Source organism: Sorex araneus, chromosome 3 (genome assembly GCF_027595985.1).
Source record: "Sorex araneus isolate mSorAra2 chromosome 3, mSorAra2.pri, whole genome shotgun sequence".
Classification (NCBI taxonomy): domain Eukaryota; kingdom Metazoa; phylum Chordata; class Mammalia; order Eulipotyphla; family Soricidae; genus Sorex; species Sorex araneus.
The window spans coordinates 189,420,465-189,896,590 of NC_073304.1; the positions used below are offsets into that span (position 1 = coordinate 189,420,465).

The 476,126-nt window shown below is 46.1% G+C and overlaps 7 protein-coding genes and 2 non-coding genes across 11 annotated transcripts; 6 read left to right on the plus strand and 3 right to left on the minus strand.

Moving 5' to 3' along the window:
• The first annotated feature begins 3,785 nt into the window (after positions 1-3,785).
• UBE2G1 (ubiquitin conjugating enzyme E2 G1) lies at positions 3,786-101,943 on the plus strand. Of its 3 annotated transcripts, XR_008629340.1 has the most exons (7): positions 3,786-4,173; positions 72,458-72,560; positions 82,889-82,986; positions 84,848-85,026; positions 91,322-91,444; positions 93,407-93,446; positions 98,639-101,943. XR_008629340.1 is itself a non-coding variant. In XM_055133094.1 (6 exons), the coding sequence occupies exons 1-5, from the start codon at positions 4,128-4,130 to the stop codon at positions 91,406-91,408; spliced, it is 513 nt and encodes a 170-aa protein (XP_054989069.1). In that variant the 5' UTR covers positions 3,788-4,127; the 3' UTR covers positions 91,409-91,444; positions 98,639-101,943. The 3 variants fall into 3 exon arrangements, 2 of the variants coding, with proteins under 2 accessions (XP_054989069.1, XP_054989070.1); XM_055133094.1 differs by lacking the exon at positions 93,407-93,446 and having other exon boundaries at positions 3,788-4,173; XM_055133095.1 differs by lacking the exons at positions 3,786-4,173; positions 93,407-93,446 and having other exon boundaries at positions 82,894-82,986.
• Positions 18,937-19,070, minus strand: LOC129404033 (small nucleolar RNA SNORA51). The gene has a single exon (XR_008629643.1). It is a non-coding gene; the product is annotated as a small nucleolar RNA SNORA51 (small nucleolar RNA).
• Positions 101,944-107,884: 5,941 nt separating the features above from the next.
• Positions 107,885-191,773, plus strand: ANKFY1 (ankyrin repeat and FYVE domain containing 1). Its single transcript, XM_055132071.1, has 25 exons — positions 107,885-107,910; positions 130,688-130,880; positions 134,230-134,348; positions 137,590-137,725; positions 144,291-144,414; positions 144,955-145,104; positions 146,644-146,809; positions 150,686-150,890; positions 155,061-155,129; positions 156,038-156,237; positions 159,370-159,467; positions 164,395-164,623; positions 167,886-167,984; positions 168,251-168,404; positions 171,642-171,810; positions 172,967-173,085; positions 173,728-173,884; positions 175,636-175,836; positions 177,538-177,714; positions 180,770-180,917; positions 181,472-181,562; positions 182,339-182,463; positions 184,570-184,716; positions 186,819-186,909; positions 187,570-191,773. The coding sequence occupies exons 1-25, from the start codon at positions 107,901-107,903 to the stop codon at positions 187,700-187,702; spliced, it is 3,510 nt and encodes a 1,169-aa protein (XP_054988046.1). The 5' UTR covers positions 107,885-107,900; the 3' UTR covers positions 187,703-191,773.
• Positions 191,774-197,794: 6,021 nt separating this feature from the next.
• LOC101553935 (neuferricin) lies at positions 197,795-211,133 on the minus strand. The gene is made up of 4 exons (XM_004605236.2): positions 210,609-211,133; positions 207,227-207,367; positions 201,810-201,996; positions 197,795-198,476 (listed from the first exon to the last, which is right to left on the minus strand). Exons 1-4 carry the CDS (start codon positions 210,856-210,858, stop codon positions 198,260-198,262), a joined length of 795 nt encoding a protein of 264 aa, XP_004605293.1. The 5' UTR covers positions 210,859-211,133; the 3' UTR covers positions 197,795-198,259.
• A 194-nt stretch (positions 211,134-211,327) lies between these two features.
• Positions 211,328-346,670, plus strand: ZZEF1 (zinc finger ZZ-type and EF-hand domain containing 1). The gene is made up of 55 exons (XM_055132070.1): positions 211,328-211,812; positions 237,029-237,173; positions 240,952-241,146; positions 245,321-245,492; positions 248,524-248,723; positions 250,442-250,652; positions 253,166-253,282; positions 254,456-254,634; positions 259,592-259,690; positions 262,184-262,275; positions 263,302-263,450; positions 268,806-268,917; positions 270,053-270,268; positions 270,980-271,080; positions 271,773-271,945; positions 272,944-273,077; positions 276,411-276,481; positions 278,000-278,114; positions 279,190-279,349; positions 280,733-280,854; positions 280,956-281,078; positions 282,304-282,470; positions 282,550-282,631; positions 283,916-284,117; positions 285,613-285,761; positions 287,463-287,703; positions 291,164-291,243; positions 294,538-294,634; positions 296,125-296,590; positions 299,825-299,989; positions 301,491-301,610; positions 302,545-302,706; positions 303,010-303,139; positions 304,978-305,116; positions 305,816-305,981; positions 307,840-308,102; positions 309,402-309,568; positions 311,405-311,543; positions 313,183-313,322; positions 316,017-316,294; positions 317,104-317,278; positions 318,099-318,231; positions 322,091-322,287; positions 324,145-324,264; positions 328,082-328,273; positions 330,083-330,183; positions 333,023-333,158; positions 333,262-333,621; positions 334,589-334,732; positions 336,065-336,233; positions 337,351-337,449; positions 337,867-338,032; positions 342,023-342,176; positions 342,652-342,723; positions 344,230-346,670. Exons 1-55 carry the CDS (start codon positions 211,459-211,461, stop codon positions 344,308-344,310), a joined length of 8,892 nt encoding a protein of 2,963 aa, XP_054988045.1. The 5' UTR covers positions 211,328-211,458; the 3' UTR covers positions 344,311-346,670.
• Positions 346,671-384,989: 38,319 nt separating this feature from the next.
• Positions 384,990-416,399, plus strand: ATP2A3 (ATPase sarcoplasmic/endoplasmic reticulum Ca2+ transporting 3). Its single transcript, XM_055131375.1, has 21 exons — positions 384,990-385,244; positions 394,022-394,039; positions 394,150-394,232; positions 395,546-395,650; positions 395,750-395,888; positions 396,170-396,250; positions 396,343-396,428; positions 399,393-399,857; positions 401,367-401,455; positions 401,594-401,696; positions 402,687-402,818; positions 403,131-403,256; positions 403,820-404,038; positions 404,139-404,474; positions 406,731-406,951; positions 407,650-407,852; positions 408,404-408,489; positions 411,189-411,322; positions 412,090-412,207; positions 412,680-412,797; positions 415,149-416,399. The coding sequence occupies exons 1-21, from the start codon at positions 385,127-385,129 to the stop codon at positions 415,166-415,168; spliced, it is 3,000 nt and encodes a 999-aa protein (XP_054987350.1). The 5' UTR covers positions 384,990-385,126; the 3' UTR covers positions 415,169-416,399.
• On the minus strand, positions 390,085-390,158 carry TRNAI-AAU (transfer RNA isoleucine (anticodon AAU)). The gene has a single exon. It is a non-coding gene; the product is annotated as a tRNA-Ile (tRNA).
• Positions 416,400-421,953: 5,554 nt separating the features above from the next.
• On the plus strand, positions 421,954-436,735 carry P2RX1 (purinergic receptor P2X 1). The gene is made up of 12 exons (XM_004604956.2): positions 421,954-422,090; positions 429,648-429,795; positions 430,027-430,098; positions 430,418-430,487; positions 430,668-430,764; positions 430,988-431,068; positions 431,269-431,410; positions 433,902-434,029; positions 434,357-434,447; positions 435,652-435,717; positions 436,392-436,493; positions 436,579-436,735. The coding sequence occupies exons 1-12, from the start codon at positions 421,954-421,956 to the stop codon at positions 436,642-436,644; spliced, it is 1,200 nt and encodes a 399-aa protein (XP_004605013.2). The 3' UTR covers positions 436,645-436,735.
• Positions 436,736-441,680: 4,945 nt separating this feature from the next.
• Positions 441,681-466,816, plus strand: CAMKK1 (calcium/calmodulin dependent protein kinase kinase 1). The gene is made up of 16 exons (XM_055131446.1): positions 441,681-441,842; positions 448,726-449,126; positions 449,878-449,925; positions 450,274-450,327; positions 451,201-451,252; positions 451,458-451,591; positions 451,938-451,974; positions 452,700-452,721; positions 453,871-453,959; positions 455,343-455,542; positions 458,795-458,848; positions 459,554-459,627; positions 461,481-461,568; positions 461,794-461,922; positions 462,231-462,334; positions 464,797-466,816. Exons 2-16 carry the CDS (start codon positions 448,767-448,769, stop codon positions 464,867-464,869), a joined length of 1,518 nt encoding a protein of 505 aa, XP_054987421.1. The 5' UTR covers positions 441,681-441,842; positions 448,726-448,766; the 3' UTR covers positions 464,870-466,816.
• Positions 466,817-476,126: the final 9,310 nt, after the last annotated feature.

Below are 476,126 nucleotides of genomic sequence, written 5' to 3' on the forward strand. Positions count from 1 at the left end.
GATAAGATTTCGGTGTTTATGTCTTGCATTGTGGCTAATCTGGGTTTGAGCCAGGAGTAATGCCTGAAGTAAGAGAGAACAGGAGTAAACCTTGAGCATTGATGACCACCACAAAAGAAAGGAACAGAAATGCCACTGCTTGGATATAAATTATTCATGCATAAAATATTATTTACAGATAAATGATTTTTTGTTTTTTTTTGTTGTTAGATTAACATACAAAAATCATTTACTTCTTTTTAAAAAATTATTAAACATTTTTTTTTCAGACAGAGAAGGGCTCATCACTATCACAATAATAGTTTGGAAATGATTACTCTAGACAAGAACTGAGTGCTGAAAGGAGATAGTGATTTGCATAATAACCTTTCACAACAGTATTGCAAACAGCAGTGCTTAAAAGGAAAATGAGAGGAGGAGAAGGAGAAGGAGAAGGAGGAGGAGAAGGAGAAGGAGAAGGAGAAGGAGGAGGAGGAGAAGGAGGAGGAGGAGAAGGAGAAGGAGGAGGAGGAGAAGGAGAAGAAGAAGGAGAAGGAGGAGGAGGAGAAGGAGAAGGAGAAGGAGAAGGAGGAGGAGGAGAAGGAGAAGGAGAAGAAGAAGGAGAAGGAGGAGGAGGAGGAGGAGAAGGAGAAGGAGAAGGAGGAGGAGGAGAAGGAGAAGGAGAAGGAGAAGGAGAAGAAGAAGAAGAAAAAGGAGAAGAAGAAAAAGGAGAAGGAGAAGGAGAAGAAGAAGAAGAAGAAAAAGGAGAAGGAGAAGGAGAAGAAGGAAGAGGAGGAGGAGAAGAAGATGATGAAGAAGAAAGAGATAGAAAGGAAAAGAGAGAAAGAAAGAAAGAAAGAAAGAAAAGAAAAATGAAGGAAGGAAGGAGAAAGGAAAAGAAAGGAAGATGAAACATTACCAACTGGGGAATTGGCTCAGTGGTAGAGCCTCATATGTGTGATGTCCTATGTTAGATTCTGACAGTGCAAAATACAATATAGACTTTTTTTTTCGTTGTTGTCATTGCTCAGGGGCTTCTCCCAGTATGACTACACGTTGCCAGGGATGGAACCCAGAGCTACCACATGCAAAGCACCAGTCCTTTGAGTCATTTTCCAGCTCTAACCAAATATTTTTCATTTTATGTTTTTTTTTTGTTTTGGGGCCCCACACAGAAATGTTGCTCAGGGGGCTTAATGCTCAGGGTTTTGTCCAGGTGGTACTCATGGGATCACATACTGTTGGGGGTTGAACTCAGGGCTCCCGCATGAGCTTAGCCCTTTGAGCTCTCTGGTCCCTGGGGGCTGTTTCTTAAAGCCGATGCCTTGACAAACTACAGCAGATCCTCAGGCATTGGCTCTCTCACTTGAGCAATATTTTGGCCCTATATTATCTTTCTTTGCTTTTATCTGGGGGGTGGTTCCCAAGTGATGTTCAGGAGGCTTTGAGGGTCCTCCCAGTGATTCTTGGCAAGTAGATCAGTAATTCAATGTGAGGGGCTCATTATGTCCTGCTGCTCAGGCCCTGCAGGGCTGGGGATTACCTGGGCCACACCTGGTGGTGCTCAGGGGTCTCTAGGGCTGATCCCAATGATCTTTGGAGGACCATGTATGCCAGGGCTCAAATGTCTTCCATGCACTTTAATCCCTGTGCTAACCTCCTGGCCCCTTAGTTCATTTTTTTGGCATTGTGCTTGAAGTGAAGTTTGGGGGCATTTTTAGAGGGGGGTTAGGGAGAGGAGCTTGGGCCACACCTGGCAGTGCTTAGGGACCATTCCTGGCTCAATGCGTAGGATTGACTCCTGGCAATGCTCAAGAGCAATATGCAACGCTGGGATTGTACCAACGTCAGCCAGAAGCAGCTGCATGCGAGGCAAGTGCCTTCCCTCTTGTACTGTCCCTTCAACCCTATCACAGGGAGTTTTATAATATAGGAATGTTTATATATATACAGATATCTGCACTTCCCTGATATTTTTTTAGTGTATGTATGTGGTGTTGAGAATCAAACACAGGGCTTCACAAGATGCACAAGGCCTGTACTTTACTACTGAGTCACATCCCAAGGGCTGAAAAAGTATTTTTTTAAAAAAAATTAATTGAATCATTGTGAGATACTCTAGTTACAAAATTATTCATGATTGAGCTTCAGACATACAATGTTCTAACAATCATCTCTTCACCAGTGCACATTTCCTGCTACCAGTGTCCCTAGTTTCCCTCCCACCCCCAGCCTGCCTGTATATTTTCTTCTTCCTCTTCTTCCTCTTTCTTCTTCTTCTTCTTCCTTCTTCTTCTTCTTCTTCTTCTTCTTTTCTTCTTCTTCTTCTTTTCTTCTTCTTCTTCTTCTTCTTCTTCTTCTTCTTCTTCTTCTTCTTCTTCTTCTTCTTCTTCTTTTCTTCTTCTTTCTTCTTCTTCTTCTTCTTCTTCTTCTTCTTCTTCTTCTTCTTCTTCTTCTTTCTTCTTCTTCTTCTTCTTCTTCTTCTTCTTTCTTTTCTTCCTTCACCTCCTCCTCCTCCTCCTCTTCTTATTCTTCTGAAGGTGCTCAGGGAATTGAACCTGTTCAGTCATGTGCAAGCCAAACGCCCTATCTGCTGTACTCTCTCTCCAGTCCCAACTGGGTGTGGTCCCCCAATATAGGTTTAAAAAATAAATGCATTTTGTTGTGGCAGAGATTAAATTTAAGACCTCATTCATGCAAAGCAAGTGCTCTGCCTCTAAACTACACCTCTGGCTCCAGTTTTAAATATTTGTTCAAGAGACAGATAGATTTCAGTGTCATTAGATACTACAATTTCTTCCACCCCATCTCTTTATCGAGTCTGTTATGCAAGATAGAAAGCTGGGAGAATAACAGAGGCAGTAGAACGCAGTAAAGTTGCTTCCTAGTTTCTTAAATCCAACACTAGATTCGTTTTTAATTGCATGTATTATTTTGTAAATCTCAACTTACTCATAGTGATGATTATTGTTTATTTAAAAAACTTTTGGACCACACCCAACTGTACTCAGGGCTTACCCCTGCCTCTGGGCTCAGGGATCACTCCTGGCTGTGTTTCGGGGACCCATATAGGTGTCAGGGATGGAACCTAGGTGGGACACATTCAAGGCAAGCACCCTACCTGCTGCAACATCACTGGGCTCAAGGCCTGTCTTTTTTTTTTTTTTGGCTTTTTTTTGTCACACTCCGGCGACGTTTAGGGTCTACTCCGGGCTCCAGGTTCTGCATTTTGGAATCACTCGCGAAAGTGCTCGGGGGACCAGATGGGATGCCTGAGATGGAACTCAGGTAGACAGCATGCAAGGCAAACCCCCTACCCGCTATACTATCGATCTGGCCCCTGCTTAAATATTTTATCCCATGCGATGCAGAACATTTTATTTGGGGAATCTGTGCAGTCTTTCTGTAAAGTGTATTATTAGCATATATATGTATATATATGTATATATATATGTTTATTTGAGGGGGTTCGCTTAAAATGGGGCACGGCAGGACTAAATTTGATTTTTAAGAATAACTAACTCGTGTAGCTGTTGGGTGCTCACCAACAACGAGATATTTACAACTTTTGACTCCTGTTCTCCCTAACCACCTGCTTCAAACCGGAGGCGGCAAAGGTTTGACCCTCCACGACCTCTTTGTCATGGCGTCCGCTGGGCGTCACCAGCTGAGGCTTTGGCCGCCAGCCAGGAGTCGACCTTCCTAAGATGGCGGCGACGGGGACAGCTGCGCGCAAGGGGCGGGGTCCTGCCGCCGGGGGCGGGGCAGGGAGGAGCGGGTCGGGTAAGCGGGCGGGCCACTTCAGAAGTAGACGGCCCCAGCGCGCCTGCGCGGAGCGGCCCTGCGCGCAGTGAGGCAGTGGCGAGGGAAGGCACCGGTGGGGCAGGCGAGCGAAGTCCCAGTGCGCGCCGCGGCGGCCGGGGTACCCTCCCCTTCCGGGCGTGAGGCGCTGCGAGGAGAGCCGAGCCGAGCGGACTCGCACCGGCAGTGAGGCACCGCTTGCGTCTCCTCAGCCCGGCCTCTCCAGGGCTTCGGCGCTCCCGTCGCGGGGGCCCGTGTTCCTCAGCACACCCAGCGCCAGCAGCCCCCGGAGCCTGTCCTCAGCCCTTCGGAAGCCCCGGCGCCAGCCCGGGCCCTTGGCGTGGAGGATGACGGAGCTGCAGTCGGCGCTGCTACTGCGAAGACAGCTGGCAGGTGAGCGGGCGGGCGGGCCGGGCCGCGGTCGCGGCGAGCCGCTGCCCGCTGCTTCATCCCGGGCCCTCCCGGGCCGGCCGCCCGACGGCCGCGGGGAGCGGACGCCGCGGGCGGGCCGAGTGCGGGCCTGTGAGGAGCGGAGCCCGAGGCGCCGGTCCCGGCCGGCGTTGCACTCGGTCCGCGGCTTTCCGAGGGTGTTGGGGGCGGGGACGCGCCCCCGCCTCGGCGCTCGGACGGGGCCTGGCGTCCCGGGCCAGGAAGGGAGGTGACCCCCTCCCCCACTGGTCGGAGGGACGCCGCGGGGGAGGGGCCGTGGGTTCCGGCCCCGGGCGACCCTCGGTGGAGGGGCGGATCCCGGGCTCAGGTGCGGCGGGGCAGCCGGCGCCTGGGGGCCGCGGAAGGAGCGTCTCGGCCCGGCCGGCCGCGGCTGTCGGGCGCCGGCGTCTGAGCCGCGCGGGGCGGGCGGCGAGCGAGGGCGAAGGGAGCTGGCATCGGGCCGGCGAGGTGAGGCGCGCACAAACTTCTGCCCGGGCAGCGTCGGAGTTGCGGCGGACAACAAAAGCGCCGGCCTCCGCGGCCTGGCGGCGGGCGCGCGGGGTCCGGGAGCCTGGCGGGGGTGCGGGACGCCGCCTCGCCCTGCCTCCGCCTGGCACGGACTCCGGCTGCGCCGCCCGGCTTGGGGGGAGGGTGGCTGCGGGCAGCAGCGGGAGAGCCGGTGGCTGGCCGGCTCGGGGGCTTTGTGCTCGGAGCGATTCCGGCCCCTGCGCCAGGCCCGCAGGAGCCCGGGACCGGAGCCCGCCGTCTCGGGCGTCAGGCGGCGGCCCGGACTGCCTCCCCCGAGGTGCCTGCGTCCCCCTCCCCCATTGTCCCGGCATCGGGCCGTTTGCGGCTTCCAGGTTGACTTTTTAGGGGGTTGGCTCCTACTCTGCTAGGACTGTGTGAGCGGAGCATGCGCGAAGGAGACGGACGTGTGCGGAGTGTAAGGGGGGAGGCGGGTTGGTGGCTTCACAATGCCGCCCCACGTGCTGCCAGATTTAAAGAGAAATGAACCAGCAGTCACCCCTGCTGTCCAACGCCTGGCGTGTGTCCTCAGTTCTGCCGGATCTTCACCTTCCCGTTTTTACAGCCAGCAGCCCTTAGCCCTCGGCCGAAGCCAAAAGCTGAAATGAAGAAATCTATTTTTAAATAGATATGCTAAGAGTTTGAGGTGTTAGTTAAATCACCTTTATGGCTTCTTAAGGAAAAGGTTGTCAGTGGCTGTTACAGATTGTATAATTAGGTTTATTATTAGACCATGAGCAAGCAGGTTTGGACAAGTATTAAAAGTTCTAGATGCTTAGAGGGAGGGACTTGAAATGAGTGGAGGAGTTCTAATCTTGCCTGTATCCATCACGAACAATGTACACAATTGGAAATGATAATGTAGGAATGACCTAGTACCTCTCATCTTTGCAGCTCCTTAATATTCTGTAACTTCTTGTTTTGTTTTGGAGGAAGGAGTTAACACTTCTGTCTCCCTAGAAATTCTTTAATCAGTAAGTTTATTAAGTGAATTATTAAACAATATTAAAGTACTACGTGTTAATAGTATTTAGTTCTTACATAATAGGAGAGATGTATATTTATTCATTTGTATTTAAAATTATTTTGCGGTGCCAGGGATTGAACCCAGGGCCCCACGCAAGCATGGCACGTGTTCTACTCCTTCCTCCACCCTTATACCCCTTTTTTTTTAAGTCAGGGTTGCCCCAGGAGCATTAGACGCTCAAGGTGGGTATTGTTTTCCTCTACTGAGGCTTTAACTTAGATCCTCACACCTTCTAGGCAAGTGCTGTACCACTAAGCTACATCATTGACCCAAGATGTATGTTTTTAAAGGTATAAGAAAATTTTCAATTACTAATAAAATAAAATATGACTAATAAGAGTGTTAGCAGTAGCAATACTTAAAATGTGTTTTTCTACTCTTATGAATCAGCTTGAAATTTTGATGGCCACTCCATTCAGTTTCATGTTCATTTTGGGGGATATAATTTATAAAATGTTACCAGATCTCTATTAATGATTGATTTTGATAAAGCATACTAAAATGGAGGTGATTTAGTTGGTAGTTTTTCTAGCCTTCATAAAGTTTACTGCCGATTTATTTTCTTGGCTTCTTGGTTAAAAGTAATGGACTATTCTTAATATTTTCTTCTTGGTTTTTGGGCCACATTAGAGATGCTCAGGGCTTACTCCTGGCCCTGTGCTCAGGGATCAATCCTGGCAATACTGGATGGGGATGGGCATTACGGAGTGCCTAGATCAACACCGGGTTGGTGGATACAAGGCAAGCACTCTGCCCACTGTACACTCTTTCTGGTCCCAGTTCTTAATATATTTTTTTAACATTTTATTTTATTTATTTTTAGTTTTGGGGCCACATCGAATGGTGCACAGGGCTTACTCCTGGCTCTGAGCTCAGGATCACTCCTTGTGGGGCTTGGACCAAATGGGGTGCTGGGGATTGAACCCAGGTTGTCCATGTGCAGGGCAAGCAAGTACCCTACCTGCTGCACTATCCATCTGGTCCCAGTATTTTCTTAAAATTTTAACCACAGTGGTCAAAATATACAAGTTTATAGGAAAGACTTTTTTTTCAAGTGATTCACCGTGAATTACCAAATTACAAAGTTATTCGTTATTGAGTTTCAGATGTACAATGATCCAGCAGCGATCCCTTCACCTCCTTCCCTCCAGTGTCCCTTGTTTCTTGTCCCGCCTCCCATACTACCTTTATGGCAGGCACTTTTCCCTTTTTCTCATTGGAAAAACTTTTTGACCACATTAATCTTTTGGGAGTTTTGGAAAGTTAAAATAAATGGTATAAAAATCCTAAAGTTTTGAGTTGACTGGGAGTGATAGCACAGCGGTTGGGCTTTCGCCTTTCACGCGGCCAACCCATGTTCGATTCCTCCACCCCTCTCGGAGAGCCCGGCAAGCTACCAAGAGTATGGAGCCCGCACGGCAGAGCCTGGCAAGCTACCCTGGCAAGCTACCCGTGTGTATTGGATATGCCAAAAACAGTAACAATAAGTCTCTCAATGAGAGACGTTACTGGTGCCCGCTCGAACAAATCGATGAGCAACAGGATGACAGTGACACAAAACTTATAAGTGGTTCTAGCAGCTAAGATTTTAGGAACTTAATTGTAGGTAAAATGGTTATATTGAGTTTCTACTCTGTTAGTTTTTAACTTAATAGTTTATAGGTTTTGGGTCACACCTGGTAGGGGCTACTCACCATTTGTTGCTGGGGATCAAATCCTGGCCTCCTGTATGCAAAGCATGTGCTTCAGCCTATGTGCTCTCTTTGGCACCAGCCAGTCTTTTAGGATTTTACTTCATTATCCAGAGGAGAGTTTTTGTGTGTTCTTTTGTTTGGTAAATCATGAAGAATTTGATACTTTCAGAATTAATTCTGTGGTTTATAGAATTTCCCAGCCTTGTGATAACTGACATTTGGTCCTCCTATTTTGGGTCGCTTGTATTGTGCGTTATAGTAGTATTCTGACCTCTCTCGACCAGTTAATAATCAAACATGTCTTTGACAAACATTCTGGGGTGCAAAACCATCTCAGATTGAAAAACCACTCGTTTAAGGAGTTAAAGAGTTATTATGGCTATTGTGAAGTCAGTAAGAACACCTAGCAGCTTTATGAAATCAGATAGGTTGTCTGTTTGTGGGTATTATTAGACTATGACTTACTCCTTTGCTGATTTAGCAGTGACAACTCAACTTTGCAGTACATTAAGTTACACATTGAGAAATCCCATAGCAGAAATTGAAAATGCCTTTGAAAAGGTATTATAAGCCCTAGTTAATATGGAAAACAGAAAAATGTAATTGTTCATCTGACCCCAAGTTATTTTCTTGGGAGCAATCTTTATTGACAATTTCTCAGCTCTTTTTAAAGAGCTAATGGGTTTATGGTTTGTTGAGGACTGAGTACCACACACTAGGCTAAAGTACTTTACATACTTAATTTATTTATTTATTTATTTATTTATTTATTTATTTTTATTGGTTTGCTTTTGGGTCATAGCTAGTGTTGCTCAGGACTTACTTCTGGCTTTGTGCTTAGTTATCACTCCTTGGGATGGATCTGGAGAGTCTGGAGAACCTTAAGTCATTCCAGGGGTCAAACCTGGGTCAGCTGCATGCAAGGCAAACACCCACTATATTGTTTCTCCAACCCTATGTAATCTTATTCTCCCTTTAAAGAAATAGTAGAGAGGTTAAGTAACTTGTCCAAGGCCACATAGGTAGTAAGTAGCACTGCTAGATTAAAATTCAAGACCTCCTCTTTTGTACATTTGTTTATTTATTTTTTTGCTTTAGGGTCAACATGGTGATGCTCAGGAATTATTCCTGAGGTTGCTCAGGGGACCATTGGGATGTCGGATTGAACCCAGGTTAGCTGCATACAAGGCCTGCCTGCTGTACTATCTCTTTGGCCCCTATCCAGGGTAAATCTTAGCATAACAAGCATTTATAAAAAATAAAGGAAGCTTTTTTTGGGGGGATACACCTAGCTTTAGTGTCACTCCCAATGGCACTTGTGGTACCATGCAGTGGCTGGGATCAAACCTGGGTCCTTGGAGCTATTTCTGTAGCCCCCCAGTTGTTTGTTTTGATTTTGTGCTATGGCTAGTCTCAGGGATAGAGCTCAGAGGTGGTTTCTGAAGGTGCTTGGGTGGACCATGTGGTGACAGGAATTAAATCTGGACATCCTCGATGAAAAGCATGTGCCCAGGCCAGTAGTTAGTCTTCATTATTTTAGTTTTATTTTGTTTGGGGGCTATACCTGGCTCTCTGCTTAGTGCTTGCCTCTAGCTCTGCTTGGCTCCTGGCAGTGAATGCTTAGGGGACCATATGTCATGCCAGCGATCCAACATGTGCAAGGCAAGCATCTTAACCCCCCCCACTATCTCTGGCCCAGTAGTTAGAGGTTGTTGTTTGTAATTTTTTTTTTTTTAGTTGTGTGTATGCTGGGTGTGTGTGGGCCACAACAGGCGGTGCTCAGGGGCTACTGCTGACTCTGCTCAGGAATCACTCTTGGCAGTGCCTGTGCATTGAAACCAGGTCAACCATGTGCAAGGTGAGCACTCACACCTGCTGTTCACTCACTCTTTCCCAGAGTCTTACAGGCATTTGTCATTCCAGAATTAAAAATAATTTCTTTATTCAATAATTAGTATTTTCTGAAGACCTTCCAAATAGGTATTTATGTGTTTTAGTTCACATCTGGTGGTGCAGCATGAGGTGTGAGGGTTTGAATCTGTGATTCCACTATAAAAGTTTATTCTCCTTTGAGCTATTTAGTTGTGGCTATTTATTTATTTATTTATTTTAGGGAGTGCACACCTGGTGGTGCTCAGGGAACAATGTGATATAAGGGATTGAACCTGTACATTTTACATGAAGAGCATATGCTCTAGCCTGTTGAGTTTTATCTCCATCTCCAGTCCCCTGAGAATCCAGATCTTCCTTCCTTCCTTCCTTCCTTCCTTCCTTCCTTCCTTCCTTCCTTCCTTCCTTCCTTCCTTCCTTCCTTCCTTCCTTCCTTCCTTCCTTCCTTCCTTCCTTCCTTTCTCTCTCTCTTTCTTTTTGGACCACCCCTATTAGTGTTCAGGGATCATTCAGTGATAATCCCTGGTGAGCCATCACCCTGGTGGAAACTTAAGTGTTCCTCACCTATCCCCTCCCTTTGCTAGTACCTTAACCCCTGTAGTAGCTCTCTTGCCCATGAAAATCCAGCTGCACTTTTGAGCCATCCTACAATATCCTTTTTTCTTTTCATGACCTGCAGAGAGCCTTGTTCTGAACTTTCATATGGTGTTACATTTCATTAACATAGGGTACTCAAAAGACTTAGAAAATTTTAATGTTTATTAGCTTTTCTAGAATATATTGACACTGACATAGAAATGATTATTGACAGGGCCACCTTAGTGCAGAATCTGGGTGATAATTTTGTTTTTTGGTTTTGAACTGCACATAGTTCAGATCTTATTACTGCCTCTGTGCTCTGGAATCACTTCTAGTGGGGCTTTGGAGAGTCATGCTTGGTGCCAGAGATTGAATCTGGGTCTTTTGCATGTGGGGGGTGAGGCAGGTGGTTTTTCTGCCTCACCAGCAGTGCCCAGGGTCTGCTCCTGGGTCTGTCCTCAGAGGTGCTTAGGGATTACTTCTGACTGCACTCGGGATTCATCTCTGGTGGGCTCTGGGAACCATTTGAGATGCTCGGGGTCTAACCCAGGTTGGCCACATGCAAGGCCAAGTGCCTTACCCACTGTACTATGTCTTTGGCCCAAGAATTTTGTGTTTTTTAATTAGAAATATTTTTGTTAGAATTTAAAATTAAAAGTCTGTTTAATGTTTGAGTTGTTTGTAGGAAATAACTTTATTTTTATTTGTTTTCTGTTTTGGGGCCACATCCAGCAGTATTTGGGACTTTTAGTTAGGGGGTTTCTACTGGTGGTGCTCAGGGGACTGTGTTGCGAGGGATTGAACAGGGGTGGCTGCATGCAGAACTATTGCCTAAATTCTCTTTAGCTTAGGAAATAACTTTTCTAAGAAGAAAATACCTTTCATTCATATGGAAACAGTAAGTAAGGTAAGGAAGCATTGTGAAGTGTATGTGGTTGACCCGGCATTTCAAGAACAGAAAAGTACAAAAGAGGGGGAAAAATTTCCAGAATTTAGTATTAAACATGAGATTGAACCTGGATCTTTTGCATGTTGGGCATGAGGAGGGAAAATATTATAGTTTTAATGCTGTAGCTGTAGAGATACATATCTCTTCATGAAGTGTTAATCTAGAAAATTGTGTAAAGCTTATAAGAATTATTTTGTCATTTAATTTGACAAAAGAATTATTTTGTCAAATAAAAGAATTATTTCGCCTTTTGCTTTATATCAGTGACTAATGATAGAAGGTAGTACTACTGCTCTATCTCTGTTTTACTTTTCTTGTCTACATCTGCATTAGCTAGGAATCTGTTAAAAACATAAATAACATAGACTAGGGATGTGGTTCAGTTGTGGACCACATGCCTGGCATGTCTACAAAAAAAGTACAGACAATAAAGAACTTATTTAAAATTTTACCTGGCAGCTATTGCTGCTTTAATTTGCAAAGTAAAAATTTCTTTTAAGGATCAGTTTATAAAATAGGTACTTATAAGAAAGTCTGTAAGTTAGTAGATAGTGGTTTGGTTTGCTTTAGAATGTGCTAAAACTTTCTTTGTGTTATTTTCATATGTAATATATTTATTAGGGTTTCTAATTTAAAATTGACAGTACTTGGGGAAGAGTTTATAGGCATGCTGCCAAAACATGATCCATAAAAGGAAACAGGCTCACTGGACATCAAAGTTAAGACTTTTTTGTTTGTTTTGGGGCCACACCTGGCAGTGCTCAGGGCTTACTTCTAGCTCTGTGCTCAGGGATCACTCCTGATGGGGCTCAGGGGACTATATGTGGTACTGGGAATAGAACCCAGGTCAGCTGCATGCAAGGCAAATAAATGCTCTACTCACTGTTCTATTGATCTGGCCGAAATTGGAATCTTTCGTTCTGTGAAATCCCCTTGAGGGCTACAAAAAGATAAATTACAATATAAGAACATATTTGAAAAAACTAGATATCTGGCAAAGAATTGATTTATGGGCCAGAGAACAGTATAGTGGGTATGGTACTTGCTTTGCTTGCAGCTCACCCAGGCTTTAACCCTGAGTCAGGTGCTCAAACCCAAACCAAACCAAACTAAACCTCAAACCCAAACTAAACTAAACCAAAACATAAGAACTGAAAGGTGTTTAGAACTTTGAGAATTCTAAGTTAAAAAGTCTAGGAAATGGGCAAAAGACATGAACATTTTACAAAGCTGGTCAAAGTGATGGTAAATAAGCAAATGATGAAAAGATGTTTATTCTCAGTTTTTGGACATTTGGGAATGCAGTTAAAACTATACACAGTAAGATATTGCCACATACCTCTGTTTTGCTAAAATCAAAAATGAAATTTAGTGATAACACTAAATGTGGCATGTCATTGTATCGCTGTCATCCCGTTGATCGATATGCAGAAAAATTTCATCTCAATGCTGGTGGGAATATAAAATTAGAGCCTCATAGAAATATTTTTTGGTTTCTCATATAATTAAACATTCACTTATCATACAACCCATTAAGGGTACATTGGGTATTTATGTATAGTCTTCCTGAATTACGGTGATTTGACTCAGTTTTTCTTTTTCTTTTTTAAAATTTTTTAATTTTTATTTTTTTGCTTTTTGGATCACACCCGGCGATGCACAGGGCTCACTCGTGGCTCTGCACTCAGGAATTACCCATGGCGGCCCTCGGGGGACCTTATGGGGATGCTGGGAATCGAACCCGGGTTGACCACGTGCAAGGCAACTGCCCTACCCACTGTGCTACCGCTCTAGCCCCCAATTTGACTCAGTTTTTCAATTTTACAATGGAACAAAACATGAATTTATTAGAAACCATACTTAGCATTTTGATATTTTTCCAGGCTGGCCATATGCAGTATATTTTATATGTTGAACATTGGCAGCTATCTGTAGTTCCTAGTCTTATCATGAGGATAAACAGTTGATTTTTTTTTTTTTGCTTTTTGTGTCACACCTGGCGATGCACAGGGGTTACTCCTGGCTCTGCATTCAGGAATCATCCCTGGCGGTGCTCAGGGGACCATCTGGGATGCTGGGAATCGAACCCGGGTCTGCATGTGCAAGGCAGATGCCCTACCTGCTTAAATAGCTGATATTTTACATTGTACAGTTTTCAGTAAGTTCTGTGAGATAGGTAGTATTGAATGTTGGATTATAAAATAGCTTCTGGGGTCGGAGCAGTAGCACAGCAGGGAGGGAGTTTGCCTTGCATGGGGCCAATTGAGTTCAATCCCTGGCATATCATATGGTTCCCCAGCACCTCCAGGAGTAACCCCTGAGTTGTGACCACAACCCCTCCCCCACAAAAAAGCAAAAAAATAGATAGCTTCTTAGGTGATTTAGCCAACAGCAGATTGATTACAAGTGTAAGCTTAGTAATGAAGGACAAACTGTTCTAAAGTGTTCTTCCTTAGGTTAGTTGTATTAAATGCATTTTTAGTTTATGTTGCTTTCAACTTACAGTGGTTATTTTTGGGCAATTCCAATTCCATTTATCAGTTGAGGAAGACAGTATTTTAGAAAAACGAAAATTCTCTTTTGTGGAGCCAGAGAAGATAGTACAGGAGTTAAGGTTCTTGCTTGAGACTGACTTTGGTTCTATTTCTCACTGGTAGGTATGGTCCCAGCCTCCCACTCCCTTCACTTTCTTTATGCTAACAAAGAAGTGCATTTGTTTGTAGTGCTCACTGGAGCTTGCATGGGTAAGTTTTGCTGCTCATAAGTGCTTACTGGGGACTTGCACTCCTGACCATGATGCTCCCACATCTTTCTTTTGTTTTTGGAGGTCCATATCCAGAAGCACTCAGGGATAATTTCTGTCTCTGTGTTCAAGAATCTCTCCTGATGGGGCTCAGGCAACCATATATGATTCTGGGGATATTGAACCCTAGTTGGCTAGATGTAAGTCAAGCATCTTATCCATTATACACTCTGGACCAGCCACATCTTTTTATTCTTTTTTTTTCCGTTTCAGTGCTTTCTGGGGATCCCACTCGTTAGTTGTAGCATTCACACACATCTGGCTGTGATGCTGCCAGAAATTGTAGCCCGGGGGAATCACAGAAAGCAGAACTCTCAGCAGCATGCTTGGCTCAAATGTGGCGGCACTAGGGATGAACTCTCAGTCTTACAGTTCCAAGGCAGGTGGTTTACCCATTGGACTATCTCTTGGCCCCAAACTACTACATTTGGCGCACTGTTGTTTACATATAGCAGACTTTGTGACTTTTGGAAGGGGAACTAGGATTGCTCACACCCTCATTTCTTTTATTTTTTGGCTAGGGCTAGGCTATTTTATTTTTAGGGCTGCTTAGGGACTAGCCTCTGTACTGTCCCAGGGACTGAACCAAGACATCCCCTGTGCAAAGCAGCATTTAGTCTTTTGAGCTATCTCTCCAGCCAACATACATATGCGTGTGGCGGGGGAGGGGGGTACTCTCACTTCTGTGTTCCTGAGGCATACCTGGTTGTGTTTGGGAAAACGGTGCAGTGGTGGGGAGTTGAAATATGAACGCAGGGTTCCCACATGCAAAGGATGTGCTTCAGCTCTTTGACCCATGTCTCTGATCCTCAACTCATGTTTTGAATTTTTCTGTTTCTCATCTACATTGTAGGATTCTAAAATTAAAATACCTATTCCAGGGGATGGAGTGATTGTGAAATGTGTAGGGTGCCTGCCTTGCACATGGCCAGCTCAGGTTTGATCCTTGGCTCCACATATGTCCCCCCTGAGCCCTGCCATGAGTGATCCTTGAGCACAGAGCTAGGAGTAAGCCTAAGCATTGTTAGGTGTAACCCACCACTTGCTCCCCCCCAATCTATTTCAAGGGTTATGTAGAAAAAGAGGCTTTCTTTTCTTTTTGATCTCCCCCTCCCTTACTTTATTTAAACAACTGGTTTATCAAGTTGTTTTTTATGATTATTATAGACATTTCAATATTCCATTACCAATCCCACCACCACTGTTACCTTCCCTTCACCGTTGTTTCCATTTTCCCAACCACCCCTCAAACCTGACCCAATGGCAGGTCCACAATAATTTATTTTATATTGCTTGTTACCACTAAATGGCTAACGTGAATGATCAAAAAATATTTCCGTAGAATGCCCACTTCTAGTTCAACCTTTGGGGAAAACAATAGAGACATTCCTCAGCAAAGTAGAAATTGAGCTTCCGTACAACCCAGAAATCCTAGAGGCCCAAAAACAATGCAGAAAATTCATATGCAACTGTGTTCATTGCAGCACTGTTCACAATAGGCAGAATTAAAAACAACCTGAGTGCCCAGAACAGATGGCTAGATAAGAAACTATGGTATATCTACACAGAGGAATACTATGTAGCTGCCACGAAAAAAGAAGTCATGAAATTTGCTTATACATTGGTGGACATGGAGAGTATTCTGCTGAATGAGTCAGAGGGAGAGGGATAGACACAGACTGATTTTACTCATTTCTGGGGTATTTAAAAAACAACAACAGTATGAGACTAAGACCCCAGGGTAGTTAAAACAAGGGCCAGGATGACTGGTCCATGGTTGGCCACTTGCCACAAATGGGAGGTGGGGCAAGGGCATTTAGGACAAAGATGAGACCACTATCACAATGATAGTTGGATGATCACTCTGTACAAGAACTGTTGGGTGATAGTTGGATGATCACTCTACAAGAACAATTGATCACTCTGTACAAGAAATGAGTTCTGGAATGAGGTGAAGAAATACACATAAACTTTTAATACCTGCATTGCAAATCATAATGTCCAAAAGAGGTAAGGGAGGGAGGGAAAGAAAAGTGTCTGCTGTAGAGGCAGGCTGGGGGTAGGGGTGGTGGGAGGGAAATTGGCAGTGAGAAATGTATACTGGTGAAGGAATGGGTGTTGGAACATTGTATGACTGAAACCCAATCTTGAACATCGGGTAGGGAGTTTGCCTTGCGTGCAGCCGACCCAGGTTCGATTCCTCCGCCCCTCAGAGAGCCTGGCAAGCTACCTATGGTGTATTCGATATGCCAAAAATAGTAACAACAAGTCTCACAAAGGAGACGTTACTGGTGCCTGCACGAGCAAATCGATGAGCGGCGGAGTGACAGTGACAGTGATATTTCTGTAGGAGAAAATTTGTGAAAATTGTATCTCATCATGGGATCATAAGTCCTAGTCTAAGGGTTTACTAAACTCCTGTTGCAAGTTAAATCTTCTGTGTTAATGTTTCTGTTAGTTGAGATTGGTTGGTGTCTATGTTATATACCATCCAACCTAGTGTGCTACTTCTGGGATGTGTCAGTGTTGTAGAGTTTGGATATGGTGTGTTGTCTCGAATGCACTTCCATACTCCAGATAACCCAGAATATTGAATTGGACAGTCCCGCAGTCACATGGGATGTGGGTCTTGCTTCTGGAACTTCAAGAAGTACCAGGAGGTAGTGGGAGGCCCCCCATCCCAATTTGGAGAAGGCCTGGAGTTTTCAAGAGGTTTTTTTTTTTTTTTTTTTTTTTGTGTGTGTGTGTGGTGGGGTGCTTATCTGGTTGTGCTCAGGACTTACTCCTGGTTCTGTGCTGAAACATCACTCCTAGTCTCGCGCAGGGGACCATATGGGATACTGAGGATCAAACCATGGTCGGCTGCCCATATGCAAGGCAAGTGCCCTACTCTCTATCTATCGTATTACCACTCCCTTTCTAAAAGAGGCCTTTCTTAAGACTTTTTGTTTTTTCATAGTTGTCATTTATACAGTGGTTTATATTGTCTGGAAGAGATAGTGTGGCAGGTAAGGTGTTGACCTTGCATGCAGCAGACTTGGGTTTGATCCCTGACATCTTGTATAGTCTCCTGAGCACCATAGGAGTGATTCCCTTAGTGCAGAGCCAAGAGTGACTCGTTGGCATTGCCGGGTGTGACCCATAAACAATCAAAAAAGACCCCCAAAACCAAACAGCCAAAAACCATCCCCAAAACGAACGAAACACCAACCTCCCTTTTCCCCACCTCCAGTGGTTTATATTGTCATCATTAGATGTCTCGGACTTTAAACTGTGCTAATAGTTTTTCAGATTACTGTGAACATATATGGTAGTATGCTGGTTCCTTTGGGAAATACTGTTATTTTCGATGTCGTCTCTGGTTGTTTCTACATCCTTCCCTTAGGATTAAACCTTTGTTGCTTCTTCTACCTTTAACATTTGCCTGGTGGAAACAATAAAACTGTCACTATCCGATTTAGTTTATATTGAACTTTTGCAGGTGCGGCAGTGATACAGGTGAGGGTACTGTGCTGCTTGCTGCCCTTTTCAGTCTAAGGCATATGGTGAAGCAACATTGATGTGATAGATTTTATAAGACTTAAATTTTAGAACAACCTATCTTTCTTTCCCTCCCTCCCTCCTTCCCTCCCTTCCTTCCTTCCTTCCTTCCTTCCTTCCTTCCTTCCTTCCTTCCTTCCTTCCTTCCTTCCTTCCTCCCTCCCTCCCTCCCTCCCTCCCTCCCTCCCTTTCTTTCTCTCTTTCTTTCTTTCTTTCTTTCTTTCTTTCTTTCTTTCTTTCTTTCTTTCTTTCTTTCTTTCTTTCTTTCTTTCTTTCTTTCTTTCTTTCTTTCTTTCTTTCTTTCTTTCTTTCTTTCTTTCTTTCTTTCTTTCTTTCTTTCTTTCTTTCTTTCTTTCTTTCTTTCTTTCTTTCTTTCTCTCTCTCTCTCTCTCTCTCTCTCTCTCTTCTTTCTTTCTTTCTTTCTTTCTTTCTTTCTTTCTTTCTTCTTTTCTTCTTCCTCTTTTTGGTCATATCCAGTGATGCTCACGGGTTACTCCTGTCTCTGCAAGCAGGAGTTACTCGTGGCGGTGCTCAGGGGATCATATGGGATGTCTGGGATCAAACCCGGGTCAGCCTTGTGCAAGGCAAATGCCCTACCGCTATACTATGGCTCCAACCCCAGAACAATTTTATATTTACAGAGAAATTATTTTTAAAAAACTGGGGCAGGGTTTGCAATGCTGCTCAGTCTTCAAGTACTTACATATGTGAATCCTTGGGTTTGAGTTCTGGTACCTCATGAGTAATTGGCAGTGAGCCAGGAGTGGTATCACCTGAGTACCACTGGGTGTGACCTTAAAACCTTAAAGGCTTCCAGCCTCTCACAAAAATGACCTGTAAAGATTGTCTATAGAGTTCTTTTTTTGTTCTTGTTTTTGGGCCACACTTAGTGGCCACACTTGGTAATCCCTAAATAGGGATTACTCCTGAATCTGCATTCAGGAATTATTCCCTGTGGGCTCAGAGGACCAAACATGATGCCGGAGATCGAGCCTAGATTGTTAGCGTGGAAGGCAAGTGCCTTACCCACCATACTGTCACTCTGGTACAGATAGTCCAGTGTTTATATACAGCACTGTTGTCCCGTTGTTCATCGATTTGCTCGAGCAGGCACCAGTAACGTCTCCATTGTGAGATTTGTTACCTTTTTTTGGCATATCGAATGTGTCACAAGTAGCTTGCCAGACTTTGCCGTGTGGGCGGGATACTCTCGGTAGCTTGCCAGGCTCTTTGAGAGGGACAGAGGAATCGAACCCGGGTCAGCTGTGTGCAAGGCAAACACCCTACCCTCTGTGCTATCGCTCCAGTAGATACGGGTAATTACAAGATAATTCTACACCTCCACCCTTACAGCGCCAACCTCAAGCTCTTTAAAACACTGCCAGGTGGGGGGGGGATGGAGGGAGCGATAGCACAGTGGGTGGGGTGTTTGCCTTGCACGCAGCTGACCCGGGTTCGATTCCCAGCATCCCATATGGTCCCCTGAGCACTGCCAATAGTAATTCCTGAGTGCAGAGCCAGGAGTAACCCTTGAGCATCACTGGGTGTGAGATATATATAAATATATATATGTATACACACATGTTGCGCACATACATATATGTACATATGTGTACATATGTGTATATATACATGTACATATATAATACACACATACATACATATACATACATACATACATATATATATGGTTTCTCCCATTACTAACACATCCCCACCCCTTTGGTCCCTGCATTCACAATACAGACCGAGCAAAGGGCCTGGACTGAGGCATATGTGGGGTGGGTTTACTGTGCCTCCTCTTTCCCTACAGTTGGTATAAAGAACTGAACTTTTGGTAAGCACCAAATTACCTTTGTATGTTTGTCATAGTTAACAAACCAGTATTGGGGCTGGAGAGATAGCACAGTGGGTAGGGCGTTTGCCTTGCACGCAGCCGACCCGGGTTCAAATCCCAGCATCCCATATGGTCCCCTGAGCACGGCCAGGGGTAATTCCTGAGTGCAGAGCCAGGAGTAACCCCTGTGCATCGCCAGGTGTGACCCAAAAAAGCAAAAAAAAACAAACCAAAAAAAAACCAAACAAACCAGTATTGATATGTTAAACTAATATCAATATTGATATTCACAGTTACCTGATGTCTATTTTTCTTTTTTTGGGATCCTATCCAGGACACACGTTGCATTTACTTGTCATGTGTTAGCTTCTGCTTTGTGAGAATTTCTTAGTTCTCTTTTAAATTTTGAGTAATATTGCTCAGATATTTTGTAGAATATCAGATAGGGTTTAATATTTTCTGTCATCATAGACTGAATTAAGGGTTTTTAGAATATCAGCAAGATAGTGCTCTCCATATCTCTCCACATACTTATCATTCACAAAGGCACGGGTGATGTGAACCTTGTTTATATGGTTGAGCTAGTGTTTTTGATCAGGGGCTAGAGAGATAGCTTCAAAGGCTGAGTGCATGATTTGCATATGGGAAATTCAGGTTCCTTCTCTTGTGTTGCATAATCTTCCTAAGCACTGCCAAGAGTAATGCCCCCCTTACCCTTTTACCCATTCACACCCCCCCACCCCCCTATGGATACAGAGATGGAAGGAATAGCCCTTGTGAAGCCCCTGTTTTTTTGTGTTTTGTTTTGTTTTTCTGGGCGGTTACATCCGGCTGTACTCAGGGCTTACTCCTGACTTTGTGCTTAGGGTTTACTCCTGGCAGTGCTTCGGGGAACCATACAGAGTGCTATGGATCAGACTTGATCAAACTCCTTATTACTTGTACTTTCTCTTTGGCCTCAGTCCCCGTTTAATTAGATTATCCAGTATGGACTCATATACATGATTATATACTTTGGCTTAAAATCTGTATTTAGAGGCTGGAGAAATAGCAAGGGCCCAGGTTTTATTCTTGGCACTGCATGGTCCTCTGAGCACAGTGTCAAGGGAATAGTACTTGAACACTGCTGGGTAATGCCCCAAAAAACAAAACTAAAATGTGTTTAAGGGCTCCTTTTAGTTCTGGAGCACTGCCAGGTGTGACCCAAAACCAAAACTAAATAAACCAGTGAGCCCAGAGTACCTTTGAACACCTCACGGTGTGGCCCCCTCAAACCACTGGGGAATTAAAGCCTTCAGTTGATTCAATTAGGCCCACTCACCCACTTTTAAAAAAAATTTAATTTAATTAATTGATTTATTTTGCTTTTTGGGTCACAGCTGGTGATGCTCAGGGGTTACTCCTGGCTCATGCACTCAGGAATTACTCCTGGCGGTGCTCGGGGTGCTGGGAATTGAACCCGGGTCTGCCACATGCAAGGCAAATGCCCTACCCTCTACTATTGCTTACATTTTGTAGGGTTAATTTGCTTTACTTAATACTGATTTAAGTATTAAGTCACATCTAACGAACACATTCACAGAAATATCTGGGTACTGTGGTCTAGCTGAGTTTGATAAAATTATTATAAAGGCAGTCATTGCATTAAATTTTCTTTGGGGGGAAACATTGGTGGTGCTAAGGTGCTAGGAGAACAAATACTAGATGATTTCACACACAGATATAAATATTGGACAATGACAAGAACCCTTGGCTTTGGATTATAAAATTTATTAAAAGTGGAAGGGGAGGGAAGGAGGAGAATGAAGATCAGATTGGGGTGACTTAAGGATAGCGGTGGTGATATTATAGGCACTTCGGTAATGATGGTATGCAGTAACTTTGTACATCAATACTAAACACTAAACTCTATTATTTAAACCTAAACACTATTAGAACCCCATTGTCCTGAACTATCATAAAAAGAAATACAAAGGTATATTTTAAAAGTAGCCATAATATCTAAACTATAATAAAATGACAGTAAATATGAGCATAGTTTTCCTTTTCTTTTCTTCTCCCTTTCCTTTCTGGGTCACACTTGGTGATGCTCAGGGGTTAATCCTGACTCCACACTTAGGAATCATTTCTGTGGTGCTCAGAGGACCATAAGGGATGCCAGGGATGGAACCTGGGTTGGTCCTGTGCAAGGCAAATGCTCTACCTGTTGTACTATCACTCCGGCCCTCAAAAGCACAGTTTCCAAGTTGGTTAGGCTAGTTCCTCTCTCCCCAATCTCTTCAGTGACCTTATGTCATACATTTCTTACACTGTAATCTAATTGATAATAGTCTGTCTTTCATCATTGTTGTAATCAAATTATGGGAAAGATCAGTTTATTATTTTAAATTAAAAAAATTTTGCATATATTGTTTATTTTTTGAGATACACATTTCTCTGAACTTTGACGAAAACATAGTCATGTTTTCACCATTGCAGCAACATACAGAATGATTTTATCCTCCTAAAATTCCCACTAGTGTGTCCCCATTGCTATTGACCATTCCTTTCTGCCATTTCAAGGCAACCGATGATTGGTTTTCTGTCATTATTGTTTGCCTTTTCTACCTAAAACAGGCAACTTCTTTCACTTATTAAAATTCACTTAAAAAGTATCCATGTTTGGGCCTGAGAGATAGTGCAAGGGTCCTGCACTTTATATGTGGTTGACCCTGGTTTGATTCTCCACACCACATATGGATTCCCGAAGTTCGCCAGGAGTAATCCTTGAGCATTGCAGTATGTGGCCCCAAAATAAACCAGTATCTTGTCGCATGAATTCTTTTTATCACAGAGTTGTTTATTCCATTGTACTCTAGTTTGCTGGTTCATTCCCATGTTGAAGGATATCTTGTTTTTTCCCCAGTATTTAGTGATTATGAATAAAGCCTCTAAACATTTTGTGCAACAGTTTTTTTTTTCGGTGGTGGGGGGGGGAATGTAAGTTTTTAATTCACTTGGATAAATACCCAGGAATGAGCTGGCGGGAGAGCTGGAATCCTTGCTTTGTATGTAGGAGGCCTGGATTTGTTCCTTGCCTTTGAATAGTTTTCTGAGGACTTCTAAAAGTGATTCCCGAGCTCCAAGCTGAGAGTGATTCCTGAGCATTATAGGTGTGACTTAAGTGTTGTTTTTCTTTTCTGTTTTGTTTTAGATTTTTGGACCACACTTGGCGACATGTAGGGGGTTACTCCTGGCTCTGTATTCAGGAATATATTTCTGGCTGTATTTGGGGAACTATGTGGGGTGTCTGGGATGGAACCTGGACCCTGAATGTGCAAGACACAAGTGCCCTACCCTTTTTACTATCTACTCACTCTGTAATCTAGTTTCCCTATCTTTAAAAAAAAAAGCAACCCCAAACTAACAAGGCCTAAGGAGTATTATTGCTATTTATAAGGTAATGACCACCTTTCTATTTTGCAAAAAGAACCTTTTAATTTATACTATGGCTATCATTTTTTATTTATAGTGCCATGGATTGAACCTGGTACCTAACACATGCAAAGGAAGTGCTCTTCCCTTTGAGCTTCACCTCTGGTTCCTTTAATTATTTAATGCCTCTTATTTTATTTCTTTAGGCAACTTCTTGGGGATGAGGGGAGTAGGCTATGGCTGGTGGCCTGTTGGTTTCAGGGGTTATCCCTGACTCTGCTCAGGATTTGTTCCCAGAGGTACTCAAGATGCCCTGGCTTGAACCCTGGCCTTTCCAGTGCTCCCTAGCCCTTAGAATTATTTAAAAAAAAATGGGGTTGGGGAAGCTTTTTATAAAGTGAATAAATTGTACAGGTAATCTGAATATTATTTTGTTGAAATCAGTACTTTAACATCCTATAAGTAATCTTAACATAAAACTAACTTACACAAAGTGCAATCTTTGTAATCAAATTATGGGAAACAGCCATTTTATTATTCTAAATAGAACCATAGGCTATTTTCTTAAATAGAGCAGGCCTGCTGTGTTCTTCCTCCCCCTTTTCAATTGGAGTCTTTGGAATCTATTCTATTTTTACTTGTGGAGCTACATATCGAAGCTGTCTCTGATTTCATCCTCAGAAGATCAACAAGAGATCATCTCTTCTTGTAAGATGAGAATTGTGTAATAGGTGACATTATTATAAGTGTAAACAAGTTTTAGTGGGTAGACATTGCGTCTTCTCCACCTTCTACCCCCCCATAAAAGCAGTGATATGCCTCATATCTCATGGTACTATGATTATAAAAAATTAATAACAAATTAGTAGCAGGCAATTGATGGAAGTGATTTTGGTAGTGGTCTTGATTTATTTTATGTTTAATTTTTTTATTTTCAAAGAAATGAAAGTAATACATATTTACACTATTTTGAAAACTAGGGATGATTTAGAAGGATCTTGCAAAGTAAATTATCTTCATTATAAAATGAAAGGATTATTAGCATGCTAGAGTCCTTGGATTTAATCCCTTGCCCTGCCTGGTCCCCTTAGCACTACAGAGATCATCAACCCCTTGAGCATCACCAGCTGTGAACCAAAAACAAAAAGAAAAAATTAAATTGACATTCTTTTCAAAGTGATAGAATTTGGTTGGGGTTAAGGTTGAAAGATTATTTTGAGGCTGGAGCGATAGCACAGAGGGTAGGGCATTTGCCTTGCACGCGGCTGACCCTGGTTCGATTCCCAGCATCCCATATGGTTCCCTGAGCACCGCCAGGAATAATTCCTGAGTGCAGAGCCAGAAGTAACCCTAGTGCATTGCCAAAAAGCAAAAAAGAAAAGAAAGATTATTTTGTTTGGTGTTGTTCCTCCCCCCCCCCCCCGGAGGAATTTACATGTAGTGGTGCTCAGGGATCACTCTTGGTGGATTACAGAAGTTTATGTCGTACTAGGATTGAATTGTATTGGCTGTGTGTAAGGCAAGTGCCATATCCACTGTACTCTCTCTCTGACTCCTGATAGGTTTTACTATTTGTCAAGTTGCCTTTGCTAAACAGTGCAGAAAAGACATAGTCAAGCCTTTAAAAATTTTAATTAATTTTGTTGGGGGAGCCACTCTTGGCTATGTGCTCAGCGGACTACTCCTGGTTCTGTTGGGGGGTCACTCATGCTGGTGCTCAGTGGACCAATGTATGTGGTGCCAGGAATCAAATGGGTCAGCCATGTGCAGGGTAGAAACCTTATCCCTGCACACTCTCTTCTGCCACTCCTTATGTTTTTGCAGCGATGATATGCTGACGCTTCAGATAAAGTGGTGTGCATTAGGTTGAATGTTGTTAATGATACTAGGACTTTGTTTATTTTTTTTTTAATTGTAGAGGCTATTCCTGGTGCTACTCAAGCTCCATCAGTTTTTACGAAATAAAAAGGGCCACACTCAGTCAACTGTGTGGTCTTGGGATAGAATTCTGGGCCTCACACATGCAAGTTATATGGTCTGCTATCTTTGTGTGTGTGTTTTAATTCCTCCTCTTTCAGCTCCAGTGTTGTTGATGTGGTAGACAATGTGATGACCCAGGTTGTGCGCATACACCCCTCATACCTGCATTGGGTTGTGATGCTTGCACAGTTGATCATGCTGTTCACCAAGGTTTGTACTCCTATAGTTATTTTTGTTTGTTTTTAGGCCACATCTGGCAATGCTCACTCCTGGCTCCGCACTCAGGAATTACTCCTGGTGGTGCTCAGGGAACCATATGGGATGCTGGGGATTGAACCTGAGTTCACCGTGTGCAAGGCAAATGCCCTATCCACTATAGTATTGCTCTGTCCCCTTCTGTAGTTATGTTTGCACCTGGCTTTTCTTAAGATTGTGCTTGTGATTTGTGACCACCTTTTGGTGGTGTTTACACACTTGACTCTGGTGTGACTGGAAATCATCTTGTGATGCCAGAGAATACAGACAGCAAAGAAACCAGGATCTAATTGCAATGTGCTCTGCTACTTAAACCACATCCCTCACCCCTTAGTTGTATTTCTTATTGACTATTATGTCATTCTGTTTGTTCTTTTAAGATCTCTGGTTTAATATAATCTGGTACCAGGTCTTAATTAGGAATTAATTTATTTTGCAAAGCTGACTTAAAGATTTTCAGATAATTATGTTTTCTACTTTTTGTACTGTTTTTGGACCATAGTTGGCTATGCTCAATAGTTATTCCAACTCTGTGCTTAGGAATACTTCTGGTGGTGCTTGGAGGGGGTACCATATGGGATACTGGGGATCAAATCCTAGGTTGACTGTGTGCAAGGGAAGCATCTTACCTGCTGTACGCCCTGATAACTATTTTCTGGGTGAATTATAACTTTTATTTTTCAAACATATGAATGCATACAACAAAGGAGTTTCACTTTTGAATTTTGGGAAATTTCTAAAAGACACTTAAATATTCACTTTCACTTTAAATTCTGGCTTGTTTACATATTCATCACTTTCACTTTAAAATCTAGTTTGTTCACATATTTGTAGGTTCTTGGAGAGCCTCTTGGAGAGCCTGGCAAGCTACCGAGAGTATCTCGTCTGCATAGCAGAGCCTGGCAAGCTACCGGTGGTGTATTGGATATGCCAAAAACAGTAACAACAAGTCTCACAATGGAGACTGGTGCCCGCTCGAGCAAATAGATGAGCAATGGGATGACAGTGATACAGTTTCTCCCCCACTTTTTGGTGATTTTAGTGATGGAACCTGAGGCCGCCATATGTGAGGCAGGTTCTCTGTGACACTGCTGATCCAAAGTTTATTTTACCTGATATGGACAGTTTTATTTTTTTATTATTTTATTTTAGGGTTTTTTTTGTGTGTATGGTATTTCCGCCTCCAAATTCCTAGTTTTGTTTGTTCCTCACTTCCTCTTCCCCCATAAATGGTTTTAGATTTGGATGTATAGGAAACTTTATTAGGTAGATAGACAATTAGGTGAAATTTATATTGATACTAAAGTAATAAAGAGGAAGGGACAGGGTATGTCAGGAGCCTGGGTCATAGGATGTGATGACAAATATTGCTATCTCCCACTTTAAGGAGAAATGCCTGATATATCTGGAATCGGAGTTGTTTAGAACAGTGGGCTGACAACTTCATCATTGGACAGGAGTCCCATTGGACTAATTGCTCACTGGGATAATTGAAGAAAAAGTGATAATTATGGATTAAAGCACATCACCTAGGGCTCAGGAGATAGCTTAAAGCAGTGGTTGATCTTCAGTCGCCAGTCCACAGACCAGTGCTAGTGCACAGAGGTAAAGAGGCTGAAAACCACAGAGCTATCATTTGGTTATTACTACTAATCCATGTACAATATGCAGATCAGGTACCAATCTGCAGGTATAAAAAGACTGAAAAACACTGACTTAAAGGGCAATGAAGTGGCTGGAGTGATAGTGATAGCATAGCGGGTAGGGCGTTTGCCTTGCACATTGCCGACCCGGGTTCAAATCCCAGCATCCCATATGGTCCCCTAAGCACCGCCAGGAGTAATTCCTGAGTGCAGAGCCAGAAGTAACCCCTGTGCATCGCTAGGTGTGACCCAAAAACCAAAAAAAAAAAAAAAAAAGGGCAATGAATACTTCAAAATCCTGAGTTTATTTTTGGCACAGTGGTCTACATCCACGTGTGTTGGATGTGGTCCTGGAGGCTAATTGCTTCTGAGGTACCCTGGTGGTTCACAGTGCCACTGGGCCCTGGCAGCATGACATTGTAGGATCCAAGCACTGGACCACCTGACCTGCATAGGTAGACTGGGTATCACTGGGAGTGACCCCTATATTCTCTATACACTATTTGGTAGGCCCGAAACAAAACACAGGTCAACAGATCAAGTATGTTAAGATTCATGACTTTATAATACTAAAACTAATGACAACAGCAGCAACAATAACAATATTCTTTTATTGTTTTGGGTGCTCAAGGCTTACTCCTGCCTTTGCTCAGGGATCACTTCTGGCAGGGCTTGAGGGACCATATGGGATCTTCAGATCCACAGGAGGTCTAACTCAGCTTGGTTGCATGCAAGGCAAGTACCCTATCTGCTGTAGTATCTTCTCATTTTTTTCAGTCCCCAAAATTCCTTTTTAGTCACCTTTGGGAAATTATGGATTCAACATATTAAGAGGAGTGGACTCAATTTATCCTGACTTGTGGAATCAAATTATTCTCCGGGTGAGAGAGTAGAAAAAAAAAAACATTAGTCTTTCAAGATTAATGGGTAATTAGATAGCTGATTTAGCAAAGTTTTTGTATATAATAATAATCTAGCTTAAAAATAAGAGAATTAAAATGCCATCGTTTTACAACCTATAATGAAACTGATCTAGGCAGTGATCTTTAAATACTTGCTACTAAAGCCAGTAAGTGAAAATACTAGTACCTGAACCCACAGATAATAAAAGGAGGTACCAACAAGAAATGTGCATCTTGAGTGATCCCAATGACACCACCTTGAAGTTTATTTGAAAAAAATTTAATTTTTTTTTTTTTTGCTTTTTGGGTCACACCCAGCGATGGCGCAGGAGTCACTTCTGGCTCTGTATATAGGAATTATCCCTGGCCGTGCTCAGGGGACCATATGGGATGCAGGGAATCGAACCCGGGTCGGCCGCATGCAAGGCAAACGCCCTACCCACTGTGCTGTCACTCCAGCCCCCAAAAAATTTAAATCTTATCAAGTCTTTCTATATCTATGAATATTTAAGAAATTCAGAGTATAGGGGCCGGAGCGATAGCACAGCGGGTAGGGCGTTTGCCTTGCACGCGGCCGACCCGGGTTCAATCCCCGGCATCCCATATGGTCCCCCAAGCACCGCCAGGAGTAATTCCTGAGTGCAAAGCCAGGAGTAACCCCTGAGCATCGCTGGGTGTGACCCAAAAAGCAAAAAAAAAAAAAAAAAAGAAATTCAGAGTATAAAAGAACATATTCAAATATCATCAATAAACTATTTTTTTTTTAATTTTAAAAAATTTTTGGGTCACGCCCAGCAATGCACAGGAGTTACTCCTGGCTCTGCACTCAGGAATTACTCCTGTCAGTGCGCAGGGGACCATATGGGATGCTGGGAATTGAACCAGGGTTGGCCATGTGCAAGGCAAACACCCTACCCGCTGTACTATTGCTCCAGTCTCGTCAATAAACTTTAAAAGGGATTTTGGGGCAGGAGTTTGAGCCACACCTGATGTGGTCAGGAATTATTGGGGCTTGGGGGACAACCATATCAGATACTAGGGATCGAACCTGGGTTGACTGTGTGCAAGGCACGTGCCCTACTATATCTCTGGCTCCTGAAAGGATATTTTAGTGACGCCTTGGTTTCTTTAAGAAGTAATTTACAAGGAAAGAAAAAGTCTCAAAAATCTAAAAAGATCTGTTAACTAATACAGAAATAATGTTAAGATGAGTCCTGATTCTGAACAACTAATTATTAAAATAGTGTTATGAAGTAAAGGTAAAATTCAAGTACCAGAAATGTTGTACTAACAATTGTCATTTTTTTTTATATGCTGGTAAATGATTATACTTTATTTATTTTGTAGTTTTGGGCTATACTTGGCAGTGTTTGGGGGCTATTCTGGTGGTAGCTAGTTCTCAGGGGGACCACACGTTGCTAGAGATTGAACTCACACTTTCCACATGCAAAGCGTGAGCTTTCTCTACAACCGTTGTGGCTGTGTTTTAGAATTTATACTAAAATGTTTACAGAGCTGTTATCTGGAATTTATTTTAAATCTGTATTGAGAACTGGGGAAGTAGTTCAGTTTCAAGGCCCAGGATTCAATCCTTGTAACCATATGACCACCACCTTCAACCCCCCACACCTCTTAATGAGGCCCTGCTGGCCAAAGCACAAGTAGGCATGAGTTGTTGAGAGTATCTTCAGCACCCCTTGCCCAATCTAAACTTTTAATTAGTTTTGAGTCACACCAGGAGGTGATCAGGGGCTCTGTATTGCAGTGGGATAAGGAACTATGTTGCAGGGGATTGGGACTGTGGTGTTAGAGATCAAACCTGTGCCTTCTCCACTTAAAGCATGAACTCAACCCTTTGAGCCACATTTGTCCTCACCCTTCCTGATCCCCTCCCCAAATAATCTAGAATGATGACTGGAAATGTGGCTAAGTGGTAGAGCACGTACTTTTGTGAAGCCCTGGGTTTGATACCCGATACAACATAATTAATACAAAAATCTAGGGTAAGAATATGAATAGGTATATATATATATAAATAAGATTGATCATATTGATCATTGAATCTGGCTGGTCATTTTTCTGTTTCCTACTGAAAAATTAGCAAATGAAAATAAGGTCACATATCTTGATGTGGTCTTTGGCCTTACCAAATTGCATACCATTTAGATAGTTTTTATGTAGGAGATAAATGTTCTTAATTATTAAATTTTTTATTCAGCTTGTACTCAGACTAAGACCTTTTTTTTGTTTGTTTTGTTTTGTTTTGGGCCACACCTCTGGTACTCAGGGCTTACTCTAGACTCCAAGCACAGACATCACTTCTGGTGGACTGGGGGATCATTTGTGTACTGGGGATTGAACCCGGTCAGCTGTATAATAAGCAAATGCCCTACCCACTGTGCTATCTCTCTGGCCCCTTATAGTTTCACTTAGCTGTAAAACTTAACTTTGATTTTATTTTTATTTGATTTTAAATACATTTAAAAAGCATAGAATTACAGTAAATTATTAATTGATTACTGTAACTTATTAGTTAATTGTTGTAACTTATTATTAATTCAAGTTTATCTAACATTTTACATCCAAAGCTTGCTTTGAGTGTAGAATAAATATCCTGAAGTACAAATTTACTTTGAAAATCAAAGAAAAACCACATATATTTAGTTAATCGTTGACATGGAATTAAAATGAAATATTTGCCTTAAATTTTAGGAAGATGGCATTATCTGTTGATACTTAGGGGCTACTTCCAGCTTAGTGCCTGATTTGTTCATAGTGGTGCCCTTGCATAACTCTAGCCTTTTGAGTTCTCTTCCCGCATCTTTCTTAATTTTTAAAACTAGTGATATTTGATAATCGAACTTCTTGTGCTAAAAACCTACAAAAAAAAATTTTTTTCCCCCCATGGATTGGGGCTGCATCCAATAGTGATGTATGTGTGTGTGTTTTGTGAGTGTATGTGTTTTTTCTCTGACCCTTGAACTAAGGACTTTTTTAAAACATCATAGGAATAGGATTTTTAATTTTTATTTATTTTTTATCTTTTTTTAAAGTCAGGTTTGAAAACAAACCATAATAAAACTAAAATAACTTTTGGAACCCATTTCTTTTAATTTGCTTTTGCCTATATATGCTAGGGAAAACTATTTGATAACTTAAAAAAAAGTTTAAAAATTTTGAAAAATTCTTGTTATATTGATTTATAATACCATTAATGATAGGGTTTCATGCATACAATGTTCCAACACCACTCCCTCCCAATGTTAGCCCATTCCCCTCACCATGATAAACTCAGTTCTGTAGACCAGTTTCTAGGTTCTGTTGCCTTTGGCCATTTTTTTTTTCTTTTTGGGTCACACCTGGCGATGCACAGGGGTCACTCCTGGCTCATGCACTCAGGAATCATCCCTGGCGGTGCTCAGGGGACCATATGGGATGCTGGGATTCGAACCCGGGTTGGCCGCTTGCAAGGCAAACGCCCTACCCGCTGTGCTATCACTCCAGCCCCACCTTTGGCCATTTATTGCTCTCACTATGCTTCATTATATCCCACAAATGATAAGTCACTTTTTTACATGTCCCTCTCCTTCTGATTAATTTTACTCAGCATGATGTGCTTCATATCCGTCCATTCAGACTACCAAATTGCATGGTTTCATCTTATTCCATTGTGTATATATACCATAGTTTCTTTATCCAGTCAGCATTTCATGTGTACTTGAGTTATTTCCTTATTTTGGCTATTGTTAATAGTGCTGAACACAGGAGTTCAAATTGAATCATATGGAAGCTCAATTTTTAGTTTTTTAAGTTACCATGTTGTTTTCCAAAAAGATTTACCCAGTCGACATTACCACCAGCAATAAATGAAGGTTTCTTTCTCCTGCATCCATGCCAGCACTGGTTGTTTTTGATCTTTAAAATACTAATAGGTTTCTCAGTTGTAAGATTTTTGAGATACATATTCTGTTCTCAGTGTTTTAGCAATAGCTAGCTTTTTTTTTTTTTTATATTGCTTGTCTTCTCTGCATTCCTCATACTAATTTGACTCACTGTTAAAGAGAACTTTGATTCTACCTACAATAAATGAAGGAGCTTATGCTGTTTTAGAAAATGCTTGTTGTACTGGTGTATTTGTTTACCTCATTTTTCCTTTTGGCTAATAGTCATTGCTATTTTTTTCCAGAGACATCTCCAGAGCTTTTGTCTCTAGAGTTTATATCTGTTGCAACTGAAGAGAAGTTTACCACTAATATATTTTTTCCTCTTCTGGAAAAACTATTTGGATAAGACTATAGTAAATCCCTTGTTCTCATATAATGAGAAAAGGGTTGACCTTGTTGTAAAGTTTTTAAGCCTTAGGATCATGTAAAAATTATCCTGTATAGTATCTTCAGCTCATAATCGTGCTTTTTTAAAATTTATTTTTAAGGTTTTATTATTTAATCACTGTGCAGTAGACCTTTACAAGGCTGTTCATAATTAAGTTTCAGTCATACAGTGTTCCAACAACCATCCCTCAGTTAATAATTGTTAAAACATCACATTTAATCTTCAAATTTGAATTCTGTAGTCATTTAGCAACTATTTGAATGCCTACTTTCTAAGTATATTTAAAGAACTGAATACTAACATTTATTGGCACAGTTTCCACTTAGAGAATGGGAAGAATGATACTTAACCAGTAAGTTAAAATGCGGTATCTCGGGGCTTCTTGAACTTTTTTTTTATTCAAAACCTTTTTGCCCAAGAAATGTTTTTGCAGCTATATAAAACAGATATTTAAATCAAACAGTTGCTGTTAATAAGTCTTAAATACATTTAAAAACATTTTTCATTTTCATTATGTAATTCCATCTGGGATTATGACCCAAACAGTTTAAGAAGCTAGGTTAATATGTGCCCTGTAGAGAAAATAAAATGTGTGTTGGGGGCAAGGGCATGAGGCAAGTACTAGTTAGTAAGACAGAAGGAAGTACTAGTAACAAGACACAGATTGGGGTGGGGATTCTATTTTGTCAGGAGCAGTAAGCAAGATGTAGTCTTTATAAGTAAGTTTAATTTGACATAAGAGTGACACTATTTACATTTTAATAGGCTCACTCTTGGCTTTTGCTGCTGAGTGTGTGACAGTAAGGAGACCAGGGCAGAAACAGGTTAGTTTTTTTTTTTTTTTTTTGCTTTTTTTTGGGTCACACCCGGCGATGCACAGGGGTCACTCCTGGCTCAAGCACTCAGGAATCACCCCTGGCGGTGCTCAGGGGACCATATGGGATGCTGGGATTTGAACCCGGGTCGGCCGCGTGCAAGGCAAACGCCCTACCCGCTGTGCTATCGCTCCAGCCCCCAAGGTTAGTTATTTGACGTTAGCAATAAATCAGATACGATATTATTAACTTGAAAAAGATGGTGGCAATAGAAATAATGGTTGGCTTCTTAGATATAACTTCTTTTTTTTTTTCTTTTCCTCTGGTTGTTGTTATTATTGTTGTAATTTGTTTGTTTTGGAGCCACATTCAGTCATGCTCAGGGGTTACTCCTGGCTATGCATTCAGGAATTAACTGCTGGAGGTGCTTGGGGTATCTTATTGGACGCTAGGATCAAATCTGGGTCAGCAAGTACCATACCTACTATATGATCTCTTCAGCCCCATCTTGGATATATTTTCTAAGTATGCTACTGGATTAGATTTGTTTTTGGGCCACTACAAGTGGTGCTTGTGGGGGACCATGAGGTGGTAGAATTGAATCTGGAGATTCCACATGTAAGGCATATACTTCAGACCTTTGAACTTTGATCAAAATCAGATTCTTTTGTTTGGTTTTGTGTTTTTTTTTGGCCACATCCAGGAGTGCTTGGGCGCTGCTCCTGGCTTGGTGCTCAGGGAATCATATAGTACCTGGGCCTCCTGCATGCACACTCTAGGTCTTAGAGCTACTTCCCCATCTCCAGTTGTTTTTTTTATGGAATTATATCTGTTAGAGAAATGTGTCCAGGTATTTTGCCTGAGTAGTTTAAAGAATGGCCTAAGCTGGGATAAAGACTTGAGGGGTCTGGGAGAAAAGACAAGGGTGAGGTGCTTTCCTTATATGCTGCTGAATACTTTGATTATTCACCTTTCACGGTCCCCCAAGCACTGCAAAGGATTACTCCTTAGCACAGAGCCAGGAGTAGCCCCTCTACTGGTGTGTGTGGCCTTAAGGCCTTTTCTGCCCCTCTTTGAAAGGAAGGGGAAGGAAAGGAAAAAGAAAACACACACAAACACACACACACAAACACACACAAGACTACAGATTGATGTTCCTCTTTTTTGGGGTGGGGGGCTGTTTGTGTCTTACCTGGCGATGCTCAGGGGTTACACATGGCACTACACTTAGGAGTTAACTCCTGGCAGTGCTTGGGGCCCACATGGGATGCAAACACCCTACCTGCTGTACTGTTGCTCCGGCCCCCCAGTATAATTTGCCTTTAAATTTATTTTTTTGTACTGATTTGAAATGCTTTTGAATCATTATTTGTATTATTATTATTTGGTTTTTGGACCACACTTGGTGATACTCAGTACCTACTCTTGGCTCTGCAATCAGGGATTATTCCTGGCAGAGCAATCAAATAGGGTTGACTGCATGCAAGATGGGTTCTCTCTCTACCCTCTATACTATCTCTCTGGCCCCTGAGTCTTTATTATATGCCACTTTTTTGTGTACATTTTGGCTCACTATTGTACTCTTTGTTCTCTAGCTATAGGTCTGTTCTTAGGCTAGATTATACATATATATACACACATATATTTAATTATAATTTAAGACAAAAAAGTTTGCACATTGTTTTAAATCAATTATATATAAATAGATTTTTTAAAAGTATTCTGGTGAGGACTGGAGATTGAGTTCAGTAGGCTGTAGTACATTTTTTTCGTGCAGGAGGCCAAGAGTTGATCCCTTGAGTAAAAAAATGTAAGAGAGTACAGGGATTATGGCACTTGACATGCATGTGAGCTATGATTCTAGTTGGAATACCCAGCACCACACATGGTCTTCTGAGTGTCAGTGCTTATTACTATTAAAGCCAAAAGTTGCCCCTGAGCACTGTTGGGTGTGGCCATAAAACAACAGAACAAAAATGTCCAGAACAACCTTTTTTTTTTTTTGGCTTTTTGGTCAACCCTGGTAAAGCACAGGGGTTACTCTTGGCTCTGCAGTCAGGAATTACTCTTTGCGGTACTCAGGGGACCATACGGGATGCTGGGAATCGAACCTGGGTCGGCTGTGTGCAAGGCAAACGCCCTACCTGCTGAACAAACTTTTAACTGTACTGTTGTCCTTTCTTATTTGGGAGATCTAGTATCAATTTTGAAAAAAAAAATTTTTCATTTGGAGTGTTTGGGATATATTGAATGGTGCTCAGGAGGCTTCTCCTGACTCTGTGTTCAGGAGTCAACCTTGATGGTGTTTGGGGAACTCTATGTGATGCTGGGTATTCAAACCGGGGTCACAGCTACATGCAAGGCAAGTCCCTTACCCTTTGTAGTTTGTTTTATCTCCTGAGATTTTGTTGGGGGGCGGGGGGGGGGGAACATGTGTTAGTGCTCAAGGCTGGTTCTCTTGTGGATTGAACTGTGTTTAGCCACAAACAGTGTCCCCTGTGCTATCTCTCTTAGTCCCTGCACTGTCTCTGTTGTCTATTGTCATTATTTTATTTTTTAATTTGATTTTTATAAAGTAGTTCACAATATTTGATTACATTTAATATTCGAATATCAGTCCCACCACCATTATACCTTCCCACCACCACATTTCAAATATTTCCATCCCAAACCCCAACCTCTACCCTAAAGCAGAACCAGAATAATTTATTTTGTATTGTTTCTTATGAATAAAGCGCTGAAAATGCTTTAAAAAGTTTCCTTAGAGGAAAGTGTGTGAACATTGTTATATTTCACCTAGGGGCCATTAAGCCCTTCTATAAGAGATCACTAACATATTATTAAAGATTGAGCCTTGTGTGCTTATATATCTATAAAAATATGTTTCCCTCTAAGATTGGTTGCCTTCTACTTTAAACCCTATCAAATGTGGTGCGCTACTACTCTTGGAATATGAGTGGGGCTGGAGCGATAGCACAGAGGGTAGGGCATTTGCCTTGCACGCGGCCGACCCCGGTTTGATTCCCAGCATCCCATATGGTTCCCCCAAGCACTGCCAGGAATAATACCTGAGTGTAGAGCCAGGAGTAACTCCTGTGCATCGCCAGGTATCACTGTATCACTGTCATCCTGTTGTTTATCGATTTACTCGAGCGGGCACCGGTAATGTCTCTATTACACTCATCCTTGAGATTTTAGCAGCCTCTCCTTACTCGTCTTTCCCAACAATTGGAGGCTCTTTCAGGGTCAGGGGAATGAGACCTACCGTTACTGTTTTTGGCATACTGAATATGCCTCGGGGAGCTCGCCAGGCTCTGCCGTGTGGGCGGATTAATCTGGGTTGCTTGCTGGGCTCTCCAAGAGGTATGTATATATCTTTTACTGTATTTGGGATATGAATAAGCCATGGGGAGCTTACAAGGCTTTCCCATGGGCAATAGACTCTTGGTAGCTTGTCAGGTTCTCTAAGAGGGAAAACAAGGCTATTAGGTGTCGAGTGGCTGCAAAGCTTCTGGGAGCTTGGTTTTATAGTCTCTGGCCATTGGCCGTTGGTGGGATTACACGGCACTGGGGGCAGTTTGTGGGTGTGGTTGCCAAGCTACTGGAAAATGGGGGTCTGGGTGGAGAAGGCCCAGTCCCAATTCGAAAAGGCATGGAGATCTCAGCCCTGGGTCCCGCACACCTGGGTTCCTCTGCCAGTCCCTTCATGCGTGAGGCCCGTCCGAACCTGTGGAGAGTGGCCTTGAGCATGGCTGTGGCTGGGTTCCGGAGGTCTTCAACTGTCAAGGCTCTGCTTGGGGCGGGGAGGGAAAGGCAACCCGTCCCCTCCGAAGGGCCCCAATAAAATTATAAAATTATGAAATAAATAAAATTATAAAAAAATGATAATTATTCAAAAGGTCATAATAATAAGGTCTAGAGCTTAGAGTCCTCTCTCTCTTTTTTTTCTTTTTGGGTCACACCCGGCAATGCACAGGGGTTACTCCTGGCTCTGCACTCAGGAATTATTTGTGGCGGTGCTCAGGGGACCATATAGGATGCTGGGAATCGAACCCACGGTGGCCGCATGCAAGGCAAATGCCTTACCCGGTGTGCTATTGGTCTATCCCCTGACTTTTTAAAAAAGGTGACCAGGGCTCAGGTGCTTAGGAAATTATTTCTGGCAGTATTGGGGAAGCAGAAGATGCCAGGGATCAAATTGCACCTCTAGCATGCAAAGCATGTGCTCCAAGAAGGTTATTTTCATTCTAAACCAGGACTTTTACTTTGTTTTTTAGAAATTGTTTTGTTTTGGGGCCTCACGTAGCAGTACTTGAAAACTACTCTCAGTTTTTTACTTGGGCATTGCTCCTGGCAGTACTCATGATAGTAAGTGTTTAGCTAGTTAAATTAACCCTTCAGCTCCTGGACTGTCACTTTTTTAGGGGAGGTGGGGCAGTTGGACCAACAGTCAGTGGCTATTCTTGGCTCTGTTCTCAGGACCGACCCTCATGGTGTTCAGGGGTGTCTGTATAGGGGAATCAAACCAGGGTCATGGCCACCACAACCACATGCAAGTGTGAGGCAAGTGCCTTAGCTTCTGTACTGTATCTCTCTGGCCCCTTCGGCTTTCACTTTAAATGACAGAGACCAGGAATGTAAATCATTGGTAGAGAATTGCATGTGCATATGTGAGCCATTGATTTTATCAGTACAACAACCACACAAAATAATAAGTTGATATTGGATTATTTTAATAATTATTTAGCAAGATGTCCAATATTGTAACTAGCCTGATTCTACTATGTTAGAATCTGTATCATAGTTTGTCTTTATAATTTAAATTCCTGCAATTTAGGGTTCCAAAGTGTTGTGCTTGATGGTCAGTAATGTGGCTTCTTTATAAGATGATATATATATTTAAACCAGTCCATGAACTTTAACGTATACTTATTGAGAACTGTTGTGTCCCAGACTATGGTGTTGGAACCAAATAAGTAAACAGATAAAAATCGATACGATACTCTTTTGGAACTTGATTTCTAGTAGGGATGGAGCACTGTACTGTAGCACTGTTGTCCCTTTGTTCATCGAGTTTTCTTGAGCGGGCACCAGTAAGGTCTCCATTGTGAGACTTGTTACTGTTTTTGGCATATCGAGTATGCCACGGGTAACTTGCCAGGCTCTGTTGTGTAGGCGGGATACTCTCGGTAGCTTGCCGGGCTTTCCGAGAGGGACGGAGGAATCGAACCCGGATTGGCTGCTGCAAGGCAAAAACACCCTACCTGCTGTGCTATCGCTCCGTCCAGGGGATGGAGGAGCAAAATTAATAAAATGTTGTAGAGTTGTTTGGGGGGTGGTAAAATTGAAAGGAGACAAAATTGTGGTTAAGAGTGAGGGGGTAGGCCAGGAACAATTCAAGAGAATTAGTGTGGATACATTGCTTGTGGGGGGATGTTGATCTTGTCCTTAGTAACACCTGGAGTGACCCTGTCAGTCCTGAGCATCAAGCTGGAAGTAGCCACTGAATAACACTACGTGTGACCAGCCCTACCTCACCCATCCTAAAAAGAGTGTGGTTGTTATGGTTTAAAATAGAGTCAAAAAACATGAAGGAATTCTGCAGAGGGTATAGCAAGCACGAAAGCCCTGAATTCATGCATTGTTGGAGGATGATGGGGCAGACAAAACAGTTATTCAAGTCAGTGAGATAACAAGTAGAAGATTGAAATCTCTGGTTAGTTCCAAAGGACCCTTAGACCATCAGATGAGAACAGGATTTTCAGGATCGCTGACTGATGTGTAAATAACACAATTATATACTTTATTGGGGCGGGAGCAATAGTACATAGGGTAGGGCATTTGCCTTTGATGTGACTAACCTGGGATCGATCCTCAATCCCTGGCATTTTAGGCATTTTACATGTACTTCCAGGCACCTCCAAGGAGTAATCCCTAAACATTTCTGGGTGTGGCTCAAAAACAAACAAAAATTGGGGTGGGTAGGAAGAAACTTTATTTAGGACTAGAGCTGTATCCACTGATGAGGGGCTTGCCTTGCATGCATGCATGCGGCCTATCATAGCTTTGATTCTTGGCAACCCTGAGCCAGAGCCAGGAGTAAGCCCTGAACACTGCCCAGTGTGCACCCCACCAAAAAATAATTAAAAAAAAAAACTGAAAAAGAAAGATACTTCATTTATAACTAAAATCAAAGTGTCAATTTTAATATCTTAAATTTTTAATTTTATTAAGAAAAATGCTGCTTTTGTTCCTCAGAATCTCTTTCATTACTGCACAACTTACAGTTGAAACACTCTGCTACATGAAAAAGTGCCTTTTTTATTGTGGGAAAGTAAAACATTCTTAAACATTATTAAAATAAGAGTAATGAAAATAAAAACTTTAAAATCTATGTACACCGTTGGGTTTTTTTGTTCTTGGTTTGAGACCATGCTCAACTGCTCAGGGTTTAAATGTGGCTTTATACTTAGGGATTACTCACTCTTGGTGGGACTCGGGACCATAAAAGGTGCTTGGTGGGATTCAGGGGATCATATAGGGGATTGAACCTGGATCAGCTTGCACTGTGCAAGGCAAGTGCCCTACCTGCTGCACTATCTCTCCAGCTCCGGTACCCTTAATTTTAAGAAATTGAGTATTCTAGGCCAGAGATAGTATAGGGGTTAAGATGCATATGTTGCATGCAACCACATTTTGATTCCTGATACTGCATGACACCCAGAACATTGTCAGGTACATTCTTAGAAGCCCCTAGCACCACCATGGTGGTCTGAGAAATATCTGCATCACAGGGCCCAAACAGCATTGCTGGGCTGGTGCCATAGTACTGTGGATAAGGCTGACCTGGGTTCAATCTTCAGCATCCCATATGATACCCTGACACCATTAGGGGAAATACCTCAGTGCAAAGCCAGGAGTAAGCCTGAATGTTGGGTATGGCCCCCAAACAAACAAACAAACAAACAAACAATATAAACCAAGCAGCATCACATACTAGGACTCTTATTTTGAACTGCTGGCCAGTTGGTTGAGAATTGCTTGGAGGGACCATGGCCTCATGAGCACCACTTTGGAGCACTGTTGTTCTCCCCCCCCACCCCCCCAAAAAAGGGAAAGAAATAAAGGAAGCAAGCAAAACACAACCAAATATATCAAGTAATTATTTTGCAAAAAAACTAATTAACAGCTCCCTCCCCCCTCCCCGAGAAAATGATTGAGATTTTCAGTTTAAGTATCCTGGGACTTCATGTTTCTAAATAACATGCTTATAGTGTTTATTTTTTGGTTTATCAACTTTAGACATTCTCTGTTGACTTCTTGCTATGACAGCTGTTTTCAGTCCCACTTCTCACTACTGACCTTCCTCGTACGACGGTCACTGAACTGACGCCTCTCTGGGGTTCTGCCCAGAAGATTAGGCTTCCTTCTTCGCTGCTGCCCCCTCTGTGAGTATTCTGCTCTTCTGCTCCCTCCATTCTGCTTAATTGGTTCATGTTTTTCCATCTGTTTTTCATCTTTCAGAACCATGGGCAATCTACCTTGTGTTTAAAAAGTTTTTTTTTTTTTTGATAAAGAAAAAGTTACTTTAAAATTTCATGAGAAAAAAATTTAACTTATTAGGAGGAAGAACAAATAGTGTAAGCTCATTCTGACATCTGAACTGGAAGATAGATTGCAGATTTAGGATGCAGAGCTTTTAAAAATAAAGTTGTTTATTGAGTTAGATGAATTTACAGTATTTCATCTTTCAAAAGTTGTAACTGTCCCATATTATCAAAACTTTGAAAGTATTAAAAACTGTCTGCTTGCCGCAATATTTGAAGCCACCATGTAAGGATTATTATTGCTCAGTTAATAGAAGCATTTTCAGCTTTTTTTTTTCCCTTTCAGTTTTATTGACAACATAATTGTAGGTATACGGTATAATGAGTTGGTGTATATATATTGCAAGTGATCATGAGTTTTGCTATCATCTGTAACCTTGTATAACTTACAAAAAGAAGAAAACATTCTTCCCTATAGCAAGAACTTACTTGGTTTTACTCTCTTAGCAGTCTAGTAACATACATATGTCAGTGTTAATTAATGTAGTCTTCACTTACTATGTACATCCTCTGGATTTACCTTATCAGTTCTTAAATTTAAGAATTTTTGGGAGGAGATAACTGAGAACCAAACTTAGGTCCACCACATGCAAGGTATACAAGCTCTACCAGCTGAGCTGCATCTTCAGTTTGACCATATGCATTTGAAGTATGTACTCTACCACTGAAGTAAACAGCCTGACAGTTTAGAATTTCATTTTTTGGAGAAGTGGGTAGAGTACATGAAAGGTACTACTCTGAGTATTGCTGGGAACTAGGGTCCTATACAGGAATCCCGAGTCACTTTTTTGAGGGTGGGGGCAGGGGTTGGAGAGTTTGGACCATATGTGACACTACTCTGGGATTTAATTTGAGCTGGTTGCATGCACGAAAAATGCCTTAGCCCCTGTATTGTCTCTCTGGCCAGAGTCCTCAGTTTTATTCCTGCATGGTCTTTTGGAGCACTGTTAGTAGGGCTCTTACTTAAATATTTTCTAATCATTTGTGTGTTACTCTAATATAACAACACTCCATTTTTGTTATGCTTCTGTTGCTATTGTCTTTATCTTTTTTTCTTTTTGGAGTTTTTTGTCCACATCCAGCAGTGCTCAGGGGCTACTGTTGGCTCTATGCTCTTGACTGAACCCTGGAAGTGTTCAGAAAACCATTTGCCATAGCAGGGATCAAATTAGGGCCATGGGCAAAATGGCCACATATAGGACAAGTGCCTTACCTCCTGTACTATCTTTTGATTCCTTATTGTAATTTTTAATGTATGAGAGCCCATCAGTTAGGGACCATAACTCATAATTTCTCATTTAAATTAATTTCTAAGTTAATTCTTAAAGATCTTAAAATTTTGTTTAATTTGCATTTGAATAAAATGAAAACTTTTACTGGATGTTAGACTTCCTTTATTCATTTGAACAAATACAGAAATTTAGAGTTGTCTCATAGGTTTTTTTTTTTTCACCTGAAGCAAATTATTTTGAAGCAGGAGGAGAGGACAGTAGGTATTGAGATAAAGGAATTAAATAGGAAAGAACCAAAGAAACAAACTGGACAGCATCTTTCAGTTCCCCCACCCCCCAACCCCCACCCTTTGGTAGTCAGAGCACAGAGTAGTGAATTCTGACCAAAATCTTAGGCTTTATTGCTTCTCTTGTTAATAAAAATACTTACTGACATTAACTCTGTCCATTAAATTAGCCAATATAGGGAAGCTGGGGGCTGGAGTGATAGCACAGCGGGTAGGGCGTTTGCCTTGCACGCGGCCAACCCGGGTTCGAATCCCAGCATCCCATATGGTCCCCTGAGCACCGCCAGGGGTAATTCCTGAGTGCAGAGCCAGGAGTAACCCCTGTGCATCGCCAGGTGTGACCCAAAAAGAAAAAAAAAAAATATAGGGAAGCACTTTGTGGTATGCATAAAGTCCTAACATTCATTTGCTTTAATAAAAACAAAAAAACAAACACCTTAGTATGCCAGGGCTGGGGAGGTACCTTAGAGGGCTGGAACATATGTTTTGCTTGAAGGAGTTTCTGAACTAATCCTCTGAACCTCATGGGTCCTGAGAATCCTGCTTGGAGTAACCCCTGATTAAGCCCCCAAACAAATTTGTGGGGCCAAGAATGTGGCTCAGTGGTAGACACATACTTTGCCTATTCACAGTGCTGAGTTTGGAACTGCAGGCTTCCCCAAAGTACTATCCAGTTGCCCCTGAGCATGGTTGGGGGTGTATGCGGCTCGGCTGTAGAGTGCATAGCATTGCACTTATGAGGCTCTGGGTTTCATCCTCTGTACCAACAAGATGTTTGTTTGTTTGTTTGTTTACTTTTTGGGTCACACCTGATGGTGCTCAGGGGTTACTCCTGGCTCTGCACTCAGGAATTACACCTGGCATTGTTATGGGTATGGGATGCCGGGATCAAACCCAGGTTGGCTGTGTGCAAGGCAAACCCTTTACCTGCTGTACTATCACTCCAGCCCCACAAGATATTTTTTTCCTGGAAAATGTTTCTAGCTTTTTTTGTTGTTGTTGCTTTTTTTTTTTCCTTTTTGGGTTACACCCGGCGATGCACAGGGGTTACTCCTAGCTCATACACTAAGGAATTACTCCTGGAGGTGTTCGGGGGACCATATAGGATGCTGGGAATTGAACCCGGGTCTGCCGTGTGCAAGGCAAACTCCCTGCCCGCTGTGCTATCACTCCAGCACCTTGCGTTGCTTTTTAAAAACAAGATTTATCAAGTGTTCTGGCCGTTAGCTAGGAGAACAAGAATAATCATTTTTCTAGTCTAGGTTCTGAGGTTCCCACTCTAAAAATGATGGAATTTTATAATCCTTTCATAAGTCTGATGATCCAGTTGGATAGGTTTTTACTTTGTTTTTTAACATTGAGAATGAGAGTATTGGCTTACTTGTACCTTCCTTTGATTGAAATGGGTGTTTGTCTAGGAGGAGCTCTATAGCAAACAGTCAGATTGCTACATAGGGAGAGCAGAGCAGATTTCTTTTCAAAGGTCACTTATATTAGGTCAGAGATGACAAATGTCTCATATTTGTTTGGCTTCAGTGGCTGCTGAGTACTGTGTTGAGAAATTTTGAGTTCCATGGTCAGTTATTAATTATGTCTTCTCTGGTTGTGGGCCACATCAAGAGCTTAAGTAAAACTAAAAGCACTTCAAGTATTTTCAGCCCTGATATGTGTATTCATAAAACGAATAAGAAGCCCTCGGCTCTCTTTCGCCACCTGTGTTTGTTTGGTGGTCTCAGACTACTTCCCAAACTTGGACGCCAATGCCAAGGGTGAATGAAGGAGGAAACAAGGGCCAGGCTGGTTGGTATAGATTGCAGTTTATTCCAATTTCGTCTTCATTCTCCTGACTCTCCTTCCCCGAATCTCTTTTCCTTCTCCGGGATTCTTTTTCTGTCCCCCTTGCTAGTCTCTCTGTGGTCAGACTCACTCACAATCCTGGTCTCTCTGGTCTCTTCACAAGTCACCATCTTGGTAGTAGCAACCAAACCTAGATGGGTAGCACAATCAACATATGGAAAGCCTTTCCTGATCTCCTGCAGCCAGGAGATCCTGTAGCCAGGAGATCCCCTCAAGGGTGAAATACCACCTAGGGTTTTTTCTCCTTTCCTTAGTCCAATAACCATTTAAATATTCATCTGAATTCTACTTAATATTAGTCATTTTGTGTGGACACAATAAGAGATACATTAAGCTTGTAGAGTGGCTCTCCTAGGGACATCTCACTATAGATCACAGACTACAGTGCTCAGGCCAGATTAATTTTTCCTAACCCTAACAGGGTCCTAATCTAATTGTTTCTTTTTGGATCATGATAGAATTTGTCCATGACCATACTCTTAACTTATAGTTAAGTATATGGCATTTGGCCTGGCCCATTTCAATGCCAGAGTAGCTCACAGCTTGCCCTGGGTTCATCCAGTCCCATGTCAGGACCCTGCTTTTGGGGTGCTAGGAACTAAGGGCAATTGAGGTTTAACTTGAGAACAGATGTCCAGGAGTGAATATTATTTGGAGTCAATTTAACTTCCCAAGTTACAAAAGCATAGCTTTAACTGTCTTCCTGTGTCTATACAAAAAAGACATTGCTCTGAATTAATTACGCTAAGGACAGAAGGAGAAGAGAAAAGCAATATTTATAAGTTAACAGAATCTGATTAAGAGATAAAGTGATTGCTTGGAGAAGCTGAGCACAAAGAAAGAGGTTACAGATAAACACAGGATTGGGTGTGCCTAGGGAGCACTGTGATGGGAGTAACCCAATAAACCTAAGCTCCCTGTGGCAAGGCAGAAAGGACAAACCAATGTTATCCTACACTGATAGAGTTTAATACATTCAGCATATTACTTTGCGTGCACGAGGCCTGTGTTTGATCCCTGGCACCTCATGATTCCTGTAGCATGACTGGGAATAGAACTAGAGCACCACTGGATGTGACCCCAAACACCCAAAAAGAAGCAAAAGAGTATCAGCATGCTTCCCCAAAACACATCTGGAAATAGATGCGTGGCTTCTATTTTACATGTCCCACAATTACCTAATTTGTGTTTTAAACTTGTTAGACACATAATATAAAACTTACCTTTATATAATTTTCAATGTATATTAAGTACATTAATCTTATTTTGCAATCATATTATCTCTTTCTAAAACTTTTATCATCCCAAGCTGAAAAACTATACCCATTAAGCAATTATTTTCCATTTTTCTTCTAAACAACCCTTGTAAATACTTCTCTCTGCACTCCCTATTTGAATTTGACTGCTCATATTACTTCATAAGAATCAAATAGGGCCAGAGAATTAAGTCTTTTTTTTTTTGCTTTTTGGGTCACACATGGCGATGCACAGGAGTCACTCCTGGCTCATGCACTCAGGAATCACCCCTGGCGGTGCTCAGGGGACCATATGGGATGCTGGGATTTGAACCCGGCTCGGTCGCGTGCAAGGCAAACGCCCTACCCGCTGTGCTATCGCTCCAGGCCCCAAGTAATTTTTTTTTTTTTATTGGGGGTTAGGGTGCACCCAGCAATGCTCAGGGCTTACTTGTGGGTCTGCACTCAAGAACTACTCCTGATGGTGCTTGGGAGACCACATGGAATGCTGGGAATTGAACCGGTTCTGCTATGGGCAAACAAAGAGCCCTGCCCACTGTACTATTGTTCTTAGTCCTAGCTGGAGAGTTGTGGAGTGCATGCTGGATTCCCTGTTTGCGTTCTAGCACCTCATGCCTCCCTGAACACCATCAGGAGTGACATCCCTCCCTCCAAGCACCAGTAAGCTGTAATCTCTGTGTACTATTAGGTGTGACCCCAAAACAAAACAGCAAATGCAATCATGCAGATTTGCCCTTTGTGTCTGACTTGCTTCACTTTGTATGTTTTTAAGGTTCAATAATCAATATGTTAGAGACTGAATCAGAAGGGTTTTTTGTGTGTGTGTGGTGGGGCATACCTGGTGTTCAGGAGGACCCTGTTGTGCTGGGCATCAAACCTTTACTTTCCACATTCTTTGATAGTGCTCCATATATTTGATCTATCTCCCTGACCCCTAGAATTGTTATTATTATTATTAGTGAATCATTGTGAAGGTACAGTTACAGATTTACATATTTTCGTGCTTGTCTTTCAGTCATACAGTGCTCTAGTAACCATCCTTCCACCAGTGCCCATTCTCCACCACCGATGATCCCAGTATCCCTCCCCCCCACTTCCCCATTCCCTTTTGTTCTCTCTCTCCTTTGGGTGCTGTGGTTTGCAATAGAGGTATTGAGAGGCCATCAGTTATCAATTTATAGTCCACTTTCAGCAAGCATCTCCCATCCTGAGCGTGACCCCTAAAATTGAAAAAAAAATTGAATAGCATTCTGTTGTGCGTGTATGTGTACATTTACATTTATATACACATTCAACTGCCAGTGAATATTGGGTAGTTATTACCTCTTCACCAGTGATTAATGCTGTTTTAATTTACACAATGCATTTCTGTCAGAAAATAGCCATGTGACTCAGCATGTGCTAAGAAGACTATTAGATATTATTAGCTTCAGGTGTTTCCCTGGTAGTGTAACTAGAATAGGAAATCTTCAGTGCCCATCCTTGGAAATGAAGGCACTGCTCTCCAGACCAGTTAGAATCTAAATGTGCTCTTTCCAGGTTTTAGCGGACAAGCAGTTTATTTATTTATTTATTTTTGCTTTTTGGGCCACACCCAGCAATGCTTTGGGGTTACTCCTAGCTTTGCACTCTGGAATCACTCCTGGTGGTGCTCAGGGGACCATATGGGATGCTGGGAATTGAACCTGGTTTGGCCGCGTGCAAGGCAAATGCCCTACCCGCTGTGCTATCACTCCAGCCCCTGGACAAGCAGTATTATGAATAACATAACTAGCACTGCTTATTAAATCTGAGTTCTGATGTGAGAATTGAAACTGTTTTGGGTAGGGCGTTTGCCTTGCACGTGGCCGACCTGGGTTTGATTCCCAGCATCCCATATGGTCCCCTGAGCACCGCCAGGGGTAATTTCTGAGTGCAGAGCCAGGAGTAACCCCTGTGCATCGCCAGGTGTGACCCAAAAAGCCAAAAAAAAAAAAAAAAGAATTGAAACTATTTTGAAACCTACAGTAAATTGTTGTGGACCACACCTGGCATTGCTCAGTACTGCTCTCAACTTGGTACTGGTCCCTCCCCGTGGTGCCCAGGGATCAGATGGGGCTCACACATATAAATCATGTGCTCCATCCTTTTGAATGATCTCCCCAGCCCTTAGTGAATATTCTTTTAAATCACAGTGCTATATATAATAAATTTTTAGCATGTTTCTTTAGTTTTGGGGGGAATGGGAGTCAGTGTTAATGTTTATTCCTGGCTTTGTGCTCAGAGATAACCCTTGGCACCAGGGACTGAGCTGTATTGACTGCATACAAGGCAAGCACCTTAACCCCTGTATTATCATTTCAACACCATGGTATTTATTTAAAAGGCTTAGGGAGATAGCTCCAAGGGCTAATTAGTGAGCATGCTTTGTATGCTGGAGACCCAGGTTTGATCTTGAGCACTGTATAGTCTTCCAGCCATCACTGTGAAAGACTCATGAACACAACCTGCTGTGGTATGAAAACAAACAGAAAGTATAAAGTATAGGGTTTATACTTAACTTTTTATATGTTGTAGTCAGTGAGCTTTTAAATCTCCCATCCCCAAATAAGTGACTCCCAATAGCTATCTAGAATGAGTTGGAAGGACATAATAACTTACATAGTCAGAATGTTAATTTGGCAGTATAAAGTGACCTGGAGCACAGGTGTTATAGTGAATTTTTATCCCTGACTCGAGAAGGTTTTTAAGGATTTGACATTTAAGATTTGGTTGGTTTTCAGAAAGTGGAGGTAAAGGACTAACTGAAATAAGAATGCTGTTTGAGGACAGAAGATTGACCTGAGTAAATAGAGTGTAGTATAGTAGTTGTCAGTGTGAAAACCACTGTTCGTGTGTGTTCAAGAGTAGAGAGGACGTAAGAGACATATTTTGGAAAGACTTATTTTGAAATCAGATTAGAGAGGACCATAACTACTGTGTTAATGACTAAAATGTCTAATAAGGATAAGTCTGTTATTAGTTTGTTGACTTAATTGTGGGAGGAAACGTTTGGATTAGGAGTATCTATTAGTAGGGTAGTTGAATATAAGAAGTGAGGAAGAGAGGGAGCTTAGTAAAAATGAGATTGCTAAATTTTGGGTAACTTCAGGGGAATAAAGGTACAATGGAAGTACAGGTGGGGATGGAGAATGAAAGTTTTTTTTGGGGGGAGGAGGAAGTGAGGGGGCCCTTTGACAAGGCAAGCACTTTAACCAGTATACTATATGGCCTTGGTGTTTGTTTTGTCTTGGGGATGAGTTTAGATTGAAGTCCTGGTAATAGATCAGCTGTTGGGGAGGGAGACGGATTCTGAAAATCATGAGAAGTAAATTTGGTAGTCCATCCTGTAAAGAAGACAGAATTTGAGAGCCTTTGATTTGAACAAGTGCGGTAGATCGAGTGTTGAGCAAATAGAAGGCAAATGATAAAATATTTTTGGAAGTCTGCTTGAAGGGCAGATGGAAGGGAAGTGACACATTAAAACTGAGAAGTGGTATTCAGAGAGGTGGAAGAAAACTAAGAGTTTAAGGAGTTTTACCCAGAGTACGAGGAAGAAATGTATGAAGGGGTAAGATAATTCATAAAACCTGATTGAATTTGGAGTGTCAGTGATCTAGAGGGAAGTAAAAGATGAGACTTGTGATTGTGATTTGAGCTATATTTAACTGGAAGAATTTGGCTAAAAAATTTGGTTTTATACCATAAGAGAGTAAGGAATTAGAAAGCCTTATTAAAAGTTGTGGTACAGTAGTCATAAAATCTATCATTTTGACCATTTTGAAATATAGGTGTTTTAGTGGCATAAGAACATCCACATTTTGTATAGACATCATCATTCAGATAGATGTTTCAATAGGGAAAATGATGTGGAATAATGTGTTGTTTAATATCCTCTTTTTTGTTCTTGATGAGCTGTTATATGATTGGTTTCCCCCTACCTTAATAAGTGGTTTGTGATGACTTGGAATACCTTAATGTCTATATTCACTAGAAGGTTTTATAAACTAGCAATTACCATACATTCTACATCTTTTTTTTTGGGGGGGGGGTCACACTCGGCGATTCGCAGGGGTTACTCCTGGCTCTGCACTCAGGAAGTACCCTGGCGGTGCTCAGGGGACCATATGGGATGCTAGAATCAACCTGGGTCAGCCGTGTGCAAGGCAAATGCGCTATTTGCTGTGCTATTGCTCCAGCCCCACATTCTACATCTTTATCCTTCTCTCTCTTCCCAAAGTAGGTCAAGTTTTCACCAAGATAAAGACCTTTGGTTTTCAGTGGTAGCTTTTTTGTGGGGGATGAGAGACATTAAACTCAGGGCTTTATACATGCAAACATGTGCTCTACATTTGACTTATGCTTCCTGCCCCAGGTATTAATATTTTTATTAGTTTTCTGCCATTTACTGGGGAAAAGTTATTGTAGCCTATGAATTTATGCATGTTGCACAGTTTTTAAACCAAATTTTTTGGTTTTAATACTTGCTTTACAGTAAAACTCTAATACTGAATCCACTTTTTTTTCTATTTTCATCTTTGAAGATAGAAAATTCTATTTATTATTTCCATACAATGCTTAGTGGCTATATTGATAGTGGTTATAAATCTTTTGTACAAAGTATTTCCTTGATTTTCAGAAAAATGTATGTTTTGCCTATACCATCACTGTTTACCATCATGTTTATTCAAGTCTCACAACGGAGACATTACTGGTGCCCACTTGAGCAAATCGGTGAACAGTGGGACGACAGTGCTACAACAGTGCAGTGCTATATAGAAACAAAAGTCTTCTATTTTGTAGAGGATGTGATCAGTGAAGCTTTTGGCTTTTAGTTTTTTTCTCTTAGTAACTTTGACCACTTCCAGTTTTTTTCTTTCTTTCTTTGCTTTTCTTGTCCCTTTACTCAGGCTCACTTGTATTTTTATTGGACATTTCATCTTCTTGGAAGCTGTTTTTACTTAATGTGTAGAATATTGCTGTAACACACACTACCTTTTTCTAAATAAAGGTTATATTGCAGGTAGGCAGTGGAGTTCTCTGCTTTTAGTAGCACTGTCGTCTTGTTCATCGATTTGCTCAAGCGGGCACCAGTAACATCTCCATTGTGAGACTTGATGTTACTGTTTTTGGCATGTCGAATACACCACAGTAGCTTGCCAGGCTCTTTGTGAGGGACGGAGGAATTGAACCCGGGTCGGCTGCTGTGCTATTGCTCCAGTCTGCTTTTAGTAATGTGTTAAATTCCCAAATAGCTTGGTTTTGTCTAGCATGCTTCATCGATCTATTCTGGTACTTAATTGATTTTAATTATTTAAGTGCAAAAATTGTAAAGCCTTCTTTCAAAATTTTGTTTTGGGGTTTTTGAGCCACATGGTACTATGCAATACTGGGGATTGGATTCTGGCCACTGTTATGCAAAGAATTGAGTTGAGCTCTTTGGCCTAAGCTTTCTTCTTTAATGTTGAGTTAGTTATAACCCTGATAGCAAAATCTGAGAGCAAAGAAAAAGTCTGGACCAGTATTATTTATTATAGATGCTAACATCTTTAGTAAAATCTTAATAAGCAGAATAGTAAAAGAACAGTGGAATTGGCAGAGAGATACTGCTCAGAGAGCTGAAGTAGGTAAGGTTAATGAAGGAGACTCAGTTGACCCCTGCCACAACATGGTCTCCAAGAGAAAAAAAGAATACCAGAACTCTGCTTTAGATTGTTTAAAGTGTACTCCTGTTATAACTAGCACCATGCATTAATACATGAAAGAAGAAGCAGTTTCATGATTTTAGGTCATTACTAATAAAAATCTCAAAAAGGCATTTGAAAGAATTCCTTAAAATTAAGATTAGCTCTATGCATCTTTTGTGCGTAGGTGCCAAAACCTCCATAATTAAAAAAGGGGGGAAAAGAACTCTTTCCCATATGTGGGATTAAAAAAAAAAAAGAAACATAGAAAGCAAATGATCAAAGTCATCAGAACTAAAAATTTTGTCTATAGACCTGAGCTTACATAGTAGATGGTAATGGGAAGGGCCCGTTTGTAAACTGATGGAGATAAGCAAGTTTTCTGGTGATGGATGTGATACTGGAATGATGTATGAATGGAAAAATATGATTAGCGGTATTTGTAAATCGAGGTACGTCAGTAAAAATTCTTAAGAGGCTGGAGAAATAGGATAGTGACCTGGGTTCGATACCTCAAACCCCTGATGGTTGCCCTGCCTGGAGTGGTCCCTCAGTGCAAGCTGGGAGCACCACCAGTATGGCCTGGAGGGGGAAAAAGTGGTTAAAGAAAAAATTCCTTAAACTATACAATCCTGTACTGGAGGTGTGGCTCAGTACTAGAACACTTAGATTGCAGGTGTGAGACCTTGATTTCAGTCCTTTCCTCTGCACCAACCAGCTCCCAAGATTAAATCTGAAAACAGGGTGAAAAAAAATTTTTTTATAAAGATACTTATTTATTTTGCTTTTTGGGGCACACCTGGTGGTACACAGGTTTATTCCTGGCTCTGCACTCAGGAATTACTTCTGGCGGTGCTCAGGGGACCATATGGGATGCTGGGAATCGAACCCGGGTTGGCCGTGTGCAAGGCAAACGCCTTACCTGCTGTGCTATTGCTTCAGCTCGGATGAAAATGTTTTAATGTATAAATAAAAGCTGTTGGAAATTAGTAGTAGTTATATGTATATTTTAACATCAAAAACAATAAAAGAATGTATATTGCTACTTTTTTGTTTCTCCAGCCACACCTGGTGTGCTCAGTACTTCTTCTTCTTCTTTTTTTTTTTTTTTTTGCTTTTTGGGGTCACACCCAGCGATGCTCAGGGGTTACTCCTGGTTTTGCACTCAGGAATTACTCCTGTCAGTGCTTGGGGGACCATATGGGATGCCGGGGATCGAACCCGGGTCGGCCGCGTGCAAGGCAAACGTCCTACCCGCTGTGCTATCGCTCCGGCCCCTCAGTACTTACTTCTGACTCTACACTCAGGGATCACTCCTGGCAGCACTCGGGGGCCACGTGGGGTGCTGGGGATTAAACCCAAATAAGCCTCATGCAAGACAAGGGCTTTACCTTCTGTATTGTCTCACTGGCCCCCATCACTACAATTCATATCTTCTTATAATGGTTTACCCAGTTCATGAAACAAATTTACCTCAGTATTGTAAACAAAGAAACCATGTAAGTTCACCATATTTTATCTACTTAAAAGTTCCAGGAGAATTGGGGCTGGAGTGATAGATACTATTAAGTGGGTTGGGCACTTACTTGTCTTGCCTATAGCTGACCGGGGTTTGATCCCTGACACCGCATATGGTCCCTAGAGCATTGCCAGCAGTAATCCCTGAGCATAGAACCAGGAGAGAGTCCTGAGCACTGTTGGCTGTGACCCCTGAAAAAAGAACTCCACCCAAATTCCAGGAGAATCAAGAGATATATTAAGTATCTGAATATAGTGTTTGAAAAATGGTAGTTTAGTTAATAAAAAAGATGGAATTCTTTCAAATGCAGTAACAAGAATGTAATATTATTTAATTATAAATAGTATACAAGTTCACGTCACTACAGTAAATTGTGTTCTTTCCAACTAGATTAGAGGATGAAATACTATTTTGTGCTATGGTGAATTAAATACGTAGGTAGGGACTAAAAATGTGGCTAAGTGGTAGAAGCACATGCCTTGAATATGTGAAGCTCTGGCTTCGATTGCAAAATTACAGCAAACAGTCCTAAACAAGGAAATTTACTCAATAAAATTTATAGCAGGAGTAACTGAGCATCACGGGTGTGACCCAGTAAGCAAATAAATAAATAAAAGAAACTTTAGTGTATGTCTACACTTAATAAATAAAATTTAGACTTTCTGTGTAAACAGTGATCTGTTCACTTCTTTTTTCTGTTCTTTTTTTTTTTTTGGCTTTTTTTCCCCCTGGCGATGTACAGGGGTTACTTCTGGCTTTGCACTCAGAAATTACTCCTGACAATGCTCAGGGAACCATATGGGATGCTGGGATCGAACCCAGATCGGCCGAGTGCAAGGCAAACACCCTATACTATTGCACAGCCCTCTCTGTTCCTCTCTTTCCCCTTTCTGGTGGTGGCTATTGAACCCAGTTCTTGTACATGCAGAGCATTTAATTGCTCTCCCATTAAGCCACATCCCTAGCAAGTTCTTTTATGAAACGATGAGAGAACATCTTGCTTTGAATATGAGCAGACACAGATTGGATATGAATGTCTTGTATGGGATTTATTTAGTATTTTTTGCTAGTTGTTGGAAAGGTTTATACCTAGCAGTGCTTTGGGGCCCCCAGGACCACTCTAGGCAGTACTTCAGGTGCCATTCTGTATTGGGAATTGAACAGTCAAGACCTTGCACTTTAAAATCATACCCTGTTTGAGTCATATCCCCAGTTCTGAATGCTTTAAATCACATTTTACTAATCAGATTATTCAGGTTGACAGTACAGTAATACATAGCATATCTAGATGAGATAATGACATAGCAAAAACAATTTTTTTCTTTTGCTTGCCAGTGCTTTCTTAACACAACATAATAATTGGTTCTACTGGGGCCAGAGCTATAGCAGCTAGGGCACTTGCCAGCCTAAGTTCAATCCCCTACATTCCATATGGTCCCCTGAGCACTGCCAGGTGTGTCCCAGAAACTGAATAATAGGTTTTATATATGGTGAATGAGAGCTAGATAAATTACCTCTATGTGTACATGAATTATAAAAGGATTGTGAGTATTATTTACAATACTAGTGCTAGGATAGACTCTGAACATACTTGAATTCCTCAAGAAGCAGACCATGTGAAGTACACACTGATGTCCTTTTTTTAGATTAGGGATATCACTTATATCACTTGTGACAAGTGAAGTGATAGGGATATAACCAACTATTGATTCAGACAATAGTTGAAATAAAGCAAAAGTAAAATAACTGGGAGAAAACAATCAAAAATAGTTTAGGTTGGAGAGAAAGCTCAACAAAATGAAGCACATGTTTTGTATGCAGAAATCCATCTTTGATCCCCAGGTTTCCCTGAGCATCGAGTCAGGAGTAGTCCCTGAGCACTGCAGGGTGTGACACCAAAACCTGAAACCAAAGCAAAATCTTGGGGCTGGAGAGGTATGGAGGTCAGTGGGAAGGATAGGAACAGAGAATATGAGAATGATGTCTCTCATATGTAGGACTTAAAAATACACAGCAAGGCAGCAATAGCAGGCAGCAACAAAATCTAAAGGCAACGAATGGGAGAACCGATCCATACAGCTCAGAGGAAGATTTGAGAGGGAGGGGTGTTGAGGTCCTTGGAAGAGGGAATTGGGTACACGGTCACGGGTGTGGTGTTGGAATTATGAACATGAAAAACCACTACTAATAGTATTATAAACTACAGAATCTCAAAAATTTAAGAAGTCAGTTCATGTTAAAAGTATTGCATTGTAAGGCATATAAAATATCAGTGATAGGAATGGGATCATACCCAGTATTAATGAGATTGTAGAGAAATAGGAATCTATAGTGTTTTGGGGAATGTAAACTAAAATAAGCTTTTCATGGATATGTTCCTTGACTTATAATTTAACTCATAAGAGTTTAGATTCTAGATGTATGTTTTTAAATTTACAAGGACAGTTCAAAGATGTTTATAATTGGGAAAGAAGATGAGAAGGAGGAACCAAGGATCAACATTTACACTAAATTAACCATAAGATTATAGAATCCATTTGTGTACTATATGGTCTATACTCCAATTCTATTCTATCTAATTTAATTTAATAGAACAGTGCTACAGTGCTGTTTTTGGGGTCACACCTGGCGATGCACAGGGGTTACTCTTGGCTCATGCACTCACGAATTACTTCTGGTGGTGCTCGGGGGACCATATGGAATGCTGGGAATTGAACCCTGGTCAGCTGTGTGCAAGGCAAACGCCCTGCCCGCTGCTATTGCTCCAGCCCTATACTCCAATTTTAGAGGAATATAGCACTGTCCTCCCGTTGTTCATCAGTTTGCTCAAGCAGGTGCCGGTAACGTCTCCATTGTGAGACTTGTTGTTACTGTTTTTGGCATGTCGAATACACTATGGGTAGCTTGCCATGCTTTGCCGTGTGGGCGGGATACTCTCGTAGCTTGCCAGGCTCTCCGAGAGGGATGGAGGAATCAAACCCGGGTCAGCTGCGTGCAAGGCATACACCCTACCCTCTGTGCTATCGCTCAGTGAATAAATGTTTTGTAGTATTTTATTTTTTATTTATTTTGTTTTTTGGGCCACACCTAGCAGTGCTTAGGGCTCCTCCTGAATCTTGTGTTCAAAGATCACTCCTGGTAGGACCTGGGTTCCATGTTTGGTGCTGGTAATCAAATCCGGGTCCCTATATGCAAGGCAAATGCCCTATCTGCTATACCCTGGACCCTAGTGCTTGATTTTTTGTTTTAAGTGTATGTGTGGGTTCCAGTGCCACACCAATGTATAAAAGACTATTTCTGATTTTGCTCAAGAGTGACCCCTGGCACTGTGCTTGTAGTATTGCTAGGAATTGAACTAGGTTAAGGCAAGTGCTTTAACCTTTCTACTGTCTTGCCTGTTGCCCGCCCAGCAGTGCCTATTTTTGGAGAATATGATGGCAAAGTGATCGTTTAAATTTTTCCATGTTATTTTTTAGTGAATATGAAGAGAAAAATTTCCTTCATGATGAGAAAAGTCCATATATGAAAAAAATCTGAAAATAAACACCCCCCCAAATTAGTCATAGCCATTACTTGTATTTGATTAGCATCAACCTAGATACTTTCAGTACATTTATGAGGAAATAAAGTACTTAAAATTGAAAGAAGAAAAATTATAAAACCTTTAAATGCTTTTTTTTTTCTTTTTTTTTCTTCCCCTTTTGGGTCAGACCTGGCAATGCACAGGGGTCACTCCACTCAGGAATTACCCCTGGCAGTGCTCAGGGGACCATTTGGGATACTGGGATTCAAACCCAGGTCGGCCAAGTGCAAGGCAAACACTCTACCCACAGTGCTATCACTCCAGCCCCAAACTTTAAATACTTTTGGCTTATTCTTGGCAGAACTCATTGACTTCCTGGAAATCAGGGTGAGAAAATAAATCTATTCTGTCATCCTGTTGTTCATCGATTTGCTCGAGCGGGCACCAGTAACATCTCCATTGTGAGACTTGTTACTGTTTTTGGCATATTGAATACGCCATGGGGAGCTTGCCAGGCTCTGCCATGCCGGTGGGATACTCTCTGTAGCTTGCCAGGCTCTCCCTAGAGGGACGGAGGAATCAAGAACCCTGCTCGGCTGCGTGCAAGGCAAACACCCTACCCACTGTGCTATACATTTATTTCTTTTTCCTCCTCTTAGTCTTCTGGCAAGATGTGTTTGTTTTTGTTGAGTCCTAGTTCCATAGATTCAGGATTTATATATTAAGTAATACAAACATTTTTATAACCATGGTCTTTTAATTTTAGTTACGTAGTTTAATGAATGGTAACTATATCCTCTCACTTTATTTTTCTATTAGAAAATTGTTCTCATTTATAAAAAAAATTACAGCTGGAGTGATAGCATAGCAGGTAAGGCATTTGCCTTGCACGCAGCCGACCCGGGTTTGATTCCTCCGCCCCTCTTGGAAATTCTGGCAAGCTACCCATGGCATATTCGATATGCCAAAAACAGTAACAACAAGTCTCACGATGGAGATGTTACTGGTGCCCGCTCAAGCAAATTGATGAACAATGGGATGACAGTGACAGTGACCTTTGTTGCTATCACTGTGATTTTGGTAACCAGGGGTTACATTTGTTTGTGGTGCTTACTTACACACTTGGCTGAAGTGCTTATTTGGGGTCATATTTCAGTTGTGGTGCTTACACACATGCTTGCTGAGGGCATACCCCTGGGCCACAGTCTGAGCACATCTGTTTACTTGCAGTGCTTAAACTCTCCTGGCTGTACACTAAAGGTTCTATTCTATATTGTAGTATCTAGTGTCCTCAGACAGAAATGGTGCCCACACCTCATTCAATGCATATGGGTTGCCCTGGAGACCAAACTCGTGATCTCATGCCATCAGTGCGCTGCAAACATTTATTTAAAATTTTTTCCAGCAGTTACTTAAAATGTGCTACTTAAAAGATTTTTTTCATTTTTGTTTGTTTTAACTTATTAAGAACCTCTCAAGAAATGCTCAGGGAGCCTAAATGTCCCTCCCTGTGATTCTAATTCAACTACACTGGCATTTCAGTGCAAGGGTCTGAGGATGTTACAGTGCCAGTGCTGAGGGATGCTCTTGGCAATGTTTGGAGGACCATGTGGCTCTCAGGTTTGGCTGCATACAAAGCCTGGTACTCTTTCTCTCTCTCTGGCCAAGAAGTGCCAGTTTTTTTTTTTTTTTAATTTTTTTCTTTTTGGGTCACACCCTGCAATGCACAGGGATTATTCGTGGCTCTGCACTCAGGAATCACCCCTGGCGGTGCTCAGGGGACCATATGAGATGCTAGGAATCGAACCCCGGTTGGCCGAGTGCAAGGCAAACACCCTACCCGCTGTGCTATTGCTCCAGCCCCAGGAAGTGCCAGGTTTTTTTTTTCTTTTTGGGTCACACCCAGCGATGCTCAGGGGTCACTCCTGGCTCTGCACTCAGGAATTACCCCTGGCCATGCTCAGGGGACCATATGGGATGCTGGGAATGAAACCCGGGTCGGCCGTGAGCCTACCCACTGTGCTATCACTCTAGCCCCGGAAGTGCCAGTTTTTAAGTTTTAGATTCGCATAAGTATTTGTGAATGTTTACTTATTGTATTTTTCACAGTCTTTGTGTTCTGTATTTCCTAAGAATTTTGTAGTTATTCATGTCACTGCTATGTACAAAATCTTAACCTAATTTGAATCTCCCACCCATCTTTATTTGACTTTCTTTTTTGCATGAATGTTTATGGTATTTAAAAAGTCATTATCTCTAGGCCAGAGTGATAGTACAGTGGGTAATACAGTGGGTAGGATGTGTTTGCCTTGTATGTGGCCAACCCAGGTTTGATCCCTGGTATCCCAAATGGTCCACTATGGACTGCCAGAAGTAATTCCTCAGTGCAGAGCCCAGGAGTCAGCCCTTAGCATTGCTGGGTGTGGCCCCAAAACAAATTAATTTTTTTTCTTTTTGGGTCACACCCGGCAATGATCTGGGGTTACTCCTGGCTCATGCACTCAGGAATTACTCCTGGCGGTGCTCGGGGGACCATATGGGATGCTGGGAATCGAACCCAGGTTGGCTGCATGCAAGGCAAACACCCTACCTGCTATGCTATTGCTCCAGCCCCAAAAAAGCAGCGCCTTATCCGCTGTTCTATCTCTCCAGCCTAACTTAAGGTAAATTTTAGTAGAGTTTCAAGAACCTCATCATCACAGTTGGGAAATTTTTATTTGATGCTGTCAGTGGCTGTTAAGAGATATTAACAGTTTGAGGTTGCTTAAACCCATGGATATACATAAATACAAAATAAAATAAAGCAAATTCAGTATATTAATATTTGAATAAGTTAGCTTCATTATGCAAAAAGGAAGTAGAGCTGTATAGTGTATGTGAAAGGAAATTGGGTTTTGAAAGTATTTCTGAGATCTAAAATAAAATGTTTTTGTTTTTATGCTGCACCCAGTGGTGCTCAGAGCTTACACCTGGCTCTACCCTCTGGAATCACTCCTGGCAGCTCAGTGGAACATATGGAATGCTGGGAATCGAACCTGGGTAAGCCATGTGTGAGACAAGCACCCGACCCACTGTACTTTTTGGCCCCATTAAAATTAAATTTGAGAAGTACTGAAGTTGGGATGAAGTAAAGTAATTATTCTTACCCTCAGTTGATAACAGTAGATATAGATATTCCCATTTACTTGCCTTGGGGGTTGAACATACCCTGCCCTCCCTACTGTGAAAACCATCTGTTTCTGATATGTGTCATGGTTGATGGTGAAGGAATTTGAGAATCATTGTTATACAATAGCACTGTAGCACTGTAGTCTCGTTGTTCATCGATTTGCTCGAGTGGGTGTGTAAAAACAGTAACCGAAAGGTTGGTGGTTCGTGCCCACCCAGGGACGCCAGTTGTGTAAAAACACAAAAAAGAAAAAGAGGGGAAGGGGCGAGGAGGAGAGCACCTCACCGCACTGGGCACTCGGCACAGGGCACAGGGCACAGGTGCTGTCTCTCCCCCCTCGCGTTCGGTAGTCTCCAGCCGCTTCCCCCACCCTGGGGAGGCTGATGGCGATGATGATGCAGGCGAAGGAAGGAACGGAGGCAAGCCGGTTGGTCTCAATCGCAGTTTATTCCAGTCTCCTCTCTATACACTCCCGTCTCTCTCTCTCTGCTTCTTTTCCCCCAAATCCCCTCATACCGCCACCTTAAATCCCCCGCATCAGGGATCAGGGCTTACACATAGGTGTGGTCACAATCAATAGGGCAATAGGGGGTAAAGTTCTATCCCTTAGGGGATGCTCCTACTAGGACAGATACTCTTTCAGCAGGACACCCGCCCAAGAGCGGAATCCCATGGTTGTGTTTCTCTCCTTGTCCAACTAACATATAAGTATTCATATTATAAATCATTTTGTATGGACATAGCAAGAGATGCATTAAGCTTATAGAATTGCTCTCCTGGAGTCACCTCGATCTCAGACTACAGTGCTCAGGCCAGATTGGTCTTTCCTAGCCCTAGCAGGGTCCTAGTCTCGTCGTTGCTTTTGGATCATGACATGACATGTCCATGACCAAGCTCTTAACATATAGTTAAGCATTATGCGCTTTGGCCAGGCCCATCTCGATGCCAGGGTAGCACATAACTCACCGCTTGCCCTAGGTTCGTCCCGTCCCTCGTCGGGACCCTACTTTTTGGGGGTGCTAGGAAGTAAGGGCAGCTGAGGCTTAAGTCGAGAAAGCAGATGCCCGGGAGTGAATAATATTTGAAGCCAATTAAGTCCCATGTTACCAAAGCATATTAACAACTGTCTTTCTTTCTCCATACAAAAAGGATATTGCTTTAAAATAAACTATTCAAAAGACATAAGGAGTGGAGAAAGGCAATATTAACTTACAATACAAGTACACTGTCCTAGCAAGGTCTGACCTTACAAATTAACAGAGTCTGATTAGGGGAAGAGCTGAATGACTAGTTGGAGAAGGGAGCATAGAAGTGATTACGGATAAACAGAGGAATGGGAGTGACTCAGGAGCACTTTGATGGGTGTGACTGATATACCTAAGCTCCTAGTGGCAAGGGGAGCAGGACATACCAATGTAGTCTAGAATAGTTTAGAGATTATTACCAGATAAGCCCAAACTCTGTGGCAAGGGAGAAAGGACAAACCAATGATATCCTACATCTGGGCACCAGTAACCTCTCCATTGTGAAACTTATTGTTACTGTTTTTGGCATATCGAACATGCCACGGGTAGCTTACCAGGCTCTGTTGTGAGGGCGGGATACTCGGTTAGCTTGCCGGGCTTTCCGAGAGGGACGGAGGAATGGAACCCAGGTCTGCCGTGTGCAAGGCAAATGTCCTACCTGCTGTGCTACTGCGCCAGTCCTGTTATACAATATTAGTGAGAAAAGTAACTAGAGACCAATATGACATAAGCTTAAAAATAGGACATTAAATGGAGAAAAAGGTACCCTGAGTTGGAAATACAGGATTGAGCTAGAGTAAGTTCATATAAAAAAGGAAATAATTTAACTGTAAACCAAATGTATGATAAAGTTAAAGTGGCTCCAGGTGTGAGAAAGTAGAATTTCCATAAGACCCTTTTTCCTTTGGCTTTGCAAAGCATTCACTCAGCTTGTTGAGCTCTCTGGACCCTAATTTGATGATATTATTATTACTTATTATTACTACTGTTACTTTTATTTTGGTTTTGGGACCATACCCAGCAGCATTGCTCATGACTTATTTCTGACGCTCTACTCTAAATGGAGAAAAAGTTAACTTTAGTTGGAAATAACAGGAATTGAACTAAAGTTTATACAAAAAAGGAAATAATTTTGGCTTCAGGTGTGAGAAAGTATAATTTCATTAAGATCCCTTTTCCTTTGGCTTTGCAAAGCATTTGCTCAGCTTGTTGAGCTCTCTGGACCTTAATTTGATGATACTACTATTATTACTTATTATTTCTTCTTCTTATTACTACTACTACTATTATTTTTGTTTTGGAACCATACCCAGCTCTTGGCTTATTCCTTACACTGTTTCGATCACATCTTGCAGTGTTCAGGTGATCATATATGGTGATCAAACCTGGATCAGCAGCATGCAAAGCAAGCACTTTAATTCACTGTTCTGTCTCTCCAGCCCATTATTTTTATTCTTTCATCATTATTATCATTATTATTATTATTTTGCTGTTTATATTTGCAGGGGATTGAACCACACCTCACAATGTTATTCCTGGCTCTTCTGTGCTCAGAGATCACTCCTGGCAGTGCTCTTGGAATCAGTCATAAACAGTGCTGTCATATGAACCAGGCTTGGTTGCATGCAAGGCAAAGTAATTTAAGGCCTATACTTTCTTTTTTTTTGGAGGGGAGGGGGCACACCCAGCATTGCTAAACAGTCATTCCTGGCTATTTTGATTTCAAGCAAACCTGTTTATTTATTTATTTTTGGTTTGGGGGCCAGTGATGCTCAGGGGTTGGTTACTCCTCGGTCTGCACTCAGGAATCACTCCTGGCAATGCTTGGGGGACCATATGGGACGCCAGGGATCAAACCTGAGTGGATTGCACTCAAGGCAAGCACCCTAGCCCCTAAGCAAACTTTTAAAGTTTGTCATAAATCTTAAGTAATCATAAAATTTGTAGCAGAAACAGAAATAAAACTTCTTGTTGATTACTTTTTTGAGTTTTTATTACTGGAAGGTTAGATAAAGGAATATTTTCTCAATTAAGTTTAGTATATTAAATTTAGAATATTTTCTCAGTTAAGATTAGTATTTGATAATAGCAGTGCGTAGTATCTTTATTTTTTGTTGTTTTTTGTTGTTGACTTTTGGGCTACATCTGGCTTTGCTCAGGGCTTTACTCATAACTGTGCTTAGGGAGCTCTCCTGGCTCTGTTAGGGGGGCTATAGCTGGTGCCAGGGATTGAATCTGGGTCAGCTGTGTGTGCAAGACTTACCTGCTGTACTATTTCTCTGGCCTATTTTTGTATTTTAAAAGTGATATGGAATTTTAAATATTACAAATACTAATAAGGTTGTTTTTTTTTTTTTACAGAGCACCTCAATATGTATTTATTTGTTTGTTTGTTTATTTATTTATTTAGGGTCACACCCGGTGATGCACAGTGGTTACTCCTGGCTCTGCTCTCAGGAATTACTCCTGGCAGTGCTCAGGGGACCATATGGGATGCTGGGAATCGAACTCAGGTTGGCTGCGTGTAAGGCAAACACCCTACCCGCTGTGCTATCACTCCAGCCCCGAACACCTCAATATTTAGGATAAGTAGTAATCAGTATATAGTTTCTCTCTATGATTTCAAATCTTCATAATGAAGCCAATATAGAGGGTCACTTTGGGCCAGAGAACTAGTATAGCACATAAGATGCTTGCCTTGCTCTCCTCCATTTCAGGTTTGAGCCCTGGCACTTCATATGGTTGGTTCATGAGACCTCAGGAGTTATCCCTGAGAATAGCTGGGTATGATCCACAACCAAAACAAAATAAAAGTTAAAAATACACACCTTATACACAGCTGTACGTATATAAATAAACTCCACAGGAATGTGCATTTCCCAGAACAACCAAGTTACCTAGCCACAAAATCAGTGCAAGACTATATAATTTTTTTTCTCTTTTTTGGGTCACACCCAGCGATGCACAGGGGTTACTCCTGGTTCATGCACTCAGGAATTACTCCTGGCGGTGCTTGGGGGACCATATGGGAAGCTGGGAATCGAACCTGGATCGACCATGTGCAAGGCAAATGCCCCCTACCCGTTGTGCTATCGCTCCAGCCCCAATGTATAAGACTATATAATATCAGTTTATATTTAGTTTGTATTTTTAAGCTTTAAAATACCCAGATTGAGGTTCTGTGATTTACAAGGTTTTTTTTTTGTTCATTTGTTTTTGGACAACACTCAGTGGTGCTCAGGGATAACTCCTGACTTTGTGCTCAGGGCTCAACTCATGGCAATGCCTTGGGGACTGTGGGGTGCTGGGGATCGAACCTGGGTTGGCCACATGCAAGGCAAATTACTATTGCTGTGGCCTCCGTGGTTCACAGTATTGTTAATGTTGGTTTTCTGTGTACATAATTTCAAAACCATACCCATCACCTATGTAGCACCTCCTTCCCCCAAGAATCCTATTGTAACTCTCTTTTAAACCCCCTACCGCCCCTAAAAACCCCACTTCTGTTTTATAGATCAGTTTTCTCCTTGTGTTACCCTTACCCTTTGTTGCTACCTTTGTATGTGTCTTAAATTCTACATATGAGTGAGATCATTCTGTGTCTATATCCGTTTCCTTCTGACTGATTTCACTTACCACGTGATGTCCATGTGGTGGCAAAAATTGTTCTAAGAGCTGCATAGTATTCCATTATGTATAGGAAAAGAGGGCTACATTTTTGTCTTTTGGGTCACACCCATTAGTGCTCAAGGGATATTCCTGGCTCTTGTTTGGAGGTCACTCCTTGATGTTCGGGGGACTGTGAACTGGTGATTGAATCCAGGCCTCCTGCATTCAATATGTGTGCTCCAGCCTTTTGAGTTATCTCTCTAACTGCCCCTCTTTCACTTTTTTAAAATTGTATTTTAAAATAAAATGGTTTTATAGCATCCTGTAACGGGGACCATTTATTCTGTTTAATGTCATTATTATAAACTCATGGATTAAAACTTGTATTTTAATATTTTGTTTCTTTATTGGTAGATTGTCTCATAGAAAAATTTAAATCCAACACACAAAGTGTAATATTAAATACAGTATACTATTACCAAAACCCTAGAAGTACCTTACTTAGCGTGCCTTCTTTCTGACCAGCTACTTATTTTTCTTTCCTAAGGCAAAGGTTGCTCTGATTTCTAATACTGTTTAGTTTGCCTGCTTTAGAACTTAAAAAGAATTTTTTTAATATCTATGTGTTTTGAGAAAGAGATCTAGCTCTTTGCACTCTTCTTCTGAATTGCAATTAGTATGCATCTTTACCATATTCAAAACTTTAAAAAATGCCCGCCTTCTCTTTCCTTCCCTATTCCTCCTGATCATAGTGGTTGACCAGGATTGAACACCCCGCTGCATTGTTCACACACACACTCAGCAATGGTCCTTGAGGTTTGCACTTCTATAGTAATGTGCTTGTGCCCATGTTCACCAGAAGCTGTGTTCTTTAATTCAGACATGCTGATTATGGTTGTAGTGCTTGCTGGGATTTGCTGCAGTGCTTGTGCACATAAAGTTGGCATTTCCTCACAATGGTACTAACATCTTATTTTTGTTTTTTGTTTGGAAGCCATACCCAGTCATGCTCAGGAAACCACCCCTGGCTCAGTCTGCTCAGGGGCCACACCTGACATGCTCATGGAACCATTTGTGGTACCAGGATTTGAATCAGTGTCACCACCATATCCTATCTAGGCAAGCAATGTAAACTTTAATTATCTCACCAGTCAGGCACTTAACATCATTTGAGTTGGGATACAGACTGAGGGTGTATTCCTATGTTGGGATTGAAGGCAGTATAACATAATATAATTCAAAGAGCAGAGCTACCAGGATCACACTCATCACATGTGATGACCCTGAGGGTCTGAAAATAAGACCATTAACTGGCAAGGCAGGTGTTCTAAGTTAATTTTTTTATACCCATATTCAAAACTTTGAATATATCTTGGAAATAGAAATAAAAACCCAGACATGGTTGGTCGTGTTTTTTATTTAAAATTTGTCCTTACCAGGGCTGAGTGCTGAAAGGAGGTAAAGTGACATGCATGATACCCTACCAATAACAGTATTTTATTTTATTATTATTTTTTGGCGGGTTTTTGGGTCACACCTGGTGATGCACAGGGGTTACTCCTGGCTCTACACTTAGAAATCACCCCTGGCGGTGCTCAGGGGACCATATGGGATGCTGGGAATCGAACCCGGGTCGGCCGCGTGCAAGGCAAACGCCCTACCCACTGTGCTATTGCTCCAGCCCATAACAGTATTTTATTTTTATTTATTTATTTATTTTTATTAGTTTATTTTTAATTAGAGAGTCATCGTGAGGGTACAGGTACAGATCCATACATCTTTGTGCTCATCATAACAGTATTTTAAATCACTGTCACTGTATCACTGTCATACTGTTGTTCATCGATTTACTGGAGCGGGCACCAGTAACGTCTCCATTGTGAGACTTGTTACTGTTTTGTCATATTGAATATGCCACGGGCTCTCCAAGCGGGCGAGATACTCTCGGTAGCTTGCCGTGCTCTCCAAGAGGGGCGGAGGAATCGAACCTGGGTAAGGTAAACCCGTGCAAGGCAAATGCCCTACCCCCTGTGCCCGCTGTGCTATCGCTCCAGGCCATTGTAAATCACAGTTTACAATTAAAGGAAAAAGAAAAAGAAAAAAGTGCCTGCCATAGAGGCAAGCTGATATAGGTAGGGGCAGGAAACTGGGGGCACTGGTGAAGGAATTGGTGTTAGAACACCTGAAACCCAATCATGAATAACATTTTAATTCATGGTGATTAAGTTGGTTTTTTTTTAATGTTCTAAATGAGCTATGATTTTTGGGTTTGTTAGCTATTTCTATTCCTCCACTATTGTATTTGTATGGTTTGCAGTCTCCCCCCCCCCCACACACACACATTTAAAAAAAAAAAAAGAAACTGTATATAGGATATACTAGACTTGTACCTGTAATGCTGCAAATACTCTCTCCCACTCTGTCCTTTATATTTAAGCTTTATTTCTGTGTTGTGTTTAATATATTTTGTTTGGTAGCATCTGACATGTTTGTTATCTATTTAGGAATGCCATTTTCACCCAATGTTGTATAAAATTTGTAAAATTCCAAGGAGCATGAGCCGGGGGAGGCGGGGAGGGCAGGTGTGAATAAATGTAGTTTGATGGGATCCTATCAACATTTATTTAATTTTTAATTTATGTCTTTGATTCCTTTTATTCAAAGACATGAGCATATTCTCTGCAACAACCCTTCTTTTTTCTGAATCTTGGTATAATACATTAAAGGCATAGATAAGAAATTCCAGATTTCTTATTGCTTCTTGCAGAAAAATTATCACTGCAAAATGTACCATAATGGTATCATAAGTTGCTATTTTTATTTGGGATCATCTTTCCCCATTCTGTAGTTTATATTTGGGCCACATACTGTCAGAATTGGAAAGATTAATAAGATGCTTCCCTGTTCGTCTGTTTACTTGGAAACTCTTTCAGTGTTTTGTTTTGAAGCCACACCTTGCTGTGTTTAGGGCTTAATCCTGACTCTAGGCTCAGGGATCACTCCTGGTAGGACTCTGTGGACCATAAGAGGTACTGGGAATCACACCTGGAACAGCATGCAAGAGCAGCAACCTATCCACTGTACTATTGCTATAAGCCCTACTCATACAGTGTTTGTATATGAATGCCCTAAAGGAATCTTAGCTGAATTTTCCATTTTTTTTGGTCTCTAGTAGCATCAGTGTCCTCCATGGTGAATTTTCACTAAGTTACCTTTGTGCTGGAGATTTTTCTCTTATAATTTCTTTATTTTTCTCTTGACTGACACACCACAAGTCAAAGGTGGGAGAAGTGGCTCTCACCAAAAGAGGTGAGTTCCCCAGGTGACCAGGTGAATTACTATGACTCTTTAACATTTTCATCAATAAATATTGCGGGTCACTTGGGTTATTTTTAAAAATTTTTTTTCCACTTGGGTTACTTTAGAGACTCATCATAGAATCCAAAATGAAATGTTTACAAAGGTCCTTTGCTGTATAGTATCTGACTAAAATTTGTAGCACCTTCCCCCACTTAATTTCTTTTTCTCGTTAGATGTCTCAGAAGTCTTTTTGTCTCTTCATTATTGTAACGTGCCCCCCTTTTCGTGTACTGGATTTAATGAATCAGTTGTAGCATCTATCGCTCAATATATTTAGTAAAAGTACAGCCTAAACATATAATTATGAGGAATTTAGGAGTCCAAAGATGATTGTTTAGTAAATTATTTAGTAAAGACTTGGAGGAATATGTACTTGGACTGGTCTTCAAGAGAATGTTTATGAAAGTATGTTACATATCTGTCATGATAAACATACTGAATTTATTACTTAGGATCTAGACCCTAAGAATATCTGTGCTAGGAACAGAAACTGACAGAAGTGAGATAATGGACATTTTTAATTGGTTTTGCCTTGCTTGAAACAAGGGGTGGATACACTTGGTACTGTAGAAGAAAAGCCTGGAAAGCACATGCAAAAGATTTTTAACAGCCTATAATGTTTTGGCTATAAAAGTGAGAAACAGTGGGTATCATTTGTGGAAGTGTAAGGAATTTTTAAAGGTTAATTTTTACCATATTTGGGGGGTGGAAGATGGCTTAGTAACTAAGTGCCTGCCTTGCAGTCCCCAGTGTAGTCTGATCTTGGCAGCTTCACTCTTTGTGATCTCCTGTACCACAGTAATTTTGGACTGCAGGATAGCTTGGTGTGTGAATACAACTAAAAAGGGTGTCAGGGGCTGGAGCTATAGCACAGCAGGTAAGGCAGTTGCCTTGCACTCAGCCGACCTAGGTTCGATTCCCAGCATCCCATAAGGTCCCCTGAGCACTGCCAGGGGTAATTCCTAAGTGCAGAGCCAGGAGTAACCCCTGTGCATCGCAGGGTGTGACCCCCAAAGCAAAAATAATAATAAAAAATTAAAAGGATGTCACCTGAGCAAACATTAAAATATAAAAAACATGTTTGAGCACTACAGCCAGTAGTTTGATACCTCACACCCCTAGCACATGAGAACTACAAGAGAATATGTACAAGCACCACAATTGAAGAGTGTGGCTGTCCGACAAGCACAGTATCTTATACACATTTGATCTAGTGATTGCAGTAATATTAACAGAGAGAAAGGAAGAGGATTTTTTATTTATTTTTTATTTTTTTTATTTTTTTGCTTTTTGGGTCACACCCAGCAATGCTCAGGGGTTACTCCTGGCTTTTGCACTCAGGAATTACTCCTGGCGGTGCTTGGGGGACCATATGGGATGCCGGGGATCGAACCCGGGTCGGCCGCGTGCAAGGCAAACGCCCTACCCGCTGTGCTATCGCTCCGGCCCCCAGGAAGAGGATTTTTTAAAACCATATCTACTAATTTCAGTGGTTACCTATCTACATTTAAGAATTCTGGGCTGACGCGGTGAGAGCCACCCTCTAAGACCCCTCCACCAGGAGGTAGGACTTTCTTTAGTGACGTAGCCTGTAGGTGGTCCTGGGAGGGGGGGCGTTCCCGGCACGCCTTCCGCCCAGAGATGAACCGAGAGCCGCGGCACGAGAAGCAGAGCCTCCGCGCCTATTGACTGTGATCCTGAGGTCTCCTAACCCATTTTGGCACCAGAGCAGATTCTTGCAGCCATCCATTTTGACTGTGATCTGAGCTAAAATATTAGAAACCCAAAACCGCGCGGCCGGTTTTGGGTTTTCAAAGTCTTCACTCTTACCAGTGAAGAGAAATTATTAGATGATGCCTATTCAGCAGGCCTGATTGTTGGGGAAAATTTCCAATCAATAATAGTGAGTTCTGTATGGAAATATGACATGTACTCAATATATATAGGGAATAATGGGAATATCATTAGCTACTTAGATGGGGGGTGGGGTGGGAGGGGGGTGTATTGGGGTTCTTGGTGGTGGAACGGGTGCACTGGTGAAGGGATGGTGGTTTAATCAGTATTTGACTGTGACTTAAACCTGAAAGCTTTGTATTTTTTTTTGTTTTCACGGTGGTTCAATAAAATATTTCTTTAAGAAAAAAAAAAAAGAATTCTGGGCTGGCCAGAGGAGCAAAAAAGTATAGTCGAAATGACATCTGCACTTATTTGTTCATCGCAGCACTGTTTACAATAGCCAGAATCTGGAAAAAACCTGAGTGCCCTAGAACAGATGACTGGCTGAAGAAACTTTGGTACATCTATACAATGGAATACTATGCAGCTGTTAGAAAAAATGAGGTCATGAAGTTTGCATGTAAGTGGATCAGCATGGAAAGTATCATGCTAAGTGAAATGAGTCAGAAAGAGAGAGACAGACATAGAAAGATTGCACTCATCTGTGGAATATAGAATAATAGACTAGGAGTCTAACACCCAAGAATAGTAGAAATAAGTACCAGGAGGCTGTCTCCATGGCTTGGAGGCTTGTCTCCCATTCTGGGCAACTCAGAGAAGGGAACACCAAGTAAAATGTGGCCGGAGGTCATACGGGGGAAGGGTGACGCGTGCCGAATGTAGACTAGAGACTGAACACAATGGCCAATCAATACCTTTATTGCAAACCACAACACCTAATCAGAGAGAGAGAGAACAAAAGGGAATACCCTGCCATAGTGGCAGTGTGGGGTGGCGGGGAGACAGGACTGGGGAGGGTGGGAGGGATGCTGGGTTTACTGGTGGTGGAGAATGGGCACTGGTGAAGGGATGGGATCTCGAACTTTGTATGGGGGAAACATGAGCACAAAAATGTATAAATCTGTAACTGTACCCTCACAGTGATTCACTAATAAAAAATAACTAAATAAAAAAAAAAGAATTCTGGGCTGGAGAGATAGCACAGCGAGTAGGGCATTTGCCTTGCACATGGCCAACCTGGGTTTGATTCCCAGCATCCCATATGGTCCTCTGAGCATCACCAGGAGTAACCCCTGAGCATTGCCAGGTGTGACCCAAAAAGCAAAAGAAAAAAGAAAAAAAAAAGAATTCTACTGCATTTATGATAGAAATGTACTAGATTATTTCTAGATAAGTTATAGAATCACAAGCCTTTTGTGTTCAGTGTTGCCAGAAATGATCTGAAGACTATAGTATTTCTTGTATAGGAAGAGGTTGGAAATGAGGTAATTTACTGTAGAAAATAAATGCCTATATAGCTATAGTCTATATTTTATCCTTTTCTCAATTGAAAATAAAAATGGGACTCAGCAGTAAGCCTGAGTAGCACTACTTAGTGTGCTACCCCACTCCAAATAAAGATACCAATATATCTGCAACACAGCTAACATTCAGTAAATGCATTAACAAAAAATATGATTAAAATGAAATTCCTGGGGCTGGAACAACAGCACAGTGGGTAGGGCGTTTGCCTTGCTTGCAACCGACCCGGGTTCGATTCTCAGCATCTCATATGGTCCCCTGAGCACGGCCAGGAGTAATTCCTGAGTGCAGAGCCAGGAGTAACCCCTGTGTACTGCCAGGTATGACCCAAAAAGCAAAAAAAAAAAAAAGAAAAGAAAGAAAGAAAAAAAAGAAATTCCTATCTTAGTGTCTTTTCATTTCTAGTGTTTTTTTTTTTATAATATATGTATGTGTTTTAGGACAGCTATTTAAAAGTAATTTGGCATAGCCAGAGAGATAGTACAGTGGGTAAGGTGCTTGCCTTGCATTTGGCCGACATGGGTTTGATCCTTGGCATCCCATATGGTCTTCTGAGCACCACCAGGAGTGATTCCTGAGTGTAGAGCCAGGTGTAAGCCCTGAGTGTCACCAAGTGTGGCCCAAGACAAAAATAAAGTAAACTGGTGTTTTTATTTTTTGGGTGTTGAAAGAAAGTACTGATTTTAAGCTCTACAAGTCTTGCAGCTGGAGATGGTGCCAAAAATCTGTTGTTTGGGGGGGGAGGGGGGCACACACCCAGTAGTATTCAGGGCTTAACTTCTGACTCTGCACTTAAGGATCACTCCTGGCCAGGTTCAGGGGACCATCTGAGATGCCAGGGATTGAACCTGGGTCACCTGCTTGCAAGGTGAGCAGCACCCTGTTCATTGTACTGTTACTCCGGCCCATGGTTAGTCTTTTATAGCACTCTGGGGTGTATTACATGTAAATAACTTTTTAAAATTCTGTTAAATTACCTTGTTTTACAAAGTTATTCATAGTTAAATTTTAGACATACAGTGTTCCAGCACTGAACCACCACTAGTATCAGCTTCTTCCACTAGTGTTCCCAGGTTCTCTCTCCCCAAGCTCCAAGCCTCCCCACCCACCCCCCACCCGCCGAATCTCTTCAGGCCCTTTTAAAGTTTGGTTGTTGAAGTTTGGATTTCTTGTTTTCAGCGTTGTTGACTCTGTGGTCTGGCTGTTGAGCTATACCAGTCCATTACACCACTGAGGTACCTGAATCCCCTTGACCCTTGCTCCCCATACACTTTTTTTGTGGGGACAAAGTGCTGATAATGGAACCCATGGCATCACAAGATGCAAGGCAGGTGCTTTATACCACTGTGCTGCATTCTAGCCCCACCTTGCTTTTTTTTTTTTTTTTTTTTTAAATAAGCTATAGCTATTGGTGCTCTGGGGAATTAGGACTATTCTCAGCAGTGGGAGATAGGGGTCGGGATGGGGAAAGGAAATCAGATGACCCTTGCATATGCTTGGCTTGTGCTTTACCTTTCCCTCAATGACATTATTAGAATGAGGTCTTCAAGTATGAGACCAGAAATCATATGAGACTTATAAACCTTTTATTACAAACAGGTGTTTTGGCAATTCTGAGAATTAGAAACCCAGTAAATTCTTTATGAGCTGCTTTTCTATATGTGATTCTTACCCCCCTCTCCCACTTTCTAATTTGAACAGTTGTACTCAATTCTTAGTTAGTGACATATATATCTTTGTACTGTTATGATTGTGTTTATGGCTTCACAGATAATGCACCTATTAATACCGTAAAAACTATGTCATTAAAATATGTGCAGTTCATAGAATGTCTATTATACCTTATTAAAACTTGAAAAAATTCTGGGGCTGAAGCAATAGTACAGTGGGTAGGGCACTTACCTTGCAAGTGGCCTACCTGGGTTTGATCCATAGCAACCTATATAGTCCTACTAGCCCTATCAGAAGTGATCCCTGAGCTCAGAGCCAGGAGTAAACTCTGAGCACTGCCTGGTGTGACCCCAAAATAAAACCAAAAACTCTTGAAAAAAATTTTATAATTCACCCATCATCACTGGGTAATTATTTCAGCAAACCCTTAGTCTTTAGAAACTGGAGGTTTGTTTTTTGTTTTTATTTTTAGGCCACATCCAGCAGTGTTCAGGAATCACTCCTGACAAGCTCTAGGGACCACATGTGGTATCTGAGATTGAACCCAGGTCAGCCTCAGGCAAGGCAAATTCCCTGCCTATTGTGCTGTCTCTCAGGCCCCAGAAAATGCATGTTTATACTTCTTTTCTGTTACCTAAAGTCGCCTGGCATGTGTCCCTTCACTTCTCTAATCTTTTGCTTGTATTCTCATTTCGTCTTAAATACTCCAACTGTGCCAGAGTATTCTCTCTATAGAGAAGTAAGGTCTAAGAAAATTTGAGAGCACTACTTGAACTTCTCAATAATTTGCTTTCCACCTCACTTCCTTGTGTTGTAGAAATTGAAGAGGTTTTGAACTGTAGACAATATTTTACTACCTGATTCATTTTGCTAGTAGATCCATTTAGTGGTTTAGATTTATAACACATATAACTAAGTTTTGTAATTTAGCTGTTGGGTGAAAATAAAGTGTTTAAATGTTCTAATCAAATTTTTCTTTTTTTCACAGAACTCAACAAAAATCCAGTGGAAGGCTTTTCGGCAGGTTTAATAGATGACAATGATCTTTACCGATGGGAAGTCCTTATCATTGGACCTCCAGATACACTTTAGTAAGTATAACAGAAATTACTCAAGCAGAACTTCTTAAATTAATTGAGGTTTTACCTATTTTGACAACTATTTGTTAAATATTTTGAAGTGAAACAATTTTGAAAAGAGGTGAAAAGTTTTGTTTTATATCATTAGCATTAAATGATTTTGTATCGGCCTGTTGTGTTCTTAAAAGAATTCTAGCATTTAGATGAAACTTGTTGCTTTCTTGAAACTTCTTAAATTTATTTCTCTCTTCAGATTTAATAGTCTTATTAAAAATAGTATCACATATAGGACACTTTAATTCATTCAAGACTTTAACACATCACTGTCTTCCACAGACTAGGAGAAACTTTAAAGGTTGTCAGTTTAAAGAATCACCAATTGGATATCCATAAAATACTGGTCAAAAACAGTGTGTTCTGATTTTAAAATAAAGTAATGGTTGCTCCTTTTTCTCATTTTATAAAAGTATTAACATGTATGTAGCTGGAGCAAGAGCAGAGTGGGTAGGGCATTTGACTTGCACGCTGCTGGCCTGGGTTCGATTCCTCCGCCCCTCTTGGAGAGCCCGGCAAGCTACTGAGATTATCTCACCCATACGGCAGAGCCTGGCAAGCTACCTGTGGCATATTCGATATCCCAAAAACAGTAAAAGGAGACGCTTGAGCAAATCGATAAGCAGTGGAATGACAGTGATTAACATGTGAAATAATTATCAGCTAAGCTGATGATGTATAGCTAGATAACAGGATATCGTATCCTGTAGAGCACTAGAAGGCAGTAGATTTTCTTCTATTTTCTGTTTGTTGTTGTTGGTGGTGCTGGTTTGTTTTGCTTTTTGGGTCACACCCAGGGATGCACAGGAGTTACTCCCGGCTCATGCACTCAGGAATTACTCCTGGAGGTACACAGGGGACCATATGGGATGCTGGGAATTGAACTTGGGTCGGCTGGGTGCAAAGCAAACACCCTATCCGCTGTGCTATCGCTCCAGCCCCGTTTCTTCTATTTTGTTCTCTTTTCCTTTCCAATTCTCTCCAGTGTTGGGAGATCACACTGAGCAATGGTGGCTGGAACTAGGGCTTGAGCCTAGGCGCTCATACATGCAACACCTATGCTCTGCTACTGAGTCATATCCTTAGGCTTGAAATGTAGAATTTTTTTATGTGTCATATAATCCACTTTTAGATTCCAAGAGATAAGTGTGTAGTAAAACAGTATGTAAGTGTTTAAGGAAAAGTGAAAGAAAGGAAAAAATTATACACCCCCAAGATGGGATGCAGTTGGAATAAAAATGGACTAGTACTCAAGTGTTTGTGAACCAACTTATTTATTTCTGTTTAATGTTGTAAGATGGATTATGATTTCTGATGTGTAATTGAAAAATTTTTCATAATTTTTATAAAAGTTGAGTGGGCAGGGAGAATGCAGAGATCATTCAAACAACTGGGGGATAGCAGGAACAGATGATACAGATTGGTGTTCTGTAGAATATTAAAATAAATTATTCTGTTGTGATCCGTGGTGGGGGGGAGGGTTGGGCCACACCCGGCTGTGCTCAGGGGTTATTTCTGGCCTTGCACTTCGGAATTAACTCCTGACAGTGCTCGGGGGACCATGTAGGATGCCAGGGATTGAACCCAGGTCAGCCACATGCAAGGCAAATGCCCTGCCTGCTGTGTTATCACTCTGGCTTCCCATTTAGGTGTTTTTTTGTTTGTTTTGTTTTGTTTTTTGTTTGTTTAGTAACTTCTTTCCTCCACATAAACAGCTGATAGAAAATAAAATTCAGAGCAGCTTTTGAACCAAGCATATGGGTATATGGCCTACCCAGTTCATTATGGTCTGGAAAAAATTCTGTTTTACCACAACTATTGCCAGTCAAAGCTTTTTGCAAATCCTGTTGATATATTTGCATTAATAATAGTTGAAAACTGAGATTGGTGAGGTAGTACATGGATAAAGCACCTTCCTCACACATGTCCAATCTAGGTTTGATACCCAATATCCTATATGATCCTCTGAGCCCTGCCAGGAATAAGCCCTGAGTACTACTGGGTGTGACCTAAAGACTTGGAGTGGGGATGGGAAGGGGGCTAAGGGATTATTGAAAAATAAACTCACTTTAACCATTTCATAATGTGGGGGCTGGAGTGATAGTACAGTGGGTAGGGCTACAACTTGCCTTGCATGTGGCTGGCCCGGGTTTGATCCCTAGCATTCCATATGGTCCCCCATGCATTATCAGGAGTAATTCCTGGGTGCAAAGCCAGGAGTAACCCCTGAGCTTTGTTGGGTGTAACCCCCCTTCAAAAAATTATTTTGGAACCATTTCATAATGTTAATTTGGCTGATTGAAAACATTTTTAGAACTTACCTGATGATTATTTCATGTTGTTATTAGGTCCTAACTATTAAATTACCCCTGTGCATAAGAGTTCCAAGGATGGAGTTTAATATATCCACTAATTGTCCATTGATGATCACTGTTCGTTCATCTATTCATAGAAACTGTACAAGTGGTCCTTAAAGGCTTGTTAACATATAGATCTAGTGACTGCAAGACAGATGTTAGGCCACTGAATAGCCTACTTTTTGCTTCTTATTTTTTATGGAGAAGGTGCTTCATTTTGTTCACTATGTTGCCTCAGAAACTAAAAGGAACAGAGCTGGCTGTTTAAGTATATTGCTTGCAGATGCAGAGTACAGTTTGGTATGGGAAGATGGAGTCTAACTCTGTCATGTGTGGTGGTGATTTGACGTTCCTGCTGACTTCATTTGTACCCCATTAGTAATTCAGCTCTTTAAGCAAACTTTGTGAAGTCCAGCTTTACAAGGCTCGGGGTGTGAGAAAAGATATGCACATTCTTATGCTAGTGGTGGATCTGTTGCTGCTCTGTTTATCAAATAGAACTGTATCATGTAACTAACCATTACATGAATCATACAAGTTCAGGTTGCAACTATTACACATTTGCGGTGATTATGCAGTGAAATATGGTAATTTTGTACTTATTAATCTTAAAGCCATTCTTTCTGCCAGTAAAAGCTTCCTTCTGGTTCTTGTTATACAGTAATTGGCTGTCAGTCTGAGAGGTGGGGTGTGTACTTGCTGATGAAACAATGGTGATCACTTCCACAATTTTTCCTTTCGAGTGAGTGTACCATTGACACCTTCCTATAGTGTTTTTTAATTTTTTATTTTTTGGAAGGGGAAGGGGCACATTCAGCAGTGCTCAGAGCTTCCTCCTGGCTCTGTGCTCAGGGATCACCCCTGGCAGGCTCAGGGGACCATATGGGTGCCAGGAATTGAATCCAGGGTTGGTCCTGTGCAAGGCAAACTCACTGCCCATTGTACAGGCCCTATTGCAGAGTTTGTAAAAGGGAAACAAAGTAAGACTTTTACACAGCACAAAAATATATAAAAGAAGTTATAAGAAGTAGCTACTTGGTTTCTCTTCTGTAGACATCCCTTCCTCTAGGAATCACCCACTGTCATTTTCAAAATCTGCCATATTCCCAGGAAGTTACCTGGGAGTCTAACAAGTTTACCTCCATTCACAGATGTGACCAAGGTATAATGATTAGAAAATGAGGGGGGTTTGTGTGTGTGGAGGGGGGGTTGCCAAATAAAGTAAAGCATAGCAGTGTCAGCTCATTCAAGGTCATTTTCCCATCATCTAGTATAAAAGTGCTTAAAATAGAGTATTATTCTTTTTTGAATGGTACTGGGGGATTAAACCCTGGGCCTCAAAAGTATTTTGAGGGCCAGAGCAGTAATACAAATGAGTAGAGTGTTTGCCTTGATAATACAACTCAGGCCAACCTGAGTTTGATCCCCAGCATCCCACACAGTCCCCCAGGCACTGCCAAGAGTGATTTCTGAGTGCAGATCCACCAGTAACCCCACTAGATGTGGCCCAAGACAGATATATACTTGCTTCCACAGTAATTCTAGTAGGAAATTGCCAAAAACTAAGAGTCAGTAAATCTTTAAAAAACAAATCTTAAGCCTGTTTTTTCAGTTTAAAGTTTCACAGGCTCTTCAGAATGTACATTAAACTCCAGCAAGGTCTGGGGCCCAAACCAAAAGAAATTCTCTGGTAATCTCTACCTCTGTCTTCTTTGTCAGAATTAACTCAGTTATCTTTTCCTTAGCAAACTGGGAATATCAGTGAGATGCTCCCCAACCCCCCATCCCGGCCCTTCCCACCTCTGCATTCAGTTATCATTCCTGGAGAGGATCAGGGAAACTTACAGGGTACAGGGATTGAATTGGCTTGGCCTCATATAAGGCAGGTGCCCTGTCTAGTATACTATCTTTCCAGCCACATACTTGTTTTAAATGAAATATTCTGGGAAGGAAGGAATTTTTAAAAGAATTTTTATGTTTGCCATTGTGATTTAAGTTCTGTTAATGGTAGGGTTTCAGTGGACCATAACAATAGTACAGTGGATAGTATATTTGCATTGAATGCAGCCCACCTGTGTTCAATCCCTGGCATTCCATATGGTCCCCTGAGCACCACCAGGAGTGATTCCTGTGAGTGCAGTCGGGAGTAACTCCTGAGTACTGCTGGGTGTGACCCAAATACAAAAAAAGGGGAGAGTTTTTTCCTAAAACATTGCACAACCATACCCTCCACCAGAGTGTCTGTTTGATGGAAGAGATTTTGACCAGCTAGTATAAAAATTAAACTAGAGAGATACCCTGGCAATAGACATCAGTGGTGAGGGTAAAGGATGAGAACATGGGAATAGCAACTGAGTAAAGTATGAAAAATTTTAAAGGTATGAAATTAAGTAGGGAGTTGAGGGCTAGTAAATAAAGTTTATAAATGCTGTCAAAGAATTTCTCTTTTGGACTGGGGTATATTACAAAGATTAGGGCACATACTTGGCATGCATGGGGTTAGTTACACCCGTCCTCCCCCAGCATGCCTAGGTGTAACCCTGGAAGTCTGAGCACTGTTGGGTGTGGCCCTTGTGACATTGCATGGGAGCCACCCCTACCTGTGGACCCCCTCCCCCAAAGAATTTACCTTTTAACCTGGAAACAAAGCATAGCCATTAATAAATTTCGTGTCAGTTATTTCATTTTTTGAATTGAATAGGGTGTTGTGCCCATCCCTCCATCAGTGCCCATTTTCCACCACCAGTGGTCCCAGCATTCCTCCCACCACCCCATCCCCATCCTCCCCCACCCCACCCCCATCCTCCCCCACCCCACCCTGCCTCTGTGGCAAGGCATTCCCTTTTGCTCTCTCTCCTTTTGGGTGTTGAGGTTTGCAGTAGAGGTGTGAAGTAGCCATCATGTTCGGTCTATAGTCTACTTTCAGTCCGCATCTCCCATCCTGAACGGGCCCTCCTACTACCCTTTACTTGGTGGTCCCTTCTCTATCTGAGCTGCCTTTCCCCCCAGCTTGGTAGGCCAGCTTCTAAGCTGTGGAGTAATCCTCCTGGCACTTCTCTCTACTGTTCTTGGGTGTTAGTCTCCCATTTTGTTACTTTATATTCCACAGATGAGTGCAGTCTTTCTATGTCTATCCCTCTCTTTTTCTGACTCTTTTCATTTAACATGATACTTTCCATGTTGATCCACCTATATGCAAATTTCATGACTTCATCTTTTCTAACAGCTGCATAGTATTTATTCCATTGTGTTTCTTTAACCAGACATCTGTTCTCAGGCACTTGGGTTTTTTCTAGATTCTGGCTATTGTAAACAGTGCTGCAATGAACATATAAGTGCAGATGTCATTTCTACTATACTTTTTTTGCATCTTTGGGATATATTCCCAGAAGTGGTATTGCTGGGTCAAATGGGAGCTCAATTTCTTATTTTTTGATAAGCGTCCATACTGTTTTCCAAAGGGCTGAATCAGTCGGCATTCCCACCAGCAGTGAAGGAGAATCCCTTTCTCCCCACATCCGTGCCAACACTGGTTGCTTTTGTTCTTTCGGATGTGGGCCAGTCTCTGGTATGAGATGATATTTCATTGTTTTGATTTGCATCTTCCTGATGATTAGTGATGAGCATTTTTTCATGTGTCTTTTGGCCATTCGATTTCCTTTTTGAGAAAGTTTCTGTTCATTTCATTGCCCCATTTTTTGATGGGGTTGGATGTTTTCTTTTTGTGGAGTTCAACCAATTGAATAGGGTTTTTTTTTTTGACCTTTAAGTTTTTTAGATTAACAAGTCTCACAATGGAGATGTTACTGGTGCCCGCTCGAGCAAATCGATGAACAACAGTGCTACAGTGCAGTGCTAAGTTTTTATTTTAGATAGCACCAAATAATAAAGTATCATATAGAATTTTCTGAATTGTTTTTGCTTCAGTTTACTTGTCATATTTTATTATTTTATCATAAATATATTTCTACAATAAGAATATGTTTCAAACAGTGTTCTTTTGAGCATGGGTTATAGTTACTGTAGAGGCCCAGGTTCATCTCTCAGTACTGGATAGTCCCCTGAATACTGCCTTACGTGACATCCCATCAACCCCCCACAAACACACAGAGTCACACCCCTGAGCACTGCCCTATATGGCCCCAAACCAAACTAAACCAAACTTTTCTTCTCTCTAGTATTTAAAATAGGCAGGGAATTGAGGATTTATCACAGCCTCTTGGATTAGAGAGATAATTATATTTGTTCCAGAAATAAATAGTAAATTACTGAGAACAGGACTGTGAGAAAAGTAAGGGAAATTAGTGGTAGAGTACTTAACCTACCATGTCTGAAGATCTTGGGTTTGATTGCCAATACCACCAAAAAGGTACTTAAAATGCTCTTAGGTTAACAGCAAGGAAATTACTGATGTTCTTGTTATTTCAGTGGTGTGAAGACAGTAGAGGTTATTTGGTAGTTGTTTGAAAAGGCATGCTATTAGGAATTAATAGAGTTCAAAGAGCTTTTTTTTTTTTTACCATTTTTATTAAGGTACCCTGATGTACAATATTGTCAGTTACAGTTTTTATGCACATATGACTAAACACTGCACCCATATCAGAGTACCCTCCCCCTCTCTCTTTCTCTCTCCATCTCTCTCTCTCTCCCTCTCTCTCTCTCTCCCTCTCTCTCTCTCTCTCTCTCTCCACACACAGATACACAGATAAACTCAGTTTTGTAGACAAAATCATTAGTTCTGATATTTTTTGGATGTCTGCTTTTCCCTTAGTATGCTTTTTTATTTTCCACATACGAGAGATTTTTGTTTGGGGGAGTGTTTGGAGGTGGTAACACCTGTACATATAGATGAGTAAAGGTAAACTGAAATTTCACAAAATTGTAAATTGATAAGTTGATGTTTTAGTTTTTTTTTTTTTTTTCCCAAAAACTGTATCTTGGGGTCAGAGGGATATACAATAGGTAGGATGTTTGCCTTACATGTGGCTAACCTGGCTTCGATCCCCAGGATCCCATTTGGTCCCCTGAGCACCGCCAGGAGTAATTCCTGAGTGCAAAGTCAGGAGTAATCTCTCAGTACTGATGGGTGTGGCACCAAAACAAAAACACCAAAAACTATCCTTTTTGATAATATAAATTTAAATAAGTATACTAGTATACATAGTATATAAATTTTAAATACTATGAATAAGTCTGTGCTGCTGCTTCATTTTAAAACTTAGTGAAATAGAAAAATCCTACAATTTATTTCAAAAATACAATTTAGTAAGAGTAAGAAGAGCAGCTTTTTTTTTTTTTTTTCCTTTTTGGGTCACACCTGGTGATTCACAGGGCTTACTCCTGGCTCTGCACTCAAGAATTACTCCTGGCAGTGCTCAGGGACCATATGGGATGCTGGGAATCGAACCTGGGTCACCCATGTGCAAGGCAAACGCCGTACACGCTGTGCTATTGCTCCAGCCCCAAGAGCAGAATTTTTTTAAAAAAGGAAAGTGGAATAGGTCTACGAAAGTATAAAAATGTATTAGAACCTTTTGAAGGTGATAGATTCAATGGGGAGAGGGGGCATATACGATTGGAAGTTTGAAGCAAGTTAGTATGGGCTTGGGTGGTACCCAAACCTAATGATTATTTCACCACTTAATAAATTGTGTAATAATAATAAAAATATTAAAGTTATTAAAGTGTTAAAGTTCTTTAAAAGCTATTTTGGCTGCTTCTTTATTATTATTATTGGTATATTTTAACATGTGTCTAGGTTTTCATTTTATCACTAGAGGGCACTCCACACTTTTTTAGTTTGTTTCAGCGATAATTGATAAACCTAAGCTTCACATTATTTGAGACTGGTAGTTGCTGTATATTAATCATTATTCTCATCTTCACATAATTTTTTATTGCTGCGCTATCCTTTAATTTTTCTAGTGCTGTTTAGAAAAGTTTGGGGGCAGGGGGCTGGAGTGATATTTGAGTGGGTAGGGTGCTTGCCTGGCATGTGATCAACCCAGGTTTGATGCCTGATATCCTGTATGGCCCCCTGGGCCCTACTAGGAGTGATTTACTGAGTGCAGAGCCAGGCATAACCCCGGAGCACAGCCTGGAGAGAGAGCACAGTGGGTAATTACCTTGCATGTGGCCAGCCTGGATTTGATCCACAGCACTGCATATGATCTCCCAAGACCGACCAGCAGTGATCCCTGAAGCACAGAGCCAGGAGTAAGTCCTGGTCTTTTGTTGTTTTTTTATTTTTTTTTTCTAGTAGATTTTTGACTGTCTTTCTATGAAAGAAATTTCTAAAATTGGTATGATTTACATAGTACTTTCAAACTGATTAGTAAGTAGCTTAGATAGCTACCCTATTGATTTAATTTTTTTTTAGATAGTAATAGTAATTAGTTTTATTTGTATTTTGGGTTGGTGCCCACTAGTGTTCAGGTTTTATTCCTGGCTCTGTGCTCAATGGTCACTCCTGGCACTGCCCAGGGGGACCTCCTCCCCCCACTGCCCAACCCCCTTGTGGTGCTCAGTGTTTAATCCTAGCTCTGCACTCAGAGATTATCCTGGTGTTCCTCACGGGATTTTATGGGGTGCCAGGGATTAGACCCAGATCAGCTACATGCAAGCTCCCTAAACACTGTACTATACTATTACTCCAGCCTTACCCTCTGTACTTTCACTCAAGTCCCTCTTTCTTTCTTCCTCTCCCTCTCAGTAACTTGGTGACCAGAGAGATAATAGCTCAGTGGACTGGGGGCATGCTTTGCATGTGATTCAATACATGGCACAGCATGTCCCAGATCCCACTGGGACCATGTCCCAGATCCCTAAGCACAGAGTTAGTGGTAGATTCTGAACACTGCCATTGTCACCCAAACCAGAACAAAAAATTTGGCAGCTTGACCACTTTCCACAGACAGTATTAAGTTTTCAATTTTTTTTATTTTAGGTTTTTTGTTTGTTTGTTTGTTTGTGGGCCATACCAGGGACTACTTCTGGCTCTGTACTCAGGAATCACTCCTGGCAGTACGTGGGAGACAAAATGGGATGCTGGAGATTGAACTGAGTCAGCGTTGGCAAACAAGGCAATTCAAGGCAAATTCAAGGCAAACAACAGATTCGCTATACTATACTGGACCCCTAAACTTTGTTTTAAACTTGGAAAGTTTTATAATTGGAAGTGATTGAGAGGTTTATAACAGCAATAATATCTGATTCTTGAATACCTTTTTTGTGAGGAGGGGTGGAACCATATTTGGTGGTTCTTGGGTCTGGCTTTCTACTCAGGGATCATTTCTGGCAGGGCTCAGGGGGTCGTATGAGTTGCCAGGGATTGAACCTGGGTTGGCCTTGTGCATGGCAAGCAATTTACATGCTATACTATCAGGACCATCTTTTATGTCTTCCTTTTTTTCTTTTTTTGCAGAGTTGTGTGGGACTTGGACCCAGTGGTACTTGTGAGGGTGGGGATCTTTTCCCAACAGGACTGTGCATCAAACCCAGGACAATTTCAAGCAGTCTGTCCTCCATCCCTTTGATTTCCTTGACCCTGGATGAGTTTTAAAAGCTAATCATTTCATTTTACTAGCGTTTTTGAAAAGAAATTTTGGCCATACCTGACAGTGCTCAGGACTTACTCCTGGTCCTGTACTCTGGGATTATTCTTGGTGGGCTTAGGAGATCATATATGGGGTCAGATATGAAGCTTGGGTTGGCATCATTCAAGACAAGTGCACTAAATGCTCAAGTATTATTCCAGCCCCAGCTAGCTTTTAAAACAAGATTTACGGTAAGTATGATAGTTTCTGAAACTGGGTGTTTGGATAAATAGTTTGAAATCCATATATTCATTTACTTCTTTTATAACATTAGCATTATCACACCTGTTTTCTATAGCAGAAACATAGAGACAAAAACTTTTTTTTTTTCTAGTGAAGGTGGTGTTTTTAAGGCTCATCTCACTTTTCCAAAAGATTATCCCCTTCGACCTCCTAAAATGAAATTCATTACAGAAATCTGGCACCCAAATGGTAAGTTTATTGTTTTATTTTTACAAACATATGACTTGTTATTAAAATGTAAGAGTTAAACAAGAAAGATCAGTTCTGAATAAAACTGCTTTGAATTTTGTACTAAGCTGCTTGTGCTCATTGCGCACATGATCTTTGTGTTATTCTTGAGAATGAGAATCTGATCACATTGTGAATATTAGTGTTTAATTGTTTTTGAGATCCACCCCAAAAGCATTTTAGAAAAGTTATAAACTAGATTTTGCCTGTGAAATTTAACAATAATCAATAAAGAAAAATCTTAGTTCTGAGGGAAGTGACAGTGGAAACTGTTTCTGATGACTATATTGGATATGAAAATGGATATAGTCCTTGTAAAATGTTACTTAGATACAGGTATAAAACTTTCCTATTTGTATATTTAACTGTTCTTGAAATAACAAGGTTGAAAATGAAAAATGCTAGCTTATGATAACTATTTATTTAAAAAAAGGGGGGATCTTTTTTGGTAAGAAAAAATTTATTGTTTTGGGGACACACCTGGCAGTGCTCAGGTTTGCTCCTGGCTCTGTGCTTATAGGTCACTCCTGGTGGACTCGGGGAGACCGTAAGGGCTGCCAGATTCCACCTTGGTTGGCCGTGTGCAAGGCAAATACCCTATCGCTGTACTATCTCTCTGGCCTCAAATGAAATGTTTTTTAAATTGACTTTCTGGAATACTTATGTACAAACACGTATTACCATATTCTCGAGGAAAATGTATTTTTTAAAAAGAAGTCTTTATAATAAAAAGCGTCTTGGTAATGCTGTATATATATATTTCAGTGTTGAACCTGGGCATGTATTTGAAGCCCTAGACACACAGACATAGACAGATGCATGCACGCGCATGTGCAAGCTCTCTCTTACTGACTGCTGCTGTTATGGCTCAGTGGTAGGGCGACTTTTCTGTGTTGGGTCTCGATTTCAATCCCAGAGGCATTCACATTATGATTCCTGATACCACAACAAAGTGTAGAAAAAAAGGGGTGGGGGTGAGTGAGGAGGAAAGAAGCTTTGATAATACTGTTCTTGCCTTTTGATGTTTTCCATTTTAGTTAATAGATTTACTAGGAGGTGAGGGTGGTATAATTATTTAAAAGCTCACACACAGTATGCTTGGTACTGTATATATTCATGAAGTATTTGTTGTAGAGCATCAATACATAAAAAGTAAGATTTTATTATATAAAGATATATAAGATCTGTATAAAGATACAGATTTTATTACAATGTAGTACAGAGCCAAGAGTAAACTGACCACTGCTGGGTGTGACCCCCAAAAAACTAATAACAAAAAGTTATGAAAGAAACTAAGAAATCTTGTAACTCTGGTATTTAAGCAATAATATGTTTTCTTTAAGTGAAGAAAATTCAGTAGCTCATTTGTCTTTTATATGTAAATACTTGATGCCTTCTATATGCTAATAAGTATCTGTAGAGTTGGTGGTCCTATATTTGCCTTCTATGCAACTGACCCTGGTTCCATCCCTGGCATCCCACATGGTCCCGGAAGCACCTCCCAGAATAATTCCTGAGTGCAGAGCCAGGAGTAACACTCCCCCACCCCCCACCCTGCCCTTTGTCAGCATCATCTCCTCTCCCAACACCCCTCCCCCCACCAGGCAAGTAAAAGATAAAGATTGCTTGCATTCTCTCTCTTTTTTTTAACTGCTGCTCTCTTACCTTGCATTCTTAAAGGGCTAACAGGTTTCAACTTGAAAATTAATTTCTGGATATATTTAATATTTTATATGGGTACTTCGGACTATAATGGATATTTCAAATATAGCCAAATTATTTTAGATATTCTAAAGAACAGAATTTTTCTCTGATTTTACAGTTGATAAAAATGGTGATGTGTGCATTTCTATTCTTCATGAGCCTGGGGAAGATAAGTATGGTTATGAAAAGCCGGAGGAACGCTGGCTTCCCATCCACACTGTGGAAACCATCATGATTAGTGTCATTTCTATGCTGGCAGACCCTAATGGAGACTCACCTGCTAATGTTGATGCAGCGGTAAGAAGTTTACCTGCATACACTCCTCTCCCCATTATTTAAGCTTAACTGGAATTACAGGTTTTTTCATATGTACATATATGTGTTTGGATATATGTGTTTCAGTCTTTATATCTGCTTTTATCCATTTCTCTTCTGAATCTATATAAAAATAAGTTACAGACATAATTGTTTTGTTTCTTAGTACTTAAGATGCATCTTTTAAAAATAACAGCAGTATCTTTATAATTATAATACGATTTTCATACCTGATATTTCAGGTTCATGTTGTTACTCCAAGCTTTTACTTTCTAAACTATTATATCTATTGTTAAAGAAACTTTGGTACATCTATACAATGGAATGCTATGCAGCTGTTAGAAAAAAATGAAGTCATGAACTTTGCATATAAGTGGATCAACATGGAACGTATCATACTAAGTGAAATGAGTCAGAAAGAGGGAGACAGACATAGAAAGATTGCACTCACCTGTGGAATATAAAATAACAGAGTAGGAGACTAATACCCAAGAATATTAGAAATAAGTACCAGGAGGTTGACTCTGGCTTGGAAGCTGGTCTCACATGCTGGGGAAAAAGGCAGCTCAGATAGAGAAGGGAACACCAAGTAAAATGTGGTTGGTGACCACTCGAGGGAAAGGAGATGCGTGCTGAAAGTAGACTAGAGACAGAACACAATGGCCACTCAATACCCCTATTGCAAACCACAACACCCAATTGGAGAGAGAGAACAAAAGGGAATACCCTGCCACAGAGGCAGGGTGGGGTGGGGGGGTGAGAGGGATACTGGGTTTTTTGGTGGTGGAGAATGGGCACTGGTGGAGGGATGGGTTCTTGAACATTGTATGAGGGAAACATAAGCACGAAAATGTATAAATCTGTAACTGTACCCTCACGGTGATTCACTAATTAAAAAATAAATTAATTAAAAAAAACCTATTATATCTATGAAGTTCTTGGATTGGTTAAGTATGCATTCCTTAACCGTGTACCAGTTGTGGAGATTTTATAAAATTGTTTGTTGCTGAACTGCATGAGACTATTTGTAAATATTCTAAATCTAAACTTAAGGTAGAAGTCTGTCACTGGTAGAATACTAGCTTTTCTCCAGCATTGCTGCTACCTTTTTAACTTTTTTTTGTAATCTAGGCTCTAGGAACACACTTATTTTGTTTTTGAATTTTTTCAGTTTCTTTAAACTTAATTAATTCCTAACTCTTGTTCTAATTATTATGGAACCTTTGTTTAGTATGTATTTGAGCCACAAGATCAGACTCATCCTTTGTGGACATAAGTGGGGGTTATTTAATACTTATAAGAGTGGACATGATCTAAAATGTTTAAAAAAAAATCATAGATGACTATGGCTTTGAAATTTTGAAATAAAAAGCAGAAAACTGGCCCAAATTAATTTGTTATTTAATTGGCCCAAGTAATAGAAGAGGTAATATAGAAGAAGTAATAACAGATTTTTTTTTTCACGTGATTGGGAATGTGGTTCAAGTAGTAAAGCGCATGTATGTGTGAGTCCTTGGGCTTAATACTTAATGACTCTACATAAACCACATCTACCCACCTTACTACTGTCATCACCGGGTGGCCCCCAAGCATCTCTGGCATGGACCAGGCATTGCAGGGTGTACCTCTCCAAGAAAACTTCCTGTGGAGCCATATTGAGAGGGAACAGATGATGGTTTCATTTGATTTATGCATAACCATCAGGTCTTTAAAAAAAGATTGATAAATTGGGTTTTAATCTTTATGAAGGGTAAATTCAGAGAAAATGAGAGAATATGAATATGTGATATGTAACTCTTTATTTTTATTTATTTATTTTTGCTTTTTTGGGTCATACCTGGTATTGCACAGGGGTTACTCATGGCTCATGCACTCAGGAATTACTCCTGGCAGTGCTCGGGGGACCACATGGGATGCTGGGAATTGAACCTGGGTCAACCGTGTGCAAGGCAAACGCCCTACCTGCTGTACTATCACTTCAGCCCCCAAGTAACTCTTTAATATAGCTTGAATCCTCAAACAAAACGGTCATTCTCAGAACTTCCCAAGGCTTTTTTTTTTTTGCGCATTTTGGGTCACACCTGGCAATGCTCTGCGGATGCTGGGAATCGAACCCAGGTCGGCCGAGAGCAAGGCAAATGCCCTGCCTGCTGTGTTATTGCTCCAACCCCTCCTAAGATATTTTTAGAAAACCATAATATGAAATTGAAATATGCGAGCAAAATATCTAATCTTAAATATCACAGATTATGCAAAATTTACTCCATTCTTAAAGCCCACTTGTTCTTTTTCTGATTTAAGCAGTTATCTCATAGTTTTAAATATTATTTGCCCATCCCTCTTGCATTATATAACCTGGGTCTTTTTGTTTTGTGTTTTTGGTTTTTACCTGGCGGTACTCAGGGCTTACTCATGGCTCTGTGTGAAGAGATCATTCCTGGCAAGCTCAGGAACCATATGTGATGCCAGGGATAGAGTGGGGGTCGGCAGTGTACAACGCAGACCCCCTACTTGCTGAACTGTATCTTTGACTTATAATAAATGTCAATGTATTTCTTGTTTTTGTAACATCTTAAATCACCGAGGTATAGTCCATGAAAGTCTTGTATTAAGATCTCCTTTGACCACAAATTGAACTGACGCAGCCTTCTATTCAGCAGCTTTTCTTGGATTTTTCTTTCATTGCTCTTCTGAATTGGATCTTTTGTTTTCCAGATCATTTTTCTTCATCTTTCTTTTATTCTTGGTTGAATTCTCCCTTTTGCTGTATATCATTCTAGAATACTTGTTTCGAAAGAGAATTATGTGGGAATCCTTACATATCATTAAATTCTGAATCCTTACATATCAAAAATCTCTTAATAATACTTTGGTTATAGAATTCTAGGAAAGAAGATTAAATTTTCTGGGTTTTTTTTTTTTTTTTTTCATTTTTGGTCACACCCGGCGATGCACAGGGGTTACTCCTGGCGGTGCTCAGGGGACCATATGGAATGCTGGGAATCAAACCTGGGTCGGCCAGGTGCAAGGCAAACTCCCTACCCGCTGTGCTATCACTCCAGCCCCCTTTCTGGTTTTTTTTTTTATCATTTATTGTTGCTATGGAGAATGTTGATTCTAGATTGATTGTATTTGTAGGTGTTTCCCTCTCTTTCCTCCTCATTCCTATAGGTCTTTTTGGTTTGGGGACCACCTTGTGGTATAGGGTGGGACTACTCCTGACTCAGTGTTTGGCTCAGATATGTTCTGGGGAGACAAAACTCAGCTCTAGGACTTGGAGCAGTAGTACAGTGGGTAGGGCACTTGACTTGCATGAGGCATACCGGGTTAGATCACCTGCATCCCATGTCGTTCCCTGAGTGATTTCTGAGTGTAGAACCAGGAGTAAGCCCTCAGCATTGTTGGTTAAGACCCCTGAACAAAACACAACAAAAACTCAGAGTTAAGCATGCTATAGCCCATTCACCCATTCCATTTCCGTGGGTCTAGGTCCTGCTTTTTTGACTTTGAACCTTCTAAAAGTTTGCAATTTTTTCTGTGAATTTAAAATGTTGCCATCTCTGTAATTGATATATACTTGAGTTTAAAGACTTTAGCACTGGGAAAATTGTCCTTTAATTTTGAGAACTTTTTTATGTGTGCTCTTCTATCCTTCTGGTACTTGTAGCTTCTTGGAGGGGAGGGGCACATCAGTGGTGCTTTAGTGCTGCTCTCTTCCCAACTTCCAGGAGTTGAACCTTAAGCTCTCACATACAAGACAGGCCTCTCCAGCCCTTTGCACTTTATTCTAGACTCTGAACTAGTGGCTTTTATCCAGATTGATGCCTTGTTTTGTCCTTTCCATCTTAAAAATAGTGCAGATATGTACAGGAGTTGATCTGTGTGATCAACCTTGGTTTCATCTTCACCGACAAGCACCATAAGAGAAATATTATTTTAATACCAAAATAAAGATGTAATATTACTAATACTCATACCAGCATCTCTGATTCTAGTGTTCATCAGTATACTTACAAAATATGTCATTAGTAAGAAAATGTCATTATTAATTTAGTAAGAAACTGTAAGATTCTTATATAGGTGGGAGGGAAATTGTGGTTCTATTTACCCTCTATTTTCAACCCAACTTCTGTTATTCTCAGATCTGCTAAATGCTGGCTTTTGCTACTTACTACTTTGTGTGTTTGGAGGGGGTTAGCTGTAACAGTTTTTATTGGGGAGCAGACAGTGGAGATAATTTCCATTGAGACCTCTAGGCTGCTATTTGATCTTCTCTGTTGGATCTTTCATTTTTTTCTATCAGCTCTTAAGCTTTCAACAAAAAATTTCCTTTCCTTATTAGATGACCTTTATGCTAGTTTCTGAGATACTGAGGATTTATACCTTTAAGAAAGTTAAAGTATGAGGGGCTGGAGCAATAGCACAGCGGGTAGGGTGTCTGCCTTGCAGGTGGCCGACCCGGTTCGATTCCCAGTATCCCAGATGGTGCCCTGAGCACAGCCAGGGGTAATTCCAGAGTGCAGAGCCAGGAGTGACCCTGTGCATCGCCAAGTGTGATGCAAAAAAAAGAAAATGGAAAGAAAGGAAGTTAAAGTATGATTATTTTAATAGGCTCTCCGGAGAAGAGAGATACAAACATATATGCTATTCTGTTAAGTTCTTGTGTGCTGTTCCGTTCCATTAAATTTTTGGGTTTTTATATATAAGATGCAGGTGATCATATCTATATCATCATCCTAAGAGCATAGAATAGTGATTCAACAATAAGTAGCTTTGTTTGGTACATTGTTACCATCGTCTTCCAATCTGTCTTTTTCTTGGAAATCAGTCTTGCCCAAACTTGTTCCAGTCCCCAAAGAATGTCACTCATACTCTAAGTTTTTCTAAACTCATATCCACTTACCTGCCACTGACTTGAGTCCTTTTGTCTTCTTACCTACATTGTTGGTTGCTTCTTGTTTTTTTTTTTGTTTTTTTTTTAGTGAAGCAAAATAGTTTTATTGAAAATATTTAGAGAAATGTGAGTGGAAATATATATCTGTTCCAAGTAAATATATTTGTGTATTTATAATATGTACAACTATATATTTATAAATGATATATAATTTATTATATAATTTATATAAACACATATATAATTTATATTGTGTATATACATATATGTGTGCATATATCATATAGTAGAGGGAGGAAAAAGAGCATATCTTGCATCCATCAAACCTGGGTTTGATCCCCAGCACCACTAGGAGTAAACCTTGAGCACTGCAAGATGTGGCATTAAAACACACCAAAACATACTACTTTTGATTGTATTTGTGATGCTGGGGATTGAACAAGGCTATCTGCTCTTAAGGTTTCTATCTGATCTTAAGCTTTCAACAAAAAAATTTTTTTTTTGGATGACTTTCATGTGATACTGAGGATTTATACCTTTAAGAAAGTGAAAGTTATATTGATACACACACATTTGTTTTAGTCTTACCCTTCAGATTTTGTTTCAGGGCTACACGCAGAGGTTCTTTGGGGCTACTCCTGGCTCAGTTCTTAGGAGACCACATGTAGTGCCAGGGATTGAACCTGGATTAGGCCACATTGCAAGATCTTAACTCTGTTAGCTATCTGCCTTCACACCCTGCTTCAGATAACTTATTTTGTAAGTTGTAGGTTTCTTATCAGTATATTAGAAAACTATTATAGTTGTTTATAGCCTTTTCCTACTTTTAAGAGAAACTTGCTGGTGGAAGTTGTTTGCATGAGAGATTGTCTATCAGTAAGAGTGTCTTACAAAATTATTTTTGAATACACCATATCAGCTTTAGCTTTTTAAAAGTGTACATTTTAAAACGAGATACTTGGGGACTACTCTCAGCTCTGCTTCATGATAACTCCCAGGGGTACTCAGGGGACCATGCCATACTACTTAAGCACTTGTCTCCTCCCCACCCCCGGCTCCCAGTCTCTCCAATCTCTCTAGTTCCCTTATTGTGCACTTAATGGACTACCCGAAAAGCAATACATTCTCAATTACTATTAGAGGGACTGGCACAATAGTACAGTGGGTAGGACACTTAGCTTGCATGCAGCCAACCCAGGTTCCAAACCTCCCCACCCCCCTGGCCCTTATGGTCCCCTAAACCCTACCAGGAGTGATTGCTTAGTACAGAGCCAGAAGTAAGCCCTGACACTGCGAGTGTGACCCAGAAACACAATAGCGATTTTAAGAGGAGTTTGTGTAGAATTACTTGGTACTACTAATCTTTTTTTTCCTTATCTACAGAAAGAATGGAGGGAAGACAGAAATGGGGAATTCAAAAGGAAAGTTGCCCGCTGTGTAAGAAAAAGCCAAGAGACTGCTTTTGAGTGACATTTATTCAATAGCTATAACTTCACTTATTTCAGGGTAAGTTTATTTTTTAAATCATTTTACTCTTTATAAATGTATGTCATTCTACTCTATATAAATTAATGTGACTTGGTCATTTGAATTTCATGTTTTTATTTAATTCATGATTTCAGCTGCTAGCATCCACTAGTCTATTGCTCCTCAAAGCTACAGTTACACCTGCTTGATTTTTTTTTTTTAAATGGGGTAAATCATCCTTAGAGCTCTAGTGAAAGTAGACAGAGAGCATGATTTAGTGAAAGGTTAGAACAAGAGGTCATGAATAAAGCTGCTGTGAGATTAGAGATGAAGGTTCCATCTTGGTCGGGTGAGTAGGACTGAAGACGTTTTGCACAATTTTTATTTTGAAGATATGACAGGGATTGGGAAGATAGCTCAAAGGACTGGTGCACATGCTTTGCATGTGGGAGTCCTAGGTTAAGTCCCTAGCACTGCATTGCATTGTCCCCTGAGCACTGCTAAGTGTGCCTCCCACCCCAAAAAAAGAGAAACAGGGAAAATGGGGCCAAACATATGAGCTTATTCATCAAAAAGAGCAGAGCTTTAACTAAACTATTACAGACCTCAGGAAGGAATTAGGTCTTGTTGTTCACCAATGCAGTGACACAGGAATAAGTTCATTTGGGAGATGGAGCAACAAACATGGATTTTTGATAAAGTTAATGTTGTCTAGTAGTACTATTTGACAATGTAAGAGGTATTAGAAATTTTAGAAGCATCACTTTGAAATGTTATATTCAAAGAGATGAAAAATGGAAAATACCTTGTTACTCACATAGCTTATGGATTACTTTTAATGGTTGAGATTGGAGGGAAAAAATTATTGAAAAAATTTACTCTTGAGTGAGGAATTGGGTTTTATTTTGTTTGGTTTTTGTAGTTTTGGTGATTGAACCCAGAGGCTTATATTTGTAAACTAATTGCTCTAACACTCAGTTATATCCCTGGATTTGGTTTTGGTTTTGTTGTTGTTATTATTGTTGGAGGAGGTGGGAAGAAAGGAGATTAGGCTACACCTAGCAGTGCACAAGGGCCACTCCCTGCTTGGTGAATGATGCGCTGGGAATCAAATCCAGACCTCTTTTTCATGCAAGAGCATGTGCACCAACCCATTGAGTTATCTCTCTATCCTGCTACTTTATTGTAGCAGGTAATTGCCTGTGGTATTGGGGGAAGGGAAAATGGTGCCAGGGATCAAATCCAGGGGACTTGTACATATAAGGTGTGTGCTTGATCACTTTGACAACATCCCTGACATACTAAGAAAAAGGTGTTTTGGGTTTTTTGTTTTTTTTCCCAAATTACTTTTAACAACATCATGTAACATGTGTGCTTGACCACTTGAACAACATCCCTGGCATATCAACAAAAAAGGTGTTTCTGTTTTGTTTCTTTTTAATTGTTGTTTCTTATTTTGTGATGCAAGTAACAATCTGGAACCTCACATGGGTTACTTTTGTTGTTGTTGTTGTTTTTAAAGTAGATTTTGGGGCCACAGTGGAGTAGGGTATTTGCCTTGCACACAGTTGACCCAGGTTTGATCCTTGACATCCCATATAGTCCCCAGAGCATCTCCAGGAGTAATTCCTGAGTACCAAGCCAGAAGTAACCCTTGTGCTAGGGGTTACTCTGGATGTGGCCCCAAAACCAAAATAAAAAAATCACAAATCTAAAAAGTGTTTTTTATGGGGTGGGAATATGACTATGATAAGGCACATGGCTCATTTGTGTGAAGCCCTGTTCAGTCCCCAGAATCACAAACACAGTCAAAATTGGGGTTTTTATTTGGTATGTTTTAATGCCACATCTGACAGTGCTCAAGGTTTACCTCTGGTGGTGCTGGGGATCAAACCCAGTTTTGATGCATGCAAGATATGCTCCTTACCCTCTCTTTACTATGTCTCTGGTCCAAAAGTGGTTTTTATTTGGAAACATACTTGTCTGTTTTATATATTTTAGGTATTTTAAATCACTAACTTTTCAGCATCTTTCTTAGCAGGTATGTAAATCATATGTGAGTATGTGAGGACCAAACTGTTTAGGGCTTTTTTTTTTTTGGAGGGGGCATTTGGGGACACACCTGTGGTCTTTAAAGGCTACTCCCATATCTGTGTTCAGGGGCTACTCCTGGTAACTTTCAGGGAATAGTGCAGTGCCAGGGAATAAAGTAGCATTGACTGCATGCAAGCGCCTCTAGCCTACAAAAATGGTTTAATTTTCCTAGAGTGGTATTCTGCTTAAACACTTAAAATCCCTAACATTTGGTACGAATTTTAATGAATGAGTCTAAGAATTAGGATAATCTGTATTTGTTTATATCATAATGGATAATTTTTTAATGTAGTTTAGTTTTTATTAGCTCTTTTTGATGAGTATTGGTATTTGGGGATGGGTGGGAACCTTCTAAGCTGTGTTGTTCAAGGAGTAGGAACATTTTCCAGCAGTAACTGCAGGGTGTTGGAGACCAATGCCAGAGAGCCATATATAGCAGTACTCAAGGCTTCCAAGTATACATCCTGCAGTGCTTGGGAAGCCATGTGGTACAGGGATTGAACCTAAACCAGGCACATGCTAATGTGTGCCCTAACCATTGTGTACTATCCTTTATTATTATTAAATTGTATGTGATCAGGGAGAGTGTTCAAAGGACTGAGTACATGTTTTGCATATGGGAGGCCTGGGCTTGATCTTTGGCATGGAGCACAGAACTACGAGTAATCTTAGAGCACTGCCAAATGTGTTCCCAAAACTCTCCCAAAAATAATTTTAAAGATAAAAATTGTCTTTCTTAAAAAGGGTGAGGGGATGGGGGCAGCTAGATAGTACAAGAGGCAGGGCTCTTGCTTGGACCTGGTGAACCTAAGGTTTGATTCTAGTATCCCATATAGGCTTCCGAGCACCGCCAGGAGTAATTCCTGAGTGCAGTGCCAGGAGGAACCCCTGAACATCGCCAGGTGTGGCCCTAAAACAAAAGACAACAACAACAACAAAAACTTAAAAACAAAACTAAGTCTTGTCATCACATAGAAAATTAATGATTGATTCAATTCTATTTTTAGAAATATATTGAAGGGGCCGCAGTAATAATACAGCGTGGAGGGCATTTGCCTTGCATGTGGCTGACTCAGGTTCAATCCCTGGCATCCCGTAGGGTCCCTCAATTACCTCCAGGAGTAGTTCCTGAGTGCAGAGCCAGGAGTAACCTCTGTGCATCACTTGCTGTGACCCAAAAGTCAAAAAAGAAATATTAAAAAAAGTACTTAAGTATTTCAGAGGTGAACCATATCCATATTTGTAGTTTAAACAAAAGTGGGAGTCTAGGCGATGTCTCACAGTGCTAGGACACATACACGTTTTGCATGTGCTAGGCCTCAAGTTCAATCTTTTGCACTGCCAGACCCCAGATAGTGCTAGGGTAGCCCTAATGGCCCCTAGCATCAAATCAGAAAGTCCATCTAGCTAGGCAGAGTAATATTACTGGGAATGGTCCAGGGGCCTCGTGAGCACTGCTTGGGAGGCTCTCAAAAAAAAAAATTAGAGTCAGAACGTTAGGGCAGTGGGTAGGGCATTTATCTTGCATGCAGCCAACCTGGGTTCGTTTCCCAGCATCCCGTATGGTCCCCTAAGCACCGCCAGGAGTGATTGAGAGCCAGGAGTAACTCCTGAGCATTGCTGAGTGTGGCCCCTAAAACAAAAAAATCACAGAGGGAGTCAAGTAGATAGCTCTAAGAATTGGGGCCATTTGAGTTACATGCCTGGCATGTGTGAGACCCTGAATTCAGTTCGTGTTACACTACTGCAAGACATGTCTCTTCCCCAGTACCTCCAGGTATAACCTTGATGATGTTCAGGCAAGACCAGGCCAGGTCTCTGAACCTTCAGGCCCGCACTGCCAATTGAACATCATTCAAGAATGACTCTTGACCCTGCCTCTTTCCAGTACTGCTGGGGGAATGGCCTGATAGAGAGATCAGATCTTGCATAGATGATATTTCAGCATAGAGCCAGGAGGAAGCCCCAGAGCATTGCTGGTTGTGGCCCCAAGACAAAAAAACAAAACAAAAAACAAATAAACCCCAATATTTTATATTTAGTTTGGGTCTGTACCTGGTGGTACTTGGCACCATATGTAGTGCTGGGATCAAACAAAGCACTTTACCCCCTCTGTATTGTATTATTTCTCTGACCCTCACATTAATTATTTTTGGCATGACTAAGAAACTTTTTCTTTTTCTCTGTTAGAATACATTTTATTCAAAAGGTAAAATTAAAGTTTAATTCCTACTGAATAAATTAATGTTATTTAAATCTGGGTAATCACTATTAAAAGGCTGGATTGTCAGATTGGGATTTAGCTAAGTGGTAGAGCATTTTCTTAAATCTGAGGGTTCTGGGTTACATCCCCAGCCAGCACCACGAAAACAAGCTGTATTTGATTGGTTTTAATTGTTTAATGGCTTACAGCTTTCAAGCATCTTTTTTTTTTTTTTAATTTTGTTTTGTTTTGGGCCCATATTTACTCTTGGCTCCGCACACAGGGATCTCTCCTGGCGGGATAGGGTACTATGTATGGTTCCAGGTATTGAATCTGGGTTGGACATGTACAAACAAATGGCATACTATCTCTTCAGCCCAGCATTCAGTCTTTTCTGGGGGGTGGTGCGGAAGTGGGGGTGGTGTGTGTTGGAGTTTCTCACAAATATAATTTTTGAATAGTTTTTTGGGCATTTTTTTTTTTTGGTAGTGGTGGGGTGGGCACAAGTAGATAGGGCTTGCTTCTGCAAGACAAATGCCCTTCCCCCTTCTGCCATGAAATTTTTTGTTTTTTCACATTATAGGGGAATAACTACTAAATACCCAGTTCTATACATAGCTCTGTATATTGACCCCAGGAGTTTCAGCATATGTGTATAAATTTATCTAATGAAATACATACACATGGTTATATCTATGTGCTGATGGTAGGACCCAAGTCTGATAAAGGTGACTTACTCACATTTGGTGCATGGAAGGCTTTTCTAGGGACATTAATTTGTATACTCCTTTTGGGGGAGAAAGTCACAGTAGCTAATTACAATTAACTACAAATAACAATAGTTCTGCCTCTCCCGGGTTGTCTGATAGAAACATGGGGAACCTAGGGAAATAGGCGCAAGGAGGGCTATGTGGTGGTCCTCAGTTTTCTTTCTACTCACAACATGATTTTGTTATGCTTGACTCTGATTGTAAGATTGGTAAATTCTGGTAAATCCTGGTTCTATTCCTGGCATTGTATATAGTCCCCCAAGCACTACCAGGAGTGGACAAACCCAGGTGTGGCCAGTAAGCACAACTGGATGTGGCCCTCACCCAGAAAAATCATATCTTTTTAATTTTCTATCATATGCTGTTTGACATCTTTGTGTCCTTCATTTCTGTTCAGCAGATGATGAAAGCTTTTGAGTTTCTGAACATGTGACTCAATAAAGTTGTGATAAATAAAGTACATTAATATGATTCCAAAAATAAAGAACTTGAATTTAGTGTTTTTCGCACTTATAACAGTAAGCTCTTCTTTTTATTTATTTTTAATTTTTTGTTTTTTGGCTTTTTGGGTCACACCCAGTGATGCACAGGGGTTACTCCTGGCTCATGCACTCAGGAATTATTCCTGAGTGTGCTCGGGGGACCTTATGGGATTCTGGGAATTGAACCCAGGTCAGCTGTGTGCAAGGCAAATGCCCTACCCGCTTTGCTATCACTCCAGCCCCTAAACTCCTTTCTAGCTATAGATCTTGCTACCAATTTCCTATAAAAAAAGCAAAACTCCTTCATGATTATGAGCACTATGTGAGACAGGTTGGTAGAGTTATCATACTGATTGGCCAGTAATAAGAATGAGATAAGAGGGTTTTTGTTTTTTCCTTCTTGAGCCTCACTAGCGCATTGCTGGGGGCCACTCCCAGCAGAACCCGGTGGTGTGGAATAGTGGACTCAGGGCTCCCAGATTTTAAGCAAACCCTCCAGTCCTTCAGAGCTATTTCTCCAGTCAGTATTTTATTTCTGGTCAGGTTTTTTAGTTATTTAAATGTGGTCCTTGACTTCCAGGCTAATTGAGTATATGAGACAACTGAAAGTAGCAATTAAAAATGGTAATTGGGATACAGGATCCATTGCTGGAGAAGAGGGTTTGGTGCATGCATTTCTGGGATGGGTAAAATTTAACAAGTTGATAAGTATGTTGCAATCTTAAAGTGGTTTCTCCCAGTTGTTCATCGATTTGCTCGAGCAGGCACCAGTAATGTCTCCATTGTGAGACTTGTTGTTACTATTTTGGGCATATTGAATACGCCACGGGTAGCTTGCCAGGCTCTGCCATGCGAGTGGGATATTCTCGGTAGCTTGCCGGGCTCTCCGAGAGGGATGGAGAAATGGAACCTGGGTCGACCTCGTGCAAGGCAAACGCCCTACCCGATGTGCTATCACTCCAGTCCGAGTATTCTCAAATATATGTGTGTGTGTGTGTTTTTTTTTTTTTTTGCTTTTGGGTCACACCTGGCAATGCACAGGGCTTACTCCTGGCTCTGCACTCAGGAATTATTCCTGGTGGTGCTCAGGGGACCATGTGGGATGCTGGGAATCGGAACCCAGATTGGCCTCGTGCAAGGCGAACACCCTACCCGCTGTGCTATCATTCCAGCCCCTCCTCAAATATTTGTAAATTTCCAAATCACTTGTTTTCAAGTGCTCATTTTATTATTCTAGTACAATGAAAACTAAAAGACATTTGGAATTTTAAAAATCTAAATGTACAAAGAATTTTGTGAAAGATGGAACATTCTGTATTTTTGCTGACCTCTCTAGTAGCCAGGGCATATCAAGCACTTAAAATGTGGCCAGTGGACTGGGGACTCACTTTAAAGTTTCATTTACTGTATTTAAATTTAAAATGAAATAGCCGTATGTGCCTAGCATATTGGTTAATAGCAAAGTGAGACTAAAATGTTTCCAACAAAATAGAGCATGTGGCTTGCCCTGATTTGAATTCCTAGTTCCACATATGGTCCCTCAACACCACCAGGAGTGATCTCTGAGCACAGAGCCAGGAGTAAATCCTGAGCATAGCCAGGTATGGACCCCAAACAAAAAGTTAAATATTTCTGACTAACCCCTTCATGTATTCATCATATAATCCTGTTTCTGTTATTGCAGGTCTCCAATTGAGAAATGTGGCACTGTTTTTCCTGCACTCTACCCACCTATTGCTGGACTTCTGTTGTAACAAGTTGGCAAACACTGGCTGGAACTGGGCTGCAATAAAACATGCCAGTATCAATGCTGACAAGAGCCTAACAAGTGCCAACTTACAGATGATTACGCATTTTGAATTCTAATGAACTGTTTTAACCTTCAGGAAGAATTGTAAAGACCTGTACATAGCACAACATGATCCGGATAATATATATACTGTTCATGTACATCCACAAATACATCTTGTACCAAATAATGCTTTCTTGTAGTAGAATAAGAATCGTGTAAATTCTAAAAGATTTTAGCAGGGTTTCTTTACCTATTCATTGTTTCTTATCAGTTTTAAAAGACTCCTTTAAAGCATGTCAGATGAAAAGCAATTAGGATTAAAAGTTTCCATTTAATTTCCTTTAAACCATTGAGATTTCATTAAAATCTTTTCACTTACTAAACTTTTGTATCTTCTTTGTTTTGACACACTCCCCTTTGCTTTTCTCTCTTCTATCTGCCAGAATGTTTTCCAATCATTTAGTTCAAATATTGAAATACTTAATAAGCAACTACTTGATTTTTAATGATGACCTCAGTGTGGTCATCACTAGGTGCTTTGTCCTTTTTGTATTCTAGCGCAACCTGTGTCTTGGATTGGATGTAGCAATAATATTTTTTGGCTAATAAGAGCTCTTGAACTCAGTGATTACTTCCAAGAACTTAAAACGCTGATCCTGAATTCAGGTTATTGAAAAATTTCCCAAACAGTGCAAGATTCTATCTGATTTGTTTCATTTTTTTGCCCGATTTTGCAGTTACCTACTGTTAAGGTTGGATGCTAAAGCATGCACAGATACAGGCTTTTTATTTCTGGGTTTGCTATTAAAAGTGCTGTTTATCCTCATATCCTTTTCCTTTGTCCTTTATATTTCTTTGCCTTTATTCCTTCTACTGCAGATTTTTCTCACCTATTGTACAAAGAGATTGCGATGTATATTTTCATGTAATTTGATTTTGGAATTCTGTCACCTTATGTAGTGAGTTCTTCCAAAATACAATTTTTTTTCCAATAATTGTCAAGTTGTTGGCTTTTATTGTATCAAATGAAGGTTATGTTATTGAATGCTAGAGAAGTGCAGTTGAGAAAAATCTCAGGTTGATTCCTTATGCAAACTTAATACTTGAAAAATCACATGGCCATGGCAGTGTATGATAGATTTTTTTCAATGACTTTCAAAGGAATTACAGAGGTATAATAAATGTCTTGCTATTTGACATACAGATTCTGATGCTAATGTAGTAGGTATATTTGAACGTAAGTATATTTCATATCATGCAGTTTTATGAAACAACTTCAAAATATGGTGAAATGAGCATGTGCAGAGTTAAGTCAGATCCAGGTTCTGTTTGGTGTGAGGCTGAAATTAGGATGTAATCTATGATACATGAGGGATAGAAGCCATAGACAGTACTAGATGGGACATGATGTTTAATTATGAGAATTGGTACATCTCTGCCCTGTGGGAGTTGGAGAAATGCTTTGGCAGAAGAATTCTGCCATAACCCAGTCCTCTACAAATAATTGCATGTTCTTTTTTTTTTTTTGCTTTTTTTGGGTCACACCTGGCGATGCACAGGGGTCACTCCTGGCTCTGTACTCAGGAATTACCCCTGGCTGTGCTCAGGGGACCATATGGGATGCTGGGATTTGAACCCGGGTCAGCTGCGTGCAAGGCAAACGCCCTACCCGCTGTGCTATCTCTCCAGCCCCCAGCATGTTCTTTTTTTTAATCAAAAGTAAAATGCTTGAAGATGTAGTAATGGTAGATTGGTTTTTGTAAATGCCAGTTTGTTCTGTAGTGTAAAGTATTACAAAAAGCCATAACTGTGTGATGACTCATGAAAATGTTTTGTTTTAATTGAAGCCCAATTTTCTTCAAGAACTTTAAAACTTTTTTCCTGATACTAAAATTTTTGCATCAAAATGCCAGTCCTGCACTCTTACCTGGAACTTTGAATACAATCCCTTTTACATAAGAAATTGTTCATACAGTGGTTACTTGTGGCAAACTGGAGTCAGAATTTGGCTCTCCTTATGACATAACTCTGCTGTGCAAACTGTTAATTAAATCCTGGGATTTGACTTTTCAGGGAATAGCAAAGGACCTTGTAGCTCAGGGTCAACTGTTTGAACTCTTAAGTGCCACTTTTATGCAGTTATTTTGGGATAACTATGGGTTATTTCTTAGAGCTAGATCTACAAGAAAGGAGAAGAGTGAGTATACTTATTTTCACACTTTTTTTCCACCTAGTGCCCTGATGTGCTACAGAATCACCCGCCTAGGTAGTGAACTTCTTTTTCTGTCAGAGGTATCATCTGTGCCTTTAAATGTTCATCTGACAGTTTCAGTGCCTTTACATTTAAGATAAAACCCACATTCAGGTGACACCAATCCAGGTGGCTTTTATCTGACCAGTGCTTCATTAGAGTGAGGCAAGTCCTCTGCTTTAGGAAAATATCCCTCCAACCCCATCCCCCCCAAGCTTGTGCCAATTATGAACTTAGGAATTGTGGAAGTGTTGACTGTTTCCTAAATTGATTCCAAGTTCTTGTAAAGACTTAGAGATTTCAATTTGCCCATAAGAAGGTGCAAAATCTCAAAAATCTCAGTGGCTTTTTTTGGGGGGGTCACACCCAGTGATGCTCAGGGGTTACTCCTGGCTCTGCACTCAGGAATTACTCCTAGCAGTGCTCAGGGGACCACATAGGATGCTGGAATCGAGCCCAGGTTGGCTGCATCAAGGCAAACGCCTTACCTGCTGTGCTATGGTTATGGCCCTTCTCAGTGGCTTTCTGGCCTCTTTGTGATTTTAAAATCCATATGAAGTTGGTTTCCTTGTCATTATATCTTTGTGATATTATTTCACTAATCACTTGGGTGTTACAGTATCTTTAATGGCCTTCATTCTCAGTTGTGAATATTATTTTATATGCTCATTCATCCTCTACAAATCTGCCCATTTGGGATTCTGGTGCCTGTGTATCTTTGCCTGTCTGGTCTCCAGTTGGTGGAATTACCTTTTTGTACTGCCACTTCTCAGCATCTTTGAAATTTGACATATTGTTGCTTCATTCCAGTTTTTTTTTTTTAGTTCTGTAATTTGTTGATTGTATTTAACTATGTTGAGTTTTGTTGTGATGTTTACTGTATTGTAAAGCACCTTGATCATGTGGTGGGTGCTCTATAAATCAATAAATGATGACTTAGAGGCTGTATTATGAGCTATTTTGGTTTTAGGATGCAGGTCTCAAAAGCAGTTGTGAAATTCTTTTATGTAAATAAATAGCACATGGTGGCAAAGGGTCTGCAAGGGAAATTTAGTAGTGGAATTTTTAAAAATTGTATTTAAAGAAGGAACCAGAGAATGAGATGTATCTTCCATCTTGATACAATGCTCAAAATTTCTAGTCAGGACCATGCACCATTCTTAATGTTTTTGTGCATGCTAATTTAAAATCTTAAATAGAAAACAAGCACATTTGGAGCACTGGGAAGTCCTCCCTCACCCCACTCCCCTTTTTTGGGTTTAAACTGGCTGTAGGTTAAAAAGTAATTCAAACATGAAGTTGAAAAGCTCCCCGGGGCACCATCTTAATCACTTAAACAGATGCTAAATAACTGAGCACACGGGTCAAATACCTGCTTCTGGATCACTTGATAAGTTAGTGGGAAAAGAGGCAAGGCTAAAAATGCTGTTCCCCACCCCTTTTTAAAATAAAGAGAAAGCAGTCTGAGATAACAGGAGATAAGGCTCTTACCTTGTATACTACTGACCCTGGTTCAGATCCCTAAGCACTGCTGAATATGGCTCCTCCCCCTCCCCCTAGAAAAGAAAAGTATGTCAGTATCCATCCTTTCAATTAGTTCCCTCCTTTTTTGTTTTATTTTTGCGCCATTTCTGATGGTGCTAGGACTATAGTTAGTCCCAGGAGTTGAACCTGGGCCTCTTACGTGCAAAGTATGCACTGCAGTTTATTGTTTTATCTCTCTGGTCCTCATTCCTGCATCTTTACAAATAGTTTATAGGAATTTACATTCTTGGATATCTAAAGTTCACCTAGATTTAAAAAAAAAAATAGCAGTGACCCTTTTTGTCTATTCTTTTTTTTTTTTTTTTTTTTTTTGCTTTTTCGGTCACACTGGCGATGCACAGGGGTCACTCCTGGCTCATGCACTCAGGAATCACCCCTGGCGGTGCTCAGGGGACCATATGGGATGCTGGGATTGGAACCCGGGTCGGCCGAGTGCAAGGCAAACGCCCTACCCACTGTGCTATCACTCCAGCCCCCCTTTTTGTCTATTCTTACAGTCTCAAATCATGGAACCAAACTTCTTCAGGGCTGAACTAGGAACAAAATCTTCCTTGAGGGCAGTTTTGGGGAAGATTAGGGATTATTTTCAGAGTTTAATTTCCTTGATACATATGTTTTAAAATAAGTTCTAAAATTTGCTGTGTCAGATGCAAGTGAACAGATTTTTGTGTTTACTGTGTGCCAGACAGAACTACCAGTTGATTTTCTTCCTTTATAAAGATAGCAATCACTATTGTTTAATAGTGACTAAACAGTAGCTAGCCTTGTTCCTTCACCACAACACCAGAACAAGGTTCTGGAATGCCTGGTGGGTTCCCACACCTCTGCTGAGCTCTCAATCTGTGGACTCTTCTTTCTTTTTAGCTGTTTCTACCTTTCAGTTCTTTACTATATGCATTGGACTGCTTGCTATATTTTTAACCAAGTAAATGGAAATTTAGTGCATGAAAAAAAATATAATTTTCTAGACAACTGCAAATCTCAAAAGGATTTGGTTTGCAAAGTAAGTCATTTCCATATAAAATATTTTTGGCGAAGTGTTTTTGCGGTTTCAGAGGTGTGTAACCTCACTGCCAAGGTGTAGGTAGGATTCAATTTGTTTTGTTTTGTTTTGATTTTTGGGTCACACCGATGATGTACAGGGGTCACTACTGGCTCTGCACTCAGGAATTACCCCTGGCCGTGCTCGGGACCATATGGGATGCGGGAATCAAACCTGGGTTGGTCTCGTGCAAGGCAAACGCCCTACCCGATGTGCTATTGCTCCAGCCCAGGATTCAATTTTTGGATAGTTGCATCTGCAAGCAACACTGAGAACTTTGAATTTTGAATCCTTTTTACATAGAAGGAATGAGCTGAATTGGAAAGAAAGACTTTCATAAAAAGCACATCTTAAACATTGGAGCTGTAAGGAAGTATAAGCAAGGTACTTAAGTTATCTTCCTTTCCTAGAAAATCTATTATAGTACTTTTTCACAGTGACATCTCATTCCTTATGTGCAGTAGGAAGTTCCTATTTATTGAATTTCTATTTTGTGGGGTTTTTGCTAAGTGTGTTTCATAAAGAATGTAGTCAAGAGTCTTCAAAACAATTTCTCATGAGGGAACAGTTACAGATTAATCTGTCAGGATTGTGAAGTTAAGGTTTGCAGCTGGGTACGAGCTTGTCAAAATACTGTGCAGTGTTGCCCTTATTTATAGATAAAATCAGGAACTTTTTCCAGGGGCTGGTATTTTAACCCTTTTAGTTGAACTACCTGATCAGTGATTCTCCCTACTTCCAATAGGTCTTGCTGTGTATTTGTTTGGGTTTTGTTCTTAGCATAACACCTAGCATTGCTTAGATGATATGCTTGCGGAGAGGAGAAAAACGTGTTTGGGGGTTATTATGGGAGGGGAAATGTCAGTCCCAGTGGTGTTAAGAACCACTCAGTGCCCAGGGATCTAATATGAACTTTGTATATGCAAAAGAGTCCGTTGAGGGCTCATTCTCTGCACCCTCCACCCCTTCTATTGCTTGATTTTTTTAATGTCTAATATTTAGATCATTTCTGATATAATTGCCTAAGCTTGTGGGTGTTGTAGTTAGCAAGTACTACAAATGGCTTATTCAATATTTAATAAATCCTCTAGGGAATTAAAATCAGCAAGAGAAGACAAGTCTAGAGATAGGATTATATTAAAAGCATAATAAATGGGGTTTTTTTTTGGGGGGGAGGGCGCATACCTGGTGTTGCTCAGGGATTACTCCTGGCTCTGCACTCAGGGATCACTCCTGGGGGGACCCTGTGCAGTGAGGTCAGCCGAGTGCAAGGCTAGCATCCTACCTGCTGTCCTATCACTCCCACCCTAAGTGTTTTTAGATCTCTAACCAAAGGGCTTCTTTCTTGAAGATAGTGATGCGTTTGATCTATACAAACTGAGATGAAAAAAATTTGGTTTTCCTGCACATGTGTTGCTTTAGTAGGGTCTCTAATTTTCATTAGATACTCAGAATACTGAGTCTCCAAATCATTATGAACCATGGATTCATCTTGCTCTTGAAACTGATGGAGAATCTGAGATGCAACAAAAATCTTTCAGAGACCAGGTTGTGATGAACAGCAGCTCATTTCTAAGGCCAAACTTGAACTCAGTTCTTCTGACTCCGGTATAGCTCACAGCGATAATTTATCAAATGTTTTGAGCACCTATTATGTGCCAGAGTCTAGGCTGGTGCTGCTGAGGAACAATATTCAAAAGCAGATATCAGCTGTGATTACTTCCCAATCACTTTTCATCTATATGTTCTAAAAGAAAGATGTTTTTCAGGTACTCTTAATTGGTTTGGTTTGGTTTTGGTGCCACACCCAGTGGTATTCAGGGGTTACTCCTGGCTCTCCTGGTGGGGCTTGGGGAGCCATAGGGCTGCCAGGGATTAAACCCTGGTCAGCCACATGCAAGGTGAGTGCCCTATCTGCTGTCCTATCTCTCCAGCACCTGTCAGGTACTCATAACATTAGAAGATGTGGCTGTTTTCTAGCCAGAGGAGACAGTTGCTGGCCACCCCCAAAAGACCCTAAGGGCTCACTATTTGGCACATCTGTAAACCATTTTATATAACCGAAGAAGCTATTGAGCAAAAGCACCTTGAACCTGGCAAGTATCTCCTGCTTTTCTTTTTGCAAGTGCTGCTTGCTAGATGATACTTCCTTAAGCACTTTATTGCCTATACCTCTTGCATTGTTTGTCTCCCTTCGGTAACCCCATCTGAAACATCATTTCCCTGAGTACACTAGTTTATTTACAACTAGATGGAAGGTCTCCCCTTCTGTCTCCCAGTAGCCTGTCAATCAGGATTCCTCTTTTCTCAAAATTCTGACTTTTTGATTTTATGCATACAGTGCTACAGTGCTATGCTTACTAACCTCTAAATTTCTTCTGTAGTCCACTACCTGTGCTATGCTTACTAACGTCTAAATTCCTTCTCAGTCCACTACCTTGGTTTAAATCCTTCCCTTTTCTGTTTTGATGCTTTCATCCTGTTCTCAGAATTTCCTTTAATCTTGCTCGTCTGCTATGCAAGGTATCTTTCCCTGCAATCATTAACTAGGAATAGGCTTCTAGGAGTGAACACTGTAGCACTGTTGTTGTTCATCGATTTGCTAGAGCGGGCACCAGTAACGTCTCCATTGTGAGACTTGTTATTGTTTTTGGCGTATCCAATATGCCACGGGTAGCTTGCTAGGTTCTGTCGTGCGGGCAAGATACTCTCGGTAGCTTGCCGGGCTCTCCGAGAGGGGTGGAGGAATTGAACCTGGGTTGGCCGCATGCAAGGCAAACACCCTACCTGCTGTGCTGTCGCTCCAGTCCAGGAATGGACACAATCAGTAGAATTCTGCATTCTTCGGACTTTGCATTGAGTAAAAACTCTGAAAGGTCTTATGCTTTCCTCCTTATTTCTTTGCTCCTTTTGATAGCAATCATCTCACCTAAAGATTTTAACTTCTCCCTTGTAGTCTTCTGTTTTCATGATCTCTAATGTTGGATACCTAATTTTCCAGGGATCTCCATTCCATGTAAGCTGCACACATTTCCACTTAAGCTACTTGATTCCATGATCTTGTGTGTATCTTGTCCTGTCATACTGCTATTTAGAACTTAATTTGGGGACTTTGACCACAGTGATTGGGAGTCCCACAATCTTCTTTGATATTAAGAGACCTACAGTTTCAGGACTCCCTGTATCAGCTTTTACTGCACCAGAACTATAGTGTTATCTCTTCTCCCCCCACTCCACCCCCCAATATATCTCGAGCAAAAACTACTCTTTGCTTCTGCAGCCAAGTGGCTGAATTCTGCTAAAAAAAAAAAAAAAAAAGAAAGAAAAAAAAGAAAAGCACCCATCCTTCTAGGAGACACCTGAAACTAGGGCTTTAGACCACAGCTTCCTCTCCCAATTGTTTCAATTTTATTCTTTTCCATTTGCCCATGATCTTCAACCATAACGTTAATGTCATTAAGTGATCTTCATATCACCTTCCCTTTTAACATTGTTTATATGCATGTTTTTATTATAGTAGAACAACAGATGATCTGCCTCAAATTAATCCCTTCTGAAGAATTAATCCCTTCTGAATTCCTTTTGCATTTGCTTGCAGGGCACCCTGACTGCTGTTGAAGGACCTTAAATAATTTCCGTTTCCTTCACTGGCTGGCTCTTTCAGATTTTTACGTTTTGAGGTAGGGCAACCCTTCCCTGCTGCTTATTCTTGTTAGTGATTGGGGACCATGCAGTACCAATACCGGGGATCCAACCCTGTTAAACTTCTCAAGCCCAAATCATTTGCGCTGAGGCGGGGGTTCGGGGGAGGGGGTGGAGGCAAGAAAAGAGGGAATCTGGGCGGTACTTGTCAGAACTCAGGCTACTTTTGGTTCTGTGTTCGGGTCATTCTTGGCGGTGCCCGGGAACCATAAGGTGCCGGAACCTCAGGTGAGCCGCTCATCAGGACTTTAACTCCTGAAATGTATCTGGCGCCCCAACCTTTCACATTTTTACAAACCTAAACTTATAAAACCCACTCTTTGGGCTGAGCTTTTCCAAAGAGTAGTCTACATTAGGTGTGTTCACCTTTTTCAGTACCCTCCCACAGGCATAGAATGTTGGCGCTCGCTCGGTTCTTGATAAATACCGAGACGTGTAAATTCTAGGTACAGACATGCCCAATTACTTCTCCTTTCATTCACCTCTCCGTTCCCGTCTTAGCTCCGCCCATTGCCTGACCTACCATAATTCTCGCGAGACTTGGACTCCAGTTACACGCCAGGCCAGCTGAGTGGCGCACTTCTCGCGAGACTGCAGGCAGGGCTGGGCCCGACATGGCGGAAGGTAGGGATTTTGTGGAGCCGCGCGGGAAGGCGCGGAGCTGTGGGGGCGCTGCTGGCCGGGAGTAGCTACCCTGAGAGGGAACGCCGGGCTTGGTCGCATGGGGCACATCGGGTCTCGCGAGCCTTCCTCCCCAGTCTCTCCCGGGAGCAACGGCCGGGGTCTGGAGTGCTATTCCTATGGCAACGCCCCTCCGGCAGAGCCCAGCCCCGCGGGACCACGCGCCGGTGCAGGACCTGGTTGGGAGGTTCCGGGCCGGGACTAAATGCAGCTGTGGGGATGCCGTGGCGACTGGGGAGGCTCCCTGGGTGTTCGGCGGTGCTCGGACGGCTGGGGAAGTAGCCCTTCTTCTTGGGAAATCGAAACTGCTCTCCTGGCCGGTCCCGCATCCGGAAGGGGGTTCATTCCGAGCCGGCGGAAGAGCTGGACGCTCTTCCCGGGGAGCCTGGCTGGCCCCGGATGACCAGACTGCGTGCGCGGTGGGCTCCCGGCTGCCCACCGGCCCGGGATTCTTCCCCGAGGCTTCTAGGACGTGGACGGGAGGAGGGGGGTTACTTGGTCGGGGAATTGGCTGTAGACACACTGCTCGGAAGAGATGTGCTACCCTAGATCTCTGATCCTGTCACCTCTTACTCTCTTCTTGTGCCCTCTTTATGACACTCAAGTGAAGGCAGTTTGCCCGCCCCCAGGCTTTTCATCCCCTTACTTAGCAGTATTGGAACCCTTCATTGTCAGAGCCAAAAGGTGTGGGCCAAGAGATGGGCTGCAGCTTGTTACCTGCCAAGGAGCCCATGGTGACAGTGTCGAATCTGGCAGTAATCCTGTCCTTTTCTCCCTATTGATGTAGGAAAATAGGTCTTTTTTTAAAAAAACAAAACAAAAATCAACTTAGTATTTGTTGAGGGGCTCCAGTTTGCTAATCATGCCCTTTTATGTTTTCGGCTAAGCTTTGTTTGAATCCATCTTTACTTGGATCTCTATTTGGGTGGTACCTGACACCTTTTTGGGAGAGGGGAGGCACAGCTGGCTTTGCTCAGTGCTTACTACTGGCTCTACTACCCTCAGGAATCACTCCTGTGAGCTGCTAGGGCTAGAACCCCGGTTGACTGTGTTCAAAGCAAATGTCCTGGCTGCTGTATTATCTCACAGGCTTGCAGCACATGACACTTTCTATAGGATTTTTTTCTGGATTAGACTTGGAATGACCTTGTGAAGGAACCTGGAATGTGTGTGATTTGCACCTTAGAGATAAAGGAAATCTAGGTCAGAGTTAACAGGGATGACTGGGATTGATACCCTGGTTTTTTTTTTTTTTTCATTCTTTCTCTTTCCTGGAGTAGATGAATAGGTTATGAAAGTAAAGGAGTAGAAGGAACAGAAAGTTATCCCCCTAAAGGTGGCTTCAGAATAAATCAAAGCCGGCAGCTTGTCACTCAGAGCAATGAGGTCGTGGAGAAAGGTTCAGAAATGGCATAGGTAAAGAGTAGCCCTGCGGTTTTACACTAAGAAGACATATGGAGTGTTTGCAAAATAAATTATCTAGGTCAAAATTGTGAAGAGCAATTATCTGGAGCCTATGCAGCTGGGGTCAATACATACAGAAAGTCTTGCTATGTTTGTGAAGTCTTAAGAGGCATCTTCCCAGAGGGGTTTGCATCTAACTAAAGCATCCTTTTCACTATTCAGTTGACAAGGAAAGAGAGAGATGTAAACATACCAGTGCCTTCTGACTTGACAGTTTTTCTTTTTCCTGTTTGTGTTCCAGTTTCCTGGCTTGTGTTCTCATTTAAACCTTTAGGAAATAATGTTGCAGATTTTAATAGGAAGAACTAAGTGGTACTTTTTTAGTTCCCCTAGATCTTTAAAACTGTGAAGATATGCAAAGTGAAGAAAGATTAGATAGAAAATGTTTTGTTGTTTTGTGCAGGGTGTTACTTGTTTTAATGTTGCTTGGATTTAAATTAGAACTTGTCAGTCAACTGCACATATCCTGAGATACTCATTTAAATAAAAGCAAATGGAAATCTGTCATGTAAAACTTGAATTATCTGTAAGCATTATCCTTTATTTTTTTTAAAATGGTGGTTTGGTTTCTGTTTTTTCAGGCCACACTGAGTGTTTTCTGGTTGAGGAGGCTAGAGTGGCCTTAACTCTTGCCTTGGCATTTGAGGATCATGCTGGGATTCCCAACTATGCTGGGGTTGGTCTGGGATCCCACCCTGGGCTTCTGACATTAGAAGCATACCCTCACTCTTTTGAACTCTCACCTCAGCTTTGCAGGCATGCTTTATGGGAACACCCAGAGAGTGGTTTTTTTGCTTATTGACGGTATATGTATGTGGAAATAATGCCTAGGAATAGTAAATTGTACCTAGAGAAACTTAAGTGTACAGCTGTTTCTTAATGTTACTCATTTAGAAGCCAACCTGCTTTCTTTCATCTATACATGTCTATCAGCTTTACCATATATATTTAAAGTCTGACCCCAAATCATTTTCCATGTCTGCTCTACTTCAGCTTTCCTACTTATCTAAAATTCACTTTTTGGGTTACACCCAGCAATGCGCAGGGATTACTCCTGGCTCTGCACTCAGGAATTACCCTTGGTGGTGCTCAGGGGACCATATGGGATGCTGGGATTCAAACCTGGGTTGGCTGTATGCAAGGCAAACGCCCTGCAGGCTGTGCTATCTCTCCAGCCCCACTTATCTAAAATTCTTCTATCACGTAAAGTTCCTTCTTACTAATACCAAAAGAGTTTCTGCTATGTAGTCTTCTTGCTTTTACTTTGTCTTCTTGATTTTTTGTTTTCTTGTAGCCAGTTTTTGAGGGTGTTCCAGTGACCCTTTAAAAACGTGAATAATACATTTTTTTCTTTTGGGGGTGGTCACACCGGCGATGCACAGGGGTTACTCCTGGCTCTACACTCAGGAATCACTCCTGGTGGTGTTCAGGGTACCATATGGGATGCTGGGAATAGAACCCGAGTCGGCCACATGCAAGACAAACGCCCTACCCGCTGTGCTATCACTCCAGCCCCCGTGAATAATATTTTTGAAATGCAACCCCTCTAGACCCCCACCCCATCGTCCTCCAAGATAATGTAGTATATACCAGAGCCCCCAGTCTCAGCAGATTCCCGTCCCTGCTTAATATTTTTAACACGCCCCCTTACTGGACGGGGTTGTGGCGGGTGGGGCACATTTAGCAATCTTCAGGACCACACCTGGCTCTGCTCAGGGATCACTCCTGGTGATTCTCAGGATCATAGACCATATGTAATGCTAGGAATTAAGCCTGGTCAGGTGCAAGGCAAGCACCTTAATCCCTATTCTGTTTCCAGCCTGAAACTTGGATTTCTATAAACAATATAGAGATATTGCTCTACCCATTCAACAAAAACCCTAAGCTTTCTGGCGACCTCTTAAGTTCCACTTCATTATTCATTTTTCTACTCTCCCTTTTATTTCTGTCACTGTCAGCTTTTCCCTTGAGTTTTTTTTTTTTTAACTGTAGCTGGATGTGTGTGAAAGCATTAGCTGCTTAATTGTGTTGAGTGAAATATGCAGGGTACTAAGACTGGCATAGCAGATTGCTTTAGTTAAGAAGTTATGATATATATAGTTCCTGTCCAACAAAATGAAAATGAAAAATTGCTCTCTCCCAGTGTCTCTTGCTAAATTCAAGTTTTTTTTTTTTTTTTTTTTTTTTTTTTGTAGGGAGGTCACACCCAGCAATGCTCAGGGGTTACTACTCGTGGTTCAGCACTCAGGAATTACTCCTGGCACTGCTCAGCAGTCTATGTGGGATTCTGGGGATCAGACCCGGGTGGGCCGCACACAAGGCAAACGCTTTACCTGCTGTGCTCTCCATTCCCTGAATTGGAGGAATCTTGAGTAGACCAAGTACCTACAGTATTTATTGAATTCTGCCAAACATTAGACACTGTAGGGAGAACAAATATTAATGAGTTGTGGGGGACTTTTTAGTTCTGTTAAATTTTTAAGCTGAAGGTACTGGTATGCAAAGGAAAGGAAGATTAGATAGAAAATGTTTTGTGAGGTTGTTACTTTTGTAATGCTTCTTAAACTTAAATCTGAATTTGTTAGTCGACCACACATATTCTGAGATATTCACTTAAATATAAGCAAATAGCAAAAATCTGTTGTAACTTTGAATTATCTGTAAACATCTAAAAAAACAAAAAAGAAAAACTCTATAAACAAAAACCAGTTTAGTTTGTGATTTGGGGATCACATGTGGTTGTTAGAACCACTTTGCTTCTTCCAGGTCTGCTGGGGATTGCCCCTGGTTGGTGCAAGGAACCATTTCCTGGGTTGGCGCCCAAGCCTACTGCATGCAAAGCATGTGCCATTTGAGCTATTTGGTCCAGCATCAGTTTTCTCTTTAGCTTTGTGTGTGTGGGGGAGGGGAGTATTCAGGGGAGTTGGCTCCAAAGTGGTGCTAGCAGGGTGTGGTGGGGAAGCTGAGGGGCTCCCAAGTGGTGCTGAGAAGGTCTGGAGGCTCCACCAGTAGTTCTTTGCCAGTTGGGCTGTGGATTCAGAGCAGGAGCCCAAGGATGTGATGCTGCTGGGGACATCCCTGGCCATCTCTACACTGTGAAGGCTCCAGGGCCACACCCTGTGGTGCTTGGGGGCCTCCAGGGTTGAACGTGGTGGTGCTCTGGGGACCATGTGGTTCTGGGTATCAACCCAAAATGGATGGCATACCTGCCACATGCCCTAACCACTGTATCCTATTATCTTCCATGAACTGCGGGAAATTTTATAAAGAATTTATTTATTTATTTATTTATTTGTTTGTTTGTTTGTTTGTTTATTTTACTCACCCTCCGGTCTCGAGAAATTTATTTTTAAAAATAAGTTCGTCTCGGGGCTAGAGTGATAGCACAGCGGGTAGGGCATTTGCCTTGCACGAGGCCGACCCAGGTTCTAATCCCAGCATCCCATATGGTCCCCTGAACATCGCCAGGGGTAATTCCTGAGTGAAGAGCCAGGAATAACCCCTGTGCATTGCCGGGTGTGACCCAAAAAACAAAAATAAATAAATAAATAAATAAATAAATAAGTTCATCTCGCCCAATTGAATCCCAAAATGGATTAGTGCCCTACAGAAATGTCTCTGGAACCCAACCATTTATAATCTAGGATTTCAGAACCATGTGGCTGCAGCACCCATGATACTCAAAATGAGCAATGGACAGTATCTATTGTCTAGCATAAATGATCTAGCATCTGCCCCTGGCAGGCAGGCTTGAATGGTAGTGGGGAAATTCGAGCAAAACATAATGCCCAAAAGTAGAGAGAGAGAGTATTGGGGAAATTGCCTGCCATGGAGGCAAGATGAGGACTGGGATGGGTACTCGGGACTCTGGTGGTGTAAAGTGTGTACTGGTAGAGGGATGGGTGTTCGATCATTATACGACTGAATCTCAAACATGAAAACTTTGTAATTGTATCTCATGGTGATTCAATTAAAAAAAATAAAGTCATCTTTCCTCGTTAAGTTCTAGGTAGCGTGTTTTATATGTGATTACAGTAAAATGATTTTTGGTTTTGGGCCACTCCCAGGGGAGCTCAAGGCTAACTGCTGGTGGGACTCGGCGTCATCTGTGGTGCTGGGAATCAAAAATGGCTTGGTTGCATACAAGGCAAGTGCCAATCTGCTGTAGTAGCTTTTTTTTTATTTTGTTTTTTGCTTCTTGGGTCACACCTGGCGATGCACAGGGGTTACTCCTGGCTCTGCACTCAGGAATTACCCCTGCGGTGCTCAGGGGACTATTATAAGATGGTGGGAATCGAACCTGGGTTGGCCGCATAAAAGCAAACGCCCTACCTGCTGTGCTATTGCTCCAGCCTTGTAGTAGCTCTCTGGCCTAAAATATTTTTTTAAAAAAACTTTGGCTAAATAATGACTTTTGACATTTGTTAGATCATTTCATTTGTTCAGGTTAGTCAAATGTTAGATTTTTTAAAAGGACATACAATAAAAATAGGAAATTTCTTATACCATCATATTTTTAATAATGTTGAAATTTAATTTTTCTTGGTGTGTGTTGAAACTGTAGTGTCTTCCAGATGATACTGATCTCTTCCTTTCTTTACCTCCTATACATGTAAACTTATATGATGTAAACTTAAAAACTTGATTCAGCACTAGTTATAGTCACTGATTACTTACTCTCTGTTAAACATTTTTCCCATATTTAGTATTCCTGCTTAATGAATATTCAATAACTATTCAATAATGAAGTTCAAAGAAAGCTCCATTTGTGCTAATAAATGTTTAGAAAAGTAATAATTGTGGTTTGGGCCTGAATAATAGCACAACACGTTTACCTTGTACATGGTTGTAGTTTGATATTAATAGTTGTAGTTTGGGCCTGAGTACTGCACATTGACCTTGCTCTTGGTTGACCTGCGTTCAATACCTGGTTTATTCCATGTGGCCCACTGTGCTCTGCCAGAAGTGATCTCTGAGCACAGAGCTAGGAATAAACCCTGAACACCCCCAGGTATGACCTACCCTCACCCCCACCCCAAAAAAACAATAATAGTTGTTAGTTGTAGTTAACTCATCACTAATGAGGATCTTACCTACTGCCAACAAGGAAGATATTTCCTGGGAAGATATTTTATGTTTGGTGATTCTTTGTATACAGTGCTTATATTTATTTACATATGTATATGTCTGAAGCATAGTATTCTTGTACTTTTCAAAGTAGATTGTTATGGAAGCTTTCACAGTCATTTTTTTGTTTTTGGCCACAATGGATACTCAGGGGCTACTCCGTATGTGCTTGGGAATCACAACCAGAGGTGCTGCGGGACAGGGTTCAGTCATGCCCAAAGCATGCGCACTTACTCCTTTGAGAAAGCATGGTTGAATGCGTGACATCTATTTTTCTTAACCTATTAAATCTTATTTTGATCTCCTGCAAATTATGTAATTTTAGGCTGTACACTTAATCTGAAGGAATTCCATTTATTTAGCATTCCATTACTTTGAGTATGTTGGTCACCATTTACGACAATAAAAAATTTAACTTCTATGGGAGACTTTAATTATCTTTTTCTCATTTATTGCTAAATAGTGCAAGAAATTGTACATTGCATTCTGTTTTAAAAAAATTCACATGTGTGATATATATCAGCAGTGCTGGGATTCACTTCTGTAGCACAGATTGGGAAGTAGCCACCCACCCCCAGCACTACCAGGTGCGATCAAACCAACCACTCCTCCAAAAGTTTTTTAGTTCTCCTTGATAGTCCCATTCCCCTGGCTTCTGGCAGCCACTCTTTGTCACTGTCAATTGCCTTCTCTACAGTTTATAGGAATTATTACAGTGTGTAGTCTTCTGTGTCTGACTTTTTCCATTTCACATATTTTGGTGGGAGGCATACCCAGTGATACTCAGGAATCACTCCTGGCCATGCTTGTGACCCAAAAATCACACACACACAAAAAAATTAAATTAAAAAAACCAACCCTAATTCTTTGAAAATCACTTTCAGTAGGGGTTGTGAGACTTGATTTTGTATAGTCCTTGAATTAAGAAAGTGTGTGTGTATGTATGAGGGGGGTGGGGATTGAAAAGTCAAAGGAAAATTATATACTGGCATGTAAAAATGACATAAAATTTAATTTTCACTCTTCATAAATTTTGGAGGGACGGAAGCCTTGCTCTTTAAGCTGTGTTGAGTAGTTGCCACAGAGACTGAATGATCCACAGTGGTCTGAAATATTTGCCTTTTAATAGGAAAAGTTTGCTAATGACTGCCTTTGAAGTGTTCTCTAAGGGTCATCATTGCTTCCTTTTTCTTTGTTTTTTGGGCCACACCTAGCAGTGTTTGGAGGCTACTCCTGGCTCTGTGCCCAGATCTCAGTCCCAGCAGTGCTCAGGGAACTGTGTGGTGCTAGGGCCCCGTCTCCACAAACAAAGCATGGATTCAGTTTGTTGCATTATCTCTCCAGTTCTCTTTTTCTTATTCTCATTGTGGTGCCCAAGGTCCCGCTGGTGCTGATAGATAGAGAAACGGTAATAGTGTCAAACCTAGAATTTCACACTTTAAATGCAGGTATTCTACCATTTGATGAGATCAGGTGCATTCAGGGTGGTATGGCCGTAAACTTGTTCTGGCTATTTGAGCCACGTTTCTAACCCCTCAAGTCAAGACTGATAAATTTTCAGAAAGACTGTACATCACATATGACTTCACACTACATTGTTGAAGAGCAAATGGGCATTATTGAGAGAAATAATGCAGCTACTGGGATTCTTCATTGATAGTATAACTTTTGGGGAAATTGTAGATCTTATGTGTTAAGTTTCTTGGCTTATTTTCAAAAGGAAAGTTGGGAGAAGAGAAAAAAACAAAGCTATGAAGTAGTCACTTAAAGTAACAGTAGAGGCTGGAGATAGTATAGCAGGCAGGGCTCTTGCCTTGAACACCTTGGACCCAGATTTGATCCTTTTCACCACGTATGTTCACTGAGTTCCACCCCGTAAGGACTAATCCCTGAGCACAGAAGCAGGAGTAAACCCTGAGCACTGCCAGTTGTGGTCCAAAACCAAAAAAATAACAGTAGAGTCCATAGTGATGCAGGAGATCCAGGTTTGAGCCCCAGCACTGCAGAATAGTAAAAGGAGGTGAGGCGTGAGGAGGGACAACAGTTGGGGAGTATAGTTCAACAGGCTTTTCCTTGAGCCAAAGGTGTGATCTCTGGCACTTCATGGCCCTCTGAGCACTAAGCGTGGAATAGAACCCCCTTTCCTAGTTCCTTAATTCCAACCTGTCAGTAAAGCTCTGGACTATTTTTTAAATCACCCTGTAGTTGTTGCTATGACTGGGGACACATACCCGGTTGCAATGCTCCCACACCTGGTTGTAATGCTTTCCATGCATCACACACTTAGTTGTGGTGCTTGCTGGGATTTCCATTTTGTGTGTGTGCATGGAAGGGAGGTGCTTGTGCCACACCCACGGATGCTCAGGGGCCATTTCTTGTTTTGTGCTCAGGGGACCATTTGGAGATCAAGCCAGTGTTGCTACATGCAAGGCAAATGCCTTGCTATACTATACTGTTGCCTTTTTAAGAATTAAAATAACATTTATTGACTGCAATAATTTTTTAAAATTTATTTGTTAGTGAGTCACAGTGAGGGTACAGTTACAGATTTATACATTTTTGTGCTCATGTTTCCCTCATACAAAGTTCAAGAACCCATCCCTTCACCAGTGCCCATTCTCCACCACAAATAAACCCAGCATCCCTCCCACCCCCCAATCCCATCTCCCCCACCCCCCCTGCCACTGTGGCAGGGTATTCCCTTTTGACTGCAAGAATTTATTTTTGGTCATTATTATATGTATTAGTACATTTAATGTTTATGGCGTAACTTACAGGTGAGGAGAATGAGGCATGTGTTACAGTATCAACAACTCAACATGGTGAGGCCAGCATTGGCCCCAGTCACTCTTGACTCCATATCCTTTCCCCACTGCACTGCTGTAGAATCTCTGCTATTGCTCAGAAAGATAATCAGGGGCTGGAGCAATAGCACAGCGGGTAGGGTGTTTGCCTTGCACGCAGCCGGCCCGGGTTCAATTCCCAGCATCCCATATGGTCCCCTAAGTACTGCCAGGGGTGATTCCTGAGTTCAGAGCCAGGAGTAACCCCTGTGCATTGCCAGGTGTGACCCAAAAAAAGCAAAAAAAAAAAAAAATGGACTAGAACAGTAGTACAGCAGGTAAGGTTTTTGCCTTGCAGGAGATCAACCTGGTTTCGATCCCCAGCACTCCATATGGTCACCCAGGCACTGTCAGGAGTGATTTCTGAACACATAGCCAAAATAAGCCCTGAGAACTGCTGGGTGTGGCCCCAAAACCAAAAAAAAAAGAAGGAAAGATAATTATATTTTTTCCAGTAACTCTTTAGCCTGATGTCATTTCAAGAGCATATTTGCATTGTTGATTGCAAGTGCACATTATTCTCCATAGAATAACTTCTTAATCTTAGGTGCACTCTTCATTATATTATGAAATGTATAATGTAAGTGATTGTAGAAATGTGGCAATTCCACAGTCACTGATAGGTGCTTATAAAGTGCTTTTGTGACCCAGATTTCCCCTTAGAAAAGATTATAAGATTATGGTCAAAGAAGCGTCTGTGACTTTTATGAGACCCAAATCATCCTCAAGCCCTGTTTTTATCTTTCTCCTCTCTGACCGTAATCTCTGTAATTTACGTTTATGTCAGTGTCCAGGATGCAACTAGAAATTTATGTCAGGAATTCTGGAGAGTGGGGCTTTTGCTCTAGATTTTTTAATTACATGTTTGTAACAAGGACATCTCCAGGGATTGCTTGAGAAGATGCTTGAAACAGCTTGTGGAATCACCTCGGGGTTTAATGATTAAGTAAAGGAATCAGCAACTTTTCACTTTTGAAAGAAAATGTCCTCATAATTTTTTTAAGATAAATTTGAATCTCAAAACATGGGCTCTTTACTGTGCTGGCACAAATCCTAGCCTACCAGATCAGATTCACCTTAAATGTTCTAATAATTTTCCCCCACCAGAAATCAGTATCCAGACTCTTTGTGACTATTAGTTTTGTTTGCAAATTACCCACCCCTACCTCCCTGTTTGTGAGATCCTTGGAAATACTACTTTGAGGACTGCATTGTTAAGAAACCGTACAAGTTAGATTGCCACTCCCCTTTTCTTCTTGGATCACAATGGTGCCCAGTGACTGTTCCTGGTGCTGTTTTGGGGATCATATACCAGGGAACAAACCCCAGCCACCTGCAATGCAAGGTATGTGCTCCAGAGGAAGTAATTCCTAATCTACCATAATGCATAGTGCATAGTAGGTGATTCAGAAGTATGGATAAGTTTACCTGTATATGTGATATAAAGAACCAAAACAGTTGACTATTTTATTAACAATGAATTAAAAACCCATAAATTAATAAATTAAAAAATAAAAATAAAATAAAAATTAACTCGTGGGCCAGAGATATGTATGGCCAGAAGGAGAACAAATGCCTCTTATTTGTGGGACCTTGGATTTGATCTCAAGCATTGGCAAAAAAGAAAAGCAAGACAAAACAAAGAAAACAGTGGACACGGTGAAGAGTCTGATGGGTGGTGGTGGGAACAAAATAAAACAAAAACAAAAACATCTGGAGCTGCAGAAATAGTGCAATGGATAGGGCACTTGCCTTGCATGACGCTCGCCCAGGTTCCATCCGCAGCACCCCATTCAATCCTCCGAGTGATTCCAGAGCCAGCAGTAAGCCCTGAGCACTGCCGAGCATGTCCCAACCTCTTCCTTTTCCCCCAACCTCCCTTGCCCCCCAAGAAGAAAAGGGAAAGAAAAGAAACTCCCACCAGTGCAGCTGATTGCTAAATCTCTTGTTTTCTGGAGGTTTCCATGTTAGATTATTTAAGAGGGTCATTAGAATGTAATGTCCGAGAATAGCTGTTTCTTGTTTTTCTTGCTGGATGAAGTCTCTCTTGGTTTGGGTCGGGGGAGTCACAGACTTCTTAGGACTTCACTCCTGGCAGTGCAACAGGGCCATATGTGGAGCATGGGAGTGAACCAGGTCAGCCACTCTTGTACAAAGCAAACACCTTACCTGCTATGCTCTCTCTCTGACCCCTGAATGAACATTCTTAAGTAATTTCTGCTTATCCAGTTTAAGTCAGATCCTTCAAACACTAAAAGTCTTTTGAAACTGATGAAACTGAAATCACAAGCAGCGGTACCCTGGAGGAAATAGGCATAGATCCAGAGAGAGCTCAATAGGCTAAGCATAAGCTTTGCGTGCAGAAGGCCCTGATTCTATCCCTGACACTGCAGTGACCTTTTCTTTAATTTTTAAGAAATCTGTTGTAGTTGAAGTGACATGGTAATAGCGGTGTTAATGTTTATACAGGGGTCACTCCTGGCTCTGCACTCAGGAATTACTCCTGGCAGTGCTCAGGGGACCATATGGGATGCTGGGAATCGAACCCGGGTCAGCCGCTTGCGAGGCAGACGCCCTACCTACTGTGCTATCACTCCAGCCCCTTTGTCAGTGGACAAAGTTTTTGCAACTCATAAACACCTCGATGCCCAAAGACCCTTTCCACTAAGCTATGTCGCTCCTAGTCCACTGTTTAAAATGTCTATTTTAGAATGATAGATTTTGGGCATACTTTTAAGATAGTATAGCGGTAACCATATATAATGGTATCTGCCATACCCACTTTCCAATGTCACTGACATCTCACACTAGTTTGACACCTCTATTATCATTATAAACCAATATTGAAATGTAGGTATAGTTTACATAAGAACAGTGCTTCATTCAGATTTTCTTCATTTTAACTTATAATTTTTCTTTTCCCTATTTAAAAAATTATGCCATACCTATTGATATTCAGGGGTTACTCCTGGCTCTGGACTCAGGAATTACTCTTGGCAGAACTCAGGAAACCATATGGGATGCTGGAGATTGAGCCTGAGTTGGCTGCTTGCAAGGCAAGCACCCTACTCACTATGCTGTCTCTCGAGCCCTTTTTTCTCCTTGTTTAAAGCCTTTTTTTTTTTTTTTTTAATTTTGAAACATTTATTCTCTATCTTATAACTCTAATATAAAGACAAGAGTTAGAGATATAATATTGCAGTTTATCAATATAGAGAATACAATTAAATAATCGATTGAGATGACAGTGTTTAGAATATAGAAAGGTGCTGAGCCCAGGTACATATTAAAAATGATAATATTTGATGGTCAGCCAGAGGAGGAAATTCTAGCTGATGATACTAAAGACCAGTAACTAGGGAGATAAGAGGAAAGACAGCAGAGTGGAGTATTTACATTTCTGTGTTCATATTACTGGAGCGATAACACAGCAGATAGGGCATTTGCCTTGCATGTGGCCGACCCAGGTTCGATTCCTCCGTCCCTCCTGGAGAGCCCGGCAAGCTACTGACAGTATCCTGTCCACTCAGCAGAGCCTGGCAGGCTCCCCATGGTGTATTCGATATGCCAAAAACAGTAACAAGTCTCACAAGGGAGACGTTACTGGTGCCTGCTCAAGCAAACCGATGAACAACGGTAGGACACTGGACAGTGCTACCATGTTCATATCAGCTTTACTCATAATAACCAAAACTTGGAGTCTACATAAATATGCATTAACAGATAACTGGCTAAAGAAGCTGTAGTATATTTTGTCAAAGGGATACTACTATGTTATTAGAACAATAAAATTGTACCACCTGGGATTCAATGAATGGAACTTTATGAGATTTTATACTAAGTAAAAAGGGCAGTAAGAGAATAATTTTTTTTTTTTTTTTACAGTTACAGATTTATACACTTTTGTGCTTATACTTCCCTCATACAAAGTTTGGAACCCATCCCTTCACCAGTGCCCATTCTCCACCACCCGTAAACCCAGTGTCCCTCCCACCCTCCTCAATCCCATTTCCCCCCCACCCCACCCTGCCACTGTGGCAAGGCATTCCCTTCTGTTTTCTCTCTCTAATTAGCTGTTGTGGTTTGCAATAAAGGTGTTGAGTGGCCGCTGTGCTCAGTCTCTAGCCCTCATTCAGCCCGCAACTCCCTTCCCCCACATGGCCTTCGACTACAATGTAGTTGGTGATCGCTTCTCTGAGTTGACCTTTCCCCGGAACGTGAGGCCAGCCTCGAAGCCATGGAGTCAACCTCCTGGTACTTATTTCTACAGTTCTTGGGTGTTAGTCTCCCACTCTGTTATTCTATATACCATAGATGAGTGCAATCTTTCTATGTCTGTCTCTCTCTTTCTGACTCATTTCACTCAGCATGAAACTTTTCATGCCCATCCACTTGACTACAAAATTCTTGACCTCCTTTTTTCTAACAGCTGCATAGTATTCCATTGTATAGATGTACCAAAGTTTGCTCAACCAGTCATCCGTTCTGGGGCATTCGGGTTTTTTCCAGATTCTGGCTATTGTAAACAGTGCTGCGATGAACATACATGTGCAGATGTTGTTTCGATTGTACTTTTTTGCCTCTCTGGGATATATTCCCAGCAGTGGTATTGCTGGGTCAAATGGGAATTCAATATCTAATTTTTTGAGAGTCGTCCAAATTGTTTTCCAGAAGGGCTGAACCAGTCGGCATTCCCACCAGCAGTGAAGAAGGGTCCCTTTCTCCCCACATCCTCTCCAACAGCGGTTGCTTTTGTTCTTTTGGATGTGTGCTAGTCTCTGTGGTGTGAGGTGGTATCTCAAAGTTGTTTTGATCTGCATCTCTCTGATGATTAGTGATGCAGAGCACTTTTTCATGTGCCTTTTGGCCATTCGTATTTCTTCCTTGGTAAAGTTTCTGTTCATTTCTTCGCCCCATTTTTTGATGGGGTTGGATGTTTTCTTCTTGTAGAGTTCAACCAGTGGTTTAAAGCCTTTTGTTTTCCAATTTTTATTGTGGCACCATGATTTATATTACTAATGATAGAATTTCATTCATACAATGCTATAATGCCATATCTAGTACTAGAATATCAGCATTCTTCCATCAAATAAATTGCTTTTAAAAAAAAAAGAAAGGAATAGATAGAATAGGGGTTAAGGCATTTGCCTTGTGCATGGCCAACCTTGGTTCAATCCCTGGCACCACATATAGTCCCCTGAGCACTTCCAAGAGTGGTCCCTGAGTACTGCCTGGTGTCACTGTTACTGTCACTGCCATCCCGTTGCTCATTGATTTGCTCGAGCAGGCACCAGTAACGTCTCCATTGTGAGACTTCTTGTTACTGTTTTTGGCATATCAAATACGCCATGGGTAGCTTGCCGGGCTCTCCAAGAGGGGCAGGGGAATCGTACCCGGGTTGGCTGCATGCATGGCGAACGCCCTACCCGCTGCGCTATCACTCCAGCCCACTGCCTGGTGTGGCCCCCAGAAGCAACAAAAGAGGAATAGGATATGATTTATACTAGTATTTCCCAAAGTGCATGATGGGTAGATAGGGGTGTAGTAGCCTTAGGTACAATTAGGATCTCTTTTTTCTTCCTTCCTTCCTTCCTTCCTTCCTTCCTTCCTTCCTTCCTTCCTTCCTTCCTTCCTTCCTTCCTTCCTTCCTTCCTTCCTTCCTTCCTTCCTTCCTTCCTTCCTTCCTTCCTTCCTTCCATTTTTTTATTAGTGAATCACCATGAGATACAGTTACAGACTTACTAACTTTCATGCTTGTGTTTCAGTCATACAATGATCGAGTACCCATCCCTCCACCATGTGCCCATTTTCCACCACCAATGGTCCCAGCATCCCTCCCACCACCCCCACCCTGTCCCCTCCACCCTACCCTGCCTCTGTGGCAGGGCATTCCCTTTTGCGCTCTCTCTCTTTGTGTGTTGTAGTTTGCTATAGAGGTATTAAATAGGCATCATGTTTAGTCTATAGTCTGTTTTCAGCCCACATCTCCCATCCCTAGCGGGCCCACCTAGCACCCTTTGCTTGGTGGTCCCTTCTCTATCTGAGCTGCTTTTTCCCCCAGCATGTGAGGCCAGCTTCCAAGCTGTGAAGTAATCCTCTTGGTATTTATCTCTACTATTCTTGGGTGTTAGTCTCCCATTCTGTTACTTTATATTCCACAAATGAGTGCAATCTTACTATGTCTGTCCCTCTCTGACTCATTTCACTTAACATGATACTTTCCATGTTGATCCACCTATATGCAAATTTCCTGACTTCATCTTTTCTAACAGCTGCATAGTATTCCATTGTGTAGATATACCAAGTTTCTTTAACCGGTTATCTGTTCTCGGGCACTCGGATTTTTTTTCCAGATTCTGGTTATTGTAAACAGTGCTGCAATTAACATATAGGTACAGATGTCACTTTTACTATGTATTTTTTGCATCTCCAGAATATATTCCCAGAAGTGGTATTGCTGGGTCAAATGGGAGCTCAATTTCTAATTTTTTCTTTTTCTTTTTTTTTTGGGGGGGGGGTCACACCCGGCGATGCACAGGGGTCACTCCTGGCTCATGCACTCAGGAATCACCCCTGGCGGTGCTCAGGGGACCATATGGGATGCTGGGATTTGAACCCGGGTCGGCCGCGTGCAAGGCAAACGCCCTACCCGCTGTGCTATCACTCCAGCCCCATCAATTTCTAATTTTTTGAGAAGCGTCCATACTGTTTTCCAAAAGGGCTGAACCAGTCGGCATTCCCACCAGCAGTGAAGGAAAATCCCTTTCTCTTTATTTGTTAATTTAAAGAAGGTAGATTTGCAGGGAGGTTGCTGAGTATCTCTCTCCCCCCACACACGCACACTATCACCCCTCTCCCTCCCTCCCCCAACACACACTTGAAAAGGGCGTTTTAGGCCAAATAGGAACCTGAGTTAAAGGTTCAGTTTGCTTTGTAGAAGAAAAAGCTACACCTGTCAAAACTTGGAGCAGTTTTTTTGGCATTTGGGATGTGAAGATTCAGCTTGTCAGATGAGGTATTTCATGTTTTGTTTGATTTAGGTAGAGGCAGATGAATGGCAAGGCTTTTGTCAGCAAACTTTTGGGAGGATTAGACTATGATTGATTTTCAAATTATCTCAGAGCTAAGAACTATGGTTCCAAGTAGAGTTCATAAACCTATTGTTTGATAATTAGTTTTAAAGGAGAATCTGAGGCCAGAGAGATAGTTCGATAGTTCAGGGGTTAAAGTGCATGTCTTGTATGCAGCCCACCTCATTTTGATCTCCAGAGTTGATAGTCCTCCAAGTAGGCTCCTGCACCGAGTACTACCAGAATGCCCAGTAACCTCCATCACCCTTTCTTGAAATCATTACCAGTTGACAGTGAATTGCTGGAAGGGATCCCTGGACCTCCTGAACACTGCTTGGGAGCACATTTTTCCTCCCCACAAATAATAGAATCTCACCAGTTAAAGAATGAAACATTTTTGAGTTTGTGGGTTTATTATGCTACAAACACAGACTTTATGTATGTATTTTTAAGAAGGGCTAGAGAGATATTACAAAAGCTAACTAATATGTTTCTAGGACCACCATTACCCTTGTTCAAATTGCAGCAGCACTTTAGATTCCCTAAGCACTGCCAGGAATAGGACCGGTGCACTACTAAATGTGACCCCTGGATGTATGTGGGCTGCACAAGTAGCTTATTTCATGATCTGTTTGTATCGCATCTAGAGAGTGTCAGATTTTACTGATTTGTCTTCTTCATTACCCAATAATGTAAGAATATGTGCCAAAATGAATGATTTTTTTACTCTTGTATTGTAGAGGTGAATAATAAAATTATAATGAAGGACTAGGTAATGCAATTGTCTTTTTTTTTTCCTTTTCCTTTTTTTTTTAAGTTCTAGACATTAAACCCAGCACCTCAAATGTGCAAAGCATGAACTCTGCAGCCTTCCTTTCCCCTCTTCTCTGCCTTTCTGCCGCTTTTCTCCCTCTGCTCTTTCTTCCTAAGGGATCTTTGGGGTGGAGAGGATTTGGGCCACATCTTCGGATGCTCAGGGGTTACTCCTGATGCTGTGCTCAGGGGTCACTTCTGGACTGCTCTGGGATCATATGCAGTGTAGGACTGAAACTGGATCTGGGGGCAGCAAGCAACTTAAGCACCTTAACCTCTATACAATCTCTCTGATCCAGATATATCTCATTCACATGGCACTAGCCCTACCCTAATATAAAAAGTATTGACTTTCCTAACTGAAACCTTTCTACTTCTTGTCTTCTGTATCTCCCTTTCCACTATGACTTTATTTCAAATCATTGCATATGATCCCTATTGTGAAAATTCACACCTACATTTTAGAACCTGTCAAGGATCTGACACAGATACTCCCGAGTAGCTGATAAATCAAGTTTAAAAAGTAAAATCCAGTTTTATAAAATAAGGGACTTTTCTTCTCTTCAACTTTGTGTCCCTATCTGCTTCCCAGTAGCTGATGATTTTCTACAAAAATGAAAATTTGAAAGAATATAAGAAACACAGAAATGATTAGATAATCTAAGAGGTACATGAGTGCCAGGAATTGAATCTAGTCTTCATGTACCCAAAGCATGCATTCAGCTGTGGCCTCTTGAGGTTTGTCTCTCACCCTACAATCAATGTTTTTCTTTTCTTTTTTCTTTATTCCACATCTGGTGGTATGCAGGAGCTACACCCTCTCGCTCAGGGTTTGCTCCAGCGGTGCCTGTAGGGGTCTGTTGTGTCAGGGATTAAACGTGGCTTTCAGATGACAAAACTGGCAGTCAGCCCCTTTAATTCTTAGGCACCTACAACTCTTTTTTTTTTTTTTAATGGGAACCTCCCCAGCTGTGCTCAGGGACCATCAGGATTACTGCTAGTGCGTATGAGCCATATACGCACATATAAGCTATAAAACACCTGAGGCTTGTCGTTTGGGTAGTGTGTGTTGACCTCCCTGGGAGAAGCTGCCTTGTTACATTCTTTTGTATTTGGTTGTGAGACAAGATAGAGCCATATGGTTGCTGGAAATTAAATTTAGGGTTCCACCATTTGCGCTATCTCCCCAGCCCTGAGTGTGCAATTTTTTTTTTTAATTTGTTTTTAAAGTTTTGGGTCACACCTGGGCGGTGCTCAGGGCCTATTCCTGGCTCTGTGCTCAGTGATTACTCCTGGTGGGGTAGGGGGACCATATGAGGTGCTGAGGATTAAATACGGATTGGCCATGTGCAAGGCAAACACCCCACTGTACTATTGCTCTCGCCCCTTGATTTTGTAATTCTTTTTTTTTTTTTTTCTATTTTTTTGTATGGGCTGGAGCAACAGCACAGTGGAGTGCCTCCGCCCCTCTCAGAGAGCCCAGGAAGCTATTGAGAGTATCTCGCCTGCACAGCAGAGCCTGGCAAGCTACCCGTGGCATATTCAGTATGCCAAAAGCAGTAACAAGTCTCAAAACGGAGATGTTACTGGTGCCCACTCGAGTAAATCGATGAGCAACGGGATGACAGTGACAGTAACAGTGATTTTTTTGTTTCTCTTTTTTGGGTCAAACCCGGCAATGGTCAGGGGTTACTCCTGGCTTTGCACTCAGGAATTACTCCTGGCAGTGCTTGGGGGACCATATGGGATGCTGGGGATCAAACCCAGGTTAGGCACATGCAAGGCAATGCCCTAGCCGCTGTACTATTCATAAAAGTTTACTTTTTCCAGTAACTAAAAGCTCTGAGAAGGATAGGACTAATCTTGCTTACAGTTGTGCTGTTTGGCATCTTGAAATACTGAATTTAATGAATCAGATACACAAATGATTCTTATAATTGAAGAACCAAAACTATATGAGCTTTTTCTCCTTTTTCCCTCAAAATGTAGAAGGATTTTCTGAAATTAAAGCTGATCCAGGTTTGATCCACATATGATCACCTGAGCACCATCAGGTGTGGTGCATGCTCCCCACCCCCACCACAGTAACACACCAAGTATGTGACTCAGCAGTAGAACACATGCCTTGCATGTTTACAGTCCTGAGTTTGAGTCCCAGCACTGCCCCATCCCCCCCAACTCCCCTCCCCACATATACACAATAAAGAAAGCTGTAAAACACCTGAGGCTTGTCTTTGGGTGGTGTGTTGACCTTTCCCTGGGAGAAGCTGCCTTGTTACATTCTTTTGGATTTGGTTGGGAGACAAGACAGAGCATTAAGATTTTTTTTGTGCTGGTAAAACCCTGGGCACTACAGCTGGACAATACTCATCAGTAGTGACTGCACAATGGCCCCCTGGTCTACATCCACCTTTTTTCTCGTGATCATACTGAAAACCACACCAACTAATGAAGTTTCTCGACCATTTTCCTATGCATGTGATGCTTGTCCATTGCATGTGTATTCCTCAGTCATGCATGACCACAGTTCCCTTAACAAATATGCTTGAATTTTCCTGGAAAACCATTAAATATGTATAAACCATGACATCACCCTCACCTGACATCACTACCAGATATAAAGCTAGAACCCTATTCTTTTTGCATGTGTACACTCCTGGGTTTGAGACTGTGCTGATTAGACATTTCCAACTTAAAATGTTTCTTTACTAATACTCCCTCCACTTTTTTATTTATTTATTTTTTTTTGTGGGTGGGAGGTGTGCATTTGTCTCAGGGCATACTCCTGACTGCATTCAGGGTTCATCCTCGGGAGACAGTATGTGGTGCCAGGAATCTAATAAGGGTTGGCGACATGCAAGACATGCCCCTAAATCCCTGTACTATCTTTTTTATTTTTCTTTTTGGGTGGACTGGAGCAATAGCACAGCAGGTAGGGTATTTGCCTTGCATGCGGCTGACCCGGGTTCAATTCCTCCGTCCCTCTTGGAGAACCCAGAAAACTACTGAGAATATCTTGCCTGCACAGCTTGCCTACACAAGCTACTCTTGTATTGGATATGCCAAAAACAGTAACAAGTCTCACAATGGAGACGTTACTGGTGCCCGCTCGAGTAAATTGATGAATAACAGGACGACAGTGCTACAGTGCTTTTGGGGTCATACCCGGCGATGTTCAGGGGCTACTCTTGTCATGCACTCAGGAATTACTCCTAGCGGTGTTCAGGGGACCATATGGGATACTGGGAATCAAACCCAGGTCAGCCATGTGCAAGGCAAATGCCCTACCCGCTGTGGTATCACTCCAGCCCCTCTGTACTATATTTTTTGCTCTGGGCCCCCTCTTTTCTGTTCAGTTTTTCTTTTGGAGACCACCTTCTCAACCTTTTAAATCTGCTCTACCATACCTGTGGATTGTGCTTGCTTCCATCTGAACTCTGACTACCCAGGCCCATTCCTGAAACAGGGCAGGTGTGAAGTGTTAATTGATAACACTGGCTTTGGAAATAAGAATACCTAGAACAGGGCTTAAGGCATGTGCTCCTCATCCTGGTTCAATTTCTGGCACTTCAAATCATTCCCCAAGCCCTACCAGGGTCCCTGAGCACAAAGCCAGGAGTATGCAGCCAAAAGGCCAAGGGGGAGAAAAAAAGAATGCCTGACTCGTACACTAAATCAGCCTTCTACCATCTGTATGAGTCTGTTGGCAAATGCTTCATCTCTCTGTTACAGTGTTAGGATTCTCTTGTTTTGGGGCCATATCTGGAGGTGCACAGAGGTTACGTGCAGCTTAGTAGTTGGCGGTCACTCCTGGCAATGCTTAAGAGACCATGTGGTGCCAAGAATTGAGTTGGGACTCCAGCATGCTCTTGGACCTTTGAACTATCTCCCTGGCCCAGACTTTATAAAAGTTTTTCTACTCACAAATCCTTGCTCAAGAAATTTTTACATGACTGAATATATTGGTATGTAGTAGACTAGGTATACAAATAAAATATTTACTGATAACTCATTTTAAGGCATTATTGTTATTATTATTATTTTATTGGGTTTGAGGCCACAACTGGTATTGCTCAGGCTATCCTAGCTTCTACTTGAAGTAATTTGTCTCATGGTATCAAACTTGGGCTCCTGCATGCAGACCACATATGTACACTAACCCTTTGAGCGGGGCCCCTTGAAACAAATTACTTATTTAGTATTTTGGCTTTTGGTCCACTCCCAGCTATGCTCAGGGGTTTACTCTTGGCTCTGCGCACAGAGATAACGCCTGACAGGGCTTGGGGAACTATATGTGGTTCTGGAGATCAAAGCCAGATCAGCCGAGTGCTAGACAAGCACAAAGGTCCGAGCACATGCTTTGCGTGCACTGACAGCTGTGGTCCAGTCCCTTCTACCTCCTCCTCTCCCCGACTCCCCCTACACCCCAAACAAAAAACCTAGGCTCTGATGTCTTCCTCTTTAAGATGTTGTTAGTATTAGTAGCTACTTTATGGTGGTGACTGCATGAGAGAATTTTTGAGAATACTTTAAGAACAACATATGACATGTAAGCTTACTAGTGATATGGTTATGGTCATCTTGTTTACATTAAAAGATTTGCTGGGGGGCTGGAGCGATAGCACAGTGAGGAGGGCGTTTGCCTTGCACACGGCCGACCCGGGTTCAATTCCCAGCATCCCATGTGGTCCCCTGAGCACCACCAGGAGTAATTCCTGAATGCAGAGCCAGGAGTAACCCCTGTGCATTGCCGGGTGTGACCAAAAATAAATAAATAAAAGATTTGCTGGACAGGTTCCTGTGAGCTTCTTATGTCTATCTGTTCATCGTCACTCATATCCATGAGGGTGAGTATTCACCCTCATGGAAACTGAAATCTTTGGACAGTGTTGGTCCTTTTGGCCTCGTGACCCAACATCAGAGTAATCCTTGGTTTGGTATAGAAGATAAATAACTCCAAGGAGCTGTAACTCTTTCCTAATTATCTGTAGTAACCTGGAAAAAAATCCCATATCTAAAAAAACAGTATTGGTCCATGGGGCTGGAGTGATAGCACAGCGGGTAGGGCGTTTGCCTTGCACGCGGCCGACCCGGGTTTGAATCCCAGCATCCCATATGGTCCCCTGAGCACCGCCAGGGAAAATTCCTGAGTGCATGAGCCAGGAGTGACCCCTGTGCATTGCCGGGTGTGACCCCCCCCAAAAAAAAAAGAAAGAAAAAAAAGAAAATAAAAAAATAATATTGGTACAATGTGTAAATAAATAGTCTTCCCTGACATTAAAAAAAGAGAGAGAGTAGAAGTGTCTTGTGGCTAATCATTTTGGCTGCCATTCTATCTGTGCATGGGGAGATAATGCTTTACACTTGCTGTAGTAAAAACTTGATTCTTTGCTTCCTTTGCAGAAGAGGTGGCCAAGTTGGAGAAGCACTTGATGCTTCTTCGACAAGAGTATGTCAAGCTGCAGAAGAAATTGGCTGAGACAGAGAAGAGATGTAGTCTCTTGGCCGCACAAGCAAACAAGGAAAACAGCAATGAGTCTTTCATCAGCCGTCTGCTGACGATTGTGGCTGATCTCTATGAACAGGAGCAGTACAGGTGAGCTTCTGAAGCAGCCTGTATGGGAAGCAAACTATTTTCCTCTATCCCGAGGCCACTTGGAAATCTTTTTGCTTTCTTTCCAAATTTATTTCTGCGTAATCCAGATATTATAAACCTTTAGTCTCTAAGCTCTTGGAGATATGATTGTCTCTTTTGTTTCTTGCTTATTTTTAGCACAGAATGTAGGAGTCATGGTGTTAGTATAGCTCTTAAAGACAGGAATTAGTTTACAGGAATTCAAAGGAAAGAGATCGCTTTTTCTTGGTTTGGTCAGAGGAATCTTGGAGCTAGTAGGAGGTAGAGTTGGTGGTTGAAATAGACTCTGGAGCCGTACAGCCTGTATTTGCAGGGCACTGGCTACTTCCTGGCTATATAACCTAGGTACTATGGGTTGAGTCTGGTTTCTAATCTGTAAAATGGCGATAATAGTTACTACTACTTTGGGTCAGTTGTTTTAAGCATATAGAACAGAGACTGGCAGTTCTTAGCTATTGTTATTAAGTGAATTTTGAAGGGTAAACATTGGATAAGATTTAATAGATAAAAGGTAGTGATATGTGCTGGGGAAGAGGCATCTGGGAAAGAGAAGGGACCACTAAGTAAATGATGGTTGGAGGGCTTGATCGGGATGGGAGATGCATGTTGAAAGTAGACTATGGCCCAAACATGATGACTGCTTAGTACCTGTATTGCAAACCATGACACCCCAAAGAAGAGAGAAAGAGGGAATGTGCCTGCCACAGAGGCTGGGGGGGTGGGGAGGAGGGGGGTGGCGAGAGGGATACTGGGAACATTGGTGGTGGAGAATGGGCACTGGTGAAGGGATGGGTACTTGAACATTATATGACTGAAATGTAATCACAAAAGTTTGTAATCTGTAACTATCTCACGGTGATTCATTAATATAATTTAAGAAGAAAAAAGAAAAAGTAGTGATATTACTAATAGGGGAAATCACTGAGGAACAGCTCAAACCTGGTACCATGTAGAGGATTTAGGGTTTAGCGAAGGTACCAATTTAGGTCACATGCCATGATCAGTGGGCAAGGTAGAGAGCGTGGACTTGATGCACTCGGGAGTGTAGGCCAGAGTGTCTTTGTGTTGTAGGATTCTCATTAGCAAGGTGGTATTTTCGGAAGATTAACTGGTAACATTGTATAAATAAACTTAAGAGATATAAGAGGCAGTGATGTTTTAGTAGATCATCCAAGCCAGAAGTGACAAGGATGAAATTGGTATAATGGTTATAGAATATGGAAAAGAAACATGGAAGGGAATATTCATCGAAGAGAATAGTTGACTTCTAGAGAGAAAAGTTTCAAAATAATTAGGACTTAAGGATCATTCCTGGTGGGGCTTGAGGGACCTTATGGGGTGCTAGGGATCTAACCCTTGTAAGACCCTTACAAAGCAAGTGTGTTACCCACTATACTATCTCTCCTGCCCTGGAAGCTTCCTCTGTATGAGAGCTAGAATTCTTGATACACTTCTGTAATTATGACATACATTCTAAACAATATTTTTGTTTTGGGTTTTTAGTTATACCCAGTGGTGCCCAGGGCTTATGCCTGGCACTCGGGGATCATTCCTGGTGGACTCAGGAGACTGTATGGAGTACTTGGAATCAAACCTGGGTCAGCTGTATGCAAGACAATAGCCCTATCCCCTGTACTATTTATTATTTTGGTCCTCTACATAATATTTTTTTTAGGCTAAAATCTTGTAGCCTACTTCTCCCTCTGGGAGAAACTGGCAAGCTTCTGAGAGTTTCCTGCCCACATGGGACAGCCTTGCAAGCTTCCCATGGTGTATTCATATGCTAAATCCAGTAACAAGCTGGATCTCATTCCCCTGACCCTGAAAGAGCCTCCAGTGTGACATCTTTGGGAGGGCCGAGTCAAGAGAGACTTCTAAGATCTCAGGGAAAGGACGAATGGAGAGGTTACTGAGCCTGCTCGAGAAATCCATGATTAACGGGATTTCGTGATTCGTGATTCGTGGCTAAAATATATCTACATCAAGCATTAGAGGGAAACTATTCATATATCCTTTAAGTCAGTGAGTCAGTTTTAAAACTTTCTTTTTTTCTTTTTGGGTCACACCAGCAATGCTCAAGGATTACTCCTGGCTCTGCACTCAGGAATTACTCCTAGTGGTGCTTGGGGGACCATATGGGATGCCGGGAATTGAACCCGGGTCGGCTTCGTGCAAGACAAACGCCCTACCCACTATACTATTGTTTTGGCCCCTGCTTTAAAATTTTTAATACTTAAAAATTAGTATTTGTGGGTCTGTCCTTTCCAGTATGGTTCTTTAGGGCATTGTATGGTACTGAAGCTTCCCATTGCAAGACCTGTGCTCGAGCTATTGGAGTTATACTTCTGGCCCCATTTAGTAAGCTTTCTTTCTTTTTTTTTTCCTTTTTTTGATTCCCCTCTAATAGTTTTTGCACGTTTAGTTTATAGAGACATTCTGACCTGATAACACTATTATTTTTTTTTAATGGTATAAGAAGTTTTTGCTCTTCTGTTTTGTTTTTGGATCACACCTGACAGTTTTCAAGGATTACTCCTGCATCAGTGCTCAGGGATCTTAGTGGATCCTAGGAAGCCATGCAGTGCTGAAGAGTAAAATTCCAAATCATGCACAGGCCCCTATATTTAGATGTTTATATGTTTTGTTGGGGGTTTTTGTTTTGTGTGTGTGTGTGCGTATTTGGGAGGGTGGTATTAGGGCATACCAGTTGTGCTAAGGGACTATTCCTGACTGTGTGCTCAGGAATGACCCTTGGTGGTGCTCTGGTGGCCATATGCAGTGCTGGGGATTGAGCTGGGTTTGGCCACATGCAATGAAAGTATTTTACCTCCTGTACTATATCTTTGGCCCATTTTTAGATTTTTAAAAATCTTTTTACACCTGTCTGGGCCAAAATGACAGCTCAGTGGACTGAACCCAGGCTTAGTAAACTGAGATCTGGATTTGGTTTTGGCACTACATGGTTCCCCTGTCCCCAATAGGAGCAAACTCAGAGCACCATGCTAGCTTAGTGCTCTCCTTAGAGATACTTCTATGAAGGGATATTTCTGAATGCATTACATCCCATCTGAACTGAAGCTAGAAATTAGGAATAGAAAACAAGCCTGCCAATAGGTTATAAGCAAAAAAAAAAAAAAAAGCATGTTCCATCAGAAAGAATTCAGTGCTAGCGCAGAGGAAGAAATTTGTATGTTTTTTTCTTTGGCCATATGCGTTGTTCATCCCCTACCTACTTATCAGGTATATAGAAATGTAAGTGAAATACATTTAATTAGTTTCCTTTTTATATTTGAATCTTTTTCTTCATTAGTGATCTGAAGATAAAGGTTGGAAGCAGACACATCAGTGCCCACAAGTTTGTCCTGGCAGCCCGCAGTGATAGTTGGAGTCTGGCCAATTTATCTTCCACTGAGGAGCTGGACCTGTCAGGTAAGTCTCCCACTGGTCAAGGACTCAAAGCTGCCAACATAGGGGCTCTGAGGAAGGTCATGGTGTAATTTGAAATATCAGTTGAGGGTGACTGAACTAGTTGATAAGTGAATTACTGACTTATATTTTGGAATATTTCTGTTTAAAACCTACCTACTACATTATAAGTATTTAAATATCTGCAATAATTTATAAAATTCAGTACCTCTCCAGAAATTCTTCTTGTTATAAATGTGAAGTAACGTATAGAAATTTTCTTCTATCCCTGAAAATAAGTCTGCAGTTTGTTTGCTTAAAATTTAATTGTAGCTGGGACTGAAGAGCTAGTACAGTGAGTAGTGTGCTTGCCTTACATCATCACCATATGTCATCCCTGGAGCTGAATTCAGAAGCAGCAATTATTCTAAAGAGGCTTCTTAACCTTTTTCCTCTCTCAACTGCATTTTGCCCGAGAAACCCAGCATAGGTAAGCCCAGCTAGAATTAACTCTGGTTCATTACCTTTTTGATTTTGAAATAAGTTTTGGTTGTGAATTCAGAAATCTTTTACTGTTGCCAAATTTTTACAGCTCCACATTTAGTTAAGTGATTTCATATGGGGTTGCAACCCACAGTTGAAGAAGAAGAATATCTATTTTTTTCTCTTTATGTTTTTATTTTTACATTATTTTAGGCTCTGTGATTTATGATACTGTTAATGATAAGAGTCTCACGCATATGACATTAAAACACCACTCCCTCCACCAGAATGTCTGCTTCTCTCCACCGTAGTCTCAGTTCTCTCCCTATGCCCCCTGCATGGTAAGCTCCTTTCTGGAGACCAGCTCTCAAGTTCTGTTGCCTTTGGCCATTTGTTATTTGCTAACTACGTTTCTTTTTATCCCACATATGAGAGATCATTCTGTGTTTGTCCCTCTCCTTTCAACTAACTTTACTCATTATTATTATTATTAATTATTATTATTATTATTATTATTATTACTATTTTGGTTTTTGTCCACACCTAGCAGTGCTCAGGACTTATTCCTGGTTTTGTGCTCAAGGGTCACTTCTGGCAGTATTTGGGGAGGATCATATAGGATGCTGGGCCTTGAACCTGGGTGTATTCTGTACAGCTCTACCCAGCATAATACTCTTTTCACTCATCATCTTCTCTCACAACTTAATAAGAATACCCATGCTTTAACGTTAAAGAATGATCATTAGTGTTCAGAATTTGTTGTTTTGGGAGGTTTTTGTTTATTTGCTTTTTAGGACCGCACCATCAGTGCTCAAGGCTTAGTCCTAGCTCTGGGCTCTTAGATCTTTCCTGACAGTGTGATGTGACAGAAGTCTTTTAGGTGCCTATGGAGCCTTTCACAGTAACTGCACCACTTCAGAAAGATGGCAGCAATTTTTCTGGAATGTCAACAGTTTGCAGCAAATGGCCTTATTCTCACAGCTTACTTGATAAAGACCAGTCCGTGTATTTTCAGCCTGCTGTTTTAACTTGCTAGGTAGATTGATCTATAGATTTTTTTTCAAATTTAATTTAAGAAAGTTACTTAAGAACTGTGAGGGGAGAGAAAGAGAGATACATGTGAAGAGAGAATACAGGCATCTCCAGAGAAAGCTGAGTACACATCTCGGTTTGAGACGCAGACCAGGCTCCAGGATGGAGAATGAGCCTGCCTCCTTTACATGCAGTGGTTTTCTAGTAGACTTTTCTCTTCTCAACTACACCTGCCTGGATAAGAGTCTGTTGCTAGGGTGTGCATTGTCAGGGAGAAGAACCTCAGACTCTTTATGGTCTCCTTCATAGTTTTTTTTTTTTTTCATACAATGCATGTATACATCTTAAATGTGGCTTCATCTAAATCACGAGAAATTATTATGGTTTTGCATATAAGTGAAAGTATCTTTTTGTTGTTGTTTTTTGGGTCTTACCCAGTGATGCTTAGGAGTTACTCCTAGCTCTGCACTCAGGAATTCCCTCTGGTGATGTTGGGATGTGCCATCACCCCCAGCGCTCTATGTGTCTTGTATAAATTCTTCCATAAGGAATCTTTGTCATATTCTTATCATGATCTTTAGATTCTGTTGAAGCTTAACTGCTGTATATTTTATGTTGAAGAAAGTTTTAAGTAATTTTAACTGATGCAAAAGCATCATTCTGTACAGATACTTTAGTGAAAAATTTGGGTGTTCTTAAAATTGTTTGTTTGCATTTTTGGCCTCTTCACCAGTACATGGGGTCCCCAGGCCCCTGGCAATGCTTGGGTCCAGCAGTATAGAACCACCAGGTCTGTATCTGGTGGTGTTGAGGATCAAACTCAGCTCCTACACTCAAGGCATCTTTCCACCTTTTTGAGTTGTCTTCTCTGCCCCTGAGTTCTTGAGATCTTTACTCATTTTTCATTATTAAAAATAATTCTGTGACCACCCCCTTCCCCTCAGCACTGCAGGAGTAACCCCTGAACAAAAGCCAGGAAGGAATAAGATCTGAGCACTGTCTGGTCCCTCCCCTAAATTGAGTTACACTCTGGCTTGTTTTTCAAGCCCATGTTCTCCCTTGAAAACATACTTCCTCTCTTTCTCTCCCCTCACATCTTTCTAAGTAAGTTTCAATAAAAACTATCTTGCTTCACCAAAAAACAAACAAAAAAACCAAAATGAAACAATTCTTTGCTAAATCTGAGACAAAAAAAAAATCTGTAGCTTAAATTTTTATTTAGCTACTGGTAAGGTTAACTATTTATTTTTTTGAATTGTTTTATTACATCTATTGTCCCTTTTTCCTTCAGATTCCATCTAGTTTAGAATATTTTTTCCTGATTTATTCAAAATATCTGCTGTAGATTTGTTTCCCAGCCACCACCCCTTGCAGAACCTTTAATACTTTCTGGTATTTCAGGATTCAAATCACCTTTTTTTGGTAAGATTGTGTCTGGCGTTTCCTCCCAGTGATTCCCAGCCAGGCAGGCCAGAGATTCAGGGGCCCAAGGATACCCTGCTGCAGTGCCAGGAGGTACCCTGGCCACCCTGGTGGTGCACGGGGGCCTCCAGGACTGTTCCCTGTGATGCTTAGGGACCGTGGGGTGCTGGGCATCAAACTGGGGTCAGTTTCATACAAGGTGGCCATTTTTAATGATTGCAGTATTTCATTGAATTATGTGTACCATTATTTACTTTATTAACCTCAAGCTTTAGGGCTCCTTGAGAAGTCCTAAGTCACCCTAAGTTTCTCTACGTTCTTTCCTCAGATGCAAACCCTGAAGTGACAATGACAATGCTTCGCTGGATCTACACAGATGAGTTGGAGTTTCGAGAAGATGATGTGTTCCTGACTGAGTTGATGAAACTAGCTAATCGTTTTCAGCTACAGCTCCTTAGGGAGAGGCAAGTCACAGCAGATACAGTCAAGCACCTCAGATGGTGGTGGCTGAGCTTTAATTATTCCAAGCTCTGGGAAAACAGCTGCTTCTGCTAATGTAAATAATTTTTGCAAGGTGTTCTTTTTAAGGTGATAGTAAGGAGAGAGTTTTGCCTTCCTTGTTTTGTTTTATCTTGTAAGCTTCATTTTGCCAAGGCTTTACGGTGTTTTCTTTCACTGGTGTATGACCGGAGCTTTTATTGACTTTCTCTGTTGCTCTCCCAGGTTATACAGAAAACAAAATGCTCACCAAATGCTGCGAAGCAAATACCCTTTAGCTTCTGTTGGTGATGTAGCCTCTGAAAGCTTTGTTGCAGAATGCCTTTTTATATTATTTTGTATTCTGCATGTTTGAGGAAGAGGCTTCTGCTGAGTGGGTGAAGGGGTGTGTTCAGCTGTCAAGAGCCACTCCCCCTGTTGTGTTGTCCTCAGAGTTGAGGGAGCTGGAACTTCGTAGAGCTACTTTCTGTTTTCATTGTGCAGTTGATATTTCCCATTTGTTGTCAGTCCATTATAATTGTCCCTGCTGAGTTGACACAGTTAATCTTATTTATTTATTTATTTATTTTTCTGTTTTGGGACCACACCTGATAGTGCTCAGGCCTTACTCCTGGCAATGTGTGGGGTACCATATGGGGTGCTGGGGATCAACCTAGGTTGGCTGCTTGCAAGCCAAGCACTCTACCTGCTGTACTATGGGCTAGAGTACATTTTTACTCTAAGTCCAGTAAATCAAAACACAAGTGAACAAAAGTTTGAAATTTCTAGGTACATGTATATAGATTTAGGGTTACTGAAACTAACTTCACTGTTGAAGTCTTGCTCTTCATTTGGGTGAGTTGGACTGAGTGATTTAGTCTCTTTCCCATTTTTCTGATTGTCTCATCTTTCTTTTGACTTTGTCAGAGTTGCTTGTAGTTTAAATTGCTTTGATAAAAATGCAGGTCGGAATAGTTTAGGTAATTGCAATCTTTGTAGTCCCTGTAACTGTCACTGTCATCCCGTTGCTCATCGATTTGCTCCAGCGGGCACCAGTAACATCTCCATTTTGAGACTTGTTACTGTTTTTGGCATATCGAATACGCCACGGGTAGCTTGCCAGGCTCTGCCGTGCGGGCGGGATGCTCTCGGTCGCTTGCCGGGCTCTCCCGAGAAGGACGGAAGAATCGAACCTGGGTCAGCCGTTTGCAAGGCAAACACCCTACCCACTGTGTTATCACTCCAGCCCAATATATGTAGTAGGTTCTTTAATTAAAATGTTGTTTGTTGACTGATTAAGCTTCCTAATTTTCAGCATTACTAAATGCTCAGTCTTCAGTTGTTCAATGTTAACTTTTCCTTGTTTTCTGTAGCTGCTTTGTTTTATTAGCTGGGATGAAAGATATCTGGGAGTAGATTAAAATACTGGATTTTACAGGGTTACACAGGGCTGGAGAAGCAGTACAGGAAGCAAGGCCTAACACCACATATGGTCCTCCAAGCATTGCCAGGAGTCTTCATGGAAAAGCTTCTTGGCATTGCTGGCTATGGCCAGCCCCTCCCCTCACAAATAGGAAAGAAAAAGGTTGCAGGATACCTATAGAAGAAATTACAGATACAAATATATTTGAGCAAATAGATGAAAGGGCTCTGACACAAATGTTCAAAGTTCAATATAAAGTAGGTTTTGTTTACCTGTGTAACTCAGGGATCCTGGTAGTTTAGGGAATGTTATCAATCAATTTGATAAACTGAATTTCTTTGATACTACCAGGAAACTACTTTTTTAAATTTTATATAATTAATAATGACATAATAGTAGAATAATAACATGAATATGTCATTAACATTGATGATTGTATAGAGGCCAGAAAGATAGTACAACAGGTAGGTCACTTGACTTGTATATGAATGATTCCTGAGCACAGTGCCTGGAGTAAGCCCTGAGCACTGTCAAGTGAGGTCCAGAACTCCATAAAAACAAAAATTGATAATGTATAATTTTTTCCTGATTATAAAATATATGTTCAATGTGTACTATTTAAAATATATAGGATGATATGAACTTAAAAAATACTTAAGTCACTGAATCATCTGTAATTCAACCATTATTAACCTTTTGTGTTTATCCTGTCAGTGAATTTTTTTGTTTGTTTATGGGGATCAAACCCAGGTCTCATGCTTGATAGGCATGCACTTCTCCATAGAGCTGTATCTTGGCCCTCCTTTCAATATTTTTTTCTCTGTCTCTCATTCATATGCATGAGATTAAAACCAGACAGGAGTTTGTGGGATGAGTTTGTGGGATTCTGATTTTGTGTTTTAAAAATTAGGATTGTGAAAAAATAAAAATATGTGGCGCCAGAGAGAGTACAGCGGGTAGGGTGTTTGCCTTGCACACAGTGGACCCTGGTTTAACCCCCAGAATCCCATATGGTCCTCAACTACCACCAGGTGTGATATCTGAGTGCAAAGCCAAGAGTAACCGCTAAGCATTGCTGGGTGTGGCCCCAAAAGCAAATAATAATGATAAAATTAGGGTTGTTATTTTTGTGCATTTGTAATCTAAGATCAAAAACATGTTAACAACAAAATAATTGTCTCCAGAAGAAAGTTTGTCTAGCTATTCTTCATGGGAAGGTGAATAGGGACTCTTTGGCTGTGAGGGGTGTGGGTGGGGTAATATCCAGTAGTGTTCTTGGTCCACTTCCTGCGTGGTGCTTGAGGTGCTTGAGGTGAGAGGGCCAGGGCCACCAGACCTGGGCTTCCCTCCAGCGTGCAAAGCATGTACTTAGCTTGTTGAGCTATTTCTCTGCCCCAGTGATGGGAAAATCTTTATTTTTAAGCAAAACGTCATGTTTTTCCGTTGTAATCATGTTGATTACTTGTTAGAAGTTATCAACATGGTAAATGGCACTAGTTATTCTGAAATTTAATGAAAATTGAAAAGTTGACAATAGTAACAAAACCAAAGCAGTAATCTCATGGTGCAGCATCATGTGGCTTTAGAAAGGAGAGTGCAGTTTTTAAACTCTCAGCATTTGTCTATAAAAATGCTTTGCAGTATCTTCTACAAATATGCTCCTGAGAGGCTGGAGTAATAATACAGTGGGGAGGGAGTTTGCCTTGCACATGGCTGACCTGGGTTCGATCCCCGGCATCCCCTATGTTCCCTGCATGCACATCCAGGAGTAATTCCTGAGTGCAGAGCCAGGAGTAATCCCTGAGCAATTGCCAAGTATGACCCAAAAAAGCCAAAATAAATAAATAGATATGCTCCTGAGATCATATTGTGTGTTAGTATGTTAGTATGCTGTGTGTTAGTGGAAAGCCCAGTGACAATTGTCATTGTAAACATGGTAAAATTTCATGTATATGTAAAGAAGACTTTTTTCCTGGAATTTTCTGACTTCGTGTGTAAAGTCAGAATGACCTGGTCAGACATTGATGTTTTCTGGTTTGAATTAGAAAAACTAGTGATACAGACTGCAGAGGCTGTTAACATTAATACCTTAGTTGTTAAAAATGCTACTGTTTTATTTTATTATTTTGTTTTCATGGTTTTAGGTCACACCTGGCAGTGCTTAGAAGTCACTGCTGGCTCTGCACTGAGGAATTACTCCTGGCAGTGCTCGGGGGACCATATGGGATGCTGGGGATCGAACCCCAGTGGACTGTGTGCAAGAACTCTACCCACTGTATTATCACTCCAACCTGTTGCTATTTTAGTTACTTAGGTATTGTTGCAGTTAATTTAAAGTTTTGAATTGAGAGCCAGAACAATAGTATAAGGCAAGGCGTTTACCTTGTGCATGGTAAGCCCAAGTTTGATGCCCGGCACCCCAAATGGTCCTTCAAGCCCACTAAGAGTGAGTGATCCCTGATCACACAGTCAGGAGTATGCCCTGTGCACCACCAGGTATGGCCCCAAAAGCAAAAAAAAAAAAAAAAAAAGATAATAAAAATTAAAAAGTGTTGATTTTTTTTTTTTAAGGATCTGGGGGAGATGATTCTTCACAGCATTAGAACTGTGTCGCTTAAAAATGAAGTACTTGTCACCAGGAAGGTAACTCATAGGCTAGGAGCACACTGGAGGAGCTAGATATAGCCCATGAGCCCTGCTGGATGTGGCCCAAGAACAAACAGAGAAGTACATCAGCATAGGTCTAGGAATATTATAAGGTGCCTGTATTGACCACTAGATGGAGAAATAACTCCATGATTCTTGCACCTGGCCTAAGACGGTCTTTATAAAGTTTTTGAGATTTGTTCCTCATTCTTTCCAGATATTTGTTAGGTTTATCCTTTCTTGAACCATATCCCCCTCCCTGTTACCTCAAGTGATATATTGGTTAAAAGCGGGATTCATTCACTAGGCATTTGTTTTTTTTTTTTTTCTTTTTACGTCACACCCAGCGATGCTCAGGGGTTACTCATGGCTCTGCATTCAGGAATTACTCCTGGCATATGGGATGCTGGGAATCAAACCTGGGTCGACTGTGTGCAAAGCAAAGGCCCTACCCACTGTGCTATCGCTCCAGCCCCCCTAGGCATTTCTTCTTCTTCTTTTTTTTTTTTTTTGGATTTTGGTTTTTGAGTCACACCCGATGATGCACAGAGGTTACTCCTGGCTCATGCACTCAGGAATTACTCCTGGCTGTGCTTGGGGGACCACATGGGATGCTGGGAATCGAACCCAGGTCAGCCGCGTGCAAGGCAAATGCTCTACCCGCTGTGCTATTGCTCCAGCCCCATAGGCATTTATTCTTAATAATAATTCTAAACCCCATTTGGGCTCTCTTCACCCTAGAGAAGCCAGTGTTCTTTCTTAAACGTTATCTTTCCCATTCTTATTTATTCCTTCCTCCTCATCTCTAAATAAAACTATTTTTCTTCAGTAAACAAAACTCGAGACTGGAGAGATAGTACAGCTGGGAAGACTATACACTATCTCCTATAGTGTTCCATCTCCGGTACCTTTTATGGTTCCCCAGAGTCCCACCAGGAGTGATCCCCGGACACAGCCAGCAGTAAGCCCTGAGCACTAGATCAAAAACCAAACAAACCAGCCATTTATATTAACTCTTCTTTCATGCTAATTTCTTTTATCATGTAGAATTAAAAAAAAATTTTTTTTCCCCATTTTTCCCTAGTAAAGGAATTTCAGGCCCTAGAGAAATGGAAGGATAGGAGAAGAACCTCAAAGTAAGGGCATACCCTATTATGTAGTCCTTCTTTGTTGTAGTAGTTTGTTGGGGGGCCACATTTAGCAGGGCTCAGGTATTACTCCTGTTTCTATGCTGAAGAATCATTCTTGGAGGTATTCAGGGGATCATAGGCAGTGCTGGGGTTCAAATCCTGGCTGGCCACTACCAAGGCAAGCTTCTACCCAGTGTGTACAACCTCTCTGGTCCCTCTAGGTGACATTTAAAGTGGGCTTTTAAAAATAATCTTAGGGCCAGAGAGATAGTACAGCAGACCTTGCATGCAGCCGGTATGGGTTTGATTCCTGATACCTAAATGGTCCTTACACACTGCCAGAAGAGATCCCTGAGACCAGAACTAGGGGTAAGCCCTGAGCACCACAGGTTTACCCTGTCCGCCCTCTCAGAAAAATTACCAAAATAATTAAGGACTGTGGATGTGGATCAGATGTTAGAGCACATACCTTGCACGTTTGAGGCCTTGGGTTAAAGACCTATTAATCATGTCAGGGAGATAGCTCAGAGGGCTGGTGTGCTGCCTTGCATGCTGGAAGCCTGGGTTTAGTCCCTCACCACATGGGTCCCCTGAGCACTGCCAGAAGTAGCTCTTGCGCACCACTGGGTATGATCGCAAAACCAAAATCAATAAAGGACCACTTTATTGAGTTATAGAATTATATGTACCATATAATATATATTCCATATGGTTCACCTTTTGGAAGAACATTGAAGGCGATGGTAATTTAATGAGGCATGCCTAGAGCTGTTAGTTCTAAGCTATACCCATTACATAAGAGTTGTACTTAGTAGGAACTGTTAATCATTTCTCATACAAATAAATAGTAAAGCACTAAACTTTTCTCATAAAATTGTGTATTGATCGAGTTTCTTTTGAATAGTTTAAAGTCAGTTGAGGGCCTATACTTTATATGCTTATTATCACATTTGGAATCTGATCAGGGCAATATAATGAAATACGAGTTAATACTTTTAAAATATGGCAGTTCAGCTAAAATTTATTCAGGGGCTGGAGAGATAGCACAGCGGGTAGGGCGTTTGCCTTGCACGCGGCCGACCCGGGTTCAAATCCCAGCATCCCATATGGTCCCCTGAGCACGGCCAGGGGTGATTCCTGGGTGCAGAGCCAGGAATAACCCCTGTGCATTGCCGGGTGTGACCCAAAAAGAAAAAAAAATAAAATAAAATAAAATTTATTCATAACTATTTGGATTACCTTTAGTATGATAAGTTATACTGTATATACCAGTCAGTATACAGACTTTTGGGATAGTTTATTTACTAATATATTTATCCTAATATTATTTATCATTGATATTCTTTTTTTTAGATGTGAGAAGGGTGTTATGTCCTTGGTAAATGTCAGGAACTGTATTCGCTTCTATCAAACTGCAGAGGAGTTGAGTGCCAGTACTCTGATGAACTACTGTGCAGAAATTATTGCCAGTCATTGGGTGAGTGAGAGACTTAGGGTGTGAACAAAGCTTCTCCCTGGAAGTCAGCAGACCTGGTTCCACCGAAATAGGAGAAATAGAGATCTGCAATAGCAGAGGCCGGCTGTGACTCAGTGTTGTGAATTGAGGAAGTTATGATTACTTTATTTGCCATCTTGGAAGGTTGAAGTGAGCAAAAAATTCTGCTCTCATGTTGGAGGGCTCCTAATGACTTTGTTTTTTACTGTTTATCAGTACTGTTTATGCTTAACTGTCTCACTGAGAAACACAGTAATATGTGGTCAAGAGTATAGGTTTGGGAAGTAGAACTCTTAGTACTAGATCCCAATTTGACTTTATTAACAGTGTGATCTTGGGCAAGTTATTTAACCTCTTACTTTTTGTGTTTCTGTGCCTGCCTCATGGGGGCTTTGTAGGGATTAAGTGAATTGGAAAATGTTAAGACCTTTAAAGTTGAGACTGGCACATTTTCAGTGCCTACTAAATGTCAGCTGTTTGACATCCAATCTGTTTGCTTTTCACTCTTATTTTAATCTTTAGGATGACTTACGGAAGGAGGACTTCAGCAGCATGAGTGCTCAGTTGTTATACAAAATGATCAAATCCAAGACTGAGTACCCCTTACATAAAGCTATCAAAGTGGAAAGAGAAGATGTAGTCTTCCTTTATCTAATTGAAATGGACTCACAGGTACCACAACTGCTTTTCCATTTTTCATACCTTTCCCCAAAAGTAAACTTTTCTCATTTTTTTCTCTTTAATGCACCTTGCCCTCTTCTGAACTATTATTGGCACTGTCTTTAAAATTACACTTTTTCAATAATAGTGGGCTTTTCCTGTCTTACTCCTCTGATTTTTTTCCTACTCCCACCTATTGTCCAATTCTAAAACCACATCTACATTTTAAATTGTTACAGTAATTTTAAATTGTTAGCAGTAATTAATTTCCAGGATCAGAAAATCTGTTTTAGTATTGTTCTGCTGCTGTTAGTAATTGCGGCAAACCTAAAGGTGTTAGACAAAAACATCTTGCTAGGTGTTTTTGGCTTTTGTTTGTTTGGGGACCACACTTCGCTATGCTCAAGGCTTGTTCCTGACTCTGCTCATGGATCACTCTTGGTGGAGCTTGGGGAATCATAAGAGGTGCTGGGAATCAAACCTGGCTCAGCCACATGCAAAGCATAAAATGTTATAAAATATATAACATTTTATATATTTATAAATAATATATATGAGGATACATGCTTTTTTTTTTTTAAGACATTTTGGATTGGGGATAGGTGGGGTGGGGGCTGATACTTACCCTGTCACATGGCCCTGGGAGAAATATAGTTGCTTTTAACAGAGTGTGCAAGATGGAGGTATAGTATGTTACATCCTTGGTGTCAGTGTGTGGGAAAGACATTGAACTGTTAGGAGATTAGCAAGTTCTAAGTCTCTTAAAGACATTAGCTGTTTCCCATCAGGCTCTATGAACGTCTACCTTGATGTTCTAATAGCACATGTGTTTGCATTTGCTCTTCGGTTCTTTTTGTTGTTGTTTTCTGGGGGAGATTTGGGGGCTTCTCAGTGGTGTTGGGTCCTCCAGGGCTATACTGAGTAGTGAGCAGGGAGGTTGCACCTGCCCAGCTTGTGCTCCAGCCCTTAGAGCTGTTTCTCCAGTGTTACGTCTTGGTTCTTGTCTTCGCTGGTGTTTGTGTCTGCTCTGTGCTATCTGTTAATTCTGTGCTTTCTCAAAGGATACATGTCCTGAAGAAGTGTTTTAGTTCAGTTAAATTTGGGGATAAAGTATTGTTATAGCCCCAAGACTGGACATTTGTGTGAGATGACACTTAATGGAGGCTTGATCTCTGGCACTGCATATGGTTCCTCATTCCTGAGCATAGTCATGAATAGCACCTGAGCACTGCTGTTATGGTCCAAAACCCCCACCCTGCACAAAAAGAGAGATGACACCTAAGTGGTTAAAGTGAGAAAACTGGGGCAGGAGCAGTACAGTGTGTAGGGCCCTTGTCTTGCACATGGGTGGCCTGGGTTCAATCCCTGGCATCCCCAGCAGTCCCCGAGCCTGCTAGTAGTGATCCCTGAGCACAAGAGCTAAGAGTAAGTCCTGAGCACCACTGGGTGAGAACCCAAAAAGCAAAAAAAAAATTAAAAATATAGTGAGAAAACTGAAAATCAGTTCTATTTTCTCCTGAGTGCTCATTTACTAGTTTTTCTTTTGTGTAGCTCCCAGGGAAACTGAATGAAGTGGATCATAATGGAGATCTTGCCTTAGATCTAGCTCTTTCACGAAAACTAGAGAGCATTGCCTCCACACTGGTTAGTCACAAGGCTGATGTGGACATGGTGGACAAGAATGGCTGGAGCTTGTTACATAAAGGAATCCAAAGAGGTAAGACATTTGTTTTTATGCTTTCCTCTGCTATATTTATATTTTTGTCTAAGTAATGTTTTTTGTGGGTGGAGCTGGGGGCCACACCTGGCTATGTTCAGGGTTCTCTTGGCTGTGTGCCCGGGAATCACTTCTGGTGTTCCAGAGACTATATGTGGTGCCAAGGACTGAACACAGATCAGACAAGATCTGCAAGGAAAGCACTTCACCTGAAGTACTATCTTTTGGCCTTGTCTAAGTAATTTTTTTAAGATTCTCTGGCACTATTCAGGATTTTCTTAAGACTTTTGGAATTTGTATTCACAGTCTGTATAAATGAGAATTTGTGATCAGTGTGTCAGAGGAGGGACTAAAGAGTTACTACCTCTGTGGCTCATGAGATAGTACAGTGGGTAGGGTGCTTGCCTTGTATGAGGCCGACCTGGGTTTGATCCCCAGCATCCCCTATGATTCCCTGAGCACCACCAGCAGTAATTGCTGAGTACAGATCCAGAGTAACCCCTGAGCACAGCTGGGTATGGCCTCAAAACAAACAAACAAACAAAAAAACCAGAAACAAAATTCATTGCTTCTGCCTTATTTCTAAGTTGTCCGTAGTGTCAACAGGGCCTTCCAATTAGACATTATTATACATGCTATTATCTTGCTGCAGTTTTGAATTGCAGTTGGAATTCAGAAGTTGCTCCTTCTTTGGAGAATATAGTTCCTTCAAACACTGCAGATTTGCCCAGCCTTTCTGGGAAAGGTTTGAATATAAATATCCTTCCAACCCGTGTGTTAAACTGTTAAGCTTGTTGGCTGATGAAGAGGAAAATTTTATTCATCATTGGGAAGGAAGTCCTTAGAGTATATTGGTGTCAAGAGCAGATACATTTTTTCCCAAGCACCATTCTCCACTGTGCAAAGCCACTGGGTTCTTAGCACTGGGTACGTGTTCATGTAGGGAAAGTTTCCACCACATAGAGAATTATTCTTTCCCATACTATTAGTGTCTGTGATGTTTATTTTGGAAACAATTACTTGTTACTAAAAAACAACCTCAGGATTATATTTCTTTCCTCTTAGGGAGTTGAATTCTTATGTTTGATGAACAAACATCTTTGACAATTTATTAAATATTTTGGTGATTGCTTAGTTACAGGAATTGCCAAGAATTGGTGAGGCATTTTTGATGATTGTTTTCAGACACTTAAATCTTTGACTTTGAATTAATCAGATTTGCCTGCAAGCCTATGAATTAGTGTGGGTGTGATTAACTTGAATGATGCTAATTTGGGAGATTATAGCCTTGTGGAATGCACGAAGCACTGGCATTGAAATTCAGTTAAACTAAGTATTTTGTTCTACTAAATCCTGGTGCTCCAAATACGTTGTGGCCTTGAATCGGTCAGTCATGCTGCCTCTCCTTTTCCTCATCTATAAAGATGACCTCATTTTTTCACTGTTAAGAGAATCAGAGTATTCCTAGTAGCATACCTAATATGGTGAGTACCAGCCATTTGGTAGGATCAAGCCCTCGTCTCCTACCAGGCCCCGGAGTTGGAATGCCATCACCAATTCCAGTTCTTCTCAACATTGTTTTGACAGTTCCATCTCAAACTTGAGCTTTAGTCTGTTAGACCTCCCCAAATGGTTTAATGAGTAATATACTAGGATTTAGCTGTTAACCTTATTTTAATGATAGAATATTTAATGAAGATCTTTATTAAGATATTTTGCTCTTAATAAAGACATGTGTTAGAATAAACTAATGGTGAATGGACATCCTAATACCAAGTATAAATTAAATAGCCAGAGGGATACCATCTTCTCTGACTAAGTGGATCAGAGCAGTAAGATATATACTTGTTTATATTTTTTTAAGTTTTGGTTTTTTTTTTTGGCTTAATAAAATTAGCCTCATTTATTTCTTAAATATGAGATTCCTTTATAACATTTTCTAATGTTTGTGTATGCCATCACTGATAGGAACAGCATGAAGTTTCTGTTTATATTATCTTATATTCTGTTTATAATGGGCAATGAAAAAGAATAACTTATGTTAAAAAGTTTCACTAGGGGGCTGGAGTGATAGCATAGCAGGTAGCCTTGCACGCAGCCGACTTGGGTTCAGTTCCCAGCATCCCATATGGTCCCCCAAGCACCGCCAGGAGTAATCCCTGAGTGCAGAGCCAGGAGTAACCCCTGTTCATTGCCAAGTGTGACCCAAAAGCAAAAAAAAAAAAAAAAAGTTTCACTAAAAATTATAAGTGGATTTTCTAAAGATCTCAGTTGTTACATTAGGAGTACTTTTAATGTGAATGAGTCATTACAGTAATGCCTCATTTTCCTGCCAGTGTCAATGAATGGAGTAGGTGAAACTTTTGGGGTTTTGAGTTTGTTTTTTTTTCTGGAGGCTACATTAGATACCCTGGGGTGTAAGGGCTTTCCCTGGCCTGGTGTTTGGGGGTCACTTCCAGCAGTGCTTAGAGACTCATAAAGTGCAGGAGATCAGACTTGGAGCTTTAACATGTGTCCTTCGAGCATAGCACTGTGATCTTCCCAGCCCTAGATGAAACTTTCTGCATGCAGGGTGGGTGGAGGGTAGGCAGGGGGTTGGGCTCTACCCAGCCATGGTAGGGGGCTACTTCTAGCAATGATTGGGGGATCAACTGTTGCTGGGGCTCAAAACTAAATTGACATATGCAAGACAAGCACTTTAATCCCTGTGCTGTCTCTCAGGCCTTTAGATGGAACTTATAAGTATTGTATTTTATTATTTATTTTTTTGAAATCCCATTTTTTTTTAATTTCTTTTATTTATTTATGTTTTAATGGAGCCGGGAATCAAGTCCAGGCCTCACGCGTGCGAAATCCCATTTTTTTTTAATTTATTTATTAGTGAGTCACAGTGAGGGTACAGTTACAGATTTATACATTTTCGTGCTCATGTTTCCCTCATACAAAGTTCGAGAACCCATCCCTTCACCAGTGCCCATTCTCCACCACCAATAAACCCAGCATCCCTCCCACCCCCCATTGAAATCCCATTTTTATTGAAAATTACTTAGAGGGATGCATGGGGAGAGAAAGGGAGGAAATTCGAGTTCAGGAGAGAACACGGGCTTCTCTAGAGTTGAAGAATCAAAGAGATAGAGACCAGCAAGTGAGATACGTGTTCTAGGGAGAGTATGGGCTTGAAGAACAGGCCATATTTTGTCTTGTTTTGAGATGATAGAGATCAAACACACAAAGCAGGCCACTGAGTTATATCCCACATACTTCCCTTCTTTCTCACCTCTCACATCATTCTCAGAAAGTGGATTTTTTCCCCCCCATCATACCTAGTGATGCTCGGGGGTTGTTCCTGGCTTTACATTTGCTTGGGGAACTATATGGAATATTAGGATCAAACTCCAGATGGCTGCATGCAAGACAAGTGCTCTTACATGCCTTACTGTTGCTCCGGCTCCTCTCAGCAAGTTTTCTTCAATAACAACAACTAAAATTTGTGTAATAAATTAGATATGGCCTAACTCTAATAGGAACCTGTACACAAGTACAACAGATTAAGACTGAAATCCATGTGTTTGGTAGGAATCTTAGAAACCTTTTTAAGAACTGCTTGCTAGGAGAGGACTTTGAAGAGAGAAGCTTGGTATTCTTGGCGATTGAGGTAAGGGGGCAGGGTGGATAATGTTAGGTAATGAGAAGTTAAAGGTCTTTTGAACTAGAGTAAGTTACTTCATGATCTGGATGATGAGTTTCTACTTAAAAATATCCGTCTCTTGGTTGTCCCTCTTTATTTGTAGTTCTAGTGCTTTTTTTAGAAAACATTGGTCAGAATTGTTTGTCCTGAATGCTGTCACATGTGACCATTTCTTGTTTCTTTCAAAGGAGATCTCTTCACTGCCACTTTCCTTATTAAGAATGGGGCCCTTGTCAATGCTGCTACATTGGGTGCCCAGGAGACACCATTGCACCTTGTAGCATTATACAGCTCAAAGAAACATTCAGCCGATGTGATGTCTGACATGGCACAGATTGCGGAAGCTCTGTTGCAGGCTGGTGCCAACCCCAACATGCAGGACAGCAAGGGCAGGTAAGTTGGGAAGTAGATAGCTCTTAACACTATTCTCAGTTTGGGGGATTTATTTTAGGCCAGGGGAGGAAAGTCCCCTGGGGGAGAGTTGACCCATATGATGCTGGCTCGTCCAGCAATTTGACTTGGTGGTTCATGACAAGGGCCCTAGGGTCCATTGCGGCACTGCTTGGGTCCTAAGGTGCTGGAGATAAGTCACTCTGACAGAGCTGCACCTGGTCATGCTTGGGAGACCATATGGGTGCGAGGACTAGGACTGGGATCAGCAGCATGCAAGGCTTGTGCCTTATCTCATCTACTATGTGCTCCTTTGTTCTCAAGGGTTATTATGGGGCCAGAGAGTATAGAGGTTATAGCATTGGCCTTGCACCCCAGTGACCCTGATCCAGTCCACAGCTCTATATATAGTCTCCCCAGCATCACATACAGTAAAGATCTTCCTGGCACCACATATGTCCCTGTCCCACCAGTACCCCCATACAAGCAGCACTGATTCCTTGGTTCAGTTGAACAAGTATCATCACAAGTGGCTGATGGCGTCCCCTGAATACTTCTAAATACCTCTAGGGCTCATTCCTGAGCATGGACCCAGGAACAGTGCCTGAATTATGCCATGTGTGGCCTCCCTGTCTCATTTGTTCTTCCCAACCCCCACCCCAAAGGTGATTTTATGGAACACACAAACTGGCAGACTTGAACTTCATGTTCTTTTTGTTTTTGTTTTGGGACCATACCCAGATGTGCTCAGGACTTATTCCTGACTCTGCACTCAGACATTACTCCTGGCGGTGCTCAGGGGACCATTTTGAAAACCAGGATTGGCTGTGTGTAAAGCAAGCACCCTGCCTGCTGTTATATCTCTTTGGCCCCATACTTCATGTTCTTTAATTCAACATTATTTGGTTTATTTATTTTATGTTAACATTTATGGTTTTGATGTACAGTTACCACCTCACCACCACTGGAGTGCCCAAGATCCTCTGCCAGTGCCCTTAATGTTACTTTTAGTCCGCCTCATCATTCTTTTTTGTTTTTATGCACTGCCTCCCAAATGGTGATCAGGGCATCCAGGGCCACTCCCTGTGATTCTCAGCCAGCTGAGCCAGTAGTTTGGTCCTGGGGACTGAAGAAGCAAGGCTGCTTGGCCTCACAGTGCCAGGGACTAAACCTGCATCTGGGACATACCTTGTTTGCCCCTGTATTATTTTGCTAGCCTTCAGTTATAAAAATTGGCACAGAGCTATGATAATAGTGGGTAGAGTATTTGTCTTGCACACAGCTGACCTGGGTTTTTTTTTTTTTTTAAAGGTTTTTTATTTTGTTTTGTTTTGTTGTTTTTTTTTTTTTGCTCTTTGGGTCACACCCGGCAATGCACAGAGGTTACTCCTGGCTCATGCACTCAGGAATCACTCCTGGCAGTGCTCGGGGGGCCATATGGGATGCTGGGAATCGAACCCGGGTCAGCCACGTGCAAGGCAAATGCCCTACCCGCTGTGTTATTGTTCCAGCCCCTGACCTGGGGTTTGATCCCCAATACCCCATATAGTTCCCTGAGCCAGCCAAGAGTGATCCCTGAGCACCACTAAATGTGGCTCCCTAAACAAAAAACAAAATAAATTTGGAGAGGACCAAGAAATAGTATAGTGTGTGGGGCACTTGCCTTGCACACAACTGACCCAGGTTTGATCCCTAGCATCTCATATGGTCCCCCAGCCCACAGGAGTAATTCCTGAGCACAGGGCCAGGAGTAAGCCCTGAGCTCCACTGGGGGTGGGAGTGGCCCAAAAAAACTTTTTTGATTGGAGTATTTGAGTTTGTTTTGTTGGGGAGTGGTCCTTGGGTGCTTGGGGATCTCCATCTGGAGGACCGTGCCATGCTAAGATCAGTATCACTGTTACTATCACTGTCATCCCGTTGCTTATCGATTTGTTCAAGCGGGCACCAGTAACATTTCTCATTGAGAGACTTATTGTTATTGTTTGTGGCATATCCAATACGCACGGGTAGCTTGCCAGGTTCTGCCGCGCAGGCTCGATACTCTCGGTAGCTTGCCGGGCTCACCGAGAGGGGCGGAGGAATCGAACTCGGCTTGGCTGCGTGAAAGGCGAACGCCCAACTGCTGTGCTATCGCTCCAGCCCAAGATCAGTATAAGCACTTATATTGAGCTGTCTGTCCTTCAATTAAAGCTTTATTTATTTAGACTTTTAGGCCTCTCCTGGCAGTGCTCAGGGGTTGCTCCTAACTCTATGCTCAGGGATCAGTCCTGGTTGTTCTCTTGGAGCCATAAGTGGTTCCAGGGATTGAGCCCAGGCTGACCACATGTAAGACAAGTATCCTAAAGACTGTACTATGTCTTGGGTCCTCCATTTAATTTTTATTCATATCACAAACATTGTACTAATGATAATTCAGTGAACTGATAGACCTGGCGGTGCTCAGGGGACCATATGGGATGCTGGAATCGAACCTGGGTAGGCTGCGTGCAAGGCAAATGCCCTACCCGCTATGCTATTGCTCCAGCCCCCATCATTGTAATTCTTTTTGTTTTGTTTTGTTTTTGGTTTGGGGCTATAACCACTGGTGCTCAGGACTTGCTCCTGACTCTGTGTTTAGGGATCATTCCTGCTGGTTCATGGGGGATCATAACAGGGTACCAGGGATCAAATCTGGGTGAGCCACTTGCAAGGCAAGCACCCTACCTGCTGAACTGTTCTGGCCCCTGTGATTTATTTTTATACTCTTGCAAATCCTCTAAAAAATTATATTTCTATGTAACTTCAAACACTGACAAGAAAACTGAGGTGGGGTAATGGGAAGCAAACATGGAGTAAATGGGAAAGGAAACATTAACATTATTTGTTGTAAACATGTTAGCTCGGTCTAGAAGAATAAAGGAAAATATATTTCTGTAAAGCTATACTGTCAGTATTGGGAAGTAGATTTGCATGATAATAATAAGCAATTTAATAAGATAGCTGTTTATGACTCTCAGTAACATGAAATTAGGGGCTGGAGGGATAGCACAGCGGGTAGGGCATTTGCCTTGCACGCGGCCGACCCGAGTTCGATTCCCAGCATCCCATATGGTCCCCTGAGCACCACCAGGAGTAATTCCTGAGAGGAGAGCCAGGAGTAACCCCTGAGCATCGTCGGGTGTGACCCAAAAAAGAAAAAAAAAAAACCATGAAATTACCTTATCCCCCCTTGGAAAAAAATCGTGTCCTTTTTTTTTTTTCTTTTGTTGATTTTTTTAATTTTACAGCAGTGTAGTACAGCCTGGCGGTGTGGTCACCTGGGAGAGCAGTAGCTTTGGGGGTCTCTGGGCTCTGTAGTGGCAGTCTGCTCCAGGGTGCTATAAGGCTGAATGAAAAAAAGAAGAGCATTAAATGACATTTTAATCTGCTCCTACTTGTTACCACTCGAATGTATTAGAGTAAAACAGAAAATTATGGGAAGGAAAAAAATAGTTCTGTGTGGTGTTAGGGATTAAACCTGGGTTTAACATACACAAAGCACATGTTCTGCTCAGCTATAAGCCCTAAGAAAAATTATTTTTAGGGACCAGAGCAATAATACAGGGGCTGAGAAGCTTGCCTTGCTTGCTGCTGGCCCATGTTTAATCCTGGACACCTCATTTGATACACCAAATATGGATGTGTCCCCCAAAAGCCCTAAAAATTCTTTTCAGGATTCTACAGGACAGTTACAAGAATTGCATGTCTGTGGTAGACGTTTTATTTTATTTTAAATTTTGGGCCACACCCAGCAGTGCTCAGAGGTTACTCCTAGCTCTGCATTCAGGAATTACTCCTGGCAGGGCTCAGGGGACCATTTGGGATACCGGTGATCAAATCCAGGTTGGCTGCATGCAAGGCAAACATCCTACCTGCTACACTATTGCTCTCGTCTCAAAAGTGCTTTTGGAGAGCTTTTTATGTTTATTGATTTTTGTCCTTTTTGCCACTGAATAAATGGTAATGTACTAGTAATTCAATTTACTTGGGTTTTTTGGAGTTTTTTGAGGTTTGATCAGGGCCTTTTCTGTTTGCCAGGGCACTTGCAGTAGAGTGAAATTTCTTAAGAGTGTATTGTTATTCTGCCTGGGTGTTGAGTTTGCTTTCTGCTAGGAGTGGTGCTCAATTGGACATGTCTTCTTTTTTATTCTGCAGGACTCCCTTACACTTGTCTATCATGGCCAGAAATGAATATGTCTTCAATCAATTGCTGCAATGTAAACAGTACGTAGAAAGATGAGAGTTGCAAAAAACAGTTGTGAGGGTGGTTTTGTGAGTGAAAAAAATAATGTGTTTTAAATTCTTGTATTAAAAATTTTAATACCTAAAAGTGAAATTACAAACTTTGATGGGGTCAAGCAATAGTACAGAAGACAAGGAGCTTGCCTTGCATGCTACCAATCGGGATTTGATCTCCGTCATCCCATATGTTCTCCCAAACCTGCCAGGAGTGATCCCTGAGTGCTGAGCCAGGAGTTAGCCCGAGCACTTCTGGGTGTGGCCCTGAAGCCAAGAATAAAAACAAAAGAACTTCCTCACGGATCAGGTAGACGCCCAAAGAGCTGGGGAAGGTGCTTTACATGCAGATTCAGGTTCAGGCCACAATACTGCCTGGTCCTCTGAGCATCTCACCAGGATTGGTCTGCACACTGTGAGTTATAGCAAAACAACAACAACAACAACCAAAAAAACACAAAGGTTTTTTGGGGGAGGGGTCACACCCGGTTACTCCTGGCTCTGCACTCAGGAATTACCCCTGGTGGTGCCCGGGGGACCATATGGGATGCTGGGAATCAAACCCGGGTCAGCCGCATGGAAGGCAAACGCCCTACCCGCTGTGCTATCGCTCCAGCCCCACAAAGGTTTTTTTGTCTTTCATGTCCTGGGAAATAGCTCAAGAGTTCAAGCACACGCTCAGCCTATGCAGGGACCTGAGTTTGATCATGAGCAGTACATGACTGCTCCACTGCTGGGAGCCCGTAGTGGCCCCTGAGCTTTGCCAGGTGTGGCCCCTGTTGAAGAAAGGAAGGGAAAATAGTCTTTCAGAAAGAGTGAAGAGGAAGAAGTAAGGCTGTTGGCGGTATGGAGTGTCTGAGATTGTGTTTGCTGTTCACACTGCTTCCTAATTTCAGGTTAGATTTAGAGCTGAAAGACCACGAGGGCAGCACAGCTCTGTGGCTCGCTGTGCAGTATATCACTGTGTCTTCTGACCAGTCTGTGAACCCCTTTGAAGACCTGCCTGTGGTCAATGGAACTTCATTCGATGAAAACAGCTTTGCAGCCAGACTTATTCAGCGTGGCAGCAACACGAATGCACCCGATACAATGACAGGTAAAGTACATACCCCTAAGAGATGATATGTAGGGTCTGGAAGCCCATGAAATAGTCCATCACCGTTTTACTCAGGATTGGAAACTGAATGCCTTTATTATGAAAATTATTTTGCATATACTTTTAACTACAGTGAAAATTTGAATTGCCTTTTTTTTTTTTTTTTTATCTTTTTGCTTTAGAAAATTTGCCCAGACTCATAATCCTTTAAGTTAGAACAAACCTATCTGGGGCCAGGGATGTGCTTAGTAGTAGAGTGCATGCTTGCATACATGAGACCCCACCATAAAATCAGTCAGCCACTTTTATTTACTTACTTCATTTCACATATTTAGGACTTAAAGCTCTTTTCACCTTCTTAAAAATTATATTCCCAGGGGGACCAGAGCAATAGTATAGCAGGTACGCAGTTTGACCTAGGTTTGATTGCTGGCATCTGGTCCCCTGAGCCCCACCAGGAGTAATTCCTGAGCCCAGAGCCAGGAGGAACCCCTGAGCATCGCCTCATGTGGCCCAAGATCCACTCCCTTACCCCCACCCCCCCAAAAAAAAGAAAGGTTATATCTCAGAGCCAAAGAAATAGTACCGGACGAAAGGCACTTGCCTTGCAATGCAGCCAACCTTGGTTTGTTCCTCAGCACCACTTAAAGTTTCCAAAGAACTGCCAAGGGTTATTCCTAAGGACAGAACAAGGAGTAGCCTTTGAGCACTGCTGGGTGTAGCCCAGAAACAAAAAATTATATCCTAAAAAGCTTTTGTTTGGGTAGATTATATCTTGAATATAAACAGAAGCGTTAAAGATGCATTAAATCAGGGGAGGAGGCAAAAACTGTTTTAGTTCAGAAATCGCAAATCATTATATGTTAACATAGTTTGGGGGGAGGATGGGGCACCCTGGCAGTGCTTAGGGCTTACTGGTCTATGCACAGTGGCACTGTAGGGTCCCTGTGGTTCCATCGATCAGCTGCACTGCCCTCATCTAAGCACACACCTTAAGTCCTCTGCTGTCTCTGGGAGCCACACCTACTCCTAGCTCTGTGCCAGGGGATCATATATGGAGTGCCAAGATTGAACTGGGCTGGCCTCATGCAAGGCGAGCACCCTGCCTGCTGTTTCATCTCCCTGGCTCTGTACTTTGAGTTTTAATACAAGTTCAGGATTGTTATTTTCTTGTTTCATTTTTTATCATATGTGTGGTAATTTTAACCCACTGTTTTTCAATATTTTAATGTCTTAGTAGTCACAGATTATCTTTGTTCTATAGGGAGTTATGTAATTTTATATATGCCAGAAAGACTACCTGAATAAAAAATTGTATTATCAGGAGAAAATTATCAAGAGAAAATAACTAGGGATAGAATCACATTCTCTGAGAGAAAAGGGGGAAAGTGGTTTGAATGTAAAGGAACACTTAGACCTATCTTGCTACCTTGTTTTTATTTCTGGTGGGTTTTTTCGTGTTTTTTTTTTCCTTTTTTTGCCTTGAGGGGGTGGGTTTTTGGCCCACACTTAACTTGTACTCAGTTCATGGAACCCTCTGGGGGTTCCAGGATCAAACCCAGGTTGGTGTGTGCAAGGCAAGCACCCTACCTTCTGTGTTCTTTCCTAATTCAACTTGAGCTTTCAAATAGTATAGTGGGAGGACATGTGATTTTTTATTTCCACAAAAAAAGGAAATGGAAATTTTTGGCATGGGAGGGGTGCAGGCAGGGAGGCCCTGCCAGTAGTGCTTGGGAAATACAAGATCAGTGCTCAGATGTCAGTCTTAGTAGTACTTGGGGGACCATCAGAAGTGCCTGAAGTCACACTCAGGGCTTCTGCTTGTGCTCCAGACCATGAGCTATCTCTCTGGTCCCTGAAATGTCTTCTGTTTGTTAGTTTGGTTAGTTTTAGACCCATGCCCAACTGTACTCAGGGTTTACTCCTGGGTCTGTGCTCATTGATCACTCCTGGTGGGAATCTGGGGACCATGTCTGGTGCCAGGGATCCAACCACAATTGACTGCATGCAAAGCAAGTACCCTACTCACTGTACTATCTCTGTAGCCCTGGGAAATAAATTTTAATAGAATGATGTTTGTTCCAGAATTAAAACAATTGTGAGAGGAAATGAAAAAAAGTGTATTTTTTTTGCTTTCTATGATTTTTATTTTGAAAAGATAGTGTTAAGCCAAACATTTCCAAGCAAAGAATATATTTAAGAGCTTAGAATTAAAACTTAAAAGTGCAGAGAGAACATAGTGGTAAGGTACTTGCCTTGCACACAGCTGTCCCAGGTTTAATCCCTGGCACTGCATATGGTCTGTGAGCACTGCTGAGTCCTGTGGATAGAGCTGGTAGTAAATCCTGAACACAGCTCATTGTAGCCCAAAACTCAAAAATAAATAAAACAGGCATTTAAAATAATCTGTTTCTGGAAAAACTATAAGGTCAGTGATTTCAAAATGTTCGTGTTGCCTAGTGGTTTTCAGGCAGGGACAGAAGTGCCCCCCACTTGCATCCACCAAGAATATTTAGACAGTTTTATTTATTTATTTATTTATTTATTTATTTATTTATTTATTTTTCAAGAACACAATCTCTTTATTTCTGATATAGAAATACACTTTGGATAATGAGCAGTGATCCAAGTAGGCAATTCTTTGGTTTTCAAAATAAGGTTGGGGATTCTATTGGCATCTAGTGTACAGAAGCCAGGGATACTGCTATGTGTTAAGTGACATGTGGTCTGCTCCTCACCACAGAAAATCTGGGCTGCAATGTCAGTAGCACTAGACAACTTGTTCTAACTCACCCTCAATAGACGTAATTCACCTCTGGTCCTGGGCAGTGACACTGGAAAACCTCTGTGTCCACATGCAGAGTACTTATGTGAACTTAGATGGTTGTGGGGTACTGGAATGAGAATACAGCCTTTTGACCCCCAGCACTTCATCTGGTCCCTTGAGCACTTCCAGAAGTGATCCCTGAGCACAGCTGGGAGTGGCTCAAGAACCAGAAAGAGGGGGAAAAATGATTTCTGATTCTGTCGTGGGTTTGACAGTCAGGAAGGATGGTAGAAGGACAGGTTAGCCGCTCATGGGAGTTGATGCCTTTTTTCATGCACATTGGGAATATATCCTTTTTCTTTTAGAAAATTGCTTACTACAGCGAGCTGCTGGAGCAGGAAATGAGGCAGCAGCTCTTTTCTTGGCAACCAATGGTGCCCACGTCAACCACAGAAACAAATGGGTAAGTGTGATAGGACAGCCACAGGAGGTGGTTTTCGTCTATGGAAACAATGTCTAGAATTGTTTCCAGGTTGTTGTTGTTGTCATTGTTATCTTTGGCGGGGATGGGGGTTGGCAGCACATCTGGTGGTGTTCAGGATTCTACCATATTGGTGCTTGAGTGGTACTCAGTTCTGTGTGGTGCTGGAGATTAAACCCAGGGCTCCTACTTGCAAAGCATGCACTCCAGCCCTCAGAGCCATCTCCCTGATCCTTTTCTTTTTTTTTTTTTTTTTTTTGCTTTTTGGGTCACACCCAGCGATGCTCAGGGGTTACTCCTGGTTCTGTACTCAGGAATTACTCCTGGCAGTGCTTGGGGGACCATATGGGATGCCGGGGACTGAACCCGGGTCGGCCGTGTGCAAGGCAAACTCCCTACCCGCTGTGCTATCGCTCCGGCCCCCTGATCCTTTTCTTTTTTTCTTTTCTTTTTGTTTTAGTTTTTGTCTAAATAATACATGCAAGCGGTTAAAAACAACAGTGAATCAGATTCTTTTGTCCTCATACACTGAGGTTATTTCATTTAGCAATCATGATTTGTTGTATGTTAGATCCTAAACAAGATCATCTGGAATTCAAACTCAAATATGTTTACAAAAACCTACCAGAGTAGTCTTAGGGGTTTTGTTGGATTTTTCTGGGGCTCAGGTCTTACTCCTGGCTCTAAGCCACTCCTGCCTGGCCTTGGGGGACCGGAACCAGGTTCTGCTATGTGTGTGAGGCAAGTATTTCTCTTCTGTACTCTCTCGCTGGTGCTGGGCACATAGCCTTTGTTGTGGGAGCTACCTGGATCCACTGACTTTTCTCATTTTCTACCTCTCTATGTAGGCTTAAGCCAGTTACTTAATCTTTCTTTGTTATTGGGCCACATCCAGCTGTGTACAGGGCTAAACCCTGGTTGACCGTGTACAAATGCCCTGGAGAGCCTGGCAAGCTACCGAGAGTATTCCGCCCACACGGCAGAGCCTGCCAAGCTGCTCCTGGCGTATTTGATACGCCAAAAACAGTAACAAGTCTCATAATGGAGACGGTACTGATGCCCACTCGAGCAAATTGGTGAACAACAGAATGACAGTGCTACAGTGGTCTTGGGATCACACCCAACATCATGCTCAGGGGCTACTCCTGCCTCTGCACTCAGGAATTACTCATGGTGGTTCTCAGAGAACCATATGGGGTACCGGGGATCCAACCCAGGTTGGCTACATGCAGGGCAAACGCCCTACCTGCTGCATCTCTCCAGCCCCTAAACTAGGACCTTAAGGGTGTCCTCCCCTACCCCACCCCCTGTTTCTTTTGTTTTTTTGGTTTCTTTTTGTTTGTTTGGGGCTGGAGCAATAGCACAGAGGTTGGGCGTTCACCTTTCACGCAGCCAACCCGTGTTCGATTCCTCCACCCCTCTCAGAGAGCCTGGCAAGCTACTGAGAGTATGGAGCCTGCACGGCAGAGCCTGGCAAGCTACCCGTGTGTATTGGATATGCCAAAAATAGTAACAATTAGTCTCTCAATTTTGAGACATTACTGGTGCCCACTTGAACAAATCGATGAGCAATGGGATGACAGTGTGTAACAGTTTTGTTTGTTTGTTTTTGGGGCCACCTGGAAATGTTCAGGAGTCACTCCTGGCTCTGCATTCAGGAATTAAGGCCTGGTGGTGCTCACGGTACAATATGTGGTACTGGTGTTCAAACCCCAGTTGACTGCGTGTAATGCAAGCACCCTACTAGCCGTGTTGCTCTGGCACCTGTTTTCCCTCTTAATTCTCACATTTTAGCATCTTGTGTTGAAGAAATATCTTCTATAATTCCTTCAGTTCCAGGGTAAAACACCTTGAGGTTGATTAATTGACTCATAAATAATAAAGCATTCTCATATCAGAATGTTTCTTTTTCTAGATTCTGCATTTCCTCTCTGCATTTCTTACCTTCTCCATGCCTTTGTTTCTACCATCATGTCTTTGCTCTTTATATCATGTTTGCCCACTGTTCATTATAATCTCATCCGTCATGCTTTACTACCTTCCAGCTTTTAAAAAAAAATCCTCCAGGGCATCGCCAGGTGTGACCCAAAAAGCAAAAAAAAAAAAAAAAAAAAAAAAAATCCTCCAAATGCTAATGTTTGTAAAATGAATAATGTTCCATTAAATAACATTGGATCAAAGAGAAAAATCAAAGAATATAAAGATTCTGTAATATGAGTAACAGTGAGTGAAGACACAGCTCTCAGAACCTGTGGAAGACAGCAAAAGCTGTACTAAGAGGATTTCATAGCAATACAGGCTTATACAGGAAATGGGATAAGCTTAAAAAAAAAAAAAAGCCTAACCTTGATAAACTAGAATAAGAAAACCAACAGAATCCCAAAGCAAGTAGTAGGCAGGAAATAAAAATTAATATAATTAAATCTTGAAGAAAGAAATACTCATTGATTGGAGCTGGAGCTATAGCACAGCAGGTAAGGTGTTTGCCTTGTACGCAGCTGACCTGATTTCGATTCCCAGCATCCCATATGGTCCCCTGAGCACCGCCAGGAGTAATTCCTGAATGTAGGAGCCAGGAGTAACCCCTGTGTAACATCAGGTGTGACCCAGAAAACAAAAAACAAAAAGAAATACTCATTGAGATTTGCTTGCTATCCACTTACCAAAATTTTAATTCTGAGAGCATCATTTCTTCTCTCTCTCTCTCTCTCTCTTCTCTTTTTTTTTTTTCAATCTGTGAATCATCTTTTATCCTTTTCCTATACTAGGAACCCGTATGTCTACTCCAGATTTTTTCTTTTTAGGAAAATTGAAAACTTGTTAGTTTTCTCTCAATTGCTCAAACTTCTAACCTCTATTCTTTAAAAACTGTTTTTATTGTTGTAGTTAAAGTAACATGTTTTTTTCTTTTTCTTTATTATTTTTTTACCGAAACTTTATTTATAGTAAACAACTGTAAGCCACAGTACCTAAATAAAAATTTAAAAAAATAATTAAAATTTAGAAAATCCTCCCTTGAATACGTTTTCTATCAGTGATTCTTTCTCTAGTAATCATAGCAAGACTAGGTGAAATCTAGGATGTGTCTAGGTCAGCACAGCATTTGAGACCTGGCTTAAAAGCGAGGTGACAGTGAGAGAGACCTGCAGAAAAGCCTGGAATGCTCCTGTCAGGCCTTTAGACTTTATCCCATGGGGAGAGTGGACCCACAGGTGGGCTTTGAGGCATCAAGCACTAGGACTATTTTAGAATTGAGACTGTTGCCTGGAAGAGCTGTTAAAGTGTGTGTACCATTTTCAGGCTGGAGCGGGGTGAGAGTCGTCCTCCTGACTTCTGATACCATGTTTGAATCCAAAGGGCCCAGTTACAGAGGAAGAGCAGAATTACAGTTAGTGGGATATATCTGCATCTTCCTTTCAGATGCATTTTTGTATCAGGTCATTCTTATTCTGTGATGCCAGACATCAGACCCACGGCCTCACACACACATCAAGGCAAGGCCTCTGTGCAGTTACATCTCAACTCCTAATACCAAGTTTTCTTAATAAAGAATTAGTAAATAACTTCTGTCTGAGTAAAGGAATCAAGCCAATATTTATCCTTTCATCTCTTATCTTCAGAAACAAAGCTTCTCTTCCATGGTGAGGAGGAGGACTCTTGGGGTGAGGCAGATTTGTGTCAGCAGAAAAGTATTTTTGCTTGTTGCTAGAAGTTACCTATAACTCAGAAATGTAAAAATAGCTTTCAAAGACTCAAAGCAGTTCACATGGAGATAGGTACTGTAAACAATGCAGGGTGTTTTGAAGGTCTTTATTGTGGCAGGGGGCTATTGTTCACCTCACTCCTGGCTGTGCTGGGCCTGGGAAATATATGTGGTGTTGGGCATCAAGCCGGCCTGGCCACATGTATGGCAAGAACCTTCATCTCTGTAGCCCCTGATAGTGTAGTTTGACGTGAAGCTGAGCTTGCTTTTTCTTGATTCATTTTTTTTCCCCTGTTGACCCCCAACTTGTATGTAGTATGAAAGTCCTTGAGAAATAGGAAAATAATCTCTCTGAGTTAGTGTTTTAATAGGTGTTTTATGTAATGCCGATTAAAAACATGTAAAGTAGAGGAAGGAGGATCTCGACCAAAGTTCAAAATGAGGGTGTAAGCTGGTCAGAGAAACCAAACGTGGGGTGTGCCAGTAGGGCCAGGAGGAGAAATGGTCAAACCAGCAGCACCGTTTTATCTCTGAGGTGTAACTATGAGGCTCTTCCCTTAAAAGATGTTTATTTGGGGGGACCAGAGTGATAGTATAGCATGTAGTGTACTTGTGTTGCATGTGGCTGACCTGGTTCTGTCGCCACTGCTGTATACATACAGTCCTCTAAGTCCCACCAGGAGTAATCCCTGAGCATACCCAGCTATGGTCTAAACTCAAAAACAAACAACCAAAGAATGTTGTTATTTTATATAGAGAGAGTACAGGTATTAAGGCACTTGTTCTGCATCCCTCTGACCCTGGCTCAAATCCCCAGCGCCAAATACTGTCCCCTGAGCACAGAGCCAGGAATAGCCCTGGAGTATTGCTGCTTGTGGACCAAACCCCCCAAAATATGTTTCAGTGACACATGGGAGTTTAATCATATTTTTAAATAGCTAGCAAAATAATTATTAAATGAATTGAAGGGTACTTAAGGCCAGTGGATGAAGTGGGTGATCGGTGGATGCTTGGGACGCATTTTCCAGTGTCTTTGTTTCTCCAGACACAGATGATGGCACAGGGGAGGGGAAGGAGAGAAGACGGAGATAGTTTGGCAGTAGCCATGGTGGTCAGCAGAATTTCAGCACCTAGGCTCAGTATTCCTTTGAGAGGGGAATCCATATCTTATTAAGTACTTCAGTTGGGGTGTTTGTTTCTGCGTAGGGAGAAACCCCGTTGCACACAGCCTGCCGGCATGGCCTGGCAAACCTCACCGCAGAGCTCTTGCAGCAGGGTGCCAACCCAAACCTGCAGACAGCAGAAGCTCTGCCCTTGCCCAAGGAGGCTGCAGCCCTGCCCAGCTCGGGGGATGGCATCTATCTGCAAACACCACTGCATATGGCAATTGCCTACAATCATCCAGATGTGGTGTCTGTCATCCTTGAGCAGAAAGGTAAGTGTGGGAATTACTGCCTCTCCCTTTGATTTGTAGACAGTGGGGTTTGACTTGTTCATTACAAAGGTGTTTTTTTTTTCCCTTTTATGCTTTGGTTTTCTGTGCCTCTAAATCATCTTAAGTCAAACTAGATCACATATAGTCTGGTTCGAAGCTCTTTTTTCCCTTATATACATTTGCTGGGTGTGCCTGGTTATTCCTCTTGTTAAGATATAGCCATCACTAATTTTAAAATTAGGATTGCCTTGGCTTGGGCTCTGTTACTTAGAGTTGCTGTGGCAGCTTCTGCATGTGGCAGTCAGTCCTCTCCTGCCTCTGAGCTTCCCTGGCAGGTGATCCAGGAGCTGGGAGCCAGAAAGAGACCAGGGAAAGCCCTCTGGTTGGGGGAGTCCATGATCCTCAGCAAACTCTCTTCAGGCCAGAAGTGCTCACCAGACTGAGCATGTGTCTTGCATGTAGGAGGCCCTGCCACTGCATGATTCCCCTGGGCACCACCGGGAACAGCACAGCACTAGGAGTAGTCCTTGAGCACCACCGAGTATGATTCAGAAAGAAACCAAAAAAAGAAGAAAACCATCTTTAGGTTTCCTTGTTTCTGTTCTGAAATTTGTTTTACTCTTTCCTGCAACTTTGTTAAGGCCATCTCTGTTAAATTTGTGCTGCTGTGCTTGTGGTATGAAGAGAAGGTATTTTAGGCAGAATCTCAATCTCTCTCTCTCTCTCTCTCTCTCTCTCAATCTCTCTCTCTCTCTCTCTTTCTCCCCCTCGCTGTCCCCCCTCCTCTCTCACTCTCCCCCCCCCCCACTTTTGCCTTTTTTGAACCCTATCCAGCTTTCCTCAGTGGCTCAGGAGGAGTATATGGAGTACTGGGGTCAGACCTAGGCCAGGCAAGCCCCTTACCTGTTGTACTATCTCTCCAGCCCCCACTTTCTCACAAAAATTTTACAATGGGGCTAGAGTGATAGTATGGTGGGTAGGACTCTTGCCTTGAATGTGGCTGACCCAGGTTAGATCCTGAGCATCCCATATGGTCCCCCAACCCCCTCCATGAGCACTCTCAGGAGTAGGTAGGACAAATTTCACTTGGGCATTATTATCTTTAAATTTTTCAGCAATTAAGTGGTTGTTGTTTCCATAGTAGAACATATTTTCCTTTTTTTTTTTTTTTGTTTGTTTTTGGGCCTTACCTGGTGGTGCTTAGGGCTTACTCCTGCCTCTGTGCTCAAGGATCATTCTTGGTGGGCTCAGGGACCATATCAGATATGAGGAGTCCCAATTTGAATCAGCCACATGCAAGACAAATTCCCTACCTGTTGTATTAATCACTCTGGCCCCTATTTTCCTTTTGTGATGATTCCGTGCATTAAACTTTAAAGAAATTTGTTTTTTTGGGGTCTAGTGATGTGACTCAAGTATAGACTGCCTGCCTACCTTGTTGCAAGCATGAAGCTAAGTATATGATCTGTGACACACCCCATCCAGTGTGTTAAGCAGCACAGTTGCACAGGTGCAAACTACAGTGAGTTTTGTGACCAGATGTGTCACTCACATCATCACAACAGCAACAGAGGGAAGAAAGTAGGGGGAAAGTTCATTTTCCCCATCAGTTTTTTCCAAAGTATCAGCCCCAAATGGGCCTTACTCCCCACAAGAAGATATATCAGTTCTCTTTGTATAGAAATGATTATACTATGGGGCTGAAGTGATAGTACAGTGGGTAGGGTGCTTATCTTGCATATGATAGGCCTAGGTTTGTCCCATGGCATCCCATTTGGTCCTCTGAGTACCACCAGGAGTAATTCCGAGTGCAAAGACAGGTATGGCCCAAAACCAAAAAAAAAAGATTGTATTATAGCCTGTCAGTTTGAAATTTGAGTCTTGTTCCTATCATCTTTTTCTTTTTTTGGAAATTTATTTATTTATTTATTCATTTATTTTTTAATTGAGTTACCGTGAGAACAGTTACAGGGGTTTTAGGATCGAGTCTCAGTCATACTATGCTCAAATACCCATCCTTTCACCAGTGCATATGTTCTACCACCAATAACCCCAGCATACCCCCCCCCTACTCCCCTCTGCTGTGTGGCAGATGATTTTCACTTTACTCTTTTCTTACTTTGATTACATTCAATTTTCGACAGGAAACTCACTATCATTATTTGGAGTTTTTCCCCCAACAGCCAGACTTGTCGGAATGGCATCATTAGATTGTATGTTTTCTATTGTTGGTAGTGAAGAGCATATGATGTTGCGTGGTCTCGAAAGCAGCCACCCAATTTTGGAATTCTGGTATTAAGTCCAGAGGTATTTCTGCCAGCAGCCGCTGCATTTCGAGATTGGTTTTTGTGGCGCTGGGATCATGGCCGTTCAGGAGCAGAGGAGCTGTTCATGGGTGACCGCTCAGGATCTCATTTGGGAAGGAGGCAGGGCCGGTTCTGCCTCCCCCATCGCAAGATTCCCCATGTATCCCATCCCATCACTGCAAACTCTTACCTCTCTGTCCAGTTTGGCAGTCGCCATGCTGTCCAGGGGGGAAAAGGCCAAGGGACAGAAACCCTTCCCCTCCCGGGGCTGCATGGGGCCTTAGCTTAGTTCAGAGTTCAGGAGTATATCTGCCAGCAGCCACTGCATACTGAGACTGGTTTATGTGCCTCTGGGATAATGGACGCTCAGGGGTGGCAGAGCCATTCCTGAGCATCTATTTTGTATATCAGGAAAGGTTGTGCGGCCGCATAAGTGGCCATGTGGTTTGGAGATGTCCCAGTCCCGCATACTGGAGCCGTGTTAGTAGAAGCTCAGTGTCGCTGGGGCTCCATCTGGAGAAGGCTTGCTGGCTGTACCTTCTCCGTTTGGCACCCTAGTGTTGTTGGCCCAGTCTGGGGTCCGGAGCAATCTCTGGCTTGCAGTGCTGCCAGAACGGCCCGGATTCTTCACTGCTGATTGTGGCAAGATGGCGCCGAGGGAGGGTTGAGGGCGTGACTTTTGACTGCCGGGGTGAATTAGAAACTGGGCTGGTGCCGCCCCGTTCCAGTGCCCCCCGTGGTTTGGAGATGTCCCAGTCCTGCATACCGGAGCCCTGTTAGTAGAAGCTTAGTGTCTCTGGGGCTCCATCTGGAGAACGCGTGCTGGCTGTACCTTCTCCGTCTGGCACCCCGGTGTTGTTGGCCCAGTCTGGGGTCCGGAGCAAATTGTTCCTATTGTCTTTAAATATTACCTTGGGATGATAAAACAAATGTTCTTGTCCTTTTAAAATTTTCAGCTAATGCTCTTCACGCCACCAACAACTTACAAATCATTCCAGACTTCAGTCTCAAAGATTCCCGAGACCAGACTGTTCTGGGCCTGGCATTGTGGACTGGTAAGGCTATGCCAGGGGCTTTTGTTCTATAGGCATCTGATGGGTGGGTATGAGACAGGGTATGAAAAAGGTAGTTGGGGGGGGGGTGGGGATCGTAGCTAATAATTTAGTTGTAAAATATCTTTCTGTTGGAGTGAATCCTTTAACATCCAGGAGAAAACTGCTTACTTTTTGAAGCTGCAAGGGTTTCTCTGTTGTGGTCAGATGTTGAGAAGGTGGGAAAAACTGAATGTATATTCATCAGGGATGTGTTTTTTTTTTTCCAGGCATGCACACAATCGCAGCCCAGTTGCTGGGCTCAGGGGCTTGCATTAATGACACCATGTCTGACGGGCAGACCCTGCTGCACATGGCCATGCAGCGTCAGGACAGCAAGAGCGCTCTATTCCTGCTGGAGCACCAGGCCGACATCAATGTCAGGTAGGCTGGGCGGCACTGCCAGGGCACTTCATCACCTCATGGTTCCAAAAAGCCTTTCACGTGTGACCATGTTTTTAGTTTGGTTTTTGGCTTGGGGCCCTCCCCAGAGGTTCACAGAGATGACTCCTGCACATTGCTCAGAGCTGGGGATCGAACCCAGGGCTCCCAAATCCAAAGCAACACACTCCAACCCTTTGAGCTATCTCCTCAGTCCCCTGAAAATATTTTTTGTCTCTTGTAAAATAAAGCAAACAATATCTTTGTAAAAGTTCAAGTGCAATGTTACCATTAAACATAATTGGAAATTGCAAAAGGGAATTCTGCTTGCTGTCACTTGGACCTCTCAGGACTGCACAGAATTGAACAGTCCCATTATCAAGGGCTGTGGAGATTATTGCAAAGCCTGGAACACAGGCTTCGAATGTGGAAATCCCAGGTTGGTCCCCAGGACTGACCTCAAGCACTATGCCAGGACTAGTCCCTTAGCAGTGTCAAGTGTAATCCCAAAACAACAAAAAATAGACCGAAATTCTTTAAAAAAAAAAAAATTTTTTTTTTAATTTGCAGTGAAATTTATCTACAGTGTAAGATGAGTCTTAATGATTAGGTGAAAGAAGTTGGAAGTTAGGGTGGCCTTTGTAAGGGAGCTTTCTCTTCGTGGGGAGGAGTGACGTCTCCCAAGCAGTTCTGGGTGTCATCAGAGCCACCATGATGGTGCTTGGCTGAACAACTTGCAGTGCCAGGAATCAAATTGGTGTCTTCGCATGCCAACCTTGCACTCCAGTGCTTTGTGCTATCTCCCCTGGCCCCTATTTAGTATGCCTTTAAAATCAGTTGTATGATCGTGCCCCAGAAAATCAGGTACCTCGGAATCAGCTTAACCAAGGAAGTAAAAGACCTTTACAAAGAAAACTACATAACGCTACTCCATGAAATCAAAGAGGACATGAGGAAATGGAAACATATACCCTGCTCGTGGATAGGGAGAATCAATGTTGTCAAAATGGCAATACTCCCTAAAGCATTATACAGATTCAATGCGATCCCTATAAATATACCCATGACATTCTTCAAAGAAATGGATCAAGCAATCCTAAAATTCATATGGAATAACAAACGTCCAAGGATAGCTAAAACAATTCTTGGGAAAAAGATGATGGGAGGCATCACCATCCCCAACCTCAAACTTTACTACAAAGCAGTAACAATTAAAACAGCATGGTACTGGAACAAAGGCAGAGCCATAGACCAATGGAACAGGGTGGAATATCCCTACACACAACCCCAAATGTATGACCATCTAATCTTTGATAAGGGAGCAAGAGATGTGAAGTGAAGCAAGGAAAGCCTCTTTAACAAATGGTGCTGGCACAACTGGACAACCACATGCAAAAAAATGGGTTTAGACCTTGACCTGACACCATGCACAAAAGTCAGATCAAAATGGATTAAAGACCTCAACATTAGACCACAAACCATAAGGTACATTGAAGACAAGGTCGGCGAAACCCTCCACGATATTGAAGATAAAGGTATCTTCAAAGGTGACACGGAACTAAGCAATCTAGTAAAAACAGAGATCAACAAATGGGACTACATTAAACTAAAAAGCTTCTGCACCGCAAGAGATACAGTGACCAGAATACAAAGACTATCCACAGAATGGGAAAGGATATTTACACAATACCCATCAGATAAGGGGTTGATATCAATGGTATATAAAGCACTGGTTGAGCTCTACAAGAAGAAAACATCCAACCCCATCAAAAAATGGGGCAAAGAAATGAACAGAAACTTTACCAAGGAAGAAATACGAATGGCCAAAAGGCACATGAAAAAGTGCTCTGCATCACTAATCATCAGAGAGATGCAGATCAAAACAACCATGAGATACCACCTCACACCACAGAGACTAGCACACATCCAAAAGAACAAAAGCAACCGCTGTTGGAGAGGATGTGGGGAGAAAGGGACCCTTCTTCACTGCTGGTGGGAATGCCGACTGGTTCAGCCCTTCTGGAAAACAATTTGGACGACTCTCAAAAAATTAGATATTGAATTCCCATTTGACCCAGCAATACCACTGCTGGGAATATATCCCAGAGAGGCAAAAAAGTACAATCGAAACAACATCTGCACATGTATGTTCATCGCAGCACTGTTTACAATAGCCAGAATCTGGAAAAAACCCGAATGCCCCAGAACGGATGACTGGTTGAGCAAACTTTGGTACATCTATACAATGGAATACTATGCAGCTGTTAGAAAAAAGGAGGTCAAGAATTTTGTAGTCAAGTGGATGGGCATGAAAAGTTTCATGCTGAGTGAAATGAGTCAGAAAGAGAGAGACAGACATAGAAAGATTGCACTCATCTATGGTATATAGAATAACAGAGTGGGAGACTAACACCCAAGAACTGTAGAAATAAGTACCAGGAGGTTGACTCCATGGCTTCGAGGCTGGCCTCACGTTCCGGGGAAAGGTCAACTCAGAGAAGCGATCACCAACTACATTGTAGTCGAAGGCCATGTGGGGGAAGGGAGTTGCGGGCTGAATGAGGGCTAGAGACTGAGCACAGCGGCCACTCAACACCTTTATTGCAAACCACAACAGCTAATTAGAGAGAGAAAACAGAAGGGAATGCCTTGCCACAGTGGCAGGGTGGGGTGGCGGGGAGATGGGATTGGGGAGGGTGGGAGGGACACTGGGTTTACGGGTGGTGGAGAATGGGCACTGGTGAAGGGATGGGTTCCCAAACTTTGTATGAGGGAAGTATAAGCACAAAAGTGTATAAATCTGTAACTGTACCCTCACGGTGATTCTCTAATTAAAAATAAATAAATTTAAAAAAAAATAAATAAAATCAGTTGTATGCCCCAAACCAATAAGTCAACAGTCTTTGTGGGGCAGAGAGCTAGTATAGAGGGTAATGCACCAGCCCTTGTACTCGGCCAGCCCATCAACCGTCTTTGACTCCTGGCATCACATGGACCCACACCCCACCAGGAATGAGCCCTAAGTACCACTGCATGCGACCCAAAAAGCAAAAAAGAAGCGTGGCTGCTGTTTTCAGAATATGGCAATACCAAATGCTATTGACAGGTTAAATTCTCCCCAAAGAATATTAAAAAATGTGAGTGAAATTTAAATAATACAGTGAATTCTGGCCTCTGAAATGTTTCTTTATTATTTGGCTCCAGTTCTGAATGTTGGTTTTGGTGTGTTTTTCCTGACAGGACTCAAGATGGGGAGACAGCCTTGCAGCTGGCCATCAGAAATGAGCTTCCACTTGTCGTGGATGCCATATGCACCCGAGGAGCTGATATGTCTGTACCGGACGAGAAAGGGAACCCCCCACTGTGGCTTGCACTGACCAATAATCTGGAGGATATTGCATCGACTCTGGTGAGAGGAGCTTCAGCCTCTTTATACATAAGTGGGGATGTTTTGCATCAGTGAAGCGATGTCTGCATAGCAGTCAAAAGGAGCAAGAGATCTGCTGTGTAGCAAATTAAGACGAGCAGTCCAGGGTCGCTTAGACTTGTAGTTTGTGGGGTTGGCTCAGTAGTACAGCGGGACAGGGCACTTGGCTGACCTAGGTTTGATCCCTGGCACCGCCTATAGGTACCCCAAGACCTGCAAGGTCTTGAGTGCAGAACTAGGAGTCAGCCCAAAAAGGACAGACAGTGTTGCCCAAAGATGAAAATACAAGGGGACAGGGTAGCGGAGGGAGGGAAAGAGCGTCAGTCAGTGCTTCTGTCTTTAGGTCTTTATATTTGCAAAAAGTACCCAAAAGCCACAGAGCTCAAGAGTCTTCTCCTGTCATGGGTTAATTTGATGGACTGCCCATACTGTCAACAACAGTGATGAATTCTAAATCCCATGGTTGTCTCCTGTTTTCAAAGGCAGACACACCCACCCACTGACACCCCCACCCCCGGCCCCGGCCCACGTAGATGTAGATGGGAAGTTCTCTTTCAGCTTCCTGGAGGGCCTAAAATGAGACATTAAGACATTTTGCACCTGTGAGTTTTAACCATTTATTATTGCAATTAACTATTAATTACAGGCGTTACTGAGGGTTTATGAATGCTTGTGTATGCACACGCTTTTTGCGTTTTCTGTGTCTTTCATTTCTGCCTTCCCATATGGTGTTGTGTGTGTGTTTGTGCTCTACTGCTGAACTACATGCCCAGCCCTCACAGAACAGATTTAACTAGTGTTAAAAAACCAGTATGGACTGGAGCGATTAGCACAGCAGGTAGGGCGTTTGCCTTGCACTCGGCCCACCCAGGTTCAATTCCCAGCAACCCATATGATCCCCCGAGCACTGCCAGAAGTAATTTCTGAGTGCATGAGCCAGGAGTAACCCCTGTACATCGCCAGGTGTGACCCAAAACAAAACAAAACAAAAAACAGTAGTAGGTGGAACAGATTGTCATTGTCAATCTCATTGTCAGCTGATCCTGCCAGAAAAATAGATATAATGATGTGTATAGTGTAAAGAGATAATGAAAACTTGTACCTTGCTAGTCTGAGAGTAACTTATATTTCTCTGCAGGTCCGACATGGTTGTGATGCCACCTGCTGGGGTACAGGACCCAGTGGGTGCCTTCAGACACTCCTGCACAGAGCCATCGACGAAAACAATGAGTCTACTGCCTGCTTTCTCATTCGTAGGTGCGAGGATCCAAAATTACTCTTTAAATCTTAATTAGCGATTTGCAAACTTGCTCTTCTTATTTTAGTCTACATATAGTCTTTCCATACCTGTAGCTGGCTTGACTTCCATTATCTAGGCAGCCAGGGGATCTTTGTTCTGCTAGGTCAGGCCTACTGGGAAAGAGACTCTTGGACCCAGATCCAATAATCTGCTAAGTCAGATTATTGGGGGCCTTCTGGGCTCTTTTTGTCATATAGACCAGTTCACACTCTGTAGCCAGAAAGCTGTCCTGGAAGATGCTGGGTGACTGATGTAGCACTGCCAGATACGTGGGCAAACCCAGTGTGTATGCCGGGTGGGAGGCAAGCCTCATCAAGTACAGTAGTTCTGAGACTTTAAAGGCTACACAACCCTTGAGGAACTTTAAAAATTTCCGTTGTCCCCCAAAGCAATTGCCTCCAAAAGCAATTACAGAAGACTCTATGGAGTGGGCCCCCGACACACCAGTATTTGAGGCCAAAGACCCAAGCACAGAGCAGTCCTTGGCAGCAGGAGCTTTTTTGCCGATTGGGTCAGAGTGCTGCTCTGTGTTTATGAGCACGCCTTTGGCTAGGTGGAAGCATTGCTATTAAAGCCTTCCTTTTACATCTTCCTCGCAGTGGCTGTGATGTGAATAGTCCCAGAAAACCAGGTCCTAATGGAGAAGGAGAGGAAGAGGCCAGAGATGGGCAGACCCCCTTGCATTTGGCAGCCTCCTGGGGACTGGAGGAGACCGTGCAGTGTCTTTTGGAGTTTGGGGCCAATGTCAATGCACAGGTATGGAGAATTTCTCTTTCCTGGGAAGTAGATGATAACTCAAGAACTGGGAATCTTGTGGCAATGGACCTTCAGCCTCTTTTACTGTTGAATGGGGTGCGGCACAGACAGATGAAGTGGCTTTCTCTGTGTTAAATGGACTGCCAGGAAGTTTAATTACTTCAAATTAGGACTTTTCTTCTTTGGGGGCCTTGGAGCACAGGAGTTAAAGTGCTTGCCTTGCACACACTGACCCTGGTTCCATCCCCAGCACCACATTTCATGCTCTGTCCCCATCTCCACCCCCCACTCTCTGAACCACCAGGATAAGCCATCAGCACTGCTAGGTGTGGACCCCTCTTCCCTCCACAAGAAAAGATGTTTCTCTTTTGTGCCTTGGTCCTGTTGATAGCATGAGAAGATTGGTTCTTCCTTACCTTCTATTCCTATTAGTTACATTTTTTCATTGGTGGTTTTATCTAGTTTCAAGCTGCATTAATGTTCAGGAAAATGTTCCATTAACTCAGTTGAGACCCTGCGTTATCTTCTTCCTTTCTTCCTTTCAGCATTCTAGCCTGTGAAGGTGAGAACACACTATCCGCAACAGGGTCAGGAATGGTCTAACTTAGAGAGAGGGAGGGTGAGTGCAGACCTCCTGACCAGGCTTGTTTGTGTGGGGCCTGCTGCTGCCCCTGAGTCATTGCCTCTCATTTCCTGGAGGGTGGTGTGACACGAGTGGCTTTCAGTCATTTTTGTATCTATTGTCTTTGAAAAAAGCCAATTTCAAACACAGAGTGGTAGTATTGAATTTTAGAACTAAAAAAAGAAATTTAAGTTATTCTCCTTCAGGTACAATGAAAAGGAGGCCTTCACTTAGTATGGTGGGACTGTGAACTACTTCTCTGTCTAAGGAAAATAGTCTGGGCACTTCTCAAAGACTTGGGAAATAGAACTACCAAATTGCACTCCTTGGCATCTGTCCCAAGAACAGAAAAATGCCAATTTGAAAAGATACAAACAATTCAAGTGCCCAAGTACATATGAGTGGATAAATAAAATGGTGTATATAAAACAGTAGAATAGGGGCTGGAGAGATAGCACAGCGGGTAGGGCGTTTGCCTTGCACGCGGCCGACCCGGGTTCGAATCCCAGCATCCCATATGGTCCCCCTGAGCGCCGCCAGGGGTAATTCCTGAGTGCATGAGCCAGGAATGACCCCTGTGCATTGCCAGGTGTGACCCAAAAAGCAATAAATAAATAAATAAATAAATAAATAAATAAATAAATAAATAAATAAATAAAACAGTAGAATACTGAATTATAAGTTAAGTGAAAAAAAATCAGAAAGACAAACACTGGATAATCTCACTCATGTGGTACTTAAGTAAAGCAGGAAAGTAGATAGTGGTCAGTAAAAACAAATCAGACTCAGACAGCAGAACTGAAGTCACTGAGGTCGGGGAGGATGAAAAGGGACCCCAGAACCATGATGCTGAGTGAAGAACGTTAATATGGTACTCTTACATCAGGGGCTGGGGGAGAGCTCAGTGGGCTGAGCCTCCTTCGCATGCAGGAGGCTTCGTATGTGGCTTTGGTTCCTGGCACCAGCCCCCGAAAAGAAAGCCAGCTGTTCCCCTCCTTGTACTCCATATACACATTGAGTATGTAAACCAGATTCCCTCGATATTAAAACTAAATAACTTTTCCCCCTTTATAGTTTCCTGAGTTTTTTCTCTTACTTGGACATTGAAGTCTTTGCTTTGTCCCCGTAGGATGCAGAAGGAAGAACACCTGTCCATGTGGCCATCAGCAACCAGCACAGTGTCATCATTCAGTTGTTGATTTCACATCCCGATATCCTCCTGAACGTACGAGACCGACAAGGACTGACCCCTTTCGCCTGTGCCATGACTTACAAGAACAACAAGGCAGCCGAAGCGATCCTCAAACGAGAGTCAGGGGCTGCTGAGCAAGTGAGTGGCCTCGTGGGTGTGTCCTTCCCCAGCAGCGCTGGGCCGCACCACACTGGACATTGGTTTGAAATTTAACTCCCCTTTCTTGAGAGGCTATTCCAATGTTTTGGCAGTGTTGTTTGAGATTTGATTGGTTTGCTCTGTCATCAGTCACCCCATGGTGCCCCGTGAAAAGAGAGCAGAAGATGGCCCAGCCTCTAATAGGGATTCTATGGCATGGACGGCTGGGCTCCTTCTTTTCCTTTGTTTCTTTCTTTTGTTTTTGTTTTCAGGCCATGCCTGGCAGTACTCAGGAGCTACCAGACTTGATGCTCAAAGGTCATTTATGACAGTTCTCAGAGGATCAAATCCTCTGTGCTCCAGACTTCTCTGTTGGCTCCAGTTGAGCTTACTCATTCTTCTTGCTTGCTTGTTTGCTTACTTTAGTAATTTAATGTCTCCAAAAGATTTAAATTAAATTTTAAAAATTAATTGAAATGAGGGCCAAAGCATAATTGGCTGGTATATTCTTTGCCTGCTGGAACTCAGGTCCGGCCCCCTGTATCCCCTGGTCCCCCAAGCACAGAGCTGAGAGCAACCCCGAACACCACTGTTTGTGACCCCAAAACAAAACAAAAAATTGTTAAAGTGTGACTGTTAACTATATCCTTGCTCGGGTAGTTTAAAATGATCCTGAGAGAGATACTTACCTCACATTGCTTTTTTTCCTAGTACAAAGCTGCTGTGTGTGCTTTACATGCATTAGGCCCAGGGACAGTGACCACATGGCCCCTGCGCCCTGCCCAGGAGTAGCTCCTTGGCACTGTGTGTTGACTGTTGGTCTCTTCCTCACATGCAAACTCATGAAAACTTTTGGGTTTTTGGGGGGGCTGAGGAAGGGGGCCATACTCAGTGAGGCTTAAGGTTGCCTTCTGACTCTGTGCTCAGGAATTATGCCTGGTGATGCTTGGGGGCCCATATGGGATGCCAGGGATCAAACCTGGGTCAGCTGCATACAGGTTAAGCACCACAGCTACTGTCGCCCCAGCCGTCATGACAACTTTTGTAACTATAAGATCCTCCCTGGTTCGATTTGAGTGAACTTTTTCATCTTTATGACACTGGACCAAGGTCTTCAACATGTTGTTGCTGCTTCCCATCGTGTATTATTATCCACTAACTTGTGAAAGAGGAAGTTTTCTAGAGGTTTTTGGTTTGGGGGCCTGACTTGGCAGTGCTCAAGAGCTACTCCTGGCTTGGGGGTCACTTTCCAACAGTGCTGGGGATATTACTGTGCCGGGGATCGAATCCAAGACTTGTCCTGCTCTCAGAGCATTTGCTGCAATCCTTTGAGCCATCTCCCCAGTCCCTCTGAAAATATCGTGATAGCTCAGAGACCAGACTGGCGTTGAAACTATGGTGTCAGGGAGCTGGATGCCTGTTCTGCTTTAGCCAAAGCTGGAGGCTCCCGGGCTGCTTTCCTCTTTTGCCTTCCCTGTCACCACTGGCTCCCTTTCCCTGATGATGCAAAGGTGACGGCATGTATGGTTATGTGCACAAATAGACGCAGTGGCTCTGAGGAGCAGTGAGGGTTGTATTTACTGAGTGTTCTTGGAAGGGAGGTTCTGGGATCCAGGGAACAACAGCACTTTGAGCCGTCCAGGCTAATGGCAGGTGCTCAGGAGAGCCTGCTAATATTCTGATTCCTGCTTACTCCCTTAGGTGGATAACAAGGGCCGGAATTTTCTTCACGTGGCAGTTCAGAACTCTGATATTGAAAGTGTCCTGTTCCTGATCAGTGTTCAGGCAAATGTGAATTCCAGAGTTCAGGATGCTTCCAAGTTGACCCCTTTGCATCTTGCTGTCCAGGCAGGCTCAGAGATTATTGTCCGCAACTTGGTAAGTGTCGCTGAAACATTGCCTGTAACATGGACAAAGCATGGTGCAGTGTGTAGATTTTCTCATCACAGATACTTTACCAGACGTGTGAAAAAAATGATGTGCATTTGAGGGGGACAGAGCCAGTAGAGTTGAGAAAGCCTGTGTGTCCAGGTACAGACTGTCCTGAGTGCCCAGAGGCTCCCTGGGCAGGCAGATGCTGAGGAAAGCAGAATCCAAGGGCAGAGGCAGCTTGAGGCAGTGTGAGAATGGAGTTCCCTTTCAGAATCTGTCTACTCCAAGTAAGCATAGGAGAGGCAAGAGTTTGTATGTGCACTCCCTCTTAATTCTCAACACCAGAGTGGGTATAGGAAACGTTTTTTACATGTCACAAAGAGAAAACCAGCTCAGAAGGAATGCCCTCAAGATTATCACTAATCTATAACCAGATTATAACCGTTATAACCGTTCCTGTTTGATTCTTAAGTTTGACTTCCCCAGGATAAAATTATGCCAGTTGGGCAGGGAAATGTTTTTTGTGGATGGGGCTGGTGGGGATGAGTGTGGTGGTTAAGCCACACCCAGAAATGCTCTGGTGCTATGCTCCAGTCTGCTTGGGGGCACTCCCAGAGGTGCCCAGGGACACTATGGTACCATCTGCATGCAGGGCAAGTGCCTTAACTCCTGTACTCTCTCTTTCTCTGACTCAGGGACATGGTTCTTATCAAAGATGTGAAGACTGGAAAGTGCATGGGGTGTGGAGGAAAAACATTTGGTTGAAATTTTAGTAGCATGTAGAAGGAAGTATGATCAGTGAGGCATGAGACACAGATTGTGTGGTGTCATATTGCAAACCAGTCAGTGGGAGCAGCCTGCATGCTTCCCGAAGTGGAGAAGGACCTATGTGAGTGACCAGGACTCCATCCACATCACCTGCTTGGGCCCCTACAAGTTGGCAGTTACAGGTGCCACCCATTGGCTCAGGCACACACTGCCCCAGGGCCCAGTGGAGCACTTAACCGGTCTTGGGTAACTTGGCGTCTGTATTTCGGGAGAATTCATTCTGGGGAACATAATCTTGTGACTTGATGAATATTAAAACTAAGAAAGCATTTTCCCGGAAGGGGTGGGGTGGACAGACTTGGGGGTAGGGTCACCAACGAAGAGGTCTCGGGGAGACATGGTAACGTGACAGACTATAGGTTGCAGAGGGTATGGGTTTTGTTGGTCAGTTTCCTAGGGGTTTTTGTTGTTGCTTTTGAGACAAATAGTAGAGTAAAACAATTTCAGTCCTTTGAACCATCTCCCAGGCCCTCTCAAAAAATTGGGGAGCAAAGCAGCGCAGGGGTGAGTTCAGTCCCGGGCACTGCAGCGCCTCCTGAGCCGTGCTGCTGTAGCCCTCTGGCCCTTCGCTGGAAAGCGGGAGCGTACCGTGTTCAAGAGAGAACACAGGCTTCTCCAGAGGTGGAGGGCCAGGTTTTGTTTTTTTGTTTCTGTTATTTTTTTCCCCCCTTGGGGGCTCACACTCAGCAGTTGCTGGGGTGTGGGTACTCCCAGTGTAGTGCTCAGGGCACCATGCAAGGTCAGGGAGCAAACACAAGATGTACAGCATGCAAAACCTGTGTTCCAGCCCTCTGAGCCATCTCCCAGAAAGTGCAGAAGTTTTGGGAGAAGAGGTAATGCCAGCACAAACTAGGTATTTGTGGAGAGCAACTAAGAAGCAGATGTGGCCTCCGTGAAATAGGAATATTCCTATTCATCAGCTAGCCTGTCACCCAACGAGCTAGAGCACTTTGAGAGCGAAGACCCCTTCACCAAGGCCAGGCCCCACCTTGCTGAGGAATGAGCCCTGAGCACAGTGGATTGTGGCTCCAAAATTGATGATGATGATGATATCAGAGAGTCAAGGGTTAGGGCTCTTTTCTTGCATACAGCCGACACTGGGCAGAGTGAGAAAATAAATATATAAATAGTATATATTCTCTGTGGAAAAACTTTAAGACATATAAAGATAAAACTGAACTAGTTGCCTTTTATTTCCACCTTGCATCCAAGTTTGGCATCTTCAAAGTTTGTATATTTTTATTTGTATTTTAGTTCAGACATTTCTGTCTTTCTCCAAGAAGAATCCAACAAACTTTTCTTTCTTTCTTCCCCTCCCCTCCCCTCCTCTCCTCTCCCCTCCCCTCCCCCCCTCTCCCCTCCCCTCCCCTCCCCTCCCCCCCTCCCCTCCCCTCCCCTCCCCTCCCCTCCCCTCCCCTCCCCTTCCCTTCCCCTTCCCCTTCCCCTTCCCCTTCCCCTTTTCCTCCCCTTTCCCATTATCCCATTCCTTCCCTCTCCCTCTCCCTCCCTCCCTCCCTCCCTCCCTTCCTTCCTTCCTTCCTTCCTTCCTTCTCCCCTTCTCCCCCCATACCCAGTGGTGTTCAGGGCTTACTCCAGGTCTGTGGTCAGGGATCACTCCTGGTGGGAACCATATGGGGTACTGAGGAATGACCTCCAGTTAGATGCATGCAAAGCAAACACACTACTTACTGTACTATGCCTGTCTCCCTAACTTGTGTTTTCAAAAGACCTCTTTCCAGGCTAAACCATAGTGTTTTCAGTCATCATAATGGCTACCTGTCCTATTTATTTACATTATGATCTTTACAACCAAATCCTTATAGCATTAAGGTTTTCCTGTAATTACAGTGGATATCTGGGTGGCAGAGATAGTATAGCGGGGAAGGCATTTACATTGCATATGGTAACGTGGGTTTCAATCCCTGGCACCACATATGGTCCCCCAAGCCCCGCTAGGAGTGATAAAGTTACAGTTTCCAAGAATCTGTCATCTTGTTAAGTGAGGACTTACTATGCTAAAGTCTTAGAAAAATTAGTGTCTCCATAACATTTTGGTGATTGCTGATTGTCTCTCGGGAGGTTTTACCTCATCCATAGCTAAATGAGGCCCTTAGGCTTCTAACTTTGCCTGAAGGACAGGCTTTGTTGCTGTCAAAAGAAAAGCAGGCTTGTCCCCCTAAGAGGGACCCTGGTTGGTTGTGATAGAGACTGCTCATATAATCAACTTCAACAGCTTCTTGCAGGAGCTAAAGTGAACGAATTGACCAAGCATCGCCAGACCGCCCTCCATCTCGCAGCGCAGCAGGACCTGCCCACCATCTGCTCCGTCCTCTTAGAGAATGGGGTGGACTTTGCCGCTGTGGATGAGAATGGAAATAATGGTAATTGCCAGTTATTCCTCTGTATCCTATGCCGAGTGCCTTTAGCAACACCTGCATTCTGGAGGGTGAAGGTGCATTGTACTCTTGAAACAGCTTCCTTTAGAAGAGTACACTGGCGGGAAATGCTCTGTGCTTGACAGCTAGCCTGTACTGACCACGCCCCGTGCAGCCCCTCAGTCTGAGTGATAAGTCCCAGAACTCCTAGATCACTTCTTAGGAAACTTTGAACGCTCATCTTTAGATAATTGCAAAAGCAAAAAACAAAGGCTTTTATGGGGCTGATTATAACTCGTTCTTGGGAGAGGATGGCTCTGTGATTCAGCCATTGGCTGTTCAAGCTGATTCCATTGAAAGCTTGAAGGAATAGAGCACATGTTTTACATGCAGGAAGCCGAAGCACCTCACATAGTTCCCAAGCACCAAGCCAACTGAGCACTGCCAGGTGTGACTCAAGAGAAACAACAAAAAAGGTTAAAAGTGGAGGTTTGTGAGGAGGAGTTGGTGTATTCCGCATATGACTCTAGGCTTGTGTAGTAAGAATATTTACTCCACAGCTCTTCATCTTGCTGTTATGCATGGCCGGCTTAACAACATCCGGGTCCTGCTGACGGAGTGCACTGTGGATGCTGAGGCCTTCAATCTGAGGTGAGTGAGTATGGCCCAGAGCTGAGGCCAGCACTGCCCCTCAGGTGCCTGCCCCAGGCGCACACTACAGAACTGGGTGGGCCGAAGCAATAGTACAGCAGGTAGGGCACTTGCCTAGCACATGGCCGACCCGGGTTCAATTCCTAGCATCCCATATGGTTCCCCAAGCACTGCCAGGGAGTAATTCCTGAGTACAGAGCCAGGAGTAACCCCTGAGCATTGCCAGCTGTGACCTAAAAAGGCAAAAAAAAAAAAAGAAAAGAAAAATACACTGTAGAAAAACTTTTATGACCTCTTGAGAGTATCATAGCCAGTTTTGTGTGTAATTCCAGTCTTCACAACAGCATCATCATCCACAGAGCAGCAGAGAGAAAGGGGAGGAAGGGCGAAAATTAAAATACAAGAACAAATTTTTTTTTTTTTGCTTTTTTGGGTCACACCCAGCGATGCACAGGTGTCACTCCTGGCTCATGCACTCAGGAATTACTCCTGGCGGTGCTCGGGGGACCATATGGGATGCTGGGATTCGAACCCGGGTCGGCCGCGTGCAAGGCAAACGCCCTACCCGCTGTGCTATCACTCCAGCCCCAAGAACAAATTTTTTAAATGTATGACTTATTTGGTATCCTTTGTGTGTTTATTTATTTATTTATTTATTTATTTATTTATTTATGGTGTCCTTTACATTTATTCAGCCTCACAAAATCAGAGAATTTTGTTTTATGTATTATGGTTGTGGCAAATATATACCTAACTTTTCCCATCTGTTTTCTCAGAGGCCAGTCACCACTACATATTTTGGGGCAGTATGGCAAGGAGAATGCAGCGGCTATCTTTGACCTCTTCTTAGAGTGTATGCCTGAGTATCCCCGAGATAAGCCTGACACAGAAGGAAACACAGGTACCTAATAAGGCGTCTGTCTGTCCTGTCTCACGCTCCCTGCTCCATGGAAACTAAGAACCAGGTCCTCATTTAGCCCGTGCATTTCATCTGGGCGCTCTAAGCATCTCTCACAGATTCCTGACGGAGTTTGGTAGTACCTGAATCTAGCACATCTGAAATGTATTTAATGCTCCAAAAACATACCCGAGTCCAAACAGGTCTGTCTGCTATTTTCTTTGGTTTTGGTTTTAGTTTTAGGGCCATACATGGTGGTGCTCAGGTGGTACTCCTGGCTCTGTGCTCACTGTATCATATGTAGTACTAGGGATTGAATGAGCTCTGCCATGTGCAAGTCCAGAACCTTAACCCCTGTAGTATCTCTCCTGCCACAGTTTGGGTTTTGGGGCCACAGTGGTGCTCAGGGGCTATACCTGTGCTCAGGAATGACTACTGGCAATGCCTGGGAGACCATATATTGTGCTAGCAATTTTAATGGGATGGCAGGAGCCTTACTTCCTATACTCTTATCTCAATGTGGCCCTGTTTTTATTGTTTTCATCTACCTCTAATCCAGATGTGTCAGCTGTGGTCCTGCTCAAATTGCCAGTGGTAGGAGAAAGGAAGTATAATCATCTGAGGGCCAGGGGAGTTGAATCAAGTGTTAGAACCATGTGTGGTATATGTGAGGCTTCCAGACGGCTCCCTGAACACCAGCAGCTATAACTGGGGGCCCCCAAAGCACTGTCTGTTGTGACCCTAGTGATTCCCTATCAGGCCTGCACCACTGGACCAGATGCTGCCAAGAGTGACCACCCACACTGCTGACTATGACAATGCTGTAAAACCACCTAATACTAGAGGGGTTACAGACATGTGCACGAGGCTGTGGCTACAGCAATCTTTTGGATCCTGGTACTGCCAAGTACTACCAAGTGTGGCCCCAAAAACAACTAAAAAAAAGACCAAAAACGAAAACACCTAACATGCTACAGATGGAAAAATGTATTATGGTGTGAATTGACATACTTTGAGAAAGTAACAAGTTTTGTGCAAATATAAGAGGTTACTAAATCAGCCTCTGCCCATGTGCTCTGTGAAGTGTGTGCATGGTCACTGTTCTTTGAAACTCAAGTCTCTTCCCAGTCCGGGGCTGTCTGAGTACTTTGCTGCTTCCTTATTCCCATTCTTCATGCCTGATAGTCTCTGTGTCCTTTGGTAGAAATACACTCACTAGAGGATGTCTTGAACTTTATTGCACAACCATAATTTATATCATCTATTCTTGGCCTCTGGAAGAGATTTTGCCCTTAATAGCTAAACATGTATAGCAGTAATGAGGCTTGAACTTCAAAGGAATCAGGCCCAAGGAGTAAGCTGCTGGACCTAACACACTCCAGTGAGCACCAATACCCCCGAGCAGCTAAATAGCGGGTAGATGCTTCATAGTCAGGCTTCTAAAAGATAGGCATCTGCTTTTCAGCATCTAGAGTATAGGGCAAAGGATGTAGCTTAGTGGTAGAGCACTGGCCTTGTGTATATAAGGTTCTGGTCTGGTTCCTGGCACCACCAGGGGGAGGGGGGAGGAATATCTAGATTATAGCAGGGTGACTCTTAAATTTGGTAATCTTATAAATGCCAATTTCCTCTCTTGGTACAGTAACTCGTAGCCATCTGTTCACACAGAGAATTAACTCAAGTGTCTAGTTGAACAGAGCTGCTTTCGTTCACTGTGGTTAGTGGACAGAGGCCAGACCCCGGGAGGACTGGACCAGGCCCTGACTTTCTGGGTCTGTGCCCCAATAGAAGAGAGGGTTAGTGGGGTGAAAGACCTTTCTGGAACATGTCCCCAAGCTGAATTTTTTTTCCTTCATCTGTATATAACTTAATATCTTTAGACTTAGTTTATTATGTGAAGAGTTTTGTCCTTTGGGATAAACCCGCGTTGGATGCCAGAGGAAGACAAGTGAGACAGTGGGATACTTTCCCTTTAGAGTCTGACCCCTCCCCAGTCCCAGGCTGGGAAGGAAAGGCTGAGCAGGAAAGGCTATTCCGGGGCCTGTGAGACGGTGGGGCCTGCTCGGGGCTGTCTGCAGGGAAGCTGCTGCAGCTCTGCTTCTTTTCCAGCACTGCTCTTAGCCTACATGAAGGGGAATGCCAACTTATGCCGCGCCATCGTCCGCTCTGGGGCTCGCCTAGGAGTGAATAATAATCAAGGAGTCAACATTTTCAACTACCAGGTTGCCACCAAGCAGCTTCTGTTTAGACTGTTGGGTGAGTAGCTTACTTTCTCGTTCCTTTCATTGTAAGCAGTTTGAGAGTTGATTATCTAGATATTTTCTTCTCTAAACCTCAGATAACCTTGCTCTAAGATTGGGACCAATAGTTTTCCAGGCCGTTTTCTTCTCGTTCATGGAAGGGCCTTCGAGCCCTTTTGGGAAAGTCACCATAAAGTCTTTTCAGAGCACTCTTATCCCCTGGTCCAGACAGAAGTCTGAGCTCCAAGCAGGTCACCATTATAGTGGCTCCTGGCTGTTGTCTGTGCACGCTTCCTTTTTCACTCGATTTTCTGCAGCCTTTAACATTGCCTTCTGCTTCAGCCCAGGCCGACTCTTCTCTGTGTCCCTTGTGTAGGGAAGAGAGCTTCATTCTTATTTTCAATTTTTTTTAAGTGGGGGGTCACACCCGGTGGTGTTCAGGTGTCACTTCTGACTCTACACTCAGGAATTACTCCTGATGGTTTTCAGGGACCATATGGGATATCTGGACTCAAACTTGGTCCAGCACATGCAAGGCAAGTGCCTTACCCACTGCACTATCTTTCCACCAACCACCCTTCTTTTGACCTTCGGTGTTTTGTGGGGAGAGCTTCATTCTTGAGCATTTCCTATTTGTCCGTTTCTGCTGCTCCTTGTTGGGATGGCAGAGTCAGAATGCCTCTGGACCCACCTTGTCACTCTACTGTCTTCACTCACAGTGGAGAGAGAATAGGGTTGGTTCCATGTAATATGGACACATACAAGTGCAGAAATACCAATGACTGATCCTGATGCCACTAATTTATCCATTGCCACAAAACTGGGTTGCAGCCAGCACCGAGCACGGTGTTTCTAGTTTACTCTAGGATAAGGGTAATATATTTGGTTGACCTTTTGAAAACTTCTAAAAGGAGTCCTTCATGGGGCCGGATAGGGCATTTGCTTTGCACATGGCCAACCCGGGTTCAGTCTTTGGCACCCCATATGTTCCCCCAAGCACTATCAGGAGTAATTCCTGAGTGCAGAACCAGGAGTAACCCCTGAGTGTCGCTGGGTGTGACCCAAAAAGGAAAAAAAAATGGAGTCCTTTGGAGTCCTGTCAGGTCAAAGATGCCAGGAATGACTGGTTCATGTGCTGGACCCTCCTGGTAAACTTAGCCTAGAGGACAGAGCACTCAGAACAGTCCCTAGTTCCTAGCCTGTGGGAGTCCAGATAGCACATACCATTATCTACACTACAGCCATGCCCAGGGGCGCAGTAGTAGCCTAAATGCAATTAGGGGGCAGGTTTTCTTGATTCAGTTTTAAAACATAGCTACCGGGGCTGGAGAGATAGTATAGTAGATAAGGTGCTTGCCTTGTCTGCACCCAACCTGGATAAAATCCCCAGCATCCCATATGGATCCCCCAACACCACCAGGAGCAATTCCTTCAGCATCGTCGAGTGTGACTCCCCCGAATAAAATTTTAAATTAAAAAAAAATAAGAAATATTTTTAGATTTCGGGGGAGGGGTGGTGCTGAATTATTTGTTTTTCTTTCCTGAAAATGGCAGGCATTGGGCCAAATAAGGTTGGGAACCTTTGCTCTATCCTGATAACTCCCAACCCAAATGCCCATGGCTTCTGCAGTCTCAAAACTGAACTCCAAGCTTCCTTTGGTTCTTCTCTTGTGTCTCCTCTTATTGGTGGTTCCACCACCAACTTAGTCCATCCAGACTCCTGAGAGAGTCACCTCTAACTCCTTTCTGTTTCTGCCTCCCTCTCACAGGTTCACTTTTTCTCTTGTCTTCGTCCCCCGCTCCGTGTCCCTTTCTTAGCTGCCAGTCCCTGACCGCAACTGCCCACTTCACATTCCACCACACACTTGCCTGGCTTGCCCGCAGCGTGCTGGGCCGATAGCTACTACCTTAAGCATCATTTCCTTTTCTCCCGCCAGCTGATTCTCTGTATTCTCCTCTGTGAAACTTAGCATCTGACTTAGAATATATGCCCCTACATCCTTCATGTCACCCTGTCATGTGGTGTTTTATTCCCTATGTCCTTTGCTGCTCCCTCTGAGTACCGTCTTGCCTAGGACTCACGCCATCACAGGCCTGAGCGTTCTGCCTGTGTTACAGATATGCTGTCCAAGGAACCGCCATGGTGTGACGGCTCCAACTGCTACGAGTGCACTGCCAAGTTTGGAGTCACAACTCGCAAACATCACTGGTAAGACACACCACACCCCCCACTGGAGGCATGATGGGGCTTCTGTGATGCTCTTGCTTCTTTTTTCCATGATAAGCCATGACCTTGCCAGGATCCTGCACTATTCCCGGTAAAACGTGGCCTCTTGGAGAGAGACGGCACAGCCCAGCTTTAAACCGAGAAATGCTGGTGGAAGGTGGAAAGATTTGGCTGCTACTTGCAAAGCAGCCGGTGGGGCTGCTGTCATGAGGAAGTGTGCTTCTACTCGGATGAGGTGCTCTCTTGGGTACTGAGAGCTGTTCCCCTGAAAACAGTTCATTGAGACCATCCTTTTGCTAATGCTGAGCTGAAGTTTTTCATTTTGTTTTGGGTTTTTGTGGAGATTGTGTTTGTGGGATTGGGGGTCGAACCCAGGTCTCAGGCATTGAAGCACTTTACCAAGGATCCGATTCCTGGCCCTTGAAACACTCTTGCTTATCTGGGAGCCTTAACTATGGACTGGAATTCTGTTTCCACGGACTGCTCATTGTGCGCGCATTGTCCTTCTGTCTGGCCTGGAGCTGAGCTGACCCTAGAATGTTGGTCATGGGTTTGCCTTGCCATAGGGGGTGCAGCTGTTCTCTAGTACCTTTCTCACATATTTGCTTTTTTTTTTTTTTTTTTTTTTTTTTGCTTCCCTAGTCGCCACTGCGGACGTCTTCTTTGCCATAAATGCTCAACCAAGGAGATTCCTATTATAAAATTTGATCTGAACAAGCCTGTGCGAGTCTGCAACATTTGCTTTGATGTCCTGACTCTGGGAGGGGTCTCCTAGTGAGCTCCAGAAGTCCAGTTCACTTCCCCAGTCACCACCTCAGCAGCAGCTCTGCTCACCAGCCTGACCCCACCCAGAGCAGGAGCTGGCGGCGTCTTCCTATGGCAACAGACTGGAGCAGTTAAGGACCATGGTGTGCTAGATCCCCTGGAAACGATTCTGTATGATTGTCAGTGTGTCCGTCCGTTGATTGAGTTCACTAGAAGTCACGAATTGGACCAGACCTCATTGAAAGCTATGTACTAAATGTGATAGGAGTTAGACCCCATTCTGCTAGCAACATGCAAGGACACTTCAAATTCCATTTTCCCTCCCGGTAGCTCAGTGTCATCTTAGCATTCACGAAGTCTTCCTGTCTGGGCTGACTCCCTAGGCAGAGTGTCACAGTAGGAAGCTGGCGTCTGGCTGCTGACGAGAGCTGGCTTTACTCTAGGGTAAGTGGCTGTGGACTTTTTTGCACAGTGTCTTCATTCAAGATCATAGAATCCTCTCGCTCTGAAATTTTTGTCTTCTTATGTTGCTGTTGGAAGCTCAGCTATATTTTTAGTGAGCTGCCCTTTTGGAAACAAAAAAGTGAAATCTTTCTAAACAGGGTTCAAAGATGAGAGCTGAAAAATCGTGGCCTTAACAACTGAAAGCTTTACCAGTATTCATGCAACTCAGGTGTCATGGGTGCAGTCCGGCAGCTTGACACCTCCTAGCCGCTGTCTTGTTTGCTCGTCTTGCCATGTCCTGTCTGTGGAGTCGGTCACTCTGCTGCCAGGGATGGTGGAAGAAATGCACTTTTCATTGTGCTGCACTTTTTTTTAGGGCTGCATTATTAGTGATTCTAATTTTAAATCCATATTCAAAAATCACATGCCCATGCATCAGTAATTCTAACGATCAATTCCTGGCTGGACCTCAGCTTATACTAAGTCTTGAAGGAAAAACTCCCGCAGCGCGATTCATTGGGAGCAAGAGTCGCACGAGCCACGTGAGGAGAGGGAATCGTCAGCCGCACGTTGACGGAGCCTGTCTCCTTGACATGAGGCTTCTTGCGGAAACCTGCCCCAGTATACTGTGAATGCTGCTGGTCCTCTAGCTCAGTTCTGCCCGGCTGCAGAACCAACCACTGGAGGCCCTGACCGAGAGTGTGTCCCTATTTTGGAAGACTTCGGCTTTTGTGCTGAATAAGACCCCCAGAACTCGTTGGGCCTTAGTAGCTGCTAGTATGAATATTAACCCTGAGGTGTTAAATGTCCTTTCTTTAGAAAGTCTGGCCAGTTTTTTAAAGTGCACATTTAAAGAGAAACTTCTGTTTTAAAAAATAAAACAAAAAAATCTGAGATGAACAATGTGTGTTGTACAGTTATACTCAAAGATTAATAATCTCATTTGAAAAAAAAAATAATCTCATTCCTACTTATTTTTTCAGACATTTAATAACCACTACATTTTTTTCTTGCATTAATGAAGTATGTATGGATCTAAGTGTAAAAGGGACTAATTTTTTGTTTGTTTTCAACAATCTGTTTTTTGTTTGTTTTAGATAGTGGTATGTCCTCTCTGTTGCTGTAGAATTACACATTCTGTTGCCTAAATGTGTGTGTAAAAGGAGTTGATAAAACCAGAGTGCTACTTTTTTTTAAAAGAAATTTCTGTGATTTATAAGATATATATATGTATACATATATATGCTTCTATGTTAATATGAGCTTGTGCACAATGTTCAAAGCAAAAATTAGAAGGGTTCCCCTGCCCCCTAAAGTCTGTGAAATATTTCATAAAGAATTTTTATAGAAAAATTGGTTTTGGCAAACACTTGCCCACGTGAGGCATGGGGCTCAATTCCTTTTCTGTTGCCTGCACAGGGCCATGAGGTAGGACTTAGTTCAGTGGCTTGATTCTCTTGGAATCATACTTGGAAAGTATGATAATTATGCTTCTAATATGAAACAAGGTGGTCGGTACTTTCATACTTGTTCTTTTCATGTTTGTGCTGAAGAGAGGACGGGCATTCAGTCAGGGAGAAGGCTGCTTGTCCTTTCTTGCCCCGTCATACCAATGCCTCTGATTAAACTTAAAAATCAGGTTGAAAATACACCAAGGCAAGCTTCTGTTACTTCAGAGACTGCCTTGATACTGTTTGAATTTTCATTGGCTCCAGATTGCATTTCATTCGCGCTAATAAAAGCCCCTTCCCACATGCTCAGGCACTCTCCCTGCCATGCTTATGTTCACTGGGCAGCATACCCCACGTTCCATGAGTGGGGACTATCCTGGTGGGCCCCCCACACTGCCCTGGCTGGGACTGGACATGCTTTCAGTCCCCTTTTGTGCTCTCCAGGCCGTCAAGACTTGACTAAAGACCTGCCTGGCTGTTCTTACTACCTTTTAACACATAACTTAAAATACATAGCAAAATCCTAGTTTTATTAATTTAGAACGTTCTAGAAAGTGAATGAGTAGACCAGAAAGAGTAATTGTCACTGAAATTCATTTTGCTCATTGGTCAACCTTGTTATGCTGAATTGGTGTTTTAACTGCCTTTTACTTATCAGGCTTATTATACAATGTATTCTTAATGTTAAATTGGGGGCGGGGGGCGGGCCACACCTGGCATTCAGGGGTTGCTCCCAGCCTGGTGCTTGGGGACCCAGGCAGTGCCTGGAAGTGCTGCAGCCCTTTGTGCCATCTCCAGGGCCCTTAACAGTCTTTTTTTTTTTTTTCCCCTTAAAGAGAAGGTACAAACCATGTGCTCTATATAAATTGAATGGCTGAAACTAACTTGTATGATCTTTTAACACAGGAATTTCCCAAAAACTTAAAGTGCCTACAGTTAGGACTTTTAAATTATTAGTTCTCATTTTGGTGGTGTCACACTGAATGATGTTCTAGAACATGTGTTCCTTTTGGAGTTCATTGCCTGTGCACTGTCAGCCCCACTTACCAGTTTAGTAGAGGCTGCGTTCAACTGCTCAGTTCACCTGCCAGAGTCTCTCCAGGAGTAGGGTCCATGCGACCTTGTTCAGTCCTCTACCTCAGAGCCCTGAATCATTTCTGACCTCCCTGTTCAGCTTCCTGGGTCTTAGTCCTGAGTGGGGTCCCTGTGTGGCTCAGCTTGCTGTGGGTTCACTCCTACCCAGTCACGCCCCCTCAGCTGTGACTTTGAGCAGCCTCATGCTAATTCTGCCCACAGGCATGGAGTGGAGGGAAAGTCTAGAGTTGGGGGACAGCCTTGATCACCATCTCGGTTTCTTTTATCTGGAGAAAAAGAGCACCACTGAACTATCTAACTCTTATACCTGAAAGGCAAACTCCTCAGGTGATGGCATTATGAACAAGGAAAAGTGATACTTCCACTGAGGTTTGTACCTTGAAAGAACTCCTGAAACAAGCTTTCTTCCAGGACCTGGACTCACTTCTTCCTGGAAGAATTGGGTAGGGACTGACAAGCCCAGCTCCATATCTGAAGCTCCAAAGCTCCCCACCCCCAGCCAAGAAGGAGGACTCGGAGGGCCAGAATTTTCTGAAGGGGTTTGGAAGCCACATTCTCTTTTGTGAAAATTACTTAGTGAAGAGCTGGTTGTTGAACAAGATTTAAAGCAAAGTAATTAAATTCCAAGAAGTTGAAATAGATGCCTTAAAGACTTTCTTTGGAAGATTATTGCCTGTACAGTTCCTTTTATTGTGTGGCATAGTAATATACCATACAGTAAGTATGCCACACCTGTTACAACTGGCAGCATTGGTTTTTCCATAGCTAGAGAGTCTTGAGTTGACAGGCTGCTGACCTGAATGGCTTGTCCTTTTTTTGACAGATATGTGGAGTGGCTGTTACCACAACCTGTGTGAAACCAAGGGGAAGGGCAGTAGCTGGGCAGAGACCACAGGCACATATTTGGGGAGATCATGGGACTTCCCAGCTGGTTGGGTTGTTGCTCAGTGTGGGGTGATGACATCAGATAGGACCATGGCGCTTATCAGCATTGTTTCTTTGAAATACATGTAATGGAATGTATTTTTCAAATATTGATATTTGCATTTTCTGTAACAATTCCTTATAATAAAATGACGTAAAATTGTGCATTTAAGGCAGCTGTTTGTGGTCACTTTTAATGCAGAAGTACCAGTAAGTATTGAAATCGAACACATTTTGTTTGAGGGAGGAATGGGAGGTTTGGGTTTTGGGGCCACATTGGGCGATGCTCAGGAATCGCTCCTACCAGGCTCAGGCAACAACATGGGGTGCCAGGGATTGAACCTGAGTTGGCCAAGTGCAAACCAAATGCCCTACCTGCAGTACTATCACTCCAGCCCCAACAAACACATTTCTGATTTATAAATTTCTTTAACAGCTTCCATCTAGGAAAGTTTGAATGTCCAACATTTTTCAGAAACACACTGTGGACAGCAGTCAAAAGAAGCTGTTTCCAGTAGAAGACTAGCTGTGAGGACTTACTGTACTTCCGGTCTGTTCTTCGCTTGTGGTGTTATATGTGATCTCAGCTACAATATCAGTCCTGAGACTCCATTGAATCTCTCAACCTTTTCCCACCAGGGACCCTCCGACCTCGTTTCCTTCTTAGAGCCCTCCTATTCTACTGGTTAACCCCCAAATCTTTTGTTATGGCCACCCCCATTTACCTAATTTTACCAAATCCTGGCCACTGGCTAGGAGGAACTGCTCTAAAGGATCCAAGAAATTCCCACTCTAATTATAGTGATCTACACAGCCAGAGATCTACCGTGGTGGAAGTCTGAACTACTAGCACTGTGGGTTTCCGAGAATGCCAGGGTGGGCTCAGGGACTTGCAAATTAAAATCTAGCGATCCATAAAGCCCCTTGTTAAGTTGTACAAAGTCAGTAGCTCAAGGGGCCTTCACTGACGCCCTTCTCTGTCTGTTGTCTAATTTGTTTCCGCCTGGTTGAGGCCAGCTGTGGTGATTCAGTCCCTCCTCTGGTAGCTTTTCTCTCACAGTGAAGAGGCTCTGTTAAGTGCTTCCACATAGAAATTCCAGATGTACTCTGGTCACGGTAGGTGAGTACACATAAGAACTGTGTAAAGGGACCTGGATAGTACAGCGAGTAGAGTGCTTCAGCGGAATTCATATGGTCCCCTGAGCCTGCCAAAGTGAGCCCTGAGTTCAGAGCTGGGGGTAAGCCTGGGGTGTGAGCACCTTATGGTGCAGCCCAAAAAACAAAAACCATGCAGACACCAGCTCGCACCCATTATTGCCTGGTCAGGGAGGAGCCCTGACTTTCAGTTTAGCTTTGTCATGTTAAGGTGGAAGTACTGTGCAACTTTTATCCTTCCTGTATCCATAAAATGGACATGATAGTGGTTCTTCAAGCACACAGCGTTACCTGTTCTTCCTCAGTAGAAGAGAAATTCTTCCTCTCAGGCTTTGGTGTTCACATTAAATCCTTCAAAGAGGGCAGTGGAAGCAATATGTAGGGACCCAAAAAAAAAGTAAAAAGAAAGGAAAGCAAATATCTAAAGCATCTGGCAGTTGGAATTGCTCTCAAGAATGAGGGTTCCAGAGCTGGACAGTACGGCCAGTTAGATGCTTTCCTTGCATGCAGCTGACCCAGGCTTGAGCCCCCTGCCACCCCACCCCTCAAGAAAAGGGGTTTTCTTCCTCATAGGGGCATCACAGATTCTGGAAAAGACCCAACCCTGACAAGTCGATCACAACTTGTCCTAGAGCAAGCAGGGATGAGGCAATAATAACTTTGATAAGGCAAACCACTCCTTTACCCTTTTTTTGTTTTGGGCCACACTCATAGGTATTCAGGGATTATTCTTGATTTGATGCTCAGGGGTCACTCCTGGCAGTGTTTGGGAGCCCATATGTGGTGCCAGGGATTGAACCAGGGTCTGCTGCGTGCAAGGCAAGCACCTTACCCACTGTATTATCCAGCCCCTAATAGAGACATTTTCCCACCAGAAAGCACTGAGTGGGAAAACACTCAACTCACAGCTGAGTCCTTTGGAACACTAAAATGAAACCCATCTGAATTCTTGGAGAGTTTAGCCACTGGGTGCATTTTTCCACCTTAGAGATTCACCCACCTTCTCAATCTGAGAGTGTACTTTCACCCCATGTCTTTCTTCCTAGTTCTCTAAGATTTTAAAAAGAAGAAAAAATGCTAAGATTGCTTCACTTGGGGTGCCAGAGAGATAGTACAGGGGTTAAGAAACTTGCCTTGCATCCTGCTGGCCCTGGTTCAAATCCCTGGGCACCACCGGGATACTCCTAAGCACAGAGCCAGGAGTAGACCCTGAGCATCACCAGGTATGGCCCAACACCCCCCCACCCCCCAAATTACAAGAGTATTTCATTTTGAGTGGTCAGATAGATAGTACCAGAGGTAAGGCTCTTACCTCACCTCTCTGTGGCTGACCCTGGTTCCATCTCCAGTACCATCTAAAGAACCCTGACCATCACTGCATATGGCCCAAACCCCTATTCCATCTCCCCACCAAAAAAAAGTGCTTCACAGTGGGTAGGGTAGGGCATCGACCTGGGTTCGATTCCTCCGTCCCTCTTGGAGACCTCGGCAAGCTACCGAGAGTATCTTGCCCACACAGGAGAGCCTGGCAAGCTCCCCGTGGTGTATTCGATATGTCAAAAACAGTAAGTCTCACAATGGAGACGTTGCTGGTGCCTGCTGGAGCAAATCAATGAGCAACGGGATGACAGTGATACATTTTGTTTTCACTTTTCTGAACATCACTGGATGTAATCTGCACACTCTCCCCTGCTTTCCACCCCAAGAATGGTGTTCATCATACTGAAGTCCCAAGCCTTTCCTTCCTCCCATTCCCTGACTTGGCACTAGGTCCATGTTTGTTGAATGACTAAGGAGGAAAGGATGGGAGCAGTAGTGGTGACTAGTTCCCAGTTAGCCTTAGACTCATGCTGCCAGCTGTGTAGAAAAGGAGAGCCCTCATTGCAGCTCTGCTGTCTGCCTGCTTTCGCCCCAGGGATGACAGACACTGAACTCCAGAGGAGTGGGTGCTCATGAAGCAAGACCACACTGGAGGGACAGAGGAAACTACAGGAGATCAAGAGGCTTGCACTGCATTCTGTTGATCCTGGTCTGAATCCCAGGTACCACATATGGTCCCCAAGCACCATCAGGGGTGGTCCTTGAACACAGAGTCAGTAGTATCCCTACTTATCATCTGCTGTGACCCACACCCCACCCTACCCTCCATCCCCATCAGAGAGTACAGTGGGTAAGATACTTGCCTGGTTTTATCCCCAGCACCACATATGGTTCCCTGATACAGGAATGATCCCTGTGAGTTTAAAAAGCATGTATGTGATGTGTGTGTTCGGTGGCCAAGAACCACCTCCCCAGGCTGGTCAAAGGCACAGGTGATCAGAGGGGTGGGAGGAGTGGAGGAACAGGGACCCCAGACTGGTTGGTAATCAGGGAACATTTATTTTGTCTTTTCTCCCCTCCCTACTTTTCTCACAGCATAGTTCTTTCTCCTTTCTCCTTCCTACTCCCTTACGGTATATTTATATAGAGATGGTGAAGAGTTGGGGTACACATAGGTGGGGCTGAACATTACCATACAATAAACATGTAAAGCCCCTCTAGGGGAAGTTCTAGGATATTAACTCAGGGACAAAATCTCATCTGGGAGTTCTGCAATCTAGATTACTAGGAGATCCACTCAAGGGTGGGATCCCATTGAGGGTGTATTGCTTTTTCCTTTTCTTAACTAATAAACAATCACGTTCTGATGAGCCTTACGCATGAAGGGACCGGCAGAGGAACCCAGTTGTGTGTGCGGGACCCGGGGCTGAGATCTCCAAGCCTGCTTGGATTGGGACTGGACCTTCTCCACCCAGACTCCCCATTTTTAAGTAGCTTGGCAGCCACATCCACAGACTGCCCCTGGCGCCGTGTAATCCCACCAACGGCCAACATCCAGAGACTATAAGACCAAGCTCCCGGAAGAGAGTGAAGCAAAGTCTCTTGCCCCCTGCGCCTGGCTGTCTTCACCAGGGCCACTCGGAGGGGACGGGTTGCCTTTCCCTCCCAGCCCCAAGCAGAGCCTTGACAGAACTCCGGAACCCAGCCACAGCCATGCTCAAGGCCACTCTCCACATGTTCGGATGAGCTTCACACATAAAGGGACCGGCAAAGCGGCCGTGGGATATCTAATAGCCTTGTTCTCCCTCTTGGAGAACCTGACAAGCTACCAAAAGTCTATTGCCCTCAAGGGAGAGCCTTGCAAGCTCCCCATGGTATATCTATATCCCAAATACAGTAAAAGATATATGCATACCTCTCGGAGAGCCCGGCAAGCTACCAAGAGTATCCCGCCTGCACGGCAGAGCCTGGCAAGCTACCCATGGTGTATTCGATATGCCAAAAACAGTAACAACAGGTCTCATTTCCCTGACCCCGAAAGAGCCTCCAATTGTTGGGAAAGATGAGTAAAGGAGAGGCTGCTAAAATCTCAGGGCTGAGTGTAATAGAGACATTACTGGTGCCCGCTCGAGTAAATCGACAAACAAGGGGATGACAGCTAATAAACAATCATAGTATATTTATTTCTTACTAATGCTTCTAGTCATTTTGTATGAACACAGAGATATATTAAGCTTAAAGGTTGGCTCTTCCTGGGGACATCTTGCTATATATCCCAGACTACAGTTCTCAGCCTTTCCTAACCCCATCAGGGTCCTTATTCAGTTACTTCTTTTTGGATCATGACAGTTTGTTCCATGACCATACTCTTACCATTATATTTCTTATGGTCCTTAGCTTGTCCCTTTTCGATGCCAGGGTAGCTTATAGTTTGCCCAGGGGCCCATCCTTGTCCCTTGCTGGGACCTGCTTTGGTGGAGGGTGGGGCGGGAGGCATGTTAGGAAGGGCAACAGAGGCTTAAGTCAATATAATGGATGCCCAGGAGTAAATATTCGGAGTCGATTTTAACCCCCATATCACAAAAGCATAGCATCAACTGTCTTCCTATTTCTATATAAAAAGGACATAGCTAAACCATGCAAAGGACAAAAAGAGAAATCAATACAGGATTATTAGTGCCTAATGGAATTGGGTATGCCTCGGGAGCACTGTGTGGTAGTCCCTGAGGAAGGAGCAAGGACAAACCTATGTTATCCAACAATCCCAGAGCACAGAACCAGGCGTAAGCCCTGAGCACAGCCACATGCAGCCTGAAACAAAACAAACCAAAAACCAGTACAGTCTAAGTGTAAAGAAGAGCTATGGCCATAGAGACACAGCCAAGACCGCTAGCAAGGAGAGGCGGCCTCCACTGGCAGCCAGTGACCCTGAAAGCTGCTTAGAGAGATGAACGGTTAAAAAAAAAAAAAGGAAGAGAGTTAAAATTTTAAGGGGATTAGGGAAAGGAGAAGAGGTGGACTACAAGAATACCTCTTTGGAGGCTGGAGTGATAGTACAGTGGGTAGGGCCTTGCACATGACCCACATAGGTTCAAGCTCCAGCACCCCCAAGTCCACAAGGAGTGATCCCTAAGTGCAGAGCCAGGAGAAAGCCCTGAGCACCACTGGGTGTGGCTCCAAAACTAAAAAAAATAATAAAACATGTCTTGATTTTGTCTGTGAAGCAGGAAACTTTCCTTGCTGTAAGTAGATGGGGAGGTGATTAGGGGTGTGGTGGGAAGGGGGCGCCCTCTGCAATCAGAGGTGTAGGAGGTTACACATAACCATGGACATACAGCCCACTAGGATAGTTGAAGGCTCAGTCACTGCTAAGTTGAAGCTATTTGTGTTGGGATTTGCCTGCCTGCCCAAACCTTGGTGCTGTGCCCGCTGATCACCTTGTTAGAGTTGTAGAAGTACCTTCACCAAAAGTAGACGTCAAACTTCTTCTGAAAATACTCCACATCATTTTTGGGTTTTGGTTTTTTGACCACACCTGGTAGTGCTCGGGGATGCCAAGGATAGAACCCAGATGCCTGGGTTGGCCGTGTACAAGTCAGGTGCCCTACCCACTTGCACTATCACTCCGGCTCCCTCCACACCAGATTTTAAGTGTTTAAAAGAAACAGCATACCAGCTGTGCAGCCCCCAAGCAAAACAAAAAGAACGCCCCAAAACATAATAGGTGACACTTTATTGAACTGTTTTTGTTTTTTAAGATGTTCCTGCTTGTTTGAGTCCTAAGGGAAGGAGAACCCCTTTCTGCCAATACCCCTGGTGCCTGGGCGGGCCTTGGAGTTACAGGCAGGACTCAGGCTTTAGCTATCTGGGCAGGCTGGAGTCCATGGGAAGGAAACAGAGCTTCTGCTTGTTTTGAGTAAGTCATATTTGTGCCCGTTGATATCTGAGGCCTCTGGAGATGAATAGCAGGAGGATCTAGGGGAAAGAGTAACAAAAACTGTTGACCAGGAGATTGCCAAGTTCTGGCCTGTCAACAGAAGGGCAGGAAACTGAAGTCATATTTGCAGAGTATCATCAGAATCTTTCTGAACTGCCTTGTTTCATGTCAGGAGCCGGTGCAGGCTCAATTCAAGGGCCTTTTAGCATTCTAGGCAGCGTTCGGCTCAGAGAGCACCAGCTCAGAGCGGTAAGAAGCATGTATCAGCCCTGGGTGGGCAGCCGGTGTATTCCCTCAAGTTGGGGTGGTCCAGGTCGCCACGATTACTGTGTTTAGGGTTGTTTGGATCCCAGTCAGTAGGGGGTCCGTGTGTTCTCACACACACACAGTGGGACTCTGTGAAGCCTGGCTTGTACATCTTCCTGGGGACGCCGGTCCAGTCTCTTTTCACACCTCCACTAAAAACAGAAGGAAAAAGAGGCTTCATGAACTCATCAATCTCCTTGGAAAGAGAACACGGAAGCAGTGAGCCAGGCTTTGAGAAAAACAGAAGCTACCCCACTCTCGTCATGGGGAGTGGTGGTGATGATAGGTACTGCTCAGCCCCTGAACCCCTGGGCTCTTACTGCAGCATCCTGCAGGGGCAGCCTCTCTTCTCTGTGCTCCCCAGCCCCATCTTGTGCGTGCCTGCAGGCAGCATACTGCGCTGGTAGCACTCTGAAAGGATTTCTCCAACTGGCCTGCACGCTGCTCTAAAGCAGGCTCTGATCTCATAAGCAGGGGCTGGGTCTTCCTTCCCTTCCAGAGCTACTTGTGTAGCATCCCTTGTGTGTGGATGTGTGTAGCGGGGGAGGTCTTTTATGTACTTATTCAGTTTTTGGCCACACTGATGATGCTCAAGGCTTGCTCATGGCTCTGCAGTCAGGAAACATCCCTGATAGTGCTCGGGGGACCTTGGGATGCCAGGGATTGAACCCAGGTTGGTCTCGTGCAAGGCAAGCACCTTCCCCCTGCCCCAGGGGTCTTTTAATCTGGGCCTCTTGGGTGGGACGAACAGGTGCCAGAACAATGGGAGGCCCTATGCCTTCTCCTCTGGGAAAGCCATGGCGTAGGCTGTATGCTGCCAGGTGTCCTGTCTCAGCACAGGTCTAGAGTTGTTGCTGCCCGGTTCAGGTGGAGGATCAAACTCCAGCCCGACAAAGTTTGCAGCAACCTCTTCTTGACAAGGCCTTCCTCTAAGGATACTTGTTCAACTTTCTGCGGATTCACAAATCTTGAAAAAGGAGAATGAAGTTCTTAGAACACCCCATACATGCAGGACTTAGTACCGCTTAAACGGTATATTCTAGTACCTAAGACAATATTAGAAACCAAGTCACTTGTAGCTTTCCTGGCGAAAAGGCTGGTAGGGTGCTGGGCAGCTGCACCTTAGTCAGCCTGTGTCAGCCTCACCCCTCACCTGTTCCCCAGCTTGCCTGCAGCACTCCTTTCTCCCCCAGCAGAAAACAATGGGTTTTACCTTAAGGATAGGGATAGGACTAAATTCCTTAGCGTTAGGAAAGAAAAGTCTTCTGTAGTCCTGGAGGCAATTCAAAGGTGAGGGCTCTGTGGGAGGGAGAGACAGCCCTCTGTGGAGCTACGTTATGGCACCTGAAGGTGCAGGAGCCTCTGGTATTCCTAGGGTCCACAGGTGGCTTCTGAGACCACCTGCTTTCAAGTGTGTGTCCCAGCTGGAAGTGGACCAGCAGATTTGCAGAGTCCTGCAGCCAGAAACTTGATGGCACTGGAGAAACTCCGCACCCTCTACCCACTACACTTCCCCTCGCGCAGACTGGGGAAAACTGTGTGTGACAAAAACAGTGGCTGGGCCTGGAGAAGGCTGAGGTTTGGCTGTTGGCTTTGGTCAACACAAGGAATAAGTCTCAAGGAGAGGGACAAAGAATGGCTCAGGGCCCTGAAAGGCAAGTTCACTCCCCTTTGCCCCTAGGGAAGTCTTCCCTTAGCTCAGGCAGGATCCCCTGCCCTCTTCAATGAGAGGGAGCAGGACTACTGGTTTGAGACTTGAGGCCCTTGAGGCTCATGGGGTGTGGAGGGGAACAGGTTTGCCTACTTTCTGCCTTCCCCAGACTTAGAGACCTGAGGGACTCAAGTTGCACCTTGGCCCGGACTGGCCTGGTAATGAAAACAGGAACAAAAATCTTGTTTGGCTTTTGTGTTTGGGGCAGTAACCAGCAGTGTGTGTGTGTGTGTGTGTGTGTGTGTGTGTGTTGGCGGGGGCAGGGGGCACCCCTGTGGAGCTGGCGATCAAACTGGGGTCTCCTGCATGTAAATCATGGACACTAGCTCTCTTCAGGACCTTTATTTTGGGGCACACACCCAGCAGTGCTTGGGCTAATTCCAGCTTAGTGCTAGGGACCACATGGCGGCAGGGCCTGAATCTGCTGAACTATCTATCCAGCTTGAGGAGTCGGGGGAAATGGTTCTCTAGAGCTTCTCCAAAACAATCTGGAAGAATACCTGTGGCATCTTTTCTAATCTGGCTCCCTTCCCTTTAGTTTTTCAGGGATGGATTTCCCTATTTAGTCCATGCTTCTGGAATTATTCAGACTTTTCGATGTTTTGAAGACAGTAACTGGTCATTGCCGCCAATGTGCCTCCTCCCTTCTCCTAAGGGCTGGCCAAGGGAGAAAGTGAGGCCATTGGATAGAACAGGCCACAGAGAGGAAGAACTAGGATTTGTCTCTTTTTTCCCTGGTCAGGGTTTATTCAGCATCTCTGGGAAATTAAAAATAAAGTAAGGAGGGGCTGGAGCAATAGCACAGCGGGGAGGGCGTTTGCCTTGCCTGTGGCCGACCCAGGTTCGATTCCCAGCATCCCATATGGTCCCCTGAGCACCGCCAGGGGTAATTCCTGAGTGCAGAGCCAGGAGTAACCCCTGTGCATCGCCAGGTGTGATCCAAAAAGCAAAAAATAAAATAAAATAAAATAAGGAGACAGAAGATAGTAGGGATTAGGGCATATAACTTGTATGTAGCACCACAGCCTTCCTCGGGTCAAAACTCTAAATAAAGGTTAGTGCTGATTTTCCTTTTCCTGCAAGAGAAATTCTTTCTCTCCTGAACCACAGTTCCTTAAGAAATCCTCGGGTGGTGGGGATAAATTTCTGTGCCATATACAGAGATCAGGTGGGTCTCAGGTGCAGCTTAACTGTCTTGTGGAGTTGATGAGACAAGGTCTATGCCACATAGGTGCTCAGAGCAAACTTTCATCAGTCCGAAACTCCTGGGGCATTTCAGCGGTGACCAAGGAGAGTAATGATGAAGGTGGGAGATCACCCACTGGAGCCTGCCCCCTGAAGGTGGGAGATCACCCACTGGAGCCTGCCCCCTCTCTCCTCCCCACTTCACATAAGCCATTTGCAAGAAGCCCTCCCATTGAACTGCTGGTCTCGTTGTTGAGAAATGCTGGCGGGGCCCCTGTGTTTCTGGGGAGGTTTCCCCACACCCATAAAAAGAGGGAAAATCAAGAAAGAATTAACAGGATACCTAAGTCTGGACCCTCATATTCTCACCTAGTTTTATGGCGTAAGCCGCTAACGAGTGATTTTTAAGGCTTTCTAAAAGGTTCTAACAGATGGCCAAGGTTTAGACCCCACTATCCCAGTGCATGTGTCTGTTGGAAACATTCCCCTGAGTTAAGAGTAAATTGACAGTTTTACCAAATTAGACAGACAGGATGACCGAGGAGACTGCTTTGGGAGGCAGGAAGGAATGAAATGGAAGTCTGGTTACCTTTCTGGGGAGCACCAGAACCGACTGCCCTTGGCTGAGCTCCACTCACTATTGCAGGGCGGAAATGTCTTCCTTTCTCTCTGCTGCTGTTTATCAGCGTCCTGGCCTCTGGTGATCATGGCTTCTACCTTGATCAGTTCTGAGGTAGGGAGCCCATCCTCGCCATAGTATCTTCCTATCAACCTTCCTGTGGTGACAGGAAAGCTGGTGTCAGAGGAACAATGGAGAGAGGCATGCACAGGTGGCACTGAAACAGCCGAGCAAAGCCAGGAGTGCTGAACTCAGGGCTCGATGGAAAGTCGCCTGCTGGGTACCTGTGTATGTGTGGATGTACGTTTGATGTATGTATGTGGAGTGACGTGGTGTCTTCTGGCTCAACATCTTACAATACTCAGTAGAAGCATCCCTCTCCTAGCTAGCTATAGCTCCTCTAGTATAGAGATGATAAAATCTCTCACGTCCAGATACTAGTTTCCTGAAAGTAGAATCATATGTAGAATCCATAATGATCAAATCTCTCACTTCCAGACATGAGAGTCCTTAAAGTAGAATCCATAGAGGCTGGAGTAATAGCACAGCGGTAAGGTGTTTGCCTTGCACGCAGCCAACCTGGGTTTGATTCCCAGCATCCCATATGGTCCCCTGAGCACTGCCAGGAGTAATTCCTGAGTGTAGAGCCAGGAGTAACCCCTGTGCATCACCGGGTGTGACCCAAAAAGAAAAAAAAAAAAAAGAAAAGAAAAAAAAAGTAGAATCCATAGGGCTTGGGGACATACAGTGGGTATTTAATAAATATCTGATAGGTGAATGGCTCCCCAAGTAATATTCTTCCTCAAGTTATGATTCCTCAAGTTACTTTGTCTATGTTTATACATATTTTAGTGCTTACTCTGTAGTAGGCATGATATTAATACTTTGCCAATACCCTATTAATCCTCTTGACAGTTCTGAGAGAGGAATCAGTGATCCCTTATTCCTGGGAGATTAGAAGAATGAACACCTCAGAGAAATCTGGGAAACCGGTGAATCCAGCCCAATCTCATACTCTCCCAGCCATCATTCTCTTTTCGCTCAGTCCTGTACAGCAGCTGTTTCTCAAGCTTTTTTGAACTGTGTCCCACTTCTAGTCACCTTTCCTTCCTACGGCCCCTAACCTATTGGACTTATGATGTGGTCCCCATTTACACTCTATTAACCTGGGACCCCCCTTGAAATATCCCAGGAGCCCATTGGACATTGGCTGAGAAATGCTGTTTTAGAGGACATAGTAAGTGGAAACTTGAGTTAAAATCTCTCTCTAAACTTCTAAGGGCCTGGGGCTGGAGCCATAACACAGCGGGTAGAGCGTTTGCCTTGCACAAGGCCAACCCGGGTTCGATTTCCAGCATCCCATATGGTCCCCCAAGCACTGCCAGGAGTAATCCCTGAGTACATGAGCCAGGAGTAACCCCTGTGCATTGCCAGGTATGACCCAAAAAGGAAAAAAAAAATAAACAAATAAACTTCTAAGGGCCTATTTCCAGGTTTAATGGCCTGCGAATCTTTAGGGCAGAATTAGAAAAGCATCAATTTTCCTTAGGCTCATGCACTTCCATGCCCATCTCCTGTAAAAGGACTTCAAAGATAGCACCTTCACCAGGCAAGAGAAAGAGCAGAAGGCCCTTCTAGGTTTGACCTCGTAGGAGGGTTTATCTCCGTGTCTCAGCTAGTGAGTCTAACTCTTCAATCCCTGTGACCTCACTTAGATTTGTATGTGTGACCTAACTTAGACTTGTATGTCCGAGAATCAGTGTATCTTCTCAAGTCCAACTCTTTTTACAGACTTTTTCAATTCTATTTTTCACTTTTGTTGTTGTCTTGGACTACATCCGGCAATGCATAGGGCTTATTCCTGGCTCTGCACTTAGGAATCACTCCTGGCAGGGCTCAGGGAACCACATGGGATATGGGGAATCAAACCCAGGTTGTCTCTGTGCAAGGGAAGTGCCCTCCCCATTGTACTATCGCTCTGGCCCCTTCTATTTGTCAGTTTTAGTCTCTGTTATCTGGTTCAGGAGGTTTAGATCTCTTACTCCTCCTCTTTGCATCTAAATGTTCATTGCCCTTCATTCATATCATCAGCAAAACTTGTCAGTCAATCTTCAAAAAACACCCTGTGCTTAGAACATAGCTCAAGTGTTTCGAAAAGCCAATCCGTGAGGTCCTTAGTTCAGGTTTCTGTTTGGGCCACCCAGAGGTGCTCATGTGCTATTGCTGGCTCTGTGCTCAGAAGTGATACCAGATGGTGTTTGGGGAATGTATGTGGTGCCAGGGATCAAATTCCATCAAGCAAGGCAAGCTCCTTACCTCCTATACTATCTCTCCAGTACCTTTTCTTCTTTTTTTTTTTTTTTGGTTTTTGAATCACACTTGGCAGTACTCAGGCATTACTCCTGATGGTGCTCAGGGGACCACATGGTGCTGGAGATCAAACCTGACCTCTTGCATACCAAGTATGTGCATTGAGCTTTCTCCAGCAAGACCCTTAGTTTTATGCCCAGTACCGAAGGAGTTTCCCAACCCCATTCCTTACCACACACAGAATGCAGCACCACTGGGTATGGCCTCTGTAAAAACACAAAGCAACAAACACTTTACCCTGCCTCCCATATGTCCATTCCTTCCCATTTCCACCTCTGCTATCCTAATCCAAATGAAAGGCACAACAGAAGCCTACCAACTAGTCTCTCTACTTCAGTCCTGTCTTTCAAAAGTTTTCTCCCAGTAGGCAACTAGGGTGATCTTTTATTTATTTATTTATGTATTTATTTATTTATTTTGCTTTTGGGTCACACCCGGCGATGCTCAGGGGTTACTCCTGGCTCTGCACTCAGGAGTTAATCAGGGGACCATATGAGATGCTGGGGATTGAACCTGGGCCGGCCAGGTGCAAGGCAAATGCCCTCCCCACTGGACTATTGCTCCAGCCCCTGGGGTGATCTTCTAATATCCTGAATCATGGGGCTAAAGAGATAGTACAGGGGGTAAGGTGTCTGCTTTGCATATAGCTAACAGGACTAAATCTCCAGCACTACATTTTGTTCCCTGAGCACCTCTGTAAGGAATGACCCCCATACAAAGCCAGGAATAGTCGCTGGGTATGGCTTAAATGCACTCCATCCACACTAAAAACAAAGGTTGGAGTATATGACTGGCATGTGCTAGACCTGAAATTTTGTTGTTTGGGGCCACACCAGTGGTAATTTTCATTTCTGTATATATTATAAACTTGTGTCCTCTATGTCCTGATGTGTTCTGATTCCCTGAAAGAGTCTCACACAGACCCCCTTTCCTCAGAATGAGCTGTTGAGAGTTCAAGAACTTCAACGAACTCATCCTTAGTCCATGAGGAGTAGAACTATAATTTACCCATAATTCACGTTCAGGTAGTGCAGAGATTAAGACACTTACACTGCTTGTAGTTATTGTCTAGCATATCTTTTTTGTTTTGGGTCACACCTGGCAAGCTCAGGGGTTACTCCTGGCTCTGCATTTAGGAATTACTCCTGGCGGTGCTTAAGGGACCTAATGGGATGCCGAGGATCCGAACCCAGGTATGCAAAACAAACACCCTACAGATACGGTCTCTCCAGTCCCTTGTCTAATATTTATTTATTTATTTTCAGTGTCTTCCCACTTAAATGATGAACACCCTAGTAAATTACCATTAGCAAATGGAGTGCCCTCTGTAACTGGTTTTTAACAAATGTTTGATTAGTATAAATTCCACTTGGGAGAAGCCCTGATATATTCAGGATAAATATAGCCAGTGTTTTTCTCCTTAGAAGATAAAAGGGGCTTGGGGTCAGAGAGAAAGTACAGGAGTTAAAATGCCTGCCTTGCACCCAACACAGTTTTGATTCCTAGCACTACATATGGTCCCCAAGCATCACCAAGAGTGATCCCTGAGGGGCTGGAGTGATAGCACAGAGGGTAGGGCATTCGACTTGCACGCGGCCAATCCAGGTTTGATTCCCGATTTCCAGCATCCCATATGGTCCCCTGAGCACCGCCAGGGGTAGTTCCTGAGTGCAGAGCCAGGAGTGACCCCTGTGCATCGCCGGGTGTGACCCAAAAAGCAAAAAAAAAAAAAGCGATCCCTGAGAACAGAGCCAGGAGTAAGCCCTGAGCACTACTGGGTGTGGTCCCAATACAAAACCAAAAATGAAGAAAAAAGGAGGAGGAAGGAGGGGATAAGTGGACAGAGACTATGAGGAGGTGGGAGAGGAAGAGGAGAATCCTATTTCAACCATCACTTCATATCCTCCTCCCCCTCAATTATAATTCTTTTAAAAACTGTGAGTGCCAGGCGATAATACCGTGGGTAGGGTGCTTTTCTTACACAGGGCTGAATTGGATTCAATCCCTAACACCACATATGATCCCTTAAGTCCTGCCATGAATGATCCTTGAGTGCAAAGCCAGGATTAAGCCCTGAGTACCACAAGATATGGCCCAAATCCTTTAACCTCAAACACACACACACACACACACACACACACACACACACACACACACACACACGCATGCATGAACACACGCACATGCAAAATAAAATAATATACTCGGGGCTGGAGCGATAGTACAGCGGGTAGGGCATTTGCCTTGCACACGGCCGACCCAGGTTCAATTCCCAGCATTCCATATGGTCCCCCGAGCACTGCCAGGAGTAGTTCCTGAGTGCAGAGCCAGGAGTAACCCCTGTGCATTGCCAGGTGTGACCCAAAAAAGCAGAATAATAATAATAACAACAAGAACAAAACAACAACAACAATAATAATAATATACTGCAGGACTGGACCGCTAGCACAGTGGGTAGGGCGTTTGCCTTGCACACAGCCGACCAGGATTCGATTCCTCTGTCCCTCTTGGAAAGCCCGGCAAATTACCGAGAGTATCCCACCCACACAGCAGAGCCTGGCAAGCTACCCGTGGCATATTCGATATGCCAAAAACAGTAACAACAAGTCTCACAATGGAGACGTTACTGGTGCACACTCCAGCAAATCCATGAACAATGGGACAACAGTGCTACAATATACTGCAGGAGGGCTAGAAATAATAAGATGTTTAAGGTGCCTGTCTTGCATGCGGCCCACCCATTCTGATCTTCAGCACCACACATGGTAGGTCCCTGAGCACCACCAGTGGTGATCACTTAACACAGAGCCAGGAGTAAGCCCTGAATACAGCCAGGTGTGCCCCAATACAACAACAACAAACCAAAATGCAGTAAAGGGCTTGGAGAGTGCTCAACTTGCAGGAAAGTGCATGGAACCCTGTGCAGCCTCCGAACTGCCAGGTGTGGCCGAAAAAAGAAAAAAAAATCACAGGGAAAATATAATGAAATCTAAAAATAGGATCTCTGAAATACCTACCAACAAACTCATATTTCTTCTCATAAAATGAAAGCCAATTTTGAAGTGTCAGCATTTCAGCAAGTGATAGGTCAGAAACATCATCCACGAGGCCTGTTTCTGAGTAGTCCCCAGTCACGAATGCTCTGGACGCATCTCGGCCTGTCAGAGAAACATAGATAACCTTGTAAACAACTTGCACTGCACCAATTCAACATTCTGTTTTCTGAGATAACATCTTTCTTTCATTCATTTTCAGCAATCCTGAATACAGCCAACCACTCTTCTTCATTTGTATGACCCTATATTCCTAGTTTTCTATTCTCTAATTTAAAAAAAAAAATTTATTTTGAGGCCACATTGGGCGGTGCTTGGGGTCACTCCTGACAGGCTCAAGGAACCATCTGGATTGTCAGGGATCGAATCCGGGTCGGCTACAAACCAGGTCAGGTCCTACCTACTGAACTATCTCTCTGACCCTCTCTTGATTTTTTTTGTTTTAGAAATATAAGTTTATTGGAAAGTAAGTACAAGAGAAACTCCCCAGCAGTGGAGGAACTTAATATAGGACAAAGCTCTCTCTTTAGATCATTTTCTATCAGCTTCAGGGATCAATTCTTGTCCAACTCCTTTCTTCCTCCACATTCTCCATCTAACAATTTCATCTCCAACTTAACAGACCTGTGACAGCATCAGTGCAAAATGTCTGCTCTGAGGCAAAAGAGATAGGACAGTGAATAATGCACTTGCCTTGCATGCTGCCAACCCAAATTTAATTCCCTCCACCGCCTACGGTCCTAAAACTGCCAGAAGTGACCCGAGTGCAGAGCCAGGAGTAAGTCCTGAGCAAAGCTGTAGTGACCCCCGCCCCCAAACCAAATGTACACACTACCAACTAATATATTTGTCTGTTTAGAGGGCCACACCTAAACTAGCAGAGCTTATTCCTGGCTCTGCATTCAGGAATCACTCATGGTGGGGCTCAAGGGACAGTATGGGGTGTTGGGGATAGAGCCGGGTATGCAGGGTAAGTGCCCTACACACTGTACTCTCTCGCCAGCCCCTAATAACATGTCCAGGGGCAGGTATATGTTAATGAGCTGGAGTGCAGGCAGGACATGCAGAGGCCTCCGCTGAGCCCAACCAGCACTGCTTCACTGGGCCTAAGCACTGACCTGTCTAACTTGCACAACTGGAGTGTGTCTCATCATGAGTGGCTCCTGTGCCTGGAAGGGCACCTCCTCCTGACAAGAAAATGCCTGCACTTACCTACATGGTCATAAGTGTCTACACCCCAGGAAACCTGAATCTATTTTAGCATTCCCAATCTCATGAAATACCAATCATTTGCTCAATTAGAAATACAGTCCTCTACACCTTCTTTATCCTTCATATCCAACCAGTTTCCAAATCCTATGACTCCCTCACCACCACTACCAATATCAGTCTCCTTTTCTTCATCTACCATGAAGCAAGCCGAGGCTATCATTTTGGGGAGTAAGGATGGGGAGAGAAGCACACCCAACCTGTGCTCAGAGATCACTCCTAGGGGGGACACAGGATCATATGTGGTGCTGGGGATCAAACCCAGGTCAGTCTCATGCAAGGCAAGGACCATACTCACTATACCATCACTCTGGCCCATGCCATCATTAATTTTTTAATTGCTAAAGCAGACCCCAGTAGGCCTTCACGTTCAACCCTTCCCTATTTTATTATTTTGTTTCTGGGCAACACCCAGCGATTGCTCAGAAGCTTCTCCTGGTTTGGTGCTAGGGATTGCTCCTGGTGGTGCTGACACCACACTATGTCTGGGCAAAACTCCAGCATGCAAAATATGCACCAATCCTTGTCACTTGTCTTAGGTTAATCCAGCATCTTCTTTTCCTTTTTTTTTTTAATTGAAGGAAGGTCATTCTTTTTTTTTGGGGGGGGGGGTCACAATCAGCAATGCTCAGGGGTTATCCCTGGCTCTGCACTCAAAAGTTACTCCTGGTGGTGCTCAGGGGACCATATGGGATGTTGGGGATTGAACCTGGGTTGGAGGCGTGCAACGCAAACACCCTATCCACTGTACTATCGCTCCAGCCCGAAGGAAGGTAGTTCTTATGAAATGGAACTTTCTTGGACAGAAGGGCAGAGAAAGAGAAGAGTATGTGATCAAGAGAGAAAATGGCTTCTTCAGAGTAGAAGCAAGCAGAGACAGGAAGACAAGCAAGCAAACCCAGGCTATCATTTTGGGGAGTAAGGGTGGGGAGAGAAGCACACCCAACCTGTGCTCAGAGATCACTCCTAGGGGGGACACAGGATCATATGTGGTTCAAGGGAGAAGATGGGCTTCAAAAGCAAGCCTCCTTTTCTTTTTAAGTGTGGGAAATGGACCTTCTCCTAGATAGGTAAGGAGACATCTATGAAAGTAATAGGCTGGTGGCCCTAGTCCAAACATCAAGCTGGACAATTTAGGGCAAATCATATACTTCAATCAAACTTCAATGCTGTAAGCTAGAAAATAAAAGCAGTGCTGCCATCTTTGAGAGTATTCTTTTTGGTGCCTTTAAAAGTGACCAGACCTCTTCTCTGTGCCCTAATGTCATAATTTGTTTTGAAGCCAAACACAGCCAACCCGGGTTCAATTCCTGTAACTCTCAGAGAGCCTGGCAAGCTACAGAGTATCCTGCTTGCACAGCAGAGCCTGGCAAGCTACCCATAGCATACTTGGTATGCCAAAAACAGTAACAAGTCTCACAATGGAGACGTTACTGGTGCCCATTTGAGCAAATCAATGAGCATCTGGACAGCAGTGCTTACAGTGCTACCCGGCTCCAGGGCCATGGGTGTGTGTTGGGTGGGGGGACAGGCCCCCCCGCCGTAGGGGTTTGAATACAGGGCCCCTGCTTGCATGCTTTCAGTCCTTTGCACTCTTTCTCCGTTTTTTATTTTCCTTTTTAAAGAAAAGCAGACAGCTGTATTTCCATTAGACGCAAGAATGACTCAAACCAAAAGTTTGTGAGGCAAACAGGATTGGGGTGACCGAAAGATTATTTTTGATGGGGCCTATTGAAGAGAAGATTGGGCTAGGTAGAACCAGGGTCTCATCTCTGCACCAGACAGGTCTGCAAGCATATCCAAGGGTGAGTACTAGGGACCAAGAGGTAGGAGAAGCGTTTCTGGCAAACTACGCAGTGCAGAACGGTGGGGAACCACGGGGGGGGGGGGGAGGTTGCCTGAGTCAGACAAGGCAGGCAAGAAGGTAACGCTGAGACCGACCCTCACGCCGATCCCACGAAGCAGGGGAGAAAAACCGGACGGATGAATAATGAAAAAAAAAAAAAAAAAAGGAACGGGCGCAGGGAAGGCGACGACCGGTGGCGGGGCAGGAAACCACGAGCCGCCTCGCCGATACCTGCGAAGCCGCTATAGTGGGCCCCAGGCTCGTAGTTCCGCCGACCCGAGGACACATCGTAGACGCGGCCGAGCAATGCCAAGTAGAGCCCCGGGTCCTTCGGGCCGCCGCGGTAGCGGGCCAGCTCCGCGGGTATGAAAAGACGAATGTCAGCGTGGGGACGCCACGAGCCGAGCAGGCGCGCTGCCAGCACCGCCGCCGCGGCCACGGCCACACCCAACAGGAGCCCACGCCCTCCGAGGCTCAGCATTTGGCCCGCCGCGCCTCCGCCACTCGTCCGAAGTTGCCGCCGCTCCGGCCACAACCAAGATGGCGGAGACGCTGGTCGTAACGTCACCGACGCGCCGCTCGCGCGCCCCGCCCCGTCGGCTCAGCGCGGAGGGGGACAGCCCAGGCCCGACGGGGAAATTCTCCGGCGGGAAAGGTCAAGCGATGACTTCGACTCCGCCTCGTACAGTTTCCGCATCGCTGTCGACAGCGAAGGGGTGCCGAGAGAGCGAGGCGGCGGAAGCCCCTCCCGGCGTGCACGTTGCCCGCCCGCTTGAAAGATGGAGGCGAAAGAGGTGGCGACGTGACGTAGACCCCGTGACAGACGCGCCCTGGTGGTGGGAACCAGGGCGCCACCGTTGAGCAGCGGTCAGCGCCTCGGTGTCGTGAGGTGGTGGAGTCCGCTTAACGGCACCTTTGCGACAGCCGTTTTCGCTTGACGGCGAGGAAGCCGGAAGTCGCCGCCGCCGTCTCCTCCCCATCCCCGCCCGCCCGGTGCCGTCGGAGGTTGACAGGTCGTGGCGGGGAGGCGGCGGCGGCGGCGGCGGCGGCGGCACAGCCCGGCGCCCGAGACGGAGACCCTATGGGGAACGCTACGAGTCACAGCAGTGAAGACGAGGCGGCAGCCGCCGGGGGCGAGGGCTGGGGCCCGCATCAAGACTGGGCTGAGGACCTGAGCGCGACCCCCGGCTCGGGCCCAGCGGCCCCGGCGTTGCCGCCCGCCGCGGCTTTACTGGAGCCTGCCCGCCTGCGCGAAGCGGCGGCCGCCCTGCGGCCCGTGCCGCCCTGCGAGTCGCTCGTGTCGAGGCACCACGGCGCTCTGCTGCGGTGGCTGGAGGAGCGGCTGGGCCGCGGCGAGGAGTCCGTCACCCTGGAGCAGTTCCGGGAAGTGCTGGAGGCTCGAGGCGCCGGCTGTTCTGGCGAGCAGTTCGAGGAGGTCAGGGCTTGGCGCACGGCCGCGGGGCGGGGGCTGGGCGGTCGCCCCCCAGCGCGGGAGGAGGGGACGGGGACGGGGGGTGCGGGGGGGCGGGGGGGGGGGGAGGTGGTCGAGGTTGGAATTCGCACTGTGCGGCTGGGTGGGAGAAGGCCCCGGACCGCAGCCCCGTCTCCGAGGGGCGCTTTCCTCGCTAACTTTCATTAGCGGTGTGGACAGCGCAGGTCAGGCCGACGTTGCGCTGAGGTAATCTTTGCAAGCTGTGGTGTAGACATTCGTGCAATTGACGGACGCCGGATCAGATCCCCGGCGCCCCGCGCCCGGGAACTTTCCCTTTCAGGCGCAGGAGCCATTTATGGCGAGGGAGGTGGGGCAGCGGTGGAAACCAGCATGTTCTACCGGGCCTCGTTTGTTTCGCAGAGCACCTTTGGGCATTCCGTGGGGGCGCCTGACAAATGTGGGATGGGAACACGTACCTGGAACATGTACACAAAAGCTCACTCTCCCCAGAAACCAGTTTGGTTATGGATCCCGGAAGAACCCGTGACTCAGACCCATTTAAACCCTTCGTAGAACTGAAAACTGCTCGTCAAATACTAGATATTTGTGATGGCATTATCATTAACATCCCTGTGCCTATTAAATTGTTAATATTATGACCACAAAATATTTCCTTTGAAGGAGTTTGAGGAATTGTACTAAACACTTCATTTTATTTATTTTGGGTTTGGGGGCCACACCCTGCAGTGCTCGGGGTTTACTCCTTGCTCTGCGCTCAGGAATCAGTCCTGAGGGGTGGCGGACGGGGGTGAGATCAGACTCAGGTTGACTGTGTGCAAGGCAAGCATCTTACCTGTTGTATTCCCTCTCCACCCTAAACACTCCATTTTGGATTTAAGAAGCAGCAGAGGGACCCAGGAGAGGAGTTCAAAGATGTGGAGAGCTTGCTAGACATTGGGTGGCCCCTAGCACTGCTGGGTGTGGCCCTGGAGATCAGCCAGTACCAGTATGAACACCAAGCTGTCAGGCCCTTGTTGTCAAATCTTGTTTCCCACACTGGTACTATGTGGTAGTACCACTGAGGAGGATCCCCAAAAATCCCCACCAGTTGGTCGAGCTGAACCAGAGTCATTGTGTGAATCTTGATAGAAGGGAGACTAGCATTAATGTTTTGATTTGGGGGTTTTCTTGTTTTCTGTTCTACTCCCTTTTGAAGGGTAGGGGTCTTATTTCTTTAATTGCACAATTTATATATTTTGGTTTTGAGGCCATACTTGGCAGTGTTCAGGGCTTACTCCTGGCTCTTCTCTGAGCGATCACTTATCTCAGGCTGTGGGAACCATATGCTAAAGTGCCTTACCTGCTGTACTATATCTCCAGCCCCTAATTCCACAATAAAGAGAAAGTGCTTGATTTGTAGAAATGAGTGAGCTATGTAGACTCTTCGGTGTGAGTAGAGGGTGAGTACAAAAAGCAGCAAACTGGCAGGTACTTAGAATACCATTGGAAAGTGATGAGCACAGCCGGGATGTAGCTCAGCAGTAGAACATTTGCCTTGGATGTGTGAGGCCCTGGATGTGATCCCCAGCATCTACAAACAAACCTCTCAGGGCCAGAAAAAATAGTACAGGAGGTAAGTCTGTTAACTCGCATGTGGCAGCAGTGGTCATGATCTTGGTTCTAGTCCTTGACACTATATATGATCCCCTGAACTGCCAGGATCATTCCTGAGGACAGAGCCAGAAATCCCCTGAGCACTCCTTGGCATGGCCCCCCAAAACAAAACAACAACAAAACCTTTATGAGGCATCCCAACCCTTGAAAACATTACTTCGTGAGTGTTTTCTTTTTGTGGGGGCTATTGGGCCATACCCTCTGGCACTCGGGTATTGCTGGCTCTGCTCAGGGATCACTCCTGGGGTGTTCAGGGGTTGGTCTTAAACCAGGATTGGCTACATGGAAGGTAAGTGCCTCAATCCTGGTATTATCTCTCTGGCCTCCGCCTTCCACTTTTAAAAATAAATTCCAAGAGTACACGTAATACTTTCTACTTTAGACCTAGGTGTGTTATAAGAAAATGGAGCAGTGCCAGAAAGAGCCATAGAGATATGTTGAAAGAGTTGGCATATTTCACAATTGTCCAAAAGGTACATTTTAGGTACATTTGTACCTAAAAGGAACAGAGCTACAGGTGGAGTTTACTAGAGGCCTCTAATGTAAGGCTGAAAAGTCCTTGAGGCATGGTACAGATATCACTCAAGGGTAAGGCATTATTCACTGAACAAATATTTTGGGGGTTGTACAGAATGCCAAGGAGTTGGATGACGGTGGACGAAGCAGATTCTTGCTCTTGAGGAATGTATAGTACTGGAAGGGACTGATACAACCTAGCAATTGTAGGTGTGATAAATATTAAGGGCTAAGAGTTAGAGCAAAAATACCAAGAGTAGGGTGGGGAGATATTCAGGGGTCAGGGTGCATGCTGAGTTCCATCTCTAGCTCCACATCCCCCTCCAACCCCATTTCCATCAGGTATAGCCTTTATGGATGGGTCATAGTTCTCAGCACAGCTGGGCCTGAGCTGCAGCACATCACTGGGCCCTGGCATTGAATTGTCCACTATGGATGGTTATGTATCACTGGGATGGTTTCCTAGCCCCTAAGCACTGCTTGTGAGGCCAGTCCCAAAAGGGTGTGTGTGTGTGTGTGTGTGTGTTGGGAAGGATGGGGAAGCAAGAGTATTTAACCTCATTTAGAGTGTCAAGTTTGTCAGAGAAGGTAAGCTTTCACAGTTGAAGGATGAGAGCGGAGAAGGAGTAGAAGGTGATAGTATTTCAGGTGGAGGAGTTGTTTGCACAAGTCTAGAGAATAGAGCATCTAGACGAATGGTATTATGTATTAGAGGTAAAACGGTGCTAGGGGCTGTTGGACCTAAGCGGTGATATAGGGGGTAAGGTGCTTGCTATACTTGTGACCAAGCTGGGTTCAATCCCCAGCACTGCGAATAGTCTCTTAAACACTGCTAAGAGTGACCCCTGAGGCCAGAGCCAGGAGTAAGCCCTGGTGTGGCTAAAAATTCACTCTTCACTCCCTGCCCCTTTCCCTGCTCCCAAATTTGTTTTTTAAAGGAAAGAGAAATTGGCTGGGGAGATTGTGCAGTGTTTTTGCTCACCGGACACCTGAGTTTGATCCACATAACCACACGGTCTGCTGGGAACAACCGCCAAGCACTGAGCTGCGAGTAACCCCCAGCACTGCTACCTCTTGCCCCAACCCTTACCCACAAACACAAAACAAAACAAAAAAATATAGGGACTGAAAATCTAGCTCTTTGTTGGTTTTTATCTGTAACAGTGCTTCTTTGGGGAGGGGATGGGAGATTCAGGATGGAGGGCCACATTTGGTGGTATTTGGATGATCATGCAATGCTGAGGATCAGACCCAAGCCTACTACCTGCAAAGTGTGTCCTGTAGCCACTGAGCTATGTTGCTGGCCCCGAAGAAGCCCCTTACGTAAAAGTCTAGGTATGTAATTTCAGGCAGTCTCAGAATCTGGGTTCATCCATCATGGGCTGTCACCCTTCTCAGTACTTACCCTAATGTTCAAATCACTCTTCAACCTGTTACTTTCCAATGTCCAACCAGCAGGAAAGGAAAAAGGGAAGGAACAGGTCTCAAACCTTCTCTTGAGGCCATGGTTCACATTCCACTGGTCCAAACCTTAACCTTCATGGTCTTGCTTAATAGCTAAAAAGACTGGTAAAAAATTCTTACTTCGGGGCCATATATTCTACTGAAAAACAGAGAAGGGATCACTAAGAAAATGACGGCTGGAGGAATCAGTCGGGATGGGAGATGTGTGCCGAAAGTAGATAATGGGCCAAACATGATGACTTCTCAGTGTATGTGATGCAAGTCATAATGCCCAAAAGTAGAGATAGAGAATGGGGAATATTATCTGCCATGGAGGCCGGGGGAGGGTGGGAAAGGGGGGTATACCGGGGATACTGGTGGTGGGGAATGTGCACTGATGGAGGGATGGGTGTTTGATCATTGTGTGATTGTAAGCCAAACATGAAAGCTTATAGCTATCTCACAGTGATTCAATAAAATTTTTTTAAAAATTTAAAATTAGGATTTGATTACTAAGAAAGAGGAGTATAGGTATTGTGGTTAAATGATCAGTCATTGATACACATGATTGGATCATAGAATTTAGGAGGAAGAGAACAAGGCTAAGAGAAACAGACAGGGACCAGATCATGAGAGTCCTTGGCAGTGTCTGTGAAATAGCAATGTGAATAATCCAGCTGGGGTTCAATTCCCTGCACCACATTATCCCCCGAGCATCTCTCAGTATAGGTCTGGAGACCCACCAAGCACTGTGGGTGTGGCCTTGAATCCCCCTAGTGTCTCTGAGGTGGCCTGGGTTTTCCTGGCAGTGCAGGGTCTGAGCACCATTGCATCCTTGGGCCCTTGCACTAAACCAGTGACCCAAATAGCTGAGAATCCGTGGTGGGGCCTTAAGACCTCTGAGCACCACATAAATAGTTTTGAGACAGCATGGTCTTTGTTTGGGGGCCATACTTGGTTGTTCTCAAAGTTTATTCCTTGCTTTGTGCTCAGGGATCATTCCTGGTGGTGTTTGCAGGATTACATGCAGTGCCAGAGGTCAAATCTGGACTTGTCCTCTACAAGGCAAGTGCCCTTTACTATCTTCCTGGCATCCGGAGCAGTTTTTTTTGGAGAATTTGTTTTTGTTTGGGGACCACACCTGGCGGTGCTCAGGGCTAACTCCTGGCTCTGCACTCAGGATCCTGGTGGGCCGTGGGGACCAGATGGGGTGCTGGGGATCAAAGCAGTAGGGTGTTTTAAAAAGTAACTTGATTTTTTTTTAAAAAGGTACCAATGGTGGCAGAGTGGCATGAGATGAACAGTTTATTTAGAGCTATTTAGAAGGTAGAGGAAGCAGTTCTTGAGACTTGTGGGTAGAGGATTAAAAGAAGGAAAAAATTAAAGATGACTCTGACGGTAGTGACTTTCTGAACAATTGAAAGATGACAGTTTTTGAGAGTGGAAATATCAGGAAAGGAAGATCTGAAGGGGGAAGATGAGTTCATTTCACACGCTAGTTGGCTGTGTTCATTTGATTATGTCGAGTGTTAGAGACAGTTAAGTGGTACAGTGGGTAGAGCATTTGCCTTGCACACAGCCGACCTGGGTTTGATTCCTCTGTCCCTCTTGGAGAGCCAGGCAAGCTATTGAGAGTATTCCGCCTGCATGGCAGAGCCTGGCAAGCTACCCATGGTGTATTCAATACACCAAAACCAGTAACAAGTCTCACAATTGAGACGTTACTGGTGCCCACTCAAGCAAATCGATGAACAATGGGATGACAGTGCCACAGTGCTACCTCTTTGATGGTAGAATCTATGAGTCTGGTGCTTAGGAGAGAAGGCTGTATGAGATACGGAATCTTTTCTTTGCTCATTGGGGTTTCATGAGAATATACCCACATTCTTACCTCTTACTTCTGAAGTCAATTTTTCTTTCACTGACCAAGAATGTTCAGGGGGGACTTAAATCCCTTTAGAGATGTTCTGTGAACTATTTAGCTAAGTTGAATTTCCAGAGGCCATTCAGCCCCTGTAAATCAATACGTGGAAAGAAAAAGCTATGAATGACTGTGGTGTCCTATTGTGAAATACAAAATCATAGTAATCATACATATGACAAAAATAAGAGCCATCATTACAGTAATAAGGATAGATGATTTGTAACATGCTGTGAGTTTTTTTGTTTTGTTTTTTGCTTTATGGGTCACACCCGGCGATGCACAGAGGTTACTCCTGGCTCTGCACTCAGGAATCACCCCTGGCGGTGCTCAGGGGACCATATGGGATGCTGGGAATCGAACAAGGCAAACCCCCTACCCGCTGTGCTATTGCTCCAGCCCCTGCTGTGAGGTTATTTTGTTTTCTATTTTGTTTGTTTCGGGGTCCCTCCCACCTATTTCCAGAGACTACTCCCAGATATGTACTTAGGGGATCAGACCATGCTGGGAATTGAGGCTGGCTCTCCTATATGTAAAGCAATCATATGGCCTTTGAGCTCTGAGCTAGGGCTTACTCTTGGCTCTGTATTCAAGGATCACTCCTTCTGGCTGGGGATAAAACCCAGGTCAGGGACTGGAGCGATAGTACAACAGATAGTGTGTTGCAGCTGACCTGGGTTTGATCGCTGGCACCCTATATGGTCCCCCAAATCTGCCAGGAGTGATCCCTGAGCACAGAGCCAGGAGTAAGCCCTGAGTACCCCTAGGTGTGGCAAAAAAAAAAAAAAAAGCCACCAAAAAAACCAATCAAACAAAAAAAGTCCCAGGTCAGCCTTGTGCAAGGCAAGAGCCCTGCCCTTTGTGCTATCTCTCCAGCCCAACCCTAGGACAATCATGAACTATGTCATAGTGCATTAGTACTCATACACAGCACTCACAGGCAGAAATGTTCTTTCACATCCATATAATGATCTTCCCTTACCTCTACAGTGTGTCCAAATACATGGTATATGATAATAGCTCAGTCATGCAGGTAGGAGGGGACAACTTCAGCCATCAAACTGAGGAGGAAGTCAGGGACTGCAGAATTCAGGGACAAAACTTAGATTAGAAATTAAGTTCTGAGACTAGTATTCAAAGTGGGTCTTCTTAGTCTATATCCTGCCTTTTTCTTTTGAGGAACTCGTTTTCTTCCTTATTGTTCATTTATCTTAAAATGAAGCATTCTTTTTTTATTTTTTCTTTTGTGGGGTCCATATCTGGAGGTACTGAGTTGGGTCTACTCCCAGCATATTGGTCGGGGATGGGACTAGGGTGACTCCCAGCAGTATTCCAGGGATCCAGGCTATGGTACCCAGATTGAATCTGGATTTCCTACATGGAGAACATGCACTCCAGCTCCTTGAAGCATTTCCCTTCCTCCTCAGATTAATTTTTTAACTTTTCCCTTCCAGGTAAGGGAGGCCTGGCATGGGTGACTCTGATCAGAGGAAAAGCATCATGCATTTGTCTTGAAGCTTGTTTATTTGATTTTGAGCCAGGGGAGTTGGGGCTGATTGGGGGACTGAGAGAGAGCTCAAAGTACTGAGTGCATGCTTTGCATGAAGGAGGCCTGAGTTTAGTCTCTTGGTGCCACATGATTCCCCAGAATAAATCCCCCAGATAAGACATATCCTTATCCCCCTTCCCCAAGAAAAGCAAAATAGATATAACAACCTGATTGGGGGCCAGGGATGTGACTTTATGTAGAATACTTGACTTGCATAAGTGAGGCTTTGGGTTCAATTCTGGACTCTAAAAAACTAAACAAACCTGATTTTGTTAATTTCAGAGTAGTGTCCTGTCTATAAGTTTATAAGAGTTATAGACTCTTATAGACTGTAGCACTGCACTGTAGCACTGTCGTCCCATTGTTCATCATTTGTTCATCAATTGCTCGAGCGGGCACCAGCAACGTTTTCATTGTGAGACTTGTTACTGTTTTTGGTTTATCGAATATGCCACGGGTAGCTTGCCAGGCTCTGCTGTGCGGGCGGGATACTCGGTAGCTTGCTGGGCTCTCCGAGAGGTACTTACAGACTGAAGAGATAATATAGCTAAAGAGATAATATAGCACGTAGGTTGCTTGCCTTGCACACGGCAGACCTGGGTTCAATTTCCAGCACCCCATTTAGTCCCTCAAGCATTACCAGGAGTAAATTCTGAATACCAGCAGATTCTCCCCACCCCCTGAAAAAAAGACTTTCCCCATAATACTTCTGGGGTGGCTGTAGTCATCCCCAGAGCACAGGGCCTGAGCAGCTCCACATCCTTGATTCCTAGCATTGAACATTGGGCCTGGTAGCCTGAGTATGGCTGGGAGTGGCACCCAAACCCCCTCAGCATTACTTAAGAGCACCCTCCAATAAAATTTTTTTTTAATTTTATACCACACCCTAAAGCTATAAACTCAGCTAATATTTGAGAAATAAGTATTAGTCATGCCTTTGATTTCATGCTTTAGAAATACGTCTTTCTGGGGGCCGGACCAATAGTATAGCAGTTACCGGGCACAGTCCCTGGCATCCCATATGATCCCCCAGGCTTGCCAGGAGTAATTCCTGAGTGCAGAGCCAGAAGTAACCTCTGAGTATCACAGGGTGTGGCCAAAAACCCTGGGGAAAAAAAAAGACTTTCTCTTGGGTCAGAGAGATAGCTCAAAGGAGTGGGTGTATTTGTTGAGCTCCACATGATTCCTCAAATGCAGGCAAGAGTGACCTTTGAGCACAGAGCTGGGATGCTTGGAGTGGCTCCTGAGCACCACTAGTATATCCTGAAAACTTAGGGGAAAAAAAACAAGTATGAGTTATTGTAAAATAAAAATAAAATATTTTTAATAGTAACTAAGACAATTCATTTTCTTTCATTTTCATGAGTGCTGGCACAATAGAGCAGGATGTTACTGATGTATATTATTTGTACAATATCAAGAGGTAACATATTTTACATGTTTGTTCATTAGTGTCCTGATTTGCATTGCTATTCATGTCCGTCCCACTGTCTTTTTTTGTGGGGGGAGGGTCAGGCATACCCAGCAGTGCCCAGGAGTTCAAGGGTTACTTGTGGTTCTGCACTCAGGAATTACTTAGAGGTGTTTAGAGGACTTTATGGGATGTCGGGGATTGAACACCAGTTGGCCATGTGCAAGGCAAGCACCCTGCCCACTGTACTGTCTTTCCAGCCGTGTCTCACTATCTTACTTCACATTTCTGTGACTTTAGTTTCTTATGGGGCTTTCCTCAAGAAGTTCCTGAAATTCAGCCAGGGACTAAAGTCTAAAACTTTATCATTTTATAGTACAATTCACCTTTTCTCGTGGAAGGTGTGGTCCATGGAGGATTCTGGTTTGATCATAGGAATCTATATTTAGATGACTCATATATAGAGGAGTATTAGAATTAAAATTCATCCTTATTTGACATTAGAGATATCACATTTGTGTTCTCAATATGATTTATCTAGAAAAACACAAAGATACGAGGGTAGAAAAAATGTGTTGAGATTAGAACTGCTAATTAAGTCAGAAGGAGGGAGAGTTTTAGATGAGATATAGGATAATAGGATGTCTGTCATATATAGGATAACAGGATGAGGGAATACAAGGTATCAAAGAAGGGGATACCTAGATTACCTTTGACCCTTGATTATAGAAATGAGAAGGGCAGGAAAGGAAATAAAGAAGAAACATTGGAGATAGTGGGGCAAGGGGTCTTGGGCAGAAGGGTGATGTAGACATGTGGTATATCTATATATGTAAACCACAGCCATCAACATGAGACCCAAACTACAACATCCAAACTTAAAAATGTGCCTGTCAAGGAGACAGACTGGGGGTGGTGGGACATTGGGGAACTTGGGGACATTGGTGGAGGGAAGCTAACACTGGTGGTGGGATTGGTGTTGGAACATTATATCCCTAAAACTCAACTATGAATAACTTTGTAAAGCATGGTGCCTTAATTAAAAATTAATAAAAAAATTTTTAAATGGGATGAACACAAGATGATGGTAGGTGAGAACTGTATTGGTCTTATTTTAACCATATTGCTGGTTTTATTTTAATCTTTTGGGGTTTTTTTTTTTTTTTTTTTTTTTGCTTTTTGGGTCACACCTAACGATGCTCAGGGGTTTCTCCTGGCTCTGCACTCAGAAATTACTCCTGGTGGTGGTTGGGGAACCATATGGGATACTGGGAATTGAACCTAGGTTGGCTATGTGCAAGGCAAACGCCCTACCAGCTGTACTATCACTACAGCCCCAGTCTTATTAAGTTTTAATAATTTGACACATTAACTTTGATAGTTTGTGAAATACGTTGTACTGTCAACTTCTAGGGAAGGAACATTTCTCTTCATTTTTTCCCCCAATTTTTCGATATAGTCCTGGTTTCTAGCCTGTGCTCAGTGTTCTCTATTCTACTTGTCTTCAGATTGATTTAACAGATTGAGTCAAGATTGATTTAATAGGTTGAGTCATTCTTGTGTTTTGCATTCAATCTAACCTATTAGGGTAAGATATTTCTTTGGAGAGGGGATTTGGACCACACCTGATGGTCTCTTGTCTTGCAAGGCAAGCACTTTAACCCCTGTTCCTGCCCAGTAAGATATTTCTTGATGTTGGAAGAAATAATAGTTTCAGTGAAATTTTTAATAGGTTCTGGGCTGGAAAAATAGCTCAGTGGGCTGAGTACATGCTTTGCATGTAGGAAGCCTATGTTCAGTCCTTGGTACTGTGTGGGAGTAAACCTCTAAGAGCAAAGCTTGGGCAATGACACCTGCCGCACTACTGTTACGTATTAGAAACCTTTAATATTTGATGACTTTTCATAGTGATGAGGCATATACAAAAGATCCTGGGTGATTTGGAAGTCATTTTGGCAGAGATAAAGAGAATTGGAGGTTATCTGGCTGTGTTCTCTCTCTCTCTCTCTCCCCCCCCCCCTCTCTCTCTCTCTCTCTCTCTCTCTCTCTCTCTCTCTCTCTCTCTCTCCCTCTGTGTTGTATGGGTGACGGTGGATTGTCATCCCTTGGAGAAATTAATTATCCAGGCATGCCATGACCTTGTTCAAGAGAAAAGTTATTTTATCTTTTCGTGATTTACAAAATACCATTTCATCATATTTTTATGTAGCTTTAGAAACTTAGCAGGCATCAAATATTAGTCTTTTATTTGCACACACATATACATATATAAACATAAATATGGTTTTTTTTTTTTTTCTGTTATGCCTAGTGGTGCTTAGGAATCACTCCTGGCTCAGAGGACCATATGGGATGCCAGGGATCAAAACCAGATCAGTCAGATGCAAGGCAACACCTTACCCACAGTACTAGCACTCGGACCCCACCCACTCTACTTTCAAGGACCACAGAGAAACATTTGACAATGACATAGAGTTTGGGAAAAGCTCAAGTTCAGCCTCAAAGGCTGGAAGCATTTGCTAAGCAAAGAATGTAATAAAGGGGTAAATAGGTGGAGATATATTGATGTGAGAGAGCATTGCAAATATTGGGAATGAGAGTCGTTTGGCTGGGACCTTAATAAACATTATATGGCATCCTGTCTCCCTTCTCTTGTAAGGGATCCTCTGTAATATGGATGGATATACTTATCGACCCAGTCCACTTTTTAAATTTTATTGGTTTTTGGTTTTTGGTTTTTTTTTTTTTTTTTTTTTGCTTTTTGGGTAACACCTGGCGATGCACAGGGGTTACTCCTGGCTCTGCACTCAGGAATTACCCCTGGCCGTGCTCAGGGGACCATATGGGATGCTGGGATTTGAACCCGGGTCGGCCGCGTGCAAGGCAAACACCCTACCCGCTGTGCTATCTCTCCAGCCCCTGTTTTTTTTTTTTAATTTTTGGGTCACACCTGGCGAAGCACAGGGGTTATTCCTGGCTCTGCACTCAGGAATCACCCCGGCCGTGCTCAGGGGACCATATGGGATGCTGGGAATCGAACCCGGGTCGGCCACATGCAAGGCAAATGCCCTACCTGCTGTGCTATCACTCCAGCCCCGTTTTTTGTTTTTGATACAACTCTAATATCCAAAAAAAATTTATTTGTTTTCTTGGATTACTTCAGGTTGACTTTGCAAGGGCTCTCTGGACTTCTCTGTTTGGGGGATGCTGCTGCAGATTTCAACAACCTTCTTGGAAAACTCAAATACACAGAGCCTTCTTGGTCACCAAATAATGGTGGGCTTCCTGTTTATACTGAGTAGGAGAGGTGTACTTAATCCCTAGCAATTTGCATGTCTTCTCAAAAATCTCTTCTGAAGTGATAGTACAGTGGCTGACCTGGGTTCGATCCCTGGCATCCCACTTGGTCTCCTGCAAGCACCACCAGAGGTAATTCCTGAGTACAGAGCCAGGAGTAACTCCTGAGCATCACCAAATGGGCCCAAAAAGCAAAAAAACACATAAAAACTACAACCTAGGATTCTGAAGGTTTTTGAGCATGTTTTTCCTCTGCTCCTTTACTCGGAGCTCATCAGCAGATTGTGCTTGTAGGTTTTGTCCTTCCAGTGTTGCTCTGTGTATTCCTCACAATTTTGGATGAGTAGTTTTTTGTTTTATTTTGGTGTTGGGGCCACATGGCACAGGGTTTATTATTCCTGACTTTGCACTCAGAGTTCACTTCTGGCAATGCTCCAGGGATCATATGTGATCCTAGGAACCAAACCCAGGTTGGCCGCGTACGAAACAAGCACCTTTACCCTCTGTACTCATCTGGCCCTCCTTTTTATGGATTTAAAAAAAAAATTGGCTTTGGGGCCACACCTGCAACGCTCAGGGGTTATTCTTGGTGCTCTGCTTAGGAGCAACCCCTGACCATGCTCATGGGACCATTTGTAGTGCTAGGGATTCAAAAGGGTTAACTGCACACAAGGCAAGGGCCTTATCTCCTTTATTAGCTCTTCACCCCCATAATGTATTTTTTTTTTTTATTTTTTGGGTCACACCCAGCAGTGCTCAGGAGTTACTTCTGGCTCTGCACTCAAGAATTACTCCTGGCGTTGCTTCGGGGACCATATGTGATGCTGGGGATTGAACACGGGTCAGACGCGTGCAAGGCAAACACCCTACCTGCTGTACTATAGCTCCAGCCCTCACCCCCATTTTTTATGTTTGGTTTCTTTTTAAATTTAGACACTGTGATTTTCATTTTGTATACAATGGATTTTCATGCATTCAGTGTTTCGATCTCCAATTTCATCACCCGCTGTCCCCATCCCTCTATCTACTGTTACTAAGACTGAACTTGAAGAATCCTGTATGTGAACAAATCCTAGTTCTGTCATTTTCAAGTCATGCGACCCTGATTAACTTAACATGACCATTCTGTTTCTCAGTTGCCTCACTTGTAATGAGCACAATAATGGTATCTACTAGGTTGGGGAGGAGGCTTCAATTGGCTGGAGTGTATGTTTCTCATGCAGGACTCTGGGTTTCACCCTCTGCATTAACATGGTCCACTGAGTACACTGTATGTAGAGAGCCCCTAAACTAGCCGTGACTCCATTCCCTAAAAAGTGTCTGCCTTCAATAGTTGGTATGATAATCAGTTAATGTAAGACCCTAAAATAGTGTTTGGTATGCCTTTAATGCTCAACAACTGTTGGTATTAATGGTTTATTTTTCAAACTCTGTTGTTCTAGCCATGTAATAGAATTAATTTCATCCTTTTGTACTTCCCTTAGATGTGGAGTATAAGATAGACAGATGAGAGCAAACTGAGGCCGTAAATGGATAGTGACTTACATTGACAACAAGTATTTGAACTTTGAATTGATCTAGATCTTTTTATTTCTGATGGAGTATGTTTCTCCCAAGTTAATGAGTAGTCTTTAGATGTATGCATGTTGTGTTACTCTCTGCTTGACTGAAGTCGTGATTCAGGTACACAGTGATTTTTTTTTTTATATATATATTCTCATGATCCTGAAAGAGCCCGCAATACGCCATCAGGCTACACTAGCACGCAACAGGGTTGAATGGAGATGTTACTGGTGCCCGCTCCAGCAAATCGATGAACAATGGGATGACAGTGATGACAGTGATGATGATAGTGGTTCTCATGTATGTACTATGGTCTTGATCCCCTCCTGTTTAAGAAGGATTGAACCAAGGACTGAATTAAGGAATGAAATAAATCTTGTCTCATGGCCCCTATAGGCCACCACAAACAGATGGAAATCCACAGTTGACTTTTCAGTCTTTTATCTACAGTAGGATCAACATTGGTTTTTAAAGCAGATTATAATAGCAGTTCTTGCAGTTTGCTGCATAGTCTTGAAATCTGTGAAACCTTGCATTCCCTCAATGAGCTATTTTAAAAGGTTCAGATGCTCAGGTTCAGTCCCATCTTCCCACATGTGAACAGTATCATCCCAGCAGCTCCTGGCACCATGAAGTAGCATATGATTTCCAGCACACTGCAACCAGGTGTGTTTGAGCATTACCACAATGCAAGCACTGCAACCAAGAATGTGCGCATACTGTGACCAGGAATGCAGCCCCCTGTGAGCAGTACAGCCAGAATGTGTGAGCACACTGTAACTGGAGTGTGACCCTCTGGTGTGTTTGTGTGCAAATACTGCAACTAAAAACCTGTGCAGTCCGTCCCCAGTTAGCGCCACACCCAGATGTGTGAGTCACACAACCAAGCAGGTGTGGGAGCCCTGGTCATCTCGACAGCAACAATAAGAACTATGGTGACAACAGCAAAGGGATTGGACTAGAAGAGTTGATACGAAGTCTTAAGAGTCTACACCTATGTTTCACAGAGAGTTTGCGATAAATCTAGTACTAACTCTAATCCAGATTTCTTAGTTTGTCTGTGTCAGAATTTCTATCTTCCCACATCCTGCTGAGCTTAGTGTTCATGCTGGGGAGCTGCTTAATTTTTAGCACCTAATATTTATTAAGGATGGCAGAGTGAGCATGGCAGCTGACAGGTAAAAGGAAGACACTGTGAGTCCAGAGAGGTAGAAGGCAAATGGGTGTTGGCTCCATGGAAATAGAGGGCACTGCTTTGTTTTTAGAGTTAAAGGTTTACTTGCTGTACTTTGCACTGTTAGACTACACCTATTTTTTTCAAGTTCAGAAATTTTATTAAAAGTGAGAGAAGAAAAACATGTTTAAAAGAAAAAGCAAGCATCTCTAGAGAGATGAAAGAACCTCTTAAAGTTAAAAAAGGGAATTATACACCCCTTGGTGGGATGTGGACAATTCCAGGGTAGAATGTGCCAAGATTATTGAGTTGAGATTTGGTCCTGGACTCTAGCACGTGGTTCTAGCACATTTGGTTCGTCCCCGGGTTCTAGCACATTTGGAGGTGGGGGGGCAGGAGTGAGAGGTTACACCCAACAATGTTCAGGGTCTACTCCTGGCTCTGTACTCAGTAATTACTTCTGGCGTGGAGACCATGTGGGATTAAACCTGGGTCAGCGCCTTGCCTGCCCACTGCACTATCGCTCTGGCCTCCTAGCATATGGAGTTTCAGACTGTTTCTTTCTTTTTTTTTTTTTTTTTTGTTTTGCTTTTTGGGCCACACCCAGCGATGCTCAGGGGTTACTCCTGACTTTGCACTCAGGAATTACTTCTGGCGGTGCTTGGGGAACCATATGGGATGCCGGGGATCGAACCCGGGTTGGCAGCGTGCAAGGCAAACGCCCTACCCGCTGTGCTATCTCTCCGGCCCCTTCAGACTGTTTCTTTAGTAGGTTGGAAAATCTAGTCAGTGTTAACGTTAAGCCTATTAAAAAGTTAAGCAGAATAGAATGGAATTGAAAATATCAGAGTGCATAGCATCTGATAAGAGCAACTATCATATTGTTCATGAAGCTTTTATATTACGTGTGTATATATATGTATATGTATGTATATGTATATATGTATATGTGTATATATATATATATCTATATATCAGGTCCTCAAAACAAAATATTTCTTAGAGTAGATTGGCCAGTAAAACTTGGGATCCAGAAGAACAACCAGAAGGGCATTGAGGCCAAAAGTGTGCCAGCAAAGAACTGTTGAAGGACTTTTTACTGATCTGTAAACTATGTTGGGGCAGAAGGAGTGAATGTTCTGAATAGTCCAAAGGGATGTAGCTTCAGAGAGAGCGATTTCCATCAACATAGAGGAAAGAAAGGTTGCTCTCAGAACTGGCCAGAAGACATGAGCAATGTTTGTTATAGAGACTTTGGAGAAGGAAGTTCAAGCAGAATGCACATAGTAAGTACACATTAGATTCACATGGCCATTCTCATAACATATAACTCATAGATTGAGAATGATCAGCCCTTTCACTGATCAAATTCTTCAGTCATCCATTGTACCCTTACTCTTAAGATCTGAACTACTCAACCTACTCCCCAGACTATATTGTTTTATTGTTGTTATTTTGGGGCTACACCTAACAATGCTAAGGGGTTATTCTTGGCTCTGTGCTCAGGAATTACTCCTGGTGGTGCTCATGGTACCATATGGGATGCCAGGGATCAAACCTGGGTTGCCCATGTGCAAGGCAAGCACCCTACCTACTATACTATCTCTTTAACCCCAGACTCTGTATTTGACATCTTTCTCTTCCCCTGCCTTCTTTCTAATCTCACCAAATGGGTTAAAGTTCCCACAATGTGTCATGTACTCTGTATCTGTGCTTAAGTGTGTCCCTTCTATTGAGGATACCTCTCCTTCCTACTCCTAGTTATTCATTAAAGCTTAAAGGTCAAGGATCCTTTTCTTAGGGCATTTTTCTCTTCCATGGCCTCTGGAGTATCTGTCTCATGGCATGGTGGTTGATACCCAGAGGTCCCCAATTATAGAAGGATTCAAATCCAAGCTCCTTTATTTACTAGTAGTAACCATGGGGCATTCAACAATATTTTATTTCTGTTACTTTTTAGAAAAAGGTAATCCCTACCTTTAGTGTCGTTGTAGAAAATGTTAATTAATCCGGATGAAGTACTTAGAATTTTGCTGCGTGAATAGCAAATGTTAATTGAAAATTTAGTTATTTATGAAGTTAATTCCACTGTTAGACCTATCAGACTGGAGTGATAGCACAGCGGGTAGGGTGTTTGCCTTGCATGCGGCCAACCCGGGTTCAATTCCTCTGTCCCTCTCAGAGAGCCCGGCAAGCTACCAAGAGTGTCCTGCCCACATGGCAGAGCCTGGCAAGCTACCCATGGCATTTGATACGACAAAAACAGTAACAACAAGGGCTGGAGTGATAGCACAGCAGGTAGGGTGTTTGCCTTGCATGCGACCAATCCGGGTTGGATTTCTCTGTCCCTTTCGGAGAGCCCGGCAAGCTACCAAGAGTTTCCAGCCAGCACAGCAGAGCCTGGCAAGCTACCCGTGGCATATTCAATATGCCAAAAACAGTAACAGCAAGTCTCACAATGGAGATGTTACTGGTGCCTGCTCGAGCAAATCGATAAACAACGGGACAACAGCGCTACAGTAACAAGTCTCAAAATGAAGACGTTACTGGTTCCCGTTCAAGCAAATTGATGAGCAACAGGATGACAGTGATACAGTGATAGAGTTAGAACTGTCATGCCTATCACATTGCTGTTGTTGGTTCACAGATCTCCTAGGCAGGGAGTTGGTTGGTGGTTTTTTGGGAGGCGGGGTGGAGGTGAGAAGTATTGAATGAGCCAGTGCTCTCAGGTTCGATTCCTAGCTCTGCCCTTGAGGTTTGCTCCTGGTGGATTTTGGGGACCTTGTTGTTTTGGAAATTAAACTTGGGCTTCCAGCATGCCTGTTAAGCTATTTTTCTGACCGAGTCATGAGGTTCTTAAAGGACAGGAACTAAAGCCTTGTTCATCTTAATATTCTCAGCCAAGCTCAGGGTATATAATGTATATAATGGTTGCTTATTGGATAGTGTTGAATAAGTACGCGAATAAAATTGGGCTTTTGTGAAATATTGAGAAATAAACCATGTTCAGTATTAGATTTTATTATTTTTATTTTTAACTTTTGATATATTTTATTTTTATAACATTGTTCACAATAGTTCATTACAGATAATATTCAAACATCAAACCCACCACTGTGCATCTTTCCACCACCGTAAGAGGAAAATGTGTGAAGATTGTGTTTCATCCTGGGGCCACTTAAGCCCTTATATAAGAGATTACAAGCATGTATGTTAAAACCAAACAGATGTGTGCTACTTTTGGTATATCAGTGGGCTAGAGTATAAGAGGCCATGCAGCCATTCTGTGTCACTCTCTTCTGGGAGCTTTATTTCATAGTTGCTGGATCTTGGCTGTTGATGAAATTATGTGGCGGGAGGGGGGAGTTTGTGGGTGTGGCTGCAAAGCTACTGGAAAACTGGGATGCTGGGGAGGAGGCCCAGTCCCATTCTGACTGAGGTTGGAGATCTCAGTCACGGGTCCCATATACCTGGGTTTTCTGCAGGTTCCCTTGTAGGTGAGGCTCATCTGAGCTTGTGGAGAGCAGTCTTGAGCATGACTGAGGTTGGGTTCTGGAGGTTTTTGGCTGCCGGGGTTCTGCTTGGGGCAGGGAGGGACACTCAACCCACCCCCCTCCGAATTGCCCCAGTGAAGACAGCCTGGTGCAGGGTCAGAACGTTCTGCCCAGTGTTAGATTTTAAAATGTGTACTTTTAAAAATTGGCTAATTATTTGTATTGTTAAGAGGGCCAGTCTTGGCAATGCGTGGGAGTCACGTGATATTGGGAATCAAATCCAGGGTCTCATATAGACTACAAAGAAGCATTCTTACCAACCAACCGAACATAAAATAGGGATGTTCAGGTGTGAGAATACTGCAACTAATTGTGTGACTCCTGGCCACTCAACAAAAGTGAACAATAAGGAAGGGGGACGGTATTTTTTTAAAATAAAGTAAATCAGGGAGGTTAATAGTTCTGTGACTTATTAAATGATATGCCTAGTGATGGAGAATAGTAGTAGGTGTTCAAATATCAATTCAGAGCTTCTCATGGCATTTGTTTTATTTTATTTTTGTTTTTTGGGCCACACCTGGCTGCTCAGGGGTCACTCTTGATAGGACTTGAGGGACCATATGGGGTTCCTGGAATTGAACATGGGTCAGCCATATGCAAGGCAAGTGCCCTACCCACTGTACTATCACTCTAGACTCCCAAAAGTAATATTTAAAAATTTATCTTTATAAAGCTGAGAGATAGTACAGAAGTTAAGGTGCTTGCCTTGCATGAAGCTGACCCTGGTTTGATCCTGGCTTTCCATATGGCCCTTGAGAACCTCCAGGAGTGACCTCTAAGCATAAGAGTAATCTGAGCATCTCTGGGTGTGGCCCAAATACTCCATTCCCACTCTTGTTCCCATTGGTTATTTTTACAAAATATGTAATGACCACTAGATGTTAATTACCACTAATAACATCTTACTATTTAATCTTTCAGAGTTTTTTGTTTGTTTTTGGTTCACCCCTGGCTCTGTGCTCTGGGGGACTGTAAAAAGTGTTGGGATTTGGACCAGGGTCATACCACAGCTGCATACTAGGCACACACCTTATTATTTTTGAATTTGATGACAAATAAACCTTATTTTTTATTTACCTGTTTTTTTTTTTGGAGCCACACCTAGTAGTGCTCAGGGGCTACTCCTAGCTCTGTGCTCAGGACTGATGATGCTATATGTAGACTATATATTGAATCAGAGACTGCAGTCAGTGTGAGTGGGATGCAAGGCCACTAACCCCTGTACTGTGTCTGCAACACAGTCTTTCAGATCTTATTTTTTTCCATTTTTTTGGGTCACACCTGGCGATGCACAGGGGTTACACCTGGATCTGCACTCAGGAATTACTCCTGGCGGTGCTCAGGGGACCATATGGGATGCTGGGAATCGAACCCGGGTCAGCTGCATGCAAGGCAAATGCCCTACTCGCTGTGCTATCCCTCCAGCCCCCTTTCAGATCTTTTTAATGCATTTATTTAATTTTATTATTATTTTGGGTTTTTTTTCAGTGCTGCTTCCAGTTATGCTTAGGGATCACTCCTAACAGTGCTCAGATGTTCATATGTAGTACTTGCGCATTGAATGTTGGTTAACCATGCCCAAAGCAAGTACTGTACCAGAAGGACTATCTCTATGTCCCCCACCATTTGAATGTTTAAGAGTGTATAAAATTTTTCTTAATAGTCTATGTTTAGTGTCTTGTTGAATTTTTCCTTTTTCGGTATTGGGGGCTCTAATACAGGTCCTCACATATGTAAGACTAGTACACTGGTGTTGAGTTACTTCCTTGGCCCTGACTAGCCTAATTTTAATAATAGTAATTTGCTCTTCTTTCATTATTGCAGTATCTTTTTTAATTAGGTTATGGTGATGGTGGTTATACAAGTCTGAGTATGCTAAAATCCCCTATATTGTTTACTTAAAAGGGTGAATTTTATAACAGGTGGATCATACCTCAATCAAACTTATAATAGTTTAAAATATTTTTATGTAAATAATAATTCTGAATATATTATCAAAATACAACCCTTTTAAAATTTTTGTCTTCTTGCATAGAATTTTCTCGAGGTTGTTTTTTTCTTCTTCACACTAAGTTTCTCCTCAGTTATCTGATGGGACTGGGCTGTCCACTAGTGTTAAAGAACCAGGGACTAAAAAGGAGGGTGCTCTTGTGTGTCCACCTTTTTGGTAAATGAGCCTTACTGTGAGAAAAGCTATTTTTGGGGGGAGGAGTTCCCAGTGCCTGCCAGAATCTGGAGATCTTTTCTCAAGAGAAGATTCTTCTAGTCTCTTGCCTGGAGGATGTAAGCTGATTGTCAGCATTCTGGGGATTCCAGGGGAAAGGAGAGTCCTTATCCCTCTGCCTAGTTTCTTTTCTAAATTAAAACTTACCCTTTTCTCCCTTGTCTTTGTTGCAGTGACTAGGAGTCATACACATGCTTGTCTCCTCAACTGTCTGCTGTGCTGGTCACCTGATTTACATATCCATTACAGTGCTCACACCCTCAGCCTGCCAGAATCTGTGTGTGTGTGTGTGTGTGTGTGTGTGTGTGTGTGTGTGTGTGTGTGTGTGTGTTGGGGGGCACACTCCACTTGTCCTTGAACACATCTTACTGTGTTCTGGAGATTGTATATTATGTTGTAGTAGCACAAGGGATTCTAAACAGCAGAACCGCTGGGATTGTGCCCTGTCCACGAGGTCAGCATCAGGAATCAAACACAAGGCCCCGTGCTTACAAGGCAGACATTATTTTGCCACTAAGCAATCCCTGGACCCTTACATTCTCTATTTAAATTTTCATATTTTCAGCTCTATTGGACCTGATAATTCCTAGTCTAGAGACTCTCTATACGACTCTCCGGAGAATTCATCTCCAGGCTGAGGGACTGGAGCCACAGTACAGCTGGTGGCTGTTTGCTTTGCACACAGCTGACCCAGATTCAATTTCCGGCACTCCATGTGGTTTCCTGAGTCCCACCAGAAGTGATCCATGAGCACAGAGCCAGTAGTGAGCCCTGAGTACCACTGGATTGACCTAAAAACCAAAACCAGAAAGCTTGGAGAAAGGATTCTGGGGTTTGAGCATTTTGTTTTTTTCTTAGTGGAAGTTAAGTTTTGGTTTTGGTTTTGAGCCAACTTGGTGCTCAGGAATTGCTGTACTTGTGGGGATCATGCAGTACCAAGGATTGAACCCAGAATGCCTGTGTGCAGAGCATGTGATCCAAACCGTTAAGCTATCCAGCCCCTATTAGAGGAAATTTTTAACCATGAGACAGTAGAGATAGGAATGTAATGAATCCTCACATTACTATTTTCAATAGTGGACAACTGAAGTTCAGTTGTATTTAATCTAAGTTCCGTTTACTTTCTCTTGCAAATGACTTTTGGGCCAGAGTGATAACTCAAAGGGTTAGAGTGCATGATTTTCATGCAGGAAAATCATTTCCTTCTCTGGCACCACATTTATCCAGTTGATTCTAACTTCTTTTTCAAAAAGTATATTTTTATAGGGGTCATTCTATGACAGTCTTGGGGGATCCTGAGACTGCTCCCTCTAATCCTTGGCCTAGCAGTGCAGGCCTGATGATTCACATGATGCTGAGCCTGGTTTTGCAGTGCGCAGTACCAGAGGAGCCCAAGGCTACCAGGACACTAGATTTGGTGGTGCTGGGGGCTGGAGTATATTATTCCAGGTATCAGAATCAGTGCCTCATACATGCTAAGCATGTACTCTACCACTGGAGCCATCTCCCTAACCCACTAACTTCATTTTGGTTTTGGGCCACAGTCAGCAGTGCTAAGGGCTTAACTCCTAGCTATGTGCTATGGGGTCACTCCTAGCCATGCTAGGATACCAGATATACTGCCAGGGAACTAACTCAGGTTGGCTGTGTAATGGCAAGTGCCTTAACCCCTGTACTATCTCTGTGGCTCCCTCACTTTTTGGGGGGATGGGGAGCCACACCTAACAGTGCTCAGGGGTTACTCCTGGCTCGGTAGTCAGGGATCACTTCTGGTGGTGCACTGAGGTGGTCCCTGGCATACGGGATGCCAGGGATCAAACCAGGGTTGACTGCGTGCAAAGCAAAAGCCCTGCCTGCTGCACTCTTTCTCTAACCCCCTTCACTAATGTCTTTTAAAAACAGATTGTCCGTGGGCTGGAGAAGTAGTGTAGGGGTTAAAGTTCCATTTACTTTCTCTTTCAAATACCTTACATGCAGCTCACCACTGGTTTGATCCCCTGCGCAGTCAGGAGCAGCTCACTGAGCACAGAGCTAGGAGTAACACTTAGACATTCCTGAGTGTGGCCCAACCTCTCTCCCCCTACCAACAAAATAGATTGTTCATGGATGGGAGATGGCTTAAAGCTCCACATGCTTTGCAAGTGGGAACCCCATATTTGATCTCTAGCCACCCAATGGTTCCTCAAGCACCATGCCAATAGAATACTATTGGGTAGCACTGTAGCACTGTCATCCCATTGTTCATCGATTTGCTCAAGCAGGCACTAATAATGTCTCCATTGTGAGACTTGTTGTTACTGTTTTTGGCATATTGAATATGCCATGGGTAGCTTGCCAGGCTCTGCCGTGCAGGCGGGATACTCTCAGTAGCTTGCCGGGCTCTCTGAGAGGGACTGGAGTGATAGCACAGTGGGTAGGGCGTTTGCCTTGCACGCGGCCAACTATTGGGTATAAACCATAAACCTTTTGCCAACATACAATAAAAACTTCACCAATTGCCTCCACTTCTTTTTTTTTCCTTTTTGGGTCATACCCGGCGATACAGTTGTTACTCCTAGCTCGTGCACTCAGGAATTACTCCTGGTGGTGCTCGGGGGACCATATGGGATGCTGGGGATTGAACCTGGGTCAGTTGCGTGCAAGGCAAATGCCCTACCCGCTGTGCACCCTTTACCCCCCCCCCCTTTTTTCATTTTTTATTGGGCCACACCTGGCAGTGCTGAGGGCTTATTCCTGGTTCTGTTCTCAGGGATGGATCACCTGTGATGGGACTGGGGTACCATATGTGGTGCTGGGAATATAACCTCGCTAGGCACATGCAACTTGCCTTATTATCACTTCATATCCAATGGTGCTTAGGAACTACTCCTGGTTTGCTGCTTGGGAATCACTTCCCCAGTGATTCTTGGGGGAGCACTGGTACTGGGGATTGAATCTAGGTCTCTAACCCTATGAGCCATCTCTCCTGTCCCCAAGTCTCTAGTTTCTTGAGTTACCTGATTCACTACTACTCATTCTTCTGCTTTCCTAGCTTCCAATATTTCAAAGCTGTATCATTGTTTCCTGTTTTCTTGACCTTTATGATTTAAAAAAATAAAAAAGTCCTTTAAAATCAGGGAGATGGTCCAAAGGGCTGAAGCATATGCTTTGCATGCAGAGGTCTGAGTTTGATCCCAAGCAGGGTACCACACCACGCTGCACCATACCATTGGGCCCAAACACTGAGCTGTCTGTTGTAGTGACAGCACTTTACCGTCTCAAGTGGCCAAGGTCCCGCTGAACACTGCTTTAGTGCACCCCCACCCTCTTTCTTTATCATTTTGTCATTGTGCACCTAAAAAGGAGATCAACGGTAAGTGAAGACAGTGTTTGAATAGTAACATGTGAATAGGGTTGGGAAGATCTCTGAAAGACTGGGGTGCTGCTTGCTGGAGGCCAGACTTGATCCCTGACACTGCAACATTGTTGGAAGTGACTCCCACCCAGCGCCCATCAACCACACCCTTTAGCACCATGTCAGGAGTACCTCCTAAACACCACTAGATATAACCCCAAATCTTGCCCCCATTAAAAAATAAATGCCACATAAACAGACCCCAGAATATGAAAACAGTAACAGTGCAGTGTTCCAGCAGTGTTCCCCTCTCTGGTGTTACTGGCCTGATTGCTTCTCATTCTCTACACTTCCTTCCTCACTTAGCATCTGCCATCCTCCCCAGATGACAGTGAGTTTAGTAATTGGCTTCTTCTTTCAGATCAAGAAGCTTAGGTCATTGAGGTAAAGCAATGAATGTGGCCACATAGTTCATTAGTGACCAAGAGCAGGATTCATACCCCATCCCCAACTGTACCTGGTTACCAAGATGGCCTTCTATGGAAAGGGAGCAGTGATTTTTGTGGTTAAAAGTTGCTGAGCAAAAGCTGTAATATAGGTAAATCAAGTTAACTTTTCTATTAAGAGTATTTAAATGAGAAAGGTCAGCTAAGCCTTTGACACTACTTGCTAAGTCAGTTCCTCCTAATTTTCCTTTGTGATACTTGCAATCATTTTTAAAAAATTGTAGGCCCAAGGTTAGCACTTGCCTTGCCTGTGGGCTCAATCCCAGACAGTAAATATGGTCCTCCAAGTACCACCAGGAGTAAGCCCTGAGCACTGCCAGGTATAGCCCCAGAACAGACTGTAGCACTGTCGTCCCGTTGTTCATCGGTATGCTGGAGCGGGCACCAATAACATCTCCATTGTGAGACTTGTTACTGTTTTTTGGCGTATTGAATACGCCACGGTAGCTTGCCAGGCTCTGCCATGCGGACGGGATACTCTCAGTATCTTGCCAGGCTTTCCAAGAGGGATGGAGGAATTGAACCCAGGCCGGCCGCATGCAAGGCAAACGCCCTACTCGCTGTGCTATTGCTCCAGTCCAGCCCCCAAAACAAAACAAACAAAAATTGTAGTGATTGCTTTCTTTTGGGATGAGGAGAAGCTGGAGGGGCTGAGGACAGCAGGCTGTGCTCAGGAGTTATTCCTAGCTCTGCTCTCAGGGGTCACTCTTGGCAAGCTTGGGGGTGCTATATTGGGTGCCAGGGATTGAACTGGGTCATATGTGTACATGGCAAGCACCTTACCCTCTGGACTATCTGCCCGGACCACATGTGTGTACATGGCAAGCACCTTACCCTCTGGACTATCTGCCTGGACCAGTGGTTTCTTAGTTTGGAAGTTTGCTTTTGAAAATGAGATGAGTTGATTGATAAAATTATATTTGAATGTAGTAAGTAATACATACATTTTGTAAAGCATAATGAATTACTCTTTTGAACTTGTTCTTTAAATTATATGTGTAAACTCTTCCCAAAACAACAATAACCAATTTTCTTGCTTGTCTTACCTTACAGGCCTTTGCTCAGTTTGATGCAGAGGGTGATGGTACAGTTGATGCTGAGAACATGTTGGAGGCTCTGAAGAATTCCAGTGGAGCAAATCTTCAGGGAGAGCTGAGCCACATCATCAGACAGCTGCAGGCCTGTTCTCTTGTTCCTGGTAAATCCCTGATATGATTGCTGATTGTGAAAGAATGCTCTCAGAGTCCAAACGAACTTTACCATGCTAAAAGTTGTAATTGGGCAAGCTTCTGTCATTAAGAAATTAATGCGCTTTTCAGGGCTGGAGCGATAGCACAGTGGGTAGGGTGTTTGCCTGGCACGAGGCCGACCCAGGTTTGATTCCCAGGGCCCTATATGGTCCCCCAAGCACCACCAGGAATAATTCCTGAGTGCAGAGCCAGGTGTGACCCAAAAAGCAAAAAAAAAAAAAGAAAGAAAGAAATTAATGCATTAATGCACTTCTCTCATCATCTTCATTATGTGAATAGTCTGCATTATCTGACTTGGTGTTTGGGATAATCATCCTTTTGCCCAGTATAAGGATGACTGAGTAGCTCTATCATTTTTTTGAACCTTGATCATAAGGCTGCTTTCCTTCATGGAACTTTTTATTTTACTTTCTTAGGAAGCTTTTCTTAGTGTCTAATCTGTTTTCTTAGATTAGATTTCTTAGAGCCTGCATTTTTTTTTCAATATACTGGTGTTGCAATTAGTTATTTATTTACTGGATTATTTGTTAAATGTCTTCAGCCTTATAATGTCAGCTCCACAAGGGCAGAAAATTATTTTATGCAAGACAGTTGCCTTAGTTCTTGTACTGTTTCTTTGACCCCCTTTTTCTTTGGGTTTTGTTTTGTTTTGTTTTGTTTTTTTCCTCTAGAAAGTTATCACTCTGGGGACTGGAGAGAGAGCGCAGTGGGCAAGGCAATTCCCTTGCACACAGCCAACCCAGGTTCGATTCCTGGCATCCCATATGGTGTCCCGAGCCCAGACAGGAGTGATTTCTATGTGCAGAGCCATGAGAAACCCCTGAGCATCATTGGGTGTAGTCCAAACCCCCTTGTCCCCCCCCAAAAAAAAAGAAAAGAGAAAGTTATCACTCTGAAATTTAAGTTAAAAATGGCTTAAAATTAAGCAATATTTCTATTTTGGAGGGCTGGGAACACCACACCTGTCAGATCCCTGGCTCTGAGCTCAGGGATCACTCCTAGTAAGGCTAGGATATCAAATAGGGTGCTGAGGATTGAACCTGTGTTGACTGAGTGCAAGGCAAGCACCCTACCCAGTGTACTATTGCTCTGACCCAGCAATATTTCTTGTATCTAGTAAATAGGAAAAAACTTAGTGGTATTATTATGAGAACTCAGAATCATGATGAGTGTATGCTTTTTCCAGTGAGAAAACAATTAAATTTGAAAGGAATCGAAACTGCATATTCAGGCCAGAAAAACAGAACAGAAAGTAAGGTTCTTGCCTTGCATACAACTAACCTCGATTCAGACTGCATCTGATCCCTTGAGCACAGAGCCAGGTTGAGTAAGTCCTGAGCACTTCCAAGTGTGGCCCAAATACTGGGAGTGGGGGGGGGGGAAACAAAAAGAAAAACTTTGTTCATTATCCTTTTTTTTTTTTGGAATGGCTGAGGGATTTGTGTCACAGCTAGCAGTTCTTCGGGCTTACTCCTGACTCTGCTCAGGTTTCACTCCTGGTGGTGTTCAGGAAATCATATGTTTGCCTAGGATCCAACTTGGGTCTGCCTCCTGCAAGGCAAACATCTTACCCATTGCACTATTTTCCTGATCCACATTAGCCATTTATTTATTCATTTATCTTTAAGTCCAGGGCCTCACACATGCAAGGCAGGTGCTCTTTCATTGAACAATATCCCCAGCCATGTTACCCTTTTTGCCTCAGTTATTTATCTTGTATTTTTTTTTCCATGAGCTGGGGTCATGGCATACCTGGCAATGCTCAAGGTTTATCCCTGGCTCTGTGCTTAGGGATTATTCTTGGTGATGCTTGAGGAGGGACCATATGTGATGCCAAAATCAAACTAGGGTTAGCCAAGTGTAAGGCAGTCTTTACTGATAAAAGTCTTTACTCATAACTGTTTACTTAAGAACTTTTCCTGATCTGTGCACTTAGTATCAAAAAACTTACTATAGAGTCTAGCTAAGGCAGCATAGATTTCATATATATGCATATGCATGTATATATGTGTGTGTGTGTAATATGAATACATGTTTTGTATATATATATGAGAGTGAGCAAGAGAGAGAGAGAGAGAACTGAAGGACCTCCACCTGCAAGATCCTATCACCTGAGTTATATTCCCAATCTTGGTTTCTTTTGTGTGTGTGGTGCTGAGGAATTAATCCTAGAACCTCACAAGTATAGGGTAAGTGTTTTGATGCTGAATCACATCCCTGGTCTTTAGTATTTTGTTTGGGAAGCTAGATTTTTGAGCCACACTGATGGTACTTAGGGCTTACACCTGTGTCTTTGATCAAGGATCCTACCAGGTTGGCCACATGCAAGGCAAGTACCTTAACCCGTATATTATCTCTCCCCTGCTCAGCATTTTTCTTTCAAGCCCAGTTTTAGAATATTACGTTAGGGCAGAGGAGCTAGCTCTGTGGTCTGGAGTTTATACTTTACCTGCGGGAACCCCAGTTTTGAGCCCCAGCACCATGAGGTTTCTTTCCACCCTGTTCTCCTCTACCCCCCCTATTAAGCTGCATGTAGCCCCCATATCCTACAGGTATGGCCTCAAAAGAAAGCAAAACCAAAATAATTATACAGTTATTTATGAGCCTCATTTTCCTCAGTTCTAAATAAGTATTCCAATACCTATGTTGTCTAGTCCCTGCTCTGCCAAACCACCTTATCATATGTGTGAAAGTACTTTATAAACTTTAAAATGCTATGTGAAATTGTGATATGTGTAATGGTCATATTATCATTGTCACTGTATGTATGCTTGTGTAAAAAAAAAAGGTAGTTATGCTTTATTTGCTAATGTAATGAACTTTTTTCTAGCCCATATTTTAAACATAGTACTTGTGTTTAAGCTTCTAGTTAGAATGTAATTGCTTGTTTTTAAAGCTTGAATTAAGGGGCTGGAGAGATAGCACAGCAGGTAAGGCGTTTGCCTTGCACGCAGCCGACCCGGGTTCAAATCCCAGCATCCCATATGGTCCCCTGAGCACGGCCAGGGGTAATTCCTGAGTGCAAAGCCAGGAGTAACCCCTGTGCATCGCCAGGTGTGACCCAAAAAGCAAAAAAAAAAATAAATAAATAAAAAATAAAAAAAAAAATAAAGCTTGAATTAAAACAAATGATCATTCTAAGCCTTCTAAAATTCTATTATTCTAAAATAAAATTAAGCATTAAGTTGAGCTTATCGTGGGTTCATTTTTTGAGTCTGTTGCTGGGGATGAAATTCAAGGTCTCATGCATTTAAAGCATGCTTTCTTTTTTGCTTTTTGGGTCACACCCAGCAATACTCAGGACTTACTTCTGGGTCTGTACTCAGGAATTTACTCCTGGCAGTGCTCGGGACCATATGAGATGCTGGGAATCAAATCCGGATCAGCCACATGCAAGGCGAATGCCCTACACACTGTGTCATCGCTCCAGTGCCCCCCAATTTTTTAATTTTGCTTTTGTTTTAGGCTACACCTAGTGATGCTCAGGGGTTACTCCTGACCCTACACTCAGGAATAACTGTGAAGCTTGCCTTCTGCCATGGAGCTACACCCCTGGCACCATTGACTCATTTCTTAAAAACTTGCTTATATTATGATTAAGCCTAAAAACTGACAGAAAAATTGTTAGTGTCTGCTTTTAATTCAGCCAGTTCAGACCAGGTAAGGGATACGGAAATGATTTTGGTTTACTTACCCAAATACCAAAAGTAGATTTTGTGTATTTAGGTTTTACAGACATATTTGCAGAGTCAAAGGAGAGTTTGGACGTACATTCATCAGTGATTCTGCGCTTCCTGCATCGAAATCGGGCCTCTGGCACGGCCATCCCTTACCCCATGCTGGACCACTGTGGCAATATGTGCACCATGAGGGCTTCTGTTCTAAAGGAGTCTTTGGATCAACTAGTACAAAAAGAAAAAGGTACACATCAATGTATTTGGGGTTGGGGGTATCGGGAAAGTGCTACCATATAATTTTCTTTTCTCCTTCTGTTTTTTCCTTTTCCCCCATCTCATGCCCTCTCTCTCCCCCTTTGCCTCTCCCTCTCTTCTGTTCACTCCTACTCTATTTCCCTTCCTTTATTAATTTTAGCATAATGAGTTTTTCATGATTAAGATCTCTTTTGAGTTGTGACTTCATGGAGGCCTTCCTTCTTTACTCTATATTCCTCCAATCCTGACAGTTTCCCACCTCTCTTCACTCTCATGTTTAAATTTATCATTATCTGATGTTGTTACACTATTTTGGGGGTGGGGGCAGGAAGTTAGAGGGGCACATCTGTCAGTGCTCAGAGCTTGCTCCTGAGTCTGTGCTTATGATCACTCCTAGTAGTACTTAGGGAATCATACATGATGGGATGTATGATCAAACCAGGGTTTTCTGTATACAGCTCAAGCACCTTACCCTGGTCTTTCTGGCCCTTTACTTGCATTTTGTCTTAGCTACATACTCAGCATCTAGAATTATGCTTGACACATAGTAGATATTTTGGTTGTGAAGTGAACTAGGGAAGCCATTATTGGCTCAGTGTTAGCAATAGAAGTTGGTAATGTGAATAAATATGTGTGTGGAACGTATACAAAATACTTATAGAAATATAGTACCTTATAATCAGCATTACAAATCTGGTTGGAAAAATAAATTAGTTAACTAAAGGGTAGGTAGATAGCTGTTTGAAGGAAAAAACAAAACTAACCATTACCCGATTTCACTCATTAAAATAAATTTTTGATAAATAAAAATTCAGTTAAAAAGAAAACTGTTCGACTGGAGAAATAGCTTCAAGGGCTGTGCAGGAAACCTGGGTTTAATCTCTGATACTGCATGATGCTGTGCGTGACAGAAGGCAGTGGCAGGAGTAACCCTCAAGTACAGAGCCAAGGCTAGCACCTGAATACTACTGGGTGTGGCTCTCAAAACAAAATGAGAACTTCTTTTTTGAGGGGGAGTTGGACTACACGTGGCTATACTCAGGACTTATTTCTGGCTCTGTGCTCAGGTATCATTTCTGGTGGACTTGGAGGACCATATGGGGTTCTGGGAATCGAACCCAGGTCAGGTGTGTGTAAAGCAAACATCCAACCTGTTGTATTATCTCTCTAGTCCCACAAAACAAAAACTATTAAGAACACTGAAATAAAGTCATTTTCTTTATATAAATTCTGATATGGAGAAGTCTTTCTCAGCAAGACATGCAACAGAGTATGAAAGAAATAATTAACAAATTAGACTATATAAAAGATTTTCTCTGATGCAAAAATACATATCTAAGTCAAGGGGCTGGAGCAATAGTATAGCGGGTAGAGCGTTTGTCTTGTACACGGCTGATCCAGGTTCGATTCCCAGCATCCCATATGGTTCCCCCAGCACCGTCAGGAGTAATTCCTGAACGCTCCTGAGCCAGGTGTAACCCCTGTGTATTGCCAGGTGTGATCCAAAAAGAAAAAAAGAATACATAGTTAAGCCAAAAGATAGGTGGGTGCCATTCTAGGAAACAGAAATATATTGTAATGTTATAATGAACTCAGTTTTTACTAATTTTGAACTTGGATAGTCACTTAACACTCTCTGCCATACTTATCTCAAAGTGAATTGATACTTAGAATTTATGAGAAGTAACTTGACTCAGTAAGTATTACATATTACAAGTATGTATATATTACACATCTCTAAGCCTGCTTGGATTAGAACTGGGCCTCTTCCACCCAGATCCCCCCTTTTCCAGTAGCTAGGCTGTCACACCCACAAACTGCCCCCGACGCTGTGTAATCCCATCAACAGCCAAGATCCCAAGACTATAAAACAAAGCTCCCAGAAGTGCATGGCCACATTTGTGACCGCACAACCTCTTATTGTCTAGTTCTCCCTCTCAGAGAACCCGGCAAGCTATCAAGAGAATCCTGCCCGCACAGCAGAGCCTGGCAAGCTCCCTGTGGTGTATTCAATATGTCAAAAACAATAACAATAATGAGGCTCATTCCCTTGACCCTGAAAGAACCTCCAATGCGGCACCGTTGGGGAGGACGAGTAAAGACAGGCTGCTAAAATCTCAGGGCTAGGGTGAATTGATACGTTATTGGCGCCCACTCAAGCAAATCAATGAGCAACCGGGATGACAGTGATACAGTGATATATTATACAGTGTACTTAAATTTATGTTGGTAGAAAACTATTGACCTACTAGGAAATGGAACAGAATAAAACTCAGGAAAAAACAAATGACTTACAAAGAAGTAATTAAATAGCTGTATAGTGCTCAGCTTATTCCTGACTTTGCACAAAGGAATTACTCCTGGTGGTACTTGGGGGACCATGTGGAATGTTGGGGTCAAACACCGTCGACCACATGAAAGACAAGCGCCCTACCCACCATATTATCACTTTTACCCCCCATAATTTTTTTTTTTTGAGGAAAATGTGTGAAGACTCTTGTATTTCTTCTTCTTTTTTATTGAATCACCGTGAGAACAGTTATAAAGCTTTCAGGATTAAGTCTGTCATACAATGATCCAACACCCATCCCTTCACCAGTGCACATGTTCCACCACCAAGAACCCCAGTATACCACCCTCCCACTCCCCATCCTGCCTGTGTGGCAGATGATTGTCACTTTACTCTCTCTTTATTTTGATTATATTTAATTTTCAACAGAAAACCCACTATTATTATTTGGAATTTTTCCCCCAACAATCAGACCTGCCAAAAAGGCATCATTAGATCATTTGTTTTCTGTTGCTGATAATGAAGAGCATATGATGTTGCATGGCTGCGAACACGGCTGCGCAGTTTTGGAATTCTGGTATTTTAGTAATTAAGTCCAGAATATTTCTGCCAGCAGCCGCTGTGTTCCAAGATTGGTTTGTGTGCCTCTTGGATCATGGCTGTTTTGAGCGGAGGAGCTGTTCATGGGCAACCAATCGGGGGTCTCATTTGGGCAGGTAGCAGGGCCAGTTCTGCCCCACCATTGCAAGATTTCCTGTGCGCCCCATCACTGCAAGCTCCTACCTCTCTGCACAATTGGCTTTGAAAGGTGGCGGTCACCGTGCTGCCACAAAGGGGAAAAGGCCGAGGGACAAAAACCCTTCCCTTCCCGGGGCTGCACGGGGCTGTAGCTTAGTTCACAGTCCAGGAGTATATCTGCCAGCAGCAGCTGCGTTCCAAGATTGGTTTGTGTGCCTCTGGGATCATGGCCGCTCAGGGGCGGAGGAGCCGTTTCTGAGTGGTTTTTTGTGTATCAGGAAAGGTGTCACTTCCAGCGTTAGAGGCTGGCTGGAGCCTCCCAGTTCCAGTGCCCCCATTCAGTTTGGAGAAATAGTCCCGGTCCTGCATACCAGAGCTGTGTTAGTAGAAGCTCAGTGTTGCCGGGATTCCATGTGGAGAAGGCAGGGACTCTGCACCTTTTCCGTCTGGGGCACCCCAGTGTTGTTGACCCGGTCTGGGGCCGGGAACATTCTTCAGCTTGCTTGCAGTGCCCGCTGGCCAGGATTCTTCACTCCCCCCATAATTTTTTAATTTAAAATCAAACCATACTTTCTTCTCTTGACTTGGTTTGTAAATTTGTTGTTGACTTAAGCACACCAATAAGCTCATGAAGCAATCCTTAAGCAATATCTTCTTTTTGTTGTTCTCTGAAGTTAGATTTTAAGGAATAGTGGTTTGATTTTTTTTTCTTTTGTTTTATTTGTTTTGAAGTGCTGGGTATTATACCCAGAGCCTTCACACAAGCAGATCAAGTGCTCTACTTCCGAGCTATATCCCCATCCTAGATTATTTTGGGGGGGGGGGGGAACAAAATCTTTTTTTAATTTATTTTTTAATTAGTGAGGGTACAGTTACAGATTTATATATTTTCTTGCTCGTGTTTCCCTCATACAATGTTCAAGAACCCATCCCTTCACCAATGCCCATTCTCCACCACCAGTAAACCCAGCATCCCTCCACCCCCCAATCCCATTTCCCCCCACCCCACCCTGCCTCTGTGGCAGGGTATTCCCTTTTGTTCTCTCTCTCCAGCCACCCTAGATTTTTATTAAATGATCTTTATTTTTCTTCTGTGAGAGAGATGTCATGTAATAAAATCTGATTTCCTCTACAGAAAGTCCTGGAGATCTAACTAGAAGCCCAGAGATGGACAAACTCAAGTCAGTAGCCAAGTGTTATGCTTATATTGAAACATCCTCCAACCCTGCAGACATTGATAAGATGACAAATGGAGAAACATCATCATACTGGCAGTCAGATGGCAGTGCTCGCTCACACTGGATTCGGTGAGTAGTATAATACCTCTTTTTGAGAAAGTGGAAGAAAAGCACCTGCTTCCTTTCATTTATCCCATTAATGTGTTAAATTTTTTAAATTTAGGAACATTTTCTGCTTAATAGCTTATTTATTTCCTTCTTTCTTCCTACCCTCTATCTCTCCCTCCATCTGTCCCTTTCTTTCTTTGGGGGGGTATAGTTGGGGGTTACATACCATAAGTACTCAGGAGCTAGTCCTGATTCTGCTCAGGAGAGGGCTGGGGTGCAGGGATGGATTACTCTTGGGGGTCCTTGGAGAACCATGTAGTGCTGGGGATGGAACCTAGGCTTCTTGCATGCAAAGCTTACATTCATCTATTGAGCCATCTTTGTGGCCCTCTTTTGGTGGGAAGTTGGGCCACACCATGCTGTGCTCAGGAGCCATATCTAGCGCTGTGCTCAGGAAGACCCCTGAAGGTGCTGCGGATTGAACCAGGGTTAGCTACATGCAATGTTTACCTCCTGTAGCTTACCTCCTATACTATATTTCCAGCCTCTCCTTCCTTTTATTCTTTTTTTTTTTTCTTTTTGGGTCACACCCGGCGATTCACAGGGGTTATTCCTGGCTCATGCACTCAGGAATTACTCCTGGCCATGCTCGGGGTACCATATGGGATGCTGGGAATTGAACCCGGGTCGTCCGTGTGCAGAGCAAACACCCTACCCGCTGTGCTATCATTCCAGCTCCTTTTTCCTTTAATTCTTGTCACCTCACCCAGCGTGCTGGTAGGATGGGTGGCAGGAGGCAGCCACTGATTAGTTTATGCATGGGCCATGTGATGTGATGCTCTTGGGAGCCACCATGGCCATTCTAGTAGTGGTAGAGATCAAATTTAAAGACTTGAAAATATCAAGTGTATGTTGTACCACTTGAACTCTCTCCCTGGTTCTTTTTTTGGGGGGAGGGGAGGTAGAGGGTGTCATACCCTGCGATGCTTAAGGGTTTACTCCTGGCTCTGCACTCAGGAATTACTCCTGATGGTTATCGGGGGACCATATGGGATGCCAGGGATTGAACCCAGGTCTGCTGTATGCAAGAGAAATATACTACTGTACCTAACCACTGTACTGTCACTCTGGCCCCTCCTTTTTCTTCTTTTTTTCCACATTCCCGCCTCTCTTTTATTTTTTTTATATTTAATTTTTCTATTATTTTTATTTTTTTGACTTTTGGCCACACTCAGCAGTGCTCAGGGCTTAATCCTGGCTTTGTGTTCAGGAATCCTGGCAGACTCAGGGGACCTTATAAGGTGCTGGAGATCTAACCCAGGTTGGCTATGTGCAAGGTAAACACCCTACGTGCTGTACTAACTCTCTGGTCCCTTCCCTCTTTTTCTTTTCATTTGTTTCCTTTCCCTTCCCCCCCTTTTGAAATAACTAGATGTCTCACTTGGTTACAGTGCATGCTCATGTACTCAGAGCATAGAGATTACCCATCATCATGTGTATATGTATAGTCCCTAAGAAATAAATATTTTTAGCAGGAAGACCTCTGAAGTGATGAAGCTTTTCATTTTTCTCTTGAGGGGCTGGAGAGATAGGTTAGTGGATAGGGTACTTGCCTTGCACAAGCTGCCTGGCATTCTGTGTGGTCCCTCAAGCACTACCAGGAACAATTCCTGAATGCAGAGCCAGAAACAAGCCCTTAGCATAGCTGAGAATTTTTCTTTTGAGATTTTATGTGCTTTTGATGCATAAGAAAATGTTCATTATAATGAGGTCAGAGAGATAGTATAGGGTTAAGGTGCTTGCCTTCAGTATGGGCCACTCCAGTTTGATCCTAGACTTAATCCTAGGTTCAGTACCCAGTTTGAGCCTCATCCCTGACTACATGAGTGATCCCCTTGAGCACAGAACTAGGAATGGCCCCTGAGCATGGTCAGGTGTGGTTCCAAAACACAAAAATAAATATTATTTAACATATCCATTATTTTATCAATATGATAGTGATTTGAGATTTGTGTGACTTAATTCTCAGGAACATTGTTATTACAACAATAAATGTTTGCCTTACATAGTATGATTTTGTTTGTTTTTTGTTTTGTTTATTTGGGTGTCACGGTGCTCCACAGTGCAGTGTGGGTTGCCTGGCATCAAACCTTGGCTTTCTGCATGAAAGTATGTGCACTGAACCTCTGAGCCATTTCCCTAGCTTGTGGTTTTTCTTCTTAAGATTATGTGCATTTAAAAATACAGTGTAGGGGCTGGAGCTATAGCACAGCGGGTAGGGCGTTTGCCTTGCATGCGGCCGACCCAGGTTCGATTCCCAGCATCCCATATGGTCCCCTGAGCACCGCCAGGAGTAATTCCTGAGTGCAGAGCCAAGAGTAACCCCTGTGCATCGCCAGGTGTGACCCAAAAAGCAAAAAAAAAAAAAAAAAAATACAGTGTAGATGAGCTGAGGATGTAGCTAATGATCAGGACGCATGCTTTGCCTGCATGAGGTCCTGTGTTTGATCCCAAGCACCACAAAACCAACCAAATAAATTAAAAAAAAAAAAAATAAACTCAGTTGACCAGCTTATTAAGTAGAAATGGAGCTGAGGTCTTAGATTTTTCACTTATCACTATAGAGCAGGGAATGGGAATGTTTAGTCAGTGGACTGTATAAGGCCAGTGAGAAGTCATGTGGTTTGACCCTGGTACATGAATGTCAGATATGTATGCTTTGGGTCAGCTGCCTGTGGCTTGTCTGTATTCTATGACCATTAAGTGATGTTACAAATGACCCTTCACTGGATAAAAATGTTCCCCATCCCACTTTTGAGAATGAGCTAATTCGCTTGGTGGAAATACAACGTAAGTTTTTTTTTTTTTTTTTTTAAAAGACTTAGGAATGTCATAAGAACTTTGAAACCAATAGTTTGAAATGCTGGTTACCATAAAAAAAAAAATCAATCTTTGGGGATATAAAATACAAGATGTTGGGATGGAATGGGGCTTATAAATCCTGCCAGTTCTCATACAAACACTTATAGTTTCTGCTCTTTGTGTTTTCCAGTTTAAAAATGAAGCCAGATGTTGTGCTAAGGCACCTGTCCATTGCAGTGGCAGCCACCGACCAGAGCTACATGCCGCAGCAGGTGACAGTAGCTGTGGGGAGAACTGCCGGTGATCTCCAGGAAGTCCGAGATGTGCATATTCCCAGCAATGTCACTGGCTATGTGACACTGCTGGAAAATGCCAACATCAGTCAGCTCTGTGAGTCAACCAAGATGCAGCTTGCTTACTGAATTAAGGGACTTGGAAGGGGAGGAAGGAAGTAACATTTTTTAACAGTAAGACCTCCAAAGTGAAGAAGCTCGCGGTTTTCCTTTTGAGATTTGATTTGTTTCTCATGATACACATGAATGTGGTCATTATTTAATCTATCCTATGTTTGTAAAAATTATAGAAAAACACTAAAGCTGTTTATTGGAAAATGTTTTGTTCTTGTTTTCTTATTGAAAAACAAAAATTACTCAAATCCCACTCTCTTGTTGAAGAGATAATATAGGGGTTAAAGCACTTATCTTGCATGTGTCTGACCCCAGTTTGAATCCCTGGCACCACAGATGATCCCCCAACCACTACCAGGAGTTAGCCCCTGAGTACCATTGAGCCAGGAGTAGGCTCCGAGTACCACTGGATGTGGCCAAACTCTCCTCCCTACACACAGAAAATCTCACTATTCAGGTTTTGTCTCTGTGAACATCTTGGAGTGGATCCTTCCTGAGCTTTTTCTTGTGCTTCTGTATTTGTTTGTGTATATATAAACACATATACATGTACACATGCATTTATCTATAAATTAATGACCATGGAGTCACGACAATATCTCATTTTGCATGCCAAAAGCCCAGGTTCAATCCCCATCATTACATAGTCCCCGAATACTTTCAGGAGCATTCCCCAAGCACCAAGCTGGGAATAGCCCTAACAACTGCTGGTTAAGGGCTGTTACCTCCCCCCACTGCCAAAAAAGAAAAGAAAAATAGAGATGTATATGTTTACATATAAATACCTTTTTACCAAAAACATAATACTCTGTACATGCTCTTTTATAATTTTTTAAGTTTTGTCATATATATTCATATACATTTAAGTGTTGTAAGAATATACCTTAATTTTAATCACATCTTTATTCTTGGACATTTAGGTTGCTCCATTTTTATACTATTATAAGGTTGTTTTCCTCATAGCATTTTGGAAATAATCACAATTCTGTGATTTCTTTCCAGGCTTATTTCATTCAGAGAGCCAGAATGCTTCAGGTTTTGTCTCATTTCTCCTAATGCTTTTCCGGGCCAAAGGAAGTGTTCTTATTTTGCTCAGAGGAACTGAGGCCTAGGGAGTTAGCGTCTGCGTGTCTCACCCATAGGCAAACACGTAGTTAAGCCTCTGTAGTAGAAGCTTTTCCTCTCTTGCACTCTGGTGATCTTTTCTCTATGTGGTATCCTTTTTAACATCAACGCCTCTTTTCATACCCAAATAAGAGATTGTGATGTCTCTTAATAGTTGCCTGTGTCATCTGTTTGAACTTTATTAAAAATAAATTCTCAAAACTACTATTGAGCATCTTTTGTTTTATAACTCAGTTCAATTTCAGAGCTCTAGTCAAAATTCTAGAAATTTTCTCATGTGTCTAATGAAGCTCTAAACAGAGTTCTTTGTGTTTATTTTCAAAACTAAGAAGTTCTGTGATATAAAGACTCATCAGTCCATCCTCAGTTTTACATAGTCTTTGTATGATTTCTTTGGTTAATGCTTTTCTGATTTTTTTAAAAAATATAGAGAGTTCCATTGAATACATATTTCACCAAATTATCTCTCCCCCCACCAAAAAAATGTGAATTACTATTTTGCTTTTAGTTTGAAGCTTTGCTGTTGCTGAACTTAAGAAGTTAACTCAATACTGAATTTGTTGTTGCACTTTACAGATGTCCAGATAAACATAAAGCGTTGCCTTAGCGATGGATGTGACACTAGAATTCGTGGTCTGAGGGCTGTTGGCTTTCAGAGAATTAAGAAGTCTGGGGTCTCAGTCTCAGATGCTTCTGCAATATGGTATTGGTCTCTGCTGACATCGCTGGTGACTGCTTCCATGGAGACAAATCCTGCCTTTGTCCAGACAGTACTGCACAATACTCAGTAAGTCACTTTCTTGGTTTTTCATTCCTGGCAATGAGTACTTACTCTTTTTTAAACCTTTACAGCACATCACTGAGCAGCCTTCGATCATTCATCATTGACTGTCAGTCAGTAGCTTAGCACAGTTACCCTGTTGTTTCCTGTTTGTGTCTATCAGCTCAGATTTCTTCTGTCTTTAAGGTTTGATTTTATAGACTTTGGAGAGGTACCTTCCTTCTCATCCTTTCTTTCTTTTTTCTTTTTTTTAATTTATTGAATCAAGTGAGATACAAGCTTTCATGTTTGGGTTACAATCATACAATGATCAAACACCCATCCCTCCACCAGTGCACATTCTCCAACACCAGTATCCCCGGTATACCTCCCCTTTCCCACCCTCCCCCTGTCTCCATGGCAGACAATATCTTCTCATCCTTTCAAAGCTCCTCCAGCATTCTCCTTCATTTATTCATTAACCCTACCTCTCTTGGGGTCTCAGGAGCTGTTCCAGTTCCTTATATATTGACAGTAATTGCTCACATTTTTTTATCACTTTATCTTGGAAAATTACTCTCATTGCTATGCATTATTTACCAACTTATATTGTGAAATATGCATTTAAAATATTTACTTATTTTTGTCAGGTGTGGAATTGAGCCTAGCTAAGGGTTCACTCATGCAAAGCATGAGCCCTGCCCTGAGCCTTATTTCTTACTTAGTATTTCTATAGGCAGTGATCTTGTGATCTTTTCTGAGCTACATGAGTGGGCAGGTGAATGAGCAATTTGTAGGTCTTTTCACTGCATATTGAGGATTTTTTTTACAAATGATTTTTACATGTAGAGAGCCTTTCGAATCTTCCATTTCAAAAAACTTGTTGGGGGTCCAGGAATATATATATATATATATATATATATATATGTATATATATATATATATATGTATATATATATATATGTGTGTGTGTGTGTGTGTGTGTGTGTGTGTGTGTGTGTGTAGCTCAAAGGGCTAGAGCTTTTTTTTTTTTTTTTTTTAATACAGGTGCCCCAGGTTTAATTCCCAGCAGTTCCCTCGTGCAAAACCCTGAGTTATCCCTGAGCAGGAATAAGGAGGAGTAGCCTCAAGCATCATAGGGTTTGGCCCAAATCTCAAAACAAAACACTTGTTAGGAAAAAAGAACAAGCTTCAGTAAAAAGTATTAGCATTACATGTTTATATTGTTTATATGTTTATAACTCAGTAGACACTACTAGTATAGGCTATCAAAATATCAGACAAAAAGATTGCTAATATTTCTTCTGTACATGTCTTTTGGTTTGTTATTGGGCTTCTGATTTGTTGTTTGTTTAAAATATTTTGGCCACACCAAGTTATGCTCAGGACTTACTCAGGGGTTTGTGTTCAGGGATTACTCTTGGAGATGCTCAAGGGATCATATGGGGTGCTGAGAATAGTATAGGGTTGGTTGTATGCAAGGCAAGTGTGTCAACAATTACACTATTTCCCCAGCTTATGCTATTGCTATTAAATAAACTTTAAAACCTTAGCACTGCTTTTACTACTAGATCTGAAGGGTAATATTTGGTTATGCCTTTCCTTCTTGCCTTTTTAAAAAAGTATTTTTGTGGGGAGTCATCCAGGGATTCTTTTCCCTTCTCTTATAGCAAGAAACATGATTCGCATCATCTCTCATATATTTACTTGTTTAATCAATCTCTCCATATAAATAGCCTCCCATCACCCTCAGCCCTTTGTCTGCACCCCCTAACCAATCTTTCTCCAACACTTTTGCAGGGTTTTGATTAGGCATAATATGGGACAAAAAAAGGAAAAACACTGAAGCAGGCATTAAGGCTAAGGCCAGAAAACATATGCAGGTGATGGGTGCTGCTTTATTTAGGAGAAAAGAAAACTAATGGAGCATCTTTTGTTACTGTACATCTTAAAGTGTATAAGATAAACTTTTACTTTGCCACAAATTGTTCTGCCTCTGGGATAAATTCTTAGAACTCCAGGGTTTTTCTTTAGAGTATATATGCCTTTTTTCTGTGGTTACCTAAGATAAATATTTGATTCCGGAATGCTGAGTAAGTATTTGCAGAGAGAAATAGAACTCTGAAAAAAGGCAGGGGGTGTGTGGTGGGTGGTGGTGGAAGGGAATAAGGAAATTCTATTAAACTAACAGTACCATGATTCCTGGGGTAAATGGCTGGAATTATTTACATTATGTGCCAGAATCTCTGTAGGAGCACTGCTTGTTTTTGTTTTGTTTTGTAAACCACAACTGACTGTACTCAGAGTTTACTTCTGACTCTGCTCAGAGATCACTTCTGGCCATATTCAGGCAACTACATGTGGTGCCTGGGATCAGACCTGGGTTGACCTTTGTGCAAGGCAAGCTTGCTACCCACTGTCCTATCTCTCCTTCCCCAAACACTGCTTGTTTTTAAGGGATTAATAAAAATATGCTTCTGAACAGTTTATGTCTAATAATATGCCTCGGTTTGTTCTAATTTTACATTTTGCACTTCTAGGAAGGCACTCCAGCACATGCCTCCACTTTCTCTCTCACCTGGATCTACAGATTTCTCAACTTTCCTGTCTCCCAATGTTCTAGAGGAAGTGGACAGCTTTCTCATAAGGATAACTAGGTAAAAGCAGGGTTGATGAGGTAAACTGTAAGGGAAATGGAGGGTAAATATTCTTTTAGGTCATTTAAAACAAAATCAGTCTTAAAGTCACCACTACAGTTGTTTGTTTTTAAAGGCTGAAGACAATATAAAATAATAGTTCACTCTTCTAAACTCACTCTGTTATCTAATATCTTGTACCAGGACTTGGGGTTGAGGAAGGGTGTAGTTGTCTGATTCATCTAGAATAGATAGATGTCTCAAAGTCCAGAATGCACACCCTCGTAATTAACTCACTTCCTCAGCCCATGATCTTACTCAGCACCTGCTTCTCCTATATACGTAGGTATAATTATCTCTCCGAACCTTGATATCTTGGTAGAAGAATCACTAACCTTGATTGCTTGGTAGAAGAATCACTTAGTATGGTTACACTCAGCGTTGTCTTGGGAATCTTAATGTCATTATTACATTAGAGGGCAAATGAGGGTCTGAACCATCTAGCAATTTAAAAATGTTCAGAGACTCCAAACAAGGGGCAGTTGGGATGATCTTCACCCTTTCACAGTGCTTAATCCATGGACTAAGTTCATTACCACTTTGGGCACGTCCAAAGCCACTAAACCATCTTCCTGACCCTTTTTGCCAGGGATCATAGAAATCAGAACTGTCCTGATCACCTCAGCGCATACAGATGGCAACAGTCTAAACCTTTTGCCATCTGACATTTGACCATGCAAGTGCTTTAAGCCATTGAGCCATCCTTTGTACCCCCTTAATGCATATAATTTTAAAAGCAGAGAAGTGTGATAGAGAATAAATCTAACGTAGATATTTGGTGTTTGAGGAAATAAACCCTAACCCTCTGGCCAACTCATTCTTCAAGGCATCCTGATAAAAGAGGCTTATTTGAACAGATTGTTAATCTTGTTAAAATTGATAGTATTCGATTAATTACGTCTAGATGAAATAAGCCTTTACAGAGGAATGCTGCAGAATTAAGAGTATAATTTCCTGGTTAAACTGAGTTGAATTAGTTTTTTCTTAGGTTTTGAAAATATTTTGAAATACTTTAGAAAAGCATTTCTGGTAAACATACAGAAAGTACAAGGTAGGTGATTAATTATGTTTGGTTTGGGCTCCCTAAATTTTCTCATGTACTTAAGTGAAGAGATTTTTGCTTCTTGTTTGTAGCTGCAGTTCTACCCCCGAGGTAGAGCTGACTCTTCTGGCTTTTGCACTAGCAAGAGGAAGTGTTGCCAAAGTGCTGAATTCTCTGTGTACCATCACTGACCATCTGGACACACACTATGATGCCTTGTCCCTCATCTCATCTATGGCATTAGTCAGGCAAAACCTGCTCCTGAAATACGGTAAATAATCTGCCTGAATGAATCATAAAAATGTCATTTGCGTGGAACCTTCTGGCATATTGTTGACTTTTCAGTTTGTTTGTACACTGGATTGTTGTAATTGCTGCATTCTTGGATGAACATATCCTCTTTGACTGGTATTGATAGGGAGAAGGAGATGTTGACTTATTTATGGCAGCACTAACAAAAGAAGACCCAAGTGTTCATTTAGCTATACTCCTAATACATCTAGGCCTCATTGCTTCGCCTTAGCTCTCTTTGGTGAAGTACAGAAGTGTTTCATTGTGTAGGCTAGAAGGGTTGGGGAGTTGGAGCACTTCTCACTTATTGTGGGAGAGAACTAGCTCAGACTTGAGACAAAAATGCTTGTTTTAGTATATATATTCCCTGAGGGCTGGAGAGATAGTACAGCAACAGGTAAGGCACTTCCTTTGCATGCAGCCGATCCAGCTTTGATTCCCAGTATCTCATATGGTCCACCTGAGCACTGTCAGTACATTAGGTATGACCCTCTCAAACCATACCCTCCTATTCCCAAACAATATATATCCTGGGACCAGAGTGATAGTACAGCAGGTAGGGCGTTTGCCTTGCACGCAGCTGACCCAGGTTTGATCTCTGGTGTCCCATAGGTCCCCTGAGCACCACCATGTGTAATTCCTGAGTGTAGAGCCAGGAACAACCCCTGAGCATTGCCAGGTGTGACCCCCCCCACGTTAAAAAAAAAACACCCCCCCAAAAAAATAAAGAATATATATCTTTGGGGGCCTGGGACGTATAGCTCAGTAGTAGAGCACTAACCCTGTATATATGAGGCCATGGGTTCATCCCTGGCACTTTAAAAAAAAGAAAGAAAGAAAAAAGAACGTGTGTCTTTGGATCCCTTTACCATCTGGTCCAAAAGGGATGCATAGACATACATGCATACTTGTTGCTGCTTTTCCCATCCTTACGATTTTCTACACTCCCAGCATGGGACTTCCAATTCTCCTACCTCATCTAGCTTTTCCAGATAGCTGGAGTTTTCATTATTTGCCATGTGAACATTTAGTGGTACCTTTACCATAATATATGCCTTACCTTAATATGACTAATATTATTATTATTATTAATACTACATCAATAATACTAGTATTGGCTGATTTATATTGTCATGTTTACCATTGTTGTAATATTTGAGACTAATAGTTTATTTTTTTGCTTTTTGGGTCACACCCAGCAGTGCTCAGGGATTACTCCTGGCTCTGCACTCAGGAATTACTCCTGGCAGTGTTTGGGGGATCATGTGGGATGCCAATGATCGAAGCCGGATCAGCCATGTGGAAGGCAAATGCCCTGCCTGCTGTACCATCACTTCGGCCCTAGGGTTTAATATTTCAGAATTTTCTAGATTTAGCTTCACATGTCTATATATGTGTAATTGCTACCACTTCCTTCTCCAAAGCTGCAGTTCCATCCCACAACCAAGAAAACCTTTCCCTTCATTCTTCCCAGTAGGCTTCCTACTGTTCTCTTGTGACCACTATAGCTTTCACCAAGCCTAGGAATTAGTTGTTTGTTTTTTTTCTGGACCTTCCAAGCAGTGCTCAGGAGAATCTAAGCTGCCTTCCAATGATTCTTAGCTAACCAGACCGGTATTTTTTCTCCCCTTTTTATTGATTCACCGCGAGGCACAGTAACAGAGCTTTCATGTTTGAGCTTTGATCATATAATCATCAAATACCCATCCCTTCACCAGTGCACGTTTTCCACCACCAAAGTCTCCAGTATCCTGCCCCCGTCCCCATTCCACACCTACCCCTGCCTGTGTGGCAGACAATTTGCAAAATACTCTCTTTCTCTACTTTGGTTACCTTTGATATTTGAGCCCAGTCCCACCACCACTCATATCTGCCGAAAATGCAATGCTAGACAATGTGTTTTGTTTTACTTGTTGTGGATACAATATAATGTTGCGCGGCTGCTCACGTGCTCTATGAATTCTAAAATTTTAATAATTAGGGTCTGGAGAGATCATTGTAGCAAGTCACTCGGGTCCCAGATTCATTCGTGTGTCTCTGGATCATGGCTGTGTGGGAGCCATGAGATGGTCGGTGGATTGTGTGGGCATCATCTCAGAGTCCCAAGGCGGGGTTGGGGGAGAAGGGCTGACTCCTCCCCTGTCCCATGAGGCCTTGACCAGAAGAGTATTTGAAGAGAGAAGGATGCAGTACTACTTCAGTGCTATATTACTCCGGTTACATTGGTGGTGCTCACAGTCTCCAGAGCTACATTATCCCACTAGGTGTGGCCCCAGACAAAAATAACAGGAAGTCAAGATTAGTTGGATTCTCTCTCAGTCACCAGTTTTATTTTTTTGACAGCATTTTCTTTTCTTTTAACTATTCATATTTAATATGAGTGTAACTAATAAATAATCATCTTTCCTTATTTAACTTAGCATGATCACCTCAGGAGCCATCTGTTTTGTCTTCAGAGGCAAGATTTCTTATTTTTCATGGTAGAGTGGTATTCCTCAGTGTATATGTGCCACAGCAACTTCTTCCAGTCGTCTGTCTCTGGGCATTTGATTTCATGTTTAGGTTGTGAATACTGCTTCTATGAATAGGGAAGCATATGTCATTTGGAATTTGTGTTTGTGGATGCTTCAGATAAAAAATATTTAGGAATGCTATGAAGAGAAGATACGAAATTTCCATTTTTTAAAATTTATAATATTTTGGGCCATATCTAGCCGCACTCAGAAACTATTTCCAGTTCTGTACTTGGAAGGGTCACTCCTGGTAGTGCTTTGGAGACCATACAGTGTCAAGGATAGAAACTGGGATTCCTGCGTGCAAAGAATACCTCTCGAGCTATTTTTCCAAATTTTTTGACATAGGCCATTCTCATGTGTTTGAATTGATAAACTGTTTGTAGTTTTTTGTTGTTTTAGGGCTGTACCCAGAAGTACTCAAGGCTTACTCCTAGTTCTGTGCTCAAGGGTATTGCCTGTTGGTGCTCAGGGGACCATATGTGGTGCCAGGGATCACATTCAGGTCAACCATGTATAGGGCAAGCACCCTATCTGCTCTATTATCACTTTGGCCCCAACTATTAGTTTTGGTTTACATTTCCCTAACAATAAATGATGTTGAAAGTTTTCTCATGTATTTGTGGGGCACATGAAAATCTTTTCATGGACTTTCTGTAACGAAGTTAACTCAGTTCTGCCCATTCATTTTATGGGCTGCTTGTTTGGTTTTTTCTTGTTGATTTTTGTGACTTATTATTTTTTGGGAATATTTACTCTTTGTCAGATGTATGATATAAAACACCAGAACTCTTTTTCTTTTTTAGTATTTTTGGGAGGTTGTTGTGTGTTTTGGACACCCAAGCTGTTCTCAGGGTGTCCTGAGCTAGACCTGTTCTTAGCTAGGGTCACTCCAGGAAATGTTTGGGGGACCATATGTCATTGGTCACATCAGAGTCAAACACATGCAAGGCAACCACCTTAACCTCTGTACTATATCTTCAGCCCTGTTTTTAACTTATCTATTTATGTAGTGATTCTCACATGACCAGCTTACTCCTGGCATTGTGTAAAGGTATCACTGTTGGTCCACCTGACTGCTCAGCTGATCTCCTCACCTACCAGTGCCCCTTTGCCCCTCTCCATTTTCTTGCTGCAGTCATCCTCCTTCAGACATAAGGATGAGTTTCTCAGGCAGGTCAGGCTGTGAGCGTTTTCTCTCCCCCCTTTCTTTTTATTTTATTTTATTTTTTGCTTTTTGGGTCACACCTGACGATGCACAGGGGTTACTCCTGGCTCTGCAGTCAGGAATCACCCCTGGTGGTGCTCAGGGGACCATATGGGATGCTGGGAATCAAACCTGGGTCGGCCATGTGCAAGGCAAACGCTCTACCCACTGTGCTATTGCTCCAGCCCCATCCCCCTTTTCTATAATGCATAATTGTTTTCTGGTTATGCATTAGTATGGAGTTTTGTTTCTGAAATCTATTCTCAAGTTCCCTGTAAAAATCAGATAATTAGGAGGTGTCCTGTGGCCTCGTTTGTGGCTGCATGCTTCAGGAGCTATAAAACAGGGATGGTTTTTTGGCTTGGTGTCTCTTCAGATTTGTCATGAAGTTCTGAAGTTAGGCCCATTCATATGCTGGAGTCTGCAGGGGATAGGTGAGGCTGCTGGGGCTTCTGGCAGAATTTTCACCTAAAGACCAATGTACCTGGGAATTTCATTGCTTGGCATTTCTTCTGAGATTATTGTAAAGCAGTGAAGCTGGACTGTTCCAGAGGCTTTGGTGTGTAGTTGTGACTGCAGGGGCTCCAGCAGGGCAGGGATTAGATGGCATCTCACCCCAGCCCCAAGCCTCCCAAAATGCCCCAGAGTTTTATTTCAAAGAAGACCATTATACCTGGGACTTTCATTGGCTTGGGGTCTCTTCCAGGATTAGTTGTGGGGTGTGGGTGTGGCTTCTGGGGCTTCTGACAGTATGGAGGGTAGGGGTGGAGAGTAGGGGTAGGAGGTTGAGGGAAGTTGCCTGCCCCCACTCTGAGAAGGCCCCAGTTTTCGGGCTAGTTTTCATTTATGAGAACTAGGAGTCCTCCTTTGGTGATACAAAAAAAATTAGTCCTTTAAAAATTTTTTGATATTTGGCCCACACCCAGTGTTGGTCAAAGTCAGTTCCTGGGTCTATGCTCCGGAGGGACTCCTGGAGATGCTCAGGGGTCATATGCATGCCAGGGATCAAACCAGGGTTGGTAAACGCTTTAGTAGCTGTGTTATGTCTCTGGCCCTAAAAGTTACACCATTTTTTAAAAACCTCTTTTAGTTTTTAAACATGTAAATTTTCAGTCAGTGTTGTAGGTAGTCACAAGTACTCTTATTTCCCCTGATGCGCCGGGTGTTTTTTATATTTTGTAGACTTGCTTTAGACTCTTTCTCTTTTCTTTGATCAGGTAAACCTCTTCAGCTGACTCTTCAGGCTTGTGATGTCAAAGGGAAAGAAGAAAAATCAGGACCTGAAAACCTCCTTGTTGAACCATGGACAAGAGATGGTAAGTAATAGATCTGTTCAGTTTTTCTATTTGCTTGTTTCTTGTCTTTAGTGATTGAAAAAGAAATATAGGATACTCGTTGGACATGTGTGACATCTCACACTAGTATTTGAAATGCTTTTAATCTGTAGCTTTCACTTGAGGGACCCTTCAATTGACAGTGCTTTCTGAACCACCACTGAGATTTCCTTTATAGCACTATAATATGTCTAGGTTTTAGTCACCTGTACTAACACAAAAATATTTGATAGGCGGCAGTTTTGAAAAGGATTCTTCCTCTTGGAATAGAGAAACTTACACACCGTTCGTTTGGTTTTGGGGCCACACACACAGCAGTGCTCAGGGCTTATGCATAAGGATCACTTCTGGTGCTCAGGGAACCAAATGGAGTGTTCCGGATTGAACCCAGGTCAGCCGCATGCAAGGCAAGCGCCATGCCTGATATAATAAATCTCTGGCCCCAGTCACACCATTTTAAATGTAGATTATCTTTTTGTTGTATTATCTTTAGTATGAAGAAACTAAGTAGATGCCTGGAATGCATGGCTTTATATGCTGAACACTCTTTTCCTCCTTTGGGATGTGTTTATGAGTCTCTTCCTTATCTATCCTTTAGACCAGATTACTGCATTTGCTGCCTTCTGCCCCCTGTACTTCTCTAAATATTGCCTATTTAGTTAAGAAAATAACTATTGGGGCCGGAGCGATAACACAGCGGGTAGGGCGTTTGCCTTGCACGCGGCCGACCCGGGTTCGATCCCCAGCATCCCATATGGTCCCCCAAGCACTGCCAGGAGTAATTCCTGAGTGCAAAGCCAGGAGTAACCCCTGAGCATTGCTGGGTGTGACCCAAAAAGCAAAAAAAAAAAGAAAATAACTATTTCAGCAATTATCAAACATTGAAAGGAACTTCTCTCAGTGCTTTGAGTTTAGTTATTCTCTTGATTTTCCTAATAGTGGTAACAGTCCAACAGTCTTCATGAGCTTTCAATGGCTATCATTTAAAAAAATTTTAATGGAATTGTAAAGTTACAAAGTTATTCATGATTGAGTTTCATGTATGCAGTGTTCCAACACTCATCCCTTTACCATTGTCCACTTCCTTCCACCAATTTTCCCAGTTTCCCTCTGCCCTTCATCCTGCCTCAATGACAAGTGCTATTTTCTTCTTCTTTTTCTCCTCTCCCTGATCCTCTTTGATGTCACTTGACTCACTGGCTATCCTCTGTTCTATTTCCTGGATTTTTCTCAGCAACTTCTGAAGTAAAGGCTTCTGGGAAAATAAACTTTTCCCTGTCACACTTCCACTCCTTGGTATCTGTTAAACAATGATTGTCTGTCCCTAAGTATTTCAGCCTCTGCAGGCTCTCTTTCTTTATATTATCCATCCCCTGACACATTAAAAGCCTTTGTATTTGATTGAATCCCCTGCTCTCAAAGTGAGTGGGTGGGATTGGGAAGAGATGGTAGCAGCTTTCTTTCCTCTCCCACCTTGTCTACCTAGAAAAGGCAAGACCACTCTGTGAAAGAAATATTCTTTTTTAGGGCCAGAGAGATAGTACAGAGGTAAGGTATTTGCTTTGCATTCCATCTCCGGCATTCTTTATGGTCCCCTGACCCTGCCAGGAGTGATTCCTGAGTGCAGAGCCAGGAGTTGCCCTGAGCATCTCCAAGTGTGGCTCGAAAGCAAAACAAGCAAAAAAGAAACACTCATATTTGGTTTCGGTCCACACCCAGCATGTGCAGGAAATACTTCTTGGTAGTGCTCAGGCGACCATAATATAGTCTGCCAGGGATCAAACCCAAGGTAGTCTCATGCACTGCTAGTACCCTATCTACTATCTCTCGGGTTCCAAGATTTGGAATTTTTGTCTTAGGCATGCAAGGTAGGCTCTTCCTATATGGAGATGGATCTTGTGCCATGCCCAGCAATACTCATCAGCTACTCTAGACTCAGTGCTTAGGGAACCATATGGTACTAATGATTGAATCTGAACCCAGGTGTTCTACATGCAAAGTATGTGTTCCATCTCTTCGATCTATCTCCCTGACCAATATATAGCCTTTTTAATGCTATTATAAATAGAAAGTTCATAGCTATCCATAACTAAATTCTATAGCTACTAGAAACATTGGCAGGCTTTTATACCTGATATGATTTGTATATGTTGTTGTTCTTCCTGTGTCTTTGTTTTGCATATTTATCTCCCTGCCTTCCTCCTGCCTTGGATGAACAGGTTTTGTAGATTTATTATTTTGATGTGAATAGTTGCCTGGAAGCAGTTCAATTTATTCTGGTCTCTAACTTCACCACCTGCTATTACTGTTCTTACAGCTCAGTTTAAATTTTAGTCTTACTCCACTGGAAAAATGAACCTAGGAGATAGGTGGGACAGGTCTTGTTTCAAAGAATATGGCTTATTTTTATTGAACTTATTCTTAGGTTCATAACAAATGCATCAGTAATCCTAACTTTATTTTTCCTTTTTATAGGTTTTCTTACAGAGACTGGAAAAACCAGAGCAAGTACTATTTTTTCTACAGGAACTGAATCTGCCATCCAAGTTACACAGATCAGAATAATGGTAATTCTCATGCTACCTTCCTTAAGCAATAATACAGTTTGTTGTTTAATTTTGGGGGCCACACCTGGCAGAGTTCAGAGGCTACTCCTGACTCTGCTCCAGGGTCACTCCTGGCAGTGCTCAGGGGTGTGGTGCTGAGGATCCAACTGGAGTCAGTGGCATGCAAAACAAGCACCTTAACCCCTCTACCCCAGCCCCAGTGCTGCTATTATTAAAAAGTGAAATTCTTTTTAGACGGCTGGAGAGATTCAAAGAACTATAGCTCATGCCTGGTATACACAGAGCCACAGATTCAATTCCTGGCACCACCTGACCTCCCTGCACTACTGTATGTAGCCCACATACCTACTATGGTGCCCCCTACACCTAAAAAACAAACAAAAAACCCCAAAAAACAAATTGGGGGCCAGAGAGATAGTACAGCAAGTAGGATACTTGCCCTGCACATGGCTGACTGATGTTCAATTTCTAGTACCACATATAGTACCCCTAGCCCTGCCAGGAGTGATCCCTGAGCACGGAATCAGGAGTAAACCCGAAGGACTGCTGTGTATAGCCCAGAATGCAAACAAACAAAATAGGATTGCTTTTTAGAAGTCCAAGTCTTTTTTATTTTTTAATTTTTTTTAACCCTTACAGAAGCAGGGGCTTACTCCTGGGTCTGTGCTCAGGGATCACTCCTGGCAGGGCTGGGGGTACTATAAGTGGTGCTGGGGGATGAACCTGGGTTGGCTGCATGCAAGGCAAGAATCCTACCCACTATATTATCTCTCCAGTCCCCCAACTATTTTTTCATTGGTCATTTAGCGGTTTGCTTTTTCTGAAATCTGTAACAGGCCAGGGGCACAGAGATGAACAAATAAAGTCTACGAATGGTATAAATATAAGGATTGAGAAAAGTAAGAAATCATTTTTTGAAAAGAAGTTTTAAGCTATTTGAATTTAACAAAATCTGGAAACACCATTGACACAGAAGTTGTGATCCTTTGATCCTTTGATGTACTTTATCTGGATCTCTATTTTTAGGTTCGACGTGGGGGCATTGGTGCCCAGTGTGGATTGGTGTTTGCTTACAATTCATCTTCTGATAAATTTCATGCAGAAGAACATTTCAAAAGGTTTGAAAAATATGACAAATGGAAGCTTCAGGAGTTCAGGCAATTTGTAAAAAGGAGGTAAGGAAAAGAATAAAAATATAGTAGTAAAATTATATAAATCCTCTTACTGGCAAAATAGTTCGATCTTTATAGAAAAAGTACAACTAACCCTGTCCTTATAAACATCCATTGTCTTTAGCAGTACATATGAAGATGTATCTTTTGGGGATAATTATGGAGGTACTTGGGCCACATAGAGTTGTGGTCAGGGGCTATTCTTGGCTCTGTGTTCAGGGGTGACTCCTGACAATACTCGGGAACCATGTGTGATACTGGGGATTCACACTGGGCCAGCGGGTTGCAAGGCAAATGCTTTAATCCCTGTACTGACTTCCCAGCTCATTTTGTTCATAAGAATTTGTTCATAAACTCTTTCTCAGTCCCTTCTGTGACCAGGTATACACATCTTTAAAATGTCTGGGTAGAAAAAAATAAATTAATTAAAAAATAAAGTCTGGGTAGGGCTGGGGGCGCTCAGCAGCAAAACTCATACCTTGTATGCATGAGACATGAGTTTTTCCCCAGCACTGAAAAAAAAGTAAATACTCCTAAGCACCACCACCAGGTGACCCTATGGTCTGTGACACTGCAGGGTTAAAGCAGCTCCACATCTTCAGGCCTAAGCATTGAACTCCCAGCCTGGTTAGCTGAGTATTACTAGATCCCAAGTTCCCTGAGCACTGCTCAAGAGCACTGAAACTAATAACTGAGTATTAGGCCAGGGATGTAGCTCAGGCATAAAGCAGCCTTGCATATCTGAGTCCCTAGGTTTAATCTCCAGTGCCACTACCCAAAGAGATTGATAGATGCTTGCATTGTTGGAAGCCTTCGGTCTTCAATCTTACATAGTCACTGGTAAATTTACTCATACCCCAGCCTTCCTACCCCTGTTTACTCCCTGAGATAGATAAGTGCTTGGGACCAGGCGGTGCTGGGATCTGAAGGATCTGAAGGATTGAACTCAGCCCTGCTGCATGCAGAACATGTGTATTAGTACACTGAACTATCTCTAACTCCTGCCCCCTGTGTTGTTGTGGGGGTTTTTTTGGAGGGGGGTAATGGGGGATCTTGTATTTTAGGCCTTGTCCAGCTGTGCTCAAGTCTTTGTGCTTAGGGGTCCCTCATAGTGATGCTCAGGGGACTGTGCAGTGCCCAGGGATTGAACCCTAGACCTCCTGCAAGTAAATCATGCACTCAGCCCTTTGACTCTTTGTCCGTATAAATTTTAAGTATTTATATGAAAAGAGCTAGGCTGGCCCCTTGAGCACTGCTAGGTGTGCCAACCCTCAGTATTGGAGTGTATGCTTTGCATGTAGGAGACCCATGTTTGTTCCCCAGCCATGCATGATCTGCCAGAGTGACCCTAAACACTAAGCCAATAATCCCAGCACCAGTGCATTTGTTCCCCACCAAAATTAATTTTAAAAATATTTTGAAAACAGTGTAAGTAGAATAAAAACAAGGAGCAATAAATGAAGTGTGCTTGTATGCCCCCCTTTTTTTCTAACCAAACTAATTTATTTTTATTGGGCTGGAGCAATAGCACAGTGGTTGGGCTTCAGCCTTTCACGTGGCTGACCCGAGTTCGATTCCTCAGCCCCTCTCGGAGAGCCCGGCAAGTTACCGAGAGTATGGAGCCCGCACGGCAGAGCCTGGCAAGCTACCCGTGCATATTGGATATGCCAAAGACAGTAACAGTAAGTCTCTCAATGAGAGACGTTACTGGTGCCTGCTCGAACAAATTGAGGCACGGTGAAATATAAAGTTATTCATGATTGAGTTTCAGGCATACAGTGTTCAAGCACCAATCCCTTCACCAGTGTCCATCTCCCTCCACAAATGTCCCCAGTTTTCCTCCCATTTCCTAGCCTGCTTCTGTAGTAGGAACCTATCTTTTGCCCCCCTTTTCTTCTAGGAACTATGGTATATAATGCTGTTACAAATATGGTTTCATGCATAACTATTGCCTTCCAGCACTACCTCCTCCTCCAAAGTGATCATTTCTTTCCACCATTGTCAGAATATTCTCTCCCCATCCTATTCCCACCTCCCATGGCATGCTTCCTGTTCAAGACCAGTTCTATGTTCTTCATTTTTATTGCCTTTGAGCATTTGCTATTCTAATGTGTTTCTTTATATCTCATTATCTGTCTTTTTAAAAGATACTTTTAATTTATTTTTGTATTTTACTTTTATTTTATTTTAATTTATTTTTAATTTATTTTGTTTAAGATTTTGAGCCACACTTGGCAGTCCTCAAACCTTATTCCTGGTCTGCACTTAAGGATCACTCCTGGAACAATAGTACATGGGAGAGGACATTTGCCTTTCACACTGTTGACCTGGGTTTAATTCTCAGCATCCCATATGGTCCCCCAACCACCGCCAGGAGTAATTCCTTAATGCAGAGCCAGGAGTCACCTCCTGTGCATCGCTGGGTGTGACCCATATTTTTTTTTTTTTTTAAGAAGTATCACTCCTGGTGGTGTTCAGGTAACCTTATAGTGTATTGGGAATTGAACTCTGGTTGGCCACCTGCAAGTACTTTACTCACTGTATTATCTCTTTGGCTCCCTTTTTCTGTTTGTTTTTGTTTGGGGGCTGGAGTGATAGCACGTGGTCCACCCGGGTTCAATTCCCAGCAACCCATATGGTCCCCAGAGCACCACCAGGGGTAATTCCTGAGTGCAGAGCCAGAAGTGACCTCTGCATTGCTGGGTGTGACCCAAAAAACAAACAAAAATAAATTTCATTACAAAATATGCAGGCAGTTGATATATGTTGCTATCTCAAATCTGAGTGATGAACAGGAAGTCTCTGGAAAGCACAGACTTCCTAAGGCTAAGTTGGCCATATTGGACTGGAACGATAGGACAACAGGTAGGGCCTTTGCCTTGCACGCAGCCGACCTGGGTTCAATTCTCTGCCGCTCTCGGAGAGCCCGGCAAGCTACCGAAAGTCTTCCACCCAGATAGGAGAGCCTGGCAAGCTACCTGTGGTGTATTTGATATGCCAAAAACAGTAATAACAAGTCTCACAATGGAGACATTACTGGTGTCTGCTCGAGCAAATTGATGAACAATGGTATGATAGTGCTACAGTGCTACAGTACTTTGTTTTGGGGCCACACCCAGCAGTTCTCAGGGCTTACTCCTGGCTCTTTTGCACTTAGGGATCACTCCTGGCAGACTCGGGGGACCATGTGTGATGCCAGGAATCGAACCCTGGTTGGCAAAGCCTTACCTGCTGTACTCTCACTCTGGGTCCCCCCTCTCCTTTTTTTTTTATTTTTAAATTTAAATTTTTTTTAATATAACTAGATTTTATACTTGTTTTTAAGCAGCAGTGTCCCACTCTTGAAACATATTAAAATTGGCTTTTTCACTTGCTTTGTAGATTAGCTTATTCTGGTTTGATTATCTTGAGAACCTCCCAGGAGTGATCCCTGGATGTGGCCCCAACAGAAACCCAAAAAATGAAATAGGTCTTTTTCCCTAAGCCTGACGTTAAACAAGATTTTTCACATTTCACATAGGATGAGTTTTTGTTTGTTTAACCTCAGTGCAGGTTTATTCACTTTGTAGACTTATTCACTTCTCTCTTGATTTTAGTTCCTGCTTCAGTTTGTACTATTCTGAAATCCTTACTTGATTGACTTTCATCTTATGAGATCCTTTCCAATTTGGAAATCAAAATATTAATGTGATCTTGTTCATCTTGCCTTTTTTTTTGTTTTTTAATTATTGCTCTGGTCAGACTTTGGTCAGACAGTAGGCTCCAGGGCCAGCTGTTTTATTGCTGTGTATACATAAGAATCGTAATGTTTAGCTCTCTGAGCACTTTGCCTGCCATGTAATGTCCTGAATGAACATATTTTCTTGTTCTCTGATATCCTTGCAATTCTATCTCAAAAATTTCTTCATTGATTCCCAGTCAGTTTAAAAATCTTCAAACACATATTTTTGTTTTATTATGTTTTTGGGCCTCACCTGGCAATGCTCAGGGCTTACTCCTGGTAGTACTCAGACAACCCTATGTAGTGCCAGAGATTCCAACAAGGGTCACTTCATGTTAGAGGAGTGTCTTAACCCTCATGCTGTCTCTCTGGCTCCTGAAACAATGTTGATGAAACTCAGCATGTTTCTGGGCTAAGACTGAATGGTATCTATCCCATTGAACTTTCTGTAAACTGTATCATGGACAGTTTATTCTATGAAAGGCTTAGGCTAAGAAGAGACTTTTTCCTCAGTCCTATATTTACTCTGTATTCTTTTTCTTTATTCTCTTCTTCCCTTCGTTCCTATTGTTGCTTTTCTTATCCATACAGAATATTTGTTTATTTTTAGTTTTTGTTGGCTGTATTATAGATATAGCAGTGTAAAGTTTTAGGCCTGCTTTCTGAGGATTGCCTTTTTCTTCTTATTTAATTTCAAAAAGGAAGTACAACTCATGTATCAGAAAAAAAAAATAAGTGGCACACAGTTATGTTTATGTTTTTGAGGGGACAGGTTTGGACCACACCAGTTAATGCTCAGCACTACTCTGAGGTTATTCCTGGAGGTGCCATGTAGTAGCAGGGATTGAATCTGAACCTCCTGCTTTGACACTAAGCCCTTTGAACTACTTCTCCAGCCCACACTTGTGCTTCTTTAACAAGATTAACTGCTTTTCTGGAAGGACTCACAGTTGTGAAGACTGAATTTTTCCTCTTTTGGAGCCCCAGGATCTGAACAATTACAGCTTTTTTTTTTCTTTTTGGGTTGCACCCGGCGATGCTCAGAGTTTTACTCCTGGTTTTACACTCAGGAATTAGTCCTGGCGGTGCTCGGGGGACCATATGGAATGCTGGGAATCGAACCCACGTCTGCTCTGTGCAAGGCAAATGTCCTGCCCTACCCACTGTGCTGTCGCTCCAGCCCCCAATTCCAGCTTTTACCTTCAGTTGTTTCCAAGTGGTCCAAACCTAGGGACCAGATCCAGGGGAAAAAAAACTAAACCTGCCTCTCCCTTGGATCTTTCCAGAAGCACACTCTTGTGTTGTGCTGCTAAGATTCCTTGACTTTGTGCCTCAGTGTTCACTTAAGCCAGTTATCTAGAGAAGCAAACTTACTCCTTAGTTCAAAGATTATATTTGGGACTGATTGTAGTTTCCATTTACAGATAAAGAGACTGAGAAAAGGGGAGGAAATGACCACAAACTACCTCATGTATTTTATAGGGGAGCTAAGTGCCATACCCAATCATTGTTAATTGACTAGCCATATACACTGTTAAATATCACCAAGGGAATTAGTTATTCATTAAAGAATAGAGGATAGGCCCTTGAAAAATTTAGAAATAGAAAAATATTTTGTGGTAATCTTTGGTTTACAGGATTGGTTGCTCACCTGATGACCTTGAAGAAAATGATCCTATTGGGTGGTTTGAGCTGGAAGAAGAGTGGGATGAAGCAGATGTCAAGTTGCAACAATGCAGAATTGCCAAAGTAAGCATTAATGAGGTGTAGCCTTCAAGTATTTGCCCAGTCCCTTCTTTAACTTCTGTTTTCTTAGTCGTTATCGTTGCTAGTGGTTATTGGTACATCAGTCATGGTTATGTTACTCAAGGAACTCATGGTCTAGTGGAAGAGACAGATGTGTAAGAAACGGTGATGTGTTCTGAAAAAAAGGGACATACAGGGACTATTGGGGCCCAAAGGAAGAACATGCCTCTAGTGGAATTTATCTCTAGTGAAGGTTTCCTGAGAAAGCTGGTCTATTACCTAGTGAGGAAAGCTAATCAGGCCATTTTCAACCAGGCTGTGGTGTATGGAGAAGGGCAGAAAGAATAACAAGTAAAAGACACAATTGAAAAAGAGGTAATTAGGGAAAAAGCTGATTATTGGGCTACTTAAATTTTTTAACCTCCAGTACAAATCTTACAGGCCTTATTTTGTTTTGCTTTTGTATCATACCTGGCGATGCTTAGCACAAGGCCACTCCTGGTTTTGTACATGGAGGTTGCTTTTGGTGGTACTGGGCAGTGCTGAGGTTTGAAACTGAGCCTCTCTTGTGAAAAGCATGCACTCAACCCATTGAGCTGTCTCTTCACCCATTCCCAGTAGAAGTTTACGTAAAAGAAGAATTATTTTCAGGACCTAATCCATAATAGATGATCATAGTTCTGGATTCTAAAAGGCCCTTGCCAATGGAGATTTCACTCTAAGAAGCAGATAGTTTTTTATAGAAATTTACCTTTAAACAGAAAAGATTGTTTCTTGATCTTCTGGCACATGTATATCAACAGGAGCCTTTGTGATGATTCCTTAATGTGTTGACTTGATTTCATCACATACCTGATTTCTCTTTTAGGATGACAGACGTGACACAGAGTAAACCTACCTGATCCCTTCTTACCTTGTTCTTTGCCTTGAAGAGGGAGTTATGCTGTGTCTCTATTTACATTTGTATCATGTTTCCCCTTGTAGGTGCTAGACTTTTATTTTGTTTTCCCATACTAGGTATAGCAGTGCTTAATAAATTATTAATATCTTAGGGGACCTTCTCAGAAAGGTGTTACTTCCTTTTCTCTCAGTGTCCAAGGCTGAGTCCTTCTCTTCAAATCTCTCTTGTCCTTCCTAGTATTTGATGGTGAAGTTCCTCTGCACCCGCCAAGAGTCAGCAGAGCGTTTGGGAGTTCAAGGCTTGAGCATCAGTGGATACCTCCGACCTATACGAGCCGAAGCAGAGCAGAGCGTGGTCTGTGCCCACTGCAAAAAGGACTCAGAGGAGAGGGTCTGTGGAGCCACTCTGCTCCTCAGGACCCTTCAGTTCATCCAGCAGCTCGCCCATGACCTGGTAGTGTTTCCTCGGTTGTTAGACCTTGTTTGTTTGGAAAAAATAAGGGTGATGAACATGAATTGTGAAACCTAAACCTGCTAACACCATGCAGTATGAATACAGCAACTATTCATGCTGCTGTGATGATACTGGAAGGCCAAGGGGAATGAGATGTTGGGCGTTAGTAGCAAAACTAAGTTTTGCATAGGGTCGTCATTGAGAGGTTTCTGAGAAGACCTATAGGTAGATCTTAAAGATATATGTATCCCAGCTATGGTTTACTAGTGATAGACTGGGGGAGTAAAGCATGTTTATGGGGTTTTTGTCTTCTTTAAGTCCTACCTGCCTAGGTGTAGCATGAGTTATAAGTCTAATTGGTATTTTAGCCCACAGACAGGGAAGGGTCAAAACAAAATATAGTCCTAGGCAGGATCACCCAGTAAGTCTCCCTTGTGTTCCTGTGATGTTTATAAAGTCAGAGAGCCTTCATAGATGTGTTATGCGTGTTATGCATATACATTTATATACATCCACATATCTTAGAATGTTTCACAACAAAATTAGTTGTTTACAGACTTTTTAATTGTTAAGAGTAAGCTCAGCTCTATGGAATTTTACCATGTGGAGCCACCTCATCCATTAACAATGAGCAGTAAATGACCCATTACAATCAATTTTCTCTAAGTGCCTTTTTCAATTTTACTTTTTCTGGTCTTTATAACTTTTTAGGTGCAGCAGAAGGAAAGTGGCTTAAAATATAGATCTTTTCTGGACTTCGCGGGTCTCGATTTGCAGATCTTCTGGAATTTTTACAATAAATTAAAGCAAAAGTAGGTCAGAATTTGTTATAAGGTGCTAATCATATAGACAAAACTGAAAATGCTAATTTTGCTATTCTAAATGGGCAATTTTTTTCTAAATTTTAAAAAAGCTTTTCAGGGGCTGGAGTGATAGCACAGCGGGTAGGGTGTTTGCCTTGCATGCAGCCGACTCGGGTTCGATTCCCAGCATCCCATATGGTCCCCTGAGCACCGCCAAGGGTAATTCCTGAGTGCAAGAGCCAGGAGTAACCCCTGTGCATCGCCGGGTGTGACCCAAAAAGCAAAAAAAAAAAAAGCTTTTCATTAGTTAATATGTCTAGATTTTGAAGATTTGGCTATTGAAAATAACTTATTTCTATAAAATATTTGGGCAGTGCTTTCACAACTATTTTCATTTAACTATTATAACAATCTTGTGAGATAATCAGGTCAACTATTAAAGTATACCCCTTGTTTTACAGATGCAGAGTCAGGTTCAGAGACACATTTCCTTGCCCACAGAAGGCAGAGTCAAGCAGGGTTCATATATCCAGACTCTGCCTTGTACAATGTGCTTCCCATTCCACCATCCTTTCTCTCTGTTGGCATTCTTTTTTACCAAACCAGCCACCAGGAGACAGTCCTTCATAGACAGTTGTTTGTTTTTGGAGGTTAAAAGCAACTTGTGTTTTTGCTCTCTGATGTTCTTTGTCTTTCTGTAGTTCAAGGGAAGAATGCATTTGTGCCCAAACCCTGCTTCTGCAGCTTCTTCAGAGCTGCTTCTCCGTACTGCAGGGAGAGACTCCAGCTGCTTCTCAGGGGACAAAGAAAACTACCAACCAGAACCCTGGACGGATAGAGGCCGCCAAGGAACTCTACTCACATTTATGTGATGGTAGGGATGGGTGTTTTTCCTTTAGTGTCACCCTGTATTAGTAGTCTTAGTGAAGTAGAGGGGGGCTAGAGGCACAGTCATCAATCAACAAGATGGCTTCTTTGGAAAATGAATGCTTTCTTTGATGCTCTTGGAGTTGTTATTTTGTCGTTTTGGTCAGGGTGGGTGGAGACGTACCCTCTGGTACTACTCAGAGGACCTTGCAGAGACAGCTATAGCCTCAGCCCTGAATCGTTATTTGTTTAGGAAATTATTTTTTTTATCACCTACTTCCTCTTGGTTTCTGACCATAGTAACAACTAGTTACATTGAGAGTAATTGCTAGCATATTATTCAGTCTTTGTGTTTCCGTGGGAGCAGGGAGGGGAAATTGGGCGACACCAGGCTATGCTCAGAGCTTACTCCTGACTGCTCAGGGATCACTCTTAAATGGCCCCCATCCCCACACTATTCAGTCTTTAACATCCTGAGATAAGCCTGATAAATTGGAGCAGGGAGCAGGGAGCAGGGGGAAGGGAGTGGTGGTGGTGGTAGAGATTGTAATGTTAAATTGAGGACTAAACAAATGTGACTGAAGTTATTTTTAAAAATTTACAAAGTTGTATCTCAAAAGGACAGAATATAATGAAATAAAGACTAGTATAGGGGCTGGAGATACAGTACAGCACACAGGGCACTTGCCTTGCTTGCAGCTGACCTGGGTTTGATTCCTGGCACCTCATAAAGACTCCCAAGCCCCTTAGTGATCTCTGAGCTCACAGCCATGACTAAAATCCTGAGCACCACCATCCCTCAAAACAACCCAGTATACATAGCCTTTATTTTAGTTAAATGGAAACAAGCATTTTTCTTAGATTACTTACACAGAAGTATTTCTTTGCTGTGGTATTAAATACAAATGGAGAGTATTGAGTTTATAGACTTGTTAAAATATGTATTTATATAGTAAGTAATAAATAAAATATATTAAAGCTTAATTCTTTGTTCCTTTTAATCAGTGGTGGATAGAGTGAATGAAGATTCTGTGCCCATGGAAATATTAAAACAAGAAGTCAGGAACACCCTTCTCAATGGGGCTGCTGTCTTCTTTCCTGACCGGCAAATCCGGCGGAACCATCTCTTCACCATGATGGTAATTATTTACATTAAAATTATGGATTCCATTTCTGAAATGACAATATTTGTTTTTGCTGAAGGTTTTGAAAATTTGGATTTATCAAATATATATATATATATATTTTTTTTTTACTTTTTGGGCCACATCTGGCAATGATCAGGGGTTACTCCTGGCTCTGCACTAAGGGATCACTCCCTACGATGCTCGGGGGACCATTTGCGATGCCAGGGATCGAACTGGGTCAGCCGCATGCGAAGCAAACACTGTACCCCCTGTACTATTGCTCCGGCCCAGCAAATGCATATTTAATACTTACTACTGCAGGGCTTTGTTTGGAACACATAAGAGTAGGAGACTGTTCATAATGGAGATGACTTTATCTCAACCTGTTTACCTGTTGGTTTTTTTCTTTCTTTTTTAATTTTGGGTTTTGCTGCTACACACAGTGGTACTCCGGAGCTCTGTGTTGGGGTTCCACACCCAGTAGTGCTTCAGGGACCTTGTGGTACTGAGGTAAAGATGGGGTCAGCTCCATGAAAGGCAAGAGCCTTAGTCCCTCACTTTCTCCCCCCCTCCAACCTGTTTCTTTTTAAACAATAAAATTGCTATTATTATTTTATTTATTTTTATTGAATCACTGTGAGATACACAGTTACAAAGCTGTTTTGGTTGGGTTTCAGTCATACAGTGTTCCAATACCCATCCTTCCACCAGTGAACATTTCCCACTGTATGTCCCCAATTTATCTCCTGCCCCCCCTTCCTGCCTCCCTCCTTCCCTTCCTCCCTTTTGAACATTATGGTTTATAATACAGGTACTGAGAGTTTCTTTACCTACTTTCAGCATGCAGTTCCTATCCAGAGTGATCATTTCTAACTATCATTGTCATAGTACCAACCTGTTTCTTACCTTACTGTTTCACAAAAGAACAATATCTTTTATTTTTTTTAATCTTTAGAGCTTGCCAATAACTATTCTCTTTAGCATTTTATCTTTTGAATTATGAAAAAAATCTAAATTAAATACAAAAGTAAGCTCCATAGGATAATAAATCTCTATCCCCAAAATGTGCCCATGCCTTTGTCCAACACTTACTAAGTCAGGCTAATCTTATTTCAGATAAATATTACTTTATCCCCTGCCCAGTATTATTTCAGAGTAAATTCCTAACACGTTTTATTCATAAGTGTTCCAGGTTATATCTATAAAGGAAATATAGTCAAATTTTAATCTTCAGTTGATTTGTCTCACCTTCCTTTTTATTACTCAGATATTAGTAGAGGTGAAAAAGTTTTCTGTATACATGAGCATTATATTGCCAAGTAGAATGTCATACACCAAGATCCAGGTTTTTATTTTTATTTTTTGCCTTTGGGCAGCACCTGGCTGTTCAGGTCTTACTCCTGGCTCTCCTTTCAGGGACCACTCCTTGAGGGCTCAGAGAACCGTATGGGGTGTTACTGATAGAACCCAGGTCAGCCAATATGCAAAGCAAGCACCTTACTCACTGTACCACCTCTCTAGTTCCAAGATCCAGGTTTTTAATTCTAAAGAACATTATCTTTATAAAAATAAATGCAACAAAAACAAACATGATCAGGTAAGACAAGAGAATTTGTTTAAACCCTTCTAAACTACCTAGGAAGTACTTTAGAATTTCCCATTGTTTTTATGGGGGTGGAGGCACTTTTGTGAGAAGGGGAAGTTGAGAAATCATTACTTTACAGAACCATTCAATTTTATGGTTTTACACCTCTTCAAAGTGTATTTTACCACACCACCACCGCCACCACCAAAGTATCAGTATCCTTCCACTGCAGTCTCCTTTCTCCGTGTTTACCAGGTAGCTGAGCAAGTGATTTGTTTTTTAGAGTATGTCCCATACAGAAAAATAGAAAGGTGACGTTTCACTTCTTGAATGGCATTGCACCTATTAGCAGATGCACCCATACACTTTACCTTTGTTTCTCCCTCTGACAGCATAAATAAGAGTTTTACCTTTTTTTTTTTTTTTTTTTTTGCTTATTTTGGGTCTCACCTGGCGATGCTGTGGTGGTTACTCCTGGCTCTGCACTCAAGAATTACTCCTGGCAGTGCTCAGGGGACCATATGGGATGCTGGGAATCGAACCCTGGTCAGCCACATGCAAGGCAAACGCCCTACCTGCTGTGCTATTACTCCAGCCCCAAGAGTTTTATTTTCTCATTTGAATAAAGAGTGTTGCTTTTGTTTGTGACTGTGTCATATCTCTACCACTTTCCTTTAGCCAGCAAGGTCATGCGCCCTAAATCCTCTGAGTATTCCCTTTAGTGCCTTGAATAGAAGTGGAGGTTCAATACATTTATTGAATTAAAAAAAAAAAAAAGTGCACCAAAAGTAGCCCAGTCACTTCACACAGAAATGTAATTCCTGTAAATCTCATCATAGGGTTGGAGACAGTGTTTGGGGTTTAAACTGTTTGCTTTGCCTGCAGCCAACCCTCATTTGATGCCTGTCACTACATATGGTTCCCTGAAACAGTCAGAAGTAGCACTGCTGGATATAACCCAAATCCTCCTTATTCCCAAAATTCAGAAGATTGCTGGCTTATAGAGAAAGCTAATGTACTATTTTGTAGTTTTTGGTTTTTGTTGAGCCACAGTACTTGGGGGCTACTCCCACTCAGTGCTTGGGGTCATTCCTGGTGAATCTCAGGGGACCAGCTGGTGCTGGTATTAAACCTAGGCCTCCGGCAGGAGAAGCCTCCACTTAACCCATTGAGTTATCTCCAGTTTCCTTACTGTTTAAAAAGATTTAGAAAGCTACAACAAATGCATTGTCTCTGCTGTTCCTTCATAAAATTGTGCATAATGGAATTTCAGGCATATAGTGTCACAACACCAACATCCCTGCACCACTGTCTTCAGGTTTCTTTCCAACCCTCAGCCTGCCTCCTTCACTTTTTTTTTTTTTCTTTTTGGATCACACCCAGAAATGCTCAGGGGTTATGCCTGGCTCTGCACTCAGGAATTACTCCTGGCAGTGCTCAGGGAACCAGGTGCCGGGGATTGAACCCAGGTCAGCTACATGCAAGACAAATGTACTACCCGTTGTGCTATCACTCCGGCCCTCCTTCACATATTTAAGTTTGGTTTGTAGGCATGCCAAGTGGTACATTTGCATATAAGTGATGATTCTGGTCTTAGCATTGGGACGGTCTTGGTTTCTCTTTATAAGGGCTAGCCTGCTGAGGTTGGCAGTCCTCATGCTTGGGAACAGTGGGCAGTGGCATATCATGATATTCTGGAATGTAGAGTATAGAATAGATTTTCCAGAAGTGAAGTGTTGTTGTTGTTGTTGTTTTCCTAGAAAAATGTCACTGAACAGGAACATAAGCAGTCCTTGCAGCTTACTTTTCGCTCACTGTGCACATATTTTAGGTAAGTTTATAATTCTTTTCTATTGTCAAGTATTTTAAACCTTTACAAAATTGTCCTCATTACTGTCATTGCCTTTCATGTTTTTGGAGTAACCAAATCTGCTCAGCCAAATTTCTGGCATGAGATATCACTATTCACTTGAGTAACTGGAATAATGACATAATAATAGTCTTTTTTTTTTTTTCCTTTTTGGGTCTCACCCAGCGATGCACAGGGGTTACTCCTGGCTCTGCACTCAGGAATTACTCCTGGCCATGCTCTGGGGACCATATGGGATGCTGGGAATTGAACCCGGATCAACCGCGTGCAAGGCAAATGCCTTACACACTATGCTACCATTACAGCCCCCATAATAATAGTCTTGTCAAGACATGTATCCAAGTATTGATCATCATAATATAATTTAGGGTTGAATCCACTGAGATTTCTGTGAGTAAAATACAGGAGTTTTGGGCTCTGTACTCAAGCCTATAAATTCAGCTACATTAAAACCTAACCGCAAAGCCAGTGAGTTATTTCAGCAGGCTGTTGTGGAAGCTTTTCATGCAAGAGCCCTGGGAGTAATAGCACAGTAGGTAGGGCCTTGCATGCGGCCAACCCAGGTTCAATTCTTCCGCCCCTCTCGGAGAGCCCGACAAGCTACCGAAAGTATTTCGCCCGCACGGCAGAGCCTTGCAAGCTACCTGTGGCGTATTCAATATGCCAAAAACAGTAACAACAAGTCTCACAATGGAGACTTACTGGTGCCCGCTCAAGCAAATCAATGAGCAACGGGATGACAGTGATACAGTGATACCCTGAGATACACAATTACGAAGTAGTTTAGATTGGTTTCAGTCATACAATGTCCTAACACTCAAACCTTCACCCATGTACATTTCCCACCACCAGTGACCAGTGTCCCCAGTTTCAGGTCAAAGTTTTAAAGGTATTTTGTGTGTGTGTGTGTGTGTGTGTGTGTGTGTGTGTGTGTGTGTGTATGTATATGTATATGTGTTGTGGTCTCATGGTCTCATACATGTTAGTTATATGCTTTACTAACCAATATCTTCAGCCCCTATAGATTCTTGAAAGCAGGAGGGAACTAATGCTTAACCTACCATTTTTCAGCCAGACTATACCTGATATGAGTATTAGACTTAAAGGGCTCTAGCAGATGTGCTCATAATTGCATATCAAAAATTTTGAAAGAATATTTGTAACTATATGAAATGTTTAGTCTGGAGTGTTAGGTTGTATTGAAATCAGGTGTTTTTCCTGTTGGTGGGCAAGGTAATTCATTCATCGGAGTTGAACTATCTTCTGAGGATTTGTGGGCCTGAATGTACATTAGGGCATGGAAATAGTGGCACAAACCCTGCTAAGAGAGACCGTGACCTTTTTTCTGACCTAAACCCATATCTCATAGAACTGACACTGAACTCTCACTAGATTCTTATTTGGCACCTTTTAAGGTAGAAACCCTGGAAATCCCCTTCTGAAACAAGGTGTCATACTGATTTGTGTCCTTTCTTTTAGTGATAAAGATCCAGGAGGCCTTTTACTTTTACCTGAAAAGGGTGACCAGGCAGACTTGAACATTGATGAAGTACTGGCGGTCATGAGCACTCTACTCTCTGTTGCTGCACGAGAGGTAACTCCTCGGGACTTTAGGACCATAGGATACAGCAGTCACTGTGCCTTCCCCTTTAGTCTACATTTGCAGTATGAATGTAACTTTGTTCCTGTGGCTGATGGAAATAAACACACAGGTTTCCCAGCCTTCTTTGCCTCATCAATTCCTGCAAATGAGCAAGGAACACTTGTCAGACCTGCTGTGGCATTTGACCAGTAAATATGTACAAGTGCACATCAAGATTTCCTTTGAAAAAAGAGGAATGGATTTTTTTTTCCCCCACTAAACTCTCAGTCAGTGAATCCAGCACATATTTTTGTACTGGAAAAAGTGGGAAAGACTACTGTAAGTTTTTTTCAACTATAGGATTTCTCAACAAATTCATAGAGTACATTGGAATCAGCAGAGATTCTTTTTTCCTATGCTAATATTTTTGTCCTGTTTTTATTATTTTGTAACATGAAAAATTTTGGGTTTTTATTCGTTTTGTGTTTTTCAGCCACACCCGGTGGGAGGTCCTGGGACCGGGGTGTGGGGATGTTGGTGGAGGTCTTGAGAAGCTGGCTGGTAAATGAGGACTTTTCTGGCCAGTGAGATAGTACAGCTGGTCAGGTAGCCAACTTGGATTCATTACCTGGAACCCTATATGGTACTCTAGTATCTTCAGGATGATCCCTGAGCACAGATCCAGGAGAAAGAATTGATCACTGCCAGGTATGGCCCCCAGTCCTCTCTACCGCCTGCCCCCTGCCCCCCCCAAAAAAGGACTTTTTTTTTTCCCCCCACACCCAGTGATGCTCAGGGCTTGTTCCTGGCTATTATTTCTGGCAGTGCTTGGGGAAGACCATATAGGGTTCTGGGGATTGAACCTGGGCCAGCCCTATGCAAGGCAAATGCCCCACCCACTATACTAGCTCCATGGCCCCAAGAGAGGACTTTTTATAAAACTGTCTTTCTTGGACTCATCTTATAGATTGCAAGCTATTTCCTCTTTCCTAAAATGTTTCGGTGATAGATGTTCTTTTAAAGAATGCTCTGGCTGTGTTTTGTATTCCCTTGTGTAAACACTTTCTGTTTGTCTCCTTCCTTCTAGTGCGAGCTGTTGATGCTTAATGGAACACAAGGGGAGTTTGGCTCCGTGCTTTTCTCCCTGTTTTGGTCTGTCCAAGGCAGCCTGCTCTCCTGGTGCTACCTGCAGCTTAAGAGCACAGACTCTGAAGCCAAAGATCTTGCTGTTGACCTTATTGAAAAATGTGAGTCAGTTCAGAAACCATGAAAATACATAGGTGTTTGAGTTTTGAGTGTGTCTGTACTCACTTCCTTAGTACATTATTCATTGAGTGGATATGTGTTTTTCTTTTCTTAGATATGAGAACTTGCTTTGGTGATTTTTCTTCTTAAAGTAGAATTGGTGTGAGGGTACTTCTTAGCAGTACTCAGAGCCTGGGGGCTACTCCTGGTGACACTCAGTCTGCCTGTGTGGGCCCGACAGGTCAGCACTTGAACCCAATAACGAGATGCCATTTGCTCACACTAGTGTTATGTGTTACCAGAGCTACCCTGGCGGTGCTCAGAGGGCTCTGCAGAATCAAACTCAGGATCTTTCCATGCTAGGATATACTCCTGTCCTTTGAGCGGTCTTCCTGGCCCCATTATAGTATTATTTTACATTTGTTCTGCTCAAACTTTCAGTGTGGTATATGCATAAATGTTTTTATTGTAGAGTTGGATCATTTCACAGCCTGCCCACTATCTGCACAGTCATTCAACTTTATTAGAGGATACTTCACACTTTGGCAGAGTTCATTGTATTTTTTTTAATTAGGTTGTCAAAAGAAGAAAGCCTTAAATTTTGAGGCATGTATGCATAGTTGGGCTGGAGTGATAGCACAGTGGTAGGGCGTTCACCTTTCACACGGCCGACCTGTGTTCGATTCCTCCGCCCCTCTCAGAGAGCCTGGCAAGCTAAGGAGAGTATCGTGCCCACACAGCAGAGCCTGGCAAGTTACCTGTGGCGTATTGGATATGTCAGAAATAGTAGCGATAAGTCTCACAATGAGAGACGTTACTGGTGCCCGCTCGAACAGATCGATGAGCAACGGGATGACAGTGACAGTAAGCATAGTTGTGATATTTCCTGATTACTGAAAATGCTGGTTAATAATGTTCCTTAAACCTGTAGAAAATTCTATGAAATTCAACAGCTGTGAGCAACAATATGGGGAAAATTCAGTTCCATCATACCTGTCTGAACATCTGTGACAAAAATGTTTACACTGTTGAGCGCACTGCATCCAAAGCTGGCCCCATTGTGTAGCACGCCTGATGAGTGACTTACTGGAAACCGATGGAAAAAAGAGAGCATCAGCAGAGCAGGCCCACTATTTCTAAGTGACTTCACATAGAAATGTGATAGCTCCATCTCACTGGAAAACTTCACAAGAAAAACTAGAATTACTTTAAAAAGTATCTTTTCCCTCCCAGAGGATAGCATTTGTGTGGGACCCCATCATTGCATAATCTGTTGTGGCATTCTCTCCACAATTCTAGGACCTTTTCCAGCTTTGCCCTTCATGTTGACAAAGCACATGATATTTCTACCTTATAAATATTCATCTTTCTTTTGTTTTTGATAGATGTGGGGCAGTTTCTGGCAAGCATGAGAGTTATTTTGGAATCCCTTTTGTCACAGTATAGTGGAAAAACCATCGTAGAAAAATTATGTAATTCAGTGTTCTCAATGGCAGCTCGTCAACTGGTAAGAAAAAGTGATCATTTGTAAAAGCCAGGAGGGGGTCGGTGACATGGCCTCCAGGCAGTGTGAGGTGGACACTAAGTATTTTGTTTATCTTCCTTTAGGTAATCTTTCTGCTGGACTTTTGCACTTTAGACATTTCCCATTGCACACTGTTGAGAGAGTTCAGTACCCTAACAGAACTGTTGAAAAAGCTCTGCAGTGACCCTGAAGGAGGGCTAAATAAGGTAACTTGAGTTGGCTTTTGAATCTGCTTTGAATCCTGCAAGCAGGGATGTGGCAAACTTAATAATACTTGTCACTGAGTGTAGATCTACACAAGTAAAATCCCTCTAGAAGACCTTCTTTATTTTATCATTGGTTTTACCAACAAAGATAAATGCCAGTTTGAGTTGATTTGGCACAGTCAGTGTTAGAAAGGAGTCACAGAAGAAGCTGAACATAGATTAATTTCATCATTCTCTGCACAATGTAGCATTCTATATCATTATATGGAGTTCTATAAAATCCATGTAACTAAAAGACTAGGTTGAGGTCTAGAGGAGAAAATATTTGTTAAAGACAAAAATTAAAAGTATTTATAACCTTATATCACAAAGTTTTCTTCATGCTTTTGTTTTGGTCTCAAAACGATCCTGTTCATGTGGAAAGGGCATATATTTAAAACCCAATTTCAAAAGGAAAAAAGGCTAACACTTTAAAAGAGGATGGAAAAAGAAGAGGATTTGCCAAGATCATATTATATTATTAGACTTAATATATTTTTTCTTTTTTCTTTTTGAGTCACACCCAGCGATGCACAGGGGTTACTCCTGGCTCTGCACTCAGGAATCACCCCTGGCAGTGCTTAGGGGACCATATGGGATGCTGGGATTCAAACCTGGGTTGGCCACGTGCAAGGCAAACGCCCTATCTGCTGTGCTATCACTCCAGCCCCTAGACTTAATATCTTTAAACTTCTGATTCAGTGTTTCTTCCACTAAAAATTCATGTTTGATTTGTAAGAAATTTATATGTCAAAGTTAGATAACAAATGCTAATCATAGAATTACTGTAGTAGAACAAAAACCATTTTTTTTTTTGAGGGGGTGGATTTGGGCCACACCCAGTAATGCTCAGGGATTACTCCTGGTTCTGCACCAAGGAACTGCTCTCGGTAGTACTCAGAGGACCATATGGGATGCTGGAAATTGAACCTGGGTTGGCTTTGTGCTAGGCAAGCACCTGACCTGCTATGCTATCGCTCTAGCCCACAAAAACCATTTGTACCTGAAGGATGATAATATATAATCAGTCTATGTTGATGGCAGCTTTAGGTATTTTAGTCAGTGTGACAATTTGTGTAGGGTTGTCAAAGGCTACCTCTCTCTGGAGTCCTGATATAGAAACAGTTTATTGCTTATCATCCAGTGTAGAGTGATAAACCCTTTTTCTCTTCATTTGTTTGCTTAGCTCGATGTTGAGACCTGGCAGCAAGAGCGGCCAGTGGTGTTGCATACTTGGACTAAAGAATCTGCTCACAACTATGAAAATAATTGCCATGATGTGTCTATCTTTGTTAGCCCAGGGGCAACATATTTCGAGGTAGAATTTGATGAGAAGTGTGAAACTGAAAAAAGGTAAGATTCACATGTTCTTTTGCCCCAAGTGATGAAACAAAACTGAGAGAAGGAAGTAACAGAGATTATGCTTTCACAGGTACGATTACCTAGAATTTACGGACTCTAGAGGTGGGAAAACACGCTATGATACAAAAGTTGGCACTGACAAATGGCCCAAGGTAAGTGGTATTCCCGTAAAGAAATAAAATTTCTACTACATTAGTTCTCCCTTTTTAGCTCTCAGGAGGCAGTGAAAATCTGGTCTTTGTTTTTGTGTTTTAGTTTGGGGCTATCCTCAGCTTGGTGCTGGTGGTTGCTCCACCTGGGGCTCTGGGAACCATATGGTGCCAGGAATGGACCCCTAGCTTTCCACATGCACAGAGTATCTCCAGCTCTTTGAGTCATCTCTCCAGCTTGGAGGTCTGATCTTTGAAGGGAATTTTTTCCATCACACTTTTGTAAAGGGAGAGGTCCTACTGCAGCTCTTTTTTTTTGGACTCCAAAGTGATGCTCACTGGCCAGTGATCCAGTGTGAGGGCTCAAGAATGTGAAGGAACTTGGGTTGGGCGCAAGCACCCTAACCACTGAACTATCTCCTGGCCTGATAAATAGTTTTGTGAGAACACAGCCACTCCCATTTCCTTATATATCATCTGTAGCAGCTTTGACAATTGTAATGAGTGGTTTTAGCAGATACTCTCTGGCTCAGAAAGTATCTGGCTCAGAAAGTCTAATAATTTACTGTGTGTTTTTTCATATTTGTGAGCCTCTGACTATTTTCAGATTGCCAGAGTAAACAGGAAATTATAACTTGGCAGCATCGGTGCCAAGGATGTGGTTTGGGGGGTAGTTGTTGGGCCATCACCAGAAGTGCTCAGGGCTTATTCCTGGCTCTGTGCCCAGGGATTACTCCTTGGTGGTGCTCCAGAGACCGTATGCAGTGATTGAACCAGGGTCAGCCTCACATGCACAGCAAGCTCCTTTATCTACTGTACTATCTCTCTGGTCCAGGGAGTTATAATCTTTAGTAAAAAAGTATTGGTGGGTCCAGAACGGCCCAAACCATAGTGGTGAAAGTTAGTGTACCTCACAGCGAGGTGTGTTTGATCTGTTTGGTCTGTAGAACTGGGCAGTTAAATGTTGCGTTAGACTGTTGGCCTTCATTCAGCCATCAGAAGTCTTGGTTGGGAGCAAAGGAATATATGAAATTCATGATTTTTGGCTGAATAGTTACAGCAGATGGGCAACTGAGTTTTAGAAGACTGACCAGCAGTTTTCTTATAAATTTGTTTTTTTATATAAGGTGCAGTTATTTTATTATTTTATTTTAGTCACCCTACTGTATTTTTATGGTGAGATTATAAACCAATTTCACATTTATAGTTTTTGAGATAGGAAAACATGCTTATTACTGAAATACTGCCTCCTCCGTCTGTTTGACCACATGTTTTGTTTGCCTATAGAAAGTTACCTTTAAGGCTGGTCCTCGGCTACAGTTTCTCTTCCACTCTGACAGCAGTAACAACGAATGGGGCTACAAATTTACTGTCACTGCCTATGGCCTGCCAGATGTTGCTGTGTCTTGGGGGTTGGATTTACAACTCCTTGTTTCCCGACTGATGGGACGCCTTGCTTCCCAGTGCATGGCGCTCAAGACTGTGCATAGTAAGTTCACATGCTTGCCCCTTCCCTTCTTACTGCAGCCATATTGAAGAGTAAGAGGTGTCTTGTACATTGTCTCTACATAATGACAGAGCAAAGGTTCTGATAGGATCTTTTAGTTCCTTTAAACTAAACCAGAATATATTGATACCATTTTCATCAGGTTCCCTAAAGAGCACATCACAAAGAATGCTGCGGATTATCTCTGTCTAAAGAAAACAAGTGGAGGAGAGAGTGGGGTTTGGGATTTTTTTTGGAGGGGCGTGGGGAGGGAAGATCTGGCCTTATACTCAGGGCCTCACACATGCAAATTATGAACTCTGTCATTCACGTACATCTTTACCTCGAGAGCTGGTTTGTAGCAGAATTGTCATTTTTTTGTAAATGAATTTTGCTATACTCCAACAAGTATATGTCCAACAAGAACGTAGAAATATAGAGTAAATTGATTTAATATTTTATATTAATATTTATATAAACATAGGAATGTTAATGTGATTTGTTTATTAAAATGATTTAATAAAGTAATTTATTGAACCTAAGTAGTTATAGAACAATAATAACTATATACTAAAACCCTCTAATACATTTTATTTCTATATCATTTTTTCTCATAAAAGTAAAAAAATCGGGCTGTAGTATTAGTACAGTTGGTGGGGAACTTGCCTTGCACGCGGCTGACCTGGATTCAGTCCCTGGCACTCCATATAGTCCCCTGAGTACTGCCAGGAATGATCCTTGAACATAAGCAAGAGGAAGCTCTGTTCACCACCAGGTGTGGTCAAAACCTGCCCCCCAAAAAATATCCTGGAAAATTGCATAATGAGGAAAGCCAAAGAGAAAACTCATCTTCAATCCTAATACCCATTTTAATTTATTTCTACTTAGGTTTTTTTTCTTATGCCTATTTATAAACACATGTATGGTGGGTATTTAATTATTTTTTTATTACAGTCTGAAATATATAAATTGTGAGATTTCTTTCTCTCTGTTTTTGTTTTTGCTTGGTACTTTGTTTTTGAGCCACAACCAGCTGTACTCAGGGCTTCCTCCTGGCTCAGGGCTCACTCTTGGCAGAGGCCTGTGGACCATATGTGGATCAAATGTAGGTGGGCTGCATGTAAGGCAAGCACCTTACTCACTGTACTATCAAAACTTTCCCTATAATTAAAAATTCCTAGTGGTCTCTTGTATACCATAGTCATCGTTTACATTTCTGTTTTCTGCTTACTAGATAAATTATTTTGTGTGTAAGGTAACAAACTTCCCCATAGAATGGCAACATTTGAGGACTTTTGGTTTGGGTTCATCTGGGGTATGTGCTTATGACCTATAACAATTATATTTTAGTAAATAGGAGTGAATTCTGTACAGGTTCCAATAATTCCTAAACTATTTAAAACTGGTGTTTTTTTTTTTTTGAGGGGGGCAGCCTTAAGATTAACCAGTATGATTAGGGGGAAAAAAATAGAATTTCATAAGCCTTCTTTCTTTCCAGAGTTAGGAAGTAACATGGCACTATCTCAGGCCAAAATGGCATCAGTACTAAACTCCCCCTTGTGGAAACCTGTCTTCAGACATCAAATATGTCCAGAGTTGAAATTAGAAACGAACTGGCCCACTCGCACATCCCAGAATAGTAAAGAGGTATTTATTCTCTTGTCTTTATTTTTGGAGTGGAAAATGTTTATTAATATCTGTTATATTAAGTTGTAAATATTCATGTTTATATCTTTTCACCTCTCAGTAAGCTTTTTGCTCCTTGGGGGCAAAAGCTTTCTTTCCTTTGCTCATTCGGTATGAACAGGGGCAGCCATATAATGAGTGCTCCAAAATAGTTGAATGAAAAAGTTTTCAGTGAAATACATTGCCGATATGCCAGGAAAATCTCTCCTGATGGATTTATCAAATAAATTGAATCCACTTCTAGTGCCTTCTGAGTAAATTATTTTTGCTGTATGTTTTTAAAACTAAACAAGTTTGCCCACTGTCTTTTTTTTCCATCTCTCTCTCCTTCTATTTCTAGTCTACTTTTCCCCACTTTTTCTATTCTACCCTTCTCCTCTCTCAGTATAGTAAATGACTGCATCCAGAAACTTTTTTCCCTCAGCATCTGTTCTTTACTGCTCTTTTAAGTCTGGCTCCTTCACCCTTTCTTCTTTTGAGCCCTTAAAACTTTAATAAAGTTTTATAATTTTATTAAATAACTTATTACAGTCATAAGACTATAGGTCCAGTCTTTTTGTAGTTTTAACCACTCTGTCTGCTTTCTTTATTGACCTCTCTTATTCCTCCTCTTTAAAAAGAAGGCTTTCTTCAGGTTTTTGCCTTCTTTTCCAAAATCCAAGACTTTACCCGCCCTTTTCTATTCTGCTGTCACATCTGTGTGAATAATTCCTAAATATTAGTTTCTAGCCCTGGGTCTTCTCCAGGTTCCAACCATGTATTTTCATCTTTCTGTTAGGTATTTGTATTTCAGTGTCCTGACTCAAACTCAGAGTTGTAAAATCAGAATGTCTTTCTTAACTGCTCACTGCTGGTTTTGTCCTTATTTCCTGAGGTGGTAAGCCACTGCTCCCTATCACTACCTTTGTCCCCACCCTGCTCTGGCCCTTTCTTTCCAGTTAGCTGCAAGCCCTGTGGCTTCTTCCTTGTGCTGTTCTCTCTTTCCATTTCCCCTATCTCCATCATCATATAGGTTCTCATCTCATACTTGTAATTACATTGGTACCTACAATTTTTTTTTAAATCACTGCGTTCTCTTGTCATTCCACTGCCAAGCACCATTAATGGCTCCCCATTGCCCACAGGGTGAAGTCTAAACTCCTCAGTGTGACAGTCAAGGCTCTCTACAGTCTCCTTTCACCTTACCTATCTGACTCTAGTTCCCACCACTCCCCAGCTGAGACTTCAGGCCAGGTCAGTCTCCCCACTGACTCAACTTCTGCTAATGGTTATGTTCCTCTGGGCCAAGCCTGCCCATTCTTTAGGATTCAGTCCAAAGTCTGTATTCTCCAGGAGGCTTTTCTTAATACTTTAATCTGCCTGGAACTCCTATGAATTCTCAGCACTGGGTGCCCCTCCTGGGCATTTGGCACTTAATAATCTTTGCTTTATTGTAGTGCTAGTCTTTTTTTTTTTTTGTCTTAATGCTTTTAATGTTTTATTTGTGTCTACCATTTTTTTTTCCTTTAGAGCCATTTGTCTGTCTCGTCCCCCCAAATAGATTTAACTTTTTGAGAGTATGCACCACGTTTTATACCTCTGCTTTAGCTTAAGTGCTCAGTAAACTAGTTTTTGAATGAATGTGTTAAGCATGATGGCTTTTTTCAATTTGTTTGTTCCCAGGTTAAAAACATTCCTGATGATCCCTGCCACCGTTTTCTTCTTGAGTTTGCACAATCAGATCCTTCCCAGAATTTCAGTGGGCCATACTCAGAACTTTTCAAAGGATTCACACAGGCATGTAAAAAGCAGGCCCTAAAGACAGATATAGTTGCTGGTTCCACTATTGATCAAGCTGTGAACGCCACCTTTGCTGCTCTGGTATATCGAACTCCAGACTTATATGAGAAGCTGCAAAAATATGGTAACTTATATTACAGGGAATATTTTTTGATCTGAAGACCAATTACTGAGTTCTAAGAAAGCCTATATTAAGTGAAAATTTTTAAGTGTTTTGAAATATACACATATTTTCACAAAAGTAGGCTGCATCTTGTTAATTCTGCTTTGCCAGTTAGATTTCAATCACTTTATATTTAGCAAATTATGATACATGGCAAGTAGGCTTGTGTTTCATAATTAACTAGCAGATAATTTGTGATTATCCAAAATTCCCATGGAGGGTTCTTGTCTTGCATGAACCCAACCCATATTATATCTTCAGCACCACATATGATCCTCCAAACATCTCCTGGAGTGAGACTAGAGTACAGAGCCAGGAGTAAGGCCATAGGCACTGCTTGCTGTCCCCCCCAAAAAAAACAAATCATTAAACAAATTTTTTATGGAAAACTGCCCAAAAAGCCAGTGAAAATAAACCTTTACTTGGGTTATAATACCTACTCAGATATAAAAATTTGGGTTGGGGAGATAAATAGGGCTAGAATGTTCAAAGCCCTGAGTTCCAGTTTCAGCACCGAATGACTCCCCAAGCAGATCCTGGTGCAACCCTGGTGGTACCCAAGCATTGCCAGACCCAAGCACCAAAACCATCAGGCCTGAACTTGAGGGCTTAGCTCTGCCAGGAGTGACACTGGGTGTGGCCCAGGTGATAATACAGCGAGTAATGCATTTGCCTTGCATGTGGCCACTGCAGGTTCAATCCCTGGCACCCCATATGGTCCCCCAAGCCTATCAGGAGTGATCTCTGAACTCAGAGCTAGAAATAAGCCCTGAACACTGCCAGGTGTGGCCCCAAAACCTAAATAACTGAATATAGAGAGAGAAGAACTGGAGGGACAGTACAGCGGGGAAGGCATTTTTCTTGCATGCGGTCAACCCAGGTTCAGTCTCGACAAGTCATATAGTCCCCTGAGCCCTGCCAAGAGTGATCCCTGAGCACAGCCAAGTACTGGTATGGGGGACGTCATGGGGAGGAGAAAACAGAAGCAGAGAGGAGGAAGAAAGAAATCTCAGATACTTAGATATCACAGAGAAAGACATGGATATTAATTCTTGCCTCTGGACTTGCAACTTCTTTGTAACATCATCCCTGTTCATTTTTCTTTATTATTGTTCTTCACCATTTCTTTTCCTCATGTCCCCCAGGAACATCGTTTTTGTGTATTAGGGCTGAAATCTGATAGGATCCACAAGAAAAGAGAGTCTCTGTTCATAATCTTTCAGGGACAGAGCTGCTCAGATCTCCTTAATAATGAAGTAATGGGTTTTCCCAAGCACCTGGGCAGTATATATGTTCTTTCTGTGGTGCAGGTGAAATAAGCAGAGCACCTGTTATTTCCTTTAGTATCTACATTATTAAAACCATGATGACTGCCACTCATGTTATTGTTAATATCACTACACCTTTATTGCTGAATTCTTTAGTTCTCTGAATTTATTCCCTGGTTTTAAGAACATTTCATTTACTTCCTCTATTCTTTATACGTGCTTTAAGAAAGCTGCTAAAGCTACTTTGGGGAGAGGATTGGAGTAATTTAAGGAAAAACATTCATGTGGAAGAGTATATCTCTGCAAGAGGATGGGCTAAGGTGACCTATATTGAATTTGAAAAAAGAATCAGTATAGGGCTGGAGTGATAGCACAGCGAGTTTGCTTTGCACATGGCCAACCCGGGTTCAATTCCTAGCATCCCATGTGGTTTCCCTGAGCACCGCTAGGAGCAATTCCTGAGTGCAGAGCCAGGAGTAACCCCTGTGCATCACCGGGTATGACCCAAAAAGCAAAAAAAAAAAAAGTATATATTTTATATTTTAGTAAGAAGTTTAGATTTGTTACCTATCAAACTTTCAGTAAATTTAAAGCTGGTATAGTATAGTATATATGTTTCAAGGTATGAAGCTTGAAAGAGAGTTAAAAAATTGATGTTACTTCACTTGCCTCAGTTTTATATGTAAGGTTTTCTGTTGGGAAGTCTTATCAAATCATGTTCAGATATCACATAACATATGGAGAAACACACTAGAACTAGAAATATTTCCCTGAATCAGGGTTGTTTCTAGATTACCTGTAGTTCTTACTTTGAAATGGAGACAGTTTTTCTCTATTCTTTCTTTCCTACCTCTAATAACTGTTTATGGGTTTTCGGGACTAAGAATAATAGTGGTCTTTGTCTAGCTAATTTATGTATCCTGTCTAAAATTGGTCACTTTTGAGGTGGAGAATTAGCTTCAGTGGTAGAATATGTGCCTGGCAGGTGCAGGACTTTTGAGTTCAAGTCCTGCACAGTATCCCACCACCCTGCACCACTAGGTGTAACACCTATAAAATATAAATTAAAAAAATAAAATTGGTCACCATTTTGGGTCAAAAATGTATAGACAGTTACTCAGTTGGACTGTATAAGTTGCTTGAAAGCAGGACGGGATTTAAGTCTGTTGAATTCCCAGAGCTTGGTGTAGAGCCCAGTAACATTCTATGTATTCAGAAAATATTCACTACATTACACATTGGTTCAACAGAGGACTTCACACTATTTTAGTTTATTATCCTTTGGTTTTTGCATGAAGAGAAGGGGCAAGCCTGCTAGGTCTATCTTTAAAAAAGAATTTTTTTGTTTGTTTTTGGGTTATTTTGAGCCCTATCTGGAGGTGCGAGGGGTTACTCCTGGCTCTGAACTCAGGAATCATTCTTGATGGGGTCAGGAGACCACATGGGATGTTGGGGATCGCACCCAGGTTGGCCATGTGCAAAGCTATCGTCCTAGCTGCTATACTATTAAATAAAAAACAATATTTTTTAATCATGAAAATAATAGCCTCTCATGTAGAAGCTCAAAAAGTCCAGGAAAGCTTAAAATAATTATCAGTTATAATCTGACCACTTAGCATCTTATTTTTGAACATATATACATGTATAAATATATACACATATATTTATAAATATATATAAATATATTTTTGATTTTTATATCTAGGTATGTTTATAATCATTATGGTTTTAATAATGTATACTGTTTCAATGTCTTATTTTTTAATTTTCAATAATGTGTTCTTTAAAAATAAGACAATTTTGCCTTTTTTAATTGCTATATATCATGAAATTTATGTCTTTTCTTTAATTTTAATATTGTCTCTCAAATTTGTGTGTGTGTGGTATGGTTTTTTACATTGTGTTTTTAATGCTTTCTTCACTTAATAGTGTGTCCATTTCAGGAGTTTTTAATTTGAAATAACTCAGAGCAGTACTGCAGAGTATTGATGTTGTGACTTACAGAGAATTTTTCCCTCTGTTCTCTATTGCATCAGCAATATGTGAGTCTCAGGGCAGGGCTCTTTCTTTCTGAGATGTAGAACTACTTTGTGCTTAATGTTGCAGTAGTTACTTGTGTTGACTGAATATAATTTCCTCTCTCCTTTCCCCAGTAAATAGTGGGGGCAAGGCAGCCCTGAGTGAAGAATTTGCAAAGGTGTATGCCTTAGCAGATGGGATTCGAATATGGATGGTAAGATTTTTCCTTTTTGTGTGATTTTTTTGTATTTTTAGTTTCCCCTCAATATCATGGAATTACAGTCTCAAAATTATAATTTTCAGAGTTATTATTTGGGAGAGAAATGTTGGACCATACACAGCAGTACTAGGCTTACTTCTGGCTCTGTACTCAGGAATTCTCCTGTCAGTGCTTAGGGGACCATTATAGGATGCCAGGGATCGAACCTGTGCTGGCCACATACAAGGCAAATGCCCTACCCACTGTACTATGTACTATCACTTCAGCCCCATCTTCACAATTTATTTTTAAATCTAATGTTTACTGTTGTGAAAAATAAAGTTCACCATCATGAATGGGTATAAAATAATTTAGAACCCTTAAAGCAATAGTTTAGTGATTACTGAGAATGTTCACAGTAGGCAGGAATTGTTACAATTCCTCACTCCAGCCCAACCCCCAGCTTACATCCTTCAGTAACCCCATTGTACTACAGAATAGGAAGAAAAGCATTCCTTTGGATCAGAGAGCCCATACTTAGCAATTCCCCCATACCGGAAATGTTCCTTATTTGATAGAACAAGTGTAAAGAACCTCCCAAGTTGCACTTAAAATTACTATCTCTCCCCTGGATCCTTCCTAGGGGACAATAGTACCCATTTTGGGAAAGACTGATTTAGATACTGGGCAGCCTTTGACTCTTTCAGGCAGGGAACAGGCCTCTCATGTCTGAATTATAGAAAAGTGGTTCTATGACATTGTGGTAGCAAAATACCTGGTAAAACAACAGAATCACCAGTTGGAGAAAGGAGAAAAAGATTAATGGTGGGGTGGCCAGAGAGATAGTACAGTAGATGAATACTTGATAGTACTTGTCTCGCACACAGCCGACCCAGGTTTGATCTGTAGCACCCTGTATGGTTCCCCGAGCCCTGCCAACAGTGATCTTTTAGTGCAGAGCTAGGAGTAAGCCCTGAGCACTGCCCGGTGTGACCACACCCCTCCCCCAAATTATGTTGCTATGTAATTCTATTTTAATATAATATACTGTAGCACAATGAAAGTAAGTTAAATAGAGCTAGAAATGTCAATGTTGATGGCTCTCACAAGTGTGAGGATGAGGGAATAAAAACAAGTCATAGTAGAATGTAACATGATATTCTTTATATAAAGCAAATATAAACCAACTCTATGTTACATAAATGTTTACTGACATTTCACAAATGCTTGGAAATAAACACCAAATTCAGGAGTGTTATTTTTATTTCTTAGTCATGAAGATGAATCCTCTTAAGTCATTATTTAAAAAAATATATATTCACATACATCGTAAGTATTGTATAGTAATTGAGAAAAAATTCTTCATTTGGTAGTGGATGGATAGTGAGATTAACAACAGGAGACTAATTCTAATAGTAAGATGAGGGTGACTACTTGGGAGATAAAATATTAGACTCTGTATTTGATGCTAGTGATAAATAGATGAATATGAAATGTAAGAGTGTTCCCATGTTTCTAGTTTGGGTGAGTTGGTGGGCATTAGAAACATTGACCAGACTAGAAGAAATGGTCTTATATCTGGGAGTTTGGTTTAGGACTTGTTGAGTGTGAAGATATCTAGTTTGAGAATATGAACAAACCTAATTAACTGATACTGGGATAGAGCAATTGTTCAGCAGATAGGACACTTGAACTGCACATGTTCCCCCTGGGTTTGATCCCCACCATCCCATATGGTCTCCTTAGCACCACTAGGAATAATTTCTGAGTGCAGAGCCAGGAGTAAGCGTTGAGCACCACAGGTGTGGCTAAAAAAAAACAAAATGAAACAACAGCAATAAAAACCCTGATACTTTCTGAAATTATCACAATAAATAAGAACAACTTTATGTCATTGATAATAGTTTTTAAAATATATAAATTTATTCAAGAAACAGCATTGGACAGAATTTAGAATTATTAAGAGTATAGTTGGTGCCCAAGATACATTGGATAGATAGAAAGAGATCAGAATGAACAGGAGCTCTCAAAAGAAACTGGAAATTGTTGTCAGGGTAGTAGGAAGAGCATCAGAAGATAGAAGAACGTGTTGTGAGGAGCAACCAAGTCAAGTTCACGAAAAAGGATATCTGATAGTCAGCTGCCTTAGATTAAGTAAAAATGATTTGACAGTTGACAATACATATATTGTAGATTGTTTCTGGTTTAGCAAAGGACAGAAATGAACAAAATGCTGCCTTTCTAAGACCTTCACAACAAATTGGCTGCATGCAAGGCAAGCTCCTTAAACTTTGTACTATCTCTCCAGTCGAGAATTTCCAGTATTACATGACAGGGAAATGCAATTCAACTTACGGAAAAATATAAACTCAGTTTTGTCTGAGTTTATGCAAGGTTGTTTTCTTTTCCTTTTGGCAACAGTGGTGGAAATCAGCACGTCACATATGCAAGGCAAGTGACTCACATAGTCAAGGCAAAGCTACAGCCCCAGTTCCAGTGCAAGGAGGTTGTTACAGCAGAAAATCAATACAGTTATCTCTCACTTAATGCTGTGTATGCTTTTTGAAGAATGTGTTTGTTTGGGGGCCATATTTGTTAATGCTCAGGGCTTACTCTGAGCTAACGGATCACTCCTGGTAGGGCCGGGGGACCGTATGCAATGCCGGGGATTGAACTTGAGTCATCTACATGCAAGTAGATGACTTGTAGATGACTTACCCATTGTATACTATTTCTCTAACCCAAGACTTTTCACTTCTTATATGTCCCACACAGCCTTCTTGAGCTGTCAGTCCTGTGACCCAGGCTGTGATTCTTGCCTGGTATGGTACCAGGAGCACCATTCTCTGCCTTGCAATCTCAGCTTCACTCAGAGGTGACCCCTTGGTCAGAGTAGAATAAAGATCAGATTTTGGTCTGATCTATCTCACAAATCTCTGTGTGTCCCTAACAAGACTCCTGTGCCTTATAGAGTACAGCTTCTTCATGGCCACTAGGTTAATTTTAGGGGACAGCACCTCCAGCACTTGTGTTTAAGAACCTTTGAAATAACAAGGTTGTGGATACAAATCACCTAACATAGAGTCCAAAGGAAGGTGATTTGATCAGCATACCTCTATACTGCTTCAAAGCCCGGCTACTCCTAGGACAAGCAGAACTAGCCAAGTCTGTATCCTTAGTGGCTGGGCAAAAACTGGAAAGTTCCCCCATAATTATGCTTTTAAAGTAGTTTGCTCTCACTGCCCATGCTGCCCTGATGTCTTGTCCAGACAGCATAATTTATGTGGTTCAAATCCTCCCATCCTCCAGTTAGAGATGAAGCAGAAGTTGCTGATGCGCCTGGGCAATGAGGCAGAAGATCAGTGCGAATTGGAAGCTGCTGCAGAGGCAAACCCTGAGATCTTGGGTAAGTGTGATAACACCGTGGGATGTTCTACAACGTCCTTCTAGGATGAACCTTCTAGGTTCATGCATAGAAACCAGAGACCTCTCTTCTAGATTATTTGAGTCAGCACAGTATTGCTCTAGGGAATGTAATATAGACACTAACTATAGTTTTTAAGACTTTGTCACAAATAGAAAAAATGGGGGGCCGGAGCGATAGCACAGCGGGTAGGGCGTTTGCCTTGCACGCGGCTGACCCGGGTTCAATCCCCGGCATCCCATATGGTCCCCCAAGCACTGCCAGGAGTAATTCCTGAGTGCAAAGCCAGGAGTAACCCCTGAGCATCGCTGGGTGTGACCCAAAAAGCAAAAAAAAAAAAAAAACCTTAACAAATAGAAAAAATGGTAGAAAGGAAGAATTGTTTATTGACATGATTTGAATGAAGTAGCTTTCTAAATTTTTCTCTAAGGGGAATAAGGCACTTTTAGAGTTATATCTTGTTGTATTTTTTAATATATTCACACTTTTAAAATGTAGTCAATAATATAAAAGAATTACTGTTAATTTTTTAAATGACATCATGGTGATATTTTTATATTATTTTTTAAAATATGGAAGTTTTATTTTTGGTTTTGAGCCATACCTGGTGGTGCTCAGGGCTTACTTGTGGCAGGCTCAGGGGACCATAACAGGTGCTGGGGATTGAACCATGGTCAGCTGCATGCAAGGCAAGCACCTTACCTACTGTACTATCTCTAGCCCATGGAAGTTTTTATTAAGGAACAATGTCATAACTAGGATCTGTATGGAAATGATCTAAGAATTGGGTGGAGATAAACACTAATAGAATTGATGACACTTTTTTATGCTTGTTATATTGGGCTACAGCCAGCAGTACTTAAGGACTTCTCCTAATTCAGTGCTAGGAGGCCATCCAGACTGTACTGGTGAGCCATGTGCAGTGTTCCCAGGCATTGCACCTGGGCCACCTGCATGCTAAGTGTGTATAAGCCCACTGAGTCATCTGTCCAGTCCCAAAGGTTAGGTAAGGGGTAGATGGAGTAGTCCTTACACTAGTCTTGAGATATGTTTTAAAATGATCACAGTGACTTTTTACATTATAAGCCTTCTTTGTTGTTGTTTTTTACTTTTTTGTTGCTGCTTACTCAGGGCTTAATTCTGGCTCTGCACTCAGGGATCACCTTCATGGGGCTCAGAAAACCATATGGGGTGACAGGGCTTGAACTCGAGTTTGCCACAGGCAAGGCAAGCGCCTTACCCACCATACTACTCTCTGACCCTGATAAACTTTTTTTTTTAACTTTGACTTATTGAATATATGCTATTATCTGGGGTGCCAGGAATTGAATCCAGGTCAGCTGCACACAAAGCAAGGACCCTACCTGCTGTACCTAATAAAACTTTTAAAAGTATAGATTATGTTCTTTCTGAAAATAGGCAGTACATTTACCTTTGATTTTCTTTTTTAACTATCTTTTTTTTGCACTTAGCAAAAGAATGTATTCAGAAGAGTATTCTGTTATTGAAATTTCTGCCTGTGGGTATAAATTCTAAAGAAAACTGTGACAGAATGGTGACTACAGATGAAACTGCTCAACTGCAGCCACTTGACAAACGCCCGAGGACAAGCTCTGTGGTGGAAGAGCATTTCCAAGCTTCACCATCTCCCACGGAGGCAGCTTCCTCTGCTGCGGGAGACAGTTCTGGCGTGGATGTCCAGACAAAGATGCCTGCCAGTAATGGCCCCGTGACCCCAGACGTGACCTCTGCCATGATTGAAGAGCCTTCATCACCCTCCACACCCACCAGGCGGCCTCCTTTCACTCGAGGGCGACTCCGGCTACTCTCTTTTCGGTCCATGGAGGAAGTCAGAGCAGTGCCCCCAATGAAAGAGAAATACCCGGTACTGAAGGATGTCATGGACTTCATTAAAGACCAGTCACTCTCACATGAGAGGTGAGTCCGGCAGTCTGGTAATATCTGCTAGCACTTTCTTTTTTTTAAACTATAGGTACTCAATCTACCTAGAATTTTGAAGTTCATGTTGAAAATGAGCCAAAAGCTAGATCAAGATTTGTTTTAGAATGTTCAGTTAAAATAGTGGGTCATTTTTTTGTTCCATAATAAATATTATTCTAATTTAAGAGTGTACATTATAATACAGTGTCTGTAAATTATATTGTTATACTATAGTATTTGGGTGAAAAAAAGTTTGGTAGCTATCACAAGTTCGTCTTCTGTTAATCCTAAAAACTTAGGATTTCATATTTTCTTTCTTTTTTTTTCTTTCTTTTTTGGGTCACACCCAGTGATGCTCAGGGATTACTCCTGGCTCATGCACTTTGGATTTACTACTGGAGGTGCTCCCAAAATGCACATATGGGATGCTGGGAATCAAACCCGGGTCTGCTGCATGCAAGGCAAACACGCTACCCGCTGTGCTCTTGCTCTAGCTCCAGGATTTCATATTTTCTGACTAAGTTTAATTTTAGCATGAATCTATATCTCTGGAGGCATGTTTTAATTTCCTGTTCTAAGAATTAAAACTTTGTCTTTGTGAGAAAATAAAGATACCAAATTCCTTTTGAATTATTTTTCTGTGATGCTAAGGATTCACCCCAGTTCTCATTCACATAAGGCATATATTCTGCTGTTGAACCGTATCCCCAACCCTTAATTTCTTTTATTTTGGGAGTATGGTGTTTGGGCCACACCTGGCAGTGCTCAGGGTCACTCCTGGCTATGTAATATCTAGCATCTTCATAATTTTTTTCTTTCCAGTTTGTTTTACTGAATCACTGTGAGACAACTTACAAAGCTGTTCATGATTAGGTTTCAGTCATACAGTGTTCCAACTCCTATCCTTCCACCAGTGTACATTTCTCAGCACCAATGTCCCCAGGTTCCCTTCCATCACCTCCCATCCCCACCCTCTACCTGCTGCCTGTCTTCATGGCAGATGCTTTTTCTTTCTCTCTCTCTCTCTCTCTCTCTCTCTCTCTCTCTCTCTCTCTCTCTCTCTCTCTCTCTCTCTCTCTCTCTCTCTCTCTCTCTCTCTCTCTCTCTCTCTCTCTCCTTTTTCTCTTCTCTCTCCCCTCCCCACTTTTGGGTATTGTGGTTTGCGGTACAGATACTGAAAGGTTGTCATTTATATCCGTTCACCTACTTTTAACACTCAGATCTTGTCCAGCATGATCATATCCAACTATTATTGTCATACTGATTGCTTCTCTATTTTTTTTCTTTGTGGGTCACACCTGGTGATGCACAGGCGTTACTCCTGACTCTGCACTCAGGAATCACCCCTGATAGTGCTCAGGGGACCATATGGGATGCTGGGAATCGAACCCGGGTCAGCCGAGTTCAAGGCAAACGCCCTACCTGCTGTGCTTTCGCTCCAGCCCCACACTTCTCTATTTTACTTACCCACCATCCCACATACAATTGTGGTAGATTTCAACCATTGACCAGTCCTCCTATCCCTTGTTTTCCCTGGCCTTGGATATTAGTCTTCTACTATATATTTTTTATATACCACAAGTGAATGCAGTCATTCTATATCTGTCCCTCTCCTTCTGACTCATTTCACTCAGCATGATACTTTCCATGTCCATCCATTTATAACCAAATTTTATGACTTCATTTTTTCTAACACCTGCATAGTATTCCATTGTGTAGATGTACCATATTTCTTTTTTTTAATTTTTTTTTATCAATTACATCTTAATGACTTCATCACAGAGAAAGAATCACTAACAAGAGTACAAACAGCTATAGGATAAGCATTTGCCAAAAGGACATCAGGGTATACATTATCTTGTCAAAGCTATGTTGTCAAAGCTATGTTGTCATGATTAAAACATCAGAGGAAGATATGGAGCTGGACATGTAGGCTCTACAGATTATGTCTGCCACATTCGTGTGGTTGGTTATACATAGGGCAAAGAGAAGGCTCATACTGATACTTGAAGGTCAATCCAGATTAAGGATGTGTAAAATAGGGGGAAACTGCTGCCTTGTACTGCCAAGATAATGTGTGACCAGGCAGGCATATGAGAGCATGCCATATTTCTCCAGATCATCTGGACTCACAAGTTTGGCTTGCCCACTTAATGTAAAAGTGGGATCTCGGTTCTGCTTCCTGCTTTCAGGGCAGCATCCAGAGGCTTGTCCTAATGTCCTGGCATAGCATCAACATGATACTTAGAGATCCTTCCTGCTGGTGCTCGGATGAACATATGGGGTGCTGAGGATTGAACTCTGATAGGCGGCATTTAAGACAAGCGCCTTACTCACTGTACTACACACTTTACTAACTCATTGCTTCAGCCCTTCAGAAGTGAATTCTGGAAAGGTTGGGCAAAATATACAGATATGGCTGTATATTTATGTGATATACAGCCATATCTGTATGGTGTTCATACAGACATAGTGATGTTCTCCAGACCTGAAGAGTACATTTTTATTCATTTATGGGGGGTGGGCACAGCTATCAATGCTCAGTTCTTAGTCCTGTGACTCCATGCTCAGGGAGCTCTGCTAGCAATGCTTGGGAGAACTGTTTTGGTTTCGGGGATCCAACCAGGCTCTGCTATTTGGAAGAAAGTGCCCAAACCTCTGTACTATCTTCTTAGTCCCCAAAACATATTTTTGTATTACTTAGATTACTATTACTTGGATTACTATTATCCTCATTTGATCAAGTATCTTTAAATTCTAGCTTCTTCTTTTGCCCTGTTTATTTCTACTTCCATTTCTTTAAATCTTGTGAATACAAATGGGTACATTATTATTAAGTACTCCAAGTTGCCCCACACTTTATTTTTTATTTTTGAATATTTGTGTAAGTTGTAATGTCAGCATTCAATGTACCATATTTCTTTATCCACTCATCTGTTCTTGGGCACTCGGGTTGTTTTCAGATTCTGGCTATTTTGAATAGTGCTGCTATACCTTAATAGTTTCTTAATATGGGCTTTTGCCCTTTTAGGTAATTGTTGTGAACAGATTTGTAATGCTGTGGATTAAGATAACTATAATAAACAGGTGTTGATATACTTCCAGAATTATATTGCAGATGCCTCTGAATATTTTCTTTTTTAAATTATAGAACTTGGATGGAAAATATGTTTTCTTTTTGTTCCAGCTCAAGAATTTTTTGAGCATTCATTACTTGTGTTCTCTTTCCAGCGTCATAAAGGTTCTTTCCTTGAGGAAAGCCCAAGCCCAAAGCATCCTCGAAGCCCTGAGGATAATTCAGTATTGTTCAGAATCCCTTGGACAGCCTCATTGCTTCCACCCACCCTTTATACTTTTCCTCTTGGAGCTTCTGTCCTGCCAAAAAGAGTTTACCAAGTAAGTACAATTATTTGTATATAGGGAAAACAAACAATTGAAAAGAAAATGGGAGAAAGATGAAATGAAGAAAGAAACAATTATTGTGAGAAATTTATCCTGAAAGGAAAGTGGAATAGCATAGTGTTTAGAGTAGATGTGGAATAATTTCAGGGCTCGTAAGTTAGAGTAGGTGTGTGTGCTAGTAGGAATGAGTCAGTTACCAAAGAAAACTTGATTCAGAAAGAGATGGGATATTGCAATAGCAGATGCATGAGAAGAAAGAAATCTGCTGGTAGCAGGAGGAAAAGGCGTAATAGGTATGCTAGTTGATTTGTAGACTTTGTGGTGCTCAGATGAGGGTATTTCTGAATGATAATTTCTCCTTTAAAAAATACGGTATAAGTTGGAGAGATAGTACAGTGAGTAGGCTGCTTGCCTCTTATACAGCAGATCCAAGTTCAATCCCTAGCATCACATACTGTCCCCCATACCCACCAGAGGTAATCCCTGAACACAAGGCAAGGAGTTAGCCTTGAGCATCACCAGTGTGGCCCAAAAAGTAAACAGAAGTATAGGGATAGTCATCTGCTCATAGTGAAACTTTAGGATAAGGTTTTAGCAGTTTACTCACAGGTAGGAAGGTTTCACATAGTGAAAATTGAAAAAACTCATTGATTGGCTTGCCTGTAATATTTGAGGGCCTATTTGAGGATTATAATTTTGGACTTCAAGTTGTACTAGTTGATTTAGTTGTGTGGTTATTCCTTCATCAACATACAGTTACTTTGGTAATGGTATACTATTTCTCAGGCAGATTCATGGAGAGAGAAAGCATTAAGGGAGCTGATGTTTGTTTATGGTGATGCATCATGGAATCTAAGCTGGGTATGGAACAAAGAATAGAAACAGTAGCAGGAGTAGGGGTTGGGATTGAAAGGATAATGTGGGAGTGTGTTTTGGAGATAGTGTAATGAGAGATTGGGGTCAGAATAGGGTTCTCTTAAGTCAGGACTTTAGAGGTAATGGCATAGTTGTAATGACAAGGTCAAGGGTATGACCATCAGACTCAGACATCTAAGGTGGTGGAGATGAAGAAGTCAGGGGACTCAGAATAAAGAACTGAGGCATAATTCCCATGGATGTTGAAGTCCCAAAATGACTGGGATCAAGGTGAGGAAAATTGTGAACATGATACTAAAGTTAGCAAGGGAGGGGAAGGATGCCTGTGAAGAAGGTAATTTATGAAAAGTATTTAACACTGTATCTGGCACATAAGTGATGGTGGGATGGGTGATTTTTAGCAAGAAGGATAATCATCAAGTCATGCTTTTGGTGTGGGCAACCTTCTTGATGCTGGCAGATTGCTCACTTGCCAGTTATTTTCTAAAGTTGATCTAGTGTGTACATACCTAAGTCTCTTTGCCACTTCATGCAGCTTGCTTCTTTTCCATGTAAGGAATAATGGTTAAGTAGATTATGCTGTTATAGTAACTGTATTGGTGATTTCCTCTCTTTCTAGTTATTTTGGACACTTGGAAGGCTGTGGTGCAGATCTACATAAGCAAATTCGAGACACTTACTATCAGCTTGTTCTGTTTTTGGTCAAAGCAATAAAAGAATTTAACAGCCTGAATGACAGGTACTGAATGACTATAGTATCCAGAAAATAAGTAATTCTCTTCTTTTGTTTGCTTGTTGTAATAATGACTGAACCTAGGGCCTCTCACATGCAAGTGTGTGCTCTGCTACTGGGCTATCTCCCTGACCTCAGCCTTTTTTCTTTTTTAAAATGGAATGCATGTTCAAAATTGTTTCTCCCAGGCTTTTATCTCTATGGTTTGTTTAAAGTAGGTCTTGGTTTATCTCAGAATGTGTCAACTGATATTTTCAGTTTTGATGAGTTAATGTGTAGTTTTCAAATTTGAATAAAGGGCTAGAGTGTTAGTATAGTGGGTATGGTGTTTGCCTTGCACGTGGCTGACCCAGGTTCGATCCCTGGCATCGCTTATTGTCCCCTGAGGTCTGCCAAGAGTGATTCCTGAATGCAGAGTCAGGAGTAACCCCTGAGCATCATCAGGTATGACCCCAAAACAAAACTAGCTTAATATAAAAGTCATATCTCAATCTTCTCCTTAGTAAATGGTTAACAGATAAACTTTTCATTAAATGATTCTCTTATAGTCCTAAATTGCATGACCTTGACTAATTTGATACTGTTGTTGTGTTTGTTTGGTTTTTTTGTCAGGTCATATTTATACTCGGATCTGTATAAAAGTACAGGTCTTGTATACTCAGACCTGTACTGTATACAGTCACCTAGATGGGGTAGAAACCTTACTGTATGCTACAAGAATTGTTTTACTTAAGCCATCCTTTGAAGAGAGTTTATATAGTATATGAGAAGAAAGGAAATACTTAAGAACCCAACCAGCAATCTATAGTTCCCTTCTCTTTCCCACTTATGAATAAGGCTTCTGACTTGTATTGTTTCTGTTTCTCTTTCTGTTTCTGTTTCTGTCATCTCCATTGGGGACTGGCAGCTTTGATAATTTTCACCTTTATTGCCTTGTTAGGTCCTTGCTGCCTGCCTTATCCTGTGTTCAGACAGCTGTGCTTCATCTTTTGGATATGGGCTGGGAACCTAGTGATCTCACATTCTTTGTTGACATCCAATTACCAGAACTCCTCATGAAACTGTCACAGGAAAATATAAGTGTCCACGACAGTGTGATCAGGTAAGAAAAGAGTCTTATGCTCTATAGATGCTGAAGTATAATAGAATATAAGGACCCTAGCATGGAATTTAAATTACACAGGACTAGACTTTCCATGTAATGTCCTGGCTTAGCCATCTATTAGTTGGATAACCTTGGGCAAGTTATTTAATCATCTCCTCTGTGCCTTAGTTTCCTCATTCTTGAGAGCTGGAGATAATAATGGTACATACTTCAAAATGGTACATACTTCAAAATGTTGGATTGTTTTGAAGAATACATGTTGGAGAAGCATGCTTTTCTCTCTTTATGTCCTTCTTTCAGCCAGTGGAGTGAAGAAGATGAGCTTGCTGATGCCAAGCAGAATTCAGAATGGATGGATGAGTGTCAGGATGGCATGTTTGAGGCCTGGTATGAAAAAATAGCCCAAGAAGATCCAGAGAAGCAGAGGAAAGTAAGACCTCTCAACTAGAGTAATTTGAAGTGGAGAGTCTGCAGGGGTGGTGGGTGGGGGTTGCTACTAGGTTCTCTCCTGACAGGGCTCCAGAGTGCAGTCAGTTCTTAGTGAACTGGCTGTTTTGAGCATAGTCTTTAACACCAGGAGCCCTGAATCCTAATTTGACTCAGTCACAGACTGGCTCCCTCCTGGAGAACACGACTTCGACACACACACACACACACACACACACACACACACACACACACAGTCATGAAGCTGAAGTATAATGTTAAGTGCCAGTATATTAATTTATAGCAAGAAATAGATTTGCTAAATCTGGTGTGCCTCACGCAGCACACTTTTCCTATGGCAGCATCAGGGAACCCCATGTTTCTGTCAGAAAATTGTACCTAATTCAACTGGTAAACACGTTAGGCTTTGGACAGCCTGCTGTAAACATTTCCACATTATTTCTTTATCTGCCACCGTACTCTATCAGGCATCTGCTGCCTCCAAGTCATTCAGTTTTGTAGTGATATGTGCCTACTGTGTGCCAGTTGCTTGTTCAAAGAGCTCCTTTGTGATTGAGTCCACCAAAACAGCCTTTGTGAGTTTCCTCTCTTTTATGTTACTATCTTATTGGAAGCCATTTTGTAGTTACAAGCTGACTTGGCAGATTTGCTCTGGTCTGCTACTGTTAGTGACTTAGTTATTTAATTCCCTTATTTCTGGACACAAATAGAAATTACACTTAACTTCAGGTACTTTGTGTAACAACTTTTTTTCTCATGATAGAGTGTCCTTCCTGTCTCTCCCGAAAGTTTTCTTTTGTGGGTTCCTGGAAACAGTGATCCTTTTGCAGTATTTTCTGTGTCTGTGAACACTGCCTTTGTGTAGTCAGGCAACCACACCAGAGATCATCTGGATGTTTTTGACCCTTCCCTTGTAATGACCCCGTATATAGTCAGTTCTCAAGCTTCCTCCTTTTGGCTGCCTTGAATGCATCTCTGCCCTCCTTTCTTACTGCTCAGTCCCACTGTTTTTACCTGCCATGGGTGTACTTGAATAGGTCTGTCATGGTCAGTTTCCCTGACTCTAGTCTTGACCCTCTTCAGTCTGTTCTTCTGAGGGTGGGAGAGGGACAGGGGTTTGGGCTACTCCTTGCTCTGTGCTCAGGAGTGATTCCTGATAGTGCCAGGAATTAAACAGGTATTGTCCATGTAGCAAGTCAAGCATGTTAACATCCATACTATCTCTCTGTCCCTTCAGTCTATTCTTAAATACCCAAGGACATTTCGGAATGCTCAAGTCTGGTCATACCACTCTTCTATATAAAAATTGCGACTTTTTCTTTGGTAGCTTTTGACTAGGAGTTGAGACACTTTATGGCTTGACTTTTCTAACGTTATTTGGTTATCCCTCCTAAGAAATGTATTCTAGATAGTGAATTTTTTACCATTGTTTTGCCCCTTATAGTTTTGTCTCTTTATAGTACATGATATTCCTTCTGTCAGGTCCAGCCATCATACTCCAACACAACTGATAATACCTGTTGTCCTAAAGTTGATTTCTACACTGAGGAATTTTCTCCTTTGAAAACCTAGCACCCGTTGATATTCCTTTGTGTGTTCTCTAGGCATCCCAGATTTACCAATCATCTCCCATATTATTAAACTGTATAGTGTTGTCTGTTTGAGGAAACTCCCCCGACAAAGTTCCTTTATCTTCTCATCTTAGCCCCTAGTACAATGCCTGGAATATTTTGAGTGTATAGTGAAGGGTGGGTTGCTTAATGGATAGTTGTTGTAATATTTGGAACCGTGTTGATTAATTTTGTTTATTTTACCTTACAGATGCACATGTTTATTGCTCGCTATTGTGACTTGTTAAACGTAGACATCTCTTGTGATGGTTGTGATGAAATTGCCCCCTGGCATCGCTACCGATGTCTACAGTGTAGTGACATGGATCTCTGCAAAACTTGCTTCCTAGGTAAATTTTGTGGTCTGGATATACAGTACCCCAAAGTAATAGTAACGCGAATCCAGCCAGGAGTGAGTGATTCCTGAGCTCAGAGCCAGGAATAAGCACTCAGCACTGTTGAGTGTGGCTTTAAAGCAAACAAACAAAAATCACTGGCCACCAGTGAATGTATTGAGTGTCCAGGAAATTGAATTTCCAGGAAATTGTTTTTCTCCCTGAATCATCAATGATTATATGAAGTAAAATGTATTCACAAAGAGCAAACACCACAACTTCTTGAATGCCCTTGACTTATAGATGCTGAGATAATGTATCAATAGTAGTGAGTAGTTGAATGTTCTTTGTATCCCTGACACGGTCATGAAAGATACAGCCCACATGGCTGGAAAAGAGTACAGGAGGCAAGGCATAGCCTTGTTTCTGCCAAAGGGTGGTCATGATAGGAATTAGTCATTTATTTCCTCAGATTCTATTGTATTGGAAAAGGAAAGGCAATCTAGAGTACCATTGCTAAGAAGTTCTGTGCTGAGATTATCATCACAAGCTCAGCCACCCTGGTGAGTGCCCTTGGTGAGAAGATCCTATGGCCCCTGCTTACTAAGCAGTTAGTTGGCAACAGTCCTCATACTGATAACAGTTTAGATTTAGAAACTGGCCCGACCGAGATCCTTTTTCCCAGTCCACCTCACACAACTATTTTTTCCTCAGGTGGGGTGAAGCCCGAGGGCCATGGGGATGACCATGAAATGGTGAACATGGAGTTTACTTGTGACCACTGCCAGGGGTTGATCATAGGCCGGAGGATGAATTGCAATGTGTGTGACGACTTTGATCTTTGCTATGGATGCTATGCAGCAAAGAAATATTCCTACGGGTATGTCTCAGATGGTCTCTAGCCCTCTTGTAGCCTTTTCTTTATGTATTCCATTTCTGTAAAAGGGGATTCTGGTAAAAAGTGTTTTTTTACAAAAATCTCAGATATGCCCACAACTAAAGAGGCAAGTACAATGACGCCCCTTTGCCCCCAAATTTAGATCCCAGTCAGTGCTGTTTTGCTGTGTGTGTTTGGTCTCTCTTTCTATCCTCTCTCCCTCTTTCCCTGTCTCTCCTTACTCCTCTCCTCTCTCCCCTCTTTCCTCTTCTGCCTCCTCTCTCTCCCTCTAAGTGTCTCTCTCCTTTCTGTCTTCCCCCTTCCCTCCCTCAACCCTCCAGAAACACTATAAAAGAAGTATTGTTTCCTGGAATTTAAAAAAAACTTCCAAGAGCAAATACACTTTAATGAGCAATTACATTTCTCTTTTTTCCCCTTTATTAAAGTTTTTTTTTATTTTTTAATACTACATTTTACTGAAGTACTGTGATTAATATACTGTTAATGACAGTTTTATACTTACCTCATTCTAACATCACAGGGTGCCCACTTCCTTCCACCAGTGTCTGAAAGGTCCCTCTCACCCACCCTGCCCCCAGCCCCAAAATTACAAACTTTTTTTTTCTTTTTGGGTCACACCCGGCAATGCACAGGGGTTACTTGTGGCTCTGCATCAGGAATTACTCCTGGCGGTGCTCAGGGGACCATATGGGATGCTGGAAATCGAACCCAGGTCGGCCGAGTGCAAGGCAAACGCCCTACCCGCTGTGCTATTGCTCCAGCCCCAAAATTACAAACTTTAAATTATTTTCTTAATACTGCTTGATTCGGTATGCCAAAGACAATAACAAGAAGTCTCACAATGGCAACGTTACTTTTGCCCGCTCAAGCAAATCAATGAACAATAGGATGACAGTGCTGTACAGTGCTATAACTACTTCATGTCCATCTCTAAATTGCAAGCATTGGGGCCAGAGCAATAGTACAGCGAGTATGGCACTTGACTTGCACATAGCCAGCCAGGTTTGATCCCCAGCATCTCGCTGGTCCCCTGAGCCTGCCAGAAGTGATTCCTGAGCACCACCAGGGGTGGCCCCAAAACAAAAATAAAATAAATTACAGGCATTTTTCGCACATTGAAAATACTATGCCCTGCAAAGTTTCACAGTAAGAGTTATTTATCTCAGATAAAAGCAGCAGTGCTAGAGCATAAGCATATTGTAACTCGGCCACTCGGCCTCTTCAATTTTAGTGGCTTTTTAAAATAACAAGGTACATTAGGGAAAAAAAGAGCCAGAGTGGTAGTACAACAGGTAGGGCACTTGCCTTGCATGTGACTGACTGGATTTGATCCCTGGCACTACATATGGTCCACTGAGCCTGAACACAGAACCACGAGTAAGCTCTGAGCACACTAGATATGGCCCAAAAACACAAAAAGTTTTTTTAAATTGCGGGGCCAGAGTGATAGTACAGTGCGTAAGGCACTTGACTTGCACATAGCCAACCCAGGTTCGATCCCCATATAGCCCCCCAAGCCCACCAGAGTGATCCCTGAGTGCAGAACCAGGAACAAGCCCTGAGCCACTGCCAGGTGTGACCCAAGAACAAACCCCAGAAATGAAGAATTGTTACCTATCTTGGTTTCTATGGATAGTCTTCTGGGAGTTGTAAAATCCTGAATGTATGTACCAGGTTTGTGCTTGTTTCTTTTTCAGGGGAGAAGACCCTTTCCTGTCTTTAAATTTTTTAGTAATCACATCTGCAGTTGTGACCAGGCATGGACTCCCCCAAAAGCCCTGTTTTCCTGTTTGGAGCCTCACAAAGACCTGTAGACCTTAAAAATGTCTTGTCTTTGCAGCCATTTGCCGACACACAGCATCACGGCCCATCCGATGGTGACCATTCGGATCAGTGACAGGCAGAGGCTCATCCAGCCCTACATTCACAACTACTCTTGGCTGCTCTTTGCGGCCCTGGCCCTTTACAGTGCCCACCTGGCCAACACAGAGGAAGTGGACGGCGAGAAGTTGGATCCCCAGGCCCGCAGCAGTGCTGCCACCCTGCGGAGCCAGTGCATGCAGCTTGTGGGGGACTGTCTGATGAAGGCTCACCAGGGAAAAGGTATTTGTTCCTCCTGAACAGAGACCAGGAGGTCCTCAACTGCCTGTGAAGGAAAGGCCTCAACAAAAGTGTCATGCTTAGTTTAGTGGTAGTGAAATCCATTTTTCTACAGGAGATGCTCACCCTGGTGTGGAGCTTAATTTTAAATTCCTAGCTGTATTGGAGAAATGTTTGACAATAAAGTAGCATTAAGAGGCTGGGGAGATAGTATAGATAGCATGGAGAGATAGTACAATAGATGGTATAGATAGCCTGGGACATAGTATAGATAGCATGCCTCTGACCAAGTTCAATTCCTGACACCACTTGGCCTCCTGAGCACATTGCGATAGCTCTGGAGGTCTCCAGCACTACACTGGTGGCCTTGGTGGTCCCCAGCATCACAGCACCACATTTTTGGACCTAACACTGAACCACTGGCCCAGTTAGCCTAGTATTGTAAGGAGTAGCCTCAAGGCCCCTGAGCATTACTTAGGATCCTCTCCTAAACAAAGTAGCATTTAGTTTCTCTAAAAAATATTTACATGATCTATATTGCAAACCAGTATACCCAAAAGTAGAGAGTATGGGGGAAGAGGCAGGGGGAAGGTTGGGGAAGCAGGGAGGATAATGCTGGGTACATTGGTGGTGGAGAATGTGCACTAGTGGAGTGATGGGTGTTCAATCATTATATGACTGAAACTCAGACATTAAAATTTTGTACTGGTAGCTCACAGTGATTCAATAAAAAAAAGAAAATCTTAAAGAAACTACTTTAGCAAAAGATAAATAATAATAAAAACATGAGTCTACATAAAAATATTTGCATGAAAATAGATGGTTTTGACTTTATGCTCAGGAGGGTTAAAGAGAAGATAACTTGAATGTTAAACTTTGAAGATATTCTAGTTTCATTCAGAATAGTGGACTCCTCATTCTTGCAAAAAATGGAATTCAGTACTTAATCATATTTAGTAGTAGGTGGATCATACCTGTACTTTAGGGCTAATTTTCTATCCCTTTGCTAGTAGGAATATAGAAATCTAATTACATAAAACTACTGTAAATCTTCAATATTTATAACTTTCTAAATGTATAATCCTTTGTATCTTTTCTTTTGTTAACAAAGTACAAGTATCCCTCACTAGCTCCTTTACTCTCTTAAGGTTAGTTTGGGTACCCAGATAGGGTGGGATTGAGACTTATCATTTAGGTGTGTGGAGGTCAGTCGTGTTTCCGTATTATGCACAGTGATGACTAGCATTTACAGGAAATTATAATAAAACTTTTAAAACATTCTCTGCTTTGCTTTCCATATAGGTCTTAAAGCTCTAGCTCTTCTTGGTATATTGCCAGATGGAAACTTTGCCTCAGAAAATCAGGCCCCATCAGCCACAGTACCCACCAAAACATCAGAGGACCAGCTAAAGAAAACTGTCCCAACTGCTGAGGAGCCATCAGACTCAGGCCAGTCTGTGCAGTGCAATGTAAGTATCAGTTTCTTTCCATGCAGATCTCTCAGAGAAAGCATTCATTCACACTAGAGAACAGAGCAACTAGGTTAAGGGCACAGCATTAACCCAGGTTGCCTGGGTTCCGATCTTGCTCTATCCGGCCGCAGGCACATTATCACAATCTCTTCCCTTCCGTTTTCTTATATGTTAAACGAAGCATTGACACTACATGTTCCATAATGTTGTGAGTCACATGCATTCAGTAATGTATGTGTTGGAAGTGTAATGTATAAAAAGTGCTTAAAACAGTGAATAGTAAGTTCCTATTCCTGGAATTCCTATTACCTGCCTTCTAGTGGTTTTTGTAAGGGTTGAACAAGCCTATACATCTGAAGGGACTCTATCCTTATTCATGGTAAAAACTATGGTATGTGATGTTAAGTTTATGTTCAGCCAACAACTAGATGATATTAAATGCTATTTAGCAAATAGGCCCCAATAACTTTTTTTTTTAATAAAAATTTTATTTTATTAAATCACCATGTGGAAGATTACAGTGTTTTCAGGCTTAGGTCTCAGCTCAGTTATACAATGCTGAAACAACCATCCCTTCACCAGTGCCCATATATCACCACCAAAAAAACCCCACACAGTACACCTCCCATCCCGCACCCCCACCCCCGCCTTGTAACTGATAAGTTTCATTTTACTTTCTGTTTACTTTGGTTACATTCAATATTTCAACACAAACCTCACTATTGTTGTTAGGAGTACCCCACTAGAGTCAGACCTACTGTGAAGACAAAGGAGGTCACGCAGTAGCGGCCACACGGTTTTGAATTTCTGTACTTTAACAACTAAGTCCAGGGAAATTTCTTCCAGATATTGGATCATTGCAGGCTTGAAAACCCAATCCTTTTGCTGCAGATTTTGTCGTAAATCCCATCTGTGGTCGTCTTAATATGGCGGACACCACGCCCTTCATCCCCGGAGAGAAAGAGGAGAGAGAGAGAGAGAGAGAGAGAGAGAGAGAGAGAGAGAGAGAGAGAGAGAGAGAGAGAGAGAGAGAGAGAGATACCTTTCCCCTCCTGTAGGCCCCAATAACTTATATATGACAGAAGAACCTTTCTGAATTCAAGTGTAACCTTTGATAGATTCTGTTGCAGTATCCAAGTGCTCACACGCAGTGTGCCAAGATCAAGTACATTCCTTCAGTGCCAGGTGCCTTAGACAGCAGAACCACACTAAGTGCATGCAGGAGCTACAGGGATCGAGCTCACCTCCTCAAACATACAAGAAAAGTTCTTTGTTACTACTGAGCAGACCCTAGATCCCCAAGGAATGAGTCATATCTTCTAATACAATTTAGAAGTATTTGAAAAGCCAGAGAGATCATTCAAAGATGATTTGAATGCAGGAGACCTGGGTTCAGTCTCAGTCACCACATGGTCCCAGTGTGCTGAGCCACGATTAGCCCCCAAGCATCACTGGGTATGGCCCATAAACCAAAAATAAATATTCTTTTGGGGTTGGGGATGTGTTTTAGTGGTAAAACATATGCCTTGCGGGTCCATAGCGATAGCACAGCAGGTAGGGTGTTTGCCTTGCACTCGGCCAACCCGGATTCAATTTCCGGCACCCCATATGGTCCCCCGAGCACCACCAGGAGTAATTCCTGAGTGCAGAGCCAGGAGTAACCCCTGAGCATCGCTGGGTATGACCCAAAAAGAAAATAAATATGCATATGCCTTGTATACACTGAGACCTGGGTTTAATCCCCAGAACCACAAAAAAAAAAAAAAAAAAAACCCTTGTTTTTTTAATTGTATAAACTGTAACTGTTTTTTAAACTGATTACTTTGTTTTTAGGGAGAAAGAGATGTTAATAAGGAAACCAGACCTTTAGATTGCAAGAAGAGAAATAAGGCAGATGAAGGTATATTGTTAACAAAGGAGACTCAAATTTCAGACTCTCCTGCAGATGCTAACACAGCTACAGAACTTCCAGGTAAAGACTGTTTGACATCTACTTTTGTCTATTTCATCTTAAATGTCCACATACTCACAGCTCTCTTATAGCCTAGTTCTCCCTCTCAGAGAACCTAGCAAGGTACCAAGAGCATCCTGCCTGCACGGCAGAGCCTAGCAAGCTCTCTGTAGCGTATTGAATATGCCAAATACAGTAACAATGATGGGTCTCATTCCCCTTATCCTGGAAGAGCTTCCAATAATACACGGCTGGGAAGAACGAGTAAAGAGAGGCTGCTAAAATCTCAGGGCTAGGACGAATGGAGACGTTACTGTGCCTGCTCGAAGAAATCGATAATCAACGGGATAACAGTGATACAGTGATACCCACAGCTGTTTGTTACACAATTTAGAATTGTCCGGCAGTAAAAGATACATGATTTTTCAGTTGTTTCACATGATGCTGATAGTATTTGAGTAGTTATCTTTCTTCTCTGCTTTCCTCCTTTACTGAGTACCTCATATCTGCCAAACATTACTCACTCTTGGAGGTAAACAGAATCCCAGTTAGAGAAGGCGTAAGTCCTGCCCTTATGAAACTCATAGTTTGAGAGAGCTTAAGACTAGAGATGCAAGTACCTGGGGTGATGTATGATTCTGTCCAGAAGAGAGGTGTAGGTGGGTCTTTGTGATGATTGCTATCTCTCTGGAATAGATTTGTATCCACAAATTTGTATCTTTTGAAGGAAGAGCTTTAAGGGTATATTGAATGTGCTAGATGGGATGTGAGGCCGGGAAGGGACCCGACAAGACAGAAAGAACAACATGAACAATAACTCCAGTGTGAGGACCCCCATTCCCCGATGCATATAGAGGAGAAGTATTTTTGTCAAGTGTGCAGGAATGGAAATGGGGCATTGGAGGTGGAGCTGGAGAGGTTGTGGAACACTGCTGCAGAGTCTGGGATACTGCCTGAGAATAGCATGGCAAGGGCAGAGCAGTGTTTTAGGAAGATGCATCAGCAGAGGGCCATAAGTGCTGTGACTTGCCAGATATTTCCTAAGTTTCTCCTTTATGGTAGAGCCAGGGCTGGGTATCTGGTGTCCTGCTCTGACTGTGGGGCCAGCTCTTAGAAGGGGTTGATAATCATCTCTAAGTGTACATAAATGTAAGTTTCAGAAAATAGTCTGATACTCCACATTAACTCAGGTTATTAGAATTCCCTCTGATTCCCCTGTAAAGTGATGTCCAGGTTCACATTCAGTTTATTCGTTCATTGCTATGTCCTAGAAACATTTCTAGATTTCTGAGGTATATCAGTGTGTTTGAGATAAATCACCAAAAAGAAAAAAAGAACTAGAAGACAGGAAACGAGCAATCAATATTAATGATTTGGTATCTTAAAAGTTGATCAAATGCTCAAGTGGAGTAAGATCAGGGGATGGGGAATATCAGTAGTGTTGAATGAAGGGATGAGTGGGCATTTACTAAGTCCTTCTGCATTTAACTCAAGTGATACCAGTAGCCCCTCTTGAGGAGAGGACATCTGCAGAAAAGTGAACATAGGTTTTGAAAGCCCTCACTTCATTCTGTAGCACCAGAGGGACAATGAAGCAGGTTCCTTGCTTTCTTATACATAAAACCTGGTAAATTCTGGATGTTTGGTGTTTTAACTCCAGATGCTGAAAATTCAGAGGTGTTACCTCAGAAGACCATTGAAGAAAAGGCAGTCACTCCAAACCCTGAGCAAGTGTTTGCTGAGTGTTCCCAGAAGAGAATCTTGGGACTGCTAGCAGCCATGTTACCTCCCTTAAGGACGGTAAGAGAATTAATGGCTTTTTAAAAAGAGAAGTGATAACTATATCTAGAAAAACATGGGGAGAGCTATATACTTAATTGCTGTCATTTGTGTACCCCTGAGGGATGGGTTATGAATTACAAATTATTTCCTATTTTGCATTTGTTTACTTGTTCGTTTGGGTCTTTGGGCCACATCCACTGTGCTCAGGGTTACTTCTGGTGGTACTCAGGGTTCCAAGTGGTACCAGGGATCAAGCCAGGGAGAGCCACATGCAAGGCAAGTCCTTTATCTTTGTACTGTCTCTTTGACCATATTCCTGTTCTGTTAGTCTCATAATTTCCTAGGTTTTTGTTTGTTTGTTTGTTTGTTTTTTCAATTAACAATGATCAAAGACAAAAAGAGTAGCTAAAATAGAATTTCCCAAGTTGTTGGCACTTTGGGGAGGGGAATTCCTCCTAGGCCCATTGTTTGATCTCTAGAGTTCTGGGTTGAAGAATTTTTTTTAGTAGAAGTTTGCCAAGAGGTGCTCAGACTCAGGGGAATCAACCCTCACATAGGAATCTAGATTGATTCATAAATCAGTCATAATAGACAGGAGCAGGTGTATGGCAGGAAATGAATATGTATTTTCTCTTGGTTCATTAATTTACTATGTAGACGACTGTATAGTAGCTCAGAAGGTTGTCTGGTGTGTGTGGAATTATAGTGAGAAATATAGGGTGTTTTGAAGATTTATTTCCATCAAGTTGAATAAATCAGCCAGGTTGTGTGGGTAGATGGTGTTGTGCGTATGAAATCAGCACCTCAGGATGAACAGGAAAGTCACTCTTGCAAAATAGCCTCATGAGTAGGTCCCGGTTTTATATCTTTGGCAGGAATATCACAGTCATGGTGCTGCATTCTCATTGCAGTCTTATCAGAAAGAACACAGTTTTCTAGTACTTCTTGAAGTGTCCCTTCTCTAACCCTAGAATCAGTCATTTCTTTAAGTTACTTCACTTTTAGTAGACAGTGATAACTATTTTTTTAATTTACTTATTTATTGGTTTCTGGGCCACACCCAGCAGTGCCCAGGGATCACTCCTGGTAGGACTCAAGGGACTATATGGGGTGCTAGGTATTAAACTCAGGTATTAAACTCATGTGCAAGGCAAACACTCTACCCACAATACCATTTCTTTAGCCCAAATAATCACTGGGGATGGGGGGATAAGTGGATGGCACACCGAGTGGTGTTCAGGACTTATTCCTGGCTCTGTACACTATGGGTGCTTGAGGTACTATTTTGGGTGCCGTTGTTAGAACACAGGTCAGCAGCATATTAGGCAAGTGCCTTATCCACTGTACTATCTCTCCAGCTCTTACAATCATTTTTTATTCTCATAACCTTTTGTTTTCATATTATACATTCAGTGCCCTCACTGAGATAGCAACTCAAAAAGTTTGCAAAAAGTTTTAATGTTCCATTGTATAGAAATGTATGCTCTAGGCATTCTACCTAATGGTGTTTATAGTAATAAGGAATTGGAAACAAAAAAAGTGTCCGGTAATAGGAAATCAATTATATTTTAACTATGATATGCAGTTGTACGCAGCCATTCAAATGACTGAGAAGCTCTATTTTTATTGGCTTCTAAAAATTGCATAGTATTCTAATGGGGAACAGTAAGTTTGCGGATTTGAACAAAGAAAAGATAGCTTTAAATTAAATTGTATCTATATGTAAATATGCATAGAAAATGATCCACAGACTACCAAACTGCTAGTGTTTATTATCTCCTGGTCACTGTAGTAGAGAAGGGAATGGTTTGGGCGAGTTTTAAATTTTATGTATTTCTGAAGTATTTGAATTCATTTATTTTATTTTATCCATCCTTTAGGGCCAAACCTGGTGGTGCTTAGAACTTACTCCTGGTTATATGCTCAGGCAGAGCCAGGGGACCAACCATATGCAGTGCCAGGGATCAAACCTTGGTTGGGTATGTGCAAGGCGTGCACCATACCTTACCTACTGTACTGGCTTTCTGGTTCTTAGATTCTTTTGTAATGGACATATGGGGGGGACGGGGATTCTGTTTATTCTTCAGGATGAAGGGAATATTGGGGGCTTGAGAGATAGATCATGCAATCAGCTGACTGACCCCAGTTTAGTCCCCAGCACTACATAGTGCACCAGGCCTCAGTGGGTGCAACCCTGGAGGCCCCAGGCATCACTGGGTACCCCAGGGAAATCACCAGCAGACCTGAGGAGCACCACATCCTCAGACCCTCCATTTAGAAGGTCAAAAGAAAGGTGGAAAGGGCGGAAATTGGAAATAGGAATGTAAGATTATACCCGAGAATGTTTATATCACAATGATTATACATGTGGTATTTGTAATGCCTTCGTGTAGTTCTTTGGGGCCAGGGAGATACTCAAAGGGACAGAATGCATGCCTTAAGTGTGTCAGGCTCCAGTTTGATCCCTGGCACGAGATGGCCCACCAGTCTTTTTTGGGTATAGTGCTGGTAGCCTCCACATACTACCATTTGTGGCCCAAACCACCAGGCCTGTTCTGCTAGGCCAAGGATTACCAGGAGTAGCCGATAGGTCCCTAAGAATCCCTGGAGACGCCCCCTCCCCCAAATAATGGTACATGAAGAGTAAGAGTGTTTAGCTGGTATGGTTACCTGGATTATGTACTGAACAGATTTTTCTTCCTCTCTTGGCAGGATCCCACGGTTCCCCTGATAGACCTGGAGCATGTCCTCCCACTCATGTTTCAGGTTGTCATCTCAAATGCAGGTCACCTGAATGAAACTTACCACCTCACTCTGGGTCTTCTTGGCCAGTTAATTATCCGCCTTTTACCAGCAGAGGTAGATGCTGCAGTAATCAAAGTCCTCTCAGCCAAACACAACCTGTTTGCAGCAGGGGACAATTCTGTAGTGCCTGATGGCTGGAAGACCACCCACCTGCTCTTTAGCCTGGGAGCTGTGTGTCTAGACAGGTAACCACCCTACTCTTCCCACTCTCCTCACTCTGTGGTTCTGGGATCAAACCTGGGATATTCACTCAGGCAGGGTCTAAGTTGCTCTGCTGAACCACTTCTCAGCCCTAGTATTCATTTCTCTAGGTCTCACTGTTGATTAATTTTAGCATACTTAAGAGCATTTGAATTGTTGAGAGAATAGAATTGATTTTATTAGAAATGCTGTCAACTGGTACTAAAAAAAAACTGATTCTCAGGTGGTATTCTGGTTTGTTTTTCCTGAGAACAATAAATAGGTGGAAGAAGAAAAATTCTGTTTTCATTATAAAAATAACACCTACATTACAAAATTTAGAAATCAGAAAGAGAGGTGGGGGAGAAATCACCTGTATTGCACTGTGTTAATGAAACTGGTGTTTTTGTTTGTTTGTTTGTTTGTTTGTTTGGGTTGTTTTTTGTTTTTGTTTTTTTCAGATAATATAAAAGGACTTTATTGGTGGAGGGGCAGGACTCTAATGCACCTGGTGTTTTAGTATTCTTTCTCTCAAGGTTTATTTTCTGTGTGTGAATGTGAGTGTCCATGTATTTACATATTCGTGTGATTTTATATGTGTGTGTGTGTGTGTGTTTAAACTAGTTGTAGACTGAGTGTATCACAGGTCTGATCTTCTTTTCTCTACCATTGTATGAAAAGCATCATTCGATAGTTTCTAAGCTTGTTATCGAACAACTTGTCATGCCTTTGGGCCTGCCTTCAAGCGTAATGAACTCTGATGAATTGAGTTTAGAACCTGTGCACTGTCCCTGATGATGCTCTTGTCTTCCAGCCGGGTGGGCTTGGACTGGGCATGCTCCATGGCAGAGATCCTGCGGTCACTCAATAATGCCCCACTGTGGCGTGACGTCATTGCCACTTTCACTGACCACTGCATCAAGCAGCTGCCTTTCCAGCTGAAGCATACCAATATCTTCACCCTCCTTGTGCTGGTCGGCTTTCCCCAGGTACATCTCTCTCAAGGTCTGCTCACCTCTCTTCATCTTCCCCATATAGAGCAAAGTCCCTGTAGTATATATCTTCAAGGTTTTGTTTCTTCAATTACATAATTTTCTTTTACAGTCAGAAGTGGTATATTTTCAAGATTATGAGACAGTTTTTTAAACTTGAAATTTTTGTCACGGGGCACATGTGGTATTTAGGGTATTATTCCTTGCTCTGTTCAGGAGGACCCCTAAGAGTACTTGGGAGACCATATGTGGTCTGGGGATAGGTTGGTCACATAGATGGCAAGTGCCTTAACCCATATATTCTCTGAGACCCTTAAACTTGAATTCTTAACAACTTAGTAACTTGCTTCATTTTATAAATTCAAGCTAGTGATTGACTTTGATTAATAGATAACCATATATTAAATCACAAAGAATTTAAGAATATAAAAAGAATTTTTTTTTACTTTGGCATTTATATTGGGTTTTTGTGTTTTTGGTGGATTTTTGTTTTATATTTTATGTTAGGGCCACAACTATATGTCAAACTCGGGTTGGTCACATGCAAGGCAAGCACCCTAACCACTGTGCTATCTCGTTTCTAATTCTCATGTCTCTCAACTGAGACTAAGACACCTTTTTCAAAACAGCTTCATTCAGCAAGCCCTTACACCTCTTTTTACCTGGCGTGTGCCAGGTCCTGGCTCAAAGATGAGAAGAAATCTTCTTTGAGCGCTTGCTGAAGTCAGAGGTACAAGTGAAAGAGACCAGACCAAGTGCACTTTCTTGTCTCAGTGTCCTATTAAGTTGCCTTTCCAATTTCTTTCTTTCATTCTAGGTCCTCTGTGTGGGGACACGCTGTGTTTATATGGATAATGCCAATGAGCCACATAATGTAATCATCTTGAAGCACTTTACTGAGAAAAACAGGGCTGTGATCGTCGATGTCAAAACTCGGAAAAGGAAAACAGGTTCCATGCATAATTTTTTTTTTTAAGAATAGGAAAAATACGTATAGTCTCTAGGTTGCATACCCTTAAATTAATAAAGATCGATTCTTGCCCCAATTGCAATTAAGTTATAACTTGCTGAACTGCTTTTTTTCTCCTATCTGAAATTATATAGTTGGCTTGGGATCATTTTGAAGGTATTTTTATCTTTAGTTATTTTGTCGGTGCTTGGATTGGTCACAAGTTTAAGGGCCTCAACATTTAATCTTCCCTATTTGATGGTGTCATTTATTTTTAAGCCCCCTTCTATTTTGGTTGTCATTGATACTGTTTTGTTCACAGTGATCAAGGATTGCACACACTGTGGTATTTATTGGGGGGTTGCACATTTTTCCAAACAGCAGTTTCTTACCTCTAGGATTGTATTTGGGCTTAAACTCACAGCCTCACACTTGCAAGGCAGGCACTCTACAACTGAGCTGTCCCAGAGCCCCCGTCATTTGTTTTCTAATGGGTAGTTTAAGTGTATCTTGGCATCAGCTTGCTACATGAATGTAATGTCAACAAGTTGTAGTGGCATGCATGGCATCTTTCATTTTATCAGTTGAACACTGATAATACATTGTTTGTGACCTTTTGACTTAATTTACCAACTCTAAACCTTCTGCACTGTCTAACAGTTATGGCCCAAGTCTGCCTCTTAAGAGTTGCTTTTTTATTCAGCTCTAGCATTGGTCTGTTTTTGTGTAGGGGTGTGGAGGTTCTTTTTTTCACAGGTGTATGCAGTTGTTTCAGGATGATTTGTGAAATAATCTGCTTTTCCTTTATTGAGTTATCTTGGCACCTTTATTAAAATAATTAGCTAAGGTGCCAGAGTGATAGTTCTTTCACACAGCCAACATGGGTTCAATCCCTGGCACCCTGTATAATCCCCCAAGCCTGCCAGGTGTGATCCTTGAGTGCAGAACCAGAAGTAAGCCCTGAGCACTGCCAGATATGTCCCCAGAGCAAACAAACAAAATTGGTAGTGTATGTGTGTAAATAATTAGGATTCTACTATGTTTCATTTATCTGTATGTATCCTAACTTGAATACCACACCATCTTGCCTATCAATAATTTGTGCTACCTTGAAGTCAAAGTCTCCAGGAATGGAAAGAGTTCAATGGGCTGAGCATATGCTTTGCATGCAGGAGGCTCAAGTTTGATCCCCTAGCAATGCTTTCGGTACCCCACGCACCACCAGGTGCCACATCTGTCATAGAGCCAGGAGTAACCCTTGATCACTGCCAGGTGTGGCCTAGAAATTTTAAAAAAGAAACCAGGTCCTCCAACTTTGTTATTCTTTTGTAGAATTATTTTGATTATTCTTCTTTTGCCTTTCTGTGTAAATTGTAGAGTCAGCTTGTCCTTTTCTGTTAAAGAATCAGGAAGATAGCTACGGAGGCCTTGAAGATAGTTTTGATCTATGCCACTGCTTAGGCACTGAACACTTGCATGGTCTGGTTCAGGTGGCCCCTGTACCATTAAGTCTGACCCTGGTGGCCCCTAGCACTCCCCAATGGGAACCTAAAAGGAAGCCTTGTGGATCTGTAATTGGCAATGTCCTGAGTGTATAGACCGATTGGGGAAAAATGACAATACTGAGTCTTTTGATCCATGAGTATATTATACCTCTTTACTTACTCAGGGAACAAATTTAGGTATCACAAAGTTTAGTTTTATAAATACTTTCACTCTGGCTTGGTATATCAGCTGCCTTCTCTCATTTCTGGTTAGGGTAATTCTATATCTTCACTTTTTTGTTTCCTAGACACCCAGACAAAGATTTATCTTCTTTTTTTCTTTCTGCAGTACTAAGGATTGAGATTGATTAATTTTGTTTTTCAAAGAATCAGCTCTTGATTTCAATAATTTTTACCTTTATCATTTCCTCTTAATTATTAATTTTGATATGTTACATTATCATTTTCATTTGGATCTGAGTATTTTCTATTTACCTTGTGAAGTTATCTTTGTTTAGTGGATTATTTAGATTATAAATTTGGGGGCTGGAGAGATAGTGCAAGGAGTAAGGCGCTTGCCTTGCATGTGGCCAACCCAGGTTTGATATTGGTCATCCCATGTAGACCCCTGAACGTTACCAGATATAGCCCCAAAACAAAACAAAAAAATAATAATGATTTACAAATATTTGAAGAAATATTGAAGATACCTTTCTGTTACTTGTTTCAAATTTAATTCCCTATAGTCAAAGAACATATTTTGAATGATTTCTATTCTATTATGATTATTACACCTTGTTTAGTGTTCATGGTTTTGTTTGGTCTGAAAAAGGTTCTGTGTGCTTTTTTGTTTTATCCCTTACCATATTTAGTGGCAAGATTGGAACCAGTGTCATTGCCTGCAGCTGCATGATAGTCAAGCACCTTTATTCTACATCTTCAACACCACTTTCACATCTGTTGGTGGGAAAATATTCCTACCTCTGTGTGTAAAACCCCAGATTACTCTGCCTTATAGTTCCCTCCATACTTGGGCAGATCAACAGTCAGCGAAAGACTTGTCATTCTGTAGAGAGGTTTCCTGCATTCTCTCTATTCTCTCCGTGATGATCTGTCCCTTCAGTTCTTTCTTGACTTCCCTGAATCTGTCTCTGTCATCCAGTAGAACTCCTGGGCTCTGCTTGGATTTCTGCTCCCTGCCTTGTAGCCACCACATTGTCTCCAAATCATTGGCACCATTTGAGGACCCCCCCTGTGGTTGGTGGCTTTTGCTTCAGGGATCATATTCCTGCACTTCCTGTTGCCCAGTGTTGCAAATCATTTCATGTTTTTCCATTGTTTTGGTTGTTTAAGATAGGAAAGAAAATCTGATTCCTCTTAGTTTTGTAAGTGAATTTTTTTTCATGCGTATTATGTTTAAGAACTTCCTTTAACATCTCTAAAAATAGTCTGCATGTGCACAGTAATTGGACTGTTAATTACCTCTCTCAATTACTTAGTGGATATATGACCAGTATTATTATATTTGGGGAGACAGGAGCCTGGGCCACACTTGGCTGTGCTCAGGGCCATTCCTGACTCTGCTCAAGGGGGTTGGGAAAGAAGGCAAGTGTCTTAACCCTTGTACTCTCTCTGGCTCCAATTATCCAGTATTATTTTTGTGCTGTTGTGTGGATCTTGTTGTTGTTTTGTTTTGGTGCCACACCCAGCAATGCTCTGGGGTTACTCCTGGCTCTGCACGAATTACTTCTGGTAGTGCATGAGAGACCATATGGGATGCTGGGGATCAAACCCGGGTTGGCTGTGTACAAGGCAAATACCCTACCCGCTGTACTATCTCTTTGTCTCCTTGTGTGAGGATTTTAAATATAAATGGATAAAGTAGGAACCAGGGAGAGATTTGTGTTTGGGGTTCTTTGTTTATTTTTTTTTTTCTTTTTGGGTCACTCTGCACGCACTGCCGTATAAATACTGCGCTAACCCAGCAATGCTCAGGGGTTACTCCTGGCTCTCCACTCAGGAATTACTCCTGGCGGTGCTCGGGGGAACATACGGGATCCTGGGAATTGAACCCGGGTAGTCCACATGCAAGGCAAATGCCCTACCCACTGTACTATCGCTCCAGCCCCTGGGGTTCTTTAGTTTTTATACGAGAAAGGCACAATTCCTAGGGAAGAATATTTTTTTATTTTTTTTTATTGAATCACCATGAGATAAACAGTTACAAAGTGGTCCATGACTGGGCTTCAGTCTTTTTTTTTTTTTTAACTCTTAAAAGAATATTTTTATTTTATATTTAGTAGTATTTACTAAGCATCAACTGGAGTTTTGGTACCTTTCCCTTACTAACTATGGATATCTGATAACACCTTTTAGTGAAGGACTACCAACTGGTCCAGAAAGGAGGACAGGAATGCAGAAACTCTCAGGCCCAGCTGAGACAATACTCCCAGCACTTTGCCTTCATTGCCAGTCACCTTCTACAAACCAGCATGGACAGCCATTGCCCTGAGGCTGTGGAAGCAACTTGGGTTCTGTCCCTAGCCCTCAAAGGATTGTATAAAATATTAAAGGTAATGATGAGCATCTCCATTTGCTAGTAAATTTGGTTGTGACTAAATATCTGCCAGGAATTAATTAGACTTTTGTTTTGATGAATGGTTAACCAAGGGATATTATTTTTATAAATGCTTGGGGCCTCCCATAGGATAACTTCAAGGAAGAAACGAAATTCACAAAAACTAGTTATCTGTTATTTCATGGAATTAGGTACTGCTGCTTCTAATGCAGCGTTCTTGTCCTCTTTACACCTATGGGCTGGCACTGTCCGTATATCAGTCCATGGACTGGCAGTCAAAACCACTGCAGTAGACCAGCACCAGTCCACAGACCAAAAGTTGAAAACCACTGCTGTAAAGGGCCGTAACTGTAGGAGATGAGAAGAAAAATGGACTAAACAGTGTCTCATCTCCCTCTGAATCACAGTTCCCTTCTGGCCCTTCATAGGGGAAGACAGAGGAAAGAGTTAGGGGAGCTGGTCTCCAGTGGAACGTTGAATCATGGCTGGAAGTCCAGGGGCAGAGGCAGACAAGCTGAGGAGAGAGGGCATGATTAGCATGGAGTCGAGAATCCTGTCTCCTGGAAACATGATTCTTCTACCTGAGGGTCACTGTTGAGTAGGAAGGATGGGGGTGATGTTCCTAACAAAAAGAATGAAGGATTGCCCTGGAAAGTTTGCAAGTCCCATGACTCTCTTGGCACTGGTGAGAAGACATTGAGGGACCCAGGCACCCAGGGAGACTGGACTAGATGGCTTTTCAATTCTGGCCCACACCTCTGCTCTTTGCTGGACAAATCATGGGGTTTATCACAATCTATAGTTGGTTTGGTCATTTATGTTATAGTAAGAAAGAAAAAAATAAGTCCCTAAGAGCAAAGACCATTTCTATCTTCGTTGTCTTTGTTTGGTGAATATTTGTTGAGCCAGATGGAACTGAGTAAGAATAACGAACTTTTTTAAAAAGGTCCTTGCTCTCCATCTTGCTCAACATCTAAATTGCAAGAAAGGCAACAGAAAGCCTACCAGCAAAACCAGCATGGACCCCAAAAAGCTTTTCTCAGGTCAAAACTGAGGTGGTAGACAAGAAGTGAGTTTTTAGGAAACTGAGTAGAGCATTCCTCCACACAAGCTGGTGGTGAGTTTCAGGATAGTGCTTCAGGAGGGAGGTGAGACAAGAAAAGCAGACCAAGAGCCTGAGTTCTGGATCAGCTATGACTAGTGACTTGGGTTTGCACCTGAGGAGTAGTGAGACCCTTTAGAAGGCAGAGAGCTGGAGAGAGACAAAAATTTTACTTCTTCTGGGCTGGAGAGAGTGTAGTGGGTAAAGCACTCACCTTGCATGCAGCCCACCAGGTTCAACCCCCCCTGAGCACAGCCTGGTTTGGGCCCCCAAAAGCAAAACAGATCTCAGTTCTGTTTTTGGAGGGCTTGTGGGGAACTCCTGGCGGTTCTTGGGGAGCTTGGAGGTCTCTTCTAGCAGCTTCAGGATCCAGCGGTGCTGAGGCAATGGATGAGAGGGACATGTGATGCTAGGATCACATCCGAGGACTCTCACATGCATGGCTTGTTTTCTGTCACTTCACTCACATTTTCGTAACGCCAAAACTTAGTCCTTAATATAGGATTAGGCAGGTAAAACAGTGTAATTCAGAAATAATTGATTGAGTGAAAGAATTACAGGAAAACCGAGTAGACCTAGACTAGGTTAGGTTCAGAGTTTTATCCTTCCTGTCAACTTTTGAATTCTCACTAGAAATTAAGCTTGGGCTGCTGACTCAAGCTGGCCTCTGAGAAAGACTCGCTTCTCCCCAAATGGTCCATATAGTCTTCATTCTGAGATAGTGACAAATTCTTCTTTTTCTGATTTCAGGTTCAAGGTTTTCAGGAGACCCATGCCACCTTACTTCAGACTGATTTGCTAAAGCTGTTGGTGAAAAAGTGCAGCAAAGGAACCGGCTTCAGTAAAACATGGCTCCTCCGGGACCTTGAAGTAAGCTACTGCTGCCTGATGCAGCCCTTCTGCCGGGGAATCAATTGTCCACTTGTCCTCCTATGTGCATTCTCCTCTCCAGCTGTTAAAGCTGTGTCCTTTATCTGCCTTGCCTTCCAGAAATTAGAATCATTATTACACCTGTCTTCCCTGACAGGGAAAATTAATTTGATGCCTATTGGGGGCCAGAGCGGATAGTATAGCCAGTAGAGCTCTTACCTTGCACGCAGCTGACTTGAATTCAATCCCTGGCACCCCATATGGTCCACCAAGCCCCAACGAGCACAGAGCAAGGAGTAAGCCCTTGCACAGCCAGGTCCAAAAACTCTTAATAACATAATAAAGACGTTGTAAGGGAAGTATTTTATGGAAACAAGTACATAGTTGACCTTTGTGTAATGGTTAAGTGTGCTTTGGAATAATTTCTTATTAAAGTTCCTTTGAGCTAAAATCACTTTCTAAATTCATCCTCACTTACATTTATTTTATGTGCCTTTTTTGTTGATAATTCTTATTTTATTACTGCTTCCCTAGGCTTTAGATTTCTCCTGGTAGAATTACTGTGGTTTCCTGTGGAGTTTCTGTGCCAAGTGCCAGCTGCAGGTCCAGGAAATGTTTCTGCTATATGGGAGAAGTGGTGAGCCAGCCATTTTCAGCCAGAGGGAGGCTTCAGTTAGAAATGGCTTGTATTTGCCACTGGAGGATTTGGTTAAGTTTAAGGAAAATAGACTAAAACATATTAGTGAATGACCTAGAGAATATTTGAGCTTTTATTCTTTGGAAATAAAGTGTGTCTTTTGGGGGTTTGTTTGTTTTGGGTTTTGCCTTTGGGCCATACCCAGGGTGCTTCTGACTTACTCCTGAATCACTCCTGGTGGTGCTCAGGGAACCATATGGGTTGTTAGGCATCAACCCTAACCTGCCATGTGCAAGGCAAGCACCCTGCCATCTGTTTTCTCTCTCTAGTTCTCTTACCACCACCTCTCCCCCCCTTCCTTCAAAGCGGTGCTAAGGGGAGGCTTGGGGCCTTTCCCATAAATAAACTCAGTGTGGCCATGTGGATCTGTCAGTTCATTACTCTAGCAGTTTAATGCTACTCAGATATGGTGGTGCTGGGAGATTTCAGGACCATCACAGAAATGCCTAGAGCCACGTGGTACTCAGGAAGCCATGTGGTGCTGGGGATTATACTTGATATGTCTGCATGCTAGACATTCACATCAGTCCTCTGAGCTCTCTTCCTGCTAAAATGACGTCTCTCAGAAAAAAAAAAAAAACACCCAGAAGGACCCAGATAGTACAGCAGAGTAGGGTGTTTGCCTTGCATGAAGCTGACCCAGGTTTGATCCCCAGCACCCCATATAGTTCCCTTTGCTTGGTAGGCGTGATCCCTGAGGACAGAGCCAGGCATAAGCCCTGAGCACCACTGGTTGTGGCCTGAAAACAAACAGGAAATAAAAACGGCAAATTTTACAAATTTTACTTCCTAGACATAGTTGCCATTTTATATATATCCTTCTACTTTTTGCCCTCTATATTTTATATATATAATATATAAATTTTATATATATAAAATATATAAACCTATATATATACACATATATATAGATTTAGATTATGCCATGAAGCAGGCATTCAGATTAATTATATTTTATGGTATCTCTGTATTTTTAATGACCCCATCTGATACAGGTAGATTTTAGGTTTTTTTGTAGTTATTACTACTTCATTGACTATGAGTATAACTTTTTCTCTCTTTTACGTTGTCTGTGGTTTTTTTTTTTTTTTTTTTTTTTCTTTTTGGGTCACACCTGGCGATGCACAGGGGTTACTCCTGGCTCTGCACTCAGGAATTACCCCTGGCTGTGCTCAGGGGACCATATGGGATGCTGGGATTTGAACCCGGTCGGCCGCATGCAAGGCAAACGTCCTACCCGTTGTGCTATCTCTCCAGCCCCTGTCTGTGTATTTCTAAGAATGAGTAACTGGGTCAAAGATAGAACTTTTTTGTTATTGTTGTAGTTGCTCTTGTTTGCTTTTGTTTGGGAATTGAACTCAGCACTTAGTTCATGGGAAACATTGCTTTATCCTGAGTTCCATCCCTGACCTGGGTATGAACATATTTTAATTTTATTTTAATTTTTCTAAGTTGCTCACAATAATTTATTACATTCAGTATTCCAACACCAATCCCACCACAATTACACTTTCCCACCACCATTATTTTGAATATTCCCACCACTTCTAAAGCCTGCCCCCAAAGCAAGACCTAAATAATTTATTTTATATTGCCTGTTATGAGTAATCTGCTAAAAATGATCCAAAAAAGTTTCCTTAGAGAAAAGTATATGAAGATTGTTGTATCTCACTGTGGAGCCACTAAGCCCTTACATAACAAATTACTGGGCCGGAGCAATAGTACATTGGGGAGGGCGTCTACCTTGGACATGGCTGACCTGAGTTCAATCCCTAGCATTCTAAATGGTCCCCCAAGCACTGCCAGGAGTAATTCCTGAGCATAGAGCCAGGAATAACCCTTGAGCATCACTGGGTGTAACCCAAAAAGCAAAAAAAAAAAAAAAAAATTACTAGTATGTTGTTATAGGTTAGGCCTGTGTGCTAATTTTTTTTTTAATTGAGATAGGTTGCCGTATACTCTACATCTCATCAAATATGGTGTGCCACTTTTGGTGCATCACCGGTGTAGAGTAAGATGTCACTACAGGAATTCTAAAATTTTTAATAGGGTGATATATCTGGAGTTAAATTTTTAGATGCATGTTTAAAAATTTAGAAGAAAATTTAGAAGAAAATCTTTTCTTCTAAAAATATTAGAAGACATCTCTACAGGGTCCAGAGACACCTCTACAGCTTTTTGCTTTCTTCTAAGATTTATTTGTGAGTCTCTGAATCATGGCCTTTAATGAACTTATATGGTGCTAGAGGCAGTTCGTGGGCATTACTGCCAGGCTCCCGGAAGAATAGCGGGGAGGGCACCCATTCCCAACTCTGAACATCTATTTTCATAGCACTCCTGGGGATGCTTAGGCCTGATGCTGTTCAGGGGCCACCATTGTCTCAGAGCATCTGGTGCCAGAGATTGAGATGGACAACATGGGACTCTTATTCTTAGGAAACATTTGAGGACCTCACAAATATATAAGCAAGTGTTCATACCACTGAATTATATCCCAGGCTCCTGGATGTGAATATTTTATTTACTTTTTAAAAAGTTGGGAGGGGGGAGCTGGTCCGACACCCGGTGGTGCTCAGGACTTGCTCCTATCTCTGAGCAGGACTGTGCTATCAGAGATCAGCCCTGGCAGTGCTCAGGGAGACCATCTGGCTTGCTAGGGATTAAATCTGGGTCTGCAAAGCAAAAATGCCCTACCTGTTGTACTATCACTCTGGCCCCAATTAAAAAAATTCTTTTTATTGAGGCAACACGGTTTACAATAGTGTAAATGCCTGTGCTTTAAGTATTATGTTACTCCACCATATCTACCACCAACATACCAATGGTCATAGGTCCCTTCTCATCATCTACTGCCTCCTCTGCATAAGAACATTTTCATAGTTCTTTATATTTTGCCAAATGCTATATAAAATGACAATACCAGTTTTCACTGTCAGTGCCAAAGTTAGTACACAAAGGTCCTTCATAGGTTTAGGTAGCGTTTCCTATGTTACAAGTATAACTCAACATGCTTTTCTCTACTAATTCTTTTACTGAAGTCTGACGATTAGGTCAAATATTTTCTACTGTTCAGGGATAAAGATGTATGTTCTCACCTTCCTTCCTTACTTTTGTGTGTAGATTTTGTCAATCATGCTGTATTCCTCAAAAAAAGAAATCAACAATTTGGCAGAGCATGCAGACCTGGAAGTGGATGAGCGAGGGGACCAAGAGGAGGAGGTGGAGCGGTCAGTGAGTAGCCCCAATGAGCCAGAGCCGAAAAAGCTGGACCCACTCGAAAACCTGGATGAGCCTACCAGGATCTGTTTCTTGGTATGTTCTTGGTTCATGGTATGGATAACTGAAGGGACTCTAAGCAATAGATTCTCTTTGGTTTGCACTGGGTTTTAGCCTCCACATAAAAATGATTCAATTTGATGTCCTGAGAATTCACTTCCTAAAGACTCAATCTGTGGGCAAATTAATCCATAAGATTAGAAAAATCTATAGCCATAGTTCTTAATGTTTTGGAGGGCATCAGTGAACCCAAAAGCTTTAGATCTTTGTTTTTTGGGGCCCACTCCCATCTGTGCTTAGGACTTACTCCTGGCTCAGAGCTCAGGATCACCTTGGTAGGGCTCAGGGGACCATGTGGAGTGCTGAGGATTGAACCCCAGTGAGCCATGTGCAAAGCAAGCACCCTTCTGCTGTAGTATTTCCCCGGCCGCTAATAACATTAGATCTTTTTAATAATCAGATACATATTCAAACACTCATAAAAAATTGCATCTGATTTCCAGGTCCACCCATATTCTTCCCAAATGATCAGGAGATATCTCCTCTCATAATTGCTTAGACATACTCTCACTTTTTCCACACAGTTCATCTTCCTTGGAATGAGAAACAGGCCAGGACTTGAACTTTTTTTTTTTTGCTATTTTTTTATTTTTGGGTCACACCTTGTGATGCACAGGGGTTATTTCTTGCTCTGCACTCAGGAATTACCCCTAGCGGTGCTCAGGGGACCATATGGAATTCTGGGAATCAACCCGGGTCGGCTGCATGCAAGGCAAACACCCTACCCGCTGTGCTATGGTTCCAGCCCCCGAAGGACTTGAACTTAAAAAGATTCTATCTGTTGGGGACCGGAGCGATAGCACAGCGGGTAGGGCGTTTGCCTTGCACGCGGCCGACCCGGATTCGATCCCCGGCATCCCATATGGTCCCCCAAGCACTGCCAGGAGCAATTCCTGAGTGCAAAGCCAGGAATAACCCCTGAGCATCGCTGGGTGTGACCCAAAAAGCAAAAAAAAAAAAAAAAAAAAGGTATGAAGAATAAATGGAATATGAGTTGGTGCTAGAAAAAGCAATTTCTGAGTCATTGTTTTTTGTGGTGCTGGGATCAAACTCAGGTTTCTTGAATGCATGCTAGGTGCTTAACTGTGAACCATATCTTTGATCAGCACGGACTATTTTTTTGTAAGTTTGTTCCCATTTAGGGGATGGGGAGGGGGGTGGAGGGAGGTTTGGGTCACACCCAGTTCTGCTGGGATTGCAAGCACCTTAACCCATGTATTACCTCTCTGCCCCACTACAAGTACTCTTTTTTAAAAAATTGAAAGAAACACAGTACTTAGATCTATGTGCTACTTGTCAAATTTGAGTGTAAGATTGCTAAAGAGAAGTTAATAGTCAATACTGTAGGTGTTACATACTCAGCATTGTGTTTTGTTGGCTTTTTCTTTTTATGTTTTTCTTTGAACTTATTATGGTGCTATCCATTTTGCAATTCTTTTTTTAGGACTTAATATTTTCTGTGGTTTGGGGGAGAACAGGTGGGGACACAGTTGGAACTTCACTCAGTGATGCTCAGAGATTACTCCTGGCTCTGCACCCAAGAATTACTTCTGGTAGTGCTTGGGGGTACTATAGGGGATGCCAGGTTGTCCTTCTAAGGGCAAGCATTCTCCCCACTGTACTGGTTTTTTTTTTAAAGTATAGCTTTCTTTAAATTTTATATTTATAAAATTAATTATAACCTCTGGTAACTTTAGCAAATGAATGTACACTTTTAAGTTCAGATTATCAATGTGTTCAAATTATCAATGTTTAAACTCACTACTTCCTTCTCTTGGCCTTCAGATGGCTCATGATGCCCTCAATGCCCCTCTTCACATTCTTCGGGCCATATATGAACTGCAAATGAAAAAGACCGATTCTTTCTTTCTGGAGGTTCAGAAGAGGTAAGAACCATTAGAAGCAGCAGAAGTTTGGTGAGGGCAAGGTGGAATTTACCTTCTTGTCACTGGGTCTGGGTACTGTTGGGCGAAGGAGCAGATGCAGAACTGGGTTTTAGTACTTCATAAAGGTCATAAAAGCTGACTGTGCTATATTGCATTGATTTTCTTCAAGTTGGGTTGCAAATATTCCATTTCTCTCTTGGTCAGGAAAATTGAAGTTAGTTCTTGGGCCCAGTTCTTATCCTTTTTTCTCTTCTTCTTCTTCTCTTTTCTTTTTTTTTTTTTCCTTTTTGGGTTATACCCGGCGATGCACAGGGGTTACTCCTGGCTCTGCACTCAAGAATTACCCCTGGCAGTGCTCAGGGGACAATATGGGATGCTGGGAATGGAACCCGGGTCGGCTGCGTGCAAGGCTAACGCCCTATCCACTGTGCTATTGCTCCAGCCCCTTCTTACGGTTTTTAAGCCACTCATGGCAATGCTCAGGGATTACTCCTGACTCTGCACTCAGGAATTTCTTCTGTAGGTATTTGGGGGACCACATAGGATGCCAGGAATTGAACCTGGCTCAGCCACACACAAGGCAAATCCCCTACCTGCTGTACTGTTGCTCCAGCCCTTGACCTAGCTCTTTGCTTTGTATGCACTTTTAACTGCCACCTAATCTTCTCTTCCTTCGCCACCCCCATATCCTAATGTTGATGTTTTATTCTATCAGTCTCAAAATTTGTTTTTTCATGTGTATTTCTGATGTGTTTCCTCAATTCTTCAAGAGAAAAAGCTGAGTTCCATCTGCTAGGGCAATCTAAACTACTATAAGGAACTTAGCATTGTCAGGAATCAAGGAAGATTTTTTTTTCCCTCACTTGACTGTCCAGAGGTAGGTAGTGGTCTAGGGTGGGTGGACAGCTCCCTCCATGAACAGTGTTTTTATCCATGTAATTAAAACTGGCTTATCCATACCTCCTCTATGTTTCAGTCCAGAGCAAAGAGGGATGTAGAGAAAACGAAACAAACACCCTTAAAAATTAACACTTTTTAGTGCCTACCATACAGATAGGCTGGGTGCCAGGTGGGGTGGCCGCAAGGAAACTGGGGACGTTGGTGGTAGGAAATGTACACTGGTGGAGGGATGGATGTTGGAACATTGTATGACTGAAACCCAACCATGAACGGCTTTGTAACTGTGTATCTCATGGTGATTAAATTAAAAAAAAAAAAACTATGAATAACTTGGCAAATCAAAATGCTTTATTTTTTTAATTAAAGTGCTTTAAAAATTTTAGAAAAAATATTTTTTTTTTAAATTAACACTTTTTAAAAAATTTCCCTCCCTTCTCCCTGCCACAGTTTGTTGTCATTGGTGCACGCGTGCCTGCCTGGCTATGGTGCCTGCATATTTTTATTGTGCTCCCTGGGGAGTTGCGTGTCAGGTTGTGATGTTGGCACACTCGACTCTGATGCTCACTAGGGTTTGCACTTCTCTTGTTGTGGTGCTTTTACACCTGTTCACCAGGGTCACACTCTTGGTTGGGGCACATGAGTTATGGCTATGATGCTCATCAGGGCTTGATCATTACAACACTCACCGTTGGCCACACTTCCTGACTGGAGTTTGCACATATTTTGGTGGTGATCCTTCTGGGGGTTGCACCTTTTTTGTGTGGTGCACCGCTACAAAATGGCCAAAAATTGCCACCAAGAGCTACCAAGATCATGCCTGGCACATGTAGGACACTAAGGATATGAGAAGATCAGGGTCAGTGAGGATGGTATGGCCGTATCTATGTCCAGGGATTTGAACTATTGCCAGATGTGTTTAAGCCACTGAAGGAAAACATCCTTCATCCAGCTGTTGGAGGCACTCATTATCGATTCCTTTTGGCAAGCATCTAGTTGCATTCCTGTCTGTAGCTGCAAGAGAATTGGCCCTCTTGCTGGACCATTATGGATCTTACTGAAACTTCAGGGAACTTCGTTTCTAAAAGGCAGGAGAATGGATCTTGAGAGACATTTTGCATTCCCTACAACAAGGGCACATCAGTGTGCATGAGTAAATGAACACAGTCAGTGTAGTTTATAGAATATGGAAAGTCACAGTGTATTTCCAAAATAGCAGGAATACAACTCTGGTCAACATCTCTGTCATGTTTCATTGCAAGCAAAGCTTTGTCTTTCTATAACTTGTACTCCCAATTTTATGCTCTTTATTTTTCTGGTTTCAAAATTTTATTAAAGCATCTCAATTTACAGAGTTATCTTATAGTTATTATAGTTGAGTTTTTGACGTACAGTGTTCCATCACCAATCCTGCCACCAGTGTCAACGTCCCTCCAGCAGTGTTCCCAGATTCCCTTCTCCTACCCCCAGCCCTTCGGCCCTAGCCTGCCATTTAAAAGATGCCATTGAGAGACATCTTTTAAATCTTATTATTAAAGTTTGGGTCTCACGATTTCAGTGTCATTGACTCTGTGGCTTGGATATTTAGCGCTATTATTCCCTCACACCACTCATGTACATGAATCCCCTTGACCACTGCCTTTCCCGTTGTTTCTTATCTTTCTCTTGTCCCCTTCCCCTTTACCTTATTTCTTTCTTTCCTGTATACTCTGGGGCCCAGTGTGATCTGTGCATCCCCTCTTTAAAACATTGCATTTCTTCATCCAGCTACTCTAAGTGTCACATATAAGTGATAGCATCCTGCGTTTGTCCTTCTTCTGGCTTCATTTAACATGATGTCTTCCAGTTCCATCCATGTTGCAGCAGATTGCATGGTCTCATCATTCCTTTCAGCTACTTAGTATTCCATTATGAATATAAACTACATCTTCATTTTCTTCAGGTTTGATGGAGATGAACTTGCCACAGATGAAAAGATACGGACCCTGGCTCAGAAGTGGCAGCCTAGGAGGAGCTTGAGATTAGAGGAGCAAAATGCCAAAGCTGTGGATACAGACATGATTATCTTGCCATGCCTGGTAGGTTCCCATGTTGGAAACAGTATCTGCCCTCAGCACTCACCTCCACCCACCCCCCTGTAAGAAGGCCAGGCCTCTGTAACGGTGGTCTTTGCCTTTACAGTCCCGGCCTGTATGCTGCACCCAGGCTACTCCTGAATCCAACCCAGTGACCCAGAAACTGATCTCCTGCACAGAGAGCGAGCTTCAGAAGAGCTATGCCAAGCAGCGGCGGAGCAAGAGTGCCGCCCTCCTGCACAAGGAGCTTAACTGCAAGACCAAGAGGGCTGTCCGGGACTACCTTTTCCGCGTGAATGATGCCACAGCCGTCCTATATGCCCGCCACGTGCTGGCTTCCTTGCTCGCTGAATGGCCCAGTAACATTCCGGTGAGCGAGGAAATCCTGGAGCTCAGCGGCCCTGCACATATGACATATATCTTGGATATGTTCATGCAGCTGGAAGAGAAGCAACAGTGGGAGAAGGTAATTAACAGGCCTCGCTGAACAGTCATGCTCCTTTCTTTTCTTCTCCTGCCAGCCCTCTTGTTTGAGCAGGCTTCCTCTGGCATAGAGTGTCACTTAATGGAAAGGCCAGGGGACCAGATTAGTTTCTAGAATGTCTTCTCCTCTGGCACATCAGTGTTACATAAAACCTGAGAGGTTTTTCTCCAGGAAAAATCAAGCTAAGTTCTCTATGGCAGAGTTGTACCCTTAAATGCAGAAATCTTGACTCACTTTTACTACTTTCTATATTCCTATCCACTTGCCACCCACACACACTATCTCCCCCTCACATCCTTTCGCTCTTTTCCACGAAGGCTGTAGTGGATGAGGATTCATTAGTAAGTGTCTTTGCCCTCTAATCCTTACCTTACCTACCACCAACTTCTAAGCCCCTCTGCCCTTTCATAGCCTCAGGGCCACTTGAATTTGTTGGAAAATTGCTGTAGCCTGAGTTCTCATTTGAAGTGGCAAAAGGGAACGATTTTTCCCCGTTCATCTATTGAACATGTCCTTCTCCCATTCTTTCCCCCCCTGGAGCTCCTAATTCTGCTCCATACCCACCTGGTCATTTATCCCATAGTGCTATAATTGTTAATCTGTATATCCAGGGCCCTGCTAGACTCAGAACTCTGAAGGGACCAGACCCTCTCGGGCGCTATCGGGAATGGACTCGTAGCCCTAATAGTTGATTGCTGCTTCCCTTTTGAAATAGTGTTTTTCCAAAAGCAAGGCCCATAGCTTGGCCCCTTCCATGAGAGATGGGGTGGAGTCAGGATCCAAAATGGTGCCAGCCCTGTGGGTGGCCCTTGAGTTGAAGTAGACTCTCCCTTTTTCCTGAATGGGTAAATCTGAAGATCCCCTTCCCCCACTGCCCCCACCACACACACACACACACACACATACACGCCTTGGCTGACCCTGACGTTTCCTCCTTGTGTCTTACCAGATCCTGCAGAAGGTGCTCCGGGGCTGCCAGGAGAGCATGCTGGGCACCATGGCTCTGGCTGCCTGCCAGTTCATGGAGGAGCCAGGAATGGAGGTGCAAGTGCGGGAATCCAAACATCCATACAACAACAATACCAACTTTGAGGTACAATCCAGGCTCAGGGTGCTAGGGAGGAAGAAGCTCAGCAATTGACATACTTTCCCACTCTGACAGTCCTGGGGCAAAGTTGCTTCTGGGGAAGGCTATAGCCAGCTTCCCTGAAGCCAGGGGTTTTTCACAACCAGGTCTTCTCTCTTTTGGCCATCCCTATTCCGATAAGTAGAAACGGGCTCCCAAGGCTCGGGGCTGGGGGCGGGGGGTGGGGCCGGGGAGCTGGCTCTCCCTGCAGCTGGCTTCCTGCAGGGGTTGGGGTTCATCCCTCTTAAGCCACCTCCTGACTACTTTGCCGTGCCTTGGAGTCCCTGGCCCCTTTGTTTATACCCAGAACTGAAAAACCTTATCTCTTCCCTCCTTCCTTTCTGTACCTAGGCAACAAAGGTAGAAGCTTAGATGAAGCAGGAGCTTCTGCGTAGATAGCACCAACACTTACGGTGGATGACAGAGAAACTAATTTGGAACTTGGTTGTTTCTCAGCTGAGATTTTGTATTACAGAAATACAAACCTCCGTGCTTTTCCCTCATTTCTGGGCTGTCGCCTCTGCCCTCACTCTGTCATAGATAAATCTAGTAACCAGATGTATTCCCGGTCTTCCCTAAAGACCCCACCTTTACTTCCACCACCAGACTCTCCTCCCACCTCTGGTTCCCACAGCTGCCCCTAGTCCCCTGCCTGTGCCTGCTCCATGCCAGCTGTCCTTGCACAGCGCAGGTCTCACAAGTTTCCTTCTGCTCACATCCTCGCCCTGACTCACCCACCATCTAGACAAAGTCTCAACTCCTCATTTGAGCACATAGACCTCCACCATCTGTCCCTGCCAGCCTCTCCAGGCTCATATATATGTCAGCCCTGTCATCACCCACCAAGGACATGTACACACATGTACTCCCTTTGCTTCAAATACATCCAGCTCCTTGATACCTGCTGTGCATGTCAGACTTCAGTGCTGTCCTAACTGCCTGAAGTGACCTCCGTGTACTCCATCACCTTCTCCCCACGCCTATCACCAGCCTCAGCCTCTTCCTGAGGGGCTCCCCGTCTCTTCATTCTTCACTACAGCCTGAGCACCACCTCACTGGGACTTTTTTCTGCCTTCCCCTTCTCCAAGTGACTCCCACCCTGCCATAACTTGGCGTGCACAGGTGTCCTTCTGCTGTGTTTGCTCTTGGTCTGCTGGCCCCAGTTAGCCAGAGAAATCCTAGTGAGCAGGACTGAACTAACCTGATCTGATTATTTCCACACCCGCCTGGTGTAAATTCTCAGGAAATATCCATTGATTGAGTAATGACATAAGTGTGTGTTCTGCTTCTTCTCCCAAGGATAAAGTTCACATTCCTGGGGCAATCTACCTCTCAATCAAATTTGATTCTCAGTGCAATACAGAGGAAGGCTGTGATGAATTAGCCATGTCGAGCAGCAGTGACTTTCAGCAGGATCGACATAATTTCAGTGGGTCTCAGCAGAAATGGAAAGATTTTGAGCTTCCAGGTAGTAATAAATACTTTCTTGGTTATTTATTTAGTTTTGGGCCACACCTAGTGATGCTCAGGGGTTATTCCTGGCACTGCACTCAGGAATTACTCCTGACAGTGTTCAGGGAACCATATGGGATGCTGGGAACCCGTGTAGGCCACATGTAAGGCAAACACTTTACCCACTGTATGCTCTCTCTAGCCCCTAATTTTTTTATTTTCTTTTAGAATTATTTTATTTATTTATTTAGGTTGGCGGGGAAGGGTCATACTAGCAGTACTTAAGGGTTATTCCTGACTCTGCCCTTTAGGATCACTTTTGGTGGTGATTAGCAGATCACAACCAGATCAGCCACATGCAAGATCTGCTCTACTGTTTCCCTAGCCCATGCTATATAGACGTTCTTTTCTTTTTTTAATATACCCTTTGGTGCTCAAGGACCAGTGGCCAATCCTGGCAGTGCTGAGGCAGGGTAGGGGTGGGCATTGTCAGCTGTGGAACTCAGGATTTTACACATCCTACCACCCGAGACATATCCCTGGCCTGGCTTCTCTAGACATTTTGTTTGTTCTGAGGAGGCTGCACCCAGTAGTACTTAGGGACTACTCCCATTTTGGTGCTCTGGGGTTGCTCCTAGTGTTCCTCAGGGGATCGTATGGTACTAGGGATTAAACCTGAGCTCCCGAATGCAAAACAGGCGTTCAGCCTATCGAGCTCTCTCTCCAGCCCATGGTTTTGTAGACGTTTTTGTTTTAGGGCTGGGGGGTGGACCATAACAGCAGTGATTAGGGCTTACTTTTATGCTCAGGGATTGCTCCTGGCAGAGCTTGGGGGACTCTGTGTAGTGCCGGGCATTGAACCAGAGGACCACATGCAAGACCTTGTACCTTAACCCCTGTTCTCTGTTCTATCTCACTGGCTCTTGAATTGTTTCTCTTTTTTTGGGGGGGAGGGGTGGGGGGGCACTGAGGCTACACCCAGCAGTGCTCAGGCTTATCCCTGCCTCTGCTCTCAGGGATCACTCCTGACAGTGCTAGGGATCAAGGGAGGTCAGCCACATGCAAGGCATGTGCCCTACCTGCTGTACTGTCTCTTTCCCACCCCTGACTTATTTCTGTCCCGTATGCCTCAGGAGACACTCTCTATTACCGCTTCACCTCTGACATGAGCAACACTGAATGGGGCTACAGATTCACTGTGACCGCGGGACACCTGGGACGATTCCAGACAGGTATGTGCTCTGGCCTTTCTATCTCCATCATCTCCTTTCCAGGGACACTCTGGTTTAGGGGGCTGTTATTCCATTGATCTTTGTTAAAATCGAAGAGTTTTCATTTAGACTCCCACTAACCTCACATATATCTATCACTCTTGAAGATACTATGGTTAACTCATTTAATGTTGAATGGCCAGAAAGAAAATAGATGGTCTTTCAGAACCTAAACAATTGTTGTTCTTTTAGAATTTGCACTTTGCAAAAAGAAAACTGAAAATACTGTTCTGATGTTGCTTTTACAGAAGCATTTATAATGACAAAAGGAAATATCATGTCTGGCAAAATTTGAATAGTCACAATTATTTCATCCTAGTTATTAAAACTTGAATAGTTCATGTTTTGAAATATCTGTGTTTTCTGTGGGTTGACCAGGATACGAGATTTTGAAGAAAATGTTGTCAGAAAAGAAAGTTGTGCGGCATCTCCCATTGTCCAAAATTTGGGAATGGATGGTAGGTGTGGCCTGTCGCCAGACTGGTCATCAGCGATTAAAAGCCATCCATCTTCTTCTGAGGATTGTGCGATGCTGTAACCGCCGGTAAGCTACCTTCCGGGTGTGGGGTGTTTACATTGCCGGTATGTCCTCCCTCTCAGTGGCTTGCCTTTTTATTTATTTTATCCTCCCCTTCCCTCTGTTGATGTTACAGTGACCAGGGTGCACACACAGGTTTGGATATGGTGCTTCCACATTTAGCTGTGGTGTTCCCTGGGGAGTATTTTGTAGTTATGGTGTATGCACACATTCTGGTTATAGTGTTTATCATGGGAACCATGGTGCTAGGGTGCTTGCTGGGTGTGGCACACTGTAGCTGGGTCCTCACACATGTCTGGCTGCAGCGCGCATGGAAGTGACTTGAGCACCAGATCACAGACCACAGGGCTGCCAAGATTGCACTTGGAACTTGCAGCAGTACCAAGAAACAAAATAAGGGTCTCACCTTTCAAAGCAGACACTTGAGTACCCACACTATCTTTTGGATGTTTCTAATTTTAGATCTTACTTAAAATCATCAGTCATTTCCTTAGTGGTTAATGCTTTTGTTATCTGAATTGGGAAATTTTGGCCTCACTCAGCCTTGGGATCATGAAGCTATTTCCTATGCTACCTTCTAGAACAGTGTTCTTCAACTGTTTTACACTTGCAAACCAGCACCTGCTCTGCAGACTGGACCCTGGCTGGGAGTTCTAACCAAGATGGTAGACCAGTGGCTGCCAACCTTCTGCACCAGCTGACGCACACCAGTCTGTGGACTGGTGGTTGAAGGCCATTGGTCTAGAAGTTTGTTGGGTTTTTTGGTTGTTTATTTTCCCCACATTTAGATCTCAAATTCATGTAGAATATTAATTCATGATTTGGAATATAGGGGTCAAGATTACTTTCTTCTCACTTGCATCTCCACTTAAAAGTGGTGCCCGTAGGAGCTGGAAATGTGGCTCAAAGGTGTGGAACACATGCCTGTTATGTGCGGGGCCCTGGGTTTCATTCCTGGCACTGTATGGCCCCCAGAATACCTCCAGGTTATGACCTTGCTGGCCACTGAGAACCACTGGGTATAGTCCCTATAAAACAAATTAATAAACAAGTAAAAGACCAGACTGGAGAGAGGATAGGGGCTAAGGTACTTGCCTCATGTGTGGCTATCCCCAGTTCAATCCCTGGCATTTCATATGGTCCCCCAAGCACCACCAGGAATGATCCTTGAGCACAGAACTAGGATTAAACTCTGAATTTGTCTCCCACTTCAGATTTTAAAAAATAGAATAAAATACCACCTTTTCTAGAATGGTGTAATTTAAGTAGAAGAGTGTATGCCCAGCATATGTGAGTCCCTGAATTTGATTCCTGTCACCACATGTGTTAATTAAAGTAATAATGGATCAAGTATGAATTTTATCAATAAGTGAACTTAGAATACAATATATGTATTTTCATGTATTCTACTTATAGTATTGTTAATGGTTTGACAATACTAATTCTTCAGTCCATAACATAGCATATTTTTTTCATTTCTTTGTGTCTTCAGTTTCTTTCATCTTTGTGTTTGGGGAGACGCTCTGCAAGCAGTGCTCATGAGCCCCTCCTGGACATTCTTGGCCAGTAGGACATTCTGAGTTGCACCCAAGTTGGGCAGCTATGGAGGTCAAACTGGGATCAGCTGCATGCAAGTCATGTACCTTAACCACTATCTGTACTATTGCCTCAGTCCTCATTTTATTGGTTTTTGGTCCACACCTGGAAGTGCTGAGGCTTATCCCTGGCTCTATGCTCAGGGTTCACTCCTGGTAGTATTCAGGAGACCTTATGGGGTGCCAGGGACCAGGTCAGCCACATGCCAAGGCATGTCCCCTGCCCATTCCATTGTGCTATTTCTCCAACCCCTTCATCTTTATTTTATTTAGCTTTCAATGTACAGAATTTCACCTCCTGATTAAATGTCTAAGCATTTTTCATTCCATTGTTTGTTTGTTTTCTTTTTTTTTATTTCCTTTTTGGGTCACACCTAGCAATGCTCAGATTGCTCCTGGCTCTGCACTCAGGAATCACTCCTGACAGTGCTCAGGGGACCATATGGGATGCTGGGAATCGAACCCAGCTTGGCCGCGTGCAAGGCAAACGCCTTACCCACTGTGCTATCGCTCCAGCCCCCATTGTTTGTTTTTTAAATCCATTTCAAAGGTTTTCCCTTAATTTCTCCTTGCCATAGTTTATTGTTAATAAATAGAAATGCAGTTGGTTCTTCTATATTGATTTTGTAGCCTGCAACTTCACCAAATTGGTTTATTCTAACAGTTTTGGAGTGGTCTCTAGGGTTTTATATATATAATTTGATTCAATCTCAAGTAGGATAGTTCTTCCTTTCCAGGTATAATGTCTTTTATTTCTTCTTTTGCATAATAGCTCTGAGTACAACTTACAACGTTATGTTTTGTTTGCTTTTTTTTTTTGATTGATTTACCATTGGTTTACAATATAATGGAGTTTCATGGGTTAACTTCACATCTTTGTATATGTTCAACAGAAGTGGCAAGAGAACATCCTTTTCTTCCTTCTGATAAATTATTTTCACATACACACTTATCTGATGGGACTTTGATAGGCTCTTTAAGTCAGTTGGAAAGAATAATGTATTTAAAATATTGAGTCTTCTAATCCACGGCCATTGTTTAAGTTAGTTACTTTTGCATGTGTAAGGGGCTCCAGACCAGTGCTCAGACTTGCTGTGTTTGACCTGGCTTATGGTTCTTCTAGGGCCCCAGCAGTGATGGGGCAACCCCAGGCCACACCCAGCAGTGCTCAGGGGTTACCAGGGCCATATCCAGTTGTGCTTAGGGAACCATGTGGTACCAGAAAATAAAACTCAGGCTGCCTCCTTGGTGCAAGTTCTGTGTTCCAGCCCTTTAAACTGCTACCCCAGCCACCTAGTTATGTTTCATACGTTGTTTTTTTCTTATTCCCTCCCTATTGTCACCACTGCTGCTTCTGCAGTGTTTGTGGATGCGCAGTTAATTGCATTGCTTGCCAACTTCCTACAGTGCACGCTGAGATCACATGCACCTGTGTGACCTCTGGAGGTCCCAGTGCTGCACAGTGCTGGGAGCCAACACAAGGCCGAGTGCCTGTAGGGGGCCAAGCTAGCTCTGCCTTTGTGGTTTCTTATGTAGAGGATTTACAGAAATAAGTGAATAAATACATATTTCATTTTCGTTTTGCTAGTATTCAGTTTATTTTTGTATACTACCATTTCTTCTAAGATTGTACATGTAAATTATCCAGCACATATATTATCTACAAATAATGAGCCTTAGTTCTTCCTCTCAAGCCTTCGAAACTGTTTGGCCCTTTTGCACAAGCCAGGGCCACCTGTGAAGTGTAACTGGAAGTGGAGACTGCAGAAATAACTGTCTCGTTCTTGGGCGGCTTTGGTGGTTCTGTCCTATTTCACCCTTGCTCCACCTTCTATCCCTGCCCTCCTGGTGGACACCCTCACTGCTCTTACAGTTCTACTTTTTTCCATATTTTTAATATGCTAGTAAGAGTGGTGTTAATATTTTAAGTTACAGGTTGTAATTTACTATAACCTGTTACTTTAAAAAAAAAAAAAGGCACTTGTCTTGCTCATACCCGACCACTGTTTGATACTTAGCACTACATATGGTCCCCTAGGCAATGCCAGGAATGACTCCTGAGCACAAAGTCAGGAGTAGCCCTTGGGGTCAGCCACAATCCTTGGCCATTTCCATACCTCTTGTGACCCTATAAAGGCAGTTCTGTATCTTACACTTTCCCACCTAATGTCTATCTTGAGAGAGTTCCTTGGTCGGCTTTGCAGCTCGAGACCCCTGAGTGCATTAGGTCTGGTTTGTGTTGTAGGTTCTGCCCCCATTCCTTATTTGCTGGGGATGACTATTTGTGGCTGTTTAGGGGAAGTGGGGCAGGCTCAGAGCGGTGACTTCACTGGGAGTGGTGGAGAGCGAGGTGAGTTTGCCAGCCACCTGTCCTTTCTGTAAACATGACCTCCTCCCACAGTGACCTCTGCGACCTTGCGCTGTTAAAGCCCCTGTGGCAGCTCTTCACCAACATGGAGTACAGCGTGATGGAGGACGTGACGCAGCGTCGCATCCTCCTCCCCCTGCACCGCGCCCTCACTGAGCTCTTCTTCGTCACTGAGAACCGCGCACAGGTGAGGGCCCTGCTGTGCACCCAGACTTCTGGGGATGCAGCACCTCCAGGAGGTGCCCAGAATGAGAGGGAGGAACTCGTACCTCAGCCCCATCTCCTTTCCAGGGATATTCCATTCACAGCAGGTCTGGACACCCCCCTCCCCAGCCCTGAAAGCCCTGGGCTCAGCAGCCCACCTTGTTTTGTCAGGCCCAACACCAAAGAAGGGCTGGCCTGGACAGCAGAGAGTTGTGGAAAAGAAACCGCATGTATTCTTCCTCCTCTGAGCACAATGGGCTTATTGAATTGAGATGAAAGGGGCCTTTCAACATTCTTTAGCTCATCCCCACACTTTAAACACAAGGAAACACCCACAGAGGGGTCCCTGCCTAGCCAGAGCACCCTGGAACCCGTCCCTCAGGTCCCCCTGTGAAACCCCTGGTCCAGGCTCATGGGGGGATTGGGTGGGTTAAATCTGAGCTTTGCTCTCTCTGCAGGAGCTTGGCTTGCTGCAGGACTACCTGCTGGCCTTAACCACCGATGACCACCTTCTCCGCTGCGCCGCACAGGTATTCCATCCCCACAGCTCTGCCCTCTCAGCTAAGTGCCACCTCCCTGTGGCAGGACAGCCAACCTCTGTGCCTGAGGCATGGGCACAGATGGGCTTAGCCAAGCTTCGTGCCAGTTCAGTCTTTCCCTCGTGCACAAGAGGCGCTCAGCCCCGTCTGTCAGTGTTGTTCACAGTCAGTGCAGGGTCAGAGGGTGCGAGCAAGAATTTGTACTTTTAAAACCAAAACAACCGAATCCTTAAATTTACTGTTGGGCAGATCCCTGACATTTCCGTGGATTAGATTTCAGATATTTCTGGATGTAGTTTGCTTCCCTGGTAGGAAAACTCTTGACAGCTGCTTAGTCTAAGGAACTCTGTTCTTTACGTTCTTAAAGCTTTTTTTCATTTTCTATTTTTTGGTTTTGGGGTCACACCTAGGAGTATTTGGGGGTCTATCCTGGCCCAGTTCGTGGAGGGCGGGTATGGTGCTTCAAGTAGTACTTGGGGATATAGCAAATAAAGTGCATTTCAGTCCATTGAGCTGTCTCTGCTGCTCAGCTTTTAAATTACTGTGTACTATGTATACAGTTTTACATACACATATACTTACAAATTATATTTGGTTGTAAATTTGGGAATCATATTAGATATTAAGAAAGAAAAATTGTAAACATTTACCAATTTTAAGAAATAACCAGTCCATAGGACAGAGAGCTAGTACTGGGGTTAAGGCACTTGCCTCGAATGCCACTGACCATGCTTAAATCTCCAGCACTGTGTTTAATCCTCCAAAGCACTGCTAGGTGTGATGCCTGAGCACTGAGCCCCACCAGTGGTGGCCCTCAGATACTGAAATAAATAAATAACCAGAATAAATAGCCCTTCTTATGTTATCATGAATAACATTTTGTGCAGAACAACTAGATTTATCAAAACAGAATAAAGGTCGAGATTGGTGGCGTTATGTTCCATTTTTGCAGATTTTTATAATATTTTTATTTCCTTTTTTTTTTTTTTTTTTGGCTTTTTGCATCACACCTGGCATTGCTCATGGGTTACTCCTGGCTCTGCACTCAGGAATTACTCCTGGTGGTGTTTGGGGGACCACATATGGGATGCCAGGGATCAAACCCAGGTCAGCCGTGCAAACGCCCTACCCACTGTACTATGTACCCATTCCAGCCCCACTATGCTTTCATACTGTCTGCTGTCCCTGAAGAGTCTCCCAGATACCCCACCCCCCAGCAGACGGTACCCTCTGGCTACTCAGAGCTCCCAACAGTACCCCAGCCCCTTGTGGGGCGGTGACGGCTCTGCTGGAGGTTCGACATTCTCATGTGGTCTTGGTTCTTTTTTTTTTTTCCTCGCTAGACTACTCTCTTCCCGGTGAGGAGAACTGAGTCTGGCTCGTGTCTACCTCCTCTCCCAGTGGCAAGTGCTTGGCTGAGGCTCTTGCTCTGTTAGCACTTAGTGAGCAAGCGAGGGAACAGTTCTGGGCATTGGCAATGACTGTCTCCCTCCACAGGCTCTGCAGAACATTGCTGCTATCAGCCTGGCTATCAACTACCCCAACAAGGCCACCTGCCTCTGGAATGTAGAGTGTTAGCCCCGTGAGGCGTGCACGGAGCCAGCTGATCTGGCCACAGGCGTTCTGGAGCGGACACCTGACCTCGTCCAGGAAAATTCCTGCACTCGAGTTCCCACTTCCACTCTGATGAGAAAACCAAGCAGCCACACCAACAAGAACTTCCCAGATTACGACTCGACCCCTGCACACACCAGAGCATGTGAGAAGGAGCAGGACCATGCTGAGGGACTCAGAAAGGACACGCAAGAGGCTCTTGAGAAGGTTGTTTAGGCTCCAGCCTTCCCCAAGGTCCGCCTGCAGGAGCTGCTATCCTGGAGGACCTGGCCACTGCCCCACAGAGCAGAGCTCTCTGGGCAGGCAGGCGGGCGCCCTGGCCCTGGACAGCCTGCATGTTCGCACAGCCGCAACGCGCAAGCCCTTCGGCTGCAGTGCAGGGACCAGCCCAGAGCGCCTTTTGCTTTTGCTTCTTGAGACTGGACAGTCATAATCAAAACCAGCGAGATTCCCCTCCTGGCCAACACCTGGTCCCACGCACTCAGCACAGGACCTGGCAGTGTCCCAGAGAAACCTTCAGTGAAGATAAGTGCCCTTGGGGACAGCCGCGGCCACCGTGTGCTTCTGCTCAAGCATGGCTCCCAGCATAGCCACTTTTTTTTTTAAGTTGTTATCTTGACATATTTTAGTTCCCTTCCTCACGTTTTTAGAATAGAACCACACCGACTCCCTTGAGAGCCTCCAGAGAGTGACCAGTGGGCTAGACTGCTTTGGGTAAGAGTTGCAGAACCAAGGCATGTTCTCCAGCTTCTGTACCTAGGACTTGAAGTGCTGTCACAGATCTTATTTTAGAAGTCAGAAAAATAAAAACCCTAAGATGACACCCCCTATCTCATACACACACACACACACACACACACACACACACACACACACACACAGGATGGTGTGGTCACCATCAACCCCACCACTAGAACTCTGTGGTTACTCTGCTGTCACACGTCTAGCAATAATTCCATTTGTTCTTATGCGGGCTGTTTGCCATTTTCCTTTTTAGGGTTGTCATCTCGCCCTGACGTGCTGATGGTGATTCTCTTTTCAAGGTCACACTTGAGAATGAGGCTGGCTTGGCCCCTGGGCTGTATGCAGACGTCAGTGGGTCTGTGAGCATGGGGGAGGCCCAAAGCGGCTGCATTCAAGGACAGGTGTGTGAGCCCCAACACTGCTCTCCACACAGGCCTGGCAGTGCCAGGTGACTGGTCGGCACTGCCATGGCCGTGGAAGCTCCCTCTGCAGGGTCCGGAGGGGCAGGACCCCAGACTGCAGGTCCCAGGACCTCTTCCTGTACGAATACTTCTGCCAACATGTGGCGACTTCCCTCGGCCTCATGGCTAGATTCTAGCCCAGGCCTGAGGCTGTGTTGGTGGAACCATTAGGAAGGAACATGACGTTAGCAAGTTGCATGCCTGGCCTGGTGCCTGGCTGTAGGGACTGTACTGCCGACTGGGTAGAACCCCTTTCTCTATCTTTGCTCTGCCTGCTTTTCCAGAGAAGGCCCCGGATTCAGTAGAAGGGAGCAGGTAGGCACAGACTCCAAGGGTGGACTGAGGAGAGACACCAAAACGGTGCACTGGCTGCTGACCTGGGCAGGGCAGGACTGTGGGCCGGGCAGGGGCCCCACCTGTCAGGGCAGCTGCCACCAGCTTTGCTCCCCTTCTTCCCGGCAGGAAGACAAGTTGTAAATAGATGCTGGGCTCCTCATAGCTTGTCTCCCTTCACCACCCTTGCTATTCTGGTTTCTCTGTACTTCCGTTTACTTAGAACAAGCCTGAGTTTTCCCTTCATGCTGAACTGCTGCTCTCTGCTGGCAGGGCCCCTGCATCCCACCCCGCCCCTGCTTCTGGCCACTGGGTGGCGCCGCTGAGCAAGGGCCAGTGCTCACTATGGCCCTGTCAGCCAGCGGCTGCCACAGCCACTGGCCCTCACCGAAGCCGACTGTAAGGGAAAGAGGGATTTCTTTCAAGGCCAACATCCCTTTGACCTTCTTAGGAGGCAGGACTGCCTGCAATGAGACAAAACTGGCAGGAATAAAGGTATTGTGGAAACATGTGCCTAATCTATAAAGAAAATCTGTTCCAAATCATATATATTGTACAAACAGACACTGTTCCTAATGAGAGGAGTGACTTATTTTCATCATCGTTTTTAATTTGTTTTCTTACGGGTTTACGATTTTGAATTTTTCTTATTGGTTGAAAGAAAGAATTTTGATTATATTAGCTGAGTGAGTTCAGCCTGTACAAAGAATGTTAAGTTGCAGATAAAATATGCAAATGAAGAGAAATATATTGTACAAATTCTATATAAAACAGTACAATTGCGTGTGGTGTTCTTTCTTGGTGGTGTTTGTGTGTTGCGTCCTTAACCTCTCTCCCTCACACTGAATGCTGGGTCAGTCCAAAGGCCTGTTCCCTAGGCCTCCTCATGGAAGAGTCAGAGCATCAGAGCTTCCCCGATTCCAGCACTCTCCCTGTGAGATATCCTCCCTTGCTAGGACACCCTCCTGCTCTCAGGCTGTCCCCGGTCTCACCCATTCAGCCTTCCCTGTCCCCTGGGACAGGGTCCAATTGTCCTCACTGCCCTCAGGGATTGCTCTCCAGCCTCCAGGAGACCCAGCTGCTGCAGCCCTGCCAGACTGTACCTCCTCCTCGGCATCTGCTTGACCACTTACGTTCCGGCTTTGGTCTCAGCTCTCCTTTCTGGTGCTGAGCCTCTCCTGTGAAGTAGAGGAGAGAAAGACTGTGGGGACTGAAACCAACTAGCCTTGTTTTGTTTTGGGGGGCTGCTCCCAAGGCTTACTCCTGGCTCTGTGCTCAGGGATCATTCCTGGCGGGCTTAGAGGACAACATGGGGTACCAGGTATTGAACTTGGGTCAGCCACATACAAGGCAAGTACCATCTCTCCAGCCCAAAACGCAACCTTTGAGGCCTATTTGTTGTGACCTTACAGTACCTGACGTTTGTGCAACACACACACACACACACACATGCTAACCTAGCAGGAACCTCAAGCTGACCTCCATCCTCACCAGCCCTGAGGCCAGAGACACACTGGTCTGTGTGAGACTCAGTAGAACTGGGTATTTCCAAGACCTGAGCAGCCCCCGAGGCTCCGAGGCAGCATTTCCTCTCCCATGTTCACAGAACACAGTGGGCCTTTACTCTGTTACTCTGAAAAGTGGGTCTGGGATCTGGCTATGCTGCCCTGTCCAGCCGAGCCCTGCCTGACTGCAAAGTGGAAACAGGCACTAGATAAGCAAATCCACACGCAGCAGAGAGCAGAGGCAGTTAGAACTTGAGCATCACCCCCTTCCCTCTGTTGTTTCTACCATACTTGATTGTTTTGTGATGAGCAGGCATCGCCTATGGTTGGTTGTGGCACCCTGATCCCAAGCAGCAGAGCCACTGGAATCACCCTCGAACCTGTGGCACTGTGCCTGCTATAAAACTGCTTCACATTTGCAAGGTGCTACTGAGTTCTCACCAGCCCCCAAGAACTGCAGCTTCATAAAGCAGAGGGGAACAGTTGCATCCTGTCATCTGATAGACTTGGAAGCTGTGAAAGGCCCACTGGGCATCACACAGTGGTGACAGCCCAGGACCCAGTCTGATGAACAGCGTGCCTGTGCATCCCTGCGCAGAGCCGCAAGATAGGAAGTGGAGGGGATCATGAAAACTACCAGTGAGGAACGGGGGAGGGTGGGAGCTTGCATGCAGCCGACCCGGGTTCAATCTCTGGCATCCCAAATGGTTCCCTGATCCTCGTCAGGAGTGATCCCTGAGCACAGAGCCAAGAGAGAACCCTAGGTGCCACAAAGTGTGGCCCAACCTGGACCTCTCCTCTCCAAAAAACAAAATTGGGCTGGAGCGATAGCACAGCAGAGAGGGCGTTTGCCTTGCACGCGGCGGACCCAGGTTTGATTCCCAGCATCCCATATGATCCCCTGAGCACCTCTAGGGGGAATTCCTGAGTGCATGAGCCAGGAGTAACCCCTGTGCATCGCCGGGTGTGACCCAAAAAGCAAAAAAATAAAAACCTGCCTAGCAGATTGTGATATCTAAATAGGCCCCTAAATACCTAAGCAGACCCTGTGTTCCCACGGGCCTGCCCTGCACCTCCCCTTGCCTAATAGGCTGCTACTTTGCAGATGGTGATGAGAGTGACTACTCTCAAGAACGGTGGAGCCTCAGCTAGCACCTGATGAAAGTCACAGCTGGTTTAATTCCTTCTTGATAGTTTCCCACCCTTTTTCCCTTCCTTCCTTTCTCCCTCCCTCTCTCGGGATACACAGACTGGCGCTCATGCTACTCCTGGCTCTTTGCTTGGACAGTTGCTTCCAGCTGTGCTCAGGGGTACCTTATATGGTCCCAGAATCAAATCTGGTCTTCCTGCAGGCAACGGGAATGCTCAGCCCACTGAACTATCTCTTAGACCCCTCGTGCTCATTTTATACCTTCTACTTTTTGTTTATTTATTTTGGGGCACACCCAGCAATGCTCAGGGCTGGGTCCTCCTGGCTCAGCACTCAGGAATGACTCCTGGCAGGGTTCAGGGGGACCACATACATGCCGCATGAAAGGCAAGCACCCCACCCATTGTACTCTCTCTCCATCCCCTCTTTCTACTTCTTTTTTTTAAAATATTTATTAATTTTATTTTATTTGCAGTGTGGGGGATCCACCATCCCCTCTTTCTAGTTCTTGAATGCTTCTTTTCCCAGTCCTTCTATAGTTGGCGCCTCTGGACCCAGTTCCAGCTGAAGAGAATTAAGCAGAAGCCAATCGGGGCTTTAGGAAGGGATTTCGCCTGACCGCACTGCCTCCTGACTGTAATAGAAGATCATGATGCTTTGATATTCCTGCAATATTGCCTCTGTCCAGGAAAAAATAGGTTATCGAAGCAGAAAGTCTTAAGTTGTGAATTACATCCTTTGAGCAACAAATGAGCCCTACTGACATCCAGACATCTGTGTGTAAGAGAGAGAAAAGGAGAAAGAGAAATGTTGGCTATTGGATGAAAGTGTTTCTCATACAGCTGAAAGTGTTTCTGACCCACAGTTTTGGACAATTTGATTCCAAGAAGTTGAGAAAAATGTCACAGGTCTCTATTTTATCACAGTAATCACTGTCACTGTCTTCCTGTTGCTCATAGATTTGCTCGGGTGGGCACCAGTAACGTCGCCATTGTGAGACTTGTTACTGTTTTTGGCATTTTGAATATGCCACGGGTAGCTTGCCAGGCTCTGCAGTGCGGAGCAAGATACTCTCAGTAACTTGCTGTACTCTCTGAGAGGGGCAGAGGAATCGAACTCGGGTTGGCTACGTGCAAGGCAAAAAGCCCTGCAGCTGTGCTATCGCTCCAGCCCATCACAATAATATAAGGAGCAAATGGAAGAGTAAATACGTAAAATTCTCTGACATAAATCAAAAAAGCTTCGGACAATGCCCAGTCAGACTGCATCAAACTGCAGTCATTTCTCAGTAACTGCTCCAGGGATTTCTGCAGACACAGATTGCTCCATAATTTAACTCTGGGGTGCACAATATAATTATGGGGCTCCATAACTTAACTCTGAGTTGCAAGGGATATGGCTCAGCAGCCAAGCCCATGCCTGAATGCATAAGATCTGGATTCTATGCCCAGCACCACCACCCCAATTTTTTGAAAGTGTGCTTTATTGGTCATACCTGGTGATGCTCAGGGGTTCCTCCTGGCTCTCCACCTAGGAATTACTCCTGGTGTTGTTCAGACCATATGGGATGCTGGGGATTGAACCTGAGATGGCTGCAAGCAAGGTAAACACCTTACCCACTGTACTATTGTACTATTCCCCCCCCCCCAATTTTTTTAAACCAAAGACTTCAACTTGGTAGGCAGGACCCTGAAATTCATTAGGACTTCTTCAATTACAAATTAGATACACCTAATTTAAGAGAAGAATTTGGAGACCTAATACAGCAGGTGGGCTGGGGCGATAGCACAGCAAGTAGGGCGTTTGCCTTGCACGCAGCTGACCCGGGTTTGATTCTTCTGTCCCTCTTGGAGAGCCCGGCAAGCTATCGAGAGTATCTCACCCGCAGGGCAGAGCCTGACAAGCTACCTATGGCGTATTTGATATGCCAAAAACAATAAAACAAGCCTCACAATGGAGACGTTACTGGTGCCCGCTTGAGCAAATCGATGAGCAACGGGTTGATAGTAATACAGTGATAGTGAATATAACAGGTAAGGCATTTGCCTTGCATGTGGCCTACCTGGATTTGATCATCAACATCCTATATGGTCCCTTGAGCCCTTCCAGGAATGCTTCTTGAGCACAGAGCTAGGAATAAATCCTGAATGTTGCCAGGTAGAGCCCAAAAACCAAAAGAAAAAAGAAAGAAAAAATTTATGATGGGAGAGATAGCTCAGCTTCCCATTTGCTGAACATATACTTTGAATGTAAGTGGCCTGGTTTTATAAGCAGGAGACCTGAGATGGATCGCAGCAAAGCATGGTTCCCTACACCCCACTGGGAACTAACAAGTGTACTCACTTCTACACAAGTGCTACAACTGGCTCCAGGCAAAAATAGTTTACAAAATATCAAGTCAGGCTTGGGTCCTTGTTTCCAAGATGACCAAGAAAAGTCCCATGAGTACTTAAAAAAAAAAAGAGAGAGAGAGATACAGTTACAAACTTTTATGATTAAGTTTTAGTCATACAATGATCAAGCACCCATCCTTCCACCAGTGTGCGTTTTCCACCACCAATGTTCCCAGTATCCCTCCTGCCACCCACACCCCATCCCACCCCCTGCCTCTGTGGCAGGCACCTTCCTTTCTTACTCTCTACTTTTGGGCATTATGGTTTGCTACACAGATACTAAGAGCCATGGCATACTTTTTTCCCCTATTGGCTTCTTCCACTGTTCTTGATGCACGTCCTAATTGCCCAAAGACAAGGTCATTCAGAAATTTGTCATTTGAAGGGCTGGGGAGATCCTTAAGGGCTGGAGTATACACTGTGAATGTGCGACCCCTACACCCAGTCTGCTATCTGGCTCTGTCTGGTCCCTGAATACTGCTGGGCGGGCCTTAGAGGCCTCCAGCATCACTATGCCCACACTACCATGACAGGTATCACCAGGAGAGGCCCCTGGGCACTACCATTGAGAAGAACCCCACCCCCCTCAAAAAGTTTGTCATTTGAAACATAGCAGCTAGAGGTCCCAGGTGTCAGATATTTCTGAGCAGTTGGCTTCAAGACCTGGTGCTTTGCAATGTGAAATTATCCCCACCTGATTTCACCCTGCAGCTGGCCCAAGATCTCCCCAGAGCCCAGGTACAGGAGCTAAGGCCTCAAGCACTGAGAGAATGATCTTCGAGGGAAAAAAATAAATGGAAGTGACATTTTTTTTTTTAAAGTCGATCAGCCTGTCTGTCTCCCACCCCCTCTCCCTTTCCCTGGCCATTCTCTCAGGTGAGAACCAGCTTCAGCACCGTTCCTCCCCGCACCCTGCCTGCTGGGAGCCCCCCGGGTGGTTAGCAAATGCATTTCCACGTGATTTAACTTCAGGTTGAAACAGCTGCTCAGAGGGCCAGAGAGTACAGCAGGTAAAGTGCCGGCCTTGCATGCGGGCTATCTGGGTTCCATCCCAGCACCACATAAAGTACCCTTGAGCCCCCACCCCTAGGAGTCATCCCTGAGCACAAAGCAAGGAATGGACCCGAAGCACCACCGGTGTGTGACCCAGAACACAACAAGAACAAAAAGAGGATAAATGATGGTCCCAGGCCAGCTAGACATAGTGGTGACAGATTCACATCCTGCCTTAGAAATAGCATCTACCTCTGGGCCAGAGCAATAATACAGCAGGTAGGGCACTTGCCTTGCACATGGCTGTCTCGGGTTCAATCCCCGGCATCCCGTATGGTCTCCTGGGGCTGCCAGAAGTAATCCCTGAGTGCAGAGCTAGGAGTGAGTCCTGGGCACCGCTGGACATGACCCAAACCAAAAAAACAAAAATAGAAGTAGCACCTGCCTCATCTCTCTGCCTTGAGAGCTGGCCTCAGCTGCTCGATAAGCAAGGGAACATCTGGTAAGAATTTGCCTGAGTCCCAGGCTGGGTACCTAGCGCAGGGATGGAGGCACGTGCCTTGCAGGTGCAGGATGCAGGCTTGATCCCGGTACTGCAAGGCCTGAACAGTCCTACATCCTGGGGACTTACCACTGAATCACCTGCTAGATTATCCTAGTATCATCCAGGAAGACACCTAGGAGTGACACTCCTCTCCATCATCTTCTTCTTCCTCCTTCTCCTCTTTTTTTCTTTTTGGGCAGTGCTAAGACCAAGTGGAAATTTTCTTTAGTAGTTGGGGCAAGGGACAAGTCCTCTCTAATTATTATAGTTTAGCTTACATGGTTACAATAGTGTTAAAATTTATGGTATTGCTGTACAAATTATTGTATTGCCAGCAGTATTTCCTGAGTGCAGAGCCAGGAATAATGCCCAAGTATCACTGGCTGTGGCCCCCAAACAAACAAATAAAAGAAATGTACCCCAGACCATCACTGAACTATCTGCCTGACCGAAAATATACATTGTGTGTTTGTTTGTTTGGGGCCCACACAATGCTCAGAGCTGACTCCAGGCTCTGTACTCAGGGATCACTCCTGGCAGTTTCAGGGGACCATATGGGATGCCAGGGATGGAACCTGAGTTGACTGCACGCAAGACAAGCGCCCTACCCACTGTACTATCACTCTGACCCCAAGAATATATATTTTTGAAGAGCACATAGAACATACTGCTAAACATATAATAGCTTATAAGGGGTAAAGTCTGACAAAATTTGCAGTAAAATATTAAATTGGTCATCATTGGTGTTGAGATTATGGTAATTACTTTTCTTCCTTTGCATTATTGTTCGGTTTTTTGGGGTTTTTTGTTTGTTTGCTTGCTTTTTTAGGTCACACCTGGCAATGTATAGGGGCTATGGTTACTCCTGGTTTTGCATTCAAGAATTCCTCCTGGCGGTACTCAGGGTCCATATGGGATGCTGGGGATCGAACCCGGGTCGGCCGTGTGCAAGGCAAACGCCCTACCCACTGTACTATCCCTCCAGCCCTCCTTTGTATTTTGCAGTGCTTTCTACAATGAATGGGTAGGACTTATAAGAGAGGAAAATAAAGGTGTGTGCGGTTTTTATTTTTTTTTTAAACATTCTATTGTGAGAGTTTGCTTTTTCAGGTTTTGTTTTGAAATTTGTCATAGGGTTTGGCCTTCTGGGCCCCAGGCTGGAGTATAAGGCAGGTTTCCTGCTTGGGGAATTGTGTTTTTCCAGGTTGCCTTAGAGGCGCTGGGAGTTTGGAACAAACAGGAGGTGCCCTTTCTCACAGAACCCTAACTCTGGGCAGCCCCTGGGGCCTGGCTCACACACAGTGCTGTTCCCTGCACCCTCACGCCAGCCCGGCTGCCCGGCCAGGCCCCCAGCAGGCCTCCCTGTGCACTGAGCATGGAGCACTCACGGGATTTCTGCCCGAGTCCTGATGTCCGTGCTTCACCCTGACCTCATGACCGTGGCCTGTTTGCCCATTTCCTCCCCATCTCTCACCCAGAGAGAGGCAGTGTGACAGGCCTGGCCAATCAGATCTTTCCACTCACCTTGCGACAGTGAGTGTGACCCAGGGTGAGTGTCCCAGTCCTTTGCCACAGTTATGGAGAAGGAGAAGCTCTCTGCTGGGGCTGGCCTGAGCGTAGCCCCGCTGAAGCCCTATCAGGAACCCTCTGGAAACAGAATCCAGCAGGCTTTGCTCCCTGGCCCAGCCAGCCTGAGGCCAGTTACCCTGGACCTATCAGTCACATGCGCCATGAGTTCCCGCAATCACACCGCCACTCCTCGAGGGGTTTCTGTCACTTACAACCAAAAGATGCCTAACTCTGACCCTGAGTCGGGAGTCACGTGTGTGAGCTGGGCCCAGACACGTGGAGATGGCAGCCCCCTCTCTGCCCTATGGGATCCACAGCTGGCAAGGGCCAGACCTCCTCCTGGGGGCTGACTTTGCCTGGACCCCACCAGCCCGCTCAGTCGGCTGGCCTCTAGGCCCTTCCATCAATACAATCCTACCATTTTGGGAGGGGGGTGGGATGGGAGAAAGTCCCTCCACTGTAGAAAGGCAAGAAATTGGGGCTGCGGGGCTGGAGCAATAGCACAGCAGGTAGGGCATTTGCCTTGCATGCAGCCGACCGGGTTCAATTCCCAGCATCCCATATGGTCTCCTGAGAGCCACCAGGAGTGATTCCTGAGTGCAAAGCCAGGAGTAACCCAGTAACCCCTGAGCATCGCCGGGTGTGACCCTAAAAGCAAAAAGAAAAGAAAGAAAGAAAGAAAGAAAGAAAGAAAGAAAGAAAGAAAGAAAGAAAGAAAGAAAGAAAGAAAGAAAGAAAGAAAGAAAGAAAGAAAGAAAGAAAGAAAGAAAGAAAGAAAGGAAGAAAGGAAGGAAGGAAAAGAAGGAAAGAAAGAAAGAAAGAGAGAGAGAGAAAGAGAGAAAGAAAGAAAGAAAGAAAGAAAGAAAGAAAGAAAGAAAGAAAGAAAGAAAGAAAGAAAGAAAGAAAGAAAGAAAGAAAGAAAGAAAGAAAGAAAGAAAGAAAGAAAGAAAGAAAAGAAATTGGGGCTGAGCTGTGGCTTTGAGGTCTCACAGTGGCTCTGGGGCTAATTGTGTGCCCTGCTTGCATGAGGCCTGGGTGGAATCTGGGGACCACAACAAACAAAAGCACGGGGACTCCTGGTGAGCACTTCTCAAGCACAAGTGAGCAAAAAAGAGGAAGGTGACCTCAGAGAATGTGTGTGTAACGCTGCAGCTATAAGTGTGCAAACCCTGGCAGGCACTGTGCCCACATGTGTGTGACCTCGGATTAACACAAGACCAACAACGAGAAGTGAAAGGGGAAACTGAAATTCCATTCCTTTGAGTATGACTTTCCTAAAACCCATTTCTCAAACCTTCCCTACATCCCTTTTACGTTCACCTTTAGTCCTACGTTTTCTTCTTTTCATTTAACTGGTTTCACATTAAAACAGAATTCCTTCTTTTTCTCCAGCAGACATCTCGCTTTCCATTATTTTTCTTATGTAAAACACACATCTACATCTATAGTTAAAGCTCTTCAATTTAAAAGTACTCAGTGAATGTTGGCGAGGATGTGGTGGAAAGGAACTTTATCCATTGTTTGTGGGAATATTGTCTGGTGCGATCCCTATGGAAGACACCCTAGAGATTTCTCAGAAAAGTAAGAGTAGAGCTACCATACAGCGGGCACATCTTGCTATCTGCCCCCAAGACACAAAAACATACATTCCAAAGGACATATGTGCACCACTATTCATTGCAGCAGTCAACACAGTAGCTAAAATATGGACTCAACCTAGGCACCCAATAATAGATGAATTATAAAAGCGTGGGACATAGACACGATGGAACACTATGCAGATGCAAGGAATGATTAAAAAAAAACATACACTTTGCTGCAGCTTGGATGGAAGGGAGGGTACCATGTCAAGTGAAGTCCAAAGAATACCAGATGATCCTACTTATTTGTTGTAGACAGAATAACAAGGCAAAGGGATACAAGGCATCAGAGATGGCATACCTAGATTACCTTGACCCTAGAGTATAGATATGAGAACAGGGAAGGAAAGAAATCAGTGGGGATGTGGGACAGAGGGGGCACAAGTTATACTACAGTAGGAGGGTATTTGTCTTGCACACAGCCAACCTGGGTTTGATCCCCAGCATCCTATATGGTCCCTGGAGTAACACCAGGAGTGATCCCTGAGTGCAGAGCCAGGAGAAACCTCTGAACATTGCCAAGTATGGCCCCAAAACAAACAAACAAAAATCAAGGGGGGAAGCAAAGGGGGAGGGGAGGTGGCAGGGCAGAGTGAAGGGTCTGAAGGCAGCGGTGGTGTCGAGGCGTGGTGAATCTACACAGCTGAAGCACAGAGCCAACAATACTGAAAGCACGAGACCTAAAACACAACAACCAAACTTAAAAATGTGCCTGTTGGAACTGGATAGGTAGCACATGGATAAAGCCAGGTTCAATCCCTGGCTCCTCATATGGCCGCCCAAGCCCCGTCAGGAGTGATCTCTGAGCGCAGAGCAAGGTGTCAGTCCTCAACACAGCCAGGTGTGACCCAAAAACAAACAAATAAAAAATGTGCCTGTTGGGGTCAGAGCGATTGTACAGCCAGTAGGGCATTTGCCGAGCACACTGCTGACCCGGGTTCAGTCCGTCACATCCCATATGGTCCCCCAAACACTGCCAGGAATAATTCTTTGTTTTGTTTGGTTTGGGTTTTGGTTTAGGTGCCGAAACCCGGGGTTGAAGGAATAATTCTTTTTTTTTTTTAATTTTTTTTCTTTTTTTGGGGGGTCACACCCAGCAATGCACAGGGGTCATTCCTGGCTCATGCACTCAGGAATTACCCCTGGCGGTGCTCAGGGGACCATATGGGATGCTGGGATTCGAACCCGGGTCGGCCGCGTGCAAGGCAAACGCCCTACTCACTGTGCTATCACTCCAGCCCCTGAAGGAATAATTCTTCATGCAGAGCCAGAGGCAAACCCTGAGCTTCAGCATCACTGAGTGTGGTCCCAAAACAAACAAACAGATAAACTAACAAAAATGTGCCTGTTAAGGAGACAGGTTGAGGGATGGGAGGGTGTCTGGGGGCACTGGTGAAGGAAGTTGGTAACACAACATTGCATGACTGAAGCTCTATAAATCATAGGCCATTCATTTAAAAGATAAGTAACATAAAAGTACTCAATGGGCCAGAGAGATAGTACAGGGGTTAAGGCGCTTGCCTGACACATGATTGACTTTGGTTTGATCCCTGGTACCACAAAGGGTCCTCTGAGCACCGCCAGGAGTGATCTCTCTGCACAGAGCCAGGAGTAAGCCCTGAGCACAGCCGTGTGTGAATGCAACCCCCCTCCACCCCCAACAAGAAAAAGGTACTCAGTAAATTCCCATTACTAAACTTACTATAATACTTGATATTTTGCAAGAGATTTGGTGTACAATATAGTTAAGATAGTCCTTCAAAATACTCCTCTAAACTTTCACTAAGACTCAGTGTTATAACCTCAGCTTTATCAGGAATGGAAACTCAATTCAGTCAACCTGGAGTCACTATCTTGCCTGAAATAAGTAAATAATGACATTACTTTCCTTTGGGGAAAGAGGGCGGGCTTTCAACTGGTGCTTAGGAGGGACCCTATTTACACTCACCAGCTCTAAAAATTTAAGTTACCAAAAATCTCAGAGGCCAAATATTCTTAGCTATTTCTCATTTTTATTTAATATTTTACTTCTCAAGAAAGTTTACTTCACTTGGAAATTCCACAGGCATTGGCACAAGTGACTCCGTTTGGTCTCCTTGACAAAAACCTTCTGAGAACAAATCAATTACTTTCTGATTGATAAAGATGTTATACTCAAACATGTGGCTTTAGAGATCTTTTCAACTAAACCATTATATTTCAAATTAAATGTTTCATTTATCAAGATCATCCCTAACTACACATACTTCAAGTCAAATTGTCTAACAATTTCTTCCAGAAGTAACATGAACATTGGAGAGACATACAAACATACCACCAGATACAAAAATAAGTCTTTTAGATTTCATTAAAATTTCTGATCCCTGGGCCTGGAGAGATAGTACAGGGAGGGCTTAAGGCCTTGCATGATGCTGATGAGCACTGCTGAGACAGTGCCACAGGGCCTAGGAATCTCCAGGAGGGGTCCCTCCTAGGTGCCAGTTGAAAGCTACCACCTTCCCCAAAGAGGAAAGAAAAACTGTTATATCTATGTATTGATCTTGATCCTCCGCAAGCTGTATTACAGATACACCACCAGGATCTCACCATTCTACAAGGAAGTGATCATGGGTGTAAAGAGAGGGGTTCGGCAGGGTAGTACCATTTCACTGAAACTCTTCAGTGCCACTCTCAAGAATGTCATGCGACGACTGGAATGGGAAGGAATGGGAGTAAAGATAGACGGTCGGCAACTACACCACCTTCGCTTCGCTGATGACATCGTTCTCATAACACCAAACATTAGCCAAGCAGCACAAATGCTGGCTGACTTCGACAGCGAGTGTGGAAAGGTTGGACTGCAGTTGAATCTCACCAAAACTATGTTCATGAAAAACAAACTAGTTCCTGACATTACATTTGCTCTCAACAGAATGAATATCTCCGAATGCAGCAACTATATGTACCTGGGTTGAGAACTCAACATGAGGAATGACTTGGCGCCAGAACTGCACAGGAGGAAGAGAGCAGTATGGAACACCTTCAAGAGCGTTGAAGAAGTGGCTAAGAGGATAAAGAACCTCTGGCTCCGGGCACATCTTTTCGACTCCACCATTCTTCCTGCACTAACATACGCCTCAGAGACCTGGGCCCTATGCAAACAGGATGAGAACGATATTCGGGTATCCCAAAGAGGTATGCTAGGAGTATCATGTTTCACTCAAGTGAGAGAAGGAATCTGGAGTTCTGACTTCCTTCGACGATCAAGAATCAGGGATGCTGTCTCGTTTGCCAAGGCATCAAAAATCAGATGGGCCGGACATGTAATTCAATTCAGAGATGACTGCTGGAGTAGAGCTGTTACCAACTGGATTCCACAGGACGTCTAAAGACCGCGTGGCCGCCCACCTACAAGATGGTCAGACTTTGTCAAAACCCTAAATGAACGGTTTGAGGCTCTTCTTGTTCCTGGAGCGAGCAGATACCATTGGGCTACACTAGCATGCGACAGGGACAAATGGAGACATTACTGGCGCCCACTCGAGCAAATCGAAGATCAACGGGATGACAAATGATACAAGTGATCTATGTATTAACAAATAGTTCGCAAAGAGCCTGGGAATTGGTTTATAAAATTGAGCTTACCAGGGCAAATGAACAGGGGTGGGGTAGGGTGAGGGGTGATAGGTTAGGTAGAAGTGGGGACCACTCTGGTGTAATATACACACACACATGTGTATGTATGTGTGTGTGTTTGTGTTTGTGTGTGTGTGTGTGTGTTGAGGACTGATGCTCAGGGCTTACCCCTGGCTCTGCTCTCAGGAATTACTCCTGGAGGGCTTGGGGGACCATATGAGATGCCGAGGATCAAACTCAGGTTGGCCGAATGCAAGACAAGCATCAAGCGTTCTACTCACTATTTATTGTTCTGGCCCTTTTTTTTTTTTTTAACTCCTGGCGGTGCTCGGGGAACCATATGGGATGCTGGGAATCGAACCCAGGTTGGCCGCCACATGCAAGGCAAATGCCCTACCCGCTGTGCTATCACTCCAGCCCCTGTTCTGGTCCATTTTTATATAAACAATATTTGAACTGCCAATATCTATAAAAATACAAAAACTTTATTTTATTTAATTTCAGCAGTTCTGTACCATTGAAAACCTTCAATTTTTCTTCTTACAGTTGTTGAAATCATATCTTCATTAGTAAGACAAAGAACCTAATTCCTGATAGAACCTGAGTCCCAGCCAACGCTCTGTCATTTTTGAGATGGGGGTCTCAACTTGTCAACTAAGAGAAAAAGCTTGAAGCCAACCTCATAATAGTCCTTTAATGTAGATCACTGAAGATGGACCTCGGTCAACAGCCAGATGGACATTTTCATTTTCTTTTTTTTTTTTTAATTAGTGAATCACCGTGAGGGTACAGTTACAGATTTATACATTTTTGTGCTCATGTTTCCCCCATACAAAGTTCGAGAACCCATCCCTTCACCAGTGCCCATTCTCCACCACCATTAAACCCAGCATCCCTCCCACCCTCCCCAGTCCCATCTCCCCCCACCCCACCCTGCCAGTATGGCAGGGTATTCCCTTTTTTTCTCTCTCTCTAATTAGGTGTTGTGGTTTTGTGTTCAGTCTCTAGTCTACATTCGGCACGCGTCACCCTTCCCCCGCATGACCTCCGACCACATTTTACTTGGTGTTCCCTTCTCTGAGTTGCCCAGAATGAGAGACCAGCCTCCAAGCCATGGAATCAACCTTCTGGTACTTATTTCTACTATTCTTGGGTGTTAGACTCCTAGTCTATTATTCTATATTCCACAGATGAGTACAATCTTTCTATGTCTGTCTCTCTCTTTCTGACTCATTTCACTTAGCATGATACTTTCCATGCTGATTCACTTATATGCAAACTTCATGACCTCATTTTTTCTAACAGCTGCATAGTATTCCATTGTATAGATGTACCAAAGTTTCTTCAACCAGCAGATGGACATTTTCAGCTTACTTCGGGTAGTTCCTAGATACTAGTAAGCCATTCCAATTTTTTGTTTGTTTGTTTTTAGTTTTTTAGTTTTCTTTAGAGCTGTGGTTTTAAACTCAGCATGGTTTTCTAAACTGAAAGGTCCCTGGTGGCCACTAAAACCTTAGAGGCATATTTGGTATTGTAAAGGTCATATGCTTTAAGATATAATCTGATCTTGGGTCTTCAGAAGTCACTTTGCTCACCATGGTAGTTAAGAATCTTAACGTTCTTTCTTTCTTCTCTTCTTTATCATTTTGGGTTTTTTGTTTTGTTTTGTTTTGTTTTGTTTTTGCCATACCTGGCAGTGTTCAAGGCTTACTCCTGGCTCAGTGCTCAGATATCATTCCTGGCTGGGCTCAGGGGATCATCTAGGGTGCAGGAGACCAAATTCTGGTCAGCTAGAGGCAAGGCGAGCACTTTCCAACTCTTATCTTTGATATTCTCTTGGAACCTAGAACAACAGTTCTATCCACTGATATTTGCTCCTTCTGACTTTCCTTCCAATGAGCAACAAAAAAGACAAAGTCTGGATTCCACCCCACAGAAAATTAGGAGACAAACACAAAAATAGCTCTGAATTCTCAGGTTTACACAAACCCAAAAACTGTAGTACAAGCAGAACATTGCCCACGAATAAAGCACCAGGGAAAGTCACCTTGGGGTGCAAACCCAAGATACTCCTTTCCCTATGTCTGGGCCTCAGTTCCCTGCAGACTCGGGACAATTCCTACAGTGCTCCACAGCAGTGAGAATGGTGCTGACTTTCACCTGTTCAGTGAATCAGTGAATCATGTCATCTATCTAATGGTGTGTTGTCACTTTCATCGTCTAGTTCCCGGGGTGGGGGGAAGTCTCCGAGAAAGGGAAATTCTGTTTTGCTTTTGTGCCACCCCGGGGTGGGGGGTGGTATTCAGGGATCACTCCTGACAGTGCTCAGGGGACCATATGGGATGCTGGAGATCAACCCCAGGCAGGCAAGCATCCTACCCACTGTACATTGCTCTGGCTCCTACAAAGGGAAACTCCGATCTCAAGAGAAGTTCATGAACTTGTGAGAACTCTGAAAGGTTAAAGCCAGGTGGAAGCCTGAAGTGGAAACCCTCTGTTTAGATCGGTTTAACCAGTTAACAAATCGGGCACTCTGAATTGCTGCTAGGGACCAGAGCCTCAAGGACAAAATCTCTGACTCACCCTATGATCCCCGCCCCAAGCCTTTGGGAGAGGCTGGAGAAAGGAGAAGGGAGGGCATGTTCTGGGAAGGACCGAAGAGGCCATGCCGGGAGAAAGGAAAGGGAGGCTGAGAAGACTAAGTGGGGGATTCTGTGATGCGGGGCAGGTTGGCAGACTGGCGGGAAAGGAAGCATAAGCTGTCAGCAGACAGGAGGGGACCTGGAACCCAGGGGTCCTCTGCAAGCTACCCTGAGGATGGGGACCTCACAGGAGTGCAGGGACCTAGGGACAAAAGCCGACAGATCTCAGCTCCTAGGAAACTGCTGATTCCATCCTTTAACCCATCCTTTACTTCAAAGCAAGATACAGGCGTCACCTATGATATGTTCTATATATAGACTTTACACACAATATATATCCCATGCCTAGTCCCTACTGTAACCTAATGCCTTTATAAGCAGAGCGGAGCCCCTGCAGGAGTAATCCCCGGAGCAATTTAAAAACCCAAACAGTAAGTGTTCGTGCTTCCAGGCAACAGAGACCGGCCAGGCTCAGGCATTCAGGGAAGGTGCTGGTGGGAGCAGGTAAAGGGATGCCAAGTGCCGAGACTATACCAACACCACGCTGTGAGCCAGATTTTCTTCAGTTTAAGAAAATCTAGGAGCAGGTACTTAAGCTGACCCAGGACACATTTTCTAGCCATTTGCATATTTCTTTCTCTTTGTTTCTTTCTTTGTTTCTTTGTTTCTTTCTCTCTTCTTTCCTTCCTTCTTTCCTTCCTTCCTTCCTTCCTTTCTCTCTGTCTGTCTGTCTGTCTGTCTGTCTGTCTCTCTCTCTCTTTCTCTCTCTCTCTCTCTCTCTCTCTCTCTCTCTCTCTCTCTCTCTCTCTCTCTCTCTCTTACAAGGGCATAAAATCAATGACAGTTTGGACTTGTGTCTCAGTGCTGGGGTGTAGACTGCTCCTGACCCAGGACAGGCAGCCAAGGGCAGAGGCCACACTATTGGTTTGACCTGAGTGTGGCCAGGCTGGGCTTGGCTAGTGGCCGGCTGCCACCGGAAGTCTCTGCAGCCAGGACTCCCAGACCCTCCCGCTTAGGAGAAGGGGGAGGTAGGGGCTGCTTAGGCTGCCTTTGGGGGCACAATCCTTCTAGCAGGTTGGCATTTCAGAGCCCCCAAACTGTCACTGGGTGGCACATGACCCAATACCCTGCTCAGGACCCACCTGGCAGGACAGGTGACTGACTCTGCATTTTGGGGTGCTCCTGGAGCTGGAGCCCCTTTCTGCCCTGGGCTCTCCCCTCTCTCCAGCCCGAGAATCACGGCGTCAGCGTCTGCCCAGGCTGGAGAGTCACATCCGCTGTTTGGCTCCGAGGCAGCTCCTTGGGGGGAAGCTGGCATTGTGTTCTCAATGGCCGTGGTGGAAAAATCTCACACAGAGAACCGAGTAAACAGAGACCCGGGGCCGCCGTCATGGGAACCGCAGGGTGGAGTGGCAGCCCAGGCCAGGGCAGGGAAGCCAGGGCCTGGCCCAGCACCACCTTGGAGCCAGAGTCTGCCAACAAAGATCTGAGGGCCTAAGGGGTGGCCTGACGGATCTGAGGCCGAGGTCGTTCTCCAGGAAGCACCGTGCCTGGGAGATGCGGCCACTCAGCAGGGCCGAGAGCCGGAGGATGTGCCGCCGAGGAAGGTGGGAACTGAGCACAGCGTGTGAACCTGGGGAGGGCCTAGGCCGGAGCCTGGCGGATGATGCGTGGGTCAGACACTTGCCTTGCACACCGCTGACCCAGGTTCAATTCTCAGCACCACATACGGTCATATGAGCACGGATCACAGAGCCAGGAATAAGCCCTGAACACAGTTGGGTGGACACACCCCCTTTCCCTCCCACCAAATGCACCTACTTAGGCCCTTTCCGAGCGGGAGGCACTCTGGAAAAAGCACTCAAAAAGGGATCGGCTGTGCATTTCCTGCTGGTGCTTTCCCTGAGCAGGGCCACTGGCCTTGGGAAGGGGCTGGTTCCAAGCATCTTAGGCCTTGGGGAGGAGGTCTGGTTGCTCCGGAAGCGAACACTTTCCTGAGTCTAAGTTGAACGCTCATTTTCTCATTTTCCAGTCTCCTGCCTCCCAGGCCAGACTCCTGCAGAAGTTGCCAGAAGCTGCCTCTGTGTCTGGGAGGCTCCAGGAGACCAGAGGGCCCTTAGTGCCCAAGAGCAGAGTGTCCCTTCACCCAGTGGCTGCAGCTTGATTCTTAGGAACCACCCTCAGCCCTGGTGTCACCCCATCCCTCACTCCCCCACCCCCGCTCTCTGTCTGTCTGTCTGTCTCTCTCTCTGCCTCTGTCTCTGTCTCTCCTCTCTCTCATTCCCTCTCTCTCTCTCTCTCTCTCTCTCTCACACATACACACACACACACACACACACACACACACACACACATACACACACACACACACACCATGGCTCTATGTGCTAGATTGCTCCAGCATCTGTGACACCCAATAAGAGACTCACACGGGGGCTTTAGATTAAATTGATGGCAGAGAGAATGTCCTCTGGGGTGATTTGGGTTGCCCAAATGGCTATTAGGTGGGGCTGCTGGCAGACGTTCAACCACCTTGAGGGGAGAACCCTCTTGAATACTGTTAGCACAGAGGACACATACACACACACACACACACACACACACACACACAAACTCACACACTCACCCCTCCTAAAGACATCATTTGATAGTTCTTTTTTTTTTCTTTTTGGGTCACATCCGGCATTGCACAGGGGTTACTCCTGGCTCACGCACTCAGGAATTACACCTGGTGGTGCTCAGGGGACCATATGGGATGCTGGGAATCGAACCCGGGTCGGCCACGTGCAAGGCAAATGCCCTATCCTCTGTGCTATTGCTCCAGCCCCATTTGATAGTTCCTTATTTGGCCATTTCCAAAGTGAAACGAGTCAGTGGTCTCCCATTTGAGCTTCAGCCTGTTTCAGTCAGGCTTCCTGGGCCGTGTCGAAAGCTCAGACCTCCCAGAGGCTCCCGTCCTTCACCCTGGAAGATCCCAGAACTGAGTCTGACTTCCTCCTCTCCTGAGGAGGTGCGGAGGGGACTGCAGAGGACGGGCCAGGGGAGGAAGGAAGGTGCTGAGCAGGGACTGCTGGAGGTGTGAGCCTGAGGCAGGAGGCCCAAGACACAGCAGGGATTCTGAGAACCTGCAGGGAGGAGACTCACGGAGGGGGAAGCGACAGCTCCTCCATGCCACATGCCCTGGCTGGGGTTGGCACCTGAGAAGTGGGGCTGTCCACTGCCCACGGTGGGCAGGGTCCGGGCACACAGCTCCCTCTGGGGAAGGAAGTTCTGCCTCAAACTGTGAGATCCTCAGGAAGGGGAGTTGGGGAGAGGGGGCCTCAGAGACACCTCCACCCCCAAGCATCCTGGATGCTGAGGTCAGAAGGGAAACTGAGGTCCTGAGAGGGACTGGAACCCAGCAGTATGGCACAGCAGCTGTGGTCTCAGGGAGCGACAAGCCTGGGGCCACTGCAGTCTATGGGGGAGCTCACGGTGACAGGCAACGGCCTTGAGGTGGAGGCTTCCATCCCTTGAGTCCCCCAAACACTCCTGTCACGGGGACTCACGGGGCTTCCACATCTCCGGGAGAGGGGGATGGACTCGGGCCTTCAGCAGTGGCTTTGGTCTTCGGGAGTTTGTGGCCCAGCAGCCCAGGCGAGGGCGTCTCTAAACCCGGTTGGGCCCAGCCCCTGCCAGCTGCGCCCAGGAACGGCAGGCACGACCTCCGGCCCCCAACCCCCCAAGCCACTTGGTCGTTTGGTTTTTATTTTTGTTTTCATTTTGCAGTGCTGGGGGTTGAACCCAGGGCCTCAACACATAAAAAAGAAAATGTTCTAGGGACTGGAGTGATAGCACAGTGGGTAGGGCATTTGCCTTGCACGCAGCCAACCTGGGTTCAATTCCCAGCATCCCATATGGTCCCCTGAGCACCGCCAGGAGTGATTCCTGAGTGCATGAGCCAGGAGTAACCCCTGTGCAATGCTGGGTGTGACCCAAAAAGAAAAATAAAAGTTCTAACAATGCTTGGCCCAACGTGTCCTCTTCTCTCCAGAGTGGACAAGAAGTTCCCGGGCGGGAAGCCTGGCTTGGGCCTTCTCTGGAGTTTGTGACGCCCTGGCTGGTGGAGGTGACAGAAGTACCCAGAAGGATCTCCCCATCTTGGGGCCCTTGTTTGGGGCCAGCTGGGGCTCCCCTGAGCTTGTGGTTCCTCGGGCGGGGTCCACGCCAGGTGGGCCGGGTAGAGTCCACGTGTCTGACTTGGCTGCCAGCTGGTTCTTTGCTGTTCAACCCCGGTGAAGTGCGTGACTGCAAGATGTGAATGTGCTGAGGCCTGGGCTGGTGGGGGCAGAGGAATGATTCAGAATGATCCAGAGCAGAGTTGGCTCTGGAGACCAAGGACGACAGCCTGTGATGGGGCTGGGAAACAGATTCAAACACGCTCCTGAGAGGCTGCAGCCATGATACAGTGGGGAGGGTGCCTGCCTCGCATCCCCGGCACCCTGAGCCCACCAGGAGAAATGCCTGAGTGCAGAGCCAGGGGTAAGCCCTGAGCACCATATGGTGTGACCCTCAAACCCCACACAAACGAACAGGGACAGGTAGTAAACAGGGATTCTATTTTTTTCCTTTTCATCTCTTTTTCAAGTCTTGGGCCACACCCAGCGCGGCTCAGGGACACAGGGGTTGCTCCCGGCAGTGTTCAGGGTCCGTTCAGCACCTGGGATGGGACTTGGGTCTCCGAATGCAGAGCCTGCCCTAGAGAGGCTCTAAAGACCAGCCCCAGGGTACAGACCCTGCGCCAGGGGCCAAGTTCCTTTCTCAGAAGATGAGACCATCAGTTCGGGAGTCTGTGCAGGAGCACGGTGAGGCTCTGCCCCCTCCTGATAGGCCATGGCTGGGCTTGCTCACTGCCCCATCTGTGCGCGTGGCCCCAGGTCTCAGCATGCACATGCTTGTCCTGGCCAGGCTCTGCTTTCCCTACACAGACCCTCTGTGGGAGCCTCAGCAGCCGTGGTTCCTCCTGCACATCTGCAGCCCCCCGGGCCAGTGAGTGAGCCAGTGAGCAGGTGTGTGGTGGCTGCCCCAGCCCCTCCTCCGCATGGCGCCTGTTCTGTGGCTGATCTGTGGCACCACACCATGAGCTCAGTTCTGCCTTCTTCTGGCTGCTCCCAACCCCATTCCTTCAGCATCTGCATTTCTTCCCCAGGGGAGGAGATGAGGGTGGAGGTTCTTGGGCAGAGCCTGGATCTCTCTGGGCCTGTGCTGGGGAGAGGTCAGAGGAGGTGACTTTGGGGTCCACTCAGGTCAGAGTCTTGGGGTTCAACAGTGGTCTATTTTTCTGGGGTGGGGGGCACACCCAGATGTGCTCAGGGATTACTCCTTGCTCTGCACTCAGAGATCACTCCCGGTGGACTCAGGGGACTATACAGAATGCTAGGGCTTGGGACTGGAGCAATAGCACAGCGGGTAGGGCATTTGCCTTGCACGCAGCCAACCCGGGTTTGATTCCCACCATCCCATATGGTCCCCCAGCACTGCCAGGAGTAATTCCTGAGTGCAAAGCCAGGAGTAACCCCTGTGCATCACCGGGTGTGACCCAAAAAACAGCAACAACAACAACAACAAAATGCTAAGGATCAGACCTGGGTTGGTAGGGTGCAAGGCAAGCACCCTACATGCTATACTTTGTTTTTTTTTTTGCCTTTTTGGGTCACACCCAGCGATGATTAGGGGTTGCTCCTGGCTCTGCACTCAGGAATTAGCCCTGACAGTGCTTGGGGGACCATATGGGATGCTGGGGATCGAACCTGGGTCAGCCGTGTGCAAGGCAAACACCCTCCCCGCTGTACTATCACTCTGGCCCCTGGTGCTGTACCATTGCCCCTGCTCTCGTTTTTAAAGTGAGGGATGAAGCCACTGAGCCTCTCCCCACGGCCCCCCAGCTTGAGGCAATAATTCTTCTCTGTCTTGAGTCTGAAGGTACTCTGCAGATGGGCAGATGGCTCCAGGATCCCATCCTGCTGCTCTATCTCCTGCTGGGGGCACGGCAGCACCACCAAGGCCCCAGCACCCTTTCTGACCCGTCCCGGGCCCTGTCGAGCCTCGTCACACGCCTCAGACCACAGCTCAGGGGAAGCCTCACTTTTACCTCCTTTTCCCAGCGTGCAGGGCGGGCGCTCTCAACACCACACCACCTCCTGGTTTAAAGACAAGCCCAGCTGGGGCCAGACAGATAGTTCAGCACCAGGCACTTCCCTTGTACACGGCCAACCCAGGTTCAATCCTCGAAACCCCCAGGAGTGATCCCTGAGTGCAGAGCCAGGAATGAGCATTGTGGGTGTGGCCCAAAAAGCAAACAATAACAAACAAACAAAAAAAAACCCAGGAAGCTGTGGGGAAGCCTTCGGAGCCACAGTGAGACCCACTCATTTGCACCCCGTCACCCACAGGCCCAGACCCTCCCTGCTTTACCAAGGTTGGGTGTGAAGTGACCCAGCTGTTCCATCTCACAGCCCTTATTCCCTGCGGTGTGCAGCAAGGCCCGGAGGAAACGGCATGGCTCAGAAATGAAGAGTGCCATGAATCACTCGCGCTCTAACGGAGCCGGTTCTCCCTTTTCCTTTCTTTGTTCTCTCTGGAAACCCTGCAGTGGGGGGTCAGTCCCTGGGGTGGCTGACTTCCCTTGAGCTGTGAGGAGCGGGTGCCTCGGGCAGCTCAAATCCAAACACAAAGCCACATTGTTTCTTGCACTTTCCAGGGGCACCTGGCAGCCCCGCAGTGGGTGGGGAGCAGACGGCCATCCCCTCTCCACTGCTCTGTTGGTTCTTGGTCGGTGTTGCTGGCTTCCTCGGGCCTGGGCTAGCTGTGGACTTGGGGAGCCGTCAGGGAAGCTCATCCCAGGCCAACTCCATACACAGTCCTGAGAGAAACTGAGGAGAGGCAGACTCTCACCTTGTCCCCCACAATTATTGGAGACAAAGTCAAGTGGAGGAGCCGCACTTCATTCCTCTCTCCCTCTCCGTCCACGACGATACGGAGATGGATGTGGAATGCATTGCTATTTCTTCCTTTCTGAAGCTAAGCTTCTTGGTTGTTGCTGATGTGATGTTTGGGCTTCATTTGGGGAGTTTCCTGGAAGCATGTGCTCTACCACGGAGCTGCCTTCCTGGCCCAGGTGAAAGATTTTCCATGTGGGAAGCACAGAGCCAAGAGTCTGAACCAAGGGACATTTTAGGCTGAAAGGAGCAACCTACCCATTTCATTTCACACTTGTTTTGAATAAAGCTTTTAAAAAATTTTTATTTGTATTGCAGGGGGGCGGTAATGCCACACCTGGCTATGCTCTGGGTTACATGGCTCTGCACTCAGGGATCACTCCTGGCAAGGATCAAGGAGACATACTGGATGCTGAGGATTGAATCCAGGTCAGCTGCACACAAGGCAAATGCCCTACCCACTGTACTATATCTCCAGATATTTAATAAGGTTCTTTAAACCATTACTTTTAGCATCATCTCAAGAATGGGAAGTCTGAATGTTGGTCATTCCAGGCTATTCAGTAGGCCGGCATGCCTCTCCCCTCCAACATCGTTCCCTCAGATTTTCTCATGTGTGGTCTCATGCCCTCACACTGGGTGGCTCATGGTCACAAAATGGTTGCTGCAGCTCCAGCATCATAACACTTCATAGGCAGGAAGCAGGGAAAGCAAAGGCTTTGTGCTCCAGATTTTAGTCAGGAAGCCCTGTCCAACTTCCCCTCACACCTCATTGGTCATTTGGCCATCTTCAGTGCCCGGGAAGTTGAGAGAGCCAGTATCTCTCTGGCTGAGAGGAAAAGTCATGGAGATTGACTGAAGTCATAAATCATGATCCTGCTTCACTGAGCTGGTGCTTTACTCCCTAGAACAATAGCAGGTTCTGTTAGAAGAAAATGAGCAGGGGCTCTGTTAGGTAGTCAGCAAACAATGCCATGTAGGGACATAGCTTACTTTTCCGCTTTCAAAAACACTATACTTTGGTGGTGGGGGGTGTTGGTGGGGCCGCTGGGCAAGCGTGCATTGGCAGTGCTCAGGGTTTAGTCCTGGCTATGTGCTTAGGGATCACTCCTGGCAGGTAGGCTCAGGGTGCCAGGGATTGAACCCAGGCCTCCTGCATGCAAGTTAAGTTTCAACCTGCTGTGCTATCTCTCCATCCTTGAATAGTGTACGTTTTGTGAGTTAAAAGTTTGTGACACGCCACTGACCAAGCAAGTGAAAACAGAGATAAACAAATGGGACTATCTTAAACTAAGAAGCTCTGTACCTCAAAAGAAATAGTGACCAAAATATAGAGACAATCTGCAGAATGGGAAAGTGTATTTACTCAATACCCATCTGATAAGGGGTTGATATTAAGGATATACAAGACACTGGTTGAACTCTATAAGAAGAAAACATCTAACCCCATCAGAAAATGGAACAGAAACTTTCTCAAAGAAGAAATCCGAATGGCCAAAAGGCACATGAAAAATGCTCTTCATCGCTTAGCATCATGGAGGTGCAGATCAAAACAACAGTGAGATATCATCTCACACCACAGAGACTGGTCCACATCCAAAAAAACACAAGCAATCGGTGTTGGCGTGGATTTGGGGAGAAAGAGACTCTTCTTCACTGCTGGTGGGAATGCCGACTGGTTCAGCCCTTTTGGAAAACAGTGTGGACATTTCTCAAAAAATTAGAAATTGAGCTCCCATTTGACCCAACAATGCCATTTCTGGGAATATATCCCGGAGATGCAAAAGAGTAGAGTAGAAATGACATCTGCACTTGCATGTTCATTGCAGCACTGTTTACAATAGCCAGAATCTGGAAGAAACCTAAGTGCCCAAGAACAGATGACTGGTTAAAGAAACTTTGGTACATCTACACAATGGAATACTATGCAACTGTTAGAAAAGATGAAGTCATGAAATTTGCATATAAGTGGATCAACATGGAAAGTATCACTTAACTCATTTGTGGAACATAAAGTAACAGAATGGGAGACTAACACTCAAGGATAATAGAGATAAGTACCAAGAGGTTTGCTCTATGGCTTGGAAGCCAGCTTCACATGCTGGGGGAAAAGACAGCTCAGATAGAGAAGGGACCACCAAGTAAAGGGTGTTTATAGGGCCCACTCAGGATGGGAGATGTATGCCAAAAGTAGACTATAGACCGAACATGATAGCCATTCAATACTTGCATTGCAGACCACAACAACCTAAAGGAGAGAGAGTGAAAGGAAATGTGCCTGTCACAGAGGTGGAGGAGGGGACCGGAGGACTGGGGGGATGGGAGAGATACTGAGAACATTGGTGGTGGAGAACGGGCACTGGTGGAGGGATGGCTACTCTATCCATTGTATGACTGAAACGTAAGCAGAAAATTTATAAGTCTGTAACTGTACCCCAAGGTGATTCATTAAAAATAAATAAATAAAAATAATTTTAAAAATAAAGTTTGTGACAAATTCTCATCGAGTAAGTCTATGGTGACAGCAGTGCCACTTCCCCACAGCTTGTGCTCACAGTTCAAGTATTGTATCTTGTTAGACCTAATGCTCCAGCACATTCAATAGTCTACAGTGCAGCATGAACATACTGACCACCCTGCCCCAGTGCCAGGGTCCAGCCCAAGGCCTTACTAAAGCAGGGCAAGCTCTAGCTCAGGCACATATCTGGCTCTCAGACAAAACTTGTATGAACATGCGCACCCTAGAAGTTAAAGGAACTTCATTGAGATTCTGGCATCAAACTGCCACGTCCCTCAGTTCTGCCTGCATTTTCCCAACTGAACTCACAGCAGTCCACAGGGGTGATGCCTAGTTCCATTTTACAAACCATGAAAGGAGGGCTGGTGCCATAGTACAGTGGGTAGGGCACTTGCCTTGCATGAGGCCAACCTGGGTTTAATCCCCAACACTCCTGATGGACCCCGAGCAATCCCTGAGCACAGAGCCAGGAGGAAGCCCTGAGCACCACCAGGTGGGGCTGCAAAACCAAAAACAACAAACAAATAAAACTCATGAAGCGGAAACGTAAGACTCACAGATGGACTTTCCCAAGATCCAGCAACTAGTAACTCATTGGGGCTTAATCCCAGGTCTGTATCCAGACAATGAGCTTTTTTTTTTTTTTTTGCTTTTTGGGTCACACCCGGCAATGCACAAGGGTTACTCCTGGCTTTGCACTCAGGAATTACTCCTGGCCGTGCTCAGGGGACCATATGGGGTGCTGGGAATCGAACCCGGGTTGGCCGTGTGCAAGGCAAACGCCCTACTCGGTGTGCTATTGCTCCAGCCCACAATGTGCATTTTATAGAGGCCATCACAGCAGTGTGAGCAGCCCAGGGCCACTCCTGGCATTGCCTGGCTTGCTGACCTGTTCAGTGCTTGGCCACCAGGGCTACATCCCTCATGCTGGGCGCCATGTGGTGTATCACACATGTGCTCTAACATTTGCATTATTATTCCTGTTGGAGGGTGTGGCCATGAGTACCTGCTGCTCAGAGATAACATTCTGCTATCAAACCTTCGAACCTTCAGAGGGAAGGGACGGTGTCTTCCTATTTTTTTTTTTTTTGGCTTTTTTGGTCACACCTGGTGATGTAGAGGGGTTACTCCTGGCTCATGCACTCAGGAATTATTCCTGGCGGTGCTCAGGGGACCATATATGGGATGCTGGGAATCAGCCACGTGCAAGGCAAATGCTCTACCCGCTGTGCTATTGTTCCAGCCTAGTGTCTCTTTATTTTTATCTCCACAGTGTCTTGCAGTTGAGGAAAGCCCCACTGAATTGATTTACATTTAGTTTTGATACTTGCTGCTTTGTAATATGTTTTAAAGTTACAGAGGCAAACCTGCCAATGTCACCTTAAAGAAAAATAAACCTATCTCCCCTTACTGTTTCCCACATATCCACACTGGGTTCCTGTAGTCCTGGGAAGGACTCCAATGTAAATATCACCAGTGATGAACACTGGAGGGAAGGAGAAAGGGTGAAAGACCGATTGAGGCCCCGTGGAGTGTCAGTTCCTCATTAACTGTGGAGCTATGGAAAATTCTTTGTTCCTGCCTGTTGGCATCTTGCCTCCAGGATCTGGGTGGGTATTGGTCTTGGCCGGCTTCCTGTTCAGGTCACAGACAGTCGAATCAGGGCGGAGTGTCCTGGAGAACAGAAGCACAACCAGGTTGGGTCCGTAGGAGCAGATTCAAGAAAAGATGTTCTCCGAGGCCCATGCTGGCCACTGCACACACAGTGTCCTTCAACACTCATAAGCACCCCTGGACCCGGGGTACTGGGGCATCCATTTCCTGACTGAGAAAACTGGGCTCAGAGAGGTGAAGTCATTTTCCAAGGTCACCCAACTGAACTAACACTAAACACAATAGTTCATGGGCTTTTCAGGGGAGAGTTATGTCCCCAAAGGAACCTGAAGGGGAAGCTAAGGGTATGTCTGGAGGCTCATTCCCGCAGCCGTCCCCAGGCCCTATAGCTCAGTGGTTGGCACAGAGGCTTGAGTGGACTGGCAGGAGCCCAGCCCTGCAGGACCAATGTCCTGGCCAGCAGTGATCAGTCTTGTCCCTTTGTAGGGCCAGAGAGATAGTACAGAGGATAAGGTGCTTGCCTTGCACACAGTTGACCTGGGTTTGGTCCCCATCACCAAGTATGGTTCCCCAAAACCTACCAGGAGTGATCCCTGAGTGCAGAGTCAGGAGTGCAGAGTCAGCCCTGAGTGTGGCCCCAAAACAAATAGACCAAAAAATCACTGACCCTTTGTATTCACAGAGCATTAGTACAAAAAAAGTGGCCAGCTTCAAAGCCCTGTTCTCTGAAATACTGGCTATGTGACCCTCCCTACGTTGTGGGGCAAATCTACTAAATAAGGGTGGCTCTGTAAAGACTTAAGGGTGCACCCAGCCTGGGACTGAATGAGTGAGCGAGAAAGTGCTCAATTCTCCTTAGCTCCCAGTTATTTTGTGTCCTGCTGGGAGGTGCCCAGGGCAGACCCTCCTCATTCTCCTCCTCCCCTGCCCAAGCAGCTGGCTAGCCCAGGGTCCGGGCTGGTTTGGGTATGCAAATGAGCGAGGTGTGAGTCCTGGGCACCAAAGGCAAATGGAATTCAACTTGCAAATGTGGACATTTTCATGGAACGAGGTTTGGTGGTTGGAGGGCAGAGGACTGAACCAAGGCTACCTCCACCCCAGCTCAGAGACTCAGTGGGCACCGCCAGCATCCCTCATGGCGCCCCCCCCCCCACTCCCAGGACTTGACCACTCTCGGGGCTCACCCAGCATCTCAGGGTCTGCAGAGCCCCAGCCGTGTCTGCCCGAGAGAAAGAAGGACATGTCAAGGTCACCAGAGGACCAGCTGGAAGCAGAGAGCCCCACCCAGGCGTCCACCCAGCGGCTGGCCATGGGCCAGGCGTCAGGTGTCTTGGGCACAGTGCCCAGCTGTGCCACGCTGGGGTTCTGGGTGTCTGTGCCAACTTCCCTAACTTCTTGGGGCTCCCAAGCCCCACCTGGGGACTTGGAAAGGACCTAGGGCGCAGGGGCTGCTCTGGCAAGATGCAGTACCCAGGCTCTGGGCCACAATGACAGGATATCCCCTGGGAGCTGGGCTGGCCGCCACGCAGGGACACCGGGGCGGAGACCTGGCACCACTGGAGAGGCCCAAAGGGCACCAAGGAGGGAAAGTCAGGACAGCTGACCCCAAGGGGTTAGGACCAGGCCAGGGGTGTCCTGGGAACGATGGCACAGGTGTAGGGAACCCTGACCTTTCCCCCTACCCCCAGCCATGGGAAGTGGCCACTCTCCTGCCACTTGGTATAGATTTTTCAGCTTGTGTTCTGGGAAAAAGCTTGCAGCAGGCTCTTGGGCATTGCAGACAGTCTCTGCCCTTCTGTCTGGCCCACGGAGGCACAGAGACTCTATGTAGTAGAGAGGGCCTTTCTCAGGCTAACAGGCCAGCGAGGTGCCCAGCAAGTCCAGCCTTGCTAAACAACAGTGGCCAGCACCCCTAGGCCAGCCCCATGCTGGGTCTCTGTAGTACTCAAGGTAGAGGGGTGCCCCCCTGCCTCGGGCATGGGCCAGGAGGAGCAGGACAGGCCTGGGCTGCAGTGCTCTGTGCCAAAGGCTCTACCACTTTACAGGGGCAAGTTCCTTTTCAACTTGTGCCTTAGGCCTAGGGCCTGGTCAGGTATAAATAATATATGAAGCAAGTAGAGATTTCCAGTGGGTTTTTTGTTTGTTTGGGGGCCACACCTGGTGGTGCTCAAAGGTTACTCCTGGCTCTGAACTCACGAATCACTCCTGGAGGGCTCCGGGATCATATAAGGATGCCAGGGATGGAACCTAGGTTGGCTGCATGCAAGGCAGGCACCCTCCTGACTGGTCTATGACTCTGGCCCTGGGATTTTCCAGTTTATCTTCTAACAACCCACTATCAGCTATGGCCTGCAGGCAAACTGGTCAAGCATGTCCTGGACAGCTGATGGAGCCGCCCTGCAGTTAGGCCTCACTAACGAGATGGGAGAGTCACCAGACCTCTGAGCCAGAGACAGGGGCAGAGAGCAGCACAGCTGGAGGGGAAACAACTGCCCCTGTGACCTAAGCCCTGTCCACCCGTGGCAGTGCTGATGTCCCCACGAAAAGAGAGTGACGCTCTCCCACGCCACTTGTTCCCCCATCTGCCAGTGTTTGCACTCATTTCCTTCTCTTCTTTCTGTTTGCTAGAGGCTGGCTTCACATCATCAATATCTTCAAGAGTCTAAAGTACCCGGAAAGATGGTGCCTCAGGATTCCCCTTCTAGATAGCAACTTTGTAACAACCTCAGGATTCCGATTATAGAGAGCAACTTTGTAACGACCTTCCTGCACACTGCCATCCCAGAGATCTAGGAAGATTCACACAGAGCTCAGGAGAAACAGTCACTGGACCCTGCAGGAGAGAATGCAGGCAGGGAGGCATCTGGAAGATGGTCCAGGGGCTGAAAAAGCACCTGCCCAGCAAGCTGATGCTCTGAGTTCAAAGCCCAGAGCCATCGCATGTGCTGAGGGATCCGGACAGAGAGAGGAAAGAAGTATGGGAAAGACAGACAGATTGACATAGAGACAGAGGGAGGAAGAGACATGGAGAGAGAAGGAGGAAAAGAATGAGAAAGGGAAGGAAAAAGAGAAGGGAGAGAGGGGGAGAGAGAGAAAGGGAAAAGATGGGAGGGAAGGGGAGTGGAAGAGAGAAGAGAGGAAGCGTAATCAGGGACGAAGAGGGAGTTGGGGAGGAAAGAGATGTTGGGGGAGAGGGAGAGAGAAAGGGAAGGCAGGGACTGGAGCAATAGCACAGCGGGTAGGGCCTTTGCCTTGCACGCGGCCGATCCAGGTTCAATTCCCAGCATCCCATATGGTCCCTCAGCACCTCCAGGAGTAATTCCTGAGTGCAAAGCTAGGAGTAACCACTATGCATTACCAGGTGTGACCCAAAAAGCAAAAGAAAAAAAAGTGGGGGGGAAGCAAATGCTGGGCTGCTCAGAGGCACCAGCCGCAGCTCCTGTAGGTCAAGGAGCGCTTCCTGGAGCATCAAAGTGGGAGCGGCTCTCAGCACTGGCCATGGTTAGGACAGAGGCAAGGGAGGCCCGGGACAGGACTAGAGTGAGCCAGCCTGTGACTGACATGGGAGGAGCTGGGGCAGGGGGCAGGGACACGAGATGAATCTGGGAGCTCTTAACGGGAGACCCCAGGGGCTGGTGCTTGAGCAGGGGAGCAGCGGGAGGAGGCAGGCTTGAAGGAGCGGGCACACCCTCATGTGACACACTCCCCACTTCCTGAGGTTCAGGGGGGGTGGTCTCCTGCCACCATTGGGAGGGAGAGGACGACTTCCTCTCCTCAGCCTGGCCGGACAGATAAGGGGACAAGGACAGGAAGTTGCCTCAAGGAGCTGAGTAGTGCGAGGCCCCCGGAGGCCCAGCGAGGCCCGGCTGCCACCCTGCCAGGGTGTTCCATGGCACTGGGTGGGTGTGAGGGGGCTGGACTGCAGGCCCCCGGGGCCAAGGAGCGATAGTCCCAGTGTCCTGGGCTGGCCAGGGGCCCCGGGTGCTGCCTGTGCCCCAGCTGACTGCCCCAGCTCCTCAGGCCCCAGAATGAGACCCTGAGCCGCCTTCCCAGCAGTGGCTCGACAGCCAGATACCAAGTGTGACAACTCCCAGGGGGCCAGGGGCCTCCCTCCAGTGTGTCTGCTGAGGGGGAGCAGAGCAGAGGAAACCTGGGGTGCTCGGGGAGAGAACCTGGGGTGTGGGAGGTGGAGGGCTGCCTGGGGGAGTCAGTGCTGGAAGCTGGGGGAGGGGGGGTCATCAGTTTCCAAACTGGAGGTGCACCAAGGTGCTAGGCAAGGGGCTTCCTTCTGTGTGCTCAGGCCGGGAGAGGCCACCAACCGTGAGGAAAGGGGGTACCTAAAGGAGACCTTGGTGGACTAAGGGGAGGGGGCCCCCAGCTCAGAACCAAGCTCAGAGAGAGAGGCTGGAGGTGCAGAGCATCAAGGCAGAGGCAGCCAGGGCCAGGGAGGCCTGGTGAGGGCCTCAGCCAGGAGCACAGGGCTCCCAGACCTGAGGGGTGGGGGACGGGGAGGGGGAGGGGCTCCCACTCCTGGCAACTGGGAAAGTTTTCTCTTCTCTCCTTACCAAGGTGTTGTCAAAGAGGCATGGGTGGGGTCACAGACAGACACTCAAGAGTCTGCAACAGCTGCTGCCAGGCCCTGCTGGCCCCCTTCACACCCCACCCCGGAAGAGGAAGTGAGGTTCCCTTTGCATTTGGAGTCCAAGCCATTTACAAACCAAAGTGGGGCAGTGACAGGGCAACCCCAGCTTCTCGGTCCTCTCCGATGGACAGGCAGGGCCACCTTGGCCATTCCTCTAGCCACCGTGACAGATATGGACTGAATCCCTCAGTGGCAGGCAGCCCCAAGCGTCAGTCTCAGCTACTCCCCTCCCCCACGCCACCCACGTGGCAGTGTTTTGGGGGGTAGTAAAGGAGACTCCTCCTCTGTGAGCTCAGGGAAGCGAGGGCCACCCGTCCAGGGCTGGGTGCTGTGCCTGGTGCATCCTGGGCAAACAGTTTGCAAGGGAGGGTGTCTGGGGCTTTTCCCAGGGCCTCATTCAGAACCAGCCTAAAGCTTGGGAAGAACTTAAAATCATGGGATGGGGCAGGTCAAGGAAATGGGTTTCCAAAATGGAGAGGACTTTTACAGAGGCTGATCTGGAGGATATGAACTGGGAGAACAGGAGGCAGCGGCAACAATGGGATGAAGTCAGGTGTGGGCAAAGTGTGCCAGGCCACTGTGCGATTCTTTTTATTTTTTTTTTTGGCGGGGGCGGGGGTGGCGGGTCACACCTAGTAATGCTCAGGAGTTACTCAGGAATTACTGGCTCTGCACTCAGAAATTACTCCTGGTGGTGCTTGGGGGACCATATGGGATGCCGGGATGGAACCCAGGTTGGCCGTGTGCAAAGCAAATGCCCTACCCGCTGTACTATCAATGTGCGATTCTGAGGAGACTGTGTGCCGGGCAAGGCAGGAGCTCCTGGTAAGAGGCTTCCAGTGCTGGGGTGACGGTTTGGGCTGGATCCTGAGCCAAGGATGATGTCATGAAGGCATCACTGAAGCTGCAGCAGGCAACCGCTGGGAGGCTCCAGCTGGTGAAGGTGGGGATGGAGCCCGCAGGCACTTTCCTCTGCTGGTCTGGATTTGGCTGACCTTGGCTTCCTCCAGGAACCTTGCGCTTTCTTCCCCAACCTTGGACATTGGAGAACGGGTGGATCCCAGACTGGAAGGCTTGTAAGACACATCCAAGACTCATCTGAATCCCATCCTAGGTCCAGGGGTAAGTCAATCCAGCTCTCAGAGCCTTTCAGGGTCTTCCTGGAATGAGAAGAGGGCTGGCTACAGTCTGCTGGGTCCTATGCAAAACTAGAAATATGAGAGTGATTAATTAAACAAAAAAGAGAAAAAATGTACTCTCTCGTATTAAAAAAACGGGGACGAAGGTGGGGAAGTGCTATTAAAGGTACTAAAAGAGGGGCTGGAGTGATAGCACAGCGGGTAGGGCGTTTGCCTTGCACGTGGCCAACCCGGGTTCGATTCCCAGCATCCCATATGGTCCCCTGAGTACGGCCAGGGGTAATTCCTGAGTGCAGAGCCAGGAGTGATCCCTGAGCATTGCTGGGTGTGACCCAAAAAGCAAAAAAAATAAAAAATAAAGGTACTACAAGATCCAGGGAAGCAGGGATGTGGCTCATGGACAAAACAGTTGCCTTACATTAATGAGACCTGGATTTTATCTCCAGCATGGTGATATAGTATTAATAATGAGGACTATTGGGCTGGAGCAATAGCACAGCGGGTAGGGCGTTTGCCTTGCACGTGGCCGACCCGGGTTTGATTCCCAGCATCCCATATGGTCCCCTGAGCACCGCTAGGGGTGATTCCTGAGTGCAGAGCCGGGAGTAACCCCTGTGCATTGCCTGGAGTGACCCAAAAAGCAAAAATAAATAAATAAATAAATGAAATAATGAAGACTATTGCTTAATTAAAGGTACTTAAATGTAAAGTTGTTTCTTTCTTCTGCAGTTTTTTTTTTTTTCTTGAAGGGCCATGGTAGTTAACTTGCCATTTGAAATTCCAAGGATGGAAAGAAATTTTCCATTTTTAAATTATCAGCATGAGCTTTGCCATTCATCTTCATCTCAGGCAACAATGATGTTAAATGAATGGACTAGTATTTCATCTCCTATGTGTCAAGATGAAAATGGCACAGCTGGGGCCGGAAGCAATAGTCCAGCGGGTAGGACACTTGCCTTGCACAAAGCTGACTGGAGTTAATCACGGCATCTCATATGGTCTACTGAGCCCTACCAGGAGTGATCCCTGAACACAGAAGCAGGAGTAAGTCCTGAGCACAGCTGGGTAAGGCCCCCAAAAAACAAACTAGGGGCTGGAGCAATAGCACAGCGGGTAGGGCGTTTTCCTTGCATGCGGCCGACCCGGGTTCGATTCCCAGCATCCTATATGGTCCCCTGAGCACGCCAGGGGTGATTCCTGAGTGCAGAGCCAGGAGTAACCTCTGTGCATTGCCGGGTGTGACCCAAAAAGCCAAAAAAAAAAAAAACCCTAAAAAGACACAACTGGTCTTTTGTGGCTCTTATTTGGGAATGCCTCAGACCAACCTCAGCCGTTTCATGGCATACTGGGCCACAGCTGACAACCGACCATCTCTCCTCCAGGGCCTTAGTGGGATCCAGGAAGAATGGGAAAGAAATGGCGATCAGGCTGCCCTTTCCCTTGGTAAATTGATTTTACTTGTTTTTTTGTTTGTTTCTTTGATTTTATGTCACAGGCAATGCTCAGGGGTTACTCCTGGTTCTGAACTCAGGAATTACTCCTGGTGGGGCACAGGGAACCATATATGGGATGCCAGGGATTGAATCCGAGTGGGTCGTGTGCAAAGCAAGTGCTCTACTCACTGTACTATCACTCCAGTCCCCGTGGGCTGGTTTTAAACAAGCTAGTGTGGGAAATCAGATGTGTCAGAGGATGTTAGAAGGTTTCACGATCCTTTGGATTTCTTCTTACATGAAGACCTTCTTTCCGCATTTACACCCAGTTCTGTTGCAAAGGGAAAGCGTGGCCTTGGGATTTGGGCCCCCACATCCTCAATCATAGATGGGGCATGCTTCCCTGCTGCTCTGTCTGTGGCCACACTCAGTGCCCTTGGAGCCTCACAGATGGGGTGTGAACCCCTAGCCTCCTGCTGAGAGGCACGAGCAACGGCTCTCCGGCAGGGGAGCGCCCGTTCCGAGATGGAAGTATTAAGAAGGTCAAGACTGAGAGTTGAGCAGTCAACCAGGAGCAGGGTTCCTCTGACCACCAGGACTGTGGTAGAAGACAGCATACTCGGGGCTGTCCCCAGTGCTTATGTCAGTGCTCTTGTGAGGATTAAATAACAGGACATGGGAAATGAACTCAGCGGAGCCTAGGCTGTGCGAACCTTTCCACTCAGGGGGTTCCGGTCACTGACAGGAAGCCACATCTTGATGGGTCCTCCAGAAATGTTAGGATTTGGGCCCCTGGGGAGAAGCACAGCTGCCTTAAGCAAAGTGGGATGCAGGGGGCCATGCTTGGACCTAGCGCCAGCCAAGCATGGGACTCAAGGACAAGGCGCAGAGCTTTGTGACATTGCGCTTTACCACTAGCTACGAGTGAGCTCCCGAAACAGCTCTGGAGAGTCTCCCTCCATCTCTGAGGACCTCCCTGGCAGCCAGATGCTATCCTCCCAAGGCAAGATGGCTGCCGGCAGCACCAAGCTTACAGAGCATCTACCTTTGCACCACTTTCTGCATCAACTAAAAATATTTCCCCCGAGCTTCTAGTTGTTCTCAGACACCGGCAGCTGAGCTATCCCCAACAGATGCAGCTGCCACAGGGCAAGATCTCTGGACCCTAGGCCAGAAAGGGACAGACCCAGTCCCCACCCTGCCAAAGGCTCAGCACTCCATCCACCCACTTCAGGCTCCCAGCCCTGCCAGAGAAACGGCCCAGCTCCAGGACTGATCTCAGAGAGGCCACAGAGACCCTGCAGCTGATCGTCCCGTCCCCACAGTCCCTGAAGGGAACAGTCACATAGGCGGCCATGCCGCTCTCCGAACTTCCCAGAGCTGACAGCCCAGGAGAAACAAGAACATGAGATGGGGACATTGAGTAGAAGCCCGCTAAGCTCAGGGAGTGAGACCGGCAACATGGAGGGCCCAGCTGACACCTAACAGCTCAGCAATCCTCAGGCCATGACTTTAGCAACACCATGAGGAGGCTGATGTTGTGATAAGCAATGCAAAGTAAATTAATTAGTGCCTGCTAAGGGGGTAGGCTTAGGGCATGTACGGGAAACCAGGGATATTGGAGGGAAGGGCACATTTGTGGTGGGACTGGTGTTGGAATATTGAATTCCTGGAACAATTGTATTATGAATAAATTTGTAAATCATAGTGTTTAAATAAAGGTTAAAAAGAAGATTTTTAAAAGGAATTATTTTCCCAATATTTTAACACAAGACAGAGATCGAACCCAGGGCTCCTGTATGCAGAACCTGTGCTCCAGCCATTTAAGCTATCTCCCTAACCCAAGACCTTCTCAATAGTCCTGAATCCTCTTGGTCTCAGTTCTCCCCTTTAAGTCCTTCCCCATACCAGCTGGAAGTTTTCTTTCATTCCTTCCCCGCACCAACTGAAAACCAGGTGGAAGTTTTCCTTGAGGACAAATCTAACCGTATTGCTTCAAGAGTCTTCAGTACAGGGGGCCAGGGAGATCATTCAGACAAGCAAGTTTGCATGCACCAGGACCTGAATTTGAAACCTGGCTCCACATGGCTCCCAGAATACCACCAGGTATGGCCCAAAAGCCTCTAAGGACTGCCAGGGTGACCCTGATAGTCCCCAGCACCACAGGGCCCAAGCGTACTACATTCTAAGACCCTAAAATTGAACCAGGCAGCCTAAGTATCACCAGGAGTGGCCCCTGGGCCCCTATAACACTCTTGGGAGGTTCCCCTCTGGAAAAAAACATAGAAAAAAGAGACATATAAGTACATGTGATTGCATGAGCAATCAAGGTTCTCTGTATCTTAGTCCTGCCCTCTGATCTACTCCAGTATCTTTGCTCCTCATGATCTAACCAAGTTAAGGGACTAAGTAATCAGCCTAGATCTACTTTTTTTTTTTTTTTGCCTTTTTGGGTCACACCTGGCGATGCACAGGGGTTACTCCTGACTCTGCACTCAGGAATTACCCCTGGCCGTGCTCAGGGGACCATATGGGATGCTGGGATTTGAACCCGGGTCGGCTGCGTGCAAGGCAAACGCCCTACCCGCTGTGCTATCTCTGCAGCCCCGGCCTAGATCTACTTTTGACTCAGCTCTTAAAAAAAATGTTTCTTTGTTTTTGATTTTGGGCACACTAGCTGTGCTCAGGAATTACTCCTGACTCTGTGCTCCATGGTCACATTTGGCAGTGCTCAGTGGACCATATGGAGTGCCAGGGATATAACCTGGGTAGGCCACATGCAAGCAAGTGGGCAGACCACATGCCCTGTCCCCTCTGACTGTTTTTGTTTCCAAGTTCTTCCCAAACTTTCCCAGGCCCCACTCTGGCCCCCTTATGTGAGGTGGGTAGGCATGTCCCAGCCCCCTTTGTCCTGCTGGGGACACAGAGTTGGGACAGGACATTAAGTATGATGTTCGCGGGACAGAGCAGCCGGGAGATGGGGAAGGCAGACTGCCCAACCCACAGCATGCTGGTGACCATGCGATCCTGGCCACTGTTTGCCCAGGGCAGGCAGAGGGCAGGGGTAGGGTCACACAAGCGCCCAGGTAGGTGGTTGGCACGTGAAAGGATGCACATGATTCCATGGGGGCCTCAAGCGCTGTCCCAGAGTTGCAGTGGTTGCCTTTGAGCAGGTGGACACGCTGACAGGTGCAAGTGCATGGTAGGGGCCGCAGTGGCCAGCAGCTGGGGGCCTTGCCGGGGTGGCTTGGAGGCGGGCTGGGCTGGAGAAAGGAAACACGGGCCAGGCAGCCAGAGCAAACAAGAGGCCTCTGGTCCTAGCAAACACCAAGTGACAGCTGAGGAAGGAGGAGGAAAGACTGGGGCTAAGGCCCTTGCAGTTGGCAGAAGGGAAGTGAAACGCCAGGACAGGTGGGTGGGGAGGTGAGGGTTCCTGGCGGCTTTACGGCCCTGGGAGACAAGTCTCTAGTGAGAAGCTCTTGGGCTCTGACCTCAACCACATTCCCACTAATATTTTTCCTGGCAACTGAGGGGTAGGTAGGTCTTTGTGGGTACAGGTGGGAAGAAAGGGACAGAATGAAGATACCTGGGGAGACTGAACTTGAGCTCTAAAATGTCAGGCGGTAAGGAACTGTGGCCAGAAAAATCAGCTTTCTTTTCTGTGTACAGAGCAGGGTGAGGCGGAGGGAAAGAGCAATCAATGGGTCTCCCCAGGCCTTACCCAGCAAGTCTGCTGGGGGAGCAGGAGGAGGAGACCCCAGCTCTGCCTGCGAGAATGAGAAAAGGCGCAGGAGCCACAGGTCTGAGAAGGCTGAGCAGGGACTAGTGGGCGTGTCCACTGCAGGGATCCCTGGGACATGAACGTCCCACCATGTGGGCTCAGCCTGGGCACCCAGAGGAAAAGTTGCAGTGGGATGCAGCCAGCTGTTTCCAGCAGGAGGGGTATGGATTAGAGGGCTCTTTCCAGGGAGAGAGGGGGGTTCTGCTTCTCCACGGTTTACTTCCGGGGCCTGCAGGCTTTATTCCTAGCGTCCCCTGAATAGCTGGAGAGGAGGGCCAGGGTCTTCTTCTGGGCCAGGGTCACTCACCATGGAGAATCTGGTGAGAAACTTCACCACATCCACACTGGCTTCTAGGGGACATCCCCTGCAGTTCCATTTCTTCCTGGGGTGAGGGTGTGAGTCCCAGGCCACTCACGTACCGGTGCACGGCAAGTGGCAATGCTCACAGGAGACATAACTGCTCATTGCAGGAGAGAAAGCACAAATGGAACCTGGTGGAAGCGCTCTGTTCACGCACAGGTTTGGGGGATCCCCCTGGACCCAGAATTCTGGTTGGACATCATGGTTGGGTTGGAAGCCCCTCTAGGGGCACCCCCATTTTGCCATTTCCTAGGACCCCCAAGGGTGCCAAAGGCGGCAACTAGGTCACTGGCACTCTGCACCCCACCCCAAATCTTAGTGTTGGGGGGGACCCCTGAGCTCCGCGGACCGCTCCCAGCCCGGTGCCCTCGGCTCCCCCACGCTCAGTGCGCTCCCGGCTCAATTCCCTCTTCTGCTGAATGTGCGGGTGACCCAGCCCGGTGCCCCGGGGCGCTGCGGGGGCGGAGCTGCGGCGGGCTCTGAGGGAGGCCGGAAGGGGTGTGAGTGCGGGGCGGGCCCGGCGCCGCCCCGCCCCGGGGAGGGAGCCCGGGGCGCAGCATCCTGGCGCGGGCCGTGGCCGCCGCCGCCACTGCCGTCGGGGAAGGTCCCAGCGCGGACATGCCCTCGCGCGGCGCCCGCCGGGGCCCGAGCCGCCCGCGCCCCGCGCTGTAGGCACGCGCAGAAGCGTTACCCGACGGTGCGGACGGTAGACAGCGCGGGGGCGGCATGGAGGCGGCGCACCTGCTCCCCACCGCCGACGTGCTGCGCGGCTTCTCGGTGACGGCCGAGGACGGCCTGAGCCCGGCGCAGGTGACGGCCGCGCGGGAGCGCTACGGCCCCAACGGTGAGAGCGCGGTGGGGTCCAGGGGGCGGCGCGGGCCGAGCCTCAGTCTCCCCGCCGCTCCAGCGGCTGCCGAGCGGGCCTTCCCCCTCGCTGTGCGCGCGGGCGCGCGGGCAGAAAGCGAGGGCTCCGGAAACCTCTTGAGATGCTCTTGGGGCTCCCCGAGGGGCTGCGCGGCCCCCTTCGTCGGGGACCCTAATATGGATTTCGGGGTTTTGGACGCTCTTGCTCCTACTCCCCGCTCTGCTTCCCCGGCTTTCCGCCTCTCGCAGGTCCCCACTACCCCGCGCGAGCCCGAGTGTGCACCCCCACCCCTGCCGCCGGCCGGCCGCGCGTCGCGTGCAGATGCGCGCACGGAGCCCAGCTGCCCGGCACCAGCGGGGACCCGAGGCCTGGCCTCCGAGAGATTCATAAAATGTCCCGTAGGTGCAGCTTGTCAGCTGGCAGCCTTGGGGCCGCCACCACGGCACAGGTCTTCCTCTTTCTGCACCCAGAGGCGGATGTGGCTGGCGGGAGTCGGTGGGGCTTTGATCTGCTCCCCAGGAGACCTACTTCCCTGGGGTGCGGGGTGCAGGGAGGGGTGCGAGTGAAACCCTCACTCAGGGAGTTTCCTGGGGGAGGCCCGGGTGACCCGGAGTGCAGCCAACCCGTCCTGGGCAAAGAGGGAGCTTCGTGCTGTGGCTGTCTGGCTGGGAGAAGTGGCGTTTCTTCCTCTTCCTTCTAAGGAGCCCAAAGGCACTGCTAATGTCAGGTGCGGCCCAGTGTGCCTGCATGTGGGGCCCCCCAGGGAAAGTGCAGGGGGGACGCCATACCATGTCGCTCCCAGGCAGGACCTGCCACCACCGCACCCACCTCCAAGTTTGAGGGCAGAATGTCTGGGCCTCAGAGAGAATTGTCCCCCTCCCACCCACAAAATGCAGCCTGGACCCCGTGTCCTGCCAGATCTCGGGGCCTCACTGTCTCTGGGTTCGCAGCCATCCAGAGGGAAAGGTGTTCTCCTGACCCCAGTGTCCCAATGCCCAGGGCTGCCTTGAGAACTAGGAAGAGCTTTGGGGTTAGTATTGGTTTATGAAAACCACCTCTTATATAAATATTATCTTTCTGGAGCAGAAATCCTTTTTCAAAAAAATTAGCTTCTATATTTAGTGCAGCTGTGGGAGGAACTGGGGAGATAAATATTATTTAATATCCCCCATTAGTGACTTGGCAGAGAGGGCGTCCTGTCAGAGCGAGCAGGGCAGCAGGGCCTGACCCCCTAACCTGGGGAGGGAACAAGAGACAGCCGCAGATCTGGGGTTCCACGGCCCAGCTCTGCAGGACCCAGACTGGGGACCCTCTCCATCTGGACCCCATATCTTCATCGTTCCAGCAGCGGAGGGGCTCTGGCTATTCCCCATGTTGTCAGGATGAGGGGAAACGGGGGGTCTGGCCGCTGAGCATCCCGGGAGGTGATAGGTAGGGCTCTCTATGTGGTGGGAGATGGATGTGCCTTTCCGGGTGGGGGGAAACTGGAGTTCCCTGGTTATTGCCTTGTGCTCTGATGGTGCTGCTTAGCATAAGAGCCGCTAACCCTGCGCGCTTGCTTCTTGCCGGGCGCTGTTCTCAGCACCCCGTATGCTGCTTCTTCCAAACAACTGTATGAAGACACCAACGTGCTTTCCCACGGAGGGAACTGAGGCCAGGTTCCAAGTTGGGGTGCAGATGACACGTAAGGGACAGAGCTGTGCAGGGGTGTGGGAGCTGCTTTCCCTGTCTGTTCTAGGTCGGGGGTCACAGGCTCTGGAGCCCCCTGGAATTAGGGTCAGCTCTGCCTTTCCAGCCCAGCTCTGGCCCTGAAGGGCTCTTCCTCCCCCTGGCTCTTAACCCCCCACTCCAACCTTCCAGGCAGGTGAGGAGAGGGACCTGGCTGCCCCTCCTGCCGGATTTCCCAGCCCACCTCTTGTCAGCCCTTCTTGAAGGTCAGTGGGGGTCCTGTAGCCTCCACCAGGTGGTACTTTTAGGGTTTTTTTTTGGGGGGGGGGTCACACCCAGCAATGCTCAGGGGTTATTCCTGGCTTTGCACTCAGGAATTATTCCTGGCGGTGCTTGGGGGACCATATGGGATGCCGAAGATCGAACCCGGGGCCGGCCGCGTGCAAGGCAAACGCCCTACCCGCTATGCTATCGCTCCGGCCCCACTTTTAGGGTTTTATGCCTCCTCAGAGCTGTGCTACCCGTCACCAGCCATTCTGAGCCATTCCCCCTCTCCGCACCTCAGTTTCCTCATGATGGCGCTGTAGCAAGATTCTTGTCTTGGATTTTTTTTTTTTTGCATGTTCCCGTCGATGAAGCTGCCCTCCTAATCACTCATGTGGCCTGGGTGGGAGCTGCAGCTGGAGGGGAACACCCTGGGGACAAGAGTTGCCCTCACCCGGAGTCTCTGCACCTGCAAGGTCGTTAGCTGAGAAACCACAAGGAAGTGATTTGCTTAAGTACCCAAGTGTGCAAATTCTGCCAAGGGAGGGAGGCTGGGGCGAGGGTCCTGCTCGCCAACCCTCCCCACCCCCTCCCTCCCCCTCCCCCGCCCACAGAGCTGGGAGGTGACTCTGCAGTACTCAGTGCGTGTGCCCACCCCACCTCCCAACACACACTGCACTGCACGGCTCTCCCCTTGGGAGTTCTCTCTGACCTCTGACACCTCCCTCTACAGGGCCATGACACTACAACTCTGAACCCACCGTTTGCTGCAGGTCCCAGTGGGGCCCAGGGCTCAGCTTCAGTGGAGGGGGGCGGGGGAAATGAGGAAGGGGGCCTAAGTTTATTTTTTTGAATAAAAAGCTTTGCATGGGGCAACATTCTGAGTTCCCAACCCAAGTGGGTGTGTCGGGCACCTTCTAGGTGTTCCTGGGGTAGTGCCCCCCTGACAGGGCTACTTGGATTTCGGGGGACATTTGGCCCCTTTCCACTCGGCAGTTACTCTTGTCACTCACACAGGGTGGTGGCTAGTGTGGCTTTGCATGGCCCAGCCATGGACTTCTCCACTTTGGCTTTGGTAGGAGCCTCATTTGTTTCAATCTCTGCTGGCACACAGGCCTTCCAGAGCCTTCCCCATGTCCTGTCATACGACATGTAACTATCTTACATGTCTTACATGTAAGTTATAATGACTTATAACTACCTTACATGATAGTTATAACGACTTATTGTTATCACCCAAAGATAAATTCCTAGACATGGAATCACTGGGTCAAAGGGCACGTGTATATAAGTTTTTGAAAGCAATTGCTCAGTTATCTCCATAAATGGCCCTGCTGGCTTATCTCTCCAATGCCTCTCCAATGCAGCATTTGCGGACATTGGTCTGTGCTGGTCTGCTAGGGAAGATCATAGTGTGACCTGCGTTTTTCCTCCCCCAAACCTGTTGAGCATCTTTGCATGGGCTCAGGATCCATTTTTTGGGGGGACAGGATGGAAATTGCAAGACAGTCATAGCCAGAGGCAGTACAGACAGAGTCCATCCTGCCGGTCACCCACACTTCATGGTCCCCGAGAACACAGGGTTGTGGGTCGGGCAAGACCCCAGGTGATCTGTGGGGGAGTAGGAAGAGGCAGCCTCCCACTGCCCACCTATACAGTAGGGTGATGGCCCTTGTAATGCCAGGTGGGAACCCTAGAACCTGCCAACTTCTTTGCCCCCTCAACCCTGGCCCCAGTTGGCCACCTGTATGTGGGAAGCCAATCTGAGTGGCAGGAAGCCAGAGGGGCGGCAGACCTGCAGGGGGGGCTTGAGGAAGACTTGCCCCACCCCCAGCCTCAGTGTCCTTCTCAATAGAGCAGAGGGGGAGCCTGGAGTGTGCCCCCCAGAGCCTCAGCCCCTGCACACACAGCTGCTGAGCACACCTTTTGCCTCTCAGGTCAGCTGGAAGAGGAGGTGGGAGATCAGGGAGGCATGAGCAGGATTGGGAGGGGGAGAGGGGGCCCCCCACAGAGCAGACCAGGCTGTGCTCTCCAGGAGGGCCCCGGAGACCCAGCAGGGCCAGGTGGGCTGGGCGGGGTCTGCCCAGTCAGGGCCTCTCGGGAATCTGCAAGTGATGATTTAATTGCTCTGCAAATTTACCTTTGAGGAAGACCTTGGTGAACACTTGCCTCTCCCAGCTCCAGCCGACATTTAGAAGCTGAAATACCAGTTTCCAATGTTGCTAGAAGGTAGGAGTTGCAGGGAGGATTAAGGGAACAGCTGGTGCATGGAGCCTGGGTGCTGCCCGGCCCTGCATCTCCTCCTTCTGGGCTTCAGGCTGCAGGCCCAGGGCCCCGGCCACCCGAGTGCACAACTGGGTAAACAGTGGCGCAGGGCTGTGTGGACTCAGGCTGACTCAGCGGCTCCGCACCATGGAGGTGCGCGGTCAAGTGGGGGTGGCCCCAACTCTGATGATGAAGGAGACAGAAGGGCAGAGTGGAGGCTTAAGGGAAGGTTTCCAGCCAGCGGGGGATGGCAAGAGCAAAATCTCAGAGGGAAGAAGCCTTTGCAAGACCCAAAGAGGTGAGAGCAGACAAGGGGGCTCAGGCTGGAATCCTCATGCAGGAGGCTAGGGGCGTGATACCCGGTACCACGTAGTCCCCCAAACACAGATCTGGCAGTAGCTTCTTTTTTTTTTTTTTTAAGAGTTTTTTTTTTTTTTTTTTTGCTTTTTGGGTCACACCTGGCAATGCACAGGGGTTACTCCTGGCTCTGCACTCAGGAATTACTCCTGGCGGTGCTCAGGGGACCATATGGGATGTTGGGATTCAAACCCAGGTTGGCCACATGCAAGGCAAACGCCCTACCCGCTGTGCTATCGCTCCAGCCCCAAAAGTAGTGACCTACTGGCCCGTACGGGGATCAAACCTGCGACCTTGGCGTTATTAGCACCACGCTCTAACCAACTGAGCTAACTGGCCAGAACTCGGCAGTAGCTTCTGAGCTCCAGCAAATGTGGCTCAACTTCCCTCCTGGAAAACACAAACAAAAACAAGAAGAGAAAAACCAAAGGAGGTGGCAGTGGCAATCCCGGGGTGTCTTACTTGGCAGAGAAACAACGGACTCCCGAGACATGGAGTGTTTCTGAAAGGGCAGACTGGGGCCCTCAGGAAGGCCTTGAGGGTCCCGTGGTGGCTGGTCCCTGTCTTATAGACCAAGGCGAGCTGTTGAAGGTCAGCGTGGGGACATCCATTTGTCCAGCACCTACTGTGTGTGGGAGCTGGGGTCTCATGCAGCGGGGGCGGGGGCCGCTCTCGTGCTGACTCAGTGGCTGCTCTCATCCCACTCGCTGACCGCCTGCCCAGCCGTGCGTGGTTCTCAGCCCTTTGCATTTTGCCCCTTGTTGTCATCAAGGCACTCTGCCGATGTCATGCCTCTTCCTGCCCTCATTGGCAGATGGGGGCCCTGGAACACTGTTCCAACAGCGCACGTGGCCATCTCTCCAGGAGTGAGCTCAGGGCTTCAACTCACTCCCTCTGTACAGACTCTGCTCAAAGCTGTGAAACATTTCTGCTTGCGCCCTCTCTGGCCCACGACCCACAGCCGAACTCTGGACCCCTCCAGCATCTCTGGGTTGACTCACAGAGGGGACCTTGCGAGAGGTAGTGGGGGAACTTTCTCTCACACACACCCCAATCCGGTTGAAGACCAGGAAGGGAGCACATCCCGTGTGGGCCGACCCGGGCAGCGGGGCCGATGAATGAAGTGGGCTGAGCTGGGCGGTCTCCTGAACTGGGGCACCCGACCCAGCAGCTCCCTCAGTGCTGCTGGGGCACAGGAAGCAGTAGCACCGTTTGAGGCTCTTGGAGCTCAGTCTTGGGAGGGGAAGTGGGGCCAATGGGGTCTTGCGGAATCAGAGTGTGTTGCAGGCCTGACCGGAGCAGGCAGGATCTCAGACCCCCAAAACACTGCCCCTGAGGACCCAAGGCCAGCAGAAGGGGAGGGAGCAAGTGAGACCCCCCAGTCAGGGCCTTGAGTCCAGTCGTCAGAATGGGGGATACCACGTTTCTGTTAGGTAACCTGGGCTGGAAGAAATTGGGCGGGATGGGAGGGCAGGGCTGCCCGCAATAGCACAGGAGCCCAGAGCAGGGGGCTGAGCCCCAGCTGCCCGGTCCCACCTCCTCCTGCCCCTTCCCCGCTGTGTGTCCGCGAATGGCTCACTTAGCTTGTGTTTCACCGGTTCACTCTGTCCAGTGGGAATACTTGCCTCTTCCTTATGGGGTGTCTTGAGTGTCACAAGAGGGCGGTGCCCCTGATGAATTAGAGTGACATCTGGCCCACCAGCAGAGTTCTGGCCTGATTTTCCTGCACCTTTCACACGCCAGCCTCCCATCCGCTCATTGCTAATGCAGCTGACGCATCACAGTTACACATCCCGCTTGAGAGCGAATGGGGGCTCCCAGGGTAATGAGGGTCACAGCAGACCCGTCTCCCAGCTGTGTAGGCCGGGCAGGGCCTCTGCTGTGACCACACACCTGGCTGAGCCCCTGGGGGCCGTGGGGTCAGCGGAGGCGGAGTCAGGTCTGAGAAGTGGAGCCAGCCCAGGGCAGCTCAGTTGCCGTCGTCCCAGTTCTTTGTGGCTAAAATCACAGCAGCCATTTCTTCTCCCCTGTTCTGTCCCCGTGTTCCGGATGGTCAACTGTGGCTCTGGGCCTCTCATACAGTGTCTCTCAGCTCCACAGAGCAGACACCAGTCAGAGAGAGGGAGTGAGCGACTGGAGTGATAGCACAGAGGGTTGCCTTGCACACGGCCAACCTGGGTTCAATCCCCGGCATCCCATATGGTCTCCTGAGCACCAGGAGTAATTCCTGAGTGTGGATCTAGGAGTAACCCCGAGCACCACCATGTGTGACCCAAAAAGCCAAAAGAAGGGCAGGGAGGGGGGAGTTCCTGACCCCCTCCAGCAGGGTAGGCCCCTCCTCTTCCCCCTTGAGAGGCTCCCCCGAGGTCAGTGCCCAGGTCAGGCACACCTGTCCTTCCTTTCGCAACCCACTTGGCTCCCAACAGTGCCCACCATGGGGGCAGAACCCAGAATATTTGGGGAAATGCCCTATTGACCTCCAGAGGTGGCTCGGGTCATGGGTCAGAGAGCAAGGGGGAGGAGCCAGGTGGAAGGTGAGCATGAGACCAAGTGAGGCTGTGGGAGTGACATCTGGCCCACCAGCAGAGTTCTGGCCTGATTTTCCTGCACCTTTCACACGCCAGCCTCCCATCCGCTCATCGCGGGGTTGGGGTTGGGGCTGGTCCCTGTGCCCCACACGTGAGCGTGCATAACAGATTTCCAAGCCTCACACCTCAGCCTTGCCCAGAACAAAATTCCTCGAGTCTGGTGGCATGGGGCTGTCTGCCATCAGAATGAGGGTGGGGACAAGATGGATTCAGGTGAGACATGAGACACTCTTTTGGGTCAGGAACCCTGAAGATTTCCACAGAGACGGGGCTGAGGCTTCCCCCTCACCTCGCTGGGCTGTTGAGAGCCTGGAAATTGGCACTCTTAGGGGCTGGAGCCGGACTGGGCCTGGGCCTGGCCAGGGTGGCCTCCGATGGACCCTGCTTCATCGGAGAATTGGCCCAGAAACCTGGCTTGGTCTCCCCCGCCTTTCCTGTTCACTTCAGCTAAATAGATCAGAAGGAAAAAGTCTGTTTGATTTTAATCTCAACGCAGGACACTGGAGATTACATTTTCCACGGAAAATGTCAGTCGCTGCCTAAAATAGGACTTTGGAGAAAATGCTAGAAAGTGTATTTTTAGGTTACATGTTTCCCTCCTGGGATTGTTGTGGGCTACTGGGCACTCAGCATGGTGCAGCTGCCAGGTGCAGACCCCAGACCTTCCAAACAGGTGCAGGACTCCCAGGGAAAAGCTGGTGGACAGAGGCAGGTGGACAGAGGCAAGGGCCAGTGTCGGGAAGGGGGAGGAGGAAGAGGGATGCCGGTGGGCCTTGGGCTCAGCTTCCGGGAGTGCCATGCCACTGGCCCACTCAGCCCTCTGTGCACACCTGGGGAGGTCTGAGCAGGTCTGAGCCCCTCCAGCAGGTGGAGAAGCCCCCCAGAGTGCCTGCCCACGGCCTCGCTCCTTCCCCTCCCAAAGACCCCACAGACACACCAACTTGCTCTGTGACCCAGTTCCCTGCGGTCACCCCAGCTCTTGCAGCTGTGGAGGGGTCGGCGTGCCCAGGCCGCCTCCTCTGCAGGCTGCGGGGAAGACTCAGAACTTGAGGGGTCCAGGCGTCCGGCTCCACCTGACCGGGATGTGGGCGAGGGGCGAGGGCTGGTGTTGTTGGGGAGAGGGGATGTTTATCTGGGGATGTGTGCATGTGTCGGCCTGGAGGGGTCTTCACTGAGTGTGCCCAGAGTGTGGGGTCTGGCAAGGGACAAGGTGGACGCAGCCACGGGCACTGACCCCCTCAGTGTTCCTGACTGCCCGGGTCTCCAGGGAGAGGCCCGGGGGTGGGGTCAGAGGCAGCCTGAGCTCACACTCTCACGTTGAGGAAGATTGGCCTTGTCACACGGGTGGGGCACTCGGGATGGGACCTGAGAAAGTGCAGTGCAGGGGACTGGTGAGAACGGCCGGGGAGGGATGGACTGAGGGACGCACGCCGGACACCTCAGCCAGAGTGGGGTGGCACCCCAGACCTCAGACCGTTCATTCTGTGGCCCCAGAGATTGGGGAATCCATCCAGAACATCATGGTGGGGGATGGGCTGCTCCGAGGCGCCCCCTGAGCCTCACCCACCGTCTCTTGTCTCCCCATGGCTCCCGTTGACTGTGTGGACTCCGCAGAGCTCCCGACAGACGAAGGTGAGGTCGCATCCCAACCCTCCCCACCCCGCCCTGCGAGGTCTGCACACCCTCGGGTCCCCTCTCTCCTCTCCCCGGGGCCGGGCCTCACGCGGAGCTCTGCTTCCCAGGGAAGTCCTTGTGGGAGCTGGTGCTGGAGCAGTTTCAGGACCTGCTGGTGCGCATCCTGCTGCTGGCCGCCCTGGTCTCCTTCGTGAGTACGGCCCGTGCCCGGCGGCCGGGAGGCAGGGTTGGGACGGGGCCGTGCCTGGACTGTGGGGTTGGCTTTGCCATAAGTGCCCTGGCTGCTCCCTTAGGCCTCACCTTCCCTGGCTGGAATCCTTCCAGCTGGCGCCTGCTGCCCAGCTCCTCCTTGGCCCCACCAGGCCCCCTGACACTCTGTCGGAGGGAGCCCCCAGCCCCCTGCCCTGGCCCAGGTCTCCTTACCTGCCGCTTGGTGACATTTTGGACCAGATACGCCTTCCTGAGGGAACTGGCCTACAAACCATGTCAAATTTAGCTGCATGTCCTGTCTCTCCCCTCCATATGCCAGCAGAGCTCCTCATCGTGCCCATCAAGTGTCTGCAGCCCCTGGCCGGGTCCCCAAGGGCCTAAACCACCCACTGGGGAGCTCCCTGGCTCCCTGACTCCTCCATCACCCTCACACCCTTCACTCACTGATGTGCCCCCCTTGCTCGTCCTCATTTCCTTGGCCTAGACACCCCCTGGACCTGAGGGGCCTGTCATCAGCCCTGCTGGTGAGACCCGCTCTACTGTGGGCCCCATATCTGGGGGCACCAGGGCCCTCGTCTTGGTGGTCTTGAGTGTGGAGTTCTGGGGGGGGCAGCTCTCCCCTCACCCCATCTCTGGGTCTCACCCTTCTGGACATGCACTGTCCTTGTGGGCACTGGACCAAGGGAGCAGTGCCCTTCACACCATTGCCCTACCCCTACACATGGACACCAAGCCTGTGACCCCCTTCCACCCCTCTTAATTTTCAGTTGTGTGTCCTTGAGTCCGTAGCTGGGTCACCTGGATTGTGAGGCATGATTGCTGGGCCCCATCCATTTATTTTTCTTTTATTTTCACTTTTTAAAAAAAAACTGGCTTTGGGACCACACCTAGCAGTGCTCAGGGCTTGTCCCTGGCTCTGAGCTCAGGAGTTACTCCTGGTGGAGCTTGGGGGACCACCTGGGGTGCTGGGGATCAATTCTAGGTCAGTCAGTCGAGTGCAAGGCAAGTTCCCTACTCACTGTACTATTTCTCTGGCCCACCCACCTCAGTTTCTACCGTGGGAAGCCTGGGATGGGCCCCAAGAGCTGTATTTCTAGCAAGTTCTCAGGTGCTGTCACCACTGGTAGTCCTGAGGTTGGCCTCAGTGGCCACTACTACGTGTGGGGTGGATCTTCCAAGCCAAGGCCTTTGCAGAGACCCCTCCCAGAGCCAGGGTCCCCCCCCCGCCACGTGATTGCCTTAGAGTCTGGGGTGCCCCCAGCAGCACCCAGACTCACCCGCTCTAATGGGCAGGTGCTGGCCTGGTTCGAGGAGGGCGAGGAGACCACCACAGCCTTCGTGGAGCCGCTGGTCATCATGCTGATCCTCGTGGCCAATGCCGTCGTGGGCGTGTGGCAGGTGGGATCTTGAGCATGGGGCTGAGCCCTGGCATCCCCCACCCTGCCTGCTGCTTCCTGGTCCCCAGCGTGTCACCCCACAGGGTCTCGTGTCTCGCAGGAGCGCAATGCGGAGAGCGCCATCGAGGCGCTGAAGGAGTACGAGCCTGAGATGGGCAAGGTGATCCGCTCGGACCGGAGGGGCGTGCAGAGGATCCGGGCCCGGGACATCGTCCCCGGGGACATCGTGGAAGTGGCAGGTACGTGGGCAGCAGCTCTTGGTATAGGACAGCCCTCTCATCCTCCCCTGTGGTCTCAGTGGCGGGGGGCAACGCCCAGATCCCTCCAGATCTCTTGGGCAAAAAAATGCTTTTTGGCAGCTGGGGACACTATGCCGGGGGCCAAGACACTCTGAGAGACCCCAGCCCCAAACCCCCAAAACCCAGGGGGTCTTGCTCCTGGGAGCCCCCTTGGTTTTCTGGGTGGCCAGGGAGGGACAGCAGCAAGAGCCATGCTCAGCCAAGTCACGCTTCCTCTACAGTGGGGGACAAAGTGCCCGCTGACCTCCGGCTCCTGGAGATTAAGTCCACCACGTTGAGAGTGGACCAGTCCATCCTGACAGGTGAGGGAGGCCGGGAGGCTGGGGTGAGGGGGCGGGGAGGATGTGGGTGTCTGGATTCACGTGGCGCCTCTCACTTCTGACCCTGTGACCAGGGGAATCTGTGTCGGTGACCAAGCATACAGACGCGATCCCAGACCCCAGAGCTGTGAACCAGGACAAGAAGAACATGCTGTTTTCTGTAAGTGCCCAGGGCAGGGCTGGACAGCAACAATCAAAATAAACCTTTTGATGAGGGCGCCTTGTCAATGACTGGGAATACCTGCAGCTGTGTAGCAGTCTGACAGCTGTTTCCTGAAGCCTGTGTGCCTAGCATTGCTCTCTGCCCCTGACATGTATAAACTGAGTTCTTTTATTTTTTTTCTTTTTGGGTCACACCAGCGATGCTCAGGGGTTACTCCTGGCTCTGCACTCAGGAATTACTCCTGGCAGTGCTTGGGGGACCATATGGGATGCTGAGGATTGAACCTGGGTCGGTCGCGTGCAAGGCAAATGCCCTACCCGCTGTGCCCCTAAACGCTCTGGCCCCTAAACTGAGTTCTTAATCCATTTAATCCTCCTCACACCCTTGACAGCATTATTTCCCCTCCCCCCCATCTTTCTTCTTCTTGGTGCTAAGGATTAACCACCCAGGGCCTCACACTTGTGACGCAGGTGCTCTCCCAGGGAGGGAGCCACATTCCTTTTGTTATCAAGTTTTTCAGCAAGGAAACAGGCACTGAGTGGTTAAGAAAGTTGCCCGAGGACACACAGCCTGAGCAGCACTAGTAGGACACTGGCTCAGACTAGCCAATGGCGGGACTTTCCTTTTTCCTTGACCTGCACGGCTGTTTCTGCCCTGCTCTGGAGAGGGCTGGCGCCCCCTTAGGACCACCCAACTGAGATGCTTCTAGAGGGAGGAGGGTTGCCACACAGCTGAAGAATGGCAGGAAAGTCTGCTCAGATGGGGAAAGTACCAAACTGCCAGGCTCTGCTGCGTCTTTGCAGGGAGAGGATGAACTGGATTCTGGTGGGCACGACCTGCCCACGGTACCCCAGGAATGGGAACAAATGCCACGGCGATAGGGGGCACGGAGCCTGCAGTCACGGAAGGGCCAACCAGGGCCAGTGACTTAGAGACAGGGCGCTCTGTTTTTATTCTTTTTTTTTTTTTTTTGCTTTTTTGGGTCACACCCAGCGATGCTCAGGGGTTACTCCTGGCTCTGCACTCAGGAATTACCCCTGGCGGTGCTCGGGGGACCATATGGGATGCTGGGAATCGAACCTGGGTCGGCCGCGTGCAAGGCAGACGCCCTACCCGCTGTGCTATTGCTCCAGCCCCTCTTTTTTTTTTTTTTTGGTGCTCGGGGCTTACTCCTGGCTCTTCACTCAGGAATCACTCCTGGCAGTGCTCGGGGGACTATCTGAGCATATATGAGTTGCCGGGGATTGAACCCAGATCTGCTGCATGCATGGCAAGCACCGTATCTGCTGTACTTAGGGCTGTATCTTTCCAGCCCTAAGGTTTTCAATTCGTGACTCCATTTTGCCCAATAATGTTTTACACACCTGGGTATATATGTTTATAGCATAGATGTGCAAACCAAACATTTACCAATAACAAATCATGTACCACTGTCATCCCATTGTTCATCGATTTGCTCGAGCCGGCACCAGTAACATCTCCATTGAGACTTGTTACTGTTTTTGGCATGCCAAATACACCACGGGTACCTTGCCAGGCTCTGCTGTGTGGGCGGGATACTCTCGGTAGCTTGCCAGGCTCTCCGAGAGGGACAGAGGAATCAAACCCGGGTTGGCTGCATGCAAGGCAAATGCCCTACCCGCTGTGCTATCGCTCCAGTCTAATAACAAATTATAAAGAAATTTGTTTTCAAACAACACTTTAGAAAGTTGCCTGGCCACATATGGATCATCCACTTTTTTTTTTTTTTTTGCTTTTTGGGTCACACCCGGCAATGCACAGGGGTTACTTCTGGCTCTGCACTCAGGAATTACTCCTGGCGGTGCTCAGAGGATCATATGGGATGCTGGGAATCGAACCTGGGTCGGCCGCATGGAAGGCAAGTGCCCTACCCGCTGTGCTATTGCTCCAGCCCCGGATCATCCACTTTTAAGAAGCTCAGGCCACAGGCCCCTAGTCCCAAGGGGCTAGCAGGCCTCCAGGGAGGTGAATAAAAGTGAAGAAACTGAACTTCCCCTCAACTCTTTGAGGCTGGTGCCCTGCCTGGCAGTATGGAAGCCGGGAACATCCCTGGGCAGAAGGGGACCACTGGGGAATGCCCCGGCCTCAGCCCTTGACACTAAGAAGCTCTCTCAGGAGCCTGGTGTGGCCAATTGAGGGGGCCTGAGGTGGAGGGCTGGAGCTGCCAAGGTTGCCTCCTTCATACCAACCTTGGCTCAGGGCACCATTCAGAGGGGTGCTGAGATACCAGCTTCCTCGGAGCAGGTGTGGCCTGCGCCTCTGTTGATCTGTTTTGCAGAAGAGACCCCTGAGGGGCTGGAGTGACAGGACAGCAGGTAGGGCACTTGCCTTGCACACAACTGATCCAGTTCCAATCCCCAGCACCCCATATGGCCCCCGAGCCTGCCAAAAGTGATACCTGAGTGCAGAGCCAGGAGTGATCTCTGAGCACCGCTAACCACCCCACCCCCTCTGTAAACCCCCTAAAAAGAGAGAACAAGAGAGCCAGTACCCTGCCAGGCAGTATGGAAGCTGTGAACACATCTGTGAGAGTGACAGAGAGAGCACTAAGGCTCAGCTAGAGGAGTCTAATACCAGTATCTGGAGATATTAATGGGACTTGGGAATGGCTAGACTTAAGCTCCACTTTTCTGGATTGTTCGGTAAATATTTGCAAACGTTTTTTACCTGAGGCTGCTGTATTGGTCATTCCCAAGACCTGTTTGAGTGGATCAGAGCTGTGTCATCCCCTGGCCAGTGTTGGCTTGCCCCCAGCGAGGCACTACTGGTTTCTGGACTGACCCAAACCCCAGCATCAGAGAACTGACCCTCAGGATGACAGTATCTCCTAATGTCGGTGACAGGAGCCTGGGGATGCCAAGTGAGGTCATGCGGGGTCCCCACTCCTCCCTGGGCCATAACGGGGGCACTCAGCTTTGCTCCCCATGTCCCCCCTGCCAGGGCACCAACATCGCATCAGGCAAGGCCGTGGGTGTGGCGGTGGCCACCGGCCTGAACACGGAGCTGGGGAAGATCCGGAGTCAGATGGCGGCCGTGGAGCCAGAGCGGACGCCCCTGCAACGTAAGCTGGACGAGTTCGGGCGGCAGCTGTCCCATGCCATCTCTGTCATCTGCATAGCTGTGTGGGTCATCAACATCGGGCACTTTGCTGACCCGGCCCACGGCGGCTCCTGGCTCCGGGGTGCAGTCTACTACTTTAAGATCGCCGTGGCCCTGGCTGTGGCCGCCATCCCGGAGGGCCTCCCGGCTGTCATCACCACCTGCCTGGCGCTGGGCACACGGCGCATGGCCCGCAAGAACGCCATCGTGCGTAGCCTGCCCTCCGTGGAGACGCTGGGCTGCACCTCGGTCATCTGCTCCGACAAGACAGGCACGCTCACCACCAACCAGATGTCCGTCTGCCGGGTGAGTGATTAAACTGCTCGCACGGGCGCGGCCGCGTGGCGCTGGGCAGGCTGCCCACCTTCCCTGGACCTTTCCCTGGATGCTTTTTTATTTTATTTTATTTTTTTAAATTTTGGGGTCATACCCGGTGATGCACAGGGTGTTACTCCTGGTGGTGCTCGGGGGACCATATAGGATGCTGGGACTCTGAACCTGGGTACAAGGCAAATGCCCTACCCACTGTGCTATCACTCAAGCCCCCCTGGCTTCTTTTTGATCAAGGTTGGAGAAGAGGGACTAGAGCAATCGTACAGCAGGTAGGGCGCTTGCCTCGCACCTGGGTTTAATCCCCGGCACCCCATAAGTCCCCTGAGCACCACCAGAGTAATTCCCCAGTGCAGAGGCAGGAGGAAGCCTCTCTAGGTGTGGCACCAAACAAAGAAAGCATGGAGAAGAACTCCCACAGTGAGGAGCAGTGCCTGGCTAGACACAGGTCCCTGTGACCCACATGTCACCTTTGGGTGCATCTCTGAATGTCACCGCCTCATTCGATTGCCATGACGGCTCGGGTGGGGGTCAGCCGCAGCCTTGGTGCTCTGCAGACCTGAGCCTAGACCCTGCTTTTCCCCCATTCTGCCTGCTCTCCAGTACACCCTGTTATCAGATACACCAGCTCCAGTGGCCTGGGGAGGGCCAGGGCAGGAATTATTTATTCCCGGGCACTCGATCCCACATCCCAGGCCACTGCCCTGCGGCTCCAGGCATTCTGGCCTCTGGCCAGGTGAAGGCTACAGGTTTGCTCCTCCCACCCCCCTCCACCGCCTACCCCGTGGGTATCTGAGGCCTCTCCCAGCCTGCCACAGGGAAGGGAGCCAACAAGCTTTGTGGCCCTGCAGCCCCGGGTGTCCCTCAGAGGGCTTTGCCAGAGCAGCTTCCTCACTGAAACAGGACTCGGAAACCATAGTTGAGTCCATCAGGGTGCAGCGGGGAGAACAGGAAGGCAGGAGCACTCCCTGAGCACCCGCTGAGTGCTGGGCAGGCCGTGGCATGGGAATGTGCTACGGCAGCTTCTAGAAAGCCAGACTCCCTGGCAGAGCCACTGATGGACAAAAAAGTGAGAGCCTGGATCCCTGAGACACACATCAGGGCTGGGGACCCTGCAGACCCAGCACGAAGTCCTGTGGGACACATTTGGGAAGAGCAGCCTGTGCTCCCAGTGGGCCGGGGGGCTCCTCCTTGGGGGCTTGAGAGCTCTCCCCAGGAGGCAGGAGGGACTGGGGTCCCCTTCTCCCTGCCAGATGCTCTACAATGATACAGAGGGTCCCCGGGACCAGGCCTCCTCCCAGTTCAGGGCTCCCTCAGGTCTAGGGCGTCCGAGGATCCACCTGAACATTCCGGGGGGGCAAAGCAGGCTCCCGAGAGACCTGGATCCTGAACTCTCTGTGCACCCTGAGACCCTAGAGGAGAGGGGGAGGGTTCCCTGCGCCACCCCCAGAGCTGCCCTGAGTGTACCCCCTTCCCGCCTTCTAGATGTTTGTGGTAGCAGAGGCGGAAGCCAGCTCCTGCCGTTTGCATGAATTCACCATCTCTGGCACCACCTACGCCCCTGAGGGCGAAGTGTAAGTGGAGGCTCATGGGAGGGTGGGGGTGTACAACTCGGAGGATTGACAGGGGGCCGGGCCTAGGGGGTGGGGCCACAGGCAGCCGCTCCCAGAGCTGGGGGCTGAAGCTTTGCACTGACCATGATCTGATTGCAGACGCCAGGGGGACCAGCGGGTTCGCTGCGGGCAGTTTGACGGACTGGTGGAGCTGGCAACCATCTGTGCCTTGTGCAATGACTCTGCGTTGGACTACAACGAGGTGGGCCTGCACTCCCGTCATGACCACTGCAGATTTCAGGCCGCTGGACACACCCCTGCCCCCCCCACCCCAGCTCCGAGGACACTCCCTCTGAGCACAGCCCTCGGTTGCTCCGGGTTGCCCTGTATGGGGCTAAAGGTGGAGACCCCTGCAGGGAGAGGGCGAGGTGCAGGTACTTAAGACAGAAGCATAGTCTGTCCCCACTGGAATGGGGCGGGGGGTGATGCCCCTTGCCAGGAAGAATTGGCCAGACCAAGTTACACCCAATGGTAGGGTGAGGACAGAAGTTTTGAGCAGGGGAGTGACAAGGTCCAACGGTGCTGTTTAACTCTGGGCCAGACTTCTGTGGGGAAGCACAAAGAGAGGGGGACGGTCGCAGAACCAGGAACCTCACCGGAGCCTCCCAGAGAGGGCAAGGATTGCTGAGACTTAGGGGCCTCGGACCTGGGATTTGGAGCGAGGTTAGGTGAGAGAGGGGTCGGAGGCCAGCGTTAACTCGGATGCTGTCCCTCTGGGTCACTGCCGTGCCACAGAGAAGGGCTGTTTGGTGCCTGAGGATCCCCAGGAATAAAATCCAGCAGGCAGCAACTGGACGTGAGAGGTTGTGAGCATGTGAAGGGGCAGGGCGGGAGGCCCGTGAGTGAGAGAGGGGAGCGGAAGGAGCAAGGCCAGATGGCTAGCACCACCATCTGGCCTCGCTCATGTAGGAGAGTCTGGTCAGATGAGTGCAGAGGGTGTGGGCAATGAGAGGCAGAGGCCCCTGGTGGGAGGCCTGGGGTGGGTGGGGGCAAGGGATGGTCAGAAAGGAAGGTGAGTAGACCCCCGCAGACCCCGGGCTGCTGGGCCACAAGGGCTCACAAATTTGGTGCAAAGTTGCTAACAGGAGGCTCTGACTGGGTGCTCTAGAGATCAGGGAGTGAGAGGGAGGAGGGGCTAGGGGTCCCCCAGGAGACTCCCTGACCCTTGACCCCAGACCTCGTGTGCCATCAGGCCAAGAATGTGTATGAGAAGTTGGGCGAGGCCACCGAGACGGCCCTGACCTGCCTGGTGGAAAAGATGAATGTGTTTGACACAAATCTGCAGGGCCTGTCCCGGTTGGAGCGAACCAGCGCCTGCAACTCGGTGAGCTGTGGGCGGGGAGAAGGAGCTCAGGGAGGCTTCTGGGAGGAGGAAGGTACTTCAGGGGGGAAAGAAGAGTTTGTGTGAGGACTGGGAAAGGCCCAGTGTCGTCAGGAAGCTGTCTGGGGGCCCTGGAGCTGGACAAAGTGCTGGAGGCTTGAGGGTCAGGCATGAGGGGTGGATAGCCGGGAGCGAGGGCTTGTGGGATGGGGGCGGGGGGTGGGCGGGAATCTTCCTGGGTACCACAGCTGGCCAGGAAGTACTGAAAGCTTCTGATCTGCCCCCCCCCCCCCGTCCTGGCCGCTGGGCCCACAGGTCATTAAGCAGCTGATGCGAAAAGACTTCACGCTGGAGTTTTCCCGAGACCGGAAGTCCATGTCGGTGTACTGCACACCCACCCGCCCTGACTCCGCAGCCAGAGGCAGCAAGATGTTTGTGAAGGTGGGATGCAACGCAGCAGGCAGCATCCCCTGCACCCCCGGGGTCCCTGGGGGTGAGCCTCCTGCTCTCTGAAGCAGCGGGCACTCCTGGGAGGCCCAGCAGGGACTGAGGCTGCCATCGGCTCAGTGAATCCAGAGCAAGGGTATTGGCTGGCACTGGGGAGTAGGCCTGCCAGTGCTCCCAGCCCCAGACTGAGGGCAGTACCTGGCCTCACATGTGCCCTAGGGTCACCCTCCCCTCCTGGGGCCGCTCTGCTGCAGGACTCGGCCTGTGTCCCGCTGCAAAGACCCCTGCTGAGCACGGATCCCTGAGCACCAGGCAGGACTGGCTCACACCCCAAATAGCAGGGGACCGTTTCTGCGGCAGGCTGGGGCCTCCCCGTCCTCCATCCTCATGTGTTTACTCACAGTGGGGTCTTGGGGGTTTCGGTCCCAGCTTTCCTAGAGGGGACATGTCCCCTGGGGCAGCTGCTCTCCAAATCTGGGCTTCGTTCCCCTAGTAGGGCAGGAGGGAGGACAAGGTTCCTTCCTGACGGGCTGGCTTTGCTCATCCCAACACTGCAGGGGGCTCCGGAGAGTGTGATCGAGCGCTGCACCTCCGTCCGCGTGGGGAGCCGCTCGGTCCCTCTGAACGCCGCCTCCAGGGAGCAGATACTGGCCAAGATCCGGGACTGGGGCTCGGGCTCGGACACGCTGCGCTGCCTGGCGCTGGCCACCCGGGATACGCCCCCCAGGAAGGAGGACATGCAGCTGGACGACAGCAGCAAGTTTGTGCAGTATGAGGTGGGTCCCGGCCTGGGTGTCGTGAGGGCAGGCAGCGGCTGGACGGTTCGCAGGGGGAGGGTGGGCCCGGAGCCTGCTCATGTCCATCCCTTCCCTGCAGGCGGACCTGACCTTTGTGGGCTGTGTGGGCATGCTGGACCCCCCGCGGCCAGAAGTGGCCGCGTGCATTGAACGCTGCCGCCGAGCTGGCATCCGTGTGGTCATGATCACGGGGGACAACAAGGGCACGGCTGTGGCCATCTGCCGCCGGCTGGGCATCTTTGAGGAGACGGAGGACGTGGAGGGCAAGGCCTACACCGGCCGTGAGTTCGACGACCTCAGCCCCGAGCAGCAGCGCCAGGCCTGCCGCACGGCCCGCTGCTTCGCCCGGGTGGAGCCGGCACACAAGTCCCGCATCGTGGAGAACCTGCAGTCCTTTAACGAGATCACAGCCATGGTGAGGCCCTGCGGGGGAGGGGGGCGCGGGCGGGGGGGTTGTGACACTTCAGGGCTTGGCGCTTTATTGGCCTGTAACCCGCTTTGTTCTTATCTCCTCAACGTTCTATTATGTGGCTTTTCCGACACATTGAAGGATGTCAGAACAGGCCCGATGAGCCTCCCCTGTCCCTGATGGTCTTGTGCTCTCTGTGAGGATGCAGTCTTGTGCTGTATTGCACTCGGGGTCTATCTCAGTGGCTCAGCACACGTGACCTTGCTTCTCCCTTGTTGCTCCTTGGTGGGGTGTCTTTTGAAAAAGTTTTAAATGGGGGGGCCATATTGGTGATGTCCAGGGGCTACACCAGGCTTGGTGGTCAGGGACTGTTACTGGGGGTGCTTGGGGGACTGTCCATGTGGTGCTGGGGGTAGTACCTAGGCCCTCTGCATGCAAAGCACGTGCTCCAGCCTGTGAGCTACTGCTCCACTCCAAGCTTTGTCAACTTATTCCGGTTGCTCTCTCCCTCCCTTCCTTTCTTTTTCTTTCCTTCCTCCTTCCTCCTTCCTTCCTCCCTTCCTATCTCTTTCCTTCCTTTCTTCTTTTCTTCTTCCTTTCTTCCTCCTTCCTTCTTCCTTCCTTCCTCCCTCCCTCCCTCCCTCCCTCCCTTCCTTCATTCCATTAATTCATGCTGCTTTATCTTGAAAGAAAAAAAATTAAAAATCCACAAAGATTCCTAGGGACCAATCCAAAGTGCTCAGCATAGCTTTCTGGAGGGTGGCCTCGAGCTGCTGTCTGACCTTCAGATCTGACCTTCAGCCACCCTGTTCCCAGGGCTAGCCTGGGCCCCTCACAGAGAACTGTGAGAGCAGCAGCACAGACAAAACAGGCCCTCCTTCATTGTTGATACTATTACTATTATTACTATTATTATTATGGTGCTTGGGCTCAAACCTAAGCCCAAGGTTACTCATTTTTTCCTTTGGTTATGGTTGAGCTGTTGTAGTTTCCAGGTGTGTGCAGTCGCTTTCAGACTCACAGTGCTCCCAGCCAGTGCTTCCCCTGGGTTCAGAGCCCCGCCACATGCTCCCATGCCCCTTCCCTTCTCCCCTCCCCCCCCTCGCCTCATTGGTTCCCACTTCTGTTGATCGTGCAGTCACTCTTTTTCTCCTGAGATTTTTTTTGGGGGGGGTCACACCCAGTGATGTTCAGGGATGACTCCTGGCTCTGTGCTCAGGAATCATTCCTGGCGGTGCTCAGAGCACCATATTGGATGCCCAGGATTGAGCCCGGTTTGACGGCATGCTAGGGAAGCCCTTACCCATTGTACCATCTCTCCAGCCCCAACTGTGTCCACTTTAAAATTTTATTTTAGGCATCTTTTAACCTAAATGTGGGTGAACCTGCCCTGAAGAAAGCTGAGACCGGCATTTGTCTGTCCCTAACCTCAGTTTCACCCAGTCCACGACCAATCTGAGTTTCATCGTGGCCCTCAGCTTGGCACTCACCCCCATGTGTCCCACCAGGCCGTCTTCCCTGAGTAGACGTGGTCTCTCTGACCCACGTCTGCACCGCCTGGCCTTCTCCTTAGCCTGTCCCAACCCAGTTCCTTTCTTTTACTGTGCCATCCTCAGCAGCGCTCAGGGATATTTCCTGGCCCAGGATTGAACCTGGCTGGTTGTGTGCAAGGTCTCTATGTGCGGTCTCTCTGGTTTCCCTCCTTTCAACTTCTAAACTCAATTTTATAAATTGTTATTTATTCACCTGATTAATTTATGGTATAGATCAGCTATTTTCTTTCCCCGCACCTCCAAACCTGCTCCCTTAGCAGTCACCAAGTAATTTACTTTATATTGTTTGTTTCAAAAACATATCTCTCACAGTGCTCTTACTAAGGCCATTTTCTGAGGATTTACGGAACTATTTGTTTCTAAGTTCATTCTTCTTTGTTCATTTTTAAATTTTTTCCCCTGAGCTCATTCTCTTTCTCTTTTGCTTTGGGGCCATACCCAGCGATGTTCAGGGTTTACTTCTGCTCAGGGATCACTCCTGGCAGTGCACGGGGTACCATATGGGATGCCAGGGATGGAACCTGGGTTGGCCGCGTGCGAGGCAGAGCCCTATCACTCTCCTATCACTCTGGCCGCTCTAAGCTCAGCTCCCTCTTGACCTCTCTGTTGGTTTTGTCCAGCTTCCTTGGAAATGCACCCTCAGCATAGGGATGGGCTGAGGTGAAAGGAAGTTTCTCAGGCTTGATCCTCCCTCACTTGTCCCCCCCAGACTGGAGATGGGGTGAATGATGCCCCTGCCCTGAAGAAAGCCGAGATTGGCATTGCCATGGGCTCGGGCACTGCTGTGGCCAAATCGGCCTCAGAGATGGTGCTCTCCGATGACAACTTTGCCTCCATCGTGGCTGCCGTGGAGGAGGGCCGGGCCATCTACAGCAACATGAAGCAGTTCATCCGCTACCTCATCTCGTCCAATGTTGGCGAGGTTGTCTGGTGAGGCCCGTCACCCCTGCTCACAGCTCTCCACACAGAGGAAGCGTCTGTTCCGGGATGGGGCAGCCGGGATGGAGGAACACAGGCCTCATCCTGATGGGGACCCTTGGGACTGCAGCACCTGGTGCGCCCCAAGCTGGAAGCTCCCCCCATCCCTCTGGCTAACCTTCCTCCTTTCAGAGTGGTACAAGATGGATGCGCTAGCCCCACCTCTGGACAGGGGTGGACAGGGGTGTGTGCTGGTGTGTGGATGTGCCTATACACACGCAGGCGTGTACTTGAGTGAGGCTGTGTGTCCGAGTGTGCTCTTGTGCATCTTGTTTGTTTTTGGTTTTGGCGGGGTAGGGGCACACCTATCGGTGCTTAGCGGTGTGACTCCTGGCTCTGCACTCCTGGCGGGGCTCAGGGATGCTGGGGATCGAACTCTGGTCAGCCTCGTGCAAGGCGAGTGCCCTCCCCGATGTCCTATCACTCCGACCCCTGCCCTTGTGCACCTTTGGGCATGAGTATAAGCACATCTGTGGGGAAGAGGGAGCACTTTTGCCTGCACCTGTGAATTCTGCAGCTTTGTAGGTATTTGCTTGCACTTGTGGGCTGGTGTGGCATGCTCTAGGTTTTTGCCCTGGCCGTCAGTCAGACCTAGACACCAGATCTGAACCCTCTTTGGCAGGAGCTAGAACCCATGACTTTGGTTTCAGCATTTTCCTCACGGCAATTGTGGGTCTGCCTGAAGCCTTGATCCCTGTGCAGCTGCTCTGGGTGAACCTGGTGACAGACGGCTTACCTGCCACGGCCCTGGGCTTCAACCCTCCAGACCTGGACATCATGGAGAAGCTGCCCCGGAACCCTCGCGAGGCCCTCATCAGTGGCTGGCTCTTCTTCCGATACTTGGCTATTGGAGGTGAGCAGGGGGCCCAGTTCTGGGTAGGGTTCCACAGATTTTTAGGGCTAGCAAAGTGCAGGCCATGTGGCTCTGACTGTTATGCCCAAGGGAACCTGGGTCTCATGTCTCTTGGAGGATGCTGCCCGGGTATGACCCAGTGAGGACTCCAACATATTTGGGCTGTGCACCTTTCGCTTCACTCTCAGCTAGGTGCTTCCTGGAGTGACAGAGTGGCTGCTGCAGCTCCAGCCCTCAGGCTCATCTCGTTTCAAACTTAAACCCAGCGGGAGACAGCCTTTTATGTTGCTCTTTCTGTGGTATGAGAGTAGTCTTGGGCCTGTTCTCCTTAGTCCAGATTGGGTCCTCTGGCCAATACAGTGGCCAGTGGGTGGGACTGGTGCCAACTGGTCCTCAGACTCAGCACTGGTACTGAGGGGTAGATGGGGGCTACAAACCTCTTGGCTTAGAGAGGAAGAGGGTGGTCCTGCGGGAAGTTCAGCCAATCATCCGGAAGGGGAAGGGGAATGACACTGCTTGTCACAGCCAGTACCCTCCCGCCTTCTGTGCAGTGTACGTCGGCCTGGCCACAGTGGCTGCTGCCACCTGGTGGTTCCTGTACGATGCAGAGGGCCCTCACCTCACCTTCTACCAGCTGGTAAGTGAACTGCCGGCCAGGGGCTGAGTGAGCTTGTTTATACCATGGGACTCTCGGACAGTTGCAGTTAGTTGAAGTCCCAGGGATAGGAGATCTAGAAATCCTTGTTGGCAGACTGTCTCTCTCCACTCCCGTACATACACAGACATTCACCACCAAAGGGGCACCAAGTCCAAAAGCCCAAGAATCCAGAAGTCCCAAGCATGCCATTGCCTGCTGCCCCATAGAACGGGAGATCTCACTCCCTCTCCTTATCATCGTTAGGTGGGGGTGTGGGGAACCAGAGGACATCCCTGCATGAAGTGTCCTGCCTGTACCAGAGAACCCCCAAAACATATTCAATTCCGAAACATTGATCACAGGGCCAGAACCATAGTCCAGCGGGCCGGGCACTTGCTTGCATGCAGCCGACCTAGGTTCAATCCCCAGTATCCCATATGGTCCCTTGAGCATGCCAGTATTGATCTCTGAGTGCAAAGCCAGCACTAAACTCCAAGCAGCATCAAGTGTGCTGCCACCCCCCTCCCCGACACACACACACACACACACACACACACACACAAAACAAAAAACAAAAAAACAAAAAAACCTCAGACCACGGATAGCTCAGAATTAAGCCCCTTGACAGTGGAACTTCAGGCAGAAGGTCCAGTTGTTCTCATGAACCTGCCAGGCTCTCCCACCAACCCCAGGACCCCAGCTTAGAGCTGAGGCACGTGTCTCAGGGAAGGGGTCCACTGATCTCTTGGAGTCGCCTTAAAGGGGTCAGCGTGGGCCAGACCACTGGACTTCTCATTTAAGCTCTGGTTTTACTTGTGTCTGCCTCTTAAGACTTAAATTTCCTCAGCCGGTCGAGGGAGAGGGCTGAAGGGACTGAAGTATAGGTTGCATGCCAGAAGCAGGTTCATCCCCACACTGCTTGGGGCCCCCCAGGTGACTTCCCAGCACTGACCAAGAGGAGCAGCAGAGCACTGTTGGCCGGGGCCCCAGACAACCCTCATAAAATAGCAAACAATGCCAAAGAGACCTGTGTCCTTGCCACACATGCTGGAAATTGGGTTTTGAGCACTCCACTCTTTATTGAAATATAATATATAAAAATATATATTATATAAATATTATATAAATAAAATATAAACTTATTATAATATATATTATATAAATGTTATATAAATTAAAATATATAAATCTATATATAAAAAATGAAGATGCAAGTGGTGGGCAAGAAATAAGATTCTTTGTCGCTTGGTTCAAGCATGAAATCCACACCTCCTTAGCGCTTTGTATAATTTGTAAACTCCGTGAGAGAAACGGGGAGCAACAGCGACCCCTTGTGGCCCGTGGCAGCTCCCGCGATTCCGCAACATGCGGGAAAGCTCAGACAGGCTCCCAGGGCAGGTCAGACAGAGCGCGGTGATTTTCTCAAACTTATCCCCAAAGGTGATTTTCACAGACGCAGCCCTGAGCTGAAAAGATCTATGTATTTAGAAGAGTCTAGAGGACAGATTTATACTGCTGGGGGGCAGGGCTGTGTAACCGCTAGGGTGATTCCTGTGCCCATGTGCAATGCTCCAAGTAAGACTGAAGTTTCCAAGTTTCCGTGAAAGGCCTGGGAGGCCTCTTATCTGAGCCGAATCTGTGAGCAGGATTTATGAGCAGGAAGAAAACTCCCCTGGGGCACTCGGCAGGCCTGCTTCCTTTTTTTGGTTTTGTTTTGTTTTTGCTTTGGAGCTGGGATGCTCAGGGATCTGTCCTGGCAACCCTGGGGGTACCCTATAGGATGTCGCTGGAGCCTCTGTGTTCTGGCCCCGGGACCTGCTTTATTTTATTTTTTTTTATTTTGCTTTTCGGGTCACATCCGGTGATGCACAGGGGTTATTCCTGGCTCTGCACTCAGGAATTACTCCTGGCGGTGCTCAGGGGACCATAGGGGATACTGGGAATCGACCCCTGGTCGGCCGCGTGCAAGGCAAACGCCCTACCCTCTGTGCTATTGCTCCAGCCCCAACCTGCTTTATTTATGGAACCACTAGTGCTTGTTACTCACAAGAACCCTGCTAATAAGCCAGCATCTGGCAGTTCATTAGTCCTTGTCAGAAGCAAACAAAAGCAGGTCTGGTGGAACTGAGTTTCGGCAGCAGAAGTAGTCTGATTGTTGTGGGGCGCGGGGAGCACCCCTTGCTGTATGTAGGGGATACTCCTGGCTCGTTGCTTGGTGGACTTTGTGGTTCTGGAATGGAACCTGTGACTTCCACATGGGGCCAAGCTTATGCCCCGCCCTTTGAGCCAGCTCCTTGCCCTTAGCAGAATCTGATTTTCTACCCAGGAGTAGGGCCTTCATCATCTACCCATTAATGGGGAATTTTACTCAAGCATTACTGGTTTTCACGTTTTCTTGGTGCTTCCGGCTAGTCAGAGCCCTTTCTGTGCTTCAGATTCTTAGTCAGCCTCTCCATCTGTGCTTCAGCATCCCCTGATATCTGCCCCCAGCCTGGTGCCCACTGCTCCCCTCTAATCCTATGCCCTGCCCAGAGCCATCTGCTACTCCCTAGCTCAGTGCCTGCACCCCTGCCCGGGTTCATTAGGGGTAACACTTTGCCTGCTGATGGTACTGAATCTTCAGATGTAGGCTGAGGGCAGACTGAGGTGTCCCTGTGCCACCCCTGGCTGCTCACCCCTGCTACTTCTCTCTGTCCTAGAGGAACTTCCTGAAGTGTTCCAGCGACAACCCGCTGTTTGCCGGCATCGACTGTGAGGTCTTCGAGTCCCGCTACCCCACTACCATGGCCTTGTCCGTGCTGGTGACCATTGAAATGTGCAACGCTCTCAACAGGTGAGCTGCGGAGGGCCGGGCTGAGGCTTAACACTGGGGGCTCAGGGCCGGAGCGACCACACAGCACTAGGAAACTGCCTTGCTACCAGGGTTCGATCCTTGGCATCCCAGATGGTCCCTCAAGCCCTCCAGGAGGGACCCCTGAGTGCTGTCCGGAGTGAGCCAAGTATACCCGGCTACGACAACTCAAAATCAAAGAAAGACTGGGGGTTTAGTGTCAGGTCGAAACCACAACTGGGGTCAGAAAGTGTCCAGATTTGAGGACTGGAGCAATAGCACAGCGAGTAGGGCGTTTGCCTTGTACGTGGCCGACCCGGGGTCGATTCCCAGCATCCCATATGGTACCCCGAGCACCGCCAGGAGTAATTCCTGAATGCATGAGCCAGGAATAACTCCTGTGCATCGCCGGATGTGACCCAAAAAGAAAAAAAAAAGTGCCCAGGTTTGTGGGTCTTAGGATCCAGGATTGGCTGTGAGGCTTGGGGGTTCAAGGATCTGGGATTGGGGTCTGAGAGTCAGAAGGATCCAGAAAGAGCTCAGAATTGGGACTCAGAAGACAGAGAGGACCCAGAGCCACATCTGAGGAGGTCAGAGAGGTCTGGTGGCCCTGCGGGGGTCAGAGGAAAGGGGTCCAGGTCTCAGCATGGTCCTCTGCGGGCAGTAGTACCACCCCATCCTTGACTGGCCCACGAAGGATGCCAGCCATCAGGCCTGCTGACGGGAGCCTGGCTCCCTTCCCACCGCTCCTCACCCTGTGCCCTTGGCAGCGTCTCGGAGAACCAGTCACTGCTGCGGATGCCACCGTGGCTCAACCCCTGGCTGCTGGCGGCCGTGGCCATGTCCATGGCACTGCACTTCCTCATCCTGCTGGTGCCACCCCTGCCTGTGAGTTGCTTGCCCCTTCCCCCACTAACTCAGCCCCCCACACCCCATACACACACACCACCCGCTGCACTTACCCACCTGGCTGATCGCTGGATATAAACTATGGCAGGGGTGGAGCGATAGGACAGCGCGTAGGGTGTTTGCTTTCATGCAGCTGACCCCGATTCAATCCCTGGCATCCCCTGGGTATGGTCCCCTGGGCCCATCAGGAGGGATTCCTGAGTGCAGAGCCAGAAGTAACCCCTGAGCATCACTGGGTGTGGCCCAAGATTAAAAAAGAAAAAAACCAAACTACTCGGTGGCCAGGGTCTGGGAATCAGGACACTTGTTCACGTGCCTGAGCAGACGTGGGCTGGCCACTATCCTCCAGGTGGGTCCCCTGAATCCAGCGCAGGCAGTCCCCCCTTTAGCCAGACCTCCACTCAGAATCCAGTGCGGGCAGCCCCCCTTTTAACCAGACCCCTCCCTACAGCTCATTTTCCAGGTGACCTCCCTGAGTGGGTACCAGTGGGTGGTGGTGCTCCAGATCTCTCTGCCTGTCATCCTGCTGGACGAGGCCTTCAAGTACCTGTCACGGAACTACCTGGAAGGTGAGGGGCGCCTGGACTTTTCGATTCAGCCCCCTCATCTGTCCAGGAACAGGGGGGTGGGGGTCAGGTCCCCAGTGGAGGGGGTGGTCTGGATGCAATCTGCAGGGGAGCACTGCGGGGGCCTCACTGTCTACTCAGCCCCACTGGACCCTCCTCTGCTCCTGGCTAGCTTCATCTGGGCATCTGCAGGTGTGAGGGGTCCCCGCTCACAGCCATCAGGCACTGCCTCGTGGGTGGACAACAGGGCTCTCCACACCTGTGTCCAGGGCTCTGTCTCTCCCTTCCCCAGCCAGGAGGATGCACCAGCAGGGCTGGGGTGGGAGAAGGTGGGGGAGAGCAGGGTGGGCCTGGCACTGGTCTGTCTGCCATGAAAGGGGCCATTCTGGAACCTTCTGGAAACTTCTGAAGGCTCGGGAGGCTCCTGACTGTTAGGGCTTCCCAGAGAGGGAGGAAGCAAGCGAGGCCCGCCAGCCGGGGCCTGGGAGTCTGAGCCCAGCACCATGACCCCCCCACTAACTCCAGACCCAGACGCCTATGAAGGGTCCCAGTAATAGCTGAGGCCTGTGTCGGGCGTCTGGGTCCTTGAGGGTCACCTCTGGCAGGAATGTATCCCAGCCCCAAGGGAGTGCCTGTGGTGGGGGCTATAAATAGAGCACGTGCCTGTCATTCCCGGTCCCCACCATCAGTCGGTCCCCATCTCCCACGCTGTGTAGCCCTCAGGGGGCCCGCTGAGCCTCAATCTTTTTCAAAAGGCATAAACAAGTTGGCCCCTGACTCCCGAGAGCAGCTGCCCACCACGGGTCCCTCGGGCGACAGGCGGAGGCACTCTGGCCCCCCGGGTGGCTGTGCTCCCATCCTTGTCACTCCCCTGGATACTGAGGGGGGGTTTGGACCCGGGGTCTTCCCCGAAGTGCCCTCCAGGAGTGCCCGCAGCCTGCCCGGCTGTGGCCGCAGCAGGGCCGAGTGCCCGGAGACGGAGCGGCATCCCTGCCCGCGCTCTCACCAGCCGGCCAGGCCCCAGCACCCGCTGAGAACGGCTGGGGCTGACCCTGGTGGCCAGCGCCTGCCTTGTGGCCACTGCGGCCAAGAGGGGCGGCTCATTTTCTCAAGGAGCCTTGAAAGTGAGAACGTTCCTGCCTGGAGCTGAAACTGCTCAGCCACTGGGGAAAAGCCCGGGTCTCTGGGTAGGCTTTGGAGGACCCCTGGCGGAACAGGACTTGGCGGGGGCTGGTTTCTGGAAGGGGCAGGAGGTGGGTGGAGAAAGGGGGCCCGCTGGAGAAGGCGCCCCTGAGAGGGCCAGAAGAAGTACGGCGTGGCAGGGCGTGTGCTGGGGGGCGGAGGTAAAGGATGCTGGCTGGACTTGATCCTCAGGGCACTGGGAGCCCCAGGAGGGGGGGGGGTGTGGGGAAGCACAGGACACGTGTAGGGAGCGGGAGGAACTCGACTCAAGCCGCCCCGAGCCGGTCAGCCGTGCTGAGCCACTCTGCACGTCCTGGGGCGTGAGCGTGAATGGGGTGCCGTGCTGTAGGGAGTGGCCCCAGGCCCACAGGATAGGCTTGGGCTGGGTGCCTGCACCCCACGGGAGGTGGGGTGCCGTGACGCGCAGGAAGCCCAGGTACTCTGGCCCGTGAGGCAGCCGGTGAGGGTGGGGGTGGAAGAGAGAGGGACCCCGCCGCAGTCTCACACCAGCTGTGGCCTTTTAGGGAAGTTTTGTTGGATCCTGATGCGCCTCGCTTTCCTGTGATTTATGGGGGAGAATTATGGACGCTGCTCTGCCCCTGGGGACGCGGGGGGGGGGCGTTGGTCTTACCCCACCTCCTGGCTCTGCCCAGGTGTGGCTGAGCTGCTGTCAGATGCAACCGTGGACTCGGCGACTGGGGGTGGGGATAGATAGGGGGGCTCGGGAGAGGAGGGGTGCCTGCATCTTTCTGGGGGAGTGGGGGTGGGGGAGCAGGATGCCAGGGGCCGGCGGTGGCAGTGAGGGCTGGAGAAGGATGGGAGAGAGGGTTGAGGCCCAGAGTCACTCTGTGGGCCTGGGCGGACGGGGTGCAGCCTGGCCCTGCCCAGGGTCCTGGGCTTCATGATGCCAGGTCTGTAGGTCTGCAAACTCCAGACCAAGAGGAGACAGTCCCCCTGGAGTTGGCTGGTCTGGGGGTGTGAATGAAGACACAGAATGAAGACACAACCCCCTCCCCACCAACTCACACACCCGCCCCCGGGGCTTGTGTCGGAAGCCAGCCGGGGCGTCTGGGCTTGGGAGGTGCAGCAGGTGGGGGTGCGGGAGGCCGGGAAGGAGTGAGGACAGGGCCAGATGACACGGCCTCACACACACTCTCGGGTCTCTCCTGCAGAGGAAAAGAAGCAGAAGTAAGCGCAGGGCCGCGTGGGTGCACCTGCTCCACCCGCCGCCTCTGCTTGCCCGCTCCTCACCCGGCCACGCTGAGCTCCAGACGGCCACCCCCAGCCTCGGCGTCTGGAGCCCCACTTCCGTCCATCCGGGGGTGTGCTGCGTGGGGGGGCTCCCCGGGAGACTTGGCCCCTGAAGTTCTGGCCCGGGAGCCCCGGCCCGGAGCTGAGCGACCGACCCAGAAGCCAGCAGCGACGGAGGTGCGGGCAGCGCCCAGCCTGCATGCCCAGAGCACATTCCAGGGCCAGGCTGTTCCCCCCGGGGACTGGCGTCACTGCCCTGACGGGGACTCGCAGGGGCCCCCCCGCAGCCTCTCTCGGGGCTCCTCCCAGGGTGCTCCGGACATCTGGGCCCAGCTGTGCAGCAGGCCCGCCAGCACGCTCCCCTCCACGCTGTTTCCACAGAGTCGGCCTGTTCCTGTTTATACGGGGTTGGGGGGTGGGGGGTGTGGAAGGTCAGAGAGGGACACGGGAGGAGGACAGGGTCTGCGAGAGGAGACGGCCTGCCTGCCCGACTCAGGGACCCGGTCTCTGCGTTCCACCCGCCTGCCAGACAGAGCTTGGGCTTGCCCTGAGGCCCTGCTCACACCTCCTTCCCCCCCAGCCCTGCTCCCCCTGCCCCCCGGGAGGCCACATCAGGGTCCCTGTGTCAGGGGCCAGTCAATGCTGAGTCCTGCGGACCACGGGCCTCCCACTACCCCCCTCCACTGTGACAAAAGGAAGTGATAAAGGATGGCTGACGTCATGGAAGGAGCCGTTGGTCTCCTGCCCTCCTCCGGCGGGGACGCGTGTCCATGTGGCTCGTGTCAGGGGACAGGAAAAGCGCTTGTCGTGAGTAGGAATGTTCCCTTAACTCAGCTTTTGCCTCTTTGGCAAAAAAACTAGTGTAGAAGAAAGCGGTGAATAAGTGAGCCCCCCCTCCTGGCCTCACCTAGAGACTGACCGGTGACGGTTTTCTACGTCAGTCGAGACTTGCGTCCCAGTCCTGGTCCCCACAACCCAAAGCCCCAGAACTGCCTGTCAACAAATAAACTCCCCATTCATTGTGGCCCCTCCCACCCATAGAAGGTTCCAGAGGATTGGTGGAGACTGTTTCTTTCCTGCTGGGGAAGGGGGTGGAGGTGGGGAGGGGTCCTTAGGGCTGGACCCCGTGCACACCTGCCGACATGCAGCCTGGTAGAGAAATAAAGGTTGAGTCCCTGGGGCCACGGGGTGTCTCTTTTCCTGGCTCCCTGGATGGTGTCCCCAGCACCAGCGTGCCTGCCTGGGGCCCCAGCCGCACCCCAGGAAGCTGGGCAAAGCACGGGGCTCCCACGTCACCCACCAGCCACAGTTCCTCCGTCTGTGAGACAAGATTCGGAGAGGCCTGACTTCCGAGGCCGCTGCTGCTGACTGGACGGTGCTGGGGTCTGTGCTTGTGGCACGCGCCCATCTCCAGGGCACCCGTGAGGAGACGGCCCTGAGCTGGGCCTGGCACTTGGCTCTCAGGCTGTAAACAGTTACAGAGGGGCCCTGAGCTCAGGGACTCCTGAGACTTCTGCCTCACCCAGAAATTTCTCGCAGTGTCCCTCCCTTGCTCAGACCCTGCTGACCCCTTTTGGGCCCTTCTAAGTCCAGCTCAGAGGCACCCCCAAGACCCTCTCTGAGGGCTCACTCTCCAGAAGCCTTTGTGTTTTCCTCTGGGAGCTAGGGGCTGGAGCTATAGTACAGCGGGTAGGGTGTTTGCCTTACACACAGTTGACCTGGGTTCGATCCCTGGCGTCCCATATGATCCCCTGAGTACCACCAGGAGTAATTCATGAGTGCAGAAGCAAGAGTAACCACTGAGCATCACTGCGTGTGACCCAAAAGAAAAAGAGAAAAAAAAAAACAACAGGTGGAACGAGCCTCATGCGGATCGAGCACCAAGGGTAAGCCATGCCCTGGGTCCCAGAGGCTGTTTGAGACTCACTCACGACTGCCCTGAAGATGGGGCTCTGGGCAGGGGAATGGCCTTTTCCATCCTGCAGCTGCTTGTCCTTCTCTGGAGAAAAGCCGGACTTCTACATCTCAGCTGCCACCCAGTAGGTATGGAAAGATTGTAGGTCAAAGGATGTAGCAACTATATAATTGGTAGCCCTTGGTGCAAAATAGACACGTGGAGATCTTTGTTCAAAAAGTGCAAGATTTGGGGCCAGGGATATAGATGCAAGGCTGGAGCACATATTTGCATATGGGAGGCCCAGGTTCAATCCCTAATGTGACACAGTTCCTGTGCACCACCAGGAGTGACCCTGACACCAAGGCAGAAGTTGGCACTGGGCACATGAAAGCAAACAAAGCATTTCATAATGGCCGGGAGACACGAGACGGGTTAAGGGTAAGGCTCCTGCCTTGGGGACTGGAACGACAGTACAGCAGGGAGGGCTTTTGCCTTGCACGCAGCCTTGTTCGACCCCCAGCATCCCATATGGTCTCCCCAGCACTGCCAGGAGTAATTCCTGAGTGCAGAGCCAGGAGTAACCCCTGAGCATCGCTGGGTGTGACCCAAAAAGCAAAGAAAAAAAAAAGGCTCCTGCCTTGCTCGTGGCTGGCCCTGGTTCAATCCTGGCAACACATATGGCTCCCCAAGCACCACCAGGACTGGTTCCGGGGCACAGTCAGGAACCCTGAGCACCCTGAAGTGTGACCCCAAACATTTCCCAACAGTGACACCAAATGCAGGGCCTGTGAGCACATGTGTGTGTGAGTTGTGGAGGCGGCATATTGATAGCCCTTGGGGACAGGACTCGCCTCCTGCTCACCATGGGGGCCGGCAGATTCTCCCTCCTGCAAGGCCCATATGGAAGAGCCGTCAACTAGGAAACTTCCTGTTGGGGCTGGTTCCCAAGGGGCCTCTACCAGCTGCCCAGTGGACATGAGGGCTGTTTCAGACACGAAGAGCCTATGGCCCGCCGAGAGGCTGACCACGTAGCTGGTCTCCTCCTGGTGGACAGGCAGGGCGCCGAGCTAAGACATGGGATGCCGCAGTCCCAGCTCTGGGCCGGGCATTTCGCTCCACCCCAGCCAGGCCTGCCGAAGTCCAGCCTTGTCCAGCGCACAGCATGGAGCCCTACAGGCCAAGATGGGGCGGCCAAGGTAAACAGAGGCTTCCTACCTCACAGCCGCTCGCCCAGGAGGGAATTCCGGGGCAAGCCTCGGCACACTTCTCACTGGCTGCGTGATAGCCGCTGCCAAGATGCCCATGGCCTCCCCGGCCCCTCCAGGGGCCAAAACTGCTCACACCACCGCCTCGCCGGGATCAGAGGGACCACGGGGAGCAACATGGGGAGAGATGGAGGAACAAACCCAGAAAATGAGACGGGGACATGTACACTCACAGACCCAGAGCCCAGGGGCCCCAGCTGCCAGCCCAGGGGCCCCTGGGGGAAAGGAGAAGCCTGGCAGCGTGTCCATGCAATGGAGCACCCCTCCGGTCACAGAAACGCACTTCCTGGGGCCAGGGAGAAGATGACAGCCCAGCCGCTGTGGGTCCACCTCCATGAAGCGAGTGAAGGCAAAGCTCACTGAGCAAATACCTGGGCACGGGGCAGGTGCAGGGGGAGATTTGCTGCGAAGGAAGGGGAGACAGCAGGAGAGGTGGATGCATTGATCGAGCTCAGCAAACCACCTATTATGGGTGCATTTCATAGTCCATAAATGACACCTCAGTAGAGTTTGACGGAAGGAAAGAAGGGCAGAGGGCAGGAGGCGGGCGGCCTGCAGCTCCTGCCTACCCCGGCTTCAGCTTAGCCGCAAGCAGGAAGGGTCAGTGCTTGAGGGGTGGGGCCCAGGCCTAGGCGTCCCCACTCTCCAGAGCAGGAAGTGGTCAGGGGACCAAGGGGAAGTGATGCAAAAAAATGGAGAAGCTGGGTGGCACATGGCGTGCCCCATATGTGCCCACAAACTCCCAGCAGTAAAGACCCAGTGCGTGGTCTGGGCAATGCTGGGAGCCAGGTCCTGCCCAGGGACCCCTGCTGACCCCTTCGGTATCTTCACACACTCGTTAGGCTGGCCCAGGGCGCTATTGTGACCGGGTCTGCAGGGCTGTGTTGTTGGTGTCTCCCCGGGAACCCAGGCAGGCTCAGAGTGTGTGGAGTGGGTGGGAATCAGAACTGTGGCTCTTGTGGCCCCGGGACCTGAGTGGCCAAGGAGACCGAGGGGCCTGTGCGGACCCCTTTGAGGGACTGGGCAGGCCTCCAGGACAGGCAAGGCCCCCTCCAAGCTCCCAGAGATGCTAAATTTAGCCTGGCAGGGAGGTTGGCCTGGGGCTGGGCACTTGGCAGCACTGCGTGTCTCCCTACAAGGTCTGGCCCAGCACCCGAGCCGGCCACCCGGCCTTTGGGCTTATAAGGCAGGTCTGGCAGCTTCGAGGGCTGCAGTCTTGGGGTGGCGCTGGGCCAAACTCTCAAACTTTGGGGAGCCTCCTTCCTGGCCACCAGCCGGCTGGGGAGCTACTGACGGTGTGACCTTGGGCCCCTTCCAGAGTCTCAGTTTCCTTTTCTGTACGATGGGAAATGCTGGCACACACCGCACACGGCTAGTGTGGATTCCAGGTGTGAAGGCCGTTTGTGTCCTCAGCCTACCCACGTGGCCCAGAGCAAAGCCAGGTGTCTGTCCCTTGGGGTGCTGGAGTGAGTGTCAGGAGGAAAAGCATGGAGTCCAGTTCAGAGAGATGCACTTCATTTATTTGCTTGTTTGGTCGGTTGGTGATGCACAGCCAGGACTACTCCAGGCTCTGCACTCAGGAGTTACTCCTGGTGGTGCTCAGGGGACCATGTAGGATGCTGGGAATTGAACCTGGTACAAGTCACGCATGCAAGGCAAGCGCTCTACCCTTATCCCAGGACCTCTATCCCTCCATCTCTCAGAGAGAGGCATCTTGGCACCAGCAAGGCGTCCACCTCACAGCTGGCCGCCCTCTTGCAGGTATTCACAAAGCACAAAATTGGGGTGGGGGGGTGTCAAGGCGATGGTGGCTTTTGTTTCTCTTGGGGGCCGTGGGGGTAGGTAGACTTGGCAGTTGATCAGCCCCGAATGAGGTCTTTCTCCACGCCCAGCTCCCTAGCCAGCACAGGGGCCCCCGGCAAGTCTGTTTGTCACCGGCACCCTCTGCCCATCAGCAGGTCCTGCTCCTCAGAGCGGGCAGCAGAGGAAATACCAGGTGGAGAGACAGACTTAGCCACGGGAGCTGTCCCCGACCCCCGTCCAGGGCCTCTCTCTGGGAGGGCTCTGCCGACACAGGCCGCACACACCCTTGTGTGTCTGGGGGCTGCTCTTCCACTGGCCCCAGGGGGCAGCCGGGAAGAGGACAGGCCCTTTGTCTTGGGCGCTGATAGGGCACAGGGATGCGACAGCCACAGCTCTGGTTTCCAGCAGCCCTGCGGGCCCGTGGCTCCCTCCCCAGGCTGCTGTCAGAGAGATGCTGATGCTGTGATTGGCCGCAACCCCGCCTGGCCAGCAGCTGTTTGATGGCGATTGTCTGCTGGGCCCAGGGGTTGTGGGGGCCATCTTGGGAGGGCGGGGGGGGGTGCGGGGGAGCCTCGCTCCACTCAGACAGGAAGTGGGGTTCCTAACGCGCCTCTGGCTGCCTGCCCAGAGCGACTTCCCGGCCACAGGCCTGTCAGGAAGGAGGCTCAGAGCAGCTCCTTCTGGGCAGTTTGCACAGGGGGGCTGTGGGGAGTCTGAATGACCTTCCCCCACCACTCCCCCCCTCAGACACAGCCGCCCGAGGGGCAGCCGGAGGGTGCCTTCGCCTCCAGTGCTTGAGGGAGCGTGGCAGCTCTCCCTCCTGGCTCTGAGCTCTGGTTCCTCCTCTGTAAGTGACAGGGGTGTAGCGGGGAGGATGACGGACAGGCTCTGGGGCTGGGGGCTCTCTGCCGAGGGGACCCAGGCTCAACAGTGGCCTCCGGTCCTTGTCCCAGGACCTCTACCCCCACTATCCAGGGGAAAGGGTGTCCCAGCTGAGTCCTGACAAGTGATAGATATGGCCCTGGTGTGTTGAGTCACCGCCTCCCTCTTTGCTCAGGAGAAGGACACAGGGCTGGGCGGGGACAGACGTGTGGAGGGTGGGGACGGTCCCTGGCTCCGCACTGAGGTTCACTGACACAGGCAGGCTGGGGGACAGGTGTGCAAGGATGGGGTGGGGGTCCTTGATGAGTTCAGGAAGTTCCGTGCTGGGCCCTCTGGGTCTCCTGGCTGCCCAGCCAAGACCCCTCCAGAGGCTGGGGGCTGCTGAGTGGGCAGTGTTCGAAGAAGGGGCTGAGGCCCAAGGTGGGTGCTCGGTGCTGGGCGAGGTCCCCACCCCTGCCCGGGCCTGTGCGTGCCCCTAGCTCAGCCGTGCAGGTCTGGGGGTGCTGATGACTTTATCTCTGCTCTGTGAGGAGTGGTCAGTGGTTTCCTGCCAACAGCTCCTGTTTCCGGAGGCCCAGCAGGGCCCAGGCGGAGCCAGGAGAGGCAGTGGGTCGGGCCTGGGTGGCCCCCCCAGCCCCGCCCCCAGCTATCTTTGGGAATTTATTTGTTCACAGGCGCTGCTGCCCGCAGTCCAACTGCCTGCCAGGGGCCTCGAGCGGCTCTGACCACCCAAAGGTTCTCCTGCCTGGCCAGGCGCCTGCAGCTGACCTCTGGCCTGGCCGCCCCCTCTGTGCTGCTTAGGGGGCAGCGGCACCTGGGGGGCTCCCTGGAGGAGGGTGCGCGCCCTGCACCTCCTGGGTCCTGAGGCAGCGCAGCAGCATGGCGCGGCGGCTGCAGGAGGAGCTGGCCGCCTTCTTCTTCGAGTATGACACTCCGCGGATGGTGCTGGTGCGCAACAAGAAGGTGGGCGTCATCTTCCGCCTCATCCAGCTCGTGGTGCTGGTCTACGTGGTGGGGTGAGTCTGCACCCGCCCCGGCCCCACCTGCGCCCACCCTCCACCCCCAGGGTGCCCCGTCCCTTCGTGGGGGTCTCCTTCAGACAGACCACGCACTGTCCAGATGGGACAGGCCAGATGCGGACATGGAAGCTGAGTGGGAAGAGCAGAGCCACCACCCCTGGGCTCCACGGGACATACTCCCCGGGAACTGTGTCCTCAGAGGGTGGAGACCAGGGGTCCCCTGGAGCCATAACCAGAGTCCTTCCACCTTGGACCTCAGGCCAAAGCAGGCCGCTTCTGGGATGAAGGTCACGCCCTCGGTAAGACTGAGAGGGCAGTGCCCCCGGGGTTGCTGAGACCCCCCCCCCATGCAGAGACCCTCAAATCCAGAATCCCCGTCCTTGTTCAAAGATGCCCCCTCTGGATAGTCCCCCATGTGGGGGAGGCAGAGGCAGCCCCAGGAGTCCAGGTAGGACCGGACGGGACATCCCATACTCTGGCCTTGGAGCGGTCTGGACCATGGGTGCCAGCGTGTAGGTGGGTAGAGGGTTGTGCCCGGCGAGGGTCATGCCTGTGGACCCCCTGAGGGCCCCTGGTACAAGGTGGGAGGCCTGGTGTCCATTCCCCAGGACTCTCACAGGGCTCCTCCTGCTGGGCTCTGCCTGACCCTCGACCTGCCTGCCTGCTGGTGTGACTGTCAGGGTTCTGGCCCTCTGGTTTCCATGTCCCCATTTTTGTTGTGGGACCAGAGCAAGAGAGCTGCCCAGCCCCGGCAGATTCCCCAGGATAGGGACCTATTCCCCAAATAGGGACCATGTGGTACTGCTCCCCCCTACGCCCCCAGACTCCTAGCAGCCTCCCTGACTCCCACCCCAGGTCCCAGAGCTGATCAGGTGGGACCTAGCCCCCTGACACTTTCAGCTCCTGTCTTCTGCTGTCTCTCTCTCGCTTGCTCTGTCTCTCTCTTGCTTGCTGTCTCTCTCTCTCTCTTGCTCTCTGTCTCTCTCTCACACGCATGCACACACACACGTATACACACACACGCACACACACACGTCTAACATGTGCACAGTCCAGGCATGGTGGGGAGGAGGGTGCTCATCAGGGTAGCAAACCCCGTAGCGAAACCCAGGTCCAGGTTCTGCCTTCTCCCATCGCACAGGCTCTGAAAACCTTTCTAAGGGGGCATAAGTCAAACCTCTATTCATCTCACTCCTCACCCTTCAGGGAAGAGAGCGGCTGCTTTCCGGAGGCAGCTGGGAGAGTGGGGGCCTCACTGTGGCCCCTTTGGCTCCCTATTTCTGTTGGCCCACCCTGGGGACAGTGCCTGGACTTTCCTGTGTGGGGGGAATCACAGAAAGATCAGACAGAAAGGGATAATGTCTGCCCCCCCCCAATACTCAAGCTTGTGCCTCGGGCTGCCACCCTGTCCTGGACACATCCTCCTGGGGCGGTCTCCCCACGCCTGCACTCTCCTTGCCGGCCAAAGACTGCATCCACTCACTGGTTTTGTTTGGACCTAAGAGGCAACATCAGGACTTGAATCCAGCTACGTGACTCCAAAGTCAGCCTTGATATCCAGGAAAGGAAACAGCGTCAGAGGCGGCCAGTGACCTGTCTGGATCCCATAGCAGGGGGAGGCAGTGTCCCCGCAGCTCTCCTAAAGCCCCAGCCTGCCTCCAGCGCAGACAGCAGCAGCTTAGAGCTGCAGCACCTGCTGTCTCTGGCGCCCTCCTGTGGCCACTTCTTAGAGTTGCACAGACCGCACCGCTGGGAGCCCTTAGAAGCTGGTGAAAGCCATAACCTGCCACCTCCGGTGGTCTCGTCTCTGTTCCACAGGGCTAAACAGAGGGAACCCCTCTAAAGACACTGTGTGAGGGGCCGGAGCGATAGCACAGCGGGTAGGGCGTTCGCCTTGCGCGCGGCCGACCCGGGGTTCAATCCCCGGCATCCCATATGGTCCCCCAAGCACCGCCAGGAGTAATTCCTGAGTACAAAGCCAGGAGTAACCACTGAGCATTGCTGGGTGTGACACAAAAAGAAAAAAATAAGACACTGTGTAGGGGCCAGAGTGACAGTACAGTCGGTAGAGCATTTATCTTGCATACAGCTGACCCAGTTCAACCCTCAGTACCTCATAGAGTCCCCTGGACCCACTAGGAGTGATTCCTGAGCACAGAGCCAGGAGTAAGCCCTGAGCACTACGGGTATAGCCCCCCAAAACACACAAACAAACAAAAAGACACTGCGTGCAGGTGCAATATTTCCCCTGAGGAAGGCAGCCTTTTTCTCAAGTGCCCAGCCCCAAGACCCCATCTGAATGCTGCTGGAGTGACCATCAGAGTCCTGGAGCCCTAAAGCAGACACAGTACAGGTGGAAGATGGACAGACACACAGACAGAACTAGACAGAGAGACAGACCTGGGAGCCTCAACCCCTGGGATGAGAAGAAGCCAGTCCCGAGATAGCACAGTCAGCAGCTTGCTTCAGAGACGGGCTAGAGCCAGCAGAGGTGGCAGGTGGACGCCAAGAGCCGCCTGCACAGGGAAACCTAGGCTGTGTCTCCAGTGGTCACCTTCTTGGAAAACTGGGGGGTGAGGGGGATGCAGGACTGAGGCCTTGGTGGATGCCTGCTGCTTTGCACTTGAAGTCAGATGGTTAATTTGCAGTTAGAACCATCCCCTGGGAAAGGATGACCTTTTCCTGCTGGGGATTCGTGGGAGCTGGGCCGTCACCCTGGACTAGCAGGTCCATACAAGGAGTGTGTGGGGACATGTCCCTGACTGTGGCGTTCAGGTCAGGGAGGAGAAAGGTGATGTGACTTCAGCAATAGGCAGGGCTGATTGGAAGGGAGCCCAGGCAGTCTTCCTGGAAGAGGTGAACAAAGACCTCAGAGGCCGTAGAGCAGGTAGGCCTGCACTTGGCTTTCTCCCAGGCCTCCCCAGACCCCATTCTAGTCTGCAGACACCCCCGCATGCTCATACAGGGATCTCAAAATCAGATAGCCTTGAGATCTCTAAAAAACCCAGTCAGGGATAAGGGTCGACACAAATTATCCTGGGAACGTTTCTGTAGCATCATGTGTGTTCCTGGCGCATGTCAGACTCCTTGGGACAGAATAGGGCACGAGAACCAGGAGCGGCTGAGGGAGAGGGAGAAGCTGGTCTGAAACAGCTGACAACTTTTCTTCCTGTGATAGATGTCCCACCAAAAGGCAGGTGGGGCTGTTGACTGCCCTATAGAACTAAAATCCCCATGTGGGTATCAGACCTGGCTGAACCTTCCAGGACGAGGGCACAGGAAGAGGCAGCCCCGTGGGGACATGACAAGATCAGGTTGTTCCCCTGGGGGTTCTGCGGCTGGTTGGGTTGTGGTTGCGCGTCCTCTCCAGAGGCCTCATTCCTGAGCGGGTCTGTCGTTTCACCAGCTCCCAGCGTTTCTGGCTCATGAGTGTCTCTTCCTGCAGGGTTTCAGCTGAAATCCCAGGTCCAGCTTGTGTCTTTACAGGGGTCCCAGCAGTGCTCAGCCTGCTGGTGTGAGCCTGCTGGTTGCAGCTTGGGTTAGCAAAACTCAGAGGACACCAGGGCTACAGCTGGTTGGTGGACAAGATGTGTTAGTGGGATCAAACTCAGAAACTCAGGGTTTAGTGTGTCATAGGCGTGTGCTCTGCCACTGGAGCTGTCTCCCTGCCCACATCCATCTCTTATATGGGATTAGGTCATGTGCCCACCTCAGAACCAATCATTGTGACCAAGGAAATGAGATTCTCTGAAGGACAGAGCCAGCTGTGCATTCACCCTGGCACTGGCTTTCCTGACGAAGATGATGTAATCAAAGGTCCTGGGGCAGGACAGGAGCAATGGAAGGACCTAGGGTTAGGCTGCAGGGTTGTGGGGAAACATGAAAGGATCCAGGGGAGAGGTGGAGGGGTGGGCAGGACCCCTGGTTCCAGCCTCAGACACCCATCTGGGCAACCCGGACTCTCTCTGTGGGCAGGGCTGAGTGCTGGACGGGTGTACAGGGGCGGGCTGGGAGCTGTGGCTCTGGGGTGTGAAGGCAGAGGCAGGGCAGCTGTGAAAGGGTGGCAGTGACGAGGCAGGAGCTTGGGCCAGACAGAGGCATTGAGCAGAGAGTCAGACGCTTCTGCTCGGCACTAATCCCCGGGGACACCAGGCCCACCAGCTGCAGGAGGGCATGGGGCAAAGCAGGGGAGAACTTTATTTTATTTTATTTTTTTGCTTTTTGGGTCACACCCAGCGATGCACAGGGGTCATTCCTGGCTCTGCACTCAGGAATTACCCCTGGCTGAGCTCAGGGGACCATATGGGATGCTGGGAATCGAACCCAGGTCGGCCTCGTGCAAGGCAAACATCCTACCTGCTGAGCTATCACTCCAGCCCCAAAGCAGGGGAGAACTTTTATTTCTCAAGAGCACGGGGACACGGAGTTTCGGGTGAAAGGAATGCCTCGAACAGAGGTCTAGGTCTCCTTCCAAAACCAAACAAAACCAGAAAAGAAAATCTTGGCCAACTCACCTTTCTGAGGACACACCAACAAACTTCTGAGCCATCACTCTGGACTCAGCTGCCCCTTGGCTTGGAGTCAGCCCCCGTGCCCGCCACAAGGCAGCTCTGCCCTGTGGCACATGCCCGTGTGACGCCTGCTAACACTGTGTGTCTCCGTGCCCGCCCTCACCCCCCACCCCGGGCCTCTGTCAGAGGCTGTATCTTCCCGGCTGCTTTGTCATCTTTTTCTCCCCATGGCAAACGCCTCTGAGCACTCAGGTAGAGGCCAAGAGGCAGAAGGACAGAAGGACCCGAAGACAGTCCACCAGTGGGCATGAAGGCCTGAGGGTGCCTGAGGCCAGAGGAGGGCACACAGGAGCAGGTTCTGAGGAGACTTGAGGCCTGTAGGTTGGTCAGGTTGTGTTTTAGCTCTGAGGGCTAATTCACCAGCGCTAATTCATGTCCCTATTCGAATATACAATCCAGGAGCCAGTGAGATAGCCCAGCAGGGAAGCGGTTTGTCCTGCATGTTTCTGACTCAGGCTTGATCCCTGGTATTCCATATGGTCCCCTGAGCACCACCAGGAGTGACCCCCTGAGTACAGAGCCAGGAGGAAGCCGTGAGCCCCATCAGTGTGACCCAACGACAAAACAAAGAGAAGTGGAGACAGAGAAGTGGAGACCGGGAAGCCGGGAGGTTTGTTTATCATGTGCATGCCGTGACCCAGGCGCTGCAGGAACTTCCTGAGAGCACTCTCGAGGGAACAGCGCCAGCAGTCACCTCCCCCCTCCTGGGGGCCCTCTCTGAGGACAGAGTGGAAGGAATGGGCAAGAGAGTTGCTGGGGTCCTAGGCATCCAGGCCCCACCGGAAGTGACTACAGGTCAGTGTGAGCATTGGGAGGGGCCGGCCTGGCCCCAGGGCTAAGGTCAAACCAGACTGGGTGTCCCCCCGAGAGTCCGGGGCTGACAGTCATCAGTGTTCCTGCTGCTCTGGGTCCTGCTGACACCCAACTCCAGACGGCTCAGTTAGGGACTGGGTCGGGTTCAGGACAGCCCACCAAGGCCAACCCTCCCGAGCCCCCCACCACCCCCCAATTCTCGCAGAGGAGAAGACTATCTGGGATAAAGCACAGCAGAGCCTGTGACCTTCCTGCACTCAGCTGGGGGGCGGGAGGTGTGACCCCCTGCAGGCTGAGCCACAGGCCTTCCTGGCAGTGTGAGATGGGCAGGACCCCATTCTCTTGCCAGGGCTGGAGGTGAGCGAGTGCAGCGGACAGCTGGTCTGGGGCAGGGGAGGGGGAGCACTTGGGCCTGTTGCTTCCCTGGGCTGAGAGCAAGGAGCCCCTCCCCGCAGCCTGAGGCTTCTGTCCCCATAACCGACTCTGGGCACAGAGAGGGGCTGGGCGCACGGCTTGTGCAGGTGGGCCAAGGGAGACAGGCAGCAGACACATGCACCTGGGCACCCACTCGTGGACGCTGCAAGACCGGACAAGGGCTGGAGCGATAGTGCAGCAGGAAGGGCGCTTGCCTCACAAATGACTGGCCTGGGCTAAGTCCCCAGCACCCCAGAAGGTCCCTGAGCCTTCCAGGAGTGAGTGGTCTCTGAGCACAGAGCCAGGAGTCAGCCCTGAACACTGCCATGTGTGGCCCCCAAATAAAACAAACTAAAAAACCTCACACACACACACACACACACACATACACACACACTCACATATATACTCCCACACTTATATACACATAAACACATACGCACAAACATACACACACAAGTACATATACTGCCCACTCTCATAATACATACACACATACACATACATACACATATGTACATGCACTCACATACTACACATACATACACATACTACACACATAACACTCACACACACATACATACACATAGACTCCTGTATACACAAACACACACTGTTATTCCAAATCTCCATGAAGGGGACCATACCCTAGGGAGAAGGATTTTTCAGGCCTCTCATTCATAAGCAACAGAACACAAAACCTGACCTGGCCTAAATGGAGTCAGAATATTCACTCACGTACCTAAAGTGTCCAGAAGTGGGTTTCCTGTGCTTCAGGTCTGGCTGGGTCTGGGTGCTCAGACAGCACAGTCCCTCTGGCCCTGGCCCTTACCTGCTGCTGTTCTCCTCTGCTTTCTCTGTGGGTCAGCCATGTAACTGACCAGCGTCCATCCTGCAGTCCGCGTATTCGGCCACTCATGAAGGGGTGTCTCTTTCCGGGTATTCTCAAGAAGAATCCTGGCCTCAGGGCTGACAGTCCCTGGCGATGCCTATGGCACTCCTCACTATTGCTAGATAATAGTGCACTGATTGGCCGCTTCAAGCATGTGCCCATCCCGGGGGCTCCGAGAGGAAAGCAGAGACCCCCAGAAGATGGTGGCTCTCGATGCCAGGAGAGGAAGACCAGGCCCTCACACAGCAGCGAGGCTCCAGCCTGAACCCCGGCATCAGGGTTTCCACTGGTGCCTGCAGCTGTGTCCTTCAGAAGGTCCCTTGTCCCCCTCGTTCCCACTAGACCCTCTTCCCCAGATCCCAGCTCAGCTGAGAGGCAGGCTGAGTGCCCATATAGCACTTCCTCCACCTGATTCCCCTGGCAAGTGCCTTCCCATGTCCACACTCATCTGGCATATTGGCTGTCTGTTCCTGCTTCATAGAGGAGGAAGTGGAGCCGGGGCATGGCGTGATGGACCCTGACTCAGCCTGCCAGCAGTGTGCCAGAGCTGAGACCCAGGCTGGCGGGCAGAAGGGCCTGGCTCTGCCCGCCTCGGGAGGAAGGGAAGGAGCAGGAGGAGGGAGGGGGTCCTGAAGCCTGTTCTCCAGGCCTCAGCAAGGCCAGCTCTGGAAGGGCCCTCAGGGGCCAGCTAGCTCACTGAGTGCCCTCCTGGGAATCCATGTGGGACCAGGCCAGTCCAGACCCGCCCGTGGGGAAGGGATGGGATGCACAGCCTGCAGGTGCTCCGGGCTGCAGGTGTCACACTGCCTCCCTGAGCGGCTCTTCTGCCCCTGCCAACCCCCCACCCCCCACCCTGCCTCACAGGTGGGTGTTCGTGTTTGAGAAGGGCTACCAGACCTCCAGCAGCCTCATCAGCAGCGTGTCGGTGAAGCTCAAGGGCCTGGCTGTCACACAGCTGCCAGGCCTGGACCCCCAGGTGTGGGACGTGGCCGACTACGTCTTCCCAGCTCAGGTGAGCTGACTCAGGAGATGCCTGTGGGCTCTGTCCCACCTCCCAGTGGCATCAGGCCAGGTCCAGGCCCTCTGGGGCAGAATATCACTCCACCCGGGCATCCTGTGCTCTGTGTGTGTGTAGGGGGGAGGGGGGCATCTCTTGTTGGGGCGGTGCTTGGGTTCTTGGGGCTATTTCCCAGATCACCCCCGACACACATCCCACCCCGCCTGCCCCTGGTCTGCCTTACAGGGGGACAGTTCCTTTGTGGTCATGACCAATTTCATCGCCACCCTCCAGCAGGCTCAAGGCTACTGTGGAGAGGTGAGAACTACTGCCTGCACCCCTCCTTGGACCCACGGGGCTGGGGGGACCATGGGAGAGGTGGCCTTGGAGGCGACTCAAGGTGGCTTCTGCGGGGTCACCAGGAGCACTTCAGACACTCACCCCGAGGCTCAGTCTGCCGTGGGCAGTGCAGAGCCTGGTGGGGGTGCTGATCCCTGTCCCCAGACCTGCCTGCTGATCCTGGCCGTGGGACAGCTGGACATGGCCCCTGGGGTCCTGGGAGGGATCTGGGGCAGAAAGCCCGTGAACAAGGGCAACCCCAGGACTCTTCTCAGGAAGCAGCTCTCCCTTCCCCCAGAATCCAGAAGGGGGCACGTGCACGGATGACAGCAACTGCACCCCGGGGAAGGCGGAGAGGAAGGCCCAAGGTGAGGCGGCCCCCTTCATCCCCCATCTTCCTGCTCCCCCTGCCAGCTGATCCCTGCTGTCCCCATGGTTTGGGGCTGCCCATTTCTCTTAGGTGCCCATCACTGGAGGCCTCTGGGAGTGGGGTCTGGAGGTGTCCCCCGCACCTGCTGGTCTGACAATAGGGGCTCCCCCTCACCCAGGCATCCGCACGGGCAAGTGTGTGTCCTTCAATGACACAGTGCAGACGTGTGAGATCTTCGGCTGGTGCCCTGTGGAGGTGGATGACAATGTCCCCCGGTAAGGCCCGTCCTTTGGGAGAGCACGGATCCCAGGCCGAGGGGCACCCAGACCCATGCCTTCACTTGCCAAGGTTCCCCCGAACTTGGGGGGCAAGCACAAGGCTCTATGTCAGGACACGCCTGCCTGCAACCTCGTTCCCTGCCCCACACACTGTGCCTCGCCTGGGCGGGCACTGCAGAGGCACCCAGGACCGTCCGTGAATGTGTGCCATGTCCTCCAGGCCTGCCCTTCTCCGTGAGGCTGAGAACTTCACTCTCTTCATCAAAAACAGCATCAGTTTTCCCCGCTTCAAGGTCAACAGGTGCGGTGGTGGTGGGGGGGGAGTCCCCATGGCTGCCCCGCATCCCCCTGGTGGCCTCCCTGCACACAGGCCCATGCGCCCAGGGCAGGAACCCCTGGTGGGGTTGGGGAGCCGTGAAAGGAGAGCCTGGGGGCACGGGCTCTGCTGGGGGGAACTCCCTGCTGGCACACTCCCGCCCTCAGAGTCCTCTGGCCCCACAGACGCAACCTGGTGGAGGAGGTGGACGCCCGCTACATGAAGACTTGTCTCTACGACAAGGTCTTGCACCCGCTCTGCCCCGTCTTCAGGCTCGGCTACGTGGTCCAGGAGTCAGGCCAGAATTTCAACACCCTGGCTGAAAAGGTGAGAGGCGGGGATGGTGGGGGCTGGGGGGAGGGGAGCTGGCGGGAGATTCCTGGAGCTCTGCCTGCCTCTTAGAGTCACACGTGGGCCTCTCTCCTCACCTGGGGCGGGATCCCGTGAGGTCAGGCCGAGGGTCTCACTCGCCTGGCCCTGGGTCTGGCACCGAGCAGGTATACAGAAAGAATGGATGTGGGCAAACACTATTGCCGGGTATCTTCTGGGGTCTCAGTGGTTGATTGGTTTGATTGTTTACTATCAGAGAAAGGCAGCTTGGACCCTGTAGCCCCTCAGCCGGCCCGGGACTGTAGAGCTTTCTCGAGGTTGAGATTTCACAGTTCTGAGATAAAGGCTGCTTTATAGAAAGGCCTCCCAAGCAGTGCTCTGGGAATCCGGGGCTATGCCTGACAGTTCTCAGCCAATCTGAGTTCTCAGCCAATCCAGGGATGCGCCTGGCAGTTCTCAGCCAATCCAGGGATGCGCCTGACAGTTCTCAGCCAATCCAGGGATGCGCCTGACAGTTCTCGGCCAACCAAGTCAGTGGCCTGATGTAAAGGCCCACTGATGAGGAATAGAGCCCTATGGTGCTGGGGACTACCCAGGCCACCCCAGTGGAGACTGGGGCCTTAGATCCCATGATCCATGAGGTGCCAGGGATCAAACCAGGGTTAGCGCATGCAAGGCATGCATCCCAACCCCAGTGCTCGCTCCCTGGACCTGAGAAGGGACACGTTTTAATTGAGCACACACTCGGTGGTGCTCGGAGACTATTGTCGGGTTTGCTCAAGGGTTGATCCTGAGGTCGTTTGGAAGAATATGTGATATCCAGGTGGGTCCAGAGGCAGCTGCATGCCAAGCAAGCACCTAACCAGCTATCCCGTCTCTGCGGCAACTTCCTGCTCGCCCTAAGGAGCAGTGTGTCCCCAGACATGTCTCTTGCCTTTGCTGTGCCCAAGTTTCTGCCCTGTGTTGTGGCAGCCACCCAGGCGGAGCGGGTGTGTGTAGGTGTGGGACCTTCTGCAGGGGCCAGTTCACAGATGGAAATCAGCCCTTTCTGGAGCTGCCACACAAACAACACATTTACATCACGTTTTTCCAGAGCAGGGGCAGTAGCTCATTCTGTGTGGGGTCAGAAACGCAGGCTCTGCTCTGTCCCAGCTCCTCGATCTCCTCGATCTCTGTCAGATCTCTGTCAGAGGCCCAAGTAGCTCCCACCTCAGCGCCTCCACACATCAATCAAGAAGCAGAATGTCTTTTGGGGACATGTAGGCCACTCCTGTCTTTGCTCAGGCCTTACTCCTGGCTCTGTGCTCAAGGATCACTCCCGTGCCTCAGGCAGCCCATGTGCTGGGGGCAAATCTAGGTGGCCACATGTGAGGCAAGTGCCATGCCCACTGTTCTATCTCTCAGCCCCAGATGAGATAAAAACCCTCCCCTTCCTCGATAGCACAGCCAGTAGAGCATTTGCCTTGCATGCAGCTGACCCGGGTTTGATTCCCAGCATCCCATATGGTCCCCCAAGCACTGCCAGGAGTGATTCCGAGTACAGAGCCAGGAGTAACCCCTGTGCATCACCAGGTGTGACCCAAAATTTTTAAAAAAAAGAATTCTTTAAGGGGCTGGAGCGATAGTACAACGGGTAGGGCATTTGCCTTGCATGCAGCAGACCCAGGTTCGATTCCCAGCATCCCATAAGGTCGGTCCCCCAACACCGCCAGGAGTAATTCCTGAGTGCAGAGCCAGGAGTAACCCCTGAGCGCTGAGTGTGACCCAAAAAGCAAAAATAAAATAAAATAAAATAAATTTTTTAAAGATCACCTTTAAAAATAAATAAATAAATAAATAAATAAATAAATAAATAAAACTCTCCCCTTCCTAAAATTCTCCCCGCCATGTCCATGATGGAGCTTCACCCCTTCCCACCCACCTGTCCCCGTCTTTGCCCCAGAGACTTTGGTTTGTTTGGGCTTTCTCTCCCCAACCCTCTCTCCACAGACTAACTCAGCCACCAGGTGCTTGTTCCCCAAGCTGGTAGCAGTGACAGGAGCCCCGAGGCAGGGGTGGCAGGGCCAAGAGGACTCTGGGCAGCCTCAGGTTTGGAGGAGGAGATGAGATGGGCTCATCAGGGGCCACACGCAAGCCTGATGCTTGAAAGTAACAAATGTTCCCATAGGACACAATACAAAGAGGGGGAAGAGGGCATCTTTTTAGCTTGGTGCAGGGGTAGGGGGTGGGCAAGCTCTGGGAGAATGAATCCAAGATGAGGTCCAGCTTCACAGAGATGCCGGGGTGCTGGGTGTGCAAAAGCCCTGGAGATGGAGGAGACCTGGGTCTTTGCTAAAAATGGTGAGAACCCTGTGTAGGGGGCCGGGGCGGGGCCAGGCAGCCTGGCAGGCTTCCACCCACAAGCTGCTTTCCGGGGTTGCTTCTCAAGCAAACATGTCCATCTGCAGGGCGGGAGTTTCTGGGTCTCACGGGCCCGTGTCTCCCACAGGGCGGGGTGGTGGGCATCACCATCGACTGGAACTGTGACCTGGACTGGCACGTGCGACACTGCAAACCCATCTACGAGTTCCACGGGCTGCACGAGGGCAAAAGCCTGTCTCAGGGCTTCAACTTCAGGTGCCTGCAGGCCCCCCACCCCCACACCCCTGTGCATCACCATCCACGCGGGCTCACGGGCTTCTCTACTCCCGGGTGGGCATGGGGGGGTCTGGGTCCCCTGCCCCCGCTCTCAGTACCCCCACCCAGGGGGCCCCTCGCCAGGCCTGGCTGCACAGGGGCCGGCAGCAGAGCGAGGGTGAAGGCCAGCCTTCCAGGAAGGGGGACTGAGATCCCGCCTGGGGCTCTCCCCTCAGATCATGGGGTGCTTGAGGCCCTATGGGGCTCCTGCCTCCATGGCACCCTGAGCTCTATCGCTCTCTCCTGTCACCTCACTCCTTTCCCAAGGTTTGCCAGGCACTTTGTGGAGAACAAGACCAACCACCGGCACCTCTACAAGGTGTTTGGGATCCGCTTCGACATCCTGGTGGATGGGAAGGTGGGTATTCAGAGCGAGGGGCAGTGTGGCACACAGCCCTGATCCTTTGGGTGCTCTGCTGGATGGAGTGTGACAGAGGCAGGAAGCTGAGCCTTCCGCCTTCCACCACCTCTCCCACTCTCTCCCACTCTCTCCCACTCTCTCCCACCCTCTCCCATCCTCTCACTCTCTCCCGCTCTCCTGTACTCTCCCACTCTCTCCCACCCTCTCCCGCTCTCTCCCACTCTCCCCCACTCTCTCCCACTCTCTCCCACCCTCTCCCACTCTCCCCCACCCTCTCCCGCTCTCTCCCACTCTCCCCCACTCTCTCCCACTCTCCCCCACTCTCTCCTGCTCTCTCCCACTCTCCCACTCTCCCCCACACTCCCCCACTCTCTCCTGCTGTCTCCCACTCTCCCACTCTCTCCCACTCTCCCACTCTCTCCCACCCTCTCCCGCTCTCCCCCACTCTCTCCCACTCTCTCTCGCTCTCCCCCACTCTCCCCCACTCTCTCCCACTACTCTCCCACTCTCTCCCACTCTCTCCCACTCTCCCTTACTCTCTCCCTTACTCTCCCACTCTCTCCCACTCTCTCCTACTCTCTCCCACTCTCCCACTCTCCCCCACTCTCCCCCACTCTCTCATGCTCTCTCCCACTCTCCCCCACTCTCCCCCACTCTCTCCCACTACTCTCCCACTCTCTCTCGCTCTCCCCCACTCTCTCCCACTCTCTCTCACTCTCACCCACTCTCTCCCACTCTCTCCCACTCTCTCGCTCTCCCCCACTCTCCCCCACTCTCTCCCACTCTCTCTCGCTCTCCCCCACTCTCTCCCACTCTCTCTCGCTCTCCCCCACTCTCCCCCACTCTCTCCCACTACTCTCCCGCTCTCTCCCACTCTCCCTTACTCTCCCACTCTCTCCCACTCTCTCCTACTCTCTCCCACTCTCTTCCACTCACTCCCAGTCTCTTCCACTCTCCCCTACTCTCTCCCACTCTCTTCCACTCTCTCCCGCTCTCTCCCTGTCCAGGGAGCCAGAGTCCAAGGCCACAGTTGGTCCCCAGGGAGCATGGAGCATGAGCAGCGAGCAGGGGGCAGCTAAGGGTGCACAGGGGCGGGTGTGTGTGGTGGGGGATGTGCCCTTGCTCCAGGCCTCACTCCAGGCCTTTCTGACCAGGTCCCCTCTGACCATGAACCCTTCTCTCCCTTGGGCCCTGCCACCAGGCTGGCAAGTTTGACATCATCCCCACCATGACCACCATTGGCTCTGGGATTGGCATCTTTGGGGTGGTAAGTATTGGAGCCAAGGGGTCTTTGTTGGGGTCTGTCCCACCTCTTCCATTTCTAACTAGTAGCAGCAGCCTCTGCCCCTGAACGTGACTGCATTTGGCCACATGCCTGGGCCCCTCAACCCTAGACCCAGAGTTGGGCTGCAGGAAGAGAGGCCCAGGATCAAGGCCTGACAGAGATGGGAGCGGGTAGTTTCGTTCCACTGAGGGGCTGTCAGGGGCTCATCCCTATTCCAGGACCAAGACTGGACAGGGTAGAATTCATCTAGGCCCCCACAGTGAGTTGGGACTGAAGTGTGATGGAGAGGGTTCTGGGTGGCCCCCAGATCTCCATGCTTGATCCTGGCCTCCCCACCTCCATGCTCCATCCTGGGCTCCCTGCCTTTATACCTGATCCCCAGCCTCCCTGCCTCCATGCCCACTTCCAGCCTCCCTGTCTCCATGCCCAATCCCAGCCTCTGCCTCCACACCTGCTCCTGGCCTCCCTGCCTCCATGCCTGCTTCCAGCCTCTCTGCCTCCATGCCCAATGCCAGCTTCCCTGCCTCTGTTCCCAATCCCGACCTCCCTGCCAACATGCCCGATCCTGGCCTCCCTGACTCTATGCCTGCTCTCAGCCTCCCCGCCTCTATGCCCAGCCCACCTCTCTGCCTGATCCCTGGCCTCCCTGCATCTAGGCCACGGTTCTCTGTGACCTGCTGCTGCTCCATATCCTGCCCAAGAGGCACTACTATAAACAGAAGAAGTTCAAGTATGCAGAGGACATGGGACCTGAGGCGGTAAGGCAACACTCTGACTCAGTCGTATGTCAGAGGGCCAGCTGCTCTGCTGGGTCTGACTTCTGTCCCCTTATTGCCTCCTCAGGGTGAGCGTGATCCTGGGGCCACCAGCTCAACTCTCGGCCTGCAGGAGAACATGAAGACATCCTGACCCCATGCCCCGGTCTCCTGACTGCACAGCCGGAGGCTTCCGGTGAGGGCCCGCTGGACACACAGCCAGGGCTCAGCCGGGCACACACCGCAAGGCAGCAGTGCAGAGTGGACACTGGCCACTCTGGACACCATTCTGGGCTCTGGCTCCATCTGCATCCTGCCAGGAGGCCTCACCCCAGATTCAGCCTCTCCTGGTCTGGGTGGGGCCCCTTCACACTCTGGGACCCGAGTCTTATGCTTCTCTCGGGCCCCTTTCCCAGCCCGCTGTCTTCACACCTGGGTTCTCCAACATGGCAGCCACTAACCATGGATGGGGAGTTCAATGCCTATCAGTTTGGATTCCTTAACATTAAAAATTTAGTTCCCCAATCTAGCCACATTACAGTTGCTGAGTAGAGGCGAGAGGCTAGAGGACAACATGGAACATATTCACCATCACAGAGGCCGCTGGTGGACAGCTTGGCTCAAACGCTGTTTCTTACTGGCTCAGTTTCCCTGGGGAGCTGGTCCACTGAGCAGGCCCCTGCAAGGCCTTCCTAACCGACTCGTCTGGGCAGACCGTGTGATCTGCTTGGCTCACAAACCCCTCCTGCCACTTGATGGACCCCAGTTTAAGAACTGCTCTTGGTGACCTGGCTCAGCCAGGGCCTCTGTCCCCCGGCAGGTACAGGAGCCGAGCAGGTGTGTGATGCGCTCCCAGCTACGGCGCCACACACTCACGGCATGCAGACTCCCCTCCCATCCACACTGTGTGTTTGAACAGCTTGGACCCTGCAAACACAACCATCTGAACACACCTACACCCGCCGGCACAGACACATGGTCCATGTCACATGGCCTTCTTGGGAAATGCTTCTCCCCCCAGGGGGTCAGCCCAGGATAGCCCCTCCTAGCCATGACTCCTTCCTCGGCTACCTCCGGTCGGAGGGAGAGCCTTGGCAAAATCTGGGGTTTCTTTCCTCTGGTCGGCTCAGCTCCCAAGGTCTGCCTGGCTCTCCTGAATCCAAGATGTGGCAGAAGCATGAGGTGGAGCACAATAAAGGGGATAAGGACAACCCTCTGCCTCCTGCTGTTTTTCCCCATGCCTCTCTGGAACTCAGGGTCCTTGCTGTGAGATGTGGGCCAGTGCCCAGCTATGTCCAAGGTCTTCCTGGATGTGTCAGTGGGTTGTGGTGAGCTGACTCATGCCCAAGACCCAGGTCCTTAGCTTGCCTCTGCCCTGGCCCAGACCACCGTCCTGGGCTCCCTGCTACACTGCACTGACCCTTCCCAGGCTTGTGGGGTCCTGGCACTGGAACAAGAAAACACCCTCAGCAGGGGCTGGAGCGATAGCACAGCGGGTAGGGCGTTTGCCTTGCACGCGGCCGACCCGGGTTCGAATCCCAGCATCCCATATGGTCCCCTGAGCACGGCCAGGGGTGATTCCTGAGTGCAGAGCCAGGAGTAACCCCTGTGCATCGCCAGGTGTGACCCAAAAAGCAAAAAAAAAAAAAAAAAAAAAAAAAAACACCCTCAGCAGTGGCTCCACAAAAATCAGGCATGAGGAAGTGGCAGGCTATGCCAGGGGGAAAAGCTGAGGGACTCAGAGTGTTGAAACAAGAGAGTATGGTAGATTCTCCAGTGACCTGTGGGCCTACGCCCAGTCAGGGGCTCTGGCCTCTGCTGACCCCAAATCCACACTCTCCGTGGATCCCTGCTGGGAACTCCCTCTTCCTGATACTCAATAGTCACCTGTGGCCCCCGAGTGCTTCGAATAGGAACTGCTGTTGGGGTTTTGTTTTCTTTTTTTTTTTTTTTTGGTTGTTTTTTTCCATTTCGGTCACCTCTAATTAATTTAAGACACACACACGGCCAGTGACTATCACACTGGACAGCAGAGACTGGCCCCTCCCTTCGTTACAGGCTCTTGGCCTTCTGCCCTCCTCCCCAGCCAAGAATCATCTCTCAGACTTTATAAGACAGGAACTCCTTCTTCCCTCCCTCCCTTCTCCAGATCTGCCTGCCTCTGCACCTCCTGCACCAGCAGGAAAGGATTCTTCCTTGTCGCTACCCCTTCCTTCCACCCAGAACAGGAGGCTCCGTGCAGACGCTGCCTCCCCTCTTTGGCCCCTCCTGTCTGACCTCTGCCTGCCTTCATTGCCACCATTCCAGAAAGACCAGTCTATTCTTCCCTCTGAGTCCCACCCTCTGTAAGTGGCCTTCTGCCCCCACCCCCATCTCTGGATGTCCTTGCCAAGTTACTAGCAGCGTCGTGGTTGCCAAATCCCAGCAGACTCTGCAGCCCGTATCCCACTCAACCTGTCACTTTCTGTTGATCGAGGCTTCCTTGTTGTAAGATTTTCTCCCAGCAGCTCCTAGCACTCATCCTCTCCTGACTTTCCAGCCCACCCAGTTGGTGGAGGAAAGACAGGCTTCAGTGACTGCAGTGCCACAGGTCACTGTATATCCTTGAGCAAGTCGTTCAACTCTCTGGGTTTCCTCTGTGATCAGGGATAATAATATTCTCTTCTAAGATTTCTGGGAGATAAGATATGGAAAGTGCCTAGCACAGAACCAGGTACACTGTAGCCTTTTGTCTCTCCGTCTATCCTTCCTTTCAGTGGGACAGTCAGCCACTGTCCTCAGACCTCTGTTCTCGATACAGGCTGTTGGCTGGGAATATAGCAGTTTAGATTGAGAAGGGCCTTTCCCAGCCTCCTCTTGCAGTTTATCTGGTTGTGTGACTAGATTTTTAACTAACGAGCAAGATGTGAAAGTGTCATTTGATGTTATGTGACACCTGGAACTTGAAAAAAAAAAGCCTGGTTGTACAATTCTTTTGTCCTCTTCTTCGTCTTTGAATCCATCCTATTGCTTGGAATGCATAGGTGATGAGTGGTGCTCTGGCCACTATCCTGAACCATGAGGACACAGTTGCGGTGGCTGTGACTAGAAGGTCTAGACTGAGAAACCTTGGAGGAGCAGAGTTGACAGTGCCTGGTGCCTGAGGGTCTGCTGTGGGGTTTATGCTACCTGCATCAAAACTGACCCTGCTGCTTCAGAGATCTTCCCCTTAGAAGGAAGTTTCTATCCTCAGCTCCTACTTTATTTTTTCTTTCCAAGTTATCTTACCCATTCTCATGACTCTGCTTATAAATATGAACCTTTCCTGACAACTTCCAAAACTGGTTAACTCAGCCCTCTTCCCTGAACTCCGGCCCCACTATGCAACCTCCCAGCTGCCACATCTAATTAACATTTTTTGTTTGTTTGTTCTCTTATTTTGGTGTGTGTGTGGGGGGGGGGGGTGTTCATAGTTGTGTTCAGGGATTACTCCTGGCTCTGTGCCCAAGGGATTACTCTTAATGGATAGAGGTTGCTGGGGATTGAACCCAAGTTGACTTCATGCAAAGCAAGTGCCCTACCTACTGTACTATGGCTCTGGTCCCCCTAGTTAGCTTTTTTTGTTTAAAAAAATCATTGGATACCTTCCCAAGTGTCAGGCTGTGTGCTAGACTGATCAGGTCCTCAAGTTCTGAGTCCAGACGGAAAAACAAGCAGGAAAACAGAGGCGAAGTGAGATAGTACAGTGGGAGGGCGGTTGCGTTGCATGCAACCAACTTAGGTTCGATCCCCAGCACCCAATGTGGTCTCTGAGCACTGAAAGGAGTGATTCCTGAGTGCAGAGCCAGGAGTAAGCTCTGAGAAAATACCTGGTGTGGCCCAAAAACAAAATAACATCAACAACAAAAATCCTGAGGAAATCCCTAGGTTGGGGCCGTTTAACCTATGTGGGACAGTGAGGAGGTCCTGGTAGAAGGAATTGAATAGAATCTTCAGCAGAGTTTGACAGGCCAGTGGTTAGGACTGAGGTCACAGAGGGTTTGATGGGGTCTAGTCTGGGCATGAGACGGGATCATTCCAAAGAAGGAACTCATTAGCTGGCCTTTGGCTTCTGTAAGCTAGAGACAGGCTGGTAGAGATGAGACTGCATGAGGCTGGGAGGCTGCTAAGGCAGCTAGGCAGCAATCCAGATACAAGATAGTGGTGGCCTGATAAGGGGGTGAGAACCTGAGGTTGAGGGAAGTAAGTGGGTTCCAAGGATCACTGAGAGTCAACACAGGAGCTGGGAGAATGTAGCTCAGCAGTAGAGCACTTGCATGTGTGAGGCCCTGGGTTCGGTCTCCAGCACGAAGGGGAGGGTGGGGAATCAGCATGGGCAGGGTTTCGTGCTGGACTGATTGGGGCGGGAAATGAGCAGGCTCCGGTGATTACTGGATTTCTGACTCCAGATCGAGACAGCACACGGGGGCCAGGGTTGTGGGGGATGATGTAGATCTGTCTTGGGCAAACGGAAGGGTGTGAGGTGCCAGGGGTTTCACAAGTAGACAATTTAGCACTGATGAACCAAGAATTGAGGAACAAACACCTCAGGAGGTAGGCAGGAGACAAATGGCCCTGGAAGGGTCACTATGAAGGTCAGGAAGTTCATGCTCGTGCATACTTGTCCATCCCATCGAGTGCTCACAAAGCCCTTCCCCAAACATGAACCTGACAAAGGCATCCGAGCTCCAGGCTAAACCACTTCCCTTCTCCCCGGCCCCTGGTCCGCAGAAGGCTAAACTCTGGAGCACGACTGCCATTCAAGTCTTTTCTCCCAGGACCCAGGACGCATCCCTAGCAGCCTGTCCCTCCCCCGGTGCGCACCGCGACACATCCCCGGAGGCTGGGGACCGCTCTTTCCTCCGGCAGGCTGGAGCGAGAGGAAAGGGGACAAAGCGTTTCGGGGACGGAAGCACCCATGCCCTTTACGGCGAAGGAACCCGGACTGCGGCCTGGAGAGGTTTTTGGGGACCCCGAGCAGCCCCCTTCGCGGCGCCGGGGGCGTGACGAGCCTCGGCCCCGACGCTGCGGGAAGGGCCCCTCGGAGCCGCCGCCCGCCCCGGCCCCGCCCCTCTAGGAGCGGAGCGAGAATCTTCGGTTCTGATTGGGCGGTGCCGGGGGGAGCCGCACACTCTGACCAATGAGCGCGCGCCGGGCGCGGCGGCGGCGGTGGTGGCGGCGGCGGCGGCGGCGGCCGGGGGAGCGAGCGCTGCCCGAAGCCGCGGCGCCGGCGGTCTGAGCTCCGGGACCCGGCGAGGCGGCGGGGTGGGGCGCGCGCCGCGGGAGCGAGCCTGGCCGCCCGCCGGGCCGCCCAGATAGTCTTCTGGCGCCGAGGTAAGGGTCGGCGGGGAGGGGGCGGACAGGAACGCCCGAACGTCTGCTACGAGCCTCCAGGGGATGGTCCCTGTGGCTGCGTCTACACGGGCAGCCAGTACCTCATCCGTGCTGGGACCCAACCAGCCCTGTCCGGGAGTCGACGGGGTGCGTGCTTCTGCCCGCGCTGGCCGCCGACACCACATCGGTGTCCCTTCCCCAGTGCGGATCCAGCACCTTGCTCACCCCCTCCTCCGCTCGGGGTGGGAGGGAGGCGGTGTCTCTGCAGGGTGGGCCCAGACGGGTGCACCCACGTGTGGATCTGGGCTGAGCGCTCCTCCCACACGGCCTGCGCCCAGGCTTCCCGAGCTGGGGGTGCGGGGCGGAGGAGGGAGATGAATGGGACAGCTGCGGCGCGGGGCCGGGGCTGCGCAGTCCACCCCCGGCGGGGCGGGGGCCGGCGGCGGCCGCTGCGGCGGCGGCAGGGGCGGGGCAGCCGCCGAGGGCACACACGTGCGCGGGGACCGGTGTGTGGTGTTTGGAGACGGGTGTGCGTGTGTCACGTGGACACAGGAGTGTGCCTGTGCGTGAGAGCGGGTGCACTGCGGGCGAGAGCGGTGTGTGAGGGCGGGTCACGCGGAAATCGGCGTGCGCCGGGCCGGGGAGGTGTATTGGGTGTCTGCAGGATACTGGACGGAGCGGAGGGCCTGTGGCACGGTGCTTGGGTGGGCGCATATGGGGCCGGATGCCCGACAGATGTGCCGGGCTACTGGGGAGAAGTGCGCAGCCTGCGTCCTTGAGCAGCCCAGGGAAGATGCCCTGGCCTGCCCCACCAGGCGCTCACGGATTGAGCAGCCCTTGTGTGCTAGACTGGGAGCATGCTGGACGCTCCTGGCCATGCCCCTCAGTCCATACATCTCAGCCAACAAACCAACTCACCAAACCCTCCTTGGGTTTTGGAGGCTGCCCGGTCTCTGTGTGCATAACTGGGAAACCCTTCACTCCCAAAGCCAAGCCCTCAGTCTCAGCCAGGAAGCACCTCTCCGACTAGGGTGAGCGTCCTAGACCAGCTCCCATGCAGCCTCCTTCAGAAGCCCTCGCTGAGGTCAGGGAATTACCTCTCTTCTCAGCCAGGGGACGGCTCACAGATGGAAGCCCCCACTCAGTGTCAGCGATCTGGCGGTTCTTCTGCTCCTCAGATGAGCAAGCCTGTCCTGCCTGTGGCCTTTGCAGTTGCAGGATCCTCTGTTTGCAGCGTCCCTCCAGATGGCTGTACCATCCGCTCCCTTCCCTCTCTAGTCTTCTACGCAGACCCTCCATCAGTGAGGCTCTCCTGGCCAAAACATTCACAGCCCAGGCAGTGCCTTACACGATTCTGTTTCCCTCCACTGCCTGCCCCCTGACAGATCACCTGTTCCATATAGGCTTTCTGGTTCCTTCTTGAACTGCCCCCTCCTGAAATTCAGCTCGCTGAGAGCAGGTCCTTCATCTTTCTAGTTCATGGGCTCCTCCCCCTTGGGCACCTAGCTTAGCGCCTGGGCACCAGAGTAGGTGCTCAGTAAGTCTTGGTGGCCTGAGTGAATGACTCTGTGTATCCTGAGAGTCTGTGTCCCTGGCTGCTCCCACACCTGTCAACACCCTGTCTGAGGCTCAGTCCCCAGCCCCCAGTTCCTCTGTCCTCCAGATGTTATGTTCCTGGAAGGCCTGACTGGAGAAATTGTGACCGAGTTTGCACGTCAGGATCATTGCCTGTACTGGAGGGTGGGGGTGGGGGGTTCTGGGGGCTGTGACTCGGAGGCCTGTGTGTTGTCCGAGGTGAATTAAGAGGTGATCTAGCCTTGGACTTTTGAAAGAGTTGACCTCGGTGACTTCACCCAATCATGGGGAACTGGGGAGGGGCCCCCAGGGGAGGCGTCTGAGCTGTCCTCTGGCAGCAGAGAGGGAGGTATGCTCCCGGCAGAAGGCACAGCTCGTACGCAGTCCTGACAGCAATTAGAGAAGCAGCAAGGAGTGGTGTGTGGCTGGAGTGGTGGGTAAGTGGGATTTCGGGAGTGGGGTGCCAGGAGGGGCAAAAGGGAGAGAAGCCCGGCGGGAAAGAGGGCTCTTAGATGTCTGACCCAGGAGAGCTGGAGGAAGGTCCCGTCTCTGTGATGAGAACAGGGACAGGAAGGCAGCACAGACCTGGGAGAAACTGTGTTGAATTTGGGTCCTGTTGGAGCTGAACTGCTCGGAAGCCTGGGGAGGGAGGAGGCAGCTGGCTGGAAGGAGCCGGGCTGGTGATGGAGACCCCAGTGTGGACAATGAGGAGGGGCCCTGGAGATCAGCCTTGGGGCTGGGCCAAGAGGATGCGCTGCAAGTGGTTGTGCCGCGCCCAGCACAGAGCCCACCTCAGTGCTCAGGGCCTCCCAGGGGAGGCTGGCGGGGGGGCGTCCTCACAGCGGGCGTCCGCCAGCATGACTTGGCACCAGACGCCTGGGCCTCCCTCGGGGGGACTGAGTCATCCTGTCGGGGGCGGGAGCTGCAGAGGGCACTCGTTGCCAGGGCCGTCCAGACACTTGTCAGGAGCATAAACACGGCTCCTATGAGGCAGCCCAGGGAGGCTGGGCCCATCATCTGGGGCTCGCCCTGGTGGCTCTGCATCCTCTCTGTGGCTTCCTCTGCCGGCGGGTGCTCTGCCACCAGGGATGCAGTCTCTCCCCCTGCACTGGAGTTGCTCCCGGAGCTCTAACAGGTGCTTGATACTCGCCTCGGGGGGTTTCCAGAGTTGGCTCTGTCAGCCCAGTCCATGTGCCTGGACCCCTGGGACACAGCCTGAGTGGAGGAGAAGCCGGGGTTGGGGGGGTGTGTGATGTGCTGGTGCCATCTGAGAGCTCAGGGACAGACTCGGGGCTGTACTCCACGCACCTGGCACAGCTCTGATCTAGACACAACCCGCCGTCCCGGCTCAGGTGCACATGGGACTGCTCTCCCCTCCGCCCGCCTGCCTGCCCTGGGAGGTGGCAGTGTGGGAGCGTCTCTCCGAGTCACAGAAGACTGAGACCCCTGGAAGCTCACTGCCTTGTCTGAGGCATCACAGTTGCTGTCTGGGCACCCAGGAAGGGGCTGACTTTTCCCAGGGAGTGCCAGAGTCTGGCCCTTCTTGGCCGTAGGACTTGCTGGTCTCTGCGAAGCGCCTCACACCCACGGGGCCATTTGCTCTGTTCTGGGCCTGGGCCGCAACTTCTCTAGCCGGCCTTCACTGTATGCTCATCACCCCTAAGTACTTGCAGAGTTTGTTTCTACGAAGCGTTTCCTGAAGCCTCAGCTCTGGGGGTGGGGGAGGTGGGGGATTTGAGAAGTCCCTGAATGAGCCTCCAAAGGCGAAGGGGACCAGCTCAGCCCTGCAGCTCAAGTTAATGGACAGGTTACAGGGAAAGAAGGTCAGACTGATCCAAGGGTGCAGCCCCTTCCCATGTGCACACATGTACACACATGTGCACACGTACACACACGCACACATGCACGCACACATGCATGCACGCACATGCACACACAGTGCACATGCACACACACCCCTTTCTGGCACATGCATTCTCAGATGCTGATTCTGTGGCGCATGAGACCACAGCCCTCAATTCCTGTCCCCGTGCCCATGTGTATCTCCTCGCAGACTCACGCTGTCCACCCAAGCCTCAGCCCTGCTCAACACTCTGTGGCCACGTGCCCTCACACTCAGCCTTGGACTCCAGGCCTGTCGCCTGGGTACGAGGCAGGAGCCTGGGACCTCGCCAGGGCGCCTCCTGCACAGACTTGCTTAGTCACCTGAATTTGATCCAGGCGGGAGGGAGCTTGACGTCAGCCCGCCCAGCCACAGGCGCTCCCATCTGCCCACGGCACAGCGTGGCCTGCGGTCCCCACAGCAGCACAACAAAAACTCACTCTTACGCAGGAAGGGGCGGTCACTCCTGTGTGCCTTAGAGCCCCACACCCACAGAGTAGGAGCCCTTTTGGGCCTCCGTGCAAAAGACGGCAGAGATGAAGTCACCTGCCCCCAGCAGCCTGGCTGGGAAAGGGCAGAGCCGGGTCCTTAGGCCTGCTGGCAGCTGACAGGCTCCCGCTCTGATTCACTGGCCCTTTGCTCCGCACCCCAGGCAGATCTCACTTTCCCTACCTGAGACATTGGTAAGAGGTTTCCGGGTGGCTGGCCTTGCTGGTATGACGGCCTCAGGAAGGCCATACACATATTTCATGGGCCAGTCTCTGCCGCCTCTGCCAGGGCCGGCCCCCACATGCTGGGGCCCTGCTGAGGGAGCAGAGGCCAGGATCTCTATCCAGCGGTTCATTTTTTATTTTTAAGTGGAGGTTTGGGCCAGGTGGTGCTCAGGGCTTATTCCTTGCTCAGTGCTCAGGGATCACTCCTGGTGGTGCTCAGGGGCCTGGAACCAAACCCAGGTTGGCAGTGTAAAGGCAAGCGCTCTACCCACTGTCCTATCACTCCCCCACCCCAGCAATTCCTGGTTTTTGTTTTTGTTTTTAATTTTTGGGCCATACCTATTGGTGCTCAGGACTTACCCTGGCTCTGCATTCAGAGATCAATCCTGGTGGACTTGGGGGACAATAGGAGACCACATGAGACCACATGGGGCATTGGGGACCCAACCCATGGAAGGCAAGTGCCCTATCCACTGTACTATCACCGTGACCCGCCCCTCCCCCCCCGCAATTCATTTCTTGCTGAGGATGTGTCACCATCTGTCTGATGGGGACAGTGCTGTAAGAGCACTGTGGCAACTACAAATATTTATGGGGCTCCAGCTGTATGCCAGACACCGGAAGACTCCAGTGAGTCCAGAGAGACAAGCAGACAAGCACTGATCTGTGGAGTCTTTGTTCTGGTGGGTAGAATGGGGTTTACAGAGGGAGAGGGAGTAACCAGGGAACAGGCCAGAGAGGGGAGCAGCGGGCAGGCCAGCCTAGGGCCTAGAGGATTCTTCTCAGCCTTGGCTTTCTCCTTCCTTCCTAGTGCCTTATTGATCATATTGGACTCTGACACTCCAACATTAATCACTGCCCCCCATCCTCTTCCAGGGAGGCCTCCCTGATGCTCCAGTCCTACTGGCTTCTTCAGCAAGACCTCCCTAACCCTCTAGCTACCCTCACTCCTCTAGATCCAGAGCCCACATGGACCTTTCCTGTTTCCAGCATGGGCCCCATTTTCCTGTGCTCTGTGAACACCGATATTGGCGCCTCCACTTCAGAATGCCACACACTGAGGTCCAGTCAGCACACAGTGCCCAGCATAGGGGTTCTGGATCATGCCCTACCCACGTTCTACCTCCAGGCTGCTGTGCCCGAGGGACCTGGATGGTTCTGCTTCCATAGTAGCTGGTGGCAGGGGTGAGGGGTGGAGGAGGGGGGGAAGGTTGGAATTGAGCCTCAGAGTCAAGAAGTTTGGTATTTTTTTGGGGGGGCCACACCCAGCAATGCACAGGGGTTACTCCTGGCTCATGCACTCAGGAATTACTCCTGGTGGTGCTCGGGGGACCATATGGGATGTTGGGAATCGAACCTAGGTCAGCCGTGTGCAAGGCAAACGCTCTACCCGCTGTGCTATCGCTCCAGCCCCCAGAGTCAAGAAGTTTGACTAGGGCTCCACAGCCGCCAAGCGGGCAGGACGGCAGCTCAGCTAGGTTCTGTAGCCATGAACTCCTGCAAACCCTGCCACTAAGAAGATGGGGGACACAAGGAGTTGTGTCTTCAAAGCCCAGTGTAGGGAAGAGGAAGTTACCTCTGGACAGGAAGGGCAAAGGGTCAGGAGTCCATTTACTTCCTTTTCCCTGGCCTGGCAGGGGCCAGAGCAGAGCAGAGGGTGGGGTGGGGTGGGGTGGGGTGGGGGGGTGATGCTTCATGTGGGTCGTGCCCAGGCAGGGAGGGAGGTTGGCAGTTGGAGGTTGGTTTGGGGTTCATCCTCATCTGGGGCTACCTTGGCACTCAGACTGCATCAGGCCAGGGTGGGTATTGGGCCCAGCCACATTGCCTCTCCACCTGAATACACGTGGCAAACTTTTGGGCTGTGTGAAAAACTGGGAATAAAAACCCCAGAAAAATAGGAGTGACTTTTTTTTTGGGGGGGGGTGGAGTGAGGACACACCCAGCAGTGCTCAGGGCTTACTCCTGGCTCTGTGCTCAGGATCAGTCCTGGTGGGGCTCAGGGGACCATATGAGGTGCTGGGGATTGAACCTGGGTCAGCTGCATCCAAAGCAAGTGCCCCTGCTCACTGTACTATGTCTCTGGCCCTGGGAGTGACCACTTCGGGCAGTCAAGTCTCTCCCAATAGCCACCAAAGTAGCATCTCCTCTCCCAAATGGGCGTCCAGAACTGGAGGCTCTGCCAGGGCAGGGCAGGAAGGTTTGTCCTGTCGGCCTCCCTGGAAAAGCTGAGGGAAGCTAAAATCTCTGCAAAGGTATCTGGATGCAGTAAGAAGCATATGGAGGGGGACTGGAACATCAAAGTGGTCTTCCTGGAGAAGGTGAGCAGGCCTGGATGCTGGGCTCAGGAGGTGGGTTCTGCATTACTGCTGCCCAGCTCAGCTTCCAGACAAGAGGTGGGACTGGTGAGTCCCTGAGCCTGAGGTGACTCTGGGCTCTGTCTGTCCCAGGGCAGCGAGACCTGCTGTGTTCTGCCTCTCTTGGTCCTGACTCCTGCCTTTCTGTGCAGCCAGCAGAGAGGTCTTCCGGTGAGGGTTGGGGTGCAGCAGGGCTAGAGGCTTCTACAGTTATGGGGACAGACTTGGGTTTGGGTGCTCCCGGCCAGGACTCCAGGATGGGCAGGGCGCAGGCCTGGCTGTGGTGCCCTGGGAGCAGCATCCAGAAACCTGACTGGCCAGCGGCCCGGGGCCCAGCTTTCTCTGTCCTCTCTTCCCAGGTTCCCAGGACGGCTGTCCGGAGGACCCCGGGACTGCAGCGATGGAGGGAGGCCCAGCGGTCTGCTGCCAGGACCCCCGAGCGGAGCTGGTGGAGCGCGTGGCAGCCATTGATGTGGCCCACTTGGAGAAGGCGGTCAGTGGCCCAGAGCCTGCCAGGAACGGTGTGGACCCTCCCACACGGGTCCGTGCTGCCTCTGTGGTTCCTGACCACTCCTCAGGGCCCCCTCCCGCCCGGCCCGGCCTCTCGGCCCGGAAGTTCTCCCTGCAGGAGCGGCCAGCAGGCAGCTGCCTGCAGACCCAGGCCGGCCCCTATGCCACGGGCCCCACCAGCCACATCTCCCCACGCACCTGGCGGAGGCCCACCATCGAGTCCCACCGTGTGGCCATCTCGGACGCTGAGGTGAGTGGGCCCCGGCGCCCTTTGTGACAGCCCCGTTGGGCTGCAGTTCCTGCCACTCTGAGCTCTTGGGTGTGTCCCCCTGGAGCTGAAGAGCTCGCACCCTCATGGCATGGCCTCGTCCCACCCAGGAGCCTCAGCTGAACTGACCGCAGCCCCCGACCTTGCCACTAGTGGCCCCATCACCACCCCCATTCTAGGATAAAGGCCTCTGTCGTGTCCCCCGGACATTCTCCTAGAGATCTGGAAATAGCCTGGGTGTCCTTTCACCCCACCACTCCCGCCTTCCCTGCTTGGGCCCCCTATCTCGAATTCTCCCCCTGGAGTCTGGTGACTCAAACTACCCAGCATCTTCAGCCCCTGGGCTCCCCCCAGCTCCTGGCCTTGTCTGGAACGGAAGCTGGGTTCAGCTGGGGATTTGTCTGAGCCAGGCTCTCTGACTCTGCTCCCCAAGGTGCATCTCCCTTGGCTCTGCCGCCCAGCCCCCTTCTCGGAGCTGCTTCTAGACACATTTGCTCGGGGCCTTACCCCAAGTGGTGGTTCCTAGACTCCAGCGAGTATTTTCTGCCTGACAGGCATTGCCTAGCTCTGGCATTCATGTGCCCAGGCAGCCAAGGCTTCTCGATTATTCTAGTAGCGGTGTCCCCCATCTGCATTTGAAAGGTTCTTGAGACCTGGGGCCAGGATTGAGGGGCTGGGACAGATGGGACATTGTGCTGAAAGTTCCCTGAGACCCCCTTCTCTGCAACCCCAGGACTGTGTGCAGCTGAACCAGTACAAGCTGCAGAGTGAGATCGGCAAGGTAGGACTGGGGCTGGGGGTCCCCCAGGACCCTCTGCTGGAATAGTTCCTTCAGGAATGGGGTGTGTGGGGACAGAGCAGGGAGGCCCCAGCCTGGGAGAGGGGAAAGTTGTGTTCTCTGCATGTGGGGGAGTTCCTGCCTCCTTCCCCCCTCCCACCCCCACCAGGGGTCACTGACTGGAGATTTTATAACAAGGACCCAGGAGGGACTAGAGAGGCCCAAGGGAGGGCAGTTACCACTTGTCCACCTGAAATCTTTGCTCTGGATGCTGGCGAGCAGATGGGAGGCAGGAAGGGGCTGGAGTTACTCAGACCCCTTTCTGGGGGGGCTCTCTGTGCTTGTTTGCAGGGGGCTTACGGTGTGGTGAGGCTGGCCTACAATGAGAGCGAAGATAGGCACTATGTGAGTGTGGGACATGGGGGGCAGGGGGCGTGGGGACAAGACTGTCTCTAGGGAGGGGATGCGCTCTGCCCAGAAGTTTGCAAAGAGAAGGGAGGGGAGCATGTGGAGAGGGGTCCTCCCTAGAGGTACTGGCCAGGAGGACACCAGGGCTATACCTGGTAATGGTCAAAACGCCACACAGTTCAGAGACTGACCCAGGTCCCTATGCACGCAAGCAAATACTTCCCTCTGCTCCCCTCCCTCCCCTCCCTCTCCCCTCCCCTCACCTTCTCCTTTCCCTCCCTCTCTCCTTCCCTCCCTTTTTCTTTTCCCTTCTCCTTCCTCTTCCCCATTTCCTTCCCCTTCCCCTGCTAGTCCTTCCCCTCCCCTTCCCTTTCCTTTCCCTAGATCTTCCCCTCCTCCTCCCCTCCCCTGCCTCATCCCTTTCCCCTTCTCCTCCTTTCCTGTCTCCTACCCTTCCCTTTCTTCCCTTCCCCTCTCAGGGGCTTCTCTCAGCTTATCCCTTGGAAATCGCTTTAAGCAGTGCTCAGTAGACCATATAGAGCCAGGGGTGGGGACCCCAAGCCTCCGGCATGCAAAGCCTGCACGCTGAGCCTTGGAGCCGGCTCCCTGACCGCAAGTGTGCTCTCCACCTGTGACCTTGGGACTATGCAAACGGAGGCCACCTGCCTCTGAGGGTAGAGCTCCAGAAAAGGCTATCTGGTGGAAAGGAGTCAGGCCGCCCTTTAACCAACTCAGCCATATCCAGAGAGGCCCTTGGTGCCAGGCAGACCACCAGTGTGCCTTTCTGGACTTTAGTCCGTATGTCACATGCTTGTTCCGGCCCCAGGTGGCTGCACACATGACTGACATCTTCATCCCTCCCCCCCTTAGGCAATGAAAGTTCTCTCCAAAAAGAAGCTACTGAAGCAATATGGCTTTCCACGTACGTAGGCGGGTCCCACGCTCACTCTTGGCTTGGGGATCTCTGTCCCTAGCTCATTTTTGTTAGGGTCTGGGATCAGGGGCTCAGCATGAACAGCAGCCTGGTTTTTGCTCGTGTGGGAAGATGCTCCCTGGGTCTGGTGAGGGTCTGGCTCATGGCCAGCATCTTTGTGCATCAGGAAAGTGTCACCCCCTCCCGTTTGCAGGCCGCCCTCCCCCCAGAGGGTCCCAGGCGACCCAGGGAGGACCTGCCAAGCCGCTGCTGCCCCTCGAGCGGGTGTACCAAGAGATTGCCATCCTGAAGAAGCTGGACCACCTGAATGTGGTCAAGCTCATTGAGGTAGGAGGCAGTGACGGGCACAGGTCTGCCCCAAGGTGGTATGGCTGAGACTGACAAGGGCAGGACCAGACCTGGGACAGAGGCTATATAGAGACTGGAAGGGTCAGTCCAGGTTGACCTGGGATGTTCTCAAGGTCCCATGAGGGGAAGGGGCTGCCTCCATACATGAAGTAGGTCCCTCTCTCATCATCTGGGGCACAAGGGGCTGGGTGTCCAGTTCCTGATTCATTGTCTGAGGTGGTGGCAGTGCACACGAGGGGTCCTGGGGCTGGTGAAAGCAAGGAGAACTGGGACCTCACCCTCTGCCTCCTCACACCCCGCCCCCATGTCTGCTCTCCCTGGCCAGGTCCTGGATGACCCCGCTGAGGACAATCTCTATTTGGGTGAGTGACCCACCTCCTTGCCACAGCAACTTACCTGGGCATCATCCCCGGGGACATGTAGGACCGTGGGAATACCCGACCTTCAAGCCGTCAGTCAGTGTCAAGCCCTGAGTATCACGCCCCACACTGCTGACCCAGAATGAGAATACCAAGGTAGATTGAGCAACGTCCCCATCCCCGTCCCTGCCAGACTAGTGCTGTTAGGAGAGCCGGGGACTCTGGCAGGAGCAGGCCGTGGGCCATGTGGTCTGGGTTCCCACACCCAGTCTGATGACCCTGTGCCTCTGTTCCCTCACCAATATGAGGAGGATCATGCCGGGGTGGGTGGGGAGTAAATGAGTGACTGTCACTGAGGACATAGTGATTGTTGGAGTGTTGGTGCTGGGTGCAGGCTGGGCAGAAGGACACAGGCTTAGGAGTTAGAGGCCAGCGCATTCGTCTCCTGCCTGCTTTTCTCCTGTGGCCTTAAGGAAAGAGACTGCCCCTTCTTGGAGCCTCGCTTTCTCTCCATCACTTCCCCTGGCCCCCAGCCCATAGCAGGGCTGCATGCTGATGGACCTTGGCCCTGGTCTCATGCCTCTACCTGCTATGACACATAGGACCCCTACCCTGTCTCCCTGTCAAGCCATTTGGGATCCCTGTCCCCCTTACCTCTTCAGAACAGGAGAGGCCTTGCTGCCACCTGCTTGCACAGCCTGATTGCTTTTTTTTTTCTTTTCTTTCAGTGTTTGACCTCCTGAGAAAGGGGTGAGTTCCCCACACCAACCAGGCGGGTCAGATCTAACCCCTCCCAGTGTCACTAGTCCTGGGGTTTGCTCTGCTGGGAGCTGATTAGCTCCTGGCCCTGCGCTGGGGAGCTCAGGTCTGAAGGATAAATGAGGGAGCAAGAGGAACGTGATCTGAAGGCCAAGGGGAGTCAGTGAGACTGGAATAGTCTGGACTGTTTCTGGAAGAGGAGAGCTTCTGTGCCAGGTCTTGGAGAACAGAAAATATTGTGACGGAGGACAGGGAGAAGAAAAGAGTTTTTTTTTTTTCAAGTGAAAGTTTAGAGATGGAACTTGACTCTTACCTGTCTTCAAATCTCAGAGTTCCTCTGACTTTGTAGGGCTGTGAGTGGGAACTCCCCGCCCGTGTACAGGTCAGGGAGCTAAGTTCAGAGAGGGTGAGAGCTCAGCCCAGATCATACATGAACTTAGGGTTCTTGCTCAGGGCTGCCTTTTCTGGGGTATTTACAGAGCAGTGGGTGTAGAATCAGGGACGTGGGGCTGTGTAAAGTGGGCACCAACAGCCCAGACCCTGAAGAGAGGTTGTGACTTGTCTCTCTGCCTGGCACTACCTAAAGACCCCCGTCAGTTTGAGGAGGGCAGAGGGCAGAAAACAGTTTCCTGTTACTCAGGGGCTCATAAATTTATGTGCCTCCTTTCAGAGTAAAAATCATGTTTTATGTTACATGTTTGTAACTGAGACCAAGGTTTTATAAACATACATATTTGTATATATTTATGTATGATATACCCTGATGCATTTTAAAAAAATGCAGTATTCATGAAACTGATTTCATGACCTCTTGGTTTTGAATCTGCCATTAAAAAACATACCTTAAGGGCCTCTTTGGAATTGTTTGAGTGTAGATAATTTAGTACTTAGAAGAAGGGGAATACCAGAGCAGCAAATTTAGCCTAGAGCTAATGTGAAATTATCACGATTGAAAGGGGATGGTTGTGTGAGATTGTTGCTGTATAGGAGAAGTTAGCTGCTTGCATTCTGGGGACCTGTTTGTGTAGAGGGCCATCCAAGAGGTGCCAAGGGCCTGGATGGCACAGCCTTTGCCCGCTTCACCAGCGGCTGGCCTTTCCTCCTTCCTACTGAACACCCTCCTTTTTGCCCTCCCCATAGGCCGGTCATGGATGTGCCTTGTGACAAGCCTTTGTCAGAGGAGCAGGCACGACTCTACCTGCGGGACATCATCCTGGGCCTTGAGTATTGTGAGTGAGCTACCTCCTGGCCCTGGGCTGGGACTGGAAGGGGACTCAGGCGGTGACCGCTCCAGCTAGCAGCCCCCAGCCAGTCATGTCAGTCAGCGCCGACCTACCAATCAGCTTCAGCTGGGGGCGGGGCGTGGGTTGGGAATGGGGCAAACCCCTTAGCGGGCGGGGCTGGGCTTTGCTGACATCTCTGGGCTTGCAGGATCTCCATGCTGTGCAGCCTGCAGTCAGCACAGTGGGAGTTCCTGTCAGTATCTCCCACCTACTGGGACCTAGCCAAGCTTAGCCTCTCACAGGGCCTCATGAAAGAGAGTTATGCCCTGCTGCACCAGGATGAGACCCATGGCAGGGGACCTGTGTGTTTGAGAGGTGGTGGCCAACGGGTTCACTGCTGGGGTGCCCTGCAGTGATGAAAGTTCACAGGGGGAGGACCTTAGTTTGGTCTCTGCGTCTGGGGAGGCAGCCAGGGTGGCATGACCATGTGTAAGACCACCAGGCAGAGAGCCTGCAGGGCAGCAGGCATGAGCTGTTTGAGAACCGCAAGTCCAGTATGAGTGAGCGGTGGGCGAGTGGAAGGAGATGCCGGACATGCTCCCCCGGCCACTGCGAGGCAGGGAATGCCTGCACGGAGTGAGAGGCCGTGATCGGATTGCTTCCAAAGCTCTGTCAGGCGGCTTTGTTGGGACTAGATGGAGGGCAAGAAGAGCCGGCTGGTTAGGAAAGAGACTGTTTGTCCTGGCCTAGTGACAGCTGGTGAGGCCTGGATTAGGGGAACCGCAATGGGGAGGAGATAAGAATGTTGGGGGAGGGGCCGGAGTGACAATATAGTGGGCAGGGCGTTTGCCTTGCACATGGGCTGACCTGGGTTCGATCCCTGGCATCCCATATGGTCCCCTGAGCATTGCCAGGAGTGATTCCTGAGTGCAGAGCCAGGAGTAACTTCTGAGCATTGCCGGGTATGACCCAAAAAGCCAAAAAAGAATTGTTGGGGGGATGCCTAGCACTGTAAAGAGCTTAGGAGAATAGGGGGTTCCCAAACACCTAAGGAAAAAAGAACCCCATAATGCCATTGACAGCCCATGCCTGTATAACATCTCTCCCCTTGCAAAGAGGGCCAGAAATGGCCTATAGGGACCCCCATCCCAGGTTCCTCCCCTCTCCTCAGTCACAGGCACCTTGATAGCCATGAAGAGAGCACTGGACTTGGAGTCCAGATACTCATCAGATTCAAACATGGCTCCTCTGTGATAGCCTGGGCCAACACAGAGGCTCCTGAGACCTTTGCCCAGGTCCTCATGAGACGAGAGTGTTTGGGGCAGTGTGAGGGACTTCCTAGTCAGCCCCTGATGCTGGGCGGCTCCCTCAAGCAGCTTCTGTCTGCAGTGCATTTCCAGAAGATCATCCACAGGGACATCAAACCGTCCAACCTGCTCCTGGGGGACGACGGGCGCGTGAAGATCGCCGACTTCGGCGTCAGCAACCAGTTCGAAGGGAATGACGCGCAGCTGTCCAGCACGGCGGGGACACCTGCCTTCATGGCTCCAGAGGCCATTTCAGAATCTGGCCAGAGCTTCAGTGGGAAGGTAGCATCCAGGGCCCGGCTGGGGTGGGGTTCCAAAGGAAATGTGGAATATTTTGCAGTGGGGGGGGGGGTGAGGTGGGTATCAATTGCAGCTTTAGGGACCAGGGGTTCTTGTGTCTAGGATAGAATCGTCTAACGTGATTTCCTCCTTCATTTGATTTGTTTTGCTTTGGGGGCCACACCTGGCAGTGCTCAGGGCTGACTCCTGGCTCATACTCAGGAATGTGGTCCGGAGATCAATCCTAGAGGGCCATATGCAAGGCAAGTGCCCTACCCGCTGTACTATCACTCCGACAAACCCCTATTTCATATCTGACCTTTGTTGGCCCCAAAAATTCCTTAGCTGTGGCCTCTTCTTGTTTTCTAGCCAAACAGTCCCAAGTCTCCTGCAGGTAATTCCTGCCAGGAGCTCTGCTCTCAGCTGGGGAATGACAGAATCTCTGGAGGTGGTGGAAAGAGCAGGAAGGTACATTTGGGGCAGAGGCTCCCCCCAAGTCTTTCAGGATCTGGCTGAGCCTTGGAGAGTTAAGGCAGTAGGGGATTAGGACAGGAGGAGCTCAACAGCTACTCAGCTACTCCAGAGAGTTGCAGGGCATTGTGGCGGGGGGGGGGGGGGCATGGTGGAGTTTAGGCAGAGTTCAAAGAGCCTTGGGGGTCAGGCTCTCTCCTCAGTGGCAGGGATAGTGAGGCTTTCCCAGCAGGAAGGGGGCTGCAGTTCAGTGTGTTCGCTGTGGGGTGCCACCCCTGCCCCACATCCATCCCCACCTCTGTGCCTCTGCCACACAGGCAATTTATGGTTGAAAGGTCTTGGCCTTGCATGGAGCTGTGACACTCAGAGGACAGGTCAGGAATGCAGCTAGAGACTTTTAAAAAACTTTTTATTTGGGTATAACCCCACATTTGCAGCAGAATTGTAGGGATAGTAAAATATCTGTGTGTGTATTTATATATATGTATATATATGTGTGTATATTTTGGGGCCATGCCCAGATGTGCTCAGGGATTATTTCTGGCTCTGTGCTCAGAGATAACTTCTAGCAGGGCTCAGGGGACCATATAAGGTGCCAGGGATTAAACCCTGGTCAGCTGCATTCAAGGCAAGTACTCTGTCGACTGACTTTTACTCCAGCCCAATGTATAATATATGTGTGTGTGTATAATGTATGTATGTATGTATATTAAAATTATAATATATGTATGTATAGTAAAATGCCTTTGTGAGAGTTGTTGTTACTGTTTTTGGCATATTGAATATGCCACGGGCAGCTTGCCAGGCTCTGCTGTGGGGGCAAGATACTCTTGGTAGCTTGCCGGGCTCTCAATGGAGACGTTACTGGTGCCCGCTTGAGCAAATCAATGAGCAATGGGATGACAGTGATACATTGATACAGTGATAGTAAAATGCCACTGAGACACTGAGATTGGATCTTAATTGATGAGCAATGGGATGACAGTGATACAGTGATACAGTGATAGTAAAATGCCACTGAGACACTGAGATTGGATTTTAATTCATTTACTTTTTCATTATCTCTCTCTACATTTTTATGTATGCAGTATACATTTTTCTGAACCATCAAGAGTTAAGTTGGAGATGCTATCACCCTTATAACTAATTTTTAATTTTGTTTTCCATGTATTTCGGGGGGAAGTCATCTCCCCAGCTGTGCCAGGGCCCTCCATGCTGTAACCCTCAGTGGTTAGGATACTGTGTGGTTCCAGACCTGCACTCCTGCCTTCACATACTCTCCTTGGCCTGTTCCTAATTATTTGAGCAGATATTTTCTAACAAGGGCGTTCTGTTATGTAACCTCAGTGCAATGAGCAAAACTAGGAAATTCATCATTGATTTAAAAAAAAAAAAACAACTATTATCTGATTTACTATGTTCAGATTTCTTCCTCCTTGTCCTTCTATTGTCCTTTTGTTTTGTTTTGTTTTGTGTTTTTTGGTTTTGGAGCCAGCACTGATGGAGCTATTCCTAGCTCTGTGCTTGGGGGGCCTTTCCTGGTTGTGCTTAATTAAGGACCATCTAGTGTTGAGCCAGAGCATTGGGGCCTCTGCATCCAAGCAGCCCTCCAACCTGCTGAGCTGTCTCTCCCACCCTGTTATCCCTCGGTAATGCCTTTCCTATGGTCCAGGATCCCATGCAGGGCCAGTCTCTGCATCCATTTGTCACTTCTCCTTGGAGTCCTTTACCCTGGATGAGTCCAAGGCCTTTCCCTCTCTTTCCAGCCTGGGCATGTGTGAAGAGCACAGACCAACTTTTTTTTTTTTTGTAAAATGACATCAGTTCGCTTTTTCTGGTGTTTTGGATTGGAATAGTACAGGAGTAGACAAGTAGAGATTGCAGAATCATTCCTGAGAGAAAGGAACAGGGTACCAAGCAAGGAGATGGGAAGCGGGGTGCCGCAGGGCATGGTTGAGGTAGAGATGGTGGAGTCCCAGACCTGGCATGACAGGGCTGTTTGCAGCATCAGGAATAAGGTGGATATTGGTGATGGTTAGGGAAGGGTGATCTCTGGAGACCAGAGCCAGCACAGGAGTGTGAGTTCAATAGGAGGCATGCATTTCTGGGGTGCAGTTGAGTCACGGGCACAGCAAATGTGCTCCTGGAGGCAGAGGTCCCCAGATTTACTTGGCTTACTCACTGCCCCCTTGCCAGAAAATATTTATTCAGTTCCCCCTAGAAATTTACTTTGTTTTGTTTTTTGAGTCATACCCAGTGGTGCTCAGGGGTTAATCCTGGTGGTATTCGGGGGACCGTATGGAATGTCAGGGATGGAACCTGGGTTGACTGCATGTAAGGCAAATGTCCTACCCACTGCACTATCACTCTAGGCCCTGTAAATTGACTTTCTTCAAATGAACAAACAAAAAACAACTGGGTACAATCCCCAGTTGTACCAGAGGCTACTACACCCCTTCATCAGATGCTTCAGCTCCTGCTGGGTGCTGGGTGTGGCCCATGGTGAGAAGCAACGCTGTAGGTGAAAGGGGTCTCATTCCCAGTAGGCAGGAAATGTCTTCATTTGGGCCTTTCCTAGAGAGACTTAGACTCGTTGAAGGGCAGGGCCTAGTTATGGTCATCCCTGTGCCCCTCAAGCACCCCCATGTTCAACGCAGCATCTGACACGGGAGTGTTTGAGGGGTGAATGTACAGCCGAGGAAGGAGGTTTGGCATGCCCACTGGAGTCAGGGGCAAAGGGCACTGACTCCTCCCAGGGGGCTGATGTGAGCTGTTTCTCTCTAGGCCTTGGATGTGTGGGCCACGGGGGTGACGCTGTACTGCTTCGTCTATGGGAAGGTGAGTGCTGGGGAGCCCACACAGTCCCCTGGGCTGCGCCCACCCATGCCGTGACAGCTGCAGGCCCTCACAAGTCAGTGACAGGAAGGAGGAGCCTGCAGGGCTCACAGATGGTGGCTCCAGTGAAGAGGCATGTGTGGGGCCCTGCGTCTCGTCCCTAGCACCATATGGTCCCCCAGAACTGCCTCTATTAAAAAAAAAAAATAATCAAAGGAAAGAAAAAAGCCACCTCAGAGACGACCAAGGGGGGATCTTTACTGTGTTCTCTTGTCCCCGTTGGATGGACCCTGAGACCATAGACTGCATAGGAGGAGGTCACCTGGATGGTGCCACCTCTCCACCTTTCCTCCCTCTCCTTCCGTCCTTGGAGTTCATTCACGCTTCACCCAGCCCTAATCCAACTCTGGGTCAGACTGGGACCTGGGTCCCAAGCACTGTCTTGGCCAGATCCCTTGGCCAGATTCCACTCTGGTGACCGCCTGGAAAGCTGGGGGTTGGGGAGGTGTCGTGACTATCACCCCAGATCCCAGGGCCTGGGCCTGCTGCCTCTGCAGGGCACCTGGCTTTACAGTTACCCTGTGCCTCGTGGGTTCATCCATGCCTGTGCCAGGCCCTGAGCCAGGTCGTGGGACAGGGAGCCCAGCGCTGCCCTCTCCCAGACCCCTGCCGAGGCCCTGGGTCTGAGTGCTGTGTTTCCCCCTGCAGTGCCCCTTTATCGATGACTACATCCTGGCCCTGCACAGGAAGATCAAGAATGAGTCCGTGATGTTTCCTGAAGAGTGAGTCTCCCCTTATCCCTCCCAGAGGGGCTCCCATGCCCGCAGGGGAGGGGGTGTCTGAGTTTCAGCAGCTTTGGCCCTTTGAGGCATGCTGTACCCCCCGCCCCACCCAGTCTGCAGCCTGGCGTAGGCTCCTGTATGAGAGGTGTCTGGAGCAGAGAGGTGAAACAAACGGGATGGTTCCCACGGTGCAGCCAGCACAGCTAGCACTAGGGGGTCAATGGAGTCAACCCCATGGAGATCCTAGACTTGGGGAACCTTCCTCATATGTAGCCTGAGGGCTGCGAGATGCCAGTGTGGGGCCAGGGAGATAGCTCCCAGGGTTGGAGCCCCTCCCTTAGAGACGCTGGGCCCCACGTCTGTGCTCGGGCTCTGTGAGGTCACCTGAGCACTGCTGGTGTGGCCCAGTGGCCCCAGTACCACTGTACCAGGACAGTTCCTAAGCACAGGACATCAGGTCAAGTGTCACAAGGAGTGGCTCCCCAGCCCCCTGAACAATGCATGAGGGTCAGGGTTCTCCCCCATTTTGCAGATGGAAAAGAGACTGGAGGAGTTCCATCAGCTTGTCTGGGATCTGAAGCCACTTACTCTCCCAGAGAACTGGAGCATAGTTTGTGCTTAGGGTTAGGCACTCCCTCCCGCTCAGAGACCTCTGTCGTGGCCACCACTGAGTTCTCCTCATTTAAATCGTGGTTTCCGTGCCTGTCAGCCTGGGCCCTGGACCCTCAGACTTCAGGACCTTTGCACAGAGAAGCTAGGGCAAGAGGCCAGAGCTATAATATAGTAGGCAGGGCACTTACCTAGCATATGGCTGAGCTGGGTTTGATCCCTGGCATCCGTATGGTCACTTGAGACCCATCAGGAGTATTGCAGAGCCAGGAGTAAGCCCTGAGGACCACTTGGAGTAATAGGAAAGGAGGGAGGGAGGGAAGGAAAAAAGAATTCAGGGCGAGTTAGAACCCACCAGGCATGCCTCCTGATGCTGTCTGTCCCTCAAGCCCCTTTTCTGTCCCAGCTGTCCCACCCCCTACAGAGCTCCAGGCCTCACTGCCATCTACCCACACCAGGATGCCTGACTGCCTCCTCTCTGCTGTCCCTGCTGTCCACTCACTCCTGTCCAGTCCACACATGGGCTGGGGGACTCCAAGAGAACACATCCAGGGACAGTGCTGTCCTGCAGAGCCTTTGCCCAAGGCTTACTCCTGCCCAGCCCTGGCTCTGGCATTCCAGGGCAGGCCTCGGCCTTGCCCTGCTGGCATGCTGCCCCCTTGCTCCCTGGCGCAACGCTGGCCAGCCCCGTGCTCTGCTGGCCTGTCTGAGCCTGCATGGCGAGCTCTCCCCAGCTCAGGCTGTAGCAAGGGGGAAGCATCTAGGACACTCAGCACAGCAGGATGGATGGTCCTGAGCATGGGTTCCTTCCCTTAGATTTGGGGGCATGGGAATGTGGGTACAAAGAAGCCCAAGTTGGGGGAAGGACTATGCAGGCTCATTCGGAACTCCCAGCCCAGCTTACTTGTTCTGGCAGAAACAGTGTGCCAGCCAACCCTCAGGTGTGGCCGCCACCTCTGTCCATGGCGACTCTTCTCCGACCCCTATAGAAGGAGGGGGTGCGTGGAGGGAGGGACCCGAGTGTCCTCACATTGTTCCCACCATCTCTGTCTGCCCAATTCTCTGTGACTGGGGCCTGTGTCCCAGAGGCCACAGCTTCCCGTCCCACTCAGTTGCTGGGGGCTTCTGACACTTATACCGAAATGCCTTCCACCTTGTGGGGCTCCTTTCTGCTCTAGGAGGATGAGGACAAGGGTGGGGAGGGAAGGGTCCTTATCAACTCTCCCTTCTTTCACCCTCATTAGGCCAAAGATCAGTGAGGAGCTCAAGGATCTAATCCTGAAGATGCTAGACAAGAATCCCGAGACAAGAATTGGGGTGCCAGACATCAAGGTAGGGGAACCAGAGGTTCCCAGAACTGGGCTGGACCAAGAAGACCCAGGCCTCGGTTTCTCCTCTAGGGAGTCTGCCACGAGGACATCTGGGCAAGGGCTTGGGCTTTGGGCCTATGAGCTTTGTACAGCTCCAAAGTGGTGACTAGAATATCTGGGGCCCCGGGCTGACAGGGTGTCTAACTGCCTGTGGCCCTCACCCCTCTCTACCTCCTGGCCTCCCCAGGTGCACCCCTGGGTCACCAGGAATGGGGAGGAGCCCCTTCCATCTGAGGAGGAGCACTGCAGTATGGTGGAGGTGACTGAGGAGGAGGTGAAAAACTCTGTCAAGGTCATCCCCAGCTGGACCACGGTGGTAAGAGGAGGAGCCCCCCGAGAGGGATGTGGCCCCGGAAGTCCGCTCAGGGGAGACAGAGGGTTTCCTCCTCGCCCCTCCCCGATCTGCAGGATGAGGTCCTTGATTTCTGCCCTTCCCAGTCTGCTCCCTCCAGTGCTGGCTGCATCCAGTGCCTCTTCCTTCTTAGTCCTCTGAGCTCTTGCCCAGGCTGTTTCCTCTTCCTTTCCAGGAGCCCCAGCATGACCCTGCCCCTGGGGGGGTCAGGGAGTCTGCTGGCATGGGGAATCTGGAGGGGGGTTATTACTCACGTGGTGTGTCACCCCCAGATCCTGGTTAAGTCCATGCTGAGAAAGCGCTCCTTTGGGAACCCATTTGACTCCCAAGCTCGGAGGGAAGAGCGATCCATGTCTGCTCCGGGAAACTTCCTGTTGTGAGTATGGTGGGCACTCCCTGGGGAGGTGGCGGGGAAGCTCAGACACGGGTCCCCACTCTCACTCCGGGGGCGGCTCAGGCTGAACCCACAGCCTGGGGTGCAACCGTGTCTCCAGCTTGGGTTCTATGGGCAGTGTCCTTGTCCCAGCAGCCTGTGGAGGTTCGTACACAACCCCCGTCTGGTTTCTCTAGAATCCCAAATCCTGCTCAGGGTCCCAGGGGTCATTCCTGGTGACATTCCACCAGCCAGGCTGTGACCCCTGGGGCCACAGCCACTGACGATTAGGAGGCACAGTGGGGGCATTTGGTGCCTGGGAGTAGAGGAGTTGGGCGTGAACAGCAACTTGTGATGGGTTGTTCAGCTCACCAGTGCTAGAAGATTGGCCACTCTGGCTCTGTCTGGCTGGGAACAGTGTTGGTCACTTGTATTCATGGTCCCCTGACCCTCCAGCCTCACTGTGGCCGAGGACTTAGCCTTATAGCTCTGTGAATGCTTGCCCTTCAAGTAAACACAGACATGTGGACAAGCTGCCTCTCAGGGCCAAGAAAGTGTTCCCCTACCCCAGGCCCCCCGTTTGTTGAAGCCTCCCTTCTGTAAAAAGCACATGCCTTCAACACCTTCTTCCCGTAAATTTAGAGCCCTTCCAAGTCTGCAGGCCCCGATGCTGCCATGGGGCTGAGAGAAAGTAGAACATATTATTGGTTCACGTTTGGGTTCTGGGCCATCCTGACAGTGTCAGGAGGCTACTCCCAGCTCTGTGCTCAGGGGACTGTGCACTGCTGAAATTGAACTCACAGCCTCTTGCATGCAAAGCATGTGTCCAACCCATTGAGCCATCTCTCTGGCCCTCAGAGGATACCACTTTTTTAGTGTCCAGATGAAACCACTTTGGAAAGTGACCGTGGAGGGTATTACTAATTATTTATGCTGGAACATCAGGCATAACTCCCACTGAGTCAGTCAAACCTGGACGTTAATCACAAGCCATGAGTCTGTGACTCAGCTTCCTCTCCTAGTGGCTCAGGCCATTTACAGGGACAAAGGGAATTAGGTGCATGGGAAGCCATCATTGACAGCCTTGTAAATCACAGAACCTCAACCAATTAAAAAGAGTTTTAAAAAAACAAACAGAGGGGCTGGAGCAATAGCACAGCGGGTAGGGCGTTTGCCTTGCACATGGTCGACCCGGGTTTGATTCCCAGCATCCCATATGGTCCTCTGAGCACCGCTAGGAGTAATTCCTGAGTGCAGAGCCAGGAATAACTCCTGTGCATTGCCGGGTGTGACCCAAAATGCCAAAAACAAAAACAAAAACAAAAACAGAGTAGGGCCCACAGAGGCAGCTAAGCAAGGGAGTTGGGCCCTGGGTGGTGTGTTTCAAACCGGCTGGTTCCCTCATCTGGCCTGGGAAGGGATCGGGTTTAATACTTGAAGTTATAACAGTTTATAATCCTGTGACCCAACTTCAGTTTTGAGAAGTAGGTTTTCACCTTCTCATCAAGTCCCAATTGTTTGTCTGTGAGACATCGTTTTTCACACTGTGGGATAATTATTGAAATTGCAGTAGGGTTAAGTGGTATTGATTCTTTCTTTTGTTTTTTTTTAAGATATCAAAACCCTTAATTGGTCAACTTTATTTTATTTTATTTGTTTTGGGGGGGACGTTCCCAGCAGTGTGCAGGGCTGACTCCTGGCTCTGTGCTCAGGGAACAAATGGTGGTGTTGGGGAGTCCAACCTGGGTCAGCCACATGCAAGGCTACCTATAGGTCCTTAATTGCTCATTTTATTTATTTTCTTTTTGGGTTACACCCGGCAATGCACAGGGGTCACTCCTGGCTCATGCACTCAGGAATTACTTCTGGCGGTGCTCAGGGGACCATATAGGATGCTGGGAATCGAACCTGGGTCAGCCACGTGCAAGGCAAGCACCCTACCCACTATGCTGTCACTCCAGCCCCATAATTGCTCATTTTTTTTAAAAAAAGGTCTTGGGAAGAAAATCAGATGCAAAAGTTATTTGAATATTTAGTGGATTTCCCCCAAAGTGGTATCTAGACTGGACAGACTGTCACCTGTGAATGTGACAAAGAACATGCAAAACCAACCCTCTCCACTAGGATGCTAAGAGGTGGTGAAGGCCAAAGCATAAGCCTGCCCCACTGCTGGTGGTCCAGGGTACAGAGAGGTCATGGAGGGAGAGGCTCGGAGGACTAATGGAAAGTCCAGCCTTCATCTTCAGGCAGTTAAAAGCCATGGAGGTTGGTGGGCTTAGAAGGGGCCCACAGAGACCAACCCAGAGGGCCTGCCATGATGCAGGAGAAGATGAAGCAGGCCAGGGACCTGGGCGCGGGGATCTGAGAAGATGTAAATTTAATTCCCGGGAGCATGGGGGAAGACCTTCTGAGTGCGTGTTCTGACTCCAGTGGCCTCCAGCTCTGGGTGTCTGTCTCCTGAACAGGAAAGAAGGGTGCGGTGAAGGGGGAAAGAGCCCCGAGCTCCCCGGCGTTCAAGAAGACGAGGCTGCATCCTGAGCCCCTGCCTGCCCGTGGCCGCCCAGCAGCACGCTCATCCCGCGCCTCCAGAGGCTCGCCGCCCTCATGCCGACAGCCGCCCCTGTGGGCAGGGGCCTGGGGACGGTGGCCCTGCTCCCAGCCCCCTCCCCTGTCGTGCTGCATGACCTCCGCACGTGTGTCCAGGGTCAGGATTGCAACGTGGCTCATTGGGACTGGGGGGTGAGGGACAGGGCTCCCGCCAGACCTTTTTTCTCCTCCCGGCTTCCCTGGCAGGAGCCATCCTGTGGAGAAGCTTGGTGCCCGTGGTGCCTTAGAAGCCCCACCCAGCTGGTTGGCAAGGCCTGGGGCAGGAGGCGGGCAACCAGAATGGCAGGCAGAAGCCCGGTTTACCGAGACTGCAGATAGTGGACCTGAGGAAGGGGGCCTGGCACAGCGACCAGTGCACGTGGACGGGTGAAGCCTGCCCACCCCCAGGGGGTGGTGCCGAAGTTCTTGTCGATCTAAGACTGATCTGGAGGCCCTGGCCCCTCCAGGTAGCCGGGGCTTCCCTGGGGAGAGGCCTGTATGGGAGAATTCTGATGCCTTTTATGTTGTCTTCCTCTTTGGCGTTTACCCTGAGGTGGGGAGAGCGAAGCCTTGTGCCAGAACCTCCAGTGAGTTTTTCTACAGTGTTGGGTGATGCCCAGCACACCCTGTAATGGTTGTCAGCCAAGTGGACTAGCAGACTGACCTCCCCGCCTGCATTTTACACTCAAATGGACTGAATTCAAGCTCGAGTGGAGGCCCAGACCCGGCCGACATCATTTATGCACACTCCCTCCTCCCTTCACGGCTGCAGGAGAGGCCTGGACCCACCTGGTACCCAGGTCCTGGACTCACAGACTGGAGCCTCGCACATGCTGGAGTAACTGGAACCCCATGTCCCATCCTCCCCTGTCCTCTGCCCCGGACACTGCCCTCACATTCCGACGATGAAGGACAAACTGCCTGGGTCAGCCGCAGCCCTGAGGCAGGATCCCGGTGGGGTGTGCATCCTGGCATGTGGCCATGGAGAGGTGGGCTTCCCCGCCTCTGCTTCCCGTTGGCCCCCCAGGACCTCACATTCCATGTGCTGGGAGCTGGAACAGCGAGATCGCATCCCCTCGGCCCTGCTGGGGGCCGCCTTCATCTTCTCTCTGGGATCAGAGCCTGCTGGCTGGCTTTGCTGTTTACTGACCAAATGCTCAAGAGATTGACCCCCAAAGACAAAGAAAGCTGGACTTGGGTGCCTCCCCTGGGAACACAGGCAAAACGAGAAGTCTCCTCGGCCCCCGTGGGTGTCACGCTGCAGGAGGCCGGGGCTGGAGGAACGCCCGCAGCCCGTGCCCGTGGGTGTCCGTCACGCCTCCGCACACGCGCATGTGCGTGCCCATCTGCTGCACACAGCACTCTCGCATGCCTTGCACTGGCACGTGCATCTGTACTATAGTTTCTATGTCTATTTAAGGCTAGGAGCAGAATGCAGCCCGGGGCCCACGGTCCTCCTTTCTCCCTGGCTCCTCGCATTCTAGCATTGTCACCCAGGGCTTCAAAAAGAATCTGGAACTGTTTTTAAGAACACTTTTATAGAGTTCATGGGAAGCCAGTTAAAGGCCATAGGTCTACCAGTTTTTTTGGGGGGACCTTTGCACAGGGGCTTGGAAGGGTGAGTGGGGCGGGTGTTGGGTTTTCAGAGCTCCCTTGATTGGTTCTGCCCTCACGGAATGCAGAGCCAACCCAACTTTGTTGCCTGGGTCCAAGCCCTCACGTGGCCCTTACCCCATCACTGAAGGTTTGGGTTGTGTCCTTGGTTTTTTTTGTTTGTTTGTTTGTGTGTGTGTTTTTTTAATGTAGCACAAGTAAGGAACAGACTCTATAAGAGTGTTTTAAAAGTTAACTTCCCAGGAAGTGAGTTAAAGACAATAAAAGCCCTTATTTGAGTTAAAAGCTTGGTCTTGGTGTCTTTGGTTTTTATTCAGTCTGGATGTGTGTTATTCCTGGTAGTTTATTTTTTCATTTTGTTTTGTTTTTGGTTTGGGGCCACACTTAGCTGTGCGCAGGGCTTACTCCTGGCTCTGCACTCAGTGATCCTTCCTGGCAGTGCTTGGTGGACCATAAGGGGTGCTGGGGACTACTGCTCCTGTCCATGTGTGTTCTTTCTCATCAGTTGGCCTCGCTGACTTTGCTTCCTTTTCTGGAAGGGTCTGTAGTTGGGGAGAGCTCTGGGACTGGGGAGAGGGTGAGAGGAAGGAGGACTGGCTCTGAAGGTCGTGAGGGCTACAGTCTTAGGTATAGCTCAGCCTGTGGGAATACCCCGTGACCCTACCTTAGAAGAAAAGGGTGTTTGGAGTTAATGGACCACCTGTGTGAGCACCTGCTTTAAGGGGTCCAGGGAGGCCAGGTCTCCTTATCATCACTCCTCAGGGGGTAAAAGTCCCACCAGAAGGGCCAGAGATATTACTCTGGATAGGGTACTCACCTTGCACACAACCAACCTAGGTTCAATCCCTGGCACCCCACATGGTTCCCTGAGTCTGCCAGGAGTGATCCCTGAGTGCAGAGTCAGGGGTAAGCCATGAGCACAACTGGGTATCGCTCCCAAAACAAAACAGGCCCGGCTGGAATCTTGCGGAAGTTCTGCTGCCGCTGGTCAGGTTTCCCTCTGTGCCTCATTAGCCTTGGACACTGGTTCAAGCCTTTTGGACCCAGAGCACCCTGTTCATGGGGTCTCCATGGCCCAATTGGAAAGTCACCATTGAACTCGGCCAGCCTTGAGCTTGGATCCAGTATCTTCGACTCGGTGTGGGGCCTTTGGTAACTTATTGGTGGCGTCTTGGTTTCCTTATTAGAGGAAGATGAGTAACACCAGCTCCCCTCCCTAGGCTTTTGTCTCACATTTTTATGAAGGTTCAGGGGAGGGGTTTCCCCCCTATCATGCAGGTGAAGGGCTCACAGTTTCCTCAGCCATTCCAAGTGTTGGCCCTGGGGGTCCTGGGGGTGACTGGGTACATCAGGCGTGCTGCCCTCCCCTTGGACAGGTACTGAGTAGTAGCTGGGTGTGACCTGGGCAACCATGGTGGCAGACTCGGTGTCAGGGCCAGGGGCATGCAGAATTATCCCAAGGCCCATGACGGTGATGGGTGAAGCCAGTGCTGGCAGCAGGCCCGGCTGGCCTTGAGGAAGTGGCTGAGTCAAGGCTTCCACCTTGATCTCGGCAGTGGCCACCAGGGTGCAGGGCACTCTGGGAGTTCCAGGCTGTTCCACTTTGGGTTTAGGTTTCAAGTTATTTTCATGTGTTTCTTTTAACATTATTTTAGTATTATTGAAGCCAGAGCTTGAACCTACAGCCTCATGCCAAGCTCTGTACCTCTGAGTCACACCCTTGCCCTACCTAGGGTTCTTGTTAAGTGAAATCTGGCACAGGGCTTGGAACCCAGGGTTCAGCTAGAGAGACCCTAAAAGCAGAGACACTGTTCTACTCCTGGGGTTTCCTGGGACCTGTCTCCGAGGCCCCATTGTGGTTGGTATTGCCCTTGGTAGAATGCCCAGCTGGGTGAAACTGGAGACCAACCAGAAGACCAATCGCCAGGAGGTTACCCAGCATAGAGATCAGTTTTTCCCCCTGAGAAATGAGCACCAAAGCAGTTCCTGCCTGTTTCTCAGCCATCCTGTCAAGTTCACCTGTGGGGCTGCTGGAGGCCTGGCAGAACTTACTTGACACATAACCAGTCATTCCCTGAATTCAGACTCACTGGCCCTGCGGCTTCTGCCCTCAGTCTTCCCGTCTGCCTCCTGATAAGCTGCCAGGGCCTCTCTGGGTACCACAGAGCCATGCCCGCCCTCTCAGAGCCCTTCTGTGCTGGGAACTGGGGACAGCTGAGGCCCAAGCAGCTCTGGGGAGAAGCCAGTTCTCCGCCTCCCTGTGGAGCACCGTCTGGCCTGCAAAACTCCCATGACTTTGAGGAGCTTCTCTCCTGTCCCCTCCCTCAGATACACGTTGCTCTGGTGTCATCCTTGTCATGGCAAATTACATGTTTTTTTCTTAGACTTGCATCGGATTCAATTGTGTATATATGCCTCAAGTATTTTTGTTTTAGGGCCACACCCAGTGATGCTTAGGGCTTACTCCTGCTCTGCACTCAAGAATCACTCCTGACAGAATTCAGGGAATGATATAGGGTGCCCGGGATCGAATCTGGGTCAACTGATACAAGGCAAATGCTCTACCCACTGTACTATCTCTCTGGCCCTCCCCTCTCATTAACATCTTCCATTCTGTTCCACCCATCCCCACAACTCTTAATTACTGAACTTATTGTTGTCTCCACAGCTTTCCCTTTTCCAGAGTTAGAATCACCTTCAAGGGTGAGTTTTAAAAGACTTTTGAGATATATTTGGTATATAATATTATGTTCATTTCAATCCTACAACACTGAGTTGATACATTTGTGTTAGTCCCCGTGATAGCTTTAGCTCACACCTCTGTCTCACCACATAATTATCCTTTCTTCTAGTGGTGGGAGCAATTAAGATCTTGTCTCAGTTTTATCTTTGTAATTTAGCTTTGTTGTCTATAATTATTGCTCTGTGCTTTGGAACTCTGGGACTTACCAGTTGCAAATATGTAAGCTTACCTGGGTGATTTTATTTTGTTTATTTTTTTGACATTTAATATTTATTTTTAGTTATGTCACTCCTATTACATGAACATACTTTTCAAAAATGGAAGAGGAAAAGAAGGAAGAAAAGACCTATGATTTTTTTTTAATTTGAGGTTTTTTTCCCTTAAAACTCAAAGGGAAAGATAATTTTTTTTATTTACCAGAGTTTAGAGAATTACAGTACTGTTAACATTTATGGTATTGATGTTCAAAATTACTACATGCTAAGAACCCATGACTTCCGCCACTGTCCCTCCATATCTTCTAGTCTGTCTGCCCTGTGGCCCCTGCTGTTTGGTAATTGGCTCAGTATTCCTACCAAGGTTATTTGCATGTCCTACCTGGGTCATTTTAATGAATTACTTGGGTAGTTATGAATGCCCCTGGTCTAGAATTTGGCAAAGGGAGTATTAGATCAGATGCTGTTTCTAAACCTTTTTTTTTCTTTTTGCTTTTTGGATCACACCCAGCGATGCTCAGGGGTTACTCCCGGCTCAGTGCTCAGGAATTACTCCTGGTGATGCTTGGGGGACCATATGGGATGCCAGGGATCAAACCCAGGTTGGCTGCGTGCAAAGCAAACACCCTACCCGCTGTGCTATTGCTCTGGCCCTCTGTTTCTATATCTTATGTGAGCAAAAGTCTTATTTCCTTTTGATGGGTCTATCTGTTCATTCATTTATCCACTCTTTTGTTTTAATAGTGTCTTTTTTTTTAATTTGGTCATACATACCAGTGCTCAGTGGCTACTCCCAGCTCAATGCTCAGGGTCATTCCCAGTGGTGCTTGGAGTACCACGTGGTGCTGGGGATGGAATCCTGGCCTCCTGCATGCAGAGGTAGGCTCAGCCAGTTGAGCAGTCTCTTCGGCCCCCCATTGCTCCAGGCCTTGCTCAGGGCCTTCTATTCAGATGGAGAGTTAGACACGAAATTAAATCCATGTTCTTCTGGCTCCAGTGTCTTCTCACGGTCAAGACAGACATCAATCAAGCTGCCCTGCATGCGTGTGGAGGATTTTGAACTGATATGTGGGCTGGAGAGATAGCACAGCAGATAGGGCATTTGCCTTGCACGTGGCCAACCTGGGTTTGATTCCTCCGTCCCTCTCGGAGAGCCCAGCAAGCTACGGAGAGTATCCCGCCCGCATGGCAGAGCCTGGTAAGCTCCTCGTGGTGTATTCACTATGCCAAAGACAGTAACAACAAGTCTCACAATGGAGACGTTTCTGGTGCCTGCTCGAGCAAATCGATGAGCAACGGGATGACTGTGATGACAGTGATGATGATGTGTGCTCTATAGGAAAAAGTTGTGGTGGCAGCTCTCCAAAAATTGTCAGAGAAACCTTCCAGAGGAAGAGAGACTTCCAGAGATCTGAAATTGAGAAAGAACTCTCCAGGTGAAAGGAAGAGAGAGTGCTCTGGGCAGAGACATCAGCTTGTGCAAGGGCTCAGTGGCATCAGCTTCCCAAGTGCAGCAGTGGTGATGTTGGGAATGAGAGGAACAGTGCCAGCTGACCCTGGAGACGAGGGCAGTGTCTGAAGGCATGTGTGGGTGAGATCACTCTTGCATGTGTGGATAAGACCATGCAGAGAAGGTTGGGAGTGGAGGAGCCAGTGAGGAAGCCACTGCAGTGTCTAGACAAGAGGTTGATAGATGGCTGTTGGGATGGAAAGAGGCTAAAGGATGGGAACCGAGTGAACAGAAAGACACAACGGGACATGGAGAATACGAGGGAGGTCACACCAACAAGGCTCTGTACGCCCTGAAGATGGGGGAGAGGGCAATTGTATGTAAGCCTAGCGCCCAGAAAAGTGGGAACTGAAGATGGAGATGTGAGGGTTCTTAGGGTACAAATGACCCAATGAGAGAGTATGCGGGAAGAAGAAAGAAGGTCTGAGATGGAGCTCCAAGGCCTGTTAACAGAGGAGGAAGAACCCTGGGACACCCAGGCAGGAGCAGCCTGGGGGCTGGGGGCATTATGAAAGGAAACTCCAATGTGGCACTCCAGTGAACAGTGGGTGGGCTCTGAACCAGGGCATGGGTTTCAGTATCCATGAGGCTTCGTGATCAGGTGACCTGGGAAAGTAGGAGATAATTCTTTCAAGAGTTCAGCTGTGTTGGGGCCAGAAAGATAGCTCAAGAGGCTAAACCTGTGCTTTGCACACAGGAGCCAGGTTTTAACCCCTGCTTACCTGCATGTTCACCCAAGCACTGCTGGGTGCAATCTCTAAGCACAGTGTTGGGAGTAGCCCTGAGTACTGCTGGGTGTGGTCTCAAAAACAAAACAAACAACAAAAAGGGAGTGAGTATTTAGCTCTGTAGAGGTGGGTGGACCTGGGAATAGCTTCTGCCAGGGTTGGCTACTTTGTGACCTTCGTGACCTTTTCTTTAATTGTGGAAATTTTCTTGACTTAGGACCTATAGGCCTAAGAATATACATGAACTGGGGCTATGGATGTGAGGTTATATGTGCCTAATTAAGTTGCATAAGGTGCTTGCCTTCCACATGGCTGGCTCAGGTTCAATTTCTGCCACTCCTTAATGATCCCCCAAGCTTGCCAGGAGTAAGCCCTGAGCACAGCTGGCTCTGCCCCCCAAACCAACCTCCCCCAGACAAGAAAACATCTCCAAACAAACAAACAAAAAAAAACCCATCACTGCCAGAGCCAGGAGTGGCTCCTGAGCACTGCCAGGTTCATTTAACCTGGGAGAGGTGGGTTACCATGATTTTTATTCCCTCCTCCCTGGATGAAAGTGAGAAAAAAAAGAGAAGGAGATGGTCAATTTCACTTAAAGGGAAAAAAAAAATCTGTTTTTAGTTTAGTTTTTTTTTTTTTTTACTGAAAGGGGATTGTTTGGGCTGCACCCGGAAGTGCTCAGGGTTTACTTCTTGCCCTAAGCTCAGAGATCACTGCTGGCAGCTGCATACAGGTAAGTGCCTAAACCCCTATACTATCTCTCTGGCCTAGGACAAAAATCATTTTGGAAAAACTTGTTAATGCCTTCCTTGTTCCCTTCATCACCACAGATTCTCAAAAAGTGGTTCACACTTCATCAAGCCCCACCACTAATCTGCCTTCTCATAAGCCCTGGTCTCCCCAAGGTTCCCACAGCCAACAACTCTCCTCTCTCACAGGGCCTGAGCACCGCCAGGTGTGGTCCAGTGCGGTCCAGCCCTCAAACCACACACACACAAAAGGTTACATTTAGTGTTCTTTGGATTGATCAACTTTGTATTCGTTTTCAAATTCTCTTTTAAACTAGTCTTAATGTCTTCCTGATGTTCTCAATGAATAGAAACTTTGACATGTGTTCATATTCTTTTGGAGAGTCATGATTTTAACTTTTCCAAGATTCATTCATTGGTTCTATTGTTGAACAAAAATAAATCATGAAACAGTTTGTTCGCTGTGCCTGATTCTGGTCCCCTCCGCCCTTTGAAGGCTGCACTGAGGAGGCCCACTGGGGAGGTAGCTAAAGGGTTTTCTGGGCAGGCGGCTAAGAACTCTGGGGTTTGACTGCCCAGTCAAGGCTGCTATGGATGCCTGATTCTCCTGCCAACTTGCACTCCCTCGGGGTCTGGTCCTCCTCTGAACTCAGTGTCTGTGTCTCCATCATCAAGGCTCCAAACCTGCAGAGAGAGGGTCCAGCTTTCCCTGCTGACCTCTTAGGGCCCACAGCTCAGGAGGGGTTACTTTCTACCCACCCCATCCCATGCAGAATTAGAAAATGTGGAATTATGGGGTCTGTGATTTCTACCCCAAGTTAGTTATCCTAAACAGAAAAATTTTTTTTGGATGGGTGTGTGGTATGGGGGCTGGAGCACAGCCGGTAGGGTGTTTGCCTTGCATGGGGCCAACCCAGGTTCGATTCCTCTGCCCCTCTTAGAGAGCCCGGCAAGCTACCGAGAGTATCTTGCCCTCACGGCAGAGCCTGGCAAGCTACCCTTGGCGTATCCAACATACCCAAAACAGTAAAAACAAGTCTCACAATGGAGACTTACTGGTGCCCGCTCGAGCAAATCGATGAACAACAGGATGACAGTGACAGTGTGGTTTGGAATGTACCTGGTGGTACTCCGGCCTACTCCTGGCTCTGCTCAGGATCACTTCTGGTGGTCCTTTATGGTGCTGGGGATCCAACTGGGGTCAGCTGCATGCAAGGCAAGTGCCTCAACTACTGTACCTATTTCTCTGATGCCTCTAAGCACAAACTTTCTTAGAAAAATTCTTAAAATTCAGAATGATTTTTCATTCTGAAAAATGAAGTGATAGTACATGATAGGAATATGATAATACATGATAGTACATAGGCCGGAATGATAGTACAGCAGGTAGGAGTTGGTCTGGTATGTGGCAGACCCAGGTTCAATCCCTGGCATCCTATATGAGCCTCTAAGCACTGCCAGGGGTAATTCCTGAGTGTAGAGCCTGGAATCTGAACATCTCTGGGTATGGCCCAAACACAAAACCAAAAACAATTCAGGCAAAGTCATTCTATGTATGACCCCAGTTTCATAACTAAGTAACCCTTGCTTTAAGAAAAATCCTCTAGAGCACCACCTTGTTGTTTGTCCTGTATTTTAGCCCACATTTAGAGAAACTGATATAGGGGTAGGGGCCAGAGCGCTAGTACAACAGGTAGGGTGTGTAATCACCAAACAACTGGGAAATCCCACTGCTATCTAACCACCTGCATTCGGTGGTCTTGGGCCGCTCCCCCATACAGGACAGCTGATGCCATGGGCAGATAAAGGAGGAAATGAGGGCCAGGCTGGTTGGTGACCAGTTGCATTTATTCCGTTCTCCCCACGCGCCTGTTCTAATCTCATTAAGCTCCTCATTCTAGTCTCACACTGCCCCTCATTCCCATCTCCTCCTGTCTCCCATGCTAGTCTCTCCATGCTCCATTTCACTGCCCTGGTCTCTCTAGTCTCCCTTCAACTCCTGGCACTGGGGATAGCCACCACACCTCATCAGGTAGCAAAATCAATATATGACAGCCCTTCTTCTGCTCAAGGGGCAAAGACCACTTAGAGGGGTTTCTCCTCTCCTTAGTCGAATAACTTAATTAACATCTTAATGAACATCTTAGTTCTACTTCTTCTTCTTTTTTTTTTTTTTTGTTTTTGGGTCACACCTGATGGTGCTCAGGGGTTACTCCTGGCTCTGCACTCAGGAATTACTCCTGGCGGTGCTTGGGGGACCATATGGAATGCTGGAAATCAAACCCAGGTTGGCTGCATGCAAGGAAAATGCCCTACCTGCTGTGCCATTGCTCCAGCCCCCAATTCTACTTCTTAATATTAGTTATATTGTATGGACTCAGTAAGAGATACATTAAGCTTGTAGGGTGACTTTCCTGGGGACATTTCTCTATAGATCTCAGACCTCAGTGCTCAGGCCAGATTAATCTTTCCTAACACTGGCAGGGTCCTAATCTAGATGTTACTTTTTGGATCATGACAGAATTTGTCCATGACCATGCTCTTAACTTATAGTTATGTATTATGGCTCTTTGGTCTCGCCCATTTCAATGCCAGGATAGCTCACAGCTTGCCCTGGGTCCATCTAGTCCCTCATCGGGACGCTGCTTTTGGGGTGCTAGGAAGTAAGGGCAACTGAGGCTTAAGTTGAGAGAACAGATGCCCTTGAATGAATATCATTTGGAGTCAATTAATTCCCAAGTTACAAAAGCATAGCATTAACTGTCTTCCTGTGTCTATACAAATAGGACCTTGCTCTGAATTAACTATGCAAAGGATTTAAGGAGAAGAGAAAAGCAATATTTACAAGTTAACAGAGTCTGATTAGGAGATAAAGGTGATTGACTGGTTGGGAAAGCAGAGCACAAAAAGAGAGGTGACAAATAAACACAGAGGAATGGGAGCACTGTGATGGGAGTAACCCAATAAACCTAAGCTCCCGGTGGCAAGGCAGAAAGGACAAACCAATATTATCCTACAGTAGAGCACTTGCTTTGCATGCAGCCACGCCAAATTTGATCCCTGGCACCCCATATGCCCTACCCCCCACAAGCCCTCTAGGAGTGATTCCTGAGTGCAGAGCCAGAAGTAGCCCCTGAGCACTGCTGAGTATGGCCCCAAAACAAAGAAACAAAAAAGGAGAGAAAGAAAAAGAAAATCTGATGTACTTACTATATTGCTTCTTTGGAATCCTAGATCTACTTATAAGTATCTTATTTAGTCCTCACATCTACTCTGAGGAGGGCTGGAGCGATGGCACAGCGGGTAGGGCGTTTGCCTTGCACGCGGCCGACCTGGGTTCGATTCCTCCGCCCCTCCCGGAGAGCCAGGCAAGCTACCGAGAGTATCCCGCCTGCATGGTAGAGCCTGACAAGCTACCCATGGCAAATTCGATACGCCAAAAACAGTAACAACAAGACTCACAATGGAGTCCTTACCGGTGCCTGCTCCAGCCAATCAATGAACAACCAGACCACAGTGCTACAGTGCTACTTTGTAGGACTTTACAGAGTTGAGAACACTTGCAACTGTGACAGGCAAAGAAGGATTCCACAGTAGTTACTTTTGTTACTTTTTATTTTTTGAGGGGTGCTGGGGGCAGGGAATGCCAG

What these genes read in the sequence shown, in the direction of transcription:
- UBE2G1 (XM_055133094.1), top strand. Translation starts at nt 4,128, where the DNA reads ATGACGGAGCTGCAGTCGGCGCTGCTACTGCGAAGACAGCTGGCAG. An exon ending in GGACCTCCAGATACACTTTA is followed by an intron (nt 72,561 to 82,888) that starts GTAAGTATAACA and finishes TTTTTTTTCTAG; the next exon opens with TGAAGGTGGTGTTTTTAAGG. An exon ending in AGAAATCTGGCACCCAAATG is followed by an intron (nt 82,987 to 84,847) that starts GTAAGTTTATTG and finishes CTGATTTTACAG; the next exon opens with TTGATAAAAATGGTGATGTG.
- ANKFY1 (XM_055132071.1), top strand. An exon ending in ATGCAGGACAGCAAGGGCAG is followed by an intron (nt 150,891 to 155,060) that starts GTAAGTTGGGAA and finishes TTTATTCTGCAG; the next exon opens with GACTCCCTTACACTTGTCTA. An exon ending in AGATTATTGTCCGCAACTTG is followed by an intron (nt 177,715 to 180,769) that starts GTAAGTGTCGCT and finishes CAACTTCAACAG; the next exon opens with CTTCTTGCAGGAGCTAAAGT.
- LOC101553935 (XM_004605236.2), bottom strand. Translation starts at nt 210,858, where the DNA reads ATGCTGAGCCTCGGAGGGCGTGGGCTCCTGTTGGGTGTGGCCGTGGCC. An exon ending in GAAGAAATATGAGTTTGTTG is followed by an intron (nt 201,997 to 207,226) that starts GTAGGTATTTCA and finishes CTGTCACCACAG; the next exon opens with GAAGGTTGATAGGAAGATAC. An exon ending in TTCTGGTGCTCCCCAGAAAG is followed by an intron (nt 198,477 to 201,809) that starts GTAACCAGACTT and finishes TTCTGTTTTTAG; the next exon opens with TGGAGGTGTGAAAAGAGACT.
- ZZEF1 (XM_055132070.1), top strand. Translation starts at nt 211,459, where the DNA reads ATGGGGAACGCTACGAGTCACAGCAGTGAAGACGAGGCGGCAGCCGCC. An exon ending in ACTAGTACAAAAAGAAAAAG is followed by an intron (nt 241,147 to 245,320) that starts GTACACATCAAT and finishes TTTCCTCTACAG; the next exon opens with AAAGTCCTGGAGATCTAACT. An exon ending in ACAGTACTGCACAATACTCA is followed by an intron (nt 250,653 to 253,165) that starts GTAAGTCACTTT and finishes TTGCACTTCTAG; the next exon opens with GAAGGCACTCCAGCACATGC.
- ATP2A3 (XM_055131375.1), top strand. Translation starts at nt 385,127, where the DNA reads ATGGAGGCGGCGCACCTGCTCCCCACCGCCGACGTGCTGCGCGGCTTC. An exon ending in CCGTCGTGGGCGTGTGGCAG is followed by an intron (nt 395,651 to 395,749) that starts GTGGGATCTTGA and finishes CGTGTCTCGCAG; the next exon opens with GAGCGCAATGCGGAGAGCGC. An exon ending in ACCTCACCTTCTACCAGCTG is followed by an intron (nt 408,490 to 411,188) that starts GTAAGTGAACTG and finishes TCTCTGTCCTAG; the next exon opens with AGGAACTTCCTGAAGTGTTC.
- P2RX1 (XM_004604956.2), top strand. Translation starts at nt 421,954, where the DNA reads ATGGCGCGGCGGCTGCAGGAGGAGCTGGCCGCCTTCTTCTTCGAGTAT. An exon ending in TCAACACCCTGGCTGAAAAG is followed by an intron (nt 431,411 to 433,901) that starts GTGAGAGGCGGG and finishes TGTCTCCCACAG; the next exon opens with GGCGGGGTGGTGGGCATCAC. An exon ending in AGGACATGGGACCTGAGGCG is followed by an intron (nt 436,494 to 436,578) that starts GTAAGGCAACAC and finishes TTGCCTCCTCAG; the next exon opens with GGTGAGCGTGATCCTGGGGC.
- CAMKK1 (XM_055131446.1), top strand. Translation starts at nt 448,767, where the DNA reads ATGGAGGGAGGCCCAGCGGTCTGCTGCCAGGACCCCCGAGCGGAGCTG. An exon ending in TGGCCATCTCGGACGCTGAG is followed by an intron (nt 449,127 to 449,877) that starts GTGAGTGGGCCC and finishes CTGCAACCCCAG; the next exon opens with GACTGTGTGCAGCTGAACCA. An exon ending in CATCCTGGGCCTTGAGTATT is followed by an intron (nt 453,960 to 455,342) that starts GTGAGTGAGCTA and finishes TTCTGTCTGCAG; the next exon opens with TGCATTTCCAGAAGATCATC.